The 576,716-nt window shown below is 38.4% G+C and overlaps 3 protein-coding genes, 1 non-coding gene and 1 pseudogene across 5 annotated transcripts; 2 read left to right on the top strand and 3 right to left on the bottom strand.

The window, feature by feature from the left end:
• Positions 1-154,033: 154,033 nt before the first annotated feature.
• On the bottom strand, positions 154,034-436,839 carry KCNT2 (potassium sodium-activated channel subfamily T member 2). Of its 2 annotated transcripts, XM_010974039.3 has the most exons (28): positions 436,704-436,839; positions 349,733-349,812; positions 347,422-347,521; positions 336,622-336,670; positions 334,179-334,238; positions 327,494-327,568; positions 326,194-326,277; positions 323,354-323,448; positions 295,043-295,223; positions 293,670-293,834; positions 291,642-291,778; positions 289,007-289,070; positions 274,543-274,651; positions 256,027-256,135; positions 242,730-242,879; positions 241,097-241,326; positions 235,589-235,802; positions 233,329-233,434; positions 229,237-229,409; positions 221,343-221,414; positions 217,724-217,858; positions 205,947-206,058; positions 195,221-195,322; positions 191,625-191,708; positions 190,607-190,735; positions 172,244-172,544; positions 159,072-159,156; positions 154,034-154,584 (listed from the first exon to the last, which is right to left on the bottom strand). In XM_010974039.3, exons 1-28 carry the CDS (start codon positions 436,796-436,798, stop codon positions 154,473-154,475), a joined length of 3,408 nt encoding a protein of 1,135 aa, XP_010972341.3. In that variant the 5' UTR covers positions 436,799-436,839; the 3' UTR covers positions 154,034-154,472. The 2 variants fall into 2 exon arrangements, with proteins under 2 accessions (XP_010972341.3, XP_074207699.1); XM_074351598.1 differs by lacking the exon at positions 221,343-221,414.
• On the bottom strand, positions 394,658-402,050 carry LOC141574747 (peptidyl-prolyl cis-trans isomerase FKBP1A pseudogene; annotated as a pseudogene).
• Positions 436,840-464,842: 28,003 nt separating the features above from the next.
• LOC123614020 (small nucleolar RNA SNORA62/SNORA6 family) lies at positions 464,843-464,993 on the bottom strand. The gene has a single exon (XR_006721488.1). It is a non-coding gene; the product is annotated as a small nucleolar RNA SNORA62/SNORA6 family (small nucleolar RNA).
• Positions 464,994-469,778: 4,785 nt separating this feature from the next.
• CFH (complement factor H) lies at positions 469,779-540,890 on the top strand. The gene is made up of 22 exons (XM_074351591.1): positions 469,779-469,954; positions 481,925-482,110; positions 482,427-482,532; positions 486,053-486,129; positions 487,334-487,522; positions 488,847-489,017; positions 493,030-493,203; positions 496,664-496,852; positions 497,253-497,429; positions 504,923-505,105; positions 506,772-506,954; positions 520,861-521,037; positions 521,831-522,013; positions 522,128-522,307; positions 524,770-524,949; positions 526,284-526,466; positions 532,708-532,917; positions 533,634-533,810; positions 534,495-534,671; positions 535,704-535,877; positions 539,105-539,287; positions 539,732-540,890. The coding sequence occupies exons 1-22, from the start codon at positions 469,897-469,899 to the stop codon at positions 539,926-539,928; spliced, it is 3,714 nt and encodes a 1,237-aa protein (XP_074207692.1). The 5' UTR covers positions 469,779-469,896; the 3' UTR covers positions 539,929-540,890.
• Positions 540,891-555,970: 15,080 nt separating this feature from the next.
• Positions 555,971-574,340, top strand: LOC105067240 (complement factor H-related protein 1-like). The gene is made up of 6 exons (XM_074351594.1): positions 555,971-556,128; positions 558,426-558,620; positions 558,977-559,153; positions 569,351-569,524; positions 572,552-572,734; positions 573,182-574,340. Exons 1-6 carry the CDS (start codon positions 556,071-556,073, stop codon positions 573,376-573,378), a joined length of 984 nt encoding a protein of 327 aa, XP_074207695.1. The 5' UTR covers positions 555,971-556,070; the 3' UTR covers positions 573,379-574,340.
• Positions 574,341-576,716: the final 2,376 nt, after the last annotated feature.

Genomic DNA, 576,716 nt, shown 5'->3' with positions numbered 1-576,716 from the left:
AAGACTCTCCTGTTACCCGATGCACTGACAGGTATTGGAATGATACAGTAAGTCGTTCAATTGGAGAAAAAGCGTCATGTAAATAGTCTGTGTTTGCCTTCAGCATTTGTTAGATCAAGCTGGAATAATGTCAGAAAATTTAAAATCTTTTAATGCATAGGAAAGACCACAGAGGAACCATTTTTCTTGCCATGAAAGCTAAGCTGTCTGTTGCCTTAAGGGAAAGAAAATAATGAATTTGGAAAGTGACATTCATATTTTAAATATTGCCAGACTTGGTGATTTGTTTTTTATTTGCTATATTCTAACATAACTTGGAAGAAACTGGAAATGAATACTGATTAGAAATTTAATCAGAGAGTAATGATGCTTTTTTTGCCCTTTTTAAACCAATGTTATTATGTTTTTTCCCTAAGTCCATGCTTCCTAACAAAAACTAATGAAATTAGGACTGTGATGCAAATTCAGAAATGGCCATTGCTTTGTAAACGTGCCTAAACTGTGTCAAGAGATTCTGATAAGAATACATTTCAAAATAAGTTTAGATTGTAAAATAGTTTGTAATCCAGAAGATTAAACAGTGAGCAAAAGTCAATGATTTAATTCTCAGACCTAATGATTGAATTTATAGTTTTCCATCTCTTCAACCAGACAAAACATTTCATTAGAGAGGGAGATCGCTTTCATTCAACGTTAATCCAACAGATACGCACTGAAGACCAATGTTGCAAGAGCTGCTTGTTGATGGTGGGAATCCAGGGGTTAACACGACAGGCGTAGTTCCTGCCCACGCTGACGGTCAGCCTCCTGGCAGGCAGACAACAGTCTAGTTACAGAAGTATGTGTATTTATTACCCCAAAAGGGGAAGGCCTTCCTTCTTGTCTTGCCCAAAAGAAGAATTTAGACGGGAGACAAAAGTGTTGTGTAGCTAAATTTTAAAGATTTCATTAGCAAAGCAACAGTCCACCTCCAAGAACGGGAGGCAGGCTGACCCAAGGGCAGGGAGCAGCGGTCTTTGTTTGTCCCACCTGTTTCACACCCTTGCTTAGAGGTGGTCTCTTGATTAATTAATGGCTCTTGCCTCTGGAGTTCCTAGTCATGCTCGTCCCCTTTTGGGCACGTCCTTACCCATGATGCACATAGAAAAACCCATGGGGGTGCGGGCTAAACTGAGGTGTGAATTATATTACAATGAGCACTGGGTCGTGTCCAGTTAGGTCCTTGTCGCTCCGGTGCATTTGTCACAGCTCTCCAGTCCCCGCCGGTTTCTCACTGGCGCTCATTTAGAGGGAGTAAAGCCCCATATGCTGAAGTCGGGCACACCACCGTCTTCCAGACCCCCCTCTCTCTCCCCCACCTTATCTTTCTGGTGCCCCCACTTGTCTAATTACCTAACATACTGACTATGACAGGAATGTTTAGAATGTTACAAGGAGCATATAAGATGAATACTGAACCAACCCTTGTGGGTTCGGGGCAATTTTCCTAGAGAAAATAACATTTATGTCAGAGCTTTAGCCTCTTTTTTATTAATTTATTTATTGGGAGAGGGAGATTATTAGGTTTGTTTTTTGTTTCTTGTTTTATTTTTAACGGAGGCACTGGGGATTGAACCCAGGACCTTGCGCATGCTAAGCACACACTCTACCACTGAGCTGTCCCCTCGCTGCTAGAGCCTTAACTTCTAACCTTAAATTCTTCCCCAAGCCAACCGTTCACATGTGACACTTTCTAATGTATAATCACATTTATTACAACGAAACTTCAGTATATCAGCATCTCAATAAGTGTTTGGTGACTTGATTTTTTTTTTCTTCCAATAAATTTCAACATATTTTATGCTATTTTTTTAAATGGCTTTTGTCAAAGTAACACAGCTACAGAGTTTTGAAAATCATATAATATTGCCAGATGTATAATGAAAACTCCACCCCATGTGCTCATGGCACTCTTCAGAAGCAACCACCTGAAATATTTTAGCTATTTCTTCACTTGCTTACCTGTATATTCTCAACATTACTCTTATTCTGCTCTCTTAATTTTTCCATTTTAGACACTATTGCTTTTCCTCTGCAGGAGATGAACATTCAGCACTCGTCAACCACAAACATTCACATCTAAACAGAACGCATTCTCACACACAAACACACATTCACGAGAGCATTTTCTTCCCTAACTTTCTTACTATAGTTATATCACAATCTGTCACTATTTCTGTTACATAAACAGAGATAACTCCTACACTAAAACTGCATTATTAATTATGTTATTATTTGTTACCCAGGATGAATAATTTCTTAATCATCTGAGATACCTGGTTAAACATGGCAAATTGAATACTTGTGTTTATGTCCATACCCTCCTGGGTGCAGACTTTCTTACCCCCTTCCTGTTTTCAGTATAGCTTCTAAACCCTGTTCTCAACTGTGCTCAACATCCTGGAGAACCTCCTCAACTTTTGCCTGGAATTATCCTCCATCGCCCTGCTGAGACGATGCTAGATCTGGGAGTGGAGGAAGCAGAGGGCGAGTGGAGTCTAACTGATTCTAGATGCTTTTAAGCAGCAAGTTCTCGGTCTCACTCCTAATTTCTGATATCCCTGACTTGTCCAGATTTCTACTCCATGAATTAACTTGCTTTTTGTCAATTTATTCATCTTCAGACTTCCTAGAGCATCGCTTATCAAGTCCTGTCTGACATTACACCCCATATACTAACATCCTGCTGCTGAGAACTGTGCTGACCAGGCTTTTTGTGACTCCCAGGACTTCAGCCAGTCTAAGACTAGATTCTGGCTTGCCGTAATCTATGGCTGTGACCTTAGCTGAATTGCTCTGCCAATTCCGGACCTTGCTTGCTTTTTATTCCTGCACACCCAGGGGAAAAGTAATGTCCTCCAGCTCTTCCCCATGTGAGTTTCACGCCTGCTCAGAACAGAACGTGTTGCATCTGGAATAATCGTAAGCCTTTCCCTGCTGGGCTTTAGACCTGACACGTCACTTCATTTCTTTCTGTACCTGCTCTGTGTATCCTCCGTGCACGCCCTAAACAGCAACAGCCCTAAGGATCTTTAGTCAGACTTTGTTTATCTAAATCCTGGTTTAGATTTTTGTGGAGAACAACAATATGTAGAGGGTATTGTTTTGTCTTTCTAGCAAAATTACTACTATTTTTTTACATGAAATTCTAAACTTTTGATATGAAAAAAACCAAACTTACACGATGTATTTATTTTCCTTTTAACTCTAAATTCTACTTTTTTCCTGAAGAAATAGCATCAGCTCTTAATATATTCTGAAAGGCAGTGCAATATGCTGGTAAAGGAAGTGGGATCTAGAGCACACCTGAATCCTGATTCTGCTGCTAACTCGGGGTGTGGCCTTACTCAAGTTACTCTATATACCACGAGCTTCTGCTTTGCACCTGGAAAACAGAGACCATCATGGTAACGACTGTGCCTTAGAGTTTTTTAAGGATTACCTATATTAATATATATGAAGCCGGTATAAGGTGTCCAACACATTGTACACATTTTGGAAATATTTGCTTTCTTTATTATTTGGGGTCCTTGCATTTGGCACAAGATTAATTTTATTAATATCTGGAATTTTTAATTGAATATCTAAAGCATATCAATTACCAATGGAAGAAACCAATCTGCATACAGTAAAAGTTTATTAAGCTACTTCTCTGACACATGAACTTCTAACCATCTCTTCAAATATGTCCAGGGCATTCAATTTTACCCAACTCCCACTAAATTACTGTACAGTTTGACTTGTTTGAAAATTCTCTTATGTTGCAATACCTTTGTTTCATTGTAATTTCCCCTCAATCATTGCTACTAATAGTTAATTAGAGATGAAGGTGGAAAATATATCCATTGCCTCCCATTCATGAGTGTCTCAAGTCTAGCAGCGTAGCTGCCTTTAGACACATTGGATGCACAATATCCTTAAGTTAGCTGAATTTGATTTCTCTGGTTGGAACCAAAAAAGTCTTGACCAATATAATGACATTAATTCTTTACCAGCATGCTTTATATATTTTTCTTGACTAACCAAAAGAGTTCCCAAAGTATTATCCAATCCATGTTACCATTTTAATTCACAGGAGTTATGGTCAAAATCCTATTGAAATGAAAACATTAGCCTTATTGTCAACCTCCCATAATCTGTCAGCCCAAGGATACCATCAAAGAAGTGATCAGCAACAGACAGAGCAGCATTTAAAACCAAGTTTGGAATGTGCACACCTATGGGCCACTTAAAGCAGAGGAATGTCTCCAGCAAAACCATCACCCATTGTGCACGCAGAGTCAGAGTCCTTCCCAGATCAGAACAGAGTGTCGGAACGATTAAGAACCACAGTCTTATGAGAATTTAGCCAATTCAGGGCCTTTACTGTCTCCAAGAGCCCATCTCATTTTATGTCTGATCAGGTCAATGTAAACTGTGTTTCCATTATTTAAATGCAAAAAAATATCATTACTAAAGGAGGCTGAAGAGTTTCATATTACCAGGACAGAACACTTCCATTTAAGTGCATCTTAACACCACACTTCTGAGAGGAAAGCTAATTGCTTTTGGTTAACTCAGTGACTCCTGCCCCACTGATAACGTTGAGGGTTTGTTGTTTTATATTATTGTTGCTCATGACTTTCTTTTCTTAGATAAAGATGATTTAAAGTGCCCCCAAAGGCTTACAATGGAAAATCAAGCCACATTTCATTTTGTTTTATAATTAGGAATTCAAAAACCATCCAGTTCTAATTAAAATTGAGAAACAATAAATGCAAAAATTGTCAAACTCATCATCGCTAGTATCATTGACTTACTCCATTGCATAATTTGGTGCCAGTAAAACTTGTTCATCTCAGGGGATTATAAATAAACACTAAAGATTTTTTGCAGAATACACATTTATGTTTTACAAGGTCATAGCTCTGGCATCATCTAAAAATATTTGGACGTTTTCTGTTTAGCAATTTGCAAACTGCTATATGGTGATTCAATAAGCATTTGATTTTTTTATTTAAGAGTTTTTAACTTTAAAACTCTAACCATGGCTAATTTGAATGCATCTAACTGTGAAAAAAATGGCGAGACCTTATTTTTTATATAGTGACCCAATGCAAGGGATTTTGTTCTCTGAACCACTGTGAGGTTCTTCAAAGGAGATTTAATCTGTTTTGCTGTGTTTCAGCAAAAGCCTCAATATATCACCAGGCACAGTACCTCTGTTCAAACTGAACCCCTCTACGACTTGCTCAGGTAAGCTGTAACAAATATCATTTCAATTTCTGTGTTTCACCTGTTATTTCCCTCATATTTCATTCATCTTTCCCCAGTATCAGTTGTCCCTAAGGAGAAAGCTACAAGAACCCAAAAAGAGAAAGAACATTGTTAGTTTGGAAACTACGTAGTTTATCAAAAAGAGAGGTTATTATGTCTGTCAAATTATTGCTTAGATAGAGCATGTTTATATGATATTATAAAAATGTAGGTATTATAAGCATAATAAAAAAGTAAAATAAGAAAATTTAAAAGGCTTCATGGAAGCAGTACAAAATAATCTTTGGGCTTAGGGGCCCGATTAAAGAAATATAACTCTTAGGGTAGATTTTTCATTGGCATTCTGTAGAGATTACCTATCTTTTCTCCCTTACTCTACACTGTGTGTCTTCTTGTATGTTTGTGACGGTTTTACTATATTTTATGGCCATGGTATGTGACCATGTTATTGTGAGTCCTCCTGAAATTACTGCTGAAATATCAATGAGTGTAATTAAACAAAACTAAAACACAATACTTAAGTTTTTTTTCTAAGAAGTACTTTTGGGCTCCTAGACCCTATCTTAAGCAAACTTTTCTGTATCATAGCTGCCATTGGTTTCAGCCCTGAGATGTTCATGTGTCATTTCCGGCTTAGCTATGAGTAGTGATCATTTGATCAAGTTAGTGTTTTCAAAATGGTATTGGCATTTTTAGATCTGTAATGTTCTTTTGAAAAGATAGCAACTGAAATCTGTAGCACAGAAACTAAATATATTTTTCAAAGGTCCAAATTAGGTTATGAAAGTCACATCTAGATCAATATTAATAAAAATTATAAAGTAAATTAATTTTTCATGAGTATGCTTGGGTAGATCTCTGAGTTGTTTGAGAAGCCTTAAATTCTTCATAAAGATACACACACATTTGTGGATACACACATGTATATTTAAAACTTTGTCTCCAATACTTTTTACAACTTATCTGATACCTAACAGCAAATGCAGAGCAGAGGGAAGTACTATTCTCACAGTTAGTTCCAGACACTTCACTCTTCATTTTTCACTCAACTGGTTCCTGAGCAGTAAACTTAATAAGTCAGCAGGAGTGGCATACAAGAAAAAACCTGCTCTTGAATATATGGTAAGATATATTATTTAAAATATTTCTCGTATTTAAAATATGATTTTCAGTGTTGAATGACGCTTTCTAGGCACATTGTCATATGAACTTCCTCATAAAACCCTCTCTAGCCTTTAGGCAGATTCAAAATGAGATGTCACAAGGATGGTCTGAAGGATACGATGTGACTATGCTGGGGAGTCTAGCCCATGTCCTGTATTACAATGAGAAGCAAACATGTAGGAAAGCTAAGGAGAAGGTGGTCAGTCCAGGTGAGGACCAAGCAGTGGTCAAAGCAGAAGTTAAGGAGAGCAGCCCTGAGCTCATTGGATATTGTGCAAAAGGAACGCTGTTGCTTCCTCCAGGGGTTTTATTGCTGGGCATCCAACGCCGTGTGAAGTGCTGAGGAATTTCAGTATTTACCTGTTTGGTACACACCCCACCTCCTTCACAATTATTCATGTTCAGTCAACTTTTCAAACGGTTTAGCAACACTGTATTTTGATACTTGGAGAGAGTTGGTTTATGGTTGGACTGGAAATGCTGTTTCTTGGTCTCTGGGGCATCGAGATGTATGGTTCTTAAATCTTAGACAAAACAAGGGCAGTGGAATGGATGTGCTGTTTTGAGTTTGTAATCCACCTTAGTGACCACCAGTCTTAGTTTCTTCACTTGCAGTTTGCAACTGTCCCAGGCGATTCAAAGAACCCAGCTTGATCGCTGAAAGGGCTACTGAGAGCTTTTTCCGGGGAGGACTCCCGAAGCCAAAATTCCTTGCACTGATCTTGGAGGTTCAAGCCAGAAACAGGCATGAATCTTGGGGAGCTGACCGTGCAGACCGCCTCTCAGCCCTCCGAGGCATGCCTGCACGCTTTCTCTCGGCCTCACCTCCTCTGCTTATACGTGTACACTGTGTCAAGATTCTGGTGAGTCCCCCTCAGAAGGACGTAACGGTGCAGTATTTGGATTTTGGTGTATCTTTCAGCGTTGGTCAGAGACCTAGTGTTTAGATCCCCTTTAAAGTCCTGAAACATGAATGACTTTCAAACACCATATACATCAGCTGGTATGAAAACAGCTTTGCCCAACTTTGCCTTGTTTTCCTTTTCAACAGCCTTCCCAAGGAAGTTCTCAGTCTGACCCGTGTCAGTATCTCCCAGAGGCTAAGGCGCCCAACAGCCGAGCAGAACTTGGAGGGTCCTCTGCCTCCAAGTGTGTCCCAGCCGGTCAGGCTCAGGTGGGAAACAGCACGGATGGGTTAGATCCAAACTCACGATTCAGTATAGGATATACAACCTCTGTCCAGTCATGAGAAAAACATCTGACGAATTCTAATTGAAGACATACTGGAAAGCACCACTTGACAAGTACTCTTCAAACTGGCAAGATCTCCAAAAACAAGAAAATTCTGAGAAACTGTCACAGATGAGAGAAGCCTAAGAATACAAGACTGCTAAAAGCAACGTGATATCCTGGCGGAGATCCTGGAGCGGCAAAATGACATTACATGAAAAATGAAGGAAATCTGAACAAAGTATGGGCTTTAATTAACAACAGTGTATCACTGTTGGCTCCTTGACTGGGATGAATGTACCAGACTAACGTCAGATGTTAATGGGAAAACTGGGTGTGGAGTACATGGGAACTCTCTGTAGTATCTTTGTAATTTTTATGTAAATTTTAAAATATTCTGAAAAAGTTTATTTTAAAAGACATTCAAATGCAATATTTTCTTCCTATGAATTGTTTTATCTTTTATAACACGTATGGTATAGAAAACAAAGCACATTTAAATCACACTAAAATTTTTCAAAACAACAGTTACACTCCCAATATATCCTAGGCATTTCACAAATCAAGAACAAAGTGGCAAGCATGCAAGATTTTCAAGAGAGGAGCATGCAAAATTTTCAAGAGCACCTAGAGTCAATATTTGTGACTATTAAGGTAAACAAGGGCTACTAATAAAATATTTCACCAAAATTATGAGTCTAATTTCTATCATTTTGCATCTATCACGTAGTCAAATGCAATGTTTTTTCAGAATGTACTTATAATTTACACTTTTCTATGACCTGAAGAGAAATATTTGTCAAGGTAAATATACTCAGAGAAGTTCTTCGGTAAGAAAGGTTTTTATTAGAGTTTTAATTTATAAATCACTGGGTGTTGTTTACTAAGTGTATGCTCATTGTGCTGATCTGGATCGCTCTAAGTAACTTAGGGGTATTTTCTAGGACAGTCACGATTCAGAATTCTCTCGAACTAAATTTTTGATGGTTTATGTATTTTTTTTTACTACTTTAGATTTAATTTTCATGACAATAATACATTTGCAAATATGTTTATTCAGCAAATACAGCAATTCATCATCATCCATAATCCCACAATTCTGAAAAAGTCACTAAATATCAAACTCTTTTAATTGTTATGTGAATAACATCATTTTAAAATATTTTCTTAGGGTAGAATTGAGTCAAAAGGTCAGAGCATTTTAAGATAATTTTGATACACATTTCTCATTCAGATAGTCACGTACATTGATAACCCAGCCAGGAAACGTAAGCGTTAATCCAGATATTACATAATCATGACTATTTCATATCACTCATTAATATTCACTAATCTGTTGAAGAAATGATATAACTTGCAATTCTGAAATAACAGTGATTAACATTTTAGATAAACATATGGGAAAATGCACATAAATGTCTATCTCCAGCCATTTACAAAAATCAATTCCAGAGGAATATAGATCAGAACGCAGAGGTCAAACAATAAATCTTTCATAAGACAATGTAAGAAAATATTGTCATGACCTTAGGATAGGGAAATAGTTCTTTAAAAGGAAACAACTGAATTACTGGCAAAGAAGTATTAATTGATTACTATTTTAAAATTAAGAATTTATGTTCATCAACAAAACTTAAAGATTGAAAATGTGAGCCACAAAATGGAAGAAGATATCTGCAGTCAATTTAGCTGACAGGAGACTTTTATTTGGATCATATAAAGAACTAGTTTAAAACAACAAGGAAAAGACTTATTGGTAGAAAAGAAAGAATATGAAAATCAAATAGAGATTTCTTTTTTTTTTTGATTACCACAATAAGTTTAATGAATATCAAATAGAGATTTTTAAAACAAGATATCCAAAAGCCTGGTAAATTTATGAAAATGCTAAACGTTATTAGTCAGTCATCGCAGAAATGCAAATTAACCCCACAGCTGAGCTACTGCTATAATTTTACCAGAAAAGCTACATTAAAAAGAACAAGAGAGAGATTCCTGAGATGTGGAATAACCAGAATCCTTATGTATTTCTAGTGAAAGTGTAAATTCAGAAAACCAATTAAGGAAACTATGAAATGATCTGATTCATTTAAATGTGCACATCTATGATCTGGCAAGCCCCTCTCATATTTATGCAAAATGGAAGAGTACATATGAAAAACAGAAATTATGTATTATATTGGTGATACATAATATAATACTCATTTTATATTACTTTCATATTATTTTAATAATATTACTTTATATTATTTTCAACAGCCCAAAGTAGCAAACACTCCAAATGTCAATTAACACTAATGTGAATAAATGAATAGGATTATAGTAATAAAACAAAATGCTACGGCTATACCCAAGAACAAGAATAGATTTCAAACACATAAGCTGGAGCAAAAACAGGCACAGAAGAATGTGTATTTTATTATTTGATTTACATATATTTCAAAAACAGAAGTCCTATCATGGGTTAAAAGTCAGAGCAACTTTACTTTTGCGAATAGGTGAGGGGTTCCTAATTTGAAGGGGATGTGAGATTTGTTTCTAAATTTCTATGAATATTCTATTTTTTGACCTGGTAGTGGTTACATGGTTATGTTCATTATGTAAAGTTTATTTAACTGTGCATTCATGATTCAGGCATTTTCTCTATATATATTAAATTTCAATGAGATATTTTAAAATTATTAATGCAGTCTAGGTAGCTGGTTTTAATAAATAATACATTTTAAGTTTTCAAAGAGTAATTGTATGAAGGTCCAATTGAAAAATAAAAGAATGTTTTCTAGTCTCTTGAATTGTTCTGTGTCCAGGAATATGGAAACCAAAGCAATAAGAAGAAGATTGGGGAAGAAAATAAATAAAATAATTGTGCCATTTGCATAGAACATGTATTATTTGCATAGAACAGTACATGACATTGGAGTCACAGGGTTACATCTTACGGCTAGTTCATTAGAAGTTACTGTGTTCAATTTAAGTGAACAAGAAGTGTAGAGCATCATTTGATTTGTGGAATACCCCTGAATGGCTAGCCCGATGTGCATCTCAAACGACGTAATCATATTTTATATTTGGGGAAGGATACAGAAGAGCTCAAATAGGTAACAGAAATGATTTCCCAGTGAACACCTGGCTGACGGTCACCATTAATCTATTCTAGAATGTGGTTTCGAATGTCACATTAAGTTGTAAGTTATTATTCCTACAAAATTCTAAGTTGCTAGGACACCACGACCAATGGTGAGTAACTGATCAGGATGTAATAATAATTTATTTACAAATTTAAAAAATATTTTCTGTGCCGTCAAGCCTGCTGATACAGCAGTTCCACTATTTTGTAAAACATCTTCAAAGGATCTGAAATAAATTCTAAACATCATTGAAAAAAAAACAGCAGCATATGAGCAGAGCCAGGAAATTGCCTTCAAAAAGAAAGATCAGATTTAACATTAGGAAAATACAAGTTCTAGTTAAATGTACACGCAAAGCAGTCATCATCTTATAACTCTGGATGCGCTATTGAGATGCATGTAAAAATGCCCCGGTCATTGCGTAACGCAGGTGGCCTTGTGTGAGAAGCAGCAGGGGAGAAAGAGGATGAAGAGGATGGGCCTGAGGTCACAGTCTGTCACTTACCAGATGTGAGACAATTTAGACTCTCAATCCAAAAAAAAAAAAAAAAAAAAAAAGTGTGGGGTGGAATAATATTTCCCACCAAGGTATTTGATAAGCCTGCTTTAGAATTTCTCTTTGTCTCTGTCACAAACAGGTGAAAAATCTATGTGGTTTGATTAAAGACCTCTGATAAATGTTTTATAAATGTTCCTACATTTTCATTGATCATGAATAGATTAAAATACGGCTCTGTGTTTGACTCTTGAGTTGTCATCAGAAACTCTTTTTTGGTTCTTGTAATCCCAATGACATGTACTGTTCTATGCAAATAATACATGTTCTATGCAAATGACACATTTATTTAATTTATTTACTTCCCCAATCTTCTTCTCATTGCTTTGGTTTAAGGATGTGTTGTCCAAATATATCTCCCCACATAAATGGTAATTTTATGATCCAATTATAGTTCTCAATTATGATACCTGGTATGAAATTTATTCATCCATAGAGACTTATTTTACTGCAAGCACATTAATCAGTATAATGAATGCAGGTGAGTAAACCTGTAAATATGCCACAGAAAATGCAAGGAAGACGCATAAGTAATTACCATATTATATGGCATTAACTATTTTATCTTTTTTATATATTAACCAAGAGTAATAATTAATGGAAAGCCTTCTGGAAGGAAATATGAATTTAGCTATATTTATTCCATCAGTAAAGTGTGTTTAGTGAACATCTACTTTGTGCCATTAACTGTGATCTGTAAAGAAGGAATATAAAAGGAACTAGGCATATGAATCTATGTTTCAACAGAACTTAACATTCATGGGAAGGAGAGAGAGGATAAATGAGTAAGCAAATGAGTAGATGTCTATGTTCAGATAGTGATAAATGTCGTCAAGAAAATGAAACTGATGTGAATAGTTGAAGACGGTAGGCAGAGAATATGAGCAAGGTGGTCAGGGACGTCTGGCCCCACACTCCCTGTCTGGTAGTCCCTTGTCCCATGTAAGTCAGAGTCAGCAATGCTAGATCTCAAAGGCCGATGCAGATGAGGGAATTAGAGAGAGGATGACTTGAATTCAATTGAGTTTACATTCACTTAATTTTACTATTAAAGTGTCAAAAATTATGCAAATAAATTCAGCTGCAGGAAAAATGATGATACGTGTGTATGTGGCTAACAGGGGTGGACATGAAATTCGGTGTTGCTGGAGCCCAAGTGGAGAAAGATTGTTTTAGGACAGGTTACTTAAAGATTCCCTTTAAGGCCAAGAAAGAATTTTATTGCTGGCCATAATTATATACACCCAACTGCATTTCTTGTTCGCTGTCAGGCTTACTCAAAATGTCTATGACAGTTCTGACCACGCCCAGATGATGTTTGAGTTGTGATCTAAATGAACACAGACAGAGAGGTGTGATGATCCGGGGGAAGAAGGCAAAAGAATCAGGGCACGTATTTGAGTAGAAGGCATCCCATATGGGTGGTGTTGATGACTATGGAAAGGAATGTGTTTTTTCCTTCAAGTGCAATGAGAAGTCAATGAAGTTATTGGAGCAGGAGAATTTCATGAGCCAGTGTGTCAATTTGAGTGATCACATTGCCTAGTAAAAGGGAAATGTACTCTTGGGACACACGTGGGGAGCATGGAGTCCAGCTAGGAATGTAGAGACAATCCTTTCTCTAGAAATGATAGAGTGTTGCCACTGGAAATGGAAAGAATATGGAGACAATACAGCAAAATCAAGCTTTATTTTGGAAAGAAAGGCAATAGGACTTACCAGTGGAATACATGTGTGGATTAGGGAAACGGAAATAATTAAGGATGCTTCTGAGCTTTGGTGATTTAGTAACAGAGTGAAGGGGGGTGCCACTTACTAAAATGTAGAAGACGGGGGCAGTGCACATTGATGGGGAGCAGGTTACAAGGAGAATGCAAGATACCTTACTAAGTTTACAATGACATGTCTGGATGGCATATTAAATTTGAGGTGCTGGTATTTTATTTATGTCTCTGCAGTTTAGGAGTTTTTCATCACATAGATGATATTGAATGTTTATGAGATTAGAGATGACCCCAAAATAGCATATTAAAAATACAGTAGAGGCCAAAATTAAGCTCTGTGGATTCCTGCATTAAAAGTATAGGAGAGAAGAAGGCGTCAATAAATGGGGCCAAATAAGAAAATTATTCCACATTGGGAAGCAAGGGAAGTTTGTGTTTCAGGAAGGAACTCTGTTAAATACTCAGATCTGAAAACACCTTTATTATAACGATGTTAATCACATAATTATTTTCATAAGAGTGAATTGGAAATAAACTAAATGAACTAGTAGCAAATGAGAAAGTGAATCATGGAGGTCTGTACCCTTATGTAGTCACTGAAATGACATGATATTTATGAAGAGTTCTAATAACGGGGGATTTTTGTTACACCACTAAATGAAAAAGCACGACACAAACAACACTGAAGTCTTTTTTTTTTTAGTATTTCCTATTTAGCTCCCCCCAAATTTAAGTCAGCTCACAAAATCCCATACTATGCAACACGACAAAATATATTAAACTTGGAGAATGATTGAGAAGGAAAAATTACTAGGGAAAATGAAGTGAAACCACATTGAATTTTACTTCCCCAAATCTGCCAAAAGGTGTTAAACCCACTTGCTGTATTTGTGCACAAAATTTACGCCAAGCATCCTCAAAACCAGGTTTCCCTCATAAAAACCAAGTTCAGTTATATAATTCAAGGCATTTGCTAGACAAAGCAAACCGGCTGCTCCAGGGAGAGTGAGCTAAGCTGGCACCGGTACCTGCTAGATGTTCGGTGCAAACTCCTAGGCACAGGAAAGAAGATGCAGCAGAAGAGAAACCAGCTTTCTTAGAAACTCTATTGCCATAAACATATAATTAAGAAGAGATGAATTCTTTTCTGATTCACCCAGAGACAATCCCAAAGAGCCTGATTCACTTATTTGCATTAAAGGAGAATCACCTTTGCTGTCGCTGCTGATGACTCATTATTGTCTCTACAGTGTCGTTTAAGCAGAAAAAATAAGCTACTCACCTGCTGGCCTATAAACCTCCTCTCTCACTAAATGTACTACAGTGACGCTGATATGGGAGGGATACAGGGACAGTCCCACAATTCCATGACCCCAAACCCTGGGACTGGATCTATTTTTAATGTATTTTTTTAAATTTTGATAAGTGTGGGGAATTACATCATTTGCCTGGCATTTGCTGAGTGCTCATAAACACTCTTATTTTGTCTGCATTCCTGGCAGGCCCTGGGTAACATCCAGCTTGCTGTCTAGGCCTGTGTTCTTGCAGACAAGGAATGTAGGGCACGTGTACGTGCGTCCACAGCTGTCTTTCTGCCTGTCGTCCATCCTTCATCCTTCCTCTTTCATCTGTCTGCTTACTTATGTAAAATATACAAACATTTGACAGACTCCACCCCTTCTCTCTTTCTGCATGTTTTAGGTATCTTTCAAAACTTTCCTATTTCAGAAATAAAAACTGTTGATAGTCTATTTGCAACAGACTATTCGATTTCTTAACTATCACAGTATTTATCACGTCCTATGTTAACCTGATCACAAAATTTCCGATTGATCTTCACTAAAAACATGACAATAAAACATTAACCAGTCACCATCATCAACTTCCATGCTCCTCAATATCTTTATGAAAAAATGATCTGACCTTGTTAATGATACACATCGATTAAACATTTGCCCACAGTGGAGGATCTGCTGATAGGCTGAATTTTTGTTGTGTGGCTCTGTTTGCGGTGAGAAATCTAATTGTATGAGTTTCTGTGTTGCTTAAATCGTTATTATTCTTTATAGATCCACAGAAGTATGTACTGAGGTAGATTTGCCAAGGAATAATGAGTCTTCTCTCGCTATGACAAAACCCACTCCGTTAAGGAAAGTGCTCATTAGTGACATGTTTGTTTGTGCCTTGAGTGAGGACTACATTGCAACTCGTTATTTCATTTTGGAACAGATGATGTATGAAAAATTCCAGGAAAACTTCAAGCCATCATCATTTGGGCTAATCCAAGTGATTCCAAAAAGCATTTTAACATCACAATTTTATATGTAATGGACCAAGAAGAGAGAAATCTTGTTTCTTATTTGCAAGCCTGCTGTGATAGCTCCCTACAGTCACAGGAACTGAGGAAAATTGGCCAAAAATACCCCTTTAGAGGGGGTGAAATGAGGTTGGCTGTCACGAAGGACATTACCCCATGCAGGGTAATTATTGTAGGCGGCTCCTGCAAAAATAAGCCCCTGTCACTGGGACAGACGGAATTTTAGGCTGACTAGATAATCTGCTTAGAGCACTTACCCTTACATGGCTCTAGGAAATAAACATATTTGAAACATCATAAAAATGAACGCATTTGTCTCTAAATGTCACTGAAATTATGTTAAAGTTATTTTATGAGTAACGCTATTTTTTTTTTCTGTTTTCTATATTGCAATGTACTCACCTGAACTGCACATCACCTGAGGAATTGGGCACAGTTTATATCACAGTTTTACTACTGAGGAAACAGAGTGTACAAAGATTAAATGCCTTTTCTAATATCTCAATCCAGGATTAAAATTCTAAAGGTCATGATCATAACTGCCAAACAATAGATATACTTATTCACTCAAAAAAATCAGACTTTAAAGTATGGAGCAGACCTTAACCTAGAGGCACTTTTTTCATATTAGGGCAAAACACTGAGAGTGTAGAATGGAGATCAAATCAGAGTTTACAAATAGACAAGTAAACCAAGCCATTGCCTTATTTTAATCTTAACATTACCCTTATTACCTGATAATTTTTAATTTCTTTTTATATTCTCTACTCTTTCCAAAACTAATTTGTGCAAAAAAGAAAAATAATGGAAGAATATGGCAAAATATGGTGGAAGAGGATGGACAGGAAGAAGTCAGGGTGATGCTAAATTATAAACTTACCTGGGTCAGCTTCCACTTCCAGACAATATGGACAGAGAACAGAGTTAACCTCCCACTTGAATGAACCAAGAGAAACAAGGAAAAATATGTGTGAAACAAAAATTTTTGATGCACTGAATATCAGGCAATGATGGAAGTGACCTTTGAGAAATGGGAATCTGGTGAGCCCCACAATTACTCCTCTCACCACCTTAAGAGAATTTCCAGCTGCAGCACAGACAGGAGGAAATAAGGCAGAAACCAGAAGACGTCTTTGCTTGAAGAAACGGAGCTGAGCGCCTGGGGATACCACAGCAGACAGAGCGGGCAGAGAGGAGAGAGCTGAGCAGGGAATATTTTGGAGAAATACACATGGCCTTTCTTAAGTGGTCAGCGTAACACTGACAGATAGAACAGTGGGAGAAGGGAAGAACTATCAGTTGGGAAAAACAGGAAAAACTAACAAGATGATAGATTAAATATAATCATGTCAATAACAACATGCAATGGTCTAACTCACTAATTAAAAGGCAGAGGCTGTCAGATTGGATAAAAAAGCAATACCCAACTGTATGCTGCTTATAAGAAACACACGTTAGATACAAAGCTATCCACAGGTTAAAATTAAAATGATGAAAAAAAATGTGTATTGCAATAGAAGTAGTCAAAGCCAGACTTAATATAACAATATCAAAGTCAATTTCAGAGCAAAGAATATTACCAGAGATAAATTTAAAAGATCATCTCATAAAGATAAAAGGGTTAATTCTCCAAGAGGACTTAATAATCCTGAACGTGTGTGAACCTAATAACAGAGTTTCAAAATCCATAAAACAAGGCCTGGTAGTCCTTTGAGGAGACAGAGACAAACTGACAACTGTAAACAGCTCACAGCTAGAATCAAATATGTCAATACTGTCTCTCAATAACTGATACAATGAGTAGACAGACAATCAGCAAGGATATAGAAAATTTGAATTTCATCATCAAAAATTTGGTCTAATTAATTTTTAATACACTCAGTCCAAAAAAACAGTAGAATACATATTATTTTCAAATACACCAAAAATTGTTATCAAAATATACTATATTCTGAGATATGAAGCAAGTCTTGACGAGAACAGAAGTATGCAGGTCATACAAAATATGTCCTCTGAGTCTAATATCAGTCAAATAAAAATCCACAGCGGAAAGATATATGGAAAATCCCCCAGATATTTTAAAGCTAAATGGCACAGTCTTAAAAATGACACATACCAAAGAAAAAAACAAATGGTGGATAAGAAGTATTTTGAACTAAATGAAAATATGTATCTAATGGTATTAAGGAAGTATTCAGGAGGAAATTTATAGGAAAAGAAAAACGAGAGTATCTATTTTTATAATTCTATTTTATAAGTATCTCAAATGTGCAAACTAATTGATAGTGCTAGACAGCAAAGAAGGAGCTGGCTGGGGGTGAAGGGGCAGTGGTGTGGGAGAAATAAACTTCCAAGGGGCACAAGGAAGCCCTCAGAGGTGAGGAGCTATTCACAATCATTATCGTGCTGATACTTTCACAGATGGAAACTCTCTCGTCTTACCAAATTATATACTTCAATATTGAAGATTATTGTATATAAATTCTAACTAATAAAGCTGCTTAAAAACTGCATCAATGAGAGAGAGAGAAAAGGGTATGGATTTATGAGTGAGAGGAGACACCTCAGATTAATTGAAATAGAGCTTTACACGCACTGGCACAGGGCGTGTAACATAAGAATGGGTCATTATGAAGCAATTTATAAGGTCAGCTTCCTTATCGGTTAGCAACTATTGCTAAAAATGTCACTATCAAATTCATAATTTATTCAAAACTATATATACGGTGCTAATCAGCTTTTAGAGTGCCTATCAGCTTTGGCTTCGTGGATTTTGTTGAGATCTTACGTTTCATGAAAAGAAAAACATGCAGCCATTTAAGGTCTAGAGGCTGGAAAACTGGGTAACGAGTTTTTCACTTTAAACAGCTTATTATGGTATCAGTGTGAAATCTAGACTGGAGGGAAGCAAGGCTGGGGCAGGGAGATCGGGGACAAGTCCTTTGAAATAATCCATGTTAGAGGGTAGAGTGGCCAAGGAAAACTAAAAGAAATGGACATGCTAGAACAAATATTTGCCGATAAATTAACACTAGCCATGTGTATAGGAAATGCTGGTTATATATATCACACTGAAATATCAAGTGGATCTGATTCTACAGTAAAAGAGGAGGAACTGAAGATGTAAATTGGGAGGTTGTCTTCGGATAGCTGGCATCTGATACATTAAACGTGGGTGGAATCACCAAGGACCTGTGAGTCTGGGAATTTTCATCTTCATAGATATTGAAATCATGGAGAATTATCGAAGCAGAAATTATGAGAATCAGACATCTAATCAAGAATGACAGCCACAGAATGAGAAGCCAACCTGGGTGTCTGAAAACGTCTGCAGTAGGAAGAGACACTGGGTGGTTTACTCTAATAACATAAGATGCAGACCTGGATGCTTTAAGGAAGAATAGAATAAGGAGGTTCCTGAAGGGAACAAAGCACAGAGATGCAGACACTAGCAATTTAAAGTCAACGAAGTGTTCAGAAAAGTCATAGGCGTGTGAGCAGGGAAGAGCAGCAAGTGCTGGAGAGCCATTGAATTCTAGTGCATTTTTGCAGAAAGCTTTGTGTATTAAGATAATAGAAGATTCCAGCTATGTTGCTTGGCTTTAAATTGTACTCCCTTAGAATCTATATGCCTGAAATTTAGTCTCAGATTATGTCTGTTATTCTTACTTTGAGGAAAAACATTTAACCCTGTAAGTATGAAAAATTATTTTTCCAATATAAAAAGTGAACACAACCCCAGGCAATGGTTAGTGTGTTAATTACTAATATCCACAGAGAATTTAGATTAAATTAGACCTAGTATCTGCATCAAAGTGCAATTAGCCAGAAGCAGTAACACCTACAACTACACTGAAAGGGACTGCTTTCTGGTTCACTGCTGTATTGTAAGGACAGTGAATAAAGAAATTAAGGGGAAGACATCACGCTTTAGTCCTGCTAATTCAAGCCTGCAATTTTACTGATTAAATAAAAGATCAAACATTACTTAGTTAGTAATATTTTATAAATGACTATGCATTTTTGTAGAGTAGAAGAGAAGTTTCTCCTCCTCAGTAGGACCAATACTGATGTCTTGGTTTTGGACACTGTACGATAGTCATGTAAGCTCCATCACTAGCAGAAGCTTCACAAATGTTCCAAAGTAATTGATGCACTTTTTTTTTTTTTTTTTTGCTGTGATTCCATAATTATTTCAAGCTATAAAATTTTTTAAAAATCTCAAATGTAAAACCACGTTTCTTTTTCTGGGGTTGCCTTTTTACATAGTACATAAGCTCGCTAAGTGATACAATCTGAAATATAACAAGTGTATCCGCTTAGATAATTATGAAAGCCAAACGTTATGCAGCAAGTAAAACCTATATTCTAAAATTTCCTAATGTTTTATATCCATGGATGAATAAAATATTTATTTAAAAGTTAAGTCTGAAGTAGAATCATATATTCAGTCTTCCTTCGATAAACAGTAGCTGATAGCCTGCTCAGTGCTGGGAGCTTACTGATAACCATTGTCTGGATCGCTTTTTGTAATGATGAAATAGCTGTGTAAGAAAATTATAGCAGGAAAGTTAGCAAAGTGGAGCAGTGGGAGGAGTAGCCCTAAAGGTTCACTGTAAGTAACTGTTACCAAGGACCAGTGGATGCCCGAAACTACTCCATGTCAACAAGACCAGAAAGAAAAATCAGACTCTGCTCACTCCTACGGCAGAACTTGTAACTTTGCCATCTCATTGTAAATGATACTACATTTTTATGCTTGAATTTTTCACATTAACTTAATACAAAGTAGCAACCTCATAAATGTTTTATAACAAATGAATTATTCTTATTCCTTTAACAACAACAACAAAAAAATCCAAGAGCCTGAGCTACTATTAAAATCCTAATGGAAATTTTATAACTCTTTTGGAGGATTATTTTTTTCTCTTTGTTTTCTGTGTCAACTATTTATATTTCTACATTCTTTGATTTTCTAAGTCTGTCTTAGATCACTTTTGAGATGAAGCTCCTCTCAGAAAAATTTTGTTCTTGAAATTCACCTATTTAAAAAATGCAATCATAATAACTGATACACTGTAGAAGTTTGCTTTTGTCTTTTATTCATACTAGTTTAATGGAAGAGGCCTTCTTGTACCATAATAGGGTTTGAGCCTTTAGCATTTTTCAGTAACTGAATAACATTAAACATTCAAAATAAGCACTGTTGAAAACATGTGCGATATTTAGAGGAAGTGAAACATTTTTGAAAGTATAATTATAGGGAGTGCTTTGTTCCTTTTATGTTTCAGTTTTCCTCCACTTGTTTTGCCTTGAGTTGGAAAAAAAAAATGCTTTTGATCATATTCCTTTGCAGTGTTTTGGAAGCCTTTGGAAAGAGAAGAGGGCCATGCTTGTGAAATCATTTATAGGGAAAACAGTACGTGAATCTGACTAGCACTGCACCAGTCCGCTTTTTATTTTTCTGGCCAGTGTTCCTGAATGCAGCAATGTTCAATTATAGCAACTGCCAAAATGAACACTAACTCAATAGAAACAGGAACACAGGCCTGGTGTTCTTGCTTCTGAAAAGTAATTACAGAGCTGCATCAAGAAAATAAGAATCATCATGTAAAAAATACTAAAGCTATGCTCAATAGGAGTACTGGAAAATTCTATGGCAGAGCATAAAGGCTACTTTTACTATTTTGTGTAAAACAGGTCAACAGAGAACTATTTAACACCATGGGTCCGAAATATCTAAGTGTCTCTGAATTGCTTTTTTCCATGGTGTGTGTCGGCTTTCTTAGAAGGCCAATTTTGGTCTGACACGGAGAGGAAATATTTTAAAAAGTGGTTTTTAGTTTAGAAACCCTGCCTCTCATTCACTATCTCCATAACTAGACCAAGGCTTCCAGTTACGGCCCACTGAAAACTCATCTTCTCTCTTGTGTTGGCAGCTTTAGTAGTTTTGCAGTTTTCAGCACAAAACTAGGTCCTTCTAGCACTGACATAAGAAACAAAGAAAAAACACTCTAGGGTTCCCAGGGACACACTCAGCAATGATAGGAAAGGACCAGCCTTATTCCAGCAGTTTATGAGCGAGAACAGCCCACAGTTCCATGACGTGCCACTTCAGAGGCAGACAGGCTCCCTGAAGTGTTTCTTCCTCCCCCTCAAGGGAGACAACTCTCCACTCATGAAATAACACCAGTCTGATAGGTCAGATTTAACATGAGTTACTATTAAAATAATTTTAAGTGTTTAAAAAGACCATTGAAAAGTTAAAGAAAAAGCGTTAAAGTAACTATTTCCGTATTTTCATAAACCATTCCAAACAACACAGTAGAAACCACACCTTGCTGGAAATTAGACTGAGGTTCTCATCCGTTATGCTCCTAATTCAGGGTCATGACTGCCTAGTGTGCAGATAGATCAAGAAGATATAGGTCCCACCGGCTTTAATTAGCATCATATTCAAATTAGGTCATTGTGGGGACATACAGAATTAATTCAGAAGCATATAAAAATGACAGATGCTGACTGTCCTCCGCAGATCCAAAGTGCTTCCTTCTACAAGCCCTGGAACCAGACACGACCTGTTTTAGGACCACTGCCTGTTGGAGCTTGGCTGTTTTTATTTGGAATAACTCATCCCATCGTGTGCTAACCTGGCCCCTCCTTTGTGTGTGAGTGGAGGGACGGACAGCAATCTCCTTGGGGCTGCTTCTTATAAGGGAACTATCCCACCCAACGAGGGTTCCACCCTCATGACCTCATCTAATTCTACCTTCCTCCAAATAGTCCCATCTCTGAGGAACAGCAAGTTGAGGATAGGGAATTCTACACCTGAATTCGGGGAGAACACAAGCATTCAATCTATAACAATAATCTGAAATAGCCTTCTTTATTATATTAAAGGTTGTTTTCTTGAAATCTCTTTTGTCTGATAATGTTAATGTAGCTCCTTGCTTTTTGTTAGCCTTAGTTTGGAATCTTCTGCAACCCTTCATTTTCAACTTTTTTGTGTAACTATAATTTAGGTGAGTCATTTGCAAATAGTTGGATTTCTTTTCCTAAATCTATTTGTCTTTCACATAATTCAGATTTGCTATATTTACTGATTCTAGGTTCGAATCTCCTATCTTTAAGTTTTATCTGTCATATTTGGTTTTACTTATTTTTCCTACTTCTCTTTGTATTCATCTGTTAGTTCCATGTCTAAGATATGAGATAGCAATATGCATTCAGTTTATTTCTTCCAGTGCTTATTCCTGATTTACTGACACTCTTACTGATTTCTTACAAATATTTTTTGCAGTTCATTGTCCTTAACCTCTTACAGATGTGTTTCCAGCCATTTTTCAAGCCTGATTCTCACCCTCTAGGGTTCTGTTCTCCAAGTTTCCATTTCATTTCATCTCTCTTTGGTTGTGACGTCAAAATGTAGTTAAGGCAAAAGATTAGTCTGATGATTCTGGGATGGCCACAGTACCTCCGGAGCAGAGAAGCGGACCACAGACATTACAACTGGCATTAAAGAGTATGAGATATGTTTTAATCAAAAAGAGTTTATACTGATTTGGAAAAAAAATGATATGATCGATTATGTATCCTGGCTAGAACGCAGAGAAGAGCTTTCCAAAATGTTCTCTATTTAGCTTTCAAGTTTTTCTAAATGTTTGCCATTTTATTGCAGTCTTCCATGCCCTCTTATTTTTTAGACTTGCAAACCAACATACACAGCAAGCACGACTCTTTAGCAATTTTCTTTGTTGACTTTCATCCAGTTCCTGGAAAAGCACCTGGCAGATAGTAAGAGCTGAAAAAAAAATTATTTAATAAATAAATTGAGAGTTTTAAAAATACTAAGAAATGGTAGGGCTTAAGGAATCTTTCCATGTGAAGGAGGAAAGCACATATCAATTGCGATAACTCCATCTGAACTGCTTAATTCCTTTGAAGTTTATCGAATGTAATTATTGCATTGGTTTCTTTGTATTTATCATATAGATTAAGAGAAACAAAATTATCTGAAGGAAATTGATTCTATGTGTCCCCTCTGTGTCTCTTATATTACACAAGGCACAGAGGAAAGTTAAAATGCTGAAAAACTAATATCCTTGTTGTCAATGATGTCATATTTTTCTACTATGTCTGGATAAATTATAATTTCCATAATATTGTGAGGGTTAAGTGCCTATTTAAACATACTATCATTTTTTTCCCTGAGTTTCCTATTTTTAGAAGTTTAAATAGAACATATAACTCTAAAGTTACTACTGGTGTGATTTAATACTATTTACCTTGATTTATATAACAAAGCTGAAGCTGATGCTCGATGATGGTAGAGTTTTTTTAAAAGGACTCTATTGTGTTCTCTTTTCTCTGTTCGAAGCCTTTCAGCTTAATGTTAAAGATCCTATTCTCTCTGGGATCCAATTTAATCAGGATTTTGTCCACACTAACCCAAGGGAACTTTTTATCAAGGCCACCGTTGGTTTCCATGTTATTAAATTCAGTGATCAGTTTCAGTTCTCATCTCACTGTCAACAGAATTTGATATAGGAAATCAGCCCTACTGTTTTTCACTTGACCTAAAAAACTCATACTTTCTTGAATTACTCCCTACCTCACTGTTTGCTTCTTTTAGTCTCTACTTCGTCCTCTTCTGCACGTCTTCCTAACACCGGCAAGGGCCAGGGCTATGTACATATTTCTCTTCTCTTCTCAACCTACATTCACTCCCGTGGGGATCTTGTCCAATCTAATGATGAGGAACCCGCTCAACTTTTGTCTCTAGCACGAACGCACCCTTCAATCCAGTCCAGTACATCCAACTATGTACTTAGTATCTAGTGAGACACATCTAAAAGATATCTCAAATGTAGTGTGAAAAAGCTAAACTCTAATCTTGCTCAAACTCACTTAAAATTGTTAGGATTAATGGCAATATTGTCATTTCACATGCTCAGGTCAAGAACTTTAGAGTCTTTCTTGATTAGCCTTTTTTCTCACACCATCCACTCAAGCCATTGGAAAACCCTGACAGCTCTGTCTTCCAAGCATATCCAGACTCCAACCGCTGTATCCCACCTACGCCGTCTGCTGCCGTTACAGTCCAAACCATCACGATGTTTCACCTGGATTAATATAATAGCCTCCTAATGCATTGATGTGTGTGTTCACCATGCACTCCTACCTTCTATGTTCCACTAGCGTGATTCTTTCAAAATCTAAATCAAGTTATACAACTTGCCTCCTCAAAAAATCTGTAATATGTCTGTATTTAATAAAGAGTAAAAGAAAACATCCTTTTGATGGTATATGAAGCCTACATGATCTGGTCCCTTTGTCACCTCCTTGACTTCATCTCCGGTTGTTAACTTCTGTCACACTTGCCCATTGGCTGACCTTGAAACATGTCTAGGGCATCAGCATTAGTTATACTTTTTTCCTTGTGGGTTCTTCCCCCAAATATCTTTGTGACTCACACTCTCATCCTCTTAAGTCTGCTGGAAGATCACTTTCTTTGTATCCTCAAAAAAGGTCACTCTATCCAAAATCACACATCATCCCCTTTTCCAACACTCCCAACGCCCTTCATTTACTTTCATGTATTTTAATCTCATAAAAATGTTTAAAATGCAGTCTGCAGCATTCAAGGGGCCCTCGAGGCTTTTATAGTTCATCCATGACACCCAAACGATTTTGTAATAATAAATGACAATATTTGTTTTTTCACTGTGTTGTCATTTGCACTGATGATCCAAGAGTAATGATGGGTAAAACCACTGGCATCTTGGCACAGATCCACAGATGGGACCGCACTGCACTGGTAGACTAGAAGATGATCACACTCAAAATCTCAGTGGCTTAAACCAACAGTATCGTAGTTTCTGAATCAGTGGGGTATTTCTGCTGGGTGATCTGAGCCGGACTCACTCACACACACAAAGCTCTGCTTTGATGGTAAGCTTGGCGTTAGAAAATAAACTCAATGAGGAAAACAATTTTTAACAATTTTGCCTACCAACATATCCCCGTGGCCTAGAAGTGCCCATCTCATTCTGCGTGATTAGTAAATATTTGTAAGGTAACAACGGAAATGCAAGAGGCATTAATCTGGTAGAAATTAAGTACCGTATCATTGTCTGTTCTCTTGGATATTGAAAAGTACTACCGTTTTCTAGGTAAAGATTCCTAATATAATTTATGCTCTTTGAGAATCAGAATGAAACTCAGCACTGAATAAGCCCCCAGTAAATATCTGGTATATTCAGAAACATCTCCTCAATAAATGAATGAAAATTAAAATATTGAAAGAAATAGAAAAATTATTAAGAGATTTGAATAATTAATTATTTCTATGCTTACCTAGTGTTAGTTAATATTTCTAAGCATGGTAATTATGTAGACAAATTGTTACAGAGAAAAACCTAATTATGGATTATATAAAGCAAAGCCATGAATAAGAAGATAAAAAAGAAAGACTCAAGTTAATGCTTGCTTAACCTTTCCTTTTTTATTCCGTGTTTTCTCTTTTATTGCTGTCATTTTTATGCACCACGGACACAGCAGTAATTCTAGAGATTCTCAAAGACAAAATAATTATCACCAATTTTAATGGTGCTATTATTTGTCATTTTGAAAAATACAAACAACAAAAATATTTGCAGGGCAAAGTCAGTAAGTCAAATGATGATATTAAAGTAATAGCTATGAAATTACATTACTGTATTTTTTAAAAAACCAGAGAACGAAATGCCAAATTACAATTATGTAAATATATGGAAATAAATTTATTTTCAATGACATTACTGTCAATCTGAGTGTACATTTTGTAGCAATTCTTCAGTTACTAAATGAAAGTAATACTCACTATATATAAGATAAATAAACAACAAGTTTCTGCTATAGAGCACAGGCAACTCTATTCAATATCTTGTAGTAAACCATAATGAAAAAGAATATGAAAAGGAATATATATGTGTGTACGTGTGACTGAAACATGATGCTGGACACCAGAAATGGACACACCATTATAAGCTGACTATATTTCAATAAAAATTAATTAATTAAAAAAGTAACATTCACAAGCGAGATTTTTTTTCTTCACCTCTAATAAAGGCACAGTTAGTAAATCCATGTGTGGTGGGAAAAGTATCTGAGCCCTTTATGATAGAAAATCCTCATAAGCGATATTCTCCAAATCATCATGCGTGCCTGAGGACTAGTGGAAATATAGTTAGACACAATGTTTTAAAGATCAGAGTTATAAAACACTCTTCTTGCCCAAGGCTTCACAATGAGCGATGAGAAAAGATGCCTGGCCTAGTGGCCCCTCTGTTGGACCTTGCTACTTGTCTAGGGCCGACAAAATCTTCAGAGGGCCACAAATGGTGTGACTTTTAAAAAGTATTTTCAGCTGAAATAAGATCATTCTAAATGCTGTAGTTTGACTAAAATACCTTTCATACAGAAGAGCAATGAAATTGACCTTTCTGGGTCTTTTCAGTAAGTTCTGTATAAAAAGCCACCTCCAATTCAGGTCTTAAATTATACTTAAAAGCTTGAAAATGTGTAGGCTAGCTCAAACAACTACAATTTCATTTATAAGGTGAGCTATTTAATCGAAGAGACACTAATCATATCTTCCAGTCAATATGGATAAAATGCAAGATTAAAAATCAGATACAGTCTGCAGATCAGAGAACACCATCTCATTCATAATCGTGTTCTTTTGATACCTGCTAGTTGCCCAACACAAGCAATTTTGTGCACTATTACAGGAAAAGAATCAGATTATTGAACCCCCTAGTGAGACACAGCAGGCATCTTATCTATGCTATAACTGATTGTTCCACAGTCTTGAAATTCTTCTCCTGCAGAATAAAAGAATACTAGAATATTTTCCAATCTCATCTTAATTTTTCAGTGAACCAGTTTAGAGCTAATAAGCACAGACTATTCACATATATTATTTTTCAGACTACGTTATTTCATACTGCAATTAACAGAACCCATGGAACATAAAATAGCACGTGATCACTCTAGTTATAGGATGCTTCTGAACCCAGAAAATTAAAAAAAAAAACTTTCTATGCTAAAAGAACTTTGAAGTAAGAAAAAGAGAATATATAAACTATAGTAATTGGAGGGGAAAAATGCCTTTGCCAATATGCCAGTTTTTGGAAGATTAAGGCAATAAGTCAATTGTAATTTTTCGAAGTAAGGTAAGAAAAAAACGTAATTTAAAGAATATGACTTATATGTTTTTCTTAAACATGGACTGTTAAAATATTACGTCTTTGTAGGGAGAGTTATACATACACACACTTGTGCATGTGTGTGCGTGCACGTGCATACATCCTCCCACCATTTATCCTTCTCTAGAACATAGAAATTTATACAGTTAACCATTAAAGTCAATGAGAGAAGAAACTGAAAAGTAAAATATATGATTTTATGTCTTCCATTTATTTTGTGATGTTTGTCTATACTACAGCAATAAGAAGAAGTTCGTGGAACGTCAATGCTGAGAAATTTGATAGACCCCCAAAATTCTCATGATTTTTCTTAAGCTTTACCCTGGCTCTTCTCCCCACCGTCTTACTTAGCGCAATTGTCTCCTTCAGAGGCCAGCTTAACTTGTGTCTCCTTGAAGCCTTTCCTGATCCAGTAGAGAGCAGTAATCTCTTCCATCAGTGGAAGTGATGTGACACTTCTGTATATTTGTCTTGTTTTTGAATTCATTTGTTTAGTCGTTCAGCAATGCCTACTACGTTCTGGTTACTGTTGTAGACCCTGGGGACACAGTTTGAACAGAATGAGGGTCCTAGACTCAAGATCCCCTTTCCCACCCCTTTTTCCCATGGTAACCAAGTATAAGTTTGTTTTCTATGTCTGCGAGTTTGCTTCTATTTTGTAAGTAAGTTCATTGGTGTCATTTTTTTTAGATTCCACGTATAAATCATTTCATATGGTATTTGCTTTCTCTTTCTCGCTGACTTCACTTAGTGCAACAATCTCCGTCCGCTGTGTTTTATTCTCCCCTTCTTCCTCAGTTTTACATCTTCCCCTACCTTCTCTTTAATTTCTCCTCTATTCCACACTTCCTTACAGGAACAGCCTAACTACCAGTGACATCATTAACTTAGCTACTCGATGTGAAAATATTTAGCAGTGTTCCAACAAACAATAGTTTAATTCCGGTTAAACATTAGTGGTTTTTTTTCCTAGAGACATAATTTCCTTTGAAAGCATACTGTTCACCTAATGAAGAATGAATTCTTAAATAAGTACTATTCTGCTTCTTTACACATTACAGAGAGACAGCTGCTGATCAATTATGTAGAAATGTATTTAGACTGACACCTGCCATGTTCCCAATAAAAGCGAAGCACTTGAGTAAACCTATGTTATGTTCTAGTAAATGCGACCTTTACAATTCTAGAGCACTAAATCAGAAGCCTTTTACAAAATTAACAACAGCTTGTTCAGTACAAAGTAGGACTCCATAAACTCCTTCCATTCACTGTTCAGATCAAAAGACAGAATATCTAACACTCAGCTGAAAAGGAAACACAGAACTGTTTACGCTGTCACTTTATTTCTTCAGACAGCTTTGCTGTGTGTTAATGCTGCCCCCCTAATTCATCTCCAGCTTTCATTAAACATACCTGAGGACTTCGTGTGTGAGAAGTTGTGGCAGAAACTGCTAAATTTTCACCAGGTATCAGTTAGTTTCTTCTTCCTTTTCCCAAATTTCACCCGGGCTTACAGCACAGAGAGGACATTTCTACTCCCAGCTCCTGCAGCTCAACTTGGCATGTGATTAAGTCGGGTCAATAAGAAATAAGATAGAATGATGAATCTTCTCAATCACAACTTGAAAAATAAAATCAAGCTCCATAAACTCTGAAGCTGCTCAGTGAATGCATTTCCTTTCTTCCCGCGCACAGTGAGATTATACCCCCACGCCCCACGCCCCACGCCCCTTTCAGTCAGGCGTTGCCATGCTGCTGCATTCTGGAGACTAGAACGCGGTGGAAATGATCCCAGCCACTTCCGCTGCTCACTTAATAGCTCCCAAATTGCTCCTTCTTGATCTTTCACCCTCAGGAGGCTAGAGGAAGATAAGCAGGACAAGCCTGGAATTCACCTGTTGGAAATAAGGAATTCCAAAGGAAGGGTTCTGGGTCCTTGAAGATCCTCTTAGAAGCGATCAACCCATTGGATAAGAACACCTGCTTGGGACTTCAGTTAAGAGACAAACTTCAAGTGGCAAATCCACCGAGACCTAGGGGTTTATCTTTGGAGATGTAAGCGTCACCTGCGCTAACAGTTCCACGTCCTCTCTTTCCCACTTCCCCAGGCTGAGATATACGCGTATGGTAGTGAGTCAGCTCCCAGAACGCTGAGCATGACAGCAGCTGGGTCCCTGCAACAAAGTCACCCGCAGCAATGGCACTGCGGACTGACATGGACGCCCTCCCACATCTGGACTCCTGTGTGAAGGGAAAACAAATAACTGCTGGCTCACCTAGCCCTTCCCCCAGCTCTGCTACTTCTTCACCTACATACACTTCACCGGGTGTGATGATGACGTTCCAGTCCTGGCCTCTTAATATTTGAATGTAATTATCTTCATTTCATTCCTTGGTCACATTCATTTGTTTGAAAGCAGTATGGATTTTAAGGAAGTCTGAGAGGCAAGTACAAGCACACGTTTTCATGTTAGTGAAGGCAAAGCCAAGCCCATGCCCTACCGATAACGGGTGGAGACTAACATACAGACTAGAAAAAGTATTGACCTAGAACAAAAGGCACCAGGCAGTATTCTTGACCCTGAAAATAATGGACACGTCATTTTATATTATTTGATCTTCTCCCCTTCATTTACAAAATGACAACTATGTTCCTTGTTGTGATCTCACTCAATTTGTATCAAGCAGGTGGAAATGTCTTGTAAAGTACTATGTTTATCCAAATCCATTTATTTGGATAACCGTGTTCATAATTTAAGTGGGTTAAGCCAAATGGGCACATGCTTCTTTTTATTGAGTGTTCTGGTCATTCGTTTATTTTTTCTTAATTGAAGTGTAGTCAGTTACAATGTGTCGGTTACAATGTATCAATTTCTGGTATACAGCATAATGTTTCAGTCATACATATATATACATATATTCTTTTTCATTATAGGTTACTACAAGATATTGAATATAGTTCCCTGTGCTACACAAAGAAATTTGCTTTTATCTATTTTATATATACTTTTTAGTATTTGCAAATTTCAAACTCCCAATTTATCCCTTCCCATCCTCTTTCCACAGTAACCATAAGATTGTTTACTATGTCTTTGAGTCTGTTTCTATTTATAGATGATTTCTTCTTCTTTTTTTTTTTAGATTCCACATATAAGTGATATCATATTGTATTTTTCTTTCTCTATCTGGCTTACTTCATTTAGGATGACAATCTCCAGATCCATCCATGTTGCTGCAAATGGCATTATTTTATTCTTTTTTATGGGCTGATTAGTATCCTGTTGTATAAATATACTGCAACTTCTTTATCCAGTCATCTGCCGATGGACATTTAGCTTGTTCCCATGTCTTGACTATTGTAAATAGTGCTGCTGTGAACATTCGGGTGCAGGTGTCTCTTTAAATTAGAGTTCCCTCCAGATATGTGCCTTGGAGTGGGATTACTGGATCACATGGTAAGTCTAGTTTTAGTCTTTTGAGGAATCTCCACACTGTTTTCCACAGTGGCTGCACCAAACTGCATTCCCACCAGCAGTGTAGGAGGGTTCCCTTTTCTCCGCAGCCTCTCCAGCACTTATCATTGTGGACTTTCGAATGATGGCCATTCTGACTGGTGTGAGATGGTACCTCATTGTAGTTTTGATTTGCATTTCTCTGATAAGAGCATTTTTTCATGTGCCTACCAGCCATTTGTATGTCTTCCTTGGAGAATTTCTTGTTTAGGTCTTCTGCCCATTTTTGGATTGGGTTGTTTTTTGTTGTTGTTATTAAATTCTATGAGCTATTTATATATTCTGGAAAATAAACCTTTGTCAGTTTGCAAATATTTTCTCCCATTCCATCAGTTGTTGTTTTGCTTTTGTTTATGGTTTCATTTGCTGTGCCAAAAGCTTGTAAGTTAATTAGGTCTCAATTATTTGTTTCCATTTTCTGGGTAGACTGCCCTAGGAGAGCATTGCTAAGATTTATATCAGAAAATGTTTTGCCTGTGTTTTCTTCTAGGAAGTTTATAGTGTCTTGTCTTATATTTAAGTCTTTAAGCCATTTTGAGTTTATTTTTGTGTATGGCGTGAGGGTACTCACATCATTCATTTATTTTTTAATGATATCTATTTATTTAGAATAAGAAGCAAGCTAATTGGGAAAGAAGTTCCTTAATGTGCATCTGTATGTGTGCACACTTGCTCTCTTATTACACTTTTCTTACCCGTACAGTGAGGAAAATACTGTTTGCAAACATGACAGATCTAAGTATCCAAATGAAAACACTTACTCCAAAGGGAATGGCTTTGCTATACAGACAATTTAAAAACCAGCTGTGCCAGACTTTACGGAAAACATTGCACAGCAACTGATTTGTCCACAAATGAATCATTTCAATGAGTGCAATACACAATGCTGCAGGTGGCATTTATTTTGACAAACTAGGTTTATTAAAGTAGTTGAATTAAAAAAAAATAAAACTCTATATAAGAATTTAAAATTGCTCTAAAATGCTATCTTTTAAGTTTAAAAGGAGGGGGGTTCTCCCTACACTTAAGTGAGTTTTGTTTTGTTTTGTTTTGTTTTTTTTTTTGAGTTTTCTATTGCTCTAACACAGAGGTACTACATAGATAATACAGAATAATGTACAGTAATTTATTGAAACTTCTGTCATTCATAGTGGAAAATCTACAAACAGCAGTCCTACTGGTAACAAGCTATCCTTATGTAAGATGGATAGATAGATAGATAGATAGATAGATAGATAGATAGACAGACAGATAGATAGAAAGAAAGATAGAGAGTCAGATGTTCATGCATTTTGTAGCATTCACTGAGCTCCAATGATGGGCAAGGCAGGGTTCAGACAGCTAAAATTTAAGTACTGAATAATGCAGAAAAGTCATTACTCCATAGAGTTCACAATCTAATATTGTGAATCTAGTAACAGATATTAAACAACAAATTATGCTACTGATATTCAATCAAAAATTTAATAATTTCAATTATGTTTTTCCCTAGGAGACCCAGATGAACATTATAATTTGATTCAATTTAAAAGTACACGTTTTGAATGGTGTGCCATACACAAGTGTAGAAGTTAGTGATAGAGTAGTAAAACTTTAAAGAAAGTAAAATGTCTCTGCTCTAACAGAGTTTAAATTTTCATGAGAGACAGCCAATCCTAAAAAAATCATGTTATGTAGAATGTGAGTAGGTGGTCAGTGCTAGGAAGGAAAACAAATCAGGTGAGAGAATGAGGATGTTGTAATAGTCAGTAGTGGAGTTAGGGCATCATTGACTAAGATGAGCCCAATATTGAAGAAGCTGAGGGAGTGGACTGTGGATGATATTTGGAGCACATATCCAGGCAGATGAAACAAAAAATATGAAAGGCCATGAGGCAGAAGTGTGTTCAATGAGAAGCAAGTCATTAGGGTGAAAAGAAATAATCAAGGGGAGATGAAAAGGAGATACAGGGAGATATGTGTTATGGACTGAATGTGTTCCCCCCAAATTTATCTGTTGAAGCCCTAACCCCCAAGGTGGTGCAACTTGATTCTGGGACCTTGGGGAAGTAAGTAGGGTTAGATGAAATCATTAGGATGGAAAATTCAGGAGTGCAGCATAAGATATGCTAATTCTGAGATGACAGTCAGCTAAGTAGAGATTTTTATTAGCCAGTTTGATAAGCAAGTCTGTAATTCCGGGGGAAATTGCTGGCTGGAGAGGCACATAGTGGACTTTGACTTTTGAGCTCAGCGATGAGGCAGTTGCTTGTTTTTCTCCTCCAGGCAGGATGTATTGCTTTTGAGAGACAACAGCATGAGGTTAAGTTTGTGGTCTCGCATGTACCCCGCAAGGATGGCCCTAATCGCCGTACCTCCTGACAGGGACTGGGGGTGAATGTGAGCGAGGGCGCTCATAGACAATAGAGCTGTTCGTTAAGTAGCAGGGGACTCAGCAGTGGAGGTCGGTAGAGGCACTAAGGGGTCCACCCACAGTCAGGCTTGGGCGACGGTCCCAGCCGTGGTGGCCTCAGCCCCCGAATCAGCCCCGCTGTGATTCTCCCCTAACTCCCCACTGGACTCTAGCCTTGGCACAGGGCCTCCTGTTCTCCCCGGAAGAGATGGACCTTGGCCTAACCTCTAGTACTGTTTTGGGGTTTGGTTTGGTATTTTTTTGTATTTTTTTTGATTTGCTTTGTTTAGAAACCCAAAAGATCTAGGTCCAAGTTGCTGGGACTCTGATTCATCTCCAGACTCACGGGAAGCGTCCGAGGGAACAGCACTCCTATGGTCAGAGGGACCATCATGAGGACCCTGGTGGGGTCGCCTGTGGCACTCTCTATGCCTGGTATCTGGCCTGGGAGTTCATCGACCTCCTTCATTAAGACGTATTTGAATAACCAGACTCAGAAATCTCTTTGCGAATATCCTTGCCCAGATTGTCCAGGAGAGGACACCTAATCACCATTTCTACCTGTTTTGTTTTTGTTTTCCCCATTGGTCAATTTTTGCTCTTTTGTCTGTAGCCACTTTTTCCATGCCCGGGTCTGTCAGTTAAGGTCTGGGTTGTGTGGGGGACAGATAGAGCTGACCTCATAAGGAGGTTTAATTGCACCTGATAACCAGCAGATGCTGCAGGAACAAGAATCAACATCTGAGTTTTACCAGCTACTGTTCCCGCTTCCTCACTGCAGAACCAAGAGACAACCAGGTGGCTTGCAGGGTCGCTGTGGTCTCTGTGCGGGTGGTCTACAATGTTTCCCGTGATGGGGAGCTCATCACAGGTGAGCAAAATGGTAGGAGTCCAAGTAGTACCCAAATCGGGAAGAAGAGGATCTGGGGTGCGAGGACCCAGAGCATCTTCCTCGTCCTCCCGAGGCAAGGAGGCTGATGTCAAGGACTCTGGAGGAGAGGGTCTAATCCCAGGAATGGGTTCAAAATTGAAAAATCTGTTAATGAGTCACCAACTTAACAACAAATTAAGCAACCAAAGATCAGGAACAAGACAGGGATGTCCAACAGAAATCCTACCCAGAGCAATTAATCAAGAAAAGGAATTAAAGGCATCCAGTCTGGAAAGGAACACTGAAAACTATCTCTGTTCATAGATGACATAATCATGTATATAGACAACCCTAAGAAATGTGCTAAAAAATATTGGAACGAATAAACAAGTTGAGCAAGTTTGCAGGTGCAAGATCAATGCAAAAGTCAATTGTACTTCTGTACACTCGCCATGAAAAAATCCAAAACGGAATCAAGAAAACAATTCCATTTACAATAATATCAAAAAGAAAAATATAATGATGAATAAATGTAAACAAAAAAAACCCCCTGCAAATCATATACTTTGAAGACTATAAAACAGTGTTCAAAGAAACTAAAAATGATTCAAATAAATGGAAAAAACATCCCATGTTCACAGAACTCATGAATTACTATAGGTGAGATCTCAGTACTCACCAGATTTGTCTAAAGATTCAACACAGTCCTTATCAGAATCCCAGCTGGCTCCTCTGCAGAAATTGACAAGCGCATTCTGAAATTCATATAGAATGGCAGGGGACTCACAAAAGCCAAAACAATCTTAAAAAATAAAAACAGTGTTGTAAGATTTTCTGCTCCCAGTTTCGGATCCTATTACAAAGCATAGTAATCAGAACAGTGTGGTACTGGCATAAAGAGAGACACGTAGAGAAGCAGAATAGAATTGAGATCCAGAAATAAAACTGTGTATCTACAGTCAATTGACTTTCAGCAAAGGTGTCAGAACTGTTCAATTGAGAAAGAATAGTCTTTTCAACAAATGATGCTGGGACAGCTGGAGAGCCACATGCAAAACAAAAAAATTGGACTCTTACCTCATGCTATGTACAAAATTTATCTAAGATGGATCCAACATCAAAACATGAGCCCAAACCATATAACTTTTAGAAGAAAATACAGGGGTAAGTTTCTGTGTCCTAAGATTTGGCAAAGGAGTCTCAGATATGACACAAAAGTATGAGCAGCAAAAGAAAAAACATTTTTTAATTGGACTTCATCAAAAATAAAAACATTCCTGCTTTGCAGGAAACCATCAAGGAAAGTGAAAAAGATAACCCAGAGAAGGAAAGTATTTGAAAATGATAGATCTGATAGGGTACTTTTTATCTAGACTATCTGCAGAATCATTTCAATTCAATAACAAAAAGACAACCCAATTAAAAATGGGTGAAGGATCTGGATAGATATTTCTATAAAGAATATATGTGAATGGCCAATAAGCACATAAAAGGGTGCTCAACATCATCAGCCATCAGGGAAACGTAAGCGACAAACACAATGAGGTATCACTTTATACCCACCAGCATGACTACAATGAAAAAGTCAGATCATAATAAGTGTTGGAAAGGGTGGGAAGTATCAAACTCCTCACAGACTGCTGGTGGCAACATAAAATAATGCAGCCGTATTGGAAGACAACCTAGTGGTTTGTCAAACATGTCTGCACATTACCACATGGTCCAGAAATTCCATGCCTTTGTGTATACCTGAGAGAAATTAAAATACATGTCCACACAAAAATTAGTAGAAGAATATTTATAGAAGCATTATTCATGACAGCCAAAAGGTGGAAACAACTTGAATGCCCATCACTTGACAAATGGATAGACCAAATGTAGTATATCCATGGAATACTATTTGGACATAAAAATGAATGGAATAGTGACACAGGCTACAATACAGATGAATCTTGAAAACACCATGCTAAGTGAAAGAAGCTAGTTACAAAAGATCACATACTATGTGAATTGTCCAGAAGAGGTAAATCTATAAAGACAGAAAGCAGATTAGGAGTTACGTAGGGCTGAGCTGAGGGTTTTATGGGAGTATAAGATGGAAACAGCTAAAGGTTCATGGTTTCTTTTTGAAGTGATGGAAACGTTCTAAAATTGACAGTGGTGATGGTTGCACATTTCTGCCTATACAGTGAAACACTGAGCTATACCCTTTAAGTGGGTCAACTGTATGTTATATGAATTATATCTCGATAAAGCTGCTATAAAGTAATATAAAACATTTGGTGAAGAATTGAAGATAGACGGGAAAAAAGTATTTTGAGAAGTTTTATAATAAAGAGGAGGAACTCAGTGGGGCCAGAACTAGATGAAATAACTCGGTCAGGGGAAGTGTTTGGTTTTATTGTTTATTTTATTGAGATATGTGAACATATAACATGGAGAGAAATGAGCAAGAAATTTATGGAGCATATTGTTTAGGTGCCAGAAAGGGCATATGAGTCTACTTAACAAAGACCGTGGCCTTATAACAAACACGCTGTTAGAAAACTTAGCTACTTCTGCTTAAATGAATATCCATTTTGACCCTTAGTAACTTGAGCTAATAAAGCCACATTTATTCCTACTTATTTATTTATTTATGGAACTGGATTTGGGTCCTAAAATCAGTTCCCATTCCATTCCATAACCTGAGATTTGGATAATGCTGTTTAGATAGTTATTTTTACAAATTCTGATCAGTCTTGTGGGTCCCCCAATTTCAAAACTGAATGTGTATACGTGTGTACAAACATGTATCTATGTATATATAATTCTAATATATCAAGAGTTACATAAACTTTACTGTGTATGTTCTGTATCTCACACAATACCTATTATTACTGTGTTGTTATAAATATTTCAGGTTGGTATAGTGTAAACTTAGACTTAAAAGCATGATCCCAGTTTTTCTGCTGCTATAATCTTGTTTAAATTACTTCCTTTCCCTCAAACTCATTTTTCACAACTATACTTACCTGTAGGCACACTAACCTGTATCTTGATTGTCTGTAATATGAAATATATATATATATATATATATATATATACACAGAGAGCTGAATTGTTCTGCACAAAAGTTGTAAGGGCTTTTGAATTTCTGGGCACACATCAAGACTAAAGACATGAGTTGAGCCAGAAATAATTAGAGGGAAGGGTGAGGATTTTAAAGCCTGGAATATTTTTGTCACATGGATATATTTTGCTGTAATGTACAGCAAATTAACCCACAAAATAGGATGACAACTACATTGCAGATTGTTGTCTTTGTAAATCATGTTTTGCGGAAATCAAAGCAAAAAACATTATTTGGTTTTTGAGCCCTTGCAGGAGAGAGAATGAGATAGCTATAAAAAGTTAAAGAAAAAGAGACTGAGAAATTAGCGAAGCATGAAATTGGAGTTGGAGGCGACTGTCATAAACCCCCAAGGGCTGTTGTCTGGGTAAAACAATAGATTCTAGTTAAGGACTTTACATGACACTTTGGATGTAGACAGCATGCAATAAATGGTAATTATCAACATTGTTATTATTATTAGTGCCAATCGCTGTTGATTGTGGAGATGTCTCACGTTACAGAGGTTCACCTGAAGGGACAGGATATTCCTATTTATTTAGTTAATAGTTATGATATGGTTTGATATTCCGGAATATCCTAGGTTAATTGGAAGTATATTTAATATCTAAGAATGTTTGATTCCAAAAGTATGAGAAAAGGATCTACTGATTTCATTTGTTCAAGCTACTACTTATCTCCATTAGCTAAAAAAATACAGCTTGATTTCCCCTGAGAAAAAGTGATGTAGAGATGGCACCACTCCCCTTTGCCCACTATTTAAGATGCTTTACAGTTTTGTACACTTTAGTCACCTTCTATGGTTAATAACACATGAAAAAATTTTCTCAGTACATGTGTGCTCAGTAATTTTAGTAAAAAATCAATTATTACATAATAAAAATGCACTACTCTAGATATGGTAACCTCCATTTTAACAAATTATAGCTTCAGACTTAGTAATGGAGAAAAAACAAAGGAACTCATCAATTTCATGGGTTGTTCAATACTTTTACACATTACTTTTGGTTGAGAAAGAAAACTTTAAGAAAGACATTTTTCATTCCCTGAGAAGTATAATTATTTAACTCATTAGCAGGAGTCAAGCTGACTGCTAAGTTTTGGTGATTCATACCAAATAACGAAAATTTGAGTATTTTTCCAGTAACTTCTTTCATAATGTCAGCTTTGAAAATTAAGAGATGATACAGGAAAATAAATTTGTAACACTAATGGATGTTCTTTTTTTGATGCAGAAAGGGTAACCTAAAACACTTCTTATTAAAGAAACTCAATTCATCACAGCAGGTTTGAAAACCTAGTGCAATCTGAGATTTACAAAAAGGCTAATATTAAAGCTCTTATTAATCTCTCATCTGAGTGATAGAAATTCCAAAAGTCCTTGAAATATGTTATTGCCTTTAAAAGTATTAGTTATAAAGCTATTCCTTTTTCAAAATGTACTTCATGCATCCAAAGTCATATAAAAACCTCAGCTCTCCTTTTTCACGTCTAAAAGGGCTGTAACAGTAGAGATATATTAAATGTATATTAACTGTTGTGTGCAATAAAGAGAAGCAGTTAATAAATAATTAAGATATACTTATGTTTACACTTAAAGGAATAGGTCAGTTGTTAATGTTTACTTTAACTCTCCCTTTCTGCTTATGAGAGTTTATTACATCCTACACACACACACACACACACACACACAACGTGGACTGCACATGTGAGGAAAGAACCCCAAATTTTGACAAAACAAAATATGGAATTGTGTCCCAAAGGAAGGTTGTAAGTATGGTTCTAGCAATTTAGGTACTAAATCAAATCAATAAGCTAAAACACAATTTCACAAAAATCTGCTCTGATATTTATTACTACAGAGAAAAATACACTAAAACTGACTTGACTTACGTAATTGATTATGGGCTTTCACACTGCTGTGCGATGCTGCAGGTCCTTAATGCAGTTGTGGTGGGTTAGAGTCAGCTGAAGACTTACCTGATCTGTTCTTCCCCCAGGGACCACTCACTTGCTGGGGAGACTGGAAGATCGGCTGGGGCAGCCAGCCAGCGCACCTACAGACGGTCTCTCCATGTGACTGAGGTTTTCTCATAGCATGATGACTGGGTTCCGAATAAAAGCATCCCATGTGCAGATGTCCCAGGAGGGGATACAGAAGCTGCCAGGCTGGTCAAGGATGTATCTGAAGTAAGCAAAGCATCCTCCCTGCTGTATTCTCTTGGTCAAGGTGAGAATAGGACCCTCCTGATAGTGTTTTGTTTTTGTTTTTGTTTTGTTTTATTTTGTTTTGTTTTTTTAGGTAAGGAGAAATTGACTGGATCTCTTGATGGAGGAGGGGCAACATCACGTTGCAGAGCACCATGTGAGACGGGAGATACTGCCTTGGAAGTCCTTGGAAAATAAAATCTGCCATGGTGTTTACCAAGAAGGGAGACTTTAGGAAAAGAAATTGAGGACTTTAGGAAAGCTTATTAATGTCCTACAGAGGCTATTTACACTGAGAAAGAGGCAAAGAAAGAGAAAGGCAAAATGACCAGGAGGAATTTAATGTGAAATGAGAAATACCAGAGGTGAGATCAAAACATCCAAAAACTTATAAGCACTATCAAGGATCTTGCATCTCATCCAAAATTAGTGGTAATCTATTTTAAGAGTTTTAATCAGGTTGACAAAATCAATATGTATATATCCAATAGTTGTGCTAAGTGTCTATGAATCGATTATCTTCTGTTATTGTTATGGCAACTGTCTCAGAGAAGTATTAAAATTATGATCCTTTTATGAATGAGGACATTGAGTCTCAGTTACACTAAAAATCAAACAAAGGAAACAAAACAAAATTGCTCAACGTTATACGTTTAGTAAATGTCAGAGCTGGAACATGAGTGAGTCCTCGACTGATGGCTCCAGCAGGGGATCTCTTAGCCATGCTAGAATTATTGAACACAATAGCTGAGTTTGCTTTCCCTAACCACACCCCAAACTGAAACAAAGACAAAGCCTCATTAGTAAGAAAAGAAAATGCTGGGTTGGTGAGTCATTTCTAACTCTGAGATGGGGAAATGTCTGGAGCAAGAAGTAAAACCTTTTGGCCATCTAGTTCCCAGTTCATATATTGTTTCCTGGAATAAAGGTTCACAACCATGAAGAAGCTATTTAAAACCTTCATTAAGATACTCCAGCATCTCAGGAGGGAAGATAAATAAAGCAAATTGACCTGAAGTAGGAGTGAAAGATCTCGTGAATAGAATAGTGCTTTGCTCCAGGCACAAGTGTTGCCAAGTGCTGCATGAGAGGAATAATGCAGATCCACTTAGCAGCACCGCTGGGAGCAAAGCAGAGCTAAGGCAAGCCCTCCGTCTCTGTGAAGGTGCCTGCAGGGCTCCACCAGCAGTGGGGGTTGCTCAATTCAGATACGGAGCCAGCACAAGACCAAGCTGGACGTACTTTGGAATAAGATCAATTTATCAAGACAGTGGCCCCGACTTCTGTGCACAGTATTGGAGACTCACTCATCAGGGACCAGTGCCCTAGAAATGGCTGGGCAGGGAGAGGGAAAGTCTAAAACATGCACTGCCCTTGATTGGAGGTTTCTCAATCCAGACCCTCCCTGGATTGTTTGTTTCAGCGTCTGGGGGAAGGTTTTCCCTAGCCACTCAATTCTCCAAACTTCACCTCGCCAGACAGTGGGGCCACTGTTACGTCTGGGAAGAGGACATGTCACAGGAAACATCTCAAACTGTCGTGGGAGAATAGTTTCTTGCCTTGCGCAGGAAAGAATTCAAGGGCAAGGCATAGCAAAGTAAAAGCAAGTTTATTTAGAGAGATACACACTCTATAGGCAGAGTATGGGCCACCTCAGAGAGACCAAGAGGTGTGGGGTGTTTAGTTTAAAGCAAAAGCAGATAGATACTCCATAGACTCCATAGAGAGAGTGCGGGCTGTCTCAGATGGCGAGAGAGAGCGACCATGAGGTGTGGTGTTATTAGGTTTTATGGGCGGGGTAATTTCATACACTAATGAGTAGGAGGGTTATTCCAGCTACTTTGGGGAAGGGGCAGGAATTTCCATGAATCGGGCCCCCACCCACTTTTGGACCTTTTATGGTCAGCCTAGGAACTGTCATGACACCTTTGGGTGCGCCATGAGGCTCAAGGTCTACTGGAAGTTGAATCTTCTGCCATCTCACTTATAAACAGTTTGTCCTGTCCTCAATTGCTGAGTCATTTCTTCAGTGGTTGTGCCCTGTCCCCTTCTCTCGTGTTTCAAACACATTCTGTCACAGTTCATATCGGAGGAGCCTTCCTCTGTCTTGAAAATAGGATCTGTCATCATGAAACTAGATGAGTTTGGATTCGAAATTAGCGCGAGGAAGGCACTGTTGTCACCTGTATTTGACACTCTGTAACTCATAACCCATCTGAAAACAAACTGAAACTAGAGCAAGTGGACAAGCAGTACCTTTTCCTCTTCTTTCTTTTTCACTCATTTCTTGCTCTCTGACCACAACTCAAGCTTCATTATTGAGATTTCTAAGAAATTCAACTTATTCTACAGAAAAATCTAACTTCTTGGCGAAAATATATTATGAACTAGTTTGTCACATTTGGTCAATCAGATCATTTAATATAAATGACTATTTTATTGAAAGATTATTCACCAAAAAATGGTGATTGGTGTCTATTTCGGTATGTAGAAAAGTACTATTTTGAAGTCAATATAAAGACTAGTATTTTTACCCAGCATTATTTGAATTAACTATGTCTTTAAATTCATCTGGTTATTGGAAACAGGAAAACCCGTTCAATATATACTTTGTAAATATAAAATGGGTATGTTATTAAACAGCTAAACTAAGGATGCATTCATCAATTTATCATTTTGTACAATAACAGAATACTAAATAGGATTTAATTTAAATAAATGGAGCAAAAATGACAGAAATGTTTCTGGCAGTCAAACAAAAGAAAATATTTTTGTTTTCCCTTTGGAAAGCAATCTGTTTGAAAAATTGAAAAACTATCATAAATATGTAAATAATATTTAAAAAAGGTAAAAGGGTTATAAATATTTCATTTACTATTTCACTATCTCTATTAAAGCACTTGGAAGTGACCCTAAGTTTGTGCTTCTCAAACAGAAGTCTGTACTATGACAGGCAGGATTCTAGGATGTCACTGTGATTCCTGCCTCCTTGTTTCAGTGCCTTTGTATAATTCCTGCCCTTTAATGTGAGTGGGGTTAACAACTTGCTTATAACAAACAAAATGTGGCAAAGGGCTTTTGCAGGTATAATTTACATCCCTAATCAGTTGACTCTCAACTCATCTAAAGGGAGGTTATCCTGAATAGAGCTGGTCTAATGAGGTGGGCCCTTCAGATGAGAGTCCAGAGGTGATGGACTCAAAGCAGAAGACTTGCTTTCTTTCCATACGGTCCTGAAGAAGAAAGTTGCATGACTTCTACAACTTCAAGGAAATAAATTATGCCAACACCCATATGGATTTGGAAAAGGACCCTGGACTCGAATGAATCGGCAGCCCCCACTGACACATCAGTGAAGGTTTGTGAGAATCCAGCTGAGCTGAGCCCAGACCTCTGACCTACCGAGACTATGAGATAATCACTGGGTTTTGTTTTAAGCCACTTGATTTACAGTAATTTGCTGTGCAGCAACAGAAAACAAATACAGGTGGTGTGCGAGTGTGTTTGTGTTAAATGTCACAGGATGGTGAACGTGGGACAATTGAATAGAAATTGTACGTTTACTCGGATTTTGGGGAGCAATCATACCGTTTACATTTTTTGAAAAAAACATAGTTGTTTTATGCATTAAAATTCAAAATTCACATGAAGAGATAACACGAGTCTTCTAAGATAAACAGTGTTTACTAAACTCTGAGACCTGCACAGGTTGTTTTTTCTCTCCGCTAAACCTCAGGTGTTGGAAATGAAGGATGAATGTCATTCCTCCATCTTCTGTGCCTGAGGAGGTTTTGGTCTTGGCTGGATGTCCTGTCAGCATCAGGCTGAGATTCACCCAGCCAGAAGACAGCCCGGGCGCCATCTAAGAACAGTCTGAGCAGGTTACACCTCATCTAGCTAGACTCCTTACCATCAATAAACTGGCAGAAGCATTGGAATAAAAATAAGCCACGTAGACTCTCAAGCTGCACGATGGCTGGAGCATAAAAACTTGAAAGCTCCAACCTTCAGTGGCTCCCAGGGGCCGTCTTGGATAGTACAGATTGTTCCTGCTCCCAAAATGCACCTCAGCACCCCCTCCCCCCCAAAAAAGAATTTCTCAGGAAGCTGCATCTGACTCATCAGGGCCCCGAAGCCGGCCCACGCACCTTCTCCCAGCTCCACGGGGAGGGAGCAGGAGGGCAGAGGAGGCTCTGAGTACTCTGCCTGCCCCCGAAGGTGTCCTGTTTGCCTGTGCTGTATACACCTGTTAGATGGTGTGCAGAGAAGGAAACCCAGCCTTGAGGGGAGGAGAGGAGTTCCCAAGCTCCCCCAGCATCCAGTGGCAGTGGTTTCTGGTTTTCATAGTCCACTGCTCATGAGTAAAGCTTGGCGTTGGGCAGGACTTGTGAGCCCTGTGGGTCTCTGACAGTTGCCCTGCTTGTGCTCATGCAGAGGTTTTGCCTGTAAAGTAAGAGCATCCGTCTGGAAGGTAGTTACAGTAAATGAAGGTCCATATTGATATCAGCCCAGCACCTTTTCCAAAATATGGATACACAGGTCATCTACATTAAGACGATGGAATTGGGGCACTGGTGGTGGGACGTGGCACGTGTATTCTGGTAAACTTCCCCCAGACGACACTGGGTGTTAAATGCTTGATTAGAATTACAGCTTTTAAGATGTCAAGAGGTCGAGGCGTCAACCTCAGTAATCAAATAAAAGCACATTAAAGCTATATGGGCTCTGGTTTCTATTTAGAATTTTTTTAATTTTTTTCTTAATTATAGAACATCATATTGTGAGCTGTAGTGAGTGTCTGGGGGATATGAGTGGCAATGTGAGGTTGTTAGCGGATGGAGGGCCCCCTAAACTAGGAAGCCCACCGAAGTGTGGGTTCTTGCCGCTGACTGTGAAAGAATTCGCACATCAGAGGCAGAGGGACAAGCGAGCAGCCTCTTCAATGTCCAGAAGGGGAAAGGGAAGGAAAGTGCTTGAGGAAGGAAAACGTGCTCAAGCTGGCAGCCGGGAGGCAGGGACAGGTCAGGGTCGCGCCATGGGGACTTTTATGAGAGGCTGCCATCATCACCATGTGCTCCTCCTGAGGGTGATGGAGCCAGTCAGTCCTTGTTCGAGCTTTTTGGTCTTTGCATGAGCTTTTCTGGTGGTTGTCATGGCAATCGTCAACTGTCCTGTGCTGGTGAGTGTGTCACTTAGCGGCTAGTACCTTACAGTGAGCGTATAACAAGGGTCAAGTTCAACTGGACATCAGATCCTCCACCATCTTGGACTCTGCCAGGTTCTAACCAGCTCTTGTTTCTTCCCTGCAGCTGCCTCCTGAGACTTAGATAAGAGTAAGTAATTTCTATTTGAAGGAGAGGCAGGGGTATGATCCTGGGGCAACAGCCTTGGTAGCAAAAAGAAAAGTTGCTTTTAACCAGAATGCTTGCCATCTGGTGGGCTCAGCATCCCTCGTCAAAAAATAACATCTCCAAAGATTCTGTTCAGCCACGAAAGTTTTAAAGAGAAATAAGGGAATAATCTCAGTTAACGGTTGAGGCAGGAGGTCAGAGTCGTCGCCGTCCCCCAGTGCCCGCAGGCTTGTCCTCATCAACGGCCTGAGCCTGGTCTTCTGTGGCTCAGGGAGGCCGGGAGACTTCAGCTCTTCTATGAACCAGAAGCAGGGGTTGGGACAAAGAGTGGGGGACAACAGAGTCCTGTTCCCTTTCAAGGTTATTGTAGAAGGTATTGTGGCATTATGCATCAAAATGCTTAAAATATTTATATAACACTTTGACTCACTAATTTTACTTTGACAAATATATTTCTAGGTTATGATCATACATGTGATAGTAAATTACTTTTCAATAATAACAGAATGGTAGAGCCTCTGTGTTTTAGTCAAGGCAAGGATCTCTTCTAGAATATACCCAATTTCTTTGTCTTATAGAAATAACAGCAGATATTATATTATATTTTATTTATCCTTGGAAAAAGGATATTTTTAAAGTGAATGAAAATTAAACCCACACCTGACTCCTTAGATAAAGTCTGTTATGTGTCAATTGTTGGTTTACATACTTTCTTTTGCAGCAGTTTATCATGCCTATTTTATTTTTTAATTAAAAAAATAGACCCCTTATTTTTAAAAACTAATACCTGCTGTGAGGTTTGAAGTAAACTAGTGGTTTATATTTTCTCTCCTGCATGTATCACTTGTACAAATCTGGATCTAGCAATAAATTCTCGTGGAAGCTTGAATGCGTCGTATGTTAAGGATGTGTTACTCTCCAAGCAATCACTGAATTGAGCCAACATTTCTGTTTGATTATTTGTTTTTTAATTAGTCTGGTTGATATACTGACAACAACCTCCTGCTTCTCTGAAATGGCTTAGTGAGCTCATTTGGTTTTTATCTTAGAAGTTAAAAATTTCCACAATTATGTAGGGATTAATTAGGTAGGTTTTTTTTTTTTTAATTAAAAATTTGCTGTTGATTTTTGGGTAGCGTAGGAGAGCTCTTAGCTGCTTGAGGCCACATCCAGAATGGCAGCGAAATTACATTTGCCTGAAGGATTGCAATTTGGGTACGTATGTGTCTTCTTGCTGGTTTGGGAGTTTATGAGCAATGAGACAAAAAAGAGGATGAGAACAAAGTAATCCTGCCAAGTATTCAGTTTTGTTTTTGTTTTTGTTTTTAGAATCCCAGTTTATTTATTTTTATTTTTTATTGAAGTATAGTCGATTTGCAATGTTGTATTAATTTCTGACGTATAGCATAGTGATTCATATATATATTCCTTTTCATATACTTTTTCATTATTGCCCATTACATGGTATTGAATACAGTTCCCTGTGCTGTACAGTAGGACCATGTTGTTTATCTATTTTATATGTAGTAGTTAGTATCTGGAAATCCTGAACTCCCAATTTATCCCTCCCTATCCCCCTTCCCCCATCCTTAATAATAATAACTTTGCCAAATCTTGTTTTAATTATTTTTTACATCTTGTCTAAATATTTATTTGAATAATATTTTCTGACATTCTGAAATGAACATGAAAGCATGTAACTCCGCAAAAAGTATCAAATTCCTACATTGCGCTTAGGTGGGAAATAATCCTGAAACACAGATACCACACACACACACACACATCACACACATAGCACACACACATCACACACACACGCATCACACACACACATCACACACTCATCACACACACGACACACACTATCTCAGAGGCAGGGACTGGCTGACACGGGACCTAAGACTGAATGCCATTTTTGTGGCTGCTTGAAGCAGAAATGGCTGGGATGCTGCTGATGGTGTTACAGCTGACCATGATTATCTACATTCTAATAACCATGTTTACAATTACATAACTTGAATTTTGGGGGTTTTCTCTGTTTTTAAAAACAGCATCCTGCAAACACACACATCAATAGAGTTAAAATAAACATAAAGTACTACATCCGTTCTTCACATGAAATTCCGTATGTTATTTAAAGCCACGTTAACTTATATTTATGAGTTATAAAAATATATACTTACACACAGCTTCTCTTGTATGAAAAGCATAAATGTTTTCTTCATACTTGCACAGTGTTAAAAACTAACATAGAATGATTGCCTCTTTCATACAGTTAAACATTTGTTTTCTCAGATGTGAAGGTATAAAATATACCAACACATTTGTTATATTCTCGAATATGCCATATATGTATATAGCAGGACAAACAATCTGTTAATTTGTATGCGTGATTATTTTTACACAATATTGTAATTTTTGGAAGTAAATTTTATAAAGTAGTGTAACTCAGCATGAAATATAATTCTGAGATTTTATTATGTTTTTATATAGCATCAGTCAATAAGCTGAGGCTAGGACTTTCACAGCTGTCCATGTACAGTTTTACAGAGTTTTAAAAATTAGCATGAACTCAGTTCTTTAAGGTTAAGTAACACAGAAGATGATCTCAATTTTTCCTCAAAGTACTTTGGGTCCTTCACCCCTATTGTCGTTCTAAGAAAGATCTAGAGAAAGTACCAAAGATAAGGATGTGGGAAAATATGGCTTAGTGATGAAATTTAGTAAATTAGAAAAAAAAGAATGACCTCAAAACAAAGAGTCAAATATTCAAATATTGTGAATAATTGAGATATTACTGATATCTTTATAATACAAATTAAATTGCAGGAACTTATGCTTAGTTGGAACCAAGGGATTCTTTTTAAAATCATGACTGCAAATAAAAATATTTGGCCTCTAACATGAGCCTAACATATTTGTACGCAGTGCTCTTAGGAAAAAAAGTTAAACAGCATCATCTTCAAATTATAAATCACGCAAGCTTGGATTTTAATGTGCTTCTGAATACCACAACAAAGCAGCCAAACACAGCAATGCTACGGTAAAGACGTTATGGTAGCAAGCCTCCTATTTGTGTGTCATCATAAAATAATGTTTACATTGAGATTTGAATTTTATTATGTGGTTTTATTTACACTTTGAGTTATAACATTAATAATACTAGGGTAAATCCAGTCTAGCCTAATTTGATTTTCCAAAAACTTTGTTTTTATACATATTTGCATAATTTCTAGCAAACAGTAATCACCATAATTCAGCTCTCTGTAACTTTCTCTAACCATGTCATTCATAATTGCAGAAAATAGAAATTAACCTTTCTAGAAGCTCAATAGCATAATACTCTTTGCTGTTCCAAGAAAAGGTAGCAGGTGTGGCAATGGGCACCATTCATTTGTCAACTTAAGTAAACCGTAACGGCAGCATCAAGAAGAAAATTATGCTGATGTAAAAGAAATGCTTCTCTGTGCCGTTATCGGCCCTCCGCACCAGCAGAATGATAATGAGACCCAAATCACTTCTGAATTTCCAAATTATTTTTTCTACGGTTGAGTGTTTCTTAGATTCTTTTTTAGATGTTGTGAGTGCAGAATTAGACACATTGACTGTGCTTAATAGATTGTAAATGAGTTGAATGTAACTTAAAGATTACTCATAATTAGTTAATATTGTCTTCTTCCACATGATAAAATTAATTTTTTTATAAATGTAACCGTTTTCAGTCTTTATGTTACCTCGAGGTTTAATAACACATTAGGATTCTCTCTTTTACCCATATGTTTAAGTTTCTTAGCAAACGACATGTCAAAAATGTCTTCTTGCAGCAAGACCCATCCAATAGCTTTTTCTATTCACATCATACTGTCGACGGCATTCTTAAGTGTTCAGAAAATTTTGGAAAAGCAGAAATGCATAAAAGGAGTATTTATTTTTGTTTGTTTTAGTTTTTACCCAGTGATGTCTGTGAGGAATTAATTTCTCTGAGCTGGAGAATACTGTATTTCTAAACAAGGATTAGGCCTCTGGGCCACCTGACTGTAATGTTTGAATATGTATGTTTCACTTCCCATCAAAATTATGAAAATAGATTATTGTAAATGTTATGACTGAGATGATTTACACTGTGGTGTGGAAGCAGATATTAGCACAAGAGATCTGAATTTATCAGCAATCAGTGCCAGAGAGGGATATGGTTTAAAACTTGTCTAAGTTGCGTCCCTGTTAACCTACGTGGTGTCAAAAGAAATTTCATTTCTTTTTGACAGAAATTGAAGGTGAGCTAGAAAAGTCCAGTAGTGCGGCTTTATGGACTTTTTCAGGAGGAACTTCAAAAGAAATGAAATCTTTTTGGAGGTGATGCTTCTGCAGGTAACCTTCAACTGTTTTAGTTAGGATTTGACTTAGCTGAGAATAATAGAAACAAAATAATAGTGATTTTTTTAAAAGAGAGAATCTTACTTCTCTCCCACGTGAGAGAAGCCTGACAACAAGTAGTCAAAATGTTGACATAGGGCATCTGGGCTTCCTCCAGTTTTCTCCTCCAGCAATCTTTATGTGCAGCTTTCATCCTCAACTGCACCACAGCTGCCAGAGCTCCAGCCATTATGTCTACTCTCCCAGCCAAGCAGAGAGGAAGAAGTGTTTGTCTTCTCACTGAGAAAGAGAATTATCAGGAGTCACAATGACTCTTCCATTTACACCTCACCAGCCAGCCAGTGTTCAGTCACACGGCCATGAGTAGCTGCAAAGAAATCTTGGAACTTCAGTATTTAGCTAGGTGAAAGTACACAGCCAAAACCTGGCATACCATAAATTTGAGAAAGAAGGAGAGACTGGATATTTGGTAAGAAACTAGCCGTCTCCACCACCACCAGTATAATTTCAACTAGTATCATAATCACATACAGTTAACATTTATATTAGGGGAAGTGAATTTTATGTTTATAAATTAGTTGGCTCAGATTTGCAAACTTCTATAAATCATAGTGATTGTCTTTACCAATTTAGGTAATGATACATGAAAAATGTATCATTCGAATCTTGATTTATAACTCACCCTTCAGTAGTAAGCATACTGTTAAAACATTTTCCCTATTTATCATTCAAAACTTTGAGATATAACATCCCCTTCCATAATAAACATACTACTGAGTATACCATGAAAAATGTTTATCTCTCGCCAGATTTTATTTTGTCCACAACAAACCAAAAAAATACTCAGTGACGGCGATTTGATTGTACTCACCATTTTTTTAAATTTCTTTCAACGCTGGAGCAGAAGGTATGACAGTAACTGACAGCTGCTCTCTGGAAAAAGCACAGAATGGATTGCATTCAGGGAGAAACCGCCATTCACATTTTTTGATTGTGGTAAATAGACATCATATACCATTTGCCATTTTAACCATTTTAAGTGTACAGTCTCGTGGCATTAAGTACATTCAGATTGTTAGGCAACCATTGTCACCATTCATCTCCAGAACTTTTTATCTTCCCCAACTGGAAGTCTGTACGCATTAAGCACTCACTCCCCATTCCTCCCTCCCCGCGACCCCCGGACACCACCATTCTGCTTCCTGTCTCTGCGATTTGCCTATTCTAGGTACCTCATATAAGCAGAATCATGCAATGTTTGTTCATTTGTGGCTGGCTTATCCCACTTTGCATAATGTCTTCAAGATTCACTCGTGTTTTAGCACATGTGAGCATGCCTTCCTTTTTACAGCTGAATTATTCCATTGTATGTGTCTACCATGTTTTTTTAATCCGTTCATCAGTGGACCCTTGAGTTGTTTCTACTTTTTGTCCACTATAAATAATGCTTCTGTGAACATTGGTCTAGAAATATCTGAATCCTTGCTTTCATTTCTTTCAGGAATATACCCAGAAGTTACACTTCGTTCTATGGAATTCTGTGTTTAATTTTTGAGGCATCTCCACATCCTTTTCACAGCAGCTGCACCGTTTCACAGATAGGCACAACGTTCTAATTTCTCAGCATCCTCACCAACACCTGTTATTTTTTGTGCTTTTTGTAGTAGTCATGCTGATGGTATAAGGTCATATTGTGGTTTGATTTGCATTTCTCTTTGTAGATTGGTGTGTTTCTTGGCCGTTTACAGAGAAACGTTCATTAGAGAAATACCTATCCAAGTGCTGTACCCATTTTTCTAATCAGATTGCTTGCTTTTGTTACTGAGTTGTAATTGTTTGTTGTTTATTCTGGATATCAATACTTTATCAGATATCCGAGTAGCAAATATTTTCTTCCATTCCATGAGTTTCTTTTTCACTCTGTTGATAGAGTCCTTTGATGCACAAAAATGTTTAATTTTGTTGAAGTCCAGATGTATTATTTTTCTTTTGTGGCAACATATTCATTTTTGTGCTTATGGCTAGTGTTCATCAGATTAATTTTAATACACATTTTATACCAGATATAATAGTGACGTGCAAACATAACCTAATTTTAAAAAAAAAACCTCTTCTGTGACATGACTTCTCCCTCTCCATTATAAATGGATGACTGCAAATATGCATGGAAAATCTCCCCTTCATCTATTTCCAAGACACTTTAAACATGTATGTAAGTATAAGGTCCAAAAGTCCAACAGCTGACACTGTAGAGCTTCCTTTGCTATCTTCAAAAGTTACCAGTCTTCACAACAGTAAGGATATTAGGCACCTGAAGACCTATAGAGCCACCTGACCATTATCCATTTGAATTTCAACACCAGTGTTTGCCACCCTCCTTTTTCCCATTAATACAATTTTTCACATGTGATCTGGCATACAGGTTTCCAAAGTGTATTCAGTTATGTAATATTATTTATAGTACTAAAAGATCATCTGCTTCTAGTGAATAGTGGAATGAAAAATGAAATGAAAGTGTGAGGAACAATTATGGGGCTACAGAAGGATTCCAGGTGAGGAATGTCAGTACCTTGTACTAGATGCATCCCATTGGAAAGTAATGAACCAATCATGCTTAGGTTACAAGGATAGACAGGTGAGCAGGGAGTGAGAGAATGAATCAAGGCAGTCTCCTAAATTTCAGGCTTCATCAACAGGGTGACTTGCAATATGACTTAGAGATGGAGGAGACCAGTGTGACAGATTGTAAACACAGCCACCCTTTCCAGTTTCTTCCCTCAAGAGGTGGACTCTACCACCCAGTCCGGTCCTTAAGTCGGGGTTGACCGTGTGATTCGTGTCCAATGGAACCTTAGCAAAAGTCACACCACAGAGACTTCAAAAGTATTTGCACATTTGAGTTTGCTCTCTTTAGAGCTTAGAAATTTCCTGCCATCTTGGGAACAACTCCAGAACACCCTGTGCACATGGAGAGAGGACCACGCTGACAGGCATTCCAGCCAAAGCCTTTCTGAAACATTCACAGGGGCTGACCTACCCACTGACAGACATGTGAGCAGATCAGCACAGACCAGAACCACCTGGTAGGGCAGAAACCAATTGCCAGCTTGCAGAATTATGAGCTACATGAATAGTTATTTTGTACCCCAGTAGTGTGGGGTTTGTACCAGTCACTTCTTGTGTAACAAAATGCAACAAACTTAGTAACTTAAAGCAACAAACATTTCTTATTTCAGTTTTCACTGGTCAGGAATCAGGATGTGGCTTAGCTGAATCCTCCACTCGGGGTCCCTCAAGGTAGAAATTGTGTCAAGAAGGCTATGTTTGTATCTAGAAGCTTGACCAAAGAAGATTGTACTTTCAAATACAGTTGTTGGTTGTTGGCAGAATTTGTTTCCTCGTTGTGGGAGGACAGAAGGCTCAGCTTCTTGCCAGCTTTTGGCTGGAGGCTGCCCTCCGCTACTAGAGGTGGCCCTCCGTTCCTTGCCATATGGCCTTTCCCAGCCTGGCTGTGTTCTTCACTCGGTCAGCAAGGAGCATCTCTAGGGTGAATCTGCCAACAAGACCTGTCTTCCCTAGAGAACATAATCAAGGAAGTGACATCACCCTTGCTACCTCCTACCTATGTAACCGAGCAGGACCCTACGGTCACCATCAGTGACCATCTGATATCTGCAGTGGTGTCTGTAACCACTTCGCTGTCTAATGGTTTAAAGGGCTTTCATGCGCTCTTGCTGTCCAGGGTTAGACTGGACAAGAGGGAGGCTTCGGTGGTCCATCCAACCCCCTCAGGGTTCTCTGTGTGTGTGTGGGTGGGGGGTCATGCTCAGTGCCCTCCTCATGACCCTAGTGCCTTCCTCTTAACCCCTAGTGGTTTCCTTATATCCTGTTGTTCAAGCCTCAGCCTACAGCAGGAGGTCCCAGGCCTCTGCCTGCTTAAAAGGCTAAAAGCATTTATCATCCTGACTTTAAGCTACACAAGTTTTTCTCTAGAGCTCTTTTCCAGGAAGCCTCTTCCTATGCATCCTTTGTTCTAGGTACAAGAATATTAAGAGAGTCCCAAAGCCGGAGATGAACTTCATACCCAGCAGAGCGAAGGGGACCCCTGCATGTGCAAAAACAAGAACAACTTTGCAACAATGTGTTACCCTGAATGTGATCTCTATGGAAACTAGCCCCACCCCTTGAACTCTTGAACTTTTACTACAAACCCTCTGCCTTCTCTTCCCAGCAGGCTCACAGTCTCAGAGGCATTAGCCACTGGGACCTCCTTTGCCTGGCAAAGAAATAAATCTGCCTTTTCTACTTCATCCAAAACTCTGTCCTCAAGTCTCACTTCAGTAAGTGGGGTATGGAGGCCAAGTTTCGACAACACCCACACTCAGGGGAGATTATATAAGGTCATGAACAGCCTGGAGTCTCTCCACCACCAGGACATTTGTTACACAGGAGAAGCTAACTGATATAGCCAGGTAAGAAGCAGTTACTTTTATGAAGACATTATGATATTGTGCTTTAAAGAGTAGATTCTACATCTACTCTAGATTCTATATCTAGACTGCCTGGCTTTCTATCCTAAGCCTGCCGCTAAGTGTGATGTTGGACAACCCGTCTAACTCCATCCCTAACTACATGAACAATTATATTTGAACACTGTCTGTAGATTTTTAGCTATGGGGATCATTAGTAGCAACCAAACGAGTCACACCATATCAATACTTTCAATTCATATCATAAAAAGAAAAGGAAAATTGAAATAAGATGTTGTATCTATCACAATTTTTTACCCAGACACAACGTCCCAGTAAGGAAAAAAACATCTACCAGCGTCAGCCCTATAGAAAACAGTACAATGCAGATCTGCCTCAGGCAGCCTTTGGTGACATAAATACTGAAGCCACTGAAACGTTCATCTGAACTTCGGATTCGTGCTGCAGTGATTTCACTGTGTTGATAGTCGCCTAGGATTTCGCACCTGTTATTCCGCAAAACTGAAACCACTGAAATTTAAGTAGGTTTTGACTTAAACTTTCTCATTTGTAACATCTGGAAAGGCAGGATGTAACAGCTCAGAGAACAAAAATTCCACTCTTATGCTAACAAAGTAATTCCTTTAAACTTTATTCTTCTGCCTAAAATGGAAAGTACTGTCTACATCTGCCCCCACACTGTACACAGTACTTACCCATCTGATTTCTGATCTATGTTACCAGCATGATTTGCATCTTATAGAGCAATGTAGGCTGAGTATTAAATTGCATACATTAAAATAACATAAAAATGAAGATTTATTTTATTCTTGTATATTTTAAACTTTGAGGTAATTCGAGTCTATTTAAAAAAAGCTTGACATTTCCCTGCTTTAGAGGAATAATTCACTCATTATCCATGAACAAAAATCATGAAAATATAGGTGCATTGTTTTACTTTATTGACAGCAAGTGTGTGGCAAATAGCTTTAGAAATCCTTAATCTCCTAAGTACATGGAACTCTCACATAGTTCTTGATCTTTTCTGAAGCAAAATACTTTTTTTCTTTATTGTAGTCTGCCCCTTGCTGATGCACAAAACTCACTTAGTATTCATTGCCCTGCACTCTTTTAATGACTCATTGCCATTACTTAAAAAGTATGTGTTAACGAGAAAATGTTCTCTTATGAAGAATATCTGAGACTTAACTCTTATTTAATCTGGGGGGAGAAAAAGCAAATACACCTTCTTTCAGTCATTTTGATCATTGCAAACTTGTGAGTTGTGAAAAGTAACTTGTAGAATCATTAGGACGCTAAGATGTCAGAGAGAAAGAAAAGCCCTGAGTATTAAGCATAATGATCTGCACCTGGTTTCAATCACGACTTTCTTCCCAAGCATCAACCATTTTGGAATACAAATTTCAGTGCCTGCACAGCTGGAATATAATGCTACTTTCCAGATAGCGGAAAGCCATTAAGGGAACCCACACAGACCACTGTATGATTTTGTAAGACTGAACTATGAAATTTACTGAGACGTAGAATTGTTTAAAAAATGTTCGGTTTGTTCAGAACTACTTTCGTTAAATAGCCTAAAAGTAAATACAGAGAAGATCATTTTATTGCCTGCCTGACATTGATTTACATGGAGTCTATAAATGCTGGGGTGATTACCATCTGATGTGCAAGCGATTGCTTCTGTCCGAAAATAAGCCTCCCTGGATGGCCCCAAAGGGTAGAAATTCTGCTACCAAGGGAACAGGCTTGATTTTCCACTTATCTTTTAATGACTTCCTGCAGGCAAAAACCTGGAGCCAAAAATCCTACTGACATCTGCTTGTTGGTACAGGTCTTATTTAGAACCCCAGGACTAGGTAATTATTCATTGTTTGTTGGCAGTCGGATTGTACAGTCACAATGTTTTGCAACATTCAAGCTATCATAAATAGAGGAATAAACAAAATGCTTCTTCTAAATAGTCATTTACACAGAGCATCAGCAGAGCGAACCGGAGCGCTTATATTCTTTATTGCTGGATAGTCACCACTTAAAGTTCACATTTATCATTAACAAATGGAAGGAAAAGAAACTGTTAGCTTTTTCATTTTAAATCGGATCTGATATCTTAATGATCAAGGAAAACTCTGTATTGTAATTTATGCCATTATGTAAGTATGTATGTAATTTTATGCTATTATCCTGTGGGGTATTCTATCCTTCATATTTATTTTTAAGGCACTATGACTTCTCTGAAAAATAATGAGTTTTGACTCAGGAAAAAAATGTAGATTTAAGCCTAGACCTGACCTTAGAAACAGTAGGAAAATCTCTGAACCTCTCTAAATCCCTTCACTCGTGTCCTCTATTGCGATGATATTTATCGCATGAAGTCACAGTGAAGAATAAGTTAATAGGCACAAGGCATATGACATCACAATCTTAATAATGCGTTATTTTCTCCCTAAACTCTTCTACTGCTTATTTTGAAGTATTTAGTTTAAAGCACAAATCAATTCTGACCAAGTATCGTTTCACATTGAAAGACAACCCTAGTCAATTCAGTTTAAAGATAGGTACGTTGTGGGCCACCTGACTAATAGAACTGTGAGTCAGGCACTTACCAAAGTGAGGAAGATCCAAATGTTGATGGCTGGCTAAAGACTGTCTCTCGGTGTATCAGGACCTAATTTCCACAGCCTATGAGTATTATCTTATTTGACACAAGTCTGTGATTATTTGTAAGGATTTTGAGATGGGAACATTGTCCTGGATGGTGCGGGTGGGCCCTAAATGCAATCCCATGTCCTTACAAGAAAGAAGCAGAGTGAGCTTCAACACAGAGAAAAGGAGAAGACTCACAAAGACACATACGACCTAAGTGTCCGTCAACAGATGATTAGATAAAGAAGTCACGGTATATATACACAATGGAATACTACTCAGCCATAAAAAGAATGAAATAATGTCTTTGCAGCAACATGGATGGACCTGGAGATCGTCATTCTAAGTCAAGTAAGCCAGAAAGAGAAAGAAAAATACCGTGTGGTATTATTTATGCATGGAATCTAAGAAAAGGTCACAAATGAGCTTACAAAACAGACACAGACTCACTGATGTAGAAAACAAACTTAAGGTTACCAGGGGGCAGGTGGAGGGATAAATCAGGAGTTCAGAATTTGCAGATACTAACTACTTATATAAAATAAATAAACAACAAGGTCCTACTGAAGAGCACAGGAGTTATATTCCATACCTTGTAATGGCCTCTAAGGGAAAAGATGATGGAAAGGAATATACATAAGTATATATGTATAACTGAATCATTATGCTGTACGCTAGAAACTAACACAACACTGTAAATGGACTATACTTCAATTTAAAAAAGAGACACTCAAGAACACCACGTGTCCATGGAGGGGTGTGGGAGTGAGATGGACGTGAGTCTGGGAAGCTGGCAGCCTCCAGAAGCTGGGAGAAGCGGGAAGCAGAACGCCTCCTAGAGCCCCCAGAGGGAGGAAGGCCCTGCCGCCTTTGAGTTTCCACGCCATGACGCTGAATTCGGACTTTTTGCACCTGAGACTGTGAGAGAGCATATTTCTCTTTTTCCCGTCACCCAGCTTGTGGTAATTCATTCCAGAAGTCTCCGTTACTAGCACAGTGTTCTTGATTGTTGTCTTTTTTTTTTTTTTTTTTTGACTATTGAGCATATTGATTTTATTAATCAATCATTTAAAGCTCCTTTACAAAAAAGATAGATATGTGATTTAGTGAAAGAAAAAAAAAGGTTGAAATCAAAATAGCTGGCTCTGCCCCTAGCACTGATTATAGAATCTTGAAGAAGTTATTTATTTCCTTTGGTCCTCAAATTTTCCCAAATGTAATGAGAGAATGAAAGTTTATTATCTTGCCAAAATTCTATTGAGTATGCACATGTGCATACCAAAAATATGAAAGAAATGTAAATGTGTGTGTGTATGTTGATGTGTGAATATCCACATTCACGCCTAATTGTACATTTTAGTTTCTCGTGGGAAAGCAGATTCTAAACAAAGGCGCCAGGATGGGTGACAGGTACCGTCCAGTCCTAAGCCTAAGACCACAGCATCTGTTTCTAGTGACAGATCAATGGGACTGACTGACAGAGGATGCATGACGTCGGAGGAGATAAACATGGAGGTGGGAGCCACGTGCTGGAGGACCAGGAGGGAGTAACTGCTGAGTCATAAATCACAAATGTGATGTTTAAGGGGCCGAGAAGGTTTTGGAGCATTCACAGGAATTTCAGAGACTGGGACAAGGACATTCCAAATGTACTGACCCACAGGAGGCAAAAAAAGGTGATCAAAAAGTCAGATAAGCACTAGGTGGTGTTGATTCTTTTCTTAAATGTGAACTTCTTCCACGGAGATGAAGGCACCCTGTGGTGGGAAAATTTAAAGACCTAGTCATAAAGGATGTAATGCAAACAGCTCCTGGGACTGGCGCGGGTACTTGCACGGATACGTGCTTGAGCAAATTATTACACTAAAGCAATGCAACTGATAGGTGTTCTTCGCTTGAATTTCCAACCTTTATGCACTACAAAGACATCTTCATAATTCTCTTCCTTTAAAAATATACTTGCCCTAAAAGAGGAAATCAACAGGTCTGGTCCAAGGTGCACTGTGGGGGTGCAAAGTAGGATGGAGTGCACGTTGGTATAATGTCCAGAGAGTCCAGGTGTAACAGATGATGGGGCCCTGAGAGACAACACAGTAGACAGGTCAAAGAGGGGGCCACAGTCCTTAGCAAGATCTGAGCTTTCTGAAAAGAAATTAAAGAAGCCTCAAACCACATTAATTTTAGATGTGGATGTAAGTAGTTTTTTTTTTTTATGGTATAGTTCTGCGGTGTGTATGAATGGGTCATCATATTAAATTGTGTAAATTATATTTACTTAATTGCTTTGTGTATGGTCCATGTGTCTGAAATGAACTTTTGTGTTGTTTTTCCCTAAGTTAAAATATCCTTTCAGGTATTTTCATGAAGAACAACATGTCTAAGGGAACAGCATAGATTAAAAAAAAAAATAGCCAGTATTTTGAATCCCAGGGTATGCAAATTAGGTAGGTATTACCATTTTAATAAAAACGTCTCAACCACTTTCATTTCTTTGTAATTTCAAAGGGGCTTACTCAGGCAGAGGAATAATATCTGTCACGAATAGACACAGCCTTTGGGAAAAGTGCAAACAGATACCAGCATTTGGATTGTCGGGGGAGCATCCCGGATAACAATAGAGAAGAGTCCACAGGTGGTTTGCAGCAACCTTGAGACCATCTCAGGCAAGAGGAAGAGTTTAGAGGCAATTTACACAGGATGCATGAAAGGAGAAAAACTGGAGGCAGAGTAACCATGGGAGGCAAAGGAAACGAAAATGAGGAAATGATTATAGACAAGAGAAAATGCAGGACTGAACTAAAGTAACAGCGATGCCACAAAAGGGACACGTGATGCTCAGTCCACAGGGTTCACTTTGAGCACCTGGAGGAATGACAAAATGAGGCAGCAAATTCACATCCTCTTTTGTTCCCTCCATATCCTTTCTGATCTGATCATTGTGACAGTCCTTAGATCTGCAGGTCTGACTATGTCAAGTATTTATAACGCCGTTGAGTTTATGTTTCCTATTTAATAGGCAGTAATACACAAGGGAACAGAGCTCTGAATGATAATCTATGCAAAGAGAGAAAAACTAAAGTGTTCAATGTTCTCATCAAGGTTAGAAGTTGTCTGAAATGAGAGACATGTTTTTCAGATAATACTGACTCCTGCAACAGTTAGCAGACATCAAAAATTGCATTTCATTATAAGCCAGCCCATGGCAAAATGAAAACTCTTTGTCACTTAAATTATCAATCATACTGATACACATATAAGCGGGATTAAATTAAATTTTTGTGACTATTAACTCAGATTCTTTGTTCTATTTAATGCCTTTTATTTAAGTGTCAATGTCACTGAAATGCATCTGTAGGCGGATGGAGGGGCCAGGTGGATGGAGGGGCCCCTGAATTAGGAAGCCCACCGAGGTGTGTGTTCTTGCCACCGGCTGTGAAAGAATTCGCGCAGCAGAGGCAGGAAGCGAACAGCCGCTCTGTTGCTCAGAAGGGGAGCGGGACGGAAAGTGCTGGATCAGGGAGAAGGGAAGGAAAGCACTGGAGGCAGGAAGAGGTGCTCGAGCGGAGCCGGCCGTCAAGCCGGGCGGCAGGGACAGCTCCAGCCCGGGTCGGGCCACGGGGACTTTATGACAGGCTCCCACCATCATGTCCTCCTTCCAGGTGTGATTGAGCCAAGTAGCCCTTGTTCAAGATTTTCAGTCTTATCTGGACTTTTCCGGTGGTTGTCATGGCAATTGTCAACTGTCACGGCACTGGTGGATGTGTCACTTAGCAGCTAATACATCACAGTGAGCGTGTAGTGAGGCTCAGTGTCCACTGGACGTCAGATCCTCCACCATCTTGGACTCTGTCGTGTTCTAACCAGTTCTTTTTCTTCTCTGCAGCTGCCTCCTAAGACTTAGATAAGAGTAATTAGCTTCTATTTGAGGGAGGGACAGGGATCTGATCCTGGGGGCAACAGTCTTGGTAACAAAAAGGGAAGTTGCTTTTAATCAGAATGCCTGCAATCTAGTGGACCCAGTATCCACCCCCAACCTCCAAAGATTCTGTTTGGCCACAAAAGTTTTAAAGAGAAATAAGGGAATAATCTCAGTTAACGGTTGAGGCAGGAGGTCAGAGTTGTTGCCAGCCCCCAGTGCCCGCAGGCTTGTCCTCATCAACGGCCTGAGCCTGGTCTTCTGTGGCTCAGGGAGGCCGGGAGACTTCAGCTCTTCTATAAACAAGAAGTAGGGGTTGTGGGCGGGGGGGCAGAGATGGGGGGGCCCCACAGGGCTCTGCTCCCTTTCACACTGAAATAAGCTTCATGAAGGCAGGCACGTTTTTGCCTCGAGCAGCAGAATATATCCACTACGTCCACACAGTTCACAGCACATGGCAATCCATAGGTCCCCAATGAATATTTTTTTTAATATTAGGGACTATTAAAGCATGACTAATTTAAGATTCCTACAGGCTTTGAAAAAATATTAGATCAACATTCTTATAAAAATATAGCTTATAATTTTTTCACTAAATAAATATAATGCCTTAAAATATGATAAAAATATGCCTAATATACTCAGCAAATACATTTCCTTATGGTAACTATCCTATTACTAACAATGACTGTCTTAGGGAGCCCGCGTTTCTTCCAGCAACTTGTTCTAAAATGTATTCTGAATAAAAATGCAGCTTCAAAGAGCAGTGGTTAGTTAGGTAATTTCTGAAAGATCTTACAGATCTCAATTTGTATTTTCCTTTATTTTAAGTAAATATGTATCAATAGGCATTTAAAACCTAATGTACAAAAAAATAATTCTTTTGACATACATAAAATCAGTGAATGAATCCAAAGCCATCCATTCCATTCTGCTACAAATTGATGAAAACTAAACTGGCATAAACAGTAATTAAATTTCAGGCAATGTTCTGCAAAGCATGTTCAGCTCTGAAGAATAAACAGCTGCTTGTAAAATGTGACAATCTCTTCCTCTTAAGAGAGGAGCAGAAAACCTCATGAAAAGCAGAAAATCAGATGAATCCAATAAGTCTTTTTTTAATCCATGGATGGATAATAAACTGAAAAAGCACGGGAAAAAATGTAATATTGGTTTCTGCATGAATATTATAGAATGTTAGTATTTTTATTATTTCTTCTTATACATTTTCAGACAGAGCACAAATCATTGAAATATTTTAGAACGTGTAAGCTCTGTATTTTATCCTATCTGGCACAAAATGGAATCTCAGCATACATAATAATCAACATAAAATCTGAAAACATCCCTAATACAGCTCCATAGGTCATGCTCACAAGTATTTCAACTTTATTTTCAGATTAAATCTGCTGCAACAGTTTCCAAATAAAGTACCAGATCTGAAATCTTAGCACATCTTTTATCTGAACTCAAACGACTTCAAACTGAGTCACTTTTCTCTGATTAAAGCCTTGGCAGCCACCACTGAGAGCTTACTTTTAACGTGTCAATTCACAGACTTCAAGAATCATGATTTTTTCTAAAGTTCACTCAGGGTTTGACAAATAATTTTCAGATTTCAACTCGGGAAGGAATGGAGCCAAGAGGACCTATAAGGATGATCACCTTTTTCCATATTCACTCCTCTCTGTTGAGACACTTGTACATATAAAAATCACATACAGTTGTGATACGGAGGTGTTCCTCAAACTAGAATTGATAACCTCGTCGCCTCTTCTTCTGGTAAGATAAAGGATGCCTCCGCCACAATAAAGCGGCAGAGCTCTGTCCAGCACAGCAGAAGCTTCTTGTGTTTTCTAGATTTTTTCCTTTTTGCAGAAGCAGCACTAATTCCCAACACCATTTTTAAGATGCAGTTCACAGAGGGAGGGACCAGGGCTCTAGTTCTCAGAGGGAGGGACTAGGACTCTAAACTTGCTTAAAATTCAGCGTCCAAATCTCAACACTTGACTCAAAGCCTTCCCTACGATGGTTATTCCAAATTTATTTACCTTTTACTTCTAAACCATGAGTAACTGATTTCTTGTAAGGCAGGAAACACACAGAACAAACTGAAATAGGATGTTTTGTGAAATCGGAGATGACAGCTCCAAAGATGGAAATGGGCAGATAGAATGTTTCAATAGAACACAATCAGGTCAAAATGATAGCCTCAGTCATCAAAAGGCTCTCCCTTCTGTTTAGTGCATTTTATTCAAGAAAACAAGGAGGCATGCATTAAACCATTTAGAAATATTTCAAAGAATTGCTGATTTTTAGATTGTTATCAGTGGGCAATAGGGAGATGTATTTACAAAAACAATAGACAGGAATGTTACTTCCTTCGTGTGGCTGCTTTTTAAATGAGGAATGATTCCCTGTGGGAGATTCCTTAACAGAAAAGTTGGTTTCTTAAGTAACCTAAGGGATATTTAGGACATGAAGAGAATTGCTTTAGTGCATTTGAATGAGACTAGGAATAAGAAATAGTGTCAGTAGCACATTTCTCCCTTAGACAAGTCACTTGGTCCCTGGTCCACTGTAAAGTGAATAGATTTCTCCCACTTTGTAGAAGCAATTGAACCAAAAGATGAATAATTTCCTAAAATGGATTGTTTATTGTTTTTAATTTATATTTTTGGTAATTTAAGATTTCAAATATAAAGCAATAACATCCAAACAAGTAGAATTCAAATTGCAATTAAGATACCCAATACCAATTTTCCAGTTCAAATAGATTTAGTCATTGTAGAAAGAGAAAAAAAGTTCCTTTTTCCTACTTCCTATCTCCACCTGCCCCCTCGTTTGGCTCCAGAAGAAGCTGCCAGATCACAGAGGCAAGTTAAACAAGGCAGACTGATGACTATATAAAAACAGAAGCTGAGTGCAGCGTTGTACCACCATGCCAGGGCTTCAGCTTTTTAGCACTTTCTGGATAAATTTAAGAACACTGAAATTTCAAAACTGATTTAGAAACCAGGAAAGCAGAATCAGTGACTCAGTACCTTAGTTCATTGTATTTACTCTATCACAAAACAGTTTTTGCTCTTAAAAATCCCCCAGACAAGAAATAAACTAGTGCCCTTCCCCTCTGCAAAACAATTACAAAATCTTTAGCCAGCATATTTTAGTGAGCGATTTATTGTATCCAGAATAAATACAAGCGAGAACCAGTTAATGGTCAGTACCCAAGAGTATTTTGCTGCTTCTGTTTTTTTGTAGAGATGTGACTGGGGAAGGGATTGTAAAAAGAACAAAGATCTAACCAACAATCCCTATAAATTCCAGAGACATGTAATTTATACTTTTTGAAGGGAAAAAAAAACCACTTCTATAAAGCTACACTTTAAAATGCAAGGCTCTGAGCACTAATAGTTTCCTGATCTACTGATTTTGCAAAAGAGAGGAATCATAATATTAAGACTATCAGCTGTCCCAGGATATATTCTCTGTCATCAAAAGAAGAATATTTGTAACTACATGTTCTTCTTTTGGAAGCAAATATTCCAAGTGAGATGCTTATGCTGTGCACATATTCAAGAAAAGAAGATTCTGCATCACTTTAAAAACTCAATGAAACCTAGATGTCAATAATTTAAGAAATATACATTCTAAAGTGAAAATAGTTTTTTACCTTTTACAACATTGTCAGATTTTTCAGGATCAGGAAGAGATCATTATTCTCAGCATGGTACCATCTATATGGCAAAATGCAGGGTCCCAAGAGTTTTTGCAGAAAGCAATTTTTGTCCTATTATGTGCTTAAGAAAATTAGCCCTTTGAGGTGGAAAAACTTTGGCCGGTGAGTTAACTCTTGGCTCACTGGGATTCGAGATCAAAACTGAATGTGGAAAACGGTGAAAGTAACGTAACTTCGTAAAATTCTGAGAAGCTTGTGGAATTTCTTGAGTGTGGAAAGTATCTTGAAAGGACAAAGCACCACAAAAAAAGCCTCCTTTTGTGATGACGATCACTGCTAATGGTAACAATAGGGTTTTCTTCACGATTTTACTGTTGCAAGCCAATGCAAGTTTTCAGAGATTTAGGAAGTTACAAGATTATCTGAAAATATCGAAATGTTTAAAACGAACACTTCACTTTACTACAGCCATCACTTAATGATCATGCTCCCAAGAACTGGCAATTAAATAAAATTTAATACAAAATAAAGGTAACAAGAGATAGACCAAGTAAGACAAAATAACTTTCAAGTCTTTTTTTTCATATTGCAGTAACATAAGCAATTAAAATTTTAGGAAAAATATAAAATTTACATAGGAAATAAAATGATTCACTGCAATGTTAAACTTAAACTCTGATGGTATTAATAATGTAAAATTCCAATTTACTTAGATTATAGAGGCCCTTATGGATAAATATTGGCCTTCATCTGTGATGCCCCAGAATTCATGTTTGGGCAGGGGGTAGGAAGAGGTGAGGAATATATGGAAAGTCTCTGTACTTCTCAGTTTTTCTGTAAGCTTAAAACTGCTCTAAAAACAAAGGCTACTAATTTTCAAAAAGAAAGTGAAGCAACCAAAAAGCCCTTTAATAGGTGACTAGATATTCAAACTGTAATACGTAAATACAGTGAAATACTGTTCAATGACAAAATACTAATCAGCAAATCAGCTATTGATTCACCCAAAAATAAGTGGACCAAAGTACACTTTTCTAAGTGAAAGCAGTGGGAACCTGAGGCTACACATGGCACAATTCCGTTCCTATGACATCCTGGAAAAGTCAAAACATCAGAGACGGATACAAATCCTCGATGGCCAGAGGTTGAAGACTGGTGAGTGATCTGACTGCTAGAAAGAAACGTGGGAGTTTTTGTGGCCTGACGCTGGTCTCTGTGTTACTCTGGGGACAGATACATGACTATGCGTTCGGAAAGCCCAGAGAGCTGTGCGGAACAAAGAGTGTGCTTTGATGTACGCAATTTTTAAAAAAATCAACCAGGAATTCAGGAGATAACAGGATGGAATAAAGACTGTGACAAATGAATCTGTGTCACAAAAGTGAGCTAGACCTTCACTTGAAGGTAGTGTAAAAAAAGAGGAGCTGACCTAGATAACTTTCGAAAATCATGTTTTGACTGAAAACTGTAAGACCTAGAACAAAAAGAGGTCTACCTAAACATTGTTCTCTACTTAGAAATTTGTTCTCCAAATGAACAGTTAACAGCGATAGGTCTGTATTACACATGGGTATGTACGTGTATGTGTAGATAGGTCAGAAGATCGGCAGACAGACAGTAATAATTATACATATTTGTGTACAGGTGGATTTGTATAAAGATGTGTATTTTTATCTCTGTCCACCGAGAGGGCCTAGAGGCAGGAACACTCCAGTAGCTGTCAGAATACCAGCAACCAAATCTTCATTTCAAATACATTCTCCAAAAAAAGGGAAAATGGGGATCCTGAGAAAAATGGCTAGTTCTAGAACTGGGATCAGGAGAAAGGATGAGACTGGTCTGTAGCATCTTCCAATGTCAGAAAGAAAAGAAGTGCTCAAAAATAGGTTAGAATTATGCAGTCGTTTGCTTTTAGTGAAGTCCTATTTATGACTGATCTCAGTGATCAGAGAAGTCATTTATAAAGCTGTAGATGATATTCTTTTATCAAATACCTTCTGAATCTTTCATACCTACAGGAAATATAAATATTAAGGCAAGATAAGGTGCAAGACATGTCACATGGCAACATTGCATTATGGTTAATACCTACTCTTAGATACTCATAAATTCCATAGTAATTAAGAATTTTTTAAGATGATATCACTATGAGTAGAATGATCACACAGCACAGTTCTGATTATGTTTCTATTTCGTTCTTCCACTTCCTTCATCCACATATACTCTATTCTAGCCTTATGAATAATGCTTTTCCCTGCACCCAAGTTATTTCACAGTTTGTGCCATTAATTAGGTTGCACTCTCAGGCGAGAATGCCTTTCTTTACTATAGACTGTTAGCTACAAATAGGCAGGAATCATCCGCTCCTTTCTAGGGCTCTATTTTCACTATTTGTCTAATAGCTGTAGAAAAAAATGAATTTCCTACTTTATTTCTCAAGACTTGTCTCAAGACAAGTGCAGACTTCTTCACTGGTGAATCCTTCTCTCGTACATTTTTACAGCCCTCTGTACAATTATATACCTCATCCTCTGAGCTTCCAAAACAGCCCATGTTTGCAGCTGGAATAAAATTTAAGATCAACAGAATCTGCTCAGAAGCGAGGACAGAAAAGGGAGAAACATCATTAACCTCTTAGAACTCTCTCTAAAATAATTTTTAATAATACACACAGAGCAGTTCTCAGATTCACAGCTCTGTAGCCCTGGAGATGTAGTGCAGTGTTGGTGACATTGTCTTTAATAAATCGTAATCCTCCTCAAATTAAAGTTCATGTAAGGTGAATTATAACAATATACTCTAATGTTTCTACATAGCTTTTGATAAAACCACACTTTCATGATCGCTTGTGAAAACTTAAATAGACCAGTTACTAAGAGGCCAAACTAAAAACAGAATTTCCATGGATTTTGAATACTGGTATCTCCAGGTATGACAGATTTTTTGTCATTTTTTAAAATAAGAAAATACATAGTCAGTTAATGGTTGCAAGTTGAGTTATTGGGAGGAAAAAGAAAATCCAGAGATTATAGAAATTCAGCAAGTGAAAGGAAAGTAGCAAAATAAGGAAATTAAACTCCTATGTAATGCTAGCAAACTGCTGAAAGTTTATTTTAAGCAGAATTTAAAACAAAGCAACAAATCTCGATGTTTTCTATTTTTCTAGGAGCGTAATAAAAAAAAGACACAACAGTGCTTTTCTAGGTATAGAAGATGGGTCAAAAGTCAATCTTTTAAAATGTATAGGCATCGCACATCTTGCAAACAGACCTACAATTCACCACTGTAGATTGGAAATGGGAAGTAAAACTTCTTTGGCTCTTGAAATCCTCTCCTTCATTCTCTTTGTTTTGCTTTTCGCTGCATTAGCAGCACGTCCCAATTTATTAGCATCAGCTTCTATTTTTAAAACATGTAGGTCAGAGTTTGCCATCGTTGGTCTTGGGGTTTTCTGAAGTGATTCCCATCATGTCTGCTTCCCTTCCCTGACTTTCACGGCTCTCTGTCTCGCGGTGACTTTCCCATCCTGTAGAAAAACAGCCTCAAGATAGTCTGAAAAGGCGCACTTCTAGAGAATTCGTGGACCGCGGTGGCCATGCCTTTTTTCTGTAGCCTGAAATTATATTTTTTAAGCATAAATTTATAGACATGGTCATAGTGAAAATGTGGAAGAGGAGTCAATTATTTATCAAAATTTTTCAGTGGTAGAAATGACTTTTCCCTCGGAGCCTCCCCTGATTTTCCACGTGAAAATAGTTTTTCTTTTATGAAAGTGAATATTATAGTTTGAAAACTGTCGCAAATCCCAGATCTGTTCAGTTCAATAAGGTCCTAAGCTTGGCTCCTGAATGATTTGCTATTTAGTTCCCTAGTGTGCAAACGTCACGTCCTTTACAGCAACCTCCCTTACTGTTTAAAACACCAAGCCTTAACTCTCAGCGAATGTCCTGTACCGCGTGTGTTTTCTATAACTGATGCTGTCTGTTGTAAGGGTATTAAAACATAGTCAGCCAGCATGATAGTAGAGTTAAATTAACTTACCATTTCTTTTTTATCTCAGGTTGTGGGTTTTGTCTTTTTCTTTTTTTTTATTTTCCATCTTGAATTTTCTGTTTGTTATAACTTGTTTTGTTTGCAGTGGGTATTCTGGCTTTGAGACAAATAGATAAAATTGGAATGGACTTGATACTGGTAACTGCAAATGATTTTATGCTTGCCTTGAGCTAAATTTGGCCAAGCTGATTGATCAGGGATATTAAGTAATTAGTGAAAGACAATAATTGGTAAACATAAATATACTAAAATGTAACTTTTAAATTAAGTCCTAAATTATTAAACAACTGTCATCGTTAGCTAAAGACTATGTTCCCCAAGTCAATCATTTATTTACTCATTCATTCATTCATTCATTGAATAAATATGCCTCGAGTGATTTTGCAGTCACTGTGTCCTTGAATAACGGCCTGAAAAGAATTCTATTCCACCACATATTTCTCTACCCTAAATTTAGTATTTTAAAACATGCAAATTTTAGAATAGCAATCTCCTATTTTTATATGAAATGCTTAAATGTTTAGGGTTGCTTTAAGTAAGGGTTTATTACAATACATGATATTCATTCTAGTTGACATCACTTTTGTGTTGCCATAGCAGTAATATAATAATCTGGAAGTTTTTAAACTCATCAGAGTTGAATTAAGTCACCAAAAACTAATCAGCTATTTCTTATTTGCAGTCATAGCTCACATTCAGTCAATCTAAGACATTTTACATCCATTAATGTAATTTCCCTTTAATTACATTTTTATTCTTGATTTTTTTATTCTCAAGTTTTCTTATAAACGTCTTGAAGTTTTGATAAGAAACCAGAAGATTTAAACATCTGCAATTTCATTTACTAGACATAAAATGCACTGTTAGTATTATGTTTACTCATAAAAATTTATTCTGCCAAGCAAAACAGTGAACATTTAGATGCATCTCTTTATGAGAATTTCACTACCCATAAACAAACACATGTATTTTCAAAAATTGGCATCCTCTTACATGTAAGTAATCTGATGTCTACATCTTAATATTAACATAATTGTGAATGAACACTTTCCAGTATGACTTAACAGTCCTGGGAAAGACGTCAGTGCCATCATAATATTAGGGTGTGTGGCTCTCCATGGTTTAAGATACCTAAGTGCATCGTTCAAATTTTACTGCAACGGTTATAGTAAAACTCTTTGTGCCTATCTTTTCCCACAGTTCTGATAATTTCCTAATCTCGTGTAAGAAAATATACTGAGTTAAATATGTGACTTTAAAGGCTCTGGTGTGTATTGTAAGAATAATTTCAAGTTGGGCCTATTGTTCGTGCCTCATTGAACTGTTTGCTTTCTCAGACTTGGTGATGCAACAGCAAAACGCTTATAAGGTTCCCGTCTCTATCTTGCTATATTTCTCGTCTGGATTTTTGCCTAGCTAGATTTTATTCAACAGCCAAAATTTAGCTCAAGAGTCGCTCCGGAAAGCTTTCCCTAGTCTCCCGAGGCTGGATGAGTTAGCCTGTACTGTCTGCCTCTTATGAGTCTGTGCGTAGCCCACGGAAGGTGTGCGTGATTTGTGCGCGTTTCTGTGTCTCACACAAGAATGATTGTCATGACTCTCTTTACAGCCCCTGTGACCAGCATGATGTCGGCCCATGGATAACATCAAATCATTGCTTTTTTAATTAATTAATCATCCAACTGATATACTATTCAATCAATGGTTTTGATCCTCACAACAAACTTTTCATGTGGACAAATACTATTCTTCACTTCATATTGAGCAAAGAAACATAAAATGGATTACTTGCATAGAGCCAGAGAGCTAAAAAATGTATCCAAGGTCTTTCTGGAACCACATACAGACCTTATGAATCCTATTATATTAATTTTCTCAAATTAACAGAGAACGTCTACGATGGAAACAGCCAAAAGGTTTAGAAAGTCAGTTTGGAGGTCAGGAAGAATTAGGTTATGGTAGATAGCACTATTTTTGCCTGTAGGATATTAATAGTGGATTTCTATGATCTTCTCCATCATTTTATATTTCTACATTTTTAATTTCTTTCTAATTCAAAAATAATATGAATGGACTGTCATTAAATAATGCATGACATAATAAATCATTTTAATAACTATTCATATAGAAATCTAAAGATGGAAAATACGAGACCTACAATGTTATTAATAAATATTATACATCATTAAAATATTTGAAATATTGTTTTTCAAAAAGCATCTGATAGACATGTTATGTAAAATTGTTCCTTTTTTCTTTTTTCAACTTGGCCTCAGCTAGAGGAGTATTTCTAAAAAGTCAGTTTGTACCCACCACCATGACATACATTGCTTTAAAATGTCATTCTTTATCAGTCAACTGTTAAAGTAGAAATAGCACGGGCTTTGGAATCAAACAGACCATGTGGATGAGGCCCAGGTCTCCCCCATTTCAGGATGCATGTATGACATTAGGACACTTACCACACTGTCTCATCATCATTATAAAATAGAGGTAGAAGTAAGTGCCCTGGTAATCAGCACCAGTGTCTTATTTATCGTGGATATTCAGTGAATGAAAGTTTCCCTCTGTTTCCATCTCTTTGGGAGCAAGATGGTGCCACTGGACAAAATTCTGGGGAAATAAATGCTGCGTCTGTCTGCACTGGCTTGTAGTCTCCATGTAACTAGTTTTCCTCCGTGTGGTTATCAGATTTATAACAGAAGACTCTGGGCCCTCAGTTCAGCTATGAATGTGGAAGGTTGTTCTGAATTTTGAATAAGTGTGCCTGATTGGTTGTGCTGTCGTGAAGTAGCTTGGGTTGTTCAGTGGCAGCTGATAAAACCCACAGCTTTACCAAGTTGGCCTCACAAAGTTGCTATGTCTTGCAAACTGACTACTGCCAGGAATGTTCTCTGCCTTCTGATTAGTTGGAATAGTTCTTGGCAACTCAAGGGAGCTACAGACTACTAAAATGAGCTCCAGTGCTTCTGTAGTTCGTTAAGATTTCATGGGACCAGGGGGGAGGATGTAGCAGTAGAGCGCATGCTTAGCATACACAAGGTCCTGGGTTCAATCCCTAGTACCTCCTCTAAAAATAAATAAGTAAAACTAATTCCCCCCCCCAATTAAATAAATAAAAATAAAAAGTAAAAAAGAATTTTAAAAATTTCATTAAAAAAAAAGATTTCATGGGACCAACAAATAATATCTTTCCTTACCAGAGCCCAAACCAACTGAGAGCTAAACACGACAGTAAACAAAATATCAAAATATCAGTGTTGTTACTCAAAAGCAGGCCTGGAGGATGAGATTGACATAAGTGGTCACAATAGCTCTCTCAGAATTAGACAGGTTTTTCTCACTGAGTCACTGGTGGTCCTTGGAAATCATTGACCACTTCTCGCAAAGGCAGAGAGCTGACCTCAAGGCAATGGGGAGACGAGAATGTTCCTGGTCTGCAGGCTGGGACTTAGAGCAGAGAAGAGACTTGGAATGCTCAGCTCAGTCTCCTAATTTCCCCAGTTAAGTAAGCTAATTTTCTTTCCTTTGGAAGGAATTCCTAAGAGGTGTGAACTGAGCCCAGGAGAGTCACTTGGGAGCAGGCGTTCTTCTCAGGATGTGGTCCTCAGATCAGCAGCATTAGCACCACCCGGAAGTTATTAAACAGGGAGTTTCTCAGGTCCTGCCTCCAACCTATTAAATCAGAAACTCAGGACACATGACCCAGCCACCTGTGTTCTCACAAGTGAGGCAGGCGCCCCTCACGGATGTTAAGCCTGAAAGCTGCTGAGTAGAGGAGACTCCTGTTTAGTTGTCTATTTCTCTGCAACAAATTGCTATAAATTTAACACCACCACGTATTCATTATCTCACGTTCCCCAGATCAGAAATCTAGGTGGACTCGACTGTGTTCTTAGGGTTTCAAAAGGTCAAAAGGAAGGTGCTGAGCAGGATGGAATCTTAAGTGGAGGCTCTGGGGGAAGGATCTGATTCCAAATTCAATCAAGTTTTTAACAGAATCCAAGTCCTCAATATCTGTCTCCTATCGCCTGAGGTCCTCATTGTGTTGCAGGCTGTTGGCCGAGGCTCATTCATTCTCAGCTCAGAGGACCACTCTCAGGTCCTTTCCAGCTTGCCTCTTACACCTTAAAAGCCCACAACGGAATATCCTCTCATGCCAGAATGTTCTCACACTTTCAACCTCTTAGACTTCTCCTTCTGCCACCAGGCAAAGAAAACTCCTTGCTTTTAAAGAGCCCATGGCATTAGATTATGTCAACCTGGATACCTGGTAACTTTTATTTCTGCATTTTAAAATAATTTTCTGTATTTCTAAAACTTTCTATAATCAACATATTTCTCTTATATTAAAAAAAAATAAATGCTTGTTTTGAAACAGAGTTTGGTCTTACCTTGTGTAATTTTTAACTGGGAATTTCAATGAATTAAACCATATTATTCCTGGGTAGCAGGAGAAAATTGAGAATTCTGTGCATGCCCAGCATCTGAACTACTATTTAAATGCATGAAATGTCCCACTCTTCAAATCTTGTTGAGAGACAAATATTCCAGATGCTGAATTTCTTAATGCCCTCTGCGGGTCGAGCAGTTGCACCTTATCAGATTCCCAGCCAGGGATATAGTGTCCAAATATCTAAACATTTTAAAGTTGATGATGCAGAGACAGAGTAGACATTTCACCTAAGCAGCACAGTGTTAGCAGCAACATCTAGTCTCCGAATAATCAGATGTAAGACCAGCTCCCCAATTTTCTTCCCAATTTGTGACAGTTTTAGAAAAGTAGTATCAAGAATTTCTCTAGAGGTGGTTCAGTGAATAGGGATTTTACTGCCAGTGTCACTAGGTGAATATTTGTTTTCCCAAATATAAGAACTGAACACTCTTGACAAGATCTTTTAAAAAATTGCCTGAAGACACTTTAGAGTAACCATAGACCTTCTAGCGAAGAGTGGAAATTCTGGAAAACAGAAAGGACAAGATGGTAAAACCTAAAATGTATCAAACTCACACTCACTCACACCTTGGTGTCGGCAGATCACTTCCTACAGGGTAATTTCAGATGCTTATTAAAGAAAGGAGTTTATTGAATAGCACACATTTTATTTAAAAGTAGGTTGTTAAAGATTGGAATTACTCAAATGAGCTGGAAATTACTGAATTAAAGTCTAATTTCAAAAGAAAAAGCACAAACGATTGGAATATTTCTGTAGCTAGTCCACACATTTTTTGACTCTCTTTTTTTCCCCCTTAATGGTAACTTTTCCATTTTATTTTTCACTGAGCTCTCTGCCTCCCCAGTTGGTGGCCACTCACTCTGCCCTGTCTCTTCTCCTGCAGGGAATGCTTGGCCTAAAAATGTCTTGATTATTTGTTGATGTAAAGTCAACTTTACTGAAATTTCCTCTTAATGTGAAGTAAATGCAATTCAGTAGAAAAATATCCTGAGTTTACATTTTCTTTGTCTTCATGCTGAGCTGTGTAACATTGGCGGGTGCCTTACCCCTCAAATTTTACCTCTCGAATTTACCTTTCAAATTTTACTCCAGTGTAAAATAGGAATTAAAATAGCCGAAAGGTTACTGTGAAGAATATTAAATATACATGTCAAATGATTTTGTATGCTAGAACAGCTTTTGCCTACAACAGGCTTACTTGCCATTGTGATACTTGATTTTACATGACTTTGACTATCCGGAAGATAGTCATTGTTTATTTGAAACTTGGGAAATAATTGCGAAGCCTTAAATATCAGACTTTCCAATTTAGGAGTGAATATTCGAGAAGCACAAGGATTTGTCAGGATTCAACTCACAGAGTCCATTTTCAAATTTGCAGTCTTTTAGCCATACCGAACCCCAATTAGGAAACGTTCTCATCTAAATTATTTAGATCTCTAGGGAAGGTTCAAGTCAATTCTTGGATTGTATGTAAAAGAAAAGAAGAGACTATCTGAACTGAATTATTCATCTCTTGATATGTCTCTATGAATAGGTTCAATCTTCATTCTTCACCGTCTTAAAGACATCTCTGCCTCTCAGTGATTACTATTAAATAACAGAGAAAGATGTAAGATGGCTTATTCCTACAATTTTAGCATGACTACAATTTTTCAAACAAAAATGATAATTCTCTAGTCTGGAAACGTGGTTGAGTTGTGAAAACCTTTTTTTTTTAATAACATTACTGTAGTTACATTCCAGAAGTTAGGTATATATACATAGAGAGAGAAATACACTTTTTTGCTTCATTCATCATAACTCTTAATGAGTAATAGTACTCGACAAATACGTATTTCCTGTAAGGCGACTTCAGGTTGCAGTATTAACTAGTAGCATTTTGAACCTGACAGAGAGTTATCACATATTATTCTACATCAATTGAAATCATTTTTGTAAGTATCCATGCACCACTCCTAGACCAGCAGCCCATTATTACAATTCTGTTCGCCAGTGAATGGGATTCTGTTCCCACTGTTTTGAATAGACCTCCGGTAGTTCACGATCCTAACACAGGCATTAATCACATCCTCTAGCAAGTAGCCTCATGACGCCGAGGAGGTGGGATCATTATGGTGCTAAATTACGTTTTTCCTGACAGGGAGTGAAAATTCTCTTTTAATAATTATCAAAGAGATAGGTAATAAGAACAAGAAAATTACATATCAAAAGTATTATTTTAATTTTCATTTGGAGAAAAAATTTATTTGCAGAAAAGTGAGCTGTCCTTTTCTTCTCTTTTCCCTTTTTTTTTTTTGGTCAAGGTGTTACATGGTCTGTATTACCAAGTTCACCTGTCTGGTTGGGAATGTGTTGAAATATTATATCTTTTACGTGTAAGCCTTAACTGGATCATACTGTAATAGCAAAGGGGTCTTTTACTGGTTTTATACATGTGACAGTGCACTCAGAGCTACAAAGCCCTGTATAAACGGTCTGGAATGCGTTGTCAGTTTTAATTTTACCTCACAACTCTTTGATGCCTATTAACAAAACAAAACAAACCAACCAACAAAACGAAGCGAGAGAAATAAATTAACTAACATAGACTTCAGAAGAACGCCATTCAGAAGAGAATGAATCCTACAGATTTAGGCTTCTGGGAGAGAATCATAATTGAGAATTAGCAATAGGTTGTCTTTGCTTTAAAGTGAAGGAATTGAAAAGCTTCCGTTTAAAATCCAATTAACTACAGAAGGACAGTAGAGTTTGATGCCTGGCCAGTTTTTCATTCCCAGGTGTCTGGGAAATTCGAGCCCAATTAGTCTAAGAAAGCTTTATTCCCTGAAATTTTATTTATTAATTCCCTTTTAAATATTTCAAAAACTGTGAGCCAGGGTTCAAAACTCAAAGGTGCTCACACTGAAGCAATCATAGGATTAAAAAAAAAAAAACTTTTCTTTGAAAGGAGAACATTTCCAATTTCTTAGATCTATGTTTTAAATGACAAAAAGAACCATATGTTAGTTTTAATAAGTCCAAAAATGTAGAATATATATATAATATGTAGGTGAATACTGTGCCCAGTCCCATACAGCAAAGTCATTCATGTTAATGGTGTGTTCTGCAGGTTTCCATACCTTCCTATAGTGCATTTTCAGCATTGCAGTTTGGAATTAGATTTGTGATTATGCAGTTTGTGACTAGTAGATCGTTTGCAGATCATTTGCTAAATTTTCATAGCAATCAATACTCACAGAATTATTAATTGTAGAGTAGTAGTCACGGTAGCCAAAGTCTTTTCAAGATGATATTTTTCTAAGGAGGGTGGTGTTGATAATTAGCAACAATAATGATGCAACCGAGCAGGACCTTGTGGGGCCGTCCAGGGTCAGGCCCCTCCCCTGTATCCTCTGAAGTTCCCAGATAATAGTATCTCATGTCTATTTCCTGAGTTTCTCAGATGCTGAAAACCACCACCAAAAGGAAGAAATTAACTACCTGATGATCGAGAGCACATGGTCCCCGGACCTTCTGGCGCCTAGGGGCTGATAGTGCTGACTGCCCGGGAATTCCACGTCAGTCACTCAGCGAATTGTGCACAGCTGATCACATTCCCTGTGACTGCTCCCCCCACACCCTCCCTTTATCTGCCTTTAAATAGGCTTTGCTGAAACCCTTCAGGGAGTTCAGGGTTTTCTTGGGCAGGGCCCCCTGTCCTCCTTGCTAAGCCTGCAGTAAACCTTTCTCTGCTCCAAACTCCAATGCTTCAGTTTGTTTGTCCTCAAGGTGCAGCTGGCACATGAACTTGGCTTCCGTAACAATCACAGGTCCATAGGATCTAAGGAACAGAAGCTTTCCTTAGACAATAGTAATCACCCAAGACTGAGGCTACTATGTAGGTCATGCTGCTGCCTTTGTGCAACCAGAGACTGAACATCAGATGATCCAGAAGAACACTTGGAACCTTTCCTATGTATTAAATGATTGACAACATCTTGAAAAAGCCTTGTCATTCTCTTCTGAAATGGAGCAGTAGGATTTTTTAAAAATTACTAACTCGAGAAAGTACTTGGGACAGTTAATCCATTATCCATTTAGCCTAGTGATTTTTGAAGCTTTATCACAAATGAGAAGGTCGGGACTGGTAGAGAAACCAAAGGCGAGATTTAGAGTAGAATATATATTAGATGCTCAGTAAATGAATTTTGATGTAATGAATAAATGAATCTGGCCCACAATAATGAGTAAAGCTCTTACCAATCATGTCTTTAAAATCACAACTTTAATTCTGAACGTATCAGCAAGAAACAAGTACTGCTAGCTTAAAAAAAGAAAAAAAGATCAGTGATGGGGGCAAAATGGGCATGCATTAGTTAGGTTTTAGCTCCATGATTTATGACAAAATAAAAATTATTGTTGTGTTGAATTTTTACAAAGTGTATTAGCTGGATGGCCTAAAATGAAAGAAATTTTATTTTCTCACGATCTGGAGCCTAGAAGTCTGAAACCAAGGTGTCAGCAGGACCACGCTTCTTCTGAAGGCTCTGGGACAACCTGTCCTGGCTTCTGGTGGTTGCTGGCAATTCTTGGCATCTCTAGCTGTGTCACCCCAATCTCTGCCTCAGTCATCACATGGCCTGTTTGACTTCATTTTGCATCTGTATCTCTGCATTCAAATTTCCCTTTTCTTATAAACACACCAGTCACTGGATGAAGGGCAGACACTAATTCAGTATGACTTCATCTTAACCAGTCGCATCTGCAAAGACCCTTCAAACAAGGTCACATATACAGATAATGAGTGGACATGAATGTGGGGGGCACCCCATTCAATCCTGCACCCCCTCCAAGTCTTTCTTATAACCAGACAGTGGTTTCAACTGGTCTACTATCAACGTTCCTTTGAGGAGCATTTTGCTGTTGGTAGCGTTTCTTTACAATATAAACTAGGTATATTTTAAAACTGTTGAAATTGATTTTCTGTTTCTTACGTTTAAATGTTTTCCTTTCTTAATTCAAGTGAAGTTTATTAACCACGAGTAGAGTGAAGACATAGTATTTGTTCATTTTCAAGTTACCAGTTATATAAGGATTATGTGTAGGTTTTTTTTAGAGTCTTAAAAGTAACTGTTAGACAATAACTAATTTTCTCCCTTTTTTTGGTAAGTGTATAATTTTGCCCAAACTGCAGCCTTATTTTCCTCTAAAGCTTTTTTTGGTTTTTAATTTTTTTCATATGTTTACTTTTTATTGAATTTGTTAATGTTACAGAGTTCTTGCACTGCCAAACCATGCCAGAGAATTCAAAGAAAGAAATGGTACAATGGACAGCCTCACCCACCCATCATACAGTATATTTAAACTTGATTCATGTGCATTTTGATCATTTCACAATCTTTTAAAAAATTATAACAAGGGTTGAAATTTTTAAATCTCCTGCAGGTCTTCAGATTTCTAGGACAGTAAACCATTAAAGAATATTTCAACATATACATGTCAGTTCATTCCTTAATAACATAACCCTCAACAAAATTTTGCTGGAAAAAAAATGCATTAATTTTCAGGGGAAATATGTGACTCAAGACCCAAGAGATTATTTGTTAAGATTTTTGGTTCCCAAATGAAGTATTTGGTTAAACCAAGAATCCTTTGTTTCTCAGTCATCCAACCTCCCCTTGGCCAGCTCAGCTATTCAGCCAAATATACCAGAAGGTAGGCATCCTGTCCCCAAAGCTTTTTAATACTTCAGACCATTTGAGTACATTTTTTCTTTTCCATTGATCCATCTCTAAAATGATGTGCTTTTCAGAGTGTTGGGTTGCATGCCTTCCATTACAGTCCTAAATTTTCTTTGGTTGATTTTTTGGGAAATGACTTTAAAAAAAAAAAAATTGAAGCCATCATCTCATTGCTTTTTTCTCATTCTATTTCTAGAGAGAGGGAGCTGCACTGTGGTAATATTGCAGCCACAAACTTATTTTTTTACTGACTTTAGTAAAATGGTAGAAGTAACACTTAGAACAACTCATTCTTGTCTGTGACATTTTTAATGAAATGTTCAGTAATTATACATTTGGAAAATGTAAAGGCTTTTAAATGTATAATGGATCTTAAAATGAAATTTAAATATGAGAGGAGGAAAAGTAGCAGAAATAAAAAGAAAGCAAATACGGCAAATGTTAACAGTTGGTAATTCTAGTCGAAGGAGGAACATGTAGGAGTTTATTAAACTTTTTTTAAAGACTCTTTTTAGAACAGTTTAGGTTCATAGCACAATTAAGAGGAAGGTACAGAGATTTCCCACATGGCCCACGTCCCCACACATACACAGTCTTTTCCGTTCTCAACATCCCCCACCAGGGGGTCCACTTGCTACAACTGGTGAACCTACATTGACCACGTCACAGTTACCTAAAGTCCAAAGTGCACATTATCTTTCACTCCTGGCATCAGACATTCCATGAGCTTGGATACACGTATAACGACGTGTATCCACCACGATGGTGTCACACGAAGTATTTTCACGGCCCTAAAACTTCTCGGAGCTCTGCCTAGTCATCCCACCCTGCCCTCACCTCTGACAACCATTAACCTTCTTACTGTCTCTATAGTTTTACCTTTTCCAGAATGTCATGTAGCTGGAATCATACAGTATGTGGCCTTTTCAGATGAGGTTTTTACTTAGTAATATGCATTTGTTTCCTCCATGTGTTTTTATGGTTTGATAGCTTATTTCCTTTTAGTGCTGAAAAGTATCCCATCGTTTAGATGTACTACAGTTTACGTGTCCATTCACCTACTGAAGGATGTCTTACTTGCCTTTAAATATTAGCTATTATGAAATGTTACTGTAAATGCCCGTGTGCAGGTTTTTGTATGGACATAGCATTTTCAACTCCTTTAGATAAATACCAGGCAGTGCAATTGCTGGATTGAATGGTAAGAATATGTTCAGTTTTGTCAGAAAGTACAATTTTGCAGAATTTTTAATTTTAATGAAGTCCAGCCTATTAATTATATTTTTTCATGGATTTGCGTTTGGTGTTGTACCTAAAAAGTCATCACCATACCCAAGGTCATCTAGGTTTTCTCCTATGTCATATTCTAGAAATTTAATAGTTTTGCATTTTATATTTAGGTCTGTGATCCACTTTGGGTTCATTTTTGTTAAGGGTGTAAGTTTTGTGTCTAGATACATTGTTTTTTTGCTTGTGAATGTCCAATAGTCCCAGCATCATTTGTTGAAAAGTTACACTAGTCTTTAAAGTGGAGAAAATTTGTGTTGGTTATAAATGTAATTGCAAGCATTCAATGTTTGTTTGTGGTTTATTTGTGATTTGGTGAAAACATTTGTGTAAAACCATTAGGAAACAGAGGTCTAACTACATCACCAACGGTGACACCTTGTTGAAACTTCTCTCCAGCTTCCTTGTTGATAATGGATTAGATCCTCTCCAATCTCCTAAGAAATTTTTCTCTCAAATTCTTTGAACATAAAATATCAGATTTGAATTGATTCACACAAGGACTCGTGAAGAGCCAATTAAGGGAAACTTGAAATGTTCTATAGCATAGTGTAGCCACAACTTAGAACCAATGGAACTCCTTGTAAGGAAAAGTGAAGACGCCCTCGGTGTCAAGATGGGCCCTTTAGAGTGACTTCTGCCTTTATCCAGCACTGTCTTGTTGCATTTCAGTTTATTCCCCTTTGTCAATATTTTAATATGAAAATTGTCTGAAGTACAGCCATTTTTATGAAACCTTTTTAAATAAAGAATCGTTCACTTAACACAAAAATGGAATACAAATCACCAGTGTTTGTATTGCTTACAGGAGAGGAGTTCAACAACTTTTTGAAACATTATAAATAAATAAAGTACTCGGGTAATTAACATAGAATTCTGAGGCTTATAAAAAATAGCTACACTCAACAGACCTTCATGACACCACATAACAGATTGATTTTTAATGTAGTGTAATGTCTAGTCTCAGCGAGAAGAGCTTTCTGACTATAATTAGTTTGGGTGACTTAGGAGAAATATTATCTATGGTGATTGATGACACTCTAGCTATGTCTGTGAGAGTCAATAATCAGATTAAATTACACTCAGGGCCTAGAGAGATTTTATGCCATTTTATTTGTGCCTCATGTATTTATTGTCCTTACCTCCGAAGGCTTCAGCTATGTTTTGGCCGCTCCAGTTTTATGTCCACGGATTTGTATAAAATCTTCGCTAGCTATTAATTAGTTGAAAAATTTCAAATCTGATGTGTAATGCTGCTTTACAATGCACATTTTTAATAGAGTATTTCCAAACAAGTATTCTGATTAAGGGCTATTTTGCGAAATATTTTCTATTGGTTTTTTTTTTTTTCCTCCAAGACTATGATGATATCAGTGCTAATTGAATAAACTAATGACTTGATCGGTCTAATTTCCTTGATTCATGTTCTAGAGACCTCAGCCTAATATTAAAAAAAAATACTATCTGTTATCTTAGTTGACTCAACATTCCAGATGCTGAAGTAATGAGCCCAGGATACTTACAAATTTATATGTAAACAGTCTACACAATCTCCCTTCATTAAAGAAGCCATGATCAGGATGAACGACTAAATTATAATATTCCAAAATATAGACCAGCTCCTGGCTTCCCCTTCCCGTATTTCTTTGCCTTTGCGTCCCTCTCACGTCTAAGCACAGGGCCCTGCACATGGAGAGTCCTGACTAGCTGAGCTCACAGGTGCTTCCACCCGACCCTAGGGCGCACGTCGGGCTCGCCTCACACTAGACCATCAGCCCCCACAGTCTGCACTTCCTCTTCTGATGCCTGTACTGACGCTTAGCTTCGTGGTCATAGTGGGGTCATAAGTGTTCTAGTTCACCTTCTTTTCCAAGAAAATGGAAACCCTGTGCTCTTCTGCACCCTTTGAAGAGTGACGTGAGCACATGACGTCTTGGACAGTTAAACGTGACCAGAAGTCTGTCCATTCCACAAGGGAGCTATAAGAGCGGGTGAATTAATAACACTACCCTCTTCCTCCGTGTGCAGATCGCAGAAGCACGTGTGGAGACGAGTCTAAGTGTCCACAGCGGGCAGAGCTTCTGCATCCACCGGGCTTCTGGCTGGAAACAGAATCTCAGTTCATCTGGTTCAAATGGAGATAATTTAATGACGGTACTAAGAGGGAAGTGGGGCTAAGGGGAGTCACAGTAAGTGGTGTGGTCCCCAGAGGTGCAGGTGGGGAGGAGAACGTTCCAGGCAGAGGGAGCAGCAGGTGCAGGGGAGGAGTGGGGCTGAGGGGGGTTTCAGTACTAAAACAGACAATATTATGGCTGAACTACAGAGACTGAGAGGAGGGTAATCATGAAAGGAGCATGAAAAGTAATACTCACAGTGTGGTAAATTAATGCCTAATGGAGCGAGAACCACTGCTCAGATAACTTTACATGGATTAGCTTCTTGGGTTTTTTAAATGATTATAGGAAGTAGGTTCAAGTAATGACTTCTCCGAAAACTGAGGCTGAGAAAAGAGCACCTTGGACAGTTCATTCAGCTGTGACGGTGTCTAGACTTGAGCCCAGGCAAGGTAGCGCCACCGCTCTGGTTTGTAACAGGCACACTCATCCCACTCAGACAGCTGCGTGCCAGACCACGTGGGGCTTGTATGGAAAATGAAGGATTTTTTTCTCTTTTTCTATCTCCTGGGAGAAACAGGAAACCACTGAAGAGTTTTAAAGGGCAAACTGAGCAGAGGTGATCTCTAAGACGGCTGTTCTTTCTGTAGTGCAGAGAATTGACTGGAGAGCAGAAAGTCCGGATGAGTGAGAATAATTAGATGGCGAGAAGCGGTGGTGCCCGGCTTGCAGTCATAGTGGTACTGCTGTAGAAAAATATGAATGACTTTGAGAAAGATTGGGAAAGTGAACTTGAAAAATCTCAAGGTGGATTGTACTTGGAAGACAGAGAGTAGACGCCTTAAGGACAATTCCTCTGTTACTGTCATTCATCTGGATTCTCCATGGGGTCATTATCTTTTCTGCTTCTTTCAGCTCCAATCTTCCACTATTTAACATCATTATGTTTGCTTATCATGTATATTCCTGTGGAAATTATCAAATGTGCCAATAAAATTATGGAAAAAGTTCTCAAATAATTTTAGAACAAAATAAATGTTTTACAAAATACTATATTTAACGTATGATTCCTGATAAATTAAAATCAGTTTTTACCGTCTTCCATGGTACTTTGTTCACATACACAGAACTACCCAGGGTGACCTGATTCTGCCCTGGAATTACGGGTCACCACTCGATTTTAGAGGAGGTATGGATGGTTGTGGGGTGTCACAGTTCCCTGGCTATGCCACTCGGGTGTCCACACTACCTTCCAGCAGCTGAAGAATTGTGCACCTGAGTTATCACGTCAGAGCTGCCCCAGGCCACCCCAACATTGTCATAAACCATGTCACCGTTGATCACGTTTCCCTTATTTAAGTAGGAAACCCCACTCCCCTCCAGAAGCTGAGTCTCACCGTGCTCTCTCACTTTGATATCCACCGTTAATCGGTGATGAATCCAAAACCCAATAATCAGTTGAAGAGGGTGCTTTGGGTTACGGGAAACAAATTATAATTAGAGCTCGATGGACTGCATGCTGTGGTACTCAGGATCGCCATCAGTAAGGAATGAACTAGAAATGCACACGCTTCCTTTGCGATCAACTCAAGGAAGAAATGAAAAATGTAGGTAACCAAGCCAAATTCAGTATGGTCTCTGAAGAGCGCATCCCCAATTAAAATGAACTCGATGCACAACTGACTGACTTTTGGGATGAAGGAGAATCAAGTTTCCTTGAAGGAGAATCAAGTTTCCTTAAATGAGACTGCATGTCAACAAAAGCAAAAATAAGAATCGCAAACAGCTGGAATGAGCTTCTTCATGAATTTGTAAGATACAAAGGTGAGTGTGTGTGAGTGTGTGTGGTTAAGAAATGTTAAAGAACAAAGAAGAATCTATGACCTTCTTGTTTTACTTTGTACAAAGACTGTGTTCAGGAAGTTCTAAAGGTTCTATGCTAAGAAATATATTGATAGAAAGAACGAATAAAACTCCCAGTTATAGGAAATGTCATTCTTAGGAATTGCTCAACAGGAAAATAATAAGCAAGCAAATACTTGAAAAAAATAGAGAGAGTCAATCTTGAGGATTTGTAATCATGTGATTTTTCCGTGAAGACTCAGACTTGCTGAGATGAGAAGGCTTGTATTTATCATAAATAAAACAAGTAAGTACTTAGATTAAAACTGGAGAGGAAACATCACTTTTTCTTATTGCCTAGTAAATTGTAATCAATAATCTGCTTGCCTAATAGTTGAGGTTTTTTTTTTATCAATTTATCTGCAATTACCAAAGAAATATCATGCAGAGGTAATTATGTGCTGTTCCCACATTTTGAAAAGGAGTGTTGGGTCACATAGTGCTTGGATACACCCACTGGCCCTGCACACATTCAAAGGGAATCCAGGGGAACTGCTGAGGGAAATGCAGTGTACGCTGCAGTTGCATCTCAGAGTTGTATGGTGCTAAGGACCTGACCACTAGTTATAAAACCGTTATGTGCATCTCTTGTCTGACATTTATGACTTCAGCAATATCTCTGTGTAGAAGCCTATGTTTAAAAGACATTATTTTACTTTTTATTGACTAAGATCTTTACTCCTTTCCTTGTGGTTAATTATAAGCCTTGTCCTCTAGGTCCATATGTTCCCATGGTTTATTAGCAAGCACAGAAGACAATATTATTATGGGTAATATATACTGAGCACTTACCAGATGCCAGGTACTATTTGAAGGACTTGAGATGAATTAGCTTATTTAATCTGCAAAACAAATCTTGGAAGCAGAGATTTTGTTATCATCTTAATTTTTTCCAATGAGAAGAGGTAAGGCACAGAGAGGTTAGGTAAGGCATGCTCTTGGTCGCAGAGCAAGCTGGGAAAAGAGTCTGTAGTTACCTCGGAAGCCCCAGTGCCTGACTGTAATGCCATGTTTCCTCTGTTACAAAATACTCAGCCAAATACAAAGAGAAGAATGTTTCTTATAACCAGGCAGCATTTCAGGCAAAATCACTGGCAGCTGACAAAAAGTGACATTATTTAACATAAATAAATAGAAAGTACTACAAAACAAAATGTTGTAAGCAGCTTAGGGAAAAAAAATAAAAAATAAAAGGACAGGTATAAATAGCTTCTGTGCAAGTACCATATACTGAGATAATGCCCCAGACTCACTAATGGTGTGCTCGCAAGTATTGTTTTAAAAAATAACGCATCGAGACCTTAACATATTAAGGGGTTATTGATCCTTTGACGTGATGGCTGAAGGGTAGGGGGAGGGTGACTTTATCACAGGCAAAACCTTGTTTTCAAAAGATTATGGAATAATTTGTTTCCGTGCTCTGGCATATAATTATTTTTAAACTATTTAAAATGCTCCATGTTTAATACTGTGTTGGGAAAATTTTTGCACATTTTCCAACTCTAATGCTTTGCAAATATTGGTGAATCAAGGGTGAGAGCACCTCCCTGTGGTGGGAAGTTATTACTGACTTAAAGAGGGAAAACCATGTTCTGCACATCACTCTTTCAGGAGCTAGCAATTTTTCAGATTTTCTGAGCCACTGATTTTTCTCCTGACTCCTAAGTTTTCTTTCTTTTTTTCTGTTCATTATTACTAGCAGAGAAAATAAGTACCAGATAGGGTATTCTGGTACTCCGGACTTTCAGAGAAGAGGGCACGCTGTCATTCTGGATCTTGAGGACAATTAAGGATAAATTAGTGACAACATATTTCTTTCTTCTATGTTTCTAAGAAAGAACATATTAATAATCTTTCTCAGAATGCAAAGGAAATATTTCAGTGTAATTCAACTGAAGAAGCAGAACTAATAAGAAATGAAAAGGGGTGGGGAGGGGTAAAACGGGAGTTTAGGATTTGCAGATACTAACTACTTTATATAAAATAGGTAAACAACAAGGTCCTACTGTACAGCATGGGGAACTATATTCAAAACTTTGTAATGGCCTATAAGGAAAAAGAATACAAAAAGTGTGTGTGTGTGTATATGTGTGTGTGTGTGTGTATATATATATATAAAATATATATGTATATGCACATATATATATATATATATATATATATAAAACTGAATCACTATTCTGTACACCAGAAACTAACACAACATTGTAAATAGAATATACTTCAAATAAAATTAAAGGAAAAAGAAAAAAGCAAAGCTTGACAGCTCTCCACGTCCCCTCCCTGACTTTCTGTCTTGTGGACTCCAGGCTTCAGTATAGGACACAAAGAAACAGTCTTACCTAGACAATGGGGTCAGGTCAAATTGCTAGGATTTTGTCATGCCTGGGGCTTGGGGGTCCCAGAGTGGGCAGCGAGGGAGAGAATATGGGTGTAAAGCAGAGCAATACAATCAGACACCCATAAAAAACAAACAAACACACACAAAAACGAAAGGCCATGGAAGCAAACCGCAATCTATGCAAGTCCTTGCTGCCTCTGCCCTCGGCCATGTGGGGTTTCTGCAAGAGTCCAGCCCCTTCCTCAGGGACCTGCAGACGCACGCTGGTCCAGGAGCAGCAGTAGATGAAGGAAGACCCAGAGGAAGAGGGGGCAGTTGCAGACCCGGCCAGTGCGACGGGCCAGCAGAGCACTGAGCACACGTGTGAGCTATGAAATGACCACTGCTCCGTTCCCTCCTCCAGTCCCCATAAGAAACTCTGCGGTGCCCCACCCCAGCCAGAAACATACGGAAAAGAAATTCTGGGAAGTGTGGTTGAGCCTAGCCAAGTGGCCACATCACAAAGACACCACAGTTCACTCCGTGTCAACTTGCTATCTCCTTAAACCATGTTAATCTCCAACCACTGAAAATGGCCAAGCCATGTTTCCACCTGACACGGCTCAGCTGTCCCCCACGCAGCTGAAAACAGGTGGGCCCCTTCCACCGAAGGGGCACAAAGCCCCTTTTTTGTCTTTGGGGGATGTTTAGTTTCTCCTAGTTCATTCGTAGTCCCTTATTGATATCCTGGAGCTTAAATACAGAGATACAAAGTTAGATATTATTAACATCTTATTTTGCATGATTAGAGGATGAGAAAGGGGAGAAAAATAAGAAAAAAAGTTATGTGATGCGATGCGTGTTTGTATGTGTGAGAGAAAGAGGGAGAGACTGATCGCACCCGCGTATACGCACACAAACCTGTATCAGATGAGGAGGAAACACTCGTCACCCCTCCTGTCCGTGTTCCTCCAGCTGGCCGAGGGGTCAGAGCCGGGATGTGAGTCAGGCTGCTTCCACCGCCCTGTGCTCGCAGCCAGCTTTCCTGCTGGTCTCAGACTCCCGCCTGCTGAACTCACCCCCAGCCTTGTTCCTGAGGGATCTGGGCTTCCCACCCTGAGTTGAGTTACGATAATCTTCCACTACTTTGGCCACAGGAAGGGAGAGTATTAAAAGGCCCCGCGAGCACCTCCCACACTGCAGACACACCCTCCTTTACCTGCAGCTCAACTTCACCTTGAAAGAAGAGTCTCTCCAGGTAGAACAGAAAGCCCGTTCTTTGCCTGTTAATTCAGGAGCCTACTCTGCCTAAGTCAAAGTCAACTTCTAGCTCAGTGCAATTACTGTCATGTTCTCTGGCAGAAGCATTATTTTCTTTGGAGCTAAGGTCTCATGGGACTGATCGTCATGAAGATGAGAAACAAACATTTGGCAAGTGGATCCCTTGCAGTGACAGTGGAGGAACCTCTCCCATTTCCTTCCCTTGATTCCCTGACCCAGGAACTCAAACCATGGGAGGTGCAGCGCCACACAGGAAGGGATGCTGGCCACACAGAACACATAGGGATCGTCTCTCAGCCCTGAAAGGTGTTGCCATCCAGCTCGCATGCTGAGACTCCCTGAGGACATCCAACCATTCTATCAGCCGTGCTGTCAGGGAAAATCCCCGCTAGACTAATTAATTCCATGCGAATGGACCCACTGCCACATTTCATTTGCTGTGAAATAAATCCTGTGCTCAACAGCGGTGCCTTGGGGACCAGCGCCCAAGCTTGCCTTGATGGACAGGGCAGCCGGTGGTGCACAGGACTTAGTCTTGTTGGCAGACTGGGCGCCAGCAGCGCCTGTAGCCAGTAAATCTTGGTGAGTGGAAATCCATAGTGCTGAGCCCGCCAAACCTCCATCCCTGTCACCGTGGCTACTTTTTCCCTAAGCCCATTTGTCAATGACAGGAGTGGCTAGGGAAAGAGGTTAACTGGTGTCCACAGAACAACGGATTATTCAACTCCTCCTTCAGCGAGCCTGCACTTGGGACACAAATATGTCCAAATCATACATCTATTTGGAGAGGTGCCTCCGCCAGTCACCAGTTCTTTCAATCTCATCCCCTCCAAGACCGTGATCATCCCACCAAACCACTGGCCGTGGCCCATGTGTCAACACAGACCTGCATCTCTGGCTATGTCTCCTTCCAAGCAAAATGGACCACCCGGTGCACTTTTCAAGTTTTGCCCATTGGGAAGATCTCCCTTCACCTCTGTCTTTCGGGGCTATCCCACAGGAGGGCTGGAATGTTGCCACTGTCCTCGTTTGAGAGGTGCCTGAATATTGTGCCGGACCACAGAATTTTTTTCCCATAGTCAATTGATGCTGGGGAACTTCCCAGAAGACCATAGATGTGAGCTTGGTGAGAAAAGTTAATATAGCAGGAGTAGAGCCCATGGGCATATGAACCAGTGCCTTCCTTGTGCAACTTACTTGCTCGGGCTAGCCGAGCCCCCTCTGGGATGCACCACTGCCATCTGAGGATGGAGTGCTGCTCTGCATGCCCAATTTTACAGCTCGGTGCGTCAGACACACCCAGTTCGTGATCGGCAGTTCACGTGGCATGGTAACTTGGTGGTTCATGGTCAACTTTTCAGTCTCTGCTAAAGCCCAGTAGCAAGCCAAGAGCTGTTTTACAAAAAGAGTGTAGTTATCCACAGGGCTTTGCTCCCAAATCCTAATAGTCTGTGTAGTGATTCACCTATAATGGGCTGCCCAAGGCTTCAATCAGTATCCTGTCTGCCACCGACATTTTAAACACCATCAGATGCGCTGAGCCAGAGCCTGGGGGTCAGAGCAGAGTGTTATCCAGCAGCCTGGACCTGTGGTAGAGGCTTCTTTTATTAGAAGCCCAACTCAAAACTGCAGTTTTTTTGAGTCACTTGGAAAATGGGTTGGAGTAGCACACTAAAATAAGAAATTCTATTAATTCCTATAGTCGTTGGGGTAACTGAAATGATTTCCTAGACATGCACAAATTTAATATTGTATCAACATACTCTGATTCCCAAATAATCAACAGATATTCAAATCAAGTTTGGAGACATTTATAAAGATACATGTCAGGGAATGGCAAAATGTCCAGCTGCCACTATTTCAAGATATGATTGTTTCATAATCAAAAAGAAAGTGCGTTTCAATCTATGGTCCATGTGGTAACATGTACCTATGATTCTATTCATGTGATAATTTCTTTGGTTAAAATCTGGGAAAATATCGATGTGGTGAGGTCACTCGTCTCAGGCACCTCAGTGCATGCTGATTTCTAGAGGTGGGAGATTAAGGCGGAACACAGAGCACTGTAGATGAGAATCCGTCAAATGTGGCACTATGTTGGCACATACAAATGATGAAGAAAATTGAATGTTGATGATGTAGCCTATAAAAGAGAAAGCTAAAAGGAACTATGTTTTGGAAAGGATGTAAAAATTTCTTCTAAAGTGAATTTCAAAGAAAGAAAAGAAACAGGAAGGAAAGAAGGAAGGAAGGGAGGAAGAAAGGAAGGAAGGAAGGAGTCAGCCCTGGAAGTATGCTGTAATATAACCAGAAGTGACACAAGAAAGATGTATTTAGATTTCCTTTAGCTTCATTTTTATAATTCATGTTTATAATCCAGAAATTACAGATATCTATAGTCATCACTAATATTTAATAGAAAGGTGAGGCCTGAATGTGGAGACAACAGATGACTTCTGCAGGAAAAAACGCTCTGCTCCAATTTCTTGATTGCCTACATCTGCTTCCAACTTGGATAGTGGGTTTGGCCTCCCTCTCGGCTACAGGCACACAAGTCAAACAAGTTCATTCAAGTCAATATGCCGTTTATTCACGTTAACATCTGGCTAAGATATAGTAAATTCGGTAATATATTGGCTGTGTTTAAGACTCATGTCTTCTTGTACAGCAGGTTTGATTTAGTCCACATTTTCGAAAGCGGTGCGGATGCAGACGTCACTCCTAAGATCGCCTCCTTTTGCTGCAGCGCGGGTTCCCCTGTCTCCCGCTGGGCCGGGCGGCCCTCCTCAGCCGCGCACGGCTGGGCCGGGCTCCTTGCCGGGTGTGGAGGCTTCACCGCGGGCTCCCCTGCTGTTCTCAGTCAGCAACCGGCTCCACCACGGGTTCAAACAGATGTTTCTCTTTCAGATCTTTAAGATCTATAATTGGGTGGAAAAATAGCATGTTTCGCTTAATTCAATTTACTAGTTGCATTCATTTGTTAAGAACCTCATTTAAAATCCACATAAACATGTTGTTTTGAATAAAGAAAGGGACTCTTGAGTGTATGATTCTGTCCATGTGTCGATAAAATACATGGCACAACGGTTGACACGAGGAAGCGGCAGTTTAACGCATTTAGAAAATTCTCTCTGAACGTATGACAAAGGCCTTGCTGTGCTGTCTAGAGTTCTCTGACTTTAAGCAGCTTGTCTATCTGGGTTACTGCTACACATCTGTCATCTAACCTTGACTATTAAACATCCAGTAAACCTTAAGTCAATATCATATTTAAATATATACTCTCTATATAAAATATATACCATACTATTATATTTATTGATTGATACACAAGAGAATAAAGAAAAAGTCTAAGAATATAACTGCATAATTATTTCTTCTGTACACAGTACCTTTATCCTACGCAAATATCAATCAGTTCTTTTAATTGACTTTGTATTTTGTTAGCCACTAAAACCAACACAAATGGATATATAAGGAGAACCCAACGCATTATAAGTAGTTATTAATTTACAGGAAAGGATTTAAAGAAATTATAAGCTGAGAGATGGAGTATTTTTAAGGTGTAATCTCTGATTTTGGAATTTTGATTGACGGATGAGAGTGGTTGAATCAATGTGACAAAGTCCCGATTCAGCTCATCACTCAGAATTTTATATTCTTTGCTATGTTACATATTTTTAAAAAAATGTGTCTGAATTTGAATCAATATGACACATTAATTTATCAAAATACCTTATAATTACATTTATCAGAATACCTTATAGCTGTATTTATATTCAGTTGGCCATTTTGAACAGTAGGACTCAATGAGAATTTTCTTCTGGATTTTTCTTTATTAGCTACATATTCAAGATCATTCCCTGTGGTTTACATATTTTTCATACGAAGGGGAAGACTATTCAACAACTTAGATTTTTGGGGCATGCTACGAAATTCTGTGGAGCGACAGTTTCAGAATTAACATCCAAGATTTAAACAGTTTACTAATTCAGTAGTAGGGTTTTACTTTACATAACTGTGATGGTTCTAAAAATTTTCTCTGCATTATTTCTGGGATAATTTACACTAAAATTAGTTTTTAAGAAGCTCATAAAATGTGAGCGTAACTATAAGTTCAGGGACAATGTTCATCTGCTTCCCCACGGCATGGCAGATCTCAACGCAATCTACTGCCTTCCTGAAGGAAGGATATCTGTGTCTATGGCACATCATTTTCTAATTTTCTCCTTTAATAACGACTTGTCGTGTAAACGAGGTGGCCTGTAGGACATACTAAGAAGTTCAGAGCACATGGGAAAGCTACTTTCTCTCTCTTAATGACATCATAAAAAATCTTCCATTGTACCAATGAAAGTCCCATAGTGACACCCTAAATAATTATAAATATTAGTCTCTATTCAAGTCATATCATCTTTCAGATTCAGCAGGAAGAGAGGTCACTCCTAAAATAGTCAGAAATGTGGCACATGAAATTTTTCATAGCAAAATATCAAGTCCATCAGCCAAATACTAAGAAAAACATTAAGTACATTTTTAAAAATTTTGTTCAGCAGAATGACAATCTGATTAATATGACAATCTGGGTCATAGTTCTGATCCTCTACAAATTACAGTCATCATTTCGTCACTGTTTCAGGGACAGTAAACTCCTGGGTCTAGTTCCATAAGCCTCAAAACCACGCCCAGTCCTGCTATGGACAAGTTTTCTTCTATTCCTGCCTTCCTTCCTGTCTCTCAATCTACCTTCTATCTCACAAATTTATTATAGTAGAGGGTCTTATACCTACATCCTTCCATATACTCTCAAAAGTATCAGAGCATTCTGACAATTTTTTTTTAACCCCATGTACCCCCTGCTGACTTCTAGGTTATTGTGTGTGTGTTTTTTTTAAACATTTTTTATTGATTTATAATCATTTTACAATGTTGTGTCAAATTCCAGTGTTCAGTACAATTTTTCAGTCATTCATGGACATATATACACTCATTGTCACATTTTTTTCTCTGTGAGTTATCATAACATTATTTGTATATTTCCCTGTGCTATACAGTGTAATCTTGTTTATCTATTCTACAATTTTGAAATCCCAGTCTATCCCTTCCCACCCTCCACCCCCCTGGCAACCACAAGTCTGTATTCTCTGTCTATGAGTCTATTTCTGTCCTGTATTTATGCTTTGTTTTTGTTTGTTTGTTTGTTTTTGTTTTTTAGATTCCACATATAAGCAATCTCATATGGTATTTTTCTTTCTCTTTCTGGCTTACTTCACTTAGAATGACATTCTCCAGGAGCATCCATGTTGCTGCAAATGGCATTATGTTGTCGGTTTTTATGGCTGAATAGTATTCCATTGTATAAATATACCACCTCTTCTTTATCCAGTCACCTGTTGATGGACATTTAGGCTGTTTCCATGTTTTGGCTATTGTAAATAGTGCTGCTATGAACATTGGGGTGCAGGTGTCATCCTGAAGTACGGTTCCTTCTGGATACAAGCCCAGGAGTGGGATTCCTGGGTCATATGGTAAGTCTACTCCTAGTCTTTTGAGGAATCTCCACACTGTTTTCCATAGTGGCTGCACCAAACTGCATTCCCACCAGCAGTGTAGGAGGGTTCCCCTTTCTCCACAGCCTCTCCAGCATTTGTCATTTGTGGATTTTTGTATGACGGCCATTCTGACTGGTGTGAGGTGATACCTCATTGTAGTTTTGATTTGCATTTCTCTGATAATTAGTGATACTGAGCATTTTTTCATGTGCCTTTTGATCATTTGTATGTCTTCCTTGAAGAATTGCTTGTTTAGGTCTTCTGCCCATTTTTGGATTGGGTTGTTAATTTTTTTCTTATTGAGTCGTATGAGCTGCTTATATATTCTGGAGATCAAGCCTTTGTCGGTTTCATTTGCAAAAATTTTCTCCCATTCCGTAGGTTGTCTTTTTGTTTTACTTATGGTTTCCTTTGCTGTGCAGAAGCTTGTAAGTTTCATTAGGTCCCATTTGTTTATTCTTGCTTTTATTTCTTCTAGGAGAAAATTTTTAAAATGTATGTCAGATAATGTTTTGCCTATGTTTTCCTCTAGGAGGTGTATTGTATCTTGTCTTATGTTTAAGTCTTTGATCCATTTTGAGTTGATTTTTGTATATGGTGTAAGGGAGTGTTCTAGCTTCATTGTTTTACATGCTGCTGTCCAGTTTTCCCAACACCATTTGCTGAAGAGACTGTCTTTATTCCATTGTATATTCTTGCCTCCTTTGTTGAAGATTAGTTGACCAAAAGCTTGTGGGTTCATTTCTGGGCTCTCTATTCTGTTCCATTGGTCTATATGTCTGTTTTGGTACCAATACCATGCTGTCTTGATGACTGTAGCTCTGTAGTATTATCTGAAGTCTGGGAGAGTTATTCCTCCAGCCTCTTTCTTTGTCTTCTGTAATGCTTTGGCAATTCTAGGTCTTTGATGGTTCCATATAAATTTTATTATGATTTGTTCTAGTTCTGTGAAATATGTCCTGGGTAATTTGATAGGGATTGCATTAAATCTGTAGATTGCCTTGGGCAGTGTGACCATTTTAACGATATTGATTCTTCCAATCCAAGAGCATGGGATATCTTTCCATTTTTTAAAGTCTTCTTTAATTTCCTTCATCAATGGTTTATAGTTTTCTGTGTATAATTCTTTCACCTCCTTGGTTAGATTTATTCCCAGATATTTTATTACTTTGGGTGCTATTCATTCTGACAATTTTTGAAAACCAAAACACTGTTGTTCATTTTCTCTCTTACTAAGAAGGAGCGTCGCTTTGAGGCAAATTCCACCTCCTCTCCCACTTTGCTCACCTGGACACTCTACTGCTTGTGGAGGCAGATTAAAGAATAAAACAAAGCCTTTAAGGGGAAGAAAGGCCACAACAGCATAAAAGACAACCAATTTACATGGAAGAAAGTTAGATAATAGAGACCTAGATTCTTAATATGGGGAAGAACCCTTTTGCTTAATGCAGAAAGCTCCTATGGAATACCTGGGAAAAACTTAATTGTCTTTGCTTGAGCAGTCTAGCAGTGGGGAATTCACAGCTTCATTGGGGAGTTAACTTTACTGCTGGACAACCTGGAAACCTGAAAACTTCACACAGTATTTCCTCACTTGTCCATATAGATCATGAGCAAATGGCCGAGCTAATGCGGATGATCACATCTGGACTCCGAGCAGGGGTGAATTCCCTGGATTTGTGCACTTTGTATTCCAGATGCCTTGACAGCAAATGACCACGTAAGGTTTACCTTTCAAAATGTTCACCGGTAACAATATCTACACAGATTCTTTTATTTAAAATTTTAGAAAGATGATAAAACACTTTCTTGATAATTGAACTCATACTATGAAATGAAAGCCTGAACATACCTTGAGTCACAAATCTCCTTTTCCTCTCCACTAGGGATGTGGTGAAACTCTGCACCCATCTGCCTGGAATAGTAATTCCAGATTGGTTTGGCTCCCGAATAGTGTGTTCTCTATAGTTTTTGCTCTGTTCAGTGTGATCTATAAATGCATTTTCTTCTCTCAAACCAAGTGTGCTAGTCTAATGATTATGCCTTTGTTTAAAGCATAATCTTTTTTTCTTTTTCAAAAAAAATTTTATTGAAGTGTAGTTGATTCACAATGTTAGTTTCAGGTGTACAGGAAACTGATTCAGTTATACACATACATACATATATATTTTTTCTTTTCAGATTCTTTCCCAGTATGTGTTATTACAAGAAATTGAATATAGCTCCCTGTGCTATACAGTAGGTCCTTGTTGTTTATCTATTTTATATATGATAATGTGTGTCTATTAATCCCCAACCCCTAATTTATCCCTCCCAGCCCTTTCCCTTTTAGTAACCATCATTTATTTTCTATGTCAATGAGTCTCTTTTTGGTTTGTAAATATAATTTGTATCATTTATTTTTAGATTCCACATATAAGTGATATCATATGATATCTCTTTCTCTGTCTGACTTACTTCTCTCAACATGATAATCTCTAGATCCATCCAAGTTGCTGCAAATGGCATTATTTCATTCTTTTTATGGCCTAGTAATATTCCATTGTATATACTTGTGTGTGTGTGTGTGTGTGTGTATCCATCCCATATATATATATCACATTTTATTTATCCAGCCTTTTATACTAAGCTCTGTGTCTTTAAGAAATAACTTTGCCTTCCTCCACTGTACCTGGCCAGATGCTGACTGGGAGTGTGTGGGGCTTCCCATCTGTCTCAGTTTTACAGGCTGTGAAGATGGAGGGAGATTAGTGTTGAGGAGTGTGGGCATAAAAGCCCTTTTGCAAGGCAAATCCAAACCTCCTCAGTGTTTGAACTCAACAGGGTGTAGCACATCTCTTCAACCTTGGGTCAGCGTAACAGTAATGATTCCTGAGTAGCATGAGTTGAGGAAATGATGCTGTTTGGGTTTCATGGAGACCTGGAAACGCGACAAGATGGTCTCTAGCAGTTAAGGATACCAGCTGGTGTCTTTGGAATGGTACAAATACAATTTTAATCTTAAACATTTTCATATGTACACCATCCTCTGTACCTTCCAACCAAGACATCAACTACCATCTTGACATATCTGAAGTTATATAAACTAGAAAGTCAAATATCTACTTTACTTTAAGACATACCTAATTTTAAGTAAATTGTCAGACATTTATCTAAAATATCTCAATGGTAGCAGTATTATTTCTTTGTTTACATTTACGTTGTCTAAGCCCTTAATATTGTTAGCTACAGATGATACCAACTAATTCTTTGCTTACACGTCCAGATAATCAGAAGCAAGACATAGAGCTTCTATAAAGGTGCAATGTTTCTAAAGATATATTTTACTTAATTTTACTCAAAAAGACTGCAATACAATAAAAATAGAATAACTGAATTGTTATTTGGCACTAAGTTGTGTTAGTTCTGACCCAAAACTAAGTTTGACATAAAATAAATTGAATTGTGTAGGTATACATTCAAGGAAGTGTTTAGACCTTTTATTTAGAGCGCATTCTTAAAACAGTTTCAAATGCATGAGAACAACCAAATGACTCACTTTTCTTTCCCAGGTTAAGGGTGTTGTTGATCTTACACTTATTTGTTATTTGAGAAGTGTTTCCAAACAATTCTGCAAAAAAGTGTGAGAAATAAGGACAGGAGTTTCTGAAAATGATAAACAGAGACTGTTTGTACTAGCTCTGTCTTTGAAAAGAGAAGACACGTATTAAAGATTAAAACGGTAGAAACATTAGCTCTCAAGTATTGTCTCAAATTCAGAGAGAGCGCCACTAAATGAATAATAAACATATGGAACATGTCACCAAGGAGACCAATTAAAAATGTGATAAATCAAAAGTACTGCCATCATTCCAGTGGAACAGAAGTACAGGCAGTAAGACAAGAGAATGCAAGTAAAGGTTTTCTTTATTGACAAAGTTCAGCCGTTATTATTTCTTATCTTAAAATGGATCATACAAATTAGACTCTCTGTTGGTGTAAATTTCTAACAGCAATCTCACCTTTGCATACACAATTTTTTAAATTAACATTTTTTCTCATCAGAATTCTATTCTAAAGTACCCAGTCTTGTATTTTTATTCTGCCATTATCTTAAGCATTCATTTTAGAATGACTACATAAAGTTCTGAATCTTCTTAGAGCAAACTTAGAAGATTTCCTTTCTCATTATTAATGTTATTACCAGAGATGAACACGCAGCCAGTTCTACAAACTGAGGTCATTTTTTACACCTAGAAGATAAAAAATCTCTTTCTTCACTTTCTAAATGCCTCCATCATTTCTCCAAATCTTGTTTAAACAGCTAAAATTTCAATATTTCTGATGAAGGCCTCCTGATCTTTTTGTTAAAATGCAGATTCCTGTAAGTAGGCAATGTATTCAAACACAATCTGTTGTGTCCTCTGATAGAATCCATTTCTTGAATAACTTTCCAACAAGACTATTGATTGAGAGAAACTGTAACCTGGATTAAGGTAACTTGAGTGCATAAAGGGTGTCGAGGATGCTGCAAGGTGCAGAGTTTTGCTCACCTCTAAGTAAATATAGTCTCTGGGAAGCTAGGAAATCAGAAATAAAAGAATGTGCTTCTGGGAACAGAAAATGGGTAGAAGAAAAAGTGCAGACACCAGAAGGGAGAGAGATACAAATTTTTTACAAAACAAATCTCACAATGTAATCTCTGCCCTTGGACCAGCCATTGTGTTTTATTATCTTAGTTTTATGCCTTATCAATGTTTATGAATTATTATGAAAATAAAATAGTGTTCATCAGCTTATCAAAGTGAAGATTTAAAAGTTTTAAAATTAATATTTATAAGACATTTAGTAGGAAACGATGCTTATTTATGCTACAAATAATTATTGAACACTGTTGTAATGAACTGTGCTTGCACATAATTTACTGTGGGGCAGAGTGTGTGAATGACATTTCTTTGACACCCTATAACTGGTTTTCACAGGTATTTGCATACTTTGACTAGTTCAGTCTTAACAGTCGTTAAGATTTTAAGCAGCACTCAGGGATTCCACTACTGAAAGGCAAGTCTATTTATAAGATGACCATTCAGAAGGAAAGAGAGAAGAAATACTGCATTGGAATGATTTAGAGAGTTGCATTTTAAAAATATGATTTTACTTAGTTTAGGGAGAATATGGAGCACGTATATTTGGAGTAACTATGAGTTGATGGTCTCTACCACTGCGTCAGGTTGGTGCTTCATTGTTTTCTTCATGTAGCAATTATTTCTGAGAAGTATCCACTTTTTACAACCCATCGTAAGTGAATTTGCAAAAAATATGATTCCAGTGCTGTTATACTCACTTAAAATTCTTTGCTGGTTCCTATTATCTTCAGAATGAAAATTCAAACTAGTCCATATTATGTATCTTCTCTCCGTATCCAGCCTTCACGTTCTGGATAGATACACTGTGCATCCTTCCCCGAGTTCTTCTTCCACAGTGTCTACAGCCTGAACTGTAGGTTCTAACCATGCTGAATGAACAAATTTTCTGAAAATGAGACATTTTCTTTTGCTTGTGGCTAACAATGTAGGTCTCAAGAGTCATTCCAAGTAGCACCTCCTGGGAGATGGTATCCTATGACCTGGGGGAAATGTTCTCAAGCTGCTACAGTGCAGCATTATTTGCAAAATTCTACCACACTTTATTACTTTTCCATCTCTCTGATTAGACATTGGCTCCTTGAGAGCCAGGAGCCAAGCTTTATCCCTGGAGCTCTAGGAACTGACACAATGCCTCGCACTGAGGGTGGTGGTGCTTTTCTTCTCTTAATTTGCACATGGGAGCTCAGTCTCCGCCACTGGAATCACAAGCATCGGTGAAAGGCAGTTTGGGGATATAGGTTGTACATCCTTTTAATAAATCATTTTTGCATAGGGCTTCCATATTTCAATCTATTTTACATTAATTTTAAAACTTTGTGAGTGATAGCAGTTATTAACCATCTCATTGTACAAATAAGACAAATTTTCCTCAAGAGTTTGAATTTTCCACTATTGTGATGTCATCCTGTCTTCACATTACATCTTAGAAGGGACGTCTTCCTCAAGTTGCCCAGGGGCAACTGTTGTGGCCCTATTACATTTCTTTTGCATCCTCATTCCCTTTAGTAAAAATCGTTGGAGAAAATTGTGTCTCAAGCCCATGAGAGAGAAATTGAATGACAATAACTCTAAATGCAATTGAAATTGAATACCTATGTCAGTGTGGCCACTCAAAATTGTGATTGAAGAAACACGAAGGTTCTGTATATCAGGTACTTAGGTATATATGGTGTAGGTAGATATACGCATAATATACATGAGTTTATATATGCTTTTAAGTGTGTACACATACATATATACATACACACAAACTGTGTGTGTGTATATACATATATGGCATCTATTCATTGCATATGACTGACTTTAAACATGCGCAGTAGCGAAATTATCTGTATCTGTACCTCGCTGTAAATAACAAATCACACATCTTTCTTTCTTAAAGAGGAAAGAGCAACAATAATTTTATGACACTAGTCATGAAAGTCATAATTAATTTTATTATTTTCAGTGTGTTGGAAGTCACATTTAACTATATCAATTTCAATATTTTATACCCATAAACTACAACTTAATTTGTAGGATAGCAATATTTATGTTCTAAGTAATTTTAAAAAGATACTCTATGTAAATCATAAGAGAGAGATTTATGAAAAATTGCACATTTGTTATGATTATGTTTATCAGAAAAATTCTTTTTTTTTTCCTTTCTGATAGGGAAAGAGACTCTGAAATCATACTTCATGGTTCCACATTCATGTCCTCATCATTTTTTTGCCATAGTTTCTATGATTTCTTGTTCAGATTCATTACCTAAAAGTATTAGCTACAGAGAAATTTCACTCTAAATGTGGTTTCAGTTCCTGAGGAAGTTATGAGGGAAAAATCAGAGAAGAGGAAGAATGTTAATAGATTAACTTTGATACGAAGTAAATTACTATATTGCAATTATCAAGAAAGTATTATGTGGAAAATATCATTATCACTCACCAAACTGTGAAGTCCAGGATAACTGTCCTTCACTTGACATGATGACTTATCTTTCCATTACTCCTGCCATCAGTTACTCTGCTGACCGACCTTGCCCTTGGTGTTGGGCTTTTATTACTGTGTTAAAAAGTCAGAAGCATCAGTATAATCTGTGAGTGAATAAATCAGTCTTTTTCTCTACATCTGTATTGACGTCTAAACCATGTTCATATCTAACATAATGAGTATGGCAGTTACAACAGAAATTGGTGTATACCTATTCTTACGAATTTTATATCAACATGGTATTCCCACTAGCAAATACAAATTCCCCCTAAGTCCCAAATATCACGTTCACATTGATGTAACTGCATACATTTTATTATCTTTAAAATAAAGGTCATTATTGGACAGGATCTGGGGAATCGAGCCAGCTGTAATAATACAGACCCCCAGACCAAAATGCATCATTAATTTTATATCATATTTGCTTTAAATCATTGGGATGGCTTCCACATTACTTTTTTCATAGATAGACATACAAATTTTCAACTTTATTCATAGCCCCCCAAATATAAAATCTTTGTTAACCAAATGGAATAGCTGCTTTTTTGTGCAGTTGAGGGTTATTACAGCAAAGGCAAAATGTAAGTCATTTCTTTTTCTCACAGTTGGTAACTTTACCCAATTCAACACTTTATATAGCTGGGAATTTTCTCAGAGTTTCTTTCTATTCTGTTAGTCAAAATGGCACATATAAGATTGCAAACGAACAGTTCGATTTTAGGCAGTGGGCTCTGTCCTAGTTACCCTGTCAGAATCCCTTTCCCTGAAGACACGGTTTTTATTACAGTCTCTACATCGCGAAACAAATTGCTAGTGTCCTGCAGACAGAGAGTCAAAAGCCAGTTTTAAACCCGATGTTAAATTGACTCATCATCTCTAGCAGAAACACATAGAAAGAAGGAAATTAGAAATCATATTATCTCCTGTTACGTTTTCTATTTCCTCCCCCCCCGCCCCCCCCACCACAAAAACTTCAAGGACACCAGTATAGGGCTATTCAATCCTGTGATGTTGAATTTTTTACCCTCATGATTTAATCTTAGCTTTATCTAATTTATTACTTTATTAATTTATTAATTTAGAGCATACACTTTCGGTCTTTTGGCTCCAGCAGCACTATTTTTGTTTGGCTTTTTTCTTTCTTTTGTGGTATTACAGCTTTACACTTCTAAAAATTAAATAAATAACTATCACATTTTAGTGAAAAAGCCTGTTTTCAATGAAAACCTAGTTTCTAGTCTTCTGATTAGCCACTCTACAAGAGTAAAACTTGATTCCGCAAAGGGTCTTTGTTTTATGATACCTGACATTTCTCGCTGGTATTCCTCCTTATTCTGCGAGTTCCTCCCACACGTTTTTGGATCGTTTTTCCTGCAATTATCTTAAATCCTGATTATTTTGATTTGTGGTTTAATTGGGTGACATTTATTGAACTTCTGCGAAAAAAATCTTAGTTTTAAAGGGTACAAATATGAAACAAGCACAGACCCTGTCTTTGAGCATTCACAAAACATTGAGAAATCCAACATGTACTGTACACCTAACACATGCCAGACGGCCTCCGGTACGTATTACAGGTCAGCTACTCACTCTCAAAAATCTACCCTGCGGAGAAGGGGTTATTATCAACTATTTACTACTATGAAGGACTCAGAAACCGTAGAGCCGAATGTCTTGAACAGTCGGGCCAACATTTGAATGTAAGAGCAGTAACCCCAGGCACCCGTCCCTAAACGCAGCACGCTGTTTAAAAGAAATCTGGGGGGTGTCAATGCAGGCTCAGCATTACATTCCTTAATGAAAACGTTAAGTTTGCTTCTCATTCAGTATCGCAGAACTTGAGGAATTTTCTTAACGTTTTTCTTCCCCATCCGACCCAATCCATGTTTTCTGGCATTTTTTATTTACAGGTTTATTTGGCACACAATGAGTTGATGTCTTAGTTTCTCTTGACACTGATACCGCGCGCTCTTAATCACTGTGGCTTCAGGCTGTCTTTGAAAGGCAGCTCTGGTTTTTGTTGTTTGTTTTTTTTTACAAAGTTGTTTTTGTTATTCTATGTCCCTGGCATTTTCATGTGAATTTTTGGAGTCAGTTTGTCAGTCTGTATTTAAAATCCTGGGCTCGTGTTGCATCTGTGTATAAATTTGGGGAGAATTGGTATTTTAATAATACCGTGTCTTCTGATCTACGAATACGGTATGCGTTTAAGTTTCTTCAATTATTTCTACCAGTGATTGGCTATTTTCAGTGGACAGGACTTTCCCGCTTCTGTCACCTTTGTCTCTGTATTTCATATTGTTTGTCACTGTCCTGGCATAAGACCTTCCAGAGGCTGGGACACGGAAGAGGGAGGGAAAGAGCGGGCTTGAGTGGGGCTTACGTGACTTCACTCAGCAGCTCAGCCCAGAGCCTCTGGGTTGGAAGACACCAGGTTCAGCACCAGCTCGGGCCCTTTGATAGCTGCAGGGTTCACCTGAGCTCTGGCAGGTGGGTGGCGCAGATTTGCAAGGTATCCAAAGCCCCTAAATGACAAAAAAAAAAAAAAAAAAAGCTTTTTTTTGGAATAACAATTTAATTTGATCCCATTTGTTTATTTTTGCTTTTATTTCCTTTACTTTAGGAGACGGATCCAAAAGACATTGCTATAATTTACATCAAAATGTGTTCTGCCTGAATTTTCCTTTAGGAGTTTTATAGTATCTGGTCTTACATTTAGGTCTCTAATCCATTTTGAGTTTATTTTTGTATATGGCATGAGAGGATGTTCTAATTTCATTATTCTACAGGGAGCTGTAAAAGGAAAGAAAGAAGTGCAGTGAAGAATGACTTTCAGAGAACAAGCATCGTGTCCACACACAGAGCCCTTTCAGACTAGCCCAGGGCAGGGTCTTTTCCAGAAGAATCTCACCCAACTTGAGTTCACTCTCCCCCGTGACCGTGGGGTCACTCTTCTTGCACTGATGTTGATGGAAGAGCCACCAACTTCCACTGCAGCCCTCAGTCCCACCCAGGATATCAGGGGCATCTATCTTCTCAGTCTTGACACTTTTATGTGCATTGGGCACCACTCTCACCTTTCAAACTCTAAGGGACACCCGTCAATACTTCTTAGATTTCTCATTCTCAGGTGATTCATGACGCTGCAGACCCTCTACTGGTCTTGGGTTTGGCTGCTAGAAATCAGCCTCTGTCTCCTTTCTCCTATGGCTAGGGCAGGGCCACTCCCCAGTGCTCCCCACTGCAGGAACAGCTGTTTGCATAGAAATCCGGACTTTGGTCACACTCCTTCATGACCCTCCAGGTGTCTCCCCTCTAGAGGCGGGAAGGAGGGGGTGGGCTGGGGAGCCCAGAAGACACTTTTGGACACTTTTTAGAGAGTCCTGCCAAGATGTGTCCAGTGTCTTTTCTCTGAATGTGTGTGGGAGTCTTAACACCCGGTGTCATCAACATGGGGGCATCAGTTAAAACTCTAAGACAATGGAAAGGTCAGTTTATGATCCTTCTACACTGGCGTTTATCATTTGTGACTTTTTAATGATGCCATTCTGACTGGTGTGAGGTGATACCTCATTGTAGTTAAGAGAAAAAAATGTGTGTGTGTGTGTATATATCTGAATCACTATTCTGTACATCAGAAACTAACACAACATTGTAAATCAAATATACATCAATTAAAAACAAAAAAAAAATAAAAACAAACAAAACATCCTTCTAAACAAATACCATGGAATCCTCACGACCTGTCTCCACAAGCATTATTTTGTTTTACAGGACAACACCCTAAGGAGGTGAAGCCATCGGCCGAACAACACGCAGCTGGAAGGAGGAGCTGCAGGAACACCAGTGCAGGTCCCCTGTGGAGTTCTGCAAGGGGAGAGCTTAGTAAGTAGACGAGTTCACCGGCACGAGCTTGTCTAGGACCCTCCTCAACTTAGGGCAGCAAGTCTGACTTCTAACTTCATTCACTGGAGGAAATGGGACCACTAGTCTACGGTCAAGCTTCTTAATGATTGGTTCAGGCAGAGAACAGAGCCAGGTCCACGTGGTGATGGACTCCAGGCCTTGGATTAATTAAATGAAAGCCAGACAGTGGAAGGCAAATGGCCAATGAGGCAGCACCTTATGGAAACACACACACACACACACAAATACCCTCCGAGTATTTTAAGCAGGTGGACGGCTATGTTCCGTGTGTCTTTTTAGGAGCAAGAGTACTTTACAGATTACTTTGCTTTCCCCTGGAGTATCATCGTCATTGTCGAGGCCAAAACTAGGCTGATACACGAAGATTCTAGACAGAGAAGGGAAAAGAGATTGTTGAGAGGTTTATTACCATCCGAAGGCTCCTTGAAGGAAGTGACATGTTTCCACCAATTCCATGCAGGGGACTTGGTCACATAGACACATTGACTACAGAAGAGGCTGGGTAGTCAGGTACAGCCAGGCCTGAGTACCTGACTACAGTCCTAGCCTTATGGCAGAGGGAAGAACAAATCACTGTGGGAAACTGGTACTATCTGGCATTGGTCTGCAGGAAGACACAGGGGCAGAATGTAGAAACTGAGCACAGGCAGAGAAAAGACAATGGCTTCTGGAGAAGGCAATGGGTGTCCATGAAATACGATCGGGGCAACCACAGGAGGACCACGATGGCAATGACATTCACAGCACACCCGTGACAGAGGTGAAGGCTTGAGAGCAGGGATCATGGGTTGCGCAGGTAGGAAAGAGGCGGGTTTGCAAGAGGAACTGGAGGACGAGCTAGAAGAGGGTGTAATGGAAACTGGGTTGTTTAGTGAAGAAACACAATCAAAACCAAAACTTGAACAAAGAGCCCAGACTCTTGGACCCCAGGAAGGCGTTTACGGTTGATTTTCTGCGCAACATAAGGTGAGTCACAGTCTCTCTGCACCTCAATTTCCTCGTCTGTAAAAAGAGGATCTTACAGTTTTGAGAATTTTTGCGGTTGTAATAGTCTCCATCCTGTGCGAAGAATCTGTAAACAAAAAGAACGCTTGAAGTTGTGACAACTGAAATGATGGGCTAAAAGCACGATTTTAGGAAGTTCCGTTGTGTGAGATGACGCTTCTGGAGGCAGCGGGACGGTGACCCTGTAAGGTCCTGCTTGGATAAAAGGTAAAACATCCTAGGAGGATGAGAGCGGAATCTGAAAGGAAAGCCAAACTTCTAGAGCTGCGCTCTGCAATTCCGTCGCCACTAGCAACTTGGGGCTATTTTTTTATTGTCAGATCCTTATGGAGGTATATTTGAAAGGCAGTAAATTGCATATGTCTAAAGTGTGCAGTTTAATAAGTTTTGTCACCACAATAAAGATAATGAACACATGTATCACCTCCCAAATTTCCCCTTGGTCTCTTTATAAACCCTTCCTGTTGCCAATCATGACTCCCTCCCACCCCAGCAACGAGTGAACTGTTTTCTGTCAGTAAAGGTAAATTTGCATTATTTAGAGTTTTATGTGAATGAATCACTCACCGTATTTTGAATCTAGCTTCTGGTACTGGACACAGTTATTCTGAGATGCATCCACGTGGTTTTCGTTAATAGTTCACTCCCTTATGCTGCTGAGCAGCGCTGCATTGTATGGACGTACCTCAGTCTGTTCACTCCCTTGGTGGTGGACTTCTGGGCTGTTTCTGTTTGGGGCTTTTACAGCTAAAGCTGCTATCAAGATTTTTGCCTAGTTCTTGGTTTTGTTTCCTTTGGGTAAAATTTAGTTACAGAAGAACTGGATTGTAAGGTAAGTAAATGTTTAACTTTTTTAGAAACATCTAGGCTGTCTTTGAAAGTGACGGCACCAGCTTACATTTCTGCCAGGCGTGTGCAGGAGTTCCCACTAATCCACACTTTGGTCAACACGTGTCAGTCTTTTTAATTTTAGCCTTTCTGATAGGTTTGTAATGGTATCTCATGATTTTAATTTGTGTTTCCCTCATAAATACAGATGTTGAAGATCCCTCCCTAGTTTTATTTGCCTTCAGTATGAAAGTAGCTTTTCAAATATTTTGCCTATCTCGGGGACAGGGTGTGGCTCAGTGGTGGGACATCTGCTTAGCTTTGATGAGGTCCTGGGTGCAACCCCCCGTACCTCCATTAAAGACAATATTAATGATAATTTAAAAACCTAACTATCTCCTCAGAATATTTACTTATCTCTTAAACTAGACTATTCTTTTATTAAGTTTTGAGATTTCACAAGACATTCTGAATCTGTCTTTCATCAGTGATGTCACTAGCAAATAATTTTTCCCACTTTGTGCCTTCCTTTTCCATCCTCTTAACCCTGACTTTGATAAAGTCAAGTTTGTAAATATTTTATCTTATGGGTAATGTTATTTTATTTTGTTGTCATACCTAGAAATCCAGTGGTGAATCAAAAGCCACAAGAACTTTCTCCTGTTTTTGTCTGGAGACTTTGTTGCCATAGGTTTTATGTTTGGTCTTACAATCCATGTTGACTGGATGTTTTCGTCCACCCCCGATTCATATGTTGAAACTAGTCCCCAGTGTGATGGCACTGGAGATAGGACCTTTGCAAGGTGATTAGATCGGAAGAGTGAAGTGCTCGCGAACGGGATTCGTGCCCTTGTAAGAGACCCCAGGGAGATGCCTTGCCCTTCTGCCACGTGAGGACACTGAGAAGACAGCGATCTGTGACCCAGGAAACTGGCACTCGCCAGACACCCACTCAGCTGATGCCTTGCTCTTGAACTTCCAGCCTCTAGGACTGTGAGGGATAAATGCTTGTTGTTCAAGCCACGTGGTCCATGGGACTCAGCTGGAGCAGTCTAAACTGACTAAGACAATGACAATACAAAGTGACAACGTGTGTGTGGCATGCTAGAATAATAATACATTTATGGGATTAGAGAAGATACATGAATTACATTTCCACCTTATAATAAAATGGATAAAAATGTTATATAGAGAGAGCATACATACCAGCTCACATGCCGCTGGGTGTATCTTATAGGAGCCTATTTCAAATTCCTTATGTAAGGGGGAAGGTAACGACATGCTTGTAAGTTTAAACAATCTTCTTCCAATATACTGTAACTATTGGAACCTAGAATAACTAACAATAATTATGTCTCTGGCAAAAATATCAACAATTTTAGGATGACAATGTAAAAATTATTTATTCCTATTAAACAGAAAGAAAACCCACCCCATTAGCAAGCATATTGATTTCTGTAACTTAAAAGTGCTCAAACATAATCTCCATACTTTTCATTAATTATATGGTTAATTAGAACTTTAGGAAACATCGCATTGAAAAACTGCCTTGTTTCCTGAAAGCACTGCTGTTAGAAACCAATTACTCAGGGCTTTGCATGAGACACCGAGTCCCAGGGCATTAGAAACATCGGCAAGCGCTGTTGTCGCCCCGGTGTTGCCTCTCACTGTAGTGGAGACATCTGACAGGCAGTCTCCGCGCTGCAGCACACGAAGTCCCCCGGCTCCAGGGGCTTTCCACACTCTTCATCCTGCAGGTTGGATTTCAAAAGAGTTCCAACAAATCAGAAAAACCAGGGGCTTCTTTCCTCCACACACACTGCACACACAAGAGCCATATTACTGCAGCGTTGAAGAAGATTAGTGGTTATGCCATCTGGCTTCATTTTTTGTCGTGATTATTATTTTTCTTTGAACACCATTTTCATTCTCAAGTGAAGGAAGTTTGGGAATTCTTAACTTAGCTTCAAAGCTGGCCCACATCCCAGCAGAAACAAGTCAGTGCTCCCACTTGTTTTGATGCCATACACATGACAACAGCCTAGAAAAAATGTGATTTGGCTACGTTGGAGGTTAAAGCCAACACTTCTCCTCTGATACAATTTAGGAAGTGATAGAACTTTGAATACCATTTACACAATAATTCTCCGTCATCTTCCGGCAGACACATTGTTACCAGCACCCTAACCCGAGTCATCATCACCTTCTGCCTGGACCAGCAATCTAGCCTCATCATCAGTCTTCCCACAAATCTCCTCGAATCAATATTCCATCCACAGGGTCATCCTAAAATGCCAATGTGGTCACGTCCCTCGCCCCTTGAAACCTACCATGACTTCCCTTTGCTTTTCCACTGGGATCCTTTAAATCCTTCCTTACAGTCTCTAAGACAACAGCTGAAAAACCCTCTTTTTGTTGTTGGAATGGCCGCACTTACTTCCAACGTGAAAATTCGCTCAGCCTAGACCACCACTCTCTTTGCTTGGACAAGGCTCTCTGTTCTCACTCACACAACACCACTTTTTACTCATTCTTCTTTTTTTTTTTCCTACTCATCCTTTAAAACCTCATCTGAAAAGTCCCATGATCAAGGGATACTTTCCTAACCTCTGAGACTCAGCAATTTCCCCATTTAATGATCTCGCAGGAACCTGTATTTTTCTTTTGCAACAATTGTGAACAAATAACTAATAGTGTATGTAGACAGTTGATCCTTGCTAGAATTTAATTTGAGGAGGCCAGTTCTAGGTCTGTTTTTTTTTTTTTAATCACGGGAACCATCATCACCCAGCATAGCAGAAGCCTGATAAATATTTCTCGAATACACAAATTAGTACTGTTTATAAATGCAACACACAGTCATATCAACTACAGAAAATAAAGTACAAAACTAACCTGTAATTATCAACATAATAAACCCACAGAGCTCTGGCGTAGAGAAGTCAGGTGGCCCGAGAGCTATCAAATCCTAACACTCAAAGTAGATTGGCATCTACTAATATTATGGTTACTACTCCAACAGTACTAAATGCATCTAAAATAAAATGTCAGTTTAAAGCAAATAGAAAACTTGGATAATTTTGCACCCTTTGTATGTATGTTTTTTGTAAGGTCAAACCACTTAATTTTTCTAAACTTTTTTTCATAGCTGACACAAGAAGAAAGCTTGTTAGATTACGAAGATTTCAAGTTAGGCTTATAAAACTGACTGTCAATTCCAGGCTAACAGTAGAGGCTACAGATCTAGAATGTCATTTTTGGAAAAGTAAAGCCAGAATGAAATTTAAAATATGGCATAAATATCCTTTAAAATGAGTTACGAACAAATGAAGAGTTCTATATTTTAAGTATTATTAAAAATATTATCATCTTTATATATGCAATTTAAAATGAAAGTAACATTGAACTCTATAATAATGTTTATTATAAAGTTTAAGAAAGAAGAGATAAACAGTGTAACTAGCAAATAGCCCTACTTCTCACTTGACAAGCATTTACTAACACATGCAGTGCTCCGGACGTTATTTTGAGCACTGGGAGGCAAATCGTGAACGCTGACATTGCCCCTTAAAAGTTCACCGCATCTTATACCAGCAAGAGACCCAGGCATTACTCAAATTATCACAAAATTAGTGGAAAAAGTTAATTGTTATGACTACATTAGGGCAGGGTACATGATTTTGTGAAGCATATTACAAAGATGTGACCTTTTCCGTGGATTTTGCAATGGTTCATGGTATTTGAAGATGAATATTTAGTTATGAATGGACTCAATGAAGGTTCAGGGGAACAGAAAATGAATGTCTGATAAAGGAAATAATAATGGATTCAACAGGAAAAAACTTCAAAAGCCAGTTTAGCAATGTCATGAATTATTTTCCTGTCCTCTGTAATGTAGAATGGCTCACTTGGGGAACAGAGAGTGTTTAGACACACACACACACACACACACACACACACACACAACTATATGAGACACATATGGATAATAATATATGCATCTACACATCTATATATGAATGACAGAGCAAAGGGAATAATTCAGGAAGTTAGGAGGAAAAAATATTAAAAGGGTGTAAACCCAGGTCTGCAGTCTCAGTGAAGAACAGTAGCCCTGACCAGTGGTCAGAAAGGATTTTAGCCTTAATTATATTTTCTTTCCTTTTTTGGTTTCTTTGTTTTCATTTTCCTCCTTCTGTCACATTTTAGAAATAACCTATTAATCAATTTGGGGTATAATTTAAAGTTAATGCTATTAACTTGGTAACCCCAAAAATGCATTTGTGGCTACATGCTTTTAAATATCCATTTTTACTAAAAAATTATTGAGTTATTCTTGAACTGAGACTTTTGGTTACTTATTAAATATTGATTCCTTAATGCTTTAATGATTTTTTATGGTACATATGAAGTAATAAACAAAGTTTCAACGTGTTAATGTCAAATTAGTCATTATTACATTAGTATTTCGTATGTTCCTGTAAATACGTATCAATCCCCCAAGTGTGTGATTGGTTCTGCTCACAAACCAGGTTTAATTAAGAAGTTTCAGACTGACTTACAGCGTTACGCAGCTTCCAACTAATTCTCCAATGAACATTTGCCACAGAAAAAGAGTGCAATGTACACCTTGCAGCATGAGTAACATACAAATTTCTGACCACCACTAATGCACAGGTAAATGATTTAATTGATCTCAGCTACTGGCTTGCATCTGAAAAACAGACATTCTAAAATTAAACTTCAGAGTGGCTTTAAGGATGAAGATAATGTTTTTAAATTACCTGCGAACACTAAATTTGCCACAACAGATACAATTTGGGGGAGAGAAAATTAAACTAGGGCCAATACGATACGGTTGAAGTCCCGGCAAAAGCAATTAACCATGTGATTCGTGCGTATGATGCCTAACATCTGAGGGTCTCTTTTCTTGCACATGTAAGAGAAAGGATGAAACCCGCCCTGGAATCCTCTGAACATCGAGTGAGACAGTATAAGAGGACAGGTGGCAAAACTAAACCGACGCCCCAGATGCATTTGATACAGGACCTCAGAGAGGTGCCCCCGTGTGTCGGTCTAGGGGTCGCTGCTTGACTAGGAAATAGCCAAATGGAATCTGTAGGTTGGGGCTACTCAGTGGTACTACAAATACCTTAAAAAAAAAAAAAATGACTTTCACTGGGTCCTGTTCCATCATTCCACCCCACCCTCATCCTTGCTTAAAACCACACCCCCTGTAGGAAAAAGAAAGCAAGTAGCATTCAAAGAGACCCAAGCTGGATTTTGCATCAGGGTCAGTTTGTACCAGTTATCCCACTGGTGTGACACTGCTGTGTTCATGAGCTGTGATTCTCTGTGACTAGAGCCAACTGCTGTCTGCACTGAAAACAAGAGGGTTTCCGTTATATCACCAAGGCGACAGCGATTTTACTTCTATCTTTTCCTTTTACTCTAACGTTAAAGACGTGGAACCAATGTAAATGTGTTTTACTTTTTGAAACAAAAGCCATGGGCACAGTAGATAGATGGCACAAAAGGGCAAAGCCTTACGTGTACATTGTTTGGAATTATGTAGCTTTCTCAATGACATTTGAGTTCTGTATGAAAAGCTGTAGAGGGAAATCGATGAAAATAAGTGCAAATAACCACATTGTTCTAAATTGTGGTCTTTTAAATTCACATAATTCCCCTGATTGTTTTAATTCCTCATATACACATATGATGTAGAATATGTTTAAATAATCATAGAATACTTCCTTGCCCCAACTGATTTAATACTATACTCAAATGCCTGCACACTTGTGGGTCCGTGTCCATTACCACAAATGACACACAATATCAAATACTATCACCGGTATTATATATAGTGAAACTTACTGGCAACACTGCTTTATTGAAGACTGCATTTTGAAAGAAAGCACATAGCCTTTGTTTTTTACTTTCTCGGAGAATTAAGATGTTGCTTGAACTAGGCCAGCAATTTCAATTCTGTATACAAATATATATTTTTGCAAAGAGAAGTGAGGAATAGATGGAAATCTGGAAGGCAAGGGATTTAACTGGAAAAGAAACAACAAATTTCTCTGACTCCATCACTTGCTAAAAATCCCTGCTGTGCATACCTTAAACACGGAGGTTTATTAATATTCAGGGAGCCTAAATGAAAGTAGATATTATATTCAAATGTAAAAATAGGAGACTTATGAGAGGAAAACCCTCCAGTGACTAGACCCAGGCTCACATTTTCCCTCTGACCAAAATGAATGAGCATCAGTTTGCCCGGGTGTTTGAATCGATTAATCCTAGATCAATTGCAGCAAGATGCCTTTTAGAAGGTATAAGGGTAATTATCAGGAAAGTGTCCTTTGAGATAAATGGTTTCTGATATCCATTACCCGACGTTTTGCTAGTATGATTTTTTAACATAATATTTTATTGAAGATCAGGGGAGAAACAAAAGACTGAAAAATGGAACTATCTCAAGGGTTTGAAATAAATTTCATATCTGTCAGAACAAATACATGAGAAATCGCATAATATATGTTTACACTGCAATAGAATTCCAAACAAATTATATTAGCTATCTGTTTTGTATTATTCATACATACCCCTGTGAGTTTGATTTCTTTCCAGAAATTTTCAAACCTCATTTTTGAAGCTTCAACTAAAATGCTATGCCTGCTTTCCACTGGATGTTTTTAATATATATCCCTTTCTAATATTTTGCTGGTCCCTGTGGAATATTTTTTAATTTCACTAAATAAAAAAGATAAATACTGTCATATCATAACAGTAAATCCCAAATCTTCATAAATTATCTATTAAAACAAGAATCATAAAGTTTGAGGATTCCACACTATATCCTGAGAATTTTCTGTGACTTTTTGGGATTCTTGGCTCTGAATATAACAAAAACAAAAACAGAATGGCCTCGCTGATTTCATAATCTATTAAAAGATTTACACACTCTTGCAAGCAATTATCAAAGGGACCAGAACTATGAACGCAGCAGCATAAACTATGATGCAGTCTTATGAGGGACAGAAACGAAGGAGTGATAAAGTATATTTTTTTGTGGAAAGTGAGATGAAGGTGTTATGGAGGGATATACTGAGGAAAAGTCTGGGGGGAACCCAAATGTTCTAGAGAAATAAGAATAAGCTATGGTGTCAGAAGTACCTGTACACTGGTCATGACATTGGGACTTTGGGTTTAATTCACCCATTCTTATGTACTTAATGCACTCATGAAGGCAATAATGCCTTTTTTTTTTTTTACAGAAATAATGTATCAGGTGTAGAATCGTATGTATCCTGCCTGGCAGGTAAAGAAGTTCCGTAATTTCTAACTATTAATTTTATTCATATTAAAGTAATATTTGAATTCACCCTGGAAAATAACTCTTTCTTCAGATGGAATATGAAGGATGTTAATTTCTATTTGGAAAAAAAACCATAAACAATAGATAGAAACAGAAATGTAGCACATGGAAATGGAATATTAAATGTTCTATTATGACTATAAGATTTACAGTAAGAGTGGTGGGAGATGAGGCTGGAGAAGTAGACTGGATTCTGATAGTTAAAACATGAAATACCTTACTCTTAACTGTGGGGTAGATTGTGTAGACCATGGGACCCAGGAATGAGGGATGGAGATCTCAAGTGGGCAGTGACCTGTTGTTTGTAAATAAAATTTATTTTTGATTAACTGATAATATGAGCAATGCTATCACATGATGATCTATCTATTTATCTATTTTATATAGAAATAGAAAATAATCCTAAAACTCATTTGGACCCCAAAAAGACCCCAAATAGCCAAAAGCATTTTGAATAAGAAGAACAAACCTGGATATGTCATATTTCCTGATTTCAAAATATATTACAAAGCCACAGTAATCAAAGCAGTATGGTACCAAATAAATAAATGAAAATATAAAAAATTAGTAGTATGATACCAGCATGAAAACAGACATATGGACCAATGGTACAGAAGAGAGAGGTTGGAAATAAATTCACCCATATATGGTCTCCTGATTTTCAGCAAGGTGTCAAGAATACACAATGGGGAAAGGATGGTCTCTTCAACAAATGATGGTAGTAAAACAAGATATCCACAAGCCAAAGAATAAAATTGGACCCTTATCTCACACCATATACAAAAATCAACTCAAGATAGATTAAAGATGTGTGACTGAACTATTATGCTGTACACCAGAAATTAACACAACCAACGTTGTAAATGGACTATACTTTAATTAAAAAATAGATTAAAGGGTTAAAAGACCTAAAATCATAAAACGCATAGAAGAAAACATAAGGGTAAATAAACAAATGGGACTATGTCAAAGTAAAAACCTGCACAGTGAAGGAAACCATCAGCAAAATGAAAAGGGAATGTATGGAATGGGAGAAAATATTTGTATACCATACATCTGATAAGAGGTTAATATAAAAATATATAAGGAGCTCCTATAACTCAAGAGCAAAAGGGACAAATGACCTGGTTAAAAAATGGGCAAACGACCTGAACAGACATTTTTCCAAAGAAAGACATGCAAATGTCCCCTGAGCATGTGAAAGATGATCAGCACCGCTAAACATCAGGGAAACCCAAGTCAAAGTCACGAGGGTATGTCACCTCGGGTTTGCTAGGACGGTTATCAAAGGAAAAAGGCTACTAAGTGTTGGTGAGCTCGTGGAGAAAGAGAAACCTGGCACACGCTGGAGGGGGCAGAACTGCCGCAGCTACTACGGGAGAAGCATAGTGGTCCCTCAGAGCCTGCAGGTGGAACTAGCGCTTGATGGCAAAATGGAACTACCATTCCACTTCTGTATGTATCCAGAGGCATTGAAGTCAGGATTTTGAAGAGATATCTGTATTCCCATGTCCACTGTAGTATCATTCACAGCAGCCAAGGTGTGGAAGCGACCTCACTGTCCATCAGTGGAGTGATGCATAAAGAAAACGTGGTCTATCCCACATATGTGGATTGGTCAGCCTTCAGGAACAAGGAATCCCTGCCACTTGTGACAACATGGATGGACTCGGAGGATATTGTGTTAAGCAAAATAAGCCAGACATAGAAAGATACACACTGCTTGATCCCTCCTTTACAAGGAAGCTAAAACAGTCAAACGCATGGAGCCAAAAAGTAGAATTGTAGTTATCAGGGGTTGCAGCAGGGGTAGGTGGGAGGTATTGGCCAAAGGATACAAAATTTCTGTAACGAAAATGAGCAAGTCTGGAGATCTGCCACAGAACATAGGTCTGTAGTTACCAACACTGTATCTTGTAGTTAAAAACTTGGTAAGTGTGTAGGTCTTCCGTTATGTGCTCTTACCGCAAAAGGAAAACCAATATTAAAAAAAAAAAAAAACAGAGAGGGAGAACGGGAGAAAACTTCCGTAGATGATGGATGCGGTTATGGCCTGACAGTGGTGATGGTTTCATTGGTGTGTTCTTGTTTGCAAACTCATCAAGGTGTATGTATTAAGTGGCTATAGCTTTTTTGAATGTCAATTATAACTCAATAAAATGAGTCTTTTAAAAAAACAAATATATCTTATGTATTTGTAAAGTGCATAAGGGTCAGGAGGAATGGATTACAAAGATACACCAGTTAACTTCTGGGTGTGACGGTTACATTCATTACCTTGATCTCGATGGTGGTTTCACAGGTGTATACATATGGCAAATCTTATCAAATTGTATACTTTAAATGTCAAGTGTTTCTCAATAAAGCTATCATTTTATTTTTTAATTTTTAAAAAATTTTTATTGAAGTAAACTTGAGTTACAACATTATATCAGTTTTAGGTGATTACAGCCCAGTAATTCAGTATTTTTACAGATCATACTGCATTGAAAGTTGCTGCAAGATAACAGCTATAATTCCCTGTGCTGTTGAATACATACCTGCTGCTCATCTGTTTTATACATAGTAGTTTGTATTTCCTAATCCCTTACCCCTCAGTTGCCCCTCCCCCTCACCTCTCCCCACTGGTAACCACTGGCTTGTTTTCTCTCAAAAGCCGTTTTTAAAGAAAGACAAAAATTCTTTACAAATCAATACCCAAAGGCACCTAAAGAAAATATACTAGACACAAGTCTGTTGCTTCTAAGATAACATTAGGTAAAAAAATTGATAAATTGTAAAATAAATTTATCCCATGCCCTAGCTTGTAGACCAAATTGTTGCCAGAGCTGTGACCTTTGAAATTGTCAATTACTTATTAGTAACTGAGTTTTCCCCCCAAGTTTCTTTGCAGAGCTGGCCCAAGAACTCGTATCAATCCCTGAGCAAAAGGTCAGAGTGTTCTGCCGCATAATATGAGTTTTCATTATTTCCTTATAAACTATGACATTTTCAAAATGTCAGCATCAGAGAAAACTTGAGGATTTTTCCTTCTTCCTTCTTGATATATACTATGAAATATATTACATGGAATTTGTAAGAAATAAGTTTATATTGTGATGAATAGTAAGTGGTGATATATAATATTAATATAAAGGAATTTTTAAGAACTTTTCTTAAAGAATTTAAAGACAAATTGAGGTGTGTTTCTAAGTTACCTAAGAATATAGATCACGTGTGTTATCAACCACTTTTTCCACTTAAAAGCGCTCACAATTAATTTTCTTGTGGAGTCTGAATTCACATAACAAATCAGTGAAATTCAAATGTGGCCTTAAAATGAAGAAAGTGGAAATCAACAAGACATGCCATGTAAATCTGGACAAATTAAATAACGTAAATAAATTTTCTCACCAAAGTAAAAATGCTTTGAAGTAATTCCTTTAAAAATAAAAACTTAATTAACTTACTACTTAAACTGAAAGTTCTTAATAGACTCTTTATTTTAAAGTATGTTATTCTGATCTCTATTCAGTACAGGATTTAGAAAACAATATCTTTTAATCAACTGTACACATTCTCCAAAAACAGCTAGTACGTCGCTTATGTTGTATCCATACAGATCAAGCCACCGACCAGTTAGCGTAGGAATAAGCAGTTTAGACGGGGTTTGGTGTTACTGGCAAATCTCCCGTTTCAGGCACTCACTTAGGGGTCTCGAAATGCACCCCCCGTGGATAAGGAGACACCGCCGCAGTCACCGTTCCTGCCCAGATGCGAGGGGGCGGAGGAGGAAGGCTGACCGGCTCTCGGGGAGGAGCGGTCAGTGTAACGTTGCGGGGTGGCAGCCCGTGTTGCAGCCATTCTTTGGAAAACATAATCTGTCACGTTAGTATTTACTGAATTTCCAGCATGTAAACCCGCCGGATGCTTTAGGCTGTGTGGTGCCTGAATGGGCTCACCACCTGCAGTGGAGGTCAGCAACAAAAACTCAGATAGTATCATACAAGGTAGAATGTGCCAAATATAAGGAAAGGACAGGGTGCAGTGGCGTTTCCGAGGAAATAACTGACGTTTTCAGTGGAAAGAAATGAAAATAATGTACACGAGACTCGGAGTGTGAGAGGCCCTTGCAGGAAAGATACGCTTTTGCAGGTGAGAAAACCGGGAGGAAATTTTAACTAGTGAGAACTCTGTATAAACTAAGAAGAAGAAAGACAGGGAAAAGCCTCTGGAATCTTTGTAGGAAACAAGAAAAAACAGTGTGTATAGAAGAGCATTAAAAGTTAAAAAAAAAAAAAATCGCGTATGTAGCTATGACAGGGCAGAGGGAAGGACACAGACCTTGAGTGCCAGCAGTGCATCGGGCAGGATTCTGGGGAGATTGATCCCTGTCTGCACAGCCATCCTGCAGGTTTTACATAAGGAAAGGAGGCGGGGCTTTCTGAGTTTCAAGACTTGGCCCAACACAGAGCAGAGAGTCAGCTCCTGTCCGGCTCTGGAGCTCCTTTAATGCACGTCACCACATGCCTCTCCTTGAATGAATCTGATTTGGTATTTAGTGGAGATTCGTGGAAGTGCATGGACGGCGGGTAATACAACTTTAATTGTGTTTCAGAAGGACTTGAGTGGCGTGAAAAGAGAACTCAAAGAACTCAGGAGGCCGCGACAACCTTCCCTCACAAGAGATGTGAGACCTTAAACTACCGCCAGGCAGAAGGAGCCAAAAGTGGAGAACAGGGCACAAGGCACTCGCAGACTGAACCTGGGACTTGCCCACGTGCACCTGTGTATCTGACGCACTTGGTTGGCGGTGGGTCAACAGCTGAACCAGAGGAGGAGAAGGATTGGTACGGATTTAGCCAGAGGAGACACTTGAAGATGCATTTGGTCTTTAAGATACTGAAGATTTTTTTTTAAGATGAACTGTAAAAATAACAACCAACAGTAACGAACATTATCAAAAGAGAGATGTAGCAGCGTCACAGAAGAGGCATTAGCAATAGCCTTGACTGTGAAAGGGAGGATAAAAATTCTCTAAAAGCTCTGTAAGCTTAGCCACCAAAAATATACGAGAGGCAGGTGGAGTTTACGACTAAGCTGGCACGCAGCTTTACTACCTGCAAAGAGGTCTGAGTATTCAGAAATGAGCCAGCTATAAAACCTTCAGCCATATCTTACTGTTTCTCATCCAGGCAGAGGCCCTTGATAACTGAAATATTAAAAAGTGAACCGGTGTCACCATTCCAAAGTTTTACTAGTCTATTTCTCCCAAAAAATGATTCAAAATTTCTATGGTAGGCAGATTGTCCTGTTTCAGTGAAACACCCACCTCCACGTACTAAGAAACAAAATGAATGGGGTCACATTTCTTTCAGATTTATCAGCATGGTTTCTTCTCTTATGAACCTGTGATTCATAAAGTAATACTGTGTTTCTATAGTAATTTTAATTAAAATCAATATTATATATTAGCTTAATTTTATCCATACAGCTCCCCTGAGGGTATAAAAATTATGACGTGGTATTCTCCAATCTCCATTAAACAATTGTGGAAAGTGCTACCTAGAAGAAGTAATTAATTTACACAAAGTCTTACAGTCGTTGTAAACTGAGCTCAGATATTAGAACCCAAGGCTTCCAACACCTAGAATTGATACTGGTTCTCCTAAATTGAAATATTTTTTTGTCAATAATTAAAAACACATGATTGCATTTACCTAAATAATATTCTATTCCACGCCTATGCCCAACATATTTGCAAGTCTTAAAATTCTTTACCCCTATGAAATACACGTACTTAGGAAGTTTTATGTGTATTTATTATATGAGTATATATTCACCATATATTTATATACTATATGTACATTATTGTATATAGTATTTACACATGGTATATTAAAACAGTGTATATATACAACACATAGTGATTATTTTCAAATATAATCTTTAGAAAACCAGATGAGACTAAAGAGAATCACATCTTAATGTAGTGGATCCTGATTCAGAGCTCTTTCTTTTTATCTTTCCAAAGAAATTAAGGGAACAATTACAAATTTGAATAGCCATAGATTAGATAATAATACTGTGTCTGTATTATTTTTCTGACTCTGAAAATTGAACTGAAGTGATAGAAGAGAATTCCTTGCTTTGGGGAAACACGCATGAAATTATTCAGAGACAAGGCATCAGGTTTGCCACTCACTGTCAAGTATTGCAGAGAAAAGCACACATATGTGAATTACACGTGGTGAGGACAGAAAACAAGACTAGTTAATGAAGCAAATGAGGTGAAATCTTAACTTTGGGATAATCTCAATGATTCATCTGGGGATTCTTTGTACTATTTTTAAAAATTAGAAAAATTTTAAAAATCGGCAAAACCAAGAGTTAGTTTGCAAAGCTCAACAAAACTGATAAACGTTTAGCTAGACTAAGAATAAAGAGTGAATATCCAATATCTAAAATTAGGGATGAAAGAGGAGATATTACAAATCGATGTCACAGAAATAAAAAGTCTCACAAGAGACTTCTGTGAAAAATCATACACCAACAAACTGGATTACCTAGGAAAAAAGGATAAATGCCTAGAAACATACATTTTACCAAGGATGAATCATGACTAAATTAAAAATCTGAACAGACCAATTACTTAGACAGATTGAAGCACTGATCAGAAACCTTACAACAAAGACCATGTAGTTTCACTAGGGGATTCTGCCAACACTTTGAATTCAAATTCAGTCCCTGGCCTTGCGTAACAAATGACCAAGGACTAGTCAACAGCTATAAACGGAAGTGCAGACTGTTACATGAAGAAATGTTCAGCCACATTTATTTATTTAAAGCACATGGAAACATTACTTCTCACTTATCATATTGGAAAAGTTCAAAAAGCCAGATGAGCTGTGTGGACCAAGAGTTTGGGTGACCAGGACGCTCACGTCTGTCTGCTGGGAGTATGAAGTGCTTAACTTTTATGGTAAAATTTTTGCAATATCTATAAAATTTACAAATGTACATGCTCTTCTTGCTAAGACATTCCATTGGTAGAAATCTATATTTTTAGTCTCTCTGTTGTAAAATTACTGGTTTACTAATATATAAGGCCACAGACAATACTGTTTCATAAACAAAAAGCATAGAATAAAAATCTAGAATTGGGGACACAGGAAACCGTCTAGAATGAAGTGCTGGACCCAGCCCCCTCCAATTTAGAGATCTGTTTGGTGTGACATCGTTAGCGATGGAACTGATTTTTTTTTTTAAGGCTAGAAGTTAGAGTGAACATTCTGTAAATATAATAAAGGTAGGTTTTGTTTATCATATAGTGAACTAGGCAGAGGTCACAACCAAAAGATTATGGAGAGTAGTGTACCGTGAGAGACTGGAGCCTGGGAAATTGTTGTATGTGTTTGTTTTCAAGGATTACTTGGGGATTCATGCAGCCTGCCCTCACCTAGAAACCTTTGTTTCATTGTTAATTCTTTTCCCATCATTATTCATAAAATAGCTGGATCATCTCAGGTAACAACTGAGTTTTAAGAAAGTTTCATTTTCTATCTACGCATGAATAGAACTGCATTTTCCAACCTTCTGTTGAAATAAGATGCTATGAAATTTCTGAGTTTTCTGTACAGTATCCGGATCAGAGTCCAGTTAGGAAAGAGAAATTACAATCGTTTATTTTAACAGAAAGAAAATAATTTTTTAATATATTAATGTGGCGTAAGGTATTAACTTGGCAACTGAAGAGGCAAAAAGGGAAGTTAACTTGGACGGAGCAAAGGCAGCAAGCTGCTGTGACGCCTACATCCGGACAAGCATCTGGAAGGAGGCAAGAGGCTTTGAACCTGGGGAAGAGGCCCTGCCGTGAGGCAGACCTCAGAGAGGAGCTTGCTGCTCGCCTGGTGCTCGCATCTCTGAGTGTGGAGGAGGCCCCCCGGGGCAGGGACTCAGATCTCTGAGCGGAGGTGTCGGTGGGTTCTGCATTGAGACGGGTCCTGTTGTGTTAGAAAAACTGCAAGCTGGACTCACATGCAGCCAGGAGGAGGCGCTGTTGCTGCTCCAGATGCAGCGGCTGATGTTCCTGGGAGAAAGGGTTGCTATGACGATAGGTACCCCCCAAGAACACGACGCCAGGGAAGGAGGTGGAAGGGAGGAGACCGGAGCCTTCCCGTCTCCCCCAGCAGCTTCTGTTGGTGGAGTTTACCAGGGAGACGGCTGGCAAAGCAGAAATGAGGTCTGCAGAGCTCCAGCCCCAGTAGCACAAAGCTGAGGACAGAACAGCTAGACTGAGGCCACAGCTCATAACCAGCCCAGTGTTCATGACTCCCAGTGCATGAAGTACACCTGAATACTTGAACAGAAAAGCCTCTTCCACCTAATTATGTGTGTATGCATCTGTGTATGGGTGTGTGTGGTGTGTGATACAGACATAACATATCAGGAAAAATATACATTGTTAACATATATCTTTATGTCATTTTGATGTATATAAATGATTTTATATATGTAAAATATATTTACTACAAAGCTTCCTCCAGGGTGTAAATAAAAAGCCTCTATCCTTTAACCATTCTTGACACGAACTTCCTTTAAATGTTGCACTGTGAATTGATTTTAATTCTGCTCTTCTTGAGCTGCTTCTTTACCTCTAGTAATTTCATTTAGTATTTGAATAAATTGTCTGCAGTCTTACAGCAGCTAGAAACACGACCCACTGCAGCCATAAAATCTTATTGGCGTTAGTAAATGAAAAATGCATTAATAGCTGGCTTGCAGCTCTAGCTGAGCACCCTGCTTCGTTACGAGAGAAAGAAATCAGCAGATCTGCCATCTGTCAGCATTTGCCCTGGTACAGACTCTTCCTTCCCCTGCCACTTCACCTGTGAGCTGAATGCTCATAACCGTACTTCCCAGGGTGGTGGGATTCTGCTTGGCTCCTCTGCACCAGCATTTGGAATCTATTTGTCTGGCTCTCTTCAATCACCCAAATATATGTTTTTTAATCTTCTACTGGCACTTTTCATCAAGCTTAAGTAAGCATGCCTTTTTTGTTTATATTATATTTTCATTCACCAAAATACAAATAAAATCCAAATATTTATGTGCATATAATAAAACCATTAGTACAGCTGCAGAGGAAAGTGAAAATACATTTCAGTAGTTTGAGCACTATTATTTCACAGAAGCTTAAGCCTTTATGGGCAAAAAGCAGTCTTAATTTTCATAAAAGTTTACTCAATGAAAGGGAAAAACAAAACAGCTTAATAGAAGTTAAACACAGCTTTTAATTTTTTTCTATTTTTATGAATTAAATCACTAGAACATAAATTATTCATTAAGTCCTTTTATGAGAAAACTGACCAACTGAAAAGGATAAAATTTAAATAAACATATTTCATAGTTCATTGTTTCACTAACATCTTTCATAAATGTCTCTCATAACATTTCAGAAACAAATATGTATGAGTTCACGACATTTCATTTTTTGAAAAATATTGAGGATGTTATAAGATTGGAAATTTATGTTCACGTCACCTAAATAGTATCCATCTTTAACCAGTCCTGTTATAAGGCTGTGAAGCTGTATAGAAAATTTTAAATCATATGAATAAATATTAGTTCTGTGATAGTAGGAAGATGCATTCAAAGTATTGAAATCACAAATTTAAATGATACTGAATGATAATATTTTAGAGAATGAGCTTATGGTATTTTTTTTTAATTCAAAGATGATAATTTGATTATTCAGTTCAAAAAGAAAACCTGGTTGTTGGTGGGGAGATAAACTCATTTGTCTAAACGGAAGCTTATTGTCTAATAAGAACTGCTTTTAGAATGTTTGTTCTGAGTACTGCTTGAGAAATACGAGGCTGTGCTAGCACAGCAGTAAAGACAATCAACTTAGGTGTGTGGGGAGAGGAAAATTATTTGTGTATTTGTGTGAGAGATTCCTGGTGCAGGCTTGAAATTTGGGGGTCTGGGGATGGTAAGATTAAGACCCCAGAAGATTTTAAGGAGCCAAAGGATAAAGACCCAATACTAGTTTCCTGAAATGCAGAGTTCCTGAAGGAGACAATCGTGCCAAACTATGGATGGAAAATGTTCTGAGCACATGAAACAGACTATAAAGACACCGAGATGAGATTCTGAGCCACGCTGAGGAACAGCACGAGGGCCAGTGTGGGAGGAGCCAAAGCAGCTGGAAATGAGATACCCTCTGTCCCCTCCCTCTTCCCCTGTGACCTCAGGTCTCCCTGGGCTGTGCCGAGACCACCTAAAACCTTCTCTCGTCCTTTCTTTCTTTTTCTTTTTTTGGATGGTTGGAATGCACTTTTGTAATTGACGTCTAGTTGACATACATTCTTCTTTTTCTTAACAAAAGCCTCAGATGCCGTTATCAGGCCCTGGTAGGACTTAACTTTTCAAGCTGTGATCGTTCGTGAACAGGACAGACCTACGTTCACCGCAAAGGCAGTCTGCCCGGATTTTAATCCCACCTCCACTTCTTACCAGCTACCTTGCAGGCTGTAATGAAGATTAAAAAAAAAAAAAAACTAAATAGTCTTATAAAATGCTTGGTATTATTATATTAGTGTGAGCTGTTTAAGCAGTGTTTTTACACAAGCAGTTTCACTAGAGTAGAGAGAATAAAACAGTACTTGGGGAGATTTGGAGATAACGTTTAAGAGAGATTTGGCAGAGAGAAAGGCATGTGTATTCTTTTGAGGAACACTGACATAAAGGAAAGAGGAGAAATGAGTTAGTAGCTGGGGAGCAATGTGAAATCAGGAGAGAGCTTTCATTTTTAAGAGAAGAGAAATAACAACATGCTTGTAGGCTAATGGGAACATTTCCATGGAGAGAAAGAAAATGTTTCAGTGAGAAAGTTAGCGGAATGACTGAAATGATGTCCTTGAGGAGGTGGAAAAAACTGGGAATTGATGCGCACGTGGGGAGATTAGACTTGGATGTACACACAGTTTATCTGTGGTTGAAGAAGGCAAAGATGAGACCGTGATTCCTGAAACTCTGGGCACAAGAATGGTCGGTGGTAGGTGGACAGATGTGGTGGGGGGAGGTTGTAGAGGTTCTTCTCCAATTGTTTTGACTTTGGCAGTGAGATAGAAGGTAAGCTTATTGGTTGATGGGAAAGGAGTTGGAGGACATTGGTAGAGAGAGCTGGAGATGTGAAACATCGCCCAGGAGGGTGGGAGGGTAACTGGGCCAGGGGACGATATTACAACTGCCAGGTGGCACTTCACCCATCCTCCGCACTTGTCAAAGAGCCCTGACTGTCAGCTGCTGGAGGCCAACATCTGTGCTTATTACATCACAAAATACCTGGCAGGAAGCAAGCATTCAAGAAAATTGTAGAAGGCTGGGACAATGTCTGTAACAGACTCCACCATCAAGCCCCTTGGGGTGGTGGCCTGAGTAATGGCCTCCAAAGACGTACGCATTCTCATGCCCAGAATTAGTGATGATGTTACATTATCTGGCGAAAGGGACTTTGCACGTTGGATTAAATTTGAGATAGTGAGATTATTCTGAACTCTCTGGATAGGTTCTAGACACAGATCTTCCTCAATTCATGGTAGAGTTACGTCCTGATAAACCCACTGTAAGTTGCAAATATTGTTAAGCCGAAAATACATTTAATACACCTAGACTATTGAGCACCGCAGCTCAGCCTAGCCAGCCTAAATGTTACATTAACCTTCACTGGGCAAAGTCATCTAACATCTCACACAAAGCCTATTTTACAGTAAAGCGTTGACTGTCTCATGGAATTCACTGACTGCTTACAAAAATGAAAACCAGAATGGATGGAAGCGTATGGGGCTGTTCACCCTCGTGATCCTTGGCTGACGGCTTCTGCCCAACATCACAGAGAGTATCTTAGTCCATATCTTAATTCATATCACTAGGCCGGAAAAACATCCAAATTCAAAGTGTGGTTTCTATGGAGTGCTCATTGCTTTAGCACCACCGTGAAGCTGAGAACTTCCAAGAAGAACCATCATAAGTCAGGGAAGGTCTATAATCATAAGGGTCCTCGTCAGAGGGAGGTGAGAGGTGCTGAGAAGATGGAAGCAGAGGTCAGAGAGATGCACTTTATATTGGAGGAAAAGACCATGAGCCGAGAAATGCAGGCAGCTTCGAGCCACCAGAAAAGGCAAGGAAATGGATTCTCCTTGGAGCCCAGAGGGACACACACCTTGATTTTAGCTTCTTAAGACTCATTTTGAACTTCTGACTTCCAGAATAATAAATGTGCAATAAATTTATAATTTATGATTCATTATAAATTTGTTAATTATTATAAATTATAATATATAAACAAATATATATGAATATATAAAATATACACAAAATATATAAATGTATATATAAATACATTAAATATATAAATAAAATTTGTAATAAAAAGTAATACATTTGTGCTGTTTTAAGCCAATACGCGGCTGGTAATGTGTTGCAGCACCAGTAGGACACTAACAGACATGCTAATTAACCTGATGATGCTGTGGGCTGGAAACAGGACACTCTCTACCTCTGTAAAGGGGCTGAAACCATCCTTACTAGATAACCACTGTCCTACAGGCTGAACTTCCACATCACCTCCACTGAGATAAACCCTGAGATAGCTTTCCTCTGCCTTCTGTTACGCCATAGTGTGGTCTTCAAGAGGGAGAATAAAATGAATTTCATTATGATGATAGGTAAATATGACTTCATGCTGTGTGTGGTTATAGGATGATAGCAGAATGACAGGCGTTTTTCACTCCAGTTGTAAGTAACATTAGCTGTACTTCCATTCTTTTACACATTAGAGCCATTCCTTACGTGATTTAGGCTTAGAAACTGCTTGGCAAATGACATGCAGGTGGATTCAAATGTGAGAAAATATCAGCGACCAGCTAATAACTCTGTGCACAGTGAGTTGTGACAGTGACTTCCAGTGACAAAACATATTGCATACACTAACATACGTAAGCCTTCTGGACATACCATGAATCATAAGGCAATGGGTATTTTATTTTTGATGCAGCGAAATGCATCTGCAGCTTGATGGCTCTCATAAGTAATAATCTGAATTGCCTATCAGAAGGAAGTGCTGGCGTTATTTACAAAGGAAAAAACTAACCCAATAACCCAAGGTGTCACCGTTTTATGCAGAAATAAAGTGAATCTGGCAGCAAGAATAATGAAATGGGATAACCCTCACAGTTGAAATCTTACGCCTCACGTAAAAAAACCTTCATGAAAACTATGTGTATACATGTATCTGTAGGTTTACTGGAGTAGAGTTCATACAAACTGCACAGAGATCGGCCACAGGGCTGACTCTGAAAGCCCTTGTAGTGAACCCCCCGCCCCAGCCCTCCCAGAGGCCTGGACAGCTCTCGGGACGTGCAGCACTCATGCCTCGGCGTGACTGCCCCTGAGTCCCTCCTTCTCCTCGGTTCCTCTAGAACAGAGTCTGTTTATTCCCCAGAGCGTGTCTCTGTCTGCCACCCCTCTGTTACTTCCTGGAACCCCCCCCATTCCAGAAGACACCCTCCATGCAAGCCCTCCTTTTATTCAGTAGATGCCAGCATTTTTGTAAAAATCACTGTTACACAAGATTTACACAAGAATCTCTTCCCCTTACATTGGACCTATGACTTCTGTTCATCTGTAACTTCCTCACAAAAGACTGTACTTCAAGGCCTCTTCATTTTTTATTTGTACTCTGGTCACGACTGATCGTCACTTTCCCATGATCCCTAATTATCGCCTTATTTTATAAGTACTCGTTCAGGGGAGAGCGTGAATGATACGGGGAGAGCACACGGCCACGGGAGCCGACGTGTGCTGTGACTTAGCTGTGCACGCGGGTAGTGACCTCACGGCCCTGAACGTGAGCGTCCTCCTTTGTAAGAACGGACAGCAACGATTCCATTAGGAGAAAGGGCAGTTCAGAACGCTAAGAGGAAATAAATAAACTGAAGGGCGTGAAAATCTCTAAAAGCAAGGTTGGCACCTTTGGCACATGAGGTGCTTTCTCTTCTGTTGGTGCTTAAAGATATTGTTACCTGAACAGGGATGCCCAGCCCAGAGAGGGAGGGACGCCGTCTTTACCTTTGCAATGTCCAGTCCACGCAGCAGCTACGACCGCCCATCCCAGCCATCTGATTCCTCAGCCCTACGGTCAAGGTAACTCCAGCCTGGGCTTCCTCGTAGTCGCTCTTGCTTCTGTGTAGTCCCTTCCATTTATCACGTGGCTGGCGCCTTTCCTTGTTCATATCTCAGTTTAGTTATCTCTGCAGAGAATTTAGTCGTAATCTTCCCACCTTAAGTTGCCCCTCTGCCCTTGAGGCGCCTTGTGAGACACATTACCTTTGTTTGTGTGTGGTTGAGTATGTGTATTATTTTATAGAACTTATCAAATATGAAACTAAAATTTTCTGCCCATTATCATAGCTTTTTTTTTTCCTGTGTCTCCCAACTCAAATGTGAGCAGAATTATGTTCACTTTATTCACTCTCGTATAGTCAACACCAAGAAAAGCATTGGTATATAACAGCAATGTTCTGGTTATCTACTGTTGCAAAATATTCTAAAAGTTAGTGGCATAAAGCAATCCCAGGATTTTGTGGTCCAGTGATTCAGATGGAGCCTGGCGAGCGAGGATGGTTCCCCAGCGTGTGGAGCCTCCTTTGGAACAGAGATAATGGCTGGCTGGAACGTTCAGTATGTCTCCTCCAGTCACATGGTGGTCCAGGAGCATCCTTTCTTCTACCTGGGGTTCTGTCCAAGGCCTCCTCACAGCATAGCAGCTGAGTTCCAAGAGAAAGCAAGCGGAAATTGCTGGTCCAGTAGCCTTCCACCTCACTATGTTGGCCCAAGCTCTATTAGGCCAGAATCAAGGAGATGGAAAGAAAAAGACCTCGCCTCTCGATGAAGCAGTGGCAGATCACAATGCAGAGAGCACATGGGATGGGAGATGTTGTCGGCCACAACGATTTATGTGCAAAATACACTCACCCCACACCGACTGCTCCCAAAGGCTCACCTGATTACGGCATCATCACAATCCATTACATGGTATCTGCGGGCTCTGCCCAGATCACTCAAACAACGGGGGGTGAAGGATGAAACACGGCTCCCTTATCTCCACTAATGTGGTAGGCCAGTTGGTACTGGTTGTCAGTTGAGGCACAGCCAGGCTGCTGGCTGGGAGCAGTGGTTCTTATCTGTTTGGGCCTCTCCAGGGTTCTCTGCAAGCTGGCTTCTTAGAAGAACAGACAGAAGTTTCCAACCAAATAGGCTTATGTTCGTATTTAATCAAAGCAGTTATAGGGCCAACCCAAACCAAAGGGGTGGAGAAATTGTGTACAACCAAGGAGAAGCAGGAGAACAAGTGTTCAGTGTTTTCAGCTTCAATGGGCAAGTTCCTCCACCCAGATATAGGATTTGTGAGATTTCCCCGAACATAGAGACACGGCTCAGATTGAAAGGACAAAAAAAAAAAAAAAAAAAAGAAAGAAAGAAAGAAAAAAAGAAGAAGAAGAAACAAATTGATCCATGACAGAAACATTTATGATTATTCCAGAATTTCTGGAAAATAATAGGATAAGTTAACTATACATTTATTTCACAGTTTGAAAACATGCACCAATCCACTGGCAAACTGCAGGGTTTGTTTTGAAGGTCAGAAGGAATGTTTTCCACTTTCTAATTGTGAATAAAACAGGTCTTAAGCACTCTAGCGGGGTGATGACTGAGAGAGTCCCTTTTTGTTCCATGAGTTGGGTTGAAAATTAAAATGTCTATCGTATTAAGATAAAGGCATTTTCATTTATCTAAATTAGCTACTAAGGTGGTAAAGGTAAACGAAGAAAAAGTTCTCAGCATCGTATCTGCAACATCTGTGTATGCGTATGCGTCTCTGTTTCAAACTTCCTTGTGTGAATCAGTGGTCTGTCCTGGGTTTGGAGATAGACTGAAACCAAAGTCTGATTTCTAACAGTGTTCAAGCTGCTCACTGATGTCCAATCTAAAATGCATCTTGTTTTACCTCCCATGCGTCTTATAAAACACGTGAAATTTTAAAAAATAAAATGTTATAACAGAAACTAATGAGGTACAGATACAAGCATAACACACTAAGAAATCAACATGCTGGAAACAGATAAAATATTCTGTTCATCATGTACATACTTTGAATTCGAATTTCTTTGAAACTGTTTTATGAGGAAATCTTACAGAAAGATCTCGATTTCTTTCCAGACATCTTTATTTTATTTCCTTATAAAACACTGAAGAAGATGAGCATGAATTTACGAGATGGAGATGAACGGTGCCCAATTAACATTAAGTTATGATACTATTTGGCTGGGGAAAAAATAAGTGTTTGCCCTGCAATTTCTTCAGGGTTCCCCACGGGAAATTTATGCACAGAGAATTGAAGCAGGGAAAATAACACTTTGTCAGTAATGGGGACTTTAGTATCACATCCCCAAAGCAGAAATCCAGTGAGTTAATCAGCCTCAAAATATTTTCTATCTTCTAAGCACGGGATGCAAAGCTAGGGACGCCAAAAGAAGCAACGGATGTGCAGGTATGGAAAAATCCTTGCACCCCTGGACTAAATCCCACCCGATCATGACGTATGAGCCTCTTAATGTACTGCTGGAGTCGGTTTGCTAGTATTTCCTGACGTCTTGGAGCTTGTGATTTAGGGGGAAACATACAGATCAAACGAATCACTTCAATTAATTGATTCAAACCGTGCCAAGATCTGCAAACAGGGTGTACGGAGGTGTCTGGCAGTGGGACTGGATTCATCGTGGAGAGGAGAGAAGGGGCTTGCAAGCAGACTGAGACTGGGAGAGTGGAATAGGGCCAGCAAGACGGAAAGAGGGATGAAGAGGAGCTGCATGCCTGAAAGGCTGGAGGTGAGGAAAAAAGAAGGAAAAATTTGACTTTACATAAATCCAGCATCAAGAGTGAAGGAGGGGTGGGGGTATAGCTCAGTGGTATAGCTCATGCTTAGCATGCCTGAGGTCCTGGGTTCAAACCCCAGTACCTCCATTTAAAAAATAAATAAATAAACCCAGCATACAAGGAATTAATTTCAAAATATTCAAATAGTTTATACAGCTTAATATATTAAAAAAAACAGGCAACCCAATCAAAAAATGGGCAGAAGAGCTAAGTAGACATTTCTCCAAGAAGACAACCAGATGGCCAACAAGCCCATGAAAAGATGTTCAATATCACTAATTAAGGAAATGCAAATCAAAACTACAATGAGGTATCACCTCACACCAGTCAGTATGGCCATCATTCAAAAGCTTACAAATAATAAATGCTGGAGAGGGTGTGGAGAAAAGGGGACCCTCCTACACTGCTGGTGGGGATGCAAGTTAGTGCAGCCACTGTGGAGGACAGGTTTCTTAAAAAACTGAAAATAGACTTACCCTACGATCCAATAATCCCTCTTCTGGGCATATATCTGGAGAAAACTCTAATTCAAAAAGACATATGCACCCCAATGTTCATAGCAGCACTATTTACAAGATATGGAAACAAACTAAATGTCCATTGACAGATGACTGGATAAAGAAGACATACATATACACACAGCGTACATTATGGAAGGTCTTCCTGCTACTTGGATGGTATACTATTATATGAATACAGACTGGAATTACTTAAAAGTGAATATTGCAAAGCCTAGGAAACCACTGAATTAGTCAAAAAGAGACATAAATAATAAGTCAACAGAGGAGATAAAATAGAATCACAAAAAAGACTCAAAGAAGGCAGGCAAAGGGGGAAAATAAAAGCCAAAAACAAATGGAAAAAGAATCAAGCAGAACTTAGCTTAATTGCACCATAGTAACAGTTACTTTCAAGGTGCATGGTTTAAGCACATCAGTTAAATGACGGAGACTGTCAAATTTGGATTTAAAATGCTAGATCCATTTCTATGTTATCTATAAGAAAACGTGCTTCGGAAAAAATGCTTCGCTTCTGGGGTCTGAATTCCCTCCTTGGTAAGCCGAAAGGGCTGCAGTTGTGACATCTAAGTTGTTTTCCAGGTGAGAAATTCCGAGTTCCATTCCTTATCATCATACTTTGCACACATAGGCAGAGAGACAGGATATGATCCTTAATGGAGTAAGTTCACAATCCAAATTCTTGGTCACAGGAATTACACTGTAGAGAAGACGACTGAAACGAGGCCATATTCCTTGCAATGAGGCATATAATCATTAGAAACAGTGCATTATGGAGAAAAGTTAACATTGGATTGGTAATGTTGCGAATGGGAAGGAATTAAGCGCTGCGAGATGGTTCCGGGGAAAAAGAACTTGGTTGAAACGGCGGCTCATTTCAGCACAAGGCGTGGACGCAGAAAGTCTAAATTCAGAGATGTTTGGGGTACCCTCATGCTTGGGGTACACTCACTATTAACACCTAATAAGAATAACACACATTTTGATGGCCTTCTCTCTATTACATTTTTAATACATATGACTTATTTCCTATAAAATAAAGATGATTATCTTTATCTTATCTAGCCGTTAGTTTCGAGAATATTTTAAAGCTTAAAGGTAATTGACTTTCTTCAGCTTTTTTCTAGAATGCTTGAAAAGTAAGTTCCTAGGTGGAAGTATTTCTTATTTTAAATATATAATGCATGATAAACAGCTTTTTCTTTGTTCAAATATAACTTTGGTTTTTGAAAGTATTAAATACTTTTTAAAGTATTAAATTAGCCTTGAAGAATGCAATTTTTCTCAGTAATTTATATAATACCATTTTTGAATTTTAGATAACATAAAAAGAGTTCTCAAAATAAAGTAAGCGCAATAAAAAAGAAAAAAGACAGGGCGGTATGAACAGTCTAATATGGTAGGCTATTCATTAGAAGCCTATGTTGAAAAAAACCCAGCCTTGATTAGTTTGCAGTGGACAGCTATTTTAAATTTGGCCACAAGATGGTGCTATCACAAAACAATTCCAAGGATAAACCACATTGCATTCCAAATCATTTGTACTTGTATTTCTTTCCAAGCTCAGCTTTTAATTGTAACCATTCTCACTAGTCAGTGTCTTCCCCCAGCTCACTTTGTATTTCATAATCTAATCCTTGTCTGCGTTTTGGGTTTGTTTGTTTGTTTGTTTGTCCCTCATACCTCTTGGTCACTGGCTACGCCTCAAAGGAGATCAATCACTTTTCAGAGATCGAGGAGTTCAAGTCTATTTTTTAAAAACCTACATGCAATATTGGTAATTTAATATTTTAAAAATAAAAAAGAAAATACTTCTGTTTGTATTCATTTGTGTTATTTATTTACTTCTCATTATTTAACAGAAATAATATTTCCTCCTCCGGGACCCACAGCAACAATCAATGTTAACAGTCACAAACAAAGCACCTGGGAAAATAAACTCAACAACCAGCGGAAAGAATATTTCATTAATTTGGCTGGGTCCTTCTCTTTCCTCGCCATCTGCATCTCCATGTGTTGAAAAGTTTGCCAAGCCAGCAGAGGCAACAAACAATTAAGGACCTTCTTCTCCAAGATACACAGAAATTGAGAGAAATTCTTAACAAGGCATCGTTCCCAGATGATTTGATGTCCTTCACTCTGCATTCTATGGTCCTGTCTCCAATGAGTGTGGTTACTGGGACCGTTTTATGAGGCTCAAAAAAAAAAAAAAAATCAGGATTGTAACGCTGCAACTCGTCTAGAATCTAAGGGTAACATCTGAGGTCCTAGGGACCCCCACAGTGTGTCATTTGGAGGATAGCGATCTGAGGGTGTGTGGAGGCAGAGAATAAATAGTACTAGAAATTGCAGAGGCTAATGGTCCAAATTAAAAAAAAAGAGAGAGAGACCCTCTAGGCAGTGTAAAGATTACTCAAATGTAACGCCAGAGAGAAAACTTAAATTTCTCTGGGTGTTTATGGAAAATAATTTCTGCTGTACTCGTTAGCAGAGAGTATATTCAGGGGGTCTCTTCTAGATGAGGGTGGGCAAAAAATCATAATTGTCTTACTTGCTACACAGACTCTAAAATTTTCTGTCCCATGTTTGCCATTACTCATAATACCCTGCCCACTTGAACGCTGCTGTCATTTGTGGGTATGTATTTTAGGAACTTTCTTGGACCATCTCAGAGTTAGCACAAAACCTTTCTGCATGTGCATATTTGGTGACTGCTGCTAATTAGCTGAGTGGTTTTCTCACACCCCTATTGAATAATGGGTACGGAAACTGATCTTCTTCGTCCAGCATCTCACAAATACGGCTTTGGTATACAGGTGCACCTTGTTCAATTTTGCTTCGCTTTATTGCATTTTTTACAAATTGAAGGTTTATGGCAACACTGTATCGAACTTTTCCGACAGCATTTGCTCACTTCGTATCTTTGTGTCACATGTTGGTAATTCTTACAGTATTTCAAACTTTTCCTTTATTATTATATTTGCTATGTTGATCTCAGAGCGGTGACCTTTGATGTGACTATCGCAAAGAGATTATGACTCTCTCAAGGCTCAGATGATGGTTAGCATTTTTTAATCATTAAAGTATTTTTTATAAGGTCTACACATTGTTTTTTAGACATAACGCTATTACACACTTACTAAACTACAGTACAGTGTAAACATGACTTTCACATCCACTGGGAAATCAAACAATTCATATGACTCACTTCATTACGATAGTCACTTCATCGTGGTGGTCTGGAACCAGACCTGCAATATCTGAGGTCTGTAAGAATTGGCCACTTCTACAAAATAATAATAATTGATATTTAGTGAGTGATTATTAAATATATTCACTCATGTAAATCCCATAATAAGCATACAAAGTACACAGATGTGTGCCCACGTCATAATGAAGAAACTCTAGTATCAAGTTAAGTAACTTGGCCAGTGGGCATATAAATACTTAATTGGGGGCCTGGATATGCACCCAGGCAGTCTGATTTCAGGGAAAACACTCTTAATCACTTTGTCATGATGTCAGCATACTCCCATTAAACAAAATCAATTTTAATTCATCAAAGCAAAATACGCTCACAATGCCTGCGTAGAACTACAGCGCTGTGAAAGCTGATTCTTAGGGACTGAGCACAAGCCCAACAGAAGTTACATACTTTTATTAACAGGAGAATTCGACCTCTGACACTGGGATTAGCTTTCTGCTCTTTTGTCTTCTGGCTACGCTGCTTTGGGCAAATCACCTAACTTCGCGAGGGCTGTTTCCTTGCCTGAAAGGCAGAAAATACCACCCACCTGATGTGATCCACCCTTAGGAGTGTCAACAATTTGCATCTGCCAGTAATTCTGTGTAACAAACTGTCTCAAAATACAGTTTGGCCTGAAACAAACAAAAAAAACCCATCTATTGTTTATTTCTGCGGGTCATCTAGGGGTCAGCTGAGCCAGGTTGATGACGCCACACTGCAGGCTGGTCCAAATCTGCCTTCATCCCTCTCGTCCTCCCCAGACCTGCGAGCTGGTTGGGGCACATTCTTCTCATCACAATGATGGAGGAGCAAGAGGGCAGGTCCAACCCCACCTGCGCATCTCCAGCTGTTGCTTGCGCTGTGTCTGCTTACTGCCACGGGCCAGGGTCCATCACGTGGGTGAACATGAGGTCCAGGGGCAAAACTGCCTCCTGCCCCCTAGTGGAAGAACTGCACAGTCACCGGGCCAAGAGTATGGAGAGAGGGAGGGTGACATCGAGCGGAGACTCAACCTGAGCTCCCGAGTCCTCGCACACATCAAGCACACTATCTCTAGGCAAGCCAAAATGATGGAGATAATTATTTCAATCGCCCGTCACGTAGTCAATGCCGTAATAGATTTACGGTATTTATTTCCTGTTCAATTACGGTGCTTGAGGTCCACTCAACCCTTCCTTTGTTTTTTGTTTTTTGTTTTTTGTTTTTTGTTTTTTGTTTCTTGTTTAACTTTGATTAGAAAAACAAGAAAAAAAAATTCAGATCAATTTTCTGGTCTCAGTCATATCAAAATTGTGTTACAGAAGGTGATTATTATCTAGGCTTGACTCTTTTCCCAGTATCCATGGTAACAAGCTATAGCATTCTGAGTGATGACTTTAAAATACTAAATAACTGATATATAATTCTATCCATCAAAACATTTTGTTGGAATAATAATAATATTTAGCCTCAGTCAGCGTGCTGTTGAGATTTTAAGTTGGTGTCACTTTGCTTGCTGATGTATTCTAAAGTCCTTATAACGTTCAGAAACTTTGACACAGAATTCCCACAAATAGCAACCTTTTTCTCTGCCCAGGAACGGAGCCACTGACAGAGCTTTCAGAGAACTTAGCTTAGTTTTGTGGCAACATGGTGTTTTTAATACTGAAGCCCAGAATTAAAGACTTGCCCATTTGATCTCAGGAGGCCCTGATGACTTGCAGGTATTCCCGGCAGGACAGAGTCCTTGTCCATAAACTTAAGGAATTAACGCCCACCAGTGGGCATGCTCCCTGGCGGTTACAGGTCCCAAAACGCAGAGGGGATGGACATGACTGAGCGCTGAATGTTCTTGGTTCTTGTTCCCAAATTTATCAATCCAAGAGGCTGAGAGTATTACTCTCCTGTCTCCATCTTCAATGAAAAATCAGAAGTAAGAAAGGAAAGTGTTAACACCGGTCTGAACATGAACCTTTGGCCATAATCCGAGATACAAACATAACTACCCAAAAAGTATTCACCACAACATTAATTGTAGTGTTAAATGAGGAAAAGGACCTGAATGTATATATTTATTTATTTATATAATTATTATTATACACTTATCTGTTATATTTCAGTCAGGAGTCATGAAACAGTATACAAAAAGGGTGAGTTTGGAGCTGGAGACAACAGCTTAATAAATGACTGCAGGGAAGTGGTTACATTTGGGTGTATATAAATGGTGAGATATTATGCAGTTATAAAAATGATGTTCTGAACCAAGCTTCAAAGCTTTGAAAAGTTCCATAGTATTAAGTTTAAAAATCAAGACAACAACACTGCAAATGCCTCTCATATAATATTCAATATACATCCTACACTGAGAAAGCTACATATTAATAGAAAATATGCTTGGGTACTGGTATCATAAATTACAATGATTCTCTTTTTCACATTTTGTGTATATTCCAAAATCTCCATAAGCATATATATATATATATATATATATATAACTAATTAATAGTAGCACAGATTATTTAGATCTATTGTGTGTATTCACTTTATTGAAACAATAACATTGCTGAGGTAAGCCTTCGTGATAAACAGAGTGCTCCTTTTTTTTAAAATGTCCCCTCATTGTGGATATAAATTCATTGACGTTGGACGGTTTCTATTCGCAGATTGGACTAAATGATGCATCCCTAACTTTATATTCTGAAAAACCTAGTGCTACACCTGTGGGAAAAGTTCCATTGGTCAGTCCTGCTACAGGGAATCCCAAGTTTTCAAGGCCCTGGGGATAGTTTTGCACAGCACTTCCTTCCCAGGTTTAACTAAATTCTTGACCACACTTAAGATTATAAAATCAAACTATGATACATTCAGTATATTGTTTCTTCCATTGGCACAGTACATCCAGTTTACAAATCTCTTCCTATACCACAACTACTGAAGACAGAAACAATTCTTCTTGGTTTCAAAAGTATGTGCATTTATATGTATTCACAGATACACACACACACATTTTCAACAACATTCTAGGCAGTGCATTAAGGCACACAACAATAGCTGTCAAATTGAATGGGGAAAAGACATTAGCAAATAATAATGCAACTAGTATGCAACACCAAGGGTAAACATTCAAAAATGTTTCAGTGAATGTACAGTGGCGGAAGCATTGTGGATCCAGAGCCTTGAGAAGGAGTCTGAGTAACAGACATCGATACATGCCGTGTTAAAATTTGGGGAGTCCTCCACGTGGAGACTGCATATCTTCATTAGTTCATTGCAGAAGTAAATTACATTGCCTTGGGAAAGAATGTAGGTGTCATAACTTTCTCTGGGGGGAGTAATTTATTTATTTTTAGAGAAGGTACAGGGGAATGAACCCAGGACCTTGATGCATGCTAAGCATGCGCTCTACCACTTCAGCTACACCCTCCCCTCTGTAGGTGTCATAACTTAATGATATGAAAACCCTCCGAACTATTTATCCATGGTTTTTGCTTCTATTTAATCATTATATTTTCTTTATTTTTATATCTGATTTATTAGAGGGTTTTTTGATTTTTTTTTTTCTTGAACTATTTCCCTTTCATCTTAGTCCAGCCCTGACACTAGCCTGAATGGCCTCTTTGGGCAAAATATCTCTCCTTTAAGATATTTAATTCCATCTGACTTAAAATCGCTGTTATATGGATTTTCTAGGCACGAGGCATTTTACTGCTATCTGGAGAAATTTGTCCTCAGAAATCTAAAAATTTTCAGTGTGCGCATCGTGAGAGGGACCTTGTTTACATTTTGAACCGTGCATGTGCAAATGCAAATGTGTGTGTTTGTCTGTGGTTAAGACTGAGTCCGTTGGTGCCATGTTCCCCGGGACACCTCTTCGGTGGACGTCTCCATCCAGTTTCCACCGTGCGGCGAACAGGTTCCCTCTAATCCTGCGTCTCATCCTGCTTTGCTCCCTTCCTTCGGTTTGTGTATATTGACAAGAAACCTCATCAGAAAAAGAAAAGATGAATGAGAGACAGATTATCCTAGTCCTTCTGTATCTCAAAAAATTTTTTTTCTACCCTCAGAAAACACCAATAATTTTATTTGGTATAGATTTGGAATGGAAAACGATTTCCCTTAGAACTTTAAGAGCCTAGTACCAATGTCTCCTAGACAAAGCATGTGAAAGAGAAATCTGTTGCTGATGGGAAGTTCATTTATTTCTAGACGCTCTGTTTTATTTGTGTGTCTGTTTTTCTTTTTCTGCAAGCTTTTAGGTTGTTATTTTCATGATTCGTGGCCCTAAATCTCAGTGTGTCTAGGGGTACGTGGCACCCATCAGTGATGCTCACTGAGTACTCCCGGCTCTCTCTGCTGAGCCCGCGTGGTCGGCTGAACCACGTGACCAGCTGCGCACAGTAAGGGCGAGGGTGTTACGTGCCCCGTTGATGGACAGCACTTAGTTGAGTAAGGGAGGCTCCAGAATATTCCATCCTTCTGCTGCAGAGACCAGCAGTGTTCCAGACAGTGCCTATTCCGCTAATTCGGTTTCCAAATCGAGGACGACGCGGAGCAGAGCTTCGCCAGAACATCGCGGATGGACTCGCACGTCGCCGGGACGTGGGGACTGCTTCTCAGCACAGCGCAGCCTCGCAGCGCGAAGGCACACAGCCGCGCTCCGCGCTGTCGCTTCCACTGGGTGGGCGCTGCTAAACGGACGCGAAGCCTTCAGCTCAGAGACGTTTCATTTGCTGTGCTGCTGTTTTAATTTCCTCTCTTGCGCTACCCCAGTACTTCTTAGAGAGTCTGCTCTACAGACTTTGCGGTCACCGAACTGATTCCTTCTGTTCTCTGTGTTTTTTTCACGGTATCTCTTTATCTCAATTTCAACGTATTTTCCTTCAACTGTCCGCCGGTCGAGGTGTAAACGTCAGACCAGGAGGAGCCGCCTGTAAGCGGGTCGGTGGCCGCGGCCGCCTGCGGGCTCTCCTCTCCCCCCCCCTCCCCGGGGAAGCGTGGACCCGGCCCGGCCCCGGCGCTTCTGCAGGCAGCCCTCCCCCTGCTGTGCTATTTGCGGCCCACTCCTTCCTGGACCGTTCCTTTCACAGAGGAAAACCAACCTCCTCTTCCCCACGTTGTCCTCGAGGTCCCTCTCCCCCCACTTCCGTGCTTCCCTTCCCCCTCCCCCCCAGCCAACCCCCTCCCCCAGCCCCCGCCCCCTCCCCCCCAGCCCACCCACCACAGCAGCGGAATCTGTTTTCCTCCTTCTGTCTCCGCTTCCGGTCCCCTTCGCTCTGCAGCCTCGTGCGGCTGCTTCTGTGTCTCCCCTGAAACTGCTCCCACCCAGGTCACAAGGAGAGCAAAGTTGCCAGACCCACCGGTTACCCTTCTAGTCTCGTTTTGTTTTTTGTTCTCTCTCAGAAGCGCCCGCGCTCTCTGGCCACGCCTGACTTAAGAGCTGCCGTCTCGCTGTCGGGTTCCGCACGCTGCCCTCTGGCCCCTGGTCTTCCCGGAGGAGCGTCGCAGCACCGCGTCCCTCCCTGGGGCACTCCTGACGCTCGCCAGAACGATGAAGACCAGAGTTTTGCAAGGTATCTGTTTAACGCCACCGAATTTCTCAATTTCTATGAGCAAGGAGCACCGTCGGGGCAGGACGGATAAGGGGGCTGACACATTTATTAGTAATAGAGCAGAGTATTCTGTGGACCACAGATTTGAGAAGTCCTCGTGTAGAGTGAGCTGCAGGCATCCTCAAACACCAGTGACTATTTTCAGAACAATGAGCATGAACCTCCTTGTCAATGATGAGTGGAGGGACAGCCGCTTTTACAGAGCGCTCAGCCCCGTTAAGCACGAACAGCATTCCAGTGACAGAAAGGACAAGACTGTGTTGTGTTCACATAAGTAATTTATTTTTCGTCCTCCTCCAACAACTTCCTGAGCAAATAGTTGGGAAAGAAAACTTACCTGTAATCCTAGTATTTTGAATTTTAAGCCCAACAAGCTCATACAGGTAAAACTATTTTTAGACTCAAGATATGCAATTTTTGTTTTTTTCAATGAAGGGAATTAATGCAGACTTTTACCTTTATCTGCAAGAGGAAATATTTTTATGTGATTCCTATGAAATTGAATTCACCTGCATAACCTATTTGCATTAATTTATAGAGTCCCAAGGTTTATACAATCATATACCATGTAATTTGAAATCAGTATACTATGAACCACAATGAAAAGCGTTTTTTAGAACTTCAGCTCTGTATACTAACATCTTGTAGTACAGATAAAAATTATTTTCTTTAATGTACAGTTTTGATGTGTGCTTGAAATAATTACAAACCAGTAATTCCTCACAAATGGATGCATAGAAAGAACAAGCGTAGTAGGGAAGGTTCTATTTGGACTAAATGTCCCATGTGTTCAAAAAAACCCAAAGCCTTTTATTTTTTATATGCAGCATTGTTTTCAAAAATGTTTTCCACTCAACAGTCTTCCAGAAGATGTTAATTAGTGTGGCATGAAAATAGATTATAACACTAAATACTGCTGGAAATCCACTTCTTACCGTATCTCCCTGATGGAGATTCCTGGACTTTGTTAGAATAAGACCAGAGCCCTATAAAGAAACCTCTTACTTTCTTTGTTGAATTTCTCAAGTTGAGCTAAGAGCACTCGCGTGTATGGGTGATGAAAGCTGCAGTTTTAATTAAAAGTAAATAATATGCTCATAATTCAGTGCCTTCCATTCATCAACCAGGCAGAGAAATGAAAATCGGCTTCACCCCATTTCCCACCATGACGTGCTGCTCTCGCCCCTTCTTCCTGCAGCCCAGCACACCCTCTGTTCAGTTCTGCGCCTTGCGAAAGCCAGAGCATTTCAGTTTGCTTTCTTTGCAGTGCTGGAGGGCTTTCTCTGCTCATCTCAGGCCAAGCTGCAAGGTCTCACCTGTTACCTGTGAAGCCAGAGGCTTGACTTCTCTCGGGGCTTCCCCAGGGAAAGTGGAACTCAAGGTGTCTCTTCTCCCAGATCCACAAACGTAACCCCTAACCCAGGACTTAGCTCCAAGGGACTCAGAGGTAACTCTTTTCATCTCTAGACTCTTTCCAATTCTGACCATATATTTCCACTATGACCCATTCTTCCAAATAAAACACATCTTCCTTTTCTTTCATTCCACAAACAAAATGTTGAAAATGTTGTAATGTAGTGAAAGGACTTTGAATGCCGTATCTTTCACCTTGAGAATTTCCAAACAGTGAAAAAGCATTTCGACAAGCACACACAGAAACTGCATTACTATGATTCAAATTATGGCAGGAATAAAAATGATCAGTGAACAATTTAACTGTTTTTCTTTATATCAAATGTTTGTCCTAACCTCCAAACCTTTTGTCAGTACACATCAATATATTTTCAAGTGGATCTTCAGCTTTAATTTTATTTGCACAGACATGTCACATAAGAAATATACGTATTTTTAAAATATCTCTTTAATTGTGAAACTTAATAAACACCCATGCCATATATAGGAAAAATTAAACGTATCATTATAAAGTGAATGCCCATATAACCCAAGGAGGAGCTGACAGAAGTTTAGCAGTTAGAACAAATCAAAATAAGTGTGAGTGCTTAATCTTGCATATTTGCTAAAGAATAGCTTCTGGCTTTAGAAAATAGCCTTGAAACAGTATTGCTCAAAGACGGATGGAGGCTTGTCTAAAGGACATAGACGTCAGCTTGAGGTTTCCACTGGTTAATTTAGAATAACTGGTGCATCGGAAAAGAGTGATGGTTTAAATTAAACATCAAATGAATGAAAATCTATGAGTTGAAGGAAAAACTACACACACACACACACACATAAAGAGATGAATTTTTTTTTCCTTTAGGAAGTGTTTGTGGGCAGTAAAACCACAAAGAGTAGCTAGGAAGTTGTGTTCATGTACTTGAGCAGAGAGAGAGAGGGCCCTGGCGGCCTTCTGGAGAGCTGGCAATGTTCTCTTTCTTGACGTGAATGAAGTGAAGTGTAAAGACAAAGTATCATTTTTGGTATTTTTTATCTGTTCTCAAATCATATAATCATTGCAGCAGCATCACAGTTAGTTGAACGAGCCCCTATGACAGAGTGGGATCAAACACTAACTGCTTTGACGTCAAAGTGGTCGCTGCACTCTGAGGATCGTCAGTCACAGTAAGGACCGTGATGCAGCGTGAGTCCTTCCGAGGGCATCTGCGGGTTCCAGAAGGAACGGAGGGTCCTTTGAACCCTCAGCTCAAGTTATGTCCTAAGAACCACGGGTCTTCCATAACAGCCTTAAAAAATACCCTCCTAATTTTCATAGCCACGTGTCTCATATTGCCGAAAATCAAGTGCAAAATGTGGGTTGCTGAATCACAGCAGCTGAATTCACAGTCTCACCAGGTCTGCCATGTGAAAATTGGTCCTTAAACCCTCTGATAGGCAGATACCCACGGCTTTCTGTAGATGTACGTGATATTAATGATGCCACGTCGTTAATTATGTATCGTTTTCACTCCCTGGGTCAGAAGATGCTTGTTCAAATCAAAAAGAACTGATACCAGTAAAATTTTTCTTGCTTTTTATATATTTATTTTCAGCATGATTTGTATCAACTCTATGAGACTAAAGATATATCATTATTTTCAGATCCATGTTTCACTCATTTTACCTATAATGCCAAAGAAATAAGATAAATGAGAAAGGAAAAAAACAAAACGTACTTACCAAAGTGGGAAGATCAGTATCTTAGATCTGGGTATACTTTCTCTATTGCAATATATCAGTTCCCAAAGACACCTGAAAAAGTTGCAAAACATGACTCACATAAAGACAGCAATTATCTCTTCTCTGCGTTTCATAAAATTATCTTTCTTAATTTGTACCATCTGCTTAGGAATCAGCTGTTTACTTTTCATAACCTCTGGTGCCCAAACCCAGTACATTTTTTTTTAGCTCCAATTAAAATAGGAAGAGAATTTGGTTTTAATTTCCAAAACAAAATTTTACTAAAAGAAAAAACTTCATCCCTTAAGGAAATCAAAGAAAAAACACCTTCTAAAGAATGCTCCTACCAGTGGTCTGTTTACTATGAAAACATTTTAATGGTGCTGGATGAACTCTTAAAACCAACAAGGAAAAACGTGTATTCATAGCCATGTGAATTTTTTTTATCAGTGAAGTGAAGTGTAAAGACAAAGTATCATTTTTGGTATTTTTTATCTGTTCTCAAATCATATAAAAAGCCAGATGGAGACAGTGTCAGAAAAACTTAAGGAAGTGAAACTTTGGTACAGGGAGATCTTGCAGGTCACCTATACACGCTAAGTGCTGCGAGAGACTATTCCACTGAAGATATAATGAAGAAAGTAGAAGTCATGATACTATTCAACAGGACTTTCAGGATACATAAGAAAACTTGACCCATAAAGTTCTAATGGGTTTGAGATAGGCTATATGTTTTTATGGCTCCAATGTACATTTTGTCATGAAAACACACTCTGATGTGTTTGTTAATAGGGAGACTGTGATAGAAAAGCTATGAGTGACAATTTCACCTTCAGAGCTTTATTTCAGAGGATTCCTATGAGAAGAATTTTGCCTGTATGAGATTCTGCTAAAAAAGGGTACATGCCAATGGATATTTATCTTCAAGAGCAACACCCAGATTTTTGTTCTAGAGCTGGATATGTGCTTTCAGCATCCTCGGCCCCCAAAATCTACACTGGACCTTTCAGCCTTAGATAGAAACACTTAGAAGAGGTGCACACAGGCTTAGGTCTTTAGCGTTTAGGAGTCTCCATAAAATTTCCACCCAGAATACATTCTTTAATTTATATAAATTTAAACTTTATTACATATTTATAATAACTTTATTACTGCCTATTGTGTTTTTCTACTGAAATTATTATATTCTGGAAACTTTTTCAAGCAGTAAACATTCTTGTTCTGAATTAAGAGAAGTTGATTCTATCACAGAGTTTTCTGGGCTTTTGTGATCATTTGTGTTCACTCTATGAAATTCAAGCTATACCATAATTATGAAATTTGAAATTGACTCCATCCTAAATTGAATACCAAAAGAAAACTATAGAAATAAACATTTAAAGATGATTTGACTTTCTGAAGTTATTGCTTCACTACTGATACTTATTATGGGTACGTAGCTTTGGGAATTAGTTGGATGAATGTAAAGGAAATTCACATCAAGAAGTAGTAAATGATTATAGAAAGAGGATGTGCAACTCTGTGAGAATGCAACAGTGAATAATAAATGATTGGTTGTGGCATTGCATATGTATGATTTTCTCCTACAAAAGTCATTTCCAGTTTCATCACCGAGGTACCCAGGCCAGGGGTTGCCAGCTCCCCAGAGCCTCTGATGGAGCCACTGGGAGTGAGCACTGACTCCACAAGAAAGCTCAACACTTACTCCCTTCTGCAGAGCCTGCTGTGCCTGGAAGCACCCCCCCCCCCCGCCCCGCCTTTGGCACCAGGTTGGTAAGAAATGTGCCTGGATACACCTGCCACGTGGCCAGGTTGGGGAATTGATGCTGCGTGACGAACCAGCTTTCCATACGGCTGAACTTTCCTGCCACTTAGCTTCTGCAAGCCCAGAGCCAAGGAGCTGCCTCTGTAAGGGGGTGCAGTAAACCATAGCGGGACACAAGATGTGACAATTACACACAGGTAAGTACAGAGAAGTGGTCAATATTGTAGCCACAAAACAAATTACTTACCCTCGATCATCATCTGTATCCTCTAGTTTATTCTGTGATGATATTGGAAGAGTTACAAAGAAACAATCGATTTCAGACTCAGAGTGAAAATTGTCTTCTACCTGTGATACAAAAAGACGTTAAATTACTTCACTAAGTTACTTCAAGGTTATATGAATTTAGTAATTGCTTTGGTGGCTATTTTATATAAGGTGGTAAACAAAAGGAGAGTGTTGAGGAATACTGAAAGATATCAGGGAAGTTTGCTTCCTTTAATAAAGAAAAACTGCTCTGGATGTCCAAGTAATTATTAGGAAGCATAGATCTTGTCAATATCTTAGATAGTGTCTTTTAAAGAAAAGCTTTGCAAATATTACAGGAATTATGTTGAAATGCTAAGTTTTTGTTCTTGCAGATTCTTAATAGTACACTTTTAATAGTTTTGTTGACCCAAATAAAAAGGTAAAATGAGGCAAGTTCAAAATTGTCAGGAAGATGAGTTTATTCAGGAAAAGCAGAGGAATTGCTGTTTGGGGCGCGAAGAGTCTCAAGCTCCAGGCAAGTCTGTCGAGGGTTTGGGGTCAGCTGTGCTTGGGCAGGAATGTAAAGTTGGGGTGGGAGGAATTCACTTAGAGTCTGTTAAAATAAAAAACAAAGGGAGACCAGCTTTGAACATTCCCTGTGCAGGTAAACCAGCCCAGTCATATAAACAAAGCTCAATTCAGCTTATGGCCCGACCTGGGTCATTTTCTGTTCACACCTCTGGGAAACTGAGCAAAATTTCCTGAGTTCAATATGAGACAACACTTGGTCAACTATCATTTAAGAATATTCCAATAGTATCAGTTTTCTGTAAATCATACATTTAACAGGAACTCAGACTCTCAGCCCTTAAATTTTGTCTTCCTGAGGTCACAGGTGTGAGATTTTCCATATTATATCCATTGATTCCATTTTAGATTGAAATTCTTCCACAATGTCAATAGTTCAACAAACTCATGATCCCCAAATGACAACAAAATATAATTGTTTTATTAAGTGATTTTTAACTCATAGTACCATCTAGTAAATAGCACAACCATATTGGTAAGTCAACATTTTTTCAACAGATTTCTTGTTTTAAAAAATATGCCCTGAAATATTTATATCCCAAAGTGATCAACAAATCACCTTCTCTCCTGCTAATTTAGGCTTTTAAGTTTGTAGCAGTAAATGGGAGATAACTCATTATTCTTCCGTTTGCTTCAAATTGGATTGCAATTTGTTTCTTTGTGCAAGAATAAATTTTAATTTCACTGACCTGAAAAATGAGGATTGCCCACAGTAACTTGGAAGATGTTGAGTACTTCAAAGTGAATTATTTTGCTCCTTTAGTTAGAGGTAATAATTCAAGCACAGCTGCTTAATTACTTTTAGCAACATATTTTCCAGTGAAAATGTTAGTCATTTTATAGTCATTCCACAGCATGCTTTTTGCCAAAACCATTAAAAATCAATTAGTTTTGATTAAAAAGTGATCATAAGTCTATCTTCAAAATCAAATCATTTGAAACTTGGCCTAAAACATCTAAAATTGAAGTTATTTTTCAAGTAGTCAGTGTTTTCTCAATAATTTTTGTCTAAATTTGAATTCTTAGTTAAGGTAATACATATTCCCAGTGTATTTATATTACTGCATTGATTTGTATATTTATATTAATCCATTAAATATATATTTATAGAATTTTTAAGGCTTTAGATAATTTTCTGCATTGGACATTGTCCTAGATTATTTTTTTTTTATTATAATCAAACTTGCCCTGCCAAATAAATACCATAGAGTGAGATCACGTGACAGTTACAGAGTGAATGTTTGTGTCTCTCAAGTTCCATAGCTCCGTGGCAGAATGCATGCCTAGCATGCATGAGGTCCTGGGTTCAATCCTCAGTACCTACATTCAAAAACAAATAAAAACAGATAAATAAACCTAATTACCCCCCCAAATTAAACAAACAAACAAACAATTCCTTTGCCAAAGCCCTCCAATGTGAAGATATGAGGAGGTGGGGCCTTTGGGAGACAATTAGGATTAGAAGAGCTCACAAAGGTGGAGCTGTCACCAGTGGGATTAATGTCCTGAGATTTCAAGAGAGCTTGCTTCTCTGCACGCTCTGCCTTGGGAATGCACCACAGGAAGACAGCCATCGCCCAACCAGGAGCTCTTACCAAACACCAGACCTGCTGGCACCTTGACCTTAGACCTCCCAGCCTCCAGGACGGGAGAGAGTCCCTAGTAATTTTCTTACAGCAGCCTGAACACTCTAAGACAGAAATTGGTACTGAGAAGCAGGGTACTTCTCTACCAAACACCTAAAAACGTGGAAGCAACTTTGAAACTGATTAATGAGTAGAGGCGGGAGGAGTTTTGAGGTGTCTGTTAGAAAAAACCCACGTTACTGTGAATGGACCGCTGAGAATGACTGGTGAGGCCTCAGAAGGAAAAGAGGAGAGCCGCGGAGAAAGCCTTGACCCTCTCAGAGGTCAGCTGCGTGCACACAAACAGAATGCCAGTGCAACTACGGACAGAACAGGCCATTCTAATGAGGAGCGTGTTGTTGCTGGAAACTGGAGGAGAGCCCATCTTTGTTGTTAAGTGGCAAACAACTTGACTGAGTTGCGTTCCTATTCTAGTGTTTTGTGGATGGTAGAACTTTCAAGTGATGAAAACTGGCTACAGAGCTGAGATGATCTCTAAGTAAACTTTTGAAGGAGCAGCGGTCTGCTTATAGTAAAATTTCAAGAATAGAGAAATGACTTAGAGATGGAACTGTTAAGCAAAAATGAAACAGAACTTAAACGTTTGGAATATTCTCAGCCTACCTGTATTGCAGAAGATGAGAACACTGTAGGGGTGGCCAGGAGACCATTTGATAAGAAGATTATTATAGCTCAACCATCCTGACCGAAGCCAAGCATTATTCTTTAAAATGATGGAAGAATGGCCTGGAGGGCAATTCAGAGATCACCAAGGCCGCCACTCCCATCACAGCCCAGGTGCAGGGGCCCAGGGAACTGAGTGGATTCAAAGAAGGTGCCACCTGTGCCAGCATGACCTTGACACGAAGCGCTGCCCTCCGGAGCCCCATTCTTGGCCATCCCGGGTGGGTGAGAGTCCAGGGGCCCTGCTGTAGGGTGGGGGCAAGGGGGGCTGCCCTCGGGGGGGCATGGGCAGCAGCCTTTGATGGCATCTGAGCAGCGCCAACTCTGCTGGCCTGCAGAGTGCAGGGGCCTGGGGGACATGGCTGCTCCCACCTAGATTTCAAGGTGCACAGCTCCATCCTGGGAGGACCACGGCATCGGGGGAGGCCCGTCAGAAAGCTGGCTCAGGGGTGGGGCCCAGGCAGGGAGCTAGCATGGTCCCCCGAGCCTGGGGAACAACTTTCCCACCCGCAGTGGGCCTGGAAGGCAGCACATCTAGCCAAAGAGGATTAAACAAACTAGTGGTGACCAAACGGGAAAGAGAAGGGAGAGGGGAAAGTTAGGGGTATGGGATTAAGAAGTACAAACTACTATGTATAAAACAGATAAGCAACAGGTTATATTGTACAGCACAGGGAGTTACAGCCATTATCTTGTAGTAACTGTTAATGGAATATAATCTGTAACACTACTGAACCACTATGCTGTACACCTGAAACTATTATAATATTGTAAATCAACTGCAATTAAAAAAAAAACTAATTGGGAGTTTGAGATTCACCGACACTGACAGGTATTTACAAAACAGATAAACAGGCTTATACTGTGTAGCACAGGGAACTATACTCAATATCTTGCAGTAGTTTATGGTGAAAAAGAATATGAAAACAAATATATGTATGTTCCTGTATGACTGAAGCCTTGTGCTGTGCACCAGAAACTGACACAACATTGTAAACTGACTATACTTGAATTTAAAAAAAAAAAAAGTATATAAAAAAAAAAAACTGATGGAATTGTCCCATTAGTTTTGGGATTTCCCCAGGACCTGTCTCTCCTTTCTTCTTTCCTATCTCTCCTTTCAGAATGGGAATTCTACCCTGATGTCCCAACATTGTGTTTTGGAGGCATATACCTTGTCTGGTTTCACAGGTTCACAGCTGGAGAAGGATTTTTCCTCAGGATAAATTGCATCTTGAGCCTCACCCATCCCTACTTTAGATGAAAATTAGATGAGATTTTGGACTTCAGACTTTAGTTAAAATGCTGAAAAGAGTTAAGGCTGTTGAAGCTGTTGGGATAGAATGAATAGATTTTGTGTGAGGAGGACATGCATCTGGGGGGTCGGGGCAGGGACAGTATGTTACGGACTGAAAGTTAATATTCTCCCCGCCACACCAAATTCACATGTTGAAGCCCTCGCCCCGACGCCATGATAGTAGGAGCGGGAGGCTTTGGGAAGAATTTAAGGTTAGTTGAAATCGTGAGAGCAAGCAGAACCCTCATAAATGGGATTAATGCCCTTGTACGAGTCCCAGGAGAGTTTTTCTTCTCTTTGCTTTCGGCTGTACGTAGACACAACGAGAAGTCAGTCATCCATGAACCAGGAAGTGAGCGCTCCCCAAACACTGAATCTGCAGGTGTCTTGATCTTAGACTCCCAGCCTCCGGAGCTGTGAACAATTCAAGTCTATTGTGTAATCAGCCAGTCTATGGTATTTTTGATACAGTGGCCACATGGACAGAAATAATAATAGACTGACAGATCCTTTAGGGGGAGGATCTCATCCTGCGGTCTCTATTAAAATTTAGAATCCGTTACATGTGACGCAAACTGTTATAATTTTTGAAATATGGCAATAATCAGTAATCAAATGTACGTAAGGTTCTAAAATGTTTCCTCCAATAAATTAACAACTAGAATACCTGTCTAAGAAGTGTGTTTACAAACCTCAGCTTCAGTACTTAACTCAGGTCAACTCATAATAAAAGTGTCTCAAAGGCCCTGTCTTTTTCAAGTTGAGAGTTTTCAGAGAGGAAACTGTTCATTTTCCAAGGCCTACTCCCGTTTTCTTATTCTATACAAATATTAATAGACATATCAGGGAATGGCGGTCTCTTAATTTAGGGATGTTTCTCTCTGAAATTGTACTTAATTTTCAAGTGAAACAATACATAGTCTCACAGCATATGAAGTAAAACGTATTTTGCACACGACAGAAAAGGGAGGGGTAGATCTCTGTGCAGAGCTATGTACTTCCTTGGAGTGTGACTCAACTATAGTGCAGTTTCTTGGATTTCTGCTATTATCCTTAGGAAGACAGATCATTATTTTCTCTTCACTGAAACATTCTGAGATATAAGTAATAAAATAATATTCTATTGAAAGCCAAGAGCGCACAGACTTAAATTATAAGCCAAATAACCGGTTTTTTAGAACGATGTTCTATCATCTTAGGTGGGTCTACCATAATTAAGGCTGACCTGTCCCTCCAAATAATACAGATCTGAGAGCAGTCCTGTGAAAAGGTTAAAGAAGATCAAAATGAAATAAAAGCTGGCTAATGCTCCAAAGAAGAAGGATTGTCTGTCTTAAAAATTTCCCAGCAGGTACTCTCCAATTTGTTGAATTTTCTCAAAATCGGTCCTTCAGATCACAGTCCTTGGAATTTGATACCACTCTTATCTTGAATTTACTCAGATGGAGAACTGCTGATTTCTGTCTCACATCTCAGCCAGGGTCCAATCTGGAGAAAGAAACCACACAGTGATTTGGACAGAGAACGTTTAATGTGGAGAATTATTGACTGGGGCAGAGATCTGGAGTAATGACAGATTGGACGGTAGCAAGTGAGGAGCACTTGAAAACAATACAGCAGCAGAGACAAGGAACGCGCGTTATCTTCGGTGCGGAGACAGCGCACCCCACGAGGAGACCCCAGGCCTGACGTCCGGCCTCTGCCAAGACGGCCAGGCCGTGGCGCACAGAACGGCAGCGCGCTCGCCGGCAGGCCCGGCGCCTTCGTGGGCACCTGCCTCCCTGCGGGCCCCGGGCCCCGCAGCCGCGCCGAGGCCGCGCGGGAAGCGCCTGGGCCCTGGGCGGCTTGGCCCCCGCGTGTTCCGGGAGACCTACTCCAAGGGACAAACGCAGCCACACCGCGGGCTCACGGGGAGGCGGCTGCTGTGGGCGCGGCACGTGGGCGCAGTCGGTCCTTGGGAAGGACAGGGCAGGCTTTCCTTGGCAATTTGTCTGTGCCCATCGGTATCTCCCAATATCCAGAGCAAGCAACACCGGAGACAAAGGAAGATCCAGGGGACCCAACACCACGCCGTTCCGCAAGCCCCAGGGCCCTGGGCCACCTTCCTCCCCCTCTGCCGCTCCGCCTTCTCGCGCTGGTTTGGTACATGGTGTCTGTTACTCAGCCAAGTAGGCCCGCTTGGCCACCGCGCGGCAAGGCCACTCTGCTGACACCAGGTTGGGGTGAAGGGAAGTACATCGTTTATTGCAAGGTAACAGGAAACGGTCGGTAATGTTCAAAAGACCCCAGCTCTCCAGTGGCTCTCCAGGAAGGGTTTGTAAAGGTGAGGTGAGGCGGAGGGTGCTGTGCGGTCAGTTCAGGTGCATTCTTCCGACTGATGGGTGGTGAGGCAACAGGATGGCACTTCAGGGATCCCGGCCATCAGTTTTCTGGGTCCAGCCCATCGAGGGTCCATTTGCTAGTGGTCAGCTTGTAGTCAACTTCTTCCCTCTGGTGGGAAGTTTAGTAACTGCAGAACGACTCAAGTATGTGGCTCAGAATATTATCTACAGTCCTTGAGGAGGAAACAAGGATCCTTGACTGCATTTGCTCAATTCTCTGATTAAATTTGCTCTTTGGAGCTTGAGGAAGGCCTAGGAGGCTGAAGCTTTTCTACGAAGAAGAGATGGGGGCCGTGGGCGAGGAGTCTGTCCCTGAGGAGGCCTGGAGGGGCCCTGCCCAGGTGCATATGTAGGGCTTTTAGCTGTACTTAGCAGCAGGAATTGGGGGAAATATTTCTACTCCATTTTCCTGAGACCGGAAGTCTACCTTTGCATTGACAATTATTTTTCTTTTCTCTAACTCGTGCTTTTCTGGCCTTCAAATTACCGTATTGAGACATTATTCTCTGTTTTGTAAAAAAAAAAAAAAATTCTTCCGGCACCTCCATTGGGTTTTCCGCCTTCCTTTTCTTCTCTCTTCCTCCCGTTCTTACCTACTTTGTCCCCTATGCTCACTTCCTCGTCTCTTTCTCCTCCCTCTCTGTCCCTTCCTTCCTTCCTCCACTTTTCCTGCCACCTTGCTATTCAGAAGCTCTTAGACTAAGAAATAACTGACCCACAGTTTATTTATGGCTATCTTTTCCAATGAGATCACCTTCCTGTTTACCTTGGTTTTGGAATATTAAAGTGACAAATGAATTGTGCTGTTTCAAAACACGATTTGTCTAAACAACTAGTTTTGGCAAAAAAAAAAAAAAACCACCAAGAATTTTCATCATCAGAAATAATTTTATTATTTTAAAGCAATTCAATGTAACTGGTAGCAAAATGGTACATGGACAATGAACAGAACCAAATCCCATGGGGTTACAAGGACTGTTAACTTCATATCTTAGTTCCATGTGCAAGTATATTAAAAAGGCAACGGTTTGTTAAAAGGCTTTTATAAGTACATTTTTATTCTTTAAATAACAGAAAAACTAATAAACTATAATTATTCCAGCAAGCTGATATGAATTGTGTCAAATCTTAAATTTGGGCTAATGTTCATAATCAAAAATAATTATTGTAAAATTTATGAAACAACATTTCTAGTTTTATAGGAAATGGAGTCACGTCCTAGCTTAAAATCCTAGTCTTGACAACTGGCATATTGCAAAAATTCTCAACATGAGATCCCATGGGAAATGGAAGAGTCATAAAATCTTACATATTTCTAAACAGAACTGTAATGGAGTAAAGAAACAAGAACTCAAGGAAACATCATACTTGTATATCGATGTGCAAATATAAAACAAGTTCATTAGATTTATTATTAGTCTCCATTACTTATGTTAATTTAATTCTGCCTTTAGTTTTAATAATTTAAATGTGAATATGCATTTGTCAAATATGATTCACCTGTGTTTATAACAGACACACATACAGATGCATACAATCTTTGCCTTAAGGTATGCTTCCAATTTTAAGTAACTTGTAAATTCTACTTCCATATCTGGTTAAAGAAAATTAAACACAGGCTCTCTCTGTTTTAGGGGAAATTCTTGATGTTCTTGCTATTATTCTAAATGAGAGTAATGTAAAATGTTAAAGAAAAACAACAACAAATGGGCATTTTGGATTCTCAAAGCCCAATTATGTAACGGCTATAATGTATAATTCCACGTTTTACGTTTATATTTTTATTTCCGTGGAGTTCCTTGGAATATTAGGCTTTATTTCTTTTTAAAAATCCTTCTATTTTTCCTCTCAATTTATCTGCTTCTTTGTGAAAAGAAAGGATAAAATGTCTCTTTCTAGTCCTATCATCTTCTATTGAGTTAAAATTCAACGGAGAATTCAGAAATAAAAAAATACAAAATTAGAAGAAAATATCTTTTTAAATTTCTCGAAGTCTCTTTCATGGGAATAAGAACACATTCCAACAGTCTGGCAAACCATGCTCTGTGCTTTTCAGTCTGTTTCTGAAGGGGAATAAAGGAATACAGGTTAAAAGCACTGGTGTCACCAAGGGTCAGCCTTTCTTTATTGATAACTGTCAGATTCTGGATGATTTCCATTAAATTTAAATGGCAAAACTACCAATTTTTGTTTTATGCATTTTTTTCACAATGTTAGACTATTTCCTATAGACACTTTTCCAAAATTAGATCAAATGGCATAATATACCATTTTTGGTGTGTGATAATTTCAATTCTAAAGACATAAAGGAGTTCTTTTAATGTTCTGGAATTTCTTTATATTCTATAAAAAGTATAATTTTATTTCTCTTAATTTTAAAGTATCTTTCTAATGAAATATTCTATACAGATATATAAAAATGGTAAAGCTCAGGAGTCTAATGAAAATCATTACTGAATATTTCAGTCAGTGTTTCAATTCTTGGATTAAATTTAAGTCTACAAATGAGTATTTCCTCTGTATGAGGTATTCTTTTAGGAGAACAACAAATATTTGTTTTAGTACACTTTTCTTGGCTTACAGTGTGTGTCAAACATAATGTGAGGGAAAAGTTCATGTATTTGATATTTCTGTTTGTTTTGGTTTCCTCAGACTAATGAAACATGCTATGAACATCTCAAATTCTAAAATGAAGATGATACATGAAAAGGCAACAAAAAAAGGTTAGAATGACTTAAAGATTTATACTCTAAAGCAAACTATGATTCTCACACAAAAGTCAGCCACACAAGTTTGTTAATCTTCATGTAGAGAGGGCTAGACATTTATGATGAGCTCACTTTTATAAAACAGCAAGTTTAAAGAATATACTATGACACACTTTATTTTAAGAGAAGCAACAATCTTCTGTGTCCATTGTGATGCACCAAATATAGTTGGATTTCTAGTTTACTTTCATAAAACCTTAATACTTAAAAAAAAAACTGGCTTCATACAGTTTGTATTACTGTCAAACGAGTATCAAGTTTAAATTTTTGTGTTTTAATTTAGGTTTTCAAAATCACTCCAGTGATGCCTTTCAAATACTAAGAGGAAGGGTACCAATAAGCAGTACTTTAAATTTCAAAATAACGTATGCTTCCAGGAGAATAGAATTCTTTTTTTTTTACATAGGAGAGAATTGGATATATTCCAATCTAGTTTATTTCATGCCAGCAACACCTTTGTTTTTCTAAGATTTAGAGTTGTTTCAAGCAAGATTTTCATAGAAAAAAAAGTCTCTTATTTCCTTCTTATCAAAGCTGAGTTTCCTCCCGGGAGTCCTGGCCGGGGGCCTTGCACATGCTATTTCTTCGACTGGGCTCACTGTTTGGTAGGTAGGCCAGCGGATCGGGTCGGATTATGTACCTAATCAAAGAAAACAAAGCAAACAGCTGTAATAGTTTGTAAAGGCAGAACTAATGCACACTGACACTCTCGATCATCACTTCAAGCTTATTTGTTCAGGGTTTCCAGTTATCCAAGCTGGTCTCTGTATGTGATGTTGGCAGGAGGACCCCCTGTTGACTTGGTCAGTCACGTTTTGCAAGGCTTGTATTATTTTTACACCTGAGAAGACTGTGATGCTGAATGCAGATGATGAAGAATCATTGTTTTCCAGTTATAATTTATTTCACTACCTTCATCTTATCAAAATTTATGTTTTATTTTAGTATTTTATTGATTTATTATTCTTTTTTAAAACATGTATTTATTTAATTGAAGTATAGTCAGTTTAAAGTGTTGTGTTAGCTTCTGGTGGACAGGATCGTGATTCGATAACACATATATATTTTTCTTTTCATGTTTTTTCACTATAAGCTATGATTCATTATTCTTACTTTGGCTATTTTTCTACCAAGGAGACCAAAATTCCTAGCCATGATTCTTCTATTACTTAACCACTCTTAATTTTATTTTTATCATTCATAAATAAATTTGACTTAATAATACCTGTAGTCTTTTTAATTTAAATATGCTATGATTGTATAAAATTAATGATTTAATACATGCTATGGAGAACATTATGCATTGATAATATTTTAGTTGTTGAGAAGTGTATTCATCTAAAATGCAGGTATTGCTACAGTAAGCAGTTAGACAAAAGAATAAAACATAATTCTTAATTCATTCTGCTAGTAAACAGGAAAATGTTCATCTGCCAAACTTGCATATTTCAGTGATGTTAGAATTTGTTGTAAAAGAGATGTTTTCATTCACACTGTCAAGCGGCATGCGCGTCCATTCCGTGAGCGCCTCCAGACCGCTGCACTAGGACCTCGGAACACAAAAAGCCACGAACTCTGACCCCTGCAGAAGGCGGGCAGAGGGTAACCGGTGAAGCAGATGTAAAGGTGAAACAGAAATCCCAGACATCACAGAAAGACAAAAAGAGCAGCAGGGAATGAAAAGCCGTTTGCTGAGGCGCGTGGGTTGACTGTCTGTAGGCTTAAGTGGAGAGGAGCAGAGAGAAAACGCGGCAGAGAAGAGGGCTATTCCTGACACGTTTAGGAACTGACTTTGCCTTTGGAGGGCTGGCTAAACCAGGAAGCAGGCAAACTCGGGAGCAAGGGCAGAAAGCAGCGAATGAAGGACCTTAAGGTTCAGGACAAGCAGTTTCCACGTCTGTTCCGAGGGCAGTGGGGAGCCCCTGAGGGTTGGGAAGGGTGAGGAGGAAAGTAAATACACGTACTGCAGCATTCTAGGAAGGTCTCATCCGGGTGCAAAAACAATTAGCATCTCATAGTTTTATAACAATTTCAGGAGTTACAAAAACATGAACTGAGAAACTAATTTAAAAGTGGGAACACTGATGAAGATTTGTACTTCTCTTAAAAACCCAGAGGGAAAATATTCATAAAATATGTCCCTCAATGAAGATGAGAAGAGTTTAAAGCACTACTGTCTATTTTCTTCAATCAAATGAAAGTCCAGATCAGCATCCTTGGATCTGTTAACTGGATTTGTTATCCACGTACCTGCTTTGTAATTACTTTGAATATCAACAGCATTGCACACCATTGAAGAAAACGCAGAGTGCACATTAAGCTTTTTAACGCCGTATCATCTAGTGATGTATTGTTCTTTGAATTAAAACAATGTTGCCTCTTCATTTAAAATGAACTTTTGAAAATGATTTTTTAGACAAACATAAATGGGATGAGTATAATCCATTATCCCCTAAATTCATTGATGTAGCTGCAAAAGCTCCTTTCCCTATTATAATAACCTTTAAATCTATGAGTCTAATGAAATAAATTTCTTAGATGTATTTTTGAGCAACTTGTCATGGTAGGCATTTTTTCATGTTATTTATCCTTGCTTCAGTTAACACTAAAATTTAATTATCTCAATGCCACAAATACAGATCATTGTTTAAAGAAATGATTTTTATAGCAGTCAAGTTAATGTCTTAGCTTAAAACTAATAAAAAGTAGTAGTATATTAAAGGCAGAAAATGTCATGTTTATTTTACGTGTATATATATTGTAACATACATATTTTATTTTTAAGCGTAAAAGTTTGGGGAACTATTTTGAAGTATAAACATTTATTTGATGGAAGTACATGTTATAAACTCAAAAGTTGAACAGTCTCTTCCCATTCCATCAAAAATAATCACGGGAGACAATTATATTAGGCTTAAGAAACTTGTAATTTTTTATGAAATATGAATAAGGTAAGCATAACTTTTAAAAAATCCTAGATAGTTAACACAATTATAATTAATTTGGAAAAAAAAGGCACATGGAGATTGGAATTACAAGGGCAGACAGGAGAATTAATAAAAATTGCCTGATTTTATGGGTTAAAGGAAGAAACATTATAATATGGACGCAAGAAAAAGAAAGAAGTTTTTGTTGTATTGTAGCCATATTCCAAGTGAAGTCTCTGGAATGGGGAGGGGAAAGCCAGGGGCATCACAAATCAGATATTTCCACCTAACTTAAAGCGCTCCACAAATTCAGCATCACCACCTCATATGATTTTTGGCAGCTGCCTTAAGAACACCAGCAGCTGAAATTTCCATTCATCTGATTCTCCAAATTCTCCTGTATTTTAACCAGCACCGTCAGAGCCTTATAAAAATCCCCTCACACTGATTTTGGGTCAAAACCACTCTTGCTGACGTACTTTCTCAGAAGTTTCTGAAGCGCCTCCATCTGCTGCACCTAAACCTGAGGGCTCCTAGACAGTCCGTTACTCATGCTTCTACTTCTTCTTCTTTATGTATCTCTTCTTTCGAAAAATCATTCTCTTTTTAGCTTTATTCATTTAGAAGATGAAAAATAAACCGCTTCTCTACTGAACTGGCTTCTTTTCAAAGCTCCCTTACTGTATCTCTCCATGCTTTCTAGACACGTCCACGTAGCACATGGAACAGGGTGTCTAAACTCCAGCCATCGTTTCTCTTTTCTCCCCACCCAACGGCCCCTCTTTCCTGTTTGGAAAAGTGCCTCCCTGTTCTGACTTCTTTCAGTGAACCAGTAATTTTTTTTCAATCACATAGATTTGAAATCTTAAAGCCATGTTAGACTCCTTCTTTTCCAGTTCCCAGACCAAGACACAAGACTCGCTCTTGGCCTCCATACATTTATTTACATAGGAATCTGCCTTTACAGTCCTAACCCAGATGCGATGACAGATGCTCTTCTCCCTCACACCTGCACAACAGCTTTTCAGTGGATTTCCCTATTTTCACGTCTTCCTCAACCCCAGTCCTTCCTGCCAATCAAGTCTATTGTTCTTTTAAAAACTGTACCCTTTCAACCTCAGCCAAATCGCCCACAAAACAGGCAACACATACACGGAGGCTTCCAATTCATGGCCTGTGACTAGCGTTAGTTCTAAGCCATTTGCTTGGACCCCTTCCATGCTCTGCATCACAGCATGTCCTCTCTTCCCAGTCACTGACCTCATTACTCATTTTCCCGGTCGTAGACAAAGTCAGGTTTAGTACGTTTCCAATATTACGTCTTACTAATTAACAACAGAAATGCTAATAATGCAAAGCTTTTACTCTGGACAAACTGGGCCATGTACTGTTGCCAGCTGACCCACGTTACGCAGTCCCCACGTTGTGCACTTTCTCAAGCCACCTCCCTGTTCGGGAAGGCCCTCTCCTCTCGACCCGCACAAATCCTGTTTACCTTGAGAGTCTAGTTCAAGTCTTCCACCCTCTGTAATCACTGGAGCTCAAAGTATTGTCTTCCTTCCTGAATTTGGAAAAGTGCTGTCTCAATTGATGTGTAAGTCACGTGGCAAAGTCATATTATATATTGTCAATAGCACTGTCTGCTTTCGTTGTAGTTTGGTTAATTAGAATGTAAGCATTTTGAAATCAGGGAAAATGTCTTATTCGTCTCTATAGATCACAACTTGTAAGGCAACACTGGTACAACTGAACATGCATAATATATAGTTTTTGGAGAATCAAATGACTACCATCGATCTTTTCCTAATACAGGTTTTGGCCAATTTTGCTTTGGGTTTTAGAAACTCTAAGGTATTCAGAACCAGCTGGTGTGGGCTATTTTGGGTTTTCCTTTGAGCTGTTCTCTTCATATTCCACATATTTTCTATTATTTGTCCAAATGTACATGTGGTCACAGGATACAAAATTCATGCTGCCTTTTCCTTCTTTTATAGCTCTACAATCCTACGATGCCTTTATATGCACAGCAATCCATAAAATGAATTTGTTTCTTGAACACAAAAATTCAACTTCAAATTTCAAAGCATTTATAATGCAAGAAAAATAAGGAGTTATTATGGTAGAAATAAAAGTATAAAAAGAAATACATTAATGGTTTACTAAAAACACATGCCTTATGGGAGACAGGAGATCAACTTACACAACATCGTTCAGCTCCAGTCTGGTGTCTGGAGATGGGTTAATCAGGATGTAGGAGAGGGTACTTTGATGATCATTCATTTCATCTAGAAGATAAATCAATGCCAAGTCTGTTAACGCTACTCACAGAAAATTACAGGAATTACTGTATAGCATCGGAACTTCAAATCAGATAGCCATCAACGAGAAACTGCTATAGTCTTGCCCCCAGCATGATTGTGTACATAACTTTGACTCTTTTCAAATCACTGCCACTGGAAGTACCTGAGAGGTACTCATTTTTTGTTCCAATAGATGTTAAAAGTAAAGTATCTAATTCTGTTCAGAACAACCACAGTTAGAATCTACCCTGGAAACTATTACACAGAAAAAGTAGTTCTATTAAAGAAATAGCTGGACAAGACGTTTGCTTGATTTATTATGCCTTAATAATTTTTTTTAATTGTGGTTTTAGATGGCAATCCTAGATAGAAACATTCATATGGGAAATTCTGTGAAAACGACGTGTTTAATGATGAGTTTAAAAAATACTGTAGAAATGCACCTAAAAAGCATGAAAGTTCTAGATACGTCTGACTTCACTGCGTGACGTATCTAAGACATCCTCATGTTCTTGCGGGATGCGAAGAATCCTGTGGGACAGAACTTCATTGTAAGTTTCAAGAGAACTACATTACAGAATCATTTGTTTTTTCTCTAAAACAATACATATTTGAAATATAAAAAGCTATGCCCTTTTAATTTTGTCAATTAATTCTGAAGATATCATCTGGCATCAAGTTTGGAGAGCCAACTTGGCATTACGTAGGACACTGAAAAGGAAAAGAAAACAGCTTTGGGACTGAGATTTTCTTAGCTGCCAAGACTAGGAGAGGGTGTAAATACAAAGTCACATGGACACACACTTCAATAAATACTGATCTTCCCAAGGGTCAACTTTTCAGGCTGGGAGGGCACTACTTCAAATCCTGCTCTAGGATTTGGTCCACGCATTGCAAATGCAGTAACTGCCTAGATAACTGAGAACTTCACAGCAGTAGGTAGAACTACTGTATTTGTTCAAGTAGTCTGTTTTATTTATCATTCAGGAGATTTTCATTTTCCCATGGACTCCGGGAATTGGAGGAAACATTTTGCTGATGTGCTCAGTTCAATGACCCCATGTGGTTGATGTGGAGACACGGGTAAGACCACAATCAGAGCTCACTCCTCTTGGTTTCTTTCCTCACCCACCCCTCACCCTTCTCCTCAGGGTTAGGTTAAATGAAGTTAAAACAAGTCGCTGGGTTCAAAGCCATTCTCTTCCTCTTTGACGTCTGCCTTGCGGTAGAGGTCGCGTTAGTCTGCTCTCCGCTACGCTGCGTGGTCGGGAAGCCCCACAGTTCACTCTCACAGTCACTCTGCGACCTCACACTTTAAGCATGAGGAAGTGAGCTTTAAAGCGCACTGGAGTCACATATCAAAACCACACGCAACAATCTAGTTTTGTCAGCCCCGAAGTCCGATATATTTTTTTCTACCTGTCAGTCCTTATGCATTTTAAGTGACTTCTGAATTCTAGAGAGGAAAGTGTGGTAGGTTTTCTGGATCTCTGAGACCCTATCGTAATCATCACCGTTGGTGGTGGCAAAGACACAAATGAATTAAATAAGGCTCTTTACCGAAAATATAGTAACATATTTAGCAAATAAAACAAATTTGCTTTGGAAATTTTGGCTCACAAACCAGAATCAAGATTCATTCTCCTACCCAGCAAAGATATCTACTAAGGAAATCCATTGTGAGGAGATTCAGTGGGTTCCTGATCAGTAATCTCTGACCTTGGCAAAAAAAAAAAAAAAGCACTATATCATTTAAATTCTTTTATTGAAATTATTTTGTCATTGACATAATTATCTTAATAAAACTATCCTCCTTGTGAAACACTGAAATAAGTGTAATAGAATATTGAAAACTTTAAAGGATATTTGAGAGTCGAATTTAACAACTGCTGGTAGTATTTACCAAGAAACTTATTTTGCTGTATTAATGAGCACATGCAATTATTCAATCAAAATCTTCATATAGCAAATATTTTGCTTAGGGCGTTTCATATAAATAGATCATAATAGAAAGGAAATAAATATATACTCCTATGTCCTTACAAAATAATTGATCAAGTCCCATTCCACACACTTGAGTTTCTTTATTTTTTTTTTTTTTGGTTTGTTTTGGTTATTAAAATTTCCCTGTCAGAGTATTTTAAAAGCAGAGAATAAAATTTGATAAAAAGTAAATTTAAACCTTCCATGTATTCGTGTAGGGTTCATTAAATAATACTTCCAAACACACATATCCTTTTGTGTGATGTGTTACCAGAGAAGCATTTCAAATAATACAAAAGTATCAGCGAGAAGCTCCATGAAGGATGTGAGCCCTGAAAACAGAGTGCTGGCACTGAAATTCCAGCTTTCCCAATCATGCTGACGCCTTACGCACATTCATTTCTTAATCTCTCTGTGTTCAGCTTCCTCATCTGTAATACGGAGGTTGCCATAGTTCTGCCTCATAAGTTATTGTTAGAATTAAATTATAAATGAATAAGTAAAATTTAACATGAATAAATTCATATAAATATACAGTTCTTGGAATCGATTCTGATTTAGAACACCATGTACATACACAATTCCCTGTTACTATGACAGCGGCAAATCAATCTATAACCTGTAAATGACAATTTTACCTGTGTGGTGACGTGAAGGTGCTGGTATGCTAAGGTAGGGGGAGAAGCATGTCTAGACAAAAAGAACAGCAAACAGTAAAGGCTGAATGGTTGAGTCTAAGTTGCAGAACGCAGGCCCCTGAGGATGGACTAAAGTGAACAAGGAGGAGTCAGTGGGGGACAGTGTTGGAAGGGTGACGAGGTCCAGTTCCCAGAGGGCTTTATGGACCTTGATCAGAAGTTTAAATGTTATTCCAAAGGCAAAGGGAAACCACTGAAAGGCTGTAAGGGTGGGCGATTTGGAGGCACGGTCTGATTTCATACTGAATCCAACCCTTTGGTGCACTATGGGAAATGAACTCTGGGGGCTCGATTTTGCTCTCAGGAGTAGTAGGTGAAGCGCACAGTAGCCCAGGGGACAGATGATGCTGGCTCGGGAGCAACGGAAATGGAGGAAATTTGGAAGGAGGGAGGGAAATACAGATGAAGAGCTTGAGAGTGAGAGAGCAAGAGGGAAAGGGAGGGCAGAGCAGGAGCAGCACGAAGGAGGCAGGAAGGGAGGGAAGCAGAGACACATCCTTTCAAACCGGGAGACGTCACAGTGCATCTCAATGCTGATGCAAAAGGCAAATAAAAAGGAAGAAATTGGTGCCGTGCTAGACTGAGGGCGTATCTTTCTTCAGTCTCTATAAGAAATAACAGGGAAAATACTCCCCATTGCACAGAGCTTCTCTCTCCAGCATGGTCCAACCCACATACGTGGTAATAACACAACCCCTCAAATTCGGGAAAAAAAACTGGTCATTATTTCTTCAAATATTCATTCTCTTCTCTCTCTCTAGTACTCCAATTCCATGGCTACTTGATATTGCTCCACAAGTAACTAACATTGTTTTTTTTGAGGGTTTTATTTTTTCCCCTTCTATTCTGTATTTTGGCTAGTCAACTGCTATGTCTTTATGTTCACTGATGTTTCCTTCTGCAGTGGCTATTCTGATGTAAAGTTCATCCAGGGTCCATTTTATTCTGAATACCGCATTACAAATTCTCACCTCTAGGAGGTCAGCAGGTTTCTTTCGTATCTTCAGTGTCTCTTTATCATTCTCCTCTTTTCCCCTACCATCTTGCACATCTAGACTATCCTGTAGTAACTACCTTAATATTTGTGTTTTCTGGATCTGTTTCTGTTGTTTGATTTTTTTTCTCCTGGAACAGGTCCTATTGTATTATTTGGGCCCCCCTATATGACTTCCAGCCTGTAAAAAGCCTAACTCATCTGTTTCCCTTCCCTCAGGTAACAAAGTTACATGCTTATTTTTCTCCAGCTCTGCACACTGTTGATTTACATTTTTTCTAGTTATTTAAAATGAGAGCATAAACAGGTTGTCATAACTGGAAGTTTCTTCTTACTGTTTTAATGTATTTAGAAAGCTCATTCTTTGCTCTCACTGACTACACTCAACCCATAATAAAATGCTGAAAGTAAAAAGTTCACTCAACCAATTAACTTTTTTTCTCAATGACAAAAATATTTTACTTTATTCAAATTGGCCACATCTTTCTTATACACATGCCAAAACACAATATTCGAATTTCCAGTTGTAAAGATAAAATATATTTATATTTACGTGCAATTAAGTTAACTATGGTATTAAATTATGTAAAAATATTGTATCATTGAAAAATTAATGGGAAGGATATGATATAACTCCATGAAATAAAACTTTATAGTTTCACTTTAGGGTGATGTGGAAAATTCATCGCACACATATTTTCATGAATCATAAATCATTATCAGCTCAGCAATTATCTCCTTTGAAAGCTTCATTACTTTATCTAATAAGAAAACCATTGAGTTTGTTTTTCCCTATTAACATTCTAGATACAGAATGAAATTAACATAAAAGAAACCCATGGATGTATCCCTCTGTTTTTGCCTGGAGAATGGGTCAGCTCTGCAAATGCAGAGTAACATAAAACTATCCATTTTTCGGAAATCTATCATGGCAGTATATTGATTGTACATATCAATATGATTGTACTCATTTATATTGGGAAATGGTAAGTAACGTACTTCAAAAAATGATAAAAATTCAGGGCTAATTTCTTTTGAAATAATAAATTGTTACTGAGGTCACTGCAGTGACCTCAGACACTTACATTGTTCTGCCTAAGGACTAAACGTTGTAAGACACGCTGCAAGGCATATTTAGCTTTGGTGCCTTTTCCCTCTTTGGTAATTTGTTTTAGGATAAATTAGTAAGTAATCTTCTCCTAGAGAAAGGTACCTGACTCACTGACTAGGATTTGGGGAAATTTTTTTTAAACAACTTATATGAAAATGATCAATGACTTGTAAAACAGCCTGGGAACAGAAGCGGATGTCACTACTCTCATCACTGTTGCCATCACCACAACTGTCACAGGTCTGGGGGGGGGGGGGAGTAACAGTCCTTTCTTCTTAATTTTGCTTGTTTCTTTCCCCTAAGAAAGAGAATGACCTAGAATTAAGTCACCATATTAGCTATAAAAACTGTTCTTGGTTAATCTGTCCATTATTTCAGGCACATTATAAATTACTTTACAAAGAAACAGAGGCTTTCTGATGGATGTAATAAAGGCAGAGTCTAACTGGATCTGTCACTTAAAAGGATTTCTTTTCCTCCCCTTGGCGTTTCACCATTTACTAACAGTATGAAACTTAAAACAATCCACATCAAAGGCAGCTAGAACCCATACCAGCGGTCACACCAGGAACACTTACTTTCCCACTTAGAATATTAGAAATTGTGTCATTCTCTGCGTGAATCATTAATAATCTATTAACAGTTATGAAGAATGGTTTTCAGTGAATGTGAGAATCATTGTAAACAGATTGTTGAAGAATAATGACTATTATTAACATAAGGAAGATAATCACGGCGCACTTGCACCACAGCTTATAGACTGGAAAATCTTTTTCCACGTGCATTCTATTATTTCATATCACGCACCTTCAGGATGACTTGATTATCCTTATTTGATGGTTGAAGAACTTGAAGTTTGGAGAGACGGTGACTTACTCAAGGACATATGGCTCGTTAGCATGTAAAGCCATGAAGTTTGAGGTTGGTTAAGTTTTTAAAATTATATTGAAATTTTTTTTTAAATCCAATGAAAAGCAAGCAGAATTTGTAGACTGTCATTGCTGGGTAATTTCCCAATATATGCAGGTTCTCAAATTCTGTCTCCCAAATGCTGGTGGCCAGTGTGTTCCAGAAATGAATTTTTTTAATTAAAAAAGTAATATTGAGCACATCATGTATTTCATGTAATCTGCTCAGTTGGGACTGAAGCAGCAGACAGGTTCATATTTCTGCAGCAAAACATGAAATAGTCACAACAAACCGGATAAATAAAGGATGTGAGCAGTTCGGGTCAGGTTCTGCATTTAAACAAGTTTAAGTGTCAAACTTACTTAAAAGCTCAGTCTTCAGAGATTTCGGATTTTAAAATTGCAAGTGAGAGATTAGATCCCTGTAGTCTAATTAGTGTCTGCTGGGGGTAGGTTTGTGTTTATCGTGGGTAATACATGTTCGAGCATTTGTGTTATTTCAACTTAACCTGTAATGACAGGCCACACATCAGGAAATACTAAAAGTTACATTCCTTTCCTTTGGAATTGATATAATAAAAACAAAAGTCTCATCTTCAAAAAATGAATTTGGTGGTGCTAATAAATTTGCAGGGGAGAAGGTCAGAGTTTCAGTCCTTTCTTTGACCTATCACCTACAAGAAGCCGTTTCATATCTCAAATATTCATTTTCGTTTCTCAGAAAGTAAATGAAGTGTGTCTCCACTTTTTCACAGCTGGGAGTTTTCACATAGTACTGTATAGCGTAACACAGGGATATAAAACTTCCTGTTTAACTTATAATTTTCTTTGATGTCTTTCCATAATTTTCATATTTTCTTCCATCACTGCTAATTTCTTCATAATCATAATTTCTAGTCTCTAGCATCAAAGTTTCAAATTTGCCAAAGCAGGGTTTATCAACTTGGTACCTCTGAGTTGCTCTTTAAGCCTGGCGTGTCTTTTGCTGTTAAGAAAAGCAAACACTTTTCTCAAATTTTAAACCCTGAAATCAATCATGAAATCACTAAGCCACATAAAAACAGAATCCCATGTAAGCCACAATGAGAGTATTTTCTATAAATCATAATTTTACATCTTTAGTTTTTCATTAAGAAAAATAATTTGGAAAAACTTGGTCCAGAAGTTATGACAGTGAGTTGGCTACTCTCTGATATTAGTGACACTTTCCTTAAAAATTCCTGCCAATCGTTTCAAAGAAAAATTATACAAAACCTCACCGAATTCAGTGACAGCTCTGTACTGTTTTGTTCTGTTTATGATTAATCATGCAATGGAGGTCACGTAGGCAGCTTTGCAAAAAATGTAGAGTTAAAATTTTATTCCATAAACTAAATTATTAAACATGGCTATGCTTGCTTTATTTTCAATTTTCATTTGAAAAACCTACAGCTTTTTTCAATCATGAAGCACGAATCAAACCTTTATTTCACAAATTCAGCTGGCTGTGCTTTAAATCTTATTTTGAAGATCACAGAAGCAAGTATATTTCTATGAGTGATTTGTGAAAATGTAAGCCATCCAAGTCTAAAGAAGAATTTATAATAATTATATTTAGCTATATGCTCCTCTTAAAAATACTATAGTAATTATAATTACTTTGGTTATCATTATTTCATTATTTCACTTTAAATTATCTGCACATTTAGTGCAGATAGTTTTAAAAAATTTATATTTCACAACAATTCAGAAAATTTTGCTTTCTACTATGCACTGGGCATCCCCTACATACCAGATGCTGGAAACAAAAACACAAGTGGAGGTAACCCATGCCTTCAGGAAGCACAGTCAACGACCAAGTAGTAACAATTTAGTGACTTTTTCGATGTTACATATTTTTCAGTGTTTCTTTATGATTTCCTATTATGTGAGATATAATTGGGTTTTTTTCTTTAGACAAGAATAAAAATAGCTTTTCCAATATATCCTTTATAAAGCAGCACTGTTCTCCCAGTTGATCATTTTGAAATAATTTTCACACGAATACTTAGTGGAAAACTTATTCTCGGAAGGAGGACAGAGAAAGAGGATCCTGGAAAGGACTCTGCTGACGATGGCTCGAGGAGAGTAAGGATGGTTTGTGTCTGACGAGGTTCTCTGCAGAGGGGCAGAAGGACTGTGCTGAGAGTAAACAGGGCGGGGGTGACAAGGTAAAGGCACGGAATGTAATTCGTTTGATGAAAGAGAGAAAACGAGACAGAAAGTGAAGACTGGGGCGAGGTGGGGCGGGGTGTGCAATGCGTGAGTGTGTGTGTTTGTGTTAGGATTAAAGGAAGGAGGCTGATTTCCTTAGAAGAACTAAGAGAAAGAAAAGGGAGAAACATGAAGTTAGAAGAAAGTGGAACTAGATGATGGAATTCGGATTCGGAAAAGCCAGGAAGAAACAGGAATAAAAGTACAAGAAAAGAATCCTTTCTTTTCATCTGGAGCAAACAAGCTAATTATACAATTAATTCAGAAGAAGAAACATTGCATATACGTAGGCAAACACTGAAAAAGCAGCATGCAGTGCTCCTAGCCCGACCCAGACATTGAAATACACTACAAAGACTGTAATTAAAACAGTAGGTGATTTTGTTTGAACAGGCAGACAGACCATTGTAGCACAATAGAAAGTCTAGAAATAGACCCGATAATGGACAGATCTGGGATCTGCTAAAAGCAGGAATTAAAAATCAATAGAATGGGATGGGCATTTTAATAAGTGTATATTGTATAAGTATATATGGAAAAGTATCTTGGAAAATATAAAAATGTGTTCCCTTACTGACCACATATATCAGGATAAATTCCAAACAGATCAGATATTTACATGCAAAATGTGAAACCAAATAAACATTGAAAGAAAACATAGAATTCCTCTATAAATTGGGAGAGAAGATGTCCCTATTACTCAAAATCCATCAGAAATAATGGAAATGATTAAAAAAAAATAAAAATATTCAGTAACAAAAGTAAAGGAAAAAGACTAGGCTGAGAAATAGCTGCAATTAATGTACAGAGTTCAAATTTACCTAATATATAAGCACCTTCTAAAAATATTAATGAATAAGAATAAAAATAAATCTATAAAAATTGGCTAGAGATATAAATAAGTCACTGAAAATGACACTTACTCACATAAAAAGATGCCCAACCTCACCAAAATCAGAAAGCACACTGAGATACTATTAAAAAAAAATCTATCAGATTGGCAAAACATGCAAAAGTCTAACAATCTATTCTGTTGGCAAGGTTTTGGGAAAATAAATTTTCTCATACTTTGCTGGTAGAAATACAAAATCGTACACATTTAAGGAGGAAAGTTTATCCAATAGCAAAATTATACGTGTACCTTTAATTTTTAATCCAGCAATCTCACTTTTAGATATCCATCCCAAAGACACACTGGCAAAAGTACAAAAAGACGCATGCATATGACCATTAACTACACGAGTATTTGTAATTACCAAAGACATAAAGGACTATAGATCAGTGATCTCCAGGGCATACTGTTAAGTGAAAGAAGCAATGTGGAAATAAAGGGACATATCATGCTACCATCTATATTTAAAAACTTATATTTAAAAATGGAAGAATAAACTATAAAGTTAAAAAAAAAGGTTACTCATTAGGGAAGGAGAAAACTGGGTGGCAGTGACAGGGTAGATGTTAAACTTCTTGACTATACCTTGTATTAAACATTTGACTTCAGACTATGTATAGTGTACATAACTAAAAAACAAAATTAAATTTTAGAAAAAACAACTCTTAAACATTGAAAACAGAAAGGAGTCTAAATTTCTATCCTGTTGACAGTATAACCACATCAAGAACTATTCCAAGACTTAGAATAATACATCCGTATTGGGCTGTTCCGTAAAGAATGCATAAAAATGCATGTTTTTAGCAATTATAATGCTGATTTAGCATTACTGTTCTGAGACTTTTATGCATATTGTGAAAAAATGCAATTACGATTTTTATAATTCCATCATTTCTATTGTTGCTGACCACCATTCATCTCAGTGTAGGAGAAAGAAAGTACAGATATTGGACAGAAAAAGTTAAACAAAAACCCTATAGCCTGCATTTTAATTAAAAGTATTTATATGAACTGGTGAAATATTTTCTGTATTTATCGATTTTCTATTTATTTAATCTTTCAGCTCTATCCACTTAACAACCTAGAAAAAGTACCAAACCCAGTAAAAATGAACATCTCTAAACCTTGATTATAATCTTCAAATGCCATTTCCCAGTAGAAGAAACAGGACCCCTGAAAGGATGACTTACTTTAGGCGAGGAGCAGTCAGTCCTACGGAGAGCAAGGGAAGTATCACAGGGGGTTGATTTCATGACAAAAGGTCTCAGGAGGCTACTGAGGAGGTTCCCGGGGACCCGATTTAGGACAACATGATGACTAATATAATAACACGAATTAAAACATACAGAATATATTTAAATCTATGAGTCCATAATCATAACAAAATGGTTAAAAAAAGGAAATAGAATATGAGACAATTTAGACTAGAAATTCAGAGTATGGGAAACCACAGAGCAAAGAGTTTGTTTCTTCAAGAAGTAGATGGCAGTAGGAAAAACACAAGATGGGGGAAACGTAAAAATGACTTAAACCGGCCACCCATCTCCATGCATGGACCTTAGCTGATCCTGTTTTAAAAATAATGTGTAAAAATGATGACATTTGTGAGATCTCTGGAAATCCGAACACCAAGTGACTCCTTGATGATCTTAAGATGATTTTTAAGTGTGAAAATGGTAGGTGGCTGTATTTTTAAACTAGTGCTTAAATTAGGTATATATATATACTGAAATATATGAGGTCTGAAATATACTAGAATTAATATGAGAAGTGAAGGAAATTGATGGGTGTATACATGGAACAAAACTGCCCATGACGATAATTTTTGAAGCAAAAAAAACAGTATATATGGGTTCACTATACAATTCTTTCTACATGTATTCACATTTGAAATTTTCTGTATTACATTTTTTTTAAAAATCAAAAATAAATTAGAAAAATTAGTCTTGCACAGAAAGGACCCCTTTTCCTCTGAAACCGCAAGCATTGTGACTTATTTTTAAAACACTCACCCTTCCACTCTTGCTGTCTTTCTCAACAGATGATGTGACCTCTTACTATCAGGTGAAATATTACTCATCTTCTTGGCAAAATACCTATGTGTTTCTGCATTTTAAAACATCCACTTTTCCTCACTTCCAAACACCTAAACAAAGGGCTCCAGCTGTGATCTCTTTTCTGTATTTTCTTTCAACTTCTTCACTGGTGATTCAGTCTTTGTATCTAAATATGCTCCTATCTGTCTGATCTTCCAAAAAAGCCAAAAACAAAACCAAAAAGAACAGTCCATCTTCCCCCTCCCTTTCCTCATGCAACCATCTCCAAATTCCCCACCTCTCCATCACACTGAAATTTCTTTAAAAAAAACCGCTACTTTGGCAGAGACTGGTCGCTGTCTCTCAATAACTGGTGGACTCGTCTTTAAGATCAGATTTAGGCCACAACAGATTGATGGATAGAATGGATGGAGAAAGAAGAAATCAGGGTGGGGGGGAAGGTGGACAGTATCTGCTCTTCCTTTCTGTAAGATTTAGTGTGAGAATTAAATTAAATTTATTTAAAAACTAGAGAGTAACTAAATGCAAGGTACCGGACAGAAGGTTTATTAGCAAAAACTTAGTATGCTTCCCTGATGACTCTCACATGCAGCCAGTTCATGCATCTTTCTGTCTCTTGGAGTCAAACTGTTATCTGCCACACTGCTTTCAGGACCAGCGTGGGGTTGTAATGTTCATGAAATACAGCTGGAACTGGAATGCATAATCACTTACTAGAACTTCTCAAAAAAAAAGAAAAAAGAAAAGAAAAGAAAGAAAAAGTAGCTGAATAGTAACTAACAAAAAGCACACATAATGCTAGGACTCCAGTTCTATAAGAAATACAATCGTACTTAATACCATTAGATTGGCAAAGAGCTATTCATATGATTTTTAAATGAAGATTTTCTTTTAATTTGCATCTTTTGTGAAATCATTGGTCACGAATGAATCTGAACTATATTTCAAGTACGTGAAATTAATCATGAATTTCAGTAACACACGGAATCCTGACTCCAACATATTTCAGCTTTACGTCCTTGAGCAAGATCTTTACCCTCTGACCTTCAAGTTCTTGAAGGATAAAATGGGACACTTAACTAATTAGGGTTTATAAGGAATAATAAGAAAATATACATAAAGCACCTGACATGATTCCTGGCTTAGAGTAGGTACTTAGTAAATACGTTTCCTTTTCTTGTTCAAAGAAGCACAGGTAACTTCTTTTAAACTCCAACCAACTTCATCCAGCTCAATGATTAAAAATTTCTCCCTCTGTATACTGTTTCAAATTGAGACTTTAATAATAAAGATGAATAATAAAGATGAGAATGGGGACAAATGTGGACTTCATTCTATCTTATCCTTAAACCTATATGATACTGACATTATCTTAGCTCTTGGTTTACCCAGGTTATATATATACATATATGTCAAAGCAAAACACCTTATTTATCATTGGATTTTCCTCTAAGGTGACTAAATTTCTTTTTTAAATAAAATCCATATAGTGAGTGCTAGGTGATACACATTAAAATGATCTTCACATTATCTATTTAAGCTGTGCTATGTGCAGTATATTTATGGTGCAATCACCCAGCAACACAGGAGCATAATAATCCTTGAGACACAGCTGCACTGTGTAAGACCAAGCACTGTTTGAACTTCAGATTAAAGCCTTTGAAGACTTTGTTTCTGGAGCACGAGAAACTAAACAATTTTTATAGAAACATTTTGGTTCATCTGTGGTTGGTCCAGTTATTTGCCAATGCCTCAAATTAATTTTATCCCAGGCCCTAAAATAAAATGTGATTTGTGTGTGTGTGTGTGTGTGTGTGTGTGTGTGTATGTATGTAAGACAGACTTTGGAGCCAGAAGAACTAGATGTAAATCTCAGCCCCACTATTAACAAGCAAATTAGCAAGTTCCCAGACTTAGTTTGCTTATCTCTAAAACGGAAGTGTTTTTTGGTAAAAGTTAAAATTCATGTAATTCATGTAATGGGTTTAGCACAGTGCTAGAGAGCTGAAGAAACACCTAAAATTTTTAGCGCTCCCTTCTTATTATCTCTAGAAGACTGGTATCTGTCCCTAGTCCCTTCAAATTGACCTGTGAAACAGAAATGTGATCCTTCAGTTACTAAATTCGAGCCAACTCGACTCCACCCAACGGCAAGAAATCACAAGTCCACATCATACGATACTTTTAAAGAGCATACCATAGCCCACCGTGGAAAGACCCAAGTGTTTCATTCTATTTTTCACAAGTTCAGCGAGCTCTTGTCTTTCTGACCTCCTGTAGAGGCTCAGCCGCTGCTGGGTTATTTTCTCGGCCGTTTTACCGGGGTGTTTGGGGCCTTTCCGGCTCAGCCTCCGCGCCCACTGCATGCTCTTCCTCCGCAGCAGCGGGTGGTCTGACTGGTCGCTGGACGTCGAGTTGCGGTGGTTACTTCGGTGGTGACCTTGCTCCTTGGCGTCCTTGGTGTCTTCCCAGTCTTCCACACTGATAGATATCTGAGACTTTAAAAGAAACGGATATTGAGGATTAGGTATTTTAGGATTTATGTAGCCTGGAGTTATACTGCCTAATATATATCTGTTGCTAATATCTTGATTTAATTATATATCTCATAAGAGTTTTCACAGAAAGCGCAAAATCATACTCATTGACGCCAATTTTGTTACTAAAAAAATTTAGAAAATATGGCTTTTTTGAACTCATATATGAGCCAGATAAAATATCCTCTAAGTTTTTATGAAAGGATTTCATTTTTTATGCATCAGAGTTCTCATTAAATGACTTTTAGCACAGAGTTGTTTGAAACCACAAACAAAAAGAACTAAATCTTTTATAACTTTATTCAAATATAGTCACTGTAATGGACTTTTCAAAATTTACTCCTAGTGTTTCACATGAAATTTAAAAAAGGGTTATGAAAGTTTAAAAAAAATTGGAATTATTATTTTTAAAGATTTTTAAATTATTGCTCTTTCTAAAGAAGGCATTGGAATGCACTTTATAAAATGTGAATTTTTTTATTTAGACATATGACTTGGAAGAAAACAAAAAGCAATTTATTGAATTAATGTGTGAATAATTCACCACATAAAATGTTTTCTGACTAAAATATTTAAATATATTTCAGGAAGTATTCTCAGTATCCTAAATGAAAATATGTTGTAAATATTAATATTTCACAAATGTATTCTAGAATCACAAATAAAACTTAAATCAGGCTATTCTCCATGGGAGGGGAAAACAATGCACAAATTCACCATTCACTAGTTTGATTTATTTGTTTACTACCAAGTCTGGTTTTAAAGAAAGAAGCTTTCTTTTGAATATAGGTCCTTAGTAAATAAAAATTTCCTGTTTCGAAACTGTTGCTTTTTATAGTAGGAAGTCGTATGAAAGGCAACACTGTTCGAAGCAGAAAGCCTTACTTCCTACAAGCATGTGCGTGCAAAGGTGCCGCTTCCGGACTTTTTCTGCGCGTGAGCGCCCAGCTCATGGATCTGCTCACTGCGTTTCTCCTCTACGGATGGGAGTTTGAGCTGCAGCTACAACATGCATGTGTTGCTGGACCAAAGTAATAACATTTAAATTATCAATTTAAGTAAGGTCAGGAGGCGGATCCAAAAAGATCCTCTAAAAGTGAATATAGATTATGGAGGCTCAGTCAATGCCTCATGAACAATTCCTAGCGGCAAGTTATGAAATTATCTCCCACTAAAATTCAATACAGAATGTAAGTATTAATTCGCATTTGTTTCAAAACAGTACTGTATGAGTGATATGAAAACAATCTGTTAACCCTCATATCTTCAGTGATAGAACATTTCACCCCAAAATAGAGAAACCTCATTTTAGCTAAAGAACTTAAATTGGAAGTATTAAAAATTTTAATACCATGCTTTTGCAATAGCAGATACTTTTATTGTAAGTCTTAACTTACTCTCTAGTCTTACCCTTGATAGTATACTGAAAATCTTCTTCTGTGGAAGTAAAATACATAAACCCGTGGGTAAGATCTACCGTCGGTAAAGACTATCAGTCTTTGATCGGTAGTTTCAATTTATACGTACTTTGTGGCGAAAATGAAAACATGTTAGTCTATTCACGTTTAGATACATGGCCTGCAGACTTTTGTGAATGTTTACTTAATCTTTCTAGTCATAAATCCCTGTGAGTAAAAGTCTGATTTTTTACAAATATGTGGAAATAGTAATCTTGCCAGACCAAATACTCAAGATGTTATGTTAATATAATGCTACTTATAATTCAAGACACAGACCATATGTTAATAAATACTTCACGGGAGAGACTGGAAAGTCCCTTCTCTTCCAAGTAGAGGATCCAATATGGTTTGTCTTTGTGAACGCGTTTTCTTAGTTATGTGTTCCAGGAATTGTGTCTAGTATATATTAGCCAAATAATGCTGAATCCTCTATTCACCACTGTTTTGAATTCCCCAAGGAAGATACTATCATGATTTACACATAAAATCCATAGGAATCAGAAGGCACTTTTATCAGTAATTCAATAAAAGTAACATCTCTTCATATATTTCACTTTAACTAAGAAAAAATGAATTAGAAGGATTTGAGGATTAATTTTAAGAAATGTAAGCTGACAACACATAGCTTGTTCTTTACATGCTTGGAATTTGCAGCCTTTTTCCTAGACCCCCACTATGACAACATAAAAAGTACACTGAGTTTTTATGCTTTAACATATACAAATGGGAGGGATTTTTGGATATTCCCTAGCTTGGTGCCTACAACAAAACTGTGTAACTACTAAATAAAATGAGAATAATGATACCCATCTTCTACCCCATAGAAATGTGCACATTCACGTGACACATTAGTTATGCAGAAAGCATGTCACCTGTGAACTTCCAGACATGATAATAATACCAGTATAGCCTAGTAGTAAGGATTATCCACAGTATCTGCTGCATTGGTGACAAACACGAGTTATTCCATTCCTGGGTACTGAATGTGTGTGTGTTTCTGTGTGTGTGTTTTAAAAGCAAGTCCATTTTAAAATACTCCTTCCTGCTGTCACTTCATCATCCGATTGTAACTCCATGGTGTTGTGAACATGACACCATGATCTAGAGGAAACAGCACGTTTCTGGGACACACGGAAGTGCTTTTATTGAAGGACCTTTTCCTGAACCTAGAGTCAGAGTGATAAAGCGGTTAAAAGCAAGTCTTCTGGCATCAGGTAGAACGGGGTTTAAACACAAGTTCTACAACTTGCCAGCTCTGTATTTCTGGTTATGTAATTTAAACTGTCTAAGATTATTCCTAGTTCCCTATCTGGAAAATGTTAATTATATTATTACTTTGCTCACAGGGTTTTTCTAAGGAGCTTTAAGAGATGGTATGTGAAAAGTGCACAGTACAGTTCCTGTCTCAGCAAATGCTCAATAAATATTAGTTAATATTGTGGCTCGTAATCTTGCATGAGATTGCTATAAAAAGAGAAAAGAAAAATAAATAATTATGAGGGCTTATATAAAAGTAAAAGATGGGTATAAAATATAGGGAGTGACTCATATTTTTGGTGTGGTTTTCTTTATCAGTATTTCATAGGAAATCAAGGTGCTATCCACAAATCCTTGGGGGTAAAGTTTTGTGAAATCTGAAAAACAGAATAAGCAATTAAGTCAAAGGGGAGATTTATTGTTCTGTACTGCTTCTGTGAATTATTTTTCACTATTTCTACGAATAATGGGAGGACTCTGGTTTAACTTTTTTGTACTTTTACTGGCAGAAGCCTAACATAATGATTAATTTGAAAAAAATCATGATTTTATACTAATGTTTGTGAAACTGCAGAAGATATTTACCTGTTACAATGGTCTGATCTGAATGTTTGTGTCCCCTCAAAATTCGTATGTTGAAATCCTAACCCCCAGAGTTATTTATTTGTAGGTCATGAGGGTGGAGCTCCCATGAATGAGATTAGTGCCCATATGAAGGGGCTATTCTTACATGAAATGATTCTAGAAACATATTTATGTTGTTCAATAAGGAAATTAAAAATTCATATGGGTATACCAACAACAATTTTCATATCAATTTAAAACGTTATCATTTTTTAGAGTGACATTATTTTCCAAACATTTCTCAAACTTAATATGGTTGAAAAAGGCTAAAAGGATTTCTTCACAATAATAAGAATTAAAAACTTTATAAATGAAAAAAAAAAGTTTCCTGTTCCTCAAGTAGCTTAATCGCTTTAATTATCAGAAAGGTAGAAAGTGTCAGATTCACAACATATATCAAACATTCCTTCCCACACTTTACACACAAACACACCGTCAAGTTACTCAAATCAACTTCCTCCCAATTTTTTATTGAACAGTTATTCATGTCATAGGTTATCAAGCAATCTGTGGAACAAAGTGGTATTTTAAAATAAATCAGTTCACCCAGCAGTTCGAAAGTGAGTGTTTGCAATCTGGATTCATGACTCTCTTAAGAATAGTTTTATAGCCTTTGAAACAGACTTAAACTGTGCTATCTGATTTATGACTCAGGACATTCTGAATGGTCGCTAAAGAAGAAAACACAGGAAAATGGAATCACTGAAGATGTGTTAGTTGAACATTTTATAAAAGAATTCCTATAAAATTGTTTTCCATTAAGGAAAGGTTAATTATAATAATATTTGAGAGATCATCTAAATTTAAATATGTATGTGTCATGGCTAGTGACTCTGAGACTCCTGGAAATTTCTTTTTATTAATTAAAAATCCACAGAAAGCTGTTTGTCCATTTTCAATACAGGCTCAGTTTAATAAGTTCATTTAGTCTGTGGTCTAGGAAGAGGTAGAAAATAGTGATTAACATTGTATTTAGATGTATAAATTCTAGAGCCAAATAATTACTCAAGAATTCAGGTTTTAATAATATTTTTAAAGTTAATCACTTGATGGAATAATGAAAATTATTTCAACCTCTTGACTTCATTTTTATATCTAGCAATAGAGATTTCATCTACATGTTCTGTTAGGCACTTTCCAATTCTATCTATTATTCTATAAATATAAGGTTTACTCATAGTCAACAGAATCTCCATTAACTATTAACACACAGTTCCAATCCAATAACTTCATAGGTCAAAATTTAATTTTGTTTCAATTGTCTAATGCCTCTCCTAGTGCATTAAGCCCAGAAAAATCTTAATTTTTCTTCCTTGTTTAAGATCCTGATTACTATCATCATATAACTGCTAACTACATGGTAGCTGTCTTCCCTTAAAACTTAATTTAATTCTCTTACAATTTAAATAATTTAAATAACTCATCTCTGCCAATAAGAACAAACTGAGAAGGAATTTTGACCTTAACTTTAACTGGTTGTTTGTATTATTAGACTAGGAGCCTTGAAAAGTGGTTCATAAATATATACATAATAGATGACATATATATTGCTAATTTTGTTTTTTATCACATGTGTAGGAAGTTACACTCCAAAAGAGCTACTTGAGTTTTTTATTTTTCACAGACCACAGTCTGAGGAGAAGGTAGGGGAATGGATATTAAGGGCGCGGGATAATGGTGGAAGAAACACAAAGGTGGACAGGGCAGAATTCAAGGATACAGTCTCACTAAGCGTCCGAAGTTGCAGCTCAGGGACTCAGAAGGGACTCTAAGAGCTGCAACAAATGGCCTCCAGTCGAAGTCAGAAAGTTCTAATCACTGGCATTAAGGGCAGGAGTATGAAATTGGGGCTCTTGTCAAAGTGGCCCCGTGTCTCCGTGTGTTTCACACTGAATTGCGTGTCTGGATTCCAATAAAGAGCATGACTGACACTACCTTCAGAGAATGACCCTCATCCTGTGACCGCTGGCTGTGGGCGTAAACCAGGCATCACTCTCCTTGACCAGAGCGCTCAGGGGAAAGACTGGTACCCGGGCATCGTACAGGTCCATCACGTGGCTGCTTTGCGGAGGAAGACGCTGAGCTCGCACTCCTGAAAACAGCTCCCAGGACCCTACAAAGCGTTTCTGCTGCTGCTGCCTGCCCCTCCGGGACAACAAAGGTACCGATCCCCACAGCAGTAAGAAAAGGCACCCACAGGCCTCCACAGCACAGCCAAGGGATCCACTCAGAACTGGGTTAAGCCTCAGGTCTTGTACCCACTGGCGTCGCGGAGGCCCGTAACTCTGAAGACACTGACTTGAGACTCTCTGAAGGAGACTTACACCTAAGAACAGGGTCGAAAAGATTCCCTGAGTGTCTAGCAACCAAAGACAACAGCACCGAAGAGCTGCAGATCCAAGGGGTGGAAACAGACAACTGAGACGGCAGTCCATGATTAGTCCAACGGGAAAACCCCTAATTTACCAAAATAATTTATAAGACAAAAACATAAAAGGGAGCTGACTGGCTTTGAGCCTCTATCACAAAGGTTCCAAATTAACATCTGAGATGTACCAACTGGCAAACCTTTAGGTCTTTTTCTTTCTTTCTTTCAGTTGTGGCTCAAGTTTTAGTTATGACTGAAGATCTCACGACACTTAAAGACCCGAAATATGGAGACTGCACTAAGATTAAGGTGACAACTATACTCAAGGGGAGTTATCAAATGCAAGACAGAGAACAAGTAAAGATGCCTCATCTTAACCATCAGAGCTGTTGCCTCGCCTAAATCCCCCCCCCCCCAGTCATAACACCCATTGCTCTGAAACATCCCCGAGCAGACACGCACACTCTGATCCAACTGGTAATAAATTAAAATTGAATGAGATAAAATCTTTGGTACTTACAATCAGTTTGACAAGATGGGACCATATGAACCTTCTGTCTGCCCAAAATAGTTAATAAGGCTTCAAGGATTGTAAAGAGCTTTCAAGGATTAAAACCCATTGTAAGAACTACTCAGAGCACAGATGCTTCTCCATTTAACAGCACAAACCGACCTGCTCTTATCTCTGGAAAGAACGAACGATGCCCCACAGCAGACTGTCCCAACCTCCGTGCTGCGCTCCCACACGCGGAGGCACCAGACCCAAAGGTACTGAAAAGACCGGATCCATTTAATCGGCAAATGGTAAACGCTTGGCAGCCATAGATGTGACTAATACGTTTTGTCAGAGCCTAGGCTGACAAACTCTCAGCCAGGTTCCCTTCACCTTCGACGGGACGCAACACGTCTTCACGTCACTGCACATCCGGCACCTCAAGAGCCCCGCAATCGCAGAGTCTTTGCAGGCGGGGTCGACACTGCACCCCACTTCCTCCGGGAACACAGCTATGTCATGACCTTGATGGTATCTCTCAAGGCGATGTACTGGGCACACTTTCAGGACACAGAAACAGTCACAAAGGAGCTCACACAAAGAACAGCGTCCCCTCAACTTAGGGACGTTTCTGGGCACTATTTGGTCAGTCAAGGGGTGCTTCACCGCTGACACTGTCAACAAAAAATTATTGATCGGGGAGTACCGGCAATATTAAGACACATCTAACATTTTTGAGGCCTTTGGGTTCTGGAGATACAGTCTTCATTTACAAATATTTTTAAGCCCATTTATGCTGCCACTCGTGAACTGAAGTCCATGACTCTAGACCATCTCCAAGTTAGCTTCCCCTTCCCCTCCTCCGCCTCCACCCCAGACCCCTCCACTAGCGCCTCCTGGAGGCTCTCAACAGGTGTCCGCGGGCTTCCAGAGCAAGGAACTGTCCTCCGTGGTCGCGTGCCACTCACTATTAGAGCAGGAACTACCAGGCACGTATCTGTAAACATTTACATAAAAATTTAGGGTAAAATAATAATTAAGGGCCAAAATTTATGACAGAGGCCGGTACAAGTAAAATTATACAGCGTTGAGCAGACTGAAAGGATGACTCCACATAGGGAAGGAGACCTTGACTGGTTTGTGAACACACACGGAGAACGTGCATGAGACGTTGCCCGAGGCATGTGGGATACAGTGATGAAAAGACAGGTGTGGTTTAGAGATAATCCCCTAATTTCAAATTGTCTATCTCAATACCCTCAGGTGGGGAGGAGAGAAGCGAGAAATCAAGAATGTGAGAATAGGTAGAAAAATTGATTGTCACAGAGGCCAAGGAAGAAGTGTTTTTCATGGAATGGGCGATGGATATTATCAAACAGCTCTTACTATAGATTTTTTCCCCTCTAATACACATGGCATAAATAATATCGATTTTTATAGAGACACTGAGGAAGAGAAGTTACAAAAGGCCATTAGTTTTTTTAGGACCATAGCATTACCTATGACGAAAGTTTTTTTTTTAATAAAGGCTAAATATCTTTCATTCATACAAACACGTTGTCTTAACAGAGGTTACTGGTGATCCTGAGAAGTCAGCTTTCTAAATAGCACTTTGCAGCACTTAAGGGTTACTATTTCTCTAACACATTCATTGCTTTTTTGAGTCGTGGTGTTCAGAAGTAAATTTTAAGTTTTTAATGAAATCACACTAAGTATGTCGTGTTTATATATTATATGGGCTCTGTCAGTGCCAGGAGCACTGGTTTTTGTTTTTTTTTTTCTCATTGCTTTTATGAACTCAGATGACCTTTCACTGTGCAGTGCTGGGAATGTTTACAATCTTCTCTGAAGCTGGAACATTTTATTTTCTCCTCAAAATAATGCATTTTTACGGTGAAGTAAAAATCTGATCAACATCAAAATTATCATCACTGTACATTTTATAACTACCTTTTTTTGTAGGTCTCAAGACATTTCTTTATTCTTCTAATAGTTATTTACCATTGATGATTGTGTTTCATGCTGACATGTGTCTGACAGGTTAGACTCAAAGTCTGGCCCAAATCTAGGCTGATTTCATCCTCATTAACTTTTGGTTCACAGGAAACTAAAAGGAAGTTTTCCTTAACCAAATGATTCGTTTTATGTCTAGAAATGACCAAACTATGAACATATTTTCTCTCCATAGAGAACATCCTTTTTGGATACATAAGTTTCGGTTTTTATGAATTGTATGTAAATATGTGTGTGTGTGTGTATGTGTGCGTGTGTAGAGAATTTTCTAACACACTCGAATAGCTTTAAAGTCTAAAACTGATTTACAAACAACAAAAAATCAACAAATGGAAGAGCACTGATTAAGCCACAGGTTCAGCACAGCCACAGAGGCACTCACGTGCTTTCCGTGGTTAGAATCGTAGTTTCATTGGCAGCTCCGTCACCTTCACAGTTTAATTTTTACTTGTCATTTTCCAGCATTACACGAATATATAGCCTAGAGCAATAGTTTCAGCCATGTGTATATGTGTGTGTGTGTGCACGTGTGTGTGTAAAATGTCTGAGGTGTAGTGGAACTGACACTACACTCGTGTTAGAACCATTGTAAGTGGTTCTCTCTCCTCTTCTCTTTCCCAGCATTTGAGACCCGTGCCCTGGAGCATACACTGTACTGGGTGACACACCATAGCTATGAATAAGCGAGCCTGTGGAAAGAACGTTTCTACGATACATGGAATGCCTTAATTAAAGAACAGACACGGCGACATAAGACTGGGTAGATATGAATATTCATATTCGTATGTAAAGATTCTACATAAAATGGTATTACTGATCCAAGGCTTAGAGACCATCACTCGCTTGTGAAGACCTAGATGACTGAGATCACCCTTACAATTTTCCACTCAGTTCTGATTTTGCAGATGCCAGCAGCCACTCAGGCAGCTGTGACTAAAGGCTTAATTCACTTCCTGCGGCAGAGTGAAGTGCCCATGCAGCTTCAGTCACTAAGTGAACAGAGAGCCATGACTATGCAGTTAAATTAAATCAAGTAGATCAAATGCATTTAAACAGCTCCTTGCTAATAAGTATGCCTGCCAGTGAGATCCTTAAGTTAAAGTAAATAAATGCAAGTGCAAAATGCTTTCCTGGGGTTGAAAATAAACAAGGTAAGAATTGAAAGAGCTAGGAAATATTATTTTTAAAAAGCGAAAGTTACAGAGGCGCTCAGACTCATGGTGTGTGATTGTGTGAGTGTGTGTGCATGCGTGTGTGTGAAGTAGAATGCATCTGAGGTTAGTGACCGTATCTACATTTGCTAATATTATAAGGTGTTTATCCAAATCACAGGAATACTTACTATTGCTTTATTTATACATTTAAGTGCATCAATATCGACGCAAACATTTTCTGAAGCGGTGTCATCCACTCAGAAACGAAGCACCAGTGGAAAAATGGTAAGATCTATGCTTCTTTACATACCTGGCCACAGATTTATTTGCCATTAACTATGAACAGTTCACTTAACACATTTCTGCCTTTTTTGCCTAACTTGTGAAATGCTAATAATAAACTCCCTACTTCATCTTCACTCTGCTGTCTGCTGAGAACAGCTCAAGCTCACACACAGCTGGTCAAAGTAGGAGCCAACTTTTAAACCCAGATCCTCTGGTTCCAAGTCCAGTGCTTATTCTGTCAGGTAAAATAATTGGATAGACTTTTTTTTTTCCCCAGGAACAGAGACGGAAGGGAGTATCAAAAAAGAAGAGGCAAGATGAAGCAACTTCACTTGCGACGTTACTAAGATACTTCATAAAGTCACGTCTGCCGGTTCATTGTAAATAAAGGGAAATCTCATTTGTGAGTCAGGTCAGGTCAAATACGGTACAGGTGCAAATTAAAAATTTTAGAAATATATGTTTGATCTCATTTGAAGTCAAAGCATCACAAAACATATTCTAAAAATGCGACCATAAGAACTCTAAGGCGAGTTCCCCAAACCCTGCTTGTGCCAGAAACGTGTTCTGAACTGAACTAGATTTTAATTTGCTCAGTGTGCAGGGAGTCAAAGTAGCTGAAACCCCTGAGAAACTTCATGCTACACAAACATTTCCATTTTCTGTGTGTACTATGATGTGGAAACTGCTCTAAAACATTATTCTTAACAGCACAAAGTGAAGCTTCCTTTGTGAATATTTAGTAAATTCCAAAGGAATCAATATCTGGGAAAACAAAATTAGACTATTCAAAAAGATAACAAATTAGAGCTTATAAAACCTTAAATAAATAATTTAAGGTGTTCCAAATAATTTAATAAGCAGATTTTACATTTATGATATGGATTCAAATCTACGATGCAGAGGAAACAGCAGTCATTCTGTCAAAATATGGGGTATTATGATAATATAGAACCTTTCTCCAAAATTCAACAGTCTCAAAAATGATTTGAACCTTCAGTTGGTAACTCTGGCACACAAATTTTACACTTGCAACTGCATTCTATAATGGGCTGAATTCTACCATTGCTTTGTCATTTGAAACTCAATTTTTGAAGTTGAAAATATTTATGTTTGTAATGGTTTCTTTAATTCTACTAATGCTTGGGAGTTTGTGTTAAGTACTAAAACCGTAATGGCTATTCTTTATCATGATTTACATGAAGAAAATGAAAAATAAAATTAAAAACGCAAATCACATGAAGATAACTCAAGGTTTTAGAAGTATAAAAGGTGTATATAGACATACATAATGTTATTAAGAATTTTATTTTTACTGTAGTAAATCAGGTTATGAAACATTAAAATGATGGCTTCTTTGTGACAGTAAATTAAAGCTATTAAAGAATAAATTCAACATTAAAAAGTATACTAAAGGAGTCCATCATGGGTCCTATTGTTCCCAGACCCCTCTCCAGCAGGTCCAGTCAACATAAGAGGCAAACTAAAAGGTACGTCTGACATCAAGACCCCCGTCCCTTTCAGTCCCACCTGATACTTGATCACTGAAGGTGGACAGACAGTCCACAGCCAGTAAGTGACCAGCTGGTAAAGACACCTGACAGTAAAATACGTGATTGGATTAACACATAAACAGCTGAAGACAAACAGGTAAAATTAATTTGCAATCATATTAAGGAAATAAAAATACACTGATTTGGAAACAGCATTTATAAGCATTTCAGCCTGTTTTCTTTTAAAATCTGAAATGCTTAATTTAATCTTTAATATTCTTTTCCTTTAATAACCGAATTAAGATATTAGACCATTTGAGGAAAGGGAGGCAAACAAAATACTTACTTGTGATGCTATTTCTCGATACTGACACAAGGGAGGGAAAAAGAAACACACAAAATGCAGTTTAAACAATGACCAGACAGTACATACACCAAACAATCAGTAACAAGACAATCTATGACAGACACCACGTAACACTGATAACCTAATTATATGTTTATTCATCATAGCAATTTTGAATAAAATTAGGTGAAGAGTAAGCTATTATTTTAAAAATTCAGCAGAAATTTGTTCTTGTTAGATTATTTTTTCTAAAATTGTCTTTCTAATATTTGATAGAAAGGAAATGTGGTGCTAGTAAAAAATAAAACAATTGTTAAGAGCTTAATAAACTACTATATTCATGAGATAATATTTGACATAATTACTTATATTCAATAATCAATGTTAATTGAATAATCAATTCAGTATTAATATCCATAGCATTTAAAAAAGTTTTAAATCTTTCAGTAAGATTGTTTCCCCACCTTCAGTTCTAAGGAATAATATTCTATTCATTCTTCAAAAGATAGAAGTGAAATTTTCAATTATATTCTTTGGTATAAATATAACTCAGAACTAACCTATTACCTAGTATTCTCAATATTGTTACAAATATTAAGAATGTATAATAAACATTTGAATATAGGCTCCTTGAAACTGTCTTAACATATGGCCCAATGAAGTAAACACTACTTGAGGGAATAATGGCAAAGAATGGACAGCTAGAGCTTCAAAACTATTTTATCTAAACCCTTATTAAAATAATTTTATTAATATGATTTTATAAAATGAAAACTTTTGTTTTAATAAAATATTTAAAATATTACTTTCCAATTTAATTGTAAAAAGTTAATGGCTAGTAGATGGAACAGTCAATGATTAACAATTACAGTTTGCCCATTTTTTTTTTTTAAATTACAGGATTCATTGACTATGAAGGTGACCAACAGAGTAAGTAACATTACTCTGCAAGTGTATTGGTTATACTGGAAAGATGTTGGTATTTTAATATGCTTTAAAATAATCTCTCTCTAATTCCTAGTAAAATTTTCCCAGGTGATAATACACTTTAAATGTGATTTTCAGTACAGTGGAAAAATGAAGGCAAACACAGTTTCATGCTTTCTTACCAAAAAAGGGAACAAATGTTTATTAATTCAGAAAGCAGTGATATAACTTAAGACAACTTTTTTCTCTAGACACAAAACATGGGAAGATACTGAAGACAGATTAGGAAATGAGGCAGCATGAAAGCATGCACCTGCTTTTAAAATGTATTTTGTGAGCTCCATGAAAAAACAGGGACGCAAGACCTTTTTTTTTTATATTAGTTTATTCCCCCTACATTCTTATATGAAATGTTGGCATTAAATTTGAAAATTCTTCATAGAATAGAATTTAATATTTAAAAATGTAAACTGAAGAAACGATCAATGAATGGGTCTGACAATGACGGCTTTATGGCAATAAATCTATTAGCTGTTTTTATTAGTTACATAAGCATAGTTTAAATAGTCAGAAATGTTATGGTTTGTTTTGAGAAACAGCAGCTCCCACCGTAACCTCGTGGGGCCCGTCTGCCTTTACCCCTTTTAGCTAGACGTGCTGGTCTTTACATTTCAATGTGCACTGCTGGATGGCTCTTTCTTTTTTTCTAATTTCAGTTTCTACTTTTGTCTACTGACTTCTCACTCTGGAAGGAGATAAATTAACAATCTCTTCTACCTATTCCACTATTGTTGCCACACCCCTTCACTTCAAAATAGCTGAAGTGTAATTTTGGTTAGATCAAACTCCAGGGCATATTATGACTAAGTACAATTTACAGATTAAAATATATGGGAAATATGGTTACTGCTCATTGTCTGCATAAAATTTTTGTTGGCGGTGGTGAGATTGTATTCCTAGAGTTAATTAATAATTTTATTAATCACTCAATTAGATTTGTCCTTAAGAATCCATCCTGAACTCTTTGGCAACTGTCCAATCTTTCTTTAAGACAATGAGATGCATCAGGTACCCTGTGGCTTTCCTCTTCCAGAAGCCATCTCTCTGGAGCCTTCTGACCTGCTCCCGGCTGCCCTTTCTGCCTGGTGGCCCTTTCATCGCCATCCTGGCTTCTTCCTTGGTTTCATACTTGTTGCCAAATGTCTGGTTTCTTTGTATACCTGACTCTGGAAATTTACTCACTCATTTTGGTGGGAGTATTTTCCTTAGAAAGTGGGCATGGGAGAATATTTTTGGGGAAAATGATGAAATATGATTTATCTTACTCTCACTCAAGTTTGAAAGTGTTAGCTGAATACAGAATTCTAGTTTGGAAATAAAACTCCCTCAAAACCCTGAGGACGTGTTTCATTGTCTTTTGTTTGAAGTGCTGCTGTTGAGAAATCCGCAGTAATCATTTGCATGGGACCCCCCCTCTGGTCTCCTCTCCCATCTGTTTACAGACGTCCTTTCCCTCGTGTTCTGGAATGCCATGACGCCGTGCCTTCGTGTGAGCCGGCTCTCCTCACTGCAGCGGGCACGTGGTGACTCTTCCCATCGGGGACACACTTCTGCTCTAGGATTATTCTTAAATTATTAAACTGGTATTTCTTCAACTTGCTCTATTTCCTCTTTATGGAAGTCTTAAAATTCAGATCTCAGACTCCGAGACCTCCTGACCTAGTTCTCCAATTTTATCTGATCTTCGTTATTTTCCATGTTTGAATTTCTGCCCTAGTTTCTCAATGATTTCCTCAACTTTATGGCACAAACTTTTTCACTTCTGCTAACATATTTTCAATTCCCAAGATTTCTTTCTTTCTGAATGTTCCTTTAAAAATTTAGCTTCTTCCTTTTAAAAAAATTTTATTTATTTTATTTTGGGGGAGGGTAGTTAAGTTTACTTATTTACTTATGTTTAGAGGAGGCACTGGAGATTGAACCCAGTACCTTGTGTGTGCTAAGCATGCACTTTACCACTTGAACTACACCCTCCCCTCATAAAAATTTAGCTTCTTGTTTTCCTTTCATCTTTACAGTATCTTATCTTTCTATTATTTTGAATTATAGCTTTTCAATATATAATGTTACTAATGCATATTTGACACATCGTATAATTCACCCACTTCAAGTGTAAAATTCATGAATATTTTAGTAAATTTACGAACTTGTACAACTATCACCGTACATCAATTTTAAAATATTTCCATCGGCCCAGTAAGTCCCATCATGTTTGCTGATTCTTCATCTCCATGCCCTCCACTGCTCCCAGTCTTAGGCAATCACTAGTTTGCTTTCTGTCTGTATACATTCACCTTTTTTTGGACATTTCACATACTTGGAATCAAAAATTACATAATCGCTTGTGTCTGTCTGCCCCTATTTGATATAATGCTTTTGAGGTTCACCCAAGTCACAGCACACAGAAGTACCCTGTTTCTTTTCGTTGCTGAATAGTACTCCATTGTACGGATGCACCACATTTTGGTCTGTTCACTAGTCAATGGGCGTTTAGATTGTTTCTAAGTTTTGGCTATTATGAATAACGCTGCTAAGAACATTCATGTCCAAGATTTTGTAAGGATATAGTTTCATTTCTCTTGGGTAAATACTTAGGAGTAGAAGTTTTAACTGTACTTTATGTTTTATATTGTCTTTCCCTCAATGATTTGACTTTCCTAAAAGTTTTCTTTTTCTTTCTGTTTGTTTATTTTGGTATCTTTATTTCATTCTATATCCTGAAATAGGGAATTTTTACTTGTCTTTTCTATGTAAGAGTAGAGGGCTAAAAAAACTGTTTAAAGCTCTGAGTGAGAGATTTTTACTGAGTTTCACGGTCACCTGACTAGATTATTAAAGTGGAGAATCTCCCGTGTCAGCGCCATTAGGCCTTTCACTCGGCTCGGTCAGGCACCCCCGGGAAGACTCTTCAGTCCGCTGATGGAGGGTGAAGCGTGCAGGACGCACCTTTGCACTTGGCGCTCTGCATTCAGGGTGGTACTACCGCCCTCACATGTGCCGAGTGCCTCCCAGGCCACAGGCCATCTGTGCACCCTCTCTGTAGAATCAACTCTCAAACCAGCAGCGTGGGGGTGAGGGCCAGGGCACAGCGGTGTGAACCGTCCAGGACAATGGGGACCTGTGAGTCAGCTAAGAAAGAATATGCCACGTGCTTCGATTCTAATCATCAAATGAAGCTTCCACCTCCTGAATTCTGGTGTCTTTAATGAAAGCAAGAGAAAAATTAGCATTTTGGACAATGATAAATTATTTGAATTCTAACACCTGAGTTTTCTTAAACCATTTGATACTGCAAGAGATGGTGGAATATATGAGCCAATCTTTCCTTTCGTGAGATCCATTAAGCTCTTATTCTGTTTTCACATGATCAGGAAAAAGAGAATATTTTCCTCTTTGCACACAACTCAATGCCTTTGCTGAGTTAATATTTAATTGATGTTCCCCTTTTTTTGAAAACACAGAATATTGACTTAAGGAACATTCACCTTATTGTACTTTTGCATCTTGCCAAACTAAAATTAAAAGAAGATAATGATCATCATGTTATCTAAAATCTCTTAAATAAGGAAGCACACAATATACTCATTCTACTAATTGTGATCAGGAAAAACAAATCTTTCTCTAAATGAACTTAAAGCCTTCTGTGTATCAAACTACAATTATTATATAACTCAACAGTTCTACTTTAGCCTTACTTGACAGGAAAATAAAAGCAGAATTTCAGCTCAATTGTAGCAGTCTGTTCACTGTAAATGTAAAGTAACATTCATCTCTCTGCCCTTCAATATATTTTGCTGTAACAGTGTGTGAAGGGCCTATTTTTATCTTTAATTATCTAAGTTGCCTCTTTGTTTCTACAATAGGCAGAATATAAAATTTAAATAAAAATATATGTACCAAAAGGTGAACTGAATTCAGCACAGGAAGATGGCTGGTATTATCTTCCTTTAACCCAGTATCCTTTTATCTTCCCAAGGATGTGTGTTTTTAATATGAGCCACAGGGTTGGGGATTTATAAACATTTTGCTAATATGTCATGAGAAGGACTGACCGAAATGTCATGTGCAAGGCCCCCTGATATCGGTTAAATACTGACTTATCCCTTCCCTAGCTACCCTGTAAACAGCAGGCAACAGGATATCTTGTTAACACAAAATGATTGACATGATGTGGACTTGACCAAGGAAAGAATTTGCTATGTTCAGATTCACAAAGCCCCGCGTATAAGAACAGGATAATATTCTGCTCGATGGAAACCTTCCTTGGACTTATCAAGTTCAAATAAGAAAAGGTTAATTGCTTAGGTGTGAAAGCATTTTTTTCCCTCTTAACCTCTAATCTAATAAGAATTTTTGGATGCAGTGTTCTTAAAACGTTCAGCATATCTGGCCAAGCTATCTTACGTATGTAACTGACTGGTATGTTTCTCCCGTCAGTCACTCCTGATTTTCTCTGACGCGGCCTTGCTCTTTGTGGCGCGAACAACAGGGACCACAGCCAACGACAGACTCAGATGCAGCAGCAGGGCCGGCAGTGACGCTCCTTTCTGCACGTCGGCAGCAGCAGCGAAACCAGCACCTCAGAAAAACGGAGCCACTATCTGCTGGCATCAACATCGCTTGTTCAAATGTCAAACTGTAAATTGTGACAAAAAAACAAAATCTACTCCATCACCCTTATGCTTCCTACAAAGCTCTTCTTTTCTGTACATGGATGCGTTGGATTTAATCACCAGCTGGTGTAACAATTACAGGACCACGAACACGCGTGTGACGGATCTGAGCCTCACAGTTGAGATAATTTTGCATCAGATCAAAGAAAGAAATGGCTAACCAAAATTTTCAATCACATTGAGGTATCTGAAGAAGAAAAATATTTTAATGAATATAAATCATAATTTAGAATCACATAGTATGGCCAAATTAAAATGTGGGCATGTTTTCAGTCGTAAGCAGCCATCAGAAATTCTGCTTCATTTTAAGAGGCTCTAGTTTGCTTTTATAATCACTGTGCTTTCCTCTGGGAAGGTCTGCACTGTCACTGGAGGGGTTTTGGGGGCTTTTTTTGTTTTTTTGGGTTTTTTGTTTTTTGTTTTGGCGTCAGGGTAGTCTTCAACCTAGAGCTCAAAAAAATGTGAGTTTCCTGCTTACGAACTTATCTTTGTTTTCCTTCTTTCCAAATGCTAATATACGAAGTTGAAGATTATCTGAGAAAACTAGACTGCTTGCCCAGAGAAGCGTGCCTGTGCGTCAGAGGTCACTCAGAATTAACTTACTCCCCGACAACCTACAAAACACATTCAGAGCCCAAAGCCCACGAACTCTAGAACAGGCTTTTAGCCAACAGCAGTTTATGAAGTTCTGACCTCGTTTACTGAAACAGTCGACAAGTATTTTGCTTCTGAGACTTGCGTTACCTTGTGTTCAGACGGCACTCCTTTCCGCTTCCTCTGACGTATTTCAGAAAGAAGTTTCTAGATTTAGGAATGGCTGTGTTCAACCAGACTAAACATGAAAACAGGGATATTTTGGTATTTCCAAACCTCAGACGTAGCAAGTTTTTGAGATTCAGTCCTGTAGATCCCGATGGGAACGTCTCCGGTGGAAGAACACAGCTTCTGGTAGAGTCTGGCGTAGGTTCTGATCCACAAGTCGTCCTCCGTGATCTTCATCTGCAACACAATCCACACACATTGCCACCTATCAATAAACACCCAACGGCTATTTTTCACTTCTCACAGGTAGCACTTACTGATATTCTCAGATCTCAAAGCGGCACATCATCAGTGCTTTATCCCTGGATTAAAATTATTTATTGTGTAATATTTAAGTCTTATCCCTGGGGTTCGCCCAAACTTGAGAAACCAACTGCTCCACCTGTGGCAACGTGACATTGTGTTAGTTCAGCTGACCTCGTTTTGTGCAATATCACTCGTAACTGACTGGGAGTTGTCAGACAACCTGGGAAGACTTTGTTTCAGTAATAGAGGCTGCTCCTGGAATTTAGTGGACAGGGTCTGCAGATGCTACAAACCTTAAAGTGCGAAGGACACTCCAGCACAGAAAAGAACTGCCCATCCAAAGTTCTAACAGCACCCTTCCTGAGAAAGGTGTGTGGTAGGAACACAGGGCTCCCAGACGGGAGGCACAAGTACCTGCCCTTCTTTGCTAATCACAAATTTGCATTGTCGGCAAGTCGCTTCATTAAATGCACTTGGACATACTACACTCATTTATCAAGTAAAGGAATTAAACTGCATGATCACTGTGTTCCTTGACAGTGTGACATCCTAGGTCAGTAACCATTAATCTCAAATGCCAGCTAGAAAAAAAAAGTTCCGAATTTTGTACAGAAAGGCTATTTTTCTGGATTATAAATTTAAATAATATGTTTTTCCTGAAACTTTTTTTTAAGAAACTAAAAAACTGGGATGCTATTCTTTGAGCAGATATTAGAAAAAAATTAGTAAATGACATAGAAAAGTTAGCCAAAGTCCATTACAGGTGGATTTCAGAGCTTCCTCCTGGAATGATCCTTAACTCCGCAGAGAACTAACTTACGGAACAGAGAAACCCCGATCCTGGTGTAGTGTCCAATCCCAACAGGAGTCTGGTGATGGAGATCATATAATCCTTCACAAAGGACTGCAATATAAACAAAATACATATTTACTAGGTGTACGAAATATGTAGAACAGCTTAGAGTATGAACATCTTATCACTGCTTAAAGGTTATTTCTGATAACACATCACTAAGCCTCCATAAACAAGGAAAGAAAAATCTATCTTGTCAGTGTTCTAAATACACACGTACAGTTAAGCTGTCCATAAAACAGTAGGAAATGATTATTTTCTAGAATATCCTGAGATGCTTAAATTTTATGAATGCTGTTAAATAGGTTGAGAACACTTCACTTTTAATAACAAAAAACTATGAGCTGAAATAAAAGAAAAAATCTTAAAAAATACTTCAAAGAACTAAAATGTGCAAGGAAATATTTCAACTAGCTTTTGTTTTTTGTTATGATTAAGCTTTATGCTAGTAGAATAAATTTCTAATATTTAAATAAATCTAAACAATTGGTAGGTCATTAAGTATCATGATGAGACTACTTTATTTGCTAACATATATATTCTGACATGTTGTTAGGACACTATTCAATAGTGAGATTATTGGCTGAAGGGTGATTCCAATTTCTTCAGTTTATTTGCAGCTCTGCATGAAAAGAAAAACTCAACCCATGCAAGCAAACTTCACCATGACATGTAATAGTTACTTCAGAAACTGTATGAAATGACTGCTTTGAGTTGGGGCGTCAGGTGTTAACAAGAGAAATATGTAAATAATCATCCAGTTATTCTGCACAGCAAAGACTTTTAAAAAGTTGTAACACCTTTAAAATAAATCCTCTAGACTACTTTGCTCATTACTAATTTATTTCACCAAGAGCTAGTTTCAGAAAACTAAACCTTCCATCTAAGAAAGAACACAAGGAAACACATCCATTTCCTTTTTTCAGGTCAAGTAAATGGCACTTTGGTTTCCAAGGTATATTAGTCTCCTAGCAGTTAGGACATGAACATAGTGGGGCCACCAAGAGGAGTCGTGACAGGCACCCACCGTTAGCATCATTCAATTTCATTTCTCACTCAGTGTTTGCTAAAGAAAACTTTTTAACAAATTCTCGAGCACTTAAAACTATTATTTTCCAAAATGAAAAACAGAAAGTAGTTCTGGAAGAGAAAGTAAACTGAAGATCTGGCCAATGACTATTTTAAATTATTTTAGAGCCAGATGTGGTAATACAACTAACGTTTACTGCATGCTTCACTAACACAGTCTTTGTCCAGAGATGATTTGTCGAGTAACTTTATCAAGGTGTGGACGAGAGTTAGGCATGAGCCAAAGACGTGGCTAGTCCCATTTAATACCACAAAATCCATGCACCGAATCTCACATAACTCGATCAAAGAAGATTGTTTTTCAGTTTCATGTAGTATCTATTTACCTTTATTTTAGAAAATTTTTTTAATAATTGGTTTTCCAGATCTACAGAGATGAGAATTAATAAAAGTGATTAAAAATGTAAAAGTGACCTGGTTTTCCAGTGGGATATAACAAACAAACAAATAAACAAAAACCTCCAGTGAGTTAAAAAAAAATACTGTCAGAAACTCAAGCATTACACAGACGCAGAGTCATTTACTGCCGGGAAAGGGTTGGGAGTAACCTGATGAGCTGTGCGTGGCCTGAAGGTGAGGGTTCACACTACACACCGGGTAGCTGATCTTTCTAAGCCCTGTGCCATCCCATTTATCATGACTGATAACACCTCCCGTAGGACAGTTTTCCTTGGGGAAGCAAAGTAAGTGATGTCTACGGTAGAATTATACTAATTAAATCACCATACAATTGTAGTCATTGATAATGGTTCCTGAAATATAATGCAAACATTTATCCTGAAGACGATGCACTTTAATCATTAACCAAAACAATCAGATTGTATTCAGTATATTTTAAGAATACAAGAAACAATTAAATTGTATTCAGTATATTTTAAGAATACAAGAAACAATTAAATTGTATTCAGTATATTTTAAGAATACAAGAAACAATTAAATTGTATTCAGTATATTTTAAGAATACAAGAATGTATATTATGTAATTTTAGGAACTAAAATATTTTAAATTTCTTAACTTTTTTAATCCATAAATGAGTACCTATCTGAAAAAGGTACCATTAAAATACCCCATTTGATGTCAGGAGAAGGTAATGGGCAGTTACTACTTTGAAAATTATTGTTCTAGTTCCTTCTTCCTGCAGCAGCTTCAGAAAACATGCCATTTCCTGTATCTCTACGTATAACAAAAAATGCGAAGCAAAATGAAGGGAAAGAAAGCAGCACTGCTTTCCAAGCCTGCAGAATGTTTTCCTTCTAGTTAGTTTATATGTACGGCTTTCTCGTGGGATCTTATTTGAACACAAGATACTGTGGCTACAATATCTGAAAACCACTGGTGCATCTTAACATCAAGCATTTGACCGCCATTGACATAAATCCCCTCAGATTCAACACTGCTCTTCAAACAATTCCTCCCGTCCAACCGGCTCTTGAAGAGCTCAGAAGGATGTGTGCCTGCTAGTGGGGTTTGGGGTGGAAGCCTGACTTCCGGGGGCGCCCGGATAACGTGCCTGGCAACTCCATGGAGAACAGGAGTGTGTGTCCTTCTTCGCTGTGTTGCTCCTGTACTCTCCTGGCATTAGCAGGTGGTCTGTTGACACTGCCAGGGGCACACTCACGGGCACAACTAGCCCAAAGGCCAGCAGAAAAGCTCCCACTATCTTCGTATTAGTTTATTCAGTCAAGCAAGGTAGAAAAGCCACCATGAAATACATGATCATAAAACACAACAAAATGCTTGAATGCTCAGTTTGAGATTAAGGTTCTCAAATAACTTAAAGTCCTATGAATATCTGTTTTTCTCTTAATGGATATATTTAGAAATTATCTGATTACTTGAAGCAAAGGATTTAAAATATTACTGCTGTTCAATTTCTGGCAGAGTTAAAAATATTAAAATATATTGGTATAAAATAAAATCTCCACAAATGTCTTAGCTCTGATAAAATGACAATGTAAAACTTTGGCATTCAGGAACAAACTGAATGGTTCTTAGTTGTTGTAAAATCTTTCTTACATTTTTCTAAAGTAGGCAATAATTAGCAAATTTTTAAAATGTACCTTTGCTCATCAGTTTATTGACATCAATTTGGTATCTTATTTTTAAAAAATGTGTTTAGAAAGCAGGCTGTCTTTTTTTAAAGCTAGTGATTTTTTCTTAGCTTTCTTTTTCAGTGTAGTAACACACTTAAGAGTAATATGCAAAATATATTAAATTGTTGCAATACACATTGTATGTCTCTGGTGTCAAAGAATGCCTAAAAATTATTAGATTATTCTGAAAAACAGTTTTTTTTCTTACAGTAGGTTTCATAGGCACATTTATGTCACTAAATACATGAAAAAAATACTGGATTGCTTCCAGAGCCAGTTTTAGGTGAACAGCTCCATGACCACCACTGGGATGTATTAGTGTTTGACAAAACCTAAACAAAACGGAAACACTTTGGAGAGAGACACAGAACACTGCGTACCTGGTAAAGGAGCGTGTCCAGCATGCTGATGCTGAAAACCCTCCCGGCAGCAAAAGGCAGTCGAAACATGAAGGCTAAATTCGAACCTCGCTCTCGTTCTTTCTGTTCAGAAATTCGAAATAGAAAAATGTGTGAGCATTCTCTATTTTCTGACTTTCTGCTGAGTTACATTTTCCTAACATATGTGATGACTGACATTTTTATTATACGGTTCTTAGCTACGAACATGCCACTGCTTCACTTTTAATGGCATTTTGAATGTCCCTTTACTTTCCACAACCAAGTTTTCTTCATCAATTAAAACACCCAGTAGTTAAGGACGATGCATCGTTTCGTACATTAAACACTTATTAGCTCTTCATACATATTTCTGAAAAGGGCTGGAAGTGACATTAATACAAGGAGCAAACACAATAAAATCATTCCATCAAATATAAAAAAAACCTAAAGCCACATCCTGTGCCATAACACTTAGAAGATCTACTTTTTTTTAAAAAAACTATTTTTATTTTTTTGGAGGGGTGTAATTAGGTTTATTTATCTTAATGGAGGTGCTGGGAGTTGAACCCAGGACCTCGTGCATGCTAAGCGCATAACCTACCACTGAACTGTATCCTTCCTCCAAGATCTGCTCATTCTCTTCTGTAAGAATAAAAATATAGGCAGGTAGGAGCCAGCACCCCCAGCGGTTTCTAGCTTTCTGTCATTTCAGCTTTAATTTGTCTATCCACCTTTTAAATTGTGCCAGCCACACCAATCTGCTGCCAAGCCTCTGTAAATGACCAAAACAAAAACAAAAACGAATCGTGCGTGTGTGCGTGCATGCGTGTGTGTGCGCGTATACTAGAAACACAAACAAGGTTGCAGTCGAGCGTTGCCACTTCCGGTTGTAGGACCTTGTACCAGTCACTTAAACCCCCTGTCCCTCCATTTCATCACCTGTGAAAGAGATTCATGTTGGTGATGACATCCCGTTGTCATGATAACAAATAAACAAGAGCAAGCACCTAAAAGCATTACATACAGTAGGCACTTAGTAAGTATCACCTTCTATTATTATTAATGCTTGGAACATGTCAAATTCTGCAACACCTCGAGGACTTGACACTGCTTGCTTTCTTCCTCTAATGCGACTTCTAAATTTTTACGGGGCTGGTCTGGTGTTACCGTTACAGCTCGGATATTACTTCCCCAAAGAGGCCTCCTCTATCACCTGATTTAAAAGAGGCCTTCCCCACTTACTTGTCAGTAGAACCCTGTTAATGACTTTCACAGCATTCTGAAATAATTCCTTATTTTTTAATCGGTTAACTGTTTGTCTGAGGCAGACCAGTGAGTTCCAGGAGGACAGAGCTCATGCTTCTACTTTCTGTTTCAGAAACAATGCCTAACACGAGGCCAGGCACACAGTCAATGCAATTTTATTGAACAAATGAATGAATTCTGCCTACATCTAAAGCAAACGTGTTGCATAAACTTTGTAACAGTCATAGGAAGAGGCAAGAAACGAACAATCCGAGGTTCACTCAACACCCCTCTCTTCTCACTTCGGTTCTTCATGGAGGTTTGAACACGGAAAAAACAGCAATCTTTGCGTTACGCAACGTTCTCTGACTTTAGTATTTCTTTTGACTGTTGTGTTTTACAAAATACAATAATATTTCTGCGACTGCCTGCAGGACCAGCATATACTATAATGTCTTTTGTTTTCAGACATATCATATTTCCTTCCTTAGGAGAATTCTGGATTCAACTGAAGTTTCAATGATGATTTTGTGTTTTCCTAACAATCACTTATCTAAAAATATCTCAAAGAAATCTGAGCCAACCAAATCATGACTGAAAGATCCCAGACGGTTTAATAGCCTTGCTCTTACCTATCTCTTCCATTTGGTTTGCTATCATGAACATATGCTTTTGTTGGAAGAAGAAATTTGTTCCTGGCACAAATTTTGTTTCCTTAAACTGTGTCCATCCAGTACCATATGGAATGAGATGAAAAAATTATTGGACTTAGCGGAACAGCGTGGGAGGTGGAAAAAAATCAAGAATTTTATTGGCATAAGTTAATGGTTTCCAGTTCCTATATTCTCAACTACAATTCTTTGACATGTCTTCATTCTTCTGCCTGGACCTAAGCACAATGTAATCCCCAGGTCTAGCGGCTTTTCTCAGCATTCATCCTACTTGACCTTTTTTTTTATAGTATTTGACCCTTTTTCCCCCTCTTTTCCTCCTTCTTTGTCCCCATCCTGTCCCTACCTTAGTTCACCAACAGCCCTCAAATCTTATTCCCAAATTCCCAGGTCCTGGGCAAACAAACTCTGCCTTTCCTCTCACCACAAAGCTGCTCACCCAGGGAGTGGCCTTTTGAATTCAAAGCAGAAAATCCTCACATTCAAATACAAGTCTTCAACGGATTGCTGAAGTCTGGGGCATCCTGTTTGTCCACCTTTCTTCTTATCTGCCTTCTTCCTCTACCTGCTTATCTACCTTTTCTGAGGAAAGAGACTCATCTCTATGGAAGCACAGCTCTGCACACACAGCTTCTCCGAGATGGGCTGTCTCTTCCAGAACAGGTTTCCCACCAGAGCCTCTTACTGAGATGCGTGCTTGGGAACCAGGGAAAGAGAGGATCTGGGGTTATTGGTGGCTTTAAAGCAATCTCTCTTTCTCTCTCTCTTTCATTTCTCCTCCTTTGGTACTGCACACAGAAGAGAGGGGCCATTCCAGTAATAAAGAGCATTTATCTCTGCATGTCCACTGTTCTTCTTGCCCACGGAAAGAGTAGGTTCCTACCACCGCCGTGCATACACACACGTGCACACATGCGCGCACGCGCACACACACACAGAGTCAATTCCAGTCCATGTGGCAGCTCAGAGGGGGTCCATTTGATGGAACACTCAGGGATTCCTTCTTGTTTATGAGGACTCAAGGCTGACAACTTAGGCCCATATCCTAAAAAACCCTTGAGTCAACCCAAGGCAGGTTCACGCTGAGGGAGTCTGGGGTGTGCAGGACCCTCTTCCTTATCGTGGAGGGGAAGGCAGAGTATTCCAGGCAAAGTTACTACCCTGCCACACTGAGATACAGGGGTGAGGTGACTGGGTGGGTTACCACCCGAATCAGGCCATCTCGACAGGGGCTCTCGGTGATTGCACTGAGACACTGGCCCTGCACCAGCACGACCTGGGGAAACCAGGACCCTGACCACGCCACTTAGAAATACACAACACACACAACGTGGCTTCCTGCCCCCGTTCTCCCCGAGGCTCCTGAGAATTGACAAGTTTTGAAGGTTGGAAGCTTCTGCAAAACATGTGGGTTCAGAAAGAAAGAATGAAAGGATTTTGGAGGAAAAAAAGATTTTCAAGAAGAAAGGCCCTTGTACCTCAGTATTTCATGTGCGTGCACCTGAGGATAAATGCCTGCCAGCCATACGTGAGCACGCCTGTCGTCACTCGCCTCACCAACCTGTCTTCTTAAATCTTCTAAGCCCTTGTCTCTCTGATGTTCTTTAGAACAAAGTCATTTTTCTTATGTCTGGCCCTTCCTGCTCTGTCCACAGCCAGGCTTTTCTCTCCTTAAAAATTCAGTGCTGACTTGATGGAGACAAACACAGCGGCTGTACACTTGTCTTCTGATTGTAGAAATCTGTCTGCCTTTTGACATCACTCTATCTTGACTTACAGTCCAGTCTATTCTTTGGACTCTTTTCCTTTTCTCTGATTTATCTTCTTCCTAGACTCTCCCCCATGAACCTCAGGATTAATTCCTTCACTAAACCCATTTCCCTTGTAGCTGTCTTCTTCTGAGAACTTATCTTTTCCTAAGGTTTTATATTTATACCTTTATGTGCACGACAACTTTTACGTACATATACATATATCTACTCCTATCCCTTTTCTAAGCTTTGTTGATACACCACTGCTCATTTATCACATACTTCAACATTAACAGACTTAAATAGACATCAATGTGTTCCCTACAGAATAAAGTCAACTCTTTCCCAGAATTCTCTTTTTGTATTTAACCAACATATCTCTTCATCCTGACAGTCCTAGACCAGGTCTTTATTATCTTATGACTGGTTTATTGAAATAACCTGCTCTTCCTCTTTTTCCCATAATGTGTCCCCATCTAGATAAATATATCAATGTCACAATGATATGATGAAAGTACAAGACTGACTACGTCACACCCCTGTCCCCACTTAAACACTTGCCGAAGCCCCCGACTCACTACACAAGACGCTCCGAGACGCCGTATCCGGGTGCTCCATACTCTGGCTCCCAAACTGTTTTGCAGGATGACTTCTTGGTAATTTGCAGCACGAACTACTGATGAGTTAGGCTGACTGTCCAGTGCAATCCTGAAAATGCCTCCGTCGGATTCAGACCTTGCCTCCCTATGGAGAATGATCTCATCTCACAGAACTCACTGTTCCCACAGCAGCTCTGCAAGCCATCCTCATCCCCTAGCACGTATGCTCCACTCTGCACCCTGCGAAAACCCGTTTGTACCCAGTGACGCTGCCCCACTGCTCCTGTGAATAATTCAGCATGCGTGATTTACTGTCTTTTTTTCATTAACGTTTCTTACAGTGCAGAAAAAAAAACCACTACAGATTTTATGACACTATTTTCAAGTCCTACAAGGTTTTTTTCAATATGTGTATTTTCTTTTGAAGTACAGTTGATTTAGAATATATTGTTCATTTCAGGTGTACAGCAAAGTGATTCAGTCATACAGATGTTCTTTTTCAGATTCTTTCCCATGATAGGTTGTTATAAGATATGAATATGGTTCCCTGTGCTGGTCCTTGATGTTTGTCTATTTTATATACAGTAGTGTGTATCCGTGAATCCCTACTAGTTACACAGTAAGGCCTACAAGTTTTAAAGTTATAGGAAAAAATAACAGCTCAAGAAAGTAACTCCAACTGGATTAGAACAAGTTCCACAATTACTTTCCTTCTGTACTTCTAGACAAGGAAGAAGTTGTATTAAATTTTCAAACTGCATTTTACCAGTGCTATTTTTTACCTATGAAAAAACTTAAACACGATTAATCGTCTTGACCATCCATTCCAGTTTGATTTTGGGGACTCTAACCTTGATCTACCTCCCTCTATCGCAAAAGACCAACATGTAGGCTAGAAGTTACACACTGACAGTGAATGGTCCAAATCTGAACTACAGAGAAGCTCCATTCAGCCTGCAAACATTTACTAAAGTCTAACAAGTCTTCAACGTTTAACATAAAGGTCTAAATTTCTGATTTCTTTAAATTTGGAAAATCTGGTATCATGGCAACAACCGCCCAGAATTGAAAGCATTTGCTCTGTTTTAGACTCATTGTTTCTTAGAAATGAGTCACTAGACCAAAGGGTTTCACCTGTTGGCACTGACAGGCGCTCAAGTTTCCCCTTTAGAAGATAAGGTGCTTAGATGTCAGGCAAAGGGCCCGCCAGGTCCGACCTCATCTAAACAGTAACGAAGGCGAACAGTGATAACATCAGAAATACCACAGTAAACTAAAAATATGTTTAAAATGTGTGTTGAAGAAAACAAAAGAGAAGAATTCAAATTGACTACAGAATACTCTCATGGCTTAGTAAAAATTCTAAGCAGTGTACTAAATGCAAGCACTTATCAGTTAGTGGTTATGTTCTAGTTTTGCAAAGATTCGTAGCTTTCCTGAGGAGAGAGGCGAAGCCACACATTCACGAGGCCACGGACTGTGCGCTTGCACAGGGCTTCAAGTACCCGGGAGGCCCAAGGAAGAAGAGGACGGTGTCACGAACAAAATGACATCAGATCTGAACCTCAGAAGAGAAGTTAGCCAAGCAAATAGGAAACAGTCATGAATTTCATGTGCACAACCCTATTCCTTTTTCTCTTTATAGGATAAGAAATTTAAAATATTTGTACTTTTAAAAGCTAAAATTTGGAGAAAACCAACCACTGTTCTTTCTTGTGCTTTTATAAAACTGTAAAATAAACTACATGTATTTACTTAGAAAAACAAATGAAGGTAAGTTCTGTATCATTTAATGATGCTCAAAAACTCACAAAATACAATTACAATTTTTAACATAACTGAAACAGGTTAAATCGACAATAATTCCCAGGATAGGGGGAAGACTGAAAAACAGCACGGCTTGTAGAATGCAGGTACCTCACCAAAAGGAGGTTTAAAATGTCTGCAGAAGCAGCTGGCAGTCGCACCTGGGAGAAGTTTCGGGTCAGAAAAAGTCAGGAAATAATCTTGACACCATAATTAAAGAAGAGCTCCCACTCCTTCTGACTAGAGTGTCAGTGTAGAAGTTAGGCTGGAGTGGTGCTCAAGAGAGTTTCCCTCGTTTTCATTGAGCATTAGAACCGTCACTCACGGGGTCAGCTCCAAGGAAGGGAGGCTGTGGATTTAAAGGTGATACTTAGACATCTGGGCATCTGAAAGGTAAACAAAGTGCATGAATTTCCTGTGAAAATGCCATGACATGGAGAGCTCTCGGCGAAGACTGCGTCATGCTTTTGAAAGATTAACAGGAATGCAGAAGAATGACTCACTGCTGAACCCAGACTATGTGTTTCGGTTTTATACTACCTCCAAAAGACTATTCCGTATGTTACACTTCCAAAAAAACCACTTAAATAAGTTTTAATCACATGAACACATGATGGATGTTTGTTATAACTGTCTTACATGACGTAAGCATTCAAAAATGGGGCTCCACAGAACAAAATCACTTTCAAAGTAAAGACTGAAGTCATATACGAATATACCATGGTGTACGTAATATATTAAAAATAAACTGTCATAATTTAGTTTTACAATTTTATGGCAGTATTTGAGACCCCAAGAATAAATTTTTTAAAAAATTACATAAGCACTAAAGAAAATATAATGGTTATAGATATTACAAAAAATAAAAGATTAGTCCAAGTTTCCAGAAAGCAAATATTCTGCCAAAAAAACAAAAACGAAACAAAAAAACAAAGCCAACAATGTTGAAATGTCAGTGTTTGCATAATTTGATACAGTTTGTTTATGACAACAAATACATTACAAATACGAGTAAGCGAAATTCTAGATTCTCATCACATTACTTGAAGGGATTTAAAGGAGGTGCTTTTTTAAAATACAAAATAAGAGTTTTAAATCTTGTGGAGAAATGTATGCACAACAGTAAGCTAATTATTCAGAACATTTTCTGAGCCTGTCTCTAATTATTTCAAGTTACATATTATGACAGCATTATGGATGGATGCTTTCAAGAAACTCTTCTAAAGTTTAGAGTAACTAATTTGCAAATAAGTGTTAATTGTTCCAACGTAATAAATCTGTACTGTGCTGACTTCAGGGTTTCAAAATGTCTCCTTTTTCTACTTGAGCTGTGAGTCTCTTTTGGTGTAACTTGGTACTACACAAACATGAAGCCCTTTTTGAAAGCAGAAGTTAAGATTTGTCCAGTTTTTTGGAAGAGTTTGAGATGGACTAGCATTAATTCTTCTTTCAATGTTTGCTGGAATGCACCAAAGACATCTGATCCTTGGTTCTTCTTTCTTGGGAAGTTTTTATTACTGATCCAATCTCCATACTAGTTACAGGGCTGTTCAGACTTCCTATTTTTTCATGATTTAGTCTAGGTAGGTTGACTAAATCTATCTACGTCAGGTATGTAAGTTTATTAAAAGACAAGTAGTTGCTGGCTTTGAAAATAATAAATGTTAATCACTATGGTGCTGTAATTTATTTTCATGAAATATTTAGCTCAATAAAATTATACAACTTTAATAATTAAACTTTTCTAACTTAGTTATATAAATCTATCGCTTTTCTGTATTTTATAGTTTGAATAGTTTTAAAAGTTTGATACGCGTTTTCACATTCACAGCAGACACATATGCGGCTGCTCAGCGGTGCTGCTGGAGGGGGAGCCGTTTACATCACAGTCTTGGTGAAGGCATTTCCTGGATTGTGCCCTGAACAGCTATTCTGGGCAGATGTCAAGACTTCTGTGTTGGGACTGCTATGACAGAACACCATACACGGGGTGGCCTATAAAAAGTAAAAGTTTCTTTCACACAGCGCGGCAGGCTGGGGAGCACAAAATCACGGGGCTAGCAGATCTGGTGACAGCGAGAGCCCACCTCTGGCCTCACAGACAGCCACCTTCTGCCTGTGTCCTCACATGACAGAGAAGTGAGGGAGGGCTCTGCGGTGTCTTTCATGGAGCATCATCCCCTGCGTGAGGTCTCCACCCTCGTGACCTAATGACCTCCCCAAAGCCCCGCCTCCTAATGTCATCCCATTAGGGGTTAGGTTTCAACATATGGATTTTGGGGGGAAACAGACATTCATTCTATGGCAACTCTGAACCTGTTGTGTGAAATGATAACACTGTGTACATTCTTAATAGACACATTTATACATTAAAATAGTTATCCATGTAAGTCACATATCATCACGCCTCCAGAGTAGATCAGGCAACGTTTAAAGAAACAGAAAGTAATTAGCATTATCCTGAAATTCTTTCTGGACCAACATGGAGAAAGGTAAGTATTTTCCTAAAAACTGGATAAGAAATTTTTCTAGTGAATCAAATCCTGTGTGGGAAGACAGCACCAAACTCCCACCTAGCCATTCTAGTACTCAGATTGTGAATACAAAAGAGTTCGACTTGTTTGGACAGAATTAAAAAGAAGAATAAGGCAATGTGCTTTAGTTTGTTCCTATAGATCTGTGTCTCCCATCAAATTATAAATTCTGTGTTTTATTCAAGTTTATAACTTCTATCCTTTAGCAAGGCAAATGGCTCAGAGCAGGTGCCCAGTAAATATCTAGTGGCTTGAACTTATTTAATACACGTAAAATTCTGCCTTCTTGCTGTCGTACAGTGAATTCATTAAAAATAACTGACATTCTCGCCTGTTGCGCCCAGGATCAATGATCAAACACGGAAGTACAGTTCGCCCTCTGTGTCTGCAGGCTCCACATCTGCTAATTCTACCACCCACAGACTGGAAATATTTGGGGGAAAAAATTCCAGAAAGTTCCAAAAAGCAAAACTTGAATTTGCCTCACAGTAGCAATTACTCACACAGCATTTACCCAGTGTTAGGTATGATAAGAAATCTAGAGATGATTTAAAGTATATGGGAGGATGTGAGTAGGTTATATGCAGCCACTACACCACTTCATATAAGGGACCTGAGCATCTTTGGATTTTGGTATCTACTGCGGAGGTGAGAAGGGAGATGTCCTGAAACTAAACCCCAAGGACACTGGGGGAAGACTCTATTATTGGGAAAACAGGATTCAAGCTAAAGCACGCCATTCAGGAAATGTTTTACAAATTTGAAGAAACCTGAAGGTAGGTGTGGTCATATGATTGCGTTCTAGCCAAGGGCATCTAAGCAGAATTTGTGTGCCACTCCCAGACCTGGCCCATGAGAATGTCTATCCGTTTAACACTGGCATGTGTATATGATTTCTTGCTGCAATTGGTTGGACATTACGAGAAACTTGCTCAGGTAAGAATTAGTTTCAAGTATAGACAAAAGTAAATAGGGAGCTCAGAGATTAACAGCTTCCAACATTTAAAAAGTGTGTGTTCTTGGATGCCAACAGAATAGGAGCTAAAACTGAAAAAGTCATTAAACAACAAAGTCCAACCCACCCATACTGTCTCAATGATCTCAAAGCAGTTTCCGAGAAGACAGGATGAGGAGACACCTTGATTTCAGACCTTCTAGCCTCACTAACAATACGCTGCCAGGGAGTCAGGACAGCGCTGGAGTAACAGTAACCAAAACAAAATGCAGTGAAAGGAAAAACTCACCAAAAACTGCAGGGCATCCTTATCTCTGTGTTATACTGTTATAAACAATGAAGATGGCAGAGACTTAACATATTTTTGCACGTATAAGATTGAATCTTATTCTTCCCTCTTACATCAAATTCTCCCAGTATATTAGTATCAAGTACATCTTGAATGCAAAACCCACTTATCCTTTCCCTCAGCCTGAACGCTAAGGATGGAAACCACAGTTGCTGTCCATAAAACTGGACTCTGCAACTCTACTATCTCCATTAGCATTATTCCAACCTCGTCCCAACCCTAAGAAGTCCCCACTTTGAAAGAGCCTCATTAAATAAATTTTCCAATTCTTAATAAACTTCAACCTTCCTTCTCTTACTCCCAGGCATCGTCAAAGCTCTCCTGCGGTGACGGTCTCCCTTAATTACGTACGAAAACACTTGGCTTTTTCTCAGACTGTGTCTTGGATATCTCTTTTGGGAACTAATTTTCAACAAAGCCTACAAGTCTTCAAAGACCTTAAGGATTTTTGAAAACTGCAAAGTTCTACTTAAATATAGATTTCTTGGCACAGCACTCGTGATATTATCGATAACGGACCTTGTAAGTGAGCGTACGCACTCCCACTGCAGTTGGGTCTCTCATACACCGTGCTTTCAGTTTACGCTTAATGATGATACAAGACATCTCCATCACGTTCATTTGTGATGTAAGTGCTTCAAATCCGTCCCTACACACTTAAAAAGTTATAAATTAAGATTTTAGCCCCCCAATAGGAGTTCAAAACAGCATTTTGAGTTTTACTATTTCACGGCATTTCTTTCCATATGTGGAAATTTCCAAAGTTATTCTCTCAAACCAGAAGGTTAAATGCAAGTTAATAATGAGGCTTCTTACCTTTTCCAGCTTTGAAAGAGCAAGGGAGTAACAGTCTTTAGCTCTGAATTGCATGAATCTCATGTTGGCTGGATGAGTCAGCTCTGTGATAATACTGAGACTGGAAAACAACCTACATTTCAAAGAAACATTTGCGTTACGCTAATAATCCAATGTGGGGTTTTTTATAACAACATCTTTATAAATGAGTGAGTGTTTCCAAGCCTGAGGCATAAAACTGCATGCAATTATCAGACTAGGATGTGCACATAAACTGTTCAGTACAATGCAAGAAAAATGAAACTCTAGTTCCCAAAGAATATTTTAACTGACGTTTTAGCATCATCAGAAAAATAAAGTCAGTAATTTGGCTTTTATTAGGTATTTTCTTCCTACAGATTCATAAAGCTGATGTAAGAAGTTACCTTGTGGATGATACTGAAATAGAAATTTACAATATGAATATGCTGATTGACAAAAATGTCACACGATGACCTTATTGTCCGTAATGTGAGTTCTTTGATCTTCTATGGCCCCTGCTCTCATAGGATCTGATTTTAAATGTCAAATCTTGCTACAGTGAACTTCTGAGAAGAGCAAATACTTTAACTAAAATAACAATTCGTTGTAATGCACTGAGACCAAGGCTCAGTTGACAGTGTTGTTCTAAGAGGATCCTGAGAATTTCCACTTGTCCGAGTTTTGCATTAGCATTCTTCCCGTTTACCTCCATCGTCTTATATGTACACACACTCGCACACATGCGTGCGCGCACACACACAGATGCACACATGATTTTCCCCTCAGAAAAGAAAGGGGGAGCTGGATAAAACCACAGCAAACACCTTCTCAGTGTTGCTGTGTTGCTGATTTGATCTTTAGTATTGCTGGCAGCTCTCCCGGTTCAAATATTTTGAGATTCTCTGTGGCAGCCAGTTCACATGATAATCAGCTTTGTTCTCCTATAGTATGTCTTCTTTTTTTTTAAGTTTTTTAACGTTTTTTTTTTTTTAGTTAAAAAAATTTTTTTTAACTGTAGTAGAGTCAGTTGCAATGTGTCAGTTTCTGGCATACAGCACAATGTCCCAGTCATGCATGTGCATACACATATTCATTTTCATATTCTTTTTCATTAAAGGCTAACACAAGATATTGCATGTAGTTCCCTATGCTATATGGAAGAAATTTGTTTTTCTTTTAATCTATTTTTATATATAGTGGCTAACACTAGCAAATCTCAAACTCCCAAATTTATCCCTTCCCACCCTTTTCCCTGGTAACAATATGATTGTTTACTATGTCTGCAAGTCTGTTTCTGTCAGTCAGAATGGCCATCATTAAAAAGTCCACATACGATGAATGCTGGAAAGGCTGTGGAGAAAAGGGAACCCTCCTACACTGCTGGTGGGAATGCAGTTTGCTGCAGCCATTATGGAAAACAGCCAGTATGGAGATTCCTCAAAAAACTAAAAATAGACTTAGCCTATGATCCACCAATCCCACTCCTGGGCACATATCTGGAAGGAACTCTAATTTGAAAAGACACCTGCACCCGAATGTTCACAGCAGCACTATTTACAATAGCCAAGACATGGGAGCAACCTAAATGTCCATCGACAGATGACTGGATAAAGAAGTTGTGTTATATTTATACAATGGAATACTACTCAGCCATAAAAAGAATAAAATAATGCCATTTGCAGCAACATGAATGGACCTGGAGATGGGAGTTACCTGAGGTTTACCTAATCAAAGCCTTTGAAAACCATGGTACCGTCAGGCACCTGATGAAATCCACTCTTTATAGGAAGAAATACAGCCAGTACTAACTATACGGCCTCATCTCCATTTTGAGGGAAAATATTGCAAATATAAATATTCCTTAGGTACAGCAGGTAAATTGTAATCAATTGGATTGAAATAGTATCAGCAAAACAGCAACCAGAACATGATTTCTTCTGTTGATTTTTAACGTTAAAAATATAATTTTATTTGTGCCTTTCATCCCTGTTCATAATAGTTGTGTTACCTTGAGGCGGCTAAGGAAGCACTAACCTCAGACCCCGTCAAGGAGAGACGGAGTGGAGCCCGGGGAGAGGGCTTGCGGGGGTGGCACTCCCCTCTTAGCTTTTTTCTTTTTTTCTCATGATGCTTCTTCTGCTTGAAATGCACTTTCCTCCCTCCTTGCTTTCCTCCTCAGTCTCTATACTTCGACATCTCAACAATTATTTAAAGTTCTTATCAAATCTCACTGGACATGAAACTTGACAGTTGCTTAAAGTCGAATCCCCAATGGCTCCCGGATATTAGACTTTCGTGGCTGATTACACTATGCCTTGCAGTGAATTCTGGTTGGCTTCTCCCACGACCGGGCGCTCCGCTTAAGCGTAGCACCGGGAAAGGCACAGCTGCCCCCCTGGTGCCCAGTCGTCCACCTTAGATTCCTTTTGTCACAGTAAGCAAATCTCTCAACTCTTATTTGTGTATTTTTGGTTCAGTGGATTAAACCTTGAAAAGGAGGGTGTGCAATTTAACTAGATTATTTTATGGAAAAACACCATCTAATCTGTGTTCCTCATGACTTTCCTTTAGAAGCTCTATTCTTGCTCAAAAGTCCCCAATGGTAGCAAATTTGATAAAGTTCCTTTTTTCAGAAACTTTTGAAAAACCAGAGGAGTGGCCTGATTGAAAAAAAATCGATTGACTTTTGGGCTGGCGCAATTCCATCTGGTAAGCCTGGGAAATGCCACCAGCTGACAAATCTCATGCCATCTGGACGTTTCAAAAGTATTCCTTTAAGAAATATTTTAAAATACCATCTCTAAAGATATTTACCATGAGATGGTGTGTCACAGACAATATTCGATTATCTGTCACAACAGAAACGAAAATGAATAAATAATACTGGCAAAATGGATCGGCAAAAATAAAGCCATATAGCCTTGTTTAGAGAATAAACCCCATATTCATGCCCTGAACTTCTGCAAAGGAAAATTAACTGACCTAAGGTTTTCCCTCTTTGTCTTTTCCCTTTGTCATCTTTTGGAAGGGTAAAAAAAAGGTACAAAAAGTGATAACATTTAAAATTTAAAGAGCATTATTCTTAGAGCTTTCCATGGATTAACTCACGCAGTCTTCAGACCATCAGGGAGGAATGTCCTTGCTTTGCGTTTCCGTCTGCACCCCCTCTTCCCTGGGCAGACGTGGGGCTGCACGGCTCACCGCTGACTCTGCCTTTTCAGCGTCTTCGGGTTTGTGCTGGTCTGAGCCAGGCCACGAGGTGAGCTCAGCCCTGCAGGGCAAGTCGAGTGGCTGTCTAGCAGGCCCCGATCACGGTTCCCGGGGAAGGTCTAGGAAGCCTAGCACCGCCAGACACCAGCTACATCATTCTGCCTAGTATCTGGGGCTCCATCTGCCTGACTTCTTTGCATCTCGATAGTTTCCAATTTTGCATAGGAAATCAAGAAAGTCATTTATTATTTCTTCAAATTCCCAAAACTACTCTGTGATTGACTGACAATTATTAGTTTGCAGATGAAGAAACCGAGGCACAGAGAGATCAAATAAAACATTCATGGTAATGCTCCAGTAGACAGGAGAGCCTGGGTCACATCCACAGCTGGGTTCTAGAACAACCCCCTCCAATAAACAGGTAGGCAGACCATGGGAAAGGAAACTCAAATGACCTGCACCCCCCAATAGTAAGTTAGTAAGAATATCTAGCAACGCGTTTAAGTTTCAGATACTAAAAGTCAACTCTATTTTAATCATTTGTAACCTGGACTTCTTGCTCTACCCCTAAATAATAGTAGTTAGATCATAACTTTGTTATTGTTTCAATTTATTGAGGACAATACTTAGTATCTAATTTAGCATTTTAATATCAAGTATTTGTTATTCAAAAGCTCTGCCCTCCAGGAGATAAAAAGAAGTATAATGTGAAATTCCTGCCTTTCAATTAGACTCTACGACCTCATAGAGGAAACTGCAAAAAATCCATAAATTATAAGCCTGCACCTGTTTGTCTAGGGGTGTAAATGGGGCTGACTGAATGGTTCACAAGTGAAATAGATTTAAGGCACGAGTGAATGGATAAGATAACTTGTGAGGAACATCTAGGAAGGTGTTGAGATTAAAAAGGCCAGAGAAGGAATTTCTGAGAAAACATAGCTATAAAGAAATGAAAAAAAAAAATGTATTTCATATTTTGGAAATTTTTGTCTTCTCTGAGAAATATGGTTTTTATCTTTCATTTATATTATTTTCCCAACTTTAGACAAATTTGTGATTACTTGAATTCTTTGGTTTATAATCCTTTTCTAACGTATTACAGCAGATAGAAGCACATGCATGGGTCGCTAGATATAGTTGAGGTCTTAGTAAGGGTCAGCAATAATATGATCGAGTGACCCAGTCGCTGTATTTAAGTGACTTCTAGAATGGAAATTGGATGGGACAACAAAATTTATGAGCTGTGCCATTTCTGTTCTATATAATGGACCTACACCATTTATGTTATTGTCAACTGAGAAACTGAATGCATCGTGTAAGTCTGCCCCCTAGTGAAAATCTAGAACCAAAAAATACCTAAATAATGTAGTATTTTATTGCAGTGCCCTTCATATCCACAAAGTATTACTTGTATTCAATTATAATACTTAATATTTATAAATTTTATTGTCTAATAGGTTTAGTTACATATGATTAAAATATTAATACTGTCAATCTATTTCTGGACCTCAGTGACCTAAATACATTTGAATATATAACATTTTAGAAATAAAATGACATAATAAGTCTATTTTCCCTAGGTACTAGGATCATCATAAACCAATACAGAAACTAAAAATACTGTAGTTTGTTCTATTTAAAATTTTTCTACAATTCCTTTATTTTCTGACTCAGCGATGTAAGTGTAATTGTGTAAAATATGGGTTAGTTAACTGGCCAAATTAATGCATGTATGTAATAAGTAATTTTGACATTCCCAGGTATGTTAACCAATGCAAAGATGAAAAACATACTATATACTCTATTTCACAGGCTGGGCAACTCTGAGCCTAGCTGCATTTATATATTACAGAAAAAAATAAACAAACATAAGAATATACAAATCTGGGAAATGTTTGTAATCTTTTAATAAAAGTATTACTGAGCTGGTGTGTTATGCTGTAAGTTCTGATCTGATGTGGTGGCTGGAATGATGCTTCTGAATAGCAAGGGGAAAATATTACTACATAAGGCGTATAGGTACACTCTGATGTGTGAAACCCCAGTTTTAGACTACAGTTGAATATCAGCAGTAAAACAAATAGGAACATATTTTAATTTTTACAAATGCTTTTAAAACACATTAGATGTGAATCTGAGGTCATAGTAATAACATGAGAATATAATAAATGTCAGATAATTCCTGTATTCAACATTTTTATCTATGTAAACCAAACAAAACATTAAGACTATTTTTGCACGATGGAAAGGAATCAATCTTGCATTGATACATACTGTCTCGGTATCACGAATTATGTCATTTCCCATGTATTTATGTGTGTCATTTCCTCAGTGAGACTATGACGGCTTGTGCCAAGCGAGAGACAATATTCCTTTTTCGTTTTTACTTCTGTCTTTGACATGTATGCTGTCATAGTCCTGGCAATTCAAAAGTCTTCTCACCCATTCTGACATTTCCCCAAACCATTCTTCACATTGTCACTAAACTAATAAATAAAATAGTATTATTTTATTCCTGTTACTCTTGAAATACAAAAGAACAACTTATTAATGTGCTCTTCAAAACCATGAATGTCCTGGCTTATTATTTCTTTTTAAATTTAAATTTCATTATTATTTTCATTGAAGTATAGTCAGTTACAATGTGTCAATTTCTGGTGTACAGCATGTTTCAGTCATGCATATATATATACACACACACTCACATTTGTTTTTATATTCTTTTCCACTTTAGGTTACTACAAGATATTGAATATAGTTCCCTGTGCTGTACAGAATAAACCTGCTTCTTATCTATTTTATGTATTATTTCAGCCCATGGCACAGCGACCCTCCCCTGGCTCTGCTCCAGGCCCTTGAAGGTGTGTCCTTGAATCCAGAGCCCTGGAATTTGCTGCCCCCTTGTGGGTGCTCTACTCATCTCTTTGCCGCTTAATCTTTTTCTAGCGGGAGGCATTCCTTCACCTGCTGGATGAGATGACATATTCTACCATTTTCTTTCACTAGTTGTCAAACTTAGAATTCTCTCATTGAATCTTTAAATGACTTGCTTAACCCTTCCTTGTACAGGGAAATGGAGCAAAACTTGCTACCCCAAAATGTCTTTCGTGTTTGAAGTTCCAGGCGCATTTTCATGTACCTGTTTAATACATTTAATCTGGGTACTCACACTTGCTCAGGAAAATGTGAAAATGTGCCACATTTTCCAAAGGGACCAAGTGCCTCATTAGGTAAAACTTCAGCAGGAGAAATTTAAATTTGAAAGTAAGCACCTGATTCCCTTCAGTTTGGAAATCAGACATTCACTTGCTGGGGCAATGTCTGTGCTGGGAAGGCCACTCGAGGGTCTTCTCTTGCGTGTGCACCCGAAGGTGTTCGGGCAGGTGGGACAGAGGGCTCAACGGGCTCTAACTGGACAGAGACCTCATCTGCTAATGTCTCTGCTGCTCTGAAATGCTCTCTGGGGGAGGTGGGGGGCCAACTGCTACGGATTCGAGGAGTTCCTTGTGAGTCAGGTAGTGGGGATCCCCCTTACTCCGGGGATCTGGAACCTCTGGGATAGAGGTTGGCCGAGAGGAAGTCTGCTGCTACATGGGGCTCCCAAAAGCCCACAGAGGAAAACCCACCACGAGAGAAGGAACACAGCTGGGTAAGGACCTGCTCCGGGGTCCCGGAGCAACACCTCACTCTGGCACCAAGCGTGCCTGAGCCTGGAGGCCCCCTTGGTGCAGCCAGCCCAGCACAAACTGCAGGGGTGCTCTCTCAGCGTCTGCGGGTCAAAGCTGTGGACGCCGTGCTCTAGGTTTTGGATGTTAAAGATGACTCACTTCCCAGGTGGGTCCTCTGGAAGAAGCGTGCAGGGGCCAAAGCAGCAAATTGGTGATTGCCTCACCGGGTGAAGATGCATGAAACAGTGCAGCCTGGATTTCAGCCACAAAACTGTGTTACAGATGCAACTCCAGAAGGAAAGGGAGTTCCCCAGGCCCCAAGTCTCCCCTAAGTCCTCCGCACACTGCCCCCCCCCCCACCATCTACACTGTCAGCGCATTAAGGAGATTCTCCCGTTTGCCTTTGGTCTTTTTGGACCAACTCCGAAGGTCCTCGGACCATCTGGGGAGAAGACAGCCCTGTCAAGCGCAGCTGTGTGTCCCAGTACGCTGGGCAGAGAGGGGCTCACATGACCACGCTGTGCTTCTGAATAACAACTTTAACCCTATTCCAGACTGGTCAGACCAGCCACATCAATGACTCGTGAACCAGAGCGCTCTTACTTGCATTTCAGACTTGAGTTCCACCTCGTTCTCGTCTCCTGGGCTCCAACATGAGCACAGACTGAAGACTTTTCTAACATATTCCTCAATAGTTTTAAAAGCGGAAAATGTAAAAGTCAAAATGCCCCACATCCAAGCCAAAGGTCAAAGTAATCAAGTTAAGATGGCACGGCCCGACAAGCTTCCATCAGAAACGCTCAGAGAAAGTGCAGCACCCCCTCCCCCGCAGAAAGTAAGAGACTGCAGAGATCCGGAGACCAACTGGAGCACACGACTGGATGGTCTCCCAGAAATAAATAAGCCAAATAAAATGCTGCCCGCAAAGCCTTGGCCTGATTTCCTACCAAGTAAAGTAGCCGTGACGTCTGCTTACAGGTTTTGGTGACACCGTATTTTCGACACAACGACTTGAGGACGCGTTCTGTTGGCCAGCAGCAGCCTCCAGGCACCACCCGGCCGCTGCACGCCAGGCGCTGCGCCGAGCGCCGGCAGGGGACACCTCACTCAGCCACCTCAGCAGCCCTGCCTGGCGGGAAGACGCGGCCGCGGGGGCTAAAGAGAAGCTGGCATCAGACCCTGCAACTCCTCAGATTTGAACCCCAAACTCCATCAACCCCCAGGGAACGACCCTTGGGACATCTCTTCACTATGTTAAGACACTTCAGCATAAGCAGTGGGCCAGGTTCAAGAGCTGGTCAAAGGGAAACTCCAGGGGCAGCCAGCACTCCATCTCACCACCCAGGGTGGCTCGGTTTGGTTTTCAATCAGAAAGTACACATCGCAGAACCAGAGCAGCTTCCATCCACAGCTCTGTCAACATCGCGGACCTCACTAGCTAACCAACTAGAAACTGGCTCCCGTTTGAAGAAATGACTGGTGATGGTCAGAGAGACGTAAGGACTGGCTGAGGTATTTTACAGATGCAATTGTGGAAAGAAATTTCCGAGCCCAAGATGAAACGGCTCCTGCCCTGGGGCCAGGTTGACAAACCAAAACTTAGGTAGCTTTCCTGTCCCTGTAAATGCCCTACTTGACCAGAAACAGCGTATCTCCAGTCAGCAATCCAAATACCAAGCCAGCTCTGGGCTCTGCAGTCATTTCCTTGTTCCTTATTCATTTTCCATTTTTTTCTCTTCCTTGTTTCTTATTCTTTATGCTATAAAGGCTTCCTGCCTCCTGCCCCATTTTTATAGTTCTCTGGACCCTTGGGAATGCAGACTGCCCACTTCATGAAGTGTTACCGTTTGTATCGTCTAAATGGTCTTATTCGTCTTTAACACTGCTGCCTCTTGCAAACTCAATGGCTGAGTCTAGTTCCCTTCGACCCGGGGCCCTAGGCATCATCCTCCATCGTCTGCTATCCACCAGGGGGAGCACATTTCTGGGCACCTGATGCTGCCTCATGAGAGCGAGTGGACCCCCCCACCGGGTGGTGTGGCCAGCTGCCTCTAGGGAGTCTCATGCCAGGTGGTGGGTAGAAAACCTGGAAGGACAGAACCGGGAGCAGGAGGAAGAGAGGAAAGGGAAACGGGGCTGAGTTTAGTGCCAGCCCAGAGCAGGGAGCCCACCATAGTTTGTTTAGGGCTTCAGCAAAGGACTGATGACCAGCACTGATCTGGGAATTTGATCTGGCTACGGAGGGACAAGGAGCCCCCCAGGTGACTAAGGACCATGAAAAGGCAGCAGAACCAGTGGACAGCAGATTCTAGTGGGGACAAAGGGCTGTTCAGAGTTGGGCGTCTTAGAAGAAATGAGGTAGAAAATAAGCAGCCATGCGCAGGGCGTTGAATGAAACTGAGCACACGGAGGGTAAGATGACTGGTGGTTTCAGTTCGGCCTCGACCATGAGACCAGGTGCCTAAGTTACCTTAGTAAGACACTGGAAGGGACACCTGTGGAGGGCTGTTGAAATCACCCACCATTACAGCAGAAGCAGGGCTGGCAAAGTCACGTGAACCAGGAAATGAAATCTCCACGGAACGTGGATGGGCGACCTCATGGGTGATAATGGGCTGCACCTGTAGGATGAAACCACCTGGTCTGTCCAGGTTTGGTCATCCGTCCGCGTAAATGGTATTCCATAGGGAATCAACTGGCGTCTGACTTGTTTATTATGTTAAGACTAGCCTAGGTTAGTATGCCTAGTTGAGGAGCTTCGTACAAAAGTTTCATATTTTTTTTCCCTGAAAAATATCATTACGTACTTAGAGAAATGATCATGCGTTTTCAGACACAGGAGAGAACAGAAGTGTTTCTCTACAAGGAAGGTATCTGAAAGTTCTTTTGAAATTTCTGCTTAAAATTTACTCTGTCTAAATGTGTTTAGGCATCACCAAAATTGCATAATTTTGAAAATATTCTGCTGAAGATAGAGGTAACCTTAATAGTTAAAAGATCCAAAGTTACTCATCCACTCATCCATTCATTCCTTCAACATGTGATGCCTCCTCCAGCAGGTGCTCAGGGAAGGCAACTTCACATGGTCAGCAACCCCATGTGTATCTGTCCTTGGTAATCCTGGTCAGCTAGTCCATTTTAAATGATTTAATTAGCGCCTTTGCACCTCTCAGTAAGATGGGGACTTATTATTATCTTGGAATGAAAATAATTAATTCAGAGAATGTATCAAACCAATAGAAACTTCACCATAATAAACTCACAGTCAGTTGAAAATTAAAACGGCATGTTTAATCAAAAAGTCTCAGGATCCTCTCCTGTTAAAACTGTAATTAGCTTTTGCGAAGCACAGAATCCAAAAGTATGATTTTATTTCATTCATTGGCTATAAATCTCATCCCTCTGAATTAATTTTCTACCCTGTGATTTTCTTTTTCATCCTCTAGATAAAAAAAAAACTTATACACGTCATATTTTAAACACGTGCTATGCTACCCTTAAATGTCCTGTTTACGTAGCTCAGTGACTAGTTAGCTATATTCTAAAAGAACAGCCCGTTATAGTAACTTGAGAGGGTGTATTACTCCTTCTGGAACAGGAGGGCCTCAGGCAAGTCCAGGGTAAACTTTGCAGGCGCTGTGACAGATTGTTTACATACCTGATTTCCCGTCTTCACGCTGACACCGTAAGAAGAGTTAATCATACTCCACATGCATTTTATAAATGAGGGAAACTGAATTTCAGTAAGGTTAAGAAACACATTCAAGGTCACAGAGTTAGTTAATCGCTGGCACCTCTAAGACGGAGGTCACGTCAGCCTGTCTGCTGCTCTATCGTCCCAGAGTCTACAGCTTTCCCACCCCGCCCCACGGAAGTGATTATGACCCTGCTAATAATTATAGTAGCTAATATTTATCGAGAAATTTAAAACTACCAGTCAGGTACTAAGGCATCATATGTTTTTAAATCTCCAGCAGCCCTGTGATTAAGACATTGAGGTTTAGAGAAGAAAAGTAATTTGCCTACGATCATATAATAAACAGTCACCTTAAGCGGGACACACAACTGGGCTCTCTCTCCTGAATTCTGACCTCAAACTCTAACCAGGGAACGTCCCTCAATATGTGGTTTGCTACAATCTGAAGGTATGAAGTGAGGGCAGATAATGATAGAGCCCAGACTGTTTTAATTACTTTTGTCATTTAGTAGCTCAGATACTTCCTTTAGACTTCTCCAAAACTCAGAAAATAAAAATAATGATCTCTTAGATATTTAAATTTTAAGATGATTTTAGGAAGAATCATTCCAAGTGACACAGACGTCTTGATTTACCAGCGATTTTGACTTTGCTCACAGCGTGAGCTTTTCTCTGCTCAGTACTGGTCTTTCTTACCCAGAGATGACCCCAGGGGGAATGCCTATCTGGGTGAGTTTAATTAACGAAAGACAAGAAAACGGTGATGGTAAGGTTATGACCTGGCCCCTAACATGGGTCAATTACCTGGGCACAGCCTCGCAGTCTTTCATACCTGGTTACTCAGTATGTCAATGCACACTTTTGGCCACAGCGAGACCCAAATTAGAACAAGCATGATCTGTCCCGAATCACGACTGCCACTGCACACAACTTTTTTTAGAATGTGTTAAACTTTACAAGAAAACAGATTTTTTATTCTATTTAGTTTTAAAAGAGTTGCTGATTTAAAAGAATTGCTGACCTGGTGTTAAAAAAATCTTCACACAGTGCCAATCAGACATTAGGCCCTAAATAAGAACTTGGATAAATGAATACACGGAACTTCAGCGGAAGCGTCTCACAGTCACTCTTTATACACACAGTCAGGGTCGGCGCTCCTGAGCCGTAAGCTGACGGCGGGGCCAGGCTACTCAGACACGCACCTGAACAGGGTCTGCACGTTCACGATCGTTTTGGCGTCTGCCATGTAGTCTTCCTCGGCACTCATGGTGCTTTCTTTGTCCACGACCACCATGTTGGCAGCAAAAGTCACTCCACACCTGAGTAAATCATCCAGGCTTTGATAAAAAAGTCAAGAGAAAAAGGAACTTTCAATAAATCACAGTGCTGGGATCGATGCTGAAACTTGCTGACCCACCCGTCCACCCCGCACTTAAACACATATAAGTTGTCCCTATATGTGGCTTTTCCAAAGTGTGCACTGGTGGGTGTTAATGGGAATCATAACACTATATTCTCTGCTGATTTGAAATAATTTTTATTTGGGGGCTCTTTATGATTCATTAGATCTCAATCATTTCAAAGCATATGCATGGAGGATCTTTATTTAATAATACTTATTAATTTCATAAATGAAACATGGAAACACCCACTTTGCAATAAAATTGAAGCATGTTAGAACTTTGTCTTTACACTTAGCACAAGACATAACACTTAACTCTTTTTCATCCCTGAGATGCTTTTGGTAAGAGGAGAAATGACCACTTGTATTAATTTAGATGGTCAAGCTTAATACATATAAAACTGAAGTAATTATTTTTAAAGGTCTGTTATGTATTTGTGTAACGCTATATGTTATAGATTGGTTCTACACAGCCAAGAGCCAGAAAATATATAAACATCAGTTGCATTCAAACCTACCTTTTAGCCAGCCTAAAGCTTTTGAGCAACTGATTGAACCACCTGATTTTTTTGGTTGCAGGAAATAATTGCTAAACGAGGACACACGTTCCTGTGAGTTGTCAGTCTCCTGCGCGGTTGTTGGTACAGATTTCCCCTGGCCTCCCCACTGAGTTTAAAGGCAATGTTACCATAAAAGGTGAGTCAAGGAAACCAGTAACTCATTGCCTCTACTTCATACAAACTAAACAGGACTGAACTGGATACAGGAGATTACACTTGAATGAGTACAAGAATACTCTAGGCTGAGAACTGACTGAAGACAGATAAGAAGAATTGTGCTAACTGATTCCTACATCTTATGATTTAAAATAAGAAGTGTAAAATTTAAAGAGCCGTAGACTCTTTTAGGTTCTTAAATTGCAGAGTCAGTTCCCCAAGGGTCTTCTCCACGTGCATGATCAGCGGAAGTAGCCGCGTCACATTACAGGGAACTGTTTTCCGTTTACGAGAAGGCAGGACGCAGGATTCCTTCCCTGGTTATGAGATGAGAGGGTATTACCAAAGCTTTGAGTCCAAGATCCCCGGGAGTAGTCCAGAAAAAATATTTCTCTTGACTCAGGCACAATGTTCTGTGGCAGGGATTTTATGGCTAAAACTGCAGAAACAGAATGTTATTCCAAGTAAATTTCCTATGAGAGTGAGAGGGGCTAGGACAGTAACACCCAATCAGGATGACGGCCAAGTTTAAACCCCTAGAATGCCTCACTCGAGGGTTCCTTTTATCTAGGAAATTCATGAATGTTTTTACATCTATTAAAATACATGTTTTTTTAAAAAAGTAGGCAGAATGCAAATGTGATATGGTCACTGATGGGCCATCAAACTGATGCCTAAATTTTATGCCTTCAACCTAGTTTATTACGATGTTAAGTCACTTCCTCCTATTTCAGCTCTTACCATCTTATTTCCTCCATTAAAAATTATAATTATTTATAATATGGGAAAAGGGAAAGATAAGGGGTGGAAGATAAGCTTGATTGGAAAAAGATACACAGATGGAAGTTGTAATCAAAAGATGAGTATTTCATTGGCAATAAATCAATGAAGTTGAGACTTGACAAAAACTTCACTATGAGAGCACCTGGCTACCTAAACATGTAAATACCAGTTCATTCCATACTCAAAATACTGGCTGTTGTAGTTTACATATAACCTTGGTGTATGATTTTAATAATTATAATTAAATAGGAGTCAAAACTACAGAAATCTATGGAATCTACAGAAAACACATAAAATTGGAATGGCACTTCTGAACCAGGTAGAAACTTTTTTGTCTTCATGTTTTACATTTAAGTTACTATTTTTATATTATTTTAATATTTCAATTTATTCTTTCTTTCCTTCTTTAATTAGGCTACCAATTTATTCTTATAATTCTATCATAATTTCTCCCCACACTCCTATGTACAAAGCCACGGCCTGTTTTTCCTTCAGCATGACTGCTTTTTACAGTTTGGCCACCAGATGGCGGCCCAGGGGAAAAAGTCATGATGGATTGAAATAAGTTACAGATGAAATGTAATTAGCAATGCCTCTCTTTCTGCCATTCTCTACGACTTCCTTTTCAGGAGAACTAGAATGTGAATGAATGAATACAGAGGAATGTTTGTGACTGTGTTTTAGTAGTCATTCAGAGATTTTGTTTGCCTGTTCATTTTTAAGGAAAATTTCAAGCATAAGCAGAAAGGCAGACTTGTATAGTGAATCTCCGTGTACCAATCCCCCAGCTTCAGTAATTAGCAATTTGTAGCCAGTCCCGTTTCATCTCTAATCCTAGGAATCCGAGCCTCTGCATTCTTTTCCTCCTCATAAATACTCTTATTGAGGAATAATTAATTTCATAGTTTGCAGTGGAAAAGACAGACGAGAGGTTTATTTTATAGCTTTTAAATATAGTGTTTTCCTAACAAATTTTAATAGAGTACTATCACATCAAAGTCACATTACCAGTGATAAACTATGGGTTGATTTTACGTTTGTGGATTTAAGTGGTTAAGTTTTAGTACTTCTAACTGCATTTTTCATTAATTGGCTAGTATTATGACAACTGATAATGTAAATTATGTTAATGCAGAACGGAGGCTAAATATATGTTAATCCGTTTGGCCTTTAATGTATCCACAGCCAATAAAGACTTTCAAAGTTACAAAGCTTGGTTTTTTCAACATCTACAAGATGAAGTGTAGGCATGAAAGTTCTCAACTGACAACTTTTAGCATTTTATTTTGAAGGCTCTGGCTGGCTTTTTTTTTTTTTTTTTTTTTTTGGAATGGAACATTAACACATTTTATAAGCATATTAGTTTTCTGAACTTTTAGTTTTGATATTTTTTATAATGTCATGTTCATGCATATAAGTGAATTTGCATTTTAATACTGAAGCATTGCACACATCTGACCCTTAATTAACAAATTTGTATAGACTCTGGTATGTTACTAGAATAGATTCTAAAGGAAATGCTCCAAAGAATAAATCTGACTTAAAATGAGCATTTCTAAATTATCTGGAAGGTTTCCAGAAGTTATGATAATGATACCAACGCACCACAGTATTGAAATTCTAGGTTTTCTCTCTTGCTAGGATAAGAGTAATAATGTTACTGCTGTAGACCACACAAAACTAAAAGAGCTTTAGAAACTGCAAAAAAAATTGACAAAATCAGCATGCAGCAAGATTGGTGTTCATTCAACAAGAGATTACTGCTCAGGAAGATGTGTGACACGAGACCATAAGCTCCACATGCAGTCCACATCAGGGGTACAGTCCTGGACGGCAAAGGACACTCATGCAACACAGGGGCACAGCACACAACAAACCACAGGACGCCACACTAGTCAGTGCGCCGAAGATGTCACCTACTTGTCAATAGAGCCCACCATGTAGTAAACCATTGGAAACCAACAGATTGCATCCAGAAAATGCATATCTGGCCTAAGTAGCAGATGGGTTACAAAATGAAACACAGTGTCACAAGAGTGGCAGCACTTCTAGGGAGAGGAAGTAAGTTGACTTAGTTTTCATTTCCAAAACTAAACACTGTTGACAAGATCAAAGCGTCTTGTCTCTTAACATTCATTCAAAAAAATGTCAGTTGCAATTGTTATGAATCACACAGCACACTCCACAATTATAAAAACAAGTTGTACCTCTGATTTCTAAATCAGAAACATTATGGCATTGTGCTGCAAAAGCACTGAGTTGACACTCTTCATTATGACTAAAAAGCCTTACCAATGAGTTTAAAATTATTAGATTATTATTAAGAAGGCCTAGTAAAATGCGGAACTAATGATTTTTTTTTGATGACACAAAGCATAGGGAACTAAATTAGCATGCCTATTAAGAGCATGCCCCTTAGTAGATCAATATATGTACCCATGTGATAAATATATATATATATACATAATATTAAATTAAAAATAAAGTAAATCACCTTTTACATTACTGACTTCCTTAAGACGTATTTTTGAGCAAATACATATTATGACTGAAATCTTTACTCTTCATGCACATTTGAGGAAAGAATCATAAACCTGGAAGCTTCCTTAGAAATTGCTTCTCTGCTGTATTCATTTATGATGGTATTAATTCTTTCATGCAGCTGGTCACTCAGCACATATGTATCCAAAAAGTGTTACACAATAGATACTTCAGTATACTCAGGCATATGCAAAAAGAGTATCTTGTTGACTGATACTGTAAGAAAGAGTTTTGGAACAGGTGTACAAAAGCACAGAATTACAACGTATGTTTTAATCTGAAACAATAAAGAACAAGGTGCACTCAGGAGATAGAACTGAGGATTAGTTCACAGAGGTAATATTTAATTTGGGTGTTGAAGAAGGAGTAGGAGTTTGTCCAGCAAGAGAAGGAAAGGGAACCTTTAGGCAAAGGGACAAAAACCCCACAATATCCCAGATGCTTATCCCTGCTAGAAGCCTTCTCCTCCCTGATTTACTGTCTTCCTATCGATCAACCTCATCTCTTTCCACTCTACAGAAAAAGAACGCTCAATACAATGAAGCATAAAAAGAGATCTTCCGAAGAACATTACTGCGGTTTAAATCCCACCATCATAAAATTACTCTGTAGCCATTTTAAATGGCCCCATATCATTACATGTTACAAATGTACCACAGTTCATTTTTTAAATCCTCAACTACTCGGTTGATACGTTATTTTCACTTTTATGATATTAATTATTGGAGTGACAAGCTATTTCCAGTATCTTGCTATTATAAACATTACTGGTATGGACATTTTTAGATGACATTTTTCTGGCATTCGTTTTTATCATTTACCCCAAAACATTTATAGAATTTATCTCATTAGTGAATCACAGGCTGCAAATATTTTTAAAACTCACGATGCACGTAGTTTTCAACAAACATGATGCTATGAACAGTCTCAGTAGCAGTCTTTGGCAGTGCCTTCCAACTCTCCTCTTTCTGGGCGCCGCTCTGCTTCTTAAAATTAGAAGGGATATTCTAACTGCTGATTCAAGACCCTGCATGTCTCCCTTACCTGCCTGGCGATGACAGGAGATCATGTTAGGATGCAAGTGACACACGACTAGGGCAGCACTTAGATTCTGTGACACTTTAAAAAAATCCTTCTGACTGTGTCATTTTTGGGGTCATTATTTTATGTTTTTTCTCTCTTTGCTCCTATATAGCTCCCGTCAGATAAACCGAGTAGCTCAGTAACTTCTGTCGCACAGTTGGGTCCATAGATCCTTATTACTGACTGCAGAGCTATACCCTGTCTGCAATAACCACCTCATTTTTAAATTCGGATCAACCGTTCACGTTACCTTCTCTGACCACCTGTCCACTGTAACGTATCTGTCATCTAAGCCTCGCGACAGGAGTTCGTGTTATTGAGTAATTTAGCTTAACACAGATACTGAAACTCCTCCCTGTAGTAAGGAGCACTGGGCCTGCTGGGGATGAATGAGTCCTTACATTTTGCCCAACTGTCAAAACCGTTAAGAGTTAAAACTGAAAATGTGGTCTTGGTATTTTGTTGTTTTGTCCAGTAGAAATCACTCAAGGTACCTGGACATGAAAACTGTTACCTTGTTAAGAAATTTTTAAAGATTTTAAAAAATCTCCTTGTTTTAGAAAACTCATGAATTTTGCTCACATGGAATCCTGCCACGAACACATATCTACAATATGCAAGCAACCTTTCAAACCCTTAGAAAGCAACGTCTGTATTGTGGTACCATGGTTCATCCCTGCAAGAATCAGCCGTTTCAAGTCAAGTCACCTGAAACCTGGTAAATACGTAATTCTGACGAAGCACACCTAGCGTAGGGAGTCTGCGGTGCCGCACTCGGCACAATGTAGCTTGTCTGACCAGCAGACTCACTACTTCTACTGATGAAGGTGGTTAAAAGGAAGCCCGAAACATAAGGGTTATCAGCTGTACATTTACACGTAGTGTATCGTGTTGGCTCATTTCAGTGAACCGGCAAAGCTGTTCACGGCACTAAACTGCTTAGTAAAAAAAAAAAAAAAAAAAGAGCACATCATGAATCAGAGATCTAACTGTAATTCTGTTAAGAAAGATGACTATTTACGAGTCTAAATATCTTTACAAAATCTTTCATTGTAAAAATTGCCATCCTAGGCAAATATGAATTAGCTAACAATTGCTAGGAAGTTAAAAGATTTGTGAACTTGCATGGCTTTGCAAAGCTGAAGGTCATCATTTCCCATTTAACTAATAACTATAATGAACTTATTATGAATTTCTTTATTTCAAATTCAAGAAATGAATGTAGTTAGACAGTTTGGTTAGTGTTTCATAATTCCACTTTTAAGCAGCTTATTTCTTCCTTAAAAATACACAAGTAGTTTAATGTCAACAACTCAAAATAAATTTCCCTTTTTTTGTTAATTGGGTTTTCACCCAAAATCCACTCATCAGTTTGAATAGCGACAATGTCCTTTTTTGATTGGTAGAAGGGGAGAGAAACTGACACTTGCGGACTGCCCCTCCCAAGTCAGATACTATACTAGTGCTTCATACACATTATTTTATACGGTCTCATAGTAACTTACGATAAACGTTCCACTCGTTTTACAAGAGAACATTGAAGCTAACAGAAATTTGGTAATATGTTACAGGCTTAGCACGAGGGTAAGCTTAGATCTGTATGAGTCCAAGGTTTGAATGTGTCTACTAAGGACCTTGCTCTGCCAGACAGCATTGCTTCTGAAATGAGCTGAACTGCAGTTTACTTGGAAAGAAGACTGATTTAACACAGGGGTAGTTTAAACACGAAGCTGTGAGAATTAGGAAGATAAGACTGGCTCTTGTACAACCTTGTGTGGCACCGGGTAATAGATCCCAAAGCCTTTGACCCTCTTTTCTGTCTGTTGTAGGAAATGGTGTCATGGATGACTATATGACCTTTAAGGTTCAAAATATTTCAAATCAGTGTGGCACAACAACAGACCGAACAGAACAGACGGCCAGCCAATCAGAACCGAGACCAGCTCTGATGAGCCGGTACCAAGGGCAAGATGTTTTCCAGTGCGCCTGCGTTCTAGACAGTGAGCATATGAAATGGAGGTGGCTTTCCACTTGGAAACATTGGAAATCCTTATTTTGACATATGACGTATGTGAGTATCATAAATTTAATTTATATTTTAAAATTCCACATTTATGATGCTGTGTATTTCTAATATATTGAATTGGCCTTTCAAATAAATTTCCTATGCAGGCATATAGAGTATTATTTTCAACAATGCTCATATGAATTTAAAATAAAGTCAAACTCCACTGAGCTAATTAATAATTACAGAAATACATACAACTATTAGTGTACAAATTCTCATAACATGGAAATACTTTAGAGAAGAAAGTATCATATTTCTCTGTAATTTTGTAGGCTAGATTGAAAAATACTAGCCACAGCAGAGCAACAGGTACCTCATCGTTAAAAAAAAAAAATAGATTGCATAAAACTTCCTGGAACGTTATTTTACTGGTGCTTAGTTTTTGTTTCCTCATTCTTGATCAAAGGAACAGAGAACAACAAACAAAAATGTTAGACACCATTTTTGGGAAATAGACAGGAAACTGATAAATTTTACAGCATGCACTTTCATCCTAACTCTTTGGGAAAAAAAAAGTCAAAACCCACTAAAATCACTTAACAAACAAGATCATGCGAGGAGCTGAACTCCCAAATGTAATAAGCCCTTAGGAAATCAGAGACAAATTGTAATGCAAAAAATCCAAAGTTAAAATACTCTTGTTTCTAAAAAGAATTGACAAGCAATGTATTTCTGCATATATCAAAAACCTGTAAGTAAAGTAAGATCATATAAGTGAAGGAACTATGAGCTGCATAAAAGGCTCTGATCCTAGAACTGACCTCAGAAAAAGTCATTTAACTTCTTTGGTCTGTTTTTCCTTTCTATAAAATAGGAAAGTGGTGCAATCAAGTCACACAGATTGGTTTGTTTTAGTGTCATCACTGTAAGTTGTAAACTTTGAGATCTTAAGCTGCTTGGTACATCTTTCTGAGGATAAATCATCATTATACAATGTGGATATATTCTTGAGGAAATAAAATGTAAAACAAAAGTGAAGTATCTAGAATGATGGCTGACATGCAGTAAAGGCTCCACGATTATTACCATAATGAACAGAGGGTAGCAGTAAAGAACGCTAATTTACTAAATGATCGCTATGGTCTTATTCAGGTAAAATATTCTCTGATAAAAGCTACATCTATATTTATATAAAAATACTGACCAGCTTGCCAGTAAGTAAGAGAAACAGAGTTTTCAGATGATTTTTCAATGATTGAGCAGAGTCAGGAATTAAGACTGGAGAAAAAGCCACTTGATTTTATAATTCTACTATGTAAGTAAATCATCAGTCAGTAATTGGGCATGTTGGCAACTGTTAACTCTAAACTATATATAATGGAACTGACTGAGTCTAGACAAGGTGCACAGGTTAAGGAACCCCAGCTCCTGCCACCTGCTCATTGAGATAATAAAGTGGAGAAAAGGGGGGGTCAGTGATTCTGAGAGAAGACACTTAGCAAGACCAGATGCCAAAAAGGAGAGCAGCTCATCTCCACTCCACGGAGTAAACTCCTCTCTCAAATTTGGAGAGACTGGTTCTTTTGCAAGATACGAGATTGTGATTTGTAAGAACTATGTGTTTGGTATTCACATTCAGATTTCTCATATATATATTTGGTCTTTACCACGTTTCTTAGCTCACAGCTTCCAAAATCCTTGGAATTCCCTGAGCGATCAGAGCAATGGGAAAACCTTTCATCATAATATTTGGTGTGTCATCCTGAGTTCCTGAAATCACTGCAGAGCCATAAAGGGGAAACAGGTGTCTTGTTCTTCACAAGCCTGTTTCCAGGAGAACTGGGTTATCTGGGTTTATGTGAATGAGGTGACTTTCGGAAAGTATCTCAGGATGGAGGCTGGTTGCCAGGGGAACCAACCATGAAAAGAGGATTGCAACTTTCAGTTCCACCTCCTGAGTTTTGAGGAAGGGCGAGGGGCTGAAGATTGAGGTCAATCACCAGTGGCCAACGATTTAATCAATGGTGCCTGTGTAATGGAGCTGCCATGAAAAACCCCAAAGGACGAGAGAACTTCTGGGCTGGTGAACAGGTAGAGATCTGCCGATAATGGTACCCTCACCATGGGCAGGGAAGCCCTGCCCTTTCCCTGTATCTTGCCCGGTAAATCTCTTCCATTCCTGAGTTCTTTGCTTTTATAATAAGGCAGCAATCCAGTAAGTAAAATGTCTCTCCGTATTCTGTGAGCTGCTCTAATAAATAACTCGAACTTGAGTAGGTGGCTGTGGGAGCCTCTGACTATAAACCAGTTAGCCAGTCAGAAGTACAGGTAACAACCTGGATGTGCAATTGGCATCTGAAGTCCAAGAAGGGGGTCTTTGGAACTTCCCATCTACAGCTGGTCAGTCAGAAGCACAGGTGACAATCTGGCTTGCACCTGGCTTCTGAAGTGGGGGTGGGGGCAGCCTTACAAGACTGAACTTTCAACCTGTGGAAGCTGCTGCTGTCTCCGGGTAGACAGTGTCAGAACTGAGTTGAATTCTCCTAGAATTGAGCTGGTATCCTGAACATAGCCTGCTGGAGGTTGGGGGAAACTGACACACACACACACACGTTGAAACTGGGTCCAAGAACCCAATTAGGAGATTTACACAGCAAGACAAGAAATTATACCTTGAAATAATATAAAGAAGGTGAAAGGACCACTTTTCCACTCTGCTTCTTCACGGGGATGCTGTGAGCACAGCTCTACTTCTTTCTTTTCAAGCCTCTTCCTATCTTCCCATCCATATTCTGGCGCCTGAGCTGATCCACCTTGCTCCCAGCCAGACAGGATGGGGATGCTCTGCGTCAATCAGCTTACAAACACCCCTGTCTCAAAGTCTATCTTAAAGGGTGTGGACACACCATATAGAAAACAGAGCCAAAATCTGACACTTCCGATTCACATAGTTAATGAGCATCTCTTGTGTGCCAGGTTTCAGCCAGTTTCTCAGAGCTTCCCACCAGGGAAGTCCCAGAATTAGGGAGATAGTCCACGGCCTCGGAGGTGCTTTACCGCCATATTCCATCACCACAGCCACCCAAAAACCCAACTTTTACTCTCCGAAGATTTGTTTTATTAAGCTTTTATTTCCTCTGACGCTAGGTCCAAGTTTTTGTTCCCCCACAACGGCCCTAAATGTATCTCACATTTCCCTGGATGCCAGAGTGGTATCAAAAATAGTCACTGAGTCATCACACCCGAGAATTCTTCACCTGAAACCCTACAGGTGTGCTCGATACTTAGAGCTGATTATCACTGCGATCCTGATGCTAAAGCAAGATGCAGAGATGAGTATCTTGATATTCAAATATTTGGAATATTATAACATATTGGGGAGGTATCTGCTTTGAGAAAATTATTTTGATAAATTTTAAAGGCAGCGCCGAGGCAGCAGATTTTGGCCTCATTTAATTGATCCTAAAATTTGCCTCACTTTAGAATTTAGGAGGAGAGTTGGAGGATTCTAAAATACGGTATTGATCTAAGGACCATCTGCTGCTAATGCAAGTCAGAGAGAGAAATGTAATGATTTTAGTATACAATGGATTTGACCGTAGCATTCAGTGATGTGTATTTAGATTTACATAAGGAAATGTTTAAGCAGTCTTATTTCAGAAGGGTATATCAACCGAACATTTTCAAGACAAATGAACATGGCAAAGCATTAACTCTTCATGTTGTAGAATATATGTTTTAATGGTGGAAGAATCATAATAACTCATGATGGTGGATCAAAATAAGACATAAAATGGATCATTAATATGCTTCTCTGATAATTAATGGTTCTTTACAAAGACAACAAAATTGTCCAATTTTGGCAGAGAATTTTCCAGGCTAGTTGATTAATTTAAGTAAAATAACTGTAATTATATCAGTGGCATGTTTCCCACTGGTACTGAGTGATGACCACTTGCAAAATAGTTTTAAATAATAGAGTATATTCCATAGATATTTTAAGAAGTGTTCATAAAACACAACCTCATTCAATGGTTGTTTTGTACCTTAGCACAGGATACATCTCCCAGTGAACTACGTGCCATAATGTATCTGATTTAAAATTTTCTAAGTAAATTGAAATATTTTTGATAAAATATTAAAAACTCTTTGTCTTCTTTGTGTACTTTAAAATATACTTACGGGTTATCCAATAGCAGTACTATGGGATTAAGTTCTTTCTTTGGTCTATAATATGCCCTGAGAGGAACAATAAAATTATACAATCCATTTCCAGCTGTTTCAGCTGCAACTATAATTAGTTTATTTTTGAATCCATAGGCTTTTGCGTCCTCATAGTAGTTATGCTGGCAACTCTAGAGAAGAAAAATTATACAAAGAAATGCCATTTTTATACTCCACTAAAATTTGGTAAAAAAAAAAAAAAAAGTAGGATATATGGAAATGTAAAATGCATCTAACCTAGTAAATCCTTTATTTTCTAACAAATCTAAAAATAGTTACATTTTTCTGTGCCCAATTCTCCAGCCTGAAGGTGTGCGTGGGCAAGACGTGAATTCCAAGTATGTAGCATGATGTGGGGGAAGGAAAAGTCAGCAATCTGTGTACATGCGTTCTGTTGGAAACTGGAACTTGTTGTGAGATGACGTCTGGGTATCAATATTTAAGAACCATCACACTGTGTATGTGTATCAGAGCAGTGCATTATATACCCCAAATACGCTCAATCTTAATATGTCAATCATACCTAAATAAGCTAGGAAAAAATGGTCTACCTCTGCTTTCATTTCCAGAAAAAAGGATAATATTATAATTAAATAACCTTGGAACATTCCAAGTTCTGAATACAAAAAGGATGGATCTCAAAAGGGATTTTTTTTGTTGTTGTTAAAACAAAAAGCCCTAATTATCAAAATGTACACCTGAGCTGGCAAGAGGATAATGAGGGAAATACTCTAAAGTAAAATATTAATGCTAACACGAATAGCAACAACAGGTAACAACACAGCATCAGACCTCACTGCTTCACGGAAGGCATTTTGTTATTTCCTGGGTACCTAGAATTTGCTGGACTTCGCATTATTAAATCAAGATCCTTTTAAACTGAGTTATCTGCCTGGGGTACTGCTTTAGCATTCTGGTTTTTTATCTTTCTATGTTTCTATGTGGGTTTCTTTTTATTTGGGCTGAGATTAGCTGATTCTCTGTGGATTCATCATCTACTCTGGAATATTTTCAGCCTTCTTTCTTTAATAGAAAATTATAAGACACCATTGGGAAGAGGCACCCTGAGTCAGCAGAAACAATAAACAATAGAATTAGACTCACAAAGACTACAGCTTTCACTGTTATTAGATTTAGAATATCAAATGAGCATGTTTACTATGTTTAAGGAAATGGAAGACAACATTTGAAGTATGGACAAAAAACAAGAGGCTATTTAAAATACTCAGGTAGATGTTTAAAAATTACATATACTTTATTCCAGAATAAAATGCTTAGCAATTAAAAACAGAAATTCAAAAGATGGTTTAAATTCCACATTTAGTGCCTCTGAGGGGATCATCTGCATGACAAAGTTGAAGTAGTTACTCAGAATACAGGAAGAAAAGAGAAAGTACTACAGAAGAATTAAGATACTTGGAAGAAGGTGTGAGAATGTCTAATATATATTCAAACAGAATACCTGACAAAGAGATGAGAGAATCAGAAAGAAGCATTATTCACGTCAATACTGACTGAGGATTTTCTAGCATTAATGAAACACCCAAATCCTCAGGTTCTGGAAACCGGAAGAATCCTAATACAAATAAATACAGAAAAATCCTGGATTACGTATATTGTAACAGCGCAGAACAACCAAGACAATGAGAAGATCTTAAAAGGAGCCAGAGGGAAAGGAGATACTAGCCCCAAGGGCACAAATTTGAGTGATGACTCTCACCACACCAGCAACACGGAGCACAGAAGGCAGTCAGTGAAGTCCTCGCACACTGAAAGAAAAGTGAAACTCAGAGCCCCGGATGGGGCAGCCAGGAAAACTGCTTTCTTCAAGAAGTGGGGTAAATTAAGGACGTCTCTAGGGAAACTGAAATTGAAAGGATTTCCCACATACAGGATCTCATTGGTAAAATTTCGAAAAGCTGTAGTCATGGAACTTGCAGATCAATCCAGCTGGGAGGATTAAGGCACAAGAGGATGCAGAAAAGGGAAGAGGTACCGGAGGAGGACAGGAAGTCTTTACTGGAAGTATGACTGGAGAATTCCCAATATAAACAGGACCTGAAGGCACATGAAATAAGGTCACTCTCAGAGAGGTTATGGGAGTGTAGGAGGGACAGACGGGTGATGAGAGTATTAAGTACTTACATATTTATGAGATTAAGTGAGGGAAAAAGAACTATTTTAGGAGATTCTGAAGTAGCTCAATGAGTAAGAAAAGAAAAAAAAAATTAAACAAGGACGTAACAGGGAATTTCACGATGATAAACCTGGACCAGGAACCAGCCAGCTGATACCGATGCGGAGCGGACTGGGCAGTGTAACCCCAACTCGCACACTTCACGGATGCAGCAGGACTGGCCCCACGATCCCACCCCCTAATCGCCAAGCGGGCACTCGTTCGCATGGCAGACCTAGAGAACAGGTCACCCCAGATGTCGACCATCAGCCAGTCAGCAGCACTTGGAAATGTCACCTTCTTACTACGGGAAACAGATAAGTCGTGGTCTTTAGGCTTTAAAAGATTATCTGTTTCTCCTCCATCAAACCTCATCTCGGAAAGCCTAACTTTTTGTTGTACCAGCTTTCTGGCTGGGAGATAAGTCATTTCCACTCTTTGCTTTCCCAGTATATTTTTTCCCCCTCGTGTGTTAAAAAGTAAAATGCCACCAGAAGTCAATCCAAGTTTCCTGGAGCCTAAAGCTTGTGCTGTTTTGGAAATTCTCTTTAAGGAAAATAACCAAAATGCCATAGATAAAAAAAATTAGTTCCAGAGTCTTGGAAGGGGCCAATACAGCTGAAGGACTCTGAAGCTGAAGATTCCTCAAGGTTCCAAACCCCACAGCCACCCAGCACTAGCGAATGCTGCCCAGCGCTAAGGCAAGGACTGACAAAAAACAGGATACTGAGAGATGGAACTGTCCAGCTTAACAGGCCCAGATGAATACTTAGGAGAAAAGGTAAGGATTCACAGAACAACTCTGGGAAGATAAAGGCAGAAATTTTCTAACGTCGAGTTCATCTTCCTCAAGAATGACAACAGCAGCCAAGAGTCATGTTGATCTCGTGAAGAAGTCACAGTGGTAGGAATATTAACCGCATGTATTAAGGGCCTATTCATTTATTAAGTTTCTGGCACTGCAGTAAGCTTTTTCCAGGCACTAATTTATATAATCCTCACAAGAGCCATATGAAGGTCATATTAAAATTACAAGCATTTTAGAGCTGTGGAAACTGAAATTTAATGCTAAATCTATTTGCCCAAATTGCAAAGCTTATAAGCAGAGAGCTGGGATTTTAACTCTGGCTAACTCCAAAATTTAGAATAAAAGAAGACATTTCTGGTTAGAATGAGTGGTACATTTTAATTTATGTGGAATTGGGGGGTAGTTTGAGAGTCTTTTTTATCTGCTTTCTTATTCATCAGGAGAATAAATTCTTCTACAGGTCATGCCCAGAGGCCACACTGTGAAAGAGATTTAAAAAAAAAAAAATTCCTGCTTCCTTGGACTCTGTCTGTTTTGGATGGTTTCTCTAGAAGATCCAGGCAGGAACCAAGAACTACCATAAAATATTTAGGGACGGAGACATTAAGCGAGACACTGATAGGAGCTTCTGGTCTGGTCAATGATGGATCTTTGGGGCTAAAACATGAGCTAAGTTCACCACGTCAAGCAATTCCACTTTGAGATGTAAGGCAGAAAAAAAAAAAAAGTGCCTAGTGAAATAAATAGTCTACATTTGACCAAAGTGATTCATGGAGACTCTGGATGTGGAGAGGTCATAGGTCTGACGCTCTGACACCTGTTGTGTTTCTCTTTAAAAACACGACTGATCAACTCGTTGGGTGCATTAGAAGGGACTGGGTAAAACAGTGGGTGACCTTTAGTGCAGCTAAGAAAGCAGAATTCACCACTCCCTGGTCTACATCTACATTTGAAAGGTAATACTCTTTAAACATATTTTAGTCAAAAGACTGCACAGAATTATTTGTATGTAATCACATAATGCCATAATTTCAGTTTTACAGAAAATAACAGTAAGGGCGCTTACCTTGTCTAGTCTTAAGCAGCAAAATGGCACTTTTTCATGAAGGAGATGACAAAAAGTGGGGGAACTCCCTATGTACGGAGAGTAAGGTGGGTAGCCTTTAGCGTATCTGTAAAACAACACGAAACATGGAGTCGCCTTGAATGGCGCACGTCGGACAGGCAACTCACCGCCACGCTCCTCTGTCTGGATGACTGAGATGCAGGCACTCTCGATGCTGCAGCTACGTTTTGATGAGGACGTCACTTAGAACAGAGACCATGGACCAAATCTGGCCCATCATGTGGCTTTGTGAATTAAAGTAGTTTTTAGTATTTTCAAACGGTTGAGAAAAAAGTCAAAAGAAGAAATAATATTTCCTCTCATGTGAAAATTATATGAAATTTAAATTTCAGCATCCACAAGTGAAGTTCTGTCAGGACGCAGCCACGCTCCTTCATCTTCTGTATTGTCCTTGGGGGCTTTAATGTTTCAGAAACAGAGTTGAGTAGTGGCAGCAAAGACCATTCGGTCCATAAAGTCTCAAATATTTACTAGCTGGTTCCTTCTAGAAGTTTGCCAATCCTCAGTTTAAAAGATTTAGATTGACGGATTTGAGAAAATAGTAATGTTACTCTCTATGGAACATACTTAAAGCAAAATGCATTATTATGATCCACACTATCAATATTCATTAGTCATGGATGCACAGCCAAAAAAGAGTAAAGGGTTGAGTAAATTATTCCATTAAAACCACTCAAACCAGAGTTTTTGCTGGAATCATGCTTAAATGTTATCAAAGATACTCAATTTGTTTGCCGACTTTATAAAAATAGTCACCTCATTATGGCTGCAAAATTTTCAAAGTGGAACTATCAGAAAGTAACAGCATAAGGAAATTACTAAATAAAAGAAAATTTAGTGGAGGCAAAATTGTTTTCTCCAATATGAAAGCTCTTTTTGGTAAAAATTTATCTTCCGAGCCAAGAAATTTCAAACCTAGTGAGAACTATTTTCCAGACGTCATCAGCTAGGGCGGTAAAATGAGAACATTTAGCAAATTTAGATGCAGCTATCTCCACTATTACTTCAATATCTTTTTCATTTTTCTAGAAATAAAAAAAAAAATTCCACCTCAATTTTTTCAGAAGTACATGTAAAGAAGGAATTTCTATCACACCACACAACACTTTCTAGAAATAGACTGACGGTCAAACTTCTTGTCCCATCAGATATTTCATAAATATATTTGAGTATTATTAATTTCTTGGAGAGCAGAATTGTGTTCTATGGGTATGTTTAAGTTTCTTGTAACAAATGTTTAGGAGTGTGAAGAAGGATTTTTCTAAGTTTTAATTATATATTAGTTCATTTCAGTCCATTTCGACATTAACTGAACTGTTACATGGAAAATACTAGGAGAAGGGTTTGAATGGAGCCCCAGCCACCAGCACTGCACCTAACAGCACCGAATACCCATCCAGTGCTTTCTTGCACACAGCATTGCCCTAAGCACATTTCTCCATTATCTCAGTTACTCTTCACATGAATACTGAGGGGAGTTACACTCTGTTTACAGATAAAGACATCGTGGGTTAGACGGTTTTAATCAAAGTCACTTGCACACAATCGGTCTGAGGCAGAACTGCCCTGGGAAACACATTCCTTCAGATTCCACCATCAAGGCCATGGACCACTCTGCTCTCCTCAAGAAATGCCAACATAGTATGAGTAAGACAAGTTAAAAAAACAAACTCCACCGAAGGCTAAAATGTGCTTCATGGCTTGCACTTTGACACTATTTATGATGGAATCTTAGTAAAGAGAACTAGCACTTCATTTACTCATTCCTTCAAAATATTACTGACATATCCTGAATAGAAAAGATCCCTGAATGCTGGGATGGACAAAAGAAGCCTAATGGAGGAAGCTGCAGTCCGCGCCACTGAATCACTGAACTTCAGTGTGGAGGTGGGCAACAAATCAAAGATAGAAGGTACCATGCAATTGAACAAAAACATACAATTATGAAAATGCAGTGTATACATGGAAATTCTGATTTACGTACTTTTTTTTAAAGGATAATATACAGGAAAATGAAGCTGTAAATATCTGTCGAAACCAAAAGTTTGAGGGCTGAGAATACTTTATCACCAAGAGAGACATTGGCGACGGGGAAGGGTGTTTTGGTGTAAGTGTGCAGGACTGATCCAAGCACGTTCAGGAGGGAGGGACACTCGTTTCTCGTGGCAAGCACAAAACCCAGTAAATCTTACAATCTTACTCTAAGTTTGAGGACACTTCTTCATCCGGGGTAGTTTCATCTTCTGACTGATCACTGAGAAGATCACATGTTTGAATCGACGACGTATCTGCCACCTCTAAAACGGGAGCGATGCTAGGTCTTCTGACTTCTTTGCTTCCTTCTGTAGGAAGAGACAGGGTAGGGCCACTTGCCGCTCTACAGCTGGTGTCTTGCAAGTCTATAGCCACAGTACCTAGAAAGACGAGACGTGAAGATCCGTCAAAGCACCTGCCACCTAGATGGCACGTCAGTCACTGAATGATCAACGTGAAATGCAACACGAGCAGTACAACCAACTGATTATCCTTGGCTCTCGAAGGTTATTTCTTTTCAACATGAGCATTTTTGCCCACATGGATAAAAAAAATTCTGTATTTGTACTAAAGTGTATTTGCTGCAAACAGCTCTGCAGCATGAAACATGAGGTTGGTGAAATCCTGAAATACTTAGGAATTTAAATTTTACAAAGTACTTTGTTTCAATTTGTATTCATTTGAAATGAACAAAACAGTTTTTGGCCATTTCAGTTTTTTGAATTCTTATTATATCTTCCCCCCGTTTTGTGGAGTTACCTTTCTCTCACTGATTTATAACCACTTTTTAAATTAGAGCCGTGAATATTTTCCATTTATTCAACAAATACTTACTAGGTACTACTATGTGGCAAGTACTATCCCAGCCACTTGAAATATTCAAAGAATAAGGCAGACAAGTTGCTGTACATATGGATTTATCTTTAAAATAACCATGTAGACGAATAAATGAAAAAAAAAGCCATTTTAAGATGATGCTAAATACCATGCAGAAAATAAAACAGAATGATGAGATAAGAACAGAGGAAGTTAGGGAGCAGGAGGAGGAATAGGCTTTGCACTAGATGGTGAGAAGGGCTACTCTGAAGTCACGACACCTGACTTTTGACCTACAGGACCATCCTGAGCACACAAGCCATGGAAATACCTTGAGGCGAAAAGAACAGTGAATCTAAATGGCGTAAGGCTTTTGAATACTTGGGGAATGCAAGGAATAGTAAACAGAAGAAACAAATTCCTTTGAGTTTTTTAATTAAAATTAAAAATTTATTTTAAACATCGATTTATGGAAAGTTGATGTCTCTCCCCTTCTGGAGAGAGTCACATAATCGAACTGTTGAGTGTCACCATATTTCGGGACCACTCACTTCATTTAAGCACGTATAGATAACAGTTATCATCCTCATTTTGTCCCACTCTTTGAAGCAACTATTCAAACACTCTCCACTTCCCGCAAACCTCTGGCTTCCTCTTGCCACCTTCTTCATGACAACAGCCTGAGTTTTTAAAGGAGGAAGAAAAACCTAGGGGATCTTGGCATCTCTTTCCTTGTACCATGGAAAGACAGTCAGCCACTGATTTCTCAAAACCTCTGAGGGCAATTACAACTCTTCACAGAAGAAGGGATAAAAAGGAAATGTTTTTGAGTATGAGAGTTGACTGGTGAGACCATCAAGGTATTCCTCAGCATTGAAATAAATCTGGGGGGGTCAAGTTTCAGGGGCTCGTGACTCTTCATACACTGTACACGACACTCAGGTTAGAGGGCGGGGTAGCCCAGCGAGACGTGGTCAGTAGGGAAGACTTCCCAGAGGGGCAGGTGGGAGCTGCCAGGCCTGAGAAAAGCATGTGATGACCAGACCCCAGCAAGACTGGTACCTGAGCAAAGGTGAGGGTGGGTGGCATCAGAAACTATATACTCAGCCCATTTTTAGCACCATAAATAAGGATTAATTTATAATTCAATCTATCTTAGGGGGAATGGGGATCCTAGAGAAAATGAGATTAAATTTTCCACAGTCAGAGGAGTGGATCTGATTAAAAACTAAATTTTATAAATTTGATTTATAAAAATAAAGCCATACGATATGACTTGCACCCTCACATTATGAATTCAGATCCGCATTTATGACATTTATCCTCTGCAGACGGCCACGTTGTCTAGTTCAGAGAGAAAAGAGAAATTACTGTAGAAGAAATCCTCAATTCCCTACCCTCAAGCAAATGAACATGAGGGTTTTACCAAACTTTTCTTCCCTTCTTTCTGTTTGGAAGGAAACGGACGTACCTCTGCTTATGTAAAGCTAATCCCCACTCTTATTGGGACCCAATCCTCACCGTCTTCCTAAGGAACCATATTCTCTGAATTTCACCCCTTCTGAATATATTTGACTCCACATCACCTCCAACTACTTCGTCATCATTTTCTGTCCAACACAGGGAACTCCGGGGACTTACTCCTGATAATTCTGCCCACACCAAGCTGGTCATGGGGGGAACGTGATCATGAGAAAGCCAGAATTCAGCAGAGAAGACACAATTCAAAAAGCAGTTGCAAATGTCAGCCACTATATATAAAAATAAATTAAAAATTTCTTCGGTATAGCACAGGGAGCTATATTCAATATCTTGTAATAACTTTTAATGAAAAAGAATATGAAAACAAATACACGTATGTATACGCATGACTGGGACACTGTGCTGCACACCAGAAACTGACACACTGTAACTGACTACACTTCAATTAAAAAAAAAAAAAAAGCAGTTACAATTAGAGAAACAATTTCTTTTTTGAACCTTTCCCTCCCCTGACAAAAACAGGCTCTTCCCAGATGCCTCGATCCCTGCAATTTGGAACATTGCAACACCTAAAGAGACAGCTGTGTTTCGGAGGCAGGGACACACTCTCAATGTTGTCGCTGCCTCTTTCAGACCATTCTCCTTTTATCCTCTATAAAATCCCAGCTTTGGATCATTGATCTTCACAGTCTGTTACCCACTATCTGTCATTGTTTTGTTTGTTCGTCAATCCTGGGCCACTCCACTTAGTCCTTATTTTTTTAAATTGAACTATAGTTGACTTGCAACATTATATTAGTTCCAGGTGTGCACAGTGATTCAATATTTCTATAGATCATACTCCGTATAAAGTTACTATAAAACACTGGCTCTATTCCTTGTGCTGCACATCACATCCTTGTATCTCACAGTTCACGCCTCTTAATTCCCTTCACCCATCCTGCCCCTCCCGCCCCCTCCCCACTGGTAGCCACTAGTCTGTTCTCTGTATCCCTGAGTCTGTTTCTGTTCTGTTATACATTCTACTTATTTCTTAAGGATTCTGGTCAGTTTCTCCAAAACCATTTGCATCAGTTTCCTAGGACTGTCATAACAAGGCACCACAAACTAGGTGGCTCAAACAACAGAAATGTATTGTGTGACAGTTTTGGAGGCTAGGAGCCTAAAATTAAGGTATTAGCAGAACTGGTTTCTTCTGAGGGCTGTGAGGGAAAGATCACTCAGAGTAGAAGGTACAATTCTTAAATTGACTTTAAAAGCCCAACGTGATCTGGCCTCTGTTTGCCTCTCCCCGCTCATCTATATTCTCACCATCACTCACCATGTGTGGGTCCCGAGGACCTGCTGACTGGTCCTGGGGCACAACGGTCAGAACCCTGCCTGGGGGCCTCTGTGTTGCTCACTGTCCCTGCCAGGGACGCTCCTCCTTCAGACATTCCCGGGGACAGTTCCCTCATTTTCTGCAAGTATTTTCTCAAATGTCACCTTTCCAATGAGGCCTACAAACCACCTCCTTTAAAAATCCAGTTCTCTCAGAATTGATTCTTTCACCAGCTGTGTTCTTCTCTCTTTCATTACTTATCACCTTCCAACATACTAAATAATTTCCTTATTTTTATACGGACGGTGATTGGCCGTCTCCTCCGTGATAGGATGTAAGATCTGTGAGCCAGGGAATCTTCGTCTGTTCGTTCACTCATTTACCAGGAATATTTATAAGAGTGTATTACTCAGTAAGTAATTGCTGGATATGGGAGAAAAATGAGTGGGACTACTATCGAAGAAAAAGAGTGTGTTATGTCCTTGATAATCAGTTACCTAACAAAGTCCAAGCAGGGCCATGGAGTATGTCTCAGAGGAGGTGACATTCAGAGATGCAGAGGATTAGACGTTGTTACAGAGGGAAGGGCAGGGGCTGGGGAGTAGATGCTGTGAGAGGACATGTGTGTTAAGGACCATCGGTGAAAAGCCATTAGGGAAGATGGAAAGAAATTTAGCGTGACTGGAACTAAGCAGAGATCACACTGATCGTGGACACACCCGTGAGCGACTTTCGGGGCTACTCAGTGAATCAATTCAGTAAACTCAGGCTTAGCAGAACTCAGTGAGTTCAGTGAGTCACGAAGCGCGAGCGGAGAGAGACAGTGAGCAGTCAGAACTGTGTCACTACAAGCAGAGGACGGTGGCGTTATCTGCTTTTTAGCAAAGAAAAACAGAGGGGGAAGGGGTTCTGAAGGAGGGTGGAAAGGTTAGTTCAATTAGAATATGCTGGGTTGGTTTTTCCCGTAAGACACACAGAAATAACCACGGATGGCTGGACACCTTGCTGTGATGAATACACTGTTACGTAAAGTAACGACTTAGGGAAAGGAACCATCAGTGTATGGAGGACAAGTGAATCCCTGAGAGCCGATGAGACTCTTTAGGGGAAATGAATGTGCAGGATTCAGAGGAAAAAAGGACTGGAGTGTTTTAAGAAGAACGTGGTCAACACTATGGTATGCTGGGAAGACGTCCACTGCGTTTAGTGACAAAGAGGAGAGTGCTGGCCTCGCCAGAGTGGCTGCAGTGATGTGACTGCACATTTTAGACTGAACCAGAAGAGATGTGAGGGACCAGTAAGATTTCAAGCCAGCAACTGAAGACAACTCTTCAGAGGAATTTATCTGTGAAGATGTTGTGGTATGAGGTCCACAAGTAAGTGTGCGTATGTGTGTATCTGCGTGTGCAGGGATATGAAAAGAAACAGAGAGACAGAGGGAGGGATGTGACTTTGAAAAAAAAAAACCCAAAGTTAGGTAATGAGGATGAATTAAAGAGTGAAGTCTCTAAGGAGAAAAAGAGATGGGTCCGTTGCATCAGGGAAGGCATTCATATTAAAATATTAAAAGTGAAAGAAAGAACACATGTTCTTTGCAGTAGAAACTAAATACTTACAGGTGTGTAGGTGGTTCGGTGGGAAAATTCAAAGGAAATTCTTGTTTGTCTGCATCTTTTTTATTTTTACTCTGTGCCATAGACACCGAGTGCAATGATTAGAATGAGATAAAGGGTAGAAGGAGAATTCTGAGGAAAATGGAGACTATTTGAAACAGCCACTATTGATAACTGAATAGAGAACTTAAGAAACACAGACGTGTCAGGTGCTTATATTCTAATCAGGTAAATGCAATCATCAGAAGTTCTGAATTAGCTTCACTTCTTACTAATTTAACAGATTGGAAATTTTGTTCTGCATACTTAGTTACATTAAGTTTGTGACACACACAAGTATGTTCTGAATTTGACTTTGGAATTTTAAGAAAAAAATGAAGTACATTTATTATACTTTTTAAAGAAAGAACCTGATGATATTTTCCAATTTACCGATACTTACCCATGCTGGCAATTATGCTATGTACAGGTAACCTGGAAGGTCCATGATAAAACGACCTTGGTACATTGCTTTTTTTCTGCTGGTCTTGGTTTTTAAATGCTGAATTCTCTTCTTTGGTAATATTAATATAAAAACATGTATCTGTAGCGTTCATAATATATCGAGGACCTGGATTCAGCAAAATGTTTTTATTGTCCTCCCTCCTAATACCAATCAAGCAGACACCAAACCTTAATTTAAAAGAGAAAAACAAGAGTTTAAGAATTAAAATTCCACAAAGGTCTTAGCTTTTTTTTTTTTAAGTTTGCATATGTCAGAAAATAAGTAAACTATTATAAGGCAAAGGAAAATTAAACCTTCCAATGACAACATTTTAAAGTTTAAAAGGATCCTAAAAGTTCAATGCTTCCGTTTTCATAGGAGAATAAATTATATCCTTAGTATGTTATGAAGCCAATGTAGTTGATTATGGCTATGTATGTATATGAATATTTTAATAAAGAATAAAAGATAATAGAAAACATCAGAGTGCATATCATTTAGTAAGGGTAATAATTTTTTTATATTTTGTGTGTGTGTACTAAGTCTTACCATAAAATGTGTATCTAAATTTGGTCAAAAAAGATAAAACAATACTTCTTAATTTAGTCAAAAAAGTTTGAAAGCCATTGGCCAAAGGGAAAGGAAAAACCTTACTCAACATCACGTGAGAAAAAATCAGAGTCCCTAAATTTATTTTTGTTCTGTCTTGGATTTTAGAAAAAAATTTTTTTAGTTAAATAATATTGAATAGGTGTGTAGCTTCATTAGGAGAAATAACAACCACTGAATATAACAGATGTTACATAAAATTTCTTAAATGCTTTTTCAGGTTATGCTCCAAACACAAAAGTCCTGATTATTTTTATCTCTTATGTATGTCTTATAGTGTTACAAATAAATCAAACTTAAAAATATTATTAAATGTAAAAAATAAATGTACAGATAGAATCATGTTGAGAATTAAAGTGGCATACTTTAGGTTTTAGATTAGTGGAATACACTAGATATATTAAAGTTTTTAAAATGTTTATTTAATATATTTATAACACTATATTATAGTAATACAGCAAATTAATATATGTGGTATATGTATTAGTAATAATATATATTATCTTTATGATAAACATACTTTTTATTTCTGAAGTAAATAATTTATCCCAAAAATAAAAAAAATAATACTCTATGTTTGAATTGGAAGGTACTATCATTCTTTTTCTAATTTATTTTTCTGGCCAAAGCAAGTTTTTTAAAAAGTTTATTTTTATAAATGTTACTTTGTTTAAATTTTTAATCAATACTTTGAAATTTAGATCTATAAAGAAGATTCATTTTCATGTACTTGTGAATTATAAAGGATTAAACTATTTTTAAAGATAATTTAAAAGACACTAAAGTCAATATTCCTACTAAATTATGCTTTACACCCAGTAAGTGTAACTTGTAAAGACCACTCAAAAGGCCAGAATTCAAACATCGAAAATCCAAGAATACTTGCAACTCATGAGCTCCAGTATGGGTTATATTATGAAAACTGTGTTTACAAGGCAGGACTGATCTGTATTTTAATTCCACTTTGTAAGCAGAAACGTACTTTTTGTGCGCGTGGAAAGAAGCATACGTAAAGCTCTTCCCTTCATATTCAGCAAAGAACGTACTTTCCTCCAGAACGATGTGGTACACCTCGTTCCCAGAGCACCTGCCGTACGTCTTCTGCCACTGCTCTGGTGACTGCTGGCCTTCTCTGCAGCAAAAGCACACACACATACACACACACACACAGAAACAGTGAATGTGGTTAAACGGGAGCTGCTGTCACCCACAACCAGGAGTTTTCCAACTGTAAGAATGGGCAAGCCAGTGCAAAGAGGTCTCTGCGTGGTGCTCAACATGATGGCATTACGTACAAACGCAAAGAGTTACTGCAAAATGTTTGAAACTAACACAATACATAAGCTTTAGAGACGGCAAGTTCTTTAGAAGTAGAAGGTTTTCACAATCCAAGCAATAAAAGCATTTACAGTGACCATGAACCAGTGAGATACAGCTTCTGATTTTTTAGTCTTTGTTTATGTACATCATGTCACGCACAACCTGCACGGTGGGCACGTGTCTTATAGTCTCGATAATATGTCCCACTTCATCTCACTTACAGTGCCTGCTTGACTCCTGCATGCAACTGACTTGATATTTAAAATTATAAATATATACATCTCAGCTTATCAATTTTTGTCATAGAAAACAATCAATTTCTGTCTGTGTCAAGCAATGGCTTTCTCCCACCTGTATAGCAGTTAAGAAAAGATACTTCTTTGTGATAAAAATAAGGATCTCCAAAAGAGATCCCCAGGAGTAATTTTCAAAAAGAATATAAATTAACTCTAGAAAGTGCAGTTTCTTTTTTTCTAGAATACTCTCTTCATGGCCTTGGAAATATATTAAAAATTCAACTCACGGACAAATTTACTGTGACTATACAATAATGATTTTTCCCACTCTGCACAATACATCCTATTGACTTCAGCTGAATAAAAAGCCTATGAACTCTGTAAGTTCTAGAAATGCACATTCTAGGTTCGTCCTTGTGAAAAAACCCCACGAGGAAAGGGAGCATGCCCTGCTGACCACTGTATCTCCGAGACCTGACATCTGTTCTGACACGGAGTGAGTGCTTAATAAATGTTTTGTTAAATGAACAAAGAATAATCTAACAATGTTCTTCATGCTCAATTACTAAATGTTCCGCTTTTCTAATTACATAATTCCTTTCTCCTTCACTGGAGTCATCTTTTAGGTCTCACCAATTACTTTCCCCATGATGAATCTGCTATTAGAGCTAGGCAGAAAAAACCCCACTGAGTTCCGCAATCATAAATGGGTATGAAATGAATTTAATCTCAGCAGCAGTAAAAACACAGATGGTATTAAGGACAAAAAGCAAAGAAGGAAAGCTTGGTGAAAATTATGAAAAGCCATTTAATAAAGATTTAACATGTGTTTACACTAATCAAGTAAACAGTTAGGGAAAATAGTTGGCTTGCGAATTTACTTACCGTTACCCTCGAGAAACACCCCGACCTGTAAAATGTAGCACTAGCCTAGTCCCTACCCTTCTGAGGCCGCTCTCCCATACTGACTAATAAATAGTAATAAATTCTTCCTAGACGGGTTTATGTCCACTGTTATTTTCAAAATAATTGCCAACCCCAGCTGTTTGTAAAGGTGTTAGTAGAAAAACAAAGAAAATAAGACAAGGAATATGGAAATAAAATATTCTATTAAGAAAATAAAGGAAGTACAGAACCAAAAAATACTTGAATCTCTCTGAGATCTCGATTTGCCCTGAAAAAGGGTCTTGCTGTAAAATCCATGCATCCAACACTGCAGTCTTGAGAGCCTTAGAGAAACTTCAGCGGTCAGCCTAGAAGGAAAAGAAGGTTGTGCCTGCTATTCTCTGCTTTTAAACCCTCAACAACGGTCTTAGTGAGAAAATTATTTGGAAAAAAAAAAAAGAGCGTAGGGAGAGGTCATAGTGAATTGTTTATGAGAAAATGAGAAAAAAAATGGTGAAGTAAATTACAACTTCCACGTCAAACTCTTCAAGACCTTGTAGCCTTCAGCCACGCTCTGTCAAATCTCCCTCCCATTCCTGTCCAGTAATAGCATCTTAGGAAGATCCCATTTCTTTCAAATCATGTTCAATTATTTAAAAGCCCAGTCCCATCTAATTTGAAACTCTGATCTTCCCAGCTCAGGCTAATTCTCCCCATGATGTTGCGGCTCTGACGTGACTCTGGTCACCGGTGGCCCCTGTGCAGGAGTCTTGTAGGGACATGTGAAAACGCTTGTGTGCGGGTGGGAGGGGCAGTCCTCTGTACATCATCACTGGCAAGCAAGAAACTCCCTTCCACTCCCCCTCACCCGTTTCCCAGTGGTGCATCTTACAGCCCTATTGCGTCTGGCTTCTTGGGTTTCCCCACCTTGTAGCCAACGCCCTTAGATGGGACAGCAGAGAGACAGCTCAGATCTTCTTAATCCATCCTTGTATCCTGGAAACCCATATGAGGGAATGAACATTCTGCCGTCTGTAATACATTTTCCCTCATGTTCAATAATCACAGAAAACTGCATACATAGACGTCTCACTGGAGAATGAAACGCCAGGTCCCACTTCCTGCAGACACATCTTACTCTCCACGAGTATGTTTATACTTGTAGAGTTAAATGGCATAATACTTCCTTATTGATGTTTTATTTTAAAGAAGATAAGAAAATACATTTATTACCTCATTATATTAGATTGAAAGCCGATTTTAAAAGTCTAAAACAAGTGACCCAAAAGTTTACATATAATTCAAATCAACATGTTTTATTTAATTCCATAGTCTAGCAGTTCATCAGCTCAATGTCAGCTTGGTTCAGATAGCTGTTTATAGAGTCTTCACAGGAACCTCTCTGAAAACACACGTGAATTTTATTAATTCACAACAGCCTCAAACTTTCACCTTATTTAAAAATTGAGACATTTAAACAAAATGCCATTTGCAGCAACATGGATGGACCTGGAGATGTCATTCTAAGTGAGGTAAGCCAGAAAGAGAAAAAAAAATACCATATAATATCACTTATATGTGGGATCTAAAAAAAAAAAGCCAAATGAACTTACTTACAAAACAGAAGCAGACTCACAGACACAGAAAACAACCTTTTGGTTAACAGGGATAAGAGAATGGGAGGGGATAAATTGGGAGTTCAAGATTTGCAGATACTGACTACTAAATAAAATAGATAACCAAGTTTATACTGTACAGCACAGGGAACTGTGTTCAGTATCTTGTAATAACTTATAATGAAAAGGGATATAAAAACGAATCTATGTATGTATATGCGCGACTGAAACATGACGCTGTACATCAGAAATTGACACAACACTGTAAACTGACTAAAATACAATCAATTAAAAAATAAGTAAAATAAAATTAAGATATTTAAGCAGTATTCCAATTTGCCTTTACTATCAATGTCGGGACTCTACAGTTAACACCGTAAGTAAAAGAAATGATTCTGACCAACCATAGCCGTGTCATTGAAAATATAATTGCAATTGATGGGGAGAAGAGGGCAAACTGGAGCACACACAAGCTTCCACAACAGGTGAGGTTACAAAAGAAACAGCCAGCTTTGGAGGAACATTTACTCTTGCTGGTCTGCAGATCGATCTGACACACAAGTACGATTATCTTATCTAGAAAGAAGAGCGTCAAGAACTGTAGGGGGAAGAAGCAATAAAACACAAGATTAAGACGCCTCTGTCCACCGGGAAGAGGTTCACGCATTCCTCCTCTCGGAGAGCGGAGCTTCCCCAGCTTTTCTTTCATCAGATGCCAGAAGAAAACCCTGAGTCCTAAGATTAGAACAGCGTAGAGGATGATGACCAATTTTGTGCCACTAGATGGAACCGGAAAGCTGTTTGCCGTTCTCAGGATAAGAAAAATTATTGTGAAAGCGGAGAGAATAGAAAAATGCTATAGAGCTTTCAAGCTTTGTTAACAGTGAACATACACAATGAACACTCTTTTGAAAGAGATTTCAAGAAGAAACGAAGTAGAGCTCAGCCGTTAAGTTTGGAAAGGCTGCCCGGACATGAAGGTGGACAGAACCCACTACCCTGAACGTTTGCTCTTGAAAACCTCCAAAGTGGCTTCTGAAGTGCTCACTGAGTTCCAGAAGCCGCCTAATTACCACACACATAGATTCTAAAATTCTGTGAAGTTCTTTTCGTCTACTTTTAACCTGTCAGGTGAAAAATACATTCATCTCTCATAATGACACTGCATTCTCAGCTCTTTAATTCCCATTATTAAGTCAGTTCACTAAGAAGTTTCTTGACTGTCTGCCCATGTTGTCATTTGATCTATTCAGCATATTTACCATAGCTAAAACAAACTGCATTCATACAGTAAATCTACTAGGGGAGCCTCAGAACACACACCAAATCCATACATAAGCCATGCTTACGCTGTGCCCTGTCCTGCACTGAATACTAGTCTTTGTGGTCAGAACGTATTCGTCTTTGCATTTCTCAAACTCCTAACAGTGCCTCGCACTTCGCGTGTCATTATCATCTATAATAAGACATATAGATACCTGTTAATAATAGACATAATAATAGATACAGATATCTATTAATAATAGATAGACATACAGATGAATGAGTGAATGGCCAAACCAAAGCAATATTTTAACTCTATTCAGTGTTATTTTTAGCATGTGACTTCATTCATAGTTGATATTTTGACCAAAAAGAAGTCTCCAAATCTGGGCTTATTTTGAAGAGCTTTGTGGTATCTCTTTTAAAAAATATGTTACCAAATTTTATTACTACATCATTGTAGGCATTTTCTGTTGACCACCTTCTCGGAGGTATGAGAGAAAAGATGGTCTCACAGCAGATTCCCCACAGGGCTGCTCACATAAAGTGGCAGTGATCAGAGACCTGGTCTCCTCATTTTTCATTCTGTAAGAGCGGAGGATGTTAGCTACCCTCTTCCCTTCCACATCTTCTCCCCACTTTAAAGTATCATTTGCTCATCTTTTTACATTGTTGAAATTGTAAATATTTGCATTTTGCTCAGTGGCTGTAATAAGTCAATGGCTTCAGATAAAAGTAGAGAACTCTGTACATCTTAAACTTATACAATGTTATCAATTATAATAAAACTGGAAAAAAAGTATGGAGAACCTGTGTGCAGTGATTATATTATTATGATCATTGCAACACAGTTCACTTAAGAGTTAAGTAGAATGCTATAATTATATAAACTTCTCTGTAGTTTCCTCAGCAATTCAAGAGAGAATATCAAAGAAAAATTTCTTTACATACTGACCACCTATTGATTATGGCACTTTTAATTTGATTTATTATGGCTTCCTTTTTATTTTCTTGGAGTTTATGATCGCCTCTTTTTCCAGTTGGGAGAGAAAACAGATACTTCCTTTGCCCCATCGCATTGTATATGTTACTTTTAATCTAGTCCAGTCTCTTGTTGAGACACAATGCCTGACGTTTCATATCTTGACCACAGCTTTTAGGAATCCTTGGTTTTATCACATGGTGCAGACACGTGACCTGGGTTCCATCGATCAGACACAAAGGCAGGAGTTCAGGTTGGAAGTGAGCTAAATGAGGGAACAGGCAGGCAAGGGGCAGCCACACCACTGAGGCACATGGCTGCAGAGGCTTCTAGCTCCTGGATGTTCAGAGGTGTCACTGCCCACGGGGGGAGCTGTGTGGTGTGGCAACGGGAACGGCTCACGCACGTTCACCCCAAACAGAGGCAAACTTTCTTGTTCTGTGAGTGATCGTATTCCTCGGTGTATCTGCTTATAGTTAAACTAGTTCAATGAATCAATGCTAGAATGTCTCTACCTTCCTACAAGTTTAAAGAATTTTCTCTCCATCATTACTGCTCCATAATTTGGCAATACTACACCTCTAGGTGTGGATCTTTTTCATTCATTAGCACTTCAAAAGCAAGAGACCCTGTCAATTAAAAGATGTGAATGACCCTTCTTCGGTTATCATTTTCTTACATTCTATTCTCTCCATCTCTTCTGGAACTTCCAATAAATCAGACACTGTCTCTTTTGGATTGATCTCCTGTCCTGTGAATGCTTTTCCTTCATAGTCTCTCTCTTTTTTTAATTTGAAATCCTCAAGATTTTATGATACTGTCTTTCAAGGTTTTTTCTGAACTTTAATTTCAGCAATCACTCTGTTCATTTCAAAAGGTCTTCTTTACTTTCTATTTCTCCACCATTTCTCCTTTCTGTATCTTCCTGAGAGTAATAATTACAATGATTTTTTAGCTATCCTGGATTTGTGTATTTATTTATTTTGGCTTTGGTTTCTTACTACTGAAGAGAAAATCAGATCCTTCAGAATTGTAATTAATAGAAATTTAAGTTAAATATTCTAAAAACATAAAACTCTACAAATAAGAAAAACCTCTTCAGCACTTTTTTTCCTTTGAACACGTATCATCACCCTTTCATAATCCGTCAGTATTCTTCTGAACTATTATTTATACTTCTCTGCTTTTCAAAAATACATTTGAATTTCTTTTTAATGGGTTTTTTGTTCCCATTTACTGAGACTCTCCTTGCTTCAAAAAGGCATATTTGACTTTTTTTTTCAAATGTTATGGTCTTTTGATTTAAAAGAAAACTGTTTACTAGTGAGTGCAAGTTTCAACACTCCCTATAAACCCAAAGCAGCTCCAGTGCAAACAGAAGAACCGCCCTCCTTCCGGCTGGATTTCTTCCCCTCATTTCACCCCGCAAGCGGCCAGTCAGCAAATGACGAGAGCCGTACTTCTAAGTTCTGAGTACGATACACTGGGATATTGCATCGATTCCTTTGTCTGTGAATCTGACTTGTTAAGGGCAGGTTACATCTCATACTAAGCAAGCAGGGTTCAGACTACTTAGTCTGTCGTCTCTAAATGCCAGAATACGACACTTGGACCCTATCCCCAAACGATCTACTAGCTTAGAGTTCTGACTAATTCATTTACGAAAAATCTGATTTTTCCCAGTGGTAAATGTCTGACTAAACCAAATGGCAGGGAGATGGCACTGTGGTGGATGAAACAGGGGTAACTTGTCCTGCATACAGAAATTCAATTAAAGCGCGTCCTCCTTTCCTGGGAAACTTGCACCCTAGAGCCTCCCCGGGGCTGGGATGGGGTCCTGCTGCATCACCCTCTAAACATGCTCTGGGACGGGAGGGTCATCAATTCTTTATCCACTGCCCATCTTCTAGAAGTTCACTGAAATCTCTTCTTTTTCATTGATGAAGGGCTTATGACTTTGATTTATTCATTATCACTTCCAGGGAGTCTCATGAGGAAGAGCAGGTAAAGCCACGTGGTTCACAAACCACTTTGAACCGGGGCCTCAATGAATCATCTTCAGTGTCTCCTTCACTTCATTTATTTCACTGCTGTTTACTGAGCATCCTTGCTGTGAAGACACTACAGAAGGTACGAGGATGAGTGAGGCTTGCTCTCTACCTTGCGTGAAATTACAGCCTATTAAGCAGGGAAACATAAAAGGATTATAATACACGCTCTGGCGGAATATCATAAAATTTTATGTGTGTTGATAGAAAGGAAAAGTCATGCTAAATTGGAAAAAATTAAAAATATTCCTGAGGAGATAGAATTTTTGACTTAACAAAACCCTCCAGGAAGGCAGAGGAAATAAATTCCAAGCAGAAGGAATGACATAAAAAAAAAAAGATGTACAAGGCGGAAACCACAAAGTATATTTAGGATAGTATTATTTAGGGAACACGATACATATAAGAGAATCATGAGAAATCAGGATATGAAAAATAAATTAGGACTAGAGCATAGAGGGCCTTAAATAAATAAAACGGACATACTTAAATCTAATTTGATAATGAAAGATGAGCACTTAAAGGCTTCTCAAGCAGAGGACTGTCAGACTGATTAGTATCTGTAGCTCTCAAACTACATTTCATAGAATAATGTTCTACAACGATCTTTTAATAGGTGTGCTGAGGAAAAACATTTCTCAGGTAATCAGATTTTGGACACATCTAGTAAAACGTCTTTCTGGGGAGATTTTCAGTACATGTTAACTCACATAAAAAGAAAAATAAGAGTAACTTTTAGAGGTCTGTTTCCTTTTCTTGTGATTATCCCCATTCAGAACTCCAATCTTTTAAGTCGTTTGTGTGTGTGCGCCTGCGCGTGTGTGTGTTTGTCATGGGAGAAGCGGAGAAAGGACCAAGTTTATCTCAACGGCCTTTCTTAATTGCCGTGATCAAAGAAGCAGGCTTCTGTGGAACTGGCAGAACTATTATCTACGTAACAGAGCTTTCATTATTTTTCTTTCTAATCTTTCTGGGCAAACCTAATAAAGTGGCAGCCTTCCACCGGGCTTCACTTTCTTATCATCTCCTTATTTGTTCAGATTATCTCAACATGAGAAAGTCTCCACTGTCCAGAATCATTTTCTCAGAATTTCCCAGAGACATACTAATTCTGTTTGTTCTGTCTCCATCTTAAACCATCTATATTGCTAACTCTCCAGTTCTTTTTAGATATCCTTGCTCCTTCTTGTTCTGCTAGGCTCCACTATTTTTGCTGTCCTCTTCTTCCAACTGTTTCCTAAAAGGAGTAATTTCCCAAGGAAAAGCCTGGAATTGTCATTTCTCCCAAACGCCCTCCATTTCTACGTCCACCTCCCTGGGTGCCACGCATCCCTCCTCGGGAACCGTGAGTCGCAGGGATTCCCAGCATCAGTGGTATCTGCATCAGAAAGCAAACAGACCCCACATCAAACTCCTTCATTCTGCCAAACCACACGCTTTCTGGTTCTCTCCCGTCCAGCCTCAGTGGGTGAAGAGACTTTCTTCTTTTTGCTCTTTTCGACATCCATGTCTAATCTGGGGCCAGGTTCTGTAAATTTTAGCTTTGCAATATTGTTCTCATCAGCTCTCCCTCTCCTTCCCATTGATTACCACTGAGACTAAAGCTATTACCTCTTGGATGGGACTAAAAATGAAATAAATATTTCCATGAAAGCTAATGGAAAGGAAAAGAAAAAAAAATTAAACATGAATAAAGGTGACCTGCCATCAAGATGAGTGGGGTGAGCTGAATGCCCATCAGTGGTTCTGACCATCTGGCATCTCCCTGCCACAATCACCATGGTTCACGTTTGACAGCCGGCAATAACAACTATTCAAAGAAGAGACTTGCGTCCATCTTTCTAAGGAGATTTGCCAAATAAGTCAAAACGCTAGTTTAATGAACACTCGGAAATACCACTACCAAGGGCACTGGACGCGCAAGTAAATGGAGGGGGTGAGAGGAAAAGCCATGGGGCCCTGAGCACCGCGTAGATGCTCAGGGCCTCCAGGAGCACGGCTATTTGAAGCCGTCTAACGCTGATGTCATCTAGCTGACCCGCAGATCGACTGGAACCAGAACACGTACATTAACCCAGAAGAAGAGAAAATGAAGATCGGAAGGGTGTCAATGCGCCTCGGGAGCTGCGTTAGTCAGGGTCCTGGCTGAGCTAGTTTGGGGACTCTAAAATAAGAGATACTTTTTTTAAATTTTTTTTCTGTGAAGGGGGAGGTCATTAAGTTTATTTACTTACTTATTTACTTACTTATTTAAATGAGAGGTACTACTGGAGAGTGAACCCAGGACCTCGTGTGTGTTGAGCACACACTCTACCACTGAGATCTAACCTCCCTGACACAAGATATATTTTTTAAAAAGTTAATATTCTCCATATAAAACAACAGAGGGAGGCAATTCATCCTTGACCCATGGTCTCCATCTTTGTCCCCACGTCCACAGGCCAGAGGAAGACGAGCACCAGGGAAAGAATGGGGGTGTCTGGGGGGGTAAGGACTTAGGGACTCCAATAGCACTCAGACCTACGGCGGGGCTGCCACTAAAAGAGCTGGCCTTCTTCTGTCACTAACTCATATTTCCTTCACCTTATTTGTTTCAGAACTCATATTTATTATTTTCCTTAAATACTTGCAGTCTACATAGCACTTAATTTAAAAACATATTGTTAGACCATGTTAGGTGCTGCATTACATTGATTTCTGTGCTTGGTCGCTCAAAGTCTTAGCTTCTCTTTTCACTTCGTATCAACTCATCGAGTCACAACAGCTTGTGAGTATCAACTATTTTTAGTCAAAAATCTCCATTTATTATTCTCTCTCCTTCTTAATGGAGAAATTTGAGTACTACCTTAAGCTGTGTTTTCAATTAGTGGTTTGATAATCCTTTAATAAGGCAGTGCCTAGACTATTAGACATTTTCCTCATTATTCTACTTAATTCAACTCCCAAACTTGGTATCTTATTATTAAATCAATATATCTTTGAGCTGTCTAATTTCTACTGGTGCTCAAAGGCGAAATTTCAAACGTGTTCTGTTAATAAGTGGATCTTCAATTAATGTGTAATACAGAAGACAATACAGATTACTTTAGTCAAACAATATTCTTTTTTAAAATTAATTTATTTGTAAAAATTTGGGGGGGGAAGTAATTAGGTTTTTCTTTATTTATTTTTAATGGAGGTACTAGGGGTTGAACCCAGGACCTTGTGCGTGCTCAGCACACGCTCTACCACTGAGCTATACCCCTCCCCACTAAACAACAGTCTTAACAAGATGTATTAGATACGTTAAATTAAGTGAACTGTTTGGATGATTATTTATATTCAAGTAATGTTATTTATCTGTTTAAGGTCTTTGTATCCAAAACATGTAATAACTCTTACAACTCAATAATCAAAGACAAATAACATGATTAGGAAACAGGCAAAGGATGAATAGGTTTTTCTTCAAAGATGATATATGAAAATGGCCCATGAACACACAGAACAATGCTCAGCATTATTAGCCATGAGGGAAATGCAAATGAAAACCACAGTGAGACACCACTTGGCCTCCACGAGGATGGTTATGACGAAAAGCGCAGGTATTAACAAGTATTGCTGAGGACATGAAGGAATTGGAAGCACGACACACTGCTGATGGGAACGCGAAACACGACGGCCTCTTCAGAAAACGTTCAGGCAGTTCCTAAAAGAGGCTAAACAGAGCCACCGACGCCCCAGCGATTCCACTCCCAGACACACACCCAGACACATCAAAGCACCTGCCCACACGGGAATCCGTACATTAACATTGAGACCAGCCCTATTCTCCAGGCTGGAAACAACCCAAATATCCATCAGCTGATGGACAGAAAAATGAAATGAGATGTATCCATACAATGGAAAATTATTCAGCTGTAAAAAGGAAGAAAATACTGATGCTTATTACAATGTGGATGAACCTCAACAACACCTTGCCGTGTGAAAAAAGCCAGTCCCCCCAACAGAAAGCACATATTGGATGATTCTATTTATATGCAACTTGCAATGCCCAGAATAGGAAATTCTATAGAGACAGAGGAGATTAGTGGTTGCCTCTGGTTCAAAGGGTTTGGGTAAAATGTGGGCACCTGTACAAAGGTAGAGAATTTCCTTATGGGGTGATGCAAAATATTCACGAGTTAGCAGGGACAGTTGCACAATTTTATGAATATACTAAAAATATTACATTGTAGCCTTTAAAGGGTGAATGATATGGTATATGAATCAGACCTCAATAAAGCTGCTATAAAGAAAGTTATTTTGGAGGGCCATAGCATGTACTGTGACAATTGATTGTGAAATAATTTTGTAGGTCAATCTTACTTATAGGAAATCCTTCATTATACAGTAACGATGTCTTCAACAATATCACTTTCTTTTTCACTTTGGCGAAATTCATTAGAGTATATTAAGGAAAGTCCTATTTTAAAGGCCACTGAAATTCTCACTAAACTTACATCAAGTGCATTTTGTCCAGCAGGCAATACTGTGTGCCAATACATATTTAGTAGGAGTCGGAAAATGAAGTTTAATCAGTCTTCAAACACTGACGTGTGATGCGTCAGTGGGCCTCATTTTATCATTTGTGCAACAAGGAAACTGGACTAGACGCTCTGCTCTGAAGCTGTGTGACTCTACGACAAAGACGCATGACAAAATAACAAACCCTTGTGAAGAGTTCTATGAACGTGCAGTTAATTGGCGGCAAGAGTTTTCTGTATTTTACTTCATTCCGTCGAAATGCTGAGTCCTTCCATCAAAGAAAAATCATTTCATTCATGATCCTGTTGCATCCTTTCCACTGCAAATCTTAAAGGCTTGTAAATGTACAAAACAGAAATATTTATATTCAGAACTTTGAGAAAATTGCTCCTGGGAAATGCTTTCTGTCTCAATAGAGCAGAGACACAATTAGAGGTAAGTGAGAAAAATCTCCTTAAAAATACCAGAGGGCATTCACTCTTTTTCAATTAGCAATTTCTTCCATCTAGTACTAAATCCCAGGAAAGAATTTTCCTTTTCCTTGATTTATTTGACTTGGCACTTCACCTAAATAGCTATCAATTAACTCACTAAATTTAAATAATCACCACCACAAGCAGCACAGCGGAATTTACTTGAAAATCAACATTTTCTAAAACACCAAGTAAGGAAGATGGAAAGAACGACATGCAGTGCAACATCTGTCTGTTTAAACAAGAGCAGTGGCTGTGTTCACGGACTATACTTTTCTTGACCATCCAAGTCAAAAACAATCTCTGTATTTTATGAAATTCTATCCAAATAAACAAATAGGAAAGAACATACTGATGATGTAACTTCCCCCCAATACCTTGAAATCCATATGAAAAATGATTTCTTTCATATTACATTAGCAAATTTTATCAACTACTTTATCACTAACAATTATAAAATTTTAAGTTTGAGCTCATTTGTGCACATACAGCTTTCAGATTAAAACTTACCTCGGAAATAGAAAAAAAAAAGGGTTTTAAGATCCTATAGTCGTGACTGCCATCATCCCATTTTTTAAAGTTTTATTTGCTAAGTATTAACCTTGAAAATAGAAGCGATGCCCTAGTTCTAGGCCAAACACACGGTGCAGACACTTAGAAACAAATTATCTCAAGACTAGTTCGGAAAGATAACAAACCACTGTCATGGGGCCTTGGACCCCATCACGGGACCTTTCTTTTTTGTCCGTCTATCCCGCTATCCATCCATCCACCCACGCATCCATCGGTCAGATGAAGATAACTCACACAAATACAAGCACAGGTACATCTCAGCTGGACACCCTGGCTTACTGAATTTCTAAATCACATAACTGAACTTATATATATATATATATATATATTTATTTATTTATAATTTAAAATGTATTATCTTAAAGAAAAAATATACTTACTGCCCTCTAGAGGTATGAACCAGTAGTGTAATAAGTGTAGATGTTGCTGGGCATATACAGTTTAAAGCTAACATGGCGTATTTAAACTCTTCTTCACAAACAACATGATCTGTTTGAAATAAAATAGGTAAATTAGAATAATTTACCTTGGGATAGTCATATTTTAAAGTCAAATAAAAAATAAAGCAATGAATAAAATTAACAAAAGTTTCCATATAAACACACTTGTTTGAGAGATGTTTTTCACATGTGCAATTTTATCCCCAGAAAAAAATGTTTCATAAGAAAAGGAACTAGACTGGGAGGTGAGTGACTGACAGCGAAGGGCTCCAGCCCCAGATCTGTCTTTAAGAAAAGTGACAGTCTTTGGCCAAACGTTATTTGTCCTATGCCTCAACTGTCCGAGGAGGTGAGATGTAGGTGGGTTTGAGTCACAGTCAGACCCTTATAAAGTCGCCTTTAGTTCTGGTAATTCTACGGTATGAACTACAGTGGTGCTGATGTAACACATAATTGATTTCTCAAATTCAGAGTCACACGACATAAAGACTCAGAAAGTAATTATTAAAAGATGTGGCAGATAACATCTGCACAATGTAAGTGATAGATTTTGTACAAATCAAAACAACTATAATATCAATCAATGCACATTAATCCTGAAATAAATTTAAAATGGGTGTCTCATCAAAACACTTACTGCAAGGTCTCTGCAGTTCATGTCCCATGGGACTTCACCACTGCTATGGACCAGTGTCTGTTGTGTCCCCCTTTCTTTATCCAAAAATCAGTATCTTATTTCAGTTATCTTGCTCTGCTGTTGCACATGCATATGGGATGGGGGTGGGTGCAGCAGAATCATTTATTAATGTGTTGCCAGACCATTAGATCCACCTCTAGAACTGACTCTGCATCGCCCAGATATCCTGGCTTTGAGTTGGATGCAGCAATTGAAGCAACTTTGGAGTATTTTTCATGATAATGGACGAGTCTCTTACTGTATAGGGAAGATTTTGTACTTGGGTCCTCGAGGAGACAAAAAAGCTCTGAACCGCATCTGAAACGACTATCACTTCGTGTTCGTTCTCTGCTCTCCCTTCAGTAACGGAGGCCCCCATTTCCCTCATCCACTACCCCCCCCACCCCGTGTTAGCTGGGAGCATGGTTGCCCAGGAGAAATGACACATCTCCGCGGCCCTGTTAGTTAGACGGTTGCCAGCCTAGGTTTGGTCCAACTTCAGAATTACTATGGTGCAGACACTTTCCCTAAACGCCTTCCTTCTTGCTGGTGAGAACACACACGTGGCAAAAGCCCCGCCTTGACGATGCAAGAATCAAACCTGCCCCTGCTTCCTTAATGGCTTCTAACTCCCCTCCCTTGTTGAAGGAAGCATTTCCTCTTTCAAAATTATATGCATTCCCTCTTGTATTCTCTTCTCATCCTTTTAAAATTTGTTATTTTTGATTTAGCTCTTTTTTGGTGTTTTTTTGATGTAGCTCCTATGTTGCCTGCGGTTAGAGCATCAGCACACAGGGTCAAGTAAGCCGGGCCACGGGCAAGGTGCTGGTTCTTCGCAGTCTAACCTGCCTTATCTTTAACATGTGATGAATAATAGTATTCGCCTCCTGGGTTTTCTGAGGAGGGAAGTGGACAGTGAGTATAAATTGCTGATCAGAACTCCAAACAGGTAATATTTATCATCACAATCCTGCCTTGTGAAAAATTTAAGAAGATACATTTCAATAGACTCCCTTGAAATAATCTCAATAACACAATTTAAAAAATTAAGTAGCAAACGATATAACATGACTCCACTGTTACACAATTAAAACACGATCCCATTTTTACAGAATTGCTGACTTCTGCATATAAGCTCACTTGTGCACGTATGTCTGGATAAGCACAAAAATTCTAAGAACAGGAATCAAACTGTTAATAGGAACTATCTTAAAGTGTGGGAAACAGGTTGTCAAAGGCTATGACTTTTAAAATAGCAGGATTATGTGAGAGTCTTGGTTTCTGTTTTATTGTTATTTTTATTGTTTTTAATTTAAAAGCTTTTAAGATAAGCAATCCTAATTAAAGATATGAATTGATAGAGATGAATCAGATCTATTTTCAAGCCCTTTTTACTTCATGGAAAAGTAATTTGTTAACTACTCTTTAACAAGTCAGCATATTTTTTAAAGTCCGCCTCGCAGTGTTTCCTGAGCTCTTGTACGATTCTGCAGTCCTGGAAGCCTCTTCCATGCGGTTGCTAGGTAACGGCTCTTTGGAAAGCAGTAAACAACAGCAGACAGAGCACTGAGCCAATGCAGCCCTGAGTTCTGACTTACAGAAATCAAATATCCTTTGAAAAAATCTTTTAAAGAGAAACACGAAACGGTAAATTTTTAAAAAATTGAATGTTATTTGTTTTTATTTTATGGGGAAAGAGTTTATTACATACACTGACTGAACAAATCGCCTTTTAAATCGCTCACACATACCTTTCACTTATTAGACTCTGTTTATAAGCATGAATGGGTTGATTGCCATGAAAATTGATTCTTTTTTCTTAGAGGAGAATAGTCTCTAACAATCGAGTTTTATTCTGATCCTGTTGCTTTAATCAATAAAATACTAATCAATGTGTGCACACATGCGTGCGTGCGTGCATGTGTGTGTATGTACCTGAGCAGACATCAGAGACTTCTGCCAATTCTGGACTGTGAACCAATCACTAAACGGCTAAGAATAGGTTTCAGTAAAGCTTTAAAAGTCATTTAGTTTCACAAGCTCTAAATATAAGAATGCTTATTAAATATACAGAATTCAACCCAGTTTGAGATTGGCAACATCCTAAAAACAGATTTATTTCACTTCAGTGATACTGAGTATAAAACACATTTTTGCGTTTTTATAATTGCTTGAATCCTTATGTTATCTGAATGCTGTCATGTTTCTTTTAATGTGCCACGCTAATTAAATGCTCAAAGGGAAATCAAGTTTCCTGTATCCTAGAGCAAAACAGTTTTGATTTCATTAGCCTCTCTTTCCTTTAAACGTGTTGCAAAAACAGCAGTCTTGATACTTTTTGAAAAACTGCTGTCCTCAGAACTCTAATTTATTTAAGTACTGATGGGAAGTATTCCTTTCTCACGAGCTCATGATAGTTACTGATATCATGAGAGTTAATGATATAGTTACTAAGTGTCTTCTCAGTACTATTTTTAAGGGTTTTTATGCCTTTTTTCATTGAAGTAGAGTCAGTTTACAATGTTTTGTCAATTTCTGGTGTACAGCATAATGTTTCAGTCATGCATATACATACATATATTCCTTTTCATATTCACTAATAGTATTATAGTAATAATCCCAAACAAGATTTCAACGTATATGCTAAATGACACATATATATGTATGTATGCGTGTGTATTATTAAACCTCACCAAAGCTCTATGACAGATGCTGTGTTAAACAGGTTTCACATAGGGAAAGAGATGTGCAGAGAGGTAGTAATTTGTCCAAGCTCATTATTAACTAAAATTCCAACTGCCTATAAAGAACTCTACATAAGCCACGCAAGTCTAAAAATGATTAGCCGTGCCCATTACAGTAAGCGACACCTTCCAGTGGGTTTTCGCTCTCCTGCACTTACATTAATGCTTACTGCTTGCTACCAGATGGATAAATGGTTCAAACAGCCACTAAATGAAACTGATGACTGAAAATTACAGCCACCACATTCCCCCAAACCCTAGCATTTAATGAGGGAATCAGGAAGGAATGTTGCCAAGTCTGACCTTGAAATCAATTTCGTTACTTTTCGGTCACACACACCCCAAAACTGCAGCTGGACTAAAATGGTGTGAGTCACTGATTCAAAAGGATTTTGAAAGAGCCTGGAAGATTTATTAGTAGCAAATACACTGTGATAAATCTTATGAAGGATATAAATGCCAGTGCTCTAAGAAGATGCAAAGGGGGTACCTTTCCTGCCCTGGGGGAATAAAAAAAGGCATCCCTAAGAAACTGATATTTAAACTATGATTTTAAGGTCAACTAAGAATAAACTGAAAGACGAAGAAAGCATACAGAGGTAATTTTCTTAAAAGTAAATCAGAGAGGTAGGAGGCTACCTAAATTTTTATGGAAATAAATTAACAGAGATTGGAAGATTAAGGAGAGAAAAATATCACAAGGTTGCTGACAAGGTACGAGGCACTGAGATTCAGCACAGAGGTAAGGAAGTCCTATTGTAACAGAGAAAATCTGGAAATGGTAAGTGAAAATGAAGTAACACTGGGAAAATGCAGCAGCAAAAATCTGAGGAAATGTTTACGCACTGGTTTCCCAAAGCTAAGAATTAGAAGATGGGCTAGGGTTTGGCATTGTGACTGCAGGAGTAAGAGTATGTTTTGAAGAGAAAAAAATTTCACCTTGTTAAGGGCCTGTGGGCTGTGGACCATGAGTTCAAAGTGACATGAGTCTGACCCGCTATTTGATTTTTTTTTTTTCCCCAGGAGCGCTCAGCCAAGGAGCAGGAAGACAGGATCCACCTGTTTAGCATTTTGTTTGTATGTTTGTTATTGTCAATCAGGGGCCATAAAAAATAAGACAAAGGAAAGCAGTACTGATACGAGGTTTGGCTTAAATTACAGACCACAAAGTTCAGGCTGTTTAAAGAGTGCAGAACAGAAGGAAGGAAGGTGAGGCGGAGAAGGCTCCAGACTGGTGAGGCATCAGGGTGACCTCAGCTACTCGTGATGAAAGCACGTTACTTCTTTTTCTTAACTGCGTAGGGGAGGTGGAGGGGGACGCTTTAGACAGCAACGGATGGTTGAATTAGTAAAAGAGAGAGAGGACTGAGCCGGTATTGTGAGGTTTGAACAGTGTAAATAAGACTGGAATCATCTGGGATGATGTTAAGGTCCAGGTGTACACAGCACTACGTATCTTTTCCTCTCTACATCTCAGGAAACTGTTGTCAGTTAAGCTGGAAAATAGACCTTCCGAACCAAGCACTCTATGAAGATTAAAATATAATCCAAGCACCTGTAGAAATGCATCGTAAAGCAGGAAAATGTTGCAAATGTTGTCCTGTGCTTGATTTTAAAACATTATTAGATTTGGAGCCACAAGGCATAAGTTTGAATTCCACGTCCTTAAGGATGTAAGTCTTTGGGAAACTACGCCTCGTAACACATCAGACAAATAGGTACAGTTATTAATGTGCCTGACAAAACTGTAAACTTCAGACTGAAATAATGCAGAAGAACATGCAGCAAGCTGTAGAGTCCCATGATAAGTAAAGTTTTTCTTTTATAAAAATAGATAAGTGGAAATACGCACTTACAGGCATTCACACCTTTCCCTTACCGACAGGTGATGCTATGATTTGCCTTATCCTCCCCCACAGATGACAACCCAAAGCCGTATTTACAGTTGTCACGTACAGTCTAGGACAGCTGTTTTCAACGGTGTCGTTACTCAAGACAAAACTGCAAAGGAGACTCTCGACTCTTCTCTTCTATTAGGTATTTAGGACACAATTATTGGCCACTGCCTTGCTTTTGGCTGTCTCCCAAAGTAACCAAATCTTTTCCTTTCCCTCCAGAATGCCCATGCTTGCAGAAAAATAGTTAGGTAGATGCCACTATCAACTAGATATTCATCCAACAGTCTTAGTAAAGAGACATACAAATGATGATTGAAATTTCAATGTTACCAGGAGGCGTATGCAATTAAAAGGAGTTTCTTATTGCAAAGTGAGGTTGACTTAACAGGATAATTCAGCCAAGTGTTTGGACTTGCTGAGTCCTTGCCTACAACAGATTACCCTTCCTCAGCACCACCAACCTTCCACCCAACAGCCCCCACAATTCTTCGCCATGAGGTTCACATCAACAGAGTCCCCAAAATAATATGTTTGGCATTTCAGTCCTTCATGGTCCATACACTCTTGGACCTTAGGGGATAATTCTAGGGGTTGCTAAAAATTCTGTCTCAAAGGAAATAACTTTTGAAAAAAATAAACTGATTTGAACTATTGAATGATGGATCTTGGGATAATATAGAGGGAAAAATTATAAAGAAAACATTGATAAACGTGCAAAAAAGAGAGAAAGCTTCTGTCAGTTAAAAACACCATGAACACAACCCAAAACAACTTGCAAACTGAAAAAAATGCAATTTTTTAGAAGTCAAAATGTTAGTAATTTTAGAATTTGAAAAATCTCTATAATTCACTAAAATAGTCACCCCCGTACAAAATAAGGGTAAAGGGATGTATTTTATAGACAAAGGCACATGCAAACTAAATGGACAATAGATACATGAAAATGGGCAACTCTGTGAGTAATCAAAAGTTTAAAATTAAAATGAACTATTCATGGCGATACCACAAATCCCTTAACAGCACACACTCCGGAAACAGAGAACAGGCATTCAAGGCTCAGTTCTACCACTTAGTACGACACCAGCATTTTACTTATTATCTTTGTGTCTCAGTTTTCTCATCCGTAAAATGGAATCATAATAGAATCTCCCTGGGGTAGCTGCTAGCCTCCCTCGCAGCCTCCTTCCGTATCCTGGTATTCGTATCCTGGGTGGTTCCCTCCTACACAGAATAGGGCTGGTCTGTGTAACCGGTAAGATACTTTGGAGATGAGGGGGGCAGCCAGGGCCATGCCATAGAAGATGGGGTGGCTTCTGCCTTGCTCTCTTTTGGATTACTCGGTCTGGGCGAAGCCAGCTGCCACGTCATGAGGACCTCAAGCAGCCCCAAGGAAAAGCCTAAGAGGTAAGGAACTGAGACCTCCTGGCCACAGCCAGCACTACCTTGCCAACCACGTGGGTGAAACAGATCCTCCAGCCCAAGTCAAGCCTTCAGGTAACTGCAGTCCCAACTCACATCCTCCCTGCCACATCCCAAATATCCTGATTATCACCACTCCCAAATTCCTGAACCACGGAAACTGGGAGATAATAAGTGTTTATTGGTTACAGCACAAAGTTTTGAGGTTGTTACACAGCCATAGATAACTAATCGACTACCTTACAAGGTTGTGATGAAAATTCACCAAGTTAATCTATATAAAGTTCTTTAGAACCGAAGTCGTTGCACGTAATAAGCATTGTGTAAGTGCCTATGGCCGTAACAATAATAATAGTAATACAGTTCTTATACTATTTTGCATTCAACCAAGGGGCAAAAGTTCAAAGGAACATTGCTCATCTCTGCAGCGGTAAGTCATAGATTTCTGGAGAGCAGATTGGCACTGTGGTGCACTTATCATTTACCCTAGAAATTAAACTGGATAATCATCCTAAGGCTGTTGTCACACAAGTTCACAAAACCCTCTTTTGCAATAGTTGAGCTTTTGTTTTCATTTTTGTTTAGTTCTAGACAAGACTGAACCTTAATAAGCTGAAAATCAAAGAATATTGAATAAACAATCCAAGGAGAGACTGACTTCATCAAAATCACTCATCTGTAATTTAAACATATTGCAAATTCCTTTTTCTTATTTTCATAAACTTCCAAAACTTTTTGGAAATAACTTCCCTCAGCTAATTACATTCACCTTGGTGATTTAAAAAATAGCTACCACATTTTAATAAGTTGATTTATTTTTCATTCCTTATTGCAAGCTGAGTTTAACCTTCTCAAGAAGGGAGCGGGTATTTGCTAATTATTCAGATTTAGTCCCTATGACTTATTACACAGAAAAGTTTGACAGTTTAAATGAAAACTTGGTGCCAGTGAAAGCTGATTTATTAAAATATTAAGTGAGAATTGGTTATGGGCTATAAAACTTAAAAATACGCTAACTGCACATATCCATAAATTCACATACAGTATCTTTTACCACATAATAACGACATTTCAGTTTCCATAAATAATTATAATCTTTACAAACATAAGTCCTTGTCACAATTAAATGAACATGTTCCCTGCTTAGATATAACTATTTGCGCATTTTTCATGGTATTAACTACACTTGATAATTTGGACCTTGTGGGAAAAGATTTGAAAATATAAACTCCATAAATAAAGTAAAAACAGCCATCAACACACTCGTCTTCTAACTAGTAGCACATTTCCAGATAAAACTGAAATATAATTTAATGTACATAAGTAGTATTAGTAAAATTGTTAGCCCTCTTCAAGGAATTTCATATCTTGCTTATTTCATGTGTATTGCTCTTCACGTTAACATCATTTATAATAATTACCTCTAGTTGGGTAATTCATATACACACCACATCTCATATGCTTCATGTGTCTATTCTCATGAGGCTCGACATTTTGCTTCTTTCTACATCTATTCTTACAATAAATAAAATTGTAATGGATGTCCCTTTATTTAAATCTTGGGTGTAGCGCATATTACTCCCTTACGAAACCGTGTAATTTTGTAAACAGGTGTTATCTGATGTGTCCACCCTTGTTAGATTTCTGCATGTGCATCCTTTTACTACTTCAGACAATACTGTCCCACCAAGCAGTTCCCAACAGGACCTCTGGAGTGGCATGCTAAGAACACACGTTTTGAATGGCACTGCTAAAAGAAAATGGAATGACGCAGGAAAAACCGCCAGGGATCCGTATTTAGACTTCCGGTCCTCTTTTCCTGTGTCATTCCTTCTCCTCCAGAATTCCTTCTTACCACATCATGATGGAACATTACTTGTATATTTGAAAGCTGTTTGTGAGATCATGGGAAATGCGCGTATATATATATAAATCGGTCTCTGTCCCCAGTCCCTGACACAGAGCTCCTGAGACCCGTGCAATTTCCTGGGTAATAAGATCACTAGGACCATCTCTTGTTCTAATATTTGTCTCTGTCCCCAGTCCCTGACACAGAGCTCCTAAAACCCTTGTAAATTCTTAACTGCTGAGAGCCCTGGGAGCTTCTTCTGTCCTGACGAGGTGACCCTGGGTGGACTACTGGATGGGTCCTGGGTGGGCACCAGGCACCAGAAAGACCAAGCCGTGCTCAGAGGCTCAGAACTTTCGATTCCACCCCCATCTTCCAGAGAGGGGAGAGGAGCTGGAAATGGAATTAAGAATTGGTCATGCCTCTCTGAGGAAACTTCCTAAAATCTCAACAGTAGGCGGCGTGGGGAGCTTCCAGCTTGGTGAGCACATCCACACTCGGAGGCTAGTGCACCCCAACTCCACAGGGACAAAAGCTCCTGTGCTCAGGACTCCCCCAGACCCTCCTCAGTTTATCTCCTCATCTGGGGGAGTCTCACGGGACCGAGCCTTTAACCTGTGGGATCTGATTCTATCTTTGAATAGACAGTGTCAGAATTTGGTTGAAATGTAGGACACTCAGCTGGTGCAGCAGAGAACTGCTTTGTGCAGGGGGAAAAAACCCCACACACTTGGTGAGCACAGTTGTCAGAAGTGCAGCGTTGGGTGTGCAGAGTAGAGGCGGCTCACAGGAGGAGAGCACTGGGTTTCCCCCACAGAAGTGGAAACACTGGAGTTTTTTTTTTCTTTTCGCTATTTCATATATTTTTACATATTTTTATTTTACTGAGTTATATATTACTTTTTAACATTCTTACCGGATCATTTAAGTTTTTAATGATACACTCTGTAAACTACACAGTAAAGAGAAACTATGAGTGGAGCCCTGTGCTTGTCCCTGGAGCTACCAAAGTACTTAAGAAACTCATATTCTGGAGTTAAATGAACATCCAAGCAACCACAAATGGATTCGTTCACTGTTATTCATATAGTTCACATTAAATGTGGGAAGATAGAAAAAGAGACAGAAAATTGCAAAGATAAAATAAAATGATTTCTCACTTCTCTGTGGTTCCCACAGTCAACCGATGATTAAGTCTGGAGATTATGTCTGAAGTGATTCATGGATCTGTTCTCACCCCCCACTTCCATTAGCACCACTCTGGTTCAATCGCTCAGTCTCGCTCATTTGAGCGACCGTGCTAACTTCCTAAATAATCACCCCTATGAGGTCCTTTATGTCCTCTTCCCTGCAGGCCACACTTTCCCTGGAGTTACTTCGTTAACTACTTAAATTTGTGTACCTTTACCTAAGATTTTCATTAGTCTCTCACTGCTTCTCCAACAACATTCCAATTCTTTAGTAAAGCCTAATTCACAATCACACACACACACACACACACACACACACACACACACACACACACACACACACGGCTGCGCATCTGTGTGCATAGCACTTTTTTACACAGTAGGCGTTGAAGCAACGTTAAATTAGACCAACATCCCCTCATAAAGTTGCCATCTCCACTTGTTCGCCATCCTAGTATTAGGACCGCATTCTTCCAGGATTAAAAATTAAGAGACTCTTTTCAGTACAGAAGTAACTACTCCAGAAGTGGGGATATCCTATCACATCGTGAAAACTTTTCCTAAAATAGGGCCGTCAGATTGACTAAGCTCATCAAGCCAAATCTGGTGAGACCAGAACAGAGCTGAATGCACGAGGTTTGATATACATGGGTGGCGTCAAGGGTTGGGGAGGTGGGCCCCGAGGTTGCAACCGAAGCTCTCTGTAGAAAGATTAAGCTCAGTTGGAAGGGGATTCTTGGGCAGGACGTAAAGTCACACTGGCTGCCTGGTTATTAAAGGGATAGAGGTTAAAAAAAAAATTAGAACACCTGCCACTGGGATAGACAATTACATTCAATACACCACTAGTGCCTGTACCAGCTCATCGCTCACAGCAAGTCTCATAAAAAGGTTTTGAAGAAGTAAATGAGAGTGGAAGAGGATATAACTGTTCTTCTTTACAAAACACCGACATCAGGAAACTACTCTACAGACTGAATGTCATAGGTCTAGGATTGTCCAGGCACTTCCCTAGGACAGAAGAAATATGCTGCTCTGGTTTTCAGAAGCATGACATTGAGTCTCTGAGAAATATACAACTAAGAAAACTAATGGAGAAAACACAAAGATGCCTTAAGTTAATTAAGTTATAAATGGTCCACAAGAAAATGGCTCAGAATACCTAGTGGTCAGGAGCAATTAATCAAAAGTCAAAGAGAACAAGCAGGAAATACGGTTTGGCCCATATATTAAACGTGCAAAAGTCACAAAAAGGAAAAACAAAAAAGTGACTGATATTTTGTTAGGAGGAACAAAATATAAGGATACATTTAACTAAAAAATTATTCATTCAATTTTTTTTTTAATTTTGATTAAATGGGTCATGGCTATGTAAGAAGTTAATATTCCAGTAAGGTATGTGATGGGAAAGGGTAAGCAGGAATTTACTCTTCCGTAAATCTAAAATTATTTCAATAAAAAATTTAAAAATATAAAAGCAAATGCAATGAAAAATAAAAAATTGATTCTCACCTCTTAGGGGTGAAAATGCTACCTTGGGTATGTAGCAGAATGTCATTCTTAGGAAAAGCAGGCTTACGTAAAAAAGTGTGTCTTTGTATGTGTGTGTATCCACACAGAAGAGATGAAGCAAATGTGAAAAAATGTTCATTGTTGAATGTAAATGGGGGAATACAGGTTTTCATTGCATACTTTTCAAACTGTGCATGTTTGATTTTTTGCAAAGTAAAAAATAGTGAGGAAGGACAAAAAAAATTAGATTCCAAATTGCGCTGTGTTTGAACATGGTCATAAGTGGTTTCTGATAATCTCCACAGTAAGACAAAAATCAAAAAGAAAATAGTTCTACCTAAAAATAGAGACTTTTCAAAGTTTTGGTAATTTATCTTTTGAAAATACAAGAATTCAAAGCATTATGTTCTTAAGTAGGTTGTAAGAGTGAAGTTTAACATGGTGTCTATGTGGGTGTTACATGGGAAGTGAAGAAATTATTCAGCATGAAAAGCTCGCACCTCACCATTTGGTGCAAGCCAAGCCTTGCACATACATATGTTATTTAGAAACAGCTAAGATAATTTCCAATATTTATATTGCTTGAAAATATTTTTCCACTCTCATTTTTGGGAGGAAAAATTGAGGCACTGGAATTTCTGGTGCTTCAGTTAAAAACTTCATGGTGGCTATACTTTTAATTAAATCATTTCTCCAAGGGGTGTGTGTGTGTGTTTTAAACAATATTGTTTTTATAGTGGTAGTTGTCCATGACCATCTACTATAAGAAAAATATGTTTGCAGAGTCTTGTTGAGTATTTACTTTTGCCCATTTTAACTTTTTTGCAATTAAAACCTTTTTTTTTTTTTTTTAATTTCCTAGAACTCACTCCTACAGTTCTAGTTTCGTGAATCATTCTTCCAGGCATGCTTTAGTTGTGAAGTAGAAAGTATTCCATTCATTCAACACGTTACTATTGTGGTCTGATTCTTCCTTTCATTCACGAACTTTAATTCAAATCTGTTACTTTGGAAATATCATAATCAAAGGGAAATAAAATTCATAGAAAATTCACAAATTCATTTGCAAACTGAGTTTCACATTCTTTACACTTACAAGTTTCTTTACAAACTGATTTTTACATTCTTCACTCCTACTTGTGGGTAAAAATTTACCAGTTTGTTTTTTATGTCTTCTTACGTTTGTCAAAATGAAGTGGGAGATTTTCAGAGGACCCAGTAATTGAAAGAAAATTAGTTGACAAAAGAAAGGGAATTGAATAGTCACAAATGACATAACACTTCATTTAGCAGGGGGAGTGGAGAGTGGTAACCTAAATTTAGCAGTTAATTAAATCATATAACAGGGACTAATCTCCCACTGGTTTTATAAGTAATTTCAACTGACTAGGAGACAAACAGTAAATTTTTTGATTCAACTGACAAATTGGAGAGTGCAGTTCATTCTTTGAGTTCATTCAAGGCTTTTCTGTTAAGAAGTTCTTTTCCTAGTAAAGTACAATTTTTTTCTTGCCCATTTGCTTCATTTTGTGTGTTTTCTTCTAATGAGTTTCAGAATGCAGAGTGAAGAAAAAGATACAGGTTTGGTTCTCTTCCGATTAAAATTTGGGCTACAGATACGCATCCGAACACTGAACCACTGTAACGTTTTGCCTTTCTCATCACGGTTTGGTCACTAAGGACACAGTTTATGAAGGGCCCAACGATGTGGAGGCATAATCTTTTTTTCCAGGAAATTTCAGATAAGATACTTGACCTGGGAGAGGCTTTCCTGGAATTGCTAATCCCACAGGAGGCTGACAGAGTACAGGATGTTCTAAAACCACGTTTCACATCAGTCATAGTTAGGGACCACTGCCTTTACTTCTTCCTATGCTTCAGTACCAACTGCTACTTCTAAAATAGGAGCGTATTGACAAAAATACGCCTCTCTGAAAAGGAGATGTAACATAACCAGAGCTATATTTCCATTCAATTTTTCATCTACAGAGGTTGACAAAAATAACCCACCGGAGTCTTTTAAAAATAACAAAGACATAAAAGAATATTGGCCGCCAGAAGGAGGAACCAAGTGAGATGAGGCTGACATTGGAAGTCTGAAGATGCGCTGCCTACGACAACGCACAAATGACAACCGTCACCGCAAACGTGCCGGGAAAACGTGGAGAGCCGCGATAAGCTCACAGATACAACCTGTGAAAGCCCGGGAAAGGGGAAAGGGAGAGTTCTGGAGTAGCCTGAGACACTCGGGGAGCGCGGCCCTCAGCACTTGGTGGTTTGTGTGCGCAAAGGATGGAGGATGGACCAGGGGTTTCGGTTTGAGTTCTAAGCAGACAGTGCCGCCGGGGAGAATCGGGGAGAAACAGACTTCGGGTCGCAGAAAATCAGGAACTATCTCTAGACATCTTAATTTTGAGACCGTTATTAGAAACCTGAAAGGAGAGACTGACTATTCAGTTAGAGGTACAAGACAGGAGTTCCTTGCGGATATTGAGGGAGAGATTTAATTTTGGAAACCATATAAATGGGTGAGCTCCCCTTAGGAAAAGGCATTATAGGGAAAAAAAGGAAATTATTTTGAATTTTCTTTTTAGAGAATCTTATGATGTGTGGAAAAGTGCAATTTTATTCCTCTTTTTCCGATGCTTACTCATTTTATTTATTCTGACAGCCTTACTGACTCCTTCGGATTTCCAGGACAATGCTGAGTAACAGTGGCTTCAGTAGGCAACCTTGTTTGCACCTAATCTTAAAAACAGACTTTCAATATATGATCATTAATTTTTTTTTCCTATAGGTTATTTTGTAGATAACTTGCTTTAGGTTAAGAAGTTCTTCTATGATTACTTTTGAGCAGAGGGAAGGGATTTTGAATATGGTAGGTGGACAACAAAATTCTATTTTTTTTAAACCTGGGTGGTGGCTATAAGGCTGTTTCTCTTGTAAAAATTGGTTAACTTATATATTTGTTTTATGTGGTTTCTTATATGTTAGATTTTACAATAAAAATATTTTTTAAAATACATTCTTTACTTACACCTTTCTAATGTCTTTTTCTTTCTTTTTCTCTTTTAGTATTTTGAATGGATGTTGAATTCTCTCTCAAATGCTTTTTTTTATATCCATTGAAATGATGAGAATATCTTCTCCTTTAAAATGATGATCTGTTTCTAGAATAATTTCAACGTGGTGATGATATATTATTTTTTAAATACATTACTTTGTTTTGCTAGTATATTTTATATACTTTTCCAACTAGGTTAATCAATTAAATTGGTCTCTGTCTATCATGTCCCATACTCTGTTTAATGAGTTTTGTATCAAGGCTATAATCTCATAAAAAGAGTTGGGTCTTTCTGTTTCTACTCTCTGGAAGATATGTTCAAGCTGAAAATTACGCACTCTTTGAACGTCCGTAACAAGCTCTTTTGAAAGCTTCAAGCAGATCCCTCACTTACTTTTCCTGGAAGCAAAGACAATGCAGTCTTGTAGGAAGATAAGAAATAGGCTCCTAAGATTCATGACAATCATCACCTTGATAGGTCCTCATCACTCTTGGCTGATGTTCTTTTGAGTATTGTTTTTTTCATTATAACAACCCTGTGGGGTCGTCTCTCTCATCACCCTCACTTCACATATTGAAGAACTCAAGCCTGAGAGACGAAGAGGTCCGAGGCCACGCGGTTCTCCTACAGCGGAACTCAGACCTGACCGAGGCCCCGCCTCACTCCAGCACTAGCGATGTGCATCTCTTTCCTTTGACAAACGTATTATAAAAAGGACAAACTGCCGAAAGGAAGCATTGTTTTCCTATGAACCAATTTGAGTTTATTTTCTTCTAGGAAATCTGTGGTGATTAAAATAATCAAATTATCTGTGACATACATTTTTATTTTACTTGAATCTCACCGTAATGTGTAGTATTGCCGCATACCTGGGCTTATATTCAGAAATCTCTCATTGTAACTATCGTTCAGCTGAGGATTTTGTTCTTTGTAGCTCCAGGCTTCCTATTTTACCACCCTCCCTTGCTGACTGGAGTAAGGGTATCTTTTCTATCCCTGAAATCATGTCCATAGGGACTTTTCTTCTGTGAATCTGATCGAAGTGTAGAAGATTATTTTAATTATACTTATACTATAATAATTCTTATAATAATCCATTCAAATAACAGTGTAACAATTCCATTATTTACTTTAATGAATACCTACAGTCATTTCTGGGGGGAGAAAACAATCCATAAATGGTATAAATGGTAGATCTGCATAAAGTAATAGTTACTAGATTGTACATTGTTTTTGCTTTCTAATATTGTAAATATTTATAAGTTGCATTTTGGAGTTTCTCCTCTTCACCTTTTAAAAAGACTGATTTACTTTTAAAAATATATATTGATTACAGTCATGGTGGAAGTTCTATAATTTAAGGTGAATTGAAGAAGGTAATTAAATTAATGAAAATAAAAATATTTTATATCTTGTGATAACTGGTGTAATGCTATTTAATAGTCATGACACTATAAGGTCAAAAATATAATGAACATTATCAAATAAATATGATTTCAGATTAAAGCAACTCTTATTTTATTACAAACAATATTGGTTATTTATTGCCACATACCAAATTACTTCAAAACTTAGTGACTTAAAGCAATCAATATCTTATTTCTCAACATTCTGGAGGTCAGCATGATTTCTTGGGTTGGCCGATGGGGAAGCCAGCAGCTAAGGAGCTGGGGTGCCTGGGATGGGGGACCTCACTTTCCATGGGATGTTTCATCCTTGGGAAGACTAAATCGGAATTCTTCACATGCAGTGTCTGGGAAGTGTTCCAATGAGAGGCCAGCAGAGGTTGCATGGCCTTTTAAAGCTTAGTTTTGAAGTCACACAACGTAGCTTTTGTCACAGTACGTTGGTAAAACACAAGTCACAGGACAAGCTGTATTCAAAGGACAGGGGAATAGATTTTGCCTCCTCATGGAATCAGCTGCAGTGTGTAATCACAATGGGACACACACCCGGGGAGCACAGCTCACTGGAGACCATTATTTTAACAACTTACCACACCAACCAGATGACAGCTGATGCACTGCCGTTTGAGGGGTTAAATCCATAATCTTTTTAACCTCATGCTGAGATAGAAAATATACTACATTGGTCTGAGAGGCTCATACATCACCCCAAACTGTTTCTATGGCATTTTAATGAAACTGGGGTGCTTTCATCTTTTTCATAACATAAAAAGAGTTCCTTTGAGATGTTGTAATCACAGCCATAAAAGAATACAGACACTACTAAAAGGAATTTCAGCAGACGCCTTAAATAGGAAATACTGAGATCAACTATTGGGTTAGAATTTTAAAATAGCTCCTGCATTTCAAAGGATTTAGCGAAATAACAGCAAAATAAGAATGTGAAAGAGAATCATTTCAAATAGCTGTTGTAATTTTTTGTTTGTAAACTCAGACTATTTCAGTGTGTTTGATCTACCTGTTGTAAGCACATCAGTGGCTATGCTAAAGAAGGGAAAAAGAACTAAAACTTGCTCTGAAGTTTAGTTACGACACATTCAAAATACACACTGTCTTCCCAGACTACATATTGTTTTAAGATCAATATTCAATACCCATTTACTGCACACCTAATATGTTTCAGAGATTACTGATTTAATCCTCTCTGCGAATTCTAACCAATGGAATAGAGATATCATATTATCATGGCCATTTAACAGGAGAAAAATACTGCGGCCAGAATACTAATTTGCTGAGCTAAATCCTAAGTGGTGGCACTCGAAGTTAAATTTATATTTTAAGAATTTTCACTAGTGCTGTGTCCATTATTACCTTCCTAAAAACGTTATCACAGCATGTCATTATCAGGTATGAAACGTTTGTAAAAATATTCCTTTTCCTAAATAATAATAAAAATTAGGCAGCTTTATTACAAAAGTCTTTTAAATAAATAATCGGCATTTCTCGAATGTTAATTACAAACATAACTGGCAATAGAGGGAATATTTTACATGTATTTTTCCATTTAATTTCAAAACAGCTTCTACAAAGGAAGTAATGTTATTTTTCATTTTTGATGTAGGAAACAGGCTTAAAGAAGCCCTGGCACTATCTGAAACCATTTAAGTCAGAATCACTGATTAGTACTTAAAAAAAAAAATCTTCAAAACAGTTTCTAAAATGCCACCAAAGTTGAGAGTCCTTGCTTTAAGCTGTTTCCTATAGATTTTTAGAGAAAAGTGACATCATTAGTAGCAAGGCTAAAAGATGAGAGACAGAGCAAATTGAATCCCAATCATTTCATGGTTCTCTTGTTATTATTTTAAAATTTCTTAGTGTCTATAATTTTGCATTTAAATATCGTATACTAATAGGTAAGCATTTTAAGATAATGTGAACACATCTGAAGGAAGTACCTTTTGCAAGCACATACTTAAAATGATGTACCTTTTAATGACTTCTGAAGTCTTAGACTATTAAGGTGAAATTTTTTAAAAAAGATTCTTAATATTTGAAAAAAATTGTATAAATTACTAACTGGATCAAAATTAGTTTCTACAGAAGCATTTAAGAAAAAAATAAAGTACCATTTTACTGTTCAATTTTCTAACACTTTAAAGTATGATCTCATGTGAATAATTATTTTAAAAGCAGTGCCTCCTCTATGCAAAATCCACGTCTCTTTTTTAAAAATTTTTTTCAAAGTCTACCCCCAAATTAAATCTATTTAAAACACCTGAATACATTTTAATATATTTCTCTGTTGTGTGGTAAGAATGTATATAAAATACATCTACAGCAAAGTATTATCTATCTATATGTAAACGTTAAGTATAATGTAATAGAAACAATACTTGAAACCTACGTCTGTATGCTGTACACGACCATCATGGCTTATCTATTCATGCTTACTAAGGCATCCAGTGAGTTCAGTTACTAAAATCACCAAGTTTTATAAAAAAAGAAGAGATTCACCACAAAGATTCTCATTTTAAAAGGAATAAGTTCTCTTATAACAAGTAGATGATAAAAAGAAAATCTTTCTGTCCTATAGAAACATGAATAGAAGAAGTTACCACTAACTTCAGAGACATAAGTCTTACAGTCACAACGGGGATTTGACAAAATTTAAAGGATCTCATTCGAGGCCAAACTTACCAGCAAATTTGATATGGAATTTATTTTCAGGCTTTAAGATCTGGACGTACAAAGGGCAATTTGGAGCAAAATCTTTTACAGCCCATGCTCTCAAAATTGTTTGGTGGTCCTGAAATGATAACATCATGAGGTAAGTTGAAACAAGTATAGCATACAAAGCAAAATTCATCAATCAGTGTGTAAAATGGTCACATCCGCAGTTGAAAATGAGACATGATAATAATTCATTGTGAGGTCTTACTTTTAAAGGTAATTATTATTTCTATAAAAGAGAGCAAAAGCATCTAATTCAAGCAGCGCTAATTATCAGCACTTAGAAAATCAGCAGATATTACAATGGAAGTCTCTTGATAAGCTTAAAAATAATTTTCCCAGGAAATACTCGAGGGGCAGAAACCTTCAGAAATGCAGCACACCTGACTGCATGTAATAACAGTTTCCAGGGGGGAAAATAGGGACTTATAATAATTTTAACAACCTTAGAAAGGTTGGTAAAGGGAGAATGGCTGTAGTGACCATATGTGAGGAAAATACATTTCTTACTTATTTATATAACCGAAAAAATAAAAGGATTTTGATTCTGCATGTGCATGCTTATGTGTCTGTGTTGGAAGAAATCGATAACTCTCAGATACAAAAAAAAAAACAACAAAAAAAGTTTTTCATAAAAGACGCTAAGACTGAGAAAGGTAGTGAAAATCATGCTTAACATGAAATTTTACATAGTGTCACCCCATAAATTATTACTTAATTAACTGAATAAATCAAAGCAAATTGCAGTTGTCCCTCAGTTTCCAGGACTCCCTGTGGATAACAAAATACAAGGATGCTCGAGTCCTTTAAACAAATGGCTAGCACTTGCGTACAATCTATGCACCTCCTCTCATACACTTTAAATCATCTCTAGATTACTTATAATATTTAACGCAATGTAAATGCTATGTAAATAGTTGCCAGGTGGCATCAAATTCAAGTTTGCTTTTTGGAAATTTCAGGAATTTTTTTCCCCCAATATTTCTGAGTTACAGTTGGTTGAATTCTAGGATGCAGAACCCTTGGCTACAAGAAGCTGACCATGTTAGAGAAACATGCCACCCAGTTAGCCAATACATTTTATTTTTTTAATTGAAATACAGCTGATGTACAATATTATATAAGCTATAAGTATAAAACATAACAATTCATAATTTTTAAAGGTTATATTCCATTTATGGTTATTATAAAATATTGGCTATATTTCCCGTGTTGTACAATATATCCTTGTAGCTTATTTTATATATAGCAGTTTGTACCTCTTAATCCCCTACCCCAATATTGCCCCTGCCCTACTTCCCTCTCCCCACTGGGTACCACTAATTTGTTTTTTTGTTATATTCACTACTTTGTTATATTTTTAGATTAAGTGATATCATACAGTATTTGTCTTTCTTTGTCTGACATTTCACTTAGCATAATATCCTTCAAGTCTATCCATGTTGTTGCAAATGGCAAAATATCATTTTTTTAAATAGCTGAGTAGTATTCCATTGTGTTATATGTATGTATACACGTATATACACATCTTCTTTACCCATTCATTTGATGATAGACACTTAGGTTGCTTACATATCTTGACAATTGTGAAAAATGCTGCTACGAACAATGATGTGAATGCAGCTTTTCAAATTAGAGTTTGGGGTTGTTGTTTGTTTGTTTGTTTGTTTTTGATATATACCTAGGCGTGGAATAGCTGGGTCATATGGTAGTTCTATTTCTAGTTTTTTAAGAAATCTCCATACTGTTTTCCACAATGGTTACACCAATTTACATTCCCACCAACAGTGTATAGCGGTTACCTTTTCTTCATATCCTTGCCAACATTTGCTGTCTGTGCTCTTTTTCATCATAGCTATTCTGACAACTGTGAGGTGATAGCTCATTGTGGTTTTGCTTTGTGTTCCCCTAATGATTAGTGTTGTTGAGCAGTTTTTCACGTACTTTTTGACCATCTGCATGTCCTCTAGCCACAGCAGTCAGGCAAGAAAAAGAAATAAAAGGAATCAAAATTGGAAAGAAAGAGGTAAAACTGTCACTCTTTGTAGATGACATAACTCTATACACAGAAAACCCTAAACACACCACCGATAACTACTAGAGCTTATCAGTGAATTTGGCAAAGTTGCAGGGTACAAATTAATATGCAGAAATCTGTTGCTTTTCTATATACTAACAATGAACTATCAGAAGGAGAAATTAAGAAACTAAACCCATTTACCATTGCATCAAAAAGAATAAAATTCCTAGGAGTAAACCAAATAAGGAAGTAATAGACCCATACATGGAAAACTCTTTTTTGATGAAAAGATATTGGGGAAAAAACACAAACAAATGTAAAGATATTCCATGGTCCTGAATTGGAAGAATTAATGTTAAAATGACCACATGACCCAAGGCAATCTATAGATTCAATGCAATCCCTATCAAAATACCGATGACATTTTTCACAGAACCAGAACAAACAACTTTAAAATTTGTATGGAAACACAAAAGACCTCATAAAACCAAAAAAAAATCTTGAGGAAAATCGAAGCTGAAGGAATGAGGTTCCCTGACTTTAGGCTATACTACAAAGCTACAGTAATCAAAACAGTATGGTAATACCCCCCCCAACAGACATATAGATCAATAGAACAGAATAGAAAGCCCAGAAATAAACCCACACATTTATGGTCAACTAATTTATGATAAAGGAGGCAAAGATATACAATGGAGAAAAGAAGGTTTCATCAATAAGCAATGCTGGGGAGACTGGACAGCTACAAGCAAAAGAAAGACATCAGAACAGCCTCCAACACTATATACAAAAATAAACTCGAAGTGAATCCAAGACCTAAATGTAAGACTAGAAACCATAAAACTCTTAGAGGAAAACAAAGGCAGGACACTTTGATGTAAATCAGTATTATCTTGTGGGGTTTTAAAGCCATGGAGATAACTGACGCCTGACAACCCCAGCAGACAGGCCAGCAGAAGAGAAAGCAAAGGGCCTCATTTTAGAAAGTGGTATAATGTTCACTGAATTAGACTATAAAAAGCAAGTGAAGTGTAGGGTAGTCCCTCGGACAGTCACCAAAAAAAATTCAAAAGGCACTTTTAAAAAGCCAATAAGTATATTAACACGAATTCCAAAAAAAAAAGTCAAATTATTTTTTAAAAGAGTAGAAAAGAGGAAATAGGAACAAAAGTCAGTGGGAAAGAAACAGAAAACAATGTGGTTAGACTTACATCCAACCACATGAAGGATGACATGAAATGTTAATGGACCAAACATTCTGAAACATAAAGAAGATCCAAAAAAAGACAAAAAGATTCATCTATAAGCTATAAGAAGAAATGCATTTTAAATATAAAGTTACTGACAGGATAAAAGAAGTAGACAATAATAAGAAAACGACACAATTTAAAAATGGGCAAAAGATCTGAAAAGGCACCTCACCCAAAACCAAGCACGGGTGACAAATAAGCACATGGAAAGATGCTCAACATCCTGTGTCATTAAGAGCTGCAAATTAGGACAATGAAACACCACAACCTACCTACTAGAATGACTCAGATCCAAAGCAGTGACAACACCACTCACTGGTGAGGAGGTGGAGCAGCAGGAAGTCTCATTTATGGCTCGTGGGAATGCAAGACAGCACCGGCACTTTGGAAGACAGTCGCAGCTTCTTACAAAACTAAACATATTCTGACCAAACAATCCAGCAATTAAACCCCTTGGCATTTACCCAAATGACTTATCCACACAAAAGCCTGCGTTTGAATGTTTACAGTAACTTTATTCATAACTGAATAAAGGACATAACCAAGACATTCTTCAGTAGGGGACTGAATAAACAAACGTCCAGTCAATGGAATATTTATCAACAATAAAAAGAAATGAGCCGTCAAGCCATGAAAAAACATAGAGGAAACTCAAAGGAAACTCAAATGCATATTGCTAACTGAAAAGAGACAATCTGAAAAGGCTATGTACTGTATGACTCCAACTATATGGTATCTGGAAAAGGTAACAGTAGAAAAAGTAAAAAGTTCGGTGGTTGGTAGGCGCTTGGTGGAGTGGGGGCTGGGGGAGGGGTGAACAGGTGGGGTACAGGAGATTTTTAGGGCAGTGAAACTTTGCTGCATGAAATTGTAATGGCAGATACGTACACATGTGTCAAAAGCCACAGAATGTACAACAGAAAGAGTGAACCCTAATGTAAACTATGAACTTTAGGTAATAATAATTTATCAATATTTGCTCATCAATCGCATCACAAATGTACCACATTAATGCAAGATATTAATAACATGGGAAATTGGGGGGAGGTCACAGACATAAAAATCCTCTATATTTCTGGCTCCATTTTTCTGTAAACCCCAAACTTAAAAAAAAAATCAAGTCTATTAAAAAAGAAGTAAACAGTAAATTTGTAAATAAATTTGCTCTTACTTGTACTTCCTTGCTTTTAACAATGATCTCTCGGGGATTTTAATCCTACTCTGGTTTCTGAGAGCGCACTAATTCTTACTAACGTATAATGGCAAAAACCCGACTGCCTGTCTGAATTCCCAGGTATAACGTATTATCAGAATGTAGCCAGAAATTCTGAGACTCAGCACCAAGTCAACCATAATCAGTTCAAATGTCTCCTTTCTGTCTTCCCCTGTTGAGAGATAGAATCTATTTTGTACTATGCTTCTTGGAGTTAAAATCCTGGATTGTTTTCTAGTGCTTGTTGGCCTGAGTTCCAGTCATTTATTCAGAGCCCTACGTCCCTTAAACAGTGTCTTTTGCTTATTTAAGTCCCTCCCCAGGTTCTGGAGGAATCCGCCCTCAACACCAAACCCCACTCCAGGCTGCCACCCCCCAGAGTCTCCCTGATCTCCTTATTCTCCTTAACAAAGTTATGACCACAGTGTCTCAAGGTATCATAAAACTCACTGACAAATGCCAAATGAGTAATAATTAAAGTCATTCATAAAAAGTTTTGGCTATCTGGAAAGCATGTAACTGAAACCCAGTAATGATCATCTGTCAAGAATTTCCCAAAAGTTATTTCTGGAAGGATTAAAACATGAGTTACACAAGTGACTCCAGCGAGTCTCAGCAAGTTTGAAAGCCACAGTTTAAAATTCTGGAATTTTATGAATTGGTCAGAAAGATCTTTTTGAGACTACGGTAACCATTGGATTGAATAAAAAGCAAAATAAACTTGCAAAACCTCTCTAAAGAATTTAAGGTACATTTAAGTAAGGAATAAAACAATACAATGATTATATGTTAAAGTGTTTCAATGCCCAAAATGGGTCCACTTAAAATAAAACAAACTTTTATTAAAAAAAAAAAAAAAGCTTGAATTGTGAAAAATAGCAGAATGTGTCACCCAAAATATGCCTCTTTACATAAGGATTATTTTGAGCTGATTTTTCTTGAAAAAACGTAGACACAAGAGAAGCTCTTAAATCAGAGTAGAATTTTTCCTTTTTTAAGGGAAACTTATATTCAAAAGGGAAATCTCCAATTGTAAGGGTATCTCTTTGTACCAAAAAGGAGGACTGGAAATCACTAGAAACGCTTCATCGACGGAGAAAGCACCAAATGTAAATCTGTGCAACCACCTCGCTGCACTTTCCTTGATGACCTCCCATAACCAGACTCCCACTGCCAACACCTTTCTTTTGTCTCCTGCTAAAGACAGTGTTCAAGGTGGCTTGGGCCGTTTTGGGGAGATTCACTCAGTTTTCCTGAGTATCTCCCATGCAGGCATGATATACACATGTTATTAAACTTCTGTTTGTTTTGCTCTTGTTAACCTGTCATTTATTACAGGGGTGACAGGGGTGGTGATGGCAGCCACAGAAGCTAGAATGTAGAGGAAAATTATTTTTCCACCCCTGTAATTGCAAACACTTTATTTCAGTTTTTTCACGCTGCCTGGAAGGGTCTTTCAGAGAAACTACTGGCTGAGTGCTCAGTGATTGTCTGCATTCTATTCTAAGATTTCATATATTCAAACTTACATGTAATAATCAGAAAAAAAGAAAGATCTTTGACATTTAAAAGGAAAGCTAACAGCAGAGTATAACTTTTTTTTTCTGAGAGTTACACTCCAAGTGTTTGGAGTTGGATGACGAAGATGGCCTTAAAGCTCCCCGAGGCTTGAATTTCTGATAGGTTCCTTCAAGAACATAGTCCTCTGACCTCCCTTCCCTAAAGCATTTACTTTCACCTCCCAGTCTCTGTGGGGGGAGGGGAGCCTACCTCTCCTAAAGCTCAGTTAGCAGATGACCGGCGTACTCACACTGACCAGCCTCCCCAACCCAGTATTTTCCACCAGCTTCCCCCAGAGCATAAGATTCCTCCAGCCTTTGGTTTCAGGAATTGAATTCAATCCCTCTCCCCTGGGCAACAGCCTTCAGTAAAGTCTTAATTTCCTGTTTAACCCTGTCCAGTAGAATTCTTCTTTGACACAGACAGAGTAGGGTATAAACACGAGGTCTGTGAGCTACCGCCCCATGCTCCTGAGAAGGTTAAATAAAACAGCTAACTTGAGCTTTGGTTTGCTCATCTATAAATTGGAGCTCGTAAGAACTTCCTCGCAGGGCTGTGAGAACTACATCACATACGTAATAGGTATAAATATATATAAAAATGGTCTCTGACCTGTAATTGACATTTAAGTGATGGCTAATAAAAGTTAGTTATTTTCTTTTTTTATTTCTAGGAAGAGAGACATCGAAAAATCAATTGTGACCCCAAAAAGCTAAAGGAGCAAAGCACACAGAGTTTGGTTTTTTTCAGAAGCGGATCACTTAGGTAAACACTCATAGGCCTAGTTCAGCTAAGAAAATCAAACTCCTCAGCACTGCCAAGAAAGGCTATCCAGAGGGTAAATTAATGATGACGCGTGTGTTAGAATGACTCGGGGAAGAGACTTAGCTTTGTGCAAGTCTTCAACAGTAGGAGCACATCAGCTGATAGACTGAGTGAACGTCTTAGACGTTCAAAAGTAAAGTGTCTGCACCTTTCAAAACAGATCACAATATAAATTACTAATATTGGTCCAATGACCACAACGTAAGTTACTAATACTGGTCCAATGACCAATATTCAGTCCAAAGTATTTGAAACATTCTTTTCTTATTTGAACACATCTTTCACTTGGTTTGCAGAGCCCCACTCTCTGTTGGCCCTCTTTGTTACTCACTTCTTTTTCTTTGCTGGATCCCTCTCCTCTTCATGACCTCTAAATAACGGGCGGTACCTGGCTTCAGTGCAAACACTCCTCCTTGCTAGTTACATGCAAACTCTATGTGGTTCCCCCCAGTCCTGTGGCTTTAAAATACACCTGTATTAGGACGACTCCCAAATTCACATCTTCAGCTTAAACACTCATTTGAAGCCCAATGTGTGCATGCAGCTACCTGCTTAGTATTTCCAGTTGGGTACCTCACAGACATTTCAAAATCTATATGCTTAACGTGTGGTTGATTTTCTTCCCCAATCTGCTTCTCCTGAATCATTCCAATAATCTGTGTCTCCCCAATCATTCCAATGTCCATAAATGTCAACGTACTATTCCAAGTTCACATGACCCAGGACTGACTCTGTCTTCTCTGTTTTAAAATTCACATCCACTATATCGACGAGTTTCAAAAATGCCCCACAAGTGGCGCTTTCAACATCTCCACTGCGAGGTCACTGGCTGCTCACCGCAGTTACCCTTCTTGGCTTCTAACTGGTCACCCTTCTTCAGTCCTCTCTCTGGTCCCTCCCACATGCACACTTTTCTCTGCACGGCAACCAGTGTGATCTTTTAAAATGTAGGACAGGTCACGGTACCGTCTACACAAATCCTCTATTCAAATCTCTCTTCAACTTCTCTCTCTCCTCTTCCATTTTACTTTAAGGGGCAAGGAGAAACCAGGCTGCTCCTTCAACGCTTTGCCCAGAAATCCCCTCAACCGAAATAGCCAAGTTCATCACTCTCCAATTCTACTTTTTCTCCAACAAAACACAATTCAGCCAAGTCCTCTGCCACTTTATACCGAGGACCATCCTTCCTCCAGTTTCCAATGGCACGTCCCCCACTTCTGTCTGAGACTCGTCGGGAGCACCTTTAACGTTCAGAATTCCAGCAACGTCCTGTTCATGGTGACATACGTATTTTTCAAGACAGTATGCACTTTTTCTACACATGCCTCTTTTCTTTCTGAACCTTCCCAATTCACCATTAGTGTCTGTAGTTCTACCAGAAAGGTCTTCAAAGCAATCTAAGCTTGTTCAATCATTCACCAAAAAACTTTTCTACCGGCTACCCATTGGTCGACTCTAAAGCCCCTCCCATATTTTTAGGTATTCGTTACAGCAGCATTCTGCTTCTAGAACTAAGGCTACCATAACAAACTACCACAAAGCAGGAGGCTTACACAACAACAACAGCAACAACAACAACAACAACAACAACATGTACTGCCTGACAATTCTCAAGGCAAGAATTCCAAAATCACAGCATTAACAGGGTGGATTCCTCTGGAGGGCTGTGAGGGGATGTGTTCCAGGCTTCTGTCTGTGGCTTGAAGATAGCTTAGTTCTGCTGATATAACACTGTTTCTCTCTGTTTGTCTCCAAATTTCCCCTTCTTGTGAGGACACGAGTCATCCTGGATTAAAGCCAACGCTAATGAACTTGTTTTAACTTGATTATCTCTGCATGATCAGGTCTGATCTACTAGGGGTTAGGACTTCAAGATAACAATTTGGAGGGCAGGGAACACAATCCAACCCAAACGAGCTCGTAATTTAGCAGTGGGTGCTGGCTCTGTAGTTAGGGAGAAGCATCAAGAATGAAGTGATAAAGCATCCCAAGAAAAGTACCTTGGGTGTCATTGATATTTAAAGTGTTACAAAGAAATAAGTATCTTTAAAAGAAAGTTAAAAAAAAATAGCCTAAGAATTAAGAATAGTACAAAGGGTGAGGACACAAAAGCAACTGGAGAAGAGAATGACATTAAGGAGAAAAAAGGTGCCAATGATAATCGAACAAAATAGGGCAAACGAGTAAGATAAAAATAAAAAGTGATCTTTACCAGGGGACATTTGGTATTCTTGGAAAGAAGAGCTTCAGTGATACGGATGGAGTGTAAGTTGAAATGGGGAGTCTAAGGAGGTCATAAGTTTGAAACAGTGAGTGTTGCTTTCTTCAAGAAGTTGGACAAGAAGAGAAGAAAGAAAGGGTAATACCTGTGGGAAGAAAAGTAGTTTGAAGGAACAGGTACCATAAACATATTCTAATGAAATAAGAACACGCTGTTGTTTGATGTGTTCTCTATTTTAATAATTAACGAGCTTTATATGGAAACTGGAAAAAATATTGCAGTGCATTGTATATATGAATTTACATACAACATAATGTATATGTGCAGTCAAACTGTAATAATTCTACCTAATAAAACAGAAAAAGAAAAAAATTTAGTGAGCTTTATGATTATACTTTAAGTTAATCTTTCAAATTTTTTCATTAATGATTCAATCTAGAAGGTCAACCTTCCCTAACATTTCATAAGCCTCCTCCCCATTGTCCTCTCCTAAGTCCTCATCACTATCTAGCCTTCTGCTCATGGACTTACTTAATTAGCACACTGACTGCCACTCCTGCTCGCAGGTCAGCTCCGCGAGGGCAGCGGCTTACGGAGCCGCCATGTTCATCAACGCACCTTCATTTGGTTCATCAGTGCTTGGACCACAGAACAGACAATAAATACTCAGTGAACGAATTAACAGTTAGACGTGGTGCTAGTGTTATACGAGGCACTTTTTTTTCTTGTGTAAAACGCCACACTCAGGTCAAAGAAGGATACAAAGGATCCTGCTTTGAAGACTGTCAATTAACCCCATACATAAGGGAAGCCAAATGGACTAAGACATATAAACTATATGTAAAAATGTAAATAATAAATCTACATAAGATAGAATAATAAGTGTAAATGGCAAATCTACAATAAACAGTAACCAAAACTACATAATGAATGGTAACAGATACCTACAAAGTACAGCTGATTTTAAAAATTTGGCAGGGGATGGAGGGCAGGAAACAACACAACAAAGGAACAGGAAAATGTAACCAAAGTGATCGCTGGCTCTTCAGTGAACTGTGAGCACACAATCACAAAATTCTAAATGTTTACTGAGTTCAATATTTAGAGTCTATCAACAGATAACAGCAGAAGATTTAGTGTTGGTTACAGGACAAAAGGTAAATGGTACCGTCTTCAATGCAAAAATGAAAATACAAAAGACCAAAATGGGATAATGGAAAATTGGGAATGAAAGCTGAAGGAAATTAGAGGGAAATAAAAGTCATTTTCTTACAACAGAGATACAAAATATATGATCAACAATTTAATGAACTGAAGTAAATGCATTCTTTTAAGGGACAGATGAAGGATGAGAACAGACAATTAATGCCTGAAATGTTATTCTGATCAGAATTTCGAACACTGGAACCACTTTTATTGACAAATGTGTAACCCCCTTGACCCAGAAGCTGTTATCACCGAGAGAAGCAGTTGGCTACAAAAGAAGACGTATTGGAACTGAACTGACCTGGGCAGAATCCAGGCTCTGCCACTCTGGGAAGTCTAGTTAACAACTCTGACCTATAAAACATTTGTTCTCTCGTTTGTCAAACAATAGTGAGGAGGAAATGACATAAATACACAAAACGCCCGACCATATGAAAGCTACTCACTAAATGTCAAATCTGCTTGATTCCTTTTTCATCTGTTTTATTAAATGCCCTTGAAAAACTGAGCTAAACTGTGTATACCAGCGACAGCAATATTGACTAAAATGCCAATCCTATAGAAACATGCAAGATTTGTGTAGAAAATTAGCATTACAATATTAGAACATTTTAAAATGTTATCTTCTTAAGGAAAAACTGGACATTTTCTTTAAAAAGCAGGTATCGCAGGCTTCCTTCTTTTCAGTTTCCCGTCTTCTGATTAGAGGTCGGTGATGACTTTGGTGAGATCAATATTCAGCGTTCACATTATCGTGACTATTCTTCATAGTGAACACTGGTGAATGCTACAATGGTATTTGCAATCTTGAACGCCCTCTTTTCCTCTGGAGGCAGTAACTGTCACTTCTGGCATTTGCTTGATGTTTTCCTCACTCATCGCTGATTCAGCATCTGCCGTATCAGTTTGCTAGGGCTGCTGTAATAAGGCGCTCCAGGGTGTGTGGCTCATTAAGCACCAGAAATTCATGCTGCTTTAGTTCCGGAGGCTTGAAGTCCAAGATCAAAGTGCCGGCAGAGTTCGTTTCCTCTGAGGACCCTCTCCCTCTCCCCTTGGCTTGCGGACGCTGCCTATTGGCGGCTCACACACACCCCTGGTGTCTCTCTGGCACCCTAATCGCCTCTCCTTATAAAGAAGCCAGTCAGACTGAACTAGGGCCCACCCTAATGACCTCGTGTTAACTTAGTTACTGTTCTAAAGGCCCTATCTTCAGATACAGTCGCATTCCGAGCTATGACCTAGGGTGGGGGTGGGGAGACGGGGCTTCAATGAGTCCGAGGGGGACACAGTGCAGCCCCCCTCTGCCCAGAGGTGGCAGCTGGTTCTCCTTACTTTCGACCACATCAGGAACACTGATCCCATCTTTCTCCAGAAGCGGCCCTGCCTTCTGGCACTCAGAGTCTTCGCTCAGCTGTTGTCCTGGAACCTGCTTTGATCCAGACCCGGGAACCCCCACTGCCTCCCCTGAGCTGTCTTCACCCACCCCCTGGTTTTGATGAAAAGCACCTCCCGGCAGCTTCCTGAGAACGGTGTGTCTCTGAACGTCTTTAATATCTGTAAATGTCTATCTTCCCACTTGACAAATTTTGCCAGGATACAGAATTCCAAGTGGAAAAGCATTTCCCCTCAGAATCTTGAAAGCACTGACCCACTGCCTTTGGGTTTTACTGCTAAGTCCGAAAACCTCATCCTCCATCCTTGGTTATGAATGTTTTCTTCTTCTACTTTACCTTCTCTTCATTTCATTCTTTTCTTTGTCTTTCTTCATCTTATCCCAGTCTCTCAAACAGTAGGTCTTTTTGAGTCATTATCCTGTCATAAGTGGGCCTTCGCACTTTGACAATTTTTAGGCTGAGAGATCTGATTGCATCATATCTCTGGTAATAATTTCTCCCATCATTTTCCAGATCCCCTTCCTTAAATTCTTACTATATGGATATTGTTTCTTCCTGAATAACCCCTCCAATTTTCTCATGTTTTGACTCCCTATTTCTATTATTTAGTTTTATTGGTCATTTTATTATTCTGCATTCTTTCAACGTCCTTAGATTTATCTTCTAAACCTTATATTTAATTTTACATTTGTTACCCTGTATTTAATTTTCAGAGCTCCTTTCGGTTCACTGACTCTTTCTTGTTTTTTTTGTTTTGTTCTATAGCCTATTATTCTGGTTTTATATATGTACACTCTTCTCATCTTCTCAATTACTAAATTGCTAAAAATAGGAGATTTATTATGCATCTGCTTTCCAGCTTCCAAACTTGTATTAGCGTCATCTCATCTGCCATCTCCTGTGCCCTCAGGAGTGAAGTCTTTTATTCATTTCCTGTCCATCTAGTAGAGCGTCAGGAGGAAATGGAATGCATTTGTTTAACTGAAAGCTCATATGTTCACATTGTAAAAGGTACTCTAAAAGATATTGTGTGTTTATTTCCTAATGTTTACACCTCCCACCCCTTACATAGACACCAGAGGACTGCAAGTATCTGGAAACCAAGTTACCACTTGAGGGACACAAGATTCACAATTGCAAAAGTTAAATAATTACAGAAACATAAGGTAGAAGATGTTCCGTTCAAGTTCACTGACTCTGGGAATATGTTTGGAGCACCTAACGTGCCGGCTCAGTTGAAACAGTTCTTCATTGGACTGAGGAAAGTCTGCTCTGAATTAAGACAGTGGTTGTGCAAGAGGGAACACATGAATTTGAAAACATACATATTTTAAAGAGAGATATATTACAAATTTTGCAATCACTGGTTTGGTCTCTGCCCTTGAATCTGTTTGTTGAAAGTACCCTAAACTGGGTGGCTTAATGGAAATTTATTGTCTCAATGTCCTGGAGGCCAGAAGTCTAAAATCAAGGTGTTGTAAGGCTAGTTCCTTCTGAGGGCTGTGAGGGAAGGATGCGTTCCTGGCCCCTCTCCTTGTTTAAGGAAGACGGTCCCAATGTACACATGCCATCCTCTCTGTTATTTGACTGTCACCAAATTTCCCCATTTTACAAGGACACTACTCATATGGGATTAAGGTCTACTCTAATAAACTCAGTATAACTTGATTATCTCTGTTAAGACCTTATTGCCAAGAAAGTACACATGATGAGGTACTGGACGTTTGGACTTCAGCATAGGAGATCTTGAGGAACACAACTCAACCCATAACAGTCCCTTTCAAATGAAGGATGAGTAAGTGGGTTTAAAAGTGAGTAAAAAGTTTAGGTAAATTTGAGCAAGGACAACACAAAGCCTGCCACATTCAGGACTTGCAGTCCTAAAGGAAGGTAATAGAGAATGCTTATTAAATGCCCCAGAAAAGTGCCAATCACATCCCTAAGAGACCCATACATACTCTGCCTTTCCCCAGTCACCTCAGAAGCCACAAAGGTTCTCATCTGTGCACCACACGTATGACCAGAGATGGACTGACTCACTGGCTTAGAAACACAGGCGTTAATAGTACATATTCAATGTAAAATAGTAAAGTACTTTTTAAAAAGCAATAAAATGAAAATGCAGTTTAAAAAGGAGAAGGCATAATTTGGTAAATTATACCATTTAATTTAATTGCAAGTTTATAGAACTTTAGACCTAAAAAGTACATCACGGAGAGCAGATAAGTGAAAGATGGCCAAAGTAGGAGCAGCTTCCACATCACCTGGGGAGCTTTCAAAAATACACAGACTGTCAAGCCTCACCCCGTATATCCTGAATAGAACTTTCCCAAATGCACATTTTATTCTTAGAAACTCTCCAACCGATTGATGCAAACTGCCTGGTCCATCTGCCTTGTTTTTGAGTTGCGGAAACTGAGATCATTCTAACAAAATTACATAGCATAGGATATATTTAATTAAAAATGATCGAGTTCTGTCTATACATGACTCATTTCATTTTGATCAACAGAAACCCCAAGGATTAGTAGAAACTACTTCAAGAAGACTTTTGTGCACATGGTCAGCGATGGAACTATTCTTCTATTACAGTAAGACAGCTGAGACACTTGCTTCCCTTTAGTAAAATTTTCAGGTCACTAATATTGAATGTTGGCAAACTAACAAAAAAAAAAAAAAAGAAAAGAAAAAGAAATCTAAGAAGAAAAGCACAATTTCCTAAAAGAGCTTTTAGAAACTTACAGATGACGTCCTGTCTACTTCACAGCGGCTGCTCAGAATGAAACAGGCCTCGGCATCGTCCATCCTAAAAGCAGATGAGAAAACAGAATCATGGCACACTGGCACGGCTCGCATCATCTGAAACACAGGATGCCAGCTCATGCAAGGTACACGTAAACCACGAACAGCCTTAATCTTGAGTGAAGGCTGGATTTCTAGCAGATCATGGCTGTATTTGACTCTGAACAAAATAACTTGTTGAACTGGTGATAGAACTCAACAGTTTATAATGATAGGAGTTGAAAAAGCCAAGTTTTATTTTCTCTTTTATCATAAAATATGTATTTTTTTCGTATATGTGGTTTGTGTAAATGAAGGGAGCTGTATTAGCCTTTCGTTTTGACTGATTGCGTTTTGGCTGCAAGGCCTCAATAAAAGTAAAAGAGAGGAAACAAAGTTGCTCAGTACATTTATATTTCCTAGAGATGAATCGTCCTCTTGCTCCAAACCCCTGCCCTTCATGCTAAAGTTCTACATTTCTTCAATGTACTAAACAGTAAGCCCGTTTCAGTGCTTGATAAATAGTGTTCTAAAAACACAGAACTGTCTATTTTCAAAAGGAGACATTATTTATCTTTCTGGTTCATCCTGATAAGAGAAATTTTTCTCCAAAATATTTTCTATGGAGAAAAAAGATGAAAGTCCTTGGAATTAGACCAAACCAAACAGTTCTGGGAAAATGTGAAGCAGCCACGGTTATTAAGATAATACGAACATTGTACAACATTTTCTACACATCATCTTCAACAGAGTATTTCAGAACTCATGCAACGGACCTTTGGAACTGGCCTGGAGAAAGCTACTCCCTGTTTCTTGCGTGGGGAAGTGTGTTGAAGAATGTATTTGTTAACGGTAAGTCCCAAATCTTTATGTGATATTAGGATAAGAAACGAACATAAAAATGGATACTCTGTGCCTCTACCCTCTTTTTTAACCCAGCTTTTTGAGAATTACGACCTCTACGACCCTATGACCTCTTAATTATCCACACTCTCCTGTTTCATTCCTTCGGAGGAATGCTTCTTGTAAATGTGACTGATTTTGCTAAGAAACCATTATTAATACTATTCACACTAAACAAGTTGTGCTAATCCTAGGCAGTAACTAGCTAAGATACGAATGGCTAAATCTTAATAGCTTAGGTTAACTTATTAGGTAGTCAAAAGCCTTCATTTATCACACAAACTCATGTTGAGCATAATATGAGCACCACCCATTCTTATCCTGTGAAGAACTCGACTCATTACAATAAATTAAGCATACTGATTATCTATGCAGATGAAAATAAAGATCCAAATTATATTAGTGTCCATGCAACTATTTCTTTCCAGGTCCCAAGTAATGAGGACGGATGGCAAGCAGCTAGCAGACACCCAGCGCTGTGTTTGGCGTGTGGCCCCGGGAGAACGTGACCCACTACAGCACTGTGACGGGCACACTGAGCACACGGGAAGCGTTAATCCACCACGAACACTAACAGCCTCTCAAAGACCTCTCACTTTCCAGTTATGTGCTATTCATTATATTCTGATAACTGCTACTGAATTTTTTGTTTCGGAGGTTATTAAGTTATTTTTAAAATCGCAGTTAAATTGACCTATTACGTAAATCAAAAGTAATGTCAACTTTTCTGTCATGGGCTATCTAGTCATCTTTTGCAGGATTAAGCAGCAAAAGGAGTTTGGGAATTTTCTTCCGTTCGTTTCCTCCCCCACATACACACAAACACAAACACAGAGAACATGCACCCGGGCGCACACTAACTCACGTACTCAGGCCATCTGGAAAAAAGCAAAACAATGACGAAGATAAAACACTTGTGCTAGGAAATTCATGGAAGAGACCTTTACATCTAAAAGAGTGTGTGGGACAACTCAAGGATAAACACGAAGGCATGTTTAAAACTTGAAAAGCAAAAGAAAACATCGAGCGAGGCCACCTCTGCTAGGGATCTCGTCTGGCTTCTGAAACTAAGGGTGTTGTTTTGCAGACGCCCCGATTCCCTCGTGTCTACAGTCTAACCAGCCACACTCTCGCTCGGCTCCTGTGGAGGGGCCCCCGTTGACCTGTGACAAACGTGTAAGACTATGCCACCTTTAGGCTGGGTGGGCTGGCACCTGTGCCACGAGAAGAGAGCAACTGAGACCTCTGAGCCCTTTCCAAGACCTCCAGCCCCCAGAGAGTCTTTCATCTCAGACGCCATGCAACACAAATGTTACCTGCCCAGTGCACAATATGAACTCTTTAAAATGTAAACCCTGATTCAAACTGCTATGGCATTTCATATAACGTTCAGCCCAAGATTTTTATTTGCAGAATATACACAGTATCCAGGGACTTGGAGACGACTCTGGCAGTGAGACTGGATAGCTCAGCTCACCCCCAATAGCTTGGAATCATTACACCAGGCATGGAGAACGAGGAGCAGATATGCTGATTTCCTATTTTTAACCTTTCAATTTAATCGGCAGTGGGGCTAACGCACAAGTTCGTATTCAAAAATACTGAAACACATCCTGCAACACTGAAAATTGCTATGATTTGGAAGAGAGAAAAAATATGAAAACACTGCAAGATGGAAGACAGAGCTACTTACTTTGCTCTCAAAAGATCCTGATCTTTCAGGGCTGAACCTTGAAGGTAGATAACTCTTTGCGACCACATTGGAATCTGAAGTACTCTCCGAACCTGCACATCCATCTCAGTAGGACACAGAATCACCACATAATAATCCTATTCCAAACACAGTGAGCCAAGGGGTAGAAACAATAATGCTTCGTTTTACACCAGGTAGGCAAAGAGAGTATCTAAGAACATCTTGAAATAAGATAAAATAGAAATGAACTCCTGCTAACAAATAAAAGTTGGCATTTAAAACCTGGGCATATGTTAAATACCACGCCACTGCAATAAGCATAAAAGACATGTAAAAATCTCACAAGCAATGGACTCAGGCTGGAATTCTTCAATCTTGTTAGTACCATGAAGAGGAGGCAATCAGCACTTAGACTCAACACACGTTTCCAGCCTGTGAAGTTTTCAGTTATGATTTCAGGCTGATTCTAAAGTATAAATTGCATTCCAGGCAGAAGTGCTGAAGGATCCATTCATACATCAGATTGTTACTTTTAGAATAAAAACTCTGATGGTGATGTATATTATTGTAAACTGATCACAGTGGAAACATTTCTGATGAATATCTGAATAGAAAATGACTCACAAACCTATTGAAAATACAGACAAAGCATACAAAAATGTTTGAGATCAAAATAGTTCAAAATAATGGTCCTTGGGGGAAAATACAAAGTTACTCTTAGTGACAAAATGGTATAAAACAACTGATCTACAGGAATTCAAATGATCTGATAACAGTCACCACTTTATCAGTCTAAAATACATCCAGTGACAATTGCTGGACTTTGAAGAATTCTCCATATTAATGTTAGACAAAATAAATCACTAGGGATCAAAATTTGGGGGGATCAAATTTTCCCCAAAATAGAGTTCCTTTGTGGGTTATAACAAGCATCCAAAATTATTTAATATTAATAATAACATACCCAACAAATAAATATGTAGTTCCTCCAAAACATGCAAACTGATTTATACAAAAACAAAAGAATGCATTACATAAGTATCACTTCGATTTTTTAAATTTTTTTTTTAAATTTTTTTAATGAAGGGAGGTAATTAGATTTATTTATTTAGTAGAGGTACTGGGAATTGAACCCAGGACCTCATGCATGCTAGGCATGCACTCTACCACTGAGCTATACCCTCCCCCCACTTAGATATTTTTAAATCCAAAAAACAGTATTTAAAAAGTGCTCTAAAATATTCATGGAAAAAATTCTCTTTATATGAGTGAGAGATAATTAGATGTACTTAGTACTGTCTTGACCTCAGGACTGTCCAGCCTGTTGACACAGATTTCTCGAGGAAATACAAGAAACTCAGGTAGCTCTTTGCCATCTGTGCTGCGCTAAGTGCATTAGGCAGGAAAGGAGGTCACCTGCATCTGCCCCAGCGCGGCGCCGCGGCAAAGGCAAGAAGCGCCTGGGGGCTTTTTCTGCATACACAGAAAAAGAGATTTTTCTGAATTAACGATCTCAATTCAGCTAGTTATTGTCCAAATTATGTTCCTGCATTAACACTGTAAATTAGACCTAGTTACGTTCCAGGAAACAAAAGGAAAAGAATGGAACTTCCAGATTCCACACTTTCATCAGCATCACTTGACAAAACTCTGAAATATCCAAGTGAGCAGATGATATTGAGATGAATTTTTCATTGTTTTATTATATTTTATGTTAAATTTGACTGTTTCATAGAAATATCGTTTATGCATTACCCAAGGGAGGAAAAAAAAAGCAATCGTTTTAATTCAAAGAAAACCTGTCTTTGTAGCAGAAATGTAGTTCCATCTGTCTTTCAGTATAGATACAGAAGGAAACTTAAAATACTGTGTTTCCCTTGAGCATTTGTCCTATGTGCCTTGTTCTATCTGTCATTCTTCATTTACTCTTTCTAAATTTGAGTGCGTAAATAAAAACCCTTCAGAACACAGGCGGCACCATCAATGACTTTGACAATGTGTTAGCAGGTATGACCCATTTAAAGGTACCTGCAGTCTTGGATGAGCGTAGAATTCATTTAAGAAGTCCATGAGCAAATCAATCTTCAGTGAGCTGACACACAGAACAACATGCTTTTCCGTTTGAGCTCTGTGTCGACTGTAGTTTCCACCTGACTTTTGTCTCTCCATCCACAAATAGGCCAGCTGTTCAAACTGTAATGCATTTTCCACATGTGAGTGAAAAACACTGGACATGAAAATAAAAATCAATGCAACGCATCTATTGTTTACTACGCATGCTCAATTTCTTAGACGAAACTCTTTGCATTTCAAATGATCACTGTTCCGTTCAACAAGAGACTTTTTGTAGGATTGCTGTAGAGCCTGCTAATGCCTTCCATGGCCTTCAGGTCTTTAAGGAAACATATCAATATGATTTTCCTATGAAATCGTAACTGGGCAGTAAGGTATATGTCTCTGCGTTAAGTCCAGTAGAATATGGAGCTATGTACATTATGCACTGAGTCAAAGAGAAAAGAATCACTGGAATTTCTCCCACATTCTTCTGTCAACTTCAGCCTACATCTCATGCAAGTGGGGGACACCCTTACCAGACACGCAAGGCCACATTCTGGGTATATAGTAGCTGGTACGTAAGGGAGGTAGAGAGTATAGGGGAGGGGTGTCATTAAGGATGACATTGCATGGTTGGTCAGGGGCAGGAAGATCATTTTTATCCCTGCGTAAAGTGTATTTAGACACACTGTGGCCAATGGCCGTACAATGAAATACACAAGTTTGATTTGTATTGGCCATATCCTGTTTCTGACCCGCCCTCCCATGGACACCCAGAGTTCATGGTAGAAAAAAGCTGAAGGTTGCCTCTATGTAACTTTAGTCTCATTTTATATCCCTCTACTGTGTCCTTATCCATTCTCCAAAATGCTGCATAGTAGCAACGTTTCATCTTCAGATTTTGTTTTAGTTGTCCAACATATGCAATCAATTTTTATTCATTACAACATATGGCTTTTAGATTTATTTTCAAGAATCAAGAGAAATCAACTCTTCACAAGTTTATTTCCTTGAGCTATCATTCTATAATTAAAAACTATACTGTCCTACAGTCCTGGAATTAACATAGTTACACACTCTGTATTTGAAAGAATGCATCTTAAAGGATTGAAATAAAATGTGAGCTATCAATGGTGACTGGAGGAAAAAAAAACTCAGTGTTTCTAATATAATATCAAGAGCCATTTCTAAGAAAATTTTAATTAACCGACTAGATGGAATAATAGCACATGTGAATATATTACTGTTAGATTAATCAGCCACTCTGTATTTTTTAATTAAATGTGGAAGGTTTGATTTCATAAAACTTTACACATCTTTATAAAATTGAACATGCTCGTGTTTACCTGTATAGGTAGGACCACAAGAGCAACACAGATCATGGCAACAACAAAAAGCTTGGAGGACCATGTTTCCGGAGTGACGTCCCCAAAGCCCACAGTAGAAAATGTCACAATGCAGAAGTACAGGGAGTCAAAGAGATTCAGCTTCTTTCCTATTCGTTCCAGATGCTGGATTCCACAAATGCTAAAGAAACAAACGTACATTACAAATAAAAACTTCAAATTGGGCACATTTCTTCTCATCAACACTCTTCTGCAAGCCAAAGCACCTTTCATAAAGCCACTCAGCAGCTGGGGTCTTACATTGCACGATATTGTTTGGGATACGGTAATTTTTTAAAGTTTTTTTCCGACATCAAACAGATACAGTCTTATTTTGATTAGCAGCCAAAAACTATAGCTGAAAGATCACAAAGTAAGTTTGAACAGCATGTAAAATGAATAGACTGAATTTCATGTGTGACTTACACAAACTTTTTGAATGCATGTCAAGGAAACATAGAGACCAGAGAAGCTGCTGATTCCCTGTCACAATAGCGATAGTCAATAGTCTTTTTTTTATCAAAGAGATATTTTTAACTATATACACATGGCATATACATGTGTATATGTTTCGTGTGTGTGCACCGACATCCCTCAGTATCCACAGGGGATTGGTTCCAGGACCCCCATGGGTACCAAAATCTGCGGATGCTCAAGTCCTTTACATAAAATGGCACAGTATTTCCATATAACCTATGCACTTCCCCCCGTATACTTTTTATTTTATTTTATTTTTTGTGAATGGTGAGGCAACTAGGTTTACTTTTTTAGAGGAGGTACTGGGGATTGAACCTACATGCACTCTACCACTTGAGCTATACCCTCCCCCTTGTATACTTTAAATCATCTCTAGATTACTTACAGTACCTAATACAATTTAAGTACTATGTAAATGTTGTAAATAAAATGCAAATGCTACATAAATAGTTGCTCGTATGCAGCAAATTCACGTTTTGTCTTTGGGAACTTTCTGGAAAATTTTTTCCCAAATATTTTCGATCTGTGATTGGTTGAATCTACAAAAGTGGAAGCTGTGGATAAATAGGGCCACCTGTATTTAGGAAAGGTTTAAGGAGTTAATTATTGCCAGGCGACCCTCAAAGGGAGTTCTTTAGTAGATCAGTTATCTGTACAAAGCAACTGACGGTACGAAAGCAAGGGAGCAGCACAGAAATTGTTACAAGATGTTCCCAAAGTAGAATTGTTAAAACAGCATTAGAAATAGCACTGCTACTAGCTTAAAAAAAAAAAAAAAAAAAGCAAGGCTATGCCAGATTGGAGGGAGATGAGATTTGCAACACAAAAAGTCAGCCACAGAAAGGATCCTAGTCCTGATGCACATTACACTATACATAAGCTACAAAAAGATGCTGAATGAAAGAAGCCAGATGTCAAAGATTACATAGTGTAGGATTCTATTTATTTGAAATGTCCAGATAAGAGACAGCATATTAGCGGTTGCTTGGGATTGATGGCGGGAACACGTGATGGAAATGTTCTAAAATTGGGTCGTGGTGATTATTGCAGAGCTCTGAAAATATATTTAAACGATTGAGTTTTACACGTATCATGAGTGAATTTTATGGTATGTAAATTACACCTCTATAAAGCTGTCAAAAAAAATCGCTGTAGGCTTCTGAATATCTGAGTCCTCCTTCCAGCTTCTATGCAGAACAAGCAGACATCGCTTGATTATGCAGATCGAGAAAAAGTGCCATTTAATGTTTAAACTCTAGAAATTCCTTTTCTAGCCTTTAAGATATCTACATAGTTGCCTAAGTTACATCTCATAAATATTCAGTTATCTTAAATCTTTTTCTTAAGGTAGAGGGTAAGCCACTGGATAGTCAGGTAGATGGGCAGGCACACAGGTAGATGAACCAGGGGACAGAAGAGATACAGCTGGGTATTTGTCATCCTTTAGCTTCAGAGGCAGATACTTCTTTTTTTTTCTTTTTTCTTTTTCCGTTTTGTTAACTCCACGTCTCCAGAACAATTCAGCACAACTGCCTCGTTCTAGGTTGAGGAATTCTGTGTGAGCCGACAGGTCATATGGGTTGCCTTATGTTAGCGTATTTGCTCAGCTGCCCCCACGCAATATAACAGCCAAGCTAATTCCAAGGCTGTTCAGGAGAAGCCTTCATACAAACAAAGAGAACAATTGTTTGACAACAATGGACATTTCTGTGGAATAAGCTTTGTTTATTTTATTTAAAATAATTTACATCCGAGAATGTAAACAACTTCGAGTAACTTCCACTCTTCCGTAGAAAATAGAATGAGGAAAAAAAAAGATAATTTATTTATTTTTAAGGACTGAAAATGATTATTTCCGAATTCAGACATGTATTATCTTGACCTGAACTACCAGAACAGTCTCCTATTTCGCTGCCTGATCTTCAGTCTATCCTTTCAATGTAACCCACTCATAAGGGCCATATTCATAGTCTTTAAACACAGCTTGGATATATCAATCTCAGGTTTAAAAGAACAACTGCATTCTCACTGTTGAGGAGCTTTCTAGTTCATGGTGTGACAGATTGTTGTAACAGCTGCCAGCACGTCAAGTCTCCTCATGTCCAGCCTCCCTTGCAACATGACACGGCTGTCCTTCCCACTGCAGTGTGCTGTCTGTTTCTCCTTGTCCTTGAATTTGAACTGGGCTAATGACCGTTTGGACCAACAGAACATTGCCGAACTGATGTTACGTGGGTTGCAAAGTCTAGACCTTAGGAGGCCATCAAGCTCTTGTTCTCACTTCTTTGGAAGTCCGAGACCACTGTGCTGTGCAGCAGCCCCAGACAATCTACTGCAGGATGAGAGGCCACGCAGAGAAAACCAGGACGTCCCAGCTGCCAGCCAGCAGCAGCAGCCTGACCTGCGAGTGCCGCCATCTTGGACTCTCCAGTTCCAATGAGGCCGTCACACGACCGAAGCCAAAACAGAAATCACAGAACAACAGAAAAACTGCCCCAGTCATCAGTCACACAATTGTGAGACGCAACAAAGTTCTGGGTTTGGGGGTAGTTTGTTATCAGCAATAGATACGTGGTGCATATAGAATTAACCAGAATGCAGCCTCTGGATCAAATCTGTTTTTTTTTTCTTTTTCCCCACTTTCCTCTCATTTATCTCCACTTTACTTACTATTTAGACTGTTTACTTATCATAATATAGAACCTCCACCCCCATGTCTACTTTTTGCCCAATCTGATCTTTTCAACTGAAAGCCCACTTTCCCCAATTCCTACAATAATTCCCATTTTTTGAAACCCTACCTCCAATATGACCTCCTGCATGAAGCCTTCATTGAACCCCAAGTTAGAGTGCTTCTGATGAATTTCTAGAGTATGCATGAGTTCACGTCTTAGATAGCTACACTTTACAAAAGTATCTATATTTAGTGTTCAACATTTTTCACCCCTACTCAACTATTATCAATCTCTATGACAGTATTTATATTTAATTTATATTTTTATTTCCTACAACACTTAAACAAAGCGCATAGCAACTACCTGGTAACTAACTGCTACATAAACAAATAAACACCTAATTAAACCCTACTCAAATAGTACATACAAATAAACTCCAAAAATTATTCCATGCATACGTTGCAATTTTTTTATTACTGCATAACAAACTCCCCCAAACGTAGTGGCTTAAAACAGTAACAACGTATCATCTCACATGATTCTGTGGGTTGCATGGGAAGCTTCTCTGGTTTTCTGGGCTCACTCAGGCAGCTGTGTTCAGCTGGGGATGGGCCAGAATGCAGGGTCCAAGACAGCCTCACTCCTGCACTCTATGGCAGGGACCACTGTTGGCTGTGGTGCCTTGGTTTTCTCCACGTGACCTCCCAGCCTCCAATCAACTCATCCAGCTTCCTTATCGTCTCAGGGCAGGCATGGCAGCTGCAAGTCCTCTTAAGACTAGCTTTTATCTGCTCCATTCTACTTGCCAAAGAAAGTCACAAGATCATACCATGTTGAAGGAGTGTGGAAGTAGACTCCATCTCTTCATGAGAGGAGCTACAAAATACTGTGACTATGTTTTTCAATTTACCAAACCATGTAAATGATAACACATCACAACCTATATAAATCTTAATAAACACTGCTGAATAAACCATATTACAACCCAAGGCATGTAATTTCCTTGGTATAGCTGTAGTTCAATCCATACTTACAATCATTTTTTATAATCCTTACGTAAAATGCCATTTACTTGACCTGAGAAAATCATGTGAGCCTTTCACACATGTATTAATTAATTTATTAAGTCCTTATACTTAAACAACTTGGTATACCTTAGTGCTCTCTAAATTGATATGAAAACCCCTAAAATGATAAGAAAATGAAACAACTATTAATGCTTAGGGAAATTTAATAAAAAGGCAGAGCCCAGCTACTCTCATCACGTGATATGGCCGCAGCATCACTTCCTGATTCCAGTTACAGAGTATTTATACGCAACACGTGGAGAACGTTAAGAGAATCTGCCAACTTATCACAGTACTATTCTGGCTACAGGTGACACAGGTAGGGATGTTGTAAAGAAACATGAAAGCGGGTATCTCCGCTCTATGCTAAACATTCAGATACAGGTTATCTTTATATTCTGCATATAAACCATCTTTCTAAACAACAATTCAGCTACTTCCATGAAGGAATGGAAAGAGTGTATCTTCAGGATATGTAGATACATGGACAGTTTATTGTTACTTTATTATGCAATTCTTGAGGCTAAGACAGTTTTGGCACTGAAAAATCTTTGATTCCCATGATGCAAAAACATTAATATTTCACTTATATGTTAGTTATTTTTCCTAGAACTGTGAATGCTTCAATGTATTATATAAGGATTTGAGGCTATTCAATGATTATAATCCATTTTAATATAGATTGTTATCTTACTTCCTTCACAGATGTCTCTGGAGCCATTATTAAATGAAAACTGCCTCTTCTCCCTGATCATAATTGATGAATTTCAGTTAATTATTATTTTGTGTCTGTACCCAGAAGAGGTTTTAATGATGGGCACAGATTTTCTAATAATATAAATCTAAGAACGTGCTCAAATACGGCACATTCATAATCAAAATATCCTAGTCTGTCTTCTTGTAAAAGAGATACATCTTTTTAGTCAGTCAAAGCCCAAGTTAAACTATTTAAATTATATCCTCAATTGAAAGTAGCAGAAGAATTTAATAATACAGGATTTTTTTTTTAAATCAGAGCTGGTAGATATTAGTAAACACTCTGTTACCATTAAATTTTCTAGTAATCACATTTAATATTGTCTTGGGACTGGGCAGTAATATTTAAGGGAAAAAAAGCTAATTTAAAATATTTGATTTTAGTATGTATCTCATTGCAAACGAATTTTTGTTTATTAGCCTGTATTCCCCGCCTAAACATTTGCAGTTAAACAGTGTACTGCAATTTCATATATAAAAATAAACCAGTATTAACCATGTTCTATTTAGCTTTTTGTTTAGTTAATATGCATACAAGTTACTCAGATTCATTTGCAGTAAATAACTATGAAATGGAAAGTTGCAAATGAATATAATTTTCTTATAAATTCTTTACAGTAAAAATACCTATACATTTTAAGTAAGAAAGAAACGACCTATATAAACCAATAGGTGCTAATACTTTACTTAAACGTTTCATAATGGGGAAAGGACATCCTAATATCATAACGCTAAGTCACGTTTATTCACAGACAATCCTTTGTCGATGGTTTACTTATGTGCTGTGTATTAGAGATGCAGATATGCATATGACACCTTCGTCTACACAAAAAAAGTTTCTAAAATCTGAAGTGAATGATTTTGACCCCAGCTTTATAACACTACTACCAGCAATCATACCAAAAATTAATAATCAAACATTTAACTTATAACTTGGTTAATGCTAACTTAAGGAAACTACTTAAGTTTTTTGAACTTCATGCTTCTGAACTGAAAAGTAAATGTAATAATATTAATTTCTTCATTTGGATATTATGAGATTTAAATGAGCTAACGCTCAGTGAAATGCCTGACAACGTAAGAACGTTCAAGGAATTCCGCAATAATTGTGTCATTTATGTCACAGCCACAGAATAAAATAAACAGAAGCAGAAAAATGGGTCAAACGTAAGGGTCAAATATCCACACAGAAGTGTTACAAAGCCTCTGTTCTCCACTGGACAAAAACAAATGTACTATTAACAGTAGAGTCGGGGACCATGGAGAGAGGGTGAGGATGAGAAAACAGCCTGTCCACTCTCCTTGCTTTGGATTTGCTAACAGAGTTGTTAGCTGCGGAAAATCACCATGGATTAATGAGTAGCTGTCATCCTGTCCGACCTTTTCTCCTGCAACTCTCAACTGCTAGGGAAGGGGGAAAACGGGCAAGCGTGGAGGGCTCCAGAAAGGAGAGTTAGGCAACTTGCAAGGTAAACCCATAATCTTTAACTATTTAGAAAGAGAGTCATGCCATATTCACTGACCTTTGGCAGGTTCACCATTGTCATTTACGGTAAGTGGCAACCAATTCTTGGCAACGCAGTAAGAGGGGAAAAGGTTGAGCACTGTTTCTGGGCCAAAATGTTTATATGGGCTAGTGAGGACTACCTATCACTGAGAACTTCTACTGCAATTACATAAAAGGCTGCATATATGTGTATCATATAGGTTCTTATCTAGGTACTTACCTACAGAGCTCACTGACATATGTGACTACGAAGTAGGTCATCACAGTGTGATCTTTTCAGATTTAAATATTAAATATTTTTGTAAAAATCCCAATAGAATTTTCTTTTTTTATATTTTACACCATAACTCATATCCACTGCTATTATTTAAATAGGTATTTAATTTTATATAACATGGATTTTCTATCTTATGAAAATTAAATATACCTATTTTTTGAAATGCTATGAATTTCAAGAAGCAGAGAAGTCCTGCCATGCACATATTTATGTTTTTGCATAATCGTGGTCAATATTTACAACACTGAGCTCAAACTGGACTTTCAGCAATATTTTACACAGCTGTTCCCACCTTAAAGCAAATAATTTGATATGAATACTCATCTGTGACCATGTCTATTTTACAGGTCACTGTCACAGAATAAAAACCCTTGAGGAATTTTACAGTATGGACTTTGGCAAGTTTTTAAAAATCAAGTGAACATGCACGTAAACTATGCAAATTAACGGAAAAATGCCAGCTACTCAAACGTATCCTTAAATTCCTCCTCCGAACTTGATCACCACCAACACGCACCAGAAACAGAGAAATGCCCTCGGGATTTCAAATCATCCAACACTTCCACGATCAGTAAGGGTAACAAACTGACTACATGATGAGAACCATATGAAACAAATACAGCTCATGAGAGATACAATGTTTTCTTTGGTTTTCAACCAATATTTGTTGATTTTCAACATGACCTGTAGATACCAGGTAATGAAGGCAATAAATAATAATGGCATAAGAAGAAATATTAGAAAAAATTTTGCAGGTGGAAAGGGATGTAAATTATTTTATTCTTGGATATGTTGAATTTATCATTTCTGTAAGATATTATGTCCAAGTATTTTATTAATATGCACCTAGAATAAACCATACTTACACTCCTTGGGTAAACTTTACTTGATGGTCATTTTTGTACAGTTCTAATATTTTTGCTTCCAAAAAACAGCACTATGCACTCACTGGCTATTACAAGATAAATAACAAAGATATAAATAAGAAATCAAAATCATTCCAGTCCTTCCAACTCTTGAAGTAATAATATCTAGCATGAATCCTGTTGCTTGTTTGGTATTTTGTTTGTTCTGCTTTCATTTTTAATGTAAATGCACTTTTGATTTGAATTTTGCCAAGGATTTTTGTAACTATTTTTTCAAAGACATCTTGGTCTGTAGCTCTTTATCTCCAACACACGTTCCTTGAAAAGCCGAGTTGGCAGTAGATACAGCGGTCTGCAGTCAGATACCTCTGGCAACTCTGAGTTGAGTATATTTTATTCAGCAAAAGACTTTTCAGATTCCTTTAATGAGTTACTGTTGACTGCGAATCTCCAAGAGTAGAATAATTTTCATAAGATTAACCAAACATCTGCCAAAGTTCTTACTCTTTGATAGAATATCTTGAAGTATTAGGGTTTTATGAGCTGAAACATGAGAACATCAGCCCAGGGCTTGCACTTTGAGTATTTCTGAATAACTGTTTAGCTTAATCATTAAATGGTTTGGGTAACTTTGTACCTTTGCCCATGCCCTGAATTACACCACACTGGATTTACTGCTGCTTGAAGAAATTTAACAGTGAACTGTCAGTCTCTGAAGTTTTTTCATTTTGTTTTGGTTTGGGGGATTTTTTTAAATGGAGATCAAAAGATAAAATTTTAAAATGTGACATTTTAGAAGTGCTCCATCTCTGCCCTTACTCTCAATTTAATAGTACTTAAAAAGCCATAAATAGGCATTTTGGATTGAACTTCCGTTCATTCTTTCCATAGATACACAAGAATCAATATGCCTTGCTCTTTACTGACTTCCTACAAATCTCAACTTTGAGCACATCTAACAAAGTACAGTTTATAAATCTGGGCCCACGGCAGCCATGCCGAGTGCTGGATACGCACAGAAGAGTCCTGTCCCTGCTCACAGGGAAGCCAAGGGAGTAGGTCAAACACGTGCACAAGCACCGCAGCTATTTACACGTGGATCACCAGAAGCGAGCGAGTCCTGTGGAAAGCAGGACTCCAAATTTTACCTCAGTAAGAAAATTCTAAATTCTGCTTTTTTTGTTCACTGGAATACCATTAAATCTTACTAAGGATAATTTTAGTTAAAGAAGCTATTCAAACACTCAGGCAAAACTCATAACCACTTAATTAAAAAAGGATGAGACCCACTTTGCACTAAATACATGAAGCCATGATGCATATTATACCAAACATTTTATTTCTAATTAATTTAGAAACAAAAAGACTAAGGTATTTATTTCTTTAGCTAAATACACCTCCATTTAGAAAAGCTAACATCTTAACTCTTGTATTTTAAATCTCTTTTTTTTTTCCTTTCCCTCACTTAGTGAAGAAGTATCACCAGGGTAAGAGCCAGAAATTATTTAAGACCACACGCTACACCAACCACAACAGAATGGTAAGTGTTCTTTTGATATTAAATTCCTCAATTGAAGGGATTCCACACTGTCCATTACCAGTCCTATAGAATATATTTCCTTTAACAAAATTACATTGAAGTGCAGTGTATTCCATTTCCTCTCCTTTCATCGTTAATGGCCTAAACAAAATAAAAGCATATGCTGAACAGTCTCTCTCAATTACTCATAGACCCATCAGCCTATGGACCATTTCTAATATACTGCACGCAGATGGAAGAGGGGGGTTTCCATTCATGGCATGAAAGATGGAACTTCCAGTCACATGCAGTGTTTCGTTCTACGTTCCTCAGGTTATATGCTGAGAGGGTGTTCATAGTCATCCATAATCATTTACTTTAAAATGTCTACTGCATGTCAATGCAAAATGTATTTTCTACTATCAACTGTGAAGGAAATAGACAAACAAGGCAACAGATGATCAAATGGATTAAACTGGTGAAAATTCGGAGAAAAATCATTACAGTCAAAAGGAATAAATAACATGGTGAGGTCAAGAATCAAGTAAAATCAGGATCATGTCCTTGACATTCCCATTTCAGAAGACTAAATATTAAGAAATTAAACCCTTACTAGAAAAAATGGGGACCCGTCTCACCAGTAGAAAGCTATTTAAGTTACTTCCGTATTAAAAAAAAAACCATGGATACGACAGTAAAGACAACGTGAAACTTAATCGTCTTACATTCTTACCAATAAAAGAAAACTTACTCATTACTACTTGCTTTCTGGAGAACTTTTAGGATTTTTCTCTCCCGAAGCTTCAATAAAGTGCTTGTAATTTTGTTTTTGCCGTGCTGTAGGTCATACGCTTTTGAAAAGGTTTCACATTTATCTGTTCTATTTATTGAGGGCTACTAAGTTGGGCACAGTACTAGGTACTAGGGGAGGAAAAGGTGTAGAAAAACTGACAACTTCCTTGATGGAGGTTAAAGTGCAGTGGAAGAGACAGAAAGTGATGAAAATAGACGTAAACAGACAAAGGAGAGTCCTCCAGTGCTAGGATTTCCTGTCATAATTGAATTTGATCTAATCAGGGATCAGGATTCAAAAAAAATGTTATTTTACATTAACATAAAAAAGATGAGTCAGCTTTACCTGGCAGAGAAGGTAGAGCATTCTAGGGAAGAGGGAGGTTAGTCTGATGGAGGAAGTAGGAAAAAAAAAAAAAAGCAGGACTTCTGAGCAGAGGAAAAATAAAGGTTGTGAGATGAGAATGGAAAGATGAGGGAAACCATAAAGGCGCAGGAAAGTTACAACATATGAAGGAGTTCTGTATTCACCCCACAACACATGGAAGATCTTAAACAAGCATCAAGCAAGTGTGTGGTGACACAGTCACATTTACATTTCCCAAAAGTCACTGTGATCACCATGAGATGAATGTTTGGTTGGAACCAAAGTGGAAAGAGGTAAACCAGTTACATGGCTGTTGCTATCAAGAGGTTATATAATTCAAAAAGATAACATGCCCCCCAGTGTTCACAGCAGCACTATTTACAATAGCCAAGACATGGAAACAACCTAAATGTCCATCAACAGATGGCTGGATAAAGAAGTTGTGGTATATTTATATGATGGAATACCACGCAGCCATAAAAAAGAATAAAATAATGCCATTTGCAGCAACATGGATGGACATGGAGATCATCATTCTAAGTAAAATAAGCCAGAAAGTAAGAAAAATATCATATGATATTGCTCATATGTGGAATCCAAAAAAAAAAAAAAAGACAAATGAACTTATTTACAAAACAGAAACAGACCCACAGACATAGAAAACAAACTTATGCTGTGCTCACTTCGTCAGCACACATACTAAAACTTACAGTTACCGGGGAGGAAGGGAGTGGGAAGGGATAAATTGGGAGTTTGAGATTTGCAGCTACTAACTAATACATATAAAATAGATAAACAACAAGTTCATAGTGCATAGTACAGGGAACTACATTCAATATCTTGTAGTAACTTATGGTGAAAAAGAACATGAAAACAAATATATGTATATTCATGTATGACTGAAGCATTATGCTATATATCAGAAGTCGACACAACATTGTAAACTGACTACACTTCAATAAAAATATATTAAAAAAAAGATGTTGTGATAGTTTAGATGAGTGAGGTGATGACTGAGAGAAACAGAAGTGGGAAGACGACTTATAGGACATTTAAGAGATAAAGCCCATGGGACTATTTTTACTGGGCATCGTGTAACAGAACAGGAGGTGTTAAGAATGACTCTATTCTCCAGGGCTGCCCAAAAGCATGGACACTAGCTGCTATTTCAGTGATGGACGACCGCGGGGGGATACACAGCACACATTTGCTTTTGGACATATTTAGTTTGAGGAATCTAAGAGAAAATGTCACAAAAACAGCTAACTTGTAAAGAACACAGTTAAAGCCATAGAAACTGGCCTAAGGCCACTAGTCTGGTCACAATGATTGGATTCTTTCTGGTGCACTTTTGCAACCTCCATAGTAAAGATGAAAAGCTGGGGTGTCAGACCCCCGCCCTAACAATCTTGCTGCCAAGGACAGTCAGAGCAAATCATAGATCAAATTCTGCCACACAAAACACTTGCTAACCCCTGTTCTGTAAGATCCAAGGGGTTGCTGTTCTCGCGTCCTTCTGTGCAGAACAACAAATACACCGACAAAAAGGTTCACCCCAAGGGAAATCTGAACATGTACCAAGGGCAGGTTCTGTGAACCAGCCTGTGGAATCAGATCACAAAATGCTCAGAGTAGGAACGAGTCCGCAAGGGTCTGCAGACCTGAGGCACCCCTTCCATAAAGGGTTAGGCTGCTGTGCGCATCGCATGCTTACAATCCAGTTATGCAGAGGCAGAAACAACACTCTCTTGCCAACTACACGTCTTGAAAACTATCTTTAATTCCCTTTACGTTAATTTGTAAAACTTATGACACAGATATTGATGCTTGAAACTGGTGGTAACCTGGTAACGGGTCCCTGATGAGAATCCTTCACATGCTTATCAGCCATGCCTGGATTTTAGCTCATCTACACACAGATACCGCACTACCCTGAAATGTTTAGGGGATTACAGAAAATATAGCTAAAATATGTGATACAGTCCTAGGAGAAAAATATAAAGTGAAACGAAAGGGCTGAGGACTGACTGCTAAGAAAATATGTGATTTAATGAAATGTTACAGAAGAGGAAGAAGACATAAAAAGAGTATGCGTGTGTGCGTGTACCTATGGAGTGTGTGCACTGGTGCCCCCGCGTACCCATCGCAAGCTCACAGCCCCCGTGTACGTGTCAGTCACTCTTCATGTAAACTTTTCTGACTTTAAAGCTGGGAAGTATTAAATAATATTTACTACTAGAATATGGGAAATACTAAAACCAGTGACTTACATTGGCTTTCTGAGTCCTATCTTGATATCAGAGATCCCTTCTAAATATATTTTTGCTCCATTCCTAGTACTAAAATCATAGAATAAGGTCATTAGCTCTAAGGATCATAGTCCCTTTTCCTCCTCCTTTGTTAAGGCTTAAAATTTCAAAAACAAACAAAAAGTATGATATCTATTCCACTTTCCTCTTTATTTGCACTTTTCCATCTTAATCATAAGTTTACTTTAAAAAAGAAAAAAAAAAAGAGTATTCTTGATAGGAAAAGCCCCAAAATGAAGTCATAAACAGGTCAAAGTAACTTCTACTGGGTGCAAAGAAGATAAAATAGAATCTTGCATTAAAAACTCAACTGTGAAAAGCATTTACTACAGTGCAATCCGGCTACAGGATAGCCTTGAGAGGAAGACAGGAACAGAGGAAGATAAAACCAGTGAAGTCATGAGACATGACAAACTATAAATTGCTTTGTATACGACACCAAGGAATTCATACTACACTGAAGACTCTGAAGACACAAATGAAGAATTTTAAGCGAGAGAATGTGGTCAATTCGAGTAGTGTCGAGCTCATTAATAAAAGTCCGCTGATGCCCTGAGTGGCTACCACTTCTCTGAGCAGCAACTGTATTTCCACTAGACTCAGAGTCTCCAGGGTGACAAATCACCTTTCAGACACTGCCCATGCAAATCATCCAAGTGAAGTTCCAGCTCAGAGGAAATAATGGATGTTAATAAAAAGCTACTGAATTCAGTCCTAAAGCACTTTCTAGGTGGAGATCTTGCCCCTCTGCAATTTATTTTTTGCTTGATTTTTTCTTTAATTATCTTATTCAATTCTCAAAAGTGAAGTGTGTAACCAATAAAATATTACCTTGACACACTATTATATAAAGACAAATTCATATTTAGAGTTGATAAAAATATATATACATCTCAATTCTATTCAGAAAAGGTCTGATTTACAATGCATTTCTATTTTACTATCAAGAAGTTAGTAAAATAAATGCTAATTTACATGTTTCTGCACATGTCAAATATGAAATGGCACCAAGTAAGTATCAGCTAATTTAAGCTGATTTACACTCATGTGACATGTTCCCACAGGGACATTTTGCTAGTTAGCACCACGTGACAAGACCAGGCCCAAACAGTCAGCCTCTGGTCAACAGTTTCTGGAAATCAAGTAAGGCATAAAATAAGGCTTATTACTTTATTCCATCTGAAATGGGCCAGATTTAATTAGCCACCAAAAAGAAAAGAAAACACAGAGCTTAACACGATACTTCACATTGTACGGGGCAGGAATTACTCTCATAGCAAAAGTGACTCATTTTTTGTGTAATATTTGTGTAATAACTGTTTTGAATACAACTTTTAAAGTGTACTATTAAGGTATTATGTTCATTAACAGGAAAACGTTGTCATAAATAATAACCCTTTGACATTCATAATGCTTAATCTCTGCTTAAAATGAACTGAAAAAACTCCCCTAAGAGATGACAAGGTGAACTTATATCTATTTCACAGAGGATGAAATTCAGAAGACTTTGTAATATACAAATATTAGCATATGCGAATCAGAACACTCTTAAGAAGTATCTGACTGGTTCCTCTGAGCAGTTGACTAACCTTTCTATTGATGGTGTATTTATTGCTTGCAAGCTAGCGCCAAATATATCACTAACTATGTAGAATGGTCTCCAAGGTAAATGACTATTTCTCTTTTTCACTGGAAATTACAACTGTTTTCCTGATCAATAACATTTGTTTAAAGAGCAGTTTCAGAAGGTCAATGACACATTCTCAACTAAAGAAATTTACTGGAAACATAATTTGCATTAACATTTACCTAATGCAGATTTTGCTCCCATGGCTTCAATTTTTTAAAGATTTGTAAGAGCTTTCCCACATCAGATTATTTATACTCAAAGAGATTAAGCTAGGAATTAATATTGCAATGAAGGTACTACCATTCGAGAAAATCTTTGATTTTGTATTTTTTGGCATCCAAAAAAACAGCACTTTTAGGATCCAACATATAAAAATAAATATGCCATTTCCTTTGCTTTTTACTCGTCATGAGACTCACTCAGCTCAAAACTTCATTTAACAGACATTATTCTAATAGCATCTAGCCCCATTCTTTGCAATTATGAATGTCACAGAATGACACAGCTTCAGTGACCTCGCTGGGAGAGTTCGGGGACATGCAGGGAACCCTGGCACAGGGTTTGAGAACAGCTGATCTAACCCAGCTCCCTTCCCCACAGAGGCAGCCTCTTAGGGAGGAAAGAGTTGAAAACTTGACCAATGGTCTGTCTCCTCATAAGAGGTAGCGCCAGGAATATGATAATGTTTCTCATCCCTTCCCCCCAACTTTGTAGAAATCAAATACTACAAGCCCTCTCCAAGAAAACTGTGGAATTAGGCATGTTTTTGTTTTAAGAGAAAACTCAGGAAGGAAACCAGTTGCCTCAAAGCACTTTGTTAATTTAAGTTGTAGGTTCTACATCCTTCCTGTACCAAAAGGAAACCAAACTTACAATCTAGTGAACTAAATGACTAATTCGTCATTCAGCTCCTAATTACCTAGGGTGAATGTCCCAAATAAGATGAAATGTGACTCAGCCATGCCATGTTTCCTAAGTGACCAATCCATCTATAATGTCTTCTGCTTGGGTCCCGTAGAGAGGAAGACTTATGCGACATCAACCCTGTCACTGTACTCTGTCTTTAGGCATCTGCAATGTAAACCTCTAGAACATTCTCAGACACGTTTCAGGGACGTGTGGCAACACATGAAACACGGCTGGTACAGGAGAGACCGATAACCTATAAAGGACCCTTTAGTGTTCATCTCTTCGGATAGGATTGAATTTAAAATCAATTTTATACTTTATATTTTCAATCAAGTTTTTTGTCCCAGACTTACTGTACAAACTCAGCATCATTCCATTAACATAGTTTATACAAGCAAAAGGAAATAAGTCTAATTTCTGATAAAGACAAATAATTGAAGATTTAAAAAAAAAAGATGAATATATTGCAGAACCACTGGTGCTGGATGGTGCAGCCCAATTGTCAGGACCCTTGACTGGGTTGTTAAGAAATGTTTCTTTGAGGATTTAACAGATGAACCTAGACCTTAGGGAGGACAAAAGCTAAGTGGAGACGACACAAGGCCAAGGGGACACTGCTGAGAAAGCCCAAGCTGGGAGTCATCACAATACCTTCAGGGAACAGGAATCAAGCAGTGGTGCAGCCCAGTGCTTCAGAGAAAACACAGCGTAAGTTGAGGTCAGAGAGGTTAGCATGGCCCAGACCATGGAAAGCCCCATAAATTACTTTTGTTTGTTGCTTTTATCCAAATGCATTGGTGGGAAATGGAGGTTCTTAAACTTGTAACAATATTCTTACTATTCTGTGGAAATGTATTGGAAGAAAGCAGCAGTGTCAGCAGACAGAACACATGTCCAAGCAAGAGACAATGGCTGTGTGAGGAGCCGTGACAGTGCGGACGGAGCGGCGGACGGTGCCTGGAGAGATCTTGGCTCCAGAGCCAACAGGCTGGCTGGATGACCAGAGGCTGAGTGTGAGGGAAAAGGAGGAGGGCAGATGACTCCGAGCATTTTACTTTTTTTAAGGGCCTGGATCGATAGCAGGATACCTGAGAAGATACAGGGGAAAACTGCCTGGAAAGAGAATCAAAAATGTCTGGGGCTGCAGAAGCTACCAGCTGATGGATGGTTTTGGAAGCCGCAGGCATCTCTGAGCCACCCAGGCAGATGGAGGCGCAGGCCCTGGAAAGTAAGAAGAGTTTCGATAACCTTCTCTCTGACTCTTATCAGATGTCTGGAAAGAAAATTATATTGGTGAGAGTATAAATGACCCTCCACCCTCTACATGCTCAAATTTGGCTCCCAGAATAAAGCTGAACCCTGCAAAGCACCATAATTTGTACCACAACACACTGTCTCCTGAAAGAATTGGTTTCAAGCATCTGCTAAGGTCTCACATGCAAAGTAAAGATGGCAGGTCACGATCAGACAAACCTGGGCTCATTCCTGGTGCCCCACTTTTTTCAAAATCTCCTTAACTCCTTCCTCTGACCTTACTGCTCTCCTCCCTAAACTGGAGGGAGTACTGCCTACCTTAGAGTGCCCTAAGGCTATTATGGGGGCTCAGCAAAACACTAAGCCAATAAGCAGAAAACCAATGCTCCTTTTCACTATATAAACTTTTGTAAGAAAGAATCCACGTTGTGCTTCCACACTTGTTACATGTCATGTCTCTGGATCACTCTGCCCACAGAGCAGGCTCCTGAGTCCCTGGGAAGGGGGACATTAATTACGCAGAGGGAAGTGTGCTTCCTTCTTTCTGATAATGAGGGCCTAGTGCAATCCGTTTCTCCTCCACCTCGGCTGCCCTAAAGCTTAATACCGGCTTTATACTTTATCCCTGCTCTGCTGATTTGTCGTTTCTTCTACTTCTGTTCTAATGATCCAATTTCACGTCTGTTTTGAAAACTGCCTCAAACCTTTTGTTGAAGGTTTTATGGTATTTCTCTGTCTCCATCTGACAAATGAATAAATTAAGCCTCAGAGAAGCTATCACTTAACTGAAATCACACAGCAAAAAGGCGACACAACCAAGAACTCTTCAAACCTAATGAATTTCTGTTTTTAACTAACGTCCCCCCAGAGAGCTGCACATATACACATGCTCCTGTGAGAAATAAAGCCTAAAAAGGACAATTTTTTCTGTTAAACTAAAGATCTGTCCCCTAAATTATGGCAGAGAAAAATACTCTTTATGTTTAAATAGCACTTTGTAAGTTACAAAACGCAAAATGCTGTTACATAAATGATCTTGATCTTTGCGGTTATTCAGCACTGGGCCCTGCTTGACTTTATAATTAGAACATGGAAAAGATTTAGTCAAAGGCAAACAAACAAACCAAAAAATAAATAAATAAATAAAAATCCCAGAGAGAAAACTTAGGGGGTTTGAGGCATCTCTGACCTGAAGCAAAAAAGACCATGTGCTTCAATCGTCAAAAATATAAAAAACCCTCACAAAGCAGGGGGCTGGGAGTGGGTTTTCACCCTCGCAGTAGGCACACCAGAGGGAAGTAGCTCATATGAAATTCAAACGAGGTATTTAGAACATCCTAAAATCAATTTGCTAGCAAATGAGGAGCCTAAAAATAAATACTAAAAACTTACATATTAAGGTAGAACAAGGGTCTATCATAAAAATAATTCAATGGGCTAACAGGAACTAAAAAGCGTTTTAAGAAGCCAAATGCACCTGGATTATTAGGGATAATCAGAAATATTCCGTACACCATTTGCATAGCAAAACGCTGGTGGAAGTTATTACAACCCCGCGGTGGGAGACAGTGCCAGCACCAGCAATCCACCTACAGGAAGGAGACGATGCTAAATGCGGTTCTCAGCACCCCGAATCTAAACCCTTTACAGTACAGAAAGAGGGTAAATTGTAATGCCCTCTCTCTATTTATGTCAAATATAAATTTAAATTATTTCGTATTTCACAATATAGAAAATATTTTAGAGAATTTACTAATAGAAGACTAGGAGACGAACAGCAGCGATACAAGACCCTGAGCATCAGGACTCTAGAAGTCAGCTGAAACGCAGAAGTTTCTAAGCAATTCAAGGCGCTGGGTAACAGAAGAGGACTTAGTAAGGAGGGAAAGACAGGATGAGAAAAAGAGGAGGGACTTCAAGAGAGAAAAAAATAGTTTATGGTGTTTGAAAAAGATGTATGAATTTTGCACGGATTTCATTGCTTGATGGTAAGAAAATGCTTTTATTATAATGAAAATGTACTATAAAAGCTCTGACGTTGACGACGGTTTAAAATAGACAGCCATCTGGGTTGGATCGTATAGAGAGGCTATGTTTGGAGAAGTGAAAAATAAAAAATATTCTGGGATCTACTTGAGTAATATGATTCTTTATCAAAATCTTCTGCTACAATTATATTTTTATCACGTCCTCCTTACATTTTCAGTAGTTTTTACTTTATATGTGTAACTGCCACCTTTTTTGGATACAGAGGTAAATGAAGATCCTGTCTCCTGATAAAGTGTGCCATTTATCTTTATCCAGTACCTCATACTACCCTGTTAAGGTTTTTGTTGTGCTTTGTTTTTAATCAGAAAACCCACTTTGTCCATTCCCGAGATGCTCTTTTCTACCCCTTGCCTTTGGGGATTCTCCACAGGGCGAAGGTGACCAAGTTCACCACCTCGTCCCTGAGCTCCGGGCTCCTGCAGACACGTGGCCATTCCACACCTCACCTTAGGTTTCTAAACGGCGCCTCAACCACCATGGGCTCTTTCTCTCCCTCTTTCCGTTCCTTTCCTGATTTCCTCAGCCTCATGTACAGCATTACACTCAGCTTCCCAAAGGCAAATCTCAAAGTCACCCTTCAATTTTTCTTTCTCCCTCACCTTACATCCAATCTGCCATCAAAATGGTGTCATTTCTGTTAAAAAAAAAAAAAAAGAAGCCACAAGCCCCAGATGGAGTCACTTGTGCTAAGTCACACGTCAGCAAACCAAGTCTTAACTGCAGTTTCAGTCTCTCCCAAGAACATAATCTTTAACCAGTCAGTCAGGGATCACCAGGTCAGCACGAGTGAGGTAATGTGCTGGGGGGACCCCTGCCCTCCCCAACAGGAAGGTGACCTTGCCCGAAACCATCTACTCTTTGCTAATAAACTTGTTTTCCACCCTCTCTCTGCCCTTAAAAACCTTTCCTTTTCTACAGCTCTTCAGAGCTCCTTTCTATTTGCGAGATGAGATGCTGCCCGAATCATGAACTGTTGAAGAAAGCCAACTGGATCTTCGCACTGACTCCGCTGAATTTCCGTTTTTAACACTTCTTTTAAAAATATATATATCATTGTGATAAGAACATTTAACATGAGCTCTACCCTCATAACAAATTTATAAGTGTACAACAAACGATATGAAGGTATAATCATGGAATCAGTCAATGGAAAAGGCATAACATGAACCCAGGATTGTACTGTTCCAATTTATTTTCACCATTACACCAAAAATCAAGCACATCTTAGAGTTTACTAAAGAAAGCAACTCTGCAGTCATTCTGGTACGACAACACATGTCATTAAGATGGGACTTGGAGAAGTTCATAATAAGTAACCAAAAATAACTGTGTTATAACCTGAGTGCAATGCACTCAAATAATGAAGAAGTTTCAGCACTAATTGTACACAAACGGAGCATCTTCTTAATTGACGGTAAAGCTAGCTGTTCTGGGTCAAGGGTTCTCACACATCCTTCACAAGGAGGAGCCCGCAGGTAGCGTAACTCAGTACATAGCTTGTCCTGACCTGGAGGAGACCGCACTCACTCACTGCTTGAGAGGACAGGTGAGAGAGCCCAGGTAAGTCACGGCCTCACAGTGCACCATTCACAGCAGTGATGGACCTGCGCCTTAGCAAAGAAAGGAACTAGAATTAGAAGACGGGCCCTGGGCACTCGGAAGGCTTATGGAGTTGTTCCAGACAGAGCTCCCAAGGCACAGATGGCTGGGGCTACAGGGATGCAGCATGACATTCACTATGTATCTCAGCCCCAACCTGCAAGGAGGTCAACCTCCCCTTTCACAATGCCATATGTAGATTTTTGTTAATATATGGTTGCTTCATAAAAAGAAGGCAATATAAAAAACCAGAAAAAATATATAGGCACTGAAAACTTATAGTAAATAAGCATCTATTTCAAATATAAAAAGAATTTCAGTGAATTAAATACAGTTTTTTAAGCTTCAGTATTAGCTTGTAATTATTTTTGTTTTAGAAAAAGTTTATTTTTCAAATGTTTCACAAAGAATGTTGCATTTGAGAGTCTACTGTGAGCTCTGCTGCTTTACAAAACATTCTTAAGTTTTATCTTTGACACAGATCCATGCAAAATAATTTCAGTGTTACATAATTCTAAACCAAAATCTGAACAATGTTTAATTAGGATTTAAAATACAGACTCTCTTGTAAGCCTCTTTAAAACGACTGAAAAATTATAATTGACTTGTTTACTTAAATAGATCCTAAATGTAGTAACAAAGGCACCTTAATTTCTAATCATGTGTAATTAGTGCTTTTTAAAATTTGCTTCTTTGAAAATGTTAGTTATACGAGCTTTTCAAGCTTTGACAAGGTTTATAAAGGAAAACATTAATTTAAATGAAAGGAAATATTGAGACTGTAAACTTTTCCACCACCTGGTAAATGTCAATTTGTATAACAAAATGTTTTCAGAAAAAAAGTTACATGGCAGAAATAAATAACCTTAAATATCCATGAACTCTCTATGAATCCCACTTATGTGCACAGTTACTGGAAAAATTTAATTAGCAATGGCATTCTGTGCTGAAAACACCGAACACTTTGATTTCATGCTTGTAATTTCAGACATTAGCATTCAAACCAGCCCACAACTTGCACTTTGGTATTTACTGAATGAATATCAATTAAATTGTTCCAAGTAATCATTTCACTTCCTGCAGAGTGTCTGCCTAAAACCTGTGATTCCCATGGAATTTAAGATCTTTTGGGATGTTGGGATTTTACATCTTCTAGGAGAGACATTGCTTTTGAAGTAATGAGAAATCCAGTTTTTCCACTGTTAAAAGGAAGTTTTCACTTTCCTGGGCGCTGTCTTTCTGTCTATGCAAAAAAGGTTAGTGAATCATGCCAGAAGCCATTGATCTGAAGTCAACATGCACTGCAACTTGGTAATTCAAGAAAAGCAACTACACCCCACCCAAAGCCCTGATGCACACACATGCATTTTTTTGTTAATTCCTTAACTATTTTGTGCCTCTTGGTTTCTTCATCTATAAAATGAGGATAATAGAACTTACTTTATATGCTGTCAAAGATTAAATTAGTTAATACATGTAAAGTGCTCAGAAACATGCCAAACACAAAGTAACCCTTTGAAATTACAACCATTATTCTCAGTATCTCATGTTTGAAAATAACTAATATCATCATATTTCAAAAATCGCTTTTTTGCTACAAAATTTTATTCCAAAATCATGTTTCCTAGATTTTTATATTAACAATACTTTATTGTTACTATTAATTATTATTGATCAATTATTAATAACAATAATTACATCATTGTTTATATTCCAAAATTCTTCCAATTTGAATTCACCCTACATAGCTAGTTAACTGCGTAATAACTGTATTCTCATTTATTCAGTTGGGACAAATAGTCTTCTATTTGCTCTAGTGTCATACAAACCTGGGGGCTGTTAGTCAGTTGCCAGATCTTCAGACAAATGGACTTTCTGTCAATTGTTTATAATATATAAACAAACGTGACCAAACAAAACTAGTAATCAAATATCATGTTGGTATATACCACTGGACCACGTTATAAGACTTTCTCCACACTACAGTACTTAGCTTCTCACTGTCCACATCTCAAGTAGCTATTTGCCTTAAGAGTTGAATCAGTAAACAGAGTTCAAGAACTAAAGTATCCAGCATTTAGTAAGTATTAATCAAAGATGCACAGGAAAAACCCAAATACTTTCGCATGTTAATGATGTTTAACTAGATGACATTTAAAACAATAAATTAATAGGTTCATTTTTCCTTAAATAAGACTGTGGAAATGAACTGAATTTTTACGTTGAACTAAAACATAAAATATCCATTAACCTAATACAGCTCTTTACAACTCTACGAAATAATACAAAAATATGTAATAGATATTCAAATAAAAAATTCAAGTTTATATCAAAGTAGGTGCAAAAAGAAGTCTCCTAGTGTAAAATCAGAAACACCAAATGCATTATAAATTAGAGTACTTATTATTGGTTAGAATATGTTGATAATTAAGCTAAAGTCGTGGACTTAATTCCCGGATGGACCAGTTGTCTCTGCTTTGTTACAGAGACACAGGCTGAATCACAATTCCCAGCTGTCTTGGAAGTGCGCACTGTTGATCAGCAGCGCTGCACAGCCGACATGTGGAAAGATTAGTCCAGTTCCCTCACAATGACAGGAAAAGAAATTCTGAGCACATTCCCTTTGGAGAGTGGGTCGGCAGCCTGATTTTTATTTGTTTGGCACTGAGCGCTGTGTCTGTTATAGACAGATGCTTAATGACAGTTCTTTGTAATGTTAATAATGATGAGAAGATACAGTTTAAAACCATATAGCAGCTTTCCAAACAGGTAATTTTAAGATTGTGAGATCCATGAACAACACAGCCATTTCATCAAATATTAGTTCCCAAATGTGAGGGGCTTAAAAATTTAATGTATGTATTAAAAGTTCTGATTTGGAAAAGCACTGATAACCTTGCTTTATGATAAACCCTACTAGCAATTAATTATGACTAATCTCACCATAATTTAATATATATATGCATATACATATTAACCAATGTATATATTATATATGTATATACATATAAACCAATGTGTATATACATATGTATGTACATATAAACCAATTGTATATACATATATACAAACTACAAATATGTACACATATTACAAATATATACATATAAAAGTATATGCATATACATACATACACATATCTAAGATAGCTTTCTTTGATAGGTCAAGTAGGAAAAATAATGGTAATTTCTGACATGCTATACTGCTCAATATTCAGAAGAAGGACAAAAATGATGAAATTTTTATTCATATGAGAAATACTCCTAAATATAAAAAATAGATTTTACTTTTTATCTTTAAAAAGCAGTCACAAAGCTGAACAAAGCTGAGATATTTCAAACTACAAAGCTATAGTAATAAAAACAGTATGGTATCGGCCCACCAAAAATACCCACATAGAGGGAACAAAGGGAAAGAAAGAAATGAACTCACATGTATAGAGTCAATATGACAAAGGGGGCAAAATATACAATGGAGAAAAGACAGCCTCTCTAATAAATGGTCCTGGGAAAACTGAACAGCGACATGCAACAGAATTAAACAACTTCTTTCTCACACAGTTTACAAAAATAAATTCAAAATGGATTAAAGACTTAAATGTAAGACCCGAAACCATAAAACTAGAAGAAAACATCAGTTTTAGCAATATCTTTTTGGATACGCCTCCTAAGGGAAAGGAAACAAAAGCAAAAATAAACAAATGGAACTCCATCCAACTAAAAAGCTTTTCCACATCAAAAGAAACTATCAACAAAATGAAAAGGCAGCCAACTGAATGGGAGAAGATATTTGCAAATGATGTATCTGATAAGGGGTTAATACCCAAGATAAACAAAGATCTTATGCAACTCAGTACCCAAAACAAACAACCCAATTTAAAATTGGGCACTGGATCTGAATAGACATTTTTCTAAAGGAGACATACTGGTGGTCAACAGACACATGGAAAGATACTCAACATCACTCATCATCAGGGAAATGCAAACCCAAATCTCTGCATCACTGCACACCTGTCAGAACGGCCATCACCAAAGACAACAAATAACAAGTGCTGATGAGGATATGGAGAAAAGGGAACCCTAGCGCACTGTTGGTGGGAATGTAAGTTGATGCAGACATTATGGAAAATAGTATGGAAGTCCCTCAAAAAATTAAAAATAAAGATGCCATATAATCTAGCTATTCCATTTGTGAGTATTTTTCCAAAGAAAACAAAAGGCGCTGATTCGAAAAGATATGTGCACCCTTATGTTCACTGTAGCATTATTAACAATAACCAAGAAATGGAAGCAACCTAAGTGTCTGTCGATTGAGGCACAGATAAGGAGGATGTGGGGTATACGTACAATGGCGTATTACTCAGCTATAAAAAATGATGGAATCTTGCCATTTGCAAAATCTTGAATGGACCTAGAGGGTATTCTGCTGAGTGAAATAAGTCAGACAGAGAAAGACAAACAATGTACGACTGCACTTATATGTGGAGTCTAAAAAACAAAACAAATGAGCAAATATAACAAAACAGAAAAAGAATCATAGATACAAACAGATGGTTGCCAGAGGGGAGGTAGTTAGGAGAGTGAGTGAAATAGGTGAGGGGAATTAAGATGTACAAACTTTCAGTTACAAAATAAGTGTGTCACAAGGATGAAATGCACTTCATGGGGGAAAAAGACAATAACAACATAGTATCTTTGTATGATGATGAAGGTGTTCAAAAGATACAAGCTTCCAGTTAGCGGATAAGTAAGTACCAGGGATGTACCGCAAAGCAGGAGGAACATAATTAACATTGCTACAGGTTACATATGACAACTGTTAAGAGGATAAATCCTAAGAGTCTTCATCACAAGAAAAAATAGTTTTCCTTTTATTCTATATTTATAGGAGATGACATTCACTAAACTTACTGTGGCAATTACTTAACGATGTATGTAAGTCAAGTCATTATCCTGCACACCTTAGATGTATATACGGCTCTATGTAAATTATATCTCAGTAAAACTGGAGGGAAAATAAAAAAGCAGTCAGTCCCTGTCTGCTGCCTAGAATCACTCCCCTACATGTCATGACCCTGGTTCTACTGGTCATCTTATTCGAAGGTCAAATGAAGAAACTGCCCTAACAGAAGTGAGATTGGAGCCAGGAGCATGTTGTGATGCTGTGTTCGTAAAAGTACCAGAGAGAGGGAGACGTTGCCACTGTGTGTAATCTGGCGAGGCTAACTAGAGGAAACAGATATTAGAAATATTTAAGAAGATCAGGAAACCTGAATACATTAAAGCAGACGAAGATGTTTCCTCACCTTCCCTATTAAATATGTTTTTAGGCATCCTGACCCAGCTTTATAGTATCATTAATAAATTACTATGCTTGGACATTTTAGAGTAAATTTGTTTGTGGGCTCACATGATAATTCAATCATCTTATATAAAGAGGACACTTGAAGTGGAAAAGTATTTAAATTTTTGGAATGTTCACACCATATACCATGCCCTCTGCTACACCCTTCATTATTATATCCAATCTAATCCTCATTTAAACACACACATACACAACACAAATGTCATAGGGTGGGTGATTAATATTATCCTTTAACGATGTGGAAAACAAGGTTAGATAAATTAAGCAAGCTGCCAAAGGGCTCCAAACTAGTACAGCCCTGAGTTTGAGACAAATGATGTACATGTGGACTTTCATGACTTATCATTGCCAGAGACTGCTACTGGTCCACAGTATTCCATTGTTTTCTTTTTATGACAGTATTAATATTCATCTGGGTATACTGTTCTCCAGCTAGACTATAGATCCTCTGCAGCTACGTTTGGGCATATGATGAAATTCTAATGTAAATTATGCATGCAACATCTGAGTTGTGCCTTATCTTCTTCTAGCCTACAGGCTGGAGTTAGATGTAAAGGCACGACTAAAGGAGCTATCTTGCACCATGGAAATCTTGTTTTGAGAATGGCAGAAAGCAAGATATAAGGAAAGGAAACTCTGTCTCCAACAGTATTAAGCTGATATAACGACCGTGGCTAGACCATCTAGGTATTTCCATTTGTGTCATTCTTGTAACTTTGTGTATATTTGTATTTTATGTGTGGTGTAACTCTTTGATAAAATGACCTGTATGATATATCACAACTAATGTAATATTGTTTATATTCTTCTTGTAGATAACTACACTTTGGATGGTGAATTCAAATAAGACTTGTTCTACCTTACTACAACAATCATGATTTATAAAGATGTTTTGCTTGTAACGCTGGAGAAGAATACACAAAGAAATCAAACTTCACTATCTCCATTCTAGACACTGTAATTTAAAAACATACTAATGTAAGTCTATTGATATGTAAATGTGATTAAAAACAGTAACATGAAGCTAAACATAACTCTATGTAATAATTGCAGGTTAAAAGCCAGACTCATATCCACAAATTGGCGACAGCTTTAACAGTAGATAATATGTGTCAAAACTACCACTCAGAGGTCTAAAATTTAAACATGGATAGACACACAACATCAAAAGTAACTATAATTGCAAATAAAACAAAAAATGAGACGCAAATGATATAAGGGACTAGTAAACTGCATGATGGAAATTTCATAGAGGTCATGAAAACCCTTTGTCTAAGGGTTGCATCCCTTGGCATAAGAAAGTGGCAAAATTTGTGTAGCTGCTTCCTTTGAAAATAAAAAGTGCTCAAGAAATAGATGTATGGGCAGAAAGTAAACAGAAAAAATAGAAAGCTCAGTGTGGGTGATGCCTCCAGAATCAAAGCAGTGGACCAAGTGTTTTCCATGTCAAAAGGATTTGCCCTTATTTTAGCATTAAAATTTCAATTACCAAAAATTGAAAAAAAAAAAGGAACCAACTACCGCTTTACTGAATTTACTTCTCAGACTCCCCATAATATTTACAACTCATTTTACTTCTTGTAATTTTCCAGCAATTGAGATACTGGCATGTGCATACGTATATCAAAATTTTAAGTACTTTTCCTTAAGTAAAATGAGGAAATTCCTAAGTTATTTAAATAACATAATTATCTTCAAATTAAGAATTTTTTGTGACTTTAGAGGAGAAGGCATTACTGTATTTCAAATTTATGCAGTTAGGTATTTATTAGGTGAATAATAAAAACAATTTGTGAGGAGTAAAAACATTTAAACGATAAGTTGGTGCTATGTCACTTTTAGATGGATATTTTATGTTTAAAGGCATTGAATATCCCATTCTTTAAATATTAAGGATGTAATAAAACATTTAAATCCACTTAATAGAATGATATTAATCTATTCATAATCAATTAATTCTATTAATTCTATTAAATGACTAATAGTATTAACTGAACACCACTGAAGCACAGTAGCTGTTTTATCTATATATTTAAAACTATATTTACTTTCATATGTCTGCAGCTATATTTGTACCCAATAATAGATGGTTCTAGTATATGAGGGCTTCTCCCATTTTAGTACTTCCTAATTCGCTTTTTCTCTTTCTCACTAGGTCAAACCCAGGTCAGAGCACAATTACACATAATTAAGTTGAAATACAGATATATTATCCAGCTCATTTTTTGATTTTCACATTTTGTTCCCTAGTTAGGATCTGCATGAATCCGTATGAGCAGTGCGTCATTTCTCCTTGGATTCCTCTCTAATAGGCAGAGCGGGACTTTCCAGAAGAAGAAATAATTGTTTTCTCTAATAAAGCAAAGTCCCAGCTCCCCACATGGTCAGATGCACCCTTGCTCTCCGCCTGACTGCGCACTGAAGCACCAGGAGAGAAGACACAGGAGGGGACCGTGATGGGCAGTGACAAGTTTTATCAGCAGTGATCCTGCTTTGAGGATTGTAGAAAGATAAGGTTACCTCCATGTCAGCGGTTTGAAGGAAAAATTCTTGTCTGACAACTGTGGCATGCAGTCCAAACTCCTGTGGTCTGGCTGTTTACAGCATCTGGGAAAACCTCAGGGTGGCCTTAAACATCAGCACCAAATGGCAGACGTGCTTTCTTGTTTTTTCTGTAAGACTGGAGTCAGGATCTTACCTTCATTTCTCTAGGTGACCCATTCCATTTTATAGTGAATATTTCTCTATTTATTTATTTTAGCGAACTCTTAATAATTAAAATAGTTTATAATCCTGGTTTTCAGAACTATAGTTAAAATGAAACACAATAAAAACGCTGAGAGGTACACTCTTACCAGGTGAAGATAAGGCATAGTAATGTCGATATTAAAATCAAAACTTGATTAAACATCGCGGACTGTGTACGCTGAATGGCTCTGTGTAGATCGTTCTGAAATAATACAGAACAAGCATATTTTAAATTTTGATAAATACTAAACATTCATGAGTTTCATTACATTTAATACTATGTCTTAGATTTCAACTATTTTGCGCATACTCCACACATATACTTTAAATGGATATACCAGTATATTTTCATGTTTACCTAAGTCTAAAGAAACCTTACTGCAACAGTCATATTATAAAGATAATACTATGGGAGACCACGAAGGCACAAAGCTTCAGTTACTCACCTTACAAACACCTGCAGAGACGCTGCACTGACTTCTCAAAAGCCCTCCATGGTATTCATGCTCTTATGGAAAATTCTTATTTTAAAACTGAACAGTAATATGTTCAATTAAGGGGAAAGTAACAGCTGGATCAAACTACAATCCTATCTCATTCTCTGAATCAGGAAAACATAGCATGAATTATGCCAGGCAATTTATCATAAAAAGAAAAAAATTAACTAGCCAATGAATATTTTTATAATTTGATTTCATTCATATTAAGAGAAATGTGAATTCAAGATATAATTTTGTTTTCCAATTGAAAGACATTAAAAAATAATACCCACTGTTATTTAAGGTGCAAAAAATGAGTACTCACGGTGCTGTGCATGTTATGTGTTATAAACTTCTTGAAGGTAATTTGTAATACAGGTCCCAGTTCACAAGTATGGCCTTTCTATTTGATGTATTCATTCATTTAATTAGTATTTACCCAGTAACGTAAGTTTTAAAAGTTAACCACGAGGAAATCGGCAGAGATGGAAATCGAGTATCTATGCATGTTTATCTTTATTACAAAATCATATTTATTATATGAAGTAATGAATGTTCATTACATTTATATAACTTAAAGTGCAACAGAAAAATGGTTGAATAAACTATATAGCAGATTTTTAGATGCATCCATAAAAATGGTTTGAAGAGGAATATTTAATGACATAGGAATTTGCCCACCACATACTAGGATATGACAAAAAAATCAAATTATAAGATTAAACACACAATTTTGTGTGTGTGTTTTCATAGAAAATATTAGGATGTAAATTATTACTAGTGTTTAACCACATACAAGATTTGTAGTCTTGCATAATTTTTCATTTTATAGTTTTGTTTTATAAATGTTTATAACAAGCTTTTAACCATCTTAATATCAGTATTGCATGAGATAAATAACTTCACCGATGCAATATAAAATCTCAGTGAACCATCATTCTATCTTCCTGTACCAAATATGTAAGCAGAACTGTTATGAAAACAAAAAATTAAGTTGATTAGAATTTCACCTCATCCCTTACTTTCTTCTAGAGGTGCTAATAAACAGAAAAATAAAATTTAGCAACCACAGCAGAGGAAGAGGAGCAAAATACAGAACTGTGATGGAAAATGAATTCTAAATTAATAACGCAAAGCACTAATTTTATTCTCAGCGATTGACTAATGATTCCTCTCTTGGTTAGGTTACTTTTTCCAACAACTAATAAACACATTTAGCCACGAGGTTTATTTTTTTCCTGGTGTGTTTGTTTTCATTAGCAATTTAAGCAAGCTGCATTTAGTGAAATAGTATTTTTTTAGACAGTTAAGACAGCCCAATGTTTCCGCAAACCATCCACAGGTCACACTCTCCACTTCTTGGCCATGTTTTTCGTGAGTCTCCAGTGGTTACTTAATATAAATGTGACTATTCAAATGTTACCCAAATATTCCTTTTGGCCAAAACTTCAACATAATTTCTGTTTAAAACAAAAAACCATTTAAAAGAAAAACAAGTTCACCTCTGAACAAATTTACTTTCATTGTAAAATTAATAATATTGAGCTCTTACTATGTTTATGCCAGAGACAAGATTTTACACATAAGTATGAATATATATACATAAAGTTTCATTTAATTCTCACAGCAAGCCTTATGCAGATACTTTTATTCTCTTTTGAAGATGAAGAAGTTAGCAAAGGAATTAAATCATTTGCTTATCATATAGTGGACTGATATCAACATTTGTAGAATAAATAGCAAGTGTCTCACAGATCCCCCGTAAGTATGCAGCCTACAGTACAGAGATGTTGGTCACAGTCATAGATCAGTCCTTCCAAACAGGGTCAGCTCAGGCAAAACGCACCTGCGGCGCATCTCTGAGTCCAGCATCTCTTACTTTCTGCTTCCCTTTCTCCCTCCTAACATTCACTCACAAACCAAATCATCTAAATCTAAAAAGGTGACTTTAAATAAGGACATTCCGGCTCCAACACAGGGCCTTGCAAAACCCCACAGATCTGTATGGAATGTGAGACCATCTACAGTTAAGAGCACCCTGACAGGTTTGGGGGTGGTGGGTAGAAGTCATGGGGTAGTGGCAGAAAAATCTGAAAAGAACAGCTCAGTATTACCCCTTGAATCCTACAAACCAAGGGTCCCATTACATCCACCAACAGATTGCCTTGGAAGGGAAAGCTGTTTGTCCTCAGAAGATGGGCTCATTGGTTGGACCAGTTCAAATAACAATTAGCTACTGCTTGGTGATATTTAGAACATCTGAATTATTTTTGATTCCCAGCTCAAAGGCCTCACAAAGGTAATGACTTGGCAATATGGACATTTCACCACTTTTCATTCTCATTAGGACAGAAACAGACTTAAGGTCTATTAGTTTCAACATTTATGCAACATATCACTTTAATTAAGTAAGAAACAATGAAGGGTTGAAAAATATTTTTGTCTTTGCACTTCACATTTATACTTACAATCATATTTTCCAAGGCATGTTTGGCAAGCCAACAATTTAGAAAGACTGGGACAAACAGATTCCTTAAGGAAGGCCAGAATATCTGGAAAACAAATCAAAACTAAACTTTTCTCTCAGAGCAAGAGATCACATCCAGCAAACTGAGAAGAAATGCGAAACAGAAATAGGTTATTCAAGACAATGAAATGATTTAAAATGTGCAGCAAATACTTTATACGATTACTGAAATGCCAGGAGCAGATGGGATCCTTTTATTCACTGTCTAAGTCTTACTTAAGGAAAAATTCTTTGGAAAATTGTTGTAGAAGCAGAAAGAAAACAATCAGCTCTCGCCAGCTGTCAGAGAGAAATAACTGATAATTCCATCAGCGAGTCTTTTAGCGTGACAGTTTACGGCAGACACCACCTCCTTCCTGCAACTTGAGGTGAAAAGTAAGAACGAGGAGACAGAATTTTATCTCTTAATAATATTACCACTCATTCTCTGCAGATGCAAAATACATTGGGGAACCGTATTCAACTGGAATTATATGCAGTGAACCTGTCATTTAATCGAGTGCCAGTCACTCCTTGAGATAAATCACTCAGAATAACTGTCAGAAGTGAGCAGGGCCCTCAGGTAATATAGACTTATATTCATAATATTCCAAATAAAACTCAAATACATAAAAAGTGTTAGAAAACATATTCCCGACAGACATTACTATAACCTTATCAAATAGAGATGGAAACCTAATTTTGCCCTGGGGAAGTGTCGGTCACATACTCCTGGGACTGGAGGTGAACAGGTTCACCGTGGAACCGGTACCCCACGGTGCTCTGATAAAGGAGCAAACTGCTGGTGGTCTGGCTGTTGGCAACTTTCTTATTAAAGAGAATTGGACTTAGTAAATCCTGTGGTTAAATGAGAGAGAAATATATTCTCAGCATGAGAAACTTCTATAAATACTTGGTTCTACTTGGTTTCTATTTTTTCTTAATTCCACAATATACACAAGAAATGGAGTGATTAATTTCTCATCTGTTTAGACAATATTGATACTTGTTTAAATGGCCCTTCTAGAGCATATATTTCTGAAAAGCATTTCATTTTGCTATTCTACTAAGTCTCATTAGTTTTCACTTAATTTCACAACCCACTTACCCAACTGATTTTTCTATTTATTTTTTTAATACCATGATTCTAACGAAAGCTTAAATTCTTTCATCTGAGTTAATATATTATTTATTAGTACTTAAAGACTTTACTTAAATCTAACAACAAAACTATTTCTTTTAAAGATTCTGTTAGGACTTACTGAGATAATGAAGGGAACCGCATTAATTATTTCCAAGATGAAGGGTATTCGTAAAATCTGCTCCCAGATGTTTCCCTTCGAAGAAAGAATGAATAAAAGTGAAAGTCAATTATCCTGAATCCCATTAAAAGAGAAAAAGACAGCATCAGAATTCCTCTAGCAGCAAGGATGCTTACGTTATTAGAATGCCAAATCGTTACTTAGAAATGTAGCAATGACCTTGAGAGATTATTTCACTAAATGTAATTATGCACTCTCAACTTTGTAATAAGTTTAAGAAGTAAAACAGATGTTGATAGTAATCCTCGTATATTGCACGTAACACATTTTAATCATGTATTATTTCATGGAAGAAAAGTTAGTAGTTAATAATGTTAGTAGTTAATAAAACACATTAAAAAACCTTACAGAATCAATGAAAAAGTGACTCAATCTTAATTTTTCCTTTGCTATTATAATTACATTCACACACTGTAAAGCACATTAAATAGTTTGCCAACACACACACTTAAGAATGCTCCTTGGAATTAACATAGTTTTTAGATTAATAAAACATAAGGGAAGAGTTTTTTCAACCATCTAGATTCTAATCTTCCAACCCACATCACACAACAGTATTAATCAAGCCTGGCTACATAATGGGTGGGGCCCAGGGAAAAATGACAATACAGGGCCTCTTATTCACAAATTAATAATAATTTCAACAAGGTGACATCAGAGCATTAAAACCAGCACAGGCCCTTCTCACTGTGCCTCTCTGGGTACCTGCACTGACTAAGAGGTCACCCCTGAAACTTCCCTGAACGGTAGCCAGCGAAAAAGAACTCAGAACTTCCTCAGCTAGTGTATTCTTCTATGAGAAAAAAACTACTTATTGGAAAGGCAATTTGAAATCTGACCCCCTTCAATTTCGAATTATTTTATGATACTGGCTATAGCATTGGGATTCTCTATTTTTCTTGAGGTCCCAAAGGCTTAAAACATTGCAGTGATGGAAAACATCTCCACTTCGCAAAGCAAGTTCTCGATGGGCCATCGTCCGTGTGCTAAAGTAGTAGGCCATGGGTTTTGCTGTCACTGGCTCATCACCCATCTGCAGGCCGCATAGAAGCAGTGGGGGGAGCAGGTGGAAGACGTGCAAGCAAGGAGAGCTCCTCCGTGCAGAGACCCTGGGTAGGGTCTGCCACACTTCCCTCGTCACCTGGAAGTCAGGGAGCTGGGCTCAGACACAGGGACTGTATTTGGCTGGTGCCTAAACACCTCAAAGAAACAGCAGAGCAAAGAGAAAGAGGGCTGAGATGAACACATGCTACATTTGTGCCAAGGCTAAGACAGAGGCATTTATTTTGGGGGAACCAGAAACAGACTCTCAAGAATGCAACTCAGGGCCAGGTGAAGAGTTAACACTCAGGCGGGCAGGGTACCTGAAGGGGAAATGGAACCTTGAGAGTTTGTATTGATATGTTTAATCAATACTTGATTTTAAATTTCATGAAATTTCAGATGAGTTTAGCTCAGGATTCCTTGCGCTGTTCCCAGCACAGTCCTTGACAGCCTGACGGTCCTAAATAAAAACTTTAACTGCATCATGCCAAACACGCTGCTGCTGATTCAGAGCGAAGCAAGTGTGTGTGTCTGTGCATGTCTGTGATGTGGCAAATGATGAACTTCCCTCTGAGGACGAATTTTCACAATCTAAAATTCTACAGGGAGGCTGTGTGCTCATTGCTAAAAATAAATCTATGTTTTTCGGCTATATTCATTAGCTTTAATCCTAAGATCTCAAGTTGTCTCCTGAACTTCAAGATATATTCATAAACTACCTCCCCTAAAATTAGCTGATGAAAAATAAATACAGAAATTATCCCAAAGTGGCACTGGTTGTGAGGGAGTCCCAATGGGCCTACATCATATAAATCCACAGGATAAAAGCAATTATGATGAAGAAAGAACGCACACGTGCAGAGGGCACCACTACGTTTAAAGTGTGAAACAGCACCCAAAAGGCAGGCACATGTCTTTCAAAATTAAGGTAAATACCTGTTTCACTTAATCTTATTTTCCCGAAGGAGATGAAAGGCATTACTCTTCTTCCGAAAGGTAACTTCTTAAAGAAAAAAAAAAGTTTGTAAGAAGTAGCTTTATCTGTTCTAAGTGGGAGAACTCTTGGATTTCTTCTTATTGACAGAATTCAGGAAAATATACACCTTAATCTAACCATCCTACAACATTTGATACAGATGTAACTTTCCTTAACCAATAAAAATGCAGGAAAATAGGTGACTTTCTAAAATGCACCAGGCTTTTACTTTTATCATAAAAGAAAGTGCCAGTTTGGAACTGTGATCTCGGTTAAGTCTAAAAAGCACTTGAAAAATCATAAGACTTGTGGTCATTTAGTTGCTGTCAGCCCAGGCTGGAACAAGGGGCTTTTAAAGAACACTTTCTTCTCTAATATTAAGAATATCTATTTAAAATATTTAACCAAAAAGATGGATAACTTACTTTCTTTCAATGAATTTATTTATTTATTTATTTTGACTGAAGTGCAGTCAGTTACAATGTGTCAGTTTCTGGTGTGCAGCACAATGTCCCAGTCATGCATACACATACATATATTCGTTTTCATATTCTTTTTCATTAAAGGTTATTATAAGATACTGAATATAGTTCCCGTGCTATACAGATGAAACTTTTTTTTTTTTTATCTATTTTTATATGTAGTGGCTAACATTTGCAAAGCTCACGCAGTAACCCTACGGCAGTCCGGTCGTATTTTGTATTTCTAAGTGTAAACTTAACAACATTTAGATTGACCATTTCCACAGCATGGTAAGTGGAATTCCTGGTATCTAGGAGCCAGGTCCTCTGCTCTTTCCCAGAAATAAGCCCACCATGATGTTAAAATTTCAGAATTGCTGCTTTTTTATAAAGTGATTATAGAGAACACAATTGTAGATGTAACAGAAGCCTGCTAGATGTATCAAATTTTTTGTCTTCAGAGGCTTGGCAATGATGCCAGGGTGTGTTTTTGTTTCCTTTTGATTTAATGAACGTGTGTGTATGAACAGAGTTCTACTTTGGAAGCAGTTGTTAAAGACACAGAAGGTGTTTATGGTGACAGAAGAATAAGAACTTTCCTGTTGAGCAGCCCCCATGGCCGTCTCCCCAGGCGGCTCTGACATGAGCGGGATGGCGGTCTAATTCAGACCCGCACTTCCGTACGAGGGAGGACAAAATAAACGGATGTCAGGGGTTTTTGTCAACTACGACCTGCTGACCTCAACACATGCTCTAAAGAGTCTGGGCTCGTTTTGCTTTTACGCATTAGTCTTACATTTTCAAAAGCTAGTCTCCATGATAGTTTAAACCTTTTTAATTGTTAAAGATTAAATCATGCTTGTTTTGGAAGGTCCAACTGTAAGAACTATAACGTGCTTGCAGACTAATGTATTAGATTTATTGTTCAATATTGCACGTATACGTCTATGCTGCATCGGTAAATACGTACGTTAACTGTGCGTATCTATACATATGTAAACAAACAGGAGGAAAGTGGATGTTGATTTGCTATTACTATTGATATTTCAGAATGAAAAGTACCAAAGAGCAATACGAGGAGTGAATGCCGCTGCCAATACAGTATCTATTTCTGTGCACCTGTCTACAATTGTTCTTAACGGCCTAACTTGAGAGAAGGACCTCACCTGTGATATGAATTTGCCCTATATGTATGCCATAAATAGTGATCAACTATTTAATCCAGTCATTCCAAAAAATTTATCCAGCAATCTACTGAGGGGATCAAGAGTTCACAAATTCAACTGAATCATAAGGCTAGAAGGTTGTAACACCGTCCTTTTTATCCTTTGTTGTAACACACAGGACTCGACTACCACATACCTTTCCTCCATCCAAGACACTAATGTCTAGGAAGGTCAGAATGAAAATATCAGACATCATCCAGCTCTGCCTAGTGGGTCTTGTACTGCTTTGCACTCATTTCATAAATGGCAGCAATTAATTAATTATAGATGTCAGCACCATATAATTAGAATGGAAAATTCTAATTCCATCTTGAATCTGTGTTTTTTAAATGACTAGGAGCAAAGTGCCAAAGTAAATTTCATACTACTTTTTAGTTAGAATTTGGAGCAAATACATTCCTAAATGCAGATTAATATTTTGGCCAGTTTACGTATTCGTACACACGCTCGTACAAGTGGAACAGATTTCATTAATTTACCAAAAAAACACCCACATGCCTAAATGTTTAGCATGTCACTTTTTTGTACATCACATTCAACATTCATCACATACTTGAACGCCAAGGAACTTAGAAGATAACTTCTTGGATATTAATTTACTCGATTTTTATTTTATTTTCCAGGTATCCAAAATCCAGATTCGTCGGTCAGTACATATCTACAGAGCCCTATTTTGACAAGAAGGTGTACGAATAGGCCATGAACAGGTCCCTCCTCAACATCTCAGTCTACACTGCCCACCACAGGTAACTTAGGGTTGAGTGACTCCTGTGCGAGTCCTTTTAGTTTCCCTTCTCAAAATATTCCTTCACGCTCCGTTCTCCATCTCGTGTGCTCTGAAATGAACAGAATGCATCCAGGGCTAATTAGTACTGCTCAGCCTCCTGCTCTAGCTCATCCTTGTTTTTTATAAACCTTGCTTCACGCATCATTTTTTCCTGCCCCCTTGACTTGATCTCTTTAAATGATGCAGAATTTTACCATCATGACACAATCTTCCGCCTCATTCTACTACTTTGACAGAGCTCCTGTAGCGGGCAATCAACATTCTTCATTTGACAATTTTATTCTCAATTGTACTCCATCCAAATTGGCCTCTTATGGGTGAAAAACAAATGATCCCCTAAATTGTAAACCCAACAGCCTTTTTCGAGCTTCTTACTAAACTCGCCATAGTTCACATGCGTTCACGTTACACTTCTCTTCCTTAGACACTGTTAACATCCTATTTTTGTCATAAATATTAAATCAACCCATGAACATTTTTTTGGAAAGCACTCAATCTTTTCTACCATCAATCTCACCTTGTTAGATATTGGCATTATGTTCTTTGGGTGGAGTTAATGGAATTTAACAAATGAAGCCAAAGGAAAAAGTGAAAGTTTGTAAAGACTTCTTGCCCTAAATTTAGGATTTAAAAGAAGTCTAGAGGATGTTATCTTCAAAACCTTGCGTTACACAGTGAGAAATTTATATGCTAGATAAGAACCCCCTCAAAATCTTGAGCACCCTTGCTGATACAAACTGTGAACTGAAAACTCGTGATGAACGTGACAACCATTCCAACGACCCTCTGCCCTTCTCATCTTGTTCTTCTGTCTTCCCTGATCACTCGGTTTTTCCAACAGCCACGATACGCATCCTCACTAACACGGGTCTTCGCTTCTCCACTGGTTACTGCCCGTTCTTAAAGGACTTGCGTGCTTTTCTCATCATCTCTGGGACAATGACTGCCAGTAACAAACCTCCCCAGCAAGTCCCAGATTCTCATCTGCAGCTGTCTGCATGTCACATCCATTCGTTTGCCCAAAGATCCCTCAAATTCATCATTTCCAGAGCCATTTCCATGATTCCCTCTATCTCGACCCCAATCTTTTTTTTTTCTTGGTTTGACTGCCATGTCCCCAGCCGTTCAGATTTAGAAAATCTTAAAATTATATTTGACATTTTCATCTCCTCATCTCTTGGTTTCGCTCTTCATGATTTATCTTGCACGGCATCTCTTTATTCCTTTCACGCAGCCAAAACCTTAACTATAAGTAACAACCAAAGAACCGCCCGTTCACTGCCCTGCGTCAACTCCCCACCATATGCTGCTACGCAATTCCTCCACGACGCTGCCCCAAGCTTTTCCACCAGCATCTCCCCAGACACCCCAGATTCTGCCCAAACCTAAATACTCAGTAATTCTCCCAGTTGTATGTGCACATTCCTTCTTTTATGCCTTCGCTAATTCTGTAAATCCCCATTGTTCTGCCTTTTCATCTTTCCTTACTGACATCATCGTTTCAAGGACTCTGCTCAAATCAGTCAAGTGCCTTCTCTTCACCCCACGATACGACCGCTCTCTGTGAACCCCCACCAGACTTCATCTGCGCCTCACGAGAAGCACCTATTGTTCTGCCTCATATTATGATTATCTGCGTAATCTTCTCCTGCCCACCCCCCCTTTCTGTATTGTAAACTCATTGAGAAAAGAAGAAAGCACACTGTGGCCCTCTTCATCAAATAGCAGCTCAATAAACATTTGTTAAATTGGGTTAGCCAACTAAGCTTTGCCAAAAATTAAGGGAATCCATTAAAATAATTCCTCACAGACGTGTTTTTCTCCTTCAGTGTTTTTTTGTAAAGATTAGGGGAAGAGGCTAAGAACAACAAAAAGCCAAACCGTTCCATTTGAGCGTGCATATAATGGGTATATTAGCCCAGAGGAATCAGCAAAGTATGTTTAAACCACCAAGGAAGACACTACTGTATTACCACAGCTTTTTATCACATAACGGAGAGGTCCAAAATAATTAAAGTGCTTTAAGAAGAGCTTGCTTTATCTCCAGAGCACAAATTACAAATAGAGGAATACTGGGTAAATGATAGTAATGTGTTCTATCAGCAGAAAACTTCTAATGAAAGTAACTTACCTTATAACTGAGATAACCAAGGAGTATTGTTTCAAAGAGACTGATCAGTGCCACCGAAACCTAAAATACAAATTGTACCTTAATGAGAAAAAGCCACAAAATTGAAATCTATATTCTGATTGCAATACTATTAATTTTATAAATATCTGCATATACGTGTGTGTGTGTGTGTATGATCTAGGAGGCGTCATGTGCCACTTCACCTCCTATGCACAGGTGGTAGGCAGCAGGCTGTCCCAGGTACTCTCTAACACTCCTCAATAAATCTTTTTTTCACTTATTATGACAAATGTAAAAGTGAGACTAGAATAGTCAGACTGGCCGGAACTTGCAATGAGGTTCTTTTGTGTGTGTATTCTTAACACACAATCACTCACAACAACCCCACCATAAATAACACTCTCTCCCAGCAAAGCCACCACCATCTCCAGCACAGCCACCAAAAAGAGCGGTTCCCTTCAGAAGAGAAAACACAAGCTCAGAGCTGAATGGTATTTTCCGTCCCGTCACCCACCTGAAACAAAATGAAACAGCAACATCCTTGCACACTAAACTAAACAGGCCATGTCAGCACTTCGAGACACATTCAGATTTTACAGGAAGGGGCTTTGTAACCAGCCCCCCATTTGCAGCTGGAAGTGCGCGTCCTGCACCCTCCTAGATCCGCCGTTCTCTAGACTCTCTACTCCAGACACGATTTTCAGGGCTGAACTACCAAAACGCCCCGATGGCCACAGAAAAAGTCACTAGTAAAGACATCCAACCTATCTTGTGTCACAACTCTAAGTTTTCTAGGGTAGATGAATATAATCAAAACAAGCCTAGACAAGAATTAACTCGGAAACCAAACATATTGTTTACAAATTTGAGAGATTTAAGTCAATCTGCATGAGAAAGCCAGATACCTTGGAGATTTAAATTGACTCCTGTTGGAATGAAAGGTTTGATTTAAGTGAATATGAAGACATAAGGACAATTAAAACAACACATAAGTTCATGACAATAGAAGTAAAATATGTCCACAAGTGTATACAGTAGCCACACGTTGTTAGGACAGAAAATCTGCACTTCTTGGATTTCTCTAAATCATAATCATCCGTACTTCTTTTCTAGAAGTCCACCGTGTTGGAGGATCTCTAGGACGGTTTTAGCATGAATTACTCCAAATCTTATTTGAAAATGAGTATTATTGTTCATTAAAACCATCACTATTGGATCAAAGCAATTGGAATAGATCAAAATATATTTCAAGGTCATACATAACTATTCATAAAAATATTAACTTATTTACAAGTGTGCACCTCACTGATGGAGAATACAGGAATCTAGCTCAGAGATTTAAAAAACTGCGTTTTTAGTGAACCCTGAAATATTTGGAAAGGGTTAACTGTAAATTAAGGACACTGCAATGAAAGCCAGTGTAAAAAAAAAAAAACATAAAAACATAAAACACAACGTGACTTCAATAAAATATGCAATATCCAGATCTAGTAAAAACTTGATTTCATAGTTACGATCACAATGCGCACATAACGGAAATAATTCATTATTGCATATAACATGTGCAGACCTCACAACCATCCTGACATTAAAAGACAAAACAAACATTTGATTGTAAAGCATTTTAAAGGTTGTTTACAAACAGTGGGTCTTAGCGTCCATTTCTTCCAGACTCCACTGTCCTCCAATCTCTAATTAGAGACTCCACTCTTTGAATAATTTTTACTTTTGAAAAAATAACAAGTAAAACGTCTCAGCAGGAAAGAGACAGGAGCAGAGGAGATGGGAAGTTGTGAGAAGTCTGCTGGGCATGAAATTCAACAGAAAAAGGAGCAACGCGAGACACAGAGGAAGCCGCTGGGGGACAAGGCCACCACCTAAGCCAGGCCGGCTGTTCTCTGGCCCGTCTCCTCACTGGTGGTCCGAGAAGCCTGTCACACCGGGGCACACTTCTAGTTTTACCGACAACATTACCCGCTTAGGGACCAAGCCCCTGCTATTGGTAATGTGAGCCATTCGTTCGTTTATCATTTAACACTTCTTTATCAAGATTCTACCATGGTCCAGACATTGAGAGCATAAGGTTAAAAAAAAAAAAAAAGCAAACATGCTTGTGGGCTTTTGATTAATTTTTCAAAGGTTATAGAACCTAATACTTTAGTTGGGGGAAAGCGTTGTGCCTTAAAGCACTGGTTCACTTTGGTTTTCTCCACACCCTCAAAAGCTTTCTGAAGTCCAATCCTGATCATGAGGAAATTCTCAAAAGGCAGAATGCAAGACTCAGCAAATGTGAAGAAAGGGATAAAAACTTTAGTCTAAGATGTGCATCAAGGTTAATTAAACAACACAGCAAAACTCATCTTTAATAGTACTTTTCTCCCCAGTGGTAATATTTCTCTCTAAAATATGAATAAATCCAGGAATAAAAAAAATTGTACCTAACCTGTAAGCCCCATAAAGGCAGACTTCTGTTCACCCAAAAGATATGAGACCTGTGAAAAGAAAGATATGAGATCAGTTTTTCTTTAAGCGAAAAAAGCATTCATTTTAAATTTTTTGATGAGAGTTGGAAACATTAAAATGTTGTTAGCACAAAAAGACAAGAAAATATCAAAACTGAAATAAATAAACTTGATATTGCTTCAATTTTCTTTTTGATAATATTTAATTCTATTCCGGGGGAAAAAAGAACAAACCTTTTTAATTTTGTTTTCGGTCTCATGTTAATCATGTAAGAAAAGATAATGGGCCCTTTTTTAAGGAGTGATGATGGTGGGAGGGAAAAACCCCAGACCACTTGCTAATCAGCACTTCACGGAAATGTCAGTTAAGGGTCTTCCATAAACTCTAAGATTTCGTTATATTTAACACAATATTTCGGCAATACAAATTCAACAGTGTAAGTAATCAGAAAAAAAAAGTCATAACTCAAAGGGTAGAGCACATTAATACTTCAGATTTGGATTTTCAGAAAATATTTAATGTACCACCAAAAGCCCTGTGACTGCGGTTAGCATAAAACATTACGCAGGATAGGGAGTAACTGTTCTTACACGTCTCTTAAAAATACTCTTATCTCTGATGTTAAAAATCGTGAATACTCTGCAAAGAACACCAGGCACTCTAGTTTTCTACTAGAGCTTTCACTGTTTATACCTTACCCTGGCCTGCATCACGCGGTGTGCGGTGGCGTCAAACACTAGTCATTCACAGAAACGCATTCTACTCCAGAAAAGACGGAAACAGCTGTACCGCGCTGCCCCCAAATGCAAATAAAAACATACAAGGCGGAACAAAGCCTACTCACTCCTTATAGTTATGAAATAGTCGAGGAATCCCGTAAAAGAATATGTATTTTTAAACCTTTGAATCATTTTTTTTGGTAACATATTAAACAAAAACAAAGAGCAATAAACTCTTTAAAATTCTTGTTCTGAACAGGATTGTAAACTTCAGAAGACTATTCAAAGGAACTACCTAGTGTATTAGACTGAAGTACCCTGTAATTCCAGAATGTACCATCTCTCTGGGTAACTGGCATCTTCAAGTGCTCTGAACCAAACCTGTGACCTTTCTCACCAAAACTGGTCCTCCCTGTTTTCCACATCTCAGTAAACAGCACCGAATTCCACTGTGTGTGCTTAGCCAGAAAGTTAGGCGTCATCTTAGACGCTTTCCTCTCCTTTATTTGTAAATATTAAACACATGAGTCACCAAACCTTCTCATTTCTTCCCACCAAAGATTTGTAGAATTTACCTACCTTTCTTCATCTCCACTACCACAACTATTTTAATCTAAATTACCGTTTTCTTTTGCAAATGGACCCTTTAAAAAAACCTACCAACTGGGACCCTCCACTTCCTTTTGCCTTCTACATTTTTTTCTCCAAGTTACAATGACACAGATTCCTTCTAAATGCGTGATAGATCTCACCACTCCACTGGGTACTGACACTGAACACTTGTTAATAAGGTAAGGACCGATATTCTTAACCTGGCATCCTCAGACTTAGTCAATTGTGAAATGCTCCTTCTTATCACGGCACTTTTCCCATGCCCCTCCCCCATCCGAGAGCTCCCAGCTCCACCTCCCTCAGGGAAACCTTCCTCACGGTGTCCCCTTGATCAACATGGTCAGCTCATCTCTCAGGCCATGTCACGCCCCACACCTCTCCAGCCATTCATCTCGGTTGTAACCTTGTATTTATTGGTAAGTGTATTTCTTTAATAGCTGTCTCCTCACTAAACTGCAGAAGTTCCACAGGATGGAGTAGGATGTCTATTTCACTCATCGTCATGGTCCTACTGTCTTTCCAAGAACATGCCTACAGCAGGCTGGGCGTTCCGTAAGAACAGATGGATGGTGCCAGGAAAGGCAAGACGTGAATGGTGAACTCAGCAACACTGTCCTTTCCAGAACACATCTCTCGTATATCCTCAGTGCCTTTTGAGAAATCAGACCAAAACTAAGTAAGGAATGCAGGAATGAAGTGGGGTGTATTATATACATGGTTTTGAGAGAAACAGGGTGCTACAAAAACTACAAAAAATTAAGTCGATAGCAATCTCTGTAAAATTAAAAAATACATCGTAAGTCAGAAGTTTGAGAGGATTCTCAAAAGGAAATTGGCAATTAACACTGATTCACTAAAAGCTAACTGTCAAACTAACGGTATTTTCTTTGATCTGACATTGTTTTAATAGGTCTTGAAAGATCATAGAGTCTTTAAATTTAAATAAGGCTTTGAAGAAAAATTTTTTTGGATAAAAGATATGGGATAGGTTTCATAATCCTTAAAAAACATATTTACAGAACTCTAATATGTACATTTCAATGTGAAGTGAGATCGCCAATGTTAAGCTGTCTTTTACACCCATTGACTAGGCACTAAATTGAATAAATCCATAAAAGGAAGATGTACACATTCTACTAAAAAGCTAGTGCCCCAAACTCCTGCATAAAATAGACTTACCACTAAAAAAAGAACATGGGATCTGATCTGCACATCCCCAGAGAATCACCAAAATCAATGAAGGTGAAGGTAAACTAGCTGCCAGATTTAATTCGAAATGAGGCTTCCATCCCACTGACAAAGAAAGCACTCGGGGGAAAGAAAGCCTGCTCAGAAAGATTTTCTGCAGCCTTATTTATAGCAGGAAATAACCAGAGTCTCCCTGACAAGCCAACAACAGGAGAGTTAAAGGAGCCTCCTCACCAGCAAAAGCAAAGACATCACCACCAAGAAAAAAGTCACTGATGGAAACAACGCGTAGAACACGGCCCTAACCGCATCAGCATGAGTGTGTCGTACGTGTAAGTGTCTACTGAAAGAGAATGCACGAGAGATTGGTGGTCAAAAGACTAAAAATACTTATTTCCAGGTATTGAGATTTTAGGTAACTTTTGCTCCCTTTGCCGCCTTGCCCTGTGTATTTATATGGTAGCAGCCATGAACCATTTCTAAAATCATAAAAATAAAATGAATTTCACTTTTTTAAATTATAAAAATATATAAAAACAACAAAAGCAAATGTACATTGTTCAGTTATTCTAAATGAACCTAGCGCTACAGATACAAATCACGTTGGAAGCATCACTAGGAAAACTAGAGCCACATCAAGCAATGGAAATAACGTCTGCTGTAGACGTTAAATATGGAAAATTCCTAACGTGCTGCCCCAGCCGCGCTTCACAGCATATTTATTTATGGCAAATAAATACCTCTCCTAAAGGGAAGAGAATGGCTGTTGACAATGTCAGAACTGTTTTGGCAGGAGAGGTGGAGGTCGGGGGGAGGGGGGAGTATGTTAACCAGAAGAATGAAGCATCTAGTAAACACACGAAAGTAACAGGGTCGACATGTGGGTCAGAACTGACATCAAAGACTTGTGGGTCTTGACACAACACTGTAAACTGACTATACTTCAAAAGGTACACTTAACAGCTATATATTCCACTTTATGTAAATGATACCTCAATTTAAATAAGGAAAGAAGCCTCTAAATGTAAAACATGATCTCGACTTTATAATGAAAACAGTGTTTGCATATGTACCTGCAGAAGAGGATCTGGAGAGGATTTTTGGGTGGTGGGATTTGGGTGGTTTTTTTTACGCTATCTTCTTTTTTCAACTTGTCAACCAGCATTGTAATAGTTAAAATAAACACAAATGTACAAATGTAAAAAAAAAAAAAAAAAAAACAAAAACTCGTGGGTCACAGCTCAAGACGAACTCAGGTTGGCAGAGCTCCAAACACAGAAGGCAGGCTTGTGTTGTATGAACAAAAGTGGAATATCCTAAACCAGGAGGAAAACAATAACCCCGTCTCCACCATGACAAATACTAAGAAGTTAGTGCTGGCTGTGGCTCTAGGCACACGCTTTTAAGGACACATAAAACTCAGTGTGTGTCCAGGATTCTGAAGCACAGTAGAGGCTTCACAGTATATGAGGAAGACTGTCCGATAGCTGGGCCCTTTCCAAGCACCGGGCATACTTCACACCAACGGTCGGGGCTGTGGCAGAGACGAATAGACACCGATCTTTGAGAGAGGGGACTTTCAGAGTCTTTCCATCAGACACACGTGGGCTGAGGCAGAAGTGGCTTTCTATCAACATTCATTTCCCCTTCCACGGGATAGAGTTGTGTGCAAAAAAGTCACTCTGCAGCCGAAGAGGGCATTTCTCAGCCTTTGTGTTGAGGTATGACAACGTAGGGGATTCTCAAATGAGATCTGAGTATGAGATACGAGTAAAATGGATGCTACTCCTTTTTTCTTTTTGGTGGGGGGAGGTGAGTCGGTTTACGTATTCTTAGAGGGGGTGCTGGGGATTGAACCCAGGGCTCCGTGCATGCTAAGCATGCGCTCTACCACTTTGAGCTATACCCTCCCCCAGTGCTACTCCTTTGTTGGCCAAAGAGGTGTATGAGCCTCCTCTGTGCTCTCTACCTTTCTGCAGGCTGACTGCAAAGGATCCTTGGGTCTTAGGACAGCACACAGCCACAGAATGAAAGTGGCATGTGGATATACCACTGAACTTACCACGCGATAGTGTGTCTGCGTGTGTGTTTGTGTGTGAGTCACTAGGAACTAGGAACTGACTCGGAACGCCAGCACTGAACTCTAGTACACAAAGAAATTCTTTCGAACTTTTGAGGCTCTATGCTAGAGTGCTTGGAGCAGCTGTCATCTACCTATAACCAATGTCTACGGCAGAAGAAAAGATCCACCTTAGGATATTCAATCCTATTGGTCATCAGATATTTAAAAACACTGCTGGAATTGTATTTCTCCTTTTCATAGTGGTTACCCTAGAGAAGAAATACTCTTTGGAATTGGAACGTCACCCAACACCCGTGTTTTTCTATTAGGCACTGATTTTAAATGTCAATCCAAGTACCATAAAAAATAAGTAGGTTCACATGCTTCCCCTCTTTGTCTTTATCATGTGATGTTAAAAACTCATCATCGCTTTGACAATTTTTAAGGTGGGAAGGGAGGTGTAAGTTTTGACCCAGTGAAGAACACCAGGCAGCAGCAGGTAACTGGTCAAGGCTGATGGCTCAGTAATCAGTGACATTCATAAACCACATGCTGGGTGTGTTTCCTTTGCTGACGCCTTTAAATCATTTACTATAAACTGTGAGTACATCAGAGTTTGCCATTTGCACAATTTTATACGTGAAAACAGTAAAATTCTCTTCCTGTCCTTCCGTTTGTCCATACCTGTAACATTTGCAAATCAGTTTTGACTCCTGGAAGGGACTCAAAAATAAAGCAAAACAACACAAAATATCTGCAGCTTTATTATGTCAGGAGCCCTAATTAAATAAATCTCTTCTCCGAATTAGCCTGATTATTTTAAAATAGAGCCTGGGCCCATAAAGGCCCCTGCTGTTTTTCATTAAGCAATACTACACCGACAATGGGAACTAAACAGAACATTGTATTCAAAGTGGAGCCATGAGTTATTTTGTTATGCTTTTTAATTGCAGTAATCTGATTTTTCAAATGCATATCCTCTATAATTACAGCTGAACATTCTTACTAATATGGCATTGAGGTTAATTATGGGAAACTTTGCTCCTCTTAATGTTTTCAAGTATTATTTTACTCTGCTATCACCCTCAATACTCTCTCACTCTTAGAAGGATTCTATCATGTCCCATTTTATGATTCTCACGTCTCCCTAATGTACATTTTATTTATAAATCACCAAGTTTTAAAAAACAATTCTAGTGTGTTTTCAGAAGGATTTGAAAAGTGAACCATTTTTAATAACACATAGACAGAAAATGTAATGAATGTCATACTCACTGACGTCTCTGGGCAGTGATCTCCAACTGTCTAAATTGTATTAACACTATCAATAAAACTGTTAAGCATAATTCCATGAATTCAGTAACATTCACTGACCCACCAAGTCCTATGCAAAGTATGAACGCTACAGGGGCAAATACAACAGGGTCCCCACCCTCGGTGAACGCACAGAGAAAACAAAGAAGTGAACAGTGAAATCAAGGGCAATGTCTTAAGTGTTGTGACAAAAATATAAAAATACGTGGGGGTCGCTGGGAGAATCCCCAGGAACCACTCCTAACCCAGAGCGAAATCGGGCTACAGGGCATGATGGCAACTTAGAGCTTCAGATTAGGTTTTATCCAATAAATTGTCATCCTGTTGGTCCAGGGGTCCTGAGAGAAGTTGAAAAGGGTGAGTGGTGAGGGACAGAAGTGGAAAACAAACTTCCAAGAACTGGGACCCGAATGTTCGAAGGCCCAGAGTCTGTGGAAGCAGAGCGTGTGTAAGGAGCTCCAAGCAGGTCAGCATGGCTGGAGGGAGAGGCTGGTGAGGCGAGCACAGGTCAGATTAAAGAGGACCTTCATTTACTCACTTCTTATGCAATAAATAACGACTGTGTCCTCTCCGCGCCAGGCAGAGGAATCTCTGAGGAGTCAGACAATAATAACCCCGTGTCCTCTTGGAATATCTGTTGTATAAAAAGTCAAGGCGATGGAGAAAAATGTAAAAAGAAAAGGGAAAAAAAGAAGTATTCCAGGGAGTCTTGTGAGAAGGATACAATTTTAAACAGCATGTTTGGGGAAGACTTCACTAAAATTTTGATTTTGCGAAAGGATCTGAGGGAGTGTGGCAGAGTGATCTGGTGGAAGAGAACAACATAGGTGTATCTAAATATGTAAAGCAAATAGGAACAGACCTAAAGGGAGAAATTGACTGCAATTCCCCACTCATATCAATGCATAGATCATCCAGACAAAAATCAGGACACATCAGCCTTAAATGACACATTAGACCAGACAGATTTAACAGGTATACACAGAACATTCCATTCACAAGCAGCAGAAAACACATGTTCAAGGATACATGGAACACTCCCCCAGATACGCCACATGTCAGGTTACAAAACATATCTCAGTACATTTAAGAAGACTAAACTTATACCAAATATCTTTCCTGACCACAAAAGCATGAAACTAGAAATCAATTACAGGAAGAAAACTGGATAAATCACAAATATATGGAGATTTAAGAAAACAAAAAACAAACAACAAACAACACAAATGCTACTGAATAACCAATGGATCAACAAAGAAATCAAAGGGGAAACCATAAAATACTTAAGACAAATGAAAATGGAAATACAACATTCTAAAATCTATGAAATCCAGCAAAAGCTGTTCTAAGAGGGGAGTTCACACAGATATACAGGCCTAAAAACTCAAATAAACAATCTGACTTTACAACTAAAAGAACTAGAAAAAGAAGAACACACGGAGGACAATGCTGGTAGGAGGAAGGAAATAATAAAGATGAGAGTGGAAATCAATGAAATAAAGGCTTAGAAAACAATAGAAAAGATCAATAAAACTAAGAGCTGGTTCTTTCAAAAGATAAAAATACTGTCAAACCTGTAACTAGATTTAACAAGGAAAAAAAAAACAGAAGAAGGCTCTCCAATAAAATCTGAAATGAGAGAGACCCTGTAACGACACCACACAAACACAGAAGATCATAAGAGTCCAGCATCAACAGTTATATGCCAAATAGGCAACCTAGAAGAAATGGATAAATTACTGGAAACATACAATCTTCCAAGACTGAATCATATAGAAATAAAAAATCTAAATAGACTGATTACTAGCAAGGAGATTGAGGTAGTGATCAAAATATTCCAGCGCCAGCTGACAACACTGGTGAAATCTACCAAATATTCAAAGAAGATTTGACACCAACCCTTCTCAAACTCTTCCAAACACCTGAAGAGGAGGGAATGTTCCTAAAACTCAGTTTTAGAGGCCTGATACACTGACAACAAAACCAGACAAATAAATCACACAAAAAGAAAATTACAGGCCAACATCCCTGATAAATATAGATGCGAAAACCCTCAACAAAATATTAGCAAGCCGAATTCAACAGTACATTAAAAAGGATCATAAACCATGTGCAAATGAGATTTATTTTAGGGAGGCAGAGACGGTCAAACACCCCACTAACATTAACCACTTAAACAAAATAAAGGACAGAAGTCATGTCATCATCTCAATAGATGCAGAAAAGGCATTACTGAATTTTGATTCAATATCCATTTATGATAAATAAAAAAACTGTCAACAAAGTGGGTATGGTAGAAATGTACCTCAAGTTAATAAAGGCCATATATAACAAACCCACAGCTAACACTATACTCAAAGTTGAAAAGTTGTAAAGCTTTTCCTCTAAGATCAGGAAGAAAGACAAGGTTGCTCACTCTTGCCACTTTTAGCAACATGGTGTTGCAAGTTCTAGCCACAGCAGTTAGGCGAGGAAGAGAAACAAAGTCATCCAAACTGGAAAGGAAGAAGTAGAAGTCATCATTTGCAGATGACATGAGACTGCACACAGAAAACCCCGAAGACTCCACCAAAAACACTTTTAGAACTAGTAAGTGGATTCAGCCCAGTTGCAGGACATAAAATCAATATACAGTGGGCCCTCCTTATCCATGGGTCCTGCACCTGCAGATTCAACCAACCATGGATCAAAAGTGTTTGAAAAAAACTCCAGAAATTTCCAAAAAAGCAAAACTTGAATTTTCCACATGCTGGCAACTGCTTACATAGCATTTATATTATATTAGGTATTACGAGTAATGTAGAGATGATATAAAGTATACGGGAGGATGTGCATAGTTTATATGCAAATACTATGCTATTATATATAAGGGACTTGAACATCCGTGGATTTTGGTATCTGTGCTGGGGTCCTGGAAGCAATTTCCTGTGGATCCCTAGAATGACTATACAGAAATCTGTGCACTTCTAGAAATTATAATGAAATACCAGAAAAATAAATTAATAAAACAACTTCCTTTACAACTGCATCAAAAAGAATGAAACGCATAGAAGTAAATCTAACCAGGGAGGTGAAAGGCCTGCACACTGAAAACTGTACGACATCGACAAGAGAAACTGAGCAAGACACAGAGAAACGGAACGATGTTCTGTACTCACAGGTCAGAAGACCTGATACTGTTAAAATGCCTGTGCTATTGAGGGGAATCCACAGTACAATCCCTATCAAAATTCCAGTTACATTTTTCACAGAACGAAAACAAAAAATCTTAACATTTCTATGGAACCACGAATGACCCCAAATAGCCAAAGCCCCTTAAGAAAGAAAAACACAGCTGGAGGCATCATGCTCCCCTATTTCAAACTACACTATAAAGCTATAGTAACCAAAACCGTATGGTGTTAGCATAAAAAGGACACACAGAGCCCAGAAAGAGGTGCATAACATATATGTGGTCAATTAGCTGATGACAAAGGAGCCATGAATACACAACAGGTAAAAGTCTCCTTAATAAATTGTGTTGGGAAAACTGGAAAGACACATGCAAAAAGTGAAGCTAGACCAGTATCTTACAGAATACACAAAAACTAACTCAAAATGAATTAAAGACTAGAATGTAAGCCCTGAAACCATAAAACTCCTAAAAGAAAACATAGGTGGCAAGTTCCTTGACATGGGCCTTCATAGTGAATTTTTGAATCTGACACCAAAAGAAAAGGCAACAAAAGCAAAAATAAATAAGCAGGACTATTTCAACTAGAAAGCTTCTGCACAGTGAAGGAAACCATCAACAACATGAAAAGGCAGCCTAGAATGGGAAGAATACTTGCAAATCATATACTGATAAGGAGTTAATGCTCAAAATGTATAAAGAACTCATTCAACTCAATATCCAAAAAAAAAAATGGATTAAAGATAGTCATAGGATCTAGATAGACATTTTTCTAAAGAAAACATACAGATGTCCAACGGATATATAAGTTTCTCAACATTACTAATTATCAGGAAAATACAAATCAAAATCACAGTGAGATATCACCTCACACCTGTTAGAACGGCCATTATTAAAAAGAAAAGAAAGAAAAACAAGTGTTGGGGAGGTTTTGGAGAAAAAGGGGGTCTTCTTACACTGCTGGTGGGAATGTGAATTGGTGCAGCCACTATGGGGAATAGTGCGGGCCTTCCTCAAAAAATTAAAAATAAAATCACCATATAATCCAGCTATTCTACTTCTGGGTATTATCCAAAAACCCCCCAAACTCTAATTCAAAACCAAAAGCAAAAATTCAAAAAGATACATGCACCCCTATGTTAACTGCAGTATTATCTACAATAGCCATGATATGGAAACAACCTAAATGTTTACTGATAGATGTATAAATAAAGAATACACACACACACAAACACACACACAAAATGGAATGTTATTCAGTCACAAAAAGAAGGAAATGTTGACATTTGTGACAACATGGTTAGACCTAGAGGGTATCATGCTACGTGAAGTCAGTCAGACAGAGAAAGACAAACACCATATGACTTCACTTATATGTAGAATATGAAAAGACAAAACAAACTAACCAAACAAAACAACAACAACAACAAAACCCCCCTCAGACTGTCAGCTATCAGAGCAGAAGGGGAGAAGGGGGTAAAACGCATAAAGGGGGTCGATTGCATGGTCGTAAGGTAACTGGATTTACTGTAGTGATCACTTTGTCACGTATACAAAGATCAGATTACCATGTTCTACACCTGCAACTAATAAAATGCTATTTACCAGTTTTACCTCAAAACTTATATAGTAAGTTTAATAATTTAATTATTTAAATAATTTAAGTTATTTAAATAATCAATAGAATATTGTACAAAATCAAAGATACCTTACCATTCATTTCCTTGTGAAGGGCTTTCTAGGAGCACTCGGATTATGTACAATAAGCAGCTTAATAATTTGAGAGAGAAATTGAACAGACGTATTCTTAGACCTTTAAACAAACAACAGAAGTTTGATTTTCATTTGAACTCAGTTCACAGAGGACTAAAAAGAATTGTCAAGAATATCAGCTTTAAGAACAGCACTTAAATTGTGTTTAGAAACTACAATACCACAATTGTCTAAACGCTCTGAAGTTCTAGTGGGTGAATTTTAATTAGCTGATTATGGAAGCAAGAAGTGAGAAGGACAGAATGTATGAACTGCGAACAACAGTGGTATTACACGCTAAGAGTACATCAGCGGGTGAGCATTCAGAAGCCACGAAAATCATGTCCAATCAAGACTGGTTCAAGTATGCTTACAAGTTTAATAAGCATTTTATAGATCTATAAATTTTGGAGCAAATTTTAACTGGCCAGAAAATCTAGCTGCTTACAAATTCACAGGCTAAGTTATAAATCTTGTATCTTCTGAACACCCTGTAGATTTGATTATAGAGAAATTATATAATGTATTTAATTACATATTATATATTTAATGAGTAATTATATAATTATAGAGAAAGCCTAAAAACATATGCTGGGAAATACAGAAACACATATACACACACATGCTTTTGAGCTCGACCAACTGAACCTTACTTTTCACTTTAGGTTTAAATATGGATCAAAGCTTAAAAATTCTGTGGGAATTAAGACTGCCATGTATGTTTGGGACTGTATAGGCCAGTTACACAGCCTGTAACACCTGGTGGTAAAAACGAGCAATTAACATTCAGCAAAATATGCTTAGAGTCTGATTAATAGGAGCATTACCTTTCCTGCATTTATCAGGTGGTTATCTGATTCATGCACTATGAATAAAATTTTGAGAAAGTCTTCCTATAATTATTTCTTAATAAAATCTGGAAATGAAATGCCATTTTTTTTTTACTCAGCTATACGGGAATGTACTTGAGGTAACATTTCTTAACAGGAAAAGGTTAATGCTTATTAATTGTGTAATTTTTCCTAGGTTTTCCTATGAAAATGCTAGGTACGCTTTACAGGTTAGCTTCCTTATAAAGTCTTTTAAAGTGTTAATGAAATTGCCCAGGGTTTATAGAATGGGTCTTCTCCAATGACAGCTTACTCAAAGCTGGTTGTTGTTAAAAGTATTCAAATAACACATCTATCCTTCCTGGCCTGAAGAGAGAGAGTTTTTAGTATTAAAATAAACTTTCTATTCAGATGCCGTGGCCTCTTTAGATAATTACCTATTTGGTGGGACCTCCTTGGAAATTCTAAACAACCAGGTTAGACAAGCATTGGTTACTATTAGCCTAACCGTGAAGCTGACCAGCCATTAAGACTCTCACTTGTGTGCCTCACGCACTGAAATCTCTCCTGTAGTCAGTATTTGGGTAACACCTCATAACTCAAATTCTTCTCTTTGAACTCTGTGGAAGCACAACTTAATGTAGACTACTCCAGGGGGATTCAGAGGTCAAAATTCAGAAAGAACAAAGTCTACACCTATCTCATGCAGACCTGTCCATTGCTTGTTGACGCCTTAAGCAATGATCATATGAAAAACTTGCGTGTCGGTTCCTTACATGTGGCTTTTTCAAAACACGTGGTTCTGCGGGGAGGCAACAAGACTGGCACTACAACACCGAATGGGTTTAGGAGGTCAGCGATTATGCCAATTTCATGTCCTCCTGAAGTTCCAACATTTCCCAAATTTGTCTGATGACAAGAATCATTGGGATGTTTCAAGCTGAGCTGAGCTCTACACTTTCTGATTTAAAACCCGCAGGGAAGGATACTAGCAATCTGTGCATTTCAGAATACCCTCAGTGCTTCTTGTCTTGGGTGTGGTTGGGAACCACTGACTTCTTCCCCGGTGAATCAGAAGATTAACCCCCATTATGGCCAATTGGAATCACCAGAGACTTCTCTAAACAAGGTTTAGGTGTGCTTCACAGTTAAAACGGGGGGGAACCCTCATTTAAATCAGTTTCCTCAATGTTTCTACTAATCCACACGGTCCACTTTGAAGCCTACTTATTGACATGGGATTTGGAGACACAGCCAAGGGGTCCTGACACCACCAGATGCAGCATCTATTGTTTTCTAAACTTTAATGCCTGGCAGACAAGACTATCAGTTTTATTCCTCTATATAGATGATATTTTGCAGAAAGATTGCATAGCTGGGATTTTTTTAAGGTAAACATATATAGAAATGCATAGACAGGGGAAAAAAATGAAAAGACTTACTTGATCTCTGGTTTTTGATAAAAAATAACTTTAGTCTCTCTTTAAATGTGTTTTCATTCATATAGAATTCAACTTGCACCCTGCAAACAAACAAAAAAACAATTAAAGACTACTATATAAGAAATAAAAATAAATTATTTGATTTAATGCATTTATATACTCTGAGTGAATCCTCACCACAGAAAATGAGAATTGAACAAAACACTGATTTTTTTTTTGGAGGGAAGCAGTTATTTTCTAATTTTTAAGATACAGTCAGTTAAAATATCATGTGTAGTTAATTATCTGCCTTAGTAGATACAATGAGTGGGTATGGGTGATTCAAAACAGCAGTAACACAAAAGTCTTTCATAAGTGCTTCTGGAATAAATTTGAATCAGTGTTTTCCCAACTTTTTTCCCCTGTCTTAATCAACTGGATGCCTAAAAAATTCAGGTTGAACCAATCACCCCAGATCTACGGTATCTGAATCTTAAGGGACTGGGCCTGAAAATCTATTTCTTAACAAGCCCTCACTTAACCTTGAGCCTATCTGGGACACCACGTTTGGGACACTTCACCTTCTTATTTATCTGGCTCATGTTAAAATACATATGGATCAACAAAGGAGCGTGGCGGCAAGTGGAACGTCAGAGTCACCACAGGTAAGTTACAGACAAATCACAGAAGGAACGCAACAGTCTACGTTTACTCCACTGCAAACTGACAGCAGCACTCTAAAACCGATTACAATTCTAACCAATGCATTTGCTTCCTCCCTGAATTCTAGCAAACTTCTCTCAAGCGACAGAGCATAAACAATATTTTCAAAATACTGAGTGAAAAGAGAAATTGTGTTCAGTGTATGATGACTTGCAAATAATCATTTGAAGTTCTCTTAGTTAAATAGTCTCAAATACATTTATTCTAAGTTAGGATTCCAAAAACAGTTAAGAAGCCATTTTAACATTTAAACAACAAAGATTGAAATTCATTTTTCCTAATGTCACAAAATTTTGACAATGTAATCGCGATATAAACTAGATAGTTTTTTATTTTGTTTGTTTTGCAGGAATACACAAGAGATATAAAACTAGAGAAAAAAATAATTGACATGCAAAAATGCTTATGTACTAGAGAAATACTTCACTCCTAAATTCTAAGCTGCATATTCAAGAGGAGCCATGAATATTTTAAAAAGCAATCTCTTATGCCATAAAAACAAAAGAGCTTTGTTATCAATTGAAAACTGAGTTTCACCTGTGACACCTTCTGAAAGGCTTGAATTGCTCCAACTTTACCTCTTATTCCTAGAGAAAATATTTTCCCCAATAAACGTTTTTTTCCTTTGCATCATTTTGTCATTTAATGCCCGTCTTTTTTTTACGTTTTTGTAAAATGAGCAAAAAAAAAAAAAAATAAGACAGAAATCAAAATTCTCTTCACTTGCTAATTTCTCTAGAAAGTCATGAAACTTGCAATACCTTCTAGCAGAACACTTCCAATTTACACGCCTCTGTGCACACACGGACCCCTACACACATATGCAAACCTTCACACTCACACACGATACAAAAGCACGTGCACCCCCATGCAGGCACACAGCTCCACCAGAATCTTGGAAAGCTGTCATTGGATCTGTTCCCCGTTTATCAAGTGAAACAGCAGTTCATTTTAAATTAAGTAACTACAACACGTATCAAGCTGAATTAGTTCAAATTTGCTATGGATACAAAAGCAACTTTGAGAGAACATATGACTATTACACAAGTAATTCAGCCAAGGCCATGTAGTAGGGAAGGGATAGCTCTAGTGGTAGAGTACATGCTTAGCATGCATGAGGTCCTGGGTTCAATCCCCAGTATCTCCTCTAGAAATAAACCAACCTAATTAACTCCACCTCATTGCCAAAATAAAATAATTAAATAATATAATAATAAATAAAATGTTAAAAAAATTTTAAAAAACAAAGGCCATGCAGATTTGCTTCCTAGAATTATCAAATTTATAAGAACATGAGTCCACCCCTCAGATAGTATCTGGAGTGCAGTACCGGGTGTATAATTCAGGTGCACTTCTGACTCAAGTGAGATCATCTGAAGCCTGAAGCAAAACAATGAGGAGTCTGGAAAGCATTTCACATGAGTCTTCAAACTGGAAAGGTGTTTCCTAAATATGAAGAATTAGCAATAACACAATGGCTGCCTTTAAACATTGAAGTGGCCATCGTTACTGAAATAAGATGACTCCTAATGTGATGTCCTATTGTACACGATTAATCATAGAGAAATATGAGAATTATGAATGAGAGTCCTCAGTTTTGAAATGGCCATCATTGTGAAGTGGAGAGCTCTCCAATACACACAAATGTGCCAAAAAAAAAAAAGATACTGGCTTGCAAGCAAATGGATTTTTTTCCTGCAGTAAAGACAATTTTGCATGACGTGAGGCCTCTCATTAAATGACTTCCAAATTCCATTCTAATTGTATTATGTGAAGTAAAACTCTTAACTGATCCAGTGATCTCTCTGTGTCAGTATTATCACTGAGGAGCATGGATGATATTAAAGAATCAACTTATACAAAAGTTTTTTAAAGCTAAAACAGAAACAACAAACCCAGCAAAACACTTTTTGCTCCACATCTTCTGTGAGGAGCAGAAAAATGTCCTTTATGTTTCCTGTCTGTAACACAGAGCGGAGCTGTCTTTCATTTGATCCAGCAGCACCTCTTCGAGAATCGAGGCCACGCAGTGTAGTGTACGACTTTCCGAACTCCCCAGCAGTCCTCTGTCCTCAGGGATTTAGGACAGAGTTTATTTTTTATCTTTCCCATTTTTTTCTCACGGTTGTAGTTGATTTTAAATATACTCTTAGCATTTCCTTTTCCAGAGTGACATGTGCTTTTTCCTCCTTTCTTTTTCTTCTAGGCCCTCCCTCCTCCTATCTAAGGTTACCTGAATTTACCTCCATCTGGTAGGTCATTTTATTGTCTTCTAAAACCATACAGTTTTAAATAATATACTAGAGCAAATCTGCCTTCATCACTTCTTAAAATGTCATTTTTTCCACCTTTGTACTCAAAATAAAATTTAGTATCATTTTTGTCGCATTTACCCCAATAGTGGAAACGCTAAATTGTATTTAATGTAAAATAATAAAATGGAATTGTGATTATTACTAGGCAATATCTGTCCTATTGACATACATTACCATTGTTTAATAATGTTATTTTTATGTTTGTCAATAGGTTTTATTGCTTTATTTGGGTAGACCCTATTATTTTGTTTGCTACTCTAAAAACATTTTGTTCCGATCTTTACCTCTTGTTTTTGACATTGTAATTGACTATCATGTTGAACCCTCTTATAGGTAGTGATTTTTTTTAGGTTTATTTTCTGAGTTTTCTAGGCAGAAAATCATGTCATCTGGAAATCTCCAATATTTCTATTCACATTTCATTGTTCTTCTCTTATTACATTGTGTAGAACTTTTTGATGAAAAACACAAATAACTGTGGTGTATGTTCTTAGAAGGCCTTTGGTGCTTTAGCAGTAGTTATATTGCTGACCATGATATTGCAATAAATACTTTTATTTTACTAAAAAATCATACCATGAATAATGAATATTGATTGTCATCAAAAACCTATCTTGAATCTACCAGTTGATGGTACACTGTTATTTTTCTCTTGATTTATTGATTTGGTAAATTATTTTAATTGTTTTTCCTATTAGGCAATTACTTTTTCAATTCTGGAATAAGTTGTTTTTGTAATAGTGAACTATTCATGTAATTTACTGCTTGATTCATTTCCCTATATTTTAGGCACTTTTCTTCTATACTCATAACTAAGATTAATGTGCTATCATTTTCAAATCATTTTAATATCTTCAAATGTGAATTGAAAAACTCCAGATTTTTTTATGCTCTGGAACAATTTTAAATATCATAGAATTTTTTTGTATAACCATCATCAATTTTCCTAAACAATATCAACTGCCTTAATACTGATTTTTAACATTTTACTTTTTCCCCCCATTTTCCATTGCTCTGGTTACCTGAATATAGTATAAAATTTATGCAGGATTTTGTTAAAAGGAAATTTCCTTGCTTCACTCTTAAAATTCTTCTTCACTAACTTAAAAGTAGGTCTAGTCATTTTAACAATACAAAAAATAATTCTGACCCAGGTTGTCAATCCACCATTCTTTCAGACACAATTTTCTGCTTTTTTTGAGCCCAAATAATACCTTTTGGACTCTGTTTGGGATGCCAAAGCTTTGCAGATATTCTCTCCTGGAACTTGAGGGAGATACAGACTGTTACCAAAGGAAAAGTCTTCTTCTGTGTCTGCTTGGTGCTGCTCCCGTCCTGCCTTCCTCTGATATTGTGGTATCGGTCATGGAGTCCAGGTATGAGTTTTTTTTTATTACTACACTTATTTCAAACAAGGCAATATCTACCTGGACTTTCTGGTTTTACTGGTGGTGTGACCTTCCAGTCATTTTCTATGATGGTAACAGTGGCACTTCTCAGTTACACGAAGTAAGTCCATTAGATTATAAGCACCATGAGGGTGGGGACCACACTGACTTTCATTCATGCTTATATCTTAAGCATCTTATATGTTACTTGAGACCTATCACAGCCGTATTTGTGTTCAATGCCTGAATGAAGGGGTAGTGTGTCCCCAGTTCTTTCTTTGGTACAAACCCTAAGGACTCTGAGTCGACAGTACTCTGGAAGAGAGTACTCTGGAAGAGACAGTCATCTTCCTTTCCTTCCTTCGGTTATAGCAATTTGAGGATGCAAAATGTGGGTTTGTCGAATCCTTGGATGCCCTTTATTACTCCAACTTGATCGACCTTGTGATTAATGATTAATGATTAATTCCTTGTAGGTTTTAAATTTTTCCAATTTTATTGATTTGGATTTGTTTGTTTACTTGCACTATCTCCCCATGACTTAATGAATATTTAGAAAAAAATTCTACTGCAGTTGATTTATTTAACTTTTACAATGTTGCTATGACATGGGTAAGGCAGCCATCAACTTTATTTTATCGAAAAAGAAACTTTAATTCAAATAATTTTACTGACTTGCCCAATCATAGCAAGAACTGAAACAGAATTGCGAACTGGGACACTGGTCTTTCCACTACTTCCTGCTTGTTGGCTCCTCGTCAGGTTAATTCTTCATTATTAGGAGAGATCTAGGTCATTTGTAAAGTATTACAAAAGAGCACAGCAAACACCAGACTCACACAGTGGCACTAAGAAGTGTTTGTTTAATTCTGCCCTTTGATTATTGACCCTAAACCAGGTTCCTCTAAATCCATTCGAAATACTCCTAACTTCTGGTGCCTCAATTATCTAGCAGAGCTACCATTCAAATGGAACCTGGGGGGAAAAAGTTAATAAATAAGCCTACAGATGATTTTTCATCTTAAAAAACTACTTTCACCAATTCATGCTCACGTGTTTCCAAGGCGCTTCTACCTGGTTTCCAACCTTCACTATATACACGACAAACAACCTCACTTTACATACTGTGGAGTCCCTCCTAAGCCATTTCTCAACATATTTTTGCCCATCTCATTTTTTCATAATTATGCACGCCTAACTCTCCCACCTCCTTTAGTGGGTAACGTCCTGTGAGGAGGCAGAGACTAATTCTGATGGCTTTCGATAGCAGTCTCTGCATTTTAGAAATAAAATTTAAAATCTGTCGTTTTCAGAATGGGAAACCAGCTATATATGTGTCTGTGTGTATATACATATACATATATGTGTGTTTAAATATATGTGATATATATTGATGTAATATATAAGGAGAAAGATACAATGTTAATGAGGAAAGAATCTGGGGTGCCAATTATTCACCAATTTTCTTCCTTTATGGATAATGCTGATAGTGCCTCCATAATTGCATTTATGTTTTGTCACTCCTTGGTAATTACAGCTTGCGGGAAGCTGGCAATACACAGTCTTGCGGTTTCCATGGTAGAACACATTACAATTCCACGCAGGAGTACTTTGCATTCAAGTCTCTCTTCAGGTAGAAAACGCATGTCCTCCTGTGCAATGTTCATTTTCAGGACCTACTTTCTGTACTTCCCCCCTTATTTAAAATAATTAAATGTAAACAACCCCAATTTAACTTCAACCTAAGCATGGGAAGCAAACGATAAAAAATAAGCAAAAGGTACAATTTTTTATGCTTAAATTGCAGAGTTTCTGCCTTTTCATACGCTCACCCAACTGTTCGGTGGGGAGCAGGTCTGGATCAAGCAGGTAAATACACATACGTATAAAGGTCAGAGATGTATACAGACACACATAAACATGCACCCATGTACACATGCTTTCTTAAAACGTAAAGCTGTTCGCCACAGAAAGGCTTCCAGGCTTACCTCATATGACCGGAGGTAGCACAGCCCCACCGCAAACGTAACAGCCTCACAATCGAAACCCGTGACAACTACAACATGCAAGTCCTCTTGTCTTTTTCTGTGTGCTTAGAAGAAGAAGATGGAAGGTACTACGTAAATTCTAGCTCAGACTGGACTCTTGCACCAGTCATTTCAAAACCTCGGAAGAAAATACAATGACGCTCCCACGGCCCAGGAGGCTAGGAATGGGTGGCAAGATTAAATAGCAGAGCACAGTTTGGGGAGAAATGTGTGTGTTTGGGGTGGGGGGGCCATTAGGTCTCAAATAGTCAGGTCATGTTCAACAGATACTAGTTGTTAGTATGAAACTGGAAATTACATGAATACTTTCACATGCAGTGAAACGAGCACTTTTAGTTTTATTTAATTCTTTGCACCAATGACGTACGATTTTAAATCAGTCCTCCAAGCAACCTCTTCCACTGCGCACCTCACAGGGAGGCGTCTTAGTTCTGCAATGGCCACAGATCACTGGGGACACGTATTTCTTTAGGATTTCTCTTATTATTCTTATTTAAGTAAAAGTAACATGTATGATTTTTAATAGGTAAATCATACTGGGTTGAATACAGTTAAAGACTTGGTGACACAATTTGGAGAAAGAGAGGGAAATAGTCACAAATAGAATTTCACTCCATAAACATTACAATAAAACTAATGGGTTTTCTAGGGAAACTGACTTTTCCCCCACAAAATAGTTGCTTGGCACGTTCATTTGTTTGTTGACTTTGTATATAGTAGAAGGGCTAAGAGGCATGAGAACAGAGACTTTGGAATCAGATGATGTGCACTTGACTGTTGGATTTGCTCACCTTTATTGTCTGTAAAATGCACGTATTACTTCCATTAACGGGGCTGTTATGAAAATTAAAGATACTTTCTATGTGAGACATATAACTGGACAACAGCAACTAATAACTTTTCTCTGGTATGTCGACAGTAAAAAAAAAAATGTTCCTAGAATAAACATTTATAGATGGAAAAACAAAGACCGTGGAGCACTAATGTCAATGTGATGTAGTTGATTCCCCCAGGAAACATGTGCTTAGGAAACATACGGATATAAGGCAATAAATAACGTCACTGTTCACTTCAGAAAATTCCTACAGATCAATTTATTGGAGACAAGAGTCCACTTACCTTGGCAAACCCATCACTTATTTCTAAGTCATGAAGACTTGCGTTGCCTTGTTACTTATTACTCATTAAGAGCTCAAAACTCTTACACAGTGCTGTGTCTGCCAATTCTAAGGGACTTACCACAAATCTTGACCGGTCCAAATCCCTTCTTACCTTGAAAGATCCCCCTTGCACGACTTGAGCCCTCATTCCAAAGTCTAGTAAGTATCTCACTTTTAACAGCACCTTCTGAAACGTTGCTGATGCTTACTAACTTCAGGGAGTTTGAATAAACTCAGTTTTGCTTCATTAACAAGCGCCCAGTGACATTTCAATTATTTAAACAGTGTAAAGGGAATTATCCTAGTCCTGCTGAGTTATAACTTCATTACTTTTACTCAAACATAGAAGATGCAGGCCTAGATCATCATTTTAACAGCTGCATAGTATTCCTCTACATATTTCTCTACATTAACAAGCCATGGCTTTTTCACAGTTCCCCATACCAAGCACTCAGATGTATCACCTCATTTAATTCTTAAGATGAACCCTTAACATGCACCATTAATATCTCCATTTTACAGGTTAGGAGTCAGAGGCATTTGTCCAAAATCATACACAGTATGAACTTAGTATTCACATCCAGGCCCCACACACTTAACCCTGATTATATATGAGCCTTAACCAAGAAAGAAAAATTATGTTATACGAGTCAAATTTACTCTTTCTTTTTTTTTTTTGCTATTTTTTTTATCAAGATATAATTGACATGGAACATTATACTAGTTTCAGGGGTACAATAAAATGATTCCAAATCTGTATATACTGCAAAATGATCACCTCAATGTCCAATTAACATCCACCACCACACATAGTTACAACTGTTTGTGCATGATGAGAACTTTCATGATCTACTCTCTAAGCAACTTTCAGACACGTCAAATAGTATTTTAAACTACAGTCACCATGCTGTACATCACATGCCCAGCACATTTTAATTTTATACCCTGAAGTTTGTACCTCTGACCACCTTCACCCCAGATTTACTTCTTTTAAGTGAGTGCGTTTTCCACAGATTACAAAAAGACACTAAAACAGATTATGACATGTACTACCATAGCTGATAGACATTCTCATAATGAATTGGAGTAAAATTAATTTACATGAGGAAAAAAAGCCTAACAACTTCAGCTTCAACTACTATAGTAAATAAACATTATTCCTAAGACTGTACCATGCATTAAGCGCCATGTAGCTGAATGTGGTAGACGTGGAAATCTGGCACCCAGACCCCCCTCCGCAGTAACAGCTGGGCCATTTCCAGCTGTGAGCTGCTGCAGGGTCCGCCTCGGATGCAATGAGCCAGCCTGCCTGAGGTCACCCCTTTCTCAGCAGAGCTCACAACCCAAACTGCAGCTCAGGGTCTGCTTCTAGAAGCTCCAATTAGGGACGTGGGCAGTTGTTTTACCCAGATTGTCTATGAGTTTAGTGGCAACTCAACTTGATCAGAAAGCAAGCAATTGATTGTGAGTAAACTGGTGACCTTTAGATAAGAGCAAACTGCTTCACCACAAAAAAAGATTTCAACAGAATTCAGGATTTTGCTTCTGACAGTACGGTAAAGCAGATATTCCATAAACTCTCCTGAAATGAAACACCTTAAAAAGCTAAATAAATTATTAAATACACACATGCGCACACACACGCGCGCACACCACTTGTTAACGTGTGTCACTCAGCCAGCGGGAAAGTAAGGAAAATCCTTAGACACCAGAACAGACAAAAAGCAAGAAGCCAGAGAAGTACGTAGCGTTAAATCTGTGCCGACCCTGGTGCTTTCTGCCCATTTTGATGACAGGGAGTTCGTATTTTGACAGACAGGAGACATGGCAGAGGAACCCCCCACAAAAAGCTCCACAGAGATCCCCTAGAAAGAGCCAGGGTTCCCGAAAGGCACTGTCATCAGGGCACGGACGGAGAGAAGTCCCTCACAGCAGAAAACAGTGACTGCGCTTGGCAAGCATGGCCATGGCTCTGACTGGTACTGAAGGAAAGAAAGAGACACTGAGACCTGCTGTATCAGTCAGCTGGGGCTGCCCTCACTACGTATCACAGACTGGGGGTCTTAAACAACAGAAATGTACAGTGGTGGAGGCTGAAGTCCGAGATCAAGGTGCCAGCGGGGTGGATTTCTCCTGAGACCCCTCTCCTCGGCTGGCAGATGGCACCTTCTGGCTGTGTCTTCAGAGGCTGCTTCCTGTGTGTCCAAGCACCCCGTCTCTCTGTGTGCTCAAATTCCCCCTTTTTACATGGACATCAGGCAAACTGGATTGAGATCCGCTATAACGACCTCATACGAACTTAATGACCCCCTTGAAAGGTCCTGTCTCCAAAGACAGTCCCATTCTGAGGTTCCGAGGTTTAGGGCTTCAGCATGTGAGTTTTGCAGGACACAATTCAGCCCACGACACTTACTAACAATAAGCCTAAAATCGCTGACTCCAATGCCTCATCTCTTGTTCCATCTCAAGTCCATTCCCCTTCTCCACTACATCTGCAATTATCAAGGTCACCAGTGACCTCTCCCCGGCACACTGCAAAGACCAGGCACGGGACTTCGTCCCACGTGTCCGGGCAGCACTGGGCAGAGCCGATCACTTCCTCGTCCTTGAATTGCTTTCTTCACTCTATTCTCTTGGTTTTCCTCCTACCTTACAGTTTACTCCTTCTAAGTATCCTTGGCCAACTCATTCTCTTCTATTCTTAAAATTGGTCCTTTTACAGCTGTACTCACAGAGTAATCCATCTACAGGCCCAAGACTGCCAAATCTGTGTGTCTAGCCCAGTCCTCTGTCCCAAACGCATACATTCAAATTCAACTGCCTACTCAACTTTTCTATTTGGATCTCTAGTGAATCTCCAACTTGGCAGAACCAAGACCTAAATTCCTGATTTTCTTCCATGAAATTGCCTCCCATTATGAGCTGATGTCAAATCTACTCTTCTGGTGGTGCGTACAAAAGTCACGTAGTTGTACTTGAATCCTCCTTTCACTCGGGAGCAGATTAACACTATTCTCTAGAGTTCATTTTGCAGTAAAGGTTCTTTTAGCAGAAGAAAAAGAAGGAAAAAAATTCTTAAATCCTTCTCAACGTATCTGGTCCACACGAGCTTGTAAGAATGACTTAAAGATATTTAAACTTGCCTGCAGGATAAAACTTATTTGCAAGGCAAGGCATGAAAAAACAAAGCAAAACAAAAGTTAAAGTGATAAATACAAATACTGAACCCAAACAGAAGCTCCATCCATGTATCAATCTAGAAAAATAGCTGCAAAGCATCTCACCTCATTGAAAGAACTGGGATGTGCAAAGTCTTCTGTTCTAAGGCATGACCTTTAATTAAAGACGACTCTGAAGACTGCCAGGCTGGCTCCCAGTGCGAGTGGTGTAGAGTGACACGGAGGGAAATACTGGAAGGAAATTACCACCCACTTTCTTCTTCCCACCACCTTATTGTGTCTGAGAACAGAGATACTCCAATCTACCTGCTAATTTTCCCTCTGCGTATCCTCTCCCTCCCCCACATTAATTCCAGTTATGTCACCCAGAGTCCTATAAAAATGCAGAATTCACTTAAAGGAGGGTAAAGTTTGTCACAGCACAGTTTCTTAAAGCCTCATTAAACCTCAAATTCCACTAAAGAGATATTCATCAGTTTTCGCTTATAACCGTTTGCCCAGCACCGAGAATATTAATGGATGTTCACTAATAGATGCGGGATTAAAAGCTATTTGGCAGTAGTTGCTTCTAACACCATGTTGAGCCCAAAGTTAACAACCATCAGCCTGCAGAGGCTGGCAATCCACGGCTCCGCCATCTGGCATCTATGCTGGGAAACAGAAACTCCCAAATAACCCTGCTCCAAAAGGAAGAACACATTTGTTAATTTGAAAATGCATGCTTCTGACTTGCTATGGATGATACGAACACCCTAGCATACCCTAACTCCTCTTGATTTCCTCAACCAGACTTAATTATCATACAAGTTAAGGGGCTTTTAAATCTATGAGTCCACTATATTTCAACAAAATATATTCAGCTGGACCGTAAGGGAAATTAAGAACTCTTTTAAGTTAACTAAGCTTTCTTATGCCTTCCTTCTCGGCCTTGCCCTGCTTCCTTCAGATCTCATTTTAGATGCTGCTTGAGCCCTTTTCCTCACCGAAGTCTTTATGTGACACACACATGCTTTTGCTTAATGCACTCAATTCCTTGGACCCTAGTACCTGTTACAGTGTATCAGAATGGTCTTTTTAAAGGTCTCTATCCATCAAATAAACCTCAGATATCAAATAACTAGTTCTTTCTCATAGGACACAGAACACGGAAATGTAAAAGAAGAAAAAAGATGACTTTAAAAACTATGTATCTAGTTAGAGATTTGGTACGTTTACATTTTGAAAGTGTATAACCTCCTTGAGCAAAGTAGAAAGAGCTTAGCTTAGTGCTTTGCAAGAATAAAGAGCAAAAATAGACTGAAATAGACAGGAAGCTACTGAGTACCAGATGGAATGCATCATTAATAACACTGAACTATAAGCCTCATCAAGAGTTGATTTGAGGGCATGATTCTTGCTGTGTGTCCCTCCAAAGTTGCTAGTAATGTCTTTGCTTGGCTTTAAAATTTTGAGAGCAGGAACAGTGTCTATTTTGTTCATCTTGATTGTGTTTTCAGAACCTAACACAGTGCCAGGTGCACATAAGAGGTACCCAATACACTTGCTGGGTGTGGAATGAATTTTGCAGTATAAAATTTGCTTGGGTTTACATCCTTACCTGTCAAATCATACTGTCAATCTAAAATCTCTTCTGAAGATTTTTCTAATTTTCCATCATCCCTTCTTTATACATTCTGATGTTGGGGGTTATTTGAAATTTCCACCTAGCATCTCCTTCAGCCTCTCTCTCCGCAGCCTACCAAAGGAGTCAGTACTATCATTACATTCTTCCGTGTAGAAGCATCACTGCAACTACATATAACATGCTTCCTTGCTCTTACTTTCAGAGTAACTATTGCACTTCACATAAATTATTGATAAAATGTGGCTAAAAAATGTGTACATTGACGTATATTTACTTAAGCATTTAAATAAGTACATGTATAGCATTTAACATTAATTTACATATTTAAATAATTAGTCATTATACGTTATTACAAAAGTGCATATAGTTCCCTGTGCTATACAGTAGGTCCTTTTTATCCACTTTATATAGTAAAGTGTGTCTGTTAACATATAATACAAAAGAATCTGAAAAAAATATATATATGTATGCATATGTATATGTATAACTGAGTCACTTTGCTGCACACTTGAAACGAACATTGTAAATTAACTACACTTCAATAAAAACTTAAACAAGAAATAGTCAATGGCATCTTCACATCTATATAAAACATAAAATAGTTGATTTCCATTTATTTAATTATGTTGGGTGTTTCTCTTTAACTATTAATGAATCATTACATTCCAAAATTTTCACCCTGGTAATTCTGCTAAAACATGCCTTTTAGAATTGTGGAACTATCAGACCCTGAAATGAAACATGTACGGTATCTCCCAGATCAAGTCAGTCTGAATTTCAGTCATTAGCTTTCAAGAGCGAAACAAAAACGAACATAGCTCATCTCAAAGAATAGCTGAAACAAAGCCACGGTAGATGACTGGATCCATTCCAGAGATTCAGCCTCTGGTCATAACCCTATAGGAAACCCTATAGGAAATCCTATAGGAAAAGTATATTTTAAAAAGCACTGGGGAAAATTCCAGGTCCTGGCTCACTGTCATCTCCAATATTCATGGAAAGGAACTCTGAAGATAGTTGTAAAGCATCTGTAGCATCTCTGAGACGCAGATGACTTCAGTAGCATCCACAGTGGTGGGGACAGCCACAGCACGACCCTTTCAAGGATCCTGAGATCATCAGACTCGGAAGGCTGCTGCTCCACATCCTAACCCCTCTTAAAAAGCTCTCCAAGTCTAAATATAAGGCTGTTAGCTCTCTGTTAAAAGGCAGTCATTGCACACTACAACAGAGATGATAAACTCAAGAATACTAATATCATGCCGACTTGCCTACACCACTCGTGTTCATGAAAATAGGCATATTTCATTTTTATATTCATAAAAGTTGAGGAAGCATTGACTCACCATGAACAACGAAGGTGCTCCTTGGAATTAGAAAAAAGTTTATGTGAAATTAAAGCCTGACTATAGACACATCTTGTCAAAATAATCGAGAATGATGGAATCATATTTCCTCTCATTTAAAGAAAAAAACGGAAATGCCAGTAACACATGTAGTTTTATCTAACGACCGAGGAATATAAAGATCTCTACAAACTATATTTAACCAAGATATCTATGCCGAGAGTCTATACTTAGCAACTCCATCTCGAACTTGCTTTTTCACTTTCTTCATGCATATATGGAAATTCTTTTTTCTTATTAAACTTACTTGTACATATACTTTGTGTTAATTCATGTTAACAGAAGTTAAAAATTAAAGTGAAACAATTAATTTTGTTGTCCTTAAATGAGTTAGAGGGCTATCAGATACAAACACTAAAAGATAGCACGCAGGCAAAAGTATTATTAATAGAGATGCCAGCAGCTTCTGATGAAGAACAGATGTACGTACACCAAAACAATGTTATAATTCATAGGAGGAGTCAGTAAAATCTGCAGTCATGAGGTGACTAAATCTTCCATGTTTATGCTTTGACTGAAAAAAAAAAAAGATGCCTGAACTGACTATATTATTTGTTGTGTGGTATATCACTCTTTGGTTTGCAAGTGAGAAAAAGATCCTACTCAAACTATCTTAAATTAAAAAGGAAGGTAGACTCTTGCATAATTGGGAAGTGCCAGCTTGCGGGTGACTGCAGGAATGGCTTGAAGCAGGAGCTCATCAGTTTCACCAAGACTTTCTTTTTCTCCAACTCCCCACTCATTTCCTTTACTTTATCCTGAAACAGATTTTCCTTTATGGTAATAAGATGTTTGCAACTGCTCCAGAAATTGCATCTGCTCATGTTAAGTGCAGAAAGAGGAAGAAGCAAGTCTTTACCGGAATTTCACTGACCAAGGAAATGACCCTTTCAATGATCTGACTGTGTCCTATGTCCATCCCTAAATTAAACACCAGGGTCAGGGGATGCAGTTCTCTGACTGGCTTAGCCTTGGTCATACTCTTCTGTCTTGAATCCGGAACTCAGTTAGGGGTGGGTTGAAGGAAAACACTAAAGCCCACGGACTGAGATGGAGGAAAAGCTGGTTTTCCAGAGAGAAATCAAGAATTGTTATCAAAAATAAGCAAATGGATGGCAGTGGGATAAAATAACTGAAGAGGCAATATGACGTATGGTATGATGCCAAATATGAGATGATGTAAAATAATAAAGTTCACATTAAAACCATATACAGTTAAGATTTACTTTCTGTGCTAAGCAAGGTCTGTATGTTCCTATATCTTAATTATCATTCTCATAAATAATACTGAAAAATGACATTAGAATTTCATTAGGACATTGCTACATTGATGCTGTTAAATATAGTACTTTGGGTATCAGCCTATTAAGGTAATTCCTAGCTATCAAATTTTACTTTACATGCATCTCTAGCTACAGGTAAACAGGACAATGAAATTAGATCTAATTTTGTGTTAAATCAAGTGTCTCCTCTGTTAGAAAAAATTAATTTAAATAAAACATCAGGTTTCAACTTTTATAAATTCACTGTTTGGTTATATAATCTTCAGTTTTCCATCTATTTTATATTGTTATGACTGGAGAAGAGAAAGAGAAGAATGGTCATCATGAAGAGGTGGCAGCCTTTAAACTAAAGGTAACAGTGAGCCTTTTAAACAGAGAACTGTTTGTTATGTCTGTGGGTTTTGATAGTTCTTATCAGCATCGAGATTGCATTAAAAGGATCAAGATTAAATGTGAGGAAACCCTAGCAGACCAGGGGAGAAAAGGAGAATACACTTATTTAGGAACAGGAAGAAGCCAATTCAGTGCCTTGCTGTATATCAAGGTTCCCGTGAAGAAGTCAGACTTGACTCCTAGATCCCTGACTCCAACATCTGATTAGACGTGGTGTCTTCTAACAGGAAAGCAAGTATCAGAAAAGGATCAGAAATTCGGTGATTTCTAATTGTCAGAGAACACGTAGTGAACAAATAGAAAATGACTAAACCAACATTCATAATGTTTTCATGATCATCTGTGGATTTTCACAACGTAGCAATAACGCTGAGTCTCCTGCAGGGCAGGTTCCCAGCTGAGGGCGAACAAGGTGACGCTCCACCTTCTCGTGTGGGCGCTAATACTATCAACACGTGTCTTTTCCATGGTCTGTTTAGTGCCATGTGTTTTGCCCTTTTTTCATGCTTTTTGTTGGTGATTTGGCTGTTCAAAATAACCCTCAAGCCACAATGCTGAGGTTCTGTCTGGTGCTCCCAGATGCCAGGCTGGGATGTGCCTTATGGAGAAAGCACGTTTGTTAGATAATCTTCATGCAGAAATGAGTTAGAGTGTTATCGGCTGTGAGTTCAATGTTCTTCCAGTAAAAAGGAAATTCACCAATCTGTATGTGAACCTGCTCCGGAAAATGTTAAAATTTAGATCCACAGTGCATGATGAAGCTATGGAAAAGCTGGAAAACCAGATAAATTTGTGGATTCATGAGAAGTGGACACACACATGTATGTGTCCAAGTTATATGTACAATTAACCTTTAAACAATTCAGGGGCTCGAGGTCAGTCAAAAATTCACTTATAACTTTAGAGTCGGACCTCTATATCCTTGATTCAGCCACCCACAGATCGTGTACTACTAAGTATTTATCATTTTTAAAAACCCACGCAGTTCAACCCCAGGTTGTCCAAGGGTCAACTGTACATATATGTATTACATGAATATAGATATACTGCGAAATGACACTTGTTCTGACCCTTGGTCAGGACTGCCTTGTAGTTTTACTTGGATGATATCATGTATTCTCATCTGCTCTTCAAGTGTTACCAACACAAACGCACTGGCGGTCTTACACTTGATTGCATTGCACACAGTGTTGATTCTAAAGCATATCCCTCAAACTTCCTGTTGAAGAAACAAAAGGTCTTTTGAGAATGAAAATTATCTCTCATTCGTTTTAACAGGAATGGAAAAGGTGGACCTCATAGCATTTATGAAAGCCATTTATTAGCTTCAGTAATTTGCCTTTGGTTAAGGTTTTACTACCACAAAGGCTGAAGTGCACAGAGAAATCCATCACACAAAAATAAAGTTAGATAAAATTAACTGAAATGTGTTCAGAATTATTCACATGTAAATAATGACACTTTACTAGCAAAACAGGGTGACATAAAATCAATGATATTAATAATCTAACAAATTTTCCAAAAATGAGGCCATTATCTTTACAGTTTCAAGTACTTTAAAAGCTGCTTGAATTTCTTTCATGGGGAAGAATATTAATAGGAAGCCATTATTCTGCTTATAAATCAGCATGTGTTCTTTGAAAATAGCATATATTTCTATCATATAAAGGCTATATGCTTAGTACCTCAGAAGTTTTCATTTAAATTAAAAAAATAAAGTTGCAATATGAAAAGTTTCAATTTAAATAATTTAATGTGAAGCAAAGTTGCTGGTGCACATGAAGGAACATAATGCACATAAAGAAATATACAAAGCTTCGAGTTGAATTCACTTCTCACTGTAATCTGCAGATGTTCAAACTATTTTTTTAAATTTGTTTAGTTCAGCAGTTGCCATGAAAAGATACAATTTGGAGGTCCAGAAACTAATCAAGAAACCTGTTTTTCCACTTACACATTTTCAACAATTATGTAGCTCACTGTATCATAATTATGCACAAGGCATTTGATAGGAAATTGACAAATATGGGTAAAAGGAAATAGAAGGAAAAGAGATCCCCAAATGATTAACATAAACAAGGGGACAAAATTTTCATCATCAGTAAAAACTTTCACCTCCAAAGTGTGCTTGCATTATATTAATCGTTAACACCATTCTAACATAATCCTGCTATATGCTAGGCATATTTTTTATTAATTTTTATTATTATATATAATTGATGTACATTGTGCTAGTTCCAGGCGTATGGCATAATGATTTGACATTTGTGTACATTATGAAATAATCACAATAGGTATAGTGACCATCTGTCCACATACAAAGTTACTATAACATTATGACCATATTCCTTATGCCGTCTATTATATCCCTATGACTTATGGTGTAACTGGAGGGCTCCTAATTCCCTTCACCTATTTTGCCCGCCCCCTCCATCCAGTAACCACCCATTTGTTCTCTGTATCTATGAGTCTGGTTTCATTTGTTTTGTTTGTTTGTTTCGTTTTTTAGATTCCACATGTAAGATCTGTATTGTCTTTCTCTGTTTGCCTTATTTCACTTAGCATAACACCCTCTAGACCCAACCATGTAGTCACAAACGGCAAGATTTCTTTTTCTTTTAATGGCTGAGTGACATTTCATTGGATGTATATACCATATCTTCTTTATCCATTCACCTATCAGTGGACACTTGGATTGCTTCTATATCTTGGTTATTGTGAATAACACTGCAGTGAACACTGAAGTGGGTGTATCTTTTTGAATTAGTGAGGTTTTTTTTCCTTCAGGTAAATACCCAGAATTGAAATTTCTGGATCATGTGGCAGTTCTATTTTTAATTTTTTGAGGACCCTCCATACTGCTTTCCATAGCGGCGGTACAGATTTACATCACCACCAACAGGGTCTTAGGGTTCCCTTTTCTCTACATTTTCACCAACATTTGTTATTTGTATTCTTTTTGCTGACAGCCATTCAGATGTCAGGTGATACCTCATTGTGGTTTTGGTTTGCATTCCCCTGATGACTAGTGATGTTGAGCATCTTTTTAGTTACCTGTTGGCCATTCATGTGTCTTCTTTGAAAAAAATGTCTTTTCAGGTCTTCCGTCCATTTCTAACCAGGTTATTTGCATTTCTGTATGAGTTCTCTGTCTAGTTTAGCTATTAACCCCCTCATCAGATATGCGCTTTGCAAACACCTCTCCCATCAGAAGGTGGCCCTTCTGTTAACAGCTCCTTTCACCGTCCCAAAGCTTTCCAGCTCGACACAGTCTCACCTGTTTATTTTCCATTTTGTTTCCGTTGCCTGAAGAGACACATCCAAAAACATACGCCTAAGGCCAGTGTCAAAGAGTACTCTGCCTGTGTGTTCTTCTACAAGTTTTACAGTTTCAAGTCTTATATTTAAGGTTTTAATCCATGTTGAATTTGTTTTTATACACAGTGTGAGAAAGTAGTCCAGCTTGAGTCTTTCACATGCAACTGTCCAGTTTTCCCAACACCATTTGCGAAGAGGCTGTCTTTTTCCCGTTTTATATTCTTGCCTCCTTTGTTATGAATCCATCGAGCATATAAGTATGGGTGTATTTCTAGGCTGTCTACTCTGTTCCACTGATTTATAGGGTCTGTTGTTTTGTTTTGTTTTTTAATGACACGATACTATTTTGATTACTTTAGATTTGTAGTATCGTTTAAAATCAAGAAGCAGAATACCTCCAGCTTTGTTCTTTTTTCTTAAGATTGTTTTGGTTATTTGGGGTCTTATGAGATTCATTAAAAATTTTAGAATTCTTTGTTCTAGTTCTATGAACAATACCATTGGTATTTTGATAGGGAATGCATGAATCTGTAGATTGCCTTGGGTATTATGGTCATATTAACAATATTAATTCTTCCAGTCCATCTGTTTGTGTGGTCGTCAATTTTTTTCATCAGTGTCTCACAGTTCTCCAAGCACAGGTCTTTTATCTCCTTGGTTAGGTTCACTCCTGGGTATTTTATTCCTTTTGATGCAATTGTAAATGGGATTGTTTTCTTAATTTTTTCTGGTAGTTATTAATGTCTAGAAACTCAACAGATGTCTTTATCTTTATTCTGCATCCTACAAGTTCACTAAATTCACTGATGAATTCTAGCTGTTGTTAGTGGTGTCTTTAGGTCTTTAGGATATTCCATAGATAGAATCATGTCATCTGTACACTGACAGTCTTACATCTTCCTTTCTAATTTGAATTCCTTTTATTTCTCTTTCTTGACTGACTGCTGTGGTCAGGACTTTCCAATCCTAGGCTGAGTAAAAGTGATGAGCGTGGGCATTCTTGTCTTGCTCCTGCTCTTAGAGAAAATGCTTTCAGCTTTTCACCATTGAGCGTGGTGTTGGCTGTAGGTTTCTCACGTATGGCCTTGATTATGCTGAACCATATTCCCTCTGTACTCACTTAGTTGAGAGTTTTTATCCTAAATGGACGTTGAATTCTGCCAAAAGCTTTTCCAACATCTATTATAATGATCATGTAATTTTATGCTTAAATTTATTACTGAGCTATATCACGTTGATTGATTTGCAAGCATTGAACCATTCTTGTATCACAGGAGAAAATCCCACTTATTTATAGTGCATGATCCTCTCAATGTACTGCTGGATTTGGTTTGGTAAAATTTGACTGAGGATTTTTGCATCTGTCTCCATCAGTGATATTGGCCTATCATTGTCTTTCTTCCAGTGTCTTTGTCTGGTTTTGGTATCAGGGTGGAGCTGGCGTCACAGAAAGAATCTGAAAGCTATTCCTTCCACTCCAATTTTTAGGAATAGTTTGAGAAGGACAGGTGCTAACTCTTCTTTAAATGTTCAGAAGAATTCCCCTTAAAAGCTGTCTGGTCCTGGATTTTTGTTTGTTGGGATTTAATTTTACTACTAGTAATCAATCTGTTTAGATTTCCTATTCCATCCTGATTCAGTCTTGGAAGATTGAATGTTTCTAGGTATTTATCCATTTCTTCTAGGTTGTCTATTTTATTAGTGTATATTCGTGTGTATCACTAGGCTGTCTACTTTATTTGTGTACATTAGTGTACTAGTTCATAGTAATCTCTGTGAGCCTTCGTATTTCTGCAGCACTGGTTGTTTCACTTCTGATTTTACTGATCTGAACCCTATCTCTTTTTTCCTTGATGAGTCTGGCTAGAAGTTTATCAATTTTATTTATCTTTTCAAAGAACCAGTTCTTAGTTTTGTTGGTCTTTTCTATTGTTTTTTAGGCTTTATGTGTTTCTGTTTTTTGCAACTTTTCTCATGGGTGATTTCCAGTCTTGGACTGTTGTGGTCATCAAAGACACCTGATATGATTTCAATCTTAATAAACGTATCCGTATCTGTCTTGTGGTCTAGCATGTGATCTATCCTGGAGAATCTTCCATGTGCACTTAAAAAGAATGTGTATTCTACTGCTTTTGGATGGAATTTTCTATAAAAATCTATTAAGTCCATCAGGCCTAACATGTCATTTACTGCCAGCGTTTCCGTATTAGTTCTGTCTGGATGATCTGTCCATTGATGTAAGTGGGGTGTTAAAGTCCACTACTATTATTGTGTTACTGTCAATTTCTCCCTTCATGTTTGGTCCCAGAGGTCTCTCAAATTAGTCCCATTTTAAAAAATTCTATTATTGTTTTTCTGTTCAGCACAGGTGACTTCTATCACTCTTTCAATTCTCTGATCCATTCTTCTGTATCACCTAGTCTACAGTTGATTCCTTCTAGTGTATTTTTATTTAAGTTATTTATTTCAGCTCTGTTTGATTCTTCTCTACATTTTCTAACTCTCTGTTAAAATCCTCACTGTGTCCATCCGTTCCTCTCCGGAGTTTGTTGAGCATCTTTATGATCATTACGTTAAACTCTTTATCAGGTAGACTGCTTACACCTCCACCTCATTTAGTTCTTTTTCTGAGTTTTGTTTTGTTCCCTCATTTGGAATATTCATGTCTCCTTGTCTTGCCTAATTCTCTGTGTTTATTTCTATGTATTAGGTAGGTTGGTTACATTTCCTGATCTTAGAGAAAGGGCCTTATGTGAGAGACACCCTACGGGTGAGCGGGTAAGAACCCAGCACTGATAAGCTAGAGGGAGAATTGCCAAAATGGTGCTTGCCAATACCAGTGTCCTTGTGGTAGAATGAGCTCCCAAAAATGACTGCCACCAGTGTCTAAATCCCCAAGGGGAGTTCCAGTTGCTTCCTGCCTCTCTGAAGGGATTGTCAGGATCAGCAAGTGATCTGACCCAGGGTCCTTTCAAATACTGCCCATGCCCTGGGCCTCCAAGCATGTGAGATTTGGTGCATGCCCCTTAAGAGTGAAGTCTGTTTCCTACAGCCCCCTTGCTTTCCCATACATAAAAGCCCTACTGGTCTTAAAGCCAGACGTTCTGGGACTTGTCCTCCCAGTACAGGACTCCCAGGTGGGGGAGCCCAATGTGGGGCTCAGACCCCCTGCTCCTGGGGCAGAACCTCTGCAGTTGTGATTATCTTCTCACACATGGGGTGTCCGTGTTACGCTGTGGGTCTTGACTATAGCATGTCTCACTGTGGTTCCTTCTTTAATTGTGGAAAATCTTTGCCAGTCTTCAGGTCACCCTCATCAATATTTGCTCCATAAAAACTTGTAACTTTGGCGTGCCTGTGGGAGGAGGTGAGCTCAGGGTCCTCCTGCTCTACCATCTTAGACACATACTCAGCATGTTCTTTTCCTAATTTAATATTAGACAATTCTTTGAACTAAGCATTACTATTCTCATTAACCACATGAGCTGGATGAGGCTCAGGAATTCCACTGTATTGCCGAGATCACACTGCTGGTAATTCATGAAACTCGGATGGAAAGGCGGTGCCATTTTAAAATAAAAATAAAATGCATTTTGAAGACGCACTCCCACATTTCTTATAATTTATCTTGTAAAAACACTAGATGGAAAGGGTCATAACTCCTTCTGCACAAAAACTCTCTAGAGTTACATTTTATTTCTAGACAGAAACTGAAACCCAGAATAGATAAGTCTTCTTACTGAGGCGCATCCTTTCCACACACGGTGACAGAACAAGCGCTGGCCATTAAGTCTGGTTCTTTGATCCTGGCTCTTGCTAATGCACCGCATTCCTCCTGCCATTCCTCCCTTAATTTTAGTTTATCAACTTTCTTGGCTTCAAATTGATTTTGACTAACTACCTCTAATAAACCTTTTGGGGAAAAAAAAAAGATAATGGTCCATAATGGAGTAAGAGCCATCACATCGCTGGCCCAACGACCTCCAAAATCAGTTCTATGTGAGAATGACCACTTTCAGGTAAACAATCAAAAGCATATGCTTTTTCAGTCAAAAATCCTGTTTCATTTTTAAATTTTTTTTTTCAATTTCTCAAGTACTCCGGTGCTGTGTTCATTGCAAACCCACAGACAATAAATCCTTTTGATTTTCCATGAGATAATATTCTCTGGAAAGTCAGTAAGACAGGGAATTACCCTGAACAAACATTTTAGTCCTAATAGTACAATCCTGGGTGGCCCCAAGTATTTACAAAGGCAGAGAACAGTCTTCAGATTTCACTAGTTTTTTTATTACTTTGTTTTCTTCTGAGCACTACAGGAAATTCTAAGCTGCCATTTCAACTGCAAAAGCAAATTATATGTGGTCCTTTCCTCTCTCCACTCAGAGTAACTCTTTCTGTTCAAGCAAGGATCCAACAGAAATGGCATATGTTAATTTCTAATTTTCTAATGATATCCAAGCCCAAGAAGGTGTTACTGATTTAAGAGCCAGTAATAAATGCAATGAATCTTTACTTAATATGGGTTACTGCCCAAACATCTACTTTACCACAATCCCCTTAAGGAAGACGCTTTTAAGCGTTGATCATAAAACATATAATAGTTAATGGAGTAGAGATTTATCTTTCACGGGAATTTCCTTCTTGCTTTCTCAGGACCGCTTATCAGTAATAAAAATTAGTTAGCACTTCCCTTTCCCATTAGGTAGAACTATTCCCTTGACTGTAACATCAACGTGTTTATAACAACCACCTGCAAGGCTGGCAGCCTGGCCCAAAATGTACTGATAAAAGGAGAAGCATCAGGAGTCGGCGTTTTGAGAGAAAGCTATCGTACTCAGTCAAAAACAGAAAAGTCAGGCATGACACAATGTGCATGAGATCACCCCATACCTGCCTGCTTACAATTACACTATACCTAAGTATTTAACTCTTAAATATGCCTCTTAAAATAGATAATGTGATTGAATGACTTTTTTAGAGCAAATGTCAGGCTTAACATATTCCAAATACCTCCCATTTAAATAATAATGTTAGGAAACGAATATTATGTTGAATCAGAGCAATTTGATAATGATCTAAAGTGGAAGCGTATTTTATATACTCAATTATTACGCAGTATTTCAAAAATAAATTGCTGAATGAGGAAGCGCAAAACGCTAAAGAGAATTTTCTTAGATGTGTATCTCTCGCTGATCATTAAAATATATTACAACATGCAATCTAAGTTCACTGAAATGACGAATTAGTAAAAGCACCGTATCTTGGAATAATAAATAAATTAGAAAAGAAGAAATACTCATAGCTCTATCCATGGCGACCAAAGCACTGGAGCACCGTTTTCCTTTCTTCCACCCCTCGATGGTACAGCTTACCCTACAGTACCTCTCTCCTGAGTCAGAGACTGATGGCTGAAGTCGTGGAAAAGGCACAAATGTGGATCCACATGGAACGAGCTGTGGAGACATTATGATCTTCTGCTCAGATATTTGTTCAGGAGAAAGAAATGTGTGGACAGCCACAAACTCCCTTCCTTCCTCCTGTTGCACGCGCAGAGGAATGGAGTCTTTTGTTTTTACCATTACTTTAGAAAGATTTTATAGGATGCAAACATTTCAGCTCCAGCAGCTGATTCTAATTTCTTTAATGCTATCTGTAATTCGGCGTTGCATGACAGACCATTAAGGAAATACTGATGAGGCAGGAAGACCAGTGTCCTGGTTAACGTGATTATTGTACAGAACACCGTGCATAGTGAATTAGTCGTCACAATATTCCTCTCCACGTCTTGCTAAAAATCTTTTACTTACCTGTGTTTGGTCTCGGGATGTTTGGTGTTCAAGACATAGAACATATCACGTGTATCAGAAAATATAACACATACACTTTTCTGTGATAAGCAAAATTACATGTTACTTTTAAGAAAAGTCCATGCTACGGAGACTCTGTCTACAAGGACATAAGCCTTACAACTCAGAAAACTAGGACTGGTCATATTTCAAACAGCAAAGGCTTTCTGCAGTTAAAAATATACAGACACAGTAAATGTTAAATTCCAAGAAGACATTATTGTTTAACGTGTGCCCTTTGAAACAGCTGACGTACTGAGGGACACAGTAAATGTGGAGAAGTTTCTTACAGGCGTAACTGGAATGGCAGGGTGTATAAAAGAAAACACATACATGTATGAATCAATAAAAATGCAGAAATATACAAAATGTGCCAGTTTCATTAAAAGGCAAAGAAAATGTTAGGAAGATATTAGCAATTTATATGAAAACAACAGCTCACGGAAGTACATAAATATTTTCTTGTACCCTTACATGTTATAATCTTGTTCAGACTGAAAAACCAAAGCAATGTAATTGCCCAATAATACAAAATCAGATAAATATTCCTGGTACATCCACAGTGTGGAAGAATGAGCCATCACAAATAATGACGGAAAGTTCATCATAATATATTATTAAGTGGAAAACCAATAAATAAATAAAAATTGGTTACCAAATACTGCTGTCATTTGATTCTGTTTAGATAAAGCCTGTGTACTTCAAAATAGAAAAAAAATCTAGAATATTATACATCAAGCTATTAGCATTGGTGAAATTCTGTTTTTGTTTTTTTGAAGTTCCTGGTGGTGGTTGTTAATCGGCATTTCCCATCTTTCCCATAGTGACCACGGGCTACTTACATGGTAAGAGTAAAGCACTAACTAAAGAAAATGCACCAGTTGTTGCCAGTAACACGACTACCACTATCACAAGGGCTGACCATGGTTTCACTCCCTAAAATGTTTAATCACTTCCTGAATGTCATTTACAAAGATCCAAGTAATTGCTCTCTGGTGACATTCGGTCATTTTAAAATACATCATGCTGGAAACCACAGAATATTCAGAGTCAGAAACGAGAGACCCTGCCCAACTGCTACTCACTAGTTAGTTCGGCCAATTAGACTTCAGCCCCTGCCAGCTCCCCGGGGTTATCTGTTAAGTTCAGACAAGATGTTTAAAAGAACAAATCCAAGGCCAAATATTTACTGTAATAGCAATTTCTCAGAACACAAGTTCTTAACCTTACCACTATGCAGGGATCAAACACCGTTTACCTAATAACCTCATAACTTCTATTCTTCTGAAGAGTCCGGGTCGGGCAGGGCTCCTGCCGTTCCTCCAAGCACAGTGTGTGTGCTTTGCTGTTCAGAGCGTGGGAGGCATTTTCTTCACCTCAACGGGGCTGGACCCGTGTTTTCCTACAACTCTATTAGGGAAAAGATGTTCACAGTCTTCAGAGCAGAATCCCCAAACAGACCTCGTACAGCACAGGTCACCATCTGAGGATTATAATATTGAGGGAAGCGGGGAAAATTCAGAGCCACATGACTTGCACATACTGGCCAGCAACAGGACACTGAACAAACCAAGGTTATTTAACTGTTCTTGAGACGCGAAGTTTCCTCCAGGTGGTAAAGTGGGGGAGGTAATTCCCACTGCCTGATGAGAATGAGCGTGCACGTGAGTTACCCAAGGCAGCAACGGACGTGGAGAAGCCTCTCAATGCTCCTTCTCATAGCTCTAATTAACCTGGTATTCATCAATACTAGGTTGATGAAATTTCACCCCAAAGCAAACAGGCACTTCAGTAAGGCTTCACAGAATTATCACTGAGAAATGTATATTTGTGGTAAATTTACTGTGAATTTATTTGTGGTAAATTTTATTGTGAAGTAAAATAACTCAAGAGTTAAGAGATGATCACGGAAGGATCTCTAGGCGGTCTGGACTAGAGTCTCTCTCCATGAAGTAATCAGAGGTGCCTTTACGTCAGCAGTTCGGTGTAATTAGACAAAGTGCCGCAGATGGACGCGGAGAAGCTCTGCCGAAGCAGAGTTTCCCAGCACTGAGACGTTCCCTGCACAGCGGGGGACGGTGTAGCTCAGTGGTAGAGCATGTGCTGAGCATCCACGAGGTCCTGGCTTCAATCCCCAGTACCTCCATTTAAAAAAATTAAAATAAATAAACCTAATTACCCACCCCTCCAAAAACAAATAACAACAACAACAAAAAGAAGTTGTATAAGGTGGTGGCAGGGAGTACCTGGCTAGGCTTCTCTGCAAGCCAACTTTCTCGCTGTGACTATGCACAGCCGTCAAAACACTCATTTATACAATGGATATCACTCAGCGATAAAAAAAAAAAAAAAGAAGAAGAAAATAATGCCATTTTCAGGAACAAGGATGGACCTGGAGATCGTCTTTCTAAGTGAAGTAAGCCAGAAAGATAAATACCATATGATATCATTCATATGTGGAATCTAAAAAAAAAAAAAGAAAGAAAGAAAGTAAAAAGAGGACACTGATGAACTCATCTACAAAACAGAAAGAGACTCACAGACATAGTAAACAATCTTATGGTTACTGAGGGAAGGGGGTGGGAAGGGATAAATTTGGGAGTTTGAGATTTGAGATTTGCAAATATTAGCCACTATATATAAAAATAGATAAAAAAACAGATTTCTTCTGTACAGCACAGGGAATCATATTCAATGTCTTGTAACAACCCTCAATGAAAAACAATATGAGAACGAATATGTGTATGTATATGCATGACTGGGACGTTGTGCTGCACACCAGAAACTGACACATTGTAACTGACTATACTTCAATAAAAGAAAAGAAAAATACAAGAAAAAACCCTCAAATTTATGATTTAGCGTCCCTTGTTCAACACTACAGTAAAGTAGGGGCTTTTTTAGTAAACAAAGTCTTCATTAGTCTTTTTTTTCCCCTTTTAGGAAAGGGATGCCTTATCACATGTTCACATTTATTTATTTCACCGTGATTGCAAATGAGGATCGACAGAAATAATATTCTGACTTAAAAGTTTCATCCATGAAATATCTTTTCAAAGCATCAGAGTTCGGGCTAACAGCGCCTGCTGCCAGGAACGACTCACTCTGACTCGGAATAGTCTCGCAAACACCCGCAAAAGCCAAGCAAGCAACAGGCAAACGTAGGTGATCTGTTCCGTTTCCATGTAATTCATTTGGCCATCATTTGAGTTTCCAGAACTAAATCAACAGAACCATTCAACAGCTAGGTTCCTTTTTAAACTTAACACGCTGAAACCTTTTAACATTTCCAAGATCAAATTTGGAACATGGATCTTACTAACAAGAAAAAAAAGAAAATGTTGAGATAAGCAAGAGAGAGGAGAGAGAGAATCCTTGAGAACACCACGTTTCTCATTTCATCCAGAATGAATGTTCATCATACCTAGCAGAATTCTTTGTGCACAATATTTATTAAATGAAATAAAAAGAAAAAAGTCCAAAAATTGTGACTATACTGCAATCTCCAATAATTTATCAGCAGAACATATTTTTTTGACATATTCAATGATTTCCTGCGGCTGAGCCAAAATCAATTACTTCTGCTTTCTAGCTGAACTTTTGCACGTGAAAAGAGATGTTTACAGGACAATACCTCATCTGTTAATATGCCTTGATGAATAATCGAGTTGTTGAGCTCTTCTTATAAGCCAAGGCCTAAAACCCTAGGACTTACAAAGCAGTGCGAAGAAATAAAGGGTCTCAGACTTCTTACCTCCCCGTATAATCCTGGGACTATCATTTCCTCCCACATACATTTTGAATGATCCTTCTCCGGGGGAGGGTATAGCTCAGTGGTAGAGCGCATGCTTAGCACGCACAACGTTCTGGGTTCAATCCCCAGTACCTCCTTTAAAAAAAAAAATCATCTCTTCTCGAGGAGGGCAGTAGCAGAAGCGAAGGAAATTCTCATATAAAGGACACACACAGAGATCTCTATCCAGTCACACTAAAATTTCATTCTTTTTCTGAGCAAACTTAAGGATTATATATACATGACATAGCAGATGGAATGTGCACAGCCAGGTTAGTGACAAAGGTAACTGTCAAGGACATCACAGTCCACCCTAGGTATTACTTACACCCAGTAATGTCTTCTAAGTGCCAGGTTTTCCTTCTGGTTCTGGCAGAATGATTGTGAGAACAGGAAAGCTCTCTTCCAGTGCTCAACAATTACTGGCCTTCTCCAGACTGTGTAACATGAAAACTACCCCTCAGTCGCAAAGAAAGAGATCATGGTCCTTATTTCTCTGTGAAGATGTCCTTATGTCTCATAACGACAAGAATTATTCTGAAAGTGAAATGTGATGATCCAGAAAGAAGCAAGTTTAAACAGGAACCAACCGTACCAGCATTAAATGTTAGCCAGGACGGACCACCCGCGTTCGGGAACTGCTCAAGTTCCTCTGCCTTCTGGGATGCTCCGTCTCCCCACCTGGAAACGGAGATTGGACGGGTTTCCTCCCAGGTCTTAAGTCGGGCAGCTCTTTAAACCAAACCACGTGGAAACAGAATCTCCGCTTGGTTACAGAAACATTTACTTACTCATTCGGTAACTCCTGTGCCTTCTGTTGTGCTTGGTATCATATATAAAGCAATGAATGAAAGAAAAACAGTCTTTGTTCTCACAGAGCTTACATTGGAATCAATAGAATCCGAAAATAAACACAGCAATCATCGTCCAATTACAAGTTGAAATAAGAGCTGTGAATGAAAAATTCTAGGTGGTAAAGAGAGGGGAGACTGAGCAGGTTGGAGGCACAAAGACCTCCCTCCTTGTACCACACTGCCTGGGCCCATCACTTCTCACCTCCCAGACAAGCAGCCCCAAAAGTAATTTTGTTCATTGAAAGTTGAATTTTCATTCACGATTTAGAGATAACACATGGTATCTGTCATTAAAGTCCAGTATTTTTGCACTCAATGGACAAAAGTAATGGAAAGTAGTGGGGGGGGGGGAGGAAAGGACTGTTTTACTGAAGATGTGCAATGCACCATCTCAGAAAACCACAACATGCAAAAGACCGTTTACCACAGCCTACGACTGCCCATATTTCAGTGCTGAATGCCTTGCACAGACAGATAACCATTTTCAGTACATTTATACTTTGAGAGAAAAATCGTAAATAGAGGTATTGTTCCACAGGGTAAACTGATTGCCTAGTAGACTAGAAGGAAAATTGTCTCTGCATTCAAAGTACACAGCTGGCTAGGTACATTACTTTAAAGTTCCTCATACTGAAATCCTGCTCCAGGCAATAAATATGCACAAGCTACAGAATCATTATTAAGGTGGTATTTGCTAGACTTGGGAGACTAATTATTTGAGCTGATACAGAAATGCCTATGTCCTGAGATTATTCTCAAATGAAGAATAAGGAAATGGGGATACTAAGAAAGCTGTTGCAAACTAAATTAAAATTAAGTAGAAAAATAAACATATTAAAGGAAAGCTTGCCTATTAGCCTTCAAAATTTTTAAAGGAGAAAAAAAAAAAAAGAATGGGAGTCTATCTCTCAGACATCTGATTAAAAGGTAAAGCCCTGAGATAAAAGGAAGCAAAATCAAAATCCACAAAAATGAGGTTCAGATATTTTTATCAATGTAGAAGAATTAGATAGATCTCAAAGTCTACGGCAAGAAACAGCACACTGCTTTATGGAATTGACACAATTCCCCTGATTTCTCTCTGCTAAATCATCTCAACGAGGAGAATACAAAACCAGCTGAATTGTCAACCTCCCCAATACTGGAGAAAGCTACTGACAAGTCTCCTAGTGAAGACTGGATGCAACATGGATTACACACTGAAGACCACTCGAAATCACCCCCCTCCCTCGCCTTGACCTCTCGCTTTCTGTTATGAAGCATAATTCTGACTATAACTTCCCTTTCCACGCACCTGATTTCATGAGAACAAAGCCACTCCTCTAACATTATGGACAGTATCTCAGTCATACTGTAGTTTGCTGAGCATCAATCAGTGGGTTCGAAACTGCCAACGCTGGAGCCCTCACAATTAGGTGGCCAGCATTCCAAGAGTGCCCCCCAGGGCTCGCCAAGGGAAGGCCACTATGACGTGTTCGCCAAAGCCCAACTAATCCCACACTTCTTTTCTGCGATTTGGCTTTATCTTTGAAATCTCAAAGGATAAAGTTCCAAGTTTTCAGTTGATACCGATCTGTGAAATTGTCTGTCCCAGAAACACTCCTTCAAAGGCAGTGTCAGTAACAGCACATAGGAAACGGAAAAACCAGAGAGGAGAGCCTGCATCAGTTAATGGCAATTCCAGTGAAAAATGACAACTGAAAACAACTCTAAGAAATGTTTGGGAAAAGTGGTAAAATTTACCCCAGTTTGGGTTCTTTAAGAAGAGTCCAAGTAATGTGGTTTAAGTCACACTCATTTTCTCTGTACATTTCACAACCTTGCTTGCATTGGCATCAGGACCTTACAGGAGAAAGATGTTATATATAATACAACATGTTATATGTAGTTGTGTTCATAGCAAACCCTAACCTGAAGTATCCACAGCTGGATATAACGTCAAGCCATACCAAAATCAGACAATTAAATTGTAAGACTCAATTTTCAGTGGACCATTTGACTGTCTTACACTGATTAGCCTTAAAACTTTCTAACTTCTGCTTATTATCCCAGCACTACCAAGTGAAAAAATTAACAAAAATGTATGAAGAGGTTGAGAGCCCGAGAAATGAAGTATGCACCTCCGTGAAATTTACCTGTTTGAATGAAAAATTAATAAATGCCTTTAACCCCCTCTGTGTCTTATTTTGTTGCAGTTTTATATTTTGTCAAAGCAAAGGCATTTTCATGCATTAAATGTTGGTCAATAGCTTCCTGAAGATAGCCGCAAAAAGCGCATACAAATAATAATTTGAAATAACTAATATATTTCAATGAAATTATTCATTATAAACTAACTCAGCTTCTTCAATTATAGTACTGTTTACCGAGGATTGACATCAGGATATAAGAAAATAAGATTTGGGGAAGATAAAACAAAGTTTACAGAAGATCAGTGCCATTCATTAATTCAGTGAATAAATATTTGAGAACCTCATACGTACTGGGAACTGCATGGGCTGCTGAGAATATCACAGCCTCAGTAGGATTTCTTAAATCATTATTATGCAATACACAAAGTATAATTGTTGGTATATTTAATATTTTTAAATAAGCTTATGTTTTACCTATAGATTTCTGACTGACATGTATAAATTTCAAAATATTAACACTTCGTATTCTGTAAAAAATTGTAAAAATAGTCCAACTAGTATTCTTAACGGTATTGTCTCTTATTTAGAACAGCATTATTCCACATTCTTGCCAGCTATTTTCAATCTAGCCACACACAATATTTAGTTTTTATTTTAAATAAGCTACTTTTCTTATAAAAGTGGGGCATTTCTCCTCCCCATTTATCTTAGTTGTTGTTAAGTAATGAGCGCAACTTTTGTCAATAGAATACGATGCAATGCCATGCTCTTAGTATTAGCTTCTGCTTTAAATTTTGGAAGCAGATATAAAGGAAATTATTTTCTCTGAGATCTACAGGTTATTCGGTGAATCTTCTAAATATCAGCCTTCAAAGAATCATTAAAATTAAAGAAACTGTCTGATCTCTAAAGCCCTGTGATTTGGAATCCATAATTTAATTATTTAATTACAGAATGCTCGTGTGCACACATCTCTAAAAGGATTTTAACATGTATATTTGCTAGGGCTAAAGAGAAAATGTCTTAACAGCATGGCTGATGACAGGAGAAGGTCACAATCATCCAACTGATTAGCATATTTCAAGCTATCAGTGCAAGAGTTTAATGCAAACTTAAAATTTAATCTTTTCCAAACAAGTGATAATATTAATTACACGGGTATGTTGTTAGTTTTTGCTTTCACTGTAAAAGTCCTATTCAAATAATTTAATAAATCCTAAGATATTCTGAAATAATCTGTATGCAATAAATCAGACTCTATGTTTAAGTATAAAGAATAATAAAGTAAATTAAAAAGTTTTTCCTGTGTTGAAGTCTACTTTAAAGAGCAGCCAAATTTTACTATCTACATTATGGCTCTAATTCAATGCTTTTGTTGAATAAAAGGACCACACTCTTAATTGTTTCATGTCCAGAAGAAAGAATATGTGCTTTAATATATTTCATAATTCCCACATTAAAAACTTCATTCTTCCTCTAACCACTGTGAAAAACAATCTCCTAATACTGGGTGTCATCCAATGTTCTGAACATCTGAGAATCCCAGAGGAAATGGACTGAAATTGCAAAATTAAAAATTAAATTATACGTGTAACTGCCAGTCAGGAACCACATATGAAAAAAATTACTCTGTATTTTAAACTCCATTTGCCAATTTTCCAAACCAATTCCCCTTAAAAGGAGGGTAGATAAAACAAAATCACTCAGGTGAAAATTATGGAATGAAAATAACTACGAATTCAATTTTCCCGTTGGTATCTTTGTGACAATGGAGCACTGAACATCAACTGACTAAAAGACAACAACAAAACTTTGAACACCTGAACACGAGCGCAGTACTGTGCTAAGTTGAAGCATATTTATGTGACTGAAAAATAGTTGTTCGGTTCTACGGCCATAGTCTGATAAGCCTAAGTTAACTATTGCCATCTCTTAGCTGGCACCTAACCTTGAAATGTTGCTAATCCTCTTCCTCATCACTTCATCTATAAAATGGAAATAAGAATGTCTACCTCATAGAGTTGGTGCCTGGATTGAGTGAGATAAAGTATCAACTGTCTAGCACCTAAACAGCGCTCGAAATTGTTACATCATCTTCTCTAAAATACTGAATTGAACATATAAGGCAAAAAACAATTAAGATACTTAATAATCCCTATTTTAAATACATTTAAGCAAATAAATCAATGAGAAATGACATGAACTGTGTAATGGAAACCAACAACTTATCCTGCTGGATTTCAGGGGTCAGCGAACAACAGCCCAAGAACCAAACCCTGCCCACCACTGTTCTGTTTGCTTGTTTGTTTGTTTGTTTAACTAAGAATGGTTTTTAAAATATCTGGAAACAAATGCAAAAAGGAATAAGATTTCATGGCATGTGAAAATTACATGAAAATCAAATTTCAATGTCCAAAAATAAAGTTTTATTTGACCTCAGACATGCTCATTTGTCTACATATTGTTGATGGATGCTTTTTAAGTTACAACAGCAGAGTTGACTAGTTGTAAAAGAACCTTACAGTCTCCAAGACCTAAAATAATTACTATCTGGTCCTTCTCATAGGAAACGTCTGCTGATCCCTGTCCTAAAGCAGAATAGCCTATCTTCTGCCACAAACTATTTTGTTACATTTTTAGCAAGACTTTTAAGAGATTCACTTTTGATTACCAGCAGAGGATTTAATTATCTGATAATGCACTCTACACTTTTAACTGATCCATATCCTACAAGATGAGAAAATGTCAGGAAACAGAGAATCATGCTTACTGAATGGATGAAATGGATGAAAACTGGGTAGAGGACAAGGTTGGGAGAAAGGCTTTTCACAACATTCTTGCACAGGTACTGATTATTAATCAATTCAAACAGTAAGAAAATATGCTTAATTTTAAGAGGAGAGGTAAGCAAACACAGTAAGCGCAATCATTTCTTCAGTCAAATTTTTTAAATTGTGTATGATTTTTTAAAAGGAAGAAATATAAAATAACATATAACGTTAAAAATCATGATTTAAAAGGTTTAAATAACTAACTCATTTACACTGAGCTAAAACCTACCTAACATTCAATGAAGAAAATACAGTTTCTAAAGTGCACTTTTTATCTAATTAGAATTTCTTAATTACCTCCTATGAAAATGCATTTCCCTTCCAAAGACACAGCCACACAATGATATCAAGTCTTTTCAAGACAAGGAAATGGAGCAAACTCTACTTGATTTATGTATATAAAACTTCAGAGATCACTGATTCAGAGTGAACATTTAGACATTTTCATAAAACTCTGATTTCCCAAAAGACAGGCGACCGGATAAAGGAGCCAGAGGTCTAATGTAAGTCCAGAATATCTGCAAGTTGTTGGAGACTAAACCGCAGGACAACATTCTACTGTATTCCCTTCTTAAATAATTTTCCTTCTGAGTTCACTAACCTGCTCACCCTCAAAGAAATGGGAAGTAGGAACAAATAACTCACTGGGGAAAGAAGAATGAACATGTCCATGGAACTTAGACGTTGGGAGGTATTTTTAAGTCCATTGTTTCATTCCCTCAACCATCCAACAAAAACACATAGATTTACCGAGTGCCGACCATGAGTAAGGCCCCCGGTCTGGCACTGGGGAGACAGTGAACAAGAGACACGGTCCTTCTCTCGCCCCTCCTGAAGACAATGGACAAGAAGTTCTGTTAAAGGGTGACGTACACTGAGGAACTGCTGACATGTGTGCTATGAAATGAGAGTTAAGGCAGCACAAAGGAGGAGGACTGAGTCTGGTCTGGAGTTCGGTGCTCACTTAGGCATTAGCTACACTAAAATCGGAACCACGCAGAGAAGATGGGCACGGCCCCTGTGCAAAGATGACAGAGTTCAGCAAAGCCCTTACTGAGAAAATAACCAAGGAACAGAGATCCTAAGGGTCAGGGTCACCTAGGAACATCAGGGAGCAAAAACTGTTTAAGGAAAAGTGAAAAACAGTGAAAAACACTGTGAAACATTTTATATTAAGTCATAAATAGGTAATGCAACTAATTATTTAGCAAATACGTAAGCAATGCATTCCTTTTAAATATAGTGGGGGTGGTCTTGAAAGCTGTTGACTTACAATTCTTCAAAGGAATTCACTAGAATTAAGCCTCATGCATAAGAAACCAGGATTTAATTTGTAGCTTCCAAACAATTATATTTGATATGTAGATAATTATCCCATCTGTCTCTCGGCAATATCTTAGAGAATTAACATTTTAACATGCTGCAGTTGTGAGGATTCTAAAATCAGAAGACTAAAGTTTAATCTCAGTAAAATGTCTTGGTTCATCTCAGGAGGGATTACCAATCAGAAGTCCCTCCCGGTATAACCGCAGAATGACGAACTGTGTCAGGTTGAACAGCCATTAAAAAAGTCACACTCACTACCATCCTCATGCTCTCAAAGGTAAATCCGTGAAAGTAAGAATATAATCAGAAAGAAAATATTGGGAGATTAAAGGAGTCCGGACAAGAACCAAATTTCATTTTAAAAAATTGTAAAGTATACTTAATTTCTATGATTTTTATCTTCGAAGAATCATCCCATGTTGGGAAAATGGACATGTCCTAAAGTTCTCATAAAGAGAACAAAGAAATGCACAAAGTAGGCTATGCAGTCACCAGCACTGGTATGAAGACAAAAAGAAGAAATATGCATATATATATATATATATATATATATATATATATATATATATGTATATATACATACATACATACATATTTGCATCTAAATTTATTGAATGCTTCTTGAAGCACATACCAGAAACAGATGACCAGCTAAACTGACTGTCTTTGGAAATGCAAACTGGAGGGGAGATAGAGACATGAGAGAATTTTCACCCCATTTCTTCTATTCCTGTTTGCACAGGATGATAAAATGGTAAAATCTTAAATCATGTGAATGTATTACAAATTCAAAAATATTCTTTAAAAATTATGTGTGTGTGTGTGTGTGTGTGTGTGTGTGTGTGTGTGTGTGTGTGTGTGTGTGCATATTTCAGGTTCTAATAGTCCTCTTCCCAAACTAACAGAAGTGTTTTAATTGTAAGTGGAGTTGCAATTAGCAAGGTGCGAGGGCAGCTTGGAGAATTCTGGATTCAGAGGTCGGAAACAAATCTGCCTCCTGTGTCTCTAGCCTGGAAGTGAACTGCTGGGTGTCAGAAACTCTGCGATGGTTCGGGCACTTTCTTTGATATGATCCCATATTCTTACTGAGTGGGCTCTTCACTCTAATTTGTTTTCAGACATAAAGTTCACGGGAGAAAGAATGCCAGCACATGGGTGAAGGCACTGGGCAGGTGGGCCCCGTCACGTCTCAGTATCCGTGATTCGACGTGCTCTGTGATACAGATGACGTGTCTCCTGCGAGACCAAGCTGTGCACCTTCTCTCAGGATGTAAGCCATTGAGAAAAAACGTTGGAATCGTCACTGACTTCACAAAAATAAGAAGGTTGGGTTCAATGCTAAAGTATACGAAATGTTTTTCTTGACAAGAGAAGAGAAAAAAATTAATCCTCATCCTTAGCAAAAGATTAAAAATTCACAAAAAAACAAGCCCAGTGGACTTCTCAAAAGCTTAGCGGGCTTGGCAAACATCATTTGGTTCAAGTACATTTTTATTTTCTCTTTACCAGCCAAAAGTTACTAGCAAGTTACAATTCTTGTGAATTATGAGCTGTTTCCCACAGCCCCAATCCCCAAAACCACCATTAAAAACATGGTCCAGTTTTAGAAGCTTATTTTCACCAGCGGTTTTTGGAAGCCAAAAGAGAAGGCCCTGGGAGACAAGCAGGATACAATTATGCAGTGGCTGTAAAATTTAAAAAGGAAACAATGGAAGAATAAAACTGCCTCCACATGCTTAGTCTCATCTTCGTCACCACCGTGAAGGGAAAAATGGGACCAGAAGGAGCAGACCCAGGTCCTGGGGGAGACAGCGCGGCTGGGGAGACTGCTAACGTGGTAAGTGGCCAAAGAGAAGCGTGGAAGCAAGACGGCAGTCCGGCGACTATACTGTGACATTATTCTCGCAGCATAAAGTGTCCCTCTTTAAAGGGTACAACTCAGTGGCTTCCAGTATATCAGCAGAGTTCTGCAACCATCACCAAACCTGATTTTAGAACATTTTCAGCCCCTCAAAGAAACTCTGTATCCATCCATTCATCAGTGGCTCCATATCCCATCCCCGCCCCACCCTCAGCCCCTCCAGTAATCTACTTTGTGTTTTCACAGATTTGCCTATTCTGAATATTTCATATGAATGGACCATACAATATGCAATCTTCTGTAACTGGCTCCTTTCACTTAGCACAATGTTTTCAAGGTTCATTCATGCTATACTCTGTACCAGTACTTAATACCATTTTTTTTTGCTGCTGAATAATATTCCTTTGTATGAATATATCACATTCCAGTTATCCATGCATCTGTTGATGGGCATATGGTTTGTTTCCATGTGAGGGCTATTATCAATAACGCTACTGTAAGTACCCATGTGCAAGTTCCTGTGTGAGCATATGTTCCCATTTCTCTTGAGTATATACACCTAGGAGGGGAGTTGCTGGGTCATAGAGTAAATCTATGTTCAACATTTTCAGAAACTGCCAGACTGTTTTCCAAAGCAGCTGCACCATTTTACATGCCCACCAGCTTTATATGAGGGTCTGACTTCTCCACATCTTCACCAACATTTGTTACTGTCTTTTTACATTGTAAGCATCCCAGTAGGTGTCAAGTAGGTTGTCGCTGTGGTTTTGATCTGCATCTCCCTGACGGCTATTGATGGCTGAGCATCTCTTCTTCTGCTTCTTTGCCATTTGTACACGTTCTTTGGAGAAATGTCTCTTCAGATCCTTTGCCCATTTTTTAAAACCAGGTTATTTGTCCTTTGATTGCTGAGTTGTAAAAGTTGTGCGTACATTGTAGATTACAAACATCTAGAATGTCAGATACATGATTAGCAAATATTTCCTTCTATTCTGTGTGGGTTATATTGTCACTTTATAGGTGGTGTCCTTTGAAACACAAAAGTTTTTAATTCTGATGAAGTGAACTTACTTTTCTTTTGTCTCTTGTTCTCCTGGTATTATACCATGTGTCTTTATCACAGAGGAAACTATGTATCTTCTAGGAGAGAAAGCCTGGTGAGTTACTTGTCATCTTTCAGGCATATGGACATTCTAATGCTAGCAGCCAATAATTTGACATTTATATTACCAACAGATGGACAACTTCCCATATCTCTGAGTGTTTCCAAGTCACCTCTGCTTGTACCCTGTGGCCACAGCTCAGAACACTCATCAGTCTCTGAAACAGGAGTGTGGTGCTAATTGCTTAAGGGGAGTGATAGTACCGGGGGAGGAACCTAAGCACTGGGGTCTAGTGAGTGATCAAATCTTCCGCTTGGAACAAAACCTGTTACTACCATGCTGGAAAAGGAAGAAAAACAAAGAAAACTGAACAGAGTTCCTAAAAAAAGGAGTAAAATGGGGAGGGGGGTATAAAATATTATCAAAGAAAACTGTGCCGAAATAAAGAAAACTCAATACTGCAGCAACTTATGGTACACCATGCACCACAAAAAATTTATAGTAAAAACTAAGATATTCTGGTAAAGTTACTAAGCTTCGTAGAAGAAGAGTTGCATATATATTTCCTAAATACAAGAAGGGGAGATAGGTGTATTAAAATGATCTAAGATTTCTCCAAGAAAATAATATCTGAAAACACAGCAGTGTCAACAATATTAAGTAAGCAACAACAACAACAAAAACCAAAATAAGTATCTGTCCATGCACTTTGGCCCTCTGATAAAAGGAGAGCACGCCTCCTCAAGCCTGCAAGAAGCTAAGGAAGACAATACTCATTGGACTTTCTTGGGGCAAGAATAAAAATATTTAGTGAAATCTCTGCATTTGAGAGGTGAATTAAAATAAAAATTCAGGATGGAAGATGCTATAAGTACTACTGATAAGTTAAATGTACTCCTAATAAGGACATTAGCTTAAACAACTATTAAAATTAGGATTGTAGAATGGAATGTGAATATTAGAAACCTTGCCATTGCAAAAAAAAAAAAATTGTTTTGAAGAAATAAAACCGGGAGGTGGAAGTGTAAGGCAGTACGATATTTATTTCCTCATCCTTCACCGGACAGATAACAGATGTCTAAACTTGAAACACGTCCATCTCACAATGTTAGTACATTTCAGAAGACTTTTTAAATCTACTGTATCTCTTCTGGTAAAGAAATGTTTGTTTCAAGTTCAACGATACCTTCAATTTCATTTAAATTTATTTATATGTATCAATTCTGAATAATTTTGATTTCAGAAAAATTAATATTTTTCATTTTAAAATGTTTTATATACAGCATGTTTCCCTTCAGTAAAATTGTCTCATCTTTTCCCCACCCATCCACCCATTCATCTTTCTATCTCTATCTACATCTGTATCTGTATTTAGAGATGTCTGAAATTATCGTTATGTTAAAAATGTTACTTCTGAGTGATTGAATGACTTTCCTTATTTCTATTTCTTACCTTTACATCTTAAATAGACATGTATAGTATGTACAAAAACAATACAGCCATTCTTTAAATCATTATTATTATTAAAAATGTGTAATTTCATAAGGTAACACATTGAAAGTAAACTCCAGTGTGGCAGAGTCCAAGAAAAAGTATTTTAAGGTAGTGCTCCTCAAATTTTATAACAAATACAAATCAGCAAGAAATCCTGTAAAATGCAGGTTCTAATTCAGCAGGTCTGGACTAGGTCCAGAGATCCTGCATTTCCAGTAAGGGCCCAAGACCATCCACTGAGCAGCAGATTTTAAGGAATTTCAGATTTTCTTGTTAAATACACAGAGCATTTATAAGCCATGAAAATGAGTACATGAGGGGAATTAGAAAAAACAATAGTAACTAATAAATAAAAATACAAAAATCCTATTCTTAGCACTGAACATTAATAGTGAGTCACTTAAGGGAGATCTGTTTGTACAGTTCTTTACAACAGTCTTAGGCTCTGGTAAAGCAAAATTCCTCTATTCTGTTAGTCAATGAAATTTATAATTTTAAAGTTCATTTTCTTCCATTTTTCTCAATTGTGACTCCATTTTATTACATATGAACCCTAGATGAAATACATGTGGGAAAACACATAGGGGAAAAGTAACAGAATTACTCTGCAGGTAATCGGACCCAGCCCCACACAGTAAGGACAGTCTAAGGAGTAAAAATCTATAAAAACTGTGCACAATTTTATTATGTGATTTGAAGGATCATATCACAAACTCCAAATTTCCACCTCTGCCCAACTTATAATTTGAATTAAATCCTTCTAACTCTCTGCTAATATATAAAAACCTTTGGTGGGGGAGGATATAGCTCAAGCGGTAGAGTGCGTGCTTAGCATGCACGAGGTCCTGGGTTCACTCCCCAGTACCTCCTCTAAAAATAAATAAAATAAATTAACTCCCCCCACCCAAGAAAAACTAAATAATTTTTTTTTAAAAACCATAGTCCAATGCTTCTCAAATAGCATCAGAATCTGTCTGAGAATTTGTTAAAAATGGACATTCAAGGGCTGGGGACGGGGCCAGGCTCCAAAGAGGGCCTTTCAACAGTAATGCGTACTAAAAACTGCCAACTGTGGAAGTCTGTTACTTTGATTCATTTGAGTATTTGTGTTTTATTGCTAACTGATAGCAGAGTTTAAGTGGATAAGGCCTGAGTATGCTGGTAGAGGCCTGAATGTTTCCAGCAGAAAGAGGACGAGCAGGAGAGGAGAGGGCAGAGCGGCAAAGAAATGGGGGCAAGAAGACCCCAAAGACAGACCTCCTGTTTCCCCAGAGCTTCTAAGACTGGCCTAGTTCTTTCTTCAGTCAAACAAACTGGGGCTAGAAGTGTCTTATGCTTCAGTCCCACTGGTTCACAAACAAAGAGACTGAGAAGCAGCAAAGTTAAATGGCGGTGCTCATCTAGGGTCATAACGATGTAAAGGAAACCCAGGTCTCTTTCCTTTTAGATACGCCTCTTAGGCGCACCACTGGATTTCTCAGAAGCCTACTTTCTCAAAAGATACAGAAGAAAGTTTATTTATAAAATAAATATATCCTTTAAGTCAGTTAATATCTCTATTGTATACTCTCTATATGCTTGAAAGCTTTCTTAGGAATATAGAACTATATATATAATATATGTTATTATACATAATATAATATTATAGTGTAGTATAATATAATTATAAATATATATTTAATAATATATTATAACATACATAATACATTATAACATATATATTATAAAATATACATTATAACACATTGCTTCATAATATATATAATAGAATATATTATATACGTGTTATCTCTAATTATATGGTTCCAAAAATAATAAACCAAGAGGTGACAAAAGAATGGTGACAGGACAGGGATGATAATTACAGCCTTGCTGCCACTCTGTGCACTTCAGGATCCCTCTCCGGGTCTTAATTCTCTCCCCTGAAACCTACGACTCTGTAACGCTAAAGACCAAGTGAAATACTGACAACCCCAGTTATGAAATCTACCCCAACCACAAGTTTCTTCCTATAAGCCCCACATCAGGATTGACTGAACTTCTAATACATTTTAGCCTATCACTGGATAGTTAAAAAAAAATTTTGATACCGTACATTTTTTGAGTATTCAATGGAAATCAACAGCTTGTCTCAGATTCAATCCCACACCCTTATGCTTATTATCAGCTTAAAGGGAAAAAAGCATTGCTCAAATAGACTGAATTTCAAAGTGTATGTACTTTCTCAGCAGGAGTGAGAGAAAAAAACTAAACTCAAAGATTCTGGCAAAATTATTTGGAAAATCAAACATTTGGATTGTCTAGATTCCTCTTAAGTGTTTTGCTTCAAGCACCATGTGTAAGAAAAAACACAAAATGAAGATCGGTTATTTTAAACGTCGCACATTTTGTGATCACTCTGTGAGAAAAATGTGGATTTATATATGACATATAAATAACTTCTGTTAGATATATTATTATAATTAAGAACTATCAAAGTCAAGAAAATAACTTCAGCCTTATAGTCTCTCAATGTTATCTCCTGTATTAACATATAGGATGTCATTTAGGATTTTCATGTGTACAGGCTTAAAAATAAGCGCAAGATCACTTGTACAGGTTCTAAAATAAATCAGCCAGCAGACACCAGCTCTGCTCTGCTTCTCACTTCTGTTCTCTTTCTACACAGTTATCATGGGAACCCCTGTTTCCTTCAGGTAGATGTTTCTGTTTCCTGAACCAAAAGCTGTAGGGACAATAAAAGAGAAAAACAAAACAAAACAAAAATGCTAGCAAGGAGAGGGACAGTTGAGAGTAAATTCAAGCTGACCTCATGGGAAATTTGAAAGTGACATGAGAAAATTATGTTCCTAATGATATTTTTTCCCTAAATACAAGAAGCTCTTCCACATTTATGTATTTATGCTTCATGATTTCAGCTATTTGCAGAAGGTGTGCCAGACCATGCACTGCCCCCTGGGAATCACTGAAGAAACTGAGTGGGCTGAGCACGGCTTCCAGGAGGGAAAGAGCTCAGAGGTTCCTTTCTAGCCTCTTCCACACCTGACTACTTAGGACTGATGGGGTTCACTCATGCTTAAATGCCCTCTGAGATCATTAAACTTATTTTAAATCCGTAATTTCTGCTGAATTCTTTTCATCAGATGGCAACACAAAAGCACTGAGCAAGGAGAGCTGTTCTTCTTTTGCTTTGAGGAACATGACGTAAATTTGATATTCAGAATTGTCTGCACAAAGAGCAGAGGTGGAGGAACAGGAGAGCCAGTATGTGACCAGCAGGCATGGAACTTCTGACGGTGCTGAAGACGGGAGAATGGTTTTATAAAGAAGAGGTATTCTGAATTCAACGTGGAGAGAGGACTAAGAAAAATAAACTCCGACTCCTCTGCTAGTTCATTTGGATCGTGGTGACTGCAGCTTTTGTAAGCTAAGGACATGTTAAGGGAGGCTCATAAAATTAAAATGGGAGCATTCTTTAAAAGCTACTTTCTTCTGCTCCTTGGAGAGACACCTTCTAAATTGTTCGTGAAAGATGCCCATCCAAGATTTGCGGTCGGAGCTGGTGACAGGAAACCCACTTGGTTAGGACGAAGCCCATTCCTAAACGTGACACATTCTTCTGCCATATGTCTCCCTGCAGCTCCTTACATCCTAGTTTTGTCCTGAGTCACGGCCACCAAAAACGTTTCCTTTTTCAACGACATTGATTTAAAGAACATCGGCTGCAGGCTACACTGAGTGCCGGAGGAAAGGCTACCTCATCCACATAAATCAGCATGGTGGTCACTTCCCTGAGAAGCCTGGTATCTCCAGGCAGCTGAACACAGTTTTCACACACACACACTCCATCCTTAACATTTTAGTGAGACGCGGTCACTCTTCTGCCTGCCCTGGTTGGCATCCTTTTTGAACTGTTGCAGCTATAACTAACCACAACACCTGAGACTAATTCTGAGGAGTTCATGACGCAGCAGGAGTCGGGCAGTGTTACTGTGCTAAAAGCCATGGGGTTCCGTGATGGGTCAGAAATATTTATAAACACAATGAACCTCAAACTCTTGCCAATTCTGCTGTTCCTCCTATTTGTGTCCATCAAGTCATCTCAGTAGCTGCCTACCCATCCAAACCCTCCCTAGAATCAGATTAAAATAGGTAAAAAAAAGGAAACAAGATAGATATTTTATGTCAATGGAAAACAAAGAGGCCGTATGTGAATCCTAAAAGGATGCTCCCCCACTCTCCCCGCAGCTGTGCCTGCCCCTACAGTACAGCTGTTTTTCAAAAGATGAATGACTGACTGCTCTATCATCAAAACCATGAGTTTTTTCATTTTTCTGGGTGTCTCCATAATAGTTCACAAATAGTTCATACTCCTGTTTTAGAAAGATAAGATGGCATCAAAATCTTTTCTTTTCCAGAAATTTAATAGTATTTGCATTAGTGCCGTAATTTTGAGCTAACCAAAACCTAGCAAATATCACCCTACACCATTACTTAAGGAGCATAATGACCTTGGTGAACATTCCCACCAAACTGTGTCACCTGTAGTAGGCAGCCCGCTGTTAATTCATAGCCAAGATATGACTTCTCATGGTCCCTGTGGATATCCCCCTCTTACAAAGTTTATGATTCAACGTGATCTCTGTATAGGAAAAAAAAAAAAAAAAACACCAAAATGGTGGGCTGATAAGAAAAATGACCATCTGGCCCTGCACACACACAGAATTTATTAACACCAAAGTAATTCCATTTTGCTTACCACACCTCCATCTAATCACATCAAAGTGATAGGAAATTTTTTAAAAAGAAAGAAAAAAAGTCTTTAAAAAAATTATTAGATCACTAAAAAGAGGAGGGTAAAATTTTTTTCATATTTTGGAAGTCTTATTTGTGAATGAGATCAGGCAAATTACTTAATCAAGTAGGCAAATAAATCAGTTTTCCAATTATCCACATTCTTTTAAATGAAAGGATAATTTGCCATTCTAAAGTGTATCTTTTGCTCCCAAAGAAATCAAATTTCTCTATCAAAGAGTACCTTTCAGATTATTAAGAAAAGTAATGAGATCTAATTATTCTTATGTGGAGAGCCCTGACGTTGCCCATTCTGACAAGGAATGCTCTGTAATACTTTACCTGCTTTCACCGAAATGTTACAAATTAGCATCCTGGCAAATTGAGTGATGTCTGGTACTTTCCAAACAGCCCTCTTTAACTGCAAACCTGATATTGTAACACAGTGGGCGATTAACTTTTACTTCTAATTAGAAAATAACATGATACAATGAAACCAAAGAAATGTCTTCAGTAGCAGCAGTCCTGCACCATATCCACTGCCAAAGAAATGGTATTTGCGACTCTCATGTACCATGTGAAAATGTGCACGTAGGTCAAACAGAATCAAATGGTTAGACCTATTAAAATCAACCTTCAGTTATCAATTAACAAGGAAGATCATAAAGAAAGGATATTATATCTGAGTTATCATTTTTTAATTTTTAAATTTGCCTTAGCTTGTGTGGGGTTTTTTCTTCCTCCTCCTCCTCCTCCCCCTCTTCTTCTTCTTCTTTTTTTTTTTTTTTTTTTTTTTGGTTTTTTTTTTTCCGCCTGCAGCTTTTGTGGGAAAATGGGAGCAGTACTATTTCCACAACCAATGCAACAAGACAAGTAATATGTAACTTACCAGAATCTCTAATGTCTTTGGGGACCTGGTCAATGACTTGCCAGGAAAATAGAACCAAAAACTAGTAAGCTGTGAACTAAGAGGAGGAAGACAGAATGTTGAATTAAATAAGTTTACAATGCATCTCTTATACTTGCCCTCTTTCAAATATGTTTTCTGATGGTTTTCTATTTACTCCTCTTTTGACACAGTTAAGATATATTTTCTTTCAGAGATGAAATTTATTTTTAATTATTTCATGAAAATATAATAAAACTGAAAAATATTCACTGAATCAAATGTACCAGATTTTGAATTTTTTTAGTATGTATAGAAAATCTATACATCTCTAATTCCAACACACAGGTTTATACACAGTTTTATGAAAAGGTGACAAGACATGGTTATTCTTCATAAAGTAAGTAGTATCTTGAGAGGGGCATTTATTTGAAACACAAATGAGATACACAGAAGCAAAAGCCATGCCTAAGTTAAAAAAAAAAAAAAAGAGGTAAATAGTAGTTATTCTACTTGGGGAAAACAATTCATTGAATATTTTCCTTAAACTGATCACACCTAAGTAAGAGCTTTTTAAGATCGCCTGAAGGCAAAGTGTCTTTTCAATAATTCTTACAGATATAATCTTATTTTTAATATAGATCATAGTACATAGGTGGAATATTTTTGTTATTTAATATTATATATATACATATATATATATATATGTTAAACCTAGCAAAAAATACAAAAGGACATATTTCCATGTTGTTAAAAAAAACCTGAAAACATCATATTTTGTGCCTGCAAAGAAATTCATCCCATAAATATACATATTCCTTAAATTAGTAGGCCATTCCTCCAATTTTGAATATTTAGCTTGTTTCCAGTACTACACTATTAAAACAAACTGTGACTGCTAAGCCTCCTTATGTGTTAAGTTCTTCCTGCATTCCAGAGGAGATTCCCAGAAGAGAATTTGCTTGTTCAAAGGTTATCAACATTCCAAGTCTCTTGAAAAATATTACCAAATCATTTTGCAAAGAGTTGGACAAATTTACATTCCCCCACTAAAGGTGTAAGAAAGTTCCTATTTTATTATATCCTCCTCCATATTAAATAGTATAATTGCAAAAACATCACTAAACATGACATCTTATTTTAATGTGCATTTTTCAGCTTACTGATTTTTTTTTTTTTTTGGTACTTAGTATTTTTTAGATTTCATCTTTTCTAGACTTTTTACTTAATTATTCGCAAAATATCCTCTGAAAAAATTATAATACAGCATTTAATTCATTGCTGCTGTATTTTTCCAATGTATTATCTGCCTTTTGATTTGTATGTGTGAGAGGGTGTGTGTGTGTGTGTGTTTACACATGGGACACTTTAAATCAAATTTATCAGTCTTTTTCTTAAAGAGACTGGTTCTTTAGTCTTTTTTTAAACTATTAAGAGGCTTTCCTCCATTCAGATATTTGATAAATACTTAATCATATTGTCTCTTACTTGTTTACTAATTTTTTAATGTTACTCTTTTCACTAATTGGTATAAAAACAGTAGCAAGGTGCTTACTATACATCAAGAAAACATACTTTAAACTTGGCATAAAGCAGCAGTGAGCAAAATCCGATACAGCCCCTGTGCGCATAGAGCTTAACTAGTGCAAGAGGCAGCTAGCACAGAAAGGAATATTCAAGCTGAGATGCAAATGCTCTGACCAAGGCTAAATTAGCTGAGGGGATGGTGAAGCAGAAAAAACATCTTATGCTAAAGCAATGTGGTGTGGATTCTGACGAAATAAAATAAGAACAACATGCGTGCGAGGAGAGCGCGGAGTGAAAGCCGGGGAGGGACGGGGACCCAGCGGCACATAAGCCTCTTAAGATTTCTGGTCTTTATCCTAAGATGAGTGGGAAGAATTGAAACATTTTTGGTGTTGTAAAGACAAGTACGAATTAAAAATAAGAGGCTTAATTCTCCCAGTTGAAAATGAGGGGGGCGATCACTCCACGCTCCTCTTCCTCTGAGCATTTACTGAAAAAATGGGTGCTGGTAAATACTTTGCTCCTTCGAAATGATATAAATTCTTCTGAAAACTGGGGAAACCTCCTGTGGGCTTTACAGACCCAGGACTGTCGTTCATCCGCAAGGTCCTGGGAGCCATCGCTCTGAAATGGGAACGTGGAGGAGAAGCACCCCGCGGCTCAGCTCCCGCAGCAGGACAGCAGTCTCCGCTCAGGGCTCCAGCTGCAAAGCTGCTTCCCGTCTTGAAGAGCTGAGAAGCTTGGTTTTCCCCTGGATAAAGCCATTTAGGTGACACAGATGGTCACTCCAGTTACCAGGCGACGTTACAATGAACTGTGTTGTGACAAACGGTGCTGTCAAGTCCTCTTACTTGAGCCTCGTCATCGTTTACCCTGAGACCACGTGAGCAACCGGCTGAACCTGCCTGGCCGGACCCGAGGCCGAGACTTCCGGCTCTGCGGTGGCCTCCTGGATTGCAGTGATGCGCACCACGTTCTGATTTAATGCTGACTCAATGATTAAAAACGTGTTCTGTTTTTTTCCTGCCTTCATGGAGAGAGTTTCTGCCTTGAAAGGAGATTTCATTTTTAATTATTTTCCCCCAACACTGAAGGGAGGCAAAATATGCTTCGCTTTATATTTCAGAACGACCTTTTTGGCTGAAAAGGAGAAAGTAGGTTAGAGGAATGTAAGTCTCACCCAGCTAACAAGTTGTTCAGGTGAGAAAGGAGAGACGCTTGGAATAAGATGCAGATGTTAAAGGAGAGAAGTGGATGTATTCGTGGATATAAGAGCTACAGGTTCTGGTAATGAAGAGGATGTCGTGGTAAGAGGTGTAACAATAACTCCTAAATTATTGTACAGCAGGACAGACAGTCCAGGAAATACAGACACGGAGGAGCAAGTGTGAAGGAAGGTCATTCGCTTGGTTTGCTTGGTTTGGGAAATACTGAATTCGAGGTGACTAAAGAAAGTCAAATGGAAGTAGTTAAGTTAACCATTACATAATGTAGTTTGAATTTTATTTTGGTGAGTGAAGTTAAGGTTCTAATTACTTTTTTTTTCTTTTTTCTACTTTTCTGAATAGCTAACTACCTCTAGGGCAAATTCTATTTTAGCTTGGTGCCATTAACAAAGTTTATTCTTGCCAAATGCAAACAAATAAAACAAAGCCCAGAATCTGAGAACCCAATAAGAATATTATTTCCTTCATGCCAGGTATTTTTCTTTTCTTATTTTAAAAATTATTTACTTATTTTAATGGAGGTCCTGGGGATTGAACCCAGGACCCTGCGCATGCTGAGCACGCGCTCTACCACCGAGCTATACCCTCCAGGCCAGATATTTTTCTTTTCTATTTAACTAGACTCCACCATCTACATGTAATGCAGAGTATTTGTTCAAGCTCATTAGTTCTCTTCACCTACCCTCTGTGTGGAGAAATAGTAGGAAGGGGTAGGGATCTGATCCTTCAGAGACTGTCCCAGTATTTGAGCTTTCCTACAGCTACGACTTGGGCTTCAGATCACGATTATTCTTTGCCTTCAGCTGTGGGTCCTCCCCAAGTCCCCGTGAATCTAAGGGCTTTAAGCTGGATCCTATTCCACAGCCGTCTCACTCGCCCAAGAAAATAAGGGATCCTTACGAATGTTAGAAGAAGGACATTCTTTGTTCTTGTTATTCTATCTTCGAGGGAACAGTTTCCCTCCAATGCCCGCCCAACCTGCCCCCATCATTCCTTTTCTAACCGCACATCACCAGGACTGGCTTAATATGACCGTCGCTGGATGTGCTACTGAAACCATCCGTGTGGGTCACTGCCCTGAAATGCAGTCACTCAAGGCAACGGGCCTTTTCACTACCGCGTTATGCCAGTAACTAACACCGCCCCCGCCAATGAAGACCTCAGTGAATATTCAGTGAGCTAAATGAAACAGAAATCAGCAGTCAGTGAAGGAAAAGATAATTTGGGTCAAAAGATCACTAAAGATCCTTTATTACCAAGAGGAAGGGAACTGTCATCTCTAGGTTCAATGTCATCAGGTTCAAGCCATGGAGAAAAAAAAGTAACCTTCCAGAAAAAGAAAACTAATAATGTAGCAAAGGTCACGTTTAGCTGAGCAGACGGAGTGATTTCACAGGTAGTCTGCTGTCAGATGGGTGGTCCTTAATTATTAAATCGCAGAGTTTAGATGTGCATTTTGGACCTTGGAGAAGACAAGGAGATACAAAATACAAGTGTTTCAATGAGAAACGACATGCTTAACGCCATTTTTATGAAGAGGAGAATGGCAACGGTGTGCAAGAGGAATGAAATGGGATAGAACAGGAAACCAGTGTCTTAAGAGGCTTATTTCAAGACCAGATGTGAAGTAATAAAGAGGTAGATTGAGATGGTGGGAGAATGGGAAAAAGGAAACCTTTATAAAATCTAAATGGACGCTCACCTACAGTTTCACAATGAATAAGCTCTTTCTATGGTTTCAGCATGCTAATGCTAACTGACAAGCAGCTACCTAAAGGACACTTCCTTAGACATAAGCAGGAAATTGTGTATCATTACTGTATCTAAATGTGGCAGCTGAATGCCACATAAATAAGTCAACGTAATAAGGTACCTGTTATAAGAAAAGCATAAGATGTACATAAACAGATTATGAGATTTAGCACTTTGTTCTATTATAAAATATTTTCAAAAGCAAGATAAAATTTTATAGGTTTTGAACATACACTTGAAATGTCTGAGACAATATTTTGCTAAATCAATCAAAAAATATACTTAAGGTCTACAGACAAAAACACCTACTAAAATGAATAGACACATAAATAACACATTAAAAACTCCACGAGGTACATAGAATATCTAATTAAGAAAGACAGTTATTAATCAACACACTCCTTAAGCAAACACTGGCTGAATATTAACTACAAAATTAAATACGAACCCTCACTTTAAAACAGGTCTGTCATAAACCAGTTCAGTTGACGCAGTCTTCTCTCTCACTCCCCCTCTGAGTATCAACGTCTTTTTTTTTTTTTTTTGAGAAAAGCCAGCATAAAGCATTTTCATTGCAATAATAAAACTTGAAACTCATATGGAGTGCAGAAGGGTAGGGGTACGGGTGGGGTGTAGGCAGCAGTCCCTCTCACCATACACTGCCCAGGACAGCAAAGGGGGGGGGGAGGAAAAGACAGGGAACTCTGAAATCAGCAGGGGCAGCAGAGCATCCAAAAACAGGAGATGCTGAAGCTGTGATGACCAGCATCATCTTCCTAAGACAACACTCAAGGATTTGTCATGATGGCTGGACTTTCGTGGGCGTTAAGTGTCTACAAACAGCACCTTCAATTTAAACTTTCTTTTAAAGTTCTTAAAATTTAGGAAGTGGAACTTGGATAGCTATGAGATTGCAAAAGTCCTGAATATCCATTAGAAAAGCCACAGGATGGGGGAAAAAAAAAAGCCAGGCCGTGAAAGAAGGCTTCAGAGGTCCCTGCTGGCCTGGGGACAGATACCTGTAGTGTCCAATATCTCAGTGAAAACTGTCTGCTTTCAAAAGGCAGAGGGTTTAAGCGGAGGGTAGGGGTGGAGCAGTGGAGGCACTTCTGTTTTGGGTAAGGCTTTTAATTCAACCCGAGGACATCTCTCAACTTGGAGAATAATTCGGCCCTCATAAGCACCTCAAATCTGCTATGGCTTTGTGGCGCAGCAGCAAGAATGTTTAATATATAATAGATAAAAATTTCATCCAAAAAATAAATAAATAAATAAAAAACGAAAACAAAATAAAACGAGCAACTTGTGGTTTGTGGCATATAGCTCAGGTCAACACACATGCGGGGAGAAGGGGAAGGGCAAAGCCGGTGGCAGAACGCGTTCGGTCAGGGAAGACGTTTACACGGCGTGGAGTGGAACACCAGGAGGCGCTCCGGCCGGATTCGCGTGTGCGCGTCTGGAGGCGCCAGACCCCTCCACGTCACATCCAAGAATGGGGCTCAGGGAGAAGGCCATTCCTGTCATTCCAGTTTTAGAAGCTCCACGTCAAAGATGAGAGTGGCATTCGGTGGGATGATGCCTGGGGGCCCAGTGGCACCGCAGGCAGTCTGGGGAGAGTCAGCTCGGCTCTCTGGCCCACGCTCGTCCGGGCTACCCCTTCTTCCCAGCCTCGGATCACCCCTGCTTGCCTAGCATACACTTAAAGGTCTTGTTTCTGTCCCGGGAGGAATCCAATTTCTTTCCGTCTTCAAGCATCCCCGGGTAGCGCACCACGCAGGGCTGGCCGCGCTTCGGGAAGGTGCGCGAGGCTCCGGGGCAGGTGGCTCCGCCTGCGCCCCCGCGGCGGGGGCGGAGGCGGACGCTGGGCGTGGGCCGAGAGCGGACCTGGCGGCGGCTCCCCGGCTCTGCCTCGGAACATCAGTGTCTTAATTAAATTATATTTGACTAAATACCATTTCCTGAACATAAGCCACTTTTGTGCGCCCTCTTTCTTCTACCTGGGATGCTTTATTGACAGTATAACCGCTTGAAAACCTCCTTGAAGTCAAATGTCCCCTCTCCCCTGAAATCTAACCTTGTGAGAACATTGCTTGTAAACCTCTGCACGATGAGACGGGATCTCAAACGCTGTTGGCATAAATGCAGGACTTTCTCAAGGTTTTCTACAGTCTTCATGGACAGGATTGACAGGTGACACCCGAGATTCACGCAACGAGAGGTCCGAGAGGGCATTTTGTTCACAGCCTGGAAGGACACCTCGACCTCCTGTCATGAGGATGGGGGTGCGCTCACTCAGGTCCAGGTCTAAGAACCTGAGAAGCGCTTGTGTGAGCACTTCCAGCTTATTCCTTCCGTTAAGAAAGAGGTGATGCTGGGGAGAGTGGGGAGCATTGTACGGAGCCTGCTTGGGAAATAGGGCATCGGGGAACAGCACAAGGGCTGCGGGGCAGCACACACACACACCTCCAACCCTCCTTCAGTCAAGCCTTCATCCGCCCAGGACTCTGATCTCATTCAGGAAAGCTCGATGCCTTGAGCCTTGGCTTCCAGTTTATCCGCCTGTGGTTTTCTGCACGATTCTCAGCAGTTCTAATATTCAAGCATAGATGGCTTTGCCTCTCAAAACAAAAACCCTGAAACTGGCTCCCCTCTCAGACTCCCTTCAGCACCCCTGCTCTGTTCTCTTGATACCCAGGACTAATTTCCATCTGCGTTCACCACAAATTAAAACGCCTTCTTTATGTCGTAGTAGAATGGGCTTCTTTTAGTTCCTCTCCAGAATCTGACAGAACTGAAGCAAATAGGAAATACTGGTTGAATGCACTCCAGAAAGACACTGTGCTAGGAATAGGAAGACAGAGCTCTGGGCTGAGAGAGCTCATGGTCTGTTTAGCCAGATCCAAGGATGTGTTCCCTTGTGGTAATTCTCTACCCCTTTAAAGAAACGATAACCCAGGGGAAGGGACAGGGAAGAAATCACTGAGGTAGTAAGTCACCACCCATATAATTTTATTCCTAATAGGTTTCCATCCTTTCATGGACATCCTAAAATTCACTTCTACTTTCTCCCAGTTTGTCTAGAACTTTTGTTTTAAGCTCAGCTTCTAAATTTACTTAAATATTTGTAAACTGATGTGATTTTTATGGCCAATTACATCTCTAAATGTCTTTCTTTAAAAGTTAATTGATAACTCCTGATGACATAGTAAATCCTTACACTAACCTCCCATCATTTCAGGATTATCTACACTGTTTCACTGACCTCTACGACTATTTGGAATAAATATTCGGTAGTATCTATTTTTTCAAAATGCTCTCTTGTATTTGCAACTCTTTCCAATTACTTTGATAGTGACATGTTGATTTTTCAATAAGAGATATATTTAAACATTTATTGAAATTGTAATAAAGCTGTAAATGTATCTGATATTTGGTGACCTCTATTTTATACTACATTATATTATATTACTATACGCTTATATTTTTTTAAGTCTTTATTTGCATATCCCAATTAAATTTTATAGTTTTCTTCAGGGTCATTTGGAACAATTTACTGCTCTGGCAATTTATGTAGAAACATTACTGAAGAGTTCAGAATTCTGGAGAGGCCCAAAGAGCCCCTGAATACTTCACGAACTTAATTCAGAAGGATAACAGCAGGGAAATAACACTGGCTGCTGCTGCCCAGGCCTGGAGCAATGGACCCCTATTTGGGCTTCAGCACCTGGAGCTCACGTTCACCCGAACTGGCCAGATCGGGGAGAATGTTAAAAGACTGCTATTTCCTACACTGCTAGAAACTTCTAGTAAAAATAAAATCACGCATTTGTTTCTATTACAGGGCAGATGAACAATCGAGGGGTGGGGGGAAAAGATGGGTAGAGAAAGAAGGAAATCTGCAGCCAAGCTGACCATCTCCAAACACTCAAGGACTACAGGCGTCTTCTGCTTCTGCGGAGGAAGTTCTGATCAACAATACGTCTCCTGGCCCAGGAAGTCTGAGCTGGAATAGAAAACGCCCCTTGAGTAAGAAGATTTCGTGTAATAGTGGGCTAGGAAATTGAAAACAACACTTCATTCTACTAAAAACAGGAGAGAGAAAAAAAGAGGAGAACCTGTTCTTGGGGTAAAATGCAGTAACTGTAAAAGGAGGAGTCTCATTTTGAGGAATTGCTGGAGTTTGATCATTCTTACTGTTAAAAGCCTATTAAATATTTGTGTTGGCAGATTTTTACAAGGTGTTTTTATAACATAATTTTGATTGGGCCTGAATAAACCTGACTTCTAAACAATCAGATAAACTTTCTCATAATATGAAGAAAGGAGTCTGAAGATTTGCTGAGTTGGAGAACTCCTTTTTGTGGAAACCTCATCTCAACACTTCCATATCATGTGGTGGTGTCACACTCTTACCCAACACCGAGTCAGCTGAAGAGTTTTGAGCTCTGAGCTTGCAGTGGTATTCTCAAAGCAAGAAAATACTTTACACATCTTATACGCTGGTAGATGCAGTGGTGTACAAATTGTCTGTGGCAGATTAGGGTGCTGTAAAGTATCCGTGGAAAGCTCTCACAAGAAGAACAAAACAGGGATGCCCAAGATTCCGGAGCAAAAATAAATCTTCCTTGAATGAGTAACTATCGTCCTTTTCAGAAAAAAACAAAGAGTCTAGCTTGCTCCTGGATCTTGGTGAAGACGACTCGTCTGACCACTGAACATCAGACAGTTCATCTTGATGGTGCTCCATAAATAACTAGTTGCATTTCATCCATTCAGCCATAAAATCAGGCATTCATCATTTCCTCTAAGGGAAGTGTCCAAAAAACAAGTCAGTTACAGGAGCAGACAGCTCACACCCCCAGCCTGCTCCTGCCACCCAGTTCTGATCTGGCCCCATATGGCCAAGCTCTTACATTAATCTGTCTTCCCCTCCCCATTCTCTGCCCCATGAAGGCAGAAATGTTTGTCTATTTTATTCACCTGTACAATCGCAACACTTTGAATAATGACTGGTACATAGGAGATGCTCAACATACATTTGCTGAAATAATAAATGCTTTAAGATTAGATATTTTTAAATGCTGGAGAGGGTGTGGAGAAAAGGGAACCCTTGTACACTGCTGGTGGGAATGTCCTCCACTCTGGAGGACAGCATGGAGATTCCTTAAAAAATGAAAAATAGAGCTACCACATGATCCAGCAATCCCACTCCTGGGCATGTATTCAGAGAAAACACTAACTCAAAATGATACGTGCACCCCAACATTCACAGCAGCACTATTTACAGTAGCCAAGACATGGAAACAACGTAAATGTCCATCAACAATGACTGGATAAAGAAGATGCGGTATATATATATATATATATATATATATATATATATATATATATATATATATACAGCGGAATATTAACTTAGCCATAAAAAAGAATGAAATAATGCCGTTTGCAGCAACTTGGATGGACCTAGAGATTATCACACTAAATGAAGTGGATCAGACAGGGAGAGACAAATATCATATGATATCACTTATATGTAAAGTCCAACAACAGATACAAATTGTATTTACAAGCCAGAAACAGACTCACAGACATAGAAATCAAGTTAGGGTTACCAAAAGGGAAAGGGTTGAGAGCGATAAATTAGGAGTTGGGATTAACAGACACATGCTACTATACATAAAGCAGATGAACAACAAGGACCTACACATAGCACCGAGAACTACAAAGTCTTGTCATAAGCTATCATGGAAAAGAATCTGAATATACATATATATGTATATCTATAACTGAACTGCTTTGCTGTACACCTGAAACTACCACTGTAAATCAACTACACTTCAATAAAAAATAAAAGTTAAAATAATTAGATACTTCTGCAGAGAAGGACAGGATGTTGCTAATAAACAGAAAAGATAGAAATAAGTGTAACTGTAGAAAATGTTTACAGATCCACTTAGAGTGTCTCTCGGAAGAACTTGGGTAGCATGGGGAAAGCCCTGGGGAATTCTCCAGACTCTCCCTGCTCAAGCTGTTCGTTCTGAAGTAGAAAGGAGAGGTGATGCGGCTGTCCTTGGGGAACACCCCAGAATACAGCAGCACTGGGACCCCGTTCAGACAGAGAGCTGACAGAAATGCAGAAACGAATAAAACAAGCACTTTGACATAGAATTTTTGGTACCCAAGAGACTGGAGCTAAGACAGTTCTCAACACAAGCAGAAGTATCCTCAAAAGAGATCTGGGTTCCTGGTTATTAACCATACTGAGGAATCTGCCTCCACTGTGGGATTCGTGTCCATAAACAAGGTGACCACAGTCAAGAGGTCAGTCAGGCCCTGATGCCTGGCAGATCGGAGTCCCAGCGCTGCAAACCCAGGAGCAAGCACAGCACTGCACAGACCCACGTCTCCAGAGACGCAATAAACTTCATTATTGCCCCAAAGATGCAGAAATCTCTTTCCATGGAAAGGGTCAAGATCAGCTTATAATAACATGTGTTTATAGGGGGCTGGTGTATGTTCTTGTGACTTCACAAAGCAGAAATATCGATTCTTGTGTTTTAGTAGTAGAAATAGTGTATATTTTCGGGGATGGATATCTATGCTAAAAAATCTGACCCTGGTTGTGTTATTGTTCAACATGTTAAAACTTGCCTAAAGAACATCTGAAAAATGAGAAGCAGGGCCTGAGAGGTAATGGGCCCCCACACCATGAGTGCAATGGTCCAATCCCATAGAAAGAGGTAAATGAGCTTTACAAAGGGCTCATCTTTTAATCCCTTTCTTTGGTGGACCAGAAAATGACAACAAATCTTGACTATAAAAGAAAAGGGGCTGGTAGTGACATATTTTGAGAGTTTGCTGAACCTCTCTGCACAAATTAAACCTTGTGAGTTCAAGCTTTAGATCTGACACAAAGATCCCTAGGAACCTGGGACTTCTCCCAGTGCAGGGAAAACTCCTCCTCACACGGGCTCCTCCAGACCCTGAGTAGCCTCAGCTTAGGTGGCAGAAGTCAGTGTGATGACCTAGTGACGGTGACAAGTGAATGAGGATGTCTTCCTGTCAGATCCAGGTATCAACACACAAAAGGGCCCTTAGGGGTCTTCACTGTCTCCATCTAGGAGGCAGGGAGAGTGAGAGCATGCCACGAAGTGAACCAGGGAGGGCTGAGGAAGAAGCACCCAATCGAGAAAAACAAATGTGTTTTGTCACCTTCTCAGCAAATCCGAGCCCCCGGCACCACTGTCGGTGGGATAGTCTGGAAGGCGTCACTGTCACGGCATGCAGACGCTTTCTAATGAGGATGGATATCATTATTAAAAAGCTATTTTATTTTATCAAGCACCGTGGTGCATCTGGATAGACCCACGTAGGCTTTTTAAGAAAAGGCTGGTGACAAAGGAAAAGAGAAATTTCCTGAGATGATGGAAGGCCAGGCACTTTGTAAACGAAGTAACACATGGGAACCACCAACGTAAGGGCTGCTGCAAAGATGTTAGGAACAAGAAGGTCGAACATGATTTTCAGCTGTTTCTAGATACATGCTGGCTCTTCTTTGCTTCTCAGAAAACTTTAGGCATTAGTTCTGCTCAACATAAATCGAAAGGGGCTTCAATGTGTCACGTTTAGTTGGATGCTAGGGTCAAATAAAAAAAACACATGTGCATCAGAGGGGCAAACGTCTTGAGGAATTGTATCTCTGAGATGGTGTTAACCGCAGCAGGCCTTGTCTTTTCAGAATTTTGAAAAAGTTGAGTGTAGGTTTTTAAGACACAAGGCACACAGCAGACATCTGACTCACTCTTCTAATGCAGAGGGAAGGCAATAACTACTTATTCTTCACAGGGACTTGGTCCGTTGCATTTAACTTCAAAGAATTACCTTATCTGTCTTCATGGGAAAATGTGACGGTTCTGACTGACGCTAAGTTTTAAGAATAAAATAAAGACATGAGAGAGAGAAAGAGAGGACTCTGAGAAGTCCATTTAATATCCTGTGGAAGTACAGAATATAATTCCTAAACATGCGTACATGTGTGTTTCATCCCTTTGTGGCTTGCTTAGATCTAAAACGAATTGTACTTTCTGTGGCTGGAATGAGCAGAAACAGTGATTTGATCTGGTTATCCATCCAGCACTACATTCAATTGCTTAAATATCTTTTTCTAAGTTATTCAGGGACAGTCTTGATGTCTAATCAGACCAGGTGAAAATGATCTCTACTTAAACTGATGAGTCATTGTAGGACTCGAAGTTGCATTAAAGACTTGATACATGATATTCTTATTTTCTTCTAGCTATTTATCCAGTATCCTTCAAAGTGTTTTGAACACTAAATAATTGATGAGTAAAAGGGCAAAAAAAAAAAAAGGGAGGGAGGGAAAGACAGAGAGGAAGGGGAGGGGGGAGGGAGGCACCTTAATGTGCTAACACATACAAAACTGACTAAAATATTCATAAGATCCGGTCATTTTATTTATAACAATCTTCAGTGCTAATGGAGGAGACGTGAAAATGGTTTCCCCCAGGAGGTATTTATTTTATTTATGTTTATTGCTTGCTTATTCTTAAGTCTTTTTTCTTGAGATGATAAATCCACAGGAGGGCAAAGAAATGGTCACAGATGTTCTGTGGACCCTTCACCCGGCCTCCCCGAATGTTAATATCTGACGTAACTACAGGACAATACTAACACCAGGAAAAGTGACACTGTAAAATTTAAAGTTTATTCGGATTCACCAGCTATAAATGCACTAGCTCACATGTGCGTGTGGTCCTATGAAACTTTATCACACACGTAGCTTCACGTAAGGACCACCACAATCAAGGTACTTAACTATATCACAAGACTCCCGCGTGCCTTCTGCTTACAGCCACACCACCAGCGTCCGCCGTTAACACCAGCACCTCGCCACCACTAACCGGTTCTCCATCCCAATAATCATGTTATTTCATGAATGCTAAATATGTGTAATCATGTTGCATACGTCCTTTCAAGATTGGCTTTTTTTTTCTCTTCAGCATAATTTCTTTGAGGCTCCTCCAAGTTGCTGCGTTTATAAATCATGTTTCCTTTCTATCGCTGACTAGTATTCCAAGGTACAGATGTAGTACTGTTTATTTAACTAGGGGGTGGCTAGTATGAACATTTGCGCGCAAGTTTCTGCATGAAAAGCAGTGCCTTAGAGCGAAATTGCTGGGTATAGTATGGTAAATCCATTTTCAGTTATAAATGGCACTGCCAAATAATTTTCCAGAGTGACTGCACCATTTTACATTTCCACCAGCAATGTATGAGTGATCAGTTTTTCCACACCTTTGCCAGCATGTGAAGGCAAGGATCACTTTTTTTTTTTCTTTTTAGCCGTTCTGAGAGGTGTGTAGTGATAGTTCCTCGTGGTCTCAATACGCATTTCGCTAATGGCTAACAATATTGAACATCTTCTTATACACTTAACTGCCATCTGTATATCTTCTCTGGTGAAATGTCTGTGCACATCTTTTGTTCAATTTCTTACCGGATTGTTTTTGCTTCCTTTTCCCTGTTGAGTTCTGAGAGTTCCCTATATCCCTTACATGCACATCCGTTACTGAAAAGTGCCTTGCAGGTACTTTCTCACAGTTTGTAATTTGTCACTTCATTCTTCTGACAGTGGGAGCAAAAGCTCTGTGTTTGGATGAAGTACTTTTTTTTCTGTTGGGGGTTATGTGTTTAGTGTCAAGTCTGAGTACAACTGCCTATTCCAAGTCCCAAAGATTGTCTCCTATGTCTTCTTCTAGAAGCATTATTTTATGTTTTCCATTGACTTTCATGAACCGCTTTGAGTTGCTTGGTGTTAAGTGTGAGACTCAGGGCAACGTTCATTTTTTCAGCTGCAGAGGTCCGCCTGCTCCGGCAGCCTTTACTGAAAAGGCCATGCATCCTCCGGGGGACTGCTTTTGCTCGTTTGTTAAAAACTAATGGGACACGTTTGTGTGGGTGCACTTCCGGGTTCTTTACGCAGTTCCACTGAGCGCGGTGCCTTCCCGCCCGCAGGACCACGGCAGCCTGAAACCTGCAACTGTGCCGCCAGCCTTAACACCGAGAAGATGGATTGCTCCCGCGTTACTATTCCTCCCACAGCACCGTTTGGCTATTTGAGAGATTTTACCTTTCCCATACACATTTTAGAATAAATCTGTCTTTGTCTACAAAAAACCTTGCTGAAATAATGACAGCAATTGCCTTAACCCAGTAGATCAATTTAGGGAGAACTGACATTGTTACTATATTGAGTTTTCTGATCCAAGAACATGTAAACTGTTTCCTGAATCCCACTATTTCCACATTCATTGTTTACAGGACACAGACATCTCTGTGAGGCACTACAGGGAAGGTGTTATGTTTGAGTGCTACAGAATTAAGCCAGTGCTTTTGGTCCAATTTCTATTGGCCACTCCAACTTAATAATTTGACAAGCTTATCCTGGTCTGAATAACTTCCTTTACATGCAAATTTTATCACAACACTTATCATAATGCAACTGAGAGGGCTAGGGGCTATGTCTCTCATCACTGTGTCCCTAGTCTTCACTTGAGTGCATGCCACATCGTGAAATTCAACAGCGTTCAGTGAATGAGGGAAATCATCCTTTAATCAACGAAGAAATATTTGTAAGTACTTATGTCAGATTTTTGAAGATCTGGGGCCTTTAAATCTTCAACAAGAACTTGGACTGCTCCCCCTGAAAGCTCCCATGTAGCTTGTTTTGTTTTGCCGTATTTCCTTCTAATGATATGCTATGTGATCCAGCACAGCACAAAACCATACACATACACACACGTGCATGTGTGTGCACATCCACGGCCACCCACATAACCCTTACCAGCGCAAAAAATTACCCATGAAAATCTCAAAATGCAACAACATAGGGAGGCAATCTGTCTTTATCGCTAAAATATAGTTCCTGACTATCGAGAACTTTCCCGACAGAAATTTGAACCAGAAATTATACCCATTTTGCATGTATCTTGTGTCACAGCCAAACTCAATCATCCAAGTCTTCACGAAGGCAAAGCTGACCTTCGGGACACACAGAGGAGAAAAAGACTCCACACGCAGTTCTCAGCAGGTGGCTTCGTGGTTTAAAATTACTCAGTACCCTCCCTCCTCCAACACAGTCAGAGAAGTCTGGAAGCTTGAGAGAGGCATGGTGTGCTTTCATGACCAGACACCTCCCAACCTCCACAATGTCACCTCCCGACAGTCTCCAGCGCCCGCTCCCAGTTCCTCACGTCCTCCGCGCTCCCTCTCCGTCCTGCACCCTCGCACATGCTGTTCCTCCTGCAAGTAAGTGCCTGCCTGCCGGCCGCACTGGCCTGCCTGACTTCCTCAGTCATCTCGTCCCCTCCAAACCCCTCCCCCGCCCTTCCCTGGACTGCACTCTTTAAACTCCTTTATCACTTGATCACGTCATGCTATGTGGCGCTCCTTTATTTCCCCCAGATACTCAGAGGACTCCACCTGCCTTAGTAGCATGATTTCCTTTATAACAGTGCCCGACACAGGGCAGGATACTTGAAATGTCTTGAGAGAAAAAAAGAAGAGAGAGAGAGAGAGAAATAGATGTAAAACTTTAAGATGAAGAGAAGTCAACTCAGTACACCAGACTGGAGACTTCTAGAACAGGACAGTGAGCACAGGTTTAAATCCTGGCACCGCCATCGCTCCCCGGTCCTGAGAAAATCGTCTGGTTTCTCTGAGAATCGGTTATTAAGAGTTTTATTATTGAATCTGGAGAGAAGAGAAAACAGCAGCGAATGTTTAGGTGGGCGCCTACAAAGCAGAAGTCAAATCAAGATGCAAAGTGTCTGGTCAAGAGATGCAGACAAAGGAAATTTTGTGTTTTAGTTCATACTGACTGATTTGGAAGTCTGTCTCCATACCAAATAACCTACGTATTTGTAAAGAACTTTACCAACCGCTTTCAAATGTGTCGCTAAGGTGGTTCTTACAATAACCCTCTGAGGGTGTGAACATTCTGTTTCACTTTAGAAAGGAAAACCTTAGAGTCACGATGGTTCAACCACCAACCAGGAGGCAGGCAGCAACGGCAGAGCCCACAGCCTGGGATCCATGTCAGCACTCTCCCCGCTGTGGCAGAATTCTCTTTTCATCCCAAAGCTATCAAACGAGAACCTAAGAAGGAGTAGCTGAAAAACAAATTCGAAATCTGCAAGTTGTTTCTCTAAGAGAAATAATTTCTTAATGAGGTCTTAATCATTACACAAATTTTTACAGAAATCAAAAAATTTTTTTAAGATTTAAAGAGATATATAGTTGATTTTTTTAATTTTAGAGAATATAACTATGAGCCATTAGGTATATATAATTTTGTACAATTTTTTTGCATTATTGCAATCCAATAATGTAAAATTGAGGTTATTGAAGAATATTGGATTGAAAAAAACATATATGGGAAAAAGCTTTTTCTGTTCTTCTTAAAACCTAACATCAGGTAAAGAAGAGCTTACATCAAGTCTCTCTATATGTCCCTCCCAGATTTTCCTCCAAGAGTTTTCAACAAATAACATGACGCCTATATTCAATGATTTCAAAAAATTTCAAGGTTCATTATCAATTGATGGTGATTTCTATATTAAATAAATTTCACTGTGTCCATTTGGAAAAGAACTCAGTTAAGGCATTTTTCAAAATCATCAAGTAAAAACAGAGAGAGTTTTAGAAGCAGAAATATGCTATTTTCCCAGAGAAAATGGTGAGGTAAGGGTATTAATCAATTAATCAAAGAGAGAAGATCCTCAAAGATCTTGTTTTAAATACCCAACAGTGACTGGCAGCTATCCATGCACAATTATTGAGCACTCTCTTAAATACCCCCTTTTAAATTCAGAACTCTTGGGTCTAGCGTGACTCAGTTGGGTAAATTTTTGTTTCACCAACAGTACCTGCATCATTTTTTCCCTTTCACTCAGCACATAATCATATACTACAGCAGCTTCACAGCGAATGAGTCATAAGGAAAACGTCCGCAGCACTAAACTACGTCCCTTGACTAGGGCAGAGCTGTTAGCACCCTAACCTCTAGCAAGAACACACTCCAGCCACTACTCGGATTAGGAAAGGTCTGTCAGCTGAGCTGACTTTCATTTGGACATTTATGGCACAAACCTATAGACACCTTGGCTATAGGTTTACAGCCCACAGCCTATGTAGCTACCACAGATGTAACATGACCATTTAATATGCACACTATTTTTAATATTTTCCATCTATAATTTAAAATTCAGTATCCCAACGGTCTCGCCAGCTTAAGCTGGAGAAGATATGGTAACTAACATCTGGTGAATATTTGTGAAGGGCCATGCAGTGTTTTTGGTGCTTTTTAGACAGATGTCTTCAAAGAACTCTAACATCAACAATGCAAAATGGATATGGTGATACTCAGCTACGATGGGAAGAATTAAAGCTCCCAGGATTAATTAACTCAAGGCTAATGGATATAAAAAGCAATATAAACACAGATCTGATGCAAAAGCTAGTGTTCCTGGCTTTACTACCATTTTATAAAGAGGAAACTGAGATTTGGAGAATTAAACTAATTACCCAAGGAGACTCAAGCAGGGACATCACAGGAATTTGAATTTTTTTTTTTTTTAGAATCTACTGTCCCCTAAAAGACCGATACTATTTAAAAGAACATTCCAGGCAAAACTCATTAGGAGCACCAGTCAGTAGCATGCTTCAGAGTGAAACAGTCATACATACGATCATGTGAAAAGTTTGCACATTACTCCTAATACACAACTCTAAAAGCGTCTGTAAGAACTCATACGCAAAGCATGGAGAAGTATGTATATCCGAAAATTATACAGCAAGTGGAAAATACTCTTATATGTTCTTCAACATCTTGTATGATTTTTTTTCTATCTGTAAAGACCCGCCCTTTTGAATAAAAAAGTACCTTTGGCTACATGAACATATACATATTAGTATTACAGAATTAACACTTTATGTATCACTAGGCATTGTTGGTTTTAAAGTTCATTTTGAAAAAGACTGCTAGAAGTGAATTCCTAGAGCCGTCAATGCCGTCGGTGACATTTCCCCTTTCCTCTTGTCTATATTTTCTTAAGTGATGCAGTCAATGAAGTTAATAAATTCTTCTTTATCAGCAAAGCATTTTTCTGAAAAAGTGATCAACTTTTGTTTTCTCTGCATAAACAATTTCTAAGTAAATATCCATGTAAGGACTTGTGATGACGTATTGAACAGGAAAAAATTACTTGGAGGAATTTCATCATTTTTTTGGATGATGCCAACAGATTACTCTTAGTGTATCAACCACTTGAAGAAAATACAGAGTTCTCTTCAAAGTGTACAGGGATAATCAATTGAAAGCCAACATCTAATCTGGAGCATCTACTGGCCTAGTAACAGGCCCAACTGACACACACACACACACACACACACAGAGCTAGAATTCACAGGATTCGGACCAGAGAGGAGAGGGCTGCACGTGGAGAACACTTGAGGTGAGCAGACCTTCTCCCTCAGGTACTCGGCTGATGACTGGCGAACACGTGTGCTAGAAACTTAGGCTGGAGCAGAACCAGGATAACAGTGCCGGCAGTAACACGGGCCAGGCACTGTACCGATGTTAACTCCAACTAGCCTGGAAAGCCTCAGGGTTCCCAGGGCTGGAGGACCCCAGCGGGCGTGCTTCCGTGCTGCGGAGTAATACACTCTCGTCTGAGCTCTGCTCTGGGGCTGCCTGACAGATCTCAAAAGCCAGACCAGAAAGGGCCAAACAGCTTGCAAATAGCATTCCAAAACAAAGCATAGAACATTTATGGAAACACAAAATAGAACCCCAAAAGGTAGAATTCACGATGTCTGGAACCCAATTTAAAAAACCACTAGGAATGCAAAGGAGCCAAAAAAAATAACCCTTTGAAGTTCTCTGTCTGCTCCTCACGTGTGCTACTTTAGAGTCTGTGGGACTCTCCTGATTAGGGGAAACGGACAGCGGCCAGGGCCAACGGAACCCGCACTGCTTGCAGCGCGCCGCGAGGCTTTACCTGAGGCGGCAAATGACTCGTCTGCTGTCCTCAGTCACTCACAGAAGAGAACAGAGCTCAAGGCACAGTGACTGATATCAGAAAAGTTTTCACTGGTCATCAAAATTTGGAAATGAGGAGTCGTTACAAACTCCATGGTTAGGGGAAAAACCATCAGTGGAAACCGCTCCGGCTGGGGCGGCGGGGTGAGATCACACAGAGGACAAGAAACGCTTCAGTGTCTGGAAGGATGGAGTTACTGGGGGGAGCGGGAACCCTGGTGGTGGAGGAAAGGCTGGTGAGAAAACAGGGTGGATAAAGGTCTATTAGCACCAACGTCCCCTCATCCAACACACGCGGTCAGGCAAGCATCGCTCCCTGACCCCCAGAACACGGGAGGATGAACCGGAGGAGCCCAGGTGCAGACCAGGGTGGACCAGGAGGGAAAGAAGGCGGGAAGGGAGGTGGCGCTGTCCGAAGCAGGGGGCTTATGCCAAGGGCCGCTATTGCAAGTTAATGTGTAGAAGATGTCTTTCCCAAGCTTCTAGAGGGCTCAAATCTGCAGAAACGAGCCCAAGAGACAAACATTACGAACATTACAAACACTGGCATTTGGGACTGGGGGACGGGGTTGGGAAGGTGGGGGGTACAACGACAAAGAAACAGCTCCTCTCTGCATCACCGACAGCGAAGTCCGCAGGCAACTAGCCCCGTCCATTCAGACAGCTTCCAGTTAATTTTTGGTAATCCACTACTAAATTAACGAGATGTAATAATAAAAAGACATACACCAAGGCACATCATCATGAAACACCAGAAGGATGGAGATGACCGTTTTCATTACCTAGAAGCGAGCCTCATTCACACAAATGTGATGTTCTCAGCAGCACCGTGGGATGCTAACAGACAATGGAACTATTCTCTCCAAATGCTGAGAGAAAATAATTTTCCAAAATAAATTTTTGTATTTAGTCACACGTAAAGGTAGAAGAACCATTTTTTTGGACAAGCACAAGCTCAATTTTCCTCTGAAAAAACCCTTCTCTGGAAGCTTCTGGAAGAAGTATTTCACCAGCGCAAAGGCATAAACACACTTAGAAAAAAGCAGACGCAAACATGAGAAAGCAAAGAGCATTCACAAGATGGTGGAGTGTGGATGCACTAAGCCCCAGGTGAACAGAGAGGAAGTGATGCACACGCCTGGGCAGTTCTGGCCCCAGAAGGAAGCAGGCTGGTTCAGCAGTGGGGAAGGAGCTCCTGCGTAACCACGGGGAACCAGAGAGGATTTGAGGCTGCTTCTGACCACAGCACAACCTGAACCATCCTGACTGATACACTCCCGGACGTGTCTGACCACGCTGAGAAAGCCTTATAGTTCTGCTAAAGCACTGGAGGGTAAGCAGGCAAAAAAACAAACAAAAAAAGTGAAAACGATAAAAATCCTAAGAAACAAAAAATCTGAGTAAGAAAATCATAGTTGTAATGCACTGCGTTACTCAGCTCTCAGCAAAATTTAAACAGTTGTACGATACACATCCTTTGTCTCCTAAGCAAACGCCAGGACTGTGCTGGGGCGACGGGCAGTGGAAGGTGTGTGGTAGTGATGCAGTCAGACGACTAACCCTTCGTCTTCTATAGAAGAAGGTCAACAAACACTGCCTAAAATTGGAAAACTAATGAATACACTACAGTGAGTTAAAAACTCTCCATAGAAGAAATAGCTAAAAGACTTAAAAATGGGTCTGTGTGAAAGGCAGACGGACGGAACGCTGGATGAGACCAGCGGGGCCCGCCGTTCTGTTGCCGTTGCTTTTGCTGGTCTTGCTTTCTTGTTTTACGGGTTATGATAACAGCGACTTTTTGAACTATGTACATGTGTTCTGATAAAAACTTTTTTTAAATCAGATCATTTATTCTCAACTACTTTATACCGCAACTATAGCTATTTACAGAACAAGCAAGATTTTAAAACAGATTAAGTATTTAAACACCAGTATATATGGAGTATAGTCAACCTTTTCAGCGTTCGTAGCTTATTCTATCACAGGCTGAGAATAAGGGCACATACATGCTAATCTGGGGCAAGAGAATACAGACCAGGCTGCAGTGCCTCCCTCTTTTATTATAACAGAAAACCTGTGTTTACATACTCAGGGAGTAGCAGGCAGGAAATATTTCTCCTAAGTATCTCATTTTTGTAACTTCCAAAATCCATACGATTACAAATGTCTAGATTTAGTAAACACAGTTCAGTTGTTATTTATATGTGAAACAGACATGTGTATTCAAAACCAAGCAAAATAAAACCTTAGATTTAATAATGTGAAGGTTCTTCAGTTTTGACTGCTCTTTACTGAAAATTAATGCCACCGGATGAATACTGCCTCTTCTTTTTCTCATCCCTTATTCCCTGAGGCTATTCCTGATTTCGAGTTGAATGAAGTCGTGGTAACCCCAAATTCTCTCAGGGGCCCTGATTCCTTCCAGAGAGTGTCCTAAGAAGAAGGACAATGGTGGGGAGGGGGGGTTATTATTGGTAAAAAGAGATTTGCTTTCAATCATTTATGACAATTTCCTGAACAGAGAAAGAAGTTTTACTCAAATACAAATTATTTTCAATTCATCTAAAAAGTATTTGCTAAAAGCCGTATCTTATGAAAGTACCCAATGTACTACCTGCCATTACATTTCACTGTGTTTTAAAAACAAAGTCTTCCACTTTGTTGGTCTCTCGTTTAAATTATATATGATTAGACGGGCAACAATGGAAAGAAGGGCACTACAAAAAGTCTCAATGTTCACACTTCAGAAAAATTGTCTTTCTCGTAAGAAAAGGCCATGGGAGAACCAAGAATATTGCTAGTCCTTCAGGCACAGCTTCCCTTAAAAAGACTTATATATTTCAAAATGAACCATGTATTCATTTCGCATCTATCAATTATCTATTTATCAACAGTAGATTTTAGGGGAATTATCCAAATAGCTCCCAACCCACCTCCCCTTCCTACTCCTTCCAATCCCCTTCCGGTAAGACTAGGGTCTGAGTTCCTGGCCCTGTCTCTTTCTAGTTTGTAACCACCATCAGTCACTTAGCCTCTCTACTTCTCAGTTTCTTCACCTACAAAGTGCAGATGATACACTTTCTCATGGAGCATGGGAAGTGCTCAGAAGAGTGTCTGGTAAAGAGTCATGTTATATAAATGGTCTGTTAAGGACCTAAAGTCAATGAATAGATTTCAGCTTGCATCACTCAGAGCAGGAGGTAACACCCTAGAAGCAGCTGTAAGGATCTACAAAGGTCCAGCTGCCTTGATTCTAAGCCCTGCATTCTTTCATTTATTTATTACCTTAAATTTGTATGTTACCTTAAACTTTAACAACATGTAGGGGAGAAAATCTGATGGAAAAAAATAAGGAAAAGACACACCACCTTATTGACTTTTTACGCTGTCTCCTTAGACTCTATAGGATAAGAAATAAATTATAATTCCTGGTAATGTGTAACTAATGGCCTGGGTTAAAAATACAGTGTCTTGCACCTCAATGTCCAAAACAGCACTATTTACATACCTAACTAACCCAAGCATCCACCAACAGACAATTCATTTAAGAAGATGCAATATATATATATATGTGTGTGTGTGTGTGTGTGTGTGTGTGTGTGTATGTGTGTGTGTGTGTGTGTGTGTGTGTGTGCGTGCAATGGAATATTACTCAGCCATAAAAAAGAATGAAATAATGCCATTTGCAGCAACATGGATGGAACTAGAGATTATACTAAGTGAAGTTAAGTCAGACAGAGAAAGACAAATATACGGTATCACCTTTATGAGGAATCTAAAAAATAATACAAACGAATCTATATAAAAGACAGAAGACTCACAGACATAGAAAATAAATTTATGGTTACCAAAGGGGAGAGGGCAGGGATGGGGGGACAAATTAGGAGTATGGGATTAACAAATATAAACTACTATAGATAAAATAGATAAGCAACAAGCATTTACTGTATAGCATAGAGAACTATATTCAAATCTTGTAATAACCTATAATGGAAAATAATCTAAAATACATATATATGTGTAACTGAATCATTTTGCTGTACACCTGAAACTAACATAATATTGTAAATCAACTATACTTCAATAATAAAAAATAAGAAAAAATGCAATGTCTAATTTATTGGTATTAAACAAAAAGAGTTAATTTCCTTCTTATGCAAACAGGCGACATGAATTTGCTAAAGCAAGGCTGCAATGTGAAAGGGTTTGGGGAATGAGGTACAATGACAGAGGGCAAACTATGCAAGCTGACTTACCAAAGAAAGTCAAGTTTCCAGTTTCTTCAGTCCTGGCCGTTACCTGAGTGTCTCCTCCAAACAGTCAAGACAGGGCAGCTGGGACTGGGCTGGGTTCAAAGAACCAGCACTTTGAATTGTGGTCTGACCACCACATCATTTACACTGCAATGCAGCATCATTGCACATTTAAGCTGCTTAAGCTTATATGAACTAGTAGTAAGTAGAATAGGTAAAGTTGATGAAGGTTGGGAAAGAGTAAAAATACAGTGGATTATGGGAACAGAGATCTACAGAAAAGAAAGCCGTCCTGAAAACACTGAGACAAAGGCTAAGAAGTGATTGCTGGTCAACAATACGGCTGAGTGCGGGGTGACAAGACGGGGGTGGGCTGGGATGTCCCCAAAGGTGGTCACTCATTTCCAGCAGAAAAGCACTCAGGCATCGGCCAGAGAGAAAAACTTGAGGCAGAAAAATTAAGACACTTCTCGATAGTCTAGGTGAGAAAGACGACCACACCCACTACAGGAGTGCAGACTGAGAGGAAGACACGAAGACACTTCAGGAGTCATCTATGAGCTGAATCAATGAGACCTGCACTGAACCAAGCCTGAGGGAGAATTTAGGGCTGGCTGTGTGTTGCCACCATTCCCCAAGACAAAACAGTTGTAAAGAGACAGCAAAATTAATTTTGGACATTCTGGACTGAGGTGTCTATTGAACAGCTCGTGCAAAGACATTCAGTGAGATTAAGTATTTATAACTTCAGACGCCGGGAGAGAGGAGCAAGGCAGATTCAGAGGTTTGGAAATCAACAATATGTCATTAGCATTACTCACATTTCAATGAAATAAACTAGAAAGAGATAAGTGAAGAGAACAAAACGCCAAGGAAGAGCCTTAATTAAAACGTAATTTTTAGGAGTGAGTAAAAGAAGGAAAATCTGTGAAGGCAAACTAAGAATGTAACAGGACACAAAACTAAAGGGGAATTCTGAGATTTCTTAAAAGCAGTAACTTTTATTGTTATTTTGATCTAGAATCTGTACACTCAGGGCACCAATTAATTTTTACCAAATAATAGAAAACCCATGGAATAATTACTGTGTCTGGAAACCGAAACATATTTCCAGAGTACAATATGGAAATAAACATTAAAAGCTTCAAAATGCTCTTCCTAGTTGGCAGGGCGATTCCACATTTAGGGATGTGTTTTAGGAAAGTCATCAGTAACACCTTACAAATGCCCACAAATGTTTAGAAACAGGAACGTAAAGTCAATCTCAAAATGCTTACAATAAGATAACGGTTCTGCTTGCTAATAAAATCACTCTCTTGTTGTGTGCTGGTTGGAACAAAAAAGGGAAAAAAGATGAGCAAATCACACGTAGGCCTCACCCGCCAGGAAGAGCTAATGAGGTAGATGAGTAACAGCCAGGTTTTTATCCTCTCAAGCAGATCATCACAGATGCGGCACACTACGCCCAAGACAACAGGGTGACAGCGTTTGGGTTTAAGTGCCTTACTTTTCTCCTGTTTTCTGTTTTCCTGCCCATTTAATCTGCATTCACACTGCACTGCAAAAGCTGAGGTATTCAAAAGCCACTCACTCTTGAAAGGGCAGTTTAGTTTAATAACACGAAGAGCACTCGCCCTCCACCTGCCTCAGTGACAGGGAAGGCTTCTTAAAGTGCTGACAGTGGTGACGACGGGGACAATGACGATGGTGCTCTGTGCGCACCGTCTTCCCAAGGGCAGGGTCAGCGGCCCTGTGCCAGAGAGCAATGTTGTTTTTGAGAAGAGGAACCCATTTTTCTCTGGACTGTATCAGCTGAGAGCAGTGAAGGATGTCAGTGTGTCACGCAAGGCAATCTGAGCTGTCTTCCTTCCGTAGTGGACCTGTGGTTTATTTATCACGTTACACTTACCTGGACCACTGGATAGTCCACTCGATGCTAAAAGCACGTATCAAAGAGTTGGTGTTACATGCTCTCTCTAGGGGTTATCTGTGGTGCTTTTTTTTTTCATCAAAATAGTAGATTAGAATTTAAATGAAAAATAAAAATAAATGTTTTTCTATATTTGAATGCTTTTACAAATATGTGTCTATAAATTACTATAATTAAAGCTTGCCAATCCAAATCAGGTAAGCATCCACCTAAATTAGGACTCTGAAATTAACACATGATATTTAGCAATCTGAGTAATGACACAGAAGGTTAACCAATGATAACACATGGTGGACTGTGGCAATATGGTACACAATTAAATAATTAAAAGGGAAAGGTCATAAATTTTTACTGTCATTGTAGTATAACTCTTGAAGGTGTGAACTCTCAACCGTTTCTTTTAAATAACTGCTAGGTTTGGGTCTCTCCGCCAACACTTAGTAACTGTGTGGTCTTGGGCAGTTATTTAATCTCGTAGTTCTCCATGTCCTCAACTGTAAAATGAGGGTAATAATCTTACTTTTTATAGTCCAGAAGTCTTGGGATTAAAGGTCAAAAGTTGATTTTTTTAAATAAAAAAATAAAATTATTTGAATAATTTATTAGCAACTGAGTTTTCTAATAAACATAACATTTTGCCTCATTTTTCTGTTCTAAAACAAACTAGCTATCTTTGGGGTGACTACCCAACCCAAAGACCAGCGCCTCTAAGAACAGCCCCATCATTCTCAGCCTAAGGAGCTGCCCGCTCCTTATAAAAGGAAGCAGCACTGGAAGGGGCGTTTGTGACACCTGTGACACTCATTAGCACACTGTATTAGGCTACCCTTGTTTACCCCATAAATTCTGGGATCTCGGTTGGTGTTTTGAAAAAATCTAACTGTCCCTTTTATTCATCGCATCAGTCATTAAACCAAAGGTTTATCATATTCATTCCATTTCATTAAAAGAAGGCTTAATTTAGGCATATAAATTGTTAAATCAATTTTTACTAAGCATCACCTAGCTTATGCTCCTTCAAACCTTCTAAATGCTATTTTTAAAATAAAATAACTGACTTTCCTTTTGCTCTCCTCATTCCAGTATCAAAGAAAACATTTTTGCAGCCATTGTTGTTTTATTTAAAACAGCACGGCCCTCTAGACTTCGGGAAACCACCAAAATGTTACAGAAGATATTAAAAGGAATAAAGTTAAGTGTACCACTTCTCTTCAAGCTTTACCTCCCCCACACTTCTGACCAGTTAGGGCCCTTCTTCTCATAATTCATCTCAAACATGCCAAATCAGCAAAATGATGAAAGGGCAAGGGAAGAGAAAGAACTACATAAAAATTCCACATCTGCCGTCAGCAACCAACAGATGCCTGCTACAGGCAGATATCGGATTTATTAATGAGCAGAACATTGTAACTGTCAGATGATTTGTTACAAGAAAGAAATACAGTGCTGGAGTCTCTGGGACGCAGACCAGGTTTCAGAAGATGGCCCCAGTCCCACCTTCCTCCTCCCCCTCCTCCTCCCCACTCCTCTCCCTCCTCCCTCTTCCCCCTCCCCCTCCTCCTCCTACAATCTTCCCTAAACTATTAATATCCATTACTGATCCTCAAGTATCCTATACTCTTTCCAGTTTGGTCTACTTTTCCTAGAATATGCCCTGTGGGAGGCCCACTGTGCCTTTGTGCTAGACATTACTACTTTATGTCTAATACATGAATCCTAATATAAACAATTTACTTTCTTTCTAAAACTATCCAAGAAGCTTTTTCTAATACTCCCATAGTACTGGCCCTTGTAGCACATTCTAATTTATGTGAGTTATTTTGTATATCTTATGTCTCCAACACATAAAACTCAAGGATGGTGTGAGTGTGGCACTGGGCCATTCAAGTACCTCTCACAGTCATCCTGACTCATGTGGTAGCAGGAATAAGATCCATCTGAACACAATTTGGGATGCCCAGGGGAACTTCCCTTCATTTTAAGGGTTGACTCAAAGGAGCTGTAACTTGGAATACATAGTAAGAGGAACAGATTCAGTACGTCAGGGCACCTTTATAATGAGCGTTTTAATTAGCCTTTTTTAAAGCATGTTTAATTATCTATTTCTGCAAGAGACTCTCCTATCTGCATGTAGAGGATAAAGCTGCAAGTGTAAAGAGATGCATTACAAGCTTCTTTCTGATACTAAAAAGGAGAGTGACATTCAATTAAAAATGTCACTCCATGTGACAAAAACAGTGGGTAAGGATCTGACTTGGTAAATAGAGTAATATTAATAATATATGTTTTAGAACAGTGACTTCTTCTATTCAAATGACTTGGAACATGTTTAGGTAACAAGTCACATATATTTCACATATTTTTATTCCCCTAGAAAATCACTGTTCATACTAACATTGGAAAATTAAACATACTCTCAACTATTATAAGTACTGTTCCTCAAAAAGGAAAAAAAAAAAAACTTTTTCTACAGGATTTAAGACCCAGAAAAATCTTCTGTTCATCCCAATTGTGTAGTATTAGTACCAGTACCTCTTTGAGTCTCAGACCAAGCTGACCTTTGACAGCACCTCCACAAGTCCCTTGGACAATGGACTGTTAGCTGTCAAGCAGATTGATGGCTTTCACTGAGCAGCTCCATATATAAAATTCAGAATTCACTGTAACAGTCATTTGAACTGTCACTGTATGAATTATGGACTGAAGCACATTCTGCTTTGCCATTTCCAAAGGAAAGCTCCTGGTGAATATTAAACTAGATGTGGGGAAGGCATTTCCAAGTCAAATGACTTAAAACCACTATACCTAGTTTTAGAATGAGCTTTAAAGAACTATTTTGTTTCCATGGGGGAAAAACATCTCAACTTCAAATGATCTAATAATGTATGTATGTATATATGTGGTGCACATATATATTCATATGTGTATTCACATGTATATTCATAGCCATGATTTGTTTTTCCTTTTAAAAATATCTTCTTTATATTACAGAATTCAAATTCTTGGTGCCTTTGTGTAAACAACTTGTGTTAAATAATGTAGGGAAGACTCAAAATGAATTAAAGACACAACTTTTTCCCAAGAAAATTGCATATTATACTTGTAATAATGTATGAGTAATTATAAAGCAACGTCATGATATGTAAAATATACTGAATAACCTGAGTGATTTCAAAGATTTCATTAGTAACTCTGGTGCTGCTCTCAGTTTGGGGTCCGGTCATGAGGAGGGATGACATGGACAGGAGAGGACCCCGGGCGGCCGCTGATCATGGTGCGCCACCAGCAGAGGCAATAAAGTGGACGTCAGCAGGGGAAGTGGGGAGCGGTCTCTGTGAATGACTACACTGACTCGATTTCAAAAAGCAGTTTGGGAAAAAATAGTGAAGATATTCTGCGCTCACAGATTGGAGGAAATAATATTGTTAAAATGTCCATATTACCCAAAGCAATCTAGAGATTCAATACAATCCCTATCAAAATTCCAATCATGTTTTTCACAGAAATAGAATAAACAAGTCTAAAATGTGTCCAGAGTCACAAAAGACCCCAAAGAGCCAAAGCACTCTTGAGAAAGAAGAACAGAACTGCAGTCAGCATGATATCAAACTATACTACAAAGCTGTACTAACCCAAACAGGATGGAATTTGTGTAAAAACAGACAGTAGGGCAATGGACCAGAAATAAACCTATGCATATGTGGTCAATTAATGTACAACAAAGGAAGAAAGAATATGCAACCAGAACAAGCAGAGTCTCTTCAGTAAATGGTGTTTGGAAAATTGAGCAGCCAGCTACGTTCAAAAGAACAAAACTGGACTATGATCTTACACCAGGCAAAAAATTAACTCCAAGTGGATTAAAGACTTGAACATAAGACCTGAAACTATAAAAATCCTAGAAGAAGACAAATGTGTTAAATTCTTCACATAGACTTTGGTGATCATTTTGAATCTGACACCAAAAGGAAAAGCAATAAAAGCAAAAGTCAACAAGTGGGACTACTTCAAACTAAAAAGCTTCTGCACAGGAAAGAAAACCATCAACAAAATGAAGAGGCCCCCACTGAACTGGAGAGAATATGTGCAACTGATAAATCTGCAAGGGGCTGATATCCAGAATATATAAAGAACTCATACAAATCAATAGCAAAAAAAGCAAACAATCTGATTTAAACGTAGACAGAAAATCTGAATACACACTTTTTTCAAAAAGACATACTGATGGCCAATAGGTCAATGAGAAGATGCTCAATGTCATTAATCATCAGGAAAATGTAAATCAAAACCACAATGAGACATCATTTCACAACTGTCAGAATGTCTATTATCAAAAAAACAAATAACAAGTGTTGGAGAGGATGTGGAGAAAAGGGAACCCATGTGCTCTGCTGATGGGAATGTAAATTGGTGCAGTCCAATGGAAAATGCTATGAAGTCCCTCAAAAAATTAAAAAACAGAACTACCATATGAGCCAGCAATTCCACTTGTGGGTATTTATCTGAAGAAAACGAAAACACTAACTCAAAACGTACCCCTATGTTCATAGCAGTATTATTTATAATAGCCAAGATATGGAAACAATCTAACAGTCCACTGATGGATGAATGAATGAAGAAATTGTGGTATATATTTTTTTTCAGCCAAAAAAAAAAAAAAAAAAAAAGAATGAAATCTTGCCAATTGTGACAAAAGGAATGGACCTCGAGGATATTATGCTAAGTGAAATACGTCAAATAGAGAAAGACAAATAACATATGATCTCTCTTACATGTGGAATCTAAAAAATAATAAATTGGGGGAAGGGTACAGCTCAGTGGTAGAGTGTGCTCCTACCATGCACTAGGTCATCGGTTCAGTCCCCAGTACCCCTATTAAAGATAAGTGAATTTAAAAAATCTACTTACCTCTCCCCAAAAATAAAGTTAAAAATAAGTGAAAATTAAAAAAATAAATAAATAAAATAAAAAATAATAATTTTTTTTTAAAAGAAGCTCATAGATACAGAGAACAGATTGGTGGTTGCCAGAGGGTGGGACAAGGAGCAGAAGAAATGGGTGAATTCTTTGTTTTATTTAAATAAATTGATTAGTCAAAAAGGAAAAAAAAAAACAAACTGGGCCTACATTTAAAAATACGTTCTCAGAAGCAAAACAATGAAGGAGTCAATTAATGAAGAACATTGAATACTGGGCTGAGCAGTTTAAATTTCACATAAAAAATTAGTGACGTGAATATTACACGCTAAAATCACGTTTAAGAAGATTATGATGAAAATGTATAAGCTGAGTAAGGCTTGAGTTGGCCAGGAGATCCCTGGTGGTGAGGTATAAAGAACAGACTTGGAACAACAAGGCACGCTAGCAAGGGCTAAATTAATTTAAATAAGAAGGAAGGAAATCCTACCAAAAAGAATAGATGGAGACCAAGAACTAACTGAAAAAGTAAGCTGAAAAAACTGTACTGCAAAGTTTTGAAATGGAGGATTCTGGAGGATTATAATGGTATTGGTGATGGTGGATACACTGAAAAAATATTCCAGTTTGAGGCTATTTATATTATACCAATTACTTAGCAACCAGAAGTCTGCGATAAAAACTATGTGCTTAATATATATCTCTATCTATGTACACAGAGATACATAGGGCTGTACAGGTAACTAAATTCAGGATATTTATCAAGTCTTAATAGAATATTAAATTGTATGATATTTACATGGGACATTTGTGGGAAACTAAGATAACGGAATTAATCTAACATCTGTGATGAGGTGAAAATAACTAGAAGGCAGGCTTGTGTTTTGGTTAGAATCCGTGTAGATTCTCACCAGAGTGACAGCCTGGCCTCTATTGATGACGTTTACACATCAGGCCCACAACTGAGAACATAAACCCAAATTCTTTGCTTTCTTAAGTGTTAACTAAAGACATCTCTACATTTAAAAAAAAAACTTTTCAAGGAAGATTACGTGAGAGACTCATAACCCATCAGTAACCTTGGGGTTTTTTTTTTTTTTTGGTCCTACAAGATGCATCTGAAATACATTTATGTGTGTTCTGTAGATCTGCTGTACGTGAATACTTCTTTCTGCTTGTAACAGCCCCTGGCAGTGAGAATGTTACAAAAGTCTTAGGACACTTGCTATTCTCTCACGACAGGAGAGGGGTGAGGATATTGTACACTAACCAAAGATCCAAGGGAACAATGTCCCTTCAATCTGAACAGCAAGGAAAGCCCTGTTCCTCCTGAACTGCAAGTTTATTTCTCATCTTACGGGGCTGATCGTGTCTCCTTTGTTCTGGCTAACTTTGTGGTCCCTCTCCAGCAACCACATAGGAACTCGTGGCATTCACACTGTGCACCTACTCTAATTTCGTTTTTTGACCACTTGTATTTTCTTCAGCTGTATTTTCAATTTACTGAATGCTAACTGCATCTTTTTTGGAACAGGTGAAACACAGTAAGAGGTATGGCTAAACGTGAAGCCCTCAGTCAAGCAATCTCACACGACCACATTCACTCCACGTAACATCTCTGCAAGAGGGAGCTCATTATCACCAGCACAACTGTTGAGAAAAATAAATTTAGGCGGATACAGATACCTTAGGGAGTAGACGTATAAACAGAAAACCCCAAAGTTCTACAGAGAAACATTAAAAAAAAAAACTGCATCAAAAGAAAGGTGATTGTCGTGAACTGCTGTGACCCCTGGGGCACCTCCAGCTTATCTCTAATAAACAAATAAATAAATAAACATATAAATATTTGAGTAAAGAAATAAAATCTCTGCCTTGGAAGTTTTACTGATTTCCTATCTCAGTCCACTTTCTCCAGCCTGTGGAGAGCAATGTCCTACGTTGAGAGGGAAAAGCAATTATTTTCTCCCAGAAAAGATTACCAACTTCAAACATTCCCTAACTTTCCTTTCGAGTGAACCACTGTACTAGGGGCCTAAAGGGATGCAGGTGTGCTATGTGACTTCTCCACCTCCCAAAGCATCCACATTTGTTGGCATTTTGTCCTTTCTGTTTTTTAATAGCATGAAATCACCTCTGTTTAATTACATACAAACATATATAAACATGGTTGGTAGCCATTAATAATTCGATTCTGGTTCTGCCTCTTAGGGTTATGTAACTTGGAACAAGACATGGATTCTGTACCTCAGGAGACTCCTCTGTAAAAAGGGAAAGATACCAGAATTCCTCAGAGCTGGTGTGAAGGTTCAGTGAAATACAGGTAACATGCTGAGAACAATGTGCAGCGTCCTATACTCACTTCAGCAGCAGCATCTATTTTCACTGCACCCTCTGTATTTTCAGTAGAAACAGGTGAAACAGCACATGAGCTCTTGCGGAGAGACAGGCAAGAAACAGAAACATCGTCCTGAAAGCTTCCATCTGCCAGTGTCATCACCGCATGGTGCAGCAGGGACTAAAGGCATTGCCATCACTCTTTACCGGTACTCGGGCAGCTTACTAATCACCCATCTGACTCCTAGGGGATCGAGTGGTATTTCAGGTCTTGACAGACCTGAGACAGCAGGCTGTCCACTATTAAGCCACACATCTGGTCCCCATTGTTCATAACTGGTTGTTTGCAATACGTGGACAATCTACAAGTTTTCCCACAGGGAGTTAAATGAGGTTGAAATGTGTTAATCTGCTTTTATCCCTGTTCACACATTGATTTACAAGATGTGCTAAGGGTGCCCTTGTAATAACAATTCATCATTTTGTTTCTGTGCAAAGTCCAGTGCAAGAAAGCCAAGAACAAGCAGGCCTTTAGTTCTTAGATTCACTCTTTTCTGGCTTTGTACGCAAAAGCCCGCTTCTTATACATATTAACATACTGTGAAAAGTGGAAGCAGTTAACTCCGAGTTCAAGAGGGAAACGAGTCTGACTCTTTAAAGCCCTGGCGTAACTGCAGGAGTGCTGAGGGTCCCACGCACAGCTCCAAAGAAAGGCCCAGGGAAGACTCTGAACAGGACAGGGGTCCCAGGGCGGGGTCTTGCTTGGCAGTCTGGGTTTCTGCTTCTGTCCTCCTTCACTGCTTCTATGTGCCAAAGAAAGACGAAGATGAATAGGACCGATCCAAGACGAAACAGAGGAGAGAACCTCCCTGTCTGCGGTCTCCCTGTTGGGCAGACCCTCTTCTCCATCATTCCCGCTGCTCCTTCCAGGCAACTTGGACTTTCCAGTCTCTGTCAAATTCCCTTCCCGACTCCAAACCCATCTCCACGTCCAGCCAAACGAGGCAAGTAAATCTAATACCGCTGGTGCCCTGAGTTGGTCCACGTAAATGACTTACTTTCCCAGGTATGTGCAGTGGTTCCTCCCTCCCTGGAAACTACCCCACATCTCAGGTTCTCTCTAAGAGCCAGCTCATTCCCGTTGTATGTCGTTAATGAGGAATCCAGGCAGAAATTTCGAATTCACACTTCTGCTTCCCAATGATCAGATACAAAGGATCCAATGGCATTTTCACAGTGCTTTCTTGCCACAATGCCTGGGTTTTATTCATCTGTTCCAAGCACGTACATGGTCACTCTTCTACATGAGAGATATACAATCAAATGCCACGATGGCCGTGGGTCATGCAATACCAGACACCAGGACAGATGATGAGGCCAGATGTACATGAACAAGCCACTGGGTTGGAGGGTGGAGGGGAATTCAAGGGGACCTCAGCTCCTAAGGAATCACAGCCTTTGTTCTGTAATACTTGAGTGTGCAACAAAGCAACAGTGACATGATACACAATATTTAAAAAGTTACCAATATTAATGATCATTTTAGGCAAAAGAATAATAATGTGATTTGGCTGGCAAAATAAAGCTCGTGGTTGCTATATGTGGCCAATTTCTTCGTTTCTATGTTAATGAGAATGAAGGTACAATAATCATTATTTATAAATGTGTATTGGGTATAAATATTTAATATGGATTATACTGGAGGTCTGACAGATTAACTATGTTCTATATTTTATTTAATTGCAAGAATAAAATATATATCTCTGCTCAGTCTTTACAATTGGTTTGTTCCTAAAGTTTGATCACCTGCTTACAAGTTTCAGCACCTTACATACCACCACCATGACTACCAGAAAGCAGCATCCTTACCCACTGTACCTGGGCAGGACACTCAGTCCGAGACGGAACTCCACGCCCCTCCCTTCACTCCAACCCCAGTTTTCACAACTCCACATGCCAGTTCTGAATTTGCATGGAGGCTGAGATTTCCTCAGTGCTTCAGATGAACCTTTTTCTCTCATTCTCCTCCCCAAGCGATTTTCTCTTAAACTGCAAGTTGGTTGTTGTCTGATGATTAAGACCCTTGTGAAAAAAAAATTTTTTTTCTTGACCTATTTAAAAAAAAATCCCATATCCAGACAAGAATGGTCAAATAGTGGAAGTAACTGTCCTTCTGGGTCATTAGACATTGTTTTGGTCTCTTTTATAAAGAAATTCTAAATTAACAATTTAAAACTCAGAAAAAGCGTGAGTTTAAAAACATCTTGATAGAAGGTATTAAATACCGATCAGAAAAGGCCACCCTAATTTAATTTCAAATAAATACACAAAGCAAATGGTTATATGATATATATGATAAACATATGATTTGTATGTTTATATAACCTATAAACACATAAACAAGAGCATGGTTGGAAAAAACCCGCAAAAGTATTGCACTCACTATTAATCTAGCCACAGCTCCATGTTATGACTAAACACACTGTAACTTTAATGTTTATTTTGTACCAATAATGAAGCCCAAACTCTGAGTTGTTTAGCTTTCATTTGTGTTATTTCTCTTACTACCTTTCAAATCTACTTTTGCAGAAGTTGAGTTACGTTACTAACAGAGAAGGAAAAACGACTGTTAATAACTTTGATAAAACAACCAAGTTAGCCGAAATCATTTCCTTGGTCACCCACTGGGAAGTATGCGCACCCATTCTCAAGACTAACTTGAGGCTGCAATGGAGAAACTGTCTAGTAGGAAGTTTAATCTCCTTAAGACGTCACATACTTTATGTGGAAAATGAAATCACTGCTTTCCAACTTTCCTCATCCAAGATTTATTATATGTAGCGGTACTTTGAAAAGTTAAAAGTGTAATACTCACAGCAGAGGTATTACTAACACATAACTATATAACGAAAGTGGATCCATGAGAGTGGTTACATGGATTCAAACTTTAAAAAGAAATTTTAATAAATCTGAAAAGCCACATTTCAATTTTATTAACAGAGTAGGTCAAAAGAAAACAACCACATATGTTTTAATATAAAGTACTAATGTCTGAATTATTGGTAACTATTGAAAAGTAATAATAAACTTCATGATTCTTTGCATTTTATGTATTATATTATACGTATATAAAGTCTTTTTTGCACCATTACCTAATATGGTAGTAAGTAATTTTTTATTGCCTTATTCACGGAGATTTCTCATAATATAGTGGTGCTAAGAGACAGAATTGTCTGGGTTCTCTAACAATGAATGCTTAAGTCACTTTTATAGGTATTGCATACACATGGTTGGTTCCACTATGCAATTAAACAGTAACATTTCATTCTTCTTAGCAGCACTTAAAATACTTCAAAAGTGTGTTTATTGACCTGAACATAAAAACTTAGAATAAGAACTTAACATTAAATGGCTACTTTTCAAAATAATATATAATTTATTAAAGGAGATAAAATTTGTAACATATAAATATGCCACATGCCAACCCCAAACCCATTCCCCCAATTAAATTTGATTGTATAAAGTAATATATTTGCATTGTATGATATCTAAACTTACACATACTCGAAAGTACCCAAACATTTCTCCCATTTTATAAATGCCCCTTAAACTATCAGTTGATTGAACTGTACTCTTCATTCAAGTTCCTCTGTTTTCAATTAGTGCAATGCATTAGGTGACTCCCTTGCACTACTTTAAAATGTCACCTATAAAATATGAAAGATATGCTTAAAATTACTGGAATTACAATACCTGACCAGATATTTGAAAATTAGAATACTGTTAATTAAATAAATGGACTACTCCCACATGCCTGTCACTGAGAACTATCCATTAACAGTAATTTATCCACTGTTGTGATAATTTATCCGCATCAAGTGCATTGTGTTCCCAACTTTAAAATTATTAAGTCATGATGAAGGATGAGAAGGGCCTGCCCTTACTGTCTGAAGGCATTTAAGCCTGGAATTTGCCAATCTTTAACTGCAGAAGAATTTTCTAAATCTCTACTCTTTTATGAATCTTAGAAACATAAAAATAGAAAAAAAGATAGATTTTAACACTACATCAATTTTACAAATTGCAGAATGATTCCCACACAAAATCAGTTAAATTCAGTCTCTACTCATATTAGTTTCAATCACAGAGCAACTTTGAAGATACTAAGTATTCTAAATTAGACTCAGAATACAGTGAAGACTTTGAGCCATCTCTAATATAGTGATTTTACCCACTTTATTTTCAAGCAAACACTGAATATCCTATCTACACATGTTGGATGCTCTTTCTGACAGTCTTCAAACAGAAATCCTGCAAGGACATCATCATAAGCTAAGTAATACTGTCCACATTCTGGAGGAAAATTCACCTCTAATTATATCTGTGAACACCTCCTGAGCAAGCACTGTTTCCTTCTTTCTTATACTCTTCCCAAAACCTCATTTAATGAGGCCCTGAGATGTAGCATGCATTCAAATAGTAGGTGAATGGATAAGTGACCATTAAAGAAATATTATACAAACCATTTAAATGAGATTTTTGTGTTTTACTCAGGATGCCAAAGAAATAAACAGGCATTATGTATACAACAGACATTCCTACAGCACAAGCAGTGTTGTCATTGAGCAACTCGCAAACTTATTTTGTGGCTCTCAGAACTGACGGTATTCATGTGCTAAATTATCTTCACCACTGTGTCTAGTTCTGTTCCCTTATGTTCTACTCAGAAAAGGATATCACGATGCAAATAAGGGAAAGGTAATTATGTAAGGGTGCACTGACAGATACATTACAGACATATGATATATACATTATATTGTATTTCATATTGAATACGGATCTAATACATACACATTACGTATACGTATGTATTACATGTACATTATGTGTGCGTTTGTTTCTCTACCAAAAGGTGGTGCAATATACACTTAAGTGAACTATTCAAGGTTAGTTCACAGAAAATCTGTGGTGTGGAGTATACACTTCCTGTATTCTGGCAGGCCCCCAACATTCTCTCTTTAACATCACCCCTTCACACAACAGTGCTATACCCCACCCATCTTCACATGCCAGTCAACCACGTGTGAATTTAAAATTCTTACCATGAAGAGCAAGGCAGAAAGTGGCCACTTCTCTACCATCTAATTTCCCCATCATGTCTAGGCTATGACTCTAGATGGAGAAGATACCCATCTGGATTCAGATTCCCCCAGAAGCTGACCCTCAGATAAGGATTAACACCTAAGCAGTTTATCTGGGAAGTGACCCAGAGAACACCAGTAAGGGAGAGGGGGAAGGAAGCCAATTCACCCTGCAATACCAAGCTGGTTACCAGTGTGGGCCAACTGGAGCGCAGCCCCTTGGACATAGCGTAGGGAACACACTGCAGGATTATCCCACCCAAGAAGCAAGGAGGCTCAGGTATTCATCTAACAAATCTGTGTACTCAGCGGCACCTCTGCCTCGCTCTCCAAGAGGGCCTGGTGTGCCCCTGAGGCCAGAAGAAAACAAACACAAAACCTCATGGAAAACAGCCTGGAGAATACGGGCAGGGTTCTAAGTGCATCTGCTGGGAGAAACTGTCCACTCACTCCTGCACGGAAGAGTGTTCTTCCCCGACTCTGCAGGAACTAAGTCCACGAAGACGAGTGGGTAGAATAAGACTGCTACGTGGACTTAATTGCAAAAAAGGAATGTGTGACCATATTAAAGGCAAAAGAGATAACTTTACTTACTGCAAATGAATTTAAGATTCTGAAGAAAAATTACAAAAGCTGCAAACTTCAAGTCATAAGAGAGGACGGGAACCACAAGGAAGAGCACCTAAACTAAGCTAGCTGCTGTCAAACTCTTTTTACAAACTCAAATTTAATTAAGGAGCTTCTTGAGCAATCTGACTCACGAAGGATGAGCCCAAGTATCATCTTGACACTTGCAAGATATAGCACCAAAACAAGTACGTAATTTCCCAGAAACTGAGTTTCCTAGTCCTTAAAATAATTAAACCCACAATTCATGGACAGAGATAGCATATAAGTTGACATATTTATATGTCTATGTAAATATATATGTTACACACACATGCACATACATAAATATATAACATAGAGCATTGTTAACACACAGCACTAGCCAGTGCTTAGTACCAACTGTTAGTCTTACAGAAATACCGTACAGAAATAAGATTACTGAATCTCATAATGGCTGAATAACTCACCCAAGCCACTCAAGTGTGAAGAAATCAGCACAGGATTGACACCTGGGTCCCTATGAACCAAAGCATCTTTTCTTCAAAGATGGACAATAAATAGAACCAAAACTAAACAGTAAGTTTTCACAAAGCCACATTATCTTTAAAAATGGATGAACAATTTTTTAAATGTTTAAAGCCTCATTTTTAATAGTAAGTTTTGCCTAACTTTAAAGTTAAACTTGGGCTAGCATAAAATTTTACTGTAACAGATATTTTAAACAAATGTGCAAAACTTTAACATAGCAGTGATTCATTTAGGATACATTCAACGAACCAAAATTCTTAATTACCAAAATATATCTGCAGCATCCCTGGAAAAATGAGGGCAACTTCACAAACAATTAATATCTTGGACACAATAATAAAAAACAAACAAGCAAACAATGCTACCACGACCAAGTCCAAAACATGTCCTCTATGTACTCAACACCTTCCACAGTGAGGATTTCTGTTCTACACGATGCCCAATCCTAAAGTAACAAATACAGATCCAATCACTATGAACACGACGATGCACTTGATGGGACACTGAACTGAGTTAATATAGTTTTTCTAAATCTCAATTAGCATCTGAGTTTGTTTAAATAGTCTTTTCTTCATCTTCAGTCAACCAGAACATCTTACTTTCCAAGCATTGTGGTAGGTTGGTATTTGTTCTTTTAATTTTAAACCAATACATGTTTTTTGCTTAAAAAGAGATTGCATTGAAATACCTATCCTCCACAAAACATCCATATCCCTTTAAATCGTTAATAGGAGACTGAAGAAGAATTCCACAATTGATGCCCAAGATAAAATCCTCTGTGTATAGGGGAGGGGTTGGTATTGGAGCTGAGATGGTGAAGAAAAGAAGGAAGGTATTGCCCAATGGTGAATGAGGAGGAGATTTTGAATGGGACCAATAATGGACCTTTTATGCAATTAAAACAGAGTATCAATACCAAACTGAACTTCAAGGAAACATGAATTGAGTTGAAAGCGTAGTTAGTATACACATATTATTTAAAAACAAGGAAATGTGGCATGTGATACCTAAGTGACTGTTCCGGATAATACTAAATTCAATGAAACATAAAATGTGCTTTTTAAAGAATAATATAGACATAGCAAAAGGAATCCCAGGAGATTAACTAGGCAAAGCAGTGATGCTATAGATAAAACACATGAGCAATATTTTGCTAATAATAAATATTCGAGTTTTGAAACTTAATTTCGAGACATACATACTCTTTAGGCTAAATACATTATTTATGAAAGGCTGGATTATTCATAAATACATTATTTATGAAAAGGCTATACAAACACTATTATTAATAACAGTCATAGTTACCCGTTCAAAGTAAGTATTTTCAATCGCCAACGTTGTCATTTTCACTAACTACCTGTTACATATTCAAACCAATTGTCTACCTGTGACTCCAAATGTTTACAAAGCACAAAATTCCCCGTGGCAGGTGGACACCCAATCAAGACAACCTGACAAGGAGTAAGCACACAGGTGCAGGAGCTTTTAAGTTTCTAATGTGCTTTTTCAATCAACGTGGACACATTTTCGAATCTGGTTAACAGCACCTAAAGAAAAATGAAGACTGACTGGCACTGATACTGCGTGCCATTTGAATGTACTGTACCTCTCACACCAGCCTCATACACACCCTAGGGAAGCACAGACAAAGAATAAGCACCAAATAAATGCAATACATGCATCGCAAGGATGAGGAAGTGAAAAGGAAGAGTCCCTTGCCTACAGCAATTGCTCTAGAGTCAAAATGGAGAGACGCATCCAAGAGTCCCTCTTACTCCCTCCCCCAGTCTCTGGCTCCCTTTCCTCTCTCCCTCGTCTGCCCCTTCCAGCCTCCCCAGCCCTCTCTCTCCCAGCGGCATGTACGGAACCGCTGCAGCACAGTGCTCACCTGTCGTCGTTCTGCCATCCTTGGTCCCCGAGCAGCAAATCCCGAAACCTGTACCTGGGAGGCAGAGGGGGCACTTCGCTCTCCAAATCAACCATCCTTCCTCAAAGAGTGGGAAACGTAAAACAGCGAATGGAGGAGGAGGGCGAGAGGAGGAAGATACTGCGGAGCGGGGGGCGAGGACTCGGGCCGCGGGCGCGAGAGGGGCCGGAGGAGGGGAAGGGGCCTGGGGTGGGGGAGGGGGGCTGCTCCGAGCCGGAAGCCGAGGCTGAAAGGGGCTGGCTCCTCTCTCCTGAGGGTGTGATGGGGATGATGCAAACCCAGCCCAGTAGCAAAAGTCTGGCTCCGACGAGAACCAGCGCTGCCAGGGAACCGCCCCCAGGCTCGGCACCGCCTCTGGTCCCCAGGACTTGGGGGAGGCGGGAATGCAAAAGTTACTTTCCCCGAAAAAAGACAAAAAACGCGCGGCGCCTAGAAAGAGGGGCGCGGGGTGGGCGTGCGCGCGGGGACGCTGAGGCACTTTCCCGGCCGGCGGCGAGAGCGCCTCCTCCGAGGGCGGCTCCGGGCTGCAGGTCCCGCGGGAGAGCGCCCCGCACGGCCCCGCGCAGGCGCCAGGGTTACCGGGGTGGGGGGTCCCCGCCGATGCCCACGGGCTCTCCCCGGGGGCGGGGCCGCCGCCGAGGCCCCGCCAATGAGACGCCCCTCATTAGCATAACGGTGACGCAGGTGCCTGGGGGCGACCAATAGGGGCGAGCCTAATTAGCGGGCTCCGGGTCTCCAGACCCTTCTGGGGAGGGGGACACGCGCGTGGGGCGCCCCGGGCCCCCGGTGCCTTCTCTTCGGCCGCCTCGAGCCGGTTGGCGGGGTGGAAATTGCACGTTCCTGGAGAGGGAATCCCCGCTCCCGGCCCCAGGAAAGTCCCTTTTTTTTTTTCCTTCTCGGAGGCTGAACGCAAGGGAGGTGTTTCCCTGATGCTGTACAAAAACGACGGCCACTTTAGGCCGCTGCGGAGAACGTGTAGATGCTGGCAGGGGAAGCACGTGGGGATGCTCGGAGGATGACACACCAGGAAATTAGGGCTGCTGCTGTCGTGGTGTTGAGGGCTTCCAAGCTACCTGGCCTTCGCCTTGGTGGGGTGTGCCCTGTTAGTGGTCCGCACGCTCAGGGGAAGGGTGAACCCCAGAGTCCGCAGCCTGTTGTTCAGTGTGGACCCTAGCTTATGGGAACCCGCAGTACATGCAAGTCCTGGTTCTGTTTACACACACTGTTCTTCCACCAAGAACTGACTTCACGAGGGTCCGTGCAGAGCCTGAATACTTCCCATCTGAGAGACGCGGGCCTGAGGATACAGAGGTCATATCACTGCCCAGGCCTTCAGGAATCTCATCGTGTGCTCAGAGGAACCAGCTTCTAAATGAAGCGATTCAATATGAGACACAGTAGTCAAATAATATACAAAAAGTTTTGGAAACACCTGTGAGGTAACACACTCGTACAGGGAAGGGTCAAGACAAAGAACATGACGAACTAAGTCTGTGCTAGTTTGCAGCTCACTCAAGGGAAGAGAAGGAAACCGTGGAGCAAACAGGAACCTATGAGTGATTTTTTAAAAGAAATGTTTGGTTTATTCAGGAGACAGTGATTGATTTGGCATGATTAATCCTCGGTGAGGTCACGTAGTGGAGGGTGTTTACAGACCGTTGGAAATTCAAGATGAAACAGCAAAAAAGCAGATGAAATAGAATGAGTAGGTAAATCTGAAGAGTCAGTGGAAACAGAACAGTCATACCCTGTGTCTCTGTCTTCCAGATGCTGCCCATCCTTCCAGACCCATCTCAAATGACATGCCCTCTATTAGATTTCCGGATTCGTCCAGCTGGTTACAATGCCTTCTTCCTTTGAACCCTTCATTCCCTGTGTGAGTATTTTGCTTTTGGTGCTTATTATATTCTGGCCTGCTGCATGATTAACTGTGCATGTTTCTACGTCTTATCCCCACCCACCCCCACCCCCAACGGTGGCTTATATTTCTAGCACAGCGCCTTCAAAGGAGTAAAATCTCAACAAGTAAGATGGAGATGCATTAGAAGCTTTTGAACCTAGGAGATTAACTTTTTTCACATTTGCTTTAGCTCCAGAGTTATGTGTTTAGGTTTCTTTTGCATGAAATATCATCATCATTTTGCCAAATGAGAGAGTTGTATCACTACGTTGTTAGTTTGGTGGGGGGGGGGGAGACAATATCTGATTTATATTTTGGACCTCATCATCTACAATTAAGATAGCTCTATGCAATTTCCTTTTTTTTTAATGTTCCAGGTTAATATGTTTGTTTATATTAGTATAGTTGGCCTTTATATATTTGGCAGAAATCTGAAATATTTCTGTGTCAGTAACAGACTCAGAAGCAAGGCATTAAAATAAGAAAAAAATAGCTGCTGATTGTTAGACTCCTGAGATGCTAGAGGTTAGAGGGTAAAGCACAACGTCTGACTTCAGGGAAAGCTGTGCACCCTTATTTAAGTGTCGCCTTTATGGCAGTCTTAATTATTTGGCTTCCGAGTGCCTGGAAAACATTTTAGAAGGGAGCAAGTATCTTAGAAAGAAAGAAAAAAAAATAAGTAAAAACTTGCTCAACTACTAGTGTCGGAGTCCAGCTGTTAAGGACACGAAGGGTCCAAAGAGCCCTAATGTGTCAGAGCAGCTGGAGACCACAGCGCGCCTTAAAATCGTCACGATGAAGAATTTTATATTTCTAAATTTAAGAAAATTAAAAGAATAATGCAATACAACAAACGCTAACCTGACATTCTTAAAATAGAGCCATAGTTGGGCATTGAGACTTAAATTTATAATTGGAAGATCCTTTACTCTTCTTTTTTTTTTCAGTTTTCTCTGGACAGACTTTATTTTTTGTCATTAATTTTGACTTTTAGCTCTCCCACCTGTCTTTCTGCACTTTTTTCTCTTTTTTGTCATGTCATGTCATTTCCTGCTGTTAAAATATATTTTCCTCTTTTCACTCTTTTTATCTGGGTTTCCTTTTTTCACTGTGGTCTTTTAATCTCTGATTTCATAGACTCTTTTTCTCTCTGTGTGTGAAAGCTTTCATTCTACTATAATATGAGATTCGATTTTTGGAAACAGTTTTAAACTTGGTTCTCTACATGACAGTTTTGCACCTTACTCACTGCTGTTCTTAAGGTTCCAGTCAATACTCGTATAGATCAGAACAACAGACTGGTTTGGTCCCATGCTACTAAACAAGTCCTCACCAAAAATCTTTTGGATTTTTATACTGATGGAGTAGAGTGTCAAGAATGAGAACTGGGGAGAAGACTGACTCCCTAGTTTAAGAAGTTTTCTTTCCAGAAAACACACTTGAGAATATCTTCTAATTTCCTCCCTTTTGTTCAATAGAAAAAAAATTGTTTTTTAAATCTTTAATTTTTCAGTACATTGATTTATTACACTAATATTTAAATATAAAAAGAAATGAGAGTCATCCTCATGGGCAATTAAAGGTTTTACTAACAAAAAACAATTTATTGATAATTATCTTATGAATAATGAACATAGTAGCAATCATAGAATATGTTGAGATTTTTTTTACTCCCCCCAAATATGTTCATGTTATATGTTATTTTGTTTTGTTTTGGTTGTTTTTTTTTTTTTGTTCCAAGAAATACTTTATTCATTAAACAATATATCCATCATCTATAACATGATCCAAAAATATTACATTATTTTTGACAAAATTTTCAAAACTGTCAATGGTTAGCCCTGTAAAAGCTATTTGAAAATACATTTTCAAAAGAAAAATATAACTTCTCTATGTGAGGCTACCTACTTCATAGACATCTCATCTGTGTAGGCAGAAAAAGACAGGATAATCCAGCATCATTAAGCTATACAGCGACATCTCACTACAGAGGAGAGAGGTGTTCAGTTATTTTTCTTAACAAAGAGTCATGAAGTAGTTACTCTGAATTTAACCTCTCATAGTCTAACAGGGGAGAGAAGGACCATCCAGTAGTCAGACTAGAATGGGAAAGGTCACACTGGTAATTAGCACTGACAGCTGTGTTGCTAAGCACAGAGTCTTAGTCTAACAGAGAGACATTCTGGTTTTGGAAAATCAGGGAAGGCTTTCTGGAGGTGCTGACATCGACACTGAAGAATGGAAAAAGTGAGTGAGTGAGGTGGAGGCAGGAGCATCAGCAAGTATATCAGTACAAATAATAGACATAAGAAAGCAATGGCAGATTCCAGGAAATGCAAAAGCTTCATGCAGTTTGAGCTCAGGGTATGTATTTAGGTGGGGAGGGGGTAGAGAGGAGGGAGAAATGTCAGCAGGAAGACTGGCAGCCAGGAGCTGCCTTCTTTTATTAAGGACCACATCTGGAGGGGCCTCGCATGCCCTGCCAACAAGTTTGGGTTTGAACTTGTAGACAGCGATGAATCTTTTGAGGATTTTAAGTAGGAAAGTGGCAAAGTGCAATTTATGTTTGGAAAGACCACCAGTGTAGGTTACTTTTACGTGGGGAGGACAGGAATGAAAGGAGGGAGACCATTTCTGAGCCATACAGTCCTGCAGGAGAGAGATTCCAGACGTCTGAGAGGAGGCAGTGGCTACAATGTAGATGAAAAGTCGAGGACAGATGTATAGGGAATTATGAAGATGGTATTGGCAGGACTGGATCTTTGAGAGACAGTGAAAGTTAATGGGGAATGAAGAATCAATGGGACTTTCTAGGCTTCCGGGGTAAATAGATGCAGAGTATTACTGTTGGATGCGATGTGAATGCAGAAATAAGTTTGAGTGAGGAAATGATTTTACCTTGAGGCACCTGCAAAAGGGAGAAATCGGGAAGGTTTGATGATGTGGACCTGGATATCAGCAGAATTCTTGTCCAGAGATAGAAAATTGAGAAGCATCCTAGAGAGGTGGCTGTTGCAATGGAGGAGTGATCAACGCACCTGGCTCTCAGCACCAGGAGAGAAGAGCTGGGCAGGCACTGAGCCCATAAACGCACCTGGGAGACAGGAGGTGGGGGGCGGTGGGGAGCGGAGACACAAGGAGGTCGGCGCCCACCGCCAGAGCAGAGACAGGCGGGCCTCTCTTTTCTTGGTTAGTTTTATTCTGTGACCCTTGGTTCCAGCTATAACAGATTCTACCTGCTGGAAGAAAACTGTAACAAAACCTGCCCTATATTCTAAGCATGTCCAGCCACATGAGTAAAATCATTTTTATTTCAGCAACAGTGAAAAGAAAGAGAGTGGAAGAGAGAAAAAGAAAAAGCAGAATATCACATTCAGTTCACAGACTCTCCCTGAAAAGCACAGGTAAGTGGTTCAGAGCGAGGCCATTTGGAGACTTATGAAGACGTTCCAGTAATTAACATGATTCACCCAACACTTCCAGTGTTTTCTGCCGTCCTAAAAATATGGCTTGTCTGAGAGGCAAAACGTGTATGCACACTGAACAACGGACGCTTGTCAGGAGTTAACTTTCTATATTAATGTAACATTTTATTGCAGTAATAGCAATATCCTTGTGGCCTCCCCCTCGCTTCCTTCCCTTTTCTCGCAGCTCATCTTCCTCAGCTTCCCCCTTAATGCTAACACATAGCGTCTCTGTCTACCTGCTTCTACACTCTCTTCCTTTGACTGAATTTTTGGGAGGAGAACATCGAACCGCAGGGGGAATTCTTTAGCACCAATGTGATTCCCTAACTTCGAAGCATGATGTCCCTACAATAACCCGGGAATCACACCCACGTGATTCTTCCACCTACAAAACCTATATATTTCCTGCAAGAAAAAAATCTCCAGCAGGTTTGGAAAATTCCAGTTCTCATCTTGGGTCTTCCCATCCTTACGCTGCTGGTGTCCCAAATCTAGCTCATTGACAGACCAGAGGAGGCGCCCTGTGCATGGTCACTCCTCCACCCTGACCCTTGTCGTCTCCAAATCTTCTAAAGCAAGATGGCAACCACAGTTGGCCGTTTTCATGATGGTCCTCAATCAGTGGATGATCAACAAACGTCTAGGGAGGGAGGGAGAAGCTGCATAATGTGAACGGATCAGGTTGTATCTTTGTTGTTCTTCAAGCAAAAAAACATACATGCTAAAAAATTATTAGCTGCAGAGTAACTGTTATAGCCCAGATACCATGTTAGGAGGGTCACAACGATTTTGAAAACCAAACAACTTTGTCCAGTTTTGGAAGATGGGAAAACTTGGGCTCAGACGACACCACCCAGGTACAGGTTGCTAGGCCAAGATTCAAAACCTTGATTTTCTGACTCCCAAAGTGCGTGTTCTTCCCAGTACAGCTGAGCGAGAAGGTTAATGGTCGATAACTGTAGATATCTGTGTTTACCAGTCGGTAATCAACATTACAAAATAAAATTATAAAATCGCTCCTGACCCACCGTGCTGCAGTCTCAGTTGCCGTCTTCCACCCGAGGGACTTCCCTGCACTTGCTTGTTTTCCCTGAACTCTCCTCTCTCCTCTTACCAAGGCTGCCTTGTTAATTCATTACCACATCATCAAAGAAGACCCTTCCCATCACCCAACACAAAGGTGCTCTTCTCTGTCTGTGTTTCCTTGTTCCTCCTCTCCCACCGCGATACAAACCCTCTAAGGTCAAGGGCCTTGTGGATCCTGAAGAACAGTGTCCAGCATATAGTGCGGACCCAAAACCAAAGTTTGCTGAATAATAGAAAGCGAAAAAGGAAAGTAAGGCGGAGTAAAGGAAGAAAAATGATCCAATAATTGCCTAGGTTTTTCAATTCCAGTACGGGAAAATTGCATTGCACGTGTAGATGTGATTTTTACATGGGTGTATGTATGCATGTGTGTGTGTTGCACTTAGCTGAGCAAGGCATACAAGTTAAAAAGTGTTTTGTCAGAGCTTTATATTAAGTGTAAAAGATCTTCTCTCCTGAGGGTGTGATTTGAGAAATAGAGTAATGCTTGCAAGAAAGAAAAAAATATAGATGATATTATCTTTGCAGTTAAAATAGTTTTACTCCTTTTGAAACATTGTCATTATTTTTTTTTATTCCTCTCATTTAGAAATTTAACTTACAAGGAGGAAAATTTTTGGTGATTTCTGTGTTATTCCTATAGCATATCAACAATTTATACAGTTATTGTCTGTCCATTCCAGTATTAAATACAACCCTAAGCTCATTTGTTTAAAATTCATAATAATGTAACAATATTTTATATTAAGGGAATGGATAGTCTTCTCATCTTGAAGATGATTAGACAGAGGCAATGGGAAGCTAAAACAAACCACCTAGTAGCCATTTTAGTACAGACGATATGGAAGTCCAATTTTCCTGGTTGTTATGAAGGGTCCCCAGGCTACAAGCTAACAGTAGAAGTTTTCATTGCAAATAACACGACCCATAAACACGGCACATAATAAAGAATCAAAAAAATTAGAAAAGCCTCACACTTCTTTCATACATAAAAGTGTTAGATACATTGAGGTTATTGATGCTTATGAATATGTAAGACCCTTGACATTCATATATTTTCTTTAGCTATCAAGTTATGTTGTAAATATTAATTCTATTACTTTCATATACCAAATTTCTATTTTTTTTTATTTTCAGATAGCTCTCCGCTTTAAGGTGTTAAATGGTAGCTCTGCATCCATCGCCATCTTGATTTGTACCGTCTGAGTATGCAGATTATAAAGTGCGTGTTTGCATTTTTCTATTGTCAGATAAAAACAAGAAGGAAACACAGTTACAAGCACTGATACAACAAGGTGCTGCACGCTGGCCCTGGAGACAGAAAAGGGAGGGGCGTCCTGGCCGTAAGCAACAGCTGTTCCACCTCTGCTGAGCCTTCTGTGTTCAGACTTCGGGGGAAGGACAAAATTCCAGAAAACTAGATGTATTTTTGAAGAGGTTGATATTTAAAAGGTGATGTATTATTAGTGGAACTATCTGAAAATCTACTGTTTGAAAGCATGTCAGCATGTGGCTCGTTTTCAATGTAAATGCTGCCTTTTTCACACCCAGATCCCTCCAGCCTGAGGGACACAAAAGCTGTGTCCTATCTTTTACACACATAACATCTTCGTAAGTCCTTTCCTGCAATTCCATCATTTAGGCTCTGAATTCCAGAAGTGGATGTAGTTTGGCATAAAACCTACCTTCACCCTTTACCTCCCCGCTGCCCACCAGCCCATCCACCCAACTGCCTGAACAGCAATGTATTCAGGTGATCAAGTGCACACGTTCTGAGTCAAGACTGCTTGGATTTACATCCTGACACTGGCATTTACCACTTACTTGACCTTGGGCGACGTACTCACTGTGCTTCACTGCCCCCACCTACAAGATGGAACAACTGGAGCACTTATTGTTTGAGGATCAAACATACGAATATGTCTCGGTAGTTTACAATGGTGTTCGCCACATGGTTTGCCATTGTTATTAAACGTGGTTTTCAAAACGCAGGCATCCACATTTTTAGAAGTCTTTTCCTTTATATTAACTCATCTTTGCTGTTTAGGAACTAATGAATTGAATTATGGTTTTCAACTTTCATACAACTGGTTGAACAGCTTTGATTACCTTTTAAGAGATTAACTAAAATATGCACCCTCAGAGCAATTGAAACAACAAAATATACTCAAATTAAAAAGAAAAAAATTATCTGGTTGCTCAATCTTCTGAACTCCCATGGAAATAATAAATATGGATAATCAGAAAGTACCTTAAATATTCTCTAGTTAGAAGCCAGATCCCGTAGGCATTTAAAATTAAAACCAGCATCATGAATTATAGTCACATGCAAAGCAGAAAAAAAAATACGCACCATATTGAGTTCAGATGCAATAAACTGAACACATGCTACAGAGCTCCATGAGTAACGCAGTTTTTACACTGAGTCCACGCAAACTTTACAGTTGCAGAAAATCAGGAGACGACAAAAAGCAATCTGGAAATGTCATAACTAAATCAATAACTAGGAGGCAAGTTCACCGCCTCCTACTCAAAGATAGATACAAAATGTATTGAAATACTGATTCGTGTGAAGAAATGCAATATATGATATTTGAGACTATGAGGATGAACATTTTTGACAAGGCATTCACCCAGATTTAGGAACCATGTATAAGAAACCACTCTAATGTGCCCTTTAAACTTCTACTTCCTTTCCTTTTTAACCTGTAAGCCTATACACTCACTTGGGTTTAAGCCATGGGAAAATGTCCGTATTGTACAGGGTAGGACAGAAAACCTGAATGCTCTTATATGTTAATGACCTGACAGACAAAGGGAGTTTTCAGCTAATTTCCTGAAACATTAATAGATTATCTTCCTTGGAGTTAACTATCAAATTCTCTAAGACCCTAATTTCTCTGTGACTTGCCTGTTTTACTCAGATAACCCTTCAGGAATAATTTATCCATAGTTTAATTAATTACACTAGAACACAGTTCAAATGCAACCAAGATTGTAAATATAGGAAATCAAACAGCTTTGTTTTGAAATTTCCCACGAATTCTTTCTTCTCATTCTGCTTCAATGCTTTTCAGCTTTGCTTTTCAGGATCAGCCCCTGATCACAGATGAAAGACTGTTCCCACGTTCCTAGGTGCAGGTCAATTGCTCAGAAAGAACCAACTAGAAGCCAGGTCTTTTATGCTGGAGTCCTGTGAGAAGTAGTGAGTAGGACTGGATCAAATAGGAAAGAAAATTAAGTTGCCCAAGTCATAAACTCAGTAGTAATAAAGAGATCCATGTTGGAGATACTGCAGGAGCTGAACTGGATTCTGAAAGAAGATGCGAGTCAGCAAAGTCAAGTCACACATGTGGATGCACCGTACCAAGGAAATGGTCTAGGAACCAGACCCACTTAGACAGAGCAAGAGGAGTTATAGGAAGAGGGACATCAGAGAACATTAAGGTGAATGTGACATATCCAGATTATTAATTCTCATGAAAGGAGATTTTAACGCTCAGTAAAGGCTAAAGGTCAAAATGACCTGGTGGACCACTTAGGATGTTCTTGATCATTAGTAACAAAATACCTGGTCTACTCTGCCATCAAAAATTAAAGACATTTCTTATCTCACACATGGAAAAATTGACACGTAGAACGTCTCTGTTGACCACAAAACACTTAGCTCCTCTGCATTTAACTGTCCTGCCTTCCAGGTTCCTTCCTGTGACTTCAAGATGTGCAGAAACTCTGAGGACTAGTGCATTCACTTCCAACAGAAACAGGAGAGCGTCTTAGAAACCTAGGATTCCAAGCACAACTTGAAATCGCCCTAGTTAATACCCTGCGTGTCTGGTTTTCCAGTCCGCAGCTAAAGAATAAAGATCACTAAGTAGTCTAGTCTTACGGCTTGTTCTTTCCTCCTATCTTTTTCAGATCAGAACAGAAGAGACTTGAGACTCTGCACATACTTAAAGTAGAAAGGAAAGTCCTTTCTCAAGATTATATTGCAATCAGGACATTGAAACAGCACAGCCCAGGTAATTATATGAGACGTCACTTTTGGTCTACCAGCACCCTTGCTGGAGTATAAAGTCCCACTCTTCTTATCTGATCATAGTGGGATTCTGTCGGGCATTCCTATGCACCTGCAGGATTCAAGTTGGGTGAAATAGCGCAGACAATCGTGGATATTGGGAATGAACAATTTACTCTCCACTAGGGTTTCTAACAAAGAAATATGTATATCCTTCTTGTAAATAGCATGGAACTGACCAGAATTTTGCAGCAACACAAGATTTTTTTTTAAGCTTCTGGAGCTGGCCACGACTAAAGTAAGCACCATTCTTAGAATGCCCAGTCCTAGGAATCAGCCAGCTCTCTTTTTTCCTTAAGAATGTTTGCACTGAATTTCTATCATTCATGCCTGACAAAATTCCTAATTGATAAATATATTTATGTCACATGTGGCAGTATTCTCAATAGTGCTATGAATAATTACCAGTCCTTTTTGGTCCAGTACCAGAATCATTTCCTAATACAACTAAATAGTATAACAACTTTACATTTTCTTTCTCAGCAAATTCCACTGCTGTTTGAATACTCATTTTTACATCATTGGCATAGGCTAAAACTCCATCTTTGGGTCCCAAATTCTACTTTCTGCAGTCATTACACACCCACCACAAAGCATCCAACCACCTGATCCCATAGAAAAATGTAAAATTTCACAGTAGTAACAGGCTTTAAAAGATGAGCAATTAGAAAATATTTTTACTGACCAATGTTTTACCCAATTTCAGTGTATTAAGCATTGTTCCCTTCTGTAGTTTATCCATTTTGCTCTGTAATGCCAACTGAAACAGCAACCAAAAATAAAAGAGACTATTGTACCTTCAGTGGGACTAGGAGATAGTTAAAGCCCAAATCACAAACTCCAAAAAGAAATTACAAAAAAAAATTATTGGGGCCCAAACGGCAGAAGGTGACGAGAGCAACTGCAAACCCCTAGAGATATTTAAATAATGCAGAGGTCCCTCACAGGAGAGGGCTCAGCTCTAAATGGATGAAAGATAGCTTGCAAGGAAGGTGAGAGGGAACACAGGTGTCTAAAGCAAGCCCGAGGAGCGAGGGAAGGCTGAAGAGGAAGATTCACACATTTGTCCTCCTGCCAGAAAGCAGACAAGGAGAGAGCACACACCACAGTCCTGTTGGTGACAGCCAATCAAAGTTGACAGAAGAAAATTAGTTATGGCGAAATATATCATAGACACTTGAAACATAGGGCTTTATTGTGGAAACTTGGAAGATTTTCTACTTGCCGGACACGAGAAAGGTAACAATGAGTGGAAACGTTTACAGAGGAGATAACGAAACAGAGATGATGAAATATGTCCTGAGCTCCCTCAGCTTCAGTTTACATCTCTCACCTTTATTGTATTTCAGCAAATAGCGGAACCAGATATATGTGCCCCATTTAAAATTAGTAAAAATCAGAAAGTAATATGCGTGGATAACATACTCATAGATAAAAATAATATTAAACACATAGGAAAAGAGCAAGGTAAGAAGAAAAGAGAAGGAAACCACCAAGAAAATGAAAAGGCAACCCGCTGAATGGGAGAGCTTATCTGCAAATGATGTGTCTGACAAGGGGTTAACACCCAAAATATATAAGGAACTCACACAACTCAATATCTAAAAAACAAATGACCCAATTTAAAAATGGACAGAGGACCTGAACAGACATTTTTCCAAGGAAGACATACAGACGGCCAATAGGCACAAGAAAAGGTGCTCGACATTACTAACCATCAGGGAAATGCAGATCACCTGGTTAAAGTGATAGACGGGGTATCTGACATTTACAGTACCTGACACCAATGAAGGGTTCATTTAGAATATATTAGAAATATATAATATAAGAAATTTCTGTATATTAACAACAAAACATATGATTTTTATTACAAAAATTAAAAGAACATGAACAGGAATTTTGTAGAAAAGGAAATGAAAAAGGCTAATAAGTGTATGAAGTATAGGAAGAGATGTTTACACACATTAGTAAAGAGACCAATGCAATTTAAGGCGATAGTGAGACATAAGGATGCAGGAAGCATTGCGTACTGGGTGGGAGTACGGACAGGTATAACCATTCCGGAGAGAATGTAAAGTGACTTTGAACTAGAGAGTAAGACTGTGTCCACTGCCCCTGGACCTAAAGCAACACAAAACATGCAGTAAATTTAAAATAATGATTACACAGCAAAAAAAGAAAACCAGTGCTTTTGCAAATACTGATTTTCAAAAATGGATAATGAATTTTACAAAGATAATGTTCTATTTTTTATGCAAGGGTAGGTAGGTTTGCTTTATAGTAACTTCTCATTGTATGTTATAAGTTATCATGAGTATGTATTAAATGTCAAATACAAATATTATGGGGGAATGGAAAAATGCATGTATCTTTGAATCCCAGTAGAGAAAAAAAGCTGTTGAATAGTATAAAACTGTTAAATAAGTTATATTAAACTACAGTGCATTATCACTCCAATTCCCAGAAAATTACTAAATGAAAATATCAGACAATGCTGATGGAGAAGGATTTGGAGAAACCAGAACTTGCGTTAACTGCTGCTAGAAAGGGACATTGGTACCACGACTTTAGCTGACTCTGACTCTGGCAGAATCAAATAAACCTGAACACATACACATCCTGTGATTTAACAGTTCCACTCCTAGGTGCGTATTTTTAAAATGTATATAAATTTGCACCAAAAGACATGTGAAATGTATAAAAATGCCCAAGGCAACACTGTTTGTAATGGTCAAAAAACGCCCACATGCCTATTGACAGGTGAATGGATTTTAAAAATTGTGGTTTGGTCACCAATAGAATATGATACAGCAATGAGAAAGAACAAAGTACAGCTACCCACAGCAAGGAACGGGAAATCTCACAAATAAGAAGTTGAGTGAAATGAGCTATGAAAGAGTAGACAGTATATGACACCATTTGTGTAATGTACAAAAACATTCACTGTAGAAGTCAGGGCAGTGAAGAGGGACTCCCGGAATGCTGGCTATTTGCTGTTTAATGATCTCATTAATAGTTCCATCGGTCGTACACAGTTATGATCCATGTTCATTTGGATGTAATACTTCACTAAAACATTTTATCAAAAAGACCTTGCTAAATAGGCTTGTAATCATTAGCTTAAGATTTAAAAATAAAGTATTATTAAACATATATGGCAATGAACCAAGGCTCAACCATCCTTTCCACACAAGTACAGTCATTGATTCCTGTAGGTATGGAAATTTAGTCTTCTTTCAGATTGCTCACAAAATGTAATTCAAATGTTATTGAAACAAGGTGTGCCTCTTTTCATTTGATATGACACTATCTGTAAACAAATGCTTTTATTAATAAAAAGCATAAACTTAATATTACCTTCCATCTGTCTTTGTGTCTATGTGAAATTTCATTTACCAAAGAACTTCTTTGATTTCTGTTCTTTAAAACATAAGCAAAACTATTTTAGATGTTAGAAGTCAGATAATAGTTATTCTGAAGGAACGGAGCATAAGGGGGCTTAGAGAGTGCTGATGGTGTACTGTTTTTTTTAATCCATATGCTGCTTACATTGGCGTATTCCCATTTATAACATGATTCCCTTTATATCTGTGATTTGCACATTTTCTATATCTGTTGTGTAATTTAATCAATGTTTAGATTTTAGAAAAATAGAAAACTAAGCTCAGGAGATGAGACTGCTGGAGGATATAAACGCTATTGACATTTTCTATATCTCTGTGCTAAATGACATTAAAACAGCACATCTTATTCTGTAACTTAAAAAGTAAATAAAATCACATTTAAATTAGTTAAAAAATAAAAAGCATCCTATGGGCATTCTGCAGACAAATCATGCAAATAAGAAAATAAGAATGATATTAGAGTCTTGTGCATAATCATATGTTAAAAATGAGTGAAATCACATTTATGAAGTCTTTATGAAAAAGAAGTGTGACTCCAGACTTTTTATATTCAGTCAAGTTGACATTTTAGTATAAAAGAAATAAATTCATGAATATGCAAGAAATCAAGGAATAGAGTCCAAAAGCCTGTCTTAAAAATTTGATTATAAAAGTCAAGGGAAAAAATCAAAATGAAGATCTCAATAGCAGAGAAGCCACAGTTGGAAAGCACCAGTGGTTAAAAAAAATCCACTTAGATATAAAACCAAGATTCGAAGAAAATGGAAAAATTAGTTATGAAATTGGAAGTAAATGTTAGAACCGCAGAATAAATGTTAACCTGAGGAAAACCAGGAAGTGATGAAAGGAGGGTGTTGGAGGCACACAGCAGAGCTGCACTTCACAGTTTTTATGCTAAAGATGTGCATGGAACCTGACTCAGACAATGAAATCAGGGCTGAAGTGACATGTGATCTCTGGGCAGAAGCTTTAAGAAACTGCAAGCAGTTTGCATCTCTTTCCCTCTGCCTTGGTGCCTGGTGGTTCCACGTGGCCTGGACCCTGGGGCTCGAGCAACATGTACTACCAATCCATTAAAAACAAGTGACATGAATGAGAAATAATATAAACAAATATAAAATATTGTTATAGAAACATGTATAAAATTCATTTCAATTTTTGTATGTTATATATACAAATACATTTTCTATATGTTTACATTTCTATATTTGTCTTTTCATAGAAACAAATAGAAATATAATCTTCAGCCACTGAGATTCTAGGATATCCATTACTGCCTCTTTATCCAGCTACTGGGAGGTATGCTTGGAGCTCTAAAATGTTCCAAGGCACAGTGGTGACCTCTGGAACCTGGCAGAAAAATAAGCCCTCAGTATTCCTCACATCAAAAAAATATTAGTCGACAATCAAAGATCATCAAACACACACAGAATCTTGCCTTCAAGAGTGAGAGCGATCAAAAACAAATCCCAAAAGATTGCCAGTCACACGGACTTTAGATACTGAAATTATCAGATACAGGATATGAAACAAATACATAAATCTGAATAACCCAAAATACAGCTTATATGGAAGAGGAATAGAGGATATAAAGAGAAGGCATAAGGGATCTCTAATTTGCATCTGAGAAAGAATATGCAAAATGAAAAAGAGAGAAAACTTGAAGAGATCATGACTGAGAATTTTTCAGAACAAATGAAAAACAGACAGGAAGCAAGGAATTCAGAAGGGATGTGAATGAGCAGATAGATATCCACCCATACTTAGACTTCCATTCATGAAACTTAAGGACACCAAAGACAAAGGGAAAATGTTCAAGCAGGCAGAGAAAAAGGACAAGTCACTAACAAAACTAAGACTACTAGACTTAAGAAGCCTTTTAAGCAAAGATGGAAACTATAAGATGGTGGAATACTCTCTGTATATTGCTAAGAGTAAATAAAAGTCAGCCTCTAATTGAGAACTCAGGAATACTATCTTTAAAGAAAAAATATAGAAAAGATTATCTTTGGATAAAAAGCTAAGAATTTACTAAAAATAACCAATTTAATCAATAATCTCACCCAGAAACATCCTCACTGGCACACACAGAAACAGTCTAGCCAAGTATTTGGATTCCCTGTGACCCAGTCAAGTTGACACATAAAATTAACCATGCATGCTTCCATAAAATAACCGTAGAAAGATGGTCTAAGGTGCAATTAAGCTGGTAAATCTATAGATATATTTTAAGATTTTTTACTTATATTAATTTTAATTATCAGTGTTAAAAGAAATGACAGTGAAAATATTGAGCATTAATAGCATGTAAATCGGGAAAGGCATAAACAGATTTATTAAGTATTAAAATGTTCCATCGATGAAAGAGTGATTAAAGTATGAATTACCTTTATATTTACAAAATTAAATTTGTACGATTTATATGAATCATTTAAGTAATAAAAATAGAGGTAGGAAATTGAATGAGAAAAGAAAACTGAAAAATGAAATCTTGCTATTTGCAACAACATGAATGGATCTAGAGGTTGTTATGCTAAGTGAAATGAGTCAGACAGGGAAAGAAAAATAGCTCATGACCTCATTTATATGTGGAATCTAAAAAACAAAGTAAACAAAACAAAAGGAAAACACACTCATGGATACAAAAAAACAAATGGATGATTGCCAGAAAGGATGGTGGCGGGTTGGTGGTGAGCAGAACAGGTGAAGAGGATTTAGAGGTACAAGCCTCCAGTTAGAGAATAAATAGGTCATGGGAAAAAGCACAAGGAAAATGGTCAATAATATTGTATTAACTTTGTATGTAGACAGATGGTTCCTAGACTTACCATGATGACCATTTCATAATGTAGGCAAATGTCAAACCATTATGTAGTTAGTACACATGAAACTAACATAATGTTACATATCAACCATATTTCTACTAAAAAAAAAAAGTAGTTTCCAACCACACTTGCCCCTCTCCTGTGAACTGGTGTCAATGACAACCACTGTGTTGTACCGCCCTGTGTAAGGTGAGTTCCACATCAGACACTTTTTAGAATTTAGTAGTAGGATAAATTTTCTCTCTCAAAAAAAATCAATATACTTTCATTTCTTAGAAAAGGCATTTTCATCTATTTTCACATTGGATTTGCAACTGTTGTTAAGGAGAACTATGTACGCCAGTGTTTCCCTTTGTATCCTAGGTGTCAGGAAGCTCAATGTGAAATTTGATATTAATAAAGATTTTGCTTCCTAAAAAAAAAAAGGATAGAAAAGAAAACTATAAAAATAAGTCAGAAAAGGAGAAAGATAGAAAAGCATAGACATAGGAAATAATTATAAGATGGTAGGAAAAATAATAATTGATAATCACAATTACACTAACTGGGCTCAACTCAGCAGGGAAAAGCCAGAGTGGTTAAATTGAACTGAAAAAAACCCCAATACACTGCAAAACATTAGCAGAGGTAAAGAGGATCAGGGCATAATGGCAAAATGTTAGTTCAACAATCTATAAAAAGTTTTAAATTTTATCTATCTGACGACGTAGGAGAGAGGGAAAAACCGAGGGGAAAAAAGAAGGAGGAAGAGAGATTGAGAGAGAGAAAAGAGGAAAATGATGATCAGATCCACGAGGAAAACTGACAAAAGTATCCTCATCTGTGTTATTTTATCACATCTCTCTTAGTAGTTGATGGAGTAAACATTTTAAAAATACGCAGTTTGAGAGGTTTGATCACACCATTGCCAAATTAGGACTAATGATTTATACAGAATATTGTGCCTTCACATTTGAAGATCACACATTTTTCATGCACATAAAGAATATTTATGAAAAATGCTGATGTGCTATGAGTCTTAAAACTTCCAAATATTTGCTAATAGAGGGACTTGTCTTACAACTTTGCAATTAAGGAAGATGATAATAACAAAACATGACTAGAGAAAAAGAATATGAAAATGAATATATGTTTACATATGCATGACTGGGACATTGTGCTGCACACCAGAAACTGACACATTGTAACAGACTCTACTTCAATTTTTTTAAAAATGACTAGGATAAAACTACGTTTAGAAATATAAAAATCAACACATGTGAAAAAGATAAGCAACAAGAACCTACTGTATAGCACAGGGAACTACATTCAGTATCTTGAAAAAAAATGAACACATACGATGCACAGATTACAGAAGAAATGGAACTTAGGCAATTTTTTAAAATTTAAAACAATGGAAATGCTAGCTGTTATGCCTCAGAATGTTGGGCTGAACCAATGCACAAAGGTAAATGGATCATCTAAAATTCTTACATTAGGAGAGGCTAGTGTAAAAATTAATGAGCTAAATACCTATCTTATGAAATTAAAAATACAACAACAGAATAAATCCAACAAAGTAAAATGAAGAAAATAATAAAGGTAAGAACAAATAATAATGAAGCTGGGAAAACAGATGACTAATAAAGTCAAAACTTAATTTCTCTGAAATGGCTAATAAAGTAGATGAATCTTTGATAAGACTAAGATGAACCAAAACTAAAAAGAAAACAGGCAAAATTAAATAATATTAAAAATAAAGAATTGTACATAAATAATGCTAGAGAGGTTAAACAAATACTGAGGTTATTAGGAACAAATGTATGCCAACAGACTTGAAAATAATGTATGAAATAAATAAGTTCCTAGAGTTCCTAGAGTTCTTATTATTTATCAAAATAGAAGTGGAGAAAAACTGATTTAGAAAGAAACAGAAAATCTGAGCAATCATAAAATCAGCAGGGACATTCAGTCTTCAGTTAACATCGACATGCTGGTCGTAAGCAGTCCCGAGAATGATGGTATCACAGCCCGGGCTGGGTACCCGTGGTCTCCGTGGACCACGGCCAGGAGTCTGGGCAAAGTGTGAGTCCCCAGAAGAGAGAACAAGCTCCGTCTCCAGGTCATGTCACGTATGTTTACGTTAGTTTACGGTGTGCTTGAGGATGCATAATTTAATTAACAAAAGAATGTTTCAAGAAATCGCAGGAAGGAAGAAGGCAATCTAAGGACCAAAGTCTGTAAACCAAGTGCTATGGGAGAAAACCCTCAACGCCAGGGGTGCTGTCGTCAGTCAAAGGCTCTGTTGCAGGCCAGCTGGTCAGAGCCGTGCTAGGTTACCAAAAGGGGCAAGGACGCGAGTCTCCGAGCCACCCCGCTTTGTCTCTTATCCCCTGGGGAGACTCATTAATCCTAAATTGTTCTCCGTGGGTTCTGATTTACACAAGACCCTGTGGGCTTCACGGCGAGTCTGGGAGTTGGGATGTTTGCCCAGTATTTTCTGACAGTGGAGCATTAGTGAGAGGTTAGAGCTGGAGCAAGTGGGCGTGGCAGGGCCAGATTTGGGGGGGATTCGGATTACAAGGCATCGCCCTAAAGTTTGCAGGAAGACATTTGAGGCTATTTGTATGTATCTGTATGAAAGAGAGAAAATTATTTATTGACCCTCTTCCCCTGACCCATCTCCAAGGGCTGGAGGTTTTTCCATCCAATCAGTTAAAGGCTATCTGCCCTCTTGGGAATGAGACAGACTGATTGTCCTATGTCCAAAATAATGCACTGTCTAGGGACACAAAAGCCATCATGTTGTTCTCATACACAATCTTTGGGGGCCGAGAAGGGAGTCTATAAAACCACTTGAGGCAAAGTCAATGTCCAAGTTCATGTCTGCTCAGGTACCCTTGTCTGAGCAGTATGATCTTTGCTTCTACCTACTGAGGTTAAAGCAAGCATTAAAAAAATTTTCCATATATCTTCAGAAAACAGAAAAAGCACACACAGATACACACACACACAGTAGATGTTACATATATTTAGCAACACTGTTATGAAAAGGAGGAAGCCATACTGTTTCTTCTCAAAATTTTCTCACTCTCCACTCCCTGATTCATTGGTTTCTAGGAGCATGGCCAAAGCAGAAAAGGTACGGCCGTGTGAAACTTAACAGGAATCTGGAGACAGTCAGATCACTTGGCTCTGGAGAGGCCCTGGCTTGTGCAATCACACACAGTAAAGCCTCTGAAAATAACACTGGCTTTATTATCTTCATTTTCTTGGTACCACTGAGTGCACTATGGGGCTGCACAGAGGTAATAGCCCTGCGTTCTTGATCGGGCTTTGTCAGTGAACATACTTTCACTGACACGTGGTCCCTTTATTTGGACATACACACGTGTAATGTAAAGATTAAATTCACAAGCGAGTTGTTCTACGTGACTTCAAATGGGGGTACTTCTAGCGTTACAGTCCTAAGTCTGCGTCCAACAGCCTGACGATTTTTAGGCCTTTAGTGTTGGCCCATGAGTCTGTGTAAAGATAAATTTCAGTTCAGGTCAAGATGATGTGCTCTGTGTCCAGAACACCATTTGATGTTCAGCCCACTTCTCAGAGCACGCCGTGGGCTGCTGGCGTTCCATCATTGTGTTGGAAGGCGGAGTTAGTCCCCTGAATTCGTCCCCGGTGGGGGTGGGCTGTTTTATAGTGAAGCCTGTTGTCTTCGTTCTAAAGGTAGGTTTGTTAAGGTGGCCAAGGACTCAAGGTCCAGTCTGGCTCTTATTTGGAGATTCCATTAGGGAGTTATGACTTACAGTGAGACAATCTCTGAACCTGTTGGGCAAACTGCAGCCCCTCTGCACCAGGAAGAAGTTCTTTAGGGCAGAATCTTGGAGGCTGAGGAGGACTGATGGTCATTTGCCAAAGGTTTCAATCAAAAAGCGGCGAGGCCGTACACAGATATTTGTAATATCAAGGATTCTGAAGAAGATGTGGGCTTCAGGGAGGCACTCGAGCTGTTCATCTTTGGGTTGATTCCAAGGCGTCTAGCTGTAGAGATTAGGCTTTCTGCCTGTCGGCTGGGTGTAGAGGCTGCAGTAAAATTTCCACTTATGGCATGTGCTGTCTGCACCATCTAAAGAAGTCAGTCAGGTGGTGAACCTGACTTCTTTAGAGTTGCTGGCTACAGAACCAGCAGTTCATCTCTGCCACCTGTGCTGGTCGCTTACGGCTGCCACCACAAGGCACCACAGACTGGGTGACTTGAACAGCAGGCATTGTTTTCTCACAGTTCTGGAGGCCGACAGGCCAAGGTCAAGGTGCCAGGGTTGGTTTCTGGTGGCATCTCTCCTCCTGGCTGGCAGGTGGTGGCCTTCTGGCTGTGCCCTCACAGGGCCTTCCCTCTGTGCATGTGAGGGGGGAGGGGGCTCTCTGGTCTCATAAGGACACCGGTCCTATTGGATTAGGATCCACTCTTATGACCTCACTCAATCTTAATGACCTCCTTTAAGTCTCTGTCTCCAAATACAGTCGCATGGAGGGGGGTGGGTAAGAGCTTTAATGTCTGAACTGGGGGGGGGGGGTACCATTCAGTCCATAATGGAACCATAACTGAATTACAGTCCAAATAGTTCGCAGCAGGGTACCTTGGTGGTACCTTGGACTTTGGCTTCTTTCAAGATCAACTTGCTTTTATCAGCTGTGCTAGGGTTAGCAAATGATGTGATATAAGCAGGTGTTTCAGAATAATTACTTTAAAAAATCATCATTGTAAGAGAATCTGAACATATACTGAGTTAATATTGTTTTAATATTTGTCCAATTTATTAATGATTTGTCATTAGCATGTTGGTTTCTTTCTACAGAGTCACCGTTATTTCAGTGTGGAAACAATGGCCACTACATGCCGCTGCAGTCTGAAGTGGCCTCCGGTATCTGATCAGGGCTGTCAAAACTGGAGGTAACCTGAGAGTGTCCCTGCTTGTACTAATCCTCCTGTGAGAAGACCAAGGACTGCTTCTTCTCCTAGTCTGAAATATTGTCTCAGTGGTTCCAGTTAGGCAAGCATCCCAGTGACCACTCTTAGTCATGCATTACTCTGGCTTTTTTAGAGGCCAGGACAGAGGTCACCAGTAACTGTATCCAAATAAGACAGTCTTGCATTTGAGCAGCTGAAACATTTATCAACAATATAGAGAATGTTTAGCTCCAGCAAGCTTGGGTCTATGTTAAAAATAAAGAAGAGCATCAGGGAAGGAAGACATGAAGGTAAGATACAATGTATTTTTCTTATTTTTAATTGATCAACTATGTAGACTGGCAAAGAACTAAAGAACAGCAAGTGCAGTCCAGACACAAAATATAAAATAAAAGCCATATGAACTCTGCTCTCTGGCAAGTCCAAGAATGTTTGGCATCTTCCACCCGTGAGACAAGTAAGGGACCAGAGCCTACAGGAGTCCTTGTCCCTGATTATCCCGTCTCTATCATTTTTTTTGAAGTTCAGCCCAGGTTTTGGCATCAACCTGCTGAGGGTAAAGTAGACTGCTCAGGATGCAGTGGTGACTCAAGGACTGTGTTTTATGTATATTAGGCTTAAGATGCTTATTAGCCAGTTATTGATGCCGCAATTCAGGGAGTCTCTTCACATAACTATACTAGTAGATCAAAATGTTAAAAACCTGCCTGATAGTGCGATATATCATTAAAAGATATTTAGTAAATTTCACTTATTTGGTTTTTTTTTAATGAAACAAATAAGAGTAGATGGAAATTTGACATTTAATGATGAAACAGAAAGAATTTCTAATGATGTCAGAATATGGTACTATAGCCACAATTATGAATAAGCTGTAGCAAATGAATGAAGATAAATAATGTGTATAAAATATGGATATGGTGGCAACTTTATTAAATCTGGTTCTAGCCAGATTTGTTTCATTGAATAGGTCCATTGATGCGTTAAGGAATATAACTCAAGAGAAAGCAATTTTTCAGTGCTAGAACCCCTTATATGGTAACAAAGTGAATATTTCAATATTATACTCCGCTTCTCTCCCAGCCTCCATTATAATAATTCAGAGGAAAGACAATTTAGGTCCTTAGCCAAGATAGTAAGAGATTTACTGGTGAACAAGGGAGCCAGATAATCAAAATTAGTGAGTTAGAAATTCACAATTTGATTAGGTGACACACAGGGAATTTTTTAGGGCAGTGAAACTATTCTGTATGGTACTGTAGCTGTGGGGACATGACATTATACATTTGCCAAACACTCATAAAACTTTATAGCACAAAGAGTAAACATTAATATAGCCAAATTCAAAAAAAAATATTAATGAGGTTGAGGGATCTCAGGATAGAATGCAGAATGTCACAAAAGAATTAAGGACATTACAAATGTGTGACCTAACCTCACGGAAGAAGTGGGGAGAAAAGGTGCTGACCTAAGCAACTTTGTAAATTATTGAAACTGCAAGACTAAAGGCAGAGAAACTATGCTCAGCTCTGCTCTAGTTGGTAAAATTATTTCTCACGTGGATGTGTGTTAACAATTCTGAAAATGCTATGTGTGTGTACTGGGATTAAACAAAAGAAAGTAGCTGACAGATAGAAGGAAGCAGGCTTCTCACCATTGGAAAGGGAGATTACAGCTACGCAAGGAGATAGGCTAGAATAAACCATGTTAGAGTCAGAGCCGTTAGACTGAACTCGTTTTTAGCTTAATATAGGTAGATACGGAAGTTATCATCGCTACGTGCATATACATAGACTGGGATACATGCATATATTTCCTAGCTCTGCTGGCTGAGAGAAACTAGGATAAACAGCCCTCCAGCACAAGAAGCACAGTCAGTGTCCAGATCTTGGTTTCTAACACCATCCTCCAATAAAAGGAACCAGGGCTCGCTGGAGAAATCACTGAGCCTAGCACTGGGGCAGGGGTAGACAAGACTTTGCCGAATCCTCTTGTAGTGTTAGAAAGTAAGGAAGTGCTTTTAAAAAAAAAGTGAAGGGGGCATGCCAAAAGTATACCAGAATCAACCTAAAAGAGCCCTCAATGGCCAAAGTTGGAACAACTTGAGAAAAAAAAAATGCAGTATTGGATTTTCACCCAAAGAATAGACTGAACATCCACAGATCCATACTGATACACACAGCTGATTGAATAAGTGAATAAATGGGACTGAAGGAACAGATTTCTGGTATGGAAAAATTCCAAATAATTTATGTGGATACCCCCATCAAGGTCAAGAAGCTTAACTCTCCACCTCTTGAATGTGAGCTGCGCTGTGTAACTGGTTTCCAATGAATACAATGTAGGAAAGGGGAAAAAAATAACAGTGTGAAAATGTGACAAACACTACTTGAGCCAGATAACTCAGGGGAACGTCGTCAGTGACGCTGATAGCGTGTACCCCTGAGAGGATGCAATGAGAACAATACTTCCTTCCTCTAAATCTCCTCCGAAAACCCAATCTCAACGCAATCACAAGGAAAACATCAAACTGCAGCTGAAGGACATTCTTCAGAACAGCTGAGCAGTACGCCTCAAAATTGTCAAGGAAGTAAGGAAAGTCTAAAAAGCTATCAGTCCAGCTAAGCCTAAGGAGACATGGTGACTAAGTGTAATGAGATACTCTGGATGGGATTCCAGGAAAGAGAGAGGAGTAAAGCACGGAGTTTGGTTAAATGCAGTGTATCCATACTGGTCCATTGGTTGTAACAAAGGTAGCACGGCGATGGAAGATGCTAACTATGGGGAGAACTGGACAGAAGTATTCAGGGATTCTGGGCACCATCTTTGCAATATTTCTATAAATTGAAAGCCATTCTATAAAAAGTTATTAAAAATTTAACACAAGGAGAGATAGTAATGTGAATAGTCTTATATATATTAAAGAAATGTACTTCATAATTAAAACCTTTCCACCAAGAGAAAATAATGTAGTAGAAATTCATGAAAACTAGCCTGTTGAAGTTACTCAAGTTTTTTCAAAATTCAGTTTGAGTGTTTTCTCAAGTTTGCAGTCTTTCTTGTTGCATCATTTATGCTCCTTTTCTACTCAGTGTTACATTTTATTGATGTATTTACATGTGTCCCTGTTTTCCTGTAAGTTCCCAAACAGAAACCATGATTAATTTTCTCTACACAGCCAGTGTCCAGCAAACATAAGTGCATGTAGTTACCAGTATGTGCTTATTAAATGCATGGAGATTGAGACTTTGGAAAAGAAAGAAGTAAGACAAAGTCATGGAAATGCCATCCAGGAAACAGCAAGAAGATAAAACATTCAAAAAGACAGAGCTAGACAAGGTTAGAGAAGATTAAGAGCAGAAACGTCAGTGTTATGGATACCAAGAGGGCGATGATTCAAGAGAAAAGAGCAGTAGCTTTAAATGCATCAAAGAGAAAATGGGGAAGTTTCATTAGGACTGAGTGTTGTGGGCTGAGCTGTGTCACCCGAAATTGAATATTCAAGTCTTGACTAGTGGAGGCGATCTCATTTGGAAACAGGGTCTTTGCAGACGTAATCAAGTTAAGGTTAGGTTAAACTGGAACAGGGTCCCTAATCCAGTGATTGCCAGTTTTAGAAGGAAGAGGGAGAGTAGTATTCCACTGTATAAGTACACCACAACTCCTTTATCCAGTCATCTGTCGGTGGACCTTTAAGGTTGTTTCCATGTCTTGACTATTGTGAATAGTGCTGCTATGAACATTGGGGTGCATGTATCTTTTCAAATTAGAGTTCCCTCCAGATATATACCCAGAAGTGAGATTGTTGGATCATATGGTAAATCTATTTTTAGCTTTTTAAGGAATCTCCATACTTTTTCCCATAATGGCTGCACCAAACTACAATAAAATAATGCCATTTGCAGCAACATGGATGGAACTAGAGATTGTCATTCTAAGTGAAGTCAGCCAGAGACAGAAAGAAAAACACCATATGATATCACTCATATGTGGAGTCTTAAAAAAATAAAAGAAAAAAAGGACACTATGAACTCATTTACAAAACAGAAACAGACTTGCAGACATAGTAAACAATCTTATGGTTACTGAGGAAAGGGTGTGGGAAGGGATAAATTTTGGAGTTTGAGATTTACAAATGTTAGCCACTATATATAAAAATAGATTTTAGAAAAATTTCTTCTGCAGAGCACAGGGAACTATAGTCAATATCTTGTAATAACCTTTAATGAAAAAGAATATGAAAATGAATATATGTATGTATATGCATGACCTGGACGTTGTGCTGCACACCAGAAATTGACACATTGTAACTGACTGTACTTCAATTAAAAGAAAAGAAAAGTAAGAAGATGGAGATTCAGACACATGAACACAGAGACAGCACAGGGAAGACGGCCATATGAAGACGGAGACAGAGATTACGATGATGCCACTGCAAACCAAGGAATTACAAGGATTGACAGCAACCAGCAGAAGCTAGGAAGAAGCACTGAAGGACGCTTGCCTTGTGTCTCTGGAGGTGGTCTGGCCTTACTGACACCTTGACTTCAGACTTCTGACTTCCAGAATTGTGAAAAATAAATTTCCATTGCTTTAAACCACCCAGTTTGTGGGCATTTATTACATTAGCCCTAGGAAACCAACACACTGAAGATGACTAAGTGATTAGGGAGTTCTCTGGGAGTGCTCCAAGATAATTGTTTTCGATGGGAGACATAAGCCAAAATTATGAATAGCTGTGACATGTACAAGGCAAGGAAAATAATTCCCTAATCATAAACCACTACTGCAAAATTTTTTAAATGATCAATAGAAAAATAATGTTTTCCTACCTATTTTAATAATTATTATTTAAAGGTTTTATATTTAGCAGTTTATAGTTAGCAAGGCCCCTAATAGCATGCTTCCATGTGCTCTTGGGGGTGTGGGAATTAGGATAACATTCTCAGACAACAGTTTTAATGGTTGTTAACATAAAAATTCATAGTGTCTGTAACTTCACAAATTTATTGTCATTTTAGAAATGTCCTTCCTAAATTTATTTTAACCATTAATACAGAATCAATTTTCAGGTTAGTTCATATTGCAGTAAGAGTTATCTTTTTCTTTGTCTCTGTCCCTTTCTTTCCTTTTCTTTCTTCCTTCCTTCCTTCCTTTCTCTCTCTCTCTCTCTTTTTTCCTTCCTTCCTTTCTCTTTTCCTGTTCTGTAATCTAAGTCAGCTTTTCTTTGCAGCCAGCTCCATGTGCAAAGAATCAGGCTACTATTTCATTCCATGCTACAAGGTCATATGTAGTTCAATCTTAAAATAACACAAGGACTAGACGAATACTTCTGTTGGGCTCCTCTGACCCTGAATCCTGGGCTGTGTCTGCCGTTACGTAAGCACTGCTAGCAGAAGGAATATATCAACAGCTTGCAGCAACCATTTTTCCATCAGGAATAGGTTTCAACTGACTTTGAGCATTGTTTGTAAGAACAAAAGGAAGTTATTAATCACAAGTCTTACCATAGGCATGTCTTGGTATAACCAATATTTCTCACTCTTAATGTCTTTTTAAGATGTCAATATCAGAATAGTCATTCGTACTCTTGTGTCCACAAAATAGGTCATTACAATAAGCCTGAGTGTGGACCAGTACGGAGACAGGACTAAAGATAACAAATGAGACAGGTCCAATTGACTGTTTTATTCAGTCATTCTGTCATTTTTACATGTAATACCCTAGCACTGCAGTCTTCAAGAACTGACTATTTTCGCCTGTGAACAATTAAAAATAGATTTTATATGCAGTTTAAAGAGATCTTCAAAATCTTTGCATTTAAATTTATTTCTACTCATTTTCCTGACAGAGGAAAATAAAACCTGGTGTACTGTTTAAGGAGGCTCCCAAGGAGCGAAGAGAATGTGCCATCTTTTGGTTTACTGAAACTGTGTTATGAGTTAATTTTCAAATTACAGTGTTACCATAAAATAAAATTTTGGAGGCGATTACTTTAAACTTTTTTTTCAGAAGTACTGTTTGGTATGGAATTTTATTCTCTTAGAAGAGCTGAAAGAAAAAAGGTTATGTTTTACAATCATGTCTTTTTGCTGTTTTGCCGGTGACATTAAATAGGAATGCCATTAAAACATAATGATTAATAATTAATAGAATTTCTCAATAGCATAAAAACATTAACAGTGGAACCAGCAACCATGTTGTTTTTGATATGAAATGAATAAAACCTTATACTTTTATATATCTAGTAAAAGCTGGTCATGAACCCAGTGTGATTTTACATACATTTTATTCCTTTTGATTGTTGATACATGTCAGGATTTAAACAATTATGAACACTCAGGTAACATTTTATATTTGAATTTCATTGATTGAATGATTGATTGACTTTTACTTGTAGTAAGTACTACTATCAAACTCCACTCGTGGGGCCAGAGACCCTTGTGGTATTTATGAAACACTCGGCCCCGTGTAGCACACTCCCTACGTTTGTGGGTTCATCGGCCAACCAGTGGCCTCAGCTCCAAGCTCCAACACTGCAGTGAATTTCACTTAAACGATGACATATAAGCTGACCTAACTGGTTATATTAACTGGATTCCTGACTGTTTACATTTAGCTATGCATCATTGGCAAGACTAATTTTATTTTCCCCAAGAAATGAGTCTTTCCATCTTGCAGCACATAATTTATTAGATATTTTTAGAAGGATAGCTTGCAAAAAAACATAATCTACCAAGATGCAGCTTAGTATCGTTACACAAAACACTGCATTGTATTCCTGTGAGTCCTCATTAGAGACTGGAAAAAGACCAATTCTAAGAGTTTCCTCTGTCCAGAGGGAAAGTTGATGATGAATTCTGGAAATAATACACACTTGGGGTCAGAAAGGTGGTGAGCCTAGCGTTTACATGATCACCTGTGGGACTAGACAGCCTGGGTTCTAACAGACTTAAAATAAGCCGCTTAACCCTCTCTGAAATTCAGCTTCCCCGTGTGTAAAAAGGGAACGGTAGTGCTATCTCATAAAGATTCCGAGGGAATTAAAGTATGTAGTACCTTGAATACAGCACTGACACACAAAAATTAATCATCAATCAGCAATTATTGGTAGATCAGGAGAGTCTGGAAGGTTGAAGCGGTGTCAGTGAGGGGCTTTGCTCACAGGTTTCTAGAAGAGACTCAGAATCGTGCAGTTATGCTGCGTGTTGTACCCTATGGTAAACGCCTGGGAACCGGTGGGGGGTGGGGGACACCTTAGAGGAGGCTGCCAGTGCAGCAGGGACGGGAGGGCCGATTTTCTCTGAAGGCTTGTAAAGCTTCCTGCATGTGCTCCATATGCCTGAGGAAGTTGCCAAGGAGATGGCAACTTTTTTTGTTCTTTTTCCTCTGAAGGGTTGAATTATTTTAAAGAGCTTGCAATTCAGTTTTAAAAATGCACCTAATGAAATAAGTGCAATAAATAGGAATTGAGGCCGTTGTGATTTCACTTCACTACAACTAGAATTAAACAAAATCCAGAGTCACTGTTCTTCACTTCAATGCAAATTATGAAATTGGACGGTGCTAGCACGTCCCTTGGGAAGAGGTAAAGGTGCTGGCCTCCTAAGGAGTGGGAGGGGGGCCCCAGGATGTCAGGGCTTCTCCGAGGAGCGATTCTAAAATAAATCTGAAAGACGACCTTTACCTAAGGCCGTGCTTATACAGCATAACTTGTACATTGTGTTTCGTGAGATCAAGGAGGAACGATGACAAGGCAGTGTGTCAGGATGTTTTAAGCTCTTTCTGTCAGGAAAGAAGAAGAGCATTACACATCTGTGTCAGTAAGGGGAGAAAAGTTCAACCTCCAATCAGGAACCGTGACAGAAAATGACGAGCTATTCTTGGTTTACATTAATTAGAGAAAGGATAACGAGCTCCTCACAATTGTTCTCTCGTTTCTTGCAACTCTCACCTGCTTTGGCGACAGTGGTGGTGCTCGCAGTCAAAGAGGCGGTGGTTGCGGGGGGTGGGGGGGGTGGTCACAGATAGAAAAGTCCAAACCATAACAACTGAAAAAATAAAAATCCCACAAGTACAAGATGACTGGATCTTCCTGTAAGAAGGATACTACTTATATCTGTGACCATTAAAAATACATTAGATTGGCTTATCTATCAGATGAACCCTTTAGGTGTATTGTTAAGAGTTTATGATATGGTTTCATATCCTCCTCTTTGGAATGTATTTCAGGGTCTGCCTATGGAAAGCACTGCCTTCTTTCTCAGACCTTTTTTGTGAGCATCACGGGCCCTGCGTGTGGACCACTATCTCGTTTAGGCAGCACCGTGCAACAGAACTTGCCGTGATGACGGAAATGTTCTGTACCTGTGCGGTCCAACCTAACAGCCACATGACCGTCAAGTACTTGAAAGATGAATGTGAGACTACAGAACTGATTGTTTTAAAAAGCTTTATTGAGGAATTATTTACATACAATAAACAATGTAGCCACAATTTCCATTTCCTATGCTCTTTTTCCCACTGTAGAGATTTGTGTTTTCACATAGTATCGTTTTCCTTCTGCCTGAGTTCTTCGTTTAACATGCCTTGCAGTGTGGAGCCGCTGGTGAGGAATTCTTCCAGCTTCTGTGTATCTGAGACGTCCTTCTCTTCACTTCGTTTCTATGTAGATTTCTTACTGAATATAGAATTCCAAGTTGACAGCCTTTTCTTTTCAGTCCTTAAGAATGCTGTCTTCTCACCTGCACTATTTCCAACGAGAAATCTCTGTCATCCTTAGCTCCTGTATGTAATGTGTCTGTTGTTCTCTGGCTGCTTTTAACGTCTTCTGTTTATCACCGATTTTGAGTCGCTTGGTTATGATGCACCTTGGTGTCGCTTGCTTCAGGCTTCTTATTCCTGGGATTCATTGGGCTTCCTGGAATTGTGAGTTTATCAAATTTGAAAAATTCTTAAGACTTTCTGTCTTCAAACAATTTTTATGTCCCTCCTCCTCCTCTTCAAGTCTGAATGTGTGCTACCTCTCACTGATGCTCTGTTCTTTCTTTTTTAATTTCTCTTTTGTTTTTGTGTTTCTTTGGATAGCTTCTATCGCTATTTCTTCAAGTGCACTAGCACGTTCTTCTGTGATGTCCAGTCCCTGTAATCCCATCCAGTAGAATTTTCATCCACTCATCGTAGTTTTCATCTCTGGGCTTTTTCATAGCTTCTATGTTTCCACTTTTAACTTTTTGAACACACAGAATATAGTAATAATACTTGTTATAATGTCCTTGTCTTTTTAATCTAACATCGATGTCTGTTCTGAGTCAGTGTCAATTAATTGATTTTTTCTCTTTATTATGGGTTGTATATCCCTGCTTCTTTGCATGCCTGATGATTTTGGGTCAGTTACCAGACATTATGAATTTTAACTTGTTGGATTCTGGGTTTTTAAAAATTGCTATAAATATTCTTGAGCTTTCAACCTTTCTTTCCTTTAGCATGTTTGATTTAAATTTTTTACTTGTTACTGAAGTACTAGAAGAGTCCTTCCAGGCTCACAACTCATGGTTTACAATGTCCTATAAATTTTGGGGATTGATGTCAAATTCTTTTTGTTATAATGGACTACAAGATTTATGCTGTGATTAATATTAAAGACTTTTTGAATTATGATATTGCAAACCAGTTTGCTCTCTGTGTCCTCAATGTGGAGCATAAGTGTTGTGGTATCTTTATTGATGTTAAAATATCGTGCAGGAGAGGAGCAAACTTTCATCCTTAGGAGGCATCAAAGAGAAGTGAACCATCCACTTAAAATTTTACTCTTCTGATGACTGTCTCCATACTAAAGGAGTTACTGACAATTGAATTTATATGAATTTAATAGCATAGGAAGCAAATCATTTGAGAGGCAGATCTGTACACATTAAAAGTAAGATCAGGGACTCAGATCACTGGGTTTCATACCTGGTTCTAGCAATGTCCTGTGACTTCGAGGAAGTTGCTTAAATGTCCTGCAGCTCAGCTAAATGGCCGATTGTCGCATGAAAGTCTCACAACTGCATTCCTCATTAGGAACACGCATATTAAAACCACAGAGAATTACTGTCCTATGCTCACGAGAAAGGCTAAAATTACAAAGATAGAACAAAAGCAGTGTGTTGAGGGTTTGGAGTAACTTATGCACTTGCTGATGGGAGTGTCCATTAGTGAAATCCTTTTAGAAAAGTGCCTGATGTTACCTATTCCACCTAAACATATTCATATGTTATGTCCTCATTCATATTCCACTCCTGGGGAGGTACTGGTCAGAATTGAGGACATGTGTTTACAGAAAACCTCGTGATTGCTATGCTGTGATGGTCAGAGCAGCACCATGCACACCACCTCTGAACTAGAATCCACCCAGATGCCCACTGACAGACACATAGGTAAATAAAGTGTGGTCTATTCAGATAACTAAATATTAAACAGCAATAGGAGTTAACAATCTGCAGCAACAGCCAACAGTGTGATTGAATAATCCAAATACAGTTTTTGGAGGAATGCTCCAAGCACAAAAGAGTAACTATCTTATTATTCAATGCATATAAAGTACAGACTCAGGCAAATCTATTCCCTGTTCTCAGAGATGAGGAGGGTGGTCACCTGTGTGTGGTGGGGGAGTGGCAAGGAGGGGCTGAGGCGTGTTCTTGACCTTGGGGGTCCCTGCATGTGCGTCTTCACTTTCTCCATACCCAGCAAAGCATTTGCTTACCATCTCCCTGTGCATATTACATTCCAGTGCAAAGTTTAAAAAATTCAGCATTTCGATTGCTTGATTTTTGAATTATTAAGCTCATTCATGCCTAAGGAGAGCGAGCCTGTTGCGTCACACACCTACATAACTAGTCCTTAGAAGACTAACTTCACGAGCTGCAGGGAAAGCAGGCCCCCGGGTCAGCCTGCACTGCATTCTTGGCAAAGTCTGTCCCTGCCATCTGGGTCTTGATTGTGAAGGTATTTCCTAACCTCGAGTTCTGTCAATGATTTTTAAAAGAGCTGTTATTTTCTTTTTAATCTTCTGAGGTTTACACACAATAGATCTGAACGGGGTTTGAGTAATTGGAGGGTTTATGAAAGAGGCTATTGCCAGTTATGTACACCTTCTTAGAACCCGAATGTTTCCAATGAAGAACATGCCTGAGTTTATAAAAACAAATCAAGGGCAGCATTCACTTTCCCTGGGAGTGAAGGGAGAATCGGCTCAAACTCTGGGCTCCTGGCCGATTTTTTTTCTTTTACTATGCAGGACTTTCTGATGGGCGGAGCATCCAGCAACCCCTTTAATTCCCAAGCTGTGTTTCAACTTCCTTTTGGAGCAAGTAGTTTCCCGTACTTCTCACAGTTTTCAGCAGAGGAGAGCCTGACACAGTGTGAGCACGTCAACCCCTACATGTACCCCTGAAGGACCCTCAAAATGAGATTTCCAGCAAAGATTGTGTGGCTTATGTTATGGGCTGCTTGTGTTGCAGAAGGTAAGAGTAAAAAGGTTTTTTTCCTATATTGCAAAACATTTGCTAACATGCTTTTCACAGTGGTAATAAAAACTTGGTCTAAAAAAAGTGGTATAATTACCGTTCTGTAGCTTAATGTGTAAGAGGCTTTCTCTTGAAAGCTGAAAATGTTAATTCTCGGAGGAAATTTGGTTTCCTAGTTCATGATAGGTAACTAATTATGTGAGAGATATTCGATTGACTTTTTAAAACTTTGTCATTCATAAAATCCCAACATTTTTCACTTAGTCACCAAATTTTGATTGAATGCTTATTTGAAATCAGCCTCTAATCAGTCAGGAATATTAGCAAATAAAACAAAACCTCTTCCCTTGAGGGCCTTTCAGTCTAAAAATAAAGACATACCTTTTTTAAGTTGCATATTTAGTAATATTTTAGGTTTTCTCAAATATGCTTAATACTTTTTGAAAGATAGTCTTTTTTTAGTTATGCATGCTAATATGCTATTGCTTGATATTTACCTTGTAAATCTTATATCCAACCACTTTTTAAACCAAGTATACAGTCATTTCTCTAACCACAAAAATATTACAACTAATAATAACTAATATCACAACATAATATACCAAAATATGATTGCATTGGCAAAGCGTTCTAGAATAATGTTAATGTTACCAATCATAGCAAACATCTTTTACTTTACACGAGTGGTTTTGTCTCTTCCTTAAGAGGAATACTTTTAGTGCTTCACAATTTGCATATTCTTTGCTGAGATTTTACATAGACTGCATTTGTCATGTACGGACGATTTGTTGTTTCTAGCTCATTGGTGAGCTAGAATTGATGAGACTTGATGCCAAGTTTAAATAAACTGTTTAAACTGATGACAAAGCAGAATCTGAAATACTATTAAAATTGGGTGCTACAAACATGGTAAAAATTAAATAACAGTGATTTAAATGCCTTGCTTACCTAAGCGATTCCAATGGACTCATTTCACTTGTTTATATACCCATTTCTTAGATAAAGTACAGCTTTTGTATCTAAAAGAATGCTGAGGTGATTAGCCTCATGATTTTCACAAAAGCGCACATGTGGCACAAACTAGTAGAGAAAAATTACGTGAACTTTCAGTGGATATAGGACTGGTTTTATTCCTTGTTTGCCAAATGTTTCTGAAACTTAGTTGAAACGTCAATTTCATCAGCCTCGCTCGCCCTAACAGAAATCACACTCAACGCAGTGGCCTTGATCCTTAATGACACCCACGCAGACATCAGCCTCTGCCTCTGTTTTTGTCTCCCACGTAGAAAGAGATGTGGAACACAAACTGAGTATTGAGAAATACTAAATTAAGTGCTGAATGCTAAGTTGAGGAACTGAGAAAAGACAGTTGTGTATACTGTCACAATCTGCTTTACTCCACCAGATCCAGCGCTTTGGCATTTCATAAATGGTCCCTGTCCTGTTAAGAGTGAACGTTCCTCACAAAATATTATTCACTACTTAAAAAGGCTCAGAGCCAAGAGGAAGAATTTATAAGCTCAATTTTCTATTTTCCCCACTTTTTAAAAAAGATATTGGAGACCAAGTAGTACCTTGTAAATGCAGTAGTTTGTCTGCATTTACATCCTTACTCGTGCAGAAACCTCAGCTGTTTCCTTGTGGAAGGTTACGGCTGGAGAGTCACCCCAGGCTACTAAGAATTTGGTCAGGTTTACAAAGTTTAGAATAACAGTTCTTCAGTAATGCTGCATAGTTTCTGCTGTCTGGAATATCCTGTCACCAAGCTTTGCAAGACAAGCTTTTAGATTTAAAGTCCAAAAAGTGTATACTCTTTGAAATTAACCATGGCTCAGAAATTTCAGGCTGATCAAAGTAAATAAATTAAAACTCAACTGAAACATGTTCAAATACACGCTGGCTCTGTTGTTTGGAGAGATGTGTGTTTCCTAATTCTGGAGGTTTAAAGGGCAAAAATGTTCTTTCGGGACCTGAAATATGTTACATATCAAAGAGAGATTCTATTCTGACAGAGAGAGAAGAATTTATTTTTTTATACATGGTTTTGAATTTGAGTTAAATCTAGTACAAAAAGAAGAATTGATATTATGTTCGTAAGAATTAATTACAAATTAATAAAAAGGACTCTTTTATAAGGATAGATGTGAATGTTATGTCTAGTTGCCTAATCCAGAAAACTTGTGATAGTGGTCTACAATTCTGAATTCTATGTTTCAACTCTAGTGTGATAAATAAGAATCCCCTCCTCTCCAAAAAAAAAAAAAAAAAAAACACCAAAAACCCTATTTTCTGAGATAGTAGAATGGATGTTGATCTGCATGGTGTGATTTAAAGTGGACCAGTGGCCCAATTATCTTCAGTATCTTCTCTCCTACAATGTCTCACATGTGCATAACACTATAAATTCAACCAGTCTGAAGTGTATGTGGCATGGCAAATACTTGGAATAAATGCTTTGGGATAGTTAAATTTATTATGATTCACCACAATTTACTGTGAATTATTACATGCTGGTAAGTTTTCTGCAACAGTTTTGGTGGGGAAAGGCAGACATGAATGAGGAGGAGGTAAGGACCCCGGAAGATGAGGTTTTCCCAGGAAGGAAGAGCCGACGGATGAAGGGGTCTAGCGGGCGCTTTGAGAAGATGCCCACAGGAATGTCAGGAGAGGGAGAGCCTTGCGGACTGGAAGCTTAGGCACCCTGAGAGTGCATTTGCTATTCTCGCCCGCACAGGATTTTAAGCCAGAACTAAATTATCTAAGTACTGCTACAACTCCCCTTAGCGTGAAGGAAGCTTTCAGGTCTAAGTGGAGGCACAGGTTAGGAAGGGTGCTTCACGTTTGGCCTCTGGTTGCGAGCTCCAGCCTAAGGTGACCCATGTGTACCCTCTCGGCCCGGGACTGCCCCACTGCCTCTGCCACGTTTCCTTCTTCCCAGCCCTGCCTCCTCCTCCTTCTCAACCCACACACCTGCCCACCCCTGGAATTCTGCCAACCTGTCTGTCCCACGCTCACTTAACTAATGTGCCTTTACCCATTTCTTAACAGCTTTACCCAGTCTCAGAACACAATGCACAAAAAGGACATGATGTCATTGAAAAAATAAAGCATTACATTTTAGCTTAAGGTTATAAGGAAATATTATAGAAATGGCTCAGAGAAAGTAAGCTAATGCAACAGGGAAGAAAATCTCAAAAACAATAAAACGAAAGGGGAAAAAAGATTTGACAGGACACTTGATTTGTCTTGACATTTTAACTCAGAGAGACAAGTTTCTCATAAACCTTGTTACCAGAAATGTAATAGATAGAAAAGTGATTGTAGAAATGTTCCTTCAAAAGTTACCCAAAGTTTTTTTTAAGCTAAATTGATTCCTGACTTCAAAAAGCATAACGTAAATTCAAACTTAGGACACACAGAGAAGATGTAGGATGGAATTACAGGCGTTAGAGTTTCTTGGGTTCATGCGACAGAAGTGCACTCAACATGCATCCCCACGTCTTCTCTTATCTGTTACATTTGCCACCGTCTACTCTGCCCCCCACCCCAGGTTACCCATAATCTCCCAGTACAGTGGAAAGGCTCCGAGACAGCATCACGCTCTTCTGTTCACACACTCATTTATCCGTCCATTCAGTGATCGCCTTTTTGAGTGACTACGTGCCAGGTACCATGTCAAGCACTTTCCAAAAGGAGGTCACTTAGGAGGCAAAGCAAAAGGGATGATTCTTGTATTTTAATAATATATTGTATTTTATCATATAAAGCATTTTGATGGCGATAAACAAAAATGCTATAGGGGAGGCAAGAAACTCAAACTGGAGTGAAAGGATGGAGCTGAGTGGGGTTGACGAGCTGGTCTGTGAGAGGTGCAGTGAAGAGAGAGAAACACGTCAGGGCTGTGAAGACATCCTGGGCAGGCTCTGAAGGCTGACCAGGATTTAGCCACATGGGGATGACAAGGAGGAGATTCAAGTGCGCACGAAGGACAAAAAGTGGTTCTGTAAAACCGGAGGACTCAGGGCATCTCCTGTATTTCTAATTCTTTAACCAGCTGAAGTCGCCTAAGTGTTTCAGGCGAAGTTGGGTAGAGTGTGTGTTGCTTCTCTTCCCTTTCTCTTTTCATACGTACCCCCAAGATTGTCGTGAGGGGCCTTGTGCTGGGGGAGGTTACATTTTGATGGGAGGACAGATGACATTGTAGCAAACACAAACGTGATGGTGGATCATTATAAAGGCAGCAAAGCAGGGGCCGAGGGAAGAGAGCAGAGACGGGTGGTGGAGACGGAGTCGTAGCCTGGCTGGCCTCGGAGCCGAGAGATAAGCAGGTCACCTGGAGGAGGAGACATTGGGATAGAGCCTGAAAGATGAGACAAAGCCAGCCACCAAAAGTTGACGGTAAAAGCGTTCGAGGAGGAGAAAATAAACAATGTGTGCAAAAGGCTTCAGGGGAAAAAAGTACGCTGGAGATGCTTAACCAAATATAAACCAACAATGAAACCAGGGCGGCTTTGGCACAGTGAGTAAAGGGTGGGGTGACAAGCCAAGATCAGAGAGAACAGCAGGAGCCGAACACGGCGCCCAGGCCTCGGGGTGGAGTCGTCTGAGGAGAAGTGACAGAAGAACTGGAATCCCAGGAGCGGCGCGGCCAAATTTGCAGAAACCGCTGTAGCTCCGCGGCGAGTGGGAGAGGGGGCGCCCGGAGACCCGTTAGCAGGTTGACTCACAGCAAAGCTGACGGATGAGGAGCTCAGAACTAAGGTTGTGAAGATGGCAGTGGAAAGATGGAAAAATGGAGTAAGAGGAGATAACATCTTTTTCTTACGGGGTCAAGAGATGCCATTTAAAGTTTACAGAAAAAAACACCAGAGTTTTAAATATCATTTGAAGTAAAAAGTGTAATCAATACGAGAACTCTTTCTAGCTAGTGAATCTGTATACACGGAGTACATCCTGTGAGAAGCTGGTAGGGAGAGTCTATGAAAGAGATGCATCCTTGACTTTTATGTCTGGTCATTAAGAGCAATTAAAGAGGGATAGACATACTGCTCTTCCGGTGAACACATTCATTACTTTAATAAAAACCATTTAACTCGAATAAATTAAGTGATACGAAAATTTTTATTACTTTTTCCTTGCAGTAGTTTAATGATAGGAGAGTAATTAAGTTTATCAAAATGTTAATATATTAGTGAAAAGTAGTTTTCCACTCACAATGTTGGCATCTACATTTGAAATTTAACTCACCTTTTTTTCTAGTAACCAAAACGCCCTGCAGTGGATCTGAATTTCGAAAATGGGAAACACACATATTAGCCTGTAATTAAACACGAACTTTCCATTTAAAAACATGAACATTAACTTGAAAAAACGAAACCAAAACTCCGGCTTTGGTTTTGGGATTTGGGGGGGGGGGTTTCCCTCAGGGGTGGGTAGGAAGAGGCTCAGGTGGTTTGTGTTGATTTATGATAGGTTGTTAGCACCATCTAGTGGAGGGAAAGTATGTTTACTTAAATTTTAGAAATCAAAACTAGTGCGGAATCATTGATTGCAGTTTCCTAACAAGTGTGCTAAACTAAACGTTTGCAAAAACATCGAAGAGCGCATATGAAAGCCCACACAAGTGTTATTTATTACGTAAAAATGAAGTTGCACGTGGAGCCTTCTGTTCTACGGAATGCTGTAGAAAGTTTTTGTAATGGATATATTCCATAATGGGATCCCACTCTGTTGATTAATTTTTCCCTTTCCTTTATAAAAGAAGTTCTAGAATAGAAAGTTAAACCATCATTACAAACCCAAGCAGTTTAGCAATGAAAACAATATCAATAAATATATATATGGTGAGAAGTATCTTTGAATTCACCATTTTGAAAGTAATGTGTTGAGGGTCTACTGATGAAATTGTCCTCGTATCAAGAGTAGTTATATCTAAATTAAGCAGCAAGCAGTATTAAAAACATTAGCAATTACAAACAGTAGGCTTGAGCTTTGTCATTCATTTTGCGTATTCTTCTCTATGTCATTTTGTTAATGAATTACTTTTTTGGAAATTAAGAATCATATAGGTCTTCTGCCCATTTTTGGATTGGGTTGTTTGTTTTTTTCTTATTAAGTCATATGAGCTGCTTATATATTCTGGAGATCAAGCCTTTGTCAGTTTCACTTTTGCAAAAATTTTCCATAGGCTGCCGTTTTGTTTTGCTTATGGTTCCCTTAGCTGTGCAGAAGCTCGTAAGTTTAATTAGGTCCCATTTGTTCATTCTTGCTTTTATTTCTATTGCTTGGGTAGACTGCCCTAGGAGAACATTGCTGAGATGTATGTGAGATAATGTTTTTCCTATGTTTTCTCCAATGAAGACATATGAATGATCAATAGGCACATGAAAAAATGCTCAACATCACTAAATATCAGAGAAATGCAAATCAAAACTACAACGAGGTATCACCTCACACCAGTTAGAATGGCCATCATTCAAAAGTCCATGAATGATAAATGCTGGAGAGGCTGTGGAGAAAAGGGAACCCTCCTTCACTGCTGGTGGGAATGCAGTTTGGTGCAGCCACTGTGGAAAACAGTATGGAGATTCCTCAAAAGATTAGGAATAGACTTACCATATGACCCAGGAATCATGCTCCTGGGCATATATCCAGAAGGAACCCTACTTGAAAAAGACACCTGCACCCCAATGTTCATAGCAGCACTACTTACAATAGCCAAGACAGGGAAACAACCTAAATGGCCATCAACAGCTGACTGGGTAAAGAAGATGTGGTATATTTATACCATGGAACACTATTCAGCCATAAAAACAGACAACATAACACCATTTGCAGCAACATGGGTGTCCCTGGAGAATGTCATTCTAAGTGAAGTAAGCCAGAAAGAGAAAGAAAAATACTATATGAGATCGCTCATATGTGGAATCTAAAAAAAAAAAAAAAAAAAAGACAAATGAACTTAAATAAAAAACAGAAACAGACTCACAGACGTGTGGTTGCCGGGGGGAGGGGGATGGGAAGGGACAGACTGGGAATTCGAAATTTGTAGATACTGACAAGTATATATAGAATAGATAAACAAGTTTATACTGAATAGCACAGGGAAATATATACAAGATCTTGTGGTAGCTCATGGTGAAAAAGAATGTGACAATGAATATATGTATGTTCACGTATGACTGAAAAATTGTGCTCTACACTGGAAATGGACACAACATTGTAAACTGACTGTAACTCAATAAAATAAAATAAAGAATCATATAGTATATGCAGATTCTATTATTTTAATGTCTTTATTGTGAAATATGAGTGAAAAAAGTATGCATGAACTGGATTAAAAATAATTATGATTACCCATACCAAGGGGTGGAACATTCCCAGTGTCCCCATATCCCCATGGGTTTTTTCTAGGCCAGTACCCCTTCCACCTAGAAGAAAACATCATCTTAATATTTATGGTAATTATATTTTTGCTCTTTCTTCATAGCTTCACAGTGTGTGTACACATCCCTGTTATATACCGAATTTGTTATAGAAGAAATAATTTTGTCGTATTTGGCGTACCTTTGTGCCTTTTTACTTCCTGTGATCATTATTTGTTTTCGTGTCATGTTGTGGCACTGGTGTACTACTCCACTGCATAGACGTACTCTAAATTTGAATCCATCCAACTGTTGGTAGCCACTGGAGTCATTTCCATTTTTAACTATGATAAAGATCACACTTGACTGTAAAATATTACCATACATGAAACCTAGTTCACCGTGTGCATGAGTTTCTCCAGGCTGCGTTCCTAGGACTAAAACTGCTGGCTGATAAACAATGCGTATCTTCAACTTCACTATGAGTTGCTAAGCTCCTTTCTGTTGTGAGGGTTCCAGTTTTCCCTCCCATCAGCAGTACGTAAGGCTCCATGTTCTTCCCAAGTGGTGGGAGTTTTTGACATTAAAAATTTTTGCCAGTCATGTTATTTTATTCATGGTTTATTATGACTTTAATTTTCACCTGCAGTTTGAACAATTTTTCATAAATTTATTGATCACTTGGTTTTCTTTTTAGACCATTCAAGTCTTTTACCCATTATTCTTTCCCCACCCCCACATATAAGTGATACCATACAGGTTTTAACTGTCTCTGTCTGACTTACTTATTTCACTTAGCATAATACCCTCAAGATTCATCCATGCTGTAGCAAAAGGCAAAATTTTCCTTCTTTTCATGGGTGAATAACTTTCCATTGTATGTATATACAGCATTTTGTTTATCCATTCAACCTCCCAGGGGCACCTAGGTGGTGCCCATACTTTGGCTATTCTGAGTAACGCTGCAATGAACATGGGAGTGCAGACAGATACTAATTTAGTAAAAACCACTGACTTGAACTGAAGCATTTAATCTGCTCCTGTACAACAAAATAACTGACATGTTTGAATTAAAATCTAATACTCAATCCCCTTTGCCATATTCTTTCCTCGCTGAGCTCATTATCCTTTGATTGAGTTATATTTTGTTATTTAATCTTTTCCTGTCAAGTAGACTGGAAGTTTTTAATTTCAATTATGCTTCTATAATTTTGACAATTAGTTTAGAAATTAAAACATGCCTTCTTATCAAAGTTTAATTTATTAGAGTTCCATCAGGGAAACATAGTCAGTAAAAGTTTATCATGTATTTATCTATTTATCTATCTGCCTATCTGTCTACCTACCTGCCTATCGGAAGAAAGATGTATCACAAGGCAAGAGACTGTCTAAGGCAGTGATGATGAGCAGGTCCAAAGGCCACAGGGCAGGTCGTCAGAGAGAAGAATGAATTTCTTCTCTTAATTGGATCAAGCTCAGCTTTTAAAACCATTCAAGTGGCTTAATCACCCCTACACAAATTATCCAGGATAATCACCTTGTTTAAAATTAATTGCTTAGGATTCTATCTAGCAACGTACCATCCCAGCAGAGTCGAGATTCGTGTCTGACTAAATAGACGGGGTGGCTGGCTAGCCGAGCTGACCCCTCATCAAAGGGATCACAGCAGCCTCATACATTTCCAGTCCCCTGGACACTGTGAGTCTTCAAGTTATACGTCCTCAATTTTAAGTCCTCTTCTCCCAGTTAAACGCTATTGTCATGCACTGTATGTCTGTGTGTGTGACTGTGTGTGTATTTAAAACCACACAAGACAATACAGTTTTACTGCTTCATAGTCAGCGTGTGGTTAGATTTACTCGCTTTTGTACTACTTTCTTTGTTCTTTGTTTCTTCTCTCATCACAAACCACAAGCCTGGGATCATTTTCCTTTTACTGAAGTACGTCTTTTTCCCCTTAATGGGAATCTGTAATAGCAAAATCTCTCAAATTTTATTAATCAGAATCTTGAATCTTGAAAAATTATTTCTTTGAATAGAATTCCAGGTAGATGGTTACTGCTTTATGCAAACTGGAGGGACCAGTTCACGGCTTCTGGCTTCTGCTATTGCTGTTGAAACGTCAGCTTTAAATCTAACCATTCTGATCCCTGATCTAATACAAGTTCTCTAGAGGCAGAAAGCCCATGCCACCACCTGCCTTGGTCTCATGTTACTATTTGCCCGCATTATTAAATATTCCCCAAAACACATGCTTAAAACCCAGAAAATGTTTCCTCAGATGACTGCACCACAATTTGATAAGATTAATATTTTAATATAAAAAATACTGGGAATAAACATCTGGTACACAAATATCTCAGTTGACCTTTTATTATTGCCTTAGGATACCTCTTTTCAGATTGAAGTTATTTGCTAATTTACATGAGTAGTTTTAAGATTCTTTATAAATACCACCAAACTGCTTTCTATTAAGATTATAGTCATTTATACCTCTAATTTCACTTAATCATAATATTTGTATCACTTCATTTTCTACAAAATTGAATGTCATCTCCTTTATATGTTATTGAAATCTGTCAAAAAATATCATTTACATTGAATTTTCACGTCTTTGACTTTTAGTAATGTTAAATTATTGGCCATTTTTAAGAAAATGATCTATTATCCTTTGATATTGTCCCTTTGGTAGTGCTCATGCTTTTGTTATTGCAAGAAGTGCTATTGTGTGGAAAATAATTTTGCAGTTAATTTTCCTTTGAATTTTGCACAGATTATATTTTCATAAATAGAATTTTTTAAATTTCATAAATGGAATATTAAAAATATTCTAATGTGTGTATACTCTTTTTACAATTTGCTTTATTCACTAAAGTTGTGTCTTTGATATTTAGTCACAGTTTTCTGAAAAGAGTAAGGATTCAACTTTATTCCATTTCATCTCCAGTGGTTTTGATCTGAGACTGTCAGTCAGATTCACACTCTAGAGCTGACCCCCTCAGTGCCAAGGGTACCCAACTTCAGGAGGCAGCACCGAGTAGGGAGTGTAGCAGCCGGCACAGCACACGCCTGGTGAAGATTTCAGACGCCCAGTCGTCGCTTCTGAGGGCTCAGCCACCCCAGGGGGTGCTTTTATGCACAAGGGATGAGAGCTGGTGCAAGCACAGGTCACCTTGTGGAGGGCCGCCAAGGGCCTAGACACCTGCAGCTTAGACACCCTGGTTGTCGCTGAGGATCTGCAGCGTGAATCGTGCTCTCAGCATTTTTATCTACTGCTTTCTACTTTCTTTAGATTTAATTTCATTTCTTTACTAGGTAAATTTATTTCTGATCACATTTTTCTGCTTCTCTGTGTGTCTCCTCATTTTTGTCCAAAACAATACATTTTGTATGAAATAAATGGGATGATAAAGTTTGTATTACTTACCACCACTGACATGAGCACTCCTTCTTGATCCAGTCAGGAACTGGGTTCAGATAGGGCTAGGCTGCACCTATCGTTTGAGTGAGTCCACTTCAGGTTTCCAAAGTGTCCAGGCGGAGACCTTCTTGAGCTTTTTAGCAAGCATCTCGCTGGTTTCTTGTTCCCGCGTTCCAAACTCAAGGATAGCATGATCTTGCTCCTCTGCTGTTTTGACCTCTGTTTTTAAATCTCGCCCTGAGGGACTTTCAAATGTGGCACGTGTCTTGATAAGGATACCAGCTGTGTGCATGAAGTAGCCCTTTTTCTTCCTAGGGCTTTTTCATGAGACTATAGGAAATTTCAGTCCACCCTTAAGAAGCTACTTCGGCTCCAGCAAAGCACTCTGATTCTGCAAAGTTTTAGAATGTTTCACATTAGATGCACCTCCAAAAGTTTGTCTGGTTCTTCCTTCCCTCCTTAACATTCCTGTATCCAGACAAACCCCGAGCTTCAGTCTACACTGAGTTGGTAACATATCCAGGTAAGAAACAGCCAGAGACAGTACGTTTGCAAAAAACAGGTCCTTCCCAACTCACTTCATCCTCTTTGCTCCCACCATTTCCAATTCCTTTCAACGTGCAGTGCACCCACAGCCCCCTCTCCCCACATGCAATTTGCTGCTGTTTTTCCAACCTGCAGGAGGAGCTGCTCTGTTCCACCCCATTCTACCCTATTTGGAATGTTCCTACATAATTGTGTATCATCTTCCCATGCTTTATTTTTCTAAATAGAATTTATCTACCTGTAATGCACATTATACATTTCTTTGAATATTTATTTAATAACTAACTTCCTCACTAGAGTGAAAACATTTTGAGAGCAGATACTTTGTCTCCTTATTCATTGTTTTTTCTTCAGAACTTGGAATAGTGCCCAACAAATATTTTCTGAATTAATGAGAGAACAGTAGACTGCAGTGCAGCAGTTAAGAATAATAGAGTGAAGCAGAACTATTTATCTGGAAAGTCATTCTTACAAATCTATGTAGATTTAATTTCTGTAAGGTAAAATATATATTTTATATGTACTAAGACATACATTTGGATGGACTTGAATAGGTTTTTTTAAGCAAAAATAACCTAAACATATTATATATTTAAATAGTTATTTAAACACCTATTTTGTTTTAATTTTTTTTAGATTGTACAGAACCCCCTCCAAGAAAGCAAACAGAAATTCTGTCAGGTTCCTGGACTGCACAAACATACCAAGAAGGCACTCAGGCGATATACAAATGCCACCCTGGATACAGAACCCTTGGAAGTATTGTCATGGCGTGCATTGGTGGGAAATGGGTGTCTCTTCATCCGTCAAGGATATGTCAGAGTAAGTAATGCCTACATTTGTGAAATCTATGAAAAATTTTAGTTGTGAGAATACTGAGTGATATTGTAGCAATACTGGCTTAATTTCATCACTGTTGTCATTTAAATACAAAACAGTACATACTCATTATTCTTAAAAAGGGTCTGTAATCTTCCAAAATTAAAAAATAGCATACAGATATCTTTGCCATTTGTCACTTTTCCATATTTTCAATTCTGTCGTCTAATGTAATATCAAACATCTGTGTCCTTGAACCCCTATGTAAATTGCATCCCCATGCTAATTACTAATATTATATCCCTTTCATTCATTTTAGAAAAGCCCTGTGGACATCCTGGAGACACTCGCTTTGGTTCTTTCCATCTTGCAGAAGGAACTAAGTTTGAATACGGTGCAAAGGTTGTTTATACGTGTGATGAGGGGTAGGTAGTCAATACAAAAAGAGGTTTATAATTCAGATAATCTGTAACTGAAATAGTAAATAGAAACTGTATTAATTTATATGTTTACAGTTCCTACATTTTTCTATGAGCATTTTTATAAGTAACATACAAGCAACCCCTGAAAATTTAAACTGTAATGAAAACAATTATTATATTTGAGTACAATTATCCTCTCCTCAACATCGAAAAATTAAAATGACTTATAATTACTCTGATAAACTGTAGTTACAGGAGGGTGGGAAAGTAGTATGCATTTAGATAAAAATTCACTGCAACAAGTCCTCACTAAATTCTGCTCTGTGCAGAGCACTATGGGAGGTGGCAATGGCAGGCACAGTGGGAATGGTAACAAAATTAGAATACATGGTATCTATTTAGATAAAATTCTGTAAAATTTAGGAGAAACAAGACTTTTACACTGACATAGTAACTACTATTTTTTAAGGTTCCACAATCTTCACATCATTCCTATCACATGGACCAGAAATGCTGCTATGTTCATAATCATTGACTTTGTGGTCTCCAACCACCTACTGGGTTTCCATGGCTAATCTTAACCCTGTGTTACCTCCTCAGCGTTCTTTCTTTCCTGTTATTCCCAGCCAGGCCAAATTATTTTGAAGAAAGCATCATACATGAGAAAACGGGACCATGACAATTTTATACTATATAAATAATATAAATAAGATCAAGAAATTACAGCTGGAATCTTATTATTTTTTCCTCACTTACTTCTTGATTTCAGACAATCAAATACATTTTAAAGCTCAGGCTTTGGAGTAAGCTTATATTCCAAAACTATCACCTAATAAGTGTATGCATTTTTTTTTTTAAATCTTTTTACTCCCACGTCCTCACGTATAAAAGCAGAAACAAATCGAGCGTATCACAGGACTGATGGGCGGGATGAACAAGACACGCACGTGAAGCCCTCAGAAGAGTCCTGGGGTATTGCGGAGCCCGATACGTGTCAGTTCTTATGACTTAGTCTCTCCTTGGTCACCACACGAGGGAGATTTTTCAGAGTTTTTACCCCAACCTTCAGTCGTCACTGCTGACCTTTCTACACGTGACCAATTAGATGAAGACCATCTGGGCCTGAACCGTCCAGTCGGCCCCACTCTTCTCCTCTGAAATAACCCTTTCAATCCAGGCTAGGCTGGCCCCTTCAGGCTCCACCGTGACCTGACAAAAGGGATCAAAACTCGTGAACGTCCTCCTCTAGATCTCCTAAGTCGCAGTGATAATAAGATTCATGATTTGGTGAAGAGGTTACGGACATACCTGCCTTGGCTCCGGCTCCGAGCCGCTCACCTCTGCCTCCCTCATCCTGTAGAAACTCTGGGTAGCCGCGTCTCCACCGCCCGCCTGGTGCTTTCAACAGGACCAGACACTTGTCAGTGAAGCGCAAGTCCCCGGGCTGTGACAAGGCCAGCACGGGGCGGGTGCGGAGCTCCTGACCAGGCGCGGGGTCTGCCGGCGCGGGCTTCCTACACCCACGGCTTCTGCCGGCGAACCTGCCAGGCCAACCTGCCAGGCCTGCCCCGTGTCCCGTCCGCCTCCTCCCTGCTGAACACGGCGCGGCCGAATCCAGCCGCCTGCCAGGACGCTCAGCGTGGGGAACCGGCCTCCCCGCGACAGCAGGGCCTCCGCGCAGGTTTCCTGCTGCTTTGCCGCCGAGAGCCGCGGAAACACAGGCCCTCACTTTTCTCCAAACCAGCGTCTGGACAGTCTTTCTTTCTCCCTTCCTCCCCCCACGCAGACGGGCCCTGGTGAGGCCAACCGTCTGGAGTTGGTCCTTCGGCCTGGTGTCTTCGAGCCAGCAGAACCAGAGCGCATCGCGCTCAGAAGCAAGCCGCTTTCCTCACGGAGCAGCGGTGGGAGGGCGGGCTCTAGAGCGGGAGACCCGCCCCCCAGGCTGTGGGCGGGGCCGCTCTGCCTGTTCCCTCGTCGCGGAGGGGCGGGTGGGGTTGCGCGGCTGCGGCTGCAGGGCCCAGCACGCAGGCGCAGCAGCGTCTCTGCACACAGCCACCTCCGCCATGTTGAATCCCGGTGTCCTGCGTGGCGGGGTCGGCGTTTCCACACAAGACCTGCGCCGAGGCGTTGGCGCCGCCGCTTTGCACCAGGAGCTCTGGTGTGAAGGGCCTGGGCGGAGGGCTCTGCGTGCGGCCCCCTGCGGGCCAGTGAAGCTGGACCAAGCACAAAGGGAGAAGGAAGAGGTTAGACTTGACTTGTTACCTGGATTCTCCCCAGAATTGTGAATGGGCTTTACCGGTGACACTAGGCGGTTTTGTGTAGAATTTTGCAGAACCCCTGAAAGAGATGTGAGCAAATGGATGGGTCCCTGGTGCAGATTGAAAATAATGTTATAACATTAAAATATTAACTTTCTCTGTTATAAGGTGGAACCAAGAGAGGCGCCAGAGAAGAACCTTTCATAACCAATTATTTCGTGCCTGCGTGTGAGGCACAGAGTTCCTGTTTGACTTCAAGTTCCGTGACTCCCATTTCATCTGCTGAAATGTTTTCTTTCCTCAGAGAATTAGGGACAAACCCACAGCAGTCAGAGAAGGAGGAAGTGTTTTTTGAGGGAGGAAGTTGGTTTGTGTTCCTTCTGTAATGGGCGGAACAGCTCTTATTTGCAGATGAAGGAAACATTGGTGTGTGCACAATTTAGAAGTTTATGAAAGGCCTTTTTTCAAAGTTCTGTGGTTATCAAATGCCTTCCATTATTTTGAGGGAAAGTTTGGGCTTTTTTCTTTTTCTTTTCTTTCTTTTCTTTTCTTTTTTTTTTTTTTTTTTTTGCCTTCAGCTGTCCCCTATAATAAGGATGCTTTGCCTTCATCTAAAGCCTCTGTTGATGACTGCACACTTTGCCCCTGCCCCAAGGAGCTTGCCTTCAAGTATAGCGCTTTCAACTTTAAGGCCTGATGACTTACTATAATTCGACCCTGAGCAGCTTATACAAGCAGACTTGACTCGGTGACCACGCTCTGGAAAGAATCTCGCGGAGGGAGGTGGAGTGATGGAGACGGGCTGAAAATAAACCACAGACTAAGAAATTTTTGCTAGAACTATCCTTGATAAGTTAAAAGTCCAGAGTGTCGAGAAAATAATACAATTGTGGAAAGGAGTAGTTTGGAGTAAGACTGCACAAGGTGGCGTACGGTAGCTGTTGGTAACTATCACTTTCTAGCTTCTGTTTTTGGTTCATGGAGATTGTTAAGTTGTTAAATGTAACTAATTAATTGACTCAATGAAAAAGTAAATGTGCATTGCCCATGAAGCAATCATGAGCTTGTGTCGTCAACCAAGGATTCTGCTTATTCCAAGTCCATGTACCTGAGGGCTTGAGGGCCTTTCATAAGAAAAGAAAGGAAGGAGGCATATGCTGTTAATTTTCCCTGAAGTGGAGTTTCTGGACATTTGGAATAGTATCACACTTAAAACTGCATATAAACACACATTAGCTCACAACTCTGTTATTTTTGGTTTTCAGGTATCAGATGCTAGGTGAGCAGAATTTCCGTGAATGTGAAACAAATGGATGGAGCAACAGTGTTCCTGTATGTGAAGGTAGATACAAAACTGATCTACAAGGATATTAAAACATATACTTAAAATATCAGGTTTTTTGAAATATCTTACATTAAAATATTCTGAAAGTCTATAATTAAATATTTCTTCCTCATATTATTTTTGTGTATTCTCCTGTAGTATAGAGTGGATGTCTAATCTTTTTATTGCCACAGTGTTATGTGTTTCAATAACCAAATATAAATACAGCCTCATCTGATCTAATATTCGAAGCATAAGAGATGAAAAAAATCTAAGTTTTTTTTTCCTTTTGGATTCTAACCTCTAGAAAAAACACAGATATCACATCAAAATGAAGATGAGATTTTCAGCTTTATTAATGAAAAGGCGGTCCCCCACATAACCACCCCAGCACAGGGATCTCTGGTAATAGCTGGAGTGGAGAATGTGATTTAGACGCCTTCCCACTCTTGCCTGACAAGGAGAGTCTTCCTCTGGTCTTAGTCCTCCTGACAAGAGGCAGGAAGTGAGGGAGAGCTCTGCCCTTTCTTATTGATCCATAAAAGATGAGAAAATATACATCCTGTTCCCAAGTTTTGAATTAGTAATTCCGATCTCTAATCATCATGCAAATAGAAGAGATCACTAAGAATCATTGTTTCCTAGGTCCATGGTGAGGTGTGAGTAGTAGCAAGGAAGAAGGAACAATGGGGGGGGGGTGGGTGAGGGAGGCAGGGAAAGAGGGAAGAAGGGAAAGAGAGGAAGAGGAGGAGGAAGGGGAGGGGAAGAAGGAAAATTAAAGACTATTTATTTATTGAAGTAAACATAATCAGAAGGTTTGCTTTTACGCCTTTTAGGAATACAATTTTATATCATTGTGGGACTTAGATGGAAATTTTGTTTTAATTATCCCAAACTTTATAATTCTCAATTATTTAAGAAACACTTGTTTGCTACTGCAAAAAATATGAACTATCATTCAAAAACTCAAAAAAGTAATTTTCTTCATTCACTCCCATAGAAAAGAATTAGAAATAAACTTACTGATTTTTTTTTAATTAGTAGAATTTATTTCTGGCTGACAGGTATATCAAATGCATCTTTAAAAAAATTAAGCTATTTCCTCCAATCTTGCTATTGATTATATATGCACATAATATATATAAGCATATATATGTATTCACTTATTTTTCATGATAAAGTCCTCAATTTCTGTTAGAAAATGCTATATTTATTTTTTCAGTTACTAAGTGTTCACCAGTGACGGAACCAGAGAATGGAATTCTCAGTGGTGCCCAGGAACCAAGCCAAGAATACACTTTTGGACAAGTGGTACAGTTTGAGTGTAATTCAGGTTACATGCTTGATGGACCTAAACAAATACACTGCTCAACAGGTGGTATGTGGAGTGAAGAAAAACCGAAATGTGTGGGTAAGATCCATGTACTGTTCATTTGATTATTTGAATGACTTTAACTTTTCTCATGAAAGTATGCTTTTCAAAACACCGTGCGCCCTACAGAACCTGCAGACACTGACAGTCAGAGCACTTACGCAGCACTATTTCCTAGGGATTGATCTGCGTTCTTCCCAGGTTCCTCATTTTACATCCAAAATGACTACAGTGTAGGTACTGTTTTCACCTCTGTTTTATAATTGAGGAAATCGAGGTGTAAAGAAATCAAATCACATGTCCAAAATTAGCATGGCATATATGGTCATTAAGGTTCAAACCTAGGTTAGCTGACACCAAGATCCATGCTCTTAACCATAATTAAATTGTAGTTGATTCTTATGACTAAAATAAAATCCTAAGGATTTCTGTTACAAGTTTTAATATTGGCCTTGAGACTAGGTCTTTTTTTTTTTTATTTGAAAAACTAAACATTCATTATTTATTTCTACTGATCCATCATGATGATATTCTGTTTTTGAGTAACACTTCTAGGAAATTTTCCTGTTTTATACTTGCGCTGTGAGTGTAGTATAAATACTGCTGAACTGAATGAATTCATTAAACAAATCTTTGTCTTAAAAAAAAAAGTTCTATACCAAGTCGTAAGTCAGCACTTCTTTAGTTGTAATACTGTTGACCTGTGCCTCATGACCAATATGATGATTTTGGGTTTTGTAATAATAGATTATGTTCAGTTTATTTAAAAGTACCATACTCCATTTTACAGATACCTGTTTGGCAGACATTTCTGCCACATTTAATTTTTTAACATTATCTACATTCCTCAAATCATTTATACTGTCTTCATCTAGTCTACCCTACAAAGAGATGCAGAGCTAAGTGTTCCTCTCCCTGGGAACTCTTTCTTACAAAATTAGTTCTTTAAGTCAATAATGACAGACACATTTATATTCAGTATAGCAGTTACTGGATACTCTAGAGGTTCGCGGATGGGGTTTACTTCTTGCAAAGTACTTACTTACCACAGTTAGCCTATTTCTGTATTCGATTTTATACATACAGTTGATGACTATTACTGGTCACTATTTATTTCAAGAGGAATAATGTATCTCCAAACCGACTAAATTAGCAACATAATTTACATCAGAATTTTAACTTCCTTCAATAATGAAGGTTAAAAAAACATAAATTATTCATCAAGCAAACAAGTCAAAACAGGACTTTTGTTTGGTTGCCTGATTTACCTAATGGAAACAAAATTTGTATCTTTATGTAAGTGTCTGGGACACAGCCCTTTAATATATAACACACATTTTGGAATTTAATCCCTTTTATTTAGAAATTGCCTGCAGACCACCAGACATTTCACATGGATATCCTGTATCTCCAAAGGAAATTTATAAGGCAAAAGAACGAATGCAATATAAATGTGCACGTGGGTATGAATACAGTGAAAGAGGAGACACCGTATGCACTAAATTTGGATGGGTCCCAGCTCCTTCATGTAGAGGTAATGTTGTATTTTTTTCTACATATTTTACCAATTGTTTTAATTCATATATACCTTATAGTTAAGCAATTTATTTGTGTTTCACAATGGAGTATTAATGTTTATAGGAAAAAACTATTACAAAGACAGTATATCTTCACACTTTATGTGTGCAGGGCCCATATTGAGGCCAACTGGTGTGCTGCTCTCACTCTGAAGACAGACACACACAGGACCAGAGAAGTTCAGTAGCTTGTTTAATCCTTGGTCTGTGGTCACAAGGCAAACCTAGAGCAGAGCCAGGACTATAATCGGCTTCCTAATTCCCAGATGTGTATATTTCTCAAACAGTGAGATTGCTCTCCTAGAGCCCTGCATTTAGGTTTAAAAACTAAATTATAATAACACCAGATGTGGTGAGTGTTCATTGACAATGGAATTAAACAGAAGAAACTGGACATTTCTTTACCCAGAGGCTTCACGGGGATCGACAGCGGTGACAGTGCTGAAAACTACTCCTAACTTGTAGGCTTCATGAGGGAAGGACGTTACACAGAATCGAAAAGCCCGTCTCCACTGGGCTCTTTTCCCGCCAGGAATCGTGTCTGGTGCTTTGTGTCCTCCTTAGCCCGCCTCATTCAGAAAGGGATGGTTCCAGCTGTCACAGACTGGAAGGGACAATACCGCTAGTTGAGGAATGTAAGAAACCATAAGAGCAAGAAGATATAGCAACAGCATGGTAATAACTGTTATTTGCAAACATTTATGAAAAGCAGTGAGTTAGCTTATGATGAGGGCGGAGCAAGACAAGTCACAGTGTTATCCCACATGACCTCAGAGGCACGTGACCTAAGAGGGCGACTTTTACAGGTATGGCCATACTGTGGCCTTCACCTCTTAAGAGCCCTTGACTTTAAATCACGTGATTCATAATAACATGTATAATGCTTGCTTTGGTGATCCTCTTTTACAAAAACTAGAGATAGTTTTTGAGTTGATTTTCTTCTTAAAAGTTTTTGTTTGTTTGTTTGAGCCCATGAGCAGCTCTTTGGAAGAAATACCCTCCCGCACCCTTGATTGACCTTTACTTTCTGGCATTGTTAGACAGTATTTTAGAAAGAGGTTAATGAACACAAGACAATTGAAACTGTTACTGAACAAAACTTGGGTCTGCCAGCCTGCACTCAGTAAAGCCACCTGCTGACACCAGGTTGTGGTGAAGGAAAGTGCAGCGTTTGTTATAAGGTGCCCGGCAAGGAGTCCGGAGGAGCTAGTGCTCAGAAAGCTGAAACCCCTCGAGGAGTTTCAGCAAAGCACTTCTAAAGCCCAGATGAGGGAGGGGAGTCCCAGGGTGTGCTGTCAGCTTGTGCACAATTCTCTGATTAGTTACTGGGAAGGTAACAGGCAGTGTCACAGGGGTTAACATTATGAATTCTTGGGCACCAGAGGATACAGGGGAGGGGTATGTTCCCCGAAGCCCCACAGCGTCCTGCTCAGTTACACAACCACGTGAGATCTGTGTGAGGCTGAGGGTGTGTGGAGTCCAGCTGTCTGTCTTCATGAAATTCATGGTTTCTGAGCAAAGACAGTAGGGCACACGTTCTCTGGCACTGACCTCTGCCATATATTCTACTTTCGGAGCCCTCTTCAGCTTTAGATAGTTTATCTATCCAATCACCAAAATATTGCTTATAAATGACTAATTTTATAGGAGGCCTCTTCTCCTGTACTGAGGATACATATGAGAATAATGTTTCAATGAATTCAAAGTAAGGCTTCAGGAATTTAATTTTACTTGGACATAGGACTCAGGATAACATGACTTTTTCATGGAAGTCATATAAGCATTATATTATAATTATAATTATTATAATATATTATATATATTATGACCATATTATAATCACAGTCACTTAGCTACCTACTTAAAACTCTTGCTTAGAACATATTTGTTTTAGCAATGGGAAATTTATTTTTTTCCATATGTGTTAGTACAATTCCTAGGCTTATATCTCTTGAAACTTGACTTATTTACATGAACACACACACACACACGCACACACACACACAAGATTCCACATTTATAAGACATTTTCCTTTTAGAATTTCTTTTTCATTTTCTCAGTCACAGGGCATCGCTTAAAAGTTCAAGACTGTCTGCTTTAGGGCACTACATTCTTTAGATGCCAGCATGGGCATCGGTACTCTCTCTCATAAGATAATTTGCTAAGGATCAATATAAATAAAGAGTGGCTCACCCCAAATCAGATGAGCATGCACTCTCTCTTACAGCATGCCTCATTCTCCTGCAGTGACTTCTACATTGACTAGACATGCAGAAGTCTCTGATTAAAAGAAACTCCGCTCTCTGTACCTCAGCTAATGATACAGGTATTTCTTATTTTCCTGGCACATTGGAAAGATCTGCCTGCTGATGATGATAAGTTCTAAATCTAGATATCTAACTTGCTCCAAATATTTAAGAAATTTGGAGCTAAATAATAAAAGGAAATAAAATAATCTAGGATAAAACACATTGTCTTCCGTCTGGTCTATGATTTGTACGTGTCAGGGGTTTTACTTGAGGGTGATTTGTCAGACGTTGGTCTCTGAATTCAAGAAGGGACAGTCTCTGATAACAAGTCATTCACAGGAATAAACAGACCTGCTAAATAAAGCCACCTCTGATCCACATCTGTCTGTTCCCTGTACAGACTGGACTTTCTACTGACTCACAACACAGACTGCTGGCCTTGAAATAATTATCTTTATTTCCAATGCTTAATGGTTGTTTCTAAAAGTAGAAAAGTTGTAGTCCCACACTTTTGGAAAGCCCCAAATGTTATTATTATTTTTTGAATTGAGGCCTTGCCCTGGCAATATTGTAATAGCATTAGTTACTTTAATGGAGACTGTGAGTAGGGAATTAAAATTTTATCAAGAGTTTTACATACACTGTTTGAAAGTAATCACTGGAAGTTTTTCTCTTCTTAATTAATTTAACAAAATTCTCTTACAATAGTTAAAGTCATGGGATTTTATTAGGAAAGAAATATTACAAATTGATCCCTTGTTGAGATACAGCAAAGCTGACGTAGATGACTGAGGAAAGCTTTACACATTAGGGCCGACTGGGTCCAGGAATAGCCCTTTATAGACCCTGGTCAAATCCAGCCTGTCCTCTTTTCTGTAAAAAAAGAATTTATTGGAACACAGCTATGCCCATGTGTTTTGCATTGTTTATGGCTACATTTACAATACAAGGGTGGGGCTGAATAGTTGCAACAGAAACCTTTGATCTGGTCCTTTATATAAAAGGTTTTTCAAACCCTGGATTAGGTTATGCTATTATAGTAAGAAAAATGTATTTCAGAACCTCTGTGGCATCTCAGTGGGTTAATAAACTTTATTTCCTATTCATTTTCAATTGAAGTGTATATCAGTAGGGATTTTGCTCACTATTCGGGGATAGAGACATCATCCTTCCATGGCCTTCCTTGATCACTGCAGCTCTGGGGAAAAGAACATAAACATTCACACAATGGCTTTTGCAACTTCCTCCCTAAAGGAAAACGTATTACTTCCACATTCATTTTATTGTCCTGGGCAAGCCATATATTTGTGTCTACTTCAGAGGGGCAGGGTGTGCTATCCTACCATGTGTCTGGAGGAAGGAGACTCAGAATATTTGTAAATAGTACTTATGAGAAATACAGGAGACAAGGGACTCGCAGGAAGTGGAAAGAATAGCTGAAGTGACATATCATGAATTTATTGCCAGGTATGGACTATCATGCAGTATGTGTTGACTTCAGTGAAAGAGGGGTCAAAAGTCCAGAGGGCATGATTGCATCAGAAGAGAAATACGGTAGAGGGAAATATGAGTGCTACAGCAGGAAGCTGTGCTCATTTCAGTGACATTTGGTGCCGTGCTAAGAACAAATAAATAACATCCCCTTTTTATTTTCATATACTTGACTGTTTTTAATGGATAGTGATGTCTATACTGTGCACATAACCTTTTTCTTTTCAGAAAAAACATGTGATCCTCCTCATATTCCAAATGGTTTTTACACACCTGAATTAACCAAATACAGAGCTGACGATAAAATCAGTTATGAGTGTAAAACTGGCTTTTATCCTGCAATCCATGGAAATACTGCAACATGCACCGGCAGTGGCTGGCAACCTGCTCCAAGATGTACCTGTAAGTTCCATTCCTATCTTGACCTGCTCCTTAATTCTAAAATTTATTTCTCTTAAACACATAAAAATGGGGACAGAATAAATCCAAATATTTGCCTTCCTGTGTATGTAAAGTAGAGGCTTTAGAGGCACTCTTTGCTTTTCAAGGTAAGCAATTCTAAGAAGGAATAAAAATATTTTTGTAAACTAAAAACTCTAAATTATCTGCTACTCAAAGTTACATATGTGACTGTGTGTATGAGTATATAATTCTCTAACTAATACAATTCTCATACCTCGACTAAAACATTGAGTAAGTCTAGTATCACCTAACACCTAGTATGCTAGTTATTTAGTGCTGCATAACAAATTTCCTCAAAAACATACTGGCTTAAAGCACAAACCTCTATGTTCCTAGAGCTCCTATGGGTCAGGAGTTAGGGCGTGGCTGAGCTGGCTAGTTCTGAGTTACTCTTCTTGAGTTGAAGTCAGGATATTGCCTTAAGCTGCAGTCACCTGATGGCTCAGCTGGGCTGGAGTATTTGATTCCAGGAAGGCTCACTCACCTGGATTTTGGCAGGGAGCCAGTACCTCACCACCTGGGTGTCTCCACAGGTCACTTGAAGGGCAGCTAACTTCCCACAGAGCTAGTGATCCCAGAGAGAGAGGAGGAAGTCTCCACACCATTTATGACCTGGTCACACACTGTCGCTTCAGCCACAGATATTCTTTAGAAGTGAGTCACTAAGTCCAGCACACTCAGGGGTGGGGAATTAGGCTCTAAGTTTTGAAGGGAGGAGTGTAGAAGATACTGTGGAATTTCCTAAAACCATCACATTTAGAAAAATGTCACTTAACTGAACAGAGTATTTTATTTCTAGGAATGCTTCTTTTGCCTTTTGTCAAGTGTTTTCCGTCTCTACAATCATACTTCTTTTCTTTATACATCACAGTTCATTGTAAAGAATCATTGCCCTTAAACTGGATCTTCCATGAAAGAAAACGTAATGATACTGATAATAGGTCAGTGACCCCAGTGATAATTCCAGGCATAAGTCCAGAATGAATTTCCAAAGCATGAGTCCCTTAAAAAGGAAGCTGTTATCAGTACGAAGCAGATTTCAATGTGTATAAGAAATGGAAGGAAAATATTTAACTATGTGTAAGTTTGGTTTATGAAAATGTAGTTCACCCAATCTGGATCTTAACTAGGTTATCCCACATGGGACCTTCTGAAGTTCTTGCGGATACGATGGAGAAATTTACCAGCTAGGTCATTTATCACATTCATAATTTCATTAAATAAGCTTATCTGATTATCAGATGCAGGACTTTGTTCTGAGTCCTGCTCCATTCCTCATTTGTGTCATCAAATAGTTTAATGGTGTAGAGGAAACACAGTGCAGATTCACAAATGGAATGGTATAGGAGTGCTGGAGGGGAACCTGCATTAGGACAGATGCATCATTTCAGAAAACCTAAGTGCTAAGTTGGAGCTAATCACATGATTAAGCACTGATAACTATACAATCCTGAGCTTGGATCAAGGCAGACAGCTACACATGTACAGAAAGATGAGAAACGGTTTTAAAAATTAGTAAATATTTTAATCAATTTTAAGATCAGTCTGAGCCCACACCATGATGGAACAGCCAAAGCTGCTGATGGGACGAGAACCTGCATTGGTGGAAGAGTGAGAGGGAGAATGAGGCTGTTCTAAGTCCTGCCAGTGTTGAAAGTGATCAGACCATATGTGGAATATTATATTTGTTTCAGGAAATGATCTTGTTAGGTAAAGACAGACTTAAATATGCCCAAATGAAAGAGAATAGCAAAAGGATAACAATGCTACTTCAAGTTATGCCCTCCTTTTGTACACAAATCTCAGTGGATTATTTTGCTGTATTCATATTCTATGACATATCATAATGGCATAGATAGCCATACTTGTTCTACAGTCAGATCATCAGGGCTCACATCGCTCCTCTACAACTTAATAGCAAAGTTAACTGAGTTCTTTAAGAATCAGTTCTTGCAGACACAAGGACTCAAGCTTGCCCAACATAGAAATATTGTTAAATATACATATCTTGACATAACCTGATGAAATTTGTAAAATCCTAGGGTGAAGAGAAAATATTCTAAATATCCAAAAAGAGTGTGAAAAAAACTAGAATGTTACTTAAAGGGAATGACTGAGCATTTCAATCTTCAAAGAGGGAGGCAGCTTCAAAATCAATGAAGAGAGATGTAGAATACAGGCCAATAGTCTGTATCAAGAGAAGGTGTCACTCACAAATCTTTGTTAAAGAGAGACACTAGGATCCACAAAGATTCAAAGTTAGTAATTCACATAGCAAGTCTGTAAAAACCACTTGAAAAATTTATCTAATCCTACAAAAAAGGAAATGGATCATCGAACTTAAGGAAAATGAAGATGGTAATTAGTGTTGTTTTGTGTGTGTGTGTGTGTCTGTGTGTGTATGGTAAGTTTTTTTTAATTGTTGCATATGTTTTCTTGTAATACAATCATATTTCATGATAAAAAATAGATACTAGTGTGGTATTAAAAGTAGTAGATTATCTCTAAACCATCCAATAAAAAGGGCAAATTTTTCTGAAAAATATTTTGTATAAACCTGTTATAAACAACATAGCATTTAAGCATATTTGTCAAAATTATTCAATATATAAGAATGACTCATAAAATGTAATTATATTATACCTCATTCAAAATATATATAAGAAATAGTGAAAAATGTATCATTTTCCAGTTAAAGTTAGAAATAAGCACTCAAATATTTACCTTAATCTTAACCATTTGAATAGTAAGAATTATTTATTGCTTATGTCTCTGATTAAGTAAAGAAAGGAAAACAAGCCTTACTGTCTGGTTTAAGGCGTAAGTAAGAATGTTATTTTTCTGTGTGAAGTGATCAGTGGAAATTGTTATGTTTCTCTATATTTACCACATTATTTCCAATAAATAGAAAACTAAACTGAGTCTTCGTCTAAAAATAACCTGTTTTCTTTCTACATTGACTTTTTCTGAGAATAAAACCCAGGGCTCTGATTTCTGATGAGAATGGAAAAGAAAGAAAAAGAAGACAGCTGAACCACAGGATGAAATGTGTACTTTCATCATCTATTCATTAAGATGCTAATTTTATCAGCGAAGGCTAGGACATATGTACTTAAGGAGAGTTCATTCAATAGGTCTATATAGTTTTCTCCCAAGAGAGAAAGACATAATTTGAAAGACCCACAAGACCCACAAGACATAATTTGATCTTCATTAGCAAGGACCTCCTTACATACCTCAGGCATCAGAATATTCTATAACTTTTATTTTCCCAGGAACCAGAATGCAATGAGTGTAATTATGCTAATAAGAGGATACAATTGAGATGAAATAATTAATTTCTAATTTGATTGTTTATTATGGTAAAACCTTATTTATACTTTTTTTTTTTTGTTGCAAGTGAAACCTTGTGATTTCCCAGTAATAAAACATGGAAGCCTGTATTATCCATACAGACACTACTTTCCAGCAAGGGTAGGACAAGAAGTTCACTATTACTGCGATCGCTACTATGTGCCGCCTTCAGGAAACTACTGGGCTTCCCTTCGTTGCACACGAGAAGGGTGGTCTCCAGAAATACCGTGCCTCAGTAAGTAAACACCTTTAATTTTATATGTATCAATCTTCCCAGATGGGAGAGACAACGGTACAGTTAAGTCTTGTGTAACAAAGACAAGGCCGGGGGACTCGTTCTGTGAGCAAAAAGATCCAGAGAGGTCTTCCTTTTGTGAGGGGCTTTGCATGGAAACCACATGAGAAATATAGAGACTTTACAGGAATATCTGCACATTTGTATGTATTTTAATTATTAAAAACTAAAAGATAAAAAACATGGAATTTTTTTCTTTTTTAATAAACATTTGACAGTAGCTTTAGTTTTTCTTGCTATATGCTATTTTTGATGTAAATAGAATAGTTAACTTTTTATGTGCTATTTTATTAAATTTATGTTATTTTTTTTCATTTTCTATTATTTTTATGATCCTTAGGACAATGTACTTTCAATTACTTGGAAAATGGACAAGTCCCATATCGAGAAGAAAAATATTTACAGGGTAAAACTGTAAAAGTTAGCTGCTTTAATGGCTTCAGTCTTCAAAATAATCAGAACACAATGACATGTACAGAGAATGGCTGGTCTCCTCCTGCCAAATGCGTCCGTGTCAGTAAGTTAACTGGTCTGAGATCCCAGTATGTCTATAATTTTCTAAGATTCAGCTATATTATCTGCTGCAAAATGTTTATATCAACTTTCTCTTGTTTTGCCTATTTAGTGTTATTTTTCACAAGTGTATGTGACTGTATATTTAAGTTTCTTGATAAGCATATAACAAAATAAATGTGCCTGCTTCTAGACCTTAATCCAGAAAGCAGAAATAGAACCACAAAGAAGAAAACTGTAATAACAGAGGGAAGTCACCAAGATGGCAGAGTCTTTCCTGATAGAAACACAGTCACCCATGGATGAGAGTACCTGTGTGGGAGTCTAGGAGTCTGCTAGAGGAGTCATAGTACACAGCCGGAGTGCTGAGGTTCAAGACTGGACACGTCCAGGAGTGCTGGAGGAACAACTTCCCTGTGCCTGAGCCACCCCTCCCATAAAGTGGCACAGCTCCGTGCCAAGAGAGTCCCCCTCAGCACAGGATGTCATCTTTGGGGGAAAATACGCATGTGAGAAAGGGCCAATTTCCCAGCTTGTTCAACACTGATCTAAAGGCCCATCCGAATACTGAGGTAATCTACATGGCTGAGGGGCGGGGAGAAGCTAGGTGCACAGCATCCAGGGCTGGAATGAATCAGGGGACATGGATTCTACTGTCCATTTTGTAGACACCGTCAGGAAGCCCACCCTCTAGCCACTGGTGACACCGTGCCTGTGAACCCTGCTTGCACCCTTAAAACTTGCACATTCCCCTGCTGCATGGCCAGCTCCCTGTGTATGTCCCCAAAGGTGGCAATGCAAGCCTTTGAAGATGGCTAGTGAGCGCATCTCAAATGCCAGGCTGTCTCTGTGAGATTGTGAGAAGGCACACAGAAGTGAACATTTAGCATGGCCTGGGGGAAACCGACCAGGAAGTTGCCGGCATACAGTCGGCTTTGCTGGATTCAGAGAAACACAAGAACTGCAGATTCTCCCCCCAAGAGGGATCACAATGTATGGAGCAGGTGTACCCTTTAAAGGTCTGAAAAAGCCTCAGAGTCGCCAGCAGTGTGACTAAATGTATTTCCCTCCCCAAGTCAGTCTGTAAAGGCTAGAGGAAGTGCCTGCTTCTTTGTATGTAAAGACAGCAACATGAGACTTCAAGGAGCGCAAAAATCAAAGGTGCATTCTACAAACAGAGAAACACAATAACTTTCCAGTAAGTGACCCCAAATAATGGATATGTACAGTTTATCTGATAAAGAATTCAAAAGAGTTACATCAAAAATTTCAGGGAGATACAAGAAAACACAGAAGGACAATTAAAAGAACTCAGATAAACAACAATTGAACAAAAAAATAAGTTTAATAGAGAGATAGAAAACAAAAAGAACCAAATAGTAAAGGTAAAGAATACAATGAATGAAATGAAAAATACAGTCACGAGCATCAACAGTAAACAATCCAGCAGGAAAAAAATCAGTGAAGCAGAAGACAACCCATTTGAAACAATACTGTTGGAATGAATCGAGACTATTGGAATTGTGGGAGACTATCAATAGAAACATTATAGAGACTGTGGGAGTCCCAGGAGAAGAAAGGGACAAAGGGGCAGAACGTTTATGTAAAGAAATAATGGCTGAGAACTCCTCACATCTGGCTAGATACAGACATTCAAGATCATGCATCTCATAAGTCTGCAAACAGATTCAATCGAGAGATCTTCTACAAAACACATTGTAAAAAACTGTCTAAACTCAAAGGCAAAGAGATAATTTTTAAAGCATAGAGGAAAATCTCCTCATGCAAAAGGGATTTCTCATAAGGACATAAGCAGATTAATAAATCTGCAGAAACACTGCACAGCAGCAGACAGTGGGATGACACATTCAAATTGATGAAATAAAAACCTGCCACTGAAGAATTTTTTACCTGGAAAAGCAGTCTCGCAAAGGAAGGAGAGATAAAGACTTTCTCAGACAAATAGAAATTGAAGGAATTTATTATTACTCGGTGTGTCTTACAAGACATACTGAAAGTTCTTTGAACTGAAATAAATGACGTTAATTAGTAATGTGAAATCATGAAAATGTTACTACACACATAAAATATGTAAATTGTAACATCAGAAAACATTTGAGGAAGAAACTGAAAGGGTAAAGTTTGTATGCCATCAAAATGAATTTGTTACCAACTAATAATAGACTGTTTATCTGTAACAAATTTCGTGTGAGCCTCATGAAAACCACACACACACAAAACCTGTTGTAGATACACAAAAGATAAAGGATTCTAAGTATACCACTATGAAAAATCATGACTTCTCTAAGAAAGGGTGCAAGAGAAATTCAAGTTAACAGTGTTACTACATAGCAGCCAGAAAACAATTAATGAGATGGCATCAGTAAGTCCTTATCTATTAATAATTACATTAAATGTAAATGCATTCAATGCCCCCATTAAAAGACATAGAGACTTTATGCATTTAAAAAAATAAAAGAAGAACCAACAGAAGATTCAACTCTATACTACCTCTAGGTGAAAATAAACTGAGACTTACTTCAGCATTTAGGACACCCATAGGCTAAACTGAATGAAAGGAAAACAACATTTCATGTAAGTGGAGATCAAAAGAGAGCAGGGGTAGCAATACTTGTTTCAGAAAATAGATTTTAAGTCAAAACTGTAACAAGAGACAAGAAGACATTATAAAATGAAGAGGTCAAGTCATCAATAGAATACAACTATTGTAAATACATGTATCCAACATTGGAGCACCTAAATACATTCAACACAACCGAAAAGATCTCAAGAGAGAAACAAACGGCAATACATTAATAGTAGGGGAGTTCAATACTCCATTTTCAAAAATGAATGGGTCATTCGCCCAGAAAATCAATAATGAGCCATTAGACTTAAACCAAACTTAAACCAATGGACCTAACAGACATTTGCAGAAAATTTCAGTCAATGGCAGAATACATATTCATCTTAAGCACACACAGTACATTCTTCAGGAGAGATAACATGTCAGGTCACAAAACAAGCCTTAAAAACCTTAAGAAGACTGAAATTATACCAAATATATTTTGGAATACAATGATATGAAACTAGAAATCTAACAGGAGGAAGACTGGAAAACTGACAAATATGAGGAAGCTAAACATTTCTGAACAATGGGTCAAAAGAGGTAGCAAAGAGAAATCAGAAAACATTCTAAAGGAAATGAAAATTTAAACACAATAGAAGCACTTCCATGAGGAGGGTTTACAGTGAGGAAAGTACACATTAAGAAAAAATGAGAACTCTAGTAAACGAGCCAATTTTAAACTCAAATGAAAGAGACAAACGAAACCCAAAGTTACCAGAAGGATGGAAATAGCAAACATCAGAACAGAAATATATGAAATAGAAACCAGAAAAAATAATAGAAAAGACCACAAAAGACCTTATTTTGTGGAAAGATTAAAAAAATGAACAAACCTAAAGCTAGATGAGAAAAAAGTGATAAAACTCATATAGCTTAAATCAGAAATGAAAGATGAGACATTACACAATATGCCACAGCAATGGAGAGGACCATAAAGGGAACAATGAACTATCATATGCCAACAAATTGGATAACCTAGAAGAAATGGATACATTCCTAGAAACAGAACCCAACAAGACTGATTCATAGAAAAATAGAAAATCTGAACAGACTATAAAGAAGAAATGAAATTAAATCAGAAATGTAAAGTCTCCCAATAAAAAAAAGCTAAGGACCAGATGGTTTCATTGGTAAATTCTACCAAACACTTAAGGGAGAATTTATGCCAATCATTCTCAAACCATTCAATAAAACTCAATGGCATATTTTACATTTTTACATTTATCCTACTTATGTAAACTAAGTTGAATAATAATCCTAAAATTCATATGAAATCACAAAATATCCCCATATAATCAAAGTAATCTTGAGAAAGAACAACCTGATTTCAGACCATAGCTTGAAAGCAGTAATAATTAAAATAGTATGATTCTGGTATAAACATAGACACATAGTCAGTGTAACAGAATTGACACCCACAAGTAAACCCATGTGTCAACTAATATTTAAAAAATCAATCAAGAATACACAGTGGGAAAGGATAGTGACATCAGTAAGTGATGCAGGGAAAACTGGTTATGTACAAACAAGAGTTAATCTGGACCCCTATGTGAAAACCCCAACAGAAATTAACTGCAAATGAATGAATGACTTTAATATAAGGCCTGAATCCATTAATATCCTAGAATATAACTTGGGGAAGTAGTTTCTCGGCACTGGTTTGGGCAATAATATTCTTGGATATGGCAACAAAAGCATAGGCAACAAAACCAAAATCAAAACCAAAACCAAAATGTAAGCAGGACAATATTAAAATAAAAAGTTCTGTTCATCAAATCAAGAAGAGAAAAGGCAAAATATGGAACTGAAAGCCACATATCTCATAAGAGGTTGATATTCAAAATATATAAGGAATTTTCACAACTCAGCAGTAGAAAAAAGCAAATAATCTGCTTCAAAAATGCAAAAGAATCTGAGTAGACATTTTTCTGAAGAATACACGCAAATGGCCAGCCAGTACATGAGAAGATAGTTGAAATCACTATTCATCATTGAAATACATATCAAAACCACCATGAGATATTACCTCATACGTTTGAGAATGTCTTTTATCAAAAATACAAGAGATAATGTTGGCAAGATTTTGGAGCAAAGAGAATCCTTGTACACTTTGGAATTTAATTTGTTACAACTATACAGAAAGTAAAGTGGAATTTTCTCAAAAAAATTAACAGAACTTTCATATGACCCAGCAGTCTCATTCCTGGGTACGTATGCAACAGGAATAGAATCAATATCTCAAAGAGGTACCTCCAGTCCCATGTTTATTAGCCTTATTCACAACAGGGATGCTTTGGAAACAATTAAGTGTTAGTAAAAAAGATGAATGAATGAATAAAGATGTGATCTGTATGTGGAAAATGAAAAATTACTCAGTCACAAGAAAGAAGGAACTCCTGCCATTTGCTACAGCATGAATTAACCTCGAGAACACTATGCTAAGTGAAATAAGAAAGAAGGAAGAAAGGAAGGGCGGGGGAGAATGATAGAGAGGAAAGAAGGAAAGAAGGAGGGAGGGAAAGAAGGAAAGAATGAAGAAAAGAAGGGAAGAAAGGAAGAGAAAAGATTGAATTCAAAGAAACAATGGACAGGAGAGAGGGAGGGTCAAATCCACAGAAACAAAGCTTAGAATGGTACTCACCAGGGGCTTGAAATGAGGGCGGACTAGGAGATGCTGGTCCAAAGGTGTAAGATTTCCTTTATAAGATGAATAATTCTGGGGATCTAATGTACAGCTTGGTGATAAAGTTAAACACAAAGCAGACTTGAATGACATTGTAAACTAAAAATACCTAACAGATATACAGAACTTTCCACTCAACAACAGAAAACTACACATTTTTCTCAAGTCCACATGGAATAATCTCTGGAAGGATATGACATGTTTGGTTACAAAACAAGTCTTGACAAATTTTACAAGACAGAAGTCATGCCAAGTACTTTATTTGACACATTGGAATGAAACTAGAAATCAGTAACAGAAAAAAGAAAAGAGACAAGAGAAGATCTACAGACAGGTGCAAACTACACAACAGACACTTGAATGGCAGTTAATCAACAAGGAAATGAAAAGGGACTTAAAAAATATCCTAAGGTAAATGAGAACAAAATGCAACACGAGATACTGCAAAGGCAATACTAAGAAGGAAGTTTTAAAAATGCTGACATTAAAATAGAAGAAGGATCTTATATAAAAACCTAGATTTACACCTTCAAACACTAGAAAAAGAAGAACAAACTAAGAGCAAAGTTAGCAGAAAGGAGGAAAAAATAAAGTTTACAATAGAAGTAAATCAAATCAAGAATAATAAATCAAAAGAAAAATCAACAAAATTGAAAGTTGGATTTATGAGAACATAAACAAAATTGATAAAGCTTAGCCTGGCTAAAAAAAAGAACACTTAAGCTGAAGATTCAAACAAGTAAAATCAGAAATGAAAGAGGAGCCATTATGCCAGATTCCTCAAAAATAAAAATCACTTTAGGGACCAATGAATGACAATATGTTAGCAAATTTGATAACTCAGAAGAAATGGGCAAATTCTGAGATCCATATAACCTACCAAAGCTGAGTCAAGAAAAAGATGTAAAAGTCTAAAATAAGGAGACTGAAGCAAATTTCCACAAAAAGCCTCCCCACAAAGAAAATACTAGGAACGAGTGGCGTCCTGGGTGAATTCTGTGCAACATTTAAGAAGCATTAGTACCAGTCCTTCTTCAACGCCTGAAAAATCAAAGAAAACAGAAAACTTCCAAACTCATTTTATGAGGCCAGCATCATTCTGACACCAAAGCCATAGATACCAGAAGTAGAGAAAATTACAGGCCCACGTCACCAGTGAACAGAAATGCAAACAAACAAACAAACAAAACTTCAATAAAATACTAGCAAATCTATTTGGGCAGCACATTAAAAGGTGCATGCATTATGACCAAGTGGGATTTATCTGTGGGATACATCGACGGTTCAAAATACACAAATCAGTAAATGTGATGCAACATGTTAACAAAAACAAAGAATACTGCAATGGTCATCTCTAGAGAGGCCAAAAAATTATTTGAGCAAGCTCAACATTCCTTCATGATTAAAATGCTCAATAAAATAGGCATGAAAGGTACTGAGCTCAAGAAAATGGAGGTCAGATACGTAAAGCCAACTGTTAACATTATAATCAGCAGGGGAAACCGAAAGTTTTCCCTCTAAGATCCAGTGCAAGGCAAGAGCGCGTCCTCTCAGCACTCTCCTCAGTATAATCCTGGAAGTCCAAGGCAGAGCAGCTAGTTAAGGAATGGAGGGGGAAAGGGGAGACATAAATAAATGTGTTGATCTTTGTCATCTTCATTGAACTCCATGTATTAAACTGATTTTAAGCACCTAATTTTGAGGGCAAACATTTCAAATTCTCAGAAACAAAGGCTGTGGTAACTACGGTGGGAGATTCTCTGAGATCAGCACCTGATCTAAAATGTCCCAGTCCGCTAACTCTGCTCAGGGGTGCCTGAGAGTTCCAACTAGGCAATATTTCCAGCAAGTTCCAGGAGAGGATACACACTGCTAACAGGGCTCTGACATGCTGCAGGATGCCAGATCCACTGGACAAACTGATTTCTAATAATTTCACAGATGGGAGTCTGAGTATTTGAAATCTTGCTTTGTTAATAAAAATATTAATAAAGTGTCTTGATGTAATATCTTTGGAAACTCGTAGCTAGTTATCTCTGACACAGGAACTTGGATGTTTAGGACTTTTTTCAGATTTTCATTTATAAACAACTTCTCAGTTTTTACATTATTGTATTATTTGGGTCCTTACACAAATGCTTATCAAATATATTCTTTTCTTTTCCTTATGCTTTCTCCCTTTTAGAAACATGTTCAAAATCAGATATAAACATTGAGAATGGATATTTTTCTGAATCTGAGTTTACATATCCCCTAAATACACAAACACAATATAAGTGTAAACCAGGGTATGTCACAGAAGATGGTGAGACATCAGGGTCACTCACCTGTCTGCAGAGTGGATGGTCAGCTCAACCCGTGTGCATCAGTAAGTCACTGACTAGTTCAGTATTCATTATGCTGATGATCACTGTACAAAAGTTTACTTTGACTTCATTCTGTTTGTTTGTTTGTTTGTTTGTTTGCTAGGGGGTGAGGTGTTGATGTGGTCCCGTGGCTGCATTTGACAAGATAGTCGACAAAATTTTGAGAAAATGTACATCATTTTTCCTTTTATGGTTAATCACTAGCAGGGTAGAATATCATGAGTTCCAGGTTTTTCACTTTAAAACATCCTGTTATTAAACACTATTTTAGCTAAGGAGACTTACCTGAACTCTGGTATAAACTTGGTTATTTTTAGCTGGTACCTTTTTGCTGATTGTACCTGTTTATAGTCTGAGACTTTTATGTCAGTCTTTCCTCCTAAACATAAAAGTTACGTTTTTCGGTCAAGATTTGGGTTTATAGTGCATAATCTTCAAATAATATACCCTGTATAATTTATAGATTTGAAACTGCAGGGTAGACCCACTTGTGAAACATTCTGTCCCTTAGGACGTCTTCAAAAACATCTAGTTAGTGGAGACAGAGAAACACTTGTACATGGGACCAAACTCTGCTGTCCTGAAAGGTCTTCCTGCCCCACCACACAGACGTGTATGAAGATCTCCTAAGAACAGTTTGCTGAGATTGTCTTCCTCGTCCCAAAGCCACGCAGTGTTATTTTTGAAGTAGTATTTTATATATTCACTTTAAGTGAAGTGGATATTTAAAATATTCATTCCTACTGTTTCCTTTGTATTTCTTTTTTCCCCCAATGTCTATGCTTAGTACGAGCACGAGCCAAAGAGAAAATGATGAAAGTTGTCCCCATATCAAACTCATTTTGTACTAATATATGGCCAATTTTCCATTCTCACACTCTCTTTATGGAAGAGAAAAGGTCCATTATTTTTTGGCTAGTCTAGTTTTGCCTTTTTCAAAGTTTTAAGGAAGCTGGCTACATAACACGTTGTGAAATTTGAGATGAATTACTCAAACCTTTATTAACATCAGTCTGTTACAGTGTTAGTGAAAGTCAAGGCTATTCTTTAACATTTTACTTTCCTGTAACTAATTATAAACAATAGACTACCTCTGCATTCAACCTTGGTAAGTATAAAGGAATACTGAGCCGTTAGAAACACATCTGGGAAAGCAAAATCAGCATGTGAACTTTAAAACTTAGTATGTTTTAAGGTAGAGTTTTATAGAATGTTTAAAATTTTACTCGCCTTGTTGAAAATTACTCTTTTTATTAAATTAACCAATTTTTTCTCTGGGATATATGTCACAACTTCTCATAAATTTGGCATTTAATTCAGATAATGCTATTCCTCTTTACTAAAAATAGTACAATACATATGTAACGGCCTGTTTCATTACTAGCATGGGATAAATACAAAAGATAACTAAACTAAGGAAAATATTTGTAAAATAAAATTTTCGGAGAGACTATTGAGAAAAATGTGATGTAGAAATGTATTTTTTTTTCATTTTGAGTAACAATTTCAGGACAATGATCTATCACTGGTATTCTTAAATTATTTTTACATCATGAGTGATTAGCACATGCTAATTAGTAAAGCCCTTTCCCACCTTGGGTTGAGACTTAATGAGATGGTGAACTACATAACATGAGAAATGAAACGTTTGATTCTGTTACCCATCAGAGTCTTGTGATAAGCCGGTATTTGAGAATGCCAGAGCCAAAAGTGGCAGTGAGGGCGCGTGGTTTAAGCTCAACGAGGAGCTGCACTATGAATGCCTGCAGGGGTTCGAGAGCCCCGGGGGAAACACCACGGGTACCATAGTGTGCCGTGTGGATGGCTGGTCCGATAAACCCACGTGCTATGGTAAGTACTTTTTCCTCAGATGGTCTTTTTTTTTCCAAGATTGACAACATTAATAATAATTGTCAAACTTTTTTTTCCCCAAATTTGACTGATCTAGAGTAGCTTTTAGGAACAACTATGAAAATCAGGTTTAATGTAAACTTGGAGGAAGGAAAGTTTTGAAGTGCAAAGTCTCCCCTGTTACCCAAATTACAGTGTCTCACGCCCTCCTCAGCTATTTTGCTCTTGAGTTTCTGCTCCTGCGTCGAGGGTTCATTTCTGCAGGTCCTGAGAGGAGCACTCTACTTTCTGACTCTGATGAGTTCTGAGGACTGTAACATGGATCTCCTTTATAGTTGCCAGTCAGCTGCCTTTTTCTTCCAGGGTTAGAAACAGGGTTTCCATCTGTGGAAAACTGAGTGGATGTTGTGTGTTCCAAGCCAATGGAACAGTATGTGCAAAGCTTTGGCAACAAAACAATATTTGGGAGATATGAAGGTGAACGGATTGTACTCATGATGTGGGAGGATTTTATGAGCGGAGGCTGGATAGGAGGCAACAGAAAGCTTATCCAGGTTATCTCAGGGTACGTTAACATTTGAATTAATTTTATGATTGATGAAAAGTCATAAGGAATTTTAAGGAAAGGAGTGATGTACTTTTATTTGGAACTTCAAAGTTCTTTTTCCTGTGTGCTGTGATTCTGGTGGGGCAGAGAAGACTCAGGAGGCCACGTGGGGTGAGAAAGAGTGGGATTAGATAGGGTGATGGCTGAGGAGATGCAGAGCAGAGGACAGTTTGGAGATATATTTTGGTGGCAGAAAACACAGGTAGTGTTACTAAATGTTGGGTGACAGAAAGATCTGAAGCTCAAGGGACTCATATGTTTGTTTTCCAATTGTTCTCTTAAGCAAGCTGGTAAATGGAAGTGATTTCATCAAGTGGTACTGGCAAGAGAGAGAACACTTTGGAAAGAGCAGCGCAGCTTTTGACTTGGACACATTATGGTTGGGCTTCCCATGGACCGTACAAATTGGATATGCAAACTACAGAGTTGAATATATGAGTGTAGCCAGGAGATACACGTGTGAGATTATCCCCCTATAAATGTTCACATCAAATTGGAAAAGAATGTAGAATGAGAAGAGAGCTCAAGACTGAGTTGAAGCATTCCAACATTTAGATGTCAGAAGAGGAACAAATGGAAAAATAGATAGAAAAAGGAGGACCCAGAGAATTTAGGGAGAAAATGTTGAAATGAATGTTTCATAGATGTGGAAAGGAAGAAATGATCAATGGAAAAGGATGTATAATAGATCGACTAATGGTGAATCCTGTGGAGTCAGCCGGGATGGGTTCCATTTCCAATTCTACAGTTTGTTAAGCATGTGTTTTAGGGCAACAACCAAGACTATTTAAAATTTTGTTCACACTCCTAATCTGTGAAATGGATTAGTATTTACTAATGTTCCAATATTTCAAAGAATTTTAGTTATTAGACTAAATTATTCATATAAAGTTCTTGCCACAGTACCTGCCATACAAAAAAATCAAGGAAATTGTTATCTAAATATGATTATGATTGTTAGAATGGTGAATATTTCTAATTCAGTTGATATGTCCACTTAGAAGAATGTTAAAAGGTGGTGGATTTGGCTACATAGAGGCCAACAATAACTGTAGCAGAGAGTTTGGGATGGAGTATACATCCATAAAACTACATAGAACCTGCTGAAAAAAAAAAGATTAGGTAGAAATTTAACACAGCATGTGGACATAACTCTTCAATAATTTGGCTGTGCCAGAGAGTGGGAGGTTCAGAATTTTGCTGGAGGGAATTGTGCACTGAATTAAGTATTTTTAAATGGCAGAGATGAGGGGGCACTAGAGAAGGAAGCAGGCAGAGACTGAACACACGAGGCTCCCCGTGAAGGCAGAGGGAGAGGAACCAGGGCTCCTGTGGGAAAGCTGGTCTTCAGTGGCAGCATGTCTACTTCCAACTTTTTATCAGGAGGAAGGAAGGGAAATGGATGTGTAAACCTCATGCTGGAAAGGAGCAGGTGCTGCTGGCTTCTGTTTTCCTTTGATATAGGAGACAGAGTCATCTGAGATTGAGTGGTACGCAGGGGAAGGGGGAGAGGGAACACTAGACAGAGAAGAAATTAAAATAGAGACTTCGAGAGACACACAGAGTGAGTTTATTACAGAAATGAGACAGGTTTGTTTGACAGTGTCTAGGGCCCACTTAAATTTCACTTTTCAGGCTGTCACCACCTATTATATGCTAGAAGTAGTCTAAGAAAAAATGGTGAAAGATACAAACTGGGGATCAGCCTTCATTCCAGTATGAAAAATAAGAAGTGCAACAGCAGAGAAACTAACCTATTTAAAACTCTGAAATGTAGAGTCTGGAGTCTGGATTGATAGGGGAAAAGACATACAAGATGTTATGGAAAGTACAGGCAAGAGATGGATTATAAAGAGCTTGGATTTTATTCTAAGTAAAAGAGAGTTTTAAGATGATCGTGGATTTCTTAAGTCATTATCTACATATAAATTTAGCACTCGGATAGTAGCCAACAACCAAGATTTTTTTTTTTAAGGTATGAGCTGTTTGTATATGCTGGAAATTATTCCCTTGGCAGTTGTGTCACTTGTAAATATTTTCTCCCATTCTGTGGGTTGTCTTTTCATTTCGTTGATGGTATCCAAGCTGTGCAAAAGCTTTCAAGATTAATTAGGTCCCATTTGTTTATTTTTTATTTTATTTCCATTACACTAGGAGCTGGTTCAAAAAAATATTGCTGTGATTTATGTCAAAGAGTATTCTTACTGTTTTCCTCTAGGAGTTTGTTAGTATCCAGTCTTACAGTAAGGTCTTTTAATGCATTTTGAGTTTATTTTTGTATATGGTGTTAGAGAATGTTCTAATTTCAGTCTCTTACAGGTAGCTGTCCAGTTTTCCCAGCACCACTTATTAAAGAAACTGTCTTTTCTTCATTATAAATTCTTACCTCCTTTGTTGTAGATTAGTTGACTATAAGTGCATGGGTTTATTTCTGGACTTTCTATCTCATTCCATTGATCTATGTGTCTGTTTTTAGTGCCAGTACAATACTGTTTTGATTACTGTAGCTTTGTAGTATAGTCTGAAGTCAGGGAGTGTGATTTCCCCAGCTCCAGTCTCCTTTTCTTTTCTTTTCTTTTTTAAACATTTTTTAAATTCAGTTATAGTCATTTTACAATGTTGTTTCAAACTCCAGTGTAGAGCACAATTTTTCAGTTATACATGAACATATATTCATTCTCACATTTTTTTTCTCTGTGCGCTACCACAAGATCTTGTATATTTCCATGTGCTATTCCATGTATAATCTTGTTTATCTATTCTAAATTTTGAAATCCTAGTCTATCCCTTCCCACCCCCCGCCCCCTTGGCAACCACAAGTTTGTATCTTTGTATTTTATGTCTATGAGTCTATTTCTGTTTCATATTTATGGGGGTTTTTTTGTTTGTTTTTAGATTCCACATATGAGTGATCTCATATGGTATTTTTCTTTCTCTTTCTGGCTTACTTCACTTAGAATGACATTCTCCAGGGACGTCCATGTTGCTGCAAATGGTGTTATGTTGTCAGTTTTTATGGCTGAATAGTGTTCCATAGTATAAATATACCACTTCTTCGTTACCCAGTCAGCTGTTGATGGTCATTTAGGCTGTTTCCGTATCTTGGCTATTGTAAATAGTGCTGCTATGAACATTGGGCTGCAGGTGTCTTTTTCAAGTAGGGTTCCTTCTGGATATATGCCCAGGACTGGGATTCCTGGGTCATATGCTAAGTCTATTCCTAGTCTTTTGAGGAATCTCCATACTGTTTTCCACAGTGGCTGCACCAAACTGCATTCCCACCAGCAGTGAAGGAAGGTTCCCTTTTCTCCACAGCCTCTCCAGCATTTGTCATTTGTGGACTTTTGAATGATGGCCATTCTGACTGGTGTGAGGTGATACCTCACTGTAGTTTTGACTTGCATTTCTCTGATAATTAGTGATATTGAGCATTTTTTCATGTGCCTATTGATCATTTGTATTTCTTCCTTGGGGAATTGCTTGTTTAGGTCTTCTGCCCATTTTTGGACTGGGTTTTTTTTTCTTATTAAGTCATATGAGCTGCTTATATATTCTGGAGATTAAGCATTTGTCAGCTTCATTTGCAAAAATTTTCTCCCATTCCATAGGTTGTCATTTTATTTTACTTATGGTATCCTTTGTTGTGCAGAAGCTTGTAAGTTTCATTAGGTCCCATTTGTTTATTCTTGCTTTTATTTCTATTGCTTGGGTAGACTGTTGTAGGAGAACATTTTTGAGATGTATGTCAGATAATGTTTTGTCTGTATTTTCTTCTAGGAGATTTATTGTATCTTGTCTTATGTTTAAGTCTTTGATCCATCTTGAGTTGATTTTTGTGTATGGTGTAAGGGAGTATTCTAGCTTCATTGATTTACATGCTGCTGTCCAGTTTTCCCAACACCATTTGCTGAAGAGACTGTCTTTATTCCATTGTATGTTCTTGCCTTCTTTGTCGAAGATCAGTTGACCAAAAGTTTGTGGGTTCATTTCTGGGCTCTCTATTCTGTTCCATTGGTCTATATGTCTGTTTTTGTACCAATACCATGCTGTCTTGATGACTGTAGCTCTGTAGTATTGTCTGAAGTCTGGGAGAGTTATTCCTCCAGCCTCTTTCTTTTTCTTCAGTAATGCTTTGGCAATTCTAGGTCTTTGATGGTTCCATATAAATTTTATTATGATTTGTTCTAGTTCTGTGAAATATGTCCTGGATAATTTGATAGGGATTGCATAAAATCTGTAGATTGCCTTGGGCAGTGTGACCATTTTAACAATATTGATTCTTCCAATCCAAGAGCATGGGATATCTTTCCATTTTTTAAAGTCTTCTTTAATTTCCTTCATCAATGGTTTATAGTTTTCTGTGTATAATTCTTTCACCTTCTTGGTTAGATTTATTCCCTTGGTTAGATTTTATTACTTTGGGTGCTATTTTAAAGGGGATTGTTTCTTTACTTTCTTTTTCTGTTGATTCATCATTAGTGTAAAGAAATCCAACTGATTTTGAATGTTAATCTTGTAACCTGCTACCTTGCTGAATTCTTCGATTATTTCTAGTAGTTTTTGTCTGGACCTTTTAGGGTTTTCTATATATAGTATCATGTCATCAGCATATAGTGATACTTTTACCTCTTCTTTTCCAATTTGGATCCCTTTTATTTCTCTCTCTTGCCTGATTGCTGTGGCTAGGACATCCAAGACTATGTTGAATAGGAGTGGTGATAGTTGGCAGCCTTGTCTTGTCCCAGATTTTAGTGGGAAGCTTTTGAGTTTTTCACCATTGAGTACTATGCTGGCTGTAGGTTTATCATATATAGCTTTTATTATGTTGAGATATGTACCCTCTATACCCACTTTGGTGAGAGTTTTTGTCATATATGGGTGTTGAATTTTATCAAATACTTTTTCTGCATCTATTGAGATGATCATGTGGTTTTTGTCCTTTCTCTTGTTGATGTGATATATTACATTGGTTGATTTGCATATGTTGAACCATCCTTGTGTCCCTGGGATGAACCCCACGTGATCATGATGTATAATCTTTTTTATGTGTTGTTGGATTCTATTTGCTAATATTTTGGTAAGGATTTTTGCATCTATGTTCATCAGTGATATTGGTCTGTAATTCTCTTTTTTGGTGGTGTCTTTGCCTGGTTTTGGTATCAGGGTGATGGTGGCTTCATAGAATGAGTTTGGGAGTATTCCCTCCTTTTCAATCTTCTGGAAGAGTTTGAGAAGGACTGGTATGAGTTCTTCTTTGTATGTTTGGTAGAATTCTCCAGTGAAGCCGTCCAGTCCTAGACTTTTATTTGTACGGAGGTTTTTTACTGCTATTTCGATTTCATTTCTAGTGATTGGTTTGTTCAAGTGGTCAGTTTATTCTTGATTCAGTCCTGGGACTGTATATTTTGAGAAACTTGTACATCTCTAGGTTATCCATTTTGGGTCCATATAGTTCTTCATAATATTCTCGTATGCTATTCTGTATTTCTATGTTATTTGTTGTAATCTCTCCATTTTCCTTTCTTATTTTGCTTATTTGTGCTCTCTCTTTTTTCGTCTTTGTAAGTTTGACCAGAGGTTTGTCGATTTTATTTACTATTTCAAAAAATCAGCTTTTGGTTTGGTTGATTTTCTCTATTTTTTTAAATCTCTATTTTATTTATTTCCTCCCTGATCTTTATTATTTCCTTCCGTCTGCTGTTTTTTGGGGGTTTTTGCTCTTCTTTTTCTAATTCTTTTAAATGGTGGGTTAGATTGTTTATTTGAGATTGTTCTTCTTTTTTGAGAAAGGCCTGTATCACTATAAACTTCCCTCTTAGCACTGCCTTTGCTGCGTCCCATAAATTTTGTGTGGTGGCGTTTTCATTTTCATTTGTCTCAAGGTATTTTTTAATTTCAACTTTGATTTCATCTCTGACCCATTTTTTTTTAATAGCATGTTGTTTAATCTTCATGCTTTCCTTTGTTTCTCTGTAGTTGATTTCTAGTTTCATGGCATTGTGGTCAGTAAAAATGCTTGAGATAATTTCTATCTTAAAATTGTTGAGGCTTCTTTTGTGCCCAAGTACATGATCAATCCTAGAAAATGTTCCACGTGCACTTGAAAAGGATGTATATCCTATTTTGGGGTGTTGTAATGCTCTGAAAATATTCAAGTCTAATTTTTCTATTGTATTGTTTAATTTCTCTGTTGCCTTATTTGTTTTCTGTCTGGAAGATCTGTCTAGTGATGTTAATGCGGTGTTAAAATCTCCAACTATGATTGTATTCCCATCAATATCCCCCTTTATCTCTGTTAGTAATTGTTCTATGTATTTAGGTGCTCCTATATTGGGTGCATATATATTAACGAGTGTAATATCCTCATCTTGTATCACTCCTTTAATCATTACAAAATGTCCTTCTTTATCTTTCTTTATGGCCTTTGTTTTAAAGTCTATTTTGTCTGAAATCAGTACTGCAACACCTGCTTTTTTGGCTTTTCCATTTGCATGGAATATCCTTTTCCATCCTTTCACTCTCAATCTATATGTGTCCTTCTCCCTAAAGTGGGTCTCTTATATGCAGCGTATTGAAGGTTCTTGCTTTATTATCCAGTCTGCCACTCTATGCCTTTTGACTGGAGCATTTAGTCCATTAACATTTACAGTAATTAATGATAGATGTGTGTTTATTGCCATTTTGAACTTATCTTTGCAGTTGATTTGGTATTTCCTCTTTGTTCCTTTCTTCCTTTTGTGGTTTGGTAGTTTTCCTTTGTATTATCATGAATTTTATTTAGTTTTAGTGACTCCCTTATAAGTTTTTGGCTTGTGGTTACCCTTTTTTGTAAGTCTATTAGCCCATTACTATAACTGTTTTTATTAAACTGATAGTAACATGATCTCAAACCCATCCTACCGAGAATAAAAAATTTTAAAAAGAAAGAAAAAAAATTCTATATTTTCCTGCCTCCCTCTCCCACTCTCAATGATTCGTATGTCTTCTTTTATGATTTTGTGTTTATTGTGTTTGTAATTCATGATAGTTATCACCTTTCCAGTTATGAGTTTCTCATTTTTGTAGCATCCTGCTTCCTTTCTATTTAGAGTAGATCTGTCAATATTTCTTTTAGCATGGGTTTAGTGTTCCTAAACTCTTCTAGTTTTTGCTTGTCTGTGAAATTCTTTATCTCTCCTTCTATTCTAAAGGGTAGCCTTGCTGGATATAGTATCCTAGGCTGCCTCTTTTTTTTCATTCAGGACTTTGAATATATATTGCCACTCCCTTCTGGCCTGTAGTGCTTGTGTTGAGAAATCAGCTGAGAGCCTTATGGGGGGTTCCCTTATAACTTTGTTTTTCTCTTGCTGCCTGTAGGATCATTTTTTTATCCTTGACTCTGGCCATCTTGATTATGATATGTCTTGGTGTGGGTCTGTTTGGATTCTTCCTCTTTGGGACCCTCTGAGCTTCCTGTACTTAGATATCTGATTCCTTCTTTAGGTTTGGGAAGTTTTCAGTCATGATTTCTTCCAATACCTTTTCAACCCCTTTGTTCTTTCTTCCCTTTCTGGAACCCCTATTATGTGTAGATTGGCACACTTTGTATTATCCCATAGGTCCCTTATATTGTTTTCATTGTTTTTTATTTGTTTTTCTTTCAGCTGTTCTGATTGGGTGCTCTCTGTCGTCCTGTCTTCTAGGTCACTTATTCGTTCCTCTGCATTTTCTAGTCTGCTTTGCACAGCCTTTAGGTCAGCTCTCATCTCAGCAATTGAGCTTACTAATTCTACTTGGTTCTTCTTTATAGCTTCTGTTTCATTTTTGACATATTTTATATCTCTAAACACTATTTCTTTTAATTCCTTTGGTACTTTGATCACTCCTTTTTTGAAATCTTGATCTAGTAGGCCATCAATGTCTATTTCCTTGATCGTGCTTTCAGGGGATTTCTCTTGATCTTTTAATTGGAAATGGTTCCTCTGCTTCTTCATCTTGCTCATATCTCTCTGGCACTGTGGCTTATGGAGAATCAGTTATCTATTGTGGTCCTTAAGGAGTTTATTTATTTATCTATCTAAAGCCTATGCAGGAATAAAACTTTAAAAAAAGAGAGAGAAAATTTTAAAAGAAGGGAGAAAAAAATGGTTTGGAAACGGTGTATAATCAATAATAGGAGAACAAGTTGAAGCAGAATAGCAATTGAGTTGAGACGTCTTTTAAAAACCTTTAAAAAAGGAGAAAAAATCAAAAAAAAATATTTAAAACCTGTGTATAATCAATAACTGGAGATCAAAACCAAGAGAAACTAAAAATGAAATGAGGTGGATTTTTAAAATTAATAATAATAAAAAGATTTTAAAAATTCAGAAGGTGTTAAACTGTAGACATACAATTGTTTAAAAAGTAAACATTAGAAAGATAATAGAAAATAGAACAGATAACAAAAAAAATTTTTTAAAAAGGGATGTGTTCTCCTGGAGACTGTGTGCTCTTAATGATTTGATCAAGAAGTCTTTCTGTCTCCACCCTGTTCTGCAAACTCAGCTTGCTCTTTCAGAGGCCCTCTGTGGGTGCCCTCATCTATGCTGCTCCCAGTGCTTGTCGGCAAGCACATCGTGCCCCCTCCCATCACTGGGTCAGGTGCTGTGCTCCTTCACGGTGGGCCAGTGGGTCACTCCCCCTCCCAAAGCTGCAATCAGATGCTGCACTCAGGCAAGGTAGGCGGGCAGATCATGCCCCCTCCCAGCACCATGTTCAGGTGCTGCACTCCTGCCAGGAAGGCTGATGGCCACCCAGCCTCTCCTGGAGCAGGTTGGTCTGTTGCTCTGGGCAGCTGTTTGCTCTGCCTCAGGTCAGCACTCCGTAGGCAGGCTCGGGGAAGACCACGGAACTGCCCTGCACCTACTCCATGCCCAAACTCAGCTCCTTGCCTTGGTGGCGCGAGTTCTCTGAGGTGCTGGGGCAGAAAGATCGTATCCGCCTTGGGCTGTAAACAAGTCTCAGTCCTGCCTAGGAGGTTGCAGAGTCCCTGGGTGCAGATTCAGGTCTCAGCCCCACCCCGACCAGGGTGCTGCACACAGGAGGATAAGGCGGCTGTGGCTACCCCCCGCCCCTCTTCTCACAAGAAGCGCCAGTAATGGCGGTGCAGATCTGAGGAGACAAAGGCTACGGCACCCCTCCACCCAGGGCACACCAGCAGTCTTGCTTTGCTTCTTTCCCTCTTCGTAATTTATGGGGGACCCAGGTGGCTCTGCTCTGTGTCCTCTCCCAGCCACGGCACACAGCACCCTGCCATCCCCTGGGGCTGCCTCAGTGCAGCCACCCCAGTCCTCCGCCGGGCTCAGGCAGCCTGTCCTGTCCCCCAGATGCTGGCTCGCGTCTCATGCTGGGTGTCGCAGGGACCCTCTGTGCCCGTTTAACTCAGTTCTGTCAGTCAAGGGCTGCTCTGTACAGATCCGAGCCTAGGAGGCTCCCTCTCCATCCCTCTGGCCTCTCCATTGGAGAGGGGGAGATTCAGTGAATGAGCACTATTCCTCCTCTACCATTTCCTCCCCGTGAGGCCAGTCCCTCACTGTTTTATTCTTTCTTCTTTCTTTTTTCCTTTTCTCCTACCAGATTCATGGCGTCCTTGTCTTTTGAAGAGGGCAGTGTTCTGTTGGAGGTCAGCAGGTGCTCTGGTTAGCTGGGTGGATCCATGGATGTGAGTTTTGGTGTATTTGGGGGAGAGGGTGAGCTACGAGCATCCTTCTACTCCGCCATCTTGGCCCCTCCTCTTACAGTCTCCTTTTCAAACTGTTTTGGATATTTATGTTTTTTGGGGGTATCCATACAAATTTTAACATTTTTCTTTATTTTGGGGAGAGGAGGTAATTAGATTTATTTATTTTTAAAGGAGGTACTGGGGATTGAACCCAGGACCTTGTGCATGCTAAACATGTGCTCTACCACTTGAGCTATACCCTCCTCCCTAAATTTGAACATTTTTTATTGCAGCTCGGTGAAAAAACGTCATAGATAGGGATTGCGTTAAATCTGTATATTGCCTTGGGTAGTATGGCCATTTTAACAATATTGATTCTTCCAGTCTATGAACATGTATATGTTTCCATTTATTTATGTCCTCTTCAGTTTCTTTAATCAGTGTCTATAGTTTTTGGAACACAGTTCCTTTGCCTCCTTGGGTAGGTTTATTCCTAGGTATTTTATTCTTTTTGGTATGATGGTAAATAGTATTGCTTCCTTAATTTATTTTTCTGCAATTTTGTTGTTAGTTTATAGAAATGCAACTGATTTCTGTATGTTAATTTTGTATACTGCAACTATACCAGATTTATTGATGAGCTCTAGTAGTTTTCTGGTCACTTCTTTAGGGCTTTCTATGTATAGTATCATGTCATCTGCAAACAGTGTCAGTTTTACTTTTTCTTTTCCAATCTTGATTTTTTTTCTTTTTCTTCTACGATTGCTATGGCTAGGAATTCCAAACTATGTTGAATAAAAGTGATGAGAGTGGGCATCCTTGTCTCATTCCTGATCTTAAAGGAAATGCTTTCAGCTTTTCCCCATTAAGTGTAATGTTAGCTGTGGGTTTGTCATATATGTCATATATGTTGAGGTATGTTCTGTCTATGCCTTCTTTCTGGAGATCTTTTACAGGAAATGAATATTGAATTTTATCAAAGCTTTTTCTGGTGACTGCCAAGGTGGCAGAGTAGAAGGCTGCTCTTAGCGCACCCTCTCCCATGACGGCACCAAGAAATACATCCACAGACCCACTCATTCACTCATAACACCTGCTGTACTTTGGTCAAACATTGCTTACTTCAAAAGACAAGAAGATTCCTCACAAAATCTGGGAGGAGAAGAAAAAGAAGTGAAAGTAAATTAGCGCAGTTCCTGTCCCATGGGGTGGGAGGGGCAAAGGAGGAACCGCACTCTTCCACTGGGACGCCCCCTCTCCAGTGGAGAGGTCAGCAGGAATGGAGGGGGAACCTCTGAGGCTCAGCAGAGTACGTAGCAGCCGCTTGGCTGACAGAGCTGAGGAAGCTGGCACAAAGAGTCCCTGTGATCCCTGGACCTAGACGCAAGCTATCGGGGGTGGGTGGGACTGGCTGCTGGAGCCCAGGCAGAGAGCCAGGCCCACTGCACAGAAGCAGCCTCAGGGGGCTGCCGTGTGCTGTGGGCTGTGTCCGGAATTGTATACAGAACAGAACAGCTTGGGAGCCCCATTAAAAAAGCATGTTGTGAGCAGGGGCCCAACACAGCTGAGCCATAGCCACTGAGCAGGCCCATGGCACCACTGCTGGCGCCCTCTCTTGAGAAGAGAGGCAGGACTTAGCCATTGCGATCATATTCACTGGTGTGTGGCTTCCAGGCGGAGGTGGGGTTGAGACCTGAATCCATCCCCAGGGACTCCACAACCTCATAGGTGGGACTGAGATTTGTTAGAGCGCCAGGCGGAGGGGGGTCTGATTTGCTCCGTGGGTGCCTTTGTGGACTCGCACCTCTAAGACAAACAAGTAAGGAGCAGAGTTCTGGCGCACAGCAGGGGCAAGTGCAGGAGCAGAGTCTTCAGCAGACCTGTGTACCCTCGTGGTTGCGGCGCTGGGGGTGGTGCTGACCCCGTCGCGCACTGCGGATCCAGGTGTGCACTGCGTAATCTCTGGGTCCCAATGCGTAACACTGGCAGATCTGCACTGGTGGCTCTGTGACTGCATGGCTCTGAGATGAACAAGCAATGAGTGGAGTTCTGGCGCATCGCAGGGGTGAGTGCAGGAGCAGTGTTTTCACTGCTTCGCGGATGCAGCACTGGGGACGGCGCTTATCCGGTAGAAAACCGCGGATCGTGATGTGTGACTGCATGATCACTACAGCAGATCCTATTGCCTGATGTCAGAGGATCCACATTGGTATCTCTGAGGGCATAGAACCCGGGGGAAACCAGAGCAGAGTACTGACACTCCTGCGGCTAAAGCAGGGACAAGGGCAGTATCAGCAAAGTATGTGACGTGCTCCCACCACATCAACCGCACACCACAGCTTAGAAACAAGTCTGAGTGCCCCCATTCCAACAACCGGGGAGCAGACCCAGGCCCTGTCAGGGCTGCGACAATCACAGAATAAAAAGGGAGCCCACTGAGCAATCAGAGCAGGCTCTGATCAACACAGCGCTGGCCACACCCCCAATCAAAGGGATGACAGCCAACACACATGGAAGAAAGACGTGGCAACCATCCATACTAAAAAAAAGACCTCAGGGCAAAATTTAATTAGACTTAAACAGTTTACACCAGAATGCTTCCTCTTTAAAAAAGAAAAAGCCCCTCAAGACTACATTCATTGCAGAGCTGGTTTTTTGGTGCTGAATACTTCTAGCTTTTGTTTATCTGTAAAGATTTTGATTTCTCCATTAAATATGAATGAGAGCCTTGCTGGGTAGAGTGTTACTGGGTATAATTTTTTCCCGTTCATCACTGTAAATATGTCAGTGGCCTGTAGAGTTTCTACTGAAAAATCAGCTGACACTATAATTCTAAATTTTAAATTCAAATTTTAAATTTCACTAAATAATTGGCAGATAGGGGGATTCCAAATCATAAAAATGCAGGCTTTGTTAAATAGCGGTACTGGAGACTGAACCTAAGACCTTGTACATGTTAAACAAGCACTGTACCACTGAGCTATACTCACCTCCCTGAAAAGTGCACAATTTTTTGGTCACAAAAGTTCACAAATTTTAAGGATAATTTTATACATTCCTACTTTGAATCAGAATAATTAAAAATACATGAATAGTTGTATATTAAATAAATATTCAAGGCACCTAAAATATGCCTATGTGACCTTGAAAATGTTTCTTCTTTTTGCTTTATAGTTCAATTTTATCATGTTTCAGTTTGATTTTTTCACTTATAAAATAGTAATCAAACAATTTTTAATGTTTCTGGAAGAGCAAATACTTTTATGTTTTGAGAATACAAGAACATGTAACATTAAATTTTATAAATGTCAGTGGTAACATCAGATCCAGTATAAGAAAGTTGACTTTACAAATAAATTTTCAGGACACATACATTAATGTTCAATACCTTAATATTTCTCAAAGAGTCCCATATGTGTTTAGAAGGTCTGTAAAAGTTTACGTATAGTGTTTTTCAATGAAAAGGATTTATGTTCTGCCTCTCTGTACATGCAGTACACAACACCTCATTTTTAGATGACTTATGTAAAATTTAGTTTGGCGATGATTAATTATATATTCACTATTCTCTTATAGAATATATAATGTATACTCTAAATTATTTATCTTTTTCATAGAAAGAGAATGCAACATTCCCAAAATAGAAGCATACTTAGATGTTTATCCAAAGGAGAATAAATATAAAGTTGGAAATGTGTTGAAATTCTCCTGCAGAGAAAGACTTACAATGGTTGGAGCAGATTCAGTTCAGTGCTACCACTTTGGATGGTCCCCTGATATTCCAACCTGTAAAGGTAAATATTTGTAAATATTTATCTCAATATTGCCGGAACAAGAGTTAGAATTTTGGATATCAACCTTTTTTTCCCCTCTGTTAATTTTCTATCCACCTCCAGTGCGTCTATAATCTAAGCTTTAAGCCAGAGGTACGCCCACCAAGGTCATGTGCTGAGTAGTCGATACCTCAGATTTCCGTATTTACCTCCAGGTGCTGCTTTAAATGTGTACTGAAAGTATCCATAGATGCATATAAACAGTCTAACATTGGAGGGACTTCTTTGTTAGTTTTCCTTTGCCTGCAGTTCCACCATTAATATTGGACATTTTATGATACCATGGGCCTTACTTCAAGTTTCATCAAGTGTATCTAAACAATATTCAAGAAGCATATAGTCCATTCAATCACATGTATGCCTGAATCAAAGTTAAAATTTGTTGTTCAAATGCTCTTCCCAAAGATCATATTTTTTCAAGAAGTTTTGATACAATGTTTCCATGGAATAAGAATATTACTTTAAATTGCACAGTCATATTGATTAATTGGTTTACATACAAATAAAGAATATCCAGATTATTGAACGTGTTTTCTGGGCTTATGCAGACTTGTAACACGCTAATTCAGGATAAGTAACAGAACTAGGAAACATGAATCTGGTGTCACTATCATTCTTTATTTATCATTTAAGAATGCTAAAATAAATGATATAATAAATAATACACTAATTAGAGAAAAAACCTGCATTTGCTGGATTTTGAAGTTGTAAAATAGACAGTATAACTGTTATTTACACAATATTTCCACTGTAGGGCGAGTAAAGCCGTGTGGTCCACCTCCTCTGCTCCTCAATGCGGAAGTTAAAGACATGCAGAAAGAAGAATATAGACACAGTGAGGTGGTGGAATATGTTTGCAGTCCTAGATTTCTGATGAAGGGATCTCATAAAATTCAATGTGTTGATGGAGAATGGACAGCTTTGCCTGTGTGTGTTGGTAATGTATAAAAGATAGTAATATTTAAAGGTAAAGCAACACTTTTTGTTTGTATTCATATACACACTTAAATGAGATTTTAAAGACAAAAATATTTTTGTGAAACTTTCACAGAGGAGACGAGTACCTGTGGAGACATACCCAACCTTGATCATGGCTCCGTCGGGGCTTCTGACCCTCCCTATCACCATGGAGACTCAGTGGAGTTCAGTTGCAAAGAAGCATTTACAATGATTGGACCCAGATCAATCACATGTATTAGCGGAAAGTGGACCCAGCTTCCTAAGTGCATTGGTGAGAATACACTTCTCAAATGGACATTTAATATGCTTCCTAAAGTGTAATATTTTGATTGCAAGAATTATATTTGCAACCAAATTGTTGAATTTAGAGTTATCCTTGAAAATGTCAGATCTTAAATTATGATGCCAAACATTTATTGTTTATAATTCCGTGTGTGTCTAAAGAGGAAAAATATAAACTAACAATATAATTTTATGAATCTTTCTGTCCTGATATTAACATTGTTTATTTTTACAAGTATGAAGCTAAATCTTACTTATAAATATTCACATGATTAAAATATGAGTACTAATTATCAGGAAAAGATAACTATCTTTGCAGAAATACCATTTTTGTTTTTATATGCTACCCTTTCTTTCAGGACCTTTAAAACAAAAAAATAAAGTTGAGAAAATACTCATTTGATACATTCCTACAGGAATTCTGCCTGTCTCAAAGCTTCTAACAATGATAATTTCTCAGTCTGTTTCAAACGCAGCAAAAAGAAGTTAATGTGCTAGAAGGCAGGTGGGCTCAGGCCCGCTCCGTCAGTAGGTGGCTCAGTCCTAGGAGGCAGTCAGGGTTGGGCCAGGAAGCTGGCCTGGCTGATGCATTTCGCCCTAAGTGAGTCATCCCGATATGTGGATGACCGAACCTTTGACGACTGACTGGGACAATCGTGACACCTTTCTGCACCTTTCCGTAAGAGTGAATTCTTTCCTAGAGTTTTTCTGGGTCCTGCGTTCCAAGAGAGTCCTAGGTGTGTCCGTCAGATTTCTAGTCATTAATTATTCCAAGAAGGAGGTTGGGCTTAGGCTCAGGCTCCGTGAGAACAGGGATTCAGACCTGTTTTGTTCGCTGATGTACTGCCGATACGCAGAACACCAGCTGACATACAGGAGACATTCAGTAGGAGTGTGTTAAAGTAATTAATAGATTTTATTGCTTATTAATCCTTCCTTTTTTGCTGGACACATCCCTGTCCAAGGTATTGCCAGTTCTTCAAGACCAAACCTCATTTTTGTCCTCTTCTATCTCCACAAGTGACTTCATCTCATTTCATATGGGGGAAAAACCCAGGTAACATCCAGCATGAAAATTCCCAACTTTTCACTCTGAGTTATGCCAAAACGTCTGCTTCAAATATTACCCTCCTGATCTCAGAGTTTTCCTTCCAAAGCATAATCCTCTACCAACATTCAGCCTAACATACTTCCCCTCAGCTATAATAGGATTTACTCCAATTTTCTTCTATCAATGTTTATTTTGTAACTCTATCTAGTCTAGCTTTCATTCTTTATTATGTTTATTTTCTCCTAAGAAGTAAGTCTGTTCTCCTTTCAGAAACCAGTCAATCATAGAACAATGACACACCTACCACTGCTCTTTTTGACTGTAGATCTTCCATCAGTCGCCATTCCTTGAATACTACCTGTTTTGTCTCCCTCAACACTCTGAGCAAATCCTAAAAATAGGACTAATTCTCAAGCCTCTAGTGTGTTTTAAATTTATCTCCTTTATTTCATTTTTTTCTCAGAGTTGCATTATGAAATCATTACTTTTCTTTGGCCAACTACTTGAGTTTTCTTTATTCTGTTTATCCTCACTTGACTCTGATCATTAACAAATCATTAACAAATACTACCAAAGACCTCCAGTGATGTTTTGTCAGAATCAAAAAAAAAAAAACAACCCTCCATCTGCACTGAATTTTTGAAATATGTAGTTATATAAAAAGCTTTTATAGTCCATACTTAACCTATACTGGAGCCAGCAAAACTTTGTTATTATGGCATGATAATATTATTGGATTATAGAAGGATCTGGTGAATAACATGGCTTCTCAAAGATTCTAAGTATATATACAGAAAACAGGTTGTAACTTTACTCATTTTCTAGTTTCAAGTATCTGTAGTTTTTTGGTGATTGTGCAAACGAGCTGGTTAAACATTAAGATTCTCTACAACACACCTTAGATGTATTATATTTCTTATTATTTATCTTATTATATTTCATTACATTTCTTGAAAAAATATAAACTAGCAACTTGATACATCTGTGTCCACAGGTAATTGTTTTTATTTTGATGTTTAAGATGAAGGGTTAAAAATAATGCAGACATGCTTGAGTTCAAGAAACAAGTGAATGTGAACATCTGCACATATTTCAAGCATAGGAATGAATTCAGTCACGTGGTAACTATTCATTATGCAGATCATTCAAACAAGTTTCGATTCCAAATTCAGAATGTCTTTGGGATGGGTATTTTCTCTGAATTTTCAAAAACTGGACATCGGACTCATGTTTATTCACAGTAGTCCATCTCAAGCAATATGATCAGTAATAACTTGGTTGGTGGCATTTATAGGCATAAATTATAATTTCACCATATTTTTTACTTCATAGATGTTTTTGTAAATAATTGCCTTGATTCTTGTAATTAGTCTTTTCAAGGAAAAATGTTCATTTTATAGCAACAGATGAACTTGAGAGGTGTAAATGGTTAAAAATACCTGGATCTGAGACAAAACTACACGATAATGCTGAATTTGACCATAACACCAACCAAAGTTACAAATGTCGAGGAAAACCAGAACACAAATACTCAGTCTGTATAAATGGAAGATGGGATCCTGAATTAACCTGTGAAGAAGGTAAACTCTTTTTTATAATATTTTCAAAAATTTCTTCTATTTCTTCCTAACTTGTAAAAGTAGTATCTTTGTGTCTTTTTTTTAAGTAGCTATTAATCATTACAAATAATTTTCAAGCTGGAAGGTAATTTAGAAACTAACCACAATAGTTTCTAAACATTAACTGCGTTGTGCATTAGTCGGCTGTGTAACAAACCACCCAGAAACATGGTGGCTTAAATCAACACCTGGGCAGTAGGTGTGCTCGTTACTCTGGGAAAACCATTGCTTTTGCTTTCTTACGTTACACACAAATGTGCTTATGCCTATCCTAACTATTACATATTTATCCATGTATCTATTTAAGTATCAGTGTATCTGTGTATGTACAAATACATATATATATATTTGTATTTTTCAAGAAATATCTCCATTTTACCTAATTTATGAAATGATTAACGTACAGTCCTTCTAATCACTTAATATTATGTTTTCTTTTAATTTTATAGTGTATTTGATGATGTCACGTCTTTCATTCCTGGTTTTGATAGTTGTTTCTCTCTTATTTTGATTATTCTCCCTATGATTTTGGTTTTCAATATTATTAATATTTTCAAATGACCAATTTTAGCACTCTTAATTTTCTCCATTTCCTCTCTTCTCTAATTGTTTGCTTTGTTAATGTTCTGTTTTCTCTTTTCTATTCATCTTTCTCAATTTTTTCTCTTTTGTGGACTTAATTTTGTTTCCTTCTAATTACTTAATTTTAATTTTACTCTCTCATTTCTTAAGACAGAAAATTAAAACATTGATTTAAACCATCCCAGTTTTTAAATATAAACCCCAGTGAATATATCTAATTCTTACCTTGGCCAAGAAGCTGTATCAAATTAATTGAACATTGACTAAGTGTAATTTCTCCTCTGGCAAACCAGCTTCCAATGACAGATCACCTTGTGAGGGTTTTAATCTAATTCCAGTACATCTGATCATGAATATCTGTAAAAAAAAAAAAAAAAAAAGACCCTGGTATCAGTTTTTACTTAGAGCCTGTACTTGAGTGAGCAATTCAGTTAGAACATCCTAATGGTTAGAAATAATTAACGTAAGTTGTACGTAAATCATACAACATTGACCACAGAAAGAATAAAAGAAACTACAAGTAAGACCATGAGACTATAAGCCAAGTGTGATATATTAAAGGGCTAAGTAAGCTTTAGAGTGTACCATATATAAACATCATTACTGTTTAATCACTTATGATATGTTGTTAAAGTTCTCTATTTATTGAAAATTATTCCTTTAATATTTCTAGCATGATTTTTAATCAAGAAATCTAATTTTAATATTTTTAGAAGCACAAGTACAATTATGCCCACCTCCACCTCAGTTTCCCAATACTCGAAGTATGACAACTACAGTGAATTATCAGAATGGAGAAAAAGTATCTGTTCTCTGTCAAGAAAATTATATAAATCAAGATGCAGAAGAAATTGAGTGCAAAGATGGAAGATGGTGGTCAATCCCACATTGTGTTGGTCAGTAGTGCATAACTTGCTTTATAACATTCTTTTAAATATAATTAATATTCCTCTAAGCTTTGTAGAAATCAAGATTAAGGTCTATCTTTTCTACTTCATCTTGAAATAGTAAATCACAGTTTAAGTATATAAAGTAATAAATATTCTTCTACTCCTACTGTGAGGTAAATACAGGTAAAATCTTTGGGTTACTATGTAAATACCAGGTAAATTTTCAGCTTATGCATATTTTACTCCTCATGATCAAAAGGCCAAAAATAAAGGGGCATTTGGCCTCCTCAGCCAGGGCGTCATGCACCTGGAAGACGAGCCTTCAGAGTGTCTGACTTAGAAGTCAAGAGTTTCTTGCATACAGGAAAGCCAGAGGGCTGTAGCAAACAGAGATTCTGTTCTTAAAAGGCACACAAAAAATCTCACGTGCTCCACATCCCAGTGCAGGGGCAGTAATTGGACAGAAGCCTGAGTTAGACTGACTTGCTGCTCTTTGTGAGCCTCTCAGGGAGGCTAAGGCAACCGGGGACATAGATGCTAGTGCCAGACATTATGGGAGCTCATTCTACCATGAAGAAACCATGCCAGCAAATGCCCATTGGAGTTCTCCTTCCAGCTTATTAGCACGAGGGGCTGACCAACCACAAGGCAACAGCACCAAACCCAGGCCTCTCTGGGTCCCACAGCTGCTGAATTAGGACCTGGCCCTGCCCACGTATGGAATAGCACCAACCTGGGTACCCCTGGGCTCTGCAGCCAGCTTCTCCAGAACTTGGTCCTGCAACCAGTGGGCTGGCAGTCACTACATTAAGCAGAGTGTGAGAGCCAACCAGGTAGGGAGTTAGACCTGCCTACCGGTGCACCCACAGTGGTTGGCCCCACAACAACAGAAGAGCACTCCTCAGCACATAGATCTGGTGTATAGATCTTACAAAAAGGAGCGTGCTGCTAGGCCCCACAGAATTTTCCTACATAAGGCCACTTCTCCAAGATTGGGAAATTTATCTGACCTAATGACATATAAATAAACAGAGAGAACTAGGCAAAATGAGGAGACAGGAATATATTCCAAATGAAGGAACAAGAAAAAAATCTCAGAAAAAGAACTGAACAAGTGGAAATGAGCAATCTACCTGATAAAGAGTTAAGATAATGACCACAAAGATGCTTAATGAACTCCAGAGAAGAATGGATGAACACAGTGAGAATTTTAACAAAAAGTTAGAAAATATAAAGAAAAACTAAACAGAGCCGAAGAATACAATAGCTCAAATGAAAAATACACTAGAGGGAATTATCAGCAGATTAGAGGATTCGGATGAATAGATCAGTGATCTGGAAGACAGGGTAGTGGAAATCACCCAAACAGCACAGCAAAAAGAAACAAGAATTTTAAAAAATGAGTCTAGCTTAAGGGACATAAGTGACAACATACAGTGTGCTAAAATTTTTCACTAAGGGGTTCCCAGAGGGAGAGAAAAAGAGAGAATTTATTTGAAGAAATAATAGCTAAAAACTTTCTCACCTGAGGAAGGAAACAGACTTCCAGGTCTGGAAATCCCAGAGAGTCCCAAACAAGATAAACCCAAAGGTGTCCACATGAGGACACATTATAATTTAAAGGGTAAAAACTAAAAATACAGAACCTTAGGTCTTCTGCCCATTTTTGGATTGGGTTGTTTGTTTTTTTCTTATGTTTTATGAGCTGCTTATATATTCTGGAGATCAAGCCTTTGTCAGTTTCATCGTTTGCAAAAATTTTCTCCCATTCTGTAGGTTGTCACTTTGTTTTACTTATGGTTTCCTTTGCTGTACAGAAGCTTGTAAGTTTAATTAGATCCTATTTGTTTATTCTTGCTTTTATTTCTATTGCTTGGGTAGACTGCCCTAGGAGAACATTGCTGAGATGTATGTGAGATAATGTTTTCCCTGTATTTTCTCCAATGAAGACATACAAATGATCAATAGGCACATGAAAAAATGCTCAATATCACTAATTATCAGAGAAATGCAAATCAAAACTACAGTGAGGTATCACCTCACACCAGTCAGAATGGCCATCATTCAAAAGTCCACAAATGACAAATGCTGGAGAGGCTGTGGGAAAAGGGAACCCTCCTACACTGCTGGAGGGAATGCAGTTTGGTGCAGCCACTATGGAAAACAGTATGGATATTCCTCAAAAGACTAGGAATAGATTTACTGTATGACCCAGGAATCCCAGTCCTGGGCATATATCCAGAAGGAACCCTACTTGAAAAAGACACCTGCACCCCAATGTTCATAGCAGCACTATTTATAATAGCCAAGACAGGGAAACAGCCTAAATATCCATCAACAGATGACTGGATAAAGAAGATGTGGTATATTTATACAATGGAATACTATTCAGCCATAAAAACTGACAACATAACACCATTTGCAGCAACATGGGTGTCCCTGGAGAATGTCATTCTAAGTGAAGTAAGCCAGAAAGAGAAAGAAAAATACCATATGAGATTGCTCATATGTGGAATCTAAAAAAAAAAAAAAAAGAACATAAATACAAAACAGAAACAGACTCATAGACATAGAATACAAACTGGTGGTTGCCAGTGGGGTGGGGGATGAGAAGGGACAGACTGGGATTTCAAAATGTAGAACAGATAAACAAAATTATACTGTATAGGACAGGGAAATATATACAAGAACTTGTGGTAGCTCACAGCGAAAAATAATGTGACGAATATATATATGTTCATGTATAACTGAAAAATTGTGCTCTACACTGGAATTTGACACAACATTGTTAAATGACTAGAACTCAATTAAAAATGTAAAAAATAAGGACAGAGAAAGGAAAAAAAGTAAGCAACACTGTAAAAAAAAAAACAATAGAGAAACTTAAAAGCAGCATGAGAAAAGCCACATATAAGGGAACTCCTTTAAGACCATGAGCAGACTTTTCAGCAGAAACTTCGGCAGGCCACAAGAGAGTGGCATGACAATCAAAGGGATGAAAGGAAAAAATTTATAACCAAGAATACTCTATCCAACAAGGCTATCATTCAGATCAGGATAGATCAACAGTTTTACGGATGAGCAAATTATAAGAGAGTCTAGCAGCACTAAACTGACTTTACAAGAAATGTTAGAGGATCTTCTCTAAGAGGAAAAGAACACCACAACTAGAAACAAGAAAATTATAAAAGAAAAACTCTTATTGGTAAAAGCAAACATACAGTAACTATAGTAGATTAATAACTTATGAAGCTAGTAGGAAAGTTAAAAGACAACACTAGTAAAATCATCTGTATCTGCAATAAATAGTTAATGGAAACATGAAACAAAGCATATAAAATATAATGAGGGAAGTAGAAATGCAGGGTTGTTAAAATGTATTTGAATTTAAGAGATTATCAACTTAAAATAATCACATATGTATATAGCTTGTTATATATGAATTTCATAATAATCACAGACCAAAAATCTGAAATGGATACATGCACACAGAAAAAGAGGAATCAAAACATAACACTAAAGATAGCTATCAAATCACAAAGAGATAAAAAGAAGAAGAAAGAAACAAACAAAAAAAACCCAACCACAACTTAAAAATAATTAACAAAATGGCCATAGGTACATACCTATCTGTAATTACTTTAAATATAAATGGACAAAATGCACCAATCAAAAGTGGATAAAAAAACAAGACCCATATATGTGCTACCTACAAAGACCCACTTCAGATCGAAAGACACACTCAGACTGAAAGTGAGGGAATGGAAAAGTTATTCCATAAAAATGGAAATGAAAGAACATAATAAAGGCCATATATGAGAAATCTACAGCCAACATCATACTCAACAGTGAAAAGCTGAAAGCATTTCCTCCAAGATCAGGAACGTGACAAGGATGCCCTCTCTGTTCACTTTTGTTCACCACATTATTGGAAGTCCTAGACACAGCAATCACAGAAGAAAAGAAATAAAAGGAATTCAAATTGGAAATGAAAAAGTAAAACTGTCACTATTTGCAGATGTCATGATACTATATATGGAAAGTCCTAAAGACATCAACAAAAACCATTAGAATACTAAATAAATTCATTAAAGTTTCAGGGGACAGTATTTATATGCAGAAATGCATTGCATGTCATGTGTGAGCAAGTTTTTAGAAAGAGTAATCAAGACAACCATCTCATTTACAATTGCATCAAAAAGGATAAATAAATCTATCCAAGGAGGTAAAAGACTTGTATTCAGAAAACTGTAAGACATTGATGAAAGAAACTGAAGATGACAAAACAAATGGAAAGATATCATGTTCATGGATAGGAAGAATTTATATTATTAACATGACCATATTACCCAAGTCAATGTACAGATTCAACTTAATATCTATCAAAATAACAATGGTATTTTTCACAGCACTAAAACAAATAATTCTAAAAATTTTATAGAAACACAAAAGACCTCAAATAGCCAAAAATAGTTTTGAGAAAGAACAACAAAACTGGATATATCATGCTCCCTGATTTCAAACTGTACCACAAGCCTACAGTAATCAAAATAGTATGGTACTGGCACAAAAACAGACACATAGATTTTTGGAACAGAATAGAGAGTCCAGAAATATACCCACACTTACGTAGTCAATTAATCTGTGACAAAAGAGGAAATAATACACAAGTGGAAAATATCACCTCTTCAATAAATGATGGGAAAATTGGAAAGTTACATGCGAAAAGTCAAGCTGGACTGCCTCGAAACACAATGTACAAAATAAAATGAAAATGGATTGAATACTTAACTCTTCAATCCATAAAATTCCTAGAAGAAGACATACCCTGTGCTCTTCGACATCAATTTTAGCAATATATTTTTGGATGTGTCTCCTCAGGAGAGGAAAACAGAAACAAAAACAAGCAAATTGGACTACATGAAACTAAAAAGCTTTTGCACAGCAAAGGAAACTATCAATAAAATGAAAAAACAGCCTACTGAATGGGGGAAGATATTTGCTAAGGAGATACCTAATAAGGGGTTAATATTCAAAATACACAAAGAACTCATACAACTCAACACAAAGAACTCATACAACTCAACTCAAATAAGAAAATTGGCACAGGACCTGAATAGACCTTTTTTTTCAGAGAAGACATACAGATGGCCAACAGACACATGAAAAGATGGTCGGCATCGTTAATCATCAGGGAAATGCTTATTACAACCACAATGACATATCGCCCCAAACCTATCACAAGGGCTATCATCAAAAAGACAACAAATAGCAAGTGTTGGCAGGATGTGGAGGAAAGGGAGTCCTTGTGCAAACACTTGATGATATTGTAAATTGGGGCAGTCACTATGGAAAAGAGTATGGAGTTTCCTTTAAAAGTTAAAAATAGAACTGCCATATGATCCAGCAATTTCGTGTCTGGGTATTTATTTGAGGGAACCAAAAACACTAAATTGAAAACAGGTACACAATCCAGTGTTTACTGCAATGTTGCTTAAAATTGCCAAGGTTTGGAAGCTAAGTATCCTTTGACAAGAAGATAAAGAAGATGTTTTGTATATATATGACCTTTATTCAGCCATAAAAAAATGAAATCTTTCCATTCGTGACAACATGGGTGGACCTCAGGGGTATGCTGCTAAGTGAAGTAAGTCAGAGAAAGACAAGTGCCACATGATCTTACTTACATGTGGAATCTAAAAAGAGAAAACAAAGAAAACAAAAGGAAAACAGTCTTGTGCCGACACAGAAGACAAATGGTTCGTTGCCAGAAGAGAGGTGGGTGGCGGTGGGGTGGCAAAATAGAGGCAGGGGTATTAGAGGTACAAGCCTCCAGTTACGTAATAAAGAAGCCAGGGGGTGTACGTTACAGAATGAAGAGTATGGTCCATGGTATTATAGCAACTTTGTGTAGGGACAGATGGTTAGTAGACATCCTGGTGATCATTTCATAAGGTATGCAAGTATCAAATCACTATGCAGTACACCCGAAACTAATATACTATTGTACATCAGCTACACTTCAATAAACACTAAATTTAGAAAAGGATGAAGGGGCATATTGTTTGAAGGGATAGTAGCATAGAGTTTATGAAGACTTACATCTTGCAAGATTTGAATATTTCTCTGGTTTTTATATTCTTTAATTTGTTCAAATTATTTTTACTTTAAAATCAAAAATATTTGATTGTATTTTTCAGTTTAAACATATTTGCACTTGACCATTTGATCTCTATTCTTCATACAGAGAAAATTTCATGTTCTCAACCACCTCATATAGACCATGGAACCATTCAATCATACAGCTCTATAGAAGAAAGGGGAGAAATATTGGAACCCAGGGTCTATGCACATGGCACCAAGTTAAATTATACTTGTGAAGATGGTTTCACGTTATCTGAAGAAGATGGGACAACCTGCTACATGGGAAAATGGAGTTCTCCACCTCGGTGTGTAGGTGAGAACAGTATGCAAACCCAAATTCTGTTTTCAGCATAATTCATTAAAACTAATCACTTGTCATCAAAGTCATGAGACAGAATCCTTTAGATTTCTAAATATATAAAATTATGTATGTAACATGTATATATTAATATATATTTATACATTTTACCAATTTTTTTCATAATCAAATCTGTCTTTTTTATTAATTTCATTGGTTCAGTGTAGAATCACTTTTAATTCTGGAAATTTTGTTTTGTATTAATATTGGGTGTGCAGTAAAATTAAACGTACCTATTCATATAGGTCAACCTGTTTATATCCCTGAAACTTTCTCGTATAAGTTATAGTGTTTGGGTTGCCACCAGGTTTTCAAAAAGTTTCTTAAGTTCTTCCTACAATATCCCTTTTAATTTCTTATACCATATAGTACTTCTCTCATGATGATGAATTGTGTGTTTCCTTTTATTACTCATAACTGGTTAGAAGAGCACTGATAGTCTCTTTCATAACTACAGTGGTATTTTCAGTTTGAGTTCCTGCTCAAGGGGACAGCTGGGCACCCACCAGAATGGTGATTTTAGGAAGCGGTTGTGCACCTTCTCTGTAATGTGATGGAAGCTCCTATATAATCATTTATTTTCAATTAAAACCACCACATGTGACAACCAGTACATCAAATTAAATTTCAGAGTTTGTGAAACATGAAGTCATTTTTTTCATTTTTCCTAGGACTTCCTTGTGAACCGCCACCACCTTCAATTCCGAATGGTGTTCTCTCTCACACATCAGACAGTTACCAGTATGGAGAAGAAGTTACATACGACTGTGTCAAAGGCTTTGGGACTGACGGACCTGCATCTATAAGATGTTTAGGAGGAAAATGGTCCAATCCACCAGAATGCATAGGTATACTGTATCTAATTTATTCTAAGGCTGATAAATACCTTTAATTCAGAACATAAGTGGTACAAATATGAAACTTGGCAGTAATGCTAGAATTAGCAGCTATCTCTGGAAAGTTTGGGATTCTGGTAGAGAATTAATAACCCTAGTAATAAGAAAAGTTTGATAGCATCAGCTCGCGTCATCTTGGGTGCGATCTCAGCATCCTCTGCTGTATACTCGCAGAACTCTCAGCTCTTTTCCTGTGTCACAGCTGCCCTCTGCTCACCAATCTCACCACGACTCACTGTACTGTTAGTTTATCAGTCGTTCTAACTATACAGTTTTCTAAGATACTTGACAGAATTCAAGGTAACAGATTTCAATACAAGCAAAAGGATAGAAATACATACATAATGTAGGTGGCCTGTAATGGGGAAAAAGAATTTGAAGGAGAGAGTTATGGCTTCAGGCATCATATATACACCAGTCTCTTTGAATATCACCATTCCCATGTTACAGTTTTGATGAATGTAAACCCTTTCAATGTAATGAAGTCAAGACTTGTAACTTATTTTTTGAAGCTATAAGAAAAATATTGTACAGAATTCATTGGTTTGATATAGACCTATTTTTCTGGAATATAATTATTGGCCACTATGTATTTTTAAAGATGTACTAAACAAGTACATATTCTTTTTCTTTTAGACACGAGTTGTGTTAACTTGCCCCACTTTGAAGATGCTGTACTCACAAGCAAGAGGAAGAAATCATATAAGTCAGGAGAAAAACTAACTTTTAAATGTCAACTATATTACAAACTGGATGGATCCAATACTGTAGAGTGTATTAATAGCAAATGGATAGGAAGACCAGCATGCAGAGGTACTTTGATAAAATTTGAAAATTTATTTACTTAAGTGTCTTAAGTAATATAATACAGAAAATTGCCTCTAGCATCATTAGAAAATGGACATAGGTTACTTTTAGATCTGGTGAAAGAAGGTTTATGCCTTAACATAAAGGGATGGAATTGTATACTCAGTGGTTAATCATATAGACCAATAATTCTCAATGTATGGTCCCTGGAATAGCAACATTAGCATATTCTGGGGAACTGTTAGATATGCAAGCACAAACTCATAGGCTCACTCAGACCTGTTGAATCAAACAGTCTGGGATGCAAACCAGAAATGGCTGTAACAATTCCCAAGGGATTCTGTGCACATTTCAGTTTAGAACCATAGCTGAAATCTATTGTACTTGACGTTCACCTGGATCTCACTGATGAATTATACATTAGTCATCATAGTAGCCCGTTAAGCATTTGACAAAAATATCATTAAACCGTGTTTTCAGAAATTATACATTTATTTTCTGTTAGTTTTCCACATCTTCTGTTTGGATCTATTAATTAATCATCTGCTTTCAGCTATGGCAGTCTTCAAAGCATGTAAGTCTCTAAAGAAGTGCCTACTGTGTTTATTTTTCTAAGGTGATAAAATTACAATTCATAAAAGATGATTGTGAACAAAATCTGATGTCAAGTGGTCTTTTATGATTTTCTTACGGTTTATAAATTCCTTCTGAATTGATATAATTTATAACACTTACTTTACTAAACTCTAAAAGAGATGGCCTGTAAAACTCATTTTCACTGAACTACAAAACGTGTCTCAACTTCAAAGTAAAGTCTAGGGTAGAGATTAAAGATATAGAAGCTTAAATAATACCAACAGATTTTGTTCTATCTCCTTTTCCTCAAGCTTACATGTAAATATATCAAAATTAGCAGTCTTTCATGACACATTAACTATTGATTTTAAATTACCCATGAAATTATATTTGACATCCCATTAGTTGAATTGGTACTCAAAATGATCGTTATGTTAGAGATAATTCTTTTTTTCTATTCAGATGTTTCCTGTGTGAATCCACCCAGTGTGGAAAATGCTGCTCTACAAAACCCGAAGCCTAGATACCAGTCTGGTGAGAGAGTACGTTATGAATGCCTCAAACCTTATGACCTTTTTGGGGACGTAGAAGTGACATGTTTAAATGGAACTTGGACAAAACCACCTCAGTGCAAAGGTAGAGTATCTTACCTACTCCCCCAATATCAGAGAATTAATAGGGACAAAATATGTTAATATAAATATATAAGGAAGTAGTTCTTATGGAACAATTTTTAAGTGCAAATGAAACAGTGGCGGTTAAAATCCAGTTCTTTTGTCGACTGAATAAGTAATCTGACATATTTATTTTGTGAAAGATGTGACCAGGTTTGAACAGTTGGAATCATGGAAAACTTCCTGTCTTAAGTATTAAGATCCTGAAGAATAAATGGGTTAAAGATACCAGAAGTACCTCTGACACCCCAACATATTCCAGTTTGACACGAAATTCCACTGTGAGACATGGGATAGGGACCTGGGGCCTTGCGAAGGACGTGATATAATTTGGGCATCTTCAGCATATGGATTGTATGTAAAGGCATGTTACTGGCTGAGCTTACTCAAGGACTTAGTGTGCACATTAAATAAAGAGTCTGGGAACTTGGTCCTGGGACCCGTGAGTGTTTAGAGTTCAGGAAGTAAGGGAAGCCAAGAAAATAACAGATCAGCCGCTTGTGGTTTTCAAGTGCTATGTTTCTTTTTTGAATTTTATCATATGACCCTACATAAGGTTTCATGTTTAACCTGAATTTTTTTTTAATTGAAGTACAGTCGGTTACAATTTGTCAATTTCTGGTGTTCAGCACAATATCCCAGTCATGCTTACACATACATATACTCATTCTCATATTGTTTTTATTAAAGGTTATTACAAGATATGGAATATAGTTCCCTGTGCTATACAGAAGAAACTTTTTTAAAAATCTATTATTATATATAGGGGCTAACATTTGCAAATCTCAACCTCCAAAATTAGCCCTGAAGTGAATTTCTTGTCAACAGCATAGTTGGGTCTTGTTTACGTGTCCACCCTGACATTTTCAGCTTTTAGCTGCTATATTTAGACCATTTAATTTAAAGTAACTATTAACATATTAGGGCCACGGCAGCCAAAAATTTTAGCATTCATTTTATGTGTGTTTGCTCCGTTTCTCATCCCCATTTCCTTTCTTGTCCTTCCTGTGGATTTTTCAACATTATGAAGTAGTTTAATTTTGATATTCTGCGTTACTTCTGAGCATATCTCTTTGCATTGTTTTATTAGTGGTTGTTCTGGGTTTTAACACACACATATAGCATACCACTCCATACCTGTAAAGACACTTTACCGCTTCAAGTGAAACGTGGAAATCTTACTTCCGTTTGGCCCATTTAATCTCCTCACGTCTTTAACATAAATGTCTTAAGTGGTCCCTCCACATACATTGAGCACCGTATCAAATGATACAAGTTTACACAAACATAATTTTACAAAATCATTCAGGGAAAGGTAACCTTATTATATTTACCCCTATTTTAAGAATCGGTTCCATTGTTTTCCCTTCCCTTCTAAAGTCTTAGTTCCTTTTCTGTTATGTTTACCTTTCTAACTGAAGAAATCCTTCAACAATTCTCTGAATATACAGACAAATTCTGTTTTTCTGTGTCTGGGAGTGTCTTTATTTCTCCCTTGTATCCTAATGGATACAGAATTTGGGGCTGACAGCTCTTTTCCCCCAGCACTGGGAAAGTGTTGTCTCTTCTGTTTGGCTCTGTGGTCATGGATGAGAACCCTGCTGGTGTTTGAAGCCTTTTTCCACATAAATATTGCACAGTATCTACGTAGCTGCTTTCCACATTCTTTTCTTTTTCTTTACTTTCCAGCAGTTTGATTATGATGCGTCTTGAAATAAATGTCTTTGGGTTTATCCTGTTTGGAATTCACTAAGCTGTTTTAATATATAGGTTTGTGCCTGATGACCTATATGGGAAATTTTCAGCCATTATTTAAAAGTTTTTCATCTCTATCCCCTTTCTTTTCAACTGCAGGGTTGCCAACCTTTTCCTGTCTTTCCATGGGTCCACGAAGCTCTGTCCGTTTTTTTCAGTCTATTTTCAAAGTTGGTTTATATTCAACTTAATTTATCCTTCTGTTAGCTGCAGTGTATTGAGTCCACCTGGTGTGGTTCTAAAATTAATTCTGTTACTCTATTTTTCAGCTCTAAAAATTCAATCACATTTTTAAAAACTGTTGTCCAGTAATTTCAATATTTGTGTCATAGCAGTGTTGTCTTCTGTCGATTCTCCTTTTTGTTTTGAGGCTTTTCTGGTCCTTGCTATGCTAAGCCATTTTCAATTGTATCCTGAGCGTTTGGAGTATTGTCTTTGAGACTAAGGACTTTATTGAAATCTTTTATTTATCAGGCCTCCATTACGGCCATGCAGGGTGCAAGTCTGGCCTTCCCACTTGGCCTCCACTGACAGCAGGAGAACGGAGAGAGGCGTCTTGTTCCCTCAGCCTGTGGGTGGAAGTCCAGGCTCCTTACTTGGCCTCTGCAGATCAAGGCAGGGAGAGGGCTGTCAGCTTCCTTCTACGGTATATTTCTGTAGTGAGTCAGGATTGGTAAAAGTGTTTCTGTCTTGCTAGGTGGCTTCACCTAAAGACAAAGATGTGAGCACTACTTGAGCAGTTTTTTTCGTCTGACTGGGTAATATTCCTGGGTTGCAGTCTCAGTGCCCAGTCCAGGACACACAGGGGGCGAAGTGAAAACACAGTGTCCTTCCTTGAATCCCAAGGTCGCCAACCAGACTGACTTCTCTCCATCCTCCACAGTCTCCTCTGTTGGTGTTCATCATATGTTCGGGGTGTTTACTTAGCAGAAGGAATACTTAGCAGAAGCAATGAGCAGAATGTTTCCACCTCACCTTGTCCAGAAAAAGAAGGCAGCATTCCCTTTCCCACTATTCACGTTTGTAATTCTTGACTTTTATTAAAGGAGCTGATGTTTCTTTTGTAATAAAAATGAAAATCATTAAAAATGACTGGGGCTTCAGTAGGCACTGCTGTACGTTCTATACAAGGACACAGAACTTTTTGTTTATCTTACGTACTCATCTGCACAGCGTATATTCACTAAGAAAACATTTTTTAATACTGGAATAATACAAAGAAGACATATTTGTTAATGTATTATGTGTGCTTTCATGTGGGGTGAAAGGACTGGCTGTAAAATAGGCCTCAGTGTAGTGATGAAAATTTCTTCAGTAACTTTCATGTTATTAGATATCGCAAGCTTTAATGCTGCACACTATGCTGCTTTCTTTATTTTGAACTGTGGAGGGTTTTCTTTGGTCCTTCAATAAATCTAACAACATGTTCCTTAGACTCTCAAGGAAAATGTGGGCCTCCTCCACCTATAGACAACGGAGACATTACCTCGTTCCCGTTGCCAGTGTACCCTCCGGGCTCGACCGTTGAGTACCAGTGCCAATCCTACTATGAACTGGACGGAAACAGGAATGTAATATGTAGGAATGGAGAGTGGTCAGAACCTCCCAAATGCTTAGGTGAGTATTTTAATCTTCTCGTGGATCCTGGGAAAAGAGTGCAATGAACATGATGTTTAGCTGTTTCTAGTAGTTTCCAAGGACTAACAAATTGCCATTCTGTAGGCTGACTAACGGATATTAGTATGCGCAGAAATAAAGTTTGAAAATTTTTGTTTCAAGCAACAATAGCAACAAAAGATTCCTTAAGGAAAGCTCTTCATATGATCACTGACATGATGATTAAGTATAGCATTTAATTTTTACAGTAAACAGTACATTATTTATACATCATTAACTGTTTGAATTGATGGAATCTACATAAAGGATTTTCAGAGAGTTGGTTTGCAAAAGATTTAGAGAATGAAGTCCTGGACCAGTGTCCAAGACTCTGCTTGAAAATCTGAAATTCTGTGGAAAATATTTGTATACTAATTAACGTTTTATGTTTTTTTTAAACTTCAGAGGCATGTGTAATTTCACAAGAAATGATGGAAAAACATAACATAGAGTTAAGATGGAGATATGCTAAAAAAATTTATTCTAAAGCCAACGACATTATTGAATTTCGATGTAAACGTGGGTACCGTGAAAAGTCACCTGCCCGTAATTTTCGAGTAGCCTGTCGGGAAGGACGAGTGGCGTATCCTACTTGTGGGTGAAACAACGGTTAAAATGCAGCCATAAAACTGAAATATGCAGATGTAGTCAGAACTGTTCATTGTTAATCCAATTCTTCTGAGTTTATTTTATGGAGTATCATTTAACTCCTTTTATTCATAAATCAGAATTTGTGTTAAATATTATGTGGATGATGCAGTTATAATCTGGGAGACCAATAAATCTCACTTCGTAAAAGCACCTCATTAAAACCTGGCAAATAAAAATGCTGTGTGTCCTATTCATAAAACATCGATGGTGAGAAATCACTTCAGTGCCGCTTCCATCCATCATTCTCCCACCTTTCTCAAATCTATCTCCTCAACTTCTCAGGCTTTCTGAGCCTCTCTCTTTCAGGGAAATGGGGAAAAATGCTTGTCTCCATCTTCAAAACAATAGCACTTCACAAATAAGTAAAAAGAAAACCATGCCATGCCTGTGTTAGTAGTAAGATGAACAGAGTCGTTTCCCGCCTTTGCTGACCTGTCAGTAAACAGTGCACCCAGAAAAGGTGAAAGATGTGACCTTGTATGAGATGCCTATGGAGCACATTTAATAATTCAGCCACATCATTACGAGGAATCAGAATCAAATTGGATGAATAAATGTCTTAATGTGACATGAAAAGTGATTTTAAAAACCCAACATCAAGTATAAATACAGACACATACACACACTATGCTTTAAACACTGAAGACATTTTTATAGAGAAAATAGTGGCAGGATAAATACTTAAGACTAACTATAGTTGAATTTGGACATAACAGAATAAATGTGGTTTTAACTCCTTTTCACTTACTTGTATTCTCAATTTTTTCTCTTTAATGTATATCACCTTTAAACCATAATATATGTCATTTTAAAATACAGATATATACAAAGTAACACAGTATGTGATGAGAACTGTAGAGACCTCTTTGGTAATGATGTCAGATCTAATAAAATGTTCATGATTTTGCTGGTACAGATGGTTTTGGAAGCATTTAATCACGAGAGTCTGAAATATGATTTTTATGTTTATACATGTCAAACAGCAGAGTTGGTTTAAATCAGTTGCCTATAAGTATTTTATTTTATTTTATTTTATTTTATTTTATTTTATTTTATTGTGTTGTATTGTATTTATTACTGAAGTACAGTCAATTACAATGTGTCAATCTCTGGGTGCAAAGCACAAAGTCCCACTCATGCCCTATGAGCATGTTAAATTTCTAAAACTCATGAAAACCCTAAGGTGAAAATAGAGCTCTAAATAATTAAGCTAAAAATATTTTAAGGTGGTATCCTGTTACTCCATGCTGCATCAAACCCAGTGGCTTTCTTAGGAAAACAAGCATGGGCCATCAGCACTGGAGCTCATGGATCTAAATCTGAAGCACTGGTCACAGCCAGTTTTCTCACCTTTAAATGAATATTGTTACAACTGGCAAGTTATCTTTGCTGTCAATGTTAACATTTCTGTATATACTATTTCTCCTAATTTTCACCTAATGGTTGTAGAATCTATTTACAACATGTGACTACAATCAATTATGTCACTTTTGGCTAGAAAATAGTGATTTTTAAGATCCAATTCTATCATTTTTCTGCATTCTAAATTGTCATTCTGTGTAAAGATGAGTTTTAATTTACCAACTCTTCTTATATTAAACTCACCTAAAAAGTTTTGCCAAACCTTTAGTTTTGACCTTTAATTTTCAATATTTGGAGCAAGGGCCTGATGTAATAGTAACCTTCCATGATGGTTTTAAGATGTTTCCCCTTAAGAAAAAGTTATCAGCATGGACTCCTAGATTTTTATTTCTTTAATGTATCACAATCAATTATTTGAAGTGAGTTATTTGTCTGAAGCTCAAATTATCCAAAATCTGGTGGTGAGTGCCTCCTGAACCTGGCTTCTGATTGATTTTCTTGTGTCCCATGGGCCTTTGAGCATTTCCCTCCTTTTTAGCAGAATACCGATGATCCAGTCTCACTGTATACCTCCCAGGCCCAGCACCCATCATCACACATCTCTTTAAAAAGCTCTGATTCTCTGTATTGCACAATAGGCTTTGGGACCGAGAAACTGTGTTGTCGGTGCTAAGTGGGGGTTTTCAACACTGTTGAAGTGCCCATACTTCCAGGATCTTTTGGTTGTCAAATCTCCAAAACAGAAAGGAAATTTTTCCTGTGGTTATTGTTTTTAGTATTTTTTACTGAGTTACAGTTGATTTCCAATAGTTTCAGGTGTACAACAATGTGAGTCACAAGTTTTACAGGCTATACTCCACTTACAGCTATTATAAAGCCCTGGCTACACTCCCTGTGTTGTACAGTATCTCCTCGCGGCTGGCTTCCCACGTGTGGTAGTTAGTGCTGCTTATCCCGCCGCCCTGTGCGCCCCTCCCCCTGCCCTCCTCCCACTGGTACCCACTTGTTTGTTCTCTGTATCTGGGAGTCTGTTTCTTTTTGTTACAGTCACTTCTTTGCTACATTTTTTAGATTCCACGTATAAGTGATACACAATTTTCATCTTTCTCTGTATGACTTATTTCACTAAGAATAATACCCTCCAAGTCCATCCATGTTGTTTCAAATGACAAAATTTCATTCTTTTCTACGGGTGAGTGGTATCCCATCATATATACACATGTACCACAGTGTGTTGGGTTTGGGTGAATCTGGTCAGGTAGAAACAGAAGAAAACCGTCATATTTTTTCTCAGGGAAATCCTGGTTAGTGCAGATAACCTAGAGAAGATGAGAAGATTTAACTTTGGGGCATCCAAGTTCATCTGTTTACTTTAAAGGAGGAGTATGAATTTCCAAGCTCAGACGGCTTTTGACTAAGGTTATTGAAGACTTTATTTTTAAGAGGTAGGAGAAGAGCTGTGAATTTCTAACACTTCATACATATCTAGTATGCAGGAGCGGGAATTAAATAGTGAAATGTTTTTTACAATTGCCCCAATATTGCAGAATGCCAGTTACAAATAAAATTCATCAAAAATGTCTTTAGTCTCTGCCCAATTGTACTCAGATATCTAGCATTTTTGGAAGGAAACAAAAAGCACACAGGAAAAAACATAACATCTATAGATACGTATTTCTAAAAGATGAAAACACTAAAAGGAGAATATCACCAGATGAGGTACTAAAGAATGGACTATGTATCCGGCACATTAAACAGGTACTAGAGAGGAGAGTCTTGTTATAGCTTGAGTCTGCAAAGTGAAACACCAGAGGGGGAAATGATTATATGCAAGATGACAAAGCTGGAAAGAAGAAAAAAAAAAAAAAAAACAGTAAAGATTCAGTCTAGGGAAGTAACCAGAACAATGAGAACACAAAGTATTTTTTTAATTTTAGTGGAAGGTCATAGGTTTTTAAGCTAAAAAATGAGACTAATATGCATAGATAAGGACTAATTTCCTTCCATGCAAATGTGAGAATATTTCTGAATAAATCTCAGACTTCTTCTTTAAATTAAAGAATAATGAACATATCCTACACACATCCAATTCTCTTGAGGGGAAAAGTGGCCTTATTCTCACATGAAAGTGTAAGTGGTAAGTAATACATGCTAAGTCTAGTATGAATAAAGCACTTCAGGTTTATACTAATGCCTTAGGAGGAATCAGTCTATTAAACCCATCAAGAAAAACCAAGCTCAAGGACTTTTATTCGCTATGAAACCTACGGAATAAAAATAAAATGGTTTAGAATCACTCTTAAAAGTACTCTTGCCAGAAAGAGAAAGGAAAATACCATATGATTATCACTTACCTGTGGAATCTTAAAAACAGACACAAACTAACTTATTTACAAAACAGAAACAGACTCACAGACATAGAGAACAAACCTATAGGGGGAAGGGGAGAGGGAAGACATAAACGGAAACGTCAGGTATCTTGATTGTGGTTGTGGTTTCATAGGTTAGGTGTATACGTCTATCAAAACTCGTCAAATTATACATCTCAAATATGTGTAGTTTACCACACAGAAATTACACCACAATAAAGTTGTTTAAAAATAAATTTTAAAGTTTTAAAATTTTTTTAAAAATTCAAAAGACCAGCAAGAAATTTTTTAACTATAGAGTACTATTTTTGTGCTTAAATGAAACATAAGGCTGTGAGGTGGCTCTGAAGAGTTAGAGGAACAGTAGACTCTATTTAACAGTGGTCTTCATAAAGAATATTTTCTTATGATTTGAATTCTCTAAATAACAGTGATTTGTGTGCGCTATGTATTGTCAGCATCCTGAAGGCTGCAGTGAGGACATCCACTATCCCTGCAGTCCCATCACAGAACCTGGGAGACATTGAAATTTAAAACGTAGACACAATGTAAAAGTGTAAAGAACTCGTTAGCTGTAGAAATAATATAAATTATCTTCAGAAGTTTTATTTGGAGATACGAAGTTCATATTTTTGGCTATCCCCGTTCAGTCGAGATGACCAGAACAGGCTCAGAGAAGCCGAACTAGAATTTGATTTGATTTGAACTGACAAAATGTAAACCAGATTATGTTGCTAATGCCTCTTATTTCCCTTTCATTTTTCTAAAAATCAATTTTAACGTGCACATAAGGCAAAATGCACCTATTTTAATGATCAAAAGATTTTGACGACTTTAGAGAAATTCACTAATGTAGCACCACCACCACAATCAAATATATAGAACAGTTTCATCACCCCCAAAATGCCCTTGTGCCCATCCAGGCCCATACTCCCCACCCTCCGGTAGCCCCTGATCTGTTTCCTGTTACTGTGCATCAGATTTGGCTCTTCTAAGATTTCACTGAAATGTCATCATATAGTACTCTCGTGTAAGGCTTCTCTGGCTCGGCACAATTGTTTCGAGATCTATCCATGTCGTTGCATGTGCCAGGAGTTCATGTGTGTTCATCACGGAGTAGTTCCCCACCGTATGGATAGACCACAGTTTGTTCCTGTACTACAAATGCTGATAGATCTTTAGATTGTTTGTAGTTTTTGTCTATTATAAATAAGGTTATTATCAACATCCAAGTGTAAGTCTTCGTGTGGATATATGTCTTCTCTTGGGCAAAAATCTAGGGGTAAGGCTGCTGGGTTCTATGATTCAGTGTATGTTTAACTTTATAAGAAACGACCGAACTGTTCCCCAAAGTGCTGCTTCCGTTTTATATCCCCATCAGCAACATATAAGGGTTGAAGTTGCTCTGCGTTCTTACCAATACTTAGTCCTGTCATTCTTTCTAATTTTCTCTGTTCTTTTTTTTTTTTAATTAAAAAAGATTCTGGGTGCGCAGAATTCGGTTTGCTTGTTTATTTTTAGGGGAGGTAGTGGGGATTGAACCCTCAACCTCATGCATGCTAAGCATATGCCCTACCGCTTCAGCTCTACTGTCCCTCTGACTTTCTCCATTCTCATGAGTGTACAGCAATATCTTCCCGTGGTTTTACTTTGCATTTCCCTGATCACTAATGATGTTGATATATTTTTTAATGTGTTTTGCCTATTAATATATCTTGTGAAGTAGCTATTCAAGTTTTTTTCCCCCGTTTAATTAGGTAGTCTGTCTCCTCATTGAGTTGCAATCGTTTTTTAATATATTCTGGATACAACAACTTGGTCAGGTGGGCATTTTGTGAATATTTTCTCAGTACGTTGCTTTTCTTTTCCTTTTTTCCACATTGTCTTTTGAAGAGCATAAAATTTAACTTTATTAAAGTCTAATTTACCAAAAAGAGTAATTTTAAGCAAGTATTTCACAAACATGAAATTAAAAAATGAAACTGAGAATGTAATATTTTAAGGAGCTGCTGTAAAATTTCTATAAAAAGTATACTACAGAGCTTGATAGAAGAACCACCAGGTGTTGACTTTTAAATTTTGATGTTTGGTATTTGCAGTTATTCTGTAATAAAAATAGATTCCTGTTAGAGTTATGTAATTATTTTAAATTAAATGGAAATAATACAGCTAAGAGGTCTATGTTCAGCATCTGAAAACCTTAGATAAGCATATCTTCCATGTGCTCTCTCCCCAAGTCTCTGTCGCATGGCAGCTTCAGATTGGTTAGACCCTAACACGGTGGCAGGTCCTTAGAGAGAGAATATCGAACCACAGGAAAACCCTGCCGGGGGAGTCAGTCCCTTGCTTGACAAATCTCAAGCTTCTGGTTTATTGCTTTGCACATTTTCTTTACTGAACCTTGTCTCTCCACATTGACAAACCTAATAGACTTCTAGGTCAGTTCCTCTGTATCTGAACTCTAGACAGATGCTTTCTGAAATTCTGGAAATAAATCCATTTGTCTCCCATGTGCTCTTCCAATCCAGACTCAAGAGGAAAGTAGCTGTGTGTTAGAAGCCATGCATGCTTGAGTACCAGTTTGGGACACAGGAATAGTTGCCTTTTCAACACTATCTATGTATCTACACAGCATTCCATTTTCAGTCCATTTAGACTAAAGACCACAAAGTATTCAAATCCCTTTTCAAAGCTACATTCCTCCATCATCCCTTTATAAAATGGCCATCTCTAGTCTGAGCCCACATGCCCCTACTTTGGACATCTTTCTTAAATGAAGCAAGAAGTGCCTAACCCACATCATTCTGGTTTTTATTATTACTATTTTTTTGCAATGATTTCCTTGAAAGATTTAAGGATCAACAGCATTCTTAGTTTCCAGGAGATGACAGATGACAGTTTTATCAAACACAATATTATGGCAAGACACAGCCTGATGGTGCCCAGGCCCGCTTACAAATACAACTTTCCTGCAGAGAGTTTTGTGGATCAGGACTAGCAATACTTGCAAACGTGGAACACGTGCTCAACAAAATTCAAAACACCTAACAGAACATTGTGCCTTTTGTTTAACTTTGAGGCACAATGATCAGAATTTATTTTCACTTATCTCTGGAATTCTTCAAGTGGTTACTGCCCTGGTTATTCCCCCCAATTTTACTGTTTCTTCTGGACCTTTTGGGTTTTGTTTTCATTTTCCCTGAGGTATAATTTACCTACAGTAAAGCCTACACTTTTTACCTGATGGTTCAAGGAGTTTTGACAAATGAATACAGTTCCATAATCACCAGCTAATCAAGCTATGGACAGTCCGTTCACCCTGAGAGGCTCTCTCTTGGCCCTTTGCAGACAACTGACTCCTTCCAACACCAACACCTGGGGACCACTAATCTCTCTTCTGTGCCCAGTTTTGCCTTTTCTGCAATGGATAGCCACAAAATGGGAATAACCCAAGTGTCCATCAACTGTTGAGTCAATAGAACTTTGTTTTTACTGGCCAAATTCTGTTAGTCATATGTTTCACTCCTATAGTTAAAACCACTGAAACTTACTGTTCAGTGTCCAATATTATTATATTGTCATCAACATATATTTGAGATCTGCATTAAGTACAAATCACTGCTCATCAGTTTATGACCTGAATTCAGGTAGCACATGGCAACATCGTAAAAGTATCAATACACATGAAAGAGAACTCTCGTTAGCTCCTTTTCAAAGAACTGTCAGCATTGCAAACAAGATGCAATAAAGCCCCAGTTTGGATGTTGAAACCAAACCTAATGTGATAGGACTAAGAGGTAGGATCTCTGGAAGTCACTGTGGTCACATGAGGCCATCAGGGTGGCTGCTATGGATGGGGTTGGGGTTCTCATAAGAATAACAATAGGGAGAAAAGCAAGATGGCGGAGTAGAAGGACGCTGGTAGCTCACCCTCTCCCACAAATACACCAAAACTCACATCTTTGGACCCATCCAGCCAACCAGAGCTCCTGCCAACACCGACAGAATATCACCCTCTTCGAAAGACAAAGATGCCAAGAATCTGGCAGGAAAAAAGGAAAAAAGAAATAAGGAAAAGCAAAACAGTGTGGGACCCATCCCGCGGGGAGGCAGCGGCAAAGGAGGACTGGCGCTCGTTCGCTGGGTCTCCCCCCTCCAACGGAGAGGCCAGCGGGATGGAGAGGGAGCCTCTGAGGCTCCGATCTGCCCCAAGCATCCCTTGACCAACAGAACTGAGTTAAACAGGCACAAAGGGTCCCCGTGACACCCAGCCCGAGACGCGAGCCAGCAGCTGGGGACGGGACAGGCTGCCCAAGCTGGGTGGAGGACGGGGGTGGCTGCACTGAGGCGGCCCCGGGGGATGGCAGGGGGTTGCGGTCCGTGGCTGGGAGGGGACACAGAGCAGGACAACCTTGGTCCCCCATAAACTGCGAAAAAAGGAAAGCAACACGGCTGGTGTGCCCTGGGGGGAGGGGTGCCGTAGCCTATATCTCCTCAGACCCACGCCACCATTGCTGGCGCTTCTCCCGAGAAGAGAGGAGAGGCGCAGCCACAGCCGCCACCTCCTCCTGTGTGCAGCTGCCTGCGGGGGTGGGGGGGGTGCTGAGACCTGAATCCGCGCCTGGGGGCTCTGCAACCTCCTGGGCAGGACTGAGACTTCTTTACAGCTGGAGGCAGATAGGATCTTTCTGCCCTGGCACCTCAGAGAACTCCTGCTGCCAAGACAAACAAGGAGCTGAGATTTGGCCCGGAGCAGGGGCGGGGCCCTTCCTCGGTGTTCCCTGAGCCCACCTTCGGAACGCCGACCCGAGGCGGAGCGGGCAGCTGCACAGAGCAGCGGAGCTACTGGCGCCAGGAAAGGGCAGGTGACAACCTGCTTTCCTAGCAGGAACGCAGCACCTGACCACGGTGCTGGGGGTGGGGCGTGATCCGCCCACCTGCCTCCCCCGAGCGCAGCATCTGACTGCAGCATCAGGAGGGGGAGTGACCTGCCTGCCCACCAGATAAGAGCCTAGCACCTGACCCAGTGTTGGGAGGAGGTGCGATCTGTTAGCCTACAGCCACTGGGAGAGCACACAACAGGGTGCCAATGGAGGGCCTCTGGAAACAGCAAGCTGAGTTTGAGAAACAGGGCAAAGACACAAAGACCTCTCAATAAAATCATTAAGAGCACAGTGTCTCCAGGAGAACTAGATAACTCATACTCCTTAAGCCACAGTGCCAGAGAGATATGAGCAGCATGAAGAAGCAGAGGAACCATTTCCAATTAAAAGATCAAGAGAAATCCCCTGAAAGCACGATCAAGGAAATAGACATTGATGGCCTACTAGATCAAGATTTCAAAAAAGGAGTGATCAAAGTACTGAAGGATCTAAAACAGATAGTGTTTAGAGATATAAAATATGTCAAAAATGAAACAGAAGCTATAAAGAAGAACCAAGTAGAATTAGTAAGCTCAATTGCTGAGATGAGAGCTGACCTAAAGGCTGTGCAAAGCAGACTAGAAAATGCAGAGGAACGAATAAGTGACCTAGAAGACAGGACGACAGAGAGCACCCAATCAGAACAGCTGAAAGAAAAACAAATAAAAAACAATGAAAACAATAGAAGGGACCTATGGGATAATATAAAGTGTGCCAACCTATGCATAATAGGTGTTCCAGAAGGGTAACAAAGGGAACTGAAAAGGCATCTGAAGAAATCATGACTGAAAACTTCCCAAACCTAAAGGAATCAGATATCCAAGTACAGGAAGTTCAGAGGGTCCCCAAAACAGGAAGAACCCAAACAGACCCACACCAAGACATATTATAATCAAGATGGCCAGAATCAAGGATAAAGAAATGATCCTAAAGGCAGCAAGAGGAAAACAAGGAGTGAGTTACAAGGGAAACCCATAAGGATTTCAGCTGATTTCTCTACACAAACACTACAGGCCAGAAGGGAGTGGCAAGATATATTCAAAGTCCTGAATGAAAAAAAGAGGCAGCCTAGGATACTCTATCCAGCAAGGCTATCCTTTAGGATAGAAGGAGAGATAAAGAACTTCACAGACAAGCAAAAACTAAAACAGTTTAGCAACACTAAACCCATGCTAAAAGAAATATTGACAGGTCTACTCAAAATTGAAAAGAAGCAGGATGCTATAAAAATGAGAAACTCATAACTGGAAAGGTGATAACTGCCATGAATTATGAAAAGAATAATCACAAAATTGTAAAAGAAGACATTTAAATCATTAAGAGTGGGAGAGGGAAGCAAGGAAAGCCATTGTGGAACACAGTACGGAGATTCCTCAAAAGACTAGGAATAGACTTACCATATGACCCAGGAATCTCGCTCCTGGGCCTAAATCCAGAAGGAACCCTACTTCAAAGTGACACTTGCACCGCAAAGTTCATAGTAGCACTATTTACAATAAGCAAGACATAGAAACAGCTTAAATGTCCATCAACAGATGACTGGATAATGAAGAAGTGGTATATTTATACAATGGAATGCTATTCAGCCTTAAAAACCGACAACATAACGCCCTTTGCAGCAACGGGATGTCCCTGGAGAATGTCATTCTAAGTGAAATAAGCCAGAAGGAGAAAGAAAAATACCATATGAGGTTGCTCATATGAGGAATCTAAAAACAAAACAAAACATAAATACAAAATAGAAACAGACTCATAGACGTAGAATACAAACTTGTGGTTGCCAAGGGGGGGAGGGTGGGAAGGGACAGACTGGGATTTTGAAATGTAGAATAGATAAACAGGATTATATTGTATAGCACAGGGAAATATAAACAAGATCTTGTGGAGGCTCATAGTGAAAAAAAATGTGACAATGAACGTATGTATGTTCATATAGAACTGAAAAATTGTGCTCTACACTAGAATTTTATTACTCAAGAAATAAAATCTAACAAATATATTAAAAAAAAAAAAGAATAACAATAGCGCTTGCTTCCTCTTGCTTCCATTTGTGCCTTTGATAGCATGCTCTCTCTGAGAATGGGTAGAATTTTCTCCGTTGCTTCGTAGCTTCTGGCAGTGGCCATCCAAACTTGGTTTTGCTTGCAGCTGCGACATTCTAATCTCTGCCTCTCTTGTTACAAAATATCCTCCCTATGTGTCTTTGCCTTTATTTGGTACATTCTTCTTACGAGGACATCATTCACATTTGATTGGAGCCCACCATAATTACCTCATCTTAACTTGATTACACCTTTTAAACACCTGAATTCCAAATAAGGCAACATTTTAAGGCCCTGGGTGTAAGGATTTTAAAAGATCTTCTAGAGGACACTGTTCAACACGTAATGTCCACACTGCAACCACTCACATTCATATCTTTCCCAGGTACAAAATATATGCATCCAATCCCAACATCCTCCAAAGTGTTAACCCTTTTCAGCATCAACTCTAATGCCCAAATTCCATCTAAATATCTTCTAAAGCATTTACAGGTGAGACTCAGTTTCTGGTCCAACCTTCGGGAAAATTCCTATTGTGTCTGTGACCCTGTGAAACCAGAAAACAAGTCATACGCTTCCCAAATATAATGTTAAGATAGGCATAGGATAGATTACCATTCAAAAAGGGAGAAATCGAAACAAAGAGGGAGTCTGAGGTCTTGGCCAAATCCAAAACCCAGCAGGAGAAACTCCATTTGATGTCAAGCCTGAGAAAACTCCTCTGTGAAACTGATGCTCTGTTTGTGGGTGCCCTGGCGTGGCAGCCCCAACTTTTTGGACCACGGTGAGGAGAGACCCTGTTGGCCCAGACCTCTGTATCCACGGACCTATCTTGGAAGACATTCTTCCTTTACTTTGTGTGGTCCCTGTTGCTTTCAGGCCAGGCTGAAGGCATTTCTGCTGGGAGAACATTCTCAACAGCCTCGTCAGTCTCTGGCAGGCGCCAGCTCTCAGACCTGAGGGCCCATCACAGATCTCTCCTGCATAAAGGGTCCCTGGCGCTGGCCTAGGATGAGCTGTCGGATTGCATCTCGAGTCACATGCCTCACCTTTTAAGCAAAGGGTTGACCAGCCCCTCTTGCCTTGATGGTGAGTACATACACGTGGATAAGCTGAGAATTTTCACATCATCTAGTGCTGGTTCCTTTCTGCTTGACAGTTCATCCTTCAAGGTATATTTGATCTCATGTATTTGACTACAAGCAACAAGAAGAGACCAGGTGGATCTTCCATAGTTTGGTTGGGAATCTCCTGAAGGAAAAATCCGAGTTCATCAGTGTGCTGGTTTACGTTGAGTCAACCTGGCTACGCGGCACTACTCGGCTGTTTAGTCACATTATCAGTCTAGATGTTTCTGTGAAAGCATTTTTTTTAATGTGATTAACATTTAATCACAGACATTGAACAAAGCAAAATACTTTCCTTAGTGTGGGTGTACTTCATCCAGTCTGTTGAGGGCTTTAAGAGAAAACACCGAGATCCTTCAAGGAAGAAGAAACTCTGCCTCTAGACTGCCTTCAAACTCAAACTGCGACGTACAGCCTTCCTGGGTTTCCAGGCTGCCGCCTGCCCTGCAGATCTCAGACTTGCCATCCTTCACACTCACATGAGCCATTTCCTTTAAACAAATCTCAATGTCTCTGTGTTTGTTTGTCTCTCTTTGTCTCTCTGTCACCCTGTGTATGTGTGTTTGTATTATACTGATAGAGAATATAGGTTCTGTTCATCTGGAGAAGTCTGACTGATGGAGATTTTGGTAACGTGAGTGGTTCCAGAAGAATGATGAGTTTTTGGAACTGATTCTGGTATTTCTGGAACATATTCGCAGAGCACTAAGGAATCTACAACAAGCAGTAAAGAGGGCACTGATGGCCATGGCATGTGTGGAAACACAGACGCACGGCCTATCAACAGCGGACGCTATAAATCATACTTACAGGAGGCACGTATTTGACATATTAGCACGTTTTTGTCAAACTAATGAGTATAATTAGATTGGCTGGTTGATCCTAATTTTACTAGATAAGTGAAGAGTAGAAAAGAGGAGCTCAGGAATTCAAAGTCACAGTTCAGATGCTGCACAATCCCCTTAAAATTTTTACGTTGGTTCTGAAAGAAACGCTTATTTCCTGTATCCTCAGAGCTGAGATCGCTGAAAAATGAACCAAGTCTCACCCTACCAGTGCCTGAATTACAACGCAAATTAAATTTCCAACCACACAGGATGTCTGCTGTCAAAGTGGGAAGGAATCACATCCTCAAAACTGAAAAGGAGTTAAGTGGAAAGAACCTAGCAAAACTGGACATTGAACCCCTAAATTCTGCTGTCTCCTTTACCGGTAGAAGCAGTCCTTCCAACGGGATCTGAGGGACTAGCCCTGCTTTGCCTGAGGAAACTCCAGCGGCCTCCGCTGAGACACTGCCCTGCAGGACACAGCTGATTCCCTCGGGACACACCACTACCATTCCTTTTGTTTCTAGACTGATCAGGAGAATCAAGTTTTAGGGAGCTCTGACAGGTGAGGTCCAATGTGTGACCCGTGAGGCGGTGTGCTGTACTCCAGAAGAACGGTATCTTGGACCCATTTATATGGATAGAAATTGAGGAAATACGCATAGGAATGGATATTAAGGGTGGGGGGTAACGGTGGAAGGAACATAAAGTGGAATCCAGCAGAATATACTGCTATGGGCCCACGAAGCAGAGATTCGGAACTAATGTTGTAACTCGGGGGTTAAATAGGGCTCTGTTTAGCAGGTTTGCTCATCCCCTGACCACAAGGTGGCCTACACTAAGTGAAGCTGAAATGCCAGGACTGCCTCTGTGTACCAGAATGGAAGAGCTCCAAAGGCTTAGGGAGCCTGGACTATGAGAGTGCTTTTAGCAGTGAACACCTGCTCCGGCACTGTTGAAGGGCCCTTACACCACGACTGTGCGAAACAAGCTTGGGAGTGGGAGCCCGAGTGTCCTGGAGAGCTCTGTGACTCTTCTCCTCTCCAGGTCAGAAAGTCACAGTGGGAAACGCTGCCTCGACAGTGGGAACCTTAAATGTGATGGCTATAATTGAAGCAAAAAGGCCATGTGGCTGCAATTAATTGCCAAAGGTAAATGACTGTGGCCAGCATGACGAAGAGTGAAAGCAGCAATCAGAACAGCCGTGCTCACAGAGCCCTATGGCAGTTCATGCAGCCTGCTGTCCCTAGGGATGCAGTGGATGGGAATTCTACTGGATCTGTGAAAAGGGAAGATGGTACACTCCCGGAGATCTGTAGTATTCGTTCTCCTCCCAGCCTTCCCCAAAGGGACCTATGGATGTTTACCAAGGTGTTCGTGCATTGAGGGAAAGAAATAATCAGGAATGTTGGGGATTACTGGATACTGGGTCTCAGCACACTCCAGGAGACCCAGAGTGTGACCATGATCCACAGCAGCCAGTAAGAGCAGGGACGTGAGGAGGTCAGCTGAACAGTAGAGTTTTAGCTCAGTTCAGTCTCAGAGTGGCTCCAGTGGGCCACTGAACACATCTTGTCATTATTCCCTATGGCGGACTATTCCAGAATGCAGAAGCGGGAGAGACACGCTGAGCAACAGGAAGATGTCATGCATTGTTCCCTGAGCAGTGAGTGAGGTCTGTAATGGGGAGGAAGGCCAAGGGAAAGCCAGCAGAACTACCTCCTGCTCGTTTTATTCATTATTTTCCTAAAAATAGTGAAAATAGTGCCACTCTGTTTTCTCTGTCTCCCCTCAATGCTGCACCTGTCTAACCGTCTCACAAAGGAACACAGAATAGAAGTTATGCTCCTAGTGGAAGACTATTACCCCGTGCGGTCTTGGGTTTAAGGTTTGTTTTTCCTTAAGGTCGGTGTGTTTCAGTGTTGCGTCAGTCAAGTCCAGGGACATAGTATTTACTCCAGACATGTTCATCTGGGTTCAAGTAAAATGTGAAGTATTCAGTAAGCTATGCTGGCTTTGAACTCCCAACTCCTTGTCCTCCTCACTGCACATATTTGAAATTTTTAGTTTTCTGCTTTGCAGCAATTTCTTTCCATTGGGATGCTTGGAGTCTTGCCCCATGAATGCTCATGTAGATCTAGTAGATACTTTAATGAGAGATAATGAAGATTATGAGGAATTTCCCGGGTGGACCTTCATAGATTTCTCTTCTCACCTGGCGGATGTTCCGCCAGCCCCAGAGGCACATCTCTGAACTTTCACACAAATGAGACCCTTGCTTTCTCCTTGAGCTCCACCATCCATGTGCCACGTGGACGTGAGTGTGTTGTCTAAGTTCAGAAAATAATTAAGTTCGGATCTCACAATTTGATTCCATTCTTTCAGAGGTTGAACGCTTTCTTTATTCTCCTTGTTTTTCCTCTCTCATGTAGTCAGTTCAATCATATGTGTTAGCTTATAATTTTTATTTATAAAATGTTTAGTCCAATATACGCTCTTTTGCTCTTCTGGAAGTCTTCATTTCATAGCCCTAATAAATTATTTAATAGTTTGAAACCATTGTAGTTACAGTGAGGAAATAAATAAATAAATTTCAATGCAGGGTGACTTTTTTTCTCCTTTATACTAATATTATATTTTCCATATTAATTATCTGCTTGAAAAGAATTCTTATATTAAGTAATTGTATTTTAAATGATGACAAATATAAATGGCTATATAAATATAAACATACATATAAAAAATAAAGAAACAATGCAATCAGTGTCAGTGAAAGAACAGGTGAGAATTCTTGAGTTACATTCCTAAAAGAAAAGCAATACTATTGTATGTACCTGAAGATATTATTTAAAACAATGGTGCCTCAAAGCACGTTAAAAAATATTTAATGCCAAGAATACGCTGAAGCTCTTGTACTCACTAGTGTGATCCCATATGAGTTTTTAAAAATCACTGCTGCCTTAAGCACAAGAAAACACAGATGGTGAAATTAATTCTAAATACACTTTGATCTTCATAGACCCCTAAGTGGAGAAGGTGGTGAAGGTAAATAAAGGACAGAAGAAGGCGTTAGTGACATGGACTCAGTTATTCACGTGATTCACCGGGTTGAGAAAGAACTTCACCTTTTTTTAAGAAGTGCTTAACTTAAAAATTAGTGTTTTGTATCACTGTGGGAGCCCGTCTATTACCGTCCCTGAAACAGGTGTACACGTACATGTCAGGGAATGAACTCAAGAAATTATTGTGAAACCACTACCCGGAATTCATGGATTTTCAAAGCTCTTTGAACTTTGGTATTTACAAAGTGACCTCAGTTAACTAGCATCATGGTAATGCCCTTAAATCAGAGTCACACTTAACAACTGCTAGTGAAGCAGATTTAAAACCCCAAGGAACACAACGGGAGGTCCTTGTACGAACGTACCGGTGGGCGTATCGGACATGCTGCTACTAACCACTGTCCTCCTCCCCCTGTGGGTTTCCTGTGCTCACGGACAAAGTAAGTTGAAAACAGAGCTGAACCCTCAGTTTGCCTTTTAAAGGTAACTTCATGCTTTATCTACTCTCACGTGTCTCTATATTTCAATAATAGGCTCGTAGGAATTGACTGTATTGTGTCATCTTTACAAACTGTAACCTTAGAGGAAAATTATCTCATACTCTTCCAAGGGAAAAAGGAATTATGCTTTCTCTGGTTTTTGACTTCTACATCAAAAAGACTCTCAACGCTCATTACGAAGTGAATATGCTCACACAACATTAGGAACCTTCTGACTTCAAAATAAATGAAGGGTTCTTATTTTTAATGCAAGGAAAACTTTGGGAGCAATGGGTATCTTTATGATCTTGCACATGGTGATGGTTTCATGGATTCATAGGGCAAAATTCATTAAATCAAACATTTCAAATATATTCAGTTCACTATGTTAATTATACCTTAATACAACTTAAGTCATTAATATCATGATCGATTTAATATTTCAGTAAATAATTTTTAGAGCATTAACCCTAGGACATTGTTCACTAAAGTGTTTTCACGTTTACAGTGAAGTAGTCTATGTTAATTTATCTGAATGCAATTGTTGTAGATTAAATAATTATATTTTAGACATAAGAAACATAATTGTAGAGTCTTTAACTTACTTTTAAATTAAGAACGAATGTATTTCTAGGTATTACTTCTAAAAGCTCTTTTTATAAATATATACAATCTTTAAGATTTTCTTAACGTAAATATGTTCTCTCCTTCTTTTAAACATTTTATAAATCCTTCATTACAATATCTTTTTACTGTCTTACTTTATTCAAAATAAAAAACAAATCTCCTTTCCAAGTTACTGTAAACAAAACCTCTGATATGCTTTAGGATTCCTCGTTGCACCATTTATGAACTGAAGGCAAATCACGATGTTTTATTCCTTAACTTACAAAAAGAATTCACTTTAATAATTTGCTGCATGGTTGGTTTTGTATGTTAAATAAGTCTCTACTGGGGCAACTTCCTTCACTAGCAACAGCAATAACAACAATATAACAAAGATTCCTGTCCAGTGTAAACTCTTCTCCTTCCGTGAGCTCTTTCTAAAAGGAGTCTTTGAGCTAAATGCCTTGTAAGTTTGAGTCGTAGCAATGTTTCTCAACAGAGCGAGGAATCCGCCCTGTAGAAGCACACTTTTGTGTAAATAGAAACATCTTTGTGTATTTAGTGGGCACAGGTTGAATTCTGTCCTCTAAAATTCATATGTTGAAGTCCTAACTCCCAGGACCTCAGAATGTAACTGTACAGGGAGGTATGTTGTTTAAAAAGGTAATTAAGTCAAAATGAGGTTATTAGGGTGGGCTCTGGGTCATTAAATCTAGTGTTGGTCTGAGGGGAGGAGATCAGGACACAGACAGAGAGAGGGAAGCCCGTGTAGAGACACAGGGAGAAGCCAAGAGAGAGGCCAGAGAAGGAACCAAACCTTTTCATACCTCAATCTTGCACCTCTGGCCGCTAGAATTGTGAGAAAATAAATGTTTGTTATTTAAACCGTCCTGTTGATAGCGCTGTGTTACGGCAGCCTTAGTAAATAAACACAATCCTACATTTTTTAAATGTAGAGTAATAATCAAAAATTATTTTCCTGATTTCCACTCAAGTATATTTAAATTCTTACATAGGTACTTTCAGAAGACACTCGTCAGCATTTAGTAATATGTCTTGGGATACTCTGTTGCTAATTTTTTCCTTTAGGAAATATATTTAACATTCAAATTATCTTCACTGTTTCACCGAAAATATAACACACAGCCATAGATACATGTATGACTAAACATAAATGCCTGAATACATATGTATATTCATACGTGCACATGTAGTTGTTCACACAGGTAGCCCACGCAGCATGTGACCCGGCCTGGGAGGAGAGGGCTAGAAAGCGCTGGGATGCTGAGGGGACATCTGTGGAGGACACAGGAAGGAGAGGCGCAAGAAGGGACACAGAGCCACAGACAGTCCTGCCATCTGGCCAGAAGCAAACTTCCTACATCTGGGAGGTTTAGTCGATACAACCACTTTTATCCTCTTCCTCGGTGTTTACATTTTTCTGTGTGATTCTCATCTTGGAAATATTTCCAAAGAACTTAAACATCAGGAACCCCTCACGTACCTCTGTACTCCTAACTACAGGCTGTCCCAATCTCTGCTCACTGATACAGTGCAATAATTAAACTGAGTAGAATAATAAATTCATCGGTGGGATTAGTAAAATGTGTTCCGTATTTATTCATGTAGGATACCGTTTTTTTTTTCTCAAGGGAGAACTTGCGATTTTCCGGAGATAAAACATGGAAACATATACGATGAAAACAAATACAAAGAAACTTTTCCCGTTGACATGGGGAAATATTTCTACTACACCTGTGATCACAAATTTGTGTCTCCTTCACAATCACCCTGGACTCCAATAGCCTGTACAGAGAAAGGATGGTCCCCAACTCCAAAGTGTCTCAGTGAGTAAACACCCCCATCATTATCCAGATGAACCGTTCAGCGTAGTCAGTCAGTGGAGAGGGTGTGCCTGAAGGCACCACAGAGTCTAGACAGTCATGGTGGCAGGTACTGGGGGGACCAGCAAAGATGACATGTGCCATTCGCCTTTATAAGAAGATATTTGTGGAAAGTAATTTTTAGACGTAAAATGTTTCTTATATATGCAAATAATACTTAATGATATTGCATATTAACTTTGACATGCATGGCCTTATTTTTATGAAACCAACTTTTGCCCTTGTTTTCTCTTTCGAAGTACGAAAAATGTAATACTCTTTCAATGCAACATCTATATCAGTCATCTTTTGGGTTTTAGGACAGTGCTTTTTCCCTTGGGTGGAAAATGGTCATTCTGCATCTTCAGGACAAATACACCAGGAGGGTGACTCTGTACAAATTGTCTGTGACACCGGCTACAGTCTTCCAAATAATCAGAGAGGCATCACCTGTACAGAAAGCGGCTGGTCCCTCCCTCCTAAATGCAGTCGTGTCCGTAAGTAAAACACTGTCCTCTGCGATCCCGCATTCTTCTCATCTTACGGAGAAACAACAGTATTAAATATGTGAAGTAATGCTATTTGCTACTGTCCTAATCTTTTTAGTTTCAGGGGTCCAACTGTGTCTAGGTAGACATGCAAATCTTTGGATCGTCATTTAAGAATTACTTTGTCTGCTTGCATAAATTTAATGTAGGTAATGATAGAAAACACTAGCAAAAACACAGTGGAAAACTTTGAAAGACACTTCTATGTCTAAGTAGCACGAAGTTAATGTTTATAGTAAAACTGTGTAAGATCTGCTGACATAACATGATAAGTTAAATTTGTCATAGAGAGATAATGAAAATATCACATTTGCAAAATCATATGGCTTAGCAAACAAGTTTACTTGGCACTTATCTTTTTTTTGGTAAATGCTAAATTTAAAAGATCAGCACAAAAGTATCAATAATTTCCACATCGTTACAACCGCGTAGTTCCAAAATTTAGGCTTACAGTTTGTAATTTAAAATATGGAAAACTGTTTCATATGAACCATATTAGAAATAAGAATATATTGGTGTTGAAGTTGACTTGGAGTTTCTCATATTTTTGCTTAAATGTTACTTAAATGTTACTTCAATGAATAAGAGACTTGGGAACCCTGGGAGTAAGATTCCTAAAGCACAGTCAAAGCCTCTCAGAACAAGCTCTACTCTCGTCCTCAGGACGTCTGCACGCATCACCAAATCATCTAGTCCATATTTACTGTGCACCTTTTACACACCGAGCACTTCCGTAAGTGTTGGAAATCAATCCTCTACAAGAGTCACTGTCTCTTTATTCACAGGCTATAATGTCAAGTGAGAGACCGACAGTAGAAATAACACTAATGGTAAAAAAAAAAAAGAAGAAATTGAGGACTGAAAATTATGAATCATGCACATTATAAAAGATAATATGAAGAACATGACTGGAGGTGGGGGGCATATTTCGTGTAAGGTTGTTTAGGAATCTCCCCCAACCTTAGGGTTGACATCTGGAGAGGAGGAGTCAGATAAATGGCCTTAATGCACCACAAGCCTGTATTCTCTGAAGAAAATCAAGGAGACCATTGTGGCTCATGACGAGGCAAAGTGTTGAGTAAATAATTCAGGAATTTTAGGGCCATGATCAAGATTTTGGATTTTAGTCCATGTTCAATTAGGAACCATAAGCAAAACAGAAAGACAATCTATGGAATGGGAGAAAATACTTGCAAATGATGTGACTGACAACGGTTAAACCTCCAGAATATACAAACAACTCATACAGCTTAACAACAAAAAAACAAGAACCAGATCCAAAAATGGGCAGAGGACCTAAACAAGCAATTCTCTAATGAAGACATACAAATGGCCAACAGGCACCTGAAGAAATGTTCAATATTCCTAATTATTACAGAAATGAAAATCAAAACTACACTGACATATCAAATCACCCCAGTCAGAATGGCCATCATTCAAAAGTCCACAAATGATCAATGCTGGAGAGGCCGTGGAGAAAAGGGACCCCTCCTACACTGCTGCTGGGCATGTAGTTTGGTGCAGCTGCTATGGAAAACACTACGGAGATTCCTCAAAAAACTAAAAATACACTTACCACATGATCCAGCAATCCCACTTCTGGGCATATATCCAGAGAGAACTCTACTTTGAAAAGATACACGCACCCCAACGTTCATAGCAGCACTATTCACAATAGCAAGACGTGGACACAACCTAAATGTCCAACAACAGATGACTGGATAAAGAAGTTGTGGTATATTTATACAATAAAATACTACTCTGCCTTAAAAAATAATAAAATAATGCCATTTGCAGCAACATGGATGGACCTAGAGATTGTCATTCTAAGTGATGTAAGCCAGAAAGAGAAAGAAAAATATGATATTACTCATATGTAGAATCTAAAGAAAGAGTAAAAAGAGGACACTAATGAACCCATCTACAAAACAGAAAGAGACTTGCAGACCTAGTAAACAATTTTTTGGTTACCAGGGGAAAGGGGGTGGGAAGAGATCAACTTTGAGAGTTTCAGCTTTGCAAACGTTAGCCACTATATACAAAAATAAATTAAAAGCAAATTTCTTCTGTATAGCACAGGGACCTATATTCAATATCTTGTAATACCCTTCTATGAAAATGAATCTATGTATGTATATGCATATGCATGACTGCGACATTGAACTGTACACCAGAAGTTGACACACTGTAACTGACTCTACTTGAATTAAAGAATAAAAGATGTCTTCAAAAAAGAAAAAGAAACCTCTGAGAGGTTTTAAGCAGGGAAATGACACAAAGTGAGTGTGAAACAAGATCACTATGGTTACTCTTTAGAAAATGGATCGAGATGTCCAAGAAGAGAGGGGAAGGCCAGTTAGGAGAATATTACCATAATCCAGCTGTGGTATGTTCTAGGGTGGAGTAAAATGGTGAAAAGATGGATTTTCTGTTTTTGTTTATTCGCTATGTAGAAAAATAAAATTGAACTGCTGGTTACAGTTTAAATATTACTGTATGCCAAGTATATGTTTTAATGAGCCGAAAACAAAATAAATCATGAAGGATCTTAGGGAAGTCCTATTAAGCAATATCTATATATGTGTATGTACATATATATGGAGTTAAACAATATGTACTCTTTGTGTCTGACACATTTCACTCAACAAAATTTGTTTTAAAAATTCATAGATGTAACTGAATGTATCAGTAATTCATGTATTTTTTAAAAGAGCATTCCTTTGTTTTAATATTAATATATCACAGTCTGCTTATTCATGCTCCTGTTGGTGTTAATTTCCGTTGTTTTTTCTGCTTGTGAATAAGCCTGCCGTAGACAGTCTTGTTTAAGCCTTTTAGTGGGTGCCGGGGAAATACATTCTAATTTTCTTGAGTGAATATCTGAAGTGAAATTGCTGGATAACAAACTAGCAGCAGGGCTAACTATACAAGACATTGCTACAAAGTTCTTCAATGTCTTTGGACTAGTATTTTGAATGATCACCAGCAATGTATGAGAGTTCTAATTCTTCCACCTCCTCAGTAACATTAAGCGTTGCAAGTCTGTCGGTTTTAGCCATTCTGGTGGCTGTGGAGCAGTGTTTGCTTCTCATTATAATATTGCGCATCCTTGATGAGGGGTCATGTTGAGCACATTTTCATATGGCTTCAGGTCACTTGAACATCTTCTTTTTTCACATAAAGATCTTTATTATTTGATGAAGAAATCTATAGCAAATTAGGATGAATTTCTTTTGGGGAGGGGGCCGTTAACACTTTTATTGTAGTATGATTCCTGTCCAGTAAAGTACACACATTTCAGATGTGCAATATGATGATTTTATTAGATGTATACACCCATGAAACCACTACCATAGTCAAGACAGCTACAATTTTCATCACTCCCCAAGAGGTGCCAATTATGAATTCCTAATTTTACCTTTCCCAGCCATTTACTTCCTTGTAACCATAAGTTTGTTCTGTGAGTCTGTTTCTGTTTTGTAGATAAGTTCATTTGTGTCATTTTTTTTTTTAGATTCCACATATAAGTGATATCATCTGGTATTATCTTTCTCTTTGACTTCTTCATTTAGAATGACGATCTCCACGTCCATCCATGTTGCTGCAAATGGCATTATTTTATACTTTTATGGCTGAGTAGTATTCCATTGTGTGTGTGTGTGTGTACCACATATTCTTTATCCAGTCATCTGTTGATGGACACTTAGGTTGTTTCCATGTCTTGGCTGTTTTAAATAGTGCTGCTGTGAACATGTCTTTTCAAATTATATCTTCTTTCAGATATATACCAAGGAGTGGGATTTCTGGATCATATAGTAAGTGTTTTTAGATTTTTTAAAAACCTCCATACTGTCCTCCATAGTGGCTGCACCAACTTACATTCCCAGCAGTAGTGTACGAGGGTTCCTTTTGCTCCACACCCTCTCCAGCATTTATCATTTGTGGACTTCTGAATGATGGCCATTCTGACTGGTGTGAGGTGATACCCCATTATAGTTTTGATTTGCATTTCTCTTAAAGTATTAGTGATGTTGAGCTTCTTTTCATGTGCTTGTTGGCCATCTGGATGTCTTCTTTGGAGAGATGTCTGTTCAGATCCTATGCCCATCTTTTGATTGGGTTGCTTGTTTTGTTTGTTTTGTTTTGTTTTGATATTGCGGTGTAAGAGCTCCTTGTATATTTTGGAAATTAGTCTCTTGTCAGTTGTATTCTTTGCAAATATTTTCTCCCATTCTGTGGGTTGTCTTTTTGTTGTTGATTGTATCCTTAGCTGTGCAAAAGCTTTTAAGTTTAATTAGATCCCACTTGTTTATTTTTCCTTTTATTTCCATTACTCTAGGCGATGGTTTGAAAAAAAAATATTGCTGCGACTTATGTCAAAGAGTGTTCTATGTTTTCTTCCAGGAGTTTTATAGTATCTGGTCTTACATTTAGGTCTTTAATCCATTTTGACTTTAGTTTTGTATATGGTATTAGCGAATGTTCTAAATTCAGCCCTTTACAGGTAGCTGTCCAGTTTTCCCTGGACCGCTTGTTGAAGAGACTGTCTTCTCTATTGTATATTCTTGCCTCCTTTGTGGTAGATTAATTGACCATATGTGCGTGGGTTTATTTCTGCACTTTCTAACCTGTTCCATTGATCTATGTGTCTGTTTTGGGGCCAGTACCATACTGTTTTCATTACTGCAGCTTTGTAGTACAGACTGAAGTCAGGGAGTGTATTTCCCCCAGATCTAGTCTCCTTTTTCAAGACTGTTTCGGCTATTTGGCATCTTTTGTGTTTCTATACAAATTTTAACTTTTGTTTTGTTCCAGCTCTGTGAAAAATATCATTGGTAATTGGATACCGATTGCATTGAATCTGTACATTGCCTTGGGTAGTATGGCCATTTTAACAATATTGATCCTTGCAATCCAAGAATATGGTATATCTCTCCATCTGTTTATGTCATCTTCAATTTTTCTCATCAGTGTACAGGTCCTTTGCCTCCTTGGGTAGGTTTATTCCCAGGTATTTTATTTTTTCTGGTGAGATCGTAAATGGGATTGTTTCCTTAATTTCCTTTTCTGGAATTGTATTGTTAGTGTATAGAAATGAAACTGATTTCTGTACATTCACTTGGTATCCTACAACTTTACCAAATTCATTGATGAGCTCTAGTCGTTCTTTGATCACTTCTTTAGGGTGTTCTACGTATAGTATCATGTCATCCATGAACAGTGACAGTGTTACTTCTTCTTTTCCTATTTGGATTCTCTTTTTTTTCTCTGATTGCTGTGGCTAGGACTTCCAAAACTATGTTGAATGACAGTGGCGAGAGTAGGCATCCTTGTCTTGTTCCTGATCTTAGAGGAAATGCTTTCAGCTTTTCACCATTAAGTATGATGTTAGCTGTGGGTTTGTCATATATGGCCTTTATTATGTTGAGGTATGGTCCGTCTATGCCCACTTCCCAGAGAATTCTTATCATATATTTGAATTTCATCAAAAGCTTTTTCTGCATCTATTAAGATGATCATATGGTTTTTATTCTTCAGTTTGTTACTGTGCTGTATCACATTGATAGATTTGTGGATACTGAACAATCCTTCATCTCTGGAATAAATCCCACTTGATCATGGTGTATGATCCTTTCGATGCATTGTTGGAGTCGATTTGCTAGTTTTGTTGAGGATTTTTGCAGCTATAGTCATAAGATATTGGCCTGTGATTTTCATTTTTTGTGATATCCTTGTCTGCCTTTGGTATCTACGGTGGCTTCATAAAAGGAGTTCAGAAGTGTTCCTTTCTCTGCAATTTTGTCTAGTAGTTTCACAAGGATAGGTCTTAACGCTTCACTAAATGTTTGGGACAATTCACCTCTGAAGCCATCTGGTCCTGGACTTTGGTTTGTTGGGAGTTTTATAATAACTGAGTCAATCTCAGTACTGGTAACTGGTCTGTTCATATTTTCTATTTCTTCCTGAGTCAGTCTTGGCAAACTGTGCCTTTCTAAGAAATTGTCCATGTCTTCTACACTGTCCTTTCGGTTGGCATATGGTGGCTCATAGCAGCCTCATGATCCCCTGTATTTCTGTGGTGGTGGCTGTAACTTCTTTTTTCTTTCTGACTTTATTAATTTGGGCCCTCTCTCTTTTTTTCTTGATGGGTATGACTAATGATTTATCAATTTTGTTTATCTTTTCAAAGAACTAGCTTTTAGTTTCATTGATCTTTTCTATTTTTTTTTTTTTTTTTAGTCTCTATTTCATCTATTTCTGCTCTGATCCTTATGATTTCCATTCTTCTACTAACTTTGGCTGTGTTTATTCTTCTTTTCGTAGCTGCTTTAAGAGTAATACTAGGTTGTTTACTTGAGATGTTTCTTGTTTCCCCAGGTAGGTTTCTATTGCTATAAACTTCAGTCTTAGAACTAATTTTGCAGCATCCCAGAGGTTTTGGATCCTTGTCTTTTCATTTATCTCAGTGTATTTTTTGATTTCCTCTTTGATGTCTGCAGTGATCCACCGGTTGTTTGGTAGTATACTGCTTCGTCTGCATGTGTTTGCAGTGTTGCCAGTTGTTTTCTTGCAGTTGATTTCTGACCTCGTAGCATTGTGGTTGGAAAAGATGCTTGGTACAATTTCAGTATTCTTAAATTTACTGTGTCTTGCTTTGTGGGCCAACATGTGATCAGTTCTGGAGAATGTTCCATGTGCACTTGAGAAGAATGGGTATTCTCTTGCTTTTGGATGGAATGCTCTGTAGATATCAATTAAGTCCATCTGGCCTCATGTGTCATTTGGTCCTGTATTTCTTTATTGATTTTCTGTCTGAATGATCTGTCTATTGATGTAAGTGGGGTGTTACGTTCCCCCACTATTATTGTGTTGCTGTCCATTTCTCCTTTTATATCTGTTAATAATTGCCTTATATATTGAGGTGCTCCCATGTTGGGTGCATATATATTTACAATTGTTGTATCTTCTCCTTGGACTGATCCTTTGAGCATTATGTAGTGTTCTTTGTCTCTTGTAACAGTCTTTATTTTAAAATCTATTTTGTCTGATATACATATTGCCACTGCAGATTTCTTTTGGTTTCCATTTGCATACAGTATTATTTCCATCCCCTCAATTTCAGCCTGCATGTGTCTCTAGCTCTGAGGTCCATCTCTTTTAGACAGCCCTGTTTCTGTATCCATTCCACGTCTTTTGATTGGAACATTTAATCCATTTAAATAACCACCTATTCTGGAGAAACAGTGAGATTTGTTTTGCCTAAATGTCTCTAGAAACAAAGTCAAAAATGCCTCTTCACGGTTATTTTCAATAAGTATGCAGACTTCAGTGTTTTAATTGATTTTTTTTCCTTTGCGGTAGTGTAGTTTTAATGGTGAATCTGATTTAATTTCATGAATGTTTTTTTCAAGAACTTCCTAGGTAGCTTGTCTGCATTGCATTGGCCGCAGTAGTGCTCCCATTCCTGTAACCAAAAGCCAGGGAATTTAAGTTGTTTTTTTGACTGCTGTGGTCTTTCCATTGAACAGAGCCTCTGAAAGTCTTTGGGGCAAAAACACAAACATTAGATGAGGGAGTCTCACTCCTTATCTAAGTAACCACTTCACAAGGCTGTGAGAAGAGGCTCTAATCTGAGGTCCATTGACTTGTGCATAAGAGTGGTTCAGTTCCACTTAAGTACCTGCCCTTCTCCTCTATTTTATAAATGCTTGCTTTTCTTTTCATGGAAAGATATGTACTTTTTTCTATTTACATAATAATTTTACTTGTTCTTTTTTAGTTTTATGAAACTAAAGATTTTTGGTTTCGTTTTCTTAGAATTTATGCTTTTCTAGTGTAAAAGTTCACTGATCTTATCTTTTATAACCATCTGTTTATGATGGTTTATGGTTTCTCCTTTAAAACAAAACTGTTCTTCTATTAGGTGTTGAATTCCCTCACCTTCAGGTATGAGCGCTGATTCCACTCAATCCACCAAACCACTAAGATAACACATACAAATGTAATGGTTACTTTTTTGGAATTCTTTTAAACTCTGTTGCCTTATTTAACCCTCACAACAAACTCATTGAAGCACTGTCCACATTTGCAGAGAAGGCAACACTGTCAAAGGGTCTGTGTCCGATGGGTCAGGGCTAGGCAAGGTAGCCGGCAGGTTCACATCCTGAGTCTTCTGTGTGTCTCTTTTCTCATCTATAACCTGGAAGTCGTGCCAATGACAGCTGCGCAGGGTGCTCAAATGAGAGAGAGCTTCAGTCAGAGGTCTTGACTCTGTGTCCCGGATAAATGTTCTCCAAATTTTTAATGAGGAAATAAAAGGGTAAAAATACTTCTGCATGGTTTTAGTCCGAGCAATTGACAACTGGGATTCCCATCCAGGTCTTGTGGTTTGAAATGCCATGCACTTTCCCTTATACTGTTATAGGCACGGGGCATGATTCTTTCCTAAAGACGTCTGTCAGGAGGATGAGGGGGAAATTCGAAGAACAAGAAGAAGCTCCATCAAACAGCCCCTAAGTGTCTGGGATGCTCTGAGGAGACCAGTGCTTGTCAGACTTAAGAGTGCGTCAGAACCACCTGGAGGGCTGGCTAACCTGCTTTTGGGGCTCCACCCCCAGACTTTCTCATGCCTTAGGCGTAGACTAGGGCTACAGTTTGCATTTCTAAGAAGTTCCCAGGTGATGCCTGAGCTACTGGGTCCAGGGCCCGCCTTTGGAAAACCAGTGTAGTGGAAAAGAAATATTAGAACATCCCTTGAGTGAAACACCTCCCCCAACCTTGGTGAAGGAGCACGTCACAGCGACAAGCAGCGTGTGTCTGAGATCAGGGCAGCCACTTGCATCAGACGTGTCTGCGCTGCTTGTTAATTAAGGGAGATTTCTACTCACCACTGCAGAATTACTAACGTGAACTTCTGGGGACAAGTACAGAAAACTGCATGTTAAACAGGTTTTATGTACAAAGATAACAGCTCAAGAACCACAGAACTTTACTAGGTAAAGTGTTATATTTGCCAAAGAGAGAGAGAAATTCACTATTAGTATAAAAGTGAATCTACAAGGTTCACGTACCTAGGCCTAAAAAGGAATGAAGGTCAGGAGACTGTCAGTGGGGATATATTTTGTGGAGCAGGGTTATTGGGTAAACTATCCAAGGAAAAATTTTAAATGAAATTTGGGGTTTCTTTTAATCTTCTAAACATTTTGTTAATTGGACAGTATTGGTGTGTTAGAATCTCCATATGACGGCTGCAATGTATGGGGTTGGTTGGTTTGTGTTTGAACAGAATAACTTGGGTCTTTTTGAGGACATTCAGTTAAAATCGCCACCCGCCCTACTGAATGGGGTTGAGCTCCGTGGCGTTTGCTCCCTGACTGCAGCTGAAACCAGCCATTCGAGGGCCCCGCTGCAGCATCCCTCGTGGGGAGGGCTCAGGGCAGGGTCTGGGGTCTTTGCTTCTCACAAACCCCTCGAGTGAGCTCTGCAGCCTGGGCTGGGAACAACTCAGGTAGATGCTCTTTGTTTCACAGGCTCCTTGATGGCAGTTCTGGAAATAGAAGCTCCTGCTACAGACGAGTACGGGCTGTACCGTGAGCTTCTTGCGCTTCTTTAAGGAAATAATCCACCCGTCTTCTGTCTCCATGAGTTTGATGCTGTTTTGATGTGACTGAAAGACTTGGCTGAGCTTGCCCTGGCTCTTCCCAGGCTCCTTCACAGCCAGGTTTCTGGAAGTTGTGTTCATTGCACGTATGGCCACAAGGTGGCGGCCAGCTCCATCTGACAACAAGCAGCTTCAGCTCACTGCTTACACCTGTCACTTTCTGATCTGTCAGTAGTCAAAGTGTGTCGCTTTTCTGTAAACTAAGGCTACTAGATGGAAATGCAAGAGATCATCTTGTACATTGATTGCCAACCTTTTTAAAATTTTCACCCAAAGGAAGGAGATGCAGCCGCCATTCTTTAATGTAATTCTGACTCTGGTGTCTTTCAGAATGTAGGTAAGAGAGTAACACTGTTATTGCAGACGCGTGGCAACGCCTCTGTTCAAAAATTTAACAGTGATGCGTATCCAAGAATGACATCCCATTTGTTGAAGTGTTACTCAAAATGATTGTTATGTTAGAGATTTTTTTTCTTTCTATGCAGATGTTTCCTGTGTGAATCCACCCAGTGTGGAAAATGCTGCTCTACAAAACCCGAAGCCTAGATATCAGTCTGGTGACAGAGTACGTTATGAATGCCTCAAACCTTATGACCTTTTTGGGGACGTAGAAGTGACATGTTTAAATGGAACTTGGACAAAACCACCTCAGTGCAAAGGTAGAGTATCTTACCTACTCTCCCAATATTAAAGAATTTATCAGGGACAAATAATGTTAATATAAATATATAAGGAAGTAGTTCTTATGGAACAATTTTTAAGTGCAAATGAAACAGTGGCGGTTAAAGTCCAGTTTTTTTGTCAACTGAATAAGTAATCTGACATATTTATTTTGTGAAAGATGTGACCAGGTTTGAACAGTTGGAATCATGGAAAACTTCCTGTCTTAAGTATTAAGATCCTGAAGAATAAATGGGTTAAAGATACCAGAAGTACCTCTGACACCCCAACATATTCCAGTTTGACACGAAATTCCACTGTGAGACATGGGATAGGGACCTGGGGCCTTGCGAAGGACGTGATTTAATTTGGGCATCTTCAGCATATGGATTGTATGTAAAGGCATGTTACTGGCTGAGCTTACTCAAGGACTTAGTGTGCACATTAAATAAAGAGTCTGGGAACTTGGTCCTGGGACCCGTGAGTGTTTAGAGTTCAGGAAGTAAGGGAAGCCAAGAAAATAACAGATCAGCCGCTTGTGGTTTTCAAAGGAACTAACTTTTGCCTGGTATGTAGTGTTTCTAATTTTTCACTTGCCCCCACGTATGTTTTCATGTTTGAAATGAATTTCTTGTCGACAGCATATAGTTGGGTCTTGTTTACGTGTCCACCCTGACATTTTCAGCTTTTAGCTGCTGTATTTCGACCATTTAATTTAAAGTAACTATTAGCATATTAGGGACCATGGCAGCCAAAAATTTTAGTGTTTGTTTTGTGTGTGTTTTTGTTTCTCATCCCCGTTTCCTTTCTTGTCCTTCCTGTGGATTTTTCAACATGATGAAGTAGTTTAATTTTGATATTCTGCGTTACTTCTGAGCATATCTCTTTGCATTGTTTTCTTAAGTCATTGTTCTAGGTTTTAACACATACATTCAGGCTTATCACACCCTACCTGTATAGACATTTTACCACTTCAAGTGGAATGTGGAAATCTTACTTCCATTAGGCCCATTTAATCTCCTCACGTTTGTAACATAAATATTTTAAGTGGTCCCTCCACATACATTGAGCACCTTATGAAATGATACAATTTTGCACAAACGTAATTTAGCAAACTCATTAGAGAAAAGATAGTCTTATATTTACCCCTATTTTTAAAGTCCATTGCACTGTTTGTTTACTAAATTCTCAATCCCTTTTCTGTTATATTTTCCTTTCTATTTGAAGATTTCCTTTAGCAATTCTTTAAGTAGAGGTCTGCGGGAGACAAATTCTCTGTTTTCCTGTGTTTGGGAATGTCTTTATTTCTCCCTTTTATCCTAAAGGATAGCATCACTGGATACAGAATTTGGGGTTGACAGCTCTTTTCTTCCAGCCTTGGGGAAATGCTGTGACTTCTGTTTGGCTCTGTGGCCATGGATGAGAACCCTGCTGGTGTTTGAACCATTTTCCCATATAGGTATTGCATAGTATCTATCTAGCTGCTTTTGAGATTTTTTTCTTCTTCTTTAGTTTCCAGCAGTTTGATCTGGTATGTCTTATGTATTTTGATGAAAGTTTCTTTGCATTTATTCTCTTTGGAATTCACTCAGATATTTCAGTATGTAGATTTATGCCTTATGCCCTATGTGGAAAATTTTAAAACCATAGTTTTAAAGTTTTTTTGATCTCCAACCCCTTTCTTTTCAATCTTTTGCTGTCTTCCCAGAGGTCCACGAAGCTCTGTCCATTGTTTTCAGTCTATTTTCAAAATTAGTTTATATTCAAGTTAATTTATCCTTCTGTCAGCTGCAGTATATTGTAGAGTTCAACCAGTTTGTTTTTTTTAAAAAAAAAAAAATCTCTTACTCTATTTTTTAGTTCTATAAATTCAGTAGGATTTTTAAAAACTGTTGTCCAGTAATTTCAATATTTGTGTCATTGCAGTGTTGTCTTCTGTCGATTCTCCTTTTTGTTTTGAGGCTTTTCTGGTCCTTGCTATGTTGAGTGATTTTCAGTTGTATCCTGAGCGTTTGGAGTATTGCCTTTTGAGACTAAGGACTTTATTGAAATTTTTTATTTATCAGGCCTCCATTACGGCCATGCAGGGTGCAAGTCTGGCCTTCCCACTTGGCCTCCACTGACAGCAGGAGAACGGAGAGAGGCGTCTTGTTCCCTCAGCCTGTGGGTGGAAGTCCAGGCTCCTTACTTGGCCTCTGCAGATCAAGGCAGGGAGAGGGCTGTCAGCTTCCTTCTACGGTATATTTCTGTAGTGAGTCAGGATTGGTAAAAGTGTTTCTGTCTTGCTAGGTGGCTTCACCTAAAGACAAAGATGTGAGCACTACTTGAGCAGTTTTTTTCGTCTGACTGGGTAATATTCCTGGGTTGCAGTCTCAGTGCCCAGTCCAGGACACACAGGGGGCGAAGTGAAAACACAGTGTCCTTCCTTGAATCCCAAGGTCGCCAACCAGACTGACTTCTCTCCATCCTCCACAGTCTCCTCTGTTGGTGTTCATCATATGTTCGGGGTGTTTACTTAGCAGAAGGAATACTTAGCAGAAGCAATGAGCAGAATGTTTCCACCTCACCTTGTCCAGAAAAAGAAGGCAGCATTCCCTTTCCCACTATTCACGTTTGTAATTCTTGACTTTTATTAAAGGAGCTGATGTTTCTTTTGTAATAAAAATGAAAATCATTAAAAATGACTGGGGCTTCAGTAGGCACTGCTGTACGTTCTATACAAGGACACAGAACTTTTTGTTTATCTTACGTACTCATCTGCACAGCGTATATTCACTAAGAAAACATTTTTTAATACTGGAATAATACAAAGAAGACATATTTGTTAATGTATTATGTGTGCTTTCATGTGGGGTGAAAGGACTGGCTGTAAAATAGGCCTCAGTGTAGTGATGAAAATTTCTTCAGTAACTTTCATGTTATTAGATATCGCAAGCTTTAATGCTGCACACTATGCTGCTTTCTTTATTTTGAACTGTGGAGGGTTTTCTTTGGTCCTTCAATAAATCTAACAACATGTTCCTTAGACTCTCAAGGAAAATGTGGGCCTCCTCCACCTATAGACAACGGAGACATTACCTCGTTCCCGTTGCCAGTGTACCCTCCGGGCTCGACCGTTGAGTACCAGTGCCAATCCTACTATGAACTGGACGGAAACAGGAATGTAATATGTAGGAATGGAGAGTGGTCAGAACCTCCCAAATGCTTAGGTGAGTATTTTAATCTTCTCGTGGATCCTGGGAAAAGAGTGCAATGAACATGATGTTTAGCTGTTTCTAGTAGAGTTTCCAAGGACTAACAAATTGCCATTCTGTAGGCTGACTAACGGATATTAGTATGCGCAGAAATAAAGTTTGAAAATTTTTGTTTCAAGCAACAATAGCAACAAAAGATTCCTTAAGGAAAGCTCTTCATATGATCACTGACATGATGATTAAGTATAGCATTTAATTTTTTACAGTAAACAGTACATTATTTATACATCATTAACTGTTTGAATTGATGGAATCTACATAAAGGATTTTCAGAGAGTTGGTTTGCAAAAGATTTAGAGAATGAAGTCCTGGACCAGTGTCCAAGACTCTGCTTGAAAATCTGAAATTCTGTGGAAAATATTTGTATACTAATTAACGTTTTATGTTTTTTTTAAACTTCAGAGGCATGTGTAATTTCACAAGAAATGATGGAAAAACATAACATAGAGTTAAGATGGAGATATGCTAAAAAAATTTATACTAAAACCGACGACATTATTGAATTTCGATGTAAACGTGGGTACCGTGAAAAGTCACCTGCCCGTAATTTTCGAGTAGCCTGTCGGGAAGGACGAGTGGCGTATCCTACTTGTGGGTGAAACAACGGTTAAAATGCAGCCATAAAACTGAAATATGCAGATGTAGTCAGAACTGTTCATTGTTAATCCAATTCTTCTGAGTTTATTTTATGGAGTATCATTTAACTCCTTTTATTCATAAATCAGAATTTGTGTTAAATATTATGTGGATGATGCAGTTATAATCTGGGAGACCAATAAATCTCACTTCGTAAAAGCACCTCATTAAAACCTGGCAAATAAAAATGCTGTGTGTCCTATTCATAAAACATCGATGGTGAGAAATCACTTCAGTGCCGCTTCCATCCATCATTCTCCCACCTTTCTCAAATCTATCTCCTCAACTTCTCAGGCTTTCTGAGCCTCTCTCTTTCAGGGAAATGGGGAAAAATGCTTGTCTCCATCTTCAAAACAATAGCACTTCACAAATAAGTAAAAAGAAAACCATGCCATGCCTGTGTTAGTAGTAAGATGAACAGAGTCGTTTCCCGCCTTTGCTGACCTGTCAGTAAACAGTGCACCCAGAAAAGGTGAAAGATGTGACCTTGTATGAGATGCCTATGGAGCACATTTAATAATTCAGCCACATCATTACGAGGAATCAGAATCAAATTGGATGAATAAATGTCTTAATGTGACATGAAAAGTGATTTTAAAAACCCAACATCAAGTATAAATACAGACACATACACACACTATGCTTTAAACACTGAAGACATTTTTATAGAGAAAATAGTGGCAGGATAAATACTTAAGACTAACTATAGTTGAATTTGGACATAACAGAATAAATGTGGTTTTAACTCCTTTTCACTTACTTGTATTCTCAATTTTTTCTCTTTAATGTATATCACCTTTAAACCATAATATATGTCATTTTAAAATACAGATATATACAAAGTAACACAGTATGTGATGAGAACTGTAGAGACCTCTTTGGTAATGATGTCAGATCTAATAAAATGTTCATGATTTTGCTGGTACAGATGGTTTTGGAAGCATTTAATCACGAGAGTCTGAAATATGATTTTTATGTTTATACATGTCAAACAGCAGAGTTGGTTTAAATCAGTTGCCTATAAGTATTTTATTTTATTTTATTTTATTTTATTTTATTTTATTGTGTTGTATTGTATTTATTACTGAAGTACAGTCAATTACAATGTGTCAATCTCTGGGTGCAAAGCACAAAGTCCCACTCATGCCCTATGAGCATGTTAAATTTCTAAAACTCATGAAAACCCTAAGGTGAAAATAGAGCTCTAAATAATTAAGCTAAAAATATTTTAAGGTGGTATCCTGTTACTCCATGCTGCATCAAACCCAGTGGCTTTCTTAGGAAAACAAGCATGGGCCATCAGCACTGGAGCTCATGGATCTAAATCTGAAGCACTGGTCACAGCCAGTTTTCTCACCTTTAAATGAATATTGTTACAACTGGCAAGTTATCTTTGCTGTCAATGTTAACATTTCTGTATATACTATTTCTCCTAATTTTCACCTAATGGTTGTAGAATCTATTTACAACATGTGACTACAATCAATTATGTCACTTTTGGCTAGAAAATAGTGATTTTTAAGATCCAATTCTATCATTTTTCTGCATTCTAAATTGTCATTCTGTGTAAAGATGAGTTTTAATTTACCAACTCTTCTTATATTAAACTCACCTAAAAAGTTTTGCCAAACCTTTAGTTTTGACCTTTAATTTTCAATATTTGGAGCAAGGGCCTGATGTAATAGTAACCTTCCATGATGGTTTTAAGATGTTTCCCCTTAAGAAAAAGTTATCAGCATGGACTCCTAGATTTTTATTTCTTTAATGTATCACAATCAATTATTTGAAGTGAGTTATTTGTCTGAAGCTCAAATTATCCAAAATCTGGTGGTGAGTGCCTCCTGAACCTGGCTTCTGATTGATTTTCTTGTGTCCCATGGGCCTTTGAGCATTTCCCTCCTTTTTAGCAGAATACCGATGATCCAGTCTCACTGTATACCTCCCAGGCCCAGCACCCATCATCACACATCTCTTTAAAAAGCTCTGATTCTCTGTATTGCACAATAGGCTTTGGGACCGAGAAACTGTGTTGTCGGTGCTAAGTGGGGGTTTTCAACACTGTTGAAGTGCCCATACTTCCAGGATCTTTTGGTTGTCAAATCTCCAAAACAGAAAGGAAATTTTTCCTGTGGTTATTGTTTTTAGTATTTTTTACTGAGTTACAGTTGATTTCCAATAGTTTCAGGTGTACAACAATGTGAGTCACAAGTTTTACAGGCTATACTCCACTTACAGCTATTATAAAGCCCTGGCTACACTCCCTGTGTTGTACAGTATCTCCTCGCGGCTGGCTTCCCACGTGTGGTAGTTAGTGCTGCTTATCCCGCCGCCCTGTGCGCCCCTCCCCCTGCCCTCCTCCCACTGGTACCCACTTGTTTGTTCTCTGTATCTGGGAGTCTGTTTCTTTTTGTTACAGTCACTTCTTTGCTACATTTTTTAGATTCCACGTATAAGTGATACACAATTTTCATCTTTCTCTGTATGACTTATTTCACTAAGAATAATACCCTCCAAGTCCATCCATGTTGTTTCAAATGACAAAATTTCATTCTTTTCTACGGGTGAGTGGTATCCCATCATATATACACATGTACCACAGTGTGTTGGGTTTGGGTGAATCTGGTCAGGTAGAAACAGAAGAAAACCGTCATATTTTTTCTCAGGGAAATCCTGGTTAGTGCAGATAACCTAGAGAAGATGAGAAGATTTAACTTTGGGGCATCCAAGTTCATCTGTTTACTTTAAAGGAGGAGTATGAATTTCCAAGCTCAGACGGCTTTTGACTAAGGTTATTGAAGACTTTATTTTTAAGAGGTAGGAGAAGAGCTGTGAATTTCTAACACTTCATACATATCTAGTATGCAGGAGCGGGAATTAAATAGTGAAATGTTTTTTACAATTGCCCCAATATTGCAGAATGCCAGTTACAAATAAAATTCATCAAAAATGTCTTTAGTCTCTGCCCAATTGTACTCAGATATCTAGCATTTTTGGAAGGAAACAAAAAGCACACAGGAAAAAACATAACATCTATAGATACGTATTTCTAAAAGATGAAAACACTAAAAGGAGAATATCACCAGATGAGGTACTAAAGAATGGACTATGTATCCGGCACATTAAACAGGTACTAGAGAGGAGAGTCTTGTTATAGCTTGAGTCTGCAAAGTGAAACACCAGAGGGGGAAATGATTATATGCAAGATGACAAAGCTGGAAAGAAGAAAAAAAAAAAAAAAAACAGTAAAGATTCAGTCTAGGGAAGTAACCAGAACAATGAGAACACAAAGTATTTTTTTAAT

Source organism: Camelus bactrianus, chromosome 23 (genome assembly GCF_048773025.1).
Source record: "Camelus bactrianus isolate YW-2024 breed Bactrian camel chromosome 23, ASM4877302v1, whole genome shotgun sequence".
Classification (NCBI taxonomy): Eukaryota; Metazoa; Chordata; class Mammalia; order Artiodactyla; family Camelidae; genus Camelus; species Camelus bactrianus.
This window is presented reverse-complemented; position numbering and strand designations above follow the sequence as displayed.

Coding starts and splice junctions, on each gene's coding strand:
- KCNT2 (XM_010974039.3), bottom strand. CDS start 436,798: ATGGTTGATTTGGAGAGCGAAGTGCCCCCTCTGCCTCCCAGGTACAGG. Junction 347,522..349,732: donor TATCAAAAACCAGAGATCAA/GTAAGTCTTTTC, acceptor GTTTGTTTAAAG/GTCTAAGAATACGTCTGTTC. Junction 289,071..291,641: donor CAGGATCTTTTGAGAGCAAA/GTAAGTAGCTCT, acceptor ATCTGCTTTTAG/GATGGACGATGCCGAGGCCT.
- CFH (XM_074351591.1), top strand. CDS start 469,897: ATGAGATTTCCAGCAAAGATTGTGTGGCTTATGTTATGGGCTGCTTGT. Junction 486,130..487,333: donor CAGTGTTCCTGTATGTGAAG/GTAGATACAAAA, acceptor TTATTTTTTCAG/TTACTAAGTGTTCACCAGTG. Junction 533,811..534,494: donor CAATCCACCAGAATGCATAG/GTATACTGTATC, acceptor TTTTTCTTTTAG/ACACGAGTTGTGTTAACTTG.
- LOC105067240 (XM_074351594.1), top strand. CDS start 556,071: ATGCTGCTACTAACCACTGTCCTCCTCCCCCTGTGGGTTTCCTGTGCT. Junction 558,621..558,976: donor CCCAACTCCAAAGTGTCTCA/GTGAGTAAACAC, acceptor TTTGGGTTTTAG/GACAGTGCTTTTTCCCTTGG. Junction 559,154..569,350: donor TCCTAAATGCAGTCGTGTCC/GTAAGTAAAACA, acceptor CTTTCTATGCAG/ATGTTTCCTGTGTGAATCCA.